This window comes from Periophthalmus magnuspinnatus, chromosome 15 (assembly GCF_009829125.3).
Source record: "Periophthalmus magnuspinnatus isolate fPerMag1 chromosome 15, fPerMag1.2.pri, whole genome shotgun sequence".
Taxonomy (NCBI): domain Eukaryota; kingdom Metazoa; phylum Chordata; class Actinopteri; order Gobiiformes; family Gobiidae; genus Periophthalmus; species Periophthalmus magnuspinnatus.
In genome coordinates, this window is record NC_047140.1 from 12378418 (window position 1) to 12922152 (window position 543735).

The window sequence follows — 543735 nt, forward strand, 5'->3', positions numbered from 1 at the left end:
AGATTTGGTATTAGGACACAGTCTATTGGCAGCAGAGAGAAGGGAAAATTTAAGCAACATGGCCAACATGCTAAGATAAGTATGCAGTTGTAATGAAATGCTCCTAGTGAGTCCAGTGATGGTTTGTGGATTAAAAAGTAGACAGCAGACCTGCAAATTCCTACCTGTGACATAACAATATCTGTAAATCAAAACAGTGATTTCTGAGGCTCAGAGGAGATGGCCTCATAAATTAACGAAACATGCCAGAATGAAGCAAAATACAACTCAATGTTTTTGATGATGGAACAATGTTATATTATGGTTAAAGACGGAATGTTACACTTTGATGGGGTATTGACTGCTAACACACATACTTAGTACACACATTAATCATGTTATTTTTTAGTGTTTTAAAAATGCTACATTTGTTTGGTTAGTTTCAGTTCCAATAAAACTACAGCACATTTAGAAGTAAAAGTGCATTGTTTTGTATCATGCTTTTGTATATTTATAAAAAAAATGGCTTGTGGGCTGAGCATTGGAGAATACTGCTAACCATGAGTAGGGTTCGAATAAAGAGATCACTAGATTAGGCAAACATTCATGGATGACATATAAAACCTCTTCAGACATGTTTTTTGATGAGGGTAACATTATAACACAACATGGTAGAAAGTCTAAGCTCTTTAAAAGCTCAAAATTTGCCCTGGTGTGTTAATCTTGTGAAGGCTTAGACCTATTTTAGGTCATACTTGGTTAATACTCAGTCCCTGTTTAGTATTGTTTGTTTTTTCCTTGTATTATAGGCTTAGTCCTATTGTAGACCAGGTTAAGATTTTGGAATCAATTTTATAAAAGTACATTGTTAGCCTCAGTAAAAGGAGTGAGTTGGATGTGAGAGCAAGCTGTTTCCTACATCACAAAGGGGATTAGGATTCATTCGAATATTTTTCTTTCATTGGTCTGTAATAAAGGGAAAGAGAAAAGCACATTCAGGTAATTCCGGTCTGATTAAGGCGGTGAGTGGCACAGGTTATGCACTGCTCCTAATGTTTTATTCATGACTAGAGTGAGCGTTCATTTCACTAAAGCAAAAAGGATCTTTGTAATGGTTTCATTTACTTTGAGTTCCAACAGGTCAGAATTTAAGATCTTTTTATTCTGACCTGAGATTTGAGTTTTACTCAATTAGACCAAATTTAAGGTGGGAATTACAATGCTGCCCTCCAACCACCCGAGCAGCTGCTTCAAATCTTGCTCAGTGTTAAGTATTGTGTCTCACACCAGTGTCACTGTAGTATGAGATTAAAAAGGGCTGGTGCAAAAAACAAGCTGCAACACTGGGCATTTAAAGGCACTGTACTGGATTTTTACTGTCTTAAAAACATGATAAACAGAACTAATTCATTTTAAAAGGTTTGCAGTGGTTCAGTGTTATCCCTCACTTACCCTTTGCATTAGGAGCATCCTGATATTTTCAGAATGAGCATATAGCGTTTTTCAAAGGCAAGAGCAGAGTTTTGTTGTCAAAGTAATGTTAACAACAACTAGCATGCTAACAGTAATTGTTGCATAATACAATGCTTTATAATTAGATGCAGATAGTACACAGTGGACTCATTTTGACCTCAACAACTGCTTATACAATATATGTGCACTGGGGCAACATACATTTTGATAAATACATGGAAAAAAAAATGGTACACCCACTTTAATAAGGTCCCCACTGTATGTCATACCCCACCTCTTTTATAAATTGTGTATTTAAAATTTACAGATGTTTTATTGCTCAAAGATATATTGAGTAACATGCATGCCTCTCCCCAGATGGTTTAATAACACATTTAATACCATACAATGGAACATTCCAGGCTAAGAGACAGGTAGGTGTCAGATCGAACCCTCAAGTCTCCCAAGTAATTTTCTTTATGGATTAATAAAGTTTAAAGATCCTACATTAGGGAAAATTGACTCCTGTGAGCTTTAATCCATATTATAATGCTCTTACCTCCTCCAAATACCTGGTGTTGTGTTTTGTTTCAATCACAAATGTTTGAGTAATCTTGGATTATTAGGCTGTCTGTATCCCCAAAATGCTCCATTTCACCTTGTGATGTCATTTTGTGATAGTTTTAAAGTTAAAAGGCCCATATTACACAATTTTCTGATCTACGTTATAATGTTATTCCCTCACCAAAAATATACCCAAAGCTTCATTTAGTTTCATTCACACATGTTTAACACAGACACTCATAAGCATAATTACACTGATTTCTTCTCTCAAACAGAAAACACTCTGTTCCACCTTGTGTTGTCATGTGGTAAAGGAAGTGCTCCACTGTGTTTTCAAATGCTATACACCTTCACTAGAATAATGGATCATTTCAGCTCTGGAATTGCCAAACTACTGAACTAAAGGTAAGGGGTAACTGTTAACTTGAAAACACCACTGCATGACATCACGAGGTGAAACAGAGCATTTTGAGCTTTGAAGATGTAGAGACTAGTGACAGAAGGTTAAAACACAACTTCAGGTATGTTTTTGAGGAAGTAACAAGTTTGCGTAATATAGGACCTTTAGGGTTAACAGCTATTTTTAGCCTCAATTGAACTGCTTTACTGTTCAATACTCTAGAATAACTTTAATTTGCTGCTTTATATATATATATATATATATATATATATATATATATATATATATATATATATATATATATATATATATATATATATATATATATATATATATATATATATATATATATATATATATATATATATATATATATATATATATATATATATATATATATTTATTTATTTATTTATTTATTTATTTATTTTTTTACCTTTTGTTCAGTTGAGATTGTCAATAGAAAGTGTCTAATATCAGCTGGTGCATTGAGTGAAGAAGTTTCAATGAGGATAAAACAATTCCAGGGCTGAAATGACCCAAATGAAAGTGTATGGAGTTTAAAAATACAGTGGACCACTTTCTGTATTACTACTTAACAAGTGTTTTCTGTTTGGGAGAAGAACTCAGCCTAAACATGCATTTGTGTGTTGGGTGAATGAAAGAAATCACAACTCCATGTGTGTTTGTGATGAGGAAACACTACAACATAGATCAGAAAATAGTGCAATATAAACCCTTTAACTGTCAACTACCAAACTATTTCTTCACAAAACAACATTTACAGTATTTATATAACATTTGAATTACACTTAGAAATCCCAACCCAATTATCATCTCCACTATTCCTTTTCTCGTGCCTTGCAGGGCCATCTCACCACAAGACCTCCCATCCTTGCTGAATGAATCATTGCTCGTATCAAAAGATAATTGGTTGTTTCATAACTAGCCTCTTGATATGCAGCGTTTATGGATGATCAATATTAAAGGCTGGATCATGGGTGGACCGTGGGAGAAGCGCTCGCAAGGCTACCATCACGCCTGCTCTCCTGACTGCCGAATGCATTAACACATGTTTAGCGTTCCCTCGGGAGGCGCGGGACAGCTCGGTACGGCCTCTCTGTGTCACTATGATGAACTGCTTATGCATACTGATATCTCTGTCCATCCCCACAGGCCCGAGCACACGCACTGGTTAATTGGGCGTTAAGTTGTTTAGCAGTGCACCTCCTTTTGATGGTCTTTTAAGTATGAACTGCAAGGTAAAGGTGGTGATAAAGAGATCATGTACAGGTGAGTGTATGAATGGTATTGACCTTATTTTGCCCTGCGCACTTTTGCCTCTATATGTGCATAAATAGTTCTTTCTTTGTGGTGGCACTTCCGGTTAAATGGGAATCCCTTTCATTTCAATGTGAGAGTGTTCATGTGCACCAAGAGGTCAACAATGCATCGATTCACCAATCTGGGAGGCTTTAAAACAGCTCTTTAGTCTGTTTAGAACTTACATGCTGTCAAGATCGGAAGCCCCATGCAAAATAATACAACCCAAATGATGACGGCGGTTCCAGAATAAGGTGAATAGTTTGGGAATTTTAACAGAGGACCATTTGAGAATCCATAAACTTGTGTGATCTTGAATTTTAAGCAGGGTGAATGCAAAACTAAACTTTCTCTTTGCAAGTCTGCCCATATCGTTAACTGTGTTGGCAATACAGTGAATGCTTCATATTTGCGTTATTATTACAAATTAGACTGAACCACTAGACCTTTATTCATGCTCACATCCTCAGTGGGACACATTAAATATTTGATATGGGCTTGTTAAAGTAGATTTTCAGAAATGTACAGAAAAAGTACTGTTTAAAGTAATATGGGCCAATTCACATGGACGCTTGAGGGCCAAGAAAAATGTGTCTGAGGGCTACATTTGGCCCTCGGGCCACAGTCTGGGCATGCCTGGTTTAGCATTTTATGTCAGATAAGTATTTTGCAGTAGCGATAATGCCACAGTTTTCTATTCAGGAATTGTAGTGTTTGTTTGTAAACAGATCCTGAGGGTTTTATTGATATCTTATTTGCTTGTGACCAACGTGAATACCAAAAAATGCAGAGGTTTCCCCCACCCACTTCTCCTATTGGTCAGCCTCTATCAGACTCTCTGGGTGAGTGATAACTAGAATTAACATTACTCACTGCTCCTTTAATACAGAATCAGAATGAAGCCTGAAAATGACCACTTATCACTTCAAGGCAATATAAGACAAAAGGTTTACATCGCTTGACGAACATAAATAATAATACAAAGGGTGAATCCGCATGCACTGAGCTGTTGGTTTAATACTGACAGTGCATGACCAACCAGCTAATTTCAACAAAACATAATTTGTGCTCAAGGTGTATTATGTCTGTAAAGCATGTAATTTGGTAAGCAGTGTATTTAAGCGTATTGTTGCTTTCCCTTTCCTTTCTTGTCTTTAAAATGGCATTGAAAACTCTTGATCACATCAGTGAGAAGTGGTGAGAGCATCCGTGCGCTAGCTGTAGCCCATAAAGCATCTCTGCGTGTGGCCTGAACTATTTCAAGCCTGAAGCACGCAGTCAGGAGATAGTCCTGAGGTGTGACTGTGTGAACATGACGCGCTGGTGCATTCAGGAGGGAGGGGTTAGAATGCCCTGAGCCCTGATCTCACACTGTTTTAATCAGACTGTATGCACCCGGCTCTCCACTGCGCCCCTGTCATCCTAACACTGTGAGAATAAAAAGATCTGTTTTTGTCACAGAAGGCCATGTATGACAGAGATAGGAGAAAATGTGATAACGTTTTTTTTTTTCATACTGTAAATGTCACTTTATGGGGACATTAGTGATGGGCAATACCACTGATTTTTCTTTTTCGTATTAAACTCCTTCACTATAAATAATTGAACCCTGGTGTTATTGTCTTTGCTCCACTCCAGAGTGAACTATACAAATAAGATATATGCAGATCTAAGTTGATTCTTTTTAATACCAATACTGATATGTCAATATTTAGTATTGATCTGCCAATCACTAGGGGACATATAAAAATAGATTTACTTGAGCTTTCAGTCATGTTACATCATGATTGATACATGAAAATGAACAGCTTTAAGACAGAAACTGCTTTACCCAAAGGACAAAACCCTGAGCCATAAACAAAGTCATGTGGTCGACTCCATTCAGTGTAGTGAAGAGTGCAGTGAGCTTTACATTAACAGCTACTCCATAAGAGAATGTACCAACACCGTGGCAAGAGCTCCTCAGGATCCCAATCCGCTGTACATCCTCATTTCAAAGACCCTAACCTACTCCTTTGAAAAGAGAGAGGTACAGATCTTAGCCAGAGGAAAAAATGATTTAAGAGGGGAGTTAAAGAAACCATTTTTGTTAGGAAAGACAACCCTTCCTTAAACAGGAATGGGGTTTGAGACATAATATCTCACAGATCCATGATTCCATCCTCAGGCCCAAAGCAAACAAAAAGAAACTGAAGACATTAGCTGTTTATAGTTTCAGTGTACTTAGCTCTTCCCTTCAGATAGATATAAAGCAGTGTCCACCAGTAATCTGACCAGAACTGAAGAAGCGGTATGGATGAACAGCAAAACATCTTCACTCCTACAACGATTTGTCTAGTTGACAGATTTAAACTTTGTCTTTTGCATGTTACAACACTTTTCTTGTTGTGTTTTGCCTTATTCACTCTTCTTTAAACCTGTATGAGGTTGTCTTTCACTGAGCAGTTATTACTGTTCTGCTGGCTGTGTGGCTCAAGCTTCACAGCAAAAAGGTTTTAGGTTCAATCCCTGGGTTGCCTGGACCTTTGTGTACATTTAGACAATTAGTCAGTTATAGGAGTACCAAATACTTGTTCATCCTTACTTGAGTCATTTCTTGGACCGCTACGTTGAGTAAGATTATTTTAAAGTAAAAGAACTGTTATTTTTTGCCAATTTACCCTTCTCTATACTGTGGAATACATACATTGTTACAGTTCTCCTTCCATCTGTCCCCTGCAGTAGTCCAGCCATTACCCCCCCTCCTAACACCTTGTCGGGGTCAGCTGAGTGATGGATGCCCCCTCCAGACTCAATCTTTATGCCATTACGGGCCCACTGCGGCGCTGATCTAGAGTCCAGCCTGTGGCCCACTGACCGCAGTGCCGGAGGTGGAACACAGCTCACAAAGCAGACTCTGTCCTCCTAGACACACACACTGACCAGGGAGCCCCCAGCCCGCCTTCTGCAGCCTCTGTCCCACTCTTTCCCAGCATGCACCACTCCAGCATAAGTGGCCTTCATCTGGAACAAAGACGGGTCTTTTTATTCTGAGTTTACAGAGTGTTAGGATGAAAGGGGCGCAGTGGAGAGCTGGGTTCGTGCTGTATGATTATCCGCCCTGTGAGGTCAGGGCTCAGGGCGGACTGACCCCTCCCTCCTGGATGACACACTCACATTTCAGGACTATTCAACAGGCTCAAAGCTTTGAACAAAGTATTTTTACTTTTCTATTTCAAACTGAAAATGTCTCTGGCAGAGCTTTGGTTCCTTTGCCTGCCACAGCACACCCTTTTGTCATTCAAGATACAATCTGAATGTAGAAATGCAAGAAATATGCTGTATATTTTATAAACCTTATCAGTGTACATAGATACGGAGGAAAAATGTTCCAAGGCTGATTTTACTCATACTGTGTTGGGCAAGTTCCCTGACAAAAGTTATTAGTTATAGTTGGATTTTTCTTTCCAAAAATACACCCACCACTGTTTGTTTGAGTAAAAAAAAGAAAAAATTCAAACAGTATCCTGCAAATGACCAAATTCCCCTCAGAACCGCAAAAATGTGAATATGTTTATCCACTCATGCAAGTAGTTTTTCAGTTCTGACAGGAAACTGGTGAGTGAATTAAGGACTTAACTACACTAAAACTAGCACACCCTAGTTGTTACTGTAAGGAGTATCTGTTATTAGTTAAGTCCACTGAACGACCCTACAGTCACCTGAGTCCTATTTTGCATGATTGTTCAAGCTCCTAAGGGATGAGCTTACACCTATGAGCATACTTTGAACTATCCCTATTGTTTTATGTGTTTTGATTTGGGACTGAGGATGGCGTTGTAAATAGGTGACAGGTAGTACTTTAGACTCCCATTTCTGTTCAGAGATGGATTGTCTTTCCTAACAAACATAACCTTTTAAACTCCCGTCTCTCCTCTTTGTCTAGGATGTATACCTCACTACCTTCAAAGGAGCGGTTAGTGGCTCTTGTGACGATGTTGGTACATTCTCGGTTGCTTTGTTCTTCCAACGTACCTCTCATTACAGTCTTCTACGGAAGTTAAACCTCATTAAATTTGTAGCAGCCTTTAACATATCGTTGAGTGTAACTGAACATTTTGGTGCCTATAGTTGCTAAACAAGTTGGAAACAAATAGGAAACATCATGTTCCAGTACAAACCGATAGATGGAAGTTGATTCTGTGAAATAATAAAACATTTCAGTTCCAAGGTAAAGCTTAAATATTCAGATTAAAAACTGATGAGTGCAAACATCAGGGGTCAGTATTCTTTAGTATTCTTGTTTTTTTTAGAGTGGAAACCCACTGAAAAAAAGGTAGAACATGCAAACTCCACATAACAGGCCCACATATTTTGGGAATCAAACCTCTGTGCTTCTAGTTGTGGGGTGAGCGTACCACTACTCCACAATGCATTGTTTTATAAAGTTCTCCCAAGGATATTAGAATGTTCTGGTAGGGCATGTCCTCCCAAAGTGCCTGTGATTATTACACTTTTGGTTTTGCATTTGGCCCACACTGACCTATAAATCATACACAGAGCGACTCAGAGCCTGATAGCGCAGATAGCTAATATTTGTGGGCGAACAAAAACACCCACATTTACAGCCAGAACAATAGGTGCTTTATAAATAATAAGAGGAGGGAGCAGACAGGACAAACTGCAGCAATAAGCAGAGGTCATGGCAATATAATACAGGACTGGACTTGTGAGAAGGATACGACTTTAGGGAAACTTTGAGGTAGTTTGTGCCAGTGTGCTGTAGGAGAGCTCGCAACAAAGATTTTTACCCTCAACAAATATATAATTGTAAAAACCTACACATACAATATTGAAGCTACTCGCACGGGTTTAAAGCACCAACACAATCACAGCTAAACCTAGAATGCTATTAGTTGTTGTTGTGTCCTTAGGCAAGACACTTCACCCACATTGCCTGGTAAAAATGCGGTGTGTGCGTGAGTGTTAATTGTGGTCGGAGGGGCTAATGGTTCAGATTAGCAGCCTCCAACCCAAAGTGTGAAACTCATTCTACTTTCTGATTGGATAATTAGTTGTTTCTTATGTGAGGTCTTGGTGGTGCTAAAACATGTGCTTCTGCTCTCACTCTGAAGTTGAATGGTCCCAGCAGTCTCACTGTGTCCCTTTGTGAATGACCGCTGGACACACATCTGACTCTCCCACAGCTGATTCATGCCCTTTTAGTCTAAAGCATGTGACCAATATGGATATACAACGCCTTTCAAAGAACTTTACAGCACATTATTCATTCACACCAGACTGTGAGACAGACTGGTGGACATGACGCTACCCATTTGCACCACTGGTCCTTCTGACTAATACCAATCCCTCACCGACACATCATATTCATACTAGGCAAAGAGGGTAAAGTGCTTTGCCTAAGGACACAACTGTACGAGTGCCACGGCTGCCCCACTGTGGCAACTGGTATTCCCAGCTGTCTCACATCCAAGTACTAACCAGGCCTAACCTTGCTTAGCTTTTGAGATAAAACGACATGGGCATTCTCACTATGGCTGATACCAAGAACACGTTGGGGTTAAGCTCTACGGGCCCCTCCCTCCACACACACTGACCACAGACTCAGATCTCCATGTGCACATACACTTTTGTGCGTATAGAGTTTGGGGTTTGTCAGTACAGACACTTTGAAGTAGAATTGAATGCACAGTTTTATAAATGAGGCTCTGACCTGTACATTATTGAACACATTCACACACAGAAGCATGTCCATATAGTCCACAGAGCAGCGTTCCCATGCAGCTCCTCTCCTCTGTGTCAGAAAATCATTACAAAGCGCTCCATCCTTTCTTGTGTAATGGGCTCCAGGTATCGAGCCCCTTCACATGTCCACAAACAAACACCATGAACGCCGTCCACCACGCTGTATGCACATGTGGTCAATATGTGATCTGTGGAGCTTCTGAAGACCACTTATCTCCTGGGCTAATGGAGAGGGCTTTACACAGTCCAGTCATGAAGGAGCTGTTAAAGAACACATATTACGGTTTCTTGGGGCGTTAATTCCCTTTTAAATTCAAACAGGGCCTTGTTGAGGCTCAGAGAAGACAATGATGGATTAATGAATTAATGAAATAAGTGAGAATGAAGAAAAATACAACTCCAGGTATGTTTTTGAGGGGACAATATAATAATATGGTTAAAGTGCAATTTTAAAGGACACGTTTCACATATGTTTAAAATAAACATATAGATTTTTTTTTTATTTTCATGGACTTCAATGAAAGGGCTCAAAGGCTCCTACTGGATACCTGTCATAAATATATAACCTAAAACCTTTTAACCTTTCATTGAATGTTCGATGAACCTTTCACATGAATTTTTCACTATTTAGCTTTTTAACTATTGGTATCTTAAAACTTCATAATATAGAGACAGCTAACAGTTTATCTGATTGTATGAGTAGATGTCACTAGACTCCACCAGTCAGTAAGTCATTTGTTGCTTTATGTGTATGTTAAAGGTGTCCTCCCTGTGCTGGTGAGACACTCTTCTTGGGCTCTGATTCACAGTTTTTTTTTTTCAATTTCCAGGATCTTTCCTCCATAGACCACTTTGTAGCACTCCTCTGGAGTTGGATCGTCTGAAACTGAGCCAGCTGTCCTGCTCACACCACCTGGAGCACATGCGGAACAAGCTCTGAAGGGAGCAACTGTATCGTGTCATGTAACCAGATCAAAAAACTCACAGTTTTAATCAAAGTAATGCTTTACTTCAATAAATGTAAAGTATTCATAAATGTCAACAGCCATTAAAACGTGAATAATGAAAGCCAAGTGAATCTGCTATCAAGTTATTTAGACTGATCATTAAGTAAATAAATGCACAGTCTATACCATGATATTTTATCCCCAATCTCCTTCTGGGAAAAAAAACCCAAAAAAAAACAAAACACAAAACATTTTGCTCACTTTGTTGCCTTTGTCCTCATTTGAATTTAGTCGATCCAATAATAGTATGCATCTGACTGAATTGATAATAATCTGCAGTAATGTGGCTAAAACAGCAAAATATTCAGTTTTTATTGTGTAGTGGTCATTTTATTAAAATTCATTTTACTGCTTAAATAAAGTTGGTAAATAATGAAAGTTGCATTATCCACAGGTGCATTCTTGGTAAAACCCTCTGAATTAGTTAATTAGCCAAGGATCCTGGCAATTCTGAAACACCCGTTATGTCACGTGTAAACTATGGTTTAGTGGTGACATCTCACCTCTGGGAAACATGTCTGTGTAATCTCTGAGTCGTCCAGGTATGAACCAGAGCAAAAGAAAAATACAATTCTGTTAACTGGACAAAATGTTTTGGAGTGAAGACGTTTCACAGTTCGTCGAAATGGCTTCTTCGGTTTGGTTTAAAATGGTGCTCTGAAGTTGTTAATCCTCTGAAATAACTGAAGCAGCCACTGGAATGAGCTCTGAAACGTTTTCAATGTCCAAATATTTTTGTCCAGTTAACAGAATGGAATATTTCTTTTGCTATACTTCTGGGAAACCTAAGGTCACTGGTTAAAGACCAGACTCTAGCATGTTTACTTAAGTGCCTTTTGATGATTGATTGATTTCATGTTTTAAAACTTATAACAATGGCAGACAATAAACAACTTGTTCCTGTAGATGCACTTCCTATACTGTGATCTACTGGCAGCAGAGAGAATTTACTATTGAAAAAAACAAACACAAGCATGCAGGTAAATAACACCATTTGATGTCTGAAATGTCTTAGAATGAGTCAAACAATTTGTGAACCTTTACCTGTAGCATAACAGATTTGTACTTGTCAGGATTCATTAAACAGGCATGAATGAATTAAAATACTCCACTCCAACTCCAGCTATGTTTTTGATAAAGGAACAATGTTATAACATGGTTAAAAGCTCAAAAAAGTAATTTTTGTCCTTTAAGATAAATGCTCTTAAATATGAGGCATTCACGAGCGCAGATGACCTCTAATGGAGGATGCATAAGAGGTAATTGTTAAAGCGGACTTAACTCTCCCCTGCTCACTGCATTAACACAGAGTGGGTACAAATATAAAGGTCTTTCTATACCATCAGCACAGGCAGTCTGACATTTTCAAAGTGTGAAATGGCATTGTTATTAAAAAGCAAATCATCATACTTTAGCTAGATTTTTTTCACCATGCTGAGCCTCCTTTTGCATAGGGGGCTTATAGGGGGCACAGTGCAGACTGTAGATCAGGGGTGCTCAGACTTTTTCAGTATGTGAGCAACTTTTAAAATGATCATGTCTGAAAGATCTACCAACTAATACAAAAATGGTAAACATATATTTATTTGTAAATGTATTATGAATTTGTACATGTACAGTGCATTTTGATGTGCCTTGCACAACGTCATGAGATAATACTGCACAACACAATTGAACTTCCTACATGTTCATAATTACTTGTATGATGATTACTGCACTGAATAGAATCAGTGAGGGATGCATAGTTGGGGCAGTAGCTTCTGACACCCAGGAGTAAAATTGCATTTTTCGTTTGAAAGTGATAACAGAGCTAATCATGTTGATTACGGTTTTGTCTTTTTTTATAGCCATAAATCAGAATTTACTCCATTTTTTCACACAACTACTTCCATTTTACACATCCATCCGTATTTTTTCTTTGACGCATCGAATAAATGACTGGGAAAATCCCCACAGCCCCGCGCTCTCAATCGTCACCTTCGAGGGACAACAGAGGCAGATTACTGTAATGACGGTAAAATATTTAGATGTCTCCGCTTTGAATTTACATGAGAGCACGACTAGTTACGGAGTTATGCTGCTGGAAAGTCTGCAAGCACGCTCTATCGGCGACGATAGGATCCAACGCTATAGGGTTAAGCTAACTCGTGCTTGTTTATGCGTGTGCAGCGCCCATGATGTGACCTAGGGTCAGGTGTAATCTGACTGGTTGTCCTGTATATTAGTCATGTGACTGGATGGATGACGGGACGTGATCTACACAAAATGCCTTCGCGATTAACTGGTAGATCGCGATCAACGTAATGAACACCCCTGCTGTAGACTGTACATGAGCCTATAGGGGGCGTAGTGCAGACTGTAGACTGTAGGAGGAGAGGTGTCATGCATGTTGAAGTGAGACATTTGGACATTTGTTCTATAGTGCATTTCACACACCTGACCTCCTCCTGCTGCCTTTTGGACAATCCCACCCTCAGCAGCTGTCCACCTTGCCCATTTTAAAACGCGCCACTGGCTCTACCATGTTGTGTCCTCCCTCTTTAGGAAGTGTCTCTATAAGCGCTGCCTTGAAATTACCCTCACTATAAAATACTTCTATTGAATAGCTTACTTCTCTTCAGTCCTTGCAGAATCTGCTGAAAACATTTGACCTGTATAGGTGTCCAAAGTTTTATAACAATCACATGAAGAGAAATATATCAATATACCAGAAATGTACAAACACTATATGGTAATGGATAAAATTATGACTGGAGGAAATGTCCATACAGATGTAGCTGTTGTATAAAACTGAACAATTGCTGAACCTACAAGTCTCTCCTTGTTGAAGTATGTATGTAATATAAGAACAATATGTCCATGTTTGAGTCTACAGTCTCTCCCCCTCTCTCTCCACAGCAGCAGGGCCCTTGGGGATGCTAGGTGCTCTGAGGTAATGTGTGCTTTATGTAAATGATGGCCAACGTGAGCGCCTTGTTTACCCAGCTTTATGCTCCTCTTCATCACCACAGCGGGAGAAGGAGGAGGGAGTGACTAACCGGAACAGCCCCATACCCAAACATAGCCAGACATACACATGAATACCCACACACACACACACACACACACACATACCCTCACATGCAGTAGCAGCAGTGGGATGTTGGATTTCACAGTGAACTTCTGTATTTGCGTAAAAACAGGCCTGTAAATATAGAGGTTCATGAGCGTAACCCAGGGTTGCTTTTTGGCCGGGTCTGTCCGAGTAGTAAAACACAAGCACATGTATCTGTATGCAGTTAAATATGCACAGTCGAAATATGTAGGGATATATGATATATTCTAATTTAAAATTTTATATATTCTAATTTAAAATTTTAATTTTCTATAGTCTGTAGTCTAGAGTGATCCTGGTTTAGTCCTGACTTAGATCTCTGGTCCTACTCTCATCTATGGTTATGAGTTTTGGGTAATGACCGAAACGACAAGATGGCAGATACAAGCGGTTAAATGAGTTGCAGGGCGGCTGGGCGCTTCCTAGGAATAAGGTGTGGAGCTCAGTCACATAGGACAAGCTCAGAGTAGAGCCATTGCTCCTCCACATGGAGAGAAGCCAGCTGAGGTGATTTGGACACCTGTTCAGGATGGCCTCCTGGGGAGATGTTCCGGGCAAGTCTCACCAGAAGGAGGCCCCAGGGAAGACCCCGGACCCGCTTGAGGGACTATGTCTCTAGGCTGGCCTGGAACGCCACAAGGATGAATGGAAAAAAAATTAATCCAACCACAGAGGATTAAAAGACAGTGCTCCTCCTTTACCAACATTGTGGTGAAAACTACTTTTTTTGGTGTTTGTATATTTGAGCATATGGCAGACGGCACACGGTATTTATGAACCTGTGTGCAGAGCTCTGATCCTGTGGTACGCACAAGCAGCTGGTGATAAATGTGGTGAAAGAAAACCAGCATCATTTAAAAGAAACACCCCAAAATATTGATGTTTTAGGAGGCATCACACAAAATCCTTTGTTTATCTAAAGTGGAAATCATAAAGGAGGCCTACATAAAGAAGAAGAAATAGGCCTATGTTGTTTTGCCTCATTCCAAAATGCAGAAAATGTCTGACATTGCAGAAAAAACAAAGCATTCATTCAACTCATAAAAGGACTATAAAGCTGGGCTTACATGCGACAAGTGTGAGAACAGTGTGCCAATAAAACAGCACAGCCCATATAGCTCCCGCAGCTCCTATATACACCCATCACACATGCACAACACTCACAAAAAAGACAGGACCAAATCTAAATATATGTAAATACACATCTGATATAGAACCTGAACCAATGGAGAGCAGCTCTGGTTCAGGCTGGGCCCAGACGAGTTGGAGCAGGGACTGGTATTAGGTGCCTTGGCCTGAGCAGCTCTTTCCTCTGCAAAAATCATGTGTATGAGGACAACATGAACACAACATGAGCACAACATGAGCACAACATGAACACAACATGAGCACAACATGAACACAACATGAACATAACATGAACACAACATGAGCACAACATGAACACAACATGAACATAACATGAGCACAACATGAACACAACATGAACATAACATGAACACAACATGAACACAACATGAACACGACATGAACACGACATGAACACGACATGAACACGACATGAACACGACATGAACACGACATGAACATAACATGAACATAACATGAGCACAACATGAACACAACATGAACACAACATGAACACAACATGAACACAACATGAACACAACATGAACACGACATGAACATGACATGAACACAACACGAACACAACACGAACACAACATGAACACAACACGAACACAACACGAACACAACATGAACATAACATGAACACAACATGAGCACAACATGAGCACAACATGAACACAACATGAGCTTAACATTAACGCGACGTGAACACGACATGAGCTCAAAGTGATCTCAACAGGAGCACAATATGAGCTCAACATGAACAGAATGTGAGGTCAACATGTTCCTTCTGTGTCTGGTTAATTTTGTGCCACTTACATTTGTATCGAAAACATGCAAAAATAATCTCATATCTTGTAACAATATATTTCAAGTGATGTCACTTCCGGGTCCAGTTAGCAACTTCAGCTGATTTATAGCTTTGTTTTTCTTCAAGCAAGACAATTTACTTTCAAAAGCGTGTGTTCAACCACAAATTATATCAAATATGAAATTAATGTAGTAACATTCTAGCATCTTACTAACTGCCACTCACCACTAATGTTAGCTTATCTTAGCCTAGCTATGACAAATAAATACATAATACTATCTTTATTTATTTCTTGGCCCTTCCTCAGATAGTGTCATGTAAGTAATATTAAATGACCCCACCAGTGCGAGACATCCTCCTATGGCATGTATTGACCTCCATGTCATCCTAGCCTCTGTACTAAATACTGTGAGTCCATTACACGTGCTAATGAGCTGCTGAGCACACACTATGTCACTGCGAGCGTGGGGAGGTGTCATTTGACCGTCATGTGACCCAGCACTTCCTGATCAATGCAAAAGAATGACCCCTGCATCAGTATACCATATAAGGCTTTAATAGGAAGTGTACATATAAAGCTGCCATAGGAAACAGATAGACAAGTAAAGTTACATAAAGAAAATAGAACATAAATGTTGTACATTATTGCATTGTAGGCATCATTATTAGAGTGTCATTGAATTATTAATGTCAAAAATGTATAGTGGGTAGAAAAGCAAAAGGCTGTGAAATTACTCAAGTAAGGCTAAAACAGTATTTGGGAAAAATACTATTGAAGAAATAGTTTAAATGAATGTAATTCGAGTTTAAATGAATGTAATTAACTAAGACAAAATATTACCTAATGCACAAAATCTGGTATTTCCAAAGGATAAAGAACATATCTGAAGGAGTGGTGCTGCTAGAAAAGCACTCTGAAAAGTGCAATTTCTTTAAAAAGTTACTCAAGTAAATATAACAAGTACTATCCACCTCTGATGAAGTATTAATACTAAAGTAAAAGTAGGATCAAATTGAACCTTTGCTGAATAGTTTGAGAATGGTCTTGCTCCATGAGACCTACAATCAGAGCACATGGTAATATTGAAGACACTATTTTTATTTTGTGTTGAAAAATACATCCTATATTGTCAATATCTTAATTAGTATCAAAACCAAGTTTGACATTTTACTTTGATTGTTCACTAATGTATTGTAGGTGAAATGTATACTGCAAAAATACACAATATCTACACTACCAGTCAAATGTTTTGACACACCTTCTCATTTGTTTATTTATTTATGTTTATTACTTTCTACATTTTAGATATACACAGAAGGGATCAAATATATGATGTAAAATATGTGGAATTATATCGTAAAGGAAAAAAAAAAGTTAAAGAACTCAACTAAACATTTTCTATATTGTACTTTCAAATCCTCAAAGTATCCACCCTTTGCTTTGTCGACAGCTCTGTAAACCCTTGGCCTTCTCTCCATGAGCTTCATGATGATGTCTCCTGAAATGGTTTTCCCTTCACAGCCGTGTCTTGGCAGGGTCAAGAAATGCCAAGAGTGTGAAGCAGTGATCAAAGCAAAGGGTGGTTATTTTTAACTAAGCTAATTTATGTCTGTGTAGATTCTCAGTCGTCCAGGTCTGATCTATAGCAGCTAAGTTAATTTATATAAAACCTTATGTTGAGAAATCTTATTTTGAGCTTATTTTGAGCACTTAGGTGGGCTGAGGCTAAATTGTCTAACTTCTCTATTGACCAAGTAACTTATGATGAGATTGTGGGGGAACTTAAGTGTGTTTTTGACCATCCTGACTATCAAGCTGATGCCTTTCTGCCTGTTAAGTCTCTCTCGAGATGCAAGATCAGTTGCAGACTATACTATTGAATTTTGGACACTGGGTGTGGATGTTGATTGGACAGACAATGCAATTAAAGCTGTTTTTGTCAGAGGGCTAAGTGATAAATTAAAGGAGGACCCTGTGACTTTGAATCTCTCATTTCCATAGCTAATTGTATTGACAACGGTCTGCAAAAATCGGCAAAGAGAAACACCTTTTTTCCTCCAACGCTGTACACTGCCCAGTCCCTCCATTGCAACCTAACCTCCCCCTATGCTCCCTTTCTGCTGCCTTCTACACCACCCCCTACAGAGGAACCTATGCAATTGGGCAGAGCACAGCTTACTCCGGAAGACCGTCATCGATGCTGCCAGGTGGGTGAATGCCTGTGCTGTGAGGAGAAAGGTCATTTTCTAGCTACCTGTCCAGTTTGCCTAAAATGCTCATCAGTAGGTCTGGGAGTACCGATGGACCAAAACCGTGTCCCAGATAAAAGCAACAGTAGACTTCAGATTGGTGACACTTTGTGCTACAAAACAGTGACTACCCATTGAAGCCTTTATTGACTCAGGTGCTGAGGAACACTTTTTAGATCAGCAGGTGGCCGAGCAGTCTGGGTTAAGTTTGGAACCACTAGAAAGGCCACTGACAGTCCTGGCTCTGAATGGGAGATCATTGTCCAAGCTAACACATGTCACTGAACCAGTCTCCATTGTTTTGTTTGGCAGTCATCAAAAGACAGTGAAAATACAGTTTTTTGTCATCTCTGCCCCCACAGCTCCACTTATTCTGGGCCATCCCTGGCTAGAAAAGCACAATCCCATCATTGACTGGGCCAGCGGAAAAGTTTTCTGAATGGAGTAATTTTTGTCATGCCAATTGTCTTCTGTCTGCTCTGTCAACAGCAGGGGATGCCAGCTCTCATCATAACCTTCTCCAGGACAAGCCTGACCTCTCCTCTGTGCCTAGTGTGTATCATGACCTGGGAAATGTTTTTAGTAAAAGTCAGGCACTGTCTCTCCCTCCCCACAGACCTTATGATTGTGCAATTGACCTCCTGCCTGGTGCACCTCTGCCTTCCAGCCACCATCCCCTTCACCTGTGGGAGCTGGGTTCTTTTCTGTATCCAAAAAGGACAAAACATTCTATATTCCACTATCAAAAACAAGTACCCATTACTCATTGCTGCAGGACTGGACCTTAGAAATGCCTACTACTCAGTACATATAACCAGCAGAAAGCAGTCGCAGAGATTTATTTTTTCAAACTTTTATCTGTGATTTATTAGAGACTAGTCATGTTGTGGCACCCCTGACTAAACTTATCTCTCCTTCCAAGCTGTTTTGTAGGACCCCTGACCCCAGCCTGCCTTCACCAAGCTGAAAGACCTGTTCACATCTGCCCCAGTCCTGTGTCAGCCTGATCCCTCATGGCGGTTCGTTGTAGAGGTGGTCAGTGTCTGCCTGTTCCTAAACACCCATGGTCACACATCGAAGTGGACCTTGTAACCAGCCTCCCTCAATCCCAAGGTAATACAGTTATACTCACTGTTCTTGACCGATTTTCAAAAGCAGCTCATGTCATTGGTCTGCCAAAACAGCCCACAGCAACAGAGACGGCAGATTACGTGACTCACCATGTTTTCAGGCTTTATGGCATACCTCTGGACATAACATCTGACCGAGGAACACACCTTACCTCCCAAGTCTGGTATTCTTTCTGTGAAGTTCTTACTGGGTCTTCGGTAAGCCTCACATCTGGTTTTCATCCCCAGACTAATGGACAAACAGAACGTGCCAACCGAGATCTGGAGACCGCACTATGCCGTGTTGTGTCCTCAAACGTCTCTACCTCGAGTGCCTTTCTGCCCTGGATTAGTATGCTCATAACATTGGTGAGTTCTGCAACCAGCCTGTCCCCTTTCCAAGCTTCCTTAGGTTATCAGCCTTCACGATTCCCATCTGAGGAAATAGACCTGGTGGTGCCCTCTATCCAGCACCATCTTCAACATTACCAGACCATCAGGAAAAGGACCAGAGCAGCCCTTCTCCACGCTACAGTCAAAATCAAGGCAGCAGCTGACAACATCCACTTCCCTGCTCCTCAATATCAATCAGGTCAGTCAGTTTGGTTATCTTCAAAAAATATTCCTCTAAAGACTGATTCCCGGAAGCTCTCCCCTTGTCTTTTGGGACCTTTCAAGATCACCAAAGTCATAAGTTCTTCTGCTGTTCGCCTTCAGTTGCCCTTCGCATTCACTCCACTTTTCATGCGTCCCAGTTAAGGTCAATTCTGTCCAGTGATCTGTCCATTTGTATTTTCTTTTGAAATAAACCCTGTTCATTTTTAAGTTCCATGTCTGCACTTCTTGATCCACCAGTCGTTATGATACTGCTGAACATTCTAGGCAAAAACGATAACACCCCCAATTTCTGCAGGGAGACAAGTAGAAAAGTTCCTGTCGAGGCATTTTGTTTGACCTGAGCTTGGATAAAACCACATTGAAACAAAAAATCCTAGCGTTTTGTGTGGTCCTTAAATGCCCCACAGGGGAGGCGTCGCTGCTGACTCTGTTCCTTCACTCAGAGCACTGATGCGGGCAGTTTGTGTAGTTTCTGGGTGCTCGGAGCTACATTTCTGCTCACTTAAGTTCAGCTCGATATGTTTTAAAGAGCCCCCAGTCCTTCTGCATGGTTTATTGTTGGATAACGAGGTTGTGTCTCTGTCAATTTGACCAATGGAGGGAGAAAGCAACAAACGAGTGGGAGAGAAGGTTGTTAATATAGGCTGCCAGTGCCGAGGAAGACATCTTGAAGTTAAAGTAAATATGTGTGATATATCAGTTCTAGTATCTGCATCAACTGATATTGATGTGATTCTTAGATATTCAATGCCAGTATTGTTTTGTGCTTTACTTTAACTTAAGATAAATTTGTGGTTCTTGCTATGGATTTTAAAACTCAATACTGGTATCATCAAATATCGGTTATCAGCCACAGCAGCAGGTCAAATATCGGATATCGTATCAGCTCAAAAAAGAAAAAGAAATAAATAAATAAGTACAAAATTCATATCGCCGCATCCCTAGGGCCTTTGACTGATGGAATTCTCATTTTAGTACAACACACTTAAGATCAGTGTTAGCTTTTTATTTGTTTTTACTGGTTTGACAAAATTTCTGGTGGTAACTTGTGACATTACACTAGGGATTTACCATTACTTAGCAACCATGTAGTACACTGGGTCAAAACTGCACTAATGTACACAGAAATTATTATTTAACGAGTAAAAACATAAGAAAACAGCTTTATTTTGTTGAGTTCATGTTTAAAGTATTTTAAAAATGTATTTCTTGCTTGTAAATTGGATCTAACTCTTGGATAGAGTTCTTCGTAGTGTAATGTCATCAATATGGGGCTCTCTTTCTACACAAATTACTTCTTGATTGGTGTAAACTTTACATTTATATTTACAACAGGTATTAACTCACCAAATTAAGTCAAAATTTGAGAATCATAAAAACCTGTCATACGTATTGTAACTGCAATACTCAAAATAAGAGACACCACAGGGTAAAACCTTTTGTTTTTTGGTCAGTTTGGACTCTCAACATACAAGTTTTCACATGGAAGCAACAACCTCCACCTAAATGTTCTGTTATTTTATTTAATCCATCTGAATCAATGAATTCATATGGTTCTCAAAATTGATTTTTCTCACATAGGAATATATATCTGGATTACCCCTGAAAGGTCCCATATTATGCAGAATTGACTTGAGCTTTACGCCATGTTAGAATGTTGAATGTAAAAAAATTTTTTCACTCACATATGTTTGAGTAACCTTTTATTATCGGTCTGCATCCAATAATAAAATGCTCTATTCCACTTTGTGACGTCATGAAGTGGTAGTTTTCAAGTTAACAGCTACTTTTCTTCTTTTGTTTCTTTAGATTGGCAATTCCTGGCCTGAAATCATCCAAATGATTCTAGTGAAGGTGTGTGGAATTTAAAAACACAGTGAAGCACTTCCCATATTACTGCATGACATCCACAAGGTGAAACAGTATTTTCTGTTTAACAGAACTCAGCCTAAATATGCAGGATTTGTGTGGAGAAAAATCTGTGAATGAAACAAAACACAACTCCAGGTATGTTTGATAAGGAAACAACATTATAAAATAGATCAGAAAATAGTGCAGTATAGGCCCTTTAAAGTAGCAGCTACACACCTCAAACTTGTACTTCAGGTTTGAACAGACTGTTCAAAGGGGGTTGATAATAATTCTAAGCCTGATTTATTAAGTACATTTTCCACTCCAAAAAAATCCACCAGCAGTGTCTCACCTTAGGAAAATGCCTTCTGTTTTGTTCTTTTTCCTTGTGTATAATTGTTTCCTGTTTTAAAGCTGTTTGATCATTTTTCAGGCAAAATTGTCTGTAATAATAATAATAAAAAAAAATAAAAATGGAAAGATTGGAAATACATGTTTTCATTTATTTCCAATTTTTCCAATGTATTTATATATATTTTGTTCATATATATATATATATATATATATATATATATATATATATATATATATATATATATATATATATATATATATATATATATATATATATATATATATATATATATATATATATATATATATATATATATATATATATATATATATATATGATTTTTGGATGCAGTGCTAATTTGTAATTCCACTGTTTGTTTGACTTTGTTTTGAGACTTTTAAAAAATCAATACAATCTCACAACAAAACAATCAAATAAAAATAATCAAGTATAAGCTTAATTAACTTGTAACTTTTGTCTTTTTTTCCTTTGTGTGCTTTCTTTGACATATTCCACTGCCTGAAGACCATCCAGCTTCTGATCAAATTCATGTTAGAGGGTGGCAAAAAATCAGCTTCACTTTTTCAAATTGCATTGAAGTTTGTAGAAAGGTGTTGGTCCCTGGATCACGAGGCCCAAATGGGGGTTAGGGTCAGACACACGTCCCCTGGTGGTGGAATGTGTGTCTGCGGTGCCTTAGTCCTCTGTCCTTAAAGTCCATGCTCCTCTGAAGAGACGTGTCCACCAGAGCGCTGACCAGAGCCAAACCTGCAAGAGACAGAGAAAATGTATGTGGACTGAGGATGAGAGGTGGAACTATGTGCTTGTTTTATACATTTTACATACGGAAGACATCAAATATACTGTATGAAGGAATTATGTAACAAAGAAAAAAAAGTTACATAACTCAACAAGATGTTTTTATACATATTTTATATTCCAATCCTCAAAGTATTCACCTTTTGCTTTTTGGACAGTGCTGCAAAGCCTTGTCCTTTCTCAATGACGTCTTCTAAAATGGTTTTCACTTATCAGGGTCAAGAAATGCCAAGAGCGCAAAGCAGTTTTTAAAGCAAAGCGTAGAGGCTATTTTTTAACAAGTTTGCTGTTATGCCGTGTCCAAACGTTTGACTGGTTGTGTATGTGTCCAGTCTTTGACCTCAAGTCGTGTGCTTTGAGTTTCAAGTCCTTTCGAATTTTTAAACCAAATTCACAAATACATCTTTTATTTTTGCAATTAAATTTTTGTAACTGGTCCTTCTTAAAAAGGTCCTGGTCACACATTGAGAACTGGGGAGGAACATGCTCTAGTTTTATTCAGTAAAATTAGAAAGGGGGTAATACATTTCTATGAGGTATTAATTGTTTTGAACATGCTATATTCATCCCAAACCACGTATTAACATATTTCATTTTCATTTTGACGCTCTCCTCTTCCTTTGCTCTCTGCGAAGTCACTCCCCCTTCGCTATCACAACACAATCAGCGAGCATCCCGCTAATGAAGCATGAGTGTCATATGGGCTTGTGGGCTGAGTTCAGAATCTTACAGCTAATCATAAGGAGGGTTCAGAGAGACCGCTAAAATAACATGCATAGATGACATATAAAACATCTTCAGGCATGTTTTTTATGAGGGAATAGCGTTTTAACATGGTAGAGAGCACAAATTTGATTTTGTATAATGCCCCCTCTTTAAACACTGAAAGTATCTAACTATAGGAAGAGTGTGTTATAAACTCATTTCCTATTTTAGGAGAAGCGTCAAGTTGACTCAACACTGCCCAACTCCAAGTTAGATCCCGAGTCAATGGCCTTCAACTCCAAGGCAATTCGATTCCCAAGTCATACTGACGATAGGTCAAGATCTGGCTCAAGATCTGGAGATGGGTCCCGGCCCTGCACTGAGGCGCTCACTGCTCCTGACAGGCTGACCCAACAGCACTGATGGATGGGTCAAAAATGGACAGGACTAGCCTAATACAAAATCTTAACCTTAGTTTAGTTTATCAAGGCAACTCTCAAGTGATCAAAATAGTGACTCAAATCTGAGCTGAGGAGCTGAGGAGCTAGAATCTCAAGTATTTGCTGAGTGCTCGCTGGAACACAGATGTGGAGAAATCAGGTGCTCTTCATAGGATCCAGATGAGGGCAAACACAATTTAAAACATAAGAAAAGTCTGATCCAACTCAGTGCCCTGATGAAGACTTGTCCTTGAAATGCGTTGGTGTTTTAATAATATTCCTGCAAACTAATCAGAGTGCCTCAGATCTGCCTTTTCTTATACTTAGAATTAAAGATGATTTACTTTTAAAGGGCCTATATTGAAATGATCTGTGTTATAAAGTTATTTCCTCATCACAAACATACATGGAGTTGTGTTTTGTTTTTTCACACTTTTAACACACAACCCCTGTGTGTTTAGGCTGCGCACTTCTCTCAAACTGAAAATATTTTCTTTCACCATGTAATGTCATGTAAAAATATAGGAAATGCTCCGCTGTGGTATTAAACTTCACACACCTTCACTAGTTTAATTTTAATCATTTTAGTCATGGAGTCACCTAACTTTGAAATTGCAGCTGTTTATCTTCATAGTTTTACTCTGCAGTACACCAGCAGATCTTGCAGACTTTCTATTGACAATCTCAACTCTTAAAAAAAAATTAAACAAAACACAACTCCAGGCTTTTGATGGTAACAGCTTTCTAACATGGTTAAAAGGTCACATGAGTCAATTTTGCGTAATAAAGGACCTTTAAGATACATTTTGTAGAGAAACCAATTGAAAGATAATGGGTTTACGTGTAGAGCAGTGAAATAATACAGGTTACAGGGGCTCCCAAACTTTTCAGGCTGAGAAAAATGACAAAATGAAAATGACGCTTAGAATAATTTTAACTGAAGAAACGCTTAAAATCTGGTCTATATTATTAAAAATGGTAAGTAGCTTTTCTACCTTCAAGACTTAAAGAAATATACATCAAGAAATCACTCACCCATTCACACACACAATCACACACCAGTGTACGCAGACACTAGGGGTGAAGGGGTTAAGTGTCTTGCCCAAGGACACAACAGCACAATTCATTTGTGGGAGCTGAGACCAAACCACCAGGGGATCTGACAACCAGCCAACTGAGCTACTTTTGCCCCCAAAAAATATAGACACACAAAAGAAATGAAATACAATGTCATAACTTGAAATCATCTCGAGGCTAATGTAGAGCTAATGTAAGACTAGCTTCAATCAATCAATCAAAATCACTTTATTTGTCCCCGAAAGGCAATCAAAGCTCATAGAGCAGAAACATACAATATAGAAAAGGTTGAACTAAAGTCTCAGAGCAGTTCAACTGGTAGTGTCATCAGCTCCAGTCTTAGGACAGTTTGAGGCTTGAGGGGAGTAACAGCTCTCAGGACAAAAGTATCCCTGTTTTGTGTCCTGCAGTATCATAGCAGACTCCAGGGAAAGTCAGGTGACACAACAGGAAAGCCTCTCCTAAGCCTCTCCTAAGCCTCTCACTCCGCTCCGTTGTTGATGAGACAGGATATTCCCTTGAAGTGTTTCCTCTAGAACGGCTTCTGCCATATTTGATGATAGCATAGCTATCTCCAAGCAGGGTCACCATGGATACAGGAAAAAAGCAAACTGCTGAAATCACACAGTCCTTAACCTCTGTCCTTTGAACTTAACACACTGCACTTCTTAGTTGGTCAAAATCCTCAAATATTAAAATAAAATGTAACATATAATGGGGAAAAAAGATGTTAAAAACTGCTCAGTGTGCCAGCCAGTCAGCCCCAAGAGCAGCCAACCACAACCAAGGCAACCACAGAACCTACAGAAGGTTTGTGGTGCTAACATGCTCCACAGTCCAGGAAGACCCTCTGTTCTGCCTGAACAGGTTTAGTCTGCGCAATCTGTAGACACTGTGGCATATGCAGATGGACGGGGCATGCTCATTACACAGTGATGTTGGCTACTGCAAAAATTAAATATATGCTATTCAAAACATTTTAATACTATGCAGTTTTAGCTATAATATTTGACTCTTCACTTTGCAAGTGTGGATCATTTAATCTTGCCTCTGTATTGTACAGGAGTGTCAAAAATATTGTCTTTTTTTCTTTGTTCTTTATTCGTCAGGGACCATATTCATTTATTAATCTTAAAAGAAAAGATGATTTGTACCAGATTTAGATACTGCTACTTTCCATCTGCAGTCCCTGGGCAGGTGAACACATTAAAATACACATTTCATTACAATTACATTATAAGATCAGTTCATCGTTAACATTAGCAGTTAAATACAGTAAAATGTCCCCATGTCCAATACATGATGTTTCCTACAGTCCAAACCAATGGACTGTAGGAAACAGTCCATTGGTTTGGACTGTAGGAAACAGTTGTAATAAACTAGATACTCATTCTCATACACATTCACAGGACAGTAATGAACCTTCCCTGAATAGCTTGAATGATCTTGAGCTGTACCAAGACAAATATAGACTAGTATACACCCATGGACCACGATGGAACCTACTGGACACTGACACAGATATAAGGACACATGGGAATAGAAAAGAAAGTACTACCATTTAATGCTGAAAATCACATTCTATTGTCCAAAGAAATTATTATCATAGTAGTATCAACATCGCCATTGAGTATAAGTTCATGAAGTTAAATAATTTATAGAACATTTTTTATGAAATCTAGTGGGTAGAAGATTAACCCATAAACCAAACATTTGCCAGTTGAATCCTAGTCCTGACCAGTGCATGTTACTGTATGTCTTTAACCAAGGATTTTGTCCTAAGGGGTGGTTGGGGGGATTTAGGTGCAGAATGACAACCACCCATCAACCAGTGTATGTCAGTCTATGTCAGTGTATGTCAGTGTATGTCAGTGTATGTCAGGACAGCTACAACTATAGAAGTAGCAACACCGGGAGTGCCTGGGTGGGACTGACTATCCATCTATTTTCTTCCACTTATCTGGGGAGGGTCACGAGGGCTGCACTATAAGCAAGGACTCTGAAAGTGTTAATGTTTGATAATGTCAAATGTGACTATACATTTAAAAAAAATAAATAAATAATAATAATAATAATTATATATATATATATATATATATATATATATATATATATATATATATATATATATATATATATATATATATATATATATATATATATATATATATATATATATATATATATATATATATATATATATATATATATATATATATAAAATAAAAACAAATAAAAACAAATAGAAAACATTAATTGCTGAGCACCACCTTTAAGACGACCTCCCCTAAAAAAAAAATGTTTCCAGCATAACAGGTAAGTCGACATGTGTACAAGTAGCAGTTCAAATATTACACATTTGTATGAATCAACATTTGTTGTTTTAATTGTCTTTTAAGAGTCTAGTGTGGAAATACTTTTGAGAGTAGTTTTACAGGATCCAAATCTGTTGATCCATTCACTTCAAAGAGCCGTTCAAAAGACTGGCTCTCTAATATTTATTTCTATTTATTTATACAATGTTTAATATAATAATAATAATAATAACATATAAGGAAAAAAATATTACAATGGCAAATATGTTGTTTTTGTGCACAAAAAGCTCTCACTCTTGTAGCCTGCTCTGCTTCTGTGCTGGTTCTTGTGTTATTTCAATATAAATCTGTATAAAAATGAATACGAATAAGAAAGAAAAAGATTTGATTCTTTTAAAAAAATGAGATCCCGTTCCAACTGTTCACATTAAGGAACCGTTCAAAAGCGCCAACTGGTGGTTACCAGATTTAGATTGTAGTTCGTTTCTTCAAATCCAGAATAATTATTTTTTCACAACAGACACAAGAGACTCAAACTTTTGCAGACACGTCTTGGACGGATCTTATAATCAAAAGCCTCTTCCAAACTTCTAAGTGTTAGGAGCACTTTGTCTAATGAAGCAGAGTTTGAAGATGTTTGGTCCATTAAAAGGCGTTGAGAAGCTGCGCCACCTGCAACTTAGCTCTGCTGATGGACCCTAATGAAAGAGGTGCATGCTGGGAGACGGCTGCTCTCTCTGCTGACAAATGCTCATCATAATTGTGTTGATTCTTCCGAGTGGATGCTTCGGTACGCGAGGGGCAGATGAAGTTAGTCGCATGTAATCAAAAAGCGCTGCAGGTGAGTAGCGTCCGTGTCCTTGCGCCGCGTGTTGCCATGACAACCGTGTTCGTTAATGTGATGTCATCAGGTGGGGACGCTTCATTAACCTCTAACGCTGACAGAATAATGGGCCATTAGGGAGGCGGCTCTTATAGAAGAGCAATTAGGCCAAAGTCCACTGTCCAGAGAAAACCAACTGTGATTAAGAACTTTGTATAAAAGTCCAACAGATTCATGTTTTTAAGTTTGATAATGTCTGAAAACATCACATAGCACTGTAGGATGTCACGTAATAGGTTAAAGGGCCAATATTCTGCTATTTTCTGAACCATGTTACATTAGTGTCATTGTGTTTTATTTAATTCATATGTTTAATAATACACAAACCCTGCATATTTAGGCTGATTTATTTTGTCAAACTGATTTCACTTGAATAATTTGGATCATTTCAGCCCTGGATTTGCCAAACTTACTGTTACAAAGTTACAGCTATTGTTTTAACCTCATTGAAACAGCTTCACTCTTTGGTGCACCAGCAGATATTAGAGACTTTTTAATGACAATCTCTACTGGACAAAGGTGAAACAAAAATATTCAAAAAATGAAGCAACACGGTAAGGTTAATTTTGAATATTTTAGAGTAAACTCAGGCTAAAAAAATATGTCAACCTTAAAACTACCACTATAAGAGAATTTTGGGCTTTGGGGGTGCAAACAGTCTTATAATCCAGAATTACTCAAAATCAGAGTTGTGTTGTTGTTTAATGATCTAACAATTAATAAAAAATCATCACTGTACAGATTCAGTTCAGTCTAAACCATCCTAAAAATAAAAGCTGTTCATGTCTGTCCTGTACCTGTTTATGTCGCCTTAACTGAAGTTCATCATTCAGAATGTTTGAGGTCATAAAGCTCCTCAAATATTATAAAAAGTAAAACATTTGGTAAAGGTAGTGCCAATAACCATGAATAATACATACAATAAAACATATGGTAACACTTTAAAATACGGTCCGGGACTTACCAGTACTTACGGTGGTAGTTAGTAGATACTTGACTGGTAGTTACGGTGGTACTTACAGTGGTAGTTTGTGGTACTTACAGTGGTACCTATAGTGGTACTTACAGTGGTACTTACAGTGGTACTTACAGTGGTACTTACAGTGGTACTTACAGTGGTAGTTTGTGGTACTTACAGCGGTACTTATAGTGGTACTTACAGTGGTACTTACAGTGGTACTTATAGTGGTACCAGAAGTGATACTTAGACTAATAACTACTGGTACTAGTACTGGTACTTACTGCTAAATCATATGAAGTGAATGGTATTAAAGAATATGGTGTTATTAGGCATATGAATCTTTGATTTCATTATACGTTCATAGAAAATACACAAGACAAAACACTGTGAAAACACAAACACTTTATTATGACAAATTTCACATTAATACGACAATCAGATTTAAAAGAAATTTCCAATAATGACAATAACAAATAAATGACACGTTTTAAATGAACATGACAGTGATACATACTGTAAAATATCAATACTTTAACTGCTATTTTAAAGCGAGACATTATGGTACTTGCACTATTAATTACTGGTACTTACTGTAGTTTATACTGGTAATTACTAGTACTTTCCGTGGTACTTACTGCTGTATGTACTGGTAATTACCATAATAGTTACTATGGTAATTACCAGTACATACAGCAGTAAGTACCACGGAAAGTACTAGTAATTACCAGTATAAATAGTATTACTGGTACTTTCCGTGGTACTTACTGCTGTATGTACTGGTAATTACCATAGTAACTATTATGGTAATTACCAGTACATACAGCAGTAAGTACCACGGAAAGTACTAGTAATTACCAGTATAAACTACAGTAAGTACCAGTAATTAATAGTGCAAGTACCATAATGTCTCGCTTTAAAATAGCAGTTAAAGTATTGATATTTTACAGTATGTATCACTGTCATGTTCATTTAAAACGTGTCATTTATTTGTTATTGTCATTATTGGAAATTTCTTTTAAATCTGATTGTCGTATTAATGTGAAATTTGTCATAATAAAGTGTTTGTGTTTTCACAGTGTTTTGTCTTGTGTATTTTCTATGAACGTATAATGAAATCAAAGATTCATATGCCTAATAACACCATATTCTTTAATACCATTCACTTCATATGATTTTGCAGTAAGTACCAGTACTAGTACCAGTAGTTATTAGTCTAAGTATCACTTCTGGTACCACTATAAGTACCACTATAAGTACCGCTGTAAGTACCACAAACTACCACTGTAAGTACCACTATAAGTACCACTGTAAGTACCACTATAAGTACCACTGTAAGTACCACTATAAGTACCACTGTAAGTACCACAAACTACCACTGTAAGTACCACCGTAACTACCAGTCAAGTATCTACTAACTACCACCGTAAGTCCCGGACCGTATTTTAAAGTGTTACCAAACATATATATGACACAAGGAGGAGGGCCTACTCCTGCTTCTTTCCATGGAAATGTTGTTGTCCTAGTACAGGTCTACTGTATTCTACTGTACTCTTGAGGTCAAAATATGTTTACTATGTACTGTGCCTACTGTACTGCATCTAATTACAAAGAATTTTATTGTCCAAGTATCAGCTGTTTTTGTTAGCTTTATCGTGTAGCAAGCAAAACTCCACTTTGGTCTCTGAAAGTTGTGAAAAGCACTTATAAACTCATCACGGTGAATAATTAGGATGTTCTGAATGCATAAGGTAAGTGAGAAATAACTTTGGGCCAATGCAAATCATTTAAAATAAACTAGTTCTGTTTTTCACCTTTTTACGACAGTAGAAATCAGGTACAGCACTTTTAAGTTAGAGCATTTCTTGCACTTTGAATTAAAAATAAAGAAAGAAAGAAAAGTTTTGTGGTATGAATACTGCTGTGGGAGGATTATTGGGTCACCAAACAGGCAAATGAATGAACCCAAACAGAATGTAAAGTATGTGTGCCTGCTCGTGTGGGCGCCTGATTTCAGACTTATAAACATTCTGCTTTGATGTGAGATTCTATGGTTCAGGTACTATTTCATTAGTTATGCTCTGTCTGCAGTGGACTTCCTTTGAAAATGCACAAACATTTTATCTCTTATAAAAATGTAAAAAAAAAAAAGTATCTTTAAACCACCTTGAGTCTTAATAATGAAGGAATATTTACCAGCTAATTCTGCATTTAGTAGTCTATAGCACTAAGGATGTCACGATCTGTGGCAGACTTAGGAATTTGGGGGCCCAAGGGAATATTTTAATATGGGGCCCTCGATATGATGAGCTTCTTGCTAAAATAAAGCCCTACCTTCCACAGAAAGTACCTTCGCAGTCTTTAACACAGTTTAAGATTAGACTAAAAACCCACCTCTTCTCCCTGGCATTTAATACTAACTAGACAGTTTAGTGTTTTATGGTTCTTTTCCTTTGTATCGTATTATCTGTATAGTTGCTTTTTGTTGACTTTTATGTAAAGCACTTTGTTCAGCTGAAGAGGTAACATTTAAATAGCACAACTTCAGCTGCCCCAAGTGCTTCACATAAAAGGCAACGAAAAGCAAATACACAGATAATACAAAACAAAGGAAAAGATCAATAAACCACTAAAATATCCTGTCTAGTTATTGTTAAATGCCAGGGAGAAGAAGTGTGTTTTCAGTCAAATCTTAAACTGCGTTAACCCTTTTGTGTCGGATGCTATCGTCGCCGATAGACTCGTGGTTGCAGACTTTCCATTAGCGTAACTCTGCAACCAATTGTGTTATCATGTAAAGTCAAACGGCATCTCAAAGCAGAGGCAGGGGACTCTTTAAATAGATAAAATAAAGGTAGTTGTGTGAAAAAATGCAGTATATTCTGATACTTCCTATGAGCTATGCTGGTGTATAATGTGCACAGTCCTTAAAGGGTTAACCCTATAAGGACTGAGCACAGTATAGTATTACCAGTATCGGTCATCTTCATGGGACAATGGAGGCAGATTACCGTAATGACAGTAAAATATTTAAAGAGCCCCATGCCTCTGCTTTGAGATGCCGTTTGAGTTTACATGAGCGCACAATTGGTTGCGGTGTCGCGGTAATCGAAAGCCCGCAACCTCGCTCTGTCGGCGACAATAGCATCCGCAACAATAGGGATAATGTGCTATATAAATAAGACTGAAATTGCTTGAATAAACTTTTTTTTTTGTGTATTTTCTCTTTGTTTCTTTAATTGGTTTTGACCGGTGGCACCTCTACCTTTTTTTTACATTGTGTAGCCAGGCAGTTTGGCAGTTTTTTGGTGGTTCTTTTGGCTGTTCTGTGTATAATAGCGTAACAGTATTAAGAAAGTCAGGGGTCCCATTCTGCGCTAATTAGTATGCACGTAGGATTAATGAATACGCATGACGCTCAATTAATGTATACGCACGCTGATTAATATGCACGGGGACCGCTCATTTGTGCATATCCCCGGCTCACTCACGCCTCATGTAGGGTACAAGGTGGATAAATGGGAATTGATACTAGCTTTTTTGAAATTCAGATATTGCAGCGGATAAAAAAACAAACAGTTTTGACAAAGAAGTACAATAATTTAAACCTAATTCCATCCTTATGGCATACATTTGGTGAGCTGCAGAGTCTTGTATTCCCAGCTGTCACATTAGAAGGCAGGTAGGAGGACTATAACAGTAAAACAGGAGGGGGGAGGGATCATACACTCTGCACTTTTCTAACTTACTTTACGAGGGGATTTATCAAAGTGTGTCTGTACCTGCTCCTTTCCACTGCAGTGCAAAAAAAAATCACATAAAAATTTTAAAGAAATAAAATAAAGAGATAAATCACTTGTAATGATTTTATTCCATCAAATTAAAGCGATAATAATTTGTGTTGTTTTGATTTATCTCAGTTTGTTTAGGTGTAGGCTTGGCACTGGTTTGATGATATATTTTGTTATTTTTTTAAAGCAAATTTTTCAATCTGTGAGGTAAGATTTATTGTAACTACGAGCGGGATTGCCTCGCTACAGACGGCATCACCAACTGCTGGTCTCTCTATGGCAATAGGTCAGTTATATCTGGATAAAGATAAAGCATTCAAGGCAAAGCAATGATTCCCTCTGCTTGCTATACCCTTTGCTTTGTTGACGGCGATGCAAACTCTTGGCCTTTTCTCATTGAGTTTCTTGATGAATGATTTCTGAAATAGTTTTCGTTTCACGGTTGTGTCTTATCAGGGTCAAGAAGGGCCAAAAGTGAAATTTTATAATCAGAGTCATTCATAGTTTTGATACTTTCGGTGAGAATCTACAATGTAATTAACTATTGAAATAAAGATTAAAAAAAAAAAAAAAGTATGAAAATGTGTGTCCAAACTTTTGACTGTTAAATAAGTAAATAAATAAATGAATAAAGAAATCTATCTAGTCCAAACTACTAACTCTACATTGTTTTTCGATGTAGTTTTGGCTGAGGGCGTGTCACTGCTTTCTCTCGAACTTCAAACACCATTTTTCTCAGTTTTGACCCAAAGCCTGATGACTCTTGATGACTGCTGTACCTGCTCCTCCCATGTCTCTGTGAGCTGAATGGACAGATTACAACATAAAGAGCTCTTGTCTCTCATTGTACTGACCCACGCTCTAAGCTCTGGAGACATGCTGCAAGGCTCTTACCATACTAAAGCTATAAGCAGCGCCTGACGTGTCCAATATTCTGACTGTACTATGAATTTAGCCTAAATATGGTGGTTACATCAGTGTGTGGGTGACAGTCGCTCAATTGGTAAAATGTTTGTTTTCTGGTTTGAAGGTTGCTTGTTTGACATAAGAAAAAGAACAAAAAAAAAACATCATCGGTAGAACAGTCTGATCCACTGACCCACAGGTTGGCAGTGTGATTCCAGCTCCCACAGATGAATACTGTTTGTGTCCTTAGGCAAGACGCTTGACCCACTTTAACCCCAGTGTCTGCATACACGGGTGTGTGAATGAGTGAGTGGTTCCTTGATGTAAAGCTCTTTGAGTGTCTTGAAGGTGGAACAGAATTATAATTGACCATTTTTCAACCATTTTTGAGTTGTGGCACACTTTTGTTGTTCTGCTGCAGCACACCCTCCGCCAAAACATTATCAAATTATACCCACTATAATTATACTCTCTGTGTCTGACACTAGGGATTAAGGCTGCACAATATATTGCAAAAGTGTCAATATCGCTTTATTGACTGACGCGATAATCAATATTGCAACATACTCACTATACTGCAGTAATTCTCCATCTGACAAAAATGCACTTTTTTTTTCTTTTTTGTTAGTTTCTTTTTCTTTGTTTTTTTTTCAAATAAATAAAGCTAATTTTATTAATGATGTCCCTTATTAAGTAAAAAATTACCCTTGATTTAGTCCTGTTTTTGTTTTTGTTTTTGTTTTGAGTTTCACTATTCTCTATTCACAATTAAAACATGCCATTTTTGTTTTCATTATAGTATTTGGTAAATGGTCACATTTTTATATAACACTCATATAAAAACACCTCAAGGCACTGAAAGCATTTTACATCAAGCATTCACCTATTCACACACACATTCACACACACTGAGGGCAAGCTGTGGGTTTAATGTCTTGTCCAAGGACACAGCCACAGCATCCTCCAACCTTTGGATCAGTGGGCAAACGCTCTACCACCCGAGCTACTGTCAATTTTAGTTTGCTCAGGACACTCCAAAATGGTTAAATATTACATCTTTTTTTCAAGGCACACCTGGCAATCTCTCAGGGCACATTAGTGTTCCCCCAGCCACTGTTTGAAAATCAATGGGTTAGATAATTATAACAACTGTATTTTCATTTTGGGTTGTGTTCTATTTTAAAGAGCTGGTGTGCACTTATATGGGCATAAACACAACAGATCTCCATGATACCTTTTATTGTTTTGAAAGTGCTACATTTGCACATTGTATAAATTTTTGTTTCGTTTTTGATGCTCTGAGTCTCCGCTCCCTTTGCTCCCTGCACTAAGTCACTCCCCCTTCTGAGCGTTATCACTGCACATCGCATCAGGTTTGTGAAGTTGTAGTGTACGTGTTTTGCATCATGCATTCGTATATTTAGGAAAAATGTTGTGAGGGAGCATGGGTGATGAGGCTTGAGGGCTGAGCATTGGACGGGCTCATACTGCTAAGCGTAAGGAGGGTTTGAATAGCACCTGGTGTTAAGAAAAAGAGTCCTGTCCTAGTGAGTCGTAGAGTTGGAAAAAGACACAGGAGACTCTGGATATCTGAGGCAGGAGAAGTGTATTTACCATCAATCTGGGGCTCAGTGAGTTGAATACTCACATTGCACATTAGTATTGGCTATTCGAGCCTGATACGCTTCTACACAAGGAGGTTTAAATAGGAGCTAAGGAGGACAGCCTGGAGACAAGCTGGCTGAGATAAAATGAGCAGTGCAGAGCAGACCGCTTCTGTGAGACGAGGGACCAAACTGATAATGTTAAAGAAGGACAAATTCTGTAATACTTGGATGACGCCAACGCTAACCACAGAGGAATGTTAGCAATGAACTGGAGCTGTCCTTACTAAGACTATGCAGGGGATGAAAAAAATCACAACACCCAAGAGAGATCGTTAAATTACACAAACATGCATGGATGATCCAACATCACTTCAGGCATGTTTTTGATGAGAGAACAGCATTATAACATGAAAGCTTCAAAGAAAGCTTCAAAATGTAAATTTTTCATAATACCCCCTTTTTAACCTGGTTCCAGACCTGTGCAATAGATGAGTGAATAGTGGACAGTGAGATTACAGCAGACCAGACCTGTAGGACCCCTCAGGCTCACTACAGGCACTCACATCTGCAGATGATGGGATGTTCTAGGCAAGACATTATGCGCATGTGCTGGACGGACAACAGAATGTATTACACTACCAGTCGAAACCTGGACACATCTCTTCATTCAGTGTTTTTTTTTTTCTCTTTTTTTATGTTTACTACTTTGTACATTTTATATACATATGGAAGATACAAAATATATGATGCAAGATATATGGAATTATATAGCAAAGAAAAAAAGTAATAATAAATAAAATGAAAATAAATGAAATGGTGCAATGCAGTGATCAAATAAAGTGTGGTTATTATTATTATTATTATTATTATTATTATTATTGTGTATATATATATATATATATATATATATATATATATATATATATATATATATATATATATATATATATATATATATATATATACATATATACATATATACATATATACATATACATATATACATATATACATATATAATAAATATGTATTTATTTTTAATTTTTTTATCTGAAACAAGTTTCGAGTTATGTTGAGTTTGGGTTTTTTGCTACAAGTGTATCCAAACCTTTGACTGGTAGTGTGTGTGTGTGTGTGTGTGTGTGTGGGGGTGTGTGTGTGTGTGTGTGTGTGTGTTGGGGGTTTATTCCTCAGGCTTTTTAGAGTATGTTTTTATTGTTGTCTATGTGTATCTCCAACTGGCAGGGACCTGAATTTCTATCTTAGGAGTATGGACAACATATCTACTGCGCTCTGTATTAATTTTCATTTTAAATCATATACAGTATAGACCTACCTAGACGAGATACTAAATACACTTATACAGAACTACTTAACTTTAAATTATTTCTTATTCCTCACTTATCTTCTGCATTCTGAATATTCACAATGATGAGTTTATTCACAAACCAGAGCAGAGTTTTGCAACAACTAGCACGCTGCAAAATACAATGTATGACACCTGCATGTCCTCCATTATTGTCAATTGATTCTTTCTAGAGCTGCCATCTAATTACTGTTATTCATATTGACAGCTTTCTCTTGTAGCATGCTAATGTGTGCAAGGTTTCTCTCCCAGGAGCAGAAGTTTGTGTGAGTTGTGGAGGCTTTAGGAGCAGCTTTAGGAGAGCTACAGAGTACAGAGGAGAGGAGCAGCTAAGAACATCACATCATCTCTCATACACATAATCTAAGTCACTGCAGACACACATTTAGGGTTGCTGATGTTTACTCTGCCAACATCACAGGATTATGTCATAAATATTTAGCGCGTTTAGCACAGCGAGCAGCTCAACATCAACACGCACATTTTACACTTTAGAGTTTGAGAAGTGGAGACAGAGGGAGGAGCACGTCTCCGCTAATATCCGGGATTCAGACTAAATGTAACTTTGAAGGAGATGCATAGGCCCACCACTCTCTTAAATATGGTTTCATGTTAGAATGTACTTTCACATTCTGCATATTCAACCTGAAATATTTCACGCTCTGAACGCCCAGACCAGAAGTGGGTGGAGTAGCTAAACATTGTACACAAGTAGGAGTACTGTTACTTCACAATAATATTACTCAAGTAGAAGTAGAAAGTAGTGGTCTGAGAAATAACTCAAGTAAGAATAAAAAAGTATTTACAGTAAAAGAAACACATTTCATATTGTCAACATAAAGCTTGTGTCACTTGTAGACTTACTCACACTGGGAAGATAATCAAAACTTTTACTTAAGTACGAGTATGGTTGCCACATTAAACATATTACTCATGTAGATATAACTGAGTAGTACCCACTTCTGTCCCAGACCAATGGACCTCAGACCTTGTGGTGAATCGGACCAAATTACCATAACTACTACTTAATTGTAAGTGGAAGTGTAGAAAAATTGCACTGCTTTGGAGGAAATAAGAGAGATCATTAAAGTGAGACTAAACACAAACTCCACCCACAACCACATTTCAAATAGAGCTGCTAAACAGGGCAGTGTGTGGTGTTTCTGGTTACAAACACCTGGCTGCAGGGGCGAAGTATTTAAGTGTATGATCAGGGCAGCCCTGTGTCATGTCATGTAGTACTTGAAATTGAAGTCGCTAGTGGAAGTAGCACACACTGAGTTGTTTTTGACCAGAAAACCGCACATATACCTTGATTGCACTAAATTGCCAAAGAGGGACTAGGAACAGTAGATAATGTTATTAACACATCATATACACAGTTTAGTAGCAAATAAGATGATTTAGTGTTTAGTTCCACTTTAAGAAAATATTTCCCAGAATTTATATTTGAACCAAATGCTTGTGGCTTATACCCAAAGAGACATAAAAGGTGAAACAGGTTTATAAACATAAGCCTCCTGACTGCTAAAAGATTGGATTAAATTCATTAGATAAAAGATCATAGACAAGTGGTTTGATAAAACAGATGTTATCTGCCTCCCATTGGACATAACACATACACTGAATGTAAACAGAGCTGTGTAAGAGCAGGCAGGCTTTGTTTTGTTTGTGAAAGACAGAATTGTGAAATGATGTGTTGAGTTGTTGTTGTCTTTTGTTATGGATCAAAAACATGTTTCACCTATTATGTTTCTCTGGGTACAAGCCAATATAAATTGGGTAAAATTTGACTGTGCAAATAAGCAACATGCCCATGGTAATCTGCAGCTGGTGTGGCCTGGTGAAGCAGCCAGAGAAGCAGCAACATGGTGCTGGAGGCAAGTGTTTTTTAAAACAAACTAGCTGGGCTAAATAGTAAGATGGCAGGGACCATCACAGTTTTCTGTATACATTTTTGTACCTTTTTAACATGAACATGGAATATCAATGTTAAGACTACTGAGCATCCATGAAAACTGCTTAGCCAGCAATAACAACTAAAGAAAGACTAAGAACTTTGTTAGGGTTGTGCAGTTAGTCAATTTAAAGATCGATATTCAGTCATTGCTAATCTAATGGTCAATGATCAGCTTGGATCTTTTCAATGGAGAAGTCTACAGTCCATCCTCTGTCAGTAAAAGCAGATGGTTTGGAGCAGACGGATGAGTTTGGAGTTAGATATGAGTCTATTTAAATGGCATTAATTATGATGACTGACAGTTTGCATTGTTTAACTTTTTGAGTAAATAAATATTTAAATTTATTTTTATTTTTCCCCAAAAAAATCTAAAATTCGGACTAAGTAAAAAAAAAAGTGATTCATTTTGCCTGGAATATCGCCCATCCTTCAATGTAGTGAATTATACTGCCTGTATGGTGCCCCCTTCCACTGATTAAAGATAGTGATGCCAACTATACCAATCATACAATAATATCAAAGCAAAATAAAAAATGCCTGAACAAAAGTATGCTTTATAGATTCAGAAAACTAATCCTTTCAAGATTGCAAATATGCACTGATTTTTTTATAGTAATATCCCCAAGATTCCTCTAATCTGAGATCTGACCCAGCAGCAGCCATATTGTACTGTACGTCATACTGCGTACCCTCCCCCTCTGTGTACAGTGTCGGGTCAGCACATGGTAAAACCTCCAGGGAGCAGGGGAAGAAAGCAGGACAAACCCCAAACAAAGAGCGCTAAAGTGGGCCGTCTCATCGAGGATTCCCCTTGAAGTGGCTCCCACAGAGATGGAGGAGGAGCCTGGCCTGTAGCAGGGACCACTTCAGAGGCTGACCCAGTGAACAGGTCTCAGGGGACGGGGAGACACTGGGGGACTTTGAAATGTGTGCTTATGTCATCACTGTTTTTGTATAGTTGTGGAAAACGTGCGTGGTTCTAAATAAATGGGTCACAAGATGCTGAGAGAGACAGAAGGTTGTTCTTTTTAAATAGGGAAGAAAGTGCTATAAATGTGCCTTGTAACGCATGGAATATATGGAAATAAGGTGGTGAGCAAGAATAATTTTGCAAACAGTGGTACTTGTGGATATAAAACTGTATTGTAAAGTGTGTGTTTTCGATTGGCTTTTTTTTTTTTTTTTTTTTTTTTACAGCTTATGAACGTGCTTTGTGTTCTGCATCCTGATTGGCTGAGGGACTGTAGACCATTGTCCATCAGTCTCCTCCGTGCCGTGTCTCCTGTACAGCACAAAATGTGTTCAGACAAATTTACATAAAAGTTCGATCGCAGTGTGACTCTGAAGTGCTGTACATTTGCAAATTTTCTTCCCAACAAAACCCACAATGTCGATGAAACATTCTGCACTGACAAATTTTAGGAACGCTTTAGATGCTTTTTAAGTGTTTCTCCGCACGGAGAGGGGCCTCTACAGATACCACTGGAGCAGAGGCACGAGAACAACACATTTAAAAAGATCATCGAGGAAGAGGGATATAAGCCTGAACAAGTTTTTAATATGGATGAACTTTGAGAGTGTTTAATAACCCTATAGTGTTGGATGCTATCATCGACGATTGAAAGCAGTTGTGGACTTTTCCTTACCGTAACTCCCCAACCAATTGTGCTCTCATGTAAACCCAAACGACATGTCAAAGCAGAGGCATGTTTTTTTTTTTTTTGAATATTTTACTGTCATTATAGTAATGAGCCTCCATTGTCCCTCGAAGATGACCAATCAGACCGTAGGTGCCGCGGGGACTTTCCCAGTTATTCAATGCATCAAAGGAAAAATACTGATGGATATGTAAAATAGAGGTAGTTGTGTGAAAAAATGCAGTACATTCTGATACTTCCTTTAACATGACTTTTATGGTTAAAAAAATAATGAAAGTCTAGGCGAGCCATACTGGTCTATAATGTGTTCAGTCTTTAAAGGGTTAAACAAGAGATAAATGTGAGAAAATGTCAATGCCTGTCTGAGAAAAGTATAAAGCGTGTGGTGAGGGGTTTTACAGCCTTAAAACATATTAATAATTGTAAAAAATTAAGCTGACTACTTCACAGATTTCGTCTATTGCAGGTTATTTTTAGAACATGGAGAAATTGTGTTAAATCTAGTTGAGAGAAAATAGGAACATATTTCTCATCCACAAATGCATGAAGCGCTTCCCTCTGCATGTTTTTCCCAAAGCCAAAGGTGCTTAACCTTTGGCTCCACCTAAACCACAATGCTGCTCTGTGATTGGTTCAATCATCTGCCACTGGTGACCTGGGCTGAATCACATTTGCAGGAGCCACGTAAACTCAATTTGCCCAAAGTCCAGGAATTGAGCTATGAACAGCCAATTCAATACAGTCCAGCCAACACACTTCTGAGCCACAAACACCTGTAAAAGCCATTGTCCAAGAAATGAATCCTATAGTTCTTCCTATGTGCTCCTTGGCATCTAAACCACTTCCTATTAACCCTAAACCCAATATCTTGCACCATCTGGTTTCTTCATACTTCACTGTAATCATAACAGATATTTTCTCTCAAATGGCATGCTTCGTCTGCTCTGCTTGCTCCCTCTTCTCTCTGAGCCCTGCACTTCCGGTCCTCAGCCCTCACACCTGCTCGGGTTACACAAGAACTCTTTAACACCGGGAAAATGAAGCTGTACCGCGAGCAAAATGTACCGATGGACAAGACAGAAACCCGAGCGGGCAGAGGAGAGTGTCTGACAGGAGAGGGTGCAGCGATGGAGATGTTTGAAAGGTGCTGAGGAAGTGCGAATAATGCGAGATATCAGTGACACGCGCTGACGCTAAAGGAGGACAGCTAACAGGATAATATACAATCATGTTTGTGCGCATGAGCATGAAGAGAAAGATGGTGTTTACTGTATTCTTGATCCCTCGCTTCGCTCTCCATGCTAAGTCACTCATTCCGCTCATGAAACGTATTATATTTACGGAGAATTGTTGTGTGGGAGCATGGATGACGTAGACCTGTGAGCTCAGCATTGGACAGAATCTTAGAGCGAACCGTAAAGCGAAGTCGAATAGGGCCCAGGGGTGATCGATAAATTACTTAAACATGCATGGATGACATTTAAAACCTCTTTAGGCATGTTTTTTCATGAGGGAATGTTGTAACCTGATGTATAATCCCCCCTCTTTCACTGGAATCAAGCCCCATTCACACATAGATTCCTGCAAATTGCCAGGTACAAAATGCCAGAACTTTCAGCAGTGACGCCGTTCACACATGCACCAGGCCCTGAACATTGCCGGGTCTGCTCTGTTCACACATAAACTGCAGTCTCTTTAAATGAATGAGAATATAATGTACAGCGTAACCAGGAAACCAGACTCGTAACCAAGGAAACCAAGATCTTAACTTAGATTGTCCTGGCTTGGTTCACACATGACACTGCTCTGGCAAAAAAACAAAAAGAGGTCAATTGTCAGACTATAGGCTATAAACCAAGTCAGAAACAGTAAAACATAAAAACCTGTCATGTGTTGTCACGATGCAAACATTTTAAATTCAATTTCAATACTAAGGAGTAGATGCAATACTCAATATCAATTCTGATCACGTGGAGCAGGTTAATAAGAACATTTTAAGGCACAATGATAATTTCCTCAACACACAGACTTAAGAAACGTCTTATTTAAGGAGAGAAAGGTTCAATTCCACTGTGTGTGATCCCAAATTCTGCATCAGTGATAAATGTGACTCAAGTTTACTGGTTTTCTACAACTGTTTACTTAATTTTCTTGTTTTATAATTGCTGTTAAACTGTACCAACTCTTTCACGTTTAACTTTTACAGAAGAAAATACCATTACTTGCCATTGACACTGATATAATGTTGACACTGATTGTTACTCATACTCCACTCTGTTGAATGTCTGACGTTCCCCGTGGTGTCTGTGTAAACCACTCCACATGAACCAAAGCACACACTTCTGCTACAGTCTGTTGCCAGCCCCTCTTTAACTCTGACAGAAAACAGTATGTGTGTTGTGAACTTTTTGTTGTCAAGATGGGAGTTCGGGCAGCATGCAGCGACATCAACTACATCTGAACGCACAGTATTAAAGAAGTCTGGTATACCGTGATAATTATTTCAACTTTTAACATTTTGTTAATGGGAAACCACAAAACTGATCTGAAAAAACGTGTATGTGTCTTCTATCTGCAGGTTAAGGCGCTGAGGTTCAGTGTTTATAATAGCTTTAATACTGTGAGCAGGTTTTCACCCACAATGTAAGTGAAAACAAAAATTTTCAGAGCACTAACGTCTCAAACAATACAGGATTAGTCAAACACGCATCAATCAAAAACAACTGAGTATAAGATAATGATGAGGGGGAGATCATTACAATGTGGTTGAAAGCTCATAAAAGTGGATTTTGCATAATATGTCTCCTTTAATACTGAAACTGGCATTAGCGGTTTACAATGGTGACAGCTGGCCATAGTAAACACAGGAGAGAGAGCTGGGCGTATGCAGTGATTATACAGAGGCACTTATTTAAATGACAGCACATCACAGCGGTACAATTATGCCCAATGAGAGCCAAAACACTAGGCCGTACCAGCTGACAGACTCAAACACTGTTATGCGAGTGCGATGGAAGACAGTGTAGAGAATAAAGGCGATGGATAGAATAAAGCTCTTGTTATGGAAATGAAAGGGAATTATCTGCATCAACAGCTTATGTCACAATTTGTTTTTACTAAATCCTATGCTACGCTACTTTTTAAAACATTTTACTTACATTTTTTTTAATCTGATTTAGTGATTTATGTCATTGATCCTGGTCAAAAGAAAAGTCGCCACCCGGATTTAACTAAGCAAATAGGTTGTGGTTGCTGCAGTTGGTCAGGTCGAGGTTCAGCGACAGTCTGTGCTCAATGAGGTCAGCTGACACCTGAATATACTGAATGACCAGGTTATTCCATCAATGGATTTTTTCTTCCCTGATGGCACGGGCATATTCCAAGATGACAATGCCAGGATTCATCGGGCTCAAATTGTGAAAGAGTGGTTCAGGAGCATGAGACATCATTTTCACACATGGATTGTCCACCACAGAGTCCAGACCTTAACCCCATTGAGAATCTTTAGGATGTGCTGGAGAAGGCTTTGTGCAGCGTCAGACTCGACCATCATCAATGCAACATCTTGGTGAAAAATTAATGCAACACTGGATGGAAATAAATCTTGTGACATTGCAGAAGCGAAATCGAAACTATGCCACAGTGAATGGTGGTACAAAGCTGGTACAATGGTGATCAAAGCTAAAGGTGATACAACAAAATATTGGAGTGTGTGACCTTTTTTTTTGGTGGTGACTTTTTTTGGCCAAGCAGTGTATGGCCAAGTGAGGGGAGCGGGAGAAGAGAACAGGTTTCACATCTATCTGACATCTATTGGAACAAAAATCAATTCTCAGTATATGGACAGGCCTCATGTGAAAGCTCAGAACCTCCAGAAATGGAAACAGTGACAGAAGGCGCGGGCACACTTGCACCACTTTAATATTGGGACTAAACCCAGAATTAAACTTGGACTAGACCAGGACGAATTCAGGACTAAAAGAGGACCGAACCAAGTCCAGATCCAAAGTAAACTGGAGTCAAACTAGCGTGATTACATAACTTTAAAGTGTGACTTAACACCTAAACTGCTCCCACAGCCACATTTTAAATAGAGGTGCTAAACTCAGCAGTACCTGAAGGAAAAAGGGGAGCGTGATGAGGGAGGAGGGGCGGGGTCTGGAGGTATAGGAAACACTGTGATTGGTCTAACACGTATCCACACTTCAAATCCCACCCCTGCGTCCAGGTGTTTGTAATTAGAAACACATAACTGAAATCAGGACAGATCTGTGTGATGTCACATAGTACTTGAAACTGCAGAGGCCACTGGAGCCAGGACACACACACACACACACACACAGTCGTTTATGACCAGAAAACTGCAAATTTACCTAGTTTGCAATACAATTACCAAAAAAGCACTAGGAACAGTAGACAATGTTATTCTAAGACAATTCACACCATTTAATTGCTTAAAAAAAGCTGTGTTAGCGGTTAGTTCCACTTTAATGTTGCTATTAGAGAGAACATTTAATTTATTTGAGTTAGGGCTGACAGTGTCGTACCTGACTGTCCAGGAGGGGGCGTTCCTGTTCTCACTCGGGGTAGATTGAGCAGTAGTGTGAGGACTCCGGCTCTGCTTCCCCAGCACGGCTCAACAGCAATGGGATTGGGCACCGCCTGTTCACACACACACACACACACACACACACACACACACAGACACACACAGACACAAAACACGACATGTTTGAGTCAGAAATACATCTGTCAGAATCACAAATAAGTAAGCCTGATTGACAAGAACTTGTAGGTGACATGTAGGTTGAACATGACTTAGTGCATTTCAAAATTACATAAAAAATGAACAAAAAATACATTTGCCTACATTCATTTAACTGTCAAGTCGCCCACTGCATCAAAAAGTGTATTGTCACAGGAGACAGTCAAATTCAGGTTCACAGTCGGCCGTCCACGTGCATCTTAAAGCCACAAACCATTCGTATAAAGACAGTGAGGTGCAGATTTTAAGCAGGGAGAATAGTTGGAAGTTTGAAACAGGTGTAAATTATTTTTGTGAGAAGTCTTCTTTGAACAGAAAGGGTGTGTTAAGGTATACCCTCCCTCATGTGCACAACAGTCAGCTCAAGTCTCGGTCAAGTGAGAAATTACACCGGTTAAATGCTAATTGGCACTTAGCAGCAGTGAGAGGGAAGCCATCAGAGGACAACAGAGCATGATGACCTATAACGTTTATGTTTACAATTTCAGAGGGTGCAATATATAAAAAAAAAAAAAAAAAAAAAAAAAAAAAAGAATGTGAGAATTTAAAGCAGCATTGTGGTTCTGTTGGGTAAATGTATAGAATAAACTGGACCTGGAGGTAAAAGACTGTAAAACACTGAGGCAGTTTAAACTTTGTATAGGAGGAATATTAGAAAAAACACTACATTGAAAGTGAACGCTGAGAGCTGCATATTCTTATTTTTGTTGACTATGGACTTTGTGGATTTAATATGTTGCGTTTAAGGTATTACCGGCTCTTTATGTTAATATACAATGTACGCGGGATAGGCATCATGAGCTTAGACTTCTGCTTATTTCTTTTTAGACTTTATGCACATTATTTGTCTTTAGTCTCTGTGAAATGTCTGGAAAAATAAATACAAAATAAACCAAATTGAAAGTGATAACGAAGCTAGCTGTTAAAAATTGGGTGTTTTACTTCTCTGGGGTATTAAATACTAACACATAACTATCCAGTGGTTGAATGAAACTGTATTTATCTACTTTCCACTCCTCTCTCCTCTTCTTTGCACACATTTGCTAAGCGCATGGACGATCCAGCAGCTGTGCACCAGGGAGAGGGGGGGCTAAGTGTGTGAGCCTCCCCAGGATCAGAGGCTCCTGCTGGGGTCAGTAGAGTGAGTGACAGCCCGCACACCTCCACCTGCTGCTCAGCTCCAGTCTGGAAGTGTGTACAGGTGAGAGGGTGCTCATGTGTGAGACTGCTCAGATCAATGTGTACTGTAGTGTGTCTGACAACTCTATGCTGTCACATACACACTCCAGTAACACGGTCATGGCCTGTAATATGTAGAGTAGTGTCCTACAACTTTTAAAAAATTTATTTTATTTTAAGTACCTCCCTAAACTTACAGAGGCTTGCAAAAGTATTCATCCCCCTGGAACTTTTTCACATACTGTCACGTCACAACCACTCATTTAAATACATTTTCTTAGCATGGTCAGAGTTGATGTGAAGATGGATGGAGCTAAATACAGGGCAATCTCAGAAGAAAACCTGTTGGAGTCTGCAAAAGACTTGAGACTGGGGCGGAGGTTCACCTTCCAGCAGGACAACGATCCTAAACATAAAGCCAAAGCGAGAATGGAATGGTTTAAAGCAAAACATATTCATGTGTTAGAATGGACCAGTCAAAGTCCAGACCTAAATCCAATAGAGAATCTGTGGCAAGATCTGAAAACTGCAGTTCACAAACCGTCTCCATCAAATCTGACAGAACTTGAACTGTTTTGCAGGAAAAATGGGCAAAAATTTCAGTCTGTAGGTGTGCAAAGCTGGTGAAGACATAACCCAAAAGACTCTCAGCTGTAACTGCAGCAAAAGGCGGTTCCACAAAGTATTGACTTAGGGGGGCTGGATACTTTTGCACACTGCACTTTTCAGTTTTGTATATGTTTTTTTTTTTTTTTTTTTTATCTTGAAATGATGTATAATTTTCTTTCTACTTCACACTTATGTACCATTTTATGTTACTTAATCACATAAAATGCAAATCAAAAAATATTTAAATTTGTGGTTGTGACTTGACAAAATTTGAAAAAGTTCCAGGGGGATGAGTACTTTTACAAGCCACTGTATGTGGTTGCCATGGCCGTAGTTGGCTGCTCTTGTGGCTGACTGTCTGGCACACTGATCAGTTTGTAAAGTTTTTTTTTTTTTTTTTAATGTTAAGTTATGTTATGATTTTTAACTTGTTTTTTGAGCAACTAAGAAGTGCAGTTTGTACAGTTCAAAGGGCAGAAGTTAAGGACCTTTGGACTGTGTGAAGACATCGTGGAGACATCGTGGAGTGGCCCGCCCTCCACCAGGTCAGTGTACGAGTAAGTTCTGTGAAAATTATACAGTGATAAAACTTTGAATATGTTCGCTCTTATTGTATTCCTGTATTCCTCTGCTCTTACTGTATCCTGTATTCCTCCTCCTCCTCTCTCTCTCTTTCCTCTGGGACCGTCCCTCTGACCTGCAGCCGATCATCATATCAGAGCTCAGGTCAGATTTCCTTTAGTCTGAAAACACCGAGAGATAGAGACGCAGAGAGAGAAAGAGGGAGAGCGAGACAGAGACGGAGGGAGAGCAGTCACAGCGCCATCGATCAGTTTGACCCCTTCGCCTCACCGTACCACAGAGGTCAGGAGGAGACAGGCTCTGGTCATTACTGTGGTCAGCGGGAAGAGAGAGACAGAGGAGAAGAGAGGAAAGGAGAAAAAGAGACAGAGGAGAGAGAGAGGAACAGAAAAGACGGGGAGATGAAAGAATAAGAAGGAGAGAGGGAGAGAGAAGAGGGAGAGTAGAGAGAGAAAGAGAGATACTAACAGGAGAGGGGGGAGAGGTGGGGGCAGAAAGAGAAGAGATGGGAGGGGGAGAAAACAGAAAGAGAGAATGGAGAGAAAAACAGAAGGTGAGGTGGGCATAAAGAGAAGAAAAGGGAGAGAGCAGAGGGGAAGGGAGAGTGAGAGAGAGAAAAGAGAGGGGGCAGAGAGAGAGAGACAGAGGGGGGAGGGCAAGAGAGATGGATCAAGAGAAAAAAGGGGAGAGAAGAGAGAGAGGAAAGAGAGTGAGGAGAGGTTTCCAATAGACTACATTGATCACTACAGGAAACATTGATAAAGTCCTGTTATAGAACTTGGTCCTAATTTAGTCCTCTTTTAGTTCTAGTTTATTAGTCCTGGTTTAATCCTGGTATAGTCCTGCTTTAGTCTTGGTTTAATCCTGATATAGTCCTTATTTAATCCTGGATTAATCCTGGTATAGTCCTGCTTTAGTCCTGGCTTAATCCTGATATAATCCTTTTTTAGTCCAGGTTTAGTCCTGCTTTAGTCCTGATTTATTCCTGATATAGTCCTTATTTAGTCCTGGTTTAGTACTGTCTTAGTTCCAGTTTAATACTGGTTTAGGCCTGGTTTAATCCTGGTATGGTCCTGGCATAGTTCTGCTAAAGTCCTGGTATTGTCCTAATTTAGTATTGGTATAATCATGGTATATTTCTAGTTTAGTGATGGTATAATCCTGGTTTAGTCCTGGCTTTATCCTGCTTTAATCCTGGTTTAGTGATGGTTTAGTTCTGTTTTAGACCTGCTTTAGTCCTGGTTTAGTCCTGGTTTAGTCCTGGTTTAGTCCTGCTTTAGTCCTGGCTTAGTCCTGCTTTAGTCCTGCTTTAGTCCTGGTTTAGTCATAGTTTAGTCCTGGTTTAGTCATAGTTTAGTTCTGATTTAGTCCAAGTATAACCTTGGTTTAATCTTAGTTTAGTCCTGGTCCTGGTCAGAAAGTCTAAAAAATGTAAACACAAACTTCAAATTTCCTCACAGTTGCAGTAAGAATTATATAAACCACCACAATATTAAAAAACAAACAAAATTAAATCGTGCTCTGTATATTCTCCTACTCCAAATGGCGTGAAGCAATGACTATTGTTTCAGAATTTGTAACAGGATTTTCTAGGAATTCTGAATTTGGTCCACTTCAGACTGGCCTGATGCAACACCGCCCTGTGAATGTGGGGCCTGTTGTGTTTAAAACAATAGTCTCTGCACAGTATTCTTTGTCCCTCTTGAAAATTCTAAATAAAATAAAGCAAACATTAACACAATCCAAAGGATGAGCTCTCAGACAACTCACAAAAAGTGTCTTAATGTGGGAAATGAGTCTGCAGTGGTTGTGATTATAAACTGTCTCAAAATCATTGGTTAAGTTTGTGCTTAATTAGTTTCACTGTAGCTGGTAATGACAGGAGTGGAAAAGAACAGGCTTTGAAGAGTTGGGGAAAAGTGGAATTTTTAACTTTTTTTTTTAAATAATTTTTTTTTTTCATCGGAGCCCAAATAAAATGGTTTGTTGGAGACAAACTTTGGTGTTTATATCTGAGCTGGTAGAGATGCCGTGAGGACAAGAAGAGGCAGAGGAGGCTGAAGAGGCTGGTGGTTCTGCTGCTGTGGTGGAGTTGGGGTAAAAGATATGACACATGGCCAGAGGTAGAAGTACCCCGTTTTGTAATGTATAGAGATAAGAGCAAAAACACTCAAGTAAAAGTATCACTTAAAAATCTACTTGAGAAGTAAACTGATTTTGGACAAATCTAACAACGCATCAGATGTGCTGATTTTGTTCAACAGAAACAATACAAATTAATGTCATATTTTTATGTTGGTGTTTTTATTTTAATATTTTTGTTTGCTTAAACTATGACCATGCTAAAAATAAGTCCCCCAGCTATAAAAAAATAATACTTTCACTTTTCAATCCAGTTCAAAAATGCAGTACACAGATACATAAATGTACAGATACTTAAATGTAGTGTAAAAAGTGAAACAAAAACATACAATACAGATGCCTAAGAAGTACAATATTTACTATACTTCTACCACTGCAGCTGAAACCACAGTACAGACAGAGGACAGAGGGAGACATGTGATTGGCTGAGAGGTGACACTGAGGAGGAACCAGGAGGAACAAAATCTTCTTGGTTGTTGAAATTACACTTTATCTCCATTTATAATTTGAATAATATAATATAATAAAATAAATAAATAAATAAAAAACTCTTGACAAATTAAAATAAAAAAACAAAACAAAACAAAAACTGGTTGGTACAAGTACAGTGTTGTGGTGCACATTTCCACACATTTCCACACACATCGTGTGTGTGTGTGTGTGTGTTTAAAGCCACACTCTGCAGACTAATTAGAAGCTCCTGTGTTTACTCTGCTGTCAGCAAATCAACACATATGCAAACACTCTAATGTTGGGCTTCCATACTTTGTGGGGACTACATTGACTTCCATTGATTTCTTGCAGACTGATTTAACCTTAACTTAAATACTAACTTCAGCACTGTTTGCATAACAGTATTGATAGCGACATTTGTACTTTTGTACGTATTTCATCCTATGTGTGTGTAAAATCTCCATGTTTTGGATGTGTTTATTTTAGCCAGCATTAAAAGTAAAAGGGAAGGGACAAACCATATACACGTACATGTATGGAGTAGTGCGTTGAATGTGTGTAGATCTTTCATTTAATATATATAGACCTGGATCTGTTGTTATAGTTGTGTAATTACCAACATTACTACCATGTAAAGTACGTTACTGTAGACCTGTTACAAGTGCTCTAATCTTTAGTCCTTAGGCAACACACTTCACTCACCTTGTTTAGTATGAATGTGGTGTGTGTGAGTGTTGGTGTGAGGGGCCGATGGCACAGATTGGCAGCCTCTGTTCCATCAGTCTGTCCCAAGGCATCTGTGGCAACAATACTAGCTTACCACCACTGAGCTGAGTGAATGAATAATGCACTGTAAACCATCTTTGGTTGTCTTGTAAAATGCTACAAAATGAAATCTAATGCATTATCATTATTCTCACACCCAGACAAAGCGTGCTGTAAGTTCCCTTCTCTGTTTGTTTGTAATTAGTATCTCCGTGTACAGTACATTACTTTATCACATTAATACATTTTTTGGTTTCTAAAATCCCCAGTACAATCTTCTAATAGTGTGTATAGAGTCCCCACAATGTGACAAATACCCAGCCGCTTAACATACTCACACACACTAAAACACACAGACTCACATATACGGGCGTACACGGGGTGATTAGCAGAACCTGTCTCCTGGTCCAGATGGAGCAGACACTGAGTCACGCTCAGATCTCTAACTACAGACAACTGCAGCTGTTTAAGAGACAGAGGAGAGGACTCAAGCAGGATTACACTGTGGTGACAGGGCGTGTGCTTATAGACAACATACAACACTAAGTGGGACTAAACACCTAAAGTCTGCCCAAAACCACGAGAGGAGAGTGAGGGTGAGGAGGGGAGGGGTCTAGAGGACTAAAGGGGAGAGTGAGGGGGGAGGAGAGGCGGAGGGGCGGGGTCTGTGGGTATAAAGAACATTGTGATTGGTCAAATAGGCATCAACCCTTCAAACTCCAGACATTTTTTTTTGTAATCAAAAACATCTAGCTTTAATCAGGGCAGTACTATGTGATGTCACATAGTACCTGAAACTCAGTTCTTGGCTATTTTTGAACACAAAGCTGCAAGTTCACCTAGTTTGCACTAAAGTTCCTAAAAAAATGACTATGAATAGCAGACAATGTTATTAAAACACCATAAAGACCGTTTTGCAGCAAAGGTGTGTTTAGCGCCACTTTAAGTTTTATTTTTTGGGGGCAAAAACATTATTTGGGCAAAAAAATGAACTGATGAACTAATAAAAAAAAATCATATTGCAGAACATGTTTGTACAGATCTAATCTACAGGGTTAGATTTTTTTTTTTTTTTTTTTTTTTTTGTATGTTTGTTTTTAGCAGAATAAGACTCATACATTTTGGTTTTGTGGACTAAATTATGCCAGCCTACTTTGGTTTGGCCTTCTTTGTTCGATCAGTGTCTGATAGCCGGCTTATTCTGGCAGCTCCACTGTTTGTCCACGTGTCGCTTGGCTGTAAAGCTTATTACAGTGTTCACATAGAACAGTGAAACAAGTGATTTGAGTTTAAATGTAGACGATGTTGTCCTGAAAACAATGGCGTGTAATTATGTCTATTCAGTGCCTTTTAAGATTTCCAGCTAATGCAAAAATTGGCTTGGTGTTTTAGGTTACCAGGAAAAAAAAAAAAAAAGGTTCCCTGTGGCTATAAAATGGAAATGATTTCAGTATTTTATTTTCTTAAAGACGATATATTGTGCTTTTTGGGGGTGTAGAGTATTAAACTAAAACATGCATAATCATTGTACCTTCTGTTCATTGTAAATCACAATATTGATCTAAAAAGACTTCATAATAGAAATAGGTCCATTGAATTTTGTAAACCCTGCATGAATAACCTGAATTTTGTGAATAATCTCAGGTACAGAGCAATGGCCGGGGATAGGGGGTAGGTGAAAACAGAAATTTTCTGAGCACTACAGTATTTCCCAAGCATGCGAGATTCAATCAATCAAAATACAACTTTGAGAACTTTGAGCTTCATTTGACATAGTATAAGAAATGCCCGTGTATCATTGTTCTGCAGTAAATGTTTAAGTATTACAGTACTGATACAGTAAATATAAAGTGTAATGTATACGTGTAATGGATCTGTTGAAAGTGGATCTGTGTAAATGCTTCTATATCCCAGAACAAAGGAAACTCTACCTCACCTCTGTGATCATCACTGCTGTAGGCCTAGTGTTACTGCAGCACTGTCACCGCAGATTACTGTCACTCTGTCAAAGCATAGGCTTGCTTTTAATCCAAAGTGTCTGTACGGCGTCATTTCTGATACAGGGACATCCTCTGGTGGGACCCTAAGGTGTGGAGGAAGTGTCTGGGCTGAGGGAAGTCTGAGAGTCCCTGTTGGACAGTTTCCCCCATGACCCGAACTTGGATAAGCGGAAGAAAATGAATGGATGGATGGAAATTTATATTTATTTATTTAATGTTTCCAAAGCTCAATAGCCTGTACTTGACTTAATCGTTAATTGTATTTAAATATTCTACGGAGAAGGATAACAGCTTTTACTCACTATAGTAACAGACCCAGCCTGTAGCATAGAGAGTATAGACACGAAATACTCGCTAGAAATGTTGCAATAAATAATGGCCTCATTTGAATCTTGGACTGAAGTGGCCTACAATCATAATGATGCCTAAATGACTACCACAACTCTGCAGATGACACTCAGATCTATGTCTCACTGCAGCAGGTGAATATGGACCAGTGGATTCACTCTGCCACTGCATCCAACAGATCAATGTGTGGATGCAAAACAACTTTCTCCAGCTAAACTCAGACAAGACTGAAGTCATAGTCTCTGGCCCAAGAAACTAAGAGAACGTGTCAGAGTCACCTCCAGTCTCTCTCTCTAAAACCTTCAAATTAGGCCAGAAATCTAGGGGTAATAATGGACTCAGACTTGAACTTTAACAGCCACATCAAATCAATATCATTTGCAGCTTTTTACCACCTAAAAACATTGCAAAAAATCAAAGGTATACTGTCAAAACCAGACTTTGCATTTGACTAGTAGGTTAGACTTTTGTAACGTCCTGCTCACTGGCCTCTCCAAACGAGCCTTAAGACAGCTGCAGTACATCCAGAACACTGCTGCTCAGGTCCTGACTAAAACCAGGAAGTACTTTACACATGTGTCCTGTGCTCAGGTCTCTGCACTCGCTCCTGTGGCTCAAAGAATAGACTTTAAAGCAGAGATTTTGTAGTATGTAATTATGCATTGTTTTGAACATACTAAAGAAAATACAGTGCATGCATGTAGTGTAATTTACTTTCATTTAACCTTATGAATATTCAACATGTGTACTTGAATAAATCATGAAAAATATGGTCCCATAAGTGATTGAGTGGATGTAGCATTTGTTTTGATTTGTGTTTTGTCATAAGCTTTTATAACACATACAAACATTATTTTGCTTTCACACCTTTAGCTGTTGCTCGTTACAAGTATTTCATTTGATTTTTTTAAGCATATCTTTTTAACTTTGTGCATGCCCTTATTTGTATTTGTATTTGTATTTATTCAGTGTGTTTATGTTGCACTTTTTCACCGTATCAAGTTCCTAGTTTGTGAACTGTGTTCACAGACTATGGCAATAAAAGTCTTCTGATTCTGATTCTGATTCTGATTACCAGGGCCAATGCTCACAATTAAAATGCATTCACATTTAATAATATCATAATATATATATATATATAGAGAGAGAGATTTTTTTTCCACTTTTACCATCTTGTTATAAAACTGTAAACCACATCAGAACTAGACTGGAAATAAAATGGATCAAAACAAGACTAAACAAGCATAAATAAACAAATAAGCAACAAATTGTGAGGAAAAGACCAAGATTGTCCAAGGCCCATCACACCCAATGTTCCCAGAATTTATCTGGCCCCTGTCTGCACATCGACTGCAATGTCCAGGCTTCACGTCAGAGGAGGAAAGACACCTTTGTCTTGAAGGATATTACCCTAAATCAGACTGCCCTGACACGGGACTGTCCCTTCTGATCATGACCCATCCTCCTGTTCAATTCTCCATCAGGACTACCCAATATGTTTAAATTGCCCCTAGGGGATAAATAAAGTTATTTGATTAATTGATTAAAGGACAGGATGGACTTTACAGGGGCAAAACTAGGACTATATGTCTAAACTAGTACTATTCCAGGACTTAGCCTGTTATATATGGGGTTTAAAAATGTCAGTTCATCCTTGGATGGACCTGTATTACTGGTTACCTTTACATGCACCAAAGATCTTATTGCTTTCTGTTTTTGGAGCTAGGTAACTGAAATGTCATAACAATAGAAATGTGTTGAAAATTGAGTGGTCCATGGAGGAAAGGTTTTCAAAGCTAGTCACAAGGTATTGAAATCAAGAAGGTTTGGCTAATCGTCTATGACACGTCACCCACACTGCCTATTCTTAATGTGGTGTGAGTGTTGGCGGTGGTCACAGGGGCTGATGACGCATGTTGGCAGCCTCACTTCTGTCAGTCTGTCCCAGGCCAGCTGTGGTTACAATAGTCTCTCACCACCACTGAGTGTAGAGTGAATTATAATGCACTGCAAAGCACTGTGGGTATCTTGAAAGGTGATATGTAAATCCAATCATTAATGAATGAATTAAAAACTTATTGAATGTATATGAACTGATCTAAAAAATAAAACAACATCATGTAACTTTCTGGAGGTGGCACGTCATATCCATGATTTTATGGAGATATTGGAAATACAAAAGTAAAACCATACTTCAAGATGCAAGCCTGCCCACAGTAAGGACACAAGTTTTTTTCAGTATAATAAAAAAATCTAAATAAATCTAAATATGATTTTATTTAGAAAAAAAAATACAGTAATGGAGGTCTGCACTGGATAAAAAAAGATATAAGACTGCTATAAAATATCACATCTAAAAAAAAAAAAAAAAAAAAAAAAAAAAAAAATAAAAATAATAATAATAATGATTAAATAAGTAGTGTTTATTTAGTTTATTTTATGGCAATAAAATAATGTGGTTTTAAATATATGTGCAGTTACAATTTTAAGAAATTCAATATTGATACTTTTATGCATGAATCAATCATTCTTGATTGTCTCGATATATCAGTATTTTTGGTATCAAAACACCCACCACCGATTTACCAATATAAATGTAATGCCTGTTTGAGAACCACAGATATATTCTCAGGTTTGCCCAATTTCAATAAATTGAAAAAACAAAAGACATATAAAAATGCCATCCAAATACGGGAACACTGCAGCACTAATATGATTATGTACAGACTTTTTATTGTTGTGTCTGGTGAAATAATTGCTCATGGACCTGTCTGAGTTACATCATTTTATTTCATTTACTGTTACCCTTCCCTACCTCCACCTCTCAGCATACAGCAGGAGGCGCGGGAGCAGAAGGAGAGCCCGGCCAGAGCTCGGGCTGGAGCCAAGTGTTTTGTCCTGACAGCTCCAGGAACAGTGCGCACATTTGGGTTTGTCCTGGTGTACACCTCAGAACACACTGCACCACCAACCTGACAGCTTTAGACACAACGACCAATCACTTCAAATCAAATAATGTGATAAATGGAATGTCTTTTAGCTTTTACCCATTTTATAAGTTGTGTCCCAAGTTTCATTCACACGTGTTTGAGTAATCCTGGAATATTTATGATGCCTTCTTATCTAGAGGTAAAAAAAACCTGGCTCCACCTTGTGATGTCATTTCTCTAAGAAGTGTAATATACCCTCAGCAAATTCAGATTCCCCACAATGTATCTCAATGTTAAAGATATAGTCTGTAACTTTCTGGAGGTGGCATGTCACCTGTATGATTACATGAAAATAGAAAATTAAATCCATGGAGTTTTGTGCCATATATTTTTTCTGGATTAGATACATCCATAATGAAAACTTTTAGCCTAATTTATATCATATTCAGCTAAACATTACAGCAAAAGTATAGTGCTTCAGGCCAGATTTGAACCTGTAACCCTTCGGCCAAATGGCAAACATCACACAATAGTCCCCTGCATGACAATATACACACAATTCAACGCACTGTACTCAAAATGTGTCTTGCCTCACTACAGATATATTGTATAAGCAGCTCTTGGCATCAAAATAAGCCACTGTGAACTGTCTGCATCTAATTATAAAGCATTTGATTGGCCTGGAATCAGGAAGTACTTGTTAGCATGTTAGTTGTTGTTAGCTTTGCCATGATAGCAAAACTCCGCTCTGGTCTCTGAAAGCTGTGAAAAGTGATCATAATCTTGCACAGTGAATAATTAGGATGCTCAGAATGCGTAAGGTAAGTGAAGAATAACTTTGGACCACTGCAAACCATTTAAAATGAATTAATTCTGTTTTTTGTTTTTTTTCCCCACATTTTTAAATCAAGCTCAGGAAGGAATATGACGTTGTTTACCCTGTCCTTACGATCACAACTGACACCATTTGGAAAGACAAGTGTTGAACAAAGAGATACAGTATAACAGTTTGTTTCTTAAATGACAAACCCAAACCAAAATAGTTCTTTCCCTTCTCTGTATTTAGAGTGATTCTTGCATGTTTGAGTAATCTTTAATCTCCTCTATTATGTATGTATCTCCAATTTTATTTTCTTAATCGGTGATACACGTAGGATTCGGCAGCGTCGCCATTTTGTTACAAATTAAAACAACGACATACTCCTCTGTGATGATGTTTACAGCGACGTACCGTAAAGGAGCAGGCAAAAATCGGCTCCTAATACCTCATCAGGGTCCGACATTTTACGATCTTCGCTTCTTTTATGAAGTGATTTTTAGATAAATATTGTTATTTAAAATGTCCAGACTATTACATAATGATCTGCAGGTCTCATAGATTATAATTCTATATCAAACAAAAGCACAACATGTCTGCTTTTATGATCTCTACTAAAATGTGTGTTAAGACAATTACACAAAAATCTTGAGTAGTTAAATACTGCTTGCAGGTTGTGCTTGCCCTTTTGTTTTTCAGTGCCTCGTCAGCTCTGGCTCTAAACTTGGCCAAAATACTCCTCCTTCTCTCTCTCTTTTGTGCTCTTTTTCCTTCTCCGTTCTTCTCTCTCCTCCCTTTCTTTCTCTCTCTCTCACATTTTTATTTACTTTTTAAATATTAAGTGCTACTTAGTGCCAGGCCAGGATTCTGCTGACAGAGTAATGCTGGAATTGGCTTGTTGGCAGCAGTGTGCGCCTCCCTTCCTCCATCATTTCATCAAAAACGGAAAAATGTATCCCGGAAAAAAAGCTTGTGGGAGGAGGGTGAATCGAGTTTATTGGGTTTGAACTTTGACCTCGCAGAAAAAAGAATGACTTGTATAGGGAAGATACAGTCCTGCAGGTATACTGTTACATCACATTGATATTTTGTGTCTGAGTGAGTCTTGGACGTATTGAGCGGAGGAGACGCTGAGCCAGACGCAAGGTTCAAAGTTCAAGTCCTTTAGGGAGACAGTTGCTTGACCTTTGACCTTACTGTAATCTTATCTCTACAAATCCGGGAGTCTGGGTCTGATGTGGCAGATTCTACAGCGCAGGTGCACATTGTAGATAACCTTTAATGGTAGATGAATGCGTTTCCATGGAGATGTTTTTGCTTTGCCTGAAGAGTTCCAAAGTGCGGCATTAAACATGTCTATCTTACGTTTATTCAGTGAGTGATGGTACCATAAAAATACTTCAAAAAACATCCATTTTCACTGCAAGCATAAACTATTCCTGTTACTTTTGAATTCAGTGTTGGTTTGGTTGAATTTTTGATTAAACAAGACAAACCAAAACGACAAGAAGATGCTGGTACAAGCAGATACAATTCACTATTCCAGAAGTTGCCGTGGGTGTATTTTTATTTTGCTTGGGGCTGCCGACAGTAAATAAGTTCTATACGGACTACAAAGCCATTTAAAAGGCTCCCCAGAGAAAAGGGTGCAGTGTTGACTTCTTGGACACATGAACATCGAACATTTTACACAAATCAACCTACTTTATATCAGATTTTAGCTGCAAAACTTGCGTCAAATTCTCCATTTAAAGAAGGGGTGTTTTACTTCTATAAGGTATAACTGCTAACACGTAACATATTTAGATGACGGTATTACCTTTTGCTGTTTTGAAAATGGTGTATTCAGCGGAAACAACATATTAACATGTTTTAGAAGTTTCACGTTTGTTTTTGAGTCTCTCCTCCCTTTGCTCCTCGCGTTAAGTCACTCCTCCTTCAGAGCGCTATCACAACACAATCAGCGTGAATCCCACTAATGAAACTACTGCACATCACATCAGGTTTGTCAAGTTGTTGCGTACAGTTTTGTATCATGTTTTTGTATATTTATGGATAATTATTGTGTGGGAGTGTGGATCAAAAATCGAACAGCTAACCATAAGGAGGGTTTGGGAGAGATTGCTAAAAACTCAAACATGCATGGGTGACATCTAAAACCAATTCAGGCATGTTTTTGATGATGGGAATGTTATAACATGATAGAATGCTTAAAAAATGAAATAAAATAAAAAGAGAAACATAATACCCCATCTTTAAATAAATCGGATTCTCGCATAACCTGAAGTGCTAGCTCAAAGAAAGCATGGTATAGTAACTTCTAGAGGCAAAAGTGGGCAGGGACAAAAAAGGTTAATAGTTTCCTGCTCATAGGGCGGGCTGCTTCCTTTAAGCACAAACTCGAGGGGAGCTTGGAGTAGAACCACTGCTCCTCAACATCAAGTTACATAACGATTCTTTGTACCATTTCTCTGGAGCACATTGAACCATCGGCATAGCAAAGACTTCATGAGCTATTTCTGCCTCAATAATATTTACTTTTTCATCATCACCTTGCCCATTTAAATTGTGCATTCATCTCATTTAAATATCATGGCACCTATAGCAAGAAGGTCCCAGATTTGACTCTCGGGATGTTGGAGATTGCTTGGTAGGTTTGCTCCAGGCACAAGAAATCCTCCAGCTGAGTCCTGACCATAGAATGTATAAAGAAGTAAACTAAGTGAGTGTGACGTCACCCATACCATTTAGATCCTGCCAAATGAAGCTCATCGAGGTTAGCAGTTATGGTTAGCAAATTTGGAGACGAGTTGCATATTTGGATTTCATAGCAACCAAACAGCCAATCAGGAGTGAAGCTGTTGAAAATAATGTCTCTTCCCACCCACACGATGATTTAGAGGGGAGCAGGCACTTAGCAACGTTGTCAATTAAGCCTGTTGCTAACATTAGTGGGAGCATCCTTGTGGAAAGAAGGCGCATGATTGGTCTGTTATTATTGTTCAAATTTTGATTTATGGATACAGTAGCAAAATACAAATATCAGGATCATGTAGAATGGGTTAATAAACATTTTAGTGTCAGACTGACAAGCAGCTTTTACAGAGAAATGGGCGTCAGTTTTTCAATATAAAGTGAATTGCAGCCAGAGTCAATGGATAATGAAGTGCACATATGCTCACTTCCTATTTGGAAAGTGGTGGCCAGTAAAATCCAAAGTTAAATCTGTCAATTGGATAAAAAGTTGTAGGAGTGAAGACGTTTTGCTGCTCATCCAAGCCGCTTCTTCAGTTCTGAACTCTATTTTTACTTTATTCTCTTTAAGTACATTTTAAAGGGGTACTTTAATACTTTTACTTAAATTGATTTTGTCATGTGATACTTTTACTTGAGTATTTTTTTCTCATTCTGATATCTGTACTTTCACTTAAGTAACATAATGGACACTGCACCTTGTGTCTAACTGTCGAGCTATTTCTCATAGTTGCAGTATTTCAAAGAAAGCACTTTTTTTTTCTTCAATAAATTAACATAAAAACATATTTCATGCTCCTGGAAAGAATAACACCTTATCTAACATATCTCTTTTCTCATGCATGCGTTTAATAAGCATGAGAAACAGTGTTCTTACATGGTGATAGTCATCTAATCAGACTGATCTGTACTGACTCCAGGCACATGCACACTCCACGTCTGAAACACCAACTACCAGACTGATACAAGAGATTATACCAACATCAATGGACAATCACAATAAAGAGATGCACAGATTAGCTTGAATGTTGCTGTTGAAAGCGCAAGTTGAAAATACGACACAAGGTTGAACAACTCGAGTATTGCTGTTGTGATTAGATTTGAAATGTATCTTTTAACAGGATTTGAGAGAAGAATGACATCTGCTGAAGTAATACAAGAATCTCATGACGTAACTACAGGGTTAGCCGCTTGTATACAGAGTAAAACCCCGTGGAAACATAGGGAGGGCATCTGACACACAGAGAGGGCACTAGGGAGGGCATCTGACACACAGGGAGGGCATCTGACACACAGGGAGGGTATCTGACACACAGGGAGGGCACTAGGGAGGGCATCTGACACACAGGGAGGGCATCTGATACACAGGGAGGGCACTAGGGAGGGCATCTGACACACAGGGAGGGCATCTGACACACAGAGACGGCATTAGGGAGGGCATCTGACACACAGGGAGGGCATCTGACACACAGGGAGGGCACTAGGGAGGGCATCTGACACACAGGGAGGGCATCTGACACACAGGGAGGGCACTAGGGAGGGTATTTGACACACAGGGAGATCTCAGAACATGTTTGTAGAGGTCTAAACTACAGGGTTAACAGCTTTTACACAGAATAATGGAGGATATTTTGTTGTTTGCAGAGGAAATTGTGTTAAATAACAGCAGCAATTTGGTAACTGTGACCCAAGTGCAGAGTATGTTTACCTTGGGTTCACAGATTACTCTATTCCCTTTAATAGTTTATATGTCTTTAAAATGAAATCTGAAACACAGTATTAATAGTGTATTATGTTACTTTGACCTCCAACCAAAGAAAGCTCCAAAAAGATGGAAACGGAAAAGAGACGGTAAAAAAGGTATTAAAAGAAACAACGCCCGCATATTCAAAATGTATCGTTGTGATTTGAGCTATTTTACAACTACACAAAAGAGAGGGAAGAAATATAGAGGATGAAAAGAGGAGTAATAAAAGAATGGGTGAGTGTGGAGATAGAAGAAATGCTTTGAGGAGCGATGGAGCAGAGACGGAGGAGAGGAGAGGACAACCGTGGCAAATATTAGAGACACAGAGGAAGATAGGGATAAACGGATAAAGGGGGAGGAGATGAAGGGATGAAGGAGAGATAGAGGAGAAGGGACAATTTAGTGGGAGATGAGATTAGGAGAAGAAAGAGAGAAAGAGAGGAGAGGTGGACAGAGGAGGAGGAGAAGAAGGGATCAAAGGCAGAGGGGGTGACAATCATAGCAGATTGTCGCCAGGAAGAAGAGGAAGATAGGGCTGAGCAGGCAGGGGAGAAGGAGAAGGAGGGTCGGAGAAGAGATGGCAATCAACTCTGTAGATGACAGAAGGAGAGGAGAGGGAGAGCAGACGGAGGAGGAGGAGGAATCGTTAATGGATCAGTCCAGTCCGGCGTGAGAAAGTCGAGATATAGAGCTAATATGTCATTGTTGTCTAATTTTGAAGAAGACTTATTGTTCTTGTGTGCTCGTGGATCGTTATGTTCTAATTTGGACATTTTAAATTGCTATATTCATCTAAACGACTTAATTAAAGAAACTGACTCCTGTCTTTGAAAACCTCCAATGGATAGCTGCACATCACTCTAGTTAGCTGTGGATTTTCTTTTTTGTTTTTTTTGTCATTTGTTAGAAAAGGACACTGCCAAATCCTACATGTGTCATAGTGTCATCAAGAAAATTAAACTGGAGAACATAGTGATAGTAAAAAGAATGTTTGAAAAATCTTGAAAATAATACAGCTAAACGTGCACAAATTTCCCCAAATACAACTTCAAGAGGGGAAATGAGAATTGGAAACAACTATAAAATGGTTAAAAGCTCTGAAAAGTAGATTTTTCTCTTTTCTTCTTTTACTCTGGACCTTACCTGGACGACTGAGGAATTACACAGACAAGTTACATGCAATTATTTCCTTTCCACCTTTCCACGGGAGAAGCTGCACTGACACACACTAAAGCGCCTTGTATCGCTCTCAGAAAACACACAAATGAGTGGAAAACTTCTGCATTGATGAGTGTGAGATGAGTAGCAAAGTAAAGTTTTAGCATCATGGCATTGCTAACAACTCCTATTCTAACCATGCATCTGTGCTACTTCCAAGTTTGCAATTGATAAAACTGCTTTCTAGTACACAGAGGTCTGATTTAGTCACTTTAAAGGTAGTGTATCTTATTTTTACCACCTGAGTTTAGAAAGAGAGCTGTTTCTTAATGCTAACACCACAAACTCCAAAAAACAATCAGGTAGCTTTTATTTTACCTTAATGTTAACTAGATTTTACAACCTTAAAAAATGTGAAAAACAGAACTAATTCCTTTTAAACCGTTTGCAGTGGTCCAAAGTTATTCCTCACTTAACTTATGCATCCTGAGCATCCTAATTATTCACCATGATGAGTTTATAAGCCCTTTTACACAAATCGCAGAGACCAGAGCTGAGTTTTGCTTTCACAGTAAAGCTAGCAACAACTAGCATGCTAACAGTGTACTTAATCCTAATTCTCTGACAATAAAACACTTTATAATCAGATGCAGACAGCACACAGTGGACTTATTTTGACCTCCAGAGCTGCTTATACAATACATCTGTACTGAGGCAACACACTTTTTTGCTAAAATAAAAATTAGGTACCGGCCCTTTAAGTTCCTTTTTAAATATCGTCCTGGGGCAGAACAAAACACTACAATAAATGAAAATGAAACACAACTTGCTTGGTTTTGTATAACATATCTCATACGTCTTTGGTTCCATTGCTAGTATACCCACTGGTCCTGCGTATACTGCGATGGCTCTGCTGTCATGTCGAATCGGCCCCTGAACGCACCACCATGTGATATACTGCATTCATCTGTGTGAGAATACGTATTTCCCCCAGTCTCCTGTGCACATGTGACTCTATACGGGCCTCTGCTTGTGTACTTGTGCAGTTGGGTTGTGGTAGTTGGCTGTTGAGTATTGTGCAGGTACATTGTGGTACACAGCTCTCCGCAGACTCCTTATGCTCTATTATACAGGCCAGACTCTGCACCTGCACACGGGGGAGCTGCTCTCTGGAGGTACTGTTAGCGGAGCAGGGAAACAGAGGGTTTAAAATGAGATACAGGAAAACTATTTCTTTGCGTAATGTCCTTTTGTGCATTGGTGAAATAAGAAAAAGGTATCGTCCATCCCAGCAGAGATTGAAATTAAGATTAAAGGTCCTATACTACACAAAACTGACTCTTGTGATCTTTAAACCATGTTATAATGTTGTTACCTCCTCAAAAACATACCTGGAGTTGTGTTTTCTTTTCATCCACACATCCACTTCAGTTCTTCTCTGAATCAGTAAACACTGTGTTCCACCTTGTGATGTCATGTGGTATTACAGGAAGTGCTCCACTGTGTTTTAAAACTCCATTAATCTTCACTAAAGTCATATGGATGATTTTAGATAAAAGGTAGCTGATGACTTGCAATCTACCCCTTCATGGCATCACAACTCCAGATATGTTTTTGACGAGGGAACAACATTCAAACATGGCTAAAAGATCACAAGAGTTAATTTTGTGTAATATAGGACCTTTAAACTGTATTTGATTCTTAAAAAAGCGATATATTACATGCAATATATAGATTTTCGCATGTATCGTATGGTATTGTGAGGAAAGGATTGTGTATCGTGTTGAATTGTGAGGGACCCTGTGATTCCCAGCCCTATTTTGAATTATTTTTGTGCAGATTGTGCTATTCAAATAAACTTGCCTTGCCTGTCTCCAGAGAGATGTAACAGCCCCTTAAAACTACACGGGTCTATTGTTTTTTTTTTTTTTAATCTAAATTGGATTATTAATATATTCTCAGTTCATATATTCTCAGTTTACAGAGATTTTGTTGGGCTTGTTGGGCTTTGCAGCTGATGTCATCAACATTCTCTGGAGGTATAATAAAGCTAACTGTAGGCACTGCTCTGTCTGAAAAGGCATTAGACTTTAATCTAATCTTTTTTTTTTTACACAATCTGACCAGAAAAGATGACTTATCTGGAACTACAGCAGGTAAAATGATTTGTGCTCTCAAAAGTCTCTCACACATACAATTACCGTCACAACTTAGCTAGCATTACCCATCCGTTTTTCAGTTCGCTACTCTTACCTTTTGTATTACAAATCAAACACCTAAACAGGACCTTGGATGCTCATATTGATCAAGCTCCTGAAAACGTATTGTTTAAATCCACGCTCTATTGTTTCGTGAGTTTTCAGACTTGTGATCACCACGGTAACTGCTGAACATTCCGTCAAACACATACATGCAGAACACCCCCAGAGTTTTATCGCTGCAAAATATGAAATCATGTGTTATATATAAATTACTGTATATATTTTGAATGGTCAACCGTCCTCAAAATGGCACAAAACACTGTAACATCCCCAGAAATAGAAACAAGCAGGTGTCTTCGAGCAAAGTTACACAGTGCGCCTTTAAACATGGTGGCTATTTTCGACTCAAATGGAACCGAAGAGTTAATCCCAGGCACTACACAGTTTATTGATCACATCCGAACGCGTCCAGTCCTCACCATTACTCTCACAAAGATTAATGTGCTAGCCCCCAGCGCTAACACAAATGCCTGAACTACATATCCCAGGAAAACCTCACCTAACAAAGCTCCTGAGGCCGCCATCAGTGGATGCTTTTAGTCTGAATTCAGAAGAAGAGAAGAGGAGGAGGAGGAGAGGAAGAGGATTGATCCGGGAACACAAGATGCACTGATCATTAAGAGGCAAGAGACAGACAAAAGAGGAGAAAAGGCTATAATGAAGATCAGGATACAGGCTAATACACTCCGCTCATGTACAGACTAAAATTTCAAACTCCATTTCGCTACTAAGGAATAGACTCAATACTCGATACTGATACCACAATGATGTTTTATAGTATTGGTCTTTAGAGTTGTGATGTCACCTGAAACCCAGCAGGTCGAAGGTTTTGGAAATGTGTATTAATATGTATTCCAAGTCAGAATTGTGTTATGTAAAATAGTAGTAGTATTATTATTAAAGGAGAAAAATGAAATCTGATAGGAGTAAATAGCAAATAAAAAATCCCATTGACCTGTGGTGTCTGGACTTGGCAAGAGAAAAAGAGCAGGAGGAGGGTTTGCTGAGTCAGCTGAACCTGAGCTGCCCCCTCACCACACGGTGCACAGACCAGGAGGGAGGAATTTTGTTCAGATATAGTGAGCTCCAAGGCCTAGTCATTAATAAAAACGATCAGGCTCAGGTGAAATTACCTTTTGGATGTTTTATATGAAAATATTATGTTACTAATATCTGCCTCTTCATCACATTCAACGAGCTGAAAAAAAAAACAAAAAACACACTTATATTTTAAGGGGTCCTGGCCAAAAAAAAAAAAAAAGTATAATGCTTTTTTTTCATGTTTTTATTGATGTATAACTGCTTGATAATAGAACAAGGGCCATAGATTTCCTCTGCAAAACTAGAGACTTCATAGTGCCATTGCACAGTGATTTTTTGAATGGAGCTCCACAGTCACCACAAGTAAAATCTCATTCATTTTTACCATAGACTTTCTAAAAAAAAAAAAGAATAAATAAAACTTAAAACTACAAGCAGTGACAAAGGGCCCTTGCAACCATGGAAGGGCACATTTCAGCGGGACAGCTGCCTATCAACCCTGTCTTTCAATCCACCCATGTCAATCAAAATTTCTGGTTGGAAATAAATGTTTCTGGAAAAGTTTGACTTTGCAGGGGGCGCTTGAGCCATTTGTAAAGACAGAATTTTAATACGCATATAATTTTATCCAGGATATCAACATACCAAAACACTATATTGGGTTTGCCTATAACCAACGGTGTTTGCAAAAGTTACAGAGATATTTTTAAAATGGCCTCATCATTAGGCGCGCCTTAAGACCACGCCCTGAGGATTTCCATTGATGTTTTTAAGGCTATGCAAAATGGGTGCAGACAGGACGTGGTCTTCAGTGGCTTGTTTGTTCAGTATGACATAAATGCTCTGTGTATCAAATTTAATTTGTTTATGATAAACAAAATGTTTCCATCCCATTTTAACTTTGCAGGATAAAGATAAAAGTTAAATTTACACATCATTGTGTTAAGGTCATTAAAACATTCAAATGCCACAACGCTGCAGTGACCACAGCCTGACACTTTAAAGAGCCTTTGACATCAGATATGTCCTGACATTGTTCCTCGTGATGAAGAGCTTCTCTGTAAATTCTTTCACAAGTCCACAAAACTCTGGATAACTCTTGATGTATAATCAGCAACATAAAACACATTCTGTAAAATACTTAAATCACTCAACATGAATCTCATATAATAGTTTTATTTTTTGTATCATTAGGTGCCCCCTGCAGTGGAAAATACAATGGAAGGTCTCTGCACATCAAAATGGGGCAAATATGTCAAAATGTCTGCCCCACCCAGGCGTATTAAGGAGACAAGAATGTATAAATAAGAAGTTCTCAGGTCATCTGTGTCAGCTTCACATTTGAACTAGCACTGCCTGTTGATGGCTGCTAATATGCAGTAGTCCCCATTACAATCACACATATTTGCCTAGAATCTTTCCTATATCTAGAATTAATTTAATTCCAGGTATTTTTTATTGTTGCGTTAAGCAGAGGATAGTGGACCTTCTACCAGAAATCTTAGTGCACCTTTAAAGCGTGTTAGTAATTCCATTTTCAACATAATTATTATTATACTACTTCACATACCACAACCTCTGCTGACAAGATACCAGTATTTCTATTACTACTGCAATAACTGCTATAAATAGTACTACTACGTCCACAACATCCACTGTAATAATGAAACTACGAGGGCCATTACTGCAATTTGTGCAGAGCCAAACATTGCATTCTTGTGAAGTAATGAAATGCCACGCGCAGCAGAATGGTACTGTTATGTAGCACTATTTGGATGGTGCTGTGTAATTGTGTATGCATATTCTCATAATTACTTACATACATTTGTACTTATGTACAAAGAATTAGTGTTGTCACAATACTATAATTTCAAAACCCTGAATAACTCTTAATGTAAAATCAGCAACATAAAACACATTCTGTAAAATACTTAAATAACTCAACATGAATCTCATATAATGCTCATATCTTTAATTGCATTTCAGCAGATCAAACTGGATGCAGTCCTTCAGGCCTAATGCCCGTTGTTGTTCATCCTCGTAGTCTTCTGAATATTTGACATTTTTGTTCCTGGGGTTGGTTGAAACAGCTGTCACATTCTTCACTTTGGCCTTTCTCTCTTGCAGACACATCCTTATAATCATGGAAATGGTCATGTTCATCACCTGGGTCATTGTAGGTCATGTCAATATCATCGACCTTCTCAGCTTTGTTCATTTTCTTTTAGGTGGTGTTTGTAGCTGGAGGGACAGCTGGAGCCTGGATCTCTACCTCTTCATATTGCAATACCTCATAATACCACAATTGATGGGTGCAGCTTGTGGCTCTGAAACTGTAGTGTTCTCCTCTGGTTCTTCCTTTGTGTACTCAGAGCAGGTGAACCAATCCTCTGGAACACACTTATCCTGCTTCACTATTAAGGTTTTTATTATAATAATAACCTTTTAATCTAATACTCTTGTTTTGTCCCACACATTAGTTTTATTCATGTATTCATTCATTCATTCATTCATTCATTCATTCATTTGTTTATTTATTTTTTGTATCATTGGGGGTCCCTGCAGTGGAACATACAATGGAAAGTCTCAAAAAATACAAATTAGCATGTGGCAAATATGTCAAAATGCCTGTCCACTGAACTCAAATGTTTGATACCACTTAATTGTCTATACATTATTGATTACTGCTTGATTGTTTACTCCAAATTGTACAAATACACTAGGGCTCTTGCGTGAATGTGAGTTGCATTTGTGCTTGGGCCCTAATTATAAAACAAAAGTTTGAAAACTTGCTCAGGGCTAATCAGCTAAGTGGTAACTAATGACCACAAGACTTATAAATGTATGTAAATTCTGTTTTTGAAACTTTATAAATCGCCAACTTATTAAATCGTTTAACTGGATTTTGCGTTTTATGTGTGGTTTGTGGACTTCAAATTTCATTGTTATTACTTACCACTCTTAATATTTGAATTTATCAAAAAGTCTATGGGGAAAATAAATGGAAAATTTGGAACAAGACTGATGTTCAAACTGGACCATTGAACTCCATAGTCACAGGTAAATACAGACACGTGGGTGGATATAGGGGATCAGTGAAATGCATGCACGAATTAATCAAAATACAACTTTGAGTAAGCAAGTGTTGACTTTTGACACCTTTATAAGATGGTTCAAAGGTCAAAACACTGAATTACCTCTGAAAGCCTAGCAGCTTAAACAAATGCAATCTCACATGTGTACACGATGCAGCAGATGTCCCACGCTCGTATTCAAAGCCCTCACTGCTCTCTCTCCTCAGCACCACTCCGTTTGAGCAGCACAGCGGACTGCAGTTTAGTGCTTTAAAAACATCACTCGCTGCTGGGCTTCTCTAAGACGTGTCAAAAACAAACGCTGATATTTGAAAATACCAACACTCTGAGCCTGACGTTAATGTCATATTTAAATAGTCCGGCCTTTTTCAGACGCTTCATACATTCACCAAGAAAAGCAGAGGAAATACAAGATGGGAACAAAATGCAACTTTCAAGTGATATTAGAAGATAAAATGCAATGTTCTATGTGTTTGAGTTCTAATGCACTTTCTGAGGCACAACTTCAGTCAGAGGAGATATGTATGTTTTTAAGAGGAGGGTTCGAAGCCTTTTTTACCTGAAATCTTCCACAAAAATGGTATGAAACACAAATCAATCTCCATGGAAACATCACTAAAACAAAAAATATGTTTTGGCAATAAAAACACTGGTAATTGATCAATTAAAATAAACATTTACAGTTTCGGAGACTAAAGTTTACATTTCGGCACATAAACTTGTTACTCAATGAGCAACTACTCAGTTCACATTGGCACAACCTTATATCCATTTTTAAGACTTAACTATCATTTCAAACACTTTGCACTTGCAAAACAAAAAACTGCAACTATAACACAGTCTCTGCACATGCTACAGTCTGTGTACTTAAATACTGCACACTCAAAGTCCATAGACCAAAGACACGTCACAGAAGCGCTAGAAACCACCACGCAAAAAACTTCTGCAGTGAAAATCTGAGTGAACCAGGTTTTCATTTGGAGACTTCGAGGTCTGACACTGTGCAGATACTGAACTGACTGATAAACACACCAAAGACGAGAACATTTTAATTAATCATATTGTCAACATAGCTTTTATTTTACTATTGTTTTTTAGCAGATCACACCTGCTCTGTAGCATCAAACGCTGCAGTCTCTCTCTTTGTTAATCTGTTCATGCCATATGGCCCCTCCAATCAAACTTTACAAACTTTGTACCAAAAACATCCAAATTTTCTCTTGAGGCTCCACGGTGCTGGTCCAGGCCAGCAGCATGGTTTACTTCCGGGTCACATATTTACAGCAGTTTGTTTTATGTTGTTTTTATTGTTGACAGAACAATAACTAAATTACAATATGGCCCATGGCGGTAGAGACATATTCAATCACTATTAGCTTCAATGCAGAAAAAGGACGGACAGAAAACAGGTCAATTCACCGACATGAGTGTTGTACGGGAGTAGAATTACCTGAGGGAGGCTGAGTTTGTAGAATTACTGTAGGTCAAATTCAGAGAAATATTTACAGACATTTTTACAGACATGGACATGGACTAGAAACACAGATGACATTTGTAATTATTAGTTTACCAGGGGACCATAGATAAAACTAATCCTGTGAGAATAGAGTTTATGAGGGAAAAAGTAGATTTACAACAATGACCTTTGGTACTCCAGATTTAACAAAGTAACAGAGTTTGTGTTAGATTATTATGTTTATGAAAATTGGATTACAGACTTGAACAGTTATTATTCTCAAATACATCTCAGGTTTATTCCAAGGTGCAAAGGACAAGAGGTTTTTCACAGCTGTGAGGCCAAACATGTGTCTCCCACAGATACAAGGAGTAAAACACATGACACACACACACAATAAGACACAAACCGCTCGTAAAGTGCCGCCTCTGTGAAACCGTGTGGGGTTAAATGTGTTTGAAGAAATGACTGAAGACAATGGACACACTCACACTGGTGCACAATGAATTACATCTGGACACAGTATGTTATAAAACTGTGAGGACGCCATGCTTTCATCTGTCTCTGAGACGAGACGGGTGGAAGCGACTGGAGCCAATCCCAATGACTATGGGCTTTAGGCGGTTTACAGTCTGCAGGAGGCTGGGTTGGGTTCATGTTCTAATATTTGATTATAATTTCAGATGGAGGGCAGGGGAGTAAATAACTGTAAATAGATTCACAGTTCAAACTTATCTTCAGACTTATGATCTACAAATGTTAATTCTTATGATTATTTGTTTGGGACTGGCTCCACAAACATGTCATACTAATAGGGATTTAAGTTCTTTAACAGTGGGATCTTTAGGGTTGAATAATGGCACCACTTTCTGAAGTTTTGAAAAAATAAATAATAAAATAAAATAAAATAAAATAATAATGAAAAAATAAAATAATTTATAAGAAGATGTTTATTTATTTTAGTTTTTATTTATTTGTAAAGGAACAGCACATATTAATGAACAATTAAAAATGTAAATATGTAAAGATAATAGTCACTCACTATACTACTATACTCACTATACACACAACGCACTCACTATACACACAACGCACTCACTATACACACAACGCACTCACTATACACACAACGCACTCACTATACACACAACGCACTCACTATACACACAATTTGGAGTCAGAAGTTAAAATGTAAACCAACACCCCCTCAATATAAAACTGTAATTTAGTCCCACATGGTGACGTACCAGTGTTTTAAAGCTTTAGATGCTGTCAGTGTTGAGATTTCATAAACGAGCAGCAGTGTGTTCCACGTCTGAGCTGCTCCATAACCAAAAGCACTTTTCCTACAAGCTACAGAGCAGTCACCTCTAGACCTTGCTCTTATTGTCCGGTTTGAATTTCTTTTCACAAACTCCTTTAAAAGAGGTGGAGCCACATTGTTAAAAACTTTGTATACCAAAATGAAATTGGCACATTTGATCGTGTTGTCCCCATTAAGAAATTTGTATTTGTCAGTAATAAGAATTAGTGGACTTTTTGTCTAATACCTTGAATGCTTTTTAACAAATAGTTTCAGCTAATTTAAGAGTAGTTTTGTTGCTCTGGTCCCAGAGTTTGTTGTTAGATTATTTCTTATAATATGATAATTTGATAAATTATATATGATTTCATTCAGTGTTTTTGTACCAGTTTTTGTTTCATGTGGATACAGATATTAACCATAAACCAGATCAACACATCTGTAATCTGATCTAATCAGTTAAACAGCAAATTCAACCATAGTATTCTGACCTGTCTCCAGCTTTGTTTAAAATAATAATCAATATTAATTATCAAAAATGAATAATACTATTGACAAACTGGAGGTAATTTTGATTGATGATTTCATCTCTGCCCAGGAACATAACTCGAGCCAGAACTGACCAATCAACAAGTTCTTTAGACAGTACTTTTTCAGCTCATTATATTTCAACCATGCAGGAGAAATGTACAGTACTCCTAATGACCGAGAGGCTTGAAAATATCCTGGATGAAAATACGCTACATACTATATATATGTGGTTTAAATGGGTTAAAATAGGTTAAGGTTAGAGTTTAGGTTAAGGTTAGGGTTTGGTTAAATTTAGGGTTTAGGTTAAGTTTAGGATCATCAGGAAATTAATGTCAAAATAATGTCCCTAAGAAGCATAGAAACATGATGTGAGTGGGTGTGTGTGTGTGTGTGTGTGTGTGTTGCCAGCGCAAAGTCCTAATAAGTGTAATGAGTTTCACCTTTGCCATGATTCATTCAAGAAGCAGCAAATCAACCACGAATAACACACTGTATTAAAGTCGTCTCCTTCACAAAGTCAACAAAACATAAACTAAACTAATTCTTCATATGACAAAGGAGACTTCTTTTTAAAATGAATGCTGCAAAAGTCAGACAAATTATGAAAATAAAACTTATTGCAGCAAATTATTTTCTCACAGGTGTTTGGTTTGTTTTTTTGTTCTAATCCTTTCTGTTAATTAGTGTCACCTTCACCTGCACAAGGTGAAGAGAGCAGCCGCCAGATTGCACCCAGTCGAGAGAGCAAACAGGGTTTGTGCCATAAGAACACCTGCAGAGTCTGAAACAGGAGACTAACACCTGCAAACTCTGTGCCATAAGAACATCTGCAGGGTCTGTATCTGAACAATTCCTGCATGGTCTGTGCCAAGAGAAGACTTGCAGTGTCTGTATCAAGAAAACACCTGCAATGTCTGTATCAAGAGAGAACACCTGCAGGGTCTGTGCCAGGAGAACACCTGTAATGTCTGTATCAGGAGAACACCTGTAATGTCTGTATCAGGAGAACACCTGTAATGTCTGTATCAGGAGAACACCAGCAATGTTTGTGTGAGAAGATCTGTGCCAGAGGAAGAACACCTGCATTTTGTAAAGCAGTAAAGTTCTGTAGAGTTTGGTCATTACTCATGGGGTCAGTAGCATGGTCACTCACAGGTAGAGGAGAGAGGAGAGTTCTCTTCACCCTTATGTTTGATGATTAAACTGACCCTGGATCAGTAGACTGAATGACTCTGGGGAGTATAAAGCCCCACACACATCACAGAGAGCAGAGGCTGTTTGCTCAGCTGAGGGCCCTGCAGTCTGCTGTGTGCTGTGATTGGACTGTGTACACTCAAATCCAAGAGCTGCAAAAGCCCAGTGTACATGAGTCCCTCTGCCCCTCCCTTCTGTGAGAGAAGCTGCTAGAGGCCCCTGTGATTACTGACCCCATGTGTGCTGACCTGTGGGAAGTCTTTTCTTATACCTTCCAGTCGTCTGGAAGAAACCCTCTCCCAGCATGATGCTTAGGCACCTCTATAGCCTGTGTCCTGATTTACTCCTGGCTCTGTCCTCAACACATCTACAACGGGTCTATGCCGGTTTAGCTTTGGGTTAGAACTGGTTTAGGTCTGGTTTTATAATGATGTTGGCCCTGTTTAATCCTGCTTTAGACCTGGTTTAGTCCGGCTTTAGTCCTGGTTTGGTCATGGCATACACCTGATTTAGTCTTAGTATACACCTGGTTAAGTTTTGCTTTAGGCATGGTTTAGTCCTGCTTTAGACCTGGGTTAGTCCTGCTTTAGACCTGGTTTAGTCCTGGTATAGACTTGATTTTGTCCAGATGTTATCTTAGTTTATTGAGTCATTATTTACCACCTGGTGTGGACGACATCGCTACACAAATGATTATCTACAGATATTCAGAATTAAAAGTAATGCACTTTTTATGGTATACTTCATCAGTCCCTCATGAGGAAAATCCATTCTGTTAATTTGACCCAGCCTTCAGTTTTCTTTGGGTTAAACATGTCAGGAGCACCTATCTCCAGATCTTGAGTTAGTCTTGATCGGGACTACTTTACCTGGAGGATTTTACCTATGGTGCATGTATTGGAAAAAAATAAAAAATAAAATAAATAAATAACATCTACATTTCTAATTCATCCAGAGAGCTCTCACACACCCCTGCGGAAAATATAGAAAAATCCACACACCAGCACTGACTCTGCACTATTATTCAAACAAGTGAATCATTAATATCTAATCTCATAAAGCACAAAGAGCCCTGCAGGTGTTCAGATGGCATTAGGCCCTGCACACTGATGGAGGTACAAAGGCTGTGGTTTGGAGGGTAAACATGCAGCGAGATGGTAGAGTACATAGTAGTGAGTTATGGAGTTAATAAGAGGGTAAGGGAGCCGCGAGCTGTCACTGAGCCCTCAGCCTCTCTCCAACACGAGCAGAGCAAAATGATGTGTGAGACATGTACACAAACTCACACAACACAGAGTTATAGTTGAACCAGGCCTTTGTGATGTAGAGTAGAGCTTTTGTGCAACACCTGTGGATGTCTTTTATTATACATCACTCTTATAGAGGCAAGAACACTGCCAGATAAGGAGGTTTTGTTGTCTATTGATACTTTGCAGCTAATATCCTCTCTGGGTGTGATGCTAACTGCAGGGACTACTCTGTCTGAAGTGTTACTCAAGTTTATCTGAGCTTTATTTTAACACAATCTGACCATAAAGAGCTGAGATGATTTGTACTGGTAAAGAAATCTCTCACACGTTTCTAAAGATTTTTGTCAGGTTAGCATTAGCCAACAGTTTTTCCATTACTCACGCTCACTTTTTTGTTGAAAATCAAACACTTGGAAAAAAACCAAACACGAATGTTTATATTGATCACAGGCTGTGTTGTTTATGGTGAATGGTCACATTTTTATATAGCGCTTTTCCACCTTCAAGGCACTCAAAGCACTTTACAATAAGGAACCACTCACCCATTCATACACCAGTGTACGCAGACACTGAGGGCGAGGTGGGTTAAGTGTCTTGCCCAGGGACACAACGACAGCATTCATCTGTGTGAGCTAGAATCACCCCACCAACCTGTGGATCAGTAGATCTGACCGCTCAGCCAACAATGTTTTTTTTTTTTTTATGTCGAGAGCAAGAGTTGAACCTCCAACCTTCAGATCAGTGGACAAACACTCTACCAACTGAGCTACTATTGCATTTAAATCTTTTTTTGAATTTTTCCTGAGTTTTCAGACTATTTTAAAACTTTTTTTTGGGCAGCGTATGCTAATGTGTGCATTGTGTAACCATGGTAACTGCTGAACATTCCATCATAGACATACATGTAGAACACCATTGCAAAGTATCAATAGCACTGGAATAACAGGTAGCGTGAAGGGAGATTTTAGAGAGACTATATGCAGATGAGGAGCCTTGTGTATGCGCTGCAGCTGCAAATCTGGGGACACAAACAGGAGAGATGTTGTAGAGGGTCCACACTACATGTCAAGAGTCTGCTTGATACAGAGAGACTGTGAGTACACACTTAACAAATGACAGTAACGAGAGCGCACACACGACACCACTCTCACCAGCAACTGAACGTAACTTTTAACCTACAAGGGGCAATTAATAATCCACAAAAATACATGAATGGAATGTTTTAGGCTATGTTATCTTTGCTGTAGAGTTGCTGCTGAACGGTTTCGACTATCAGCAAGAAATTTAAGCCTAGATCACGTAATTCATTATTTATTTATTTGTAGAGAACGCTGTTATAAGCAAACACATGTGGGACGGGTGCATATTTTACAGAATTTCCATTGGTTAAACAGTGCCATGTGACTCCTTGCTGACCAAAACACTTTTCTTTTATTAATATGGTCTTAAGGCATAAACGTGCTCCTCACTGTTGATGTTGCTTTTGCATCTCTCTACTGAAAACGCGAAAATAATACAGTTTTGTTCGAGACGCCACAGTGACAGCCACGCTCACAAAAGCTTCCAAGAACTAGCTACCCGGGCTACCTTTATTGTATAGTGTAATTATTGTAATTCCAAATTCATGCCAGAAACCGTGCAGCGCTGTCATTGAAGAGCAACAGAGAAAGGAGCAGAAGCCCAGAAAGACACAGGAAGTACATGTAAACACCAGGATTCTTATACCACCGTGATAGCAGCCTGCACTTTTCTACCTGTAAATCACCTCCTAGAAACCTGCAGTACTGCCTACAGCTACATAGCCTGTTCCCCACACATGCCAGTTCTCCCGCGAGGCTCGTAAATATTCTTTATCTGCTCCATTCCTCGCCTTTCCATCCGTACAACCTCCCACACCCCCCCCTCCCACCCCTCCTACCCGCCCACAGCACGTTAAGCCCGCAATCGAGGAATAAATATGCCTCATTAAAAGTGCGGATATGAAATTGATCTGTTCTGATCGGAGTAGCGTTGTGAAAGCAGGGGAGAGGAGAGGGGGATTCTGGGGGATTCGTCAGCTTTACGAGGCATCGCGCTGCTTTTATGGACGGCGAAGAGGAGTTATGGATTTACGATGAAGACGGTGGAGGAGGAGAGGAGCTGTGACATGAAGAACAGATGTAGAGATGGAGAACAAGAGGAGGCTGATGAAAATACAGAAATTATAATGATTCATATTAATGCTATTCAAACGAGAAAGACCTTGGATGGACTTATGGAGGAGCAGGGGCTATACTCCGAGCTCATCCCTGGTAACCAAACTCCACGTTCTACTACTACGGATGCACCCAACCATGGAAGTATGCTCACTGGGCCACTGTTTTGGTGATGATCCAAAACTCATGACTGTAGGTAATAGTAGGAACGTAGATTGGACCCTTCCCTCACTCTTCTGCAGAGCCAGGCCAGAGGAAACCAACAGAACAACAGCATCTAAAAGCAGTTAATGCTCAGTGTTTGATTTGTCTGTGTATATGGTATATGCATAACGATAGATACATAGATAGATAGATAGAGACAGAGAATAGGATTAGCTATGTAATATTAGTCTTGAATGGTGGAGGGGATGAGTTTTACCCACTGACAGAGACCAACTGAAATGCTTCTGTAATAAAACCATACTGTATGATTATGATTATGATGATGATTATGATTATTATTATTAATGTCTTTATTTATTTGTGGTCAAATTGCCTTACATCTATCTCAAAGAAGGATCTAACTACACTGAAACTGTAAACAGCTATTGTTTGAATGGCCCTATCCAACCTTTAATGACCCTACTAGCTTGTACTATTGTTCTCTTTTGTTTCTTTTGTTTACCTTGGGTCTGAGAATGGAATTATAGATCGGAGAGAGATTATGTCTCAGGGCTCCATTCCTGTTTTAAGGAAGAACTGTCTTTCCTAACAAAAATAGCTTCTTTAACTCCTCACACCATTTCTTTTCTCTGGCTAAGATCTGTACCTCACTATCTTCAAAGGAGTGGTTGGTGTCTTTGAGATGGAGATGTACAGCAGACTGGGGTCCAGAGCAGCTCTCACGACGGTGTTGGTACATTCTCTTATGAAGTGGCTGTTTAGTTTCTCCAGTGTAACGCTCAGTGCGCTTTTAACTAAACTGAATGGAGTAGACTACATTACTTTATTTATGGCTCACCGTTTTGTCCTTTGGGTGAACCAGTTTCTGTCTTAAAGTGTTTGTAGTTTTAAAATAGACCATAATCTCCAACTGTCTGGAAATTCTCTGAAGTTTTTCAGTCACACCCGCTGTGTAAGGAATAGTTACATCTTTCCTTCTAGGTTCAGATTCCCTGTTGTCCTGTTTTTTAGCTCTCTATCTCTATCTATTGAAGGCCCATTTTGGATATCCACAAGCAGAGAGGGCTTTCTTCTTTTTTTTCTCTATTATAATCACTTTCATCAATAATCATAAAATAGTGATGCTTCTTCCCACAATAATGCTCTCACAAAATTTGATATTGATATTGCCACATCGCTATGAGCAACAAAGCTGCAATCTGAGCCTACTTAAATTCAAACTGACTGCACTACGAAATGATCAAATCTTTCCTCCACCATGTTTGTTTACCTCCTCCTGTATTTTACCCTTCACACCACACATCAGGCTGTGCTACAGGTGTCCTATTCTCCATTGCGCTCTGAACATGGCGTGAAATGAGCCCATGATGACTTTATCTGTGCAATCAACCCCCTCCTCCTCCTCTTTCCCGTCTGCACATGCTCAGAACAGCACATGAAGCCCGAGCTAGCGTTGGCTTAGCCGCGTCTTAGCTTGTGCAGCAGATGTGGCGTCTCATTAACCTTGAGTGTAGACACAGTTCTGGCCCATTGTCTCTCACCTTCACAAACAAACAGAACCGCGGGCTGTGCAAACACTAGCGTCTACACAAGCAGCATGGTCCACAGGGAGCACTTAGCGATAAAATATTACACAAAAAGGATGTGTTTATTGCTGCAAATTCATATCCTTTTGGCACGTACTGTCTGCATGATGGGAAATACAAAATATAAAAACAAGCTAATTTTGGCGAAATGATGGTACGCAAATAGCTTTGTGGTGAAAGCATCTGAATGAGTCCATGAGGCTCTGTGGACTTTGTGTTTCTCAAAAGAGGTCCCACTATCGCTTCAATTATCATAAAGAGATGACATGGTAATTATATTAGAATAATCACTGTTCGATAACATCTTGATTAAAACAGTTGTAATTTTTCTCATAAGACAGTACTTTGACAGGTGGTAGAAGGATGTTGGGGTTCTGGGCGTGACTAAACACATAAACTCCGCCCTTAACTACGTTTCAAATAGAGCAGCTAAACTGGGACATACCTTGAGGACTAAAGGGGGGAGTGAGGCGGAGTGGGGTCTGGAGGTATAAGGAACAGTGTGATTGGTCTAACAGAAATGCACCACTTCAGTCTCCGCCCCCAGAGCCAGGTGTTTGTAATTAGAAACACCTGGCTGTAATCGGGGCAGTGTCTTGTGACGTCACCAACTACAAATAGTTGCAGAGGCCACTGGAGGCAGAACACAGTCATTTGAGCAGAAAGCTGCAATTATATTGCCTGGTAAATCTAGTCTGATGTCTCTGTGCAGTTCTGTATGCTGATGGATATCGGTCTGGTCCCTGTGCCCTCTGTTGCTTCTCGATCCTGGTCAAATGTGATCGTGTTATCTGATTTGTTTATTTCAGTGATGCACGTGAAATGAAGGAGCTCATTGGCTGGCTAGTATTTACAAATAAAATGTATCTCACCTCAGATTAACAGAGTTTAGTGTTTCACTCATTGTTTCTGCAGAAATTGCAATGTTTTTAGCCCCTGTGATATTTATTTCAGGTTACTGTTAATAATGAGAGAAGCTATTTTTCACTTGCGTTTTCATTAATGAATTAATGAGTTGCACATATGTATTTGTGTATTTTGCATGCATATTATACACATATTAATCTCTAGCTAATTATTTACATGTTTAGTTGAAGTTTCCTGTATTTATTGAACACAACGTTATCATGAAGTAAAAGGTCCTATGGCAGTGCATAATCGCATTATAATGATGGTGAGCCTCTATAATATTTATAATGAATACATACATTGTTATGTTGATGTATTCATATCCTAGAGCATGTTTAGGGGTCTAGTGTGGCACGACCTCATCATTTATAATACAGAATCAATAAATCACACTTAAGCCACTTGGAATACATTAAAATTCACTAGAAAAAAGGACCAATGTCTAAAATATTCAACATCTTCTGCCCACTCTGGATGATAATCTGAAAAGTATTCTAGCTTGTCTGTTGGTGTTCTCAGTCTCTATAAATGTCTTTGTACTTCTTTGTTTGTGGATATAACAGATACATTTAGTGCAGATGTTGTGGAATGTGAATAGACAATAGTTTAGCCCGAGTGGGACTGAAGTTGCAAGGCCCCCCAAGTGAAATTCTGAAGGTTAGATGAAGGTTAGATCCAGCTTGTCCAGATGTGTAATTGGTATCTCTGAGATCAGATTCACGACACCTCAAATCGTAGGTCCTGGGTTTACATGTGTTTAGAAAAATATTAAATTTACTAGGCTAGTTATTTGGTTTTCTTAGCATGCAGGTAAACATAGTGAATGACCACAGTGAACATGGTCAGGCTTGTGTTTCAACACCTTTTACCTTCAACTACAGTACCTCAAGTGGCAAGTCTCCTTCTATATTACTGCATAATTAGAATACCATAATCTAAAGAGTAGACCTGCCTTAAAGTTAGCCTTATTTGCTGTGTGACTGTCTAACATGGGACCGGAGACAGAGGGACAAGTGTGGATAACTGTACAATATTACTGGAAATCACACTTTATAATGTAAAATGTAAAGAGCATTTTAAAATTCAAGATTATGACTTTGGTGTCGCCTGTTTTCCTGCAGTGGGTGTGTTTGTTTTGAGCGTGGGTGCATCCCTGTGCTGACCTGTACCTCCTCCTGGTCCTCGCCCACCTCCAGCGCCACAGCGACCGAAGCGAAGGGGCGGCTTGCCATCTGCTGCCGCTCCCTCATCAGTGCCTGTAAGACACAAGAGAGAGATGAGTGTGAAGGAGAGAAGAGGCAGGGACCTGAGTGTGAGGGAGAAGGACTGAGGCGCTCTGCTCAACAGGCAAATCCGGATTTTATTTAATTTTACTGTAATTATAATTTCACTGTGATTTCACTAAATGTTATCCTTGGTGTTTCCCAGAATAACCAGTGCTTCACGGCTCAACTGCCTCCCAGACACTACTCCCTATAGTTTCTTCTTCTTTGGTTACTGCATCATGAAAACCTTCCCTGGAAAGTAAACAATCCTTAAAGATAAATCATTTTGGTCGCAGAGTGAGACCTCCTCTCACTACGTCTATGAACAATCTCTGTCAAACATGTGAGCAGGTGTAAAAGCATCAGTAGCATGTAGCGCTAGTCTCATCTGACCGCTACAACTTCTGTGACTTTACCAGAAGGAGACTACAGCCTGATATTTGCATCGAAAAACTTTGACCATTTCTACCATTTAAATTCTTCATGTTGTGCAGTGGGACATCCAACAGTCTTAAGATGAACCAAAACTGTGCAGTGGACACCATTAGGAGAGATTTGACTTTCAAACTATAAAAACTGTATTTGTCAAATGCATATAGGGAACAATAAACATCACTAGATACTTTTTCGGTTAACAAAGGTACAGGGTACAGTTTAGATTATTTGTAGATTTTTTCACAGTGATGTTGGGCTGGTTCTAGTTGAAAGACCAAAAAAACATCCCTGGTGCTCTCAAAAGTTTGCAGAATTACAAAATGAGTCAAATGATCTTTAAGAAACGCCCAACACAAATGACTATGAATACTTTGGCATATGAACAGCATTTACAGAGATGAGGAGCTGTTACACTGTTTGATCAGCAAGTTTGACCAAAATGAACCAAAAAATCATGATCTAGTGGTGTGGAATTGATGCGGAAACTCAAAACCTTGAAACAATTACCACCCACTTAAGTAAGAACTGTATAATTTTCCATTGAGCTATTTTAAATATTAACTTTTTTTTTCTTAAGAAGCACATTATGGTATTTAACTTTTATCTACCTTTTATCTTTTAATAAATACATAAATAAAGTAAGCTGGTTTCCATGGAGATAGACAATGCCTTCCATACCATTCTAGGTGATAAACGCTTCACCTGAAAAGTTACTTAGTTCACAACTTATAGGTTATTATTTTTAAGATGATACGAGCCTAAGTAGGAGATGAGAGGCAAATTACCGTCTACTTATTGTCTTAAATACATTCTAAACAAAAGTAATTTACATCTTTGGATTAGTAAATTACTTAGTTTTCCTTAAATACAGATTTTTTTCCAGGAATTAGTGTTAGCCCCTGAACATTAACGCAGACTTATTCAGCAAAATCGACTTTTCAGAGCCCTTAAGAGAGATATAGTAGTTTCCCCTTCTCATTTACCCTCTCAAAGTTGGATTTGGAGTGATTTGCGCATGTTTGAGTAATCTTTTAACACTTATTTTCAAGACTCTTTCAAGCTCTTTGTTGTGATGACGTTTATAGCGACGTCTGTTCCCATCGGGCAATGTAATTTTGTAACGCAGAAGTCATTATTCATATCATATTAAGTTGTCCTAGATGAATATTGTGATTTAAAATGTGCAAATTATACATAATGATCCACGGGTGTCGTAGGTTATAACTATATAGCAGATACGAGCACAATATGTCTTCTTCCTAAGGTTATGGGTCAAAACAGTAGCACTTTACGCACATTTTCAACTAAACTGATCTGCAAAACTAGTCCACGTCTCCAATCGTCTGCTACATTTGTGCAGCCTGTGGACATACTTCAGTCTACCGCGTGCTCCGAGCCCCTCTCACACCCTGCCCCAGACACGTTCACCACTTCGTCTTCCTCCATGACGCCCGCAGCAGACCACCTGTCCGATATCACCAAACCCACCCACACCCGCGACACCACCATCTAATCTCTACAATGGGAGCGAGCCAGGAGAAAGCACCAGACTGGAACTTTACAACACAAACAACAGCAACATGTTCACCGCCCGGGGTCCTTCACAATGCACATGCTAGCGTGGAATTAGCTAGTCTGATTGTGTAGCGCTGTGGATGCTAATGCAGGCTGTTGTGGTAATTTAATGAGGAAAGCACATTTGTAGCTAATAAGGCTTTGGGGTTTGGAGAAAATGGTTGACTAGTTTTGGCAATTCGGAAATATTGGCTTGTGTAGTTTTCATTCTGTGGTGTAACAGTTTAGCATGTGCCATCTGGTGATATTCAAATGATAATAGTTTTGGTTGTTTTATTTATTTATTTTATTTATTTATTTTTAAGAGAAACGCTGCAGGGAGAGCTTTTTTTAAGGTTTTGGCTCAGAATTGTATTTATTTTTTTTTTTCTTAAACTGGAAACTAAAATAATTTATCCTAATAATGTTTTATTATTTCACAGAAACAAAGAGGAAGTCAATGATTTACCCAATTTTAAATTATCTATTGTTTACTCTAAATCCAATATCTGTAGGAGGTGGAACGTCACTTGTATGATTCCATGGAAATAAAAAGATAAAACCACACTGCGGAATAAAGTTTTATGTCAGGGTTTCTGAGCCTTTTTGATCTAGGGGCCCTTTTTCCGTAGAAAGTGAGCCAGTGCCCAATCTTAAATGCACTGTATTCTAATGATTGTGGGATCCTAAAGGAGGTGATACTATGGTCTATAAGGAAGGATGCAACTCCTTCAAGCCAAGATTTAGGTTTTTAAGTGTTTATTTGAGCCTTTGTTGGCAAAAAAGTTGCATATGGGGCTTTAAAGCTACCAGTTAATTAGATTGGCGGATCCATCCCTATAGTATTGTCCGTAGCATAGATGCTATGTCCGCTACTGCAGTCTGACAATGTACCAGCTTTTTGAGCCTGAACAAAGACCAGGTGAGGGGGAGGGGTCAGGTGAAGAGGAGGGGTCAGGTGAAGGGGAGGGGCCAGGTGAGGGGGAGGGGCCATGTGAGGGGGAGGCAAAACCGGTTTCACAGCCGCCATCTGCTGGTAACACAAAATCAAATAAACGTATGTACAGCAGCTTTAAATATTCAGTTATGTAAAACAATGCACATGTTTCATTATTATGTCAGTAATGTTTGGGAAAAGTTTCAAATGGATTAAGTTATTATTTTGCTCATCATCATATTAGAGTATAGACATGATAACCGTCTTGTCGTGTTTTGTACCACTTGTTGCCGATGGGACAGTGACACTCGTACTTGCACGTGGCTGTTCAAATATGGCACCAGAAAAAATGTCACCATGTATACTCCCCGAGGCTCATATCATGCACAAATGCTCTCATGAAATAATCTTCTGTCTGATCCTCTCCAAGTTCCTCTTGTACCTCTGCTCTGCCAAATGTGTGCAAAAGTTTCAAGGGCAGAAAAAGTGGGATTTTGTTTTGTAGCTAACAGATTTAAAGGTCCTACATGACACAAAACTGACTCTCGTTTCATTGACGCATGTTTGAGTAATCCTTTTTTATTAGTCTGTCTTCATCTCCAAAGCTCTTTTCCACCTTGTGATGTCATGTAGTGGTAGTTTTAAAGTGAACAGTTACCTTTTACATTTAGTTCAGTGGAAGCGGGCAGTTCCAGGGCTGAAATCACTCAAATGATCCTAGTGAAGGTGCGTGGAGTTTAAAAACACAGGGGAGCACTTCCTGTATTATCACGTGACATCACAAGATGGAACAGAGGATGAGGAAACAACATTATAACAGAGATTCAAGAGAAAAAAAAAAAGCATACTGACAATGGCTGGAAAGATCGGCTTTAAGAAATCAGGAAATACTGACGTGTAAAATTGTATCTTGAGGTATTTGCTCAGTTAATAGAGTGCTTGTCCTCTGATCTAAAGGTTGGAGGTTCAAATCCCGCTCCCAGTCATCTAACATAATCCTAATGTGTTGTGTAGAGTGGATTACACGCTCCAGTGTTTGTGCTCCCTTCTGTGAGAGCAGTGAATATACCTATCAGGTTTGTGCTATAGCTGCCTCTCTCTCTCTCTGATCCTTCCCTTGTTGCATAATTGGACATTTTCAAGGTTTTTGGGGAAATATGTTGAAAAAATGTTGTATGTACTGTCATGGTGAGTTCTATTAGGGCGGTCAACAAGTGATAGTTGCTGTGACGTCATGCTCGGAGTGTTCTGCATCGAGGTCAATGGCGGAATGTTCTGCAGTTACCATTGTGACAATGCACACTCATGAAAAAAAAAAACACAAAATGGATTTAAACAACACATTTTCAGGAGGCTGTGATGAATACGAGCATTCACGATCATGTTTAGGTGTTTGATCTTCAACAAAAACGGTGAGAGTGACTAACTGAGCACCTGTTGGCTAATGCTAGATAACGTGTGAGTTTAATGTTATTTCAAAGGGACTTGTTTATGGTCAGATTGTGTTAAATAAAGGTCAGATTTAAGTCCAACTTCAGTATTAAAAACATGACTTGGGCGATTTGTTTGCTGCCTTGATTTAGGTCCTTTTACACGTGGAGATTAAACTTCTGTACAGCCCAGATAGTGAAAAAAAACAATCCAAAAACTGATGTATTTCATAATTCAAAATATAAACAATAACCTTTACGATAGTTTTGTCTGACTGTTGCTGACGTATTAAATCAATGGGAGCATGAACTCGCCCTGCCCCAAACTCATTCCCCCTTTTTCTCTCTCGCTTCATCTTCCTCTCAGTTAGTTAAGGCTGCCTTTCTCTCCTCTGTCTCTCTCTCTCCCTCTCTCCTTATTATCTATCTCTGTTCCTCGCATTTCTCTCTTATATCCCACTCTTAATCTCCCTCTCCCCTGTCTCTCCTCCTTCTTCTTCTCTCACTCATCGCTCATGTCACTCCCTCTCTCAGTTCTTACTGCTCCTACACCTGCTCTCTCTCCATCTTGTATCTTCTCTCTCTTTCTGACTGAACGCTCCTATAGCTGTCTCTCCTCTTTTCACTCTCTTTTCACCATATACATATGCAATCCTGACTGAACACATCTAGCTGCCTTTCTCTTCCCCCTCTCTTTTGTCACTCCTGTGAGTCACACTGACCCTGCACCTACCTGCTATTGTGTTTCCCTATTCCTCACATTTCACTCCTATACCCCACTCTTAATCTCCCTCTCTCCTGTCACATTCTCTCCCTCTCTCTCTCTGTCTCCTGTCACCCTGTGTAAACCTGACTGAGTCCACCTGTGGCCACTCTCTCTCCTCTACCTCTCTATTTCTTTCTCTTCTCTCTCTCTCTCTCTCTCTCTCTCTCTCTCTCTCCTGTCACCCTCTCTAAACCTGACCGAGTCCACCTGTGGTTACTCTCTCTCTCCTCTCCTTCTCTATTTCTCTCTCTCCTGTCACTCTCTCTAAACCCGACCGAGTCCACATGTGGTTACTCTCTCTCTCCTCTCCCTCTCTATTTCTCTCTCTCCTGTCACTCTCTCTAAACCCGACCGAGTCCACATGTGGTTACTCTCTCTCTCCTCTCCCTCTCTATTTCTCTCTCTCCTGTCACCCTCTCTAAACCTGACCGAGTCCACCTGTGGTTACGCTCTCTCCTCTCCTTCTCTCTCCTTTTCTCTCTCTTTCTCTCTCTCACTGTCTTTCGCTCTCTCTCTGTGTAGTGCAGTGCCTACCCTCTCTCCTCTCTCTCTCTATTTCTCTCTCTCCCTTCTCCTGTTGCCTTTTCTCTCTCTGTTCTCTCTTTCCTTCTCTCCAAAACCTCCCTTACCTCTCCTCTCTCTCTTTTTCCTGTCACCCCCTGTAAAGCCTTACACCTGTAGCGTCTCTCCTCCCTCCCTCGCTCCTGTGCTCTCATACGTGGTTCGCTCGGGCTAATGTGATGTCTTCTCTTGTTAGCTGTCACGGGGAGACGCTAACACCGCGCACACACCTGTAGCGCTGCTGTTAGCCTCTCGCTGGTGCCTTGGCGGGTTTGTACCGGCACGGTTGAGAGGAGGAGGGAGGGGAAAGAGAGAGAGAGGCAGAGAAAGAGAGAGGAGGAGTGGTTTGAACAGGCTGAGGTTGAACAAACAAACTGGTTTAGATGTGTGGACACAGTCATAATCCTACGCCAACAAATCAGTTCACATGGCGTACCTGTCAGGTGTACAGCTGCTACAGTTAAATGCTCTCTTCTTTCTTTTTCTCTCTCTCTTTCCACATTCATTATTCATTCCTTCTACAATTTTCTTAATTGTCCTTCTCGTCATTCTCTCTTTCTACTCCTTGCCAGTCTCTTCCAGCTTTATCTGTTCCTCTTTTTCTTTCTCTTCTCATCTCTCTATTTAAACTCTCTCTTCTCTTTTCTTTCACTCCCTTCCTTTCTTTTCTTCAATGCGTTTCCTTTCTCTCTCTATTTTCTCTCCTCTCTTTATCCAATCTCTATCTTGTTTTCTCTCTCTCATCATTTTATCTCTTCTACTTTCTCTCTATTTTCTCTCCTCTCTTTGTCTCTCTCTCCTCATTTTATCTAATCTTTCACTCTATCCCTTTTCTCTATCTTCTTTTTTTCTCTCATTGTTTTCTCTCTTCTACTTTCTCTCTCCTTTGCTATTTATTTCTTGACCCTAATTTCCTCTCCCTCCCTCCTCTCTTTCTTCTCGCTGTCTCATCTTCTTTCTCTCTCTCCCTCTGTGTCTCTCTCTCCCAGCTTTATCTCATCTCCCCCTTTCTCTCATTTTCTCTGCCTCTTCATTTTATCACTCTCAACCTCTTTCTCCTTGTTTATATTTCTCTTTCCTCTACTATCTTTCTCTCTCTCGCCTTCCCTCTCTTTTCTCCTTTATATATTTTCTCGCCATCTCCTTTTTCTTACTCCTCTGCTTTCTCTCTCTTCCTCTGCTTCTTTCTTCTCTCTCTTTCCACTCTCTGTAAACCTGACTGAGCCTACACCTGTAGCTACTCTTTGTCTTTTGGACTTATCTGTCTCTTTCTCCTCTTTCCTTCTCTGTTTTCTCTCTCTTCTCAGTCTGTCTCTCTTTTTGTCTTGCCTTTTAGTCTCTCTGTCTCCTAAATTTGTCTCTTTCTATCCTTTTTTCCCCTCACCTTGGGGTTTCTTTCTCCAAACTTCAATCTCCTTTATCTCTCTCCCTCTTCTCTCTCTTCTCTTTGTCTCTCCTCACTTTTGTTCCCCTCTCTCTCTCTCTCGGTGATAGTGTAAGTTCCAGAGCGGCTAATGGACCGTATACAGAAATACACCGCAATTCCATGTAGGTTTTAAATAAATGAATGAATAAAATCAGTCCTTTCCACTTCTCCTTAATTTGGATGCCAGAAATCTTCGCTCAATAGTTGGGTTTGATGGGGAATTGAAACTCTAATCCATGACCCTAAATTAAGTTTCATAATAAGCACATGTTTCATTCAAATACTCAAAACCAGAAACCAGACAATAACTTCATACTGCTTGGACACAACATTTTTTTTTTTTTTTTTTTTTTTTTTTTTTTTTTTAATGTTTGCTACTTTCTACTTTCTTGAACATCTTGTACTCAAATCCTCAGAGTATCCATCCTTTGCTTTGTCGACAGCTCTGCAAACCCTTGGCCTTCTCTCAGTGAGCTTCACGATGAAGTCTCCTGAAATGATTTTCACTTCACAATTGTGCCTCAAGAAATGCTAAAAGTGCAAAGCAGTGGTCAAAGCAAAGGGTGAATATTAAAATGAATAAATAAAAAAAATAAAAAATAAAAAAGTAAATAAATAAATAAATAAAATTAAAATTTAAAAAAAAAGTTATTTTGAGTTAATTTTTTGTTTACTAATTTGTGTGTCATTCATAGTGTTGATGCCTTCAGTGAGAATCTACAATGTAAATAATCATGGAAATAAAGAAGAAATATAAAAGAAAAAGTGTGTCCAAACTTTTGACCAACAGTATATTTGCATAAGCATCATGGATGATTATCAGTTGTGTGTGTGCATGCGTGTGTGTGCGTGTGTGTGTGTGTGTGTGTGAGAGAGAGACCTTGTGAGGACCCATCTTGTAAATGTGTAAATCAGTTGTAACACCTCATTATCTCCAGTGGGCAGTGATATAAACAGCAGAGGACAGGAGGAACACAGGGGTCAAGAGGGACAAAAGACTTTAGTAATGACAGACATAATTAAATCTCTGCATTTTTTCTTTATTAACAATTTACCGCCCCTCGATATTAGGAAGATTCATTTAGGTACACAACACAAAAGCTGTATATGTAGACTAATGTTCTCACGGCAGAATCACAGTCAGAATCAGGATTAGTTTCATTCAGACAGACATGCAGCCGACTAGCAGAAGAATAGGGTTATCAGCAATAAAATTTAAAGAATAAAATAAACTTTAACTAAAATATAAAATACCAGCAGCTTAAAGAAAATACGTAAAATGACTAGAATAAGTATTTTTCAACTAAACCCCCAGTGAAGACAAAAAACAAACTTACATTTTAAGTTATAGAGGAGTATTACAGTTCCATGTATTAACTGCTAACACACAACAGAGCACCATGTTAGGGTTAGGGTTTATTGTTTTGAAAATGCTATATTTGCAGAAAACAATGTATTAACATGTTTTATAAGTTTCACTTTCATTTTTGAAACATTCTGAGTTTTCCATCCCTTTTCTTCCCACGCTCACTTTCCTTTCAGGGCGCTGTCACCAAAACAATCAATGTGCATCCCGATAATGAAACTACTGCACATCGCATTAGGTTTGTATAATGTTTTTGTATACTTATGGAGAGTTGTCACGTGGGAGCATGAGTGACGAGTTTGTAGGTTGAATATTGCATAGAATCTAACTATAAGTAATAAGAATAAGTAGTAAGAATATTGCATAGAATCTTACATCTAACTATAAGAGGAGTTCGAATAGGGCCCGGGAGAGGTCACTAAAACACTGAAACATGCAGGGCTCAGCATGTTTTTGATGAGGGAACGTTATCACATGGGAGAAAGTTCCAAACAGTTGATTTTGCATTATAGCCCCTCTTTAAATTATAAATATATATGATGTGAGAACAGGCACATGTGCATAGAAACTAAGCTCTATATGTTTGAAAAATCCAAGCAGAATGCCTCAGACATAGTTAATACGGTGTGTGGTTGTGTGGACGGTGTGTGTTTTCGCTGCTCTGCTCTATGTTTACTCGTCTCCCGGACCACCATTCATCCCTCGCTCTCCTGGATGGACAGATGCATAAAACAGGCAGAGGAGGAATGACTGAGCGCACAACAATAGAACCAATCACAGCTTGAATGATTTCTGGGAGAGCACCAGACCAGCACCAGACAACCACCTGCTCCCCATCCCTCCACCACCGCCTCCACCACAACCGGACCCCACAACCGCCGCCCCCCCCCCCTCCTCTGCATCACCGCGCACCAGCTCTCTGCACAATAAGTCAGGTCTGTAGAGAGTACGTGGTTATTTAGATTTACTAGAATACTGTTGGGATGTTAACGTACCTGTGGAGTGGTGGGAAATATAATTGTGTCATCAGTAAATTACACGGAGCTGAATAAACTGGACAGAATACGCCTTACTGTGGCTTTATAACCCCTTTATGGTACATCGGCGTAAGAGTAATCACAACAAAGCGCCGCATGCTGTCGGCTTCTTCTACGGATAGCTGCAGCTCACACTAGTGGGCGTGTACCGGTGGTCACAGGAGTAGATCGGGGCAATGACGTCTTGAATACGTACTCAAAAGTACTCAAACACGCAAGAATCGCTCTAAATACAAGAGAAACAGTATAACATGGTAAAAAGGTCTGACAAGTTGGTTTTGCATAGTCTTTTAAATGTGTAGGAGAACAACAAATGCAATACCTTTATGAAAGAAATTTTAAAAATGGCTTCCGGAGCTTCTGGATACTGTGCTACTGAGTGGTGGAGCTCGGACTAGAGCCGCTTCTCCTCCACATCAAGAGAATCTCTACTATTTAGTGGAATTTTCGTAGCTTTTTAATTTTTATTTTTTTTTAATACAGTACCTTATTATTATAACAGTTTGAAGCAGAATTCAGTTATTTTAAACCATAATTTGCATATTCTCTGAGCTCTGGCCAATCAGAGCTGGCAATACTGTGCTGTTATGCGTGTTTGCAGAGAAAGAAGAGAGACTGCTGTATTGATACTCAAGTACATCAAGAGGGGCGTGGCAGTGGAGGTGATAATATCTCTAGGATCCATTAGCCTGTCATTTGATTGGTCTATCACATTTGTCTGCACAAACTGTTTACTGCATTCTTATATAGTAGAAAGTACTTTTGTGTCCTGATCTCACCCTCCCCACCTTTAAGACAAACAGCACCCATGGGAGCAGCCCGGGCCTTATCACTACAATCACATTCCCCCGGAGTTTAAATCGGCACGCTTTATTACACAGGCCGGATCTCTTTATCAACTAGAACTGTGGAATTCACTTCATTTGTCAGTGCTGCACTTGGGTTAATATGAAAACATTTGTGTGCATGGTGCAGGAGGGCAGGAGGGAGTGTGCATTTATTTCACAATGTTGGAGAAGTCTTTTAGTTTCACTGCTCATGAGGAGTAACTGAGGAGAGATACCACTTTGAGTATTTATCCAAGTATCCAAGTTGATATGATCGGCCAAATGATCTTAAAGCAGATCTATGATGCAAAATGGACTTTTTAGAGCTTTAAACCATGTTATTGTTGTTTCCTCTTCTCATTTACCCTCTCGAAGTTGTATATGGAGTGATTCACGCATTTTTGAGCAATCTTTAATCATTTATTTTCAAAATGCCATATTGCCGATCAACTCCCGTTTTCATCATCATCTGCATACGCCCACTGCTCTGTACTTCCTTCTTCAATTTAATTTCTTTTATTAAGTTGTTTTGGATGAATATGGCAGTTTAAAATGTGCAAATTATAACATAATGATCCATGGATGTCATAGATTATAACTATACAGCAGACACAAGAACAATGTGTCCTCTTCTTCTGTCTTCTTCTTTTTCTGTCTTCTGTTTTCTTCTTCTGTCTTCTTCTTTTTCTTCTTCTTCTCTGAGCAAAGAAGGTTGTTTAAAGTTGTTCATGCTGCATTAAAGCTGCACTACATAACTTTACAGATGGATGTTAAAACAATGAATTAAATAATTTGTTCAAAGCTTTTGTTTTTGATGCTCTGAGTCCTCCCCACACTAAGTCACTCCTCCTTCAGAGCGCTAATGAAACTACTGCACATAACATCCAGTTTGAACAGTTTTCTATCATGGTTTTTTTGTATATTTTTGAAGAATTGTCGCGTATGAGAATGAATGATGTAGGCTTGTGGGCTGAGCATTACACAGAATCGTACAGCTAACTGTAAGGAGGGTTTAATAGAGCCTGGGAGAGATCGTTAAAACACTCAAACGTGCATGGGTGACATCTAAAACCTCTTCACTATATAACATTTCAAGTGAAGGTTCTGCCACCTGCTTGTTTTAATGGAGATGTTAGTGCTTTGCCTGGAACGTTCATAGTACAGTATTAAAACTATTTATCTCCGTGGAGACAACCAGGAAACTAGGCCCACTTTTCAAATCTGTGGAGAGGCAACCCCCGCTCACTGGACAAATGCATGTTTTTAAGGTGTGGGTTTAATGCCAAATGTGGACTATTCCAGGCAAAGCAATAACATTTCCATTAAGACACAAATAGATTAATTTAAATTCTAAAACATGAGATAGGTACACAAGAGCATCTTTAAAGCCCAATAACAACATAAATATGTGTATGTCCTTTGAAAATTGTTTTTTTCCCCAACATGATTAATACAGAAATCCTGCACATTTCAACCGAGTTCTTGTGTCAAACAGAAAACACTCTGCTCCACCTTGTGATGTCATGTGGTAAAAGAAGACATGCTCCACTGTGTTTTTAAACTCCATACACCTTGAACCACCTGGGACTGTCAATTTCCAGAGCAAAAGGTAAAAGGACTTAACTCAAAAGCTACCACTGCATGACATGACATGTGAATGAAACAAAACGCAACTCCAGGTATGTTTTTGAGGCAGTAATAACATTCTAACATCCCTTAAGAGTCAATTTTGTGTAATATAGGACCTTTAAGACAAGGACTGGAAAAGGGATGATGAGGACTTGACTTGCTCTTCTTAGACCTGCTCCATGTGTACAGGCCTGTGGAATCAATGCAGCCATGGCAGAGTCAGGCCTGATAAATGTTTTAATCAGGCAGAGACAGGACCCGACTCCTCTCCCCTCACCATAACTCCTCAGCAGCAGATTTTACTGTTTTGACTATAACATGTGCCAGAGTGAAGTAAGGAGCCGACACGGGAGGTAACAGCAGAAAGACATCGACAAGAGGGATGGCATGTGAGGTGTGGGCACAGGAGAGAGGAGGTTCAATCACTACGTTTACAGGCACGTCAGGAAAGCCGGATAACTGACCTAGTCCAATTTAAACTGATTTATCCAAATGCAACCCGGAAACTATGATCGAAGTGACGTGAATCGAATTTCAATTTTTACAGTGACAAATCTGGAAAAGCCGGTCCAAACTCAGATACTTGTTGCATCTAACAGCGCAGTCCGGCTTACACGAGGAGAGGCGTTCAACTGCACAAGGTAAGAAACAGACAGGCGAATGTAAGACGTGTGTTTGGACGTTTACTCGCTCATTTTAGATCAGCAGCGATGATCGTTAGTTTGGTTCATTACGTTAAAGTGAAAACTAGAGCCTCGGTGTGTTTATTTGTTACAAGATGGCCCTGAACTACTGGGTTCTTTGACGTGCTGTTGACAGAGACAACAGCAGTCTGACAGGTTTGGAGCTCTCTGTGTCTAATGCCGCAGCGAGAACTAAGGAAGAACATGCCTCAGATCTGGAGATGGTGAACTAGTCCTGACTGGGATGAAGAACCCTGATCAAAGATGTTGAGGTCAATAAACAAGGTGAAGTAGTACATTACAAAACAATATTCAGACATTGGTCAAATTGTTTATATAAAATGTTTATATATATATATATATATATATATAATAAATACGGGCACAGTTATCTAATGGCTAGAGAAATAAGGTCCCAGGTTTGTTGTCCTGTGGGAGCTTTGATTGATGAGTGTGTCAAATGCATAAAAAGCTTTCACATGGAGCCATTAAATAACATGCATAATGTGCTCATCTGTGGTGGAGTGGTTTAAGGCGTTACACATTTACATTGTGGGTTCCATTATTAACCTCAACCATTTGTCAAATGTCTCCAGCCTCTCTCTTCTTATTTCAACATGATAGCTGAGGTGTCAATAAAGCTTTGGGCCAGTAAAAATGATGGTGAGGGGTGACACAGGGGTCAACAAGATCAAGTGTTTACTCCTGAATGTTTTTGGGGAGCTCTACAAAAGTAAATGAGCAGACACGGGTAGTATTCAGTTACATTTACTCAAGTGCAGTACTCTCACTTGTGTAAAAGTTGTGATTACCCTCAACTCGCTCCTTCAGATATGATTTAGTTTGTCTCATTTGTGTGTCCATCATTTGAAAAAAAAAAAAAAAGAATAATGCAATGTTGTGTTCATATTTTCAATTATATAACACGTTACATCCACACAGCTATTCTTAAAATACTTGTACTTGAGTCGTACTTTCTTGAAATACTTTTTACTCTTGCGTGAGAAATTTCATGGGGTACTAATTACTTATAATCGAATTATGTTATATTAGTATAGTATGTCTGTGTAATCCATCAGTTGTCCAGGTCTGATCCACAGCAAAAGATGAAGTTTAAATTGATCAACTGGACAAATCGTCTTCACCCCTACAACGATTTGTCCAGCTGACAGATTTAAACTTCATCTTTTGCTATTACAACAGTATGCGAGTACATTGTTTGGCTACCCTGTCCCACTAAATGAGCCAAAACAATAAACACAACAGTAAAGCAAACATAAAATATAACCATATCATAACTTTAAAAAACCTAATGATTACTGTAACTCCATTGTGACTGCAGAATAACTGTACAATAACATCTCCATTGTAAAGTGCAGATGTGTAACTGAGACCAATGAGTCCTCTTCACATTGTATTCTAATGAAAAACCTCTCAAGCATGGCCCCGGTGCAGAACAATCTACTAGAACTAACACAGTTCAGTCTGACGTATTCTGATATCTCACTGCTTTTGAATGTAAAGGAGAGACATGTGCACTGGCCTTTGGAAGTGTGTCTATAGAACAGTGAAGTTAAGTTACAATAAGATTACTACTGCGCTTAAAAACATGGGCCAAAAACCTCAGTACATTATAGGAATGCGCTACACAAGCACGTATAGTATGGACGTGACATTTGACTTATAATTTGAAATTCAAGAATGTAATTGCAGATTGCGGGGGTGTAGGTGAAAACTGACATTTTCTGAGCGTTCAAGCCTCAAATGCAGAACAATACACGATTTTCTACCATGTTATAACGTTGTTCCCTCATCAAAAACATGTCTGAACAGGTTGTAGATGTCATCCATGCATGTCTGAGTAATCTACCGATCTCTCCCGAGCCTTATTCAAGCTCTCATGATGGGTAGTAGTACGATACAACCTGTTAAGTAACCGATGCGGTGATAGTTACACCAAAAATGTCCATAGACTGAAAATACAACCTCAATAATAAACTTGTCCTCTACACTTCCGAACTAGAGCACACACACACGCACAACTTTGTATATCACATCTTTGGAACCAACCACAAAGCATGGCAGGGATCAACCATTGTGGTGCATTCACTGCTCCTTACAAAGACCGTCAAAACGCATTTCCCTATATCGGCCATGCCAAGCTGCCTGCTCATAATAGGACCAACACTCACATTCTCAATAACACGCTCTTGAAAATGAAGGACTAGGCACCGTACACAGATAAAATAAGCGCGCATCTAATCACATTACACTGTAGAAATACGACAATACCACACACTTGAGCGACCCAGCCTGATTCTGACCGATAAGCTTTCAGTTACCTCTTTATGGTGTGTCCTGTGTGGCCCGGGAGGTAGATAGGGCCTTCTACATAAAACCTGATATTAGCTTTTTCGGGAAGAAGAATACAGCCACCCAAGCAGAGTGCACGAGGGTTGGGGTGTTTGGTACAATGAGCCCATTCTACAAAGAGCCGCATACATGACTGCGTGCTCATTTACATCATAAAACAGAGAGGGGAGATAACTTTGAGGCTATGAAACGTGCAGGGGATGAACAGGAACATTTGGATTTGTGTGGGTTTTGGAAAAAAAAAACAGAATTTGTGTTTGCCGACTTGTTGACTGTAGCTGCAGATTGATATTTTATTTGTTAATTATGTATTTGTATGTATTTTTTTAATTAATCTTAAGGAAGGGGTATTCTGCAAAACCTTGTTGGAGCTTTCTACCATGTTCTAAAGTTCCCTCGTCAAAAAACATGCCTGAAGTTGTTTCAAATGTCATCCATGCATGTTTGAGTAATCTAGCGGTCTCTCCCAAGCCCTATTCAATCGATCCTGTACAAAGCTCAGCCAACAAGCCGACGTCATCCATGCTCCCACACTGCAATGTTCACAAAAGCAGGATACAAGCAGGGGACATGCTGATTGTGTTGTAATGTTGCTCTGAAGGGGGAGTGACTTAGCTGGGAGAGCAAGGGGAGGGGAGACTCAGAGCATCAAAAAAGGAAAATTTATTAAATAACGACATGTTGAAAAGATGTTGTTTTCGGTGAATATAGCAATTTGAAAATAAAATGAAAGGTAACATGGTGATCTAAATATGTAATGTGTTACAGTTAATACTCCATAGAAGTCAAATACCCCTCTTTAAATGAAGTAGCATGTTCATCTTTTATTTGACATTTAAAAGTAATATGATTTTAGTATAGATTTTTAACTTTTGATCATTTTTCTCCCTGCGTTGTGCAATAGACCAGAGGCCCTCATCGTGAAGAATAAAGAGTGACACTGGAATAGTATTCACTTGTGCAAAGATAAGACATCCCATTCCAAGTGTTTGCAGAGCTCCCAGATGACGATTGTCCGCAGGGATAGTCTGATAGGATTCAACTTGACCCACCAGAATACAAAAGGGAGGATATACTGCAACATGGGAGTGAAGGCAATCCTCAGAGGCTGATATCTGATAATAGTGGATAATGTGGTTCCGTAGATGCCCAAACAGAGTGAGAGGAAAACCACTTATGGATGATCAACAGTGACCGCCCACCGCTTGGTCCCAGGTGTACATTTACCATTCATTTTGCCCATAAACTTTCCATGAAATTAAATAAAATGGTGAATGTTTGAAAGCTCGGGCTAATCAGTTATGTGGTAACTTATGAAAACAGGGCTTATAACTTTATTTAAAATCTGTTTCTGACACTTACTGAAAAGTTATTAAAACATTTTGTAGATTTTATTTATTTAAAGGTGTTATTTTGACTTGATTTTTTCCCAAAAGCCTATAATTTACTTCTGGAAACACAGTCACCTTCAAAGTGATGGGACTTTTGAGTTTCATTTTTGCTCTTTTATAAATGATTTCATAAAAAATTCAAAAATTTCAATTCAACTTCTCGATCGATAACACAATCAGAAATTTCAAAACTCAAATTACCATATCTCGCAAAAAGCACTTTCTGTTCATTTTTGACTCCACAAACAAAACCCATTTTTCATTTTAAACACAATTTGTTTGACAGCTACATAAATCTAAAATAGTTCTTACATGGGTCTGAGAAATACACTTTTCTTTACAGAACCGATGCATATTGTGTGGTCCTCTCCATCTCTGTGTTAGCAGTACTTGTCAGTGCCTTATCAGTGGACAGCGCTATGCCACAGTGTTTGTGCTTGTTCTGAGTAACAGCTACAAGCCCGATCTATACAGCCTTTCACTCACTCTGTCTCTGCGGCCAAGCTAATTAGCCACACTAATCAATGAGGATTTATACCCCGAGGTGTCCAGGCTGATCCACCATGTTGGGTCTGTGCAGCTGACCCAAGCACAACAATCCCATCCCTCTGGCACTGTTTTTGGTCATTTAAAGTTGCACTGAATAACTTTTTTTTTTTTTTTGCTTGGTGGAGGGTCACCGCTTATCTGCATGGAGATGGAGAATGTACTGCTTTGCTTGAAATGTTCTTCAGTGTACCATTAAAATTAACACCAGTTTTAAAGTGGGACTAAGAAACAACTAAACTCCACCCACAACCACATTTCAAAAAAGAGCTGCTGAACTGGGCAGTACCTGGAGGACTAAAGACAAGGGGTATAAGAAGAGTGTCATTGAACTATCCACACTTCAAAAAACTCTCCTAAATTATGTTTTTGACCAGAAAGCTGCAAATTGTCCTGTTAGTTTGCCAAAAATGACAAGGAACACTGGATAATTACTATTAAAACTCCACATACTTCGCAGCTTAGTGTAGGGAGAAAAAAAAAGTGTTTAGTACCACTTTACAATGATATTTTCACAATAGAAAGCAGCGAATATAAAGAGAGCATTGTGGTGTTGGTTGAGGTTGTGGGTGTGATTCCCCGTGAGCCTGGTCAGACCTGGTCTTCATTCTCATCAGGAGGTCATAGTCTCTTGACAGTGCACATACACTACCAGTCAAAAGTTTGGACACAACTTCTTTTTCAGTGTATTTTCTCTTCAAGTTTATCACTTTCCACATTTTATATAGATATATGTTTTTTAAGTGTTTGTTTTCTCACTGAATTGCCCAATCCAACACACTTTGCATAACATCTGAAAGCATTTCCGGGCTTATGGCTCTTATTTGATCCTTGACATTACGTTTTAAGTCGTTTATTGTCTGAGGTTTATTCACAAACACCTTTTCTTTAAGATCGCCCCACAGGAAGAAATCAGGACTAGTCAGGTCTGTGGAGATCACATACTGCCCCCTGTCTTTGAAAAACACTTATTATTCCTTTAATGGCATTTACGCTCGGGGCATCTCTGGTATTAAAATGTCGACTGTATCACCGCTGGGTTTGTGAATTTGAACCATGTGACTCAAAGTACCACTGTACAATGAAGGTTCGTTCCTTGGTGCTGTATTTGCTTATATTAATATCGGAAGGGTAGTTCTAAATGCTCTGAAAAAAGAAACGAAAATTATTTAGAAGCAAAAGAGTTATGATTTTTTTTCAACCGTCAGTGGAATTATTAAAAAATGTGGCCACCCTTTGCTTCATTTCTATATGCTCTATTTCTATATTTGATGTCTTCAGTGAGAATCTACAAAGCAAATAATCACGGAATAAACATACACGAAAAAAGCGTGTCCAAACTTTTGCCGGGTAGTGTATGTGATGGTCTTCTCTTTCATCCCGGGTCTATCCATGCGAGGAGACACTGCACTATCTCCACTGACAGGAGCAGAGCACCCATTAAGTGTGGTATAGACAAGGCCTCACATTAAAGCTCACAGATTCTGCTTTACTCAGGCTTTTGAACTACTGTTGGACAAGAGTGGTGTTTCAGGATTTGCAGGTTAAATAGAGTGTATTTAAACAGGCAACGGTAATTCATCCCTGGATCAGAGCATATAAAAAAGCTTAATATTGTAGCAGAGACCCTCAGCTTTTCCACTTAGGAGTAAAGAAGTTCAATGTTTCAAAGGTGCATTTTATTGAAGGAAAAAAAATGCTATTAAAATCTGTTCCAGGTTTTGACACACCCCCTTGCTCCCTGCACTAAATCACTCCACCTTCAGAGCACTATTACGACACAATCAGCGTGCGTCCCGCTAATGAAACGACTGCACATCGCATCAGGTTTGTGAAGTTGTACATGGTCTTGTATCATTTTTATGGAGAAGTGTCGTGTGGGAGCCTGGCTGTCGTAGTCTTGTGGTCTGAGCATTGGAGAGTGTCGTACAGCTATGCATAAAGAGAGGGAGAGATCGCTAGATTACTCAAACATGCATGGATGGCATATAAAACCTCTTCAGACATCAAGCTAAAAAAGACAATAGCAAAAATTTATTTTTTTTTACTTTAACTAGCATAAAGGTCAAAGGGTCCTATAGGGTTGGACTGGGTGGGTGGGAGGGATGAGGTGGGTGATAATTGTTGGGGCACAAGGAGCACTATTTATGTTGAGCTCTCCATGTTATGTTTTTCTATGTTTTGTTGCTGTTATTTATTTTGTATTTATTTTTATTTTTATTTACTATTCATTCCCTTTTCTGTACCTCTTATTTTTGTAAAATGCACCTGTACAAAATCTGTTAATATATTAAAAAAAAAAAAAAAGAAAAGAAAAAAGGAAAAAAGAAACTCTTCATATTTTTACTGAGGGAACGTTATAACATTGTACAAAGCTCCAAAAGCTCATTTTGCATAATACCCGCTCATTAAGAAACATTTGTTCATTATAAATTAGGTCTTTGTTCATGCCTTAGTAATGCTAATTAGGTGTAGTTATTATTATTTATTATTATTTCACTTTATTATTGTAAAGCTTTACCAATATAACTAAAGTTAGTACCAGCACCTTTGCACTATGTAAAAGTGAAATGCTTTTTTTTAAGATGCACATTTATGCAGCGTAGAACAAATAAACTGTGAGTAACACAATCAAATGCTCAACATGAGATGCTGCATATCTACGTCTGCCAAAAGTGAGGTTATATATAAGATAAGATATGCCTTTATTAGTCCCACAGTGGGGAAATTCCAGGGGAAATATAATATATTATAGCTGTTAGCAATTATAACTGCAAAGTTATAGTCAAGGCTAAATTGCTACTAATGAAGCCCTATTTACAGCTGTTGGTTGTTTGGCGTGATGTAGACTGGGACAATGGTGGTCTGGCAGGTTTTGGAGCAAAGATGATGTAAATTAGCCCACGGCTAATGCTGATATAATGCATCAAATGGCAACATTTATGTTCTAATTGTGCATTGTCCCTTTTTAAATAAATGAATAAATAAATGATTTGAATGTGGTTGTGTATTTCATTCAGATTTTCTTACATGTAAACATAGTGATATAATTAACATACAGGTCAAACATAATGGACTTTAAGAAATCTTCTGACAACTGAAATGTGGCTCGTATGTGTCTGAAACATTCCATGTGTATGGAAATAATGTTGCACTAGATATAAATTGAGGTGATTTTGAGCTGTTAGTGCTTAGGTAATTCTCTCTGTGAAAATCTATGGAAAAGACATTGATGGATCCAAAATGGCTGTAATTCTCTCATATCTGTGACAGCACAGAGTGACAATAGTGGGCAGAACCAGATTATGACATTTAAAGGTAATTGAAATTCTGGCTGTCTACATTTTATATTGTTTTTATACCAACTTTAAAGTGAAGATTTTTTTTCTTTTATATTGGTTTAAATACATTTTTTATTCAAATCAAAGTGGGTCTAAATTTGAATTAATCAACAAATTAATTCTAGAAATTTGTATCAAAGATGCACAATGTAACTTTTTTTTATTTGTCTCCATGAACATGTTACTGCTTTGCCTGGAATGCTCAACGTGGCAACATTTATTCAATTACAGGTCTTTTTATTGCTCAAAACAATACCTTGAACAACATCATAATTGCATCACTATTTGTCTATAACCATAATGGAATTATGGGTGATGGTGCAAGCTTTTGTTCTAAATAAATCACAATATATATCTAAAATTTAGCCAAAAAAGAAACATGCATGTATTACATCTGGTCTGATTCAAACTGGGCTCATTCACTGAAAAATTCATAAAAGTAGGACTTTGTTTTTGTGTTGTTTTTTGTTGAATAACAAAGTTTGTTGCACAATCTTGGACAATATTTAATATTTTATAAAGTACGATTTGTCACACATTATTTCTGTGTGGGAGTACAGGATACTTTTATAGTTCCAGATTTGGGCAGGACATTATTAGAAACATGTGTTCTTACAAAATGTCTTATATTTTCCATGATATGGAGCTTTATGTATTACCTCACCTCACTGTTCTCCAAGTCTGCGTCACCTTGGCAGGTAAGTTGTATTTTGATTGAGTCATACATGTTTGAATTGTCCTGTATTCGAGGCTTCAGTACTCTGAAAATCTCTGTTTTCACCTATCGCCTGTTAGGTTGTAACCCAAACACTGAATAGTTTATACTGTGTTATAAGTTAAACAAAATTATGTAACATATTGCATTACACTAAAGTTAAGGTTTTAAGACTTAGCTTTAAGCCAAGTCATAATGTTGTTACCTCCTCAAAAATATATCTAGAGCTGTGTTTTGTTTCATTCACACATGTTTGAGTAAGCTTTTATTATTAGTCAGGCTACATCCCCAAAGCTCAAAATGCTCTGTTCCACCCTGTGATGTCATGAAGCATTAGTTTTCAAGTTGACAGCTCCTTTTAACTTAAGTTCAGTAGAGATTGGCAATTCCAGGAGAAAAATCATCCAAATGATTCTAGCAAAACTGTGTGGAGTGAAGCACTTCCTGTATTACCACATGACATCACAAGGTGGAACAGAGTGTTTTCCGTCTGAGAGAAGTGCTCAGCCCAAAAATGCAGGATTTGTGTGTTAAACATGAGTGAATGAAACAAAACATAATGCCAGATCTGTTTGTGATGAGGAAACAACATTATAACATAATTCAGAAAAAGCACATTATGAGCCCTTTAACACCTGCATGTTAACGTCTCACGGGTGCAGGCGTTTCACAAGCACTGGGCTATGTGTCAACCAGTTATGCACAAGACGACCAGTGCAGAGTTACAGATGGATATGAGAGCCCTTTAATGTTGTAATATGAGAGAAAACCCCCCGTGCATCTGCCACTACATACGGACAGGAAACTAGCCAAGCATATGACTGAAGACATGTATGGGCATCGGGTCTTCATCGGGTCTTCGCTCAGTCTGCTCTGTCTTAGTCCTTATGTTAGTCTTTGTCTGTGCTTTTCTGTATTTCCTGGAAAATTGTTTTATTGTTCGTCAAACTTAGACCATCAATAAATGCATTCTGATTCTGCAATTACAACTGCCTCCAGTGAATTATTTCCAATCTCCTGTTCAAACTTGCATTTATTCAATACCATTCTGACTTCAGGTCATAAATGTAGAGTTTAAAAACTTTAATGAAATGTACATCATTATGTGTATGTGTGTGTGTGTGTATATATATATATATATATATATATATATATATATATATATATATATATATATATATATATATATATATATATATATATATATATTGTTTGATACGAAATATCATTTACTGTATTGTCTAGAGAGCTGCCAGATATAGAAACATTCATTTCTTAACCCCCCAGTAAAGTATCATTTAACATGTGTGGGTTTGGGTTCTGATCTAAACTGAAGACTTGGACGAGCAGCAAAACATCTTCACTCCTACAAAGTTTTGTCTAGCTGGCAGATTTTATTTTTTCTTTTGTTACACTTAAAGAAAAAATTAAAATAGCAAAAACAGGCAAAATATGAAAGTGTGGCAGCAAAATGTGTTCATATCAAAAAGTCTTTTTTTCCCCCCTTAACCTAAAACATAATAAAACAAGGAATAAAGACCAAAAAAACACCAAAGCTGTCACGCAGCCAAGTGCCAGTCATCATTTCAACACCTTCACTTTACTCCTGGAACTTATAAAACACAAAACCATAAGTGTTAAAGTGGACCTGTGCAGACCTGACTGTTGTTCTTGGACACACTTGAGAGTTTTGGTCTCACAGAGCTGCTTCTAACTGAATTACACACCTCCTGAGTGAGGCAAAGGAAGAGACAAGAGGGGCGCGTTATGGAGAGAGAGAGGGTCTTAAACACAGGGACAGTACAAAATTAACTTTACTGAGTTACAAGTTCAAAGATACCCAGCCAGAGTTGTGTTTTGTGGAACTAAACACTAAATAAACTTTCTTTTTTTTTTTCCTCGCTCATAAATTGTGTATATAGTGTTTTAATAGCATTACCTGCTGTTCTTAGTTGGGTGTTTCTGATTCCAAACACCTGGTGGCAGGGGCAAAGTTTTAAGTGTGGATATCTGTGAGAATTAAAGAAAAAAGGAATACTATCAAACAGTCTTTTCTATCTAATTTAGCATGTTTTGTTTTGTTTTATTATTATTTTTTATTATCTCTTCCTTATACCTTTATATCCTTGTCAATCACAATACCTAAAATTATATCTTTTTTTTTTTTTTTTCAACTTTTAAAGGACCCATATTACTCTGTTTTCTGGTCTATGTTATCATGTTGTTTCCTCATCAAAAACAGTTTCATTCATGAATGTTTAACACACAATCTTACCTCAAACCTATTTATGCTGAGTTCTCAAACAGAAAACATTCTGTTCCACCTCGTGATGTCATGTGGTGATACAGGAAGTGCTCCACTGTGTTTTCAAGTGCTATACACCTTCACTAAACTGATTTGGATGATTTCAAGCCTAGAATTCTAGTGAACTAAAAATAAAAGGTAAGTTAAACTACCACTTCATGACATCACAAGGTGGAACAGAGCATTTTGAGCTTTGGAGATGTAGACAGACTAATAACAAAGAGTTACTCAAACATGTGTGAATGAAACAAAACGCAACTCCAGGTATGTTTTTGAGGAGGTAACAACATTGTAACATGACTAAAAGCTCACACGAGTGAATTTTGCATAATGTCGGACCTTTAAAATCTTTTTTTTTTTTTTATCATTCTGTTTTAGCTACAGACTGATCTACATTAGAAAACCATAGCCATAACCCATCTGTTATACCCCCCCAGCTCAAAGGTCCATATTACGGATTATGTCAATGTTTTCAACGCCCTCTTGTAAAACGCTTTGTTGACATAAACCCACTGTAAACACATATTACCACTTCATTATCATGATGGTATTTTCACAGCACTCTGCCTTTGTACACTGTATGCACACTCCGTTTCCCCCGGCAACGCCATTACTCCTAGCACTTATCCCAGTTAGCATGTGCCCCATTCACGATTAGCCATCTGTCTCCGTGGCTGCCCGGCCCCCTCCCTCCGCACTCACAAACTAATCAAATATCAAATTATTCTTTATCATTCACACACCTGCCCAAATGTCATCCCACGTTACCGTCCCATCTGACCCCCGATTGGCCGAGTGGCTCCGACTCATCAACCAATTAGACCCCACGAATGACCGGCCATTTCCTGCCCCCTGTCCAATTACGTGTGGGGGTGAGAGGTCGCAGGGGTCGCTGGGACGAGGAGTGTTCTGATTGGATATTAGCGAATAACAAGCAGAGAGCAGGCGTGTAGTTGATGAGAGCGTTACATCTTCATAACGCCGTAATATGAGGAGATGTTTAATCATTCTGAGCTAATGCGCTGTCCAATCTAATCCGACTCACTTTGGGAGGGTTTCACGGTGCGGAGCCAGAGGAGGGTGACACAAATGGACTGATGTCATGCGTGCAGGGAAGAGTAACTGTTTAGATATCACTGTTTATTTTGTTGATTAATATATTTTAAGGAGATGTTATTACTTGGAATGTTCAACAATATGGCATTAAACTTGTTTCTTGAGCAGCCAGTCCCTTCTACGTCCTGTTTGGATTTTGAACAATCTGGAACCGGACCAGCGTGACAAACCTCCATCCTAACCTGGGATAGTCCAACCACAGTACACCACCTTACACATGATGCATTAAAGGTCCTGTGAACTTTAAGCCTGGTTAGAATGTTGTTACCTCCTCAAGAAACATACCTGGAGTTGTGTTTTGTTTCATATGGGTCCTCTAGTTTTGAACAGGAAGTCTATGGACCTGGTTCTATTATCAAGAAGTTATAAATCAATAAGTAAGGTTTTAATATATTTCAAACACATGTAAAACTGGATACATTGGTGCCACTGCACTGTAATAATCTGGTGATAAACACGTATAATTTAATAATTAAAGTTTTTCCTGTTTTAAATGGACCTATGCAGTTATTTGTTTTGCATGTTTGTTTGTTTTTTGTTTGTATGGTAATGGTAATGGTAACGGGGCACTCATGAAAACAGGTTTTGATACTTTCATTTCATAAATAAAGATATATGAAATGAAATATTTCCCACTCCAAGTACGAACAAGGCCCAGCCCTGCTTTGCGTTTGAGATTTGACAAGATCAGGTTTCGACCACACATCAAGTTTCGGCCACAATTTACTGATATTTCCTGTAGTCTATAGTACAGAAAGAAGTAACAAGAAGTACTACTACTAATATATTTTAGCATACAAAATCTTACCAGTGGGCTGCTATGCATTTCCACACTCTGCTCATTGTGTGCAACAGTACTGAACAAGTCCAACTACCTCCACTCCTCATTTCTCCAACCCAAATATATGTGGTTAAAGTATAGCACATGCTCTCAATTTATTTTGCAGAAATTCCCCATCTCCAACAATAACTTAATAAAAAGTAATAATTTAGTTTATCTTGCAGTAGCACATTAGCATAAAACAAGGACACTTGTAACTTTCACTAATACATTTACAAAGTTCCAACGCCTTTAGCTAGAAGCGCTAATCGGATGTAGCTAAGGCCTACTAGCCCTCCCCTGCTCCTCTCTCCTCAGTTAGCATATAGCGTGTGATTTGCGAGCCCTGCGGCTCTGTGTAGCGCTTCATTACGGAGGCAGATTCTATCTCGCTTCCCTGGGGGCTGTTACAATCACAAAATTATCGATTCGCTGTGCTTCTCCAAACAATGGCGGCTGAGCGAAGGCGTGATTGAATAGATTTAGAGCGGGCCGCTTTCGACGCTCATAAAAAGTGTTTAATGCAGGAGGAGAGGTGATTCACTCCGGATAACTTCCACTAATCTGGTTGTGCAAAAAGTGGCCTTGAAGATATTCCCCAAATTTACAGCTCATTTTGGATCGCTTTCGGATCATTTTGTCCTGTTTTTGACGTCTTTGTGCAGTCGATGTAATGTTTTCTGAGGACACAGAGTAACAAAAGTTCAATACAATGAGCTGACAAACATTGAAAATGACGAGTAAATCAGTGGAGTCAAATAAATAATCATTGAAATAGAAACATATCTCATTTGAAAATATACTAAAATCATTCAAGTTAATGTATCCAGAAAGGTTTTAATGTTAATTTTCCTTTTTGGAGCATAAATTGACAATTTGTATGTGGAACATGAATTTTGAAATACATTTTACTGTAATGCCATGTACAGTTGTAAGTGTTTTTGGAAACCTTAACCTTGGAATTCCTCCTCTGAAGATCATGTATACGGAATGAAAATGGATATGGATATGTAAAAGTACTTACATTTCTGTGCACTCAAAGTGCCACTTTGCCAGCACAGGGCATATTGATTAAAGTGCAGCTTAAAGAGGGGGTATTATGCTAAATACATTTTTTTTGTAGCTTTTACCATGTTGTTTCAAAAGATTGACCAATATGGGATTATTAATGGTCAATGTCAAAACAGATTGTTGAGAACACAGAGTAACTGATGGCCAAAAAGCTCTACTGATATTTCTAGACCGATATGTTGAGCAGATTTTGATTATTTTACTCAAATTGTGCCAGCTAAATTCACTACAAACCCCACAGTCCTTTTTTTTGTTTTTTTCACACAAACCTATAATAGAGCTGTGCAGTCATGTTTTGTGCATCTCTTCCTATCAAAGTGTTAATGTGAGTATTTTTTAGGCATCAGATTGACCAAACGAAAATACTGGCCTATGCTGGAGATGTAAGGTCGATAACCCATATGACAAAAAGTAAAAAATATCGGCTCAATATATCAGTCTATCTTTAATTGTTCCCTCATCAAAACATGCCTTAAAAGATGTTAGATATCATACATGTGTAATCTCTCCCTGTTCGAACCCTCCTTACAGTTCGCTGTAAGATTCTGTGCAAGGCTCTGCCCACAAGCCTATGTCATCCATGCTCCCACACGACAATTGGCCATAAATTTACATAAAAACATGATACAAAACTGTACACAGACACTTGACAAACCTGATTTCATTAGTGGGATGTATGCATGCATGATTATGTTGTGATAACGCACTAAAGGGGGAGTGACTTAACAGGAGCAAATGGAGGGGAGACTCAAAAATTGAAACTTATAAAACAGGTTGTTTTCAGTGAATATAGCATTTAAAAACAATAAAAGGTAACATGATTATATAAAGCTATGTGTTAGCAGTTAGTACCCCTTAAAAATAAAATTTCCCCCCACTTTAAGGCAACTTTTAATGTTGATTTTCATTTTTGGAGTGTAAACCATCTGATTTGTATGTGAGACAAAAATCCTGATATACACTTTACTGTTGCAATATGTCATAGTTATGCATTAAGCATTTTTGGAAACTGTAACCTTGGATTTTCTCCTCTGTAGATCATGTATACAGAAACCATGTAAAAGTAATTCAGGTCTAATTTCTGCGCACTCAAAATGCCACTATTGCTAGCACTGGGCTTATTGATTAACGTGAAGCTTAATTAAAAAGCTGCTAGCTGTTAGCAAGGTGTTCTTTATAGCAACAGCTCCACAATGATCAGAATGAGTCTAGTGAAGGTTTATCGGCTTTAAAATACAGACAGCCCTTTTCCACTAGCATCTTGGCTCTACTCGACTCTAATGCACAATTCAGCCCAGTGGTCAAACTTGTCCATTTGGTGCTACTTCCTCAGACATGACTGACATCCACAGACCGTCAGCCACTGATTGGGTGGAAGTGTCACGTCACTATATTGTGTATTATAAGCCGTCTCTAGCTGGCAACTCACTATTTTCTCACACTACCTCCTCATAGCTAACCTCACTAGTGTCATTTAAGAGCAAACTTTAAATAGCAACAAAAAAAACATCAAAACTGTGGACTAACATTGAAGTCCAAACATTTCTCAGTCTGAATCTAGATGAGAGAACACAAAGTCAATTGGACAGAGCCACACACAATGAGAAGGTGTACCAGGAGCTCTCCAATAACATCACACAACACGGCTCACAAAGGACATCAAGAAAGTGCAAAGTTTTCCATCCACAAGGCCCTGGTAGTGCATTTTCCATTGAACTAGTCTGTGTTGGTACAGAGGTACAGTATATGAGAGCCATCATCTGTATCCACACAATGTGGAAGCCCCTCCTGTTTTCTATAACGGTCGACATATCCTTTAATATTTCAGAGTCTGGAAAACAGATTTGCTCATCTGCACAAATTTGCACACTGTTGTTAAGCTTAAGTGTGTCCAATACTTCTGTACTACAAACTAGTAACACTTAAACTCTCCTCCTGAAAGGCACGCAGTCAGAAAACATTGAGATTTTTCTGTTCTCTAACTAGCTGTAGTTTGATGCACAGAAAGATGACAATATTTTCAGACATTCTGAAGTTTTTTAGCTACTGTACATTTGTGATGTAAAATCCCACCACTGCAGACTGCGGTTGAACTTTGCTGAAATACCACCACAGAGCAAGCAGTAGCAGACAGAACAACACCACTGCACACTCCATATCTGTCACTGTTTTACTGTCTGTCACCTGACCCCCTGTTCAGTTGCAAATGTATATATGAGTCAGGTACATGTGCACAGGGCTCTGTAGACTACAGCCAAGCAGAGTCTGATGGGAAACAGGCAGAGAAGCACTTCCTGAAAGATTGTCTTCACCTCATGACATCAGCAGGTAGAACACAGTGTTCATGTGAACAGAGAACAGAGACAAACTAAAGATAATAAAACATATGAATGTAACAAAAACCATATCTTTCCTAGTTGTCTTACTAAGCAGGTCCAACCCTGCTTATAGATAGAGACTTGATGAAATTGGGCAAGGAGGTACAGCCACAACGATATCCACAAACCATATAGTTTATATTTTTATTTTGAATAATACAATTCAACAATTCAAAATGATCAAATTTGCTTTTCCTCATCACCTTTTTTCCTGCCTTTTGAATAGTTTTTAGTATATACAACATACTCAATATTCATTTTTCATCAAAACAATTCCTTTGCAAAATTTAACTCCAGGTATGTATTAATAAAAAACAAACAAAATTAAAAAGTCATTCCACCAGAATGCGGGCCCTTAACCATAGTCTTGATTCATCTCCCTGCTCTCTGTCTCAGCCCCCTCCCCTCAGCTTGAGAAGCCTTGCTTATTACTGCTCCTCTGTGCTTTCTCTCACTGATCGATCACACATTGATTGAGTCCTTGTTAAACAGATGTGTGGATGGGCTGTGGGCTAAACCTGCTGACTCCTGTCTACTACTCCTCTGTGTCCACGTGCACGCCCCTCTGCCTCTGTGTCCACGTGCACGCCCCTCTGCCTCTGGGTCCACGTGCACGCCCCTCTGCCTCTGTGTGTTCACGTGCACGCCCCTCTGCCTCTGTGTCCACGTGCACGCCCCTCTGCCTCTGTGTCCACGTGCACGCCCCTCTGCCTCTGTGTGTTCACATGCACGCCCCTCTGCCTCTGTGTCCACGTGCACGCCCCTCTGCCTCTGTGTGTTCACGTGCACGCCCCTCTGCCTCTGTGTCCACGTGCACGCCCCTCTGCCTCTGGGTCCACGTGCACGCCCCTCTGCCTCTGTGTGTTCACGTGCACGCCCCTCTGCCTCTGGGTCCACGTGCACGCCCCTCTGCCTCTGTGTCCACGTGCACGCCCCTCTGCCTCTGTGTGTTCACGTGCACGCCCCTCTGCCTCTGTGTCCACGTGCACGCCCCTCTGCCTCTGTGTGTTCACGTGCACGCCCCTCTGCCTCTGTGTCCACGTGCACGCCCCTCTGCCTCTGTGTGTTCACGTGCACGCCCCTCTGCCTCTGTGTCCACGTGCACGCCCCTCTGCCTCTGTGTCCACGTGCACGCCCCTCTGCCTCTGTGTGTCCACGTGCACGCCCCTCTGCCTCTGTGTGTTCACATGCACGCCCCTCTGCCTCTGTGTCCACGTGCACGCCCCTCTGCCTCTGTGTGTTCACGTGCACGCCCCTCTGCCTCTGTGTCCACGTGCACGCCCCTCTGCCTCTGTGTGTCCACGTGCACGCCCCTCTGCCTCTGTGTCCACGTGCACGCCCCTCTGCCTCTGTGTGTTCACGTGCACGCCCCTCTGCCTCTGTGTCCACGTGCACGCCCCTCTGCCTCTGTGTGTCCACGTGCACGCCCCTCTGCCTCTGTGTGTTCACGTGCACGCCCCTCTGCCTCTGTGTCCACGTGCACGCCCCTCTGCCTCTGTGTGTTCACGTGCACGCCCCTCTGCCTCTGTGTCCATGTGCATGCCCCTCTGCCTCTGTGTCCACGTGCACGCCCCTCTGCCTCTGTGTGTCCACGTGCATGCCCCTCTGCCTCTGTGTCCACGTGCACGCCCCTCTGCCTCTGTGTGTCCACGTGCACGCCCCTCTGCCTCTGTGGCCACGTGCACGCCCCTCTGCCTCTGTGGCCACGTGCACGCCCCTCTGCCTCTGTGGCCACGTGCACGCCCCTCTGCCTCTGTGGCCACGTGCACGCCCCTATGCCTCTGTGTCCACGTGCACGCCCCTCTGCCTCTGTGTCCACGTGCACGCCCCTCTGCCTCTGTGTCCACGTGCACGCCCCTCTGACTCTGTGTCCACGTGCACGCCCCTCTGCCTCTGTGTGTCCACGTGCACGCCCCTCTGTCTCTGTGTCCATGTGCACGCCCCTCTGTCTCTGTGTCCATGTGCACGCCCCTCTGACTCTGTGTCCACGTGCACGCCCCTCTGCCTCTGTGTGTCCACGTGCACGCCCCTCTGTCTCTGTGTCCATGTGCACGCCCCTCTGACTCTGTGTCCACATGCACGCCCCTCTGCCTCTGTGTGGTCACACGCACGACCCTCTGTATCAGTGTGTGTTCACATGCACGCCCCTCTGCACGTGTACAGCTGACCAGCTGAATCCACTGTTGCACAGTGGGGATTGTTAATGAGATGTGGGGTTGTTGTTGTGGTGAGGAGTGCTGGGCTGTGCAGCTTTGGTTCCAGAGGAGGGGAGGGTGATGACGAGGCAGAATACTACAACAAATCAAAATAACCTGAAACAAACAAATGAGTGACGAGCAATGTGTTTGTTAAATGCAGACATTTTGGCACTTAGACATCGACATAAGGTATACAAGTCAGTGATGTGAAGAAGGGACAGGAATGTAATTCCAAAATGTGAAATTTTCACAAATAAATTAAACTGTTTGTAGGCTCTCCTACAGTTTACAATATTACAGTCACAACTAACTTGGTTGCCAGTACCTAATCTAGAGGACACACAAGTTTTCCTGATTCTCAGTTTATGGACAGGCCTCATGTGAAAGCTCAGAACCTCCAGAATTCACTCACTGAGCTGCAGAGGCTGCACTAGCACTGAGTCATGATTGTCTGCAGGTGCGGGGGTTTAAGTAGCGACCATTCAGACCAGAGAGTCATTTTACCCGTCATAACTGGGGACACATGTATCATGTTTATGAAGATTGAAATATAAGTACAATTTAAAATGACATTAGATTTATTGGAATGTTCAACAGTATAACATTAAACCTGTCTATAAAGACAAACATGTGATGCCACCAGGCCAGTTTAAAGGTTAGATGTGTGGAATGGTGACTCGTTCATAATAACAATGCATGTTTATCAAAGTATTTTTTTGAACAATAAAAACATGTAACCTGACTCTCACCAGACTAATGTGTAGCCCTCTGAACTGAGCTCTACACACCAGTCTGGGATAGCTCTCACTGAAAGTGATCAGAACCAATGATTGGAACATTTAAACTAATATCTCACACTGATTGGTCCAAGTGTCACAACAGTGGATCAAGCCAAAAGTACACAAATGCACAAATCGCTACTCTACATGTTTTTCACAAATAAAACATGTGTATTTCTGTATTTCTGTAAAAATGGGCTAAAGTACGTCTGTCAGTGTTGCCATGTTTGTTTTGGTTCATTCAGTGGCTTCCGCACAAACCACAGATTTTCAAGAGTTTGTGAACTCACAAATATTGCAAGAATTTGTCTTGTTGACAAGACTAAAAGACACTTATAACTGACTGAATGTGCAATAGATCAGTTTGATGTCACACCATGGGACATTTCAGGTAAACAATGACAACTTCACAGAGAAATGTCGATGGCAGACCAGCAAAGTTACATTATGTACCTTTAATGTTATATTATTATTTACCCTGCTCCCAAACCCTTTGTAAACACATGCACCCAGCTCTTGTCTCTCTTGATTGGTCCGGATGCCCTCCCCTCCCTCTCCAGTCTGTTCTCCACAGGCCAATCTGGAATAGTGCTGTGCTGGGCTCTTTATTGGCTAAACTGTTGGCTTCCTTCACTCTGCACTGCCAATCCTACTCTTTCTTTCTGCATTATCGTAAATCCTCTCCTTTCCCTTTATCTCATCCCTCTGTTTCACTCTTTTTCCTCTTACCCTCTTCTTGTCTCTCCCTTCTATTGCTATTTCTCTTACCTTTCTCTCATCTCTTTCTGTTATTTATCTCTTTCCACTCTCCCTTTTCTTTCTGCCCTCATTTCCCCTGTCCCGAGTTTTCTCTCTCCCTCCTCACTGTATCCCTTTCCTTGTCATTCTATATCCCTTCACCCCATCTCTCTGTCTGTTTTTCCTCATTCTCTCACTCCCTCAGTCCTTCCTCACTCTTTCTCTGTCCTCTCTCTATCTCTTCACAGCCATGCCTGTCTCATTTCACTTCCTTACATTCTTCTCGGTTTCTCTCCCTTCTTCAGTCTTTTCCTTCCTTCTTTCTCCCTCTCTCTATTTACCTCTCTTTACCTCCTCTCTCTCTATTGTCCTCCCCCTGTTTTTCTCTCTCTCTCTCTTTCTCTCCTCTGTATTTCTCCATTCTCTCACTTCCTCAGTATTTTCTTTTCACCCTTTCTCTTTACATTCTTTCTTTCTCTTTATCCATCTCTCTCTCTCTCTCTCTCTCTCTCTGTACCCCTCCACCCTCCCTCTCTTCTCTCCTGTTCTTTCTCTCTTTCAGAAATATTCCCTCTTGTCTAGGCATTATTGACTAGTGCTTGGCTGCCAACTCAGGGGCCAAAAACACTCTGGGTTTTTTCTTTTCCATCGTCCGCCTGGAGACTAGACCCCCCCCCCCCAAAACACAAAACACACGCACGCATACACACATGCACATACACACACGCACTTATACAAAATAGTGCGGTGGTGAGCAGTAGATAGGATAGTCATTGATCGGACATTGACAGACCAGCCCTTTGTTAAAAACAGATTGAGGCCTGCAGGCTGCTGGACAGAAGGTGCAGCAGGTGATGGAGGTGCACGAGATGCTGGAGGTTTGCCAGGTGCTGGATGTGCAGGAGATGAAGAAGGTGTGGTAGGTAAAGGAGGTGCGTGAGGTGATGAAGGATGTGCAGGTGATGCTGAAGATGTGGCAGGTGAAGGAGGTGCGACAGGTGCGGGAGGGGTGACAGGTGAAGGAGGTGCGGGAGATAGTGGAGGTGCTGGTGATGATGACTCACACTCATTGTCTTAACTTCTCACCAAACAGTGTGAAATCTTGTTTTAAACTGCCATATTTCTCATGATGGCAACTGATGCACTACCAGTCAAAAGTTTGGGCACACTTTTTCTTTTATTTTTCTTCTTTATTTCGCTGATAATTTAAATTGTGAATTCTCACTGGAATCAAAACTATGAATGGACACATATGGAATGTAGCAAACAAAAAATATAAGTTTTAAAATAGCTACCCTTTGTTTTGATCCCTGGTTTGCACTGTTGGTATTTCTTAACTCTGACAAGCACAACTGTGAAGTGAAAACCATTTCAGGAGACTTCATCAACAAACTCATTGAGAGAAGGACAAGGGTTTACAGAGCCGTCGACAAAGCAAAGGTTGGCAATTTTTTTTTCTTTTCTCTTTGCTACATAATTCCATATACCATAAATTCCAGACTATAGTGCACACTTGAATATAAGCTGCACCAGCTAAATTTGAAAACAAAATCTATTTTGTGCATATATAAGCCGTACCTGAATATAAGCCGCAGGTTTTCATATTGTAACATGAGATATTTAAACTAAAAGATGGTACTCAGAAGTTTTTTCTTTTTTTAGTTTTAATTTAAGAACACCAATTTAAAACAGCACCAACACAGCCCGTATGCTTTTGTTTCCTCTGAAAGCTTTTGTCGTCTTTTTACATTGACTAAGTCTTTCCTGCTGCTGCCTCCAGGATTGCACCATTGGTTCCTTAATGCTAAGCTTATGTGCAGTGGCTCTATTTCCTTCTTTGATGCCAGATCCATTGCCTTTAACTTAAAAGCTGCATCATCTGCATTTCTTCGTGTGTTTTTTATGATGAGGGTGTGTGCATGATGAACAAAATGACAGTTCAGAATCAAAACTAGTGTATTCTTCAGCGCATAATCTTCCCCCACATCTGTCCCACCTTTGCATTTACTGGTAGAGAGTGCCCCCTGGCAGCCGTTAGCCAGTAAAAATCTATAAATAAGCCGCGCCGTTGTATAGGCCGCAGGGTTCAAAGCCTGGGAAAAAAGTCACGGTTTATAGTCCTAAATTTATGGTATCTTATTTCATATATCTCATGTCTTTAGTATGTATATAAAATGTAGAAAGTAGTAAACATAAAGAAAAAACATTAGAAAGTGCGTCCAAACTTTTGACTTGTAGTGTATCTTCAGCCGACATGTTAGCAAAACAAAACTAGCACATTAACAACAGCCATTTCCTATTTATTCTTGACCAACGCTCATTCCAAAACACACAAAATGAAGAGAAGTGAAATAAAAGCAGAAATAGATGACAAAAAGATATTACTAGTTTGTCCCAATGCCTGGAATATTCCACAGTATGGCATTAATGTATCTCCATTAACCATTTTAATAAACTAAATTCATTCATCTTCGTCTGCTTACTCCTGTTAGGTGTCCCGAGTGACTAAAGCTCCAACAAGGATGTTAATATCGCAGTGTCATAAATGATTAATAAGAGGACAATATTGGTTTATGCCACGCTACAGTAACCAGGCAACAAATGACAGTGTGTTTCCATGGTGAGGTCAAAGGTCAGTATCAAGATGGAAATGAGAAAATGTATCAGCGCAGAATACAGATTTTTTTTTTATTAATTAATTTATTTTTTCTTTGTAGGCTATGCTAAAATAAAATAATAACAAAATAAATTTTAAAAAAAAATGGAAAAAGGACCAGTAATATTATCTGATTAACAAGCTTCCAAAAGTACAAAACAATTTTTAGAGATTGTTGTAAATTGGGAGTTTTAGAGTCTGTGGACGCAGGGTAGTAAAATAGTAAGGAACAGATTGAGAGCCTCACTTCTATCAGTTTGTCCCAGGCAGCTGTGGCTACGGAAAAGTGACATATGTGAGAGGAGGCATGGTGTGTGTTAACTTAATCAGTAATTTAAGGTACCAATGTTTTGCTTTTTTATTTTATTTATTTTTTCTTACATAGTGAATAATTATGGGTCGATGCTCTGAGCTTTTAGTTATTTTATTTTATTTTTTTGTGCCATAATGAGCCATAGGGAAAGGGTTGTGGGTTCACTTCCAGTCGTTGTCCTAATTCCCTTCTCTTTTTTAGGATTACCAAACTACATATAGGTTGCCTCCATTTTATCTCAGATGCCCATCATTTCACTCTTCCGTTGTCTGTCATAGAAGTAAACTCAAGAGTATTCATCAAACGCTGAGTAGCTCTGACAACAGTAGATTTATTTCTTGTTTAAACCTGCAATGTTGAGATGTGCCAAGCTTTTAGTTTTGTGATTTTGTCTTTAAAGAAGATGTATTATGCTTATTTAGGTATTTAGGGAAACTCTTTGACACGCTTTTGTTTATTGTAAACCACAATATTGATGTACGATGACAGAAATGGGACCGTTGACTTCCAGTTCAAACCTGCTGAAATGATTCTTGGAAATGTTCAGAGCACTCAAGCCTCAAATATAAGGACAATACAGGATCACTCAAACATGCAGGAATCAATCAAAACACAAATCTGAGTGGCTTTAATGATCTTTTAAGTAGGCTTTTGGTCACCTTCTATCTATTTCACATTGTTTAAAATAGTGTGTATATTTGTAAAATGTACTTTATAAACTACACTTCTGTTTACAATAAAGTGTTTAGGCATTGGAGCTCCCTCTGCTGTCAGCGATGGGAATTAACAATCAGAAAGCAAATCATTTAAGTCCCTTTTTTCTCATAAATGCTATCCTAATTGAGCCATGTGTTTGTTGTGAAAACAATTTGACCACAATAGTGCACGGGAGAAGGTATAATCCTTCTTTATTAGCACCTGAGGGTAAATTTGTTTGCAGAAGGGATCACAGCAGTCCAATAATATTATAATTAAACAGAGTATTTTATTTCTTTGGGTATTAACTGCTGACACATAACATATTTAGGTCACCATGTCACCTTTTATTGTTTTGAAAATGGTAAATTTGCCATATTAACATGTTTTATAAGTTTCACTTTTGTTTTTGACACTCTGACCCAAAAATCACCTCCCCTTCGCAGCGCTATCACATTACAATCAACATGCATTCTGCTAATGAATCTACTGCACATCGCATTCGGTTGAAAAGCTGTAATGTATTGTTTTGTTTCATGCTTTTGTATATTTATGGACAATCGTGATGTGGGAGCATGAGTGATGTAGGATTTTGTGTGGAGCATTGGACAAATCTTATAGCTAGCTGCAAGAAGCGTCAGGGGCCAGGAGAGAAACTCAAAGATACCTGGATGAAATATAGAACCTCTTCAGGCATGTGTTTGATGAGGAAACAACATTATAACATGGTAGAATGCTCCGAAAAGTCAATTTTGCATAGCGCTCTCTCTTTAAGACACACAAAATTACACAGATACATCAGGCACAGTTTTATCTATGACGCAACAAAACTGGCAAAATATGAACGGAGCATTTTTGACTGTTCAGAGAAGATGACTTTGGATTAATGAAACAAGCGCAAACAAAATATAACTCCAGGTATGTTTCTGATGAGGCGACAACAGTCTAACAAGGTTAAAAGGTCAAAAAAGTCGTATAAAGAAACTAGCTTTGTCTCCAGGTCCCTCTGTATAACCCAATGTTTCTCTCCCAGTTTATATTGTATTTTTCAGATGTATTTTTAAGATAGCGTGTCCTTTATCCCATGAGTCACGCTGCAGAAGAGATGTACTCCAAGATAAAGCCCTGGTCTCCTACATCACAGTGGCTTTCAACTCCACCTGTGTACTGCTAAACAGAGCTAGGGTTGAGGGTTCTATTTCCGCACGCAGGCGAAGAAAAGGAGGTGTTTGAAGACGCACAAAAACAATTCCAAAGATGCAGGAGGAGATGCAGGGAAGGTAGAGGAAAGGAGAGCCGGAGTGTTTTAGGCAAAAAAAAAAAAAAAAAAGAAATAGAGGGAGGGGGATGTGTGGAGGAGATAAAAACCATGCTGTTTTTACATTTGGTCATGAGTAATTAGAAACACTTGGATGCACCGAGATTTAGACAGAGCTGGAAATTATAGTTAATTTGGAGGACAAAGTTTTGGTACTCACTACAATTTAACAAGCTAGAACACCATGGTAGAAAAGGTAAAGGTCTTGTATCAGATTTGTTTCCATTTGAGCAAAATGTGTCTTGCCCCAGAACAGATTTATTGTTTTAGGTCAAAATAAGTTTGATGGGTATTGTCTGAATCTAATTATAAAGTGTTTTATTGTTCGATAATCAGGAAGTGCACATTAGCATGCTGCTTGTTATTAGCTTCTGTCAGAGCAAAACTCCGCACTGGTCTCAAAGTAAACAAATCCCCTGTGAATGCTATGCTAATAGAGCCATGGGTTCATTGTGGACACAATTTGACCAAAGAAAGAGGTGGTTTATGGTTTATTAAAAACTGTGCAGGAGAAGCCTGGAGTTTTATCTGTGACACAACAATTCAAGCACAATGCAAACAGAGCATTTTTGAGGCTTAGAAAAGATGACTTTGTATTAATTGACTAATAAAACAAGTGTGAATGAAGCAAAATACAACTTCAGGTTTGTGTTTGATGAGGGCACAACAGTATAACATGGTTAAAATGCAAAATGTACTTTTTTTTTTTTTTTCTTTTACCATGTTGTAACATTGTTTCCTCATGCCTGGAGAGGTTTTATGTCATTCATGCATGTTTGCATTCATACTAAAACAAGTATTGAAAGTAAATACTCATTTGAGCAGGTATCGATAAAAAAAAAAAAAAAAAAAAAAAATATATATATATATATATATATATATATATATATATACACACTCACATGATCTTGAGCTGTATCATCGTGGTCTTGGAACTGGTATTGACTATCGAGTCTATTCTTTAGAATCAAAATCAAGTTAGACATTTTTGTATTTTGACTGCTCTATTGTTTGAGTAATTTTGCGTTCTTTTCGGGCATCAGTCGAACCCTCCTTGTGTTTAGCAGCAAGAGTCTGTACAAGGCTCCGCCCACAAGCCTACATCACTCATGATCCTGCACAGCAATTTTCCATAATGTACAAATGCAGGATACAAAACAATACACTTTAACTTCACAAACCTGATGCAATGTGCAGTAGTTTCATTAGCGGGATGCACACTGACTGTGTTGGGATATCGCTCTAAAGGAGGAAAGATCAAAGATGTATATACAGTAGTGGTTATTATATTTTTTTTTAAACACCTTTTTTTTGTACAGAATAATCCAAATTCTGTGAAAATGACACATTATAACTTTCCATCAAATCAACCTCATTACATTATTCAATAATATCACACAACTGATTATTGTAAACGCATAAAATCTCCATGTCCATTGAGAGCTGTGAGTAGAGCTGAGCTGAGAGCTGTGTCCTCTGTGTGAAGGGCCCTCCTGCCAAGTGCACTCACTCACAAACACTTCCTGAGTCAATGGGCCAATCAGACACAAGGACAACAGACCCTCCACAGCAATTAGCCAATCACAGGCTGAAGAGCGGCACTAGGACAAGAGCGTTTGACTTTTGTGTGCGTATCCTCTGCACCGATTTTCACTCCAGATAAACCACCAGCAGATTTAGTCAAAATTTTGGGAAAGAAATGTTTTCCACTGTCAGAATTGTAGAACATTGATTGTTAGTAATGGATTTTTTAAGCAAGGCCCAGTCTGGTTTCAGCTTGGATGGGAGACTGAGGTTTATTATCATTGTCACAAGTAACAACGAAATTATATTTAGAGCATTAAACAGTAAGTGTGGCTATGGTGTACTATAGTGAAAGTATTTGTACTTTATGAAGTGTATGACTCATAAACATTTACAGTATTGAGGTGCTTATAGTATGTAACAACAAGAGACACGAGAGGCAGCGGTAGATACAGCAGTATGGCCTTTTTTTTGTAAATGCGAGTAAACAGCTCTTTCTTTGTGGTGGCACTTCCAGTTAAGTGGGAATCCTGTGAAATTTTTGCGGCTAAAATATGATATATAGTAGGTTGATTTGTGTAAAATGCTCAATGTTCATGTGCACTAACAAGTCAACTATGCACTGATTCTCTGTGAGGTTTTAAAACAGCTCTGTAGTCTGTATAAAACTTACTGGCTGTCAAGATCGGCAGACCCACGCAAAATACAATACAACCCAAATGACGACGGTGGCGCTAACAGTTACTTCTGCCATAGATACATTTAATATCATACCGTGGAACCTCATCAAAAAAGCAGTGATGTAAGGAGAGTTTGAACAGAGCCCAGGAGAGATTGCTAGATTACACAAACATGTATGGATGATATTTAAAACCTGTTCAAACAGTTTTTGATGAGGGAACCACTCTATAACATGGTAGAAAGCCCCAAAATACACCCTCTTTAGGAACAAACACTACAGTCCAGAATGTGAAAGTTGAAGTTCCTGTTTACAGAAAATGACTCCAGGCCTGAGGTCAAACAGAGAACTACTGATTGTAATTACAGCACGTGACCACATGTGTCAGTCTAATGGTACACTGGTGAGTGATCCATCGCTCTGTGCACAATAGCAACTGTATGGAAGCAGCCACAGAGCCAAACAAGCTCAGCCCTATTATGGGATATTACAGGGGTCACACCATCAGACCTGCCTGAGGCTCGTCAAGACCAGTACCACCAACCACAGAATTCTGGATCAGGCAAGATTTTTCTCTTTTTTTTTTTTTTTTTTTTTTTTTTTGTTTTGATGCAGTGATCAAGAACTTCACAACCACAGAGTTTATAAGAAATCTTCAAAATTAGTGAACCAAAGTTGCCAACAAATATGTTTAAAGAGGGTTTTTTAATTTTATTTTTTTATGTGATCCATACATGTTTAAGGAATTTTGAGATCTCTCACAGACAAGCGCTCTCTCCCCCACAAGCCTACATCACCCATGCTCCCGCGTGACAATTTCCCATAAATATACAAAAGCATGACACAAATCAATGCACTACAACTTCACAAACCTGAGTCGATGTGTAGCTGTTTCATTAGCAGAATAACACAGATTGTGTTGTTTTATCGCTCTGAAGGAGGAGTGACTTGGCGCAGAGAACAAAGGGAGTGGGGGCTCAGAATGTCAAAAACAAAACTGAAACTCATGTTAATATGTTGTTTTCCACGAACATAAAATTTTCAAAACAATAAAATGTAACATGGTGATCTAAATATGTTATGTGTTATCAGTTAATACCCCACAGAAGTGTATTATCCTCTCGATAAAATACCATAAAATATCTTTCATTTGAGAAAAAAGTCATCAAAATGTTACATATGATGGGAGGTTGCACAGACCATGTCTCATGTAAAAGCTCAGAACCTCCAGAATTCACTCACTGAGCTGCACAGGCTGCACTAGCACTGATTAATCTGCACTAGCACTGATTGTTGCAGGTGCAGGGGGTTTAAGTAGTGATGTTTCAGGTCAGAAAATGTCCTTTTAGGCTTAAAACAACTGGATTTTATCGGTAAAAGCTATGTTTGATTTGAACATATTTACCTTATATCTGGGGACACAGTTAAGTCATGTTTGTGAAATTTAAAATTCAAATTGTACATATTGTTCCCTTAATCTTGACACACTCCAAGATTAGCATGCATCACCATCGTTTTGATTTGAACCCTTTTAGTTTAGCTTTTAAAAACTAGAAACTGTCAGGTGATTTGCTGGCTGAAACCAAAGTGCCTTAATAAGCGTCATTCATTTAAAGCTGACAGGCATTTTGTGTGGAATAAGCAGCTTTGGTCCGTCACAACAACAGCCCCTGATCCGAGCGCAGAGTGGCGTTATGTGTGAGAATGGTGATTTTTCATGTGCTAATGACAGACTGGGGCAGACTGAAGGAGACAAATGGAGCGGCGTTAGACCAGAGTTTAGTAATGCCTCTGAGTAGCTCCTATGCGCTGCGTAAATCTATCTCTTTTACAAATGGGCAGTTCTTAAAGGGCCGGCACGCACGCAGAAAAATGTCCCGTACACTGGCATCGCACACCAGAGGCCGTCTGACTCTCAATCCATTTGCAAGTCAATGTGTTTTCATTTTCAAACCGAGTATTATTCAAGGCACAGAGCTTTGTGAAGGCGCTGGAAATAAAAGTGGCCTGGTTTGGTGAGGTGAGAGCTGTGCATTTCAATATTCAACAACGAGAAAATGAAGGGTAAGACACATTACGATGTGTTATGATTTATGGATCTAATAAAATACGTCCATCCGTCTATTATCTTCCGCTTATCCGTGGCCAGGTCGTGGGTGCAGCAGTTTGAGCAGAGACTCCGAGACTTCCTTAACCTATACACTTCCTCCAGCTCTTCCGGGGGTGTCCTGAGGTGTTCCCAGGTCAGCGTCGTTTCCATAGGGACGGTATGGGACAGTATGGGGTTAGGACCTGGGACCAGCTCACGGGGGCGGGACTGGATGTCCAAATTATAACATAATGATCCACTGGTTTCATAGATTATAACTATGTAGCAGACACAAATGCAATATGTCTTTAAGTCTGTGCATGAATCACTTTAAATACAACTTTGAATGAATTAATTGGACTTTTTTCCTGTGTAGATTATGAGTATGTGTACGCCATTCCCCGCTGCACACATGGAGCAGACAGCCCTGTGTTTGGTGATGTCATCCCGGTCACTGTTAATCCAATAGAGCATTCACTGCCCCTGCCCCCCAGAGTCCCCCCAAAGTCCCCCCGGAAGGACATCATGAGACTGGGACATCTGCCTGTCTGCTCTGCTCCGTGTGTGTGTGTGTGTGTGTGTGTCTATGGTCAGTAATGAGGTCAGGAAATGGCTTCATATAATAGAATACCAAATGGCATTCTCATTTATTTCCACATTGTTATAGGGAAAAGTCATCCTGGAAAGGCCTGTGGACCTTTTTTATTATTAAAGTGCATATAACACGTTAGATTACTCATTTCACTAAAACATAGTTACATTTCACTAAAACATAGTTAACGCCATTATAATTAAGATTTTATGATACATATTGCTTAGTTTTTGTAGTTTTCCAATTTTGGTAGGTTATAATCTTACTTCCTGGCTAGACACAGGCAGCAGATATGACATACGTGGAGGTTACCTAGCAACAAAATCGTCTCCAGCACATCCCAAAGATTCTCAATGGGGTTAAGGTCTGGACTCTGTGGTGGACAATCCATGTGTGAAAATGATGTCTCATGCTCCTGAAGCACTCTGTCACAATTTGAGCCCGATGAATCCTGGCATTGTCATCTTGGAATATCCCCGTGTCGTCAGGGAAGAAAAAATCCATTGATGGAATAACCTGGTCATTCAGTATATTCATGTGTCAGCTGACCTCATTGAGCACAGACTGTTGCTGAACCTCGACCTGACCAACTGCAGCAACCATAACCTATTTGCTTAGTTAAATCCGGGTGGCGACTTTTGTTTTTGTTTTGGCCGGGCAGTGTGTTTACCACAGGTGCCATCTCCCCAAACAAGTCAGAATTAGAAAATCATTTAGATCAATACTTACTGAATACTGAACATGATTTATTTTGTTCAACTTATGTAAATTTGAGGATTAGAAAATTGTAAGATTAAGGTATACTTTATTGATCCCTCATGAAGGAAGTTAATTCTCTGCATTTGGCCCATCCTTCCATCAGAGCCGCTGGGACAACCTGTCAGGAGCTACTTCTGTACAGCACTTGAGCTTCGTCCTCAGCTGAAAGAGTTTACTTATTGTGCATGTTTTGGGTTGATGAGGGAAACTGGAATGCCCAAAAGAAAGCCCGCCCAGACACAGGAAGAACATGCAAACTCCACACATGCTAGCCACTCAGCCACTGTGCCGCTACGCTGTAAACTTTTTATGATCTATGTTAAAATGTTAATTCCTCATCAAAAACAGACCTGGAGTTGTGTTTTGTTTCAATCACATAAGTTTAACACACACAAACCCTGCATATTTAGGCCTTATCCTTCCCTCAAACAGAAAACACTCTGTTCTACCTTGTGATGTCATGCGGTAATACAGAAAGTCAATGTGTGCACCTTCACTGGCTGAAAACTACCACTGTATGACATCACAAGGTGGAACAGAGGATTTTGAGCTTTGAAAATACACACAGACTAACAACAAATAGTTACTAAAACATGTGCGAATGAAACAAAACGCAACTCCGGGTATGTTTTTGAAGAGGTAATAACGTTAAAGTTCATCGGTTTTGTGTCATATAGGACCTTTACGTTGGCCCCTGCACCCATCCTCACATCGTCACATATCTATTCATATATATTTCCTCCGTGCACATATTACTGTTCGGAGCAGTACTTGCCAGACTCCCCGAAAGCCCTCATATAACTCATTTACTCACACTGCTCCCTCACTGCTCTCCATGTCCTGATAGCAATAACAAACTAGACTGCTGAATCATTTTGGATATTAAATTTCCTCCATTGCCGTGGTGGGGTTGGAGGGTGCTAGCATCCTGGTGGCTAAAATGTTAATAAGCCAGCTAATAAAAGCAGCTAGCGTACGTAGCCTATTTGGGCGTCATGGCTGGGTTAGCGGCTGTAGGGGGGTGTTGTTTGTTTTGGAAGAGGTAATAATGGCGAGGCAGAAGTCTAATTATGAAGTTAGTGAGGTGAGGAGATGAGATGAGAGAAGAGGGGAGGGGGGCTTGGAACGAGACGAGGTGCAAATGGAGGAACAGAGAGATTTGTATCAGCTGTGAAAATGAAGATTTCTGAATGAGGACACATGCCAGTACACACAAACAGAGGGATGCATCTCTTTTTTCTTTTTTTTCTAAAGATTTGAATACATATCATTTTTGCTGAAATCTGTGTAGGGGGTAGTCTCCCATTTGCTCCAGGTTCGGGTCACTGGAACATCCTTACAACCCTACCCTCGTTTCAGGTAGAGGTGTCAAGATACTAACGTTTCAAATTGATTTTAATAGTAAGAAATGGACTCGATACTAATTGCAGTACCATAATGATAGTTAAAAACACTATTTATTTAGACAATTGAATGTGATTTTCAACATTAAATCATAGTAATATCTTTTATATCATCATGTGGCCTTATACCTGTGTAATCCCTCAGTCGTCCAGGTAGAATCCATAACGTACCATGGGCTTTTATTAGTCTATGTGGTCTTATGTGCTCAGGATCATTCTAAAGTTGTTGAGAAAAGGTTGATTTCTGTCCTGTGAATGTGACTTTTTCATTATTGATACCTGCTCAAATGAGTATCTAGCTTTGATACTAGTTTAAATATTGTAAAGTATCTCATTTTTGATGCTTTTAAGACCCCTAAAGGTGCATACAATCATCTTACCAGAGATACCCCCACTAACAGTAGTTTAAAACATGTCAATGACGAAAAAATAAACCAGAATATCCCCCACCGTTCAACATTTACAGCTCGTGCCGTGTGCTGCATTATAGCTCTACGTGTACAATGTCTACTCAAACTCAGTTGCAACTCAGCTTGAAATTAATAATATTAATAATACACTTGTAATGCACTTTACAGGCTTATCAAGGCCTCTCAAAGAGCTACACTATTATACTTATTCTTATTCATTTTTATGCTTAAAATAGTCTACAATCCACTGGGGTTTCAAGCTTTGGAGGAGACTACCAAAATACACAAAATACAGTAGTTTTTTATTGTACTATGTCTGACCAATTCCATCTATGAATATTCTAGTAGTTTCTGTTTGTAGTGTTATTGTTGTGTACTCTTGCATTAAAGCATTATAAAAAAAACAAAAAAAAAACAAAAAAAAACAACCTTTCCAATCCTGACTTTCTATCTCCTGACTACCTCATACTTATAATTCATTCTCTCTCCTTCACTTAAACCTATTTGCCTGCTGCTGTAAACACAACCCTGATTGGTTTAGCCTGTCACCTGGCACCTGTCCCTGTCCGTGTCCCACCTGTTGAGACCCCCCTCTCCTCTCTCTCCTCCCTGGCAGATGGCGGGCGGGCGAGTATTTTCCCAGCATGCCGTGGGAGTTGTTCTGCTCTTGTGATCCCTGCTCCGGTGTTTACATGTTTACAGGAGCGGTATGAGCAGCGTGACACTAAACAGATGCCTCCTGTGTGACGGCCAATCACCACGCAGCATCACAGTAACCCGCGGAAACGGAGAGAGGAGGTGCCAATCAGAGCGACCTTTGAACTCTGGAGTAAAAAGAAATGTGTAGGTGGGTGTTGTTATAGTTGGTTAATTTATGACTTATTAAGTGCAATTTTCCTACAATTAGATATATTTGTAATTAGTGCTTCTTGATGCTGGGACCTAATAAGAAATTATAATTTTGTTACACACAATAAGAATGTAATGTAGAAAACATATGCAAAACCAAGGGACTGCAGATGGAAAGCAGCAGTGGCTAAATCTGGTACAAATCATCTTTTCTTTTGTTAGATTAATGAATTTTACATGGTCCTTGACAAAGAAAGAAAAAAAGAAAGAAAGAGATTTAAAAATGCTCTGAAACTTTAGTCTAGGATTGAATCTGGGTGTACCATGCTTCAGTCTAAAGATGTTAAAGGCACAGTATGTAACTTTAGGGCCAAAAATAGACTCAATTAAAGGGATGTTTTTTGTTGTTTTCTCTTTTTTCATTTTGGTTGTTTATTACACTGTAAAAATGGGCATCCTTACTGTTAGTGGGCTTGCATCTCCACAAACCTGACTCTTATTTGACCTGGAAAAAAGCCTCCCGTGTGTTTCCATGGACATATTCTTCCTCCTGGCTATAATATTCTACAGTTTGGCATAAAACATATCTACATTGCGAAGTATGGAAGTATTTAACATTCTATTTAACCTTCTATTAACATGAAAAAAGGATTATTTGAAAATGATTCTAACAAGGAGTTGAGAGCACCAGGTGGTCTTAATTTAAGTTGGTCCTAACTCTTATGCTTAGCAACGTCCGTCATAGTGAGTGCACCAACTCAAGTTAAGCCCAGTGGTACCTGTGCCTGGTTGTAGCTCAAAATCCCTTGTTCAAAAGAAAACGAGGGATTGCGTGCTTGTTAACTGGTTACATTGAAGGCTCTTTAGTTCAACAGTGTAAATTATCCAATCCGTTGCAGTATTGATATATTAGAAGGAATTCCATAAGGCCACTTGTCACACTTACAGTAGAGCAAACATATTTGTCATTTGTCTTGTTTCTTTGTTATTTGCACAGTGTTTATATTATCTGTCAGTGTCAGGCCTTGTCACAATAAAGCTGCTTCCGTGTAAAATGCAGACCTTTATTTTGTAAGCGCCATGGGAAGCGTCTAGTTGCTGTTAACAGAACTTCCACGCACAGCAGAAGAACTTCAGTTTTGTTTAGTTTTACTGAGGACTTAAGTCTAGTTGGTCTCTAGCTGTAACTACAGGCTGGTGGTAACTGATCTAAGTCAGATGTAGGGCTGGGGCACTCGGCTCCAGAAAACAGCCTGTATATAGATATAATGTATCTACTTAGGGCTAAATGTATAACACTTATTGGGCTACAGGCTTTTGATAAAAAAAATCTGGGACATTGCCATAACAATTAACATTTATGTATACTGTATAATGTAGTCAAAAGTCTTCCAAATGACATCTGTGTACCAGGCAAGGGGGAGTTGTTTGGTTGAGTCCCACTTGAACACTATAAGTTCTTAGCTCAGAGTTCCAGCTAAATGAACAAAAATGTAAACAATAAGGCTAATGCTAAAACCATGGACTAAAGAAATGGACATGTTTACATTGCCAACATGTTAAATAATATAATGGAGCTGGTTGTAATCTATACCAAATGTAGACGACCACTCAAATCCACTTTTCTATGGTGATTGTCATTGTTCTAATACGTCACAGTGGGAGACTCTCAACTGTCGATCAAGTTCTTCAAGAGGAATTCCCATTGAGAAATATTCCAGTGCCCAGTTGCCTAAAACACACCAAGAATGAACCCCACAAATTAATATAATATGTGCCAGAGTTAACATTATGATGTGTAGGGCATCTGCTGTGAAAAAAGCAGACTGTTTCCTCGGTTCTATCTATACCGGCAGCTATTCATTCATGTTAGTGGTTATTGAGATGAGCCGTATTTACGCAGGCATGTCTCACTGGGATATTATTCTATAGTGAACACTCCTGTCTGCTGTTTCTTCTATCTCTATCATGCCCGAGCGATCTAATCTGAAATCTGCACCACTGTAGCGATTTCACACACAAGACACGCTCTCTGTCTCTGCTGTCAAAGCTTCCACACTGTGCTAGATTGAACTTTTCACCTTGATCTAGTGTTGTTTACTCATCAAATACATTGTGGTAGTTACGTTTGAGTAATTTTGGATCTATTAGGCTGCACTATCTGGTCAAAATCAAAGAAATGCTGCAGTGTTTTTAAGACAAAACCTTGATTTAATGTTGTACTGTATAACTTTTCAGGTGGAGAGTTTGCCACCCTCGTGTCTCAGTGAAGAATTACTGTACTTTCACTAGTTTTGCTGCAACATTTCTCAGTATTGGCATTAATCTTATTCAACACCATGGAAAAAAGCAGGTGACAAGTTAAAGGTTTGACTCCGGTCACAGTAAGAATGCATGTTTTCCAATGTATTATTTTTTTGGTAATAAATGTAACTGAATAAAAGCAACATGGGCAAGTTTAAAGAGGGGCTATTTTACGTCTATTGGGTATTAACTGCTAACACATAACATATTTATTGTTTTGAAAATGCTATATTTGCCAAAAACACTGTATTAACATGCACTATCCCACCCCAATCAGTGTGCATCCCACTAATCAAACTACTCGACATGGTGCTGTGTACAATTTTGTATCATGTTTTTGTATATTTATGTAGAACTGTCTCGGAAAATGGGTGACGTAAGCTTGTGGGCTGAGAAATGCCCTGAAGAGAGAAGGGAGAGATCACTAAATAACTCAAACATGCATGGATGACATCTACAACCTTTTCAGGCATGTTTTTGATGAGGGAACAGCGCTATAACATGGTCGAAAGCTAACAACTCTTTAATGGCATATTGTGGAATGACTAGGCAAGGAAGAAATATATTTATGGATGAAAGCATTTAGCAGACTCTCCCGACAAGGAAAGCTACACTGTGCACCTTTAAACCTTCAAATGTTCTTCACTAATGTCTCTCTTACTCAAAAGCAGCTTGTTGGCTAGCAGCACTATTTTGCTTTTTACCTATTTAAAGGTCCTATATTATGATAAATCCACGTTTTTTTGTTCTGTTTTTTGTTTTGTTTTTTTATTCAAGATTTTAACCAGGCTGCCTTGTTGCATGTTTCTATAATACTACTACAAAAAAGATGCTGTACCTGATTTTTACTGTCTTAAAAACATGAACAACAAACCTAGTTCATTTTAAACAGTTTGCGATGGTCTAAAGTTATTCCTCACTTACGCATTATCCATTCTGAGCATCCTAAGTATTCACCACAATAGGTATAAGTGCTTTCCGGAATATTCTGAGACCATAGCGGTCGCAGTAATGCAACAACTAGCATGCTAACAGTGCACTTCCTCAAAAATAAAAATGTATAATTCGATGCAGATAGTACGCAGCTTCTTTTGACCTCAGGAGCTGCTTATACAATATATCTGTACTGGGCTCAAATACATGGGACAAACTCAGCTACAGGGCCTTTAAGTAGTTCAATGACAAATAGCAAATAGTCTATATTGTAGAAGACATAACCATTCTTATCAGTCATAGCAGAAATACATTGCCCAACTGTTGAACAATCAGACAGGAGCTTTTTTTTTGCTCGCGGCAGACTCAGAACAGCGTCACTTGTACAACAGCTGTTTGTGTGTCTGTGGCTAAATAAATGTAAATCTGCAGAAATTACACAGAGCTAATTTCCCAAATGATCGGTGTGGGAAAGACATTAGAATACACGGCACGCTTCAGCAGAAAACCAAATGTAGCTCTGAGTGGGAGTGTGCTGTAAAACTATGTAAACTATGGAAATAATGGAGGAGCAGGGCTTCTCAAAGTGTGGTGCACGGCCTACTGGTGTTAACTAAATGAATTATCTGCTGGACATTTTAGCATTGGTATGTCACATAAATAAATCAATATTATATGTATGGAAAGACCTTAAGTTCAAGCATACAAAAAAATAGTAGTTAATGGTGCGCTTACACATGAAGCAGTGTAAGGATGCATTCACACTAACACACATAGGATTTCATGCTTCTCGGGAATATTACTTTTCCTGGAAACTGACCCTAACCTTAACAATAATTACTACATGCCTAACATTAACCTAAACTATAATCTTAACCTATTTTATCCCATATCTAAACTTTAAACCATGTTGTTGATCTAATAATAAAGGCTTTACATCATAGATCTGATATTTGCCCCCATAAAGGTGGCAGGTCCCTATGTTTTGAGCATGTGTATACTGATTTTTGTCTCCCCCAATGTGATAAATACCAATCTAACACATCAAAAGTTGGATTAAACTGGTACTAAACCCTAAACTAAGCTTGGACTGCAGAATGAGCAAATAAGAACAGATCGCAAGGACACCACTTCTGGCATATTTGTGATGAGTGAACAACATTATAACATGGTAGAAAGCTCCAAAAAGTAGATTTTGGATAACGCTAACAGAAACTAGCATTCTAATTTTGCACCATTGTTAGTTCCTGGTTCTGGAGTATTTCTTAGACCTTGTTTAGTCCAGTTTAGGACCTGGACAGTCCTTAGTCTGGTTTCAGCAATCTAATCCGTACTATCTAGTCCTTATAGTACTGGAAATCCAAACATTTTCTAAGTTTGACAAATTTGAAAATCAAATTTTCAGAGCTTTGAACCATGTTTCCTGTATTTGGAGGGATTTGTGCATATTTGAGCAATCTTTAATTACTTATTTTCAAGATGCCAATCAACCCCCGCTTTCACTGCTACTCATACACACCCAGTTTGTGCTTTAGTTTTATTTTCTTAGTCGTGATATGTGTAGGATTCAGCAGCGTTGTGTTGCTATTGTATGAAAAACTCTGGGGCTCACTAGTGTGATGTACACAATCCATCAGAGGTACCGAGAACTTCTCAGCTCTTTCTTGTGATGAAGTTTACAGCACCGTCTGCTCCCATTGGGCACGCCAGTTTTCAAATGTGGAAGTGAAACTTTTTTTTTTTTTTTTTATTAAGCCATTTTAGTTAAATATTGTGATTTAAAATGTCAAAAGTATAACACAATACTCCACGGGTGTCATAGATTATAAATATATAATCAGACACAAGCACAATATGTATTTTTAATAGCACAGTCTAGACCCTGAGTGGTCGGGAGCCGTCCAATTCCTGCAGGCAGCTTCATTAGAACTCACATTACTGCTGTTTGAGAGAGGAGGCGGCCTGTCAACAGTAAAGAAAGCACTGCTCATGTGTGATGTGACTGTGATCCTGATGGGTGCAAATGGTGAATGAGAAGAACGTCCATGTTTATTGTTGCTCATGTTTGGTAGTGTTAACAAGCCACTGGAGGCTTTATACATGTTGTGTTGGATTTATGCTAGTGTCTTTTTGTAATCATGCATATCTACTCACACTAGGGATGTAACAAAATCCAAATCTCTCTGTGTAATCTCTCAGTCGTCCAGGTCTGGTCCATAGTAAAAACCAGAAGTAAAATCTGTCAACTGGACTAAAAGTTGTATGAGTGAAGACGTTCTGCTGCTCATCCAAGCTGCTTCTTCAGTTCTGGTCAGATATATAGATATATATACTGATGGATATATATCTATCTGAAGGGAGGAGCTAACTACACTGAAACTGAAAACTGTTATTTTTTTGTTTCTGTTTGTAGGCCAGGTCTGTTGAACTACACTAAGTGTGCACCGTGAGTCATACTTAGCATATTCATTCAGCTCTTGGGTACTTTCACACCTCTTAACATACTGGCCAGCTCTATTGTTTTATTTGTTCCCTTTGTTTGCTTTGGTTATAGATAGGGTCTATATGTCTAAAGCCCCCATTCCTGTTCAAGGAAAGATTGTCTTACCGAACAAAAATTGCCTCTTTAACTCCCCTCTCAAACCATGTATTTTCTTTGGTTAAGATCTGTACCTCACTATCTTTAAAGAAGTGGTTAGTGGCTTTGAGATGGAGTTGTAAGGTGGACTGGGGTCCCAAGGAGCTCTCATGACAGTCTTGACAGAATTACTCAACTGAGTGTCATCTGTGCATTGACAAAAAACATTGTTCATCCCCTGGATAAAGGAAACTTAGTGGGTTCAGTGTTCCTAGACCAAAAGAAGGCATTTTATACTGTAAATTTTAACCTTCTTGTTTCAAATGTATCATCTTTTTATTTTTCCAGTCATGCATATGACTGGTTTGAATTATCTCTGCACAGTAGAGAAAAATGTATGGCCAATGAAAATGTAAAACCTGCCCCAAGTGAAATTAAGGCAGGCATTCCCCAGGGAACAATCCTGGTGCCAGTTCTTTTTATGCCCTTAAGTGAACACTCCTGAGGTAGGCCTTTAGTAATTTTAGCTACGTAAAACTCACCTTTAAATGTGTGAATGGACAGGCTCCTGACTTAAAAAAAAAGCATAGGGGGGACTATAGAGTTTCTTTCTGTAGGAAGTCTTTTGCTCAGACTGTCAGTCGATAATCAGCGGACTGTCCTTCTTTAAAAAACAGTCCTGGCTCATGCATGAGCAGCAATGTCACCATGTCTAAACTTTGTTTGTGAAAGAAAGAGTATGAGAGGCAGAATTTGACTTTTTTTTTTAATTTTTATTTTTTACAAATATTCCCACAGCTTTTTAGTGAAATTTTAACAGTTTTAAAAGCCATTCTGGCGGCTGGTGTTGTGCCTAGGCTATAAACACTGTAATACGTGCATCAGATTTACTGCTGTGACCATGTGCTCCGAGGAGAGGAAATGTGGTTATTTTAGCATGTTGTTAGAGGCAGAGTATCTCAGTGTGTCTCTCTGACTGAGTGAGGAAATCAAACATCTAAGGAGAGATACAATTTGGACTTTCGGTAGAGAATTAAATAAGGAAACAGATTAGGTATTCCAGCTATAATACAGTCAGAACTGAAAACCAATCAATTAATTTCACCACTGCTCTTGGCTGCTCTTGCGGTTGACTAGGTGGTACACTGAGCAATTTTTTACTTTTTAAAAATGTTATGTTACATTTTTACTTTAAGATTTGAGGATTTTGACCAACACAGAAGTCCAGTTTTAATCAGTTCAAGGGATGGAAGTTAAGGACTATTGGATTATGTGATTTGAGAAATGTATTGCTGTGGCTGCTGTGCTCATGAGCAAAACACTTCACTGACCTTGGCTTGAGAGTTGAAGAGTCAGGAGAGAATGTTAAACAATGAGCCCATGGTTGGATGTTTTGGATGTTTACGGGATACAACCCTAACCTCTGTGAGTGCTCTCTAAGCAGACTTGAGTGTATCTTGTTTATTCGCAGTAGTTCCGTCTTGTCCCTGCAGGGGGCACATTTACCCCCTGGAGAGAGAGCTGAGAGCCCTGTGTGTGAGATGAGCTGCTCTGTCCTCTGCGTCATTACCCCTGTGCTCCCAGCTACTGCCGACGCCTTCTTGGTTTGTTTGTTTATGTGTGTGTGTATGTGTGTTCATGTGTGTGTGCGTGTCTGTGCGTGTGTGTGCAGGCGAGCTCTTTTAATCAAACCCTCTCTGAATCCTCTCTTTAATTATGTGTCTCTAATGGAGCGTGAGCCGCCGTCTTCATTACATCGCTTTAACTCTGCAAAGTTTAGCCGTGAAACTTTATACTGACATGAGAGCAGGGCCAGGGACCAGACTGTGGCCTAGTGAAAAAGTATTTATTTTCAGTCATAGTTCTGTGTGTATGCCTAAAATTATTGACCAACCCTTATTCTATAAATTCTGTCAACAAGTACTTTTACATACATTGCTGGCATTGTTGAAAAAAATGTTGCCTGGATCCAGAAAGTATCCTTCTCCAATACTGTATGTACCAAGATATGAGTCTGGTCACCAGTGAATCTCCCTTGAGTTCAGATGGGTGTGATTGACAGGTGGATTAGCCAATCAGGGACATTGATGGTCCGTCCGTATCAAAACAAATACGGCCGCTTAAGAGGAGAAAAAAAATAAATATATCACCGGGTGCTGAAAATCATTGCAGATTTCTGCAGAATCAATGAGTGAAGCACTACACTCTGAGGGGAGAGAAATGTCATTTTCTTCCAGTGAGCTCCTTCATTTTCTTTCGGCCATGTTTGAGTCTGGGTCGAGGCACAACGCAGGGAGTGGTAATTTCTCTCTATATGAAAAAACAACAACCTGAGAGATCATTCTGGACGTGCCAGGCAAGAGTAATTAGTCTGTAGCATCAAATTTTTAAAGTAATTTTTACAGGCTTGACAGGCCTCACAAAGCACTATGCTGTAGTGATTCATCACTTTATCTGTTCGGTGATAGGAAGTTACTTCAGTAGTCACAGCTGCCCTGGGGTAGAGTGAAACAAGGCTCCTATTTAGGGATGCACAATAAAATCGGGCACGATAATTATCTGTCAATAATTATGGCGTCCCAGCGATAATTTCAATAATAAAACAATTCACAGATTATTTAATCCGATAATTAGAAGCCCTAAATACACTGATTCAAATGCTTTTCCTCTGAGGTTTTTCTCCCTCAGAGCGCTCACTCTAAGCCCCAGCTCTACCCCATGTTCCAGCCGCACACCCAGAGCAGCGCCGGGTCAGAGACAGAAAGCGGAGAACACATGTTTACATATACAGACTTCTTTTACAGCTGGAGGAAAGATATTTTAGTGAAATTGCTTTGTACCAGCCCCATGACAAAACACAAGGCAGTCGAGACTGCACCAGTTTGTGTATTAGCACTGTAGATTGATGATATCGGGCTGACGGACTTGGACAATGTGAAGATCTAGTTGTATTTTAGTTCTCAATCAAACTAGAGGACATGTGGTCCAGCGAGAGGAGTTTGGATGTTTGAGCCCCTGCTGTGACCATGTGCTTCGTGTGCAGATGAGAAAACATGTGTCACACAGACAGGCTTCACTAACCCGCTCAATGCAGATGGACTTTGTACAGGACTGTCAGTGTCTGCCTCCCTCCGCTAACCTTTTACTCACCATCTACATTCACAATATACAGTGGAGGTATAGGTTGAAAATTCCATTATTGTGGGATTGAGCATCACTACTCCTAATCTGTGGAGCTGGCTCTTCTGGCCACCACAAATCTCTCACACGGCACATTCATAGCCAAGGTCTTGCATAAAGACAACATTTCATTTAAAGTCACACTAATAAACCAATCACTACGTAGCTGCTTCACTGTGGTTTATGGAACAAAAGCAGTTGAGAGAAAGCATAAACCAAATGTAAAAGTGTTTCACTATGGAGAGCCAGGCCTTTTGTTTGTGCTGGAAGTATTAGGAGCATCCATCTTAGTCTGGCTCTTGAACTTCCCTCTGTACAGATACTGCAGTGCATCTGAGGACTCCTGACCGTGCTCTGCATCTGGGACGAGGGTTCACAGGTGGGGAGAAAAATCAAAAGTTGTACCCAAGTAAGGGAAATATTACTTTTAAATTATATTTGTCAAGTAAAAGAACAAAGCAGTGGTCCAAGAAATTACCCAAATAAGAGTAAAAAAAACAAAAACAAAAAACAAAAAACAACGAATGCACAAAATCTGGTATTTTCAAAAAGATGTAAGGAACACAAATGTTCAAATAATTTCATATTGTTAACATAAAGCTCTTGTCACTTGTAGACTTAGTCACAGTGAGAAGAGTATCATCATCATCATCATCATCATTATTATTGTTATTATTATTATTATTATATCCAGGAGGAGTAGAGAAGGAGAGGGGACTGATTGTTGAAAAAAGGTGATTGTTCATGTTATGTTGCACAGCTGGATGTTCACTGCATGATTTGTGGCAACAAATTACTGGGAAAACTTGTTTGTCATAGCAAATAAACAAAGGTTGAATGTCTTAGAGAGATACAAGGACAGAGGATGAAAGCTCTGTCACAAAAATCGAGCTGCGACAAGCATCCAGCAGTGACCACATTTTGGTGAGTCCCCCTCATCCTCGTCTCCCATGATGTCTGCTGTTTTCCATTTAGTGTTTAAAGGGCTGTCTCATGGTTTAGATTAGATTAGTCTATTTGTTATTTTTGTATTACAGAAAAAGAAAATTGTGCTTCACACAGCCACCACGATTCAGTGCAACGTTAGATGTGGTAAAAGTAATACAGTCCAATCAGAATCTTTGATGTAACAGCCCACCTGCTGTGGACATTAGGCTGCATTACTAGCAGTAGTTTGTAGACCCGCTTTGGTTGTGGACATAGCAAAGAATCAAAGTGCCACAGATGTTGGTTGCACCAGTATTTTTGTTGACTACACTTAATTCTCTTTGGTTAATATCTCCTCTGAAAGGTCTTTTGTAGCATTTGGTGTAAAAAGTCTAACATCTCAGAGGTCATTGTCCAGCTCCTCAGCTATTAACTGGTGTTTCGGTCAGTGATGAGATGGCCCATTCAAGTATGTCCTCTGGAAGGTCTTCTGTTTGTTTCTATTTGCTACCACATTGTAGAGGTACAACGCTAGTTTCTTGTGCAGTCTCCATGGATACAGGAAAAACAAACTTCTCATTCAAACTATCAAACAGTCCCTCGAACTGCCCATGCTGCACTTCTTAGTTGGTTAAAACTCTATATGATGTTAAAACATTTTCAAAAACTGCTCAGTGTATCGGCCAGGTAGCCACAAGAGCAGCCAACCACTTGTTTAGTGTTTAGAGAATAAGCTTGCAGTATCATTTTACACGGACAGGGGTACACACAACCTGTACACATTTGCCCCCATCAGGCTGCATTAGTGACTGAGCAGAGAAAGAGGAGTGACAGACATTGGGCTAGTGCTTGAATGTGCGTCCTTGTATAGAATAATTATCTGTTCACCAACAGGGCTGGTGTCTGGGGTGACACAAGGATCAGTGAGTGCTCTGTGCTCCAAGTTTCACTGTCCATGTACATTTGAGTGAAACAAACCTGCGGTGACACAGAAACGAGAAGATTTTATTGCACATCGCATCAGGTTTGTCATGTTGCTGTGTACAGTTTTGAATCATGTTTTTGTACATTTATGGAGAATTGTTGTGTGAGAACATGAGTTATGAATGGGTGTGGGATGAGCATTGCACAGAATCTTTTAAGAGGGTTCGAATAGGGCCCAGGTCATCGGTAGATTATTGAAACCTGCATGATTGCCACATAAAACCTCTTTGGGTTTGCTTTTAAGAGGGAACTACATTATAACACGGCAAAAAGCTCCAAAAAGTCTAATATGCATAATACACCCTCTCTAATGCCATTGTGGAACGTTCCAGGGAAAGCAATAACGTCTCCATGGAAACAATCAGGTAGTGACTCACCCGCCAGAAAAGTTACACAGAACATATTTAAAGTCTGACATCACTTTTGTTTTTTTATATCAAAGTTCTTTTAGTCAAGCAATGAGTACAGATATGAATAATAAACCGTTACACCACTAAACAAAAACGGCCAGCTTTTATTGCTCCATATCTTATCAAAAGCGCCCAAAACGATTACGCAGATTGCTTGGCGGTCCATATTTCAGAATCCACACTTACAGAGATAGCAGTGGCTGACACATTGTCCTTAGATGACTGCTCTGTGGACAATTCAGAGAGACAAACAAAATGTCCTCTCTATCAACGCAGACACATCCAGAGGACACGTGCAGGATCTGAGCCCAAATATGAGGCATTAGTCAGGTTTATGTGAGCCTGATGTGAGGAGAGCTGTATTTGTCTGATAAAAATGGGTCTTCAGAATGGACACTAGTCTCTCCATAGAAACAATTAGGTGAGGTCTGACAGAGAGAGCATAGGTAAAAGGAAGGATTGTGAGGTAAGAGCAATTTGATTTCATTTTGTCAAATTTTATAGATGTATTTTTATTAATGTTGCAGAAATGTAAACTGACTAATTCTGTGTGTTAAAGCAGCATGTGTGAACAATCTTTAACCGTTTATTTTCAAGACACCATATTGTCGTTCAACCCGTTCACCGTCCCCGGTACACACCCACTGCTCTGTACTTACTTCATTCTCCAATTTTATTTTCTTAATCTGTGATATGTGTAGGATTCGGCAGCATTATGCAGTCATTTTGGTAGAAATGAAATAACATCTGCAGCTCGCTAGTGTGATGTGCAGCCACCCATCGGAGGAGCAGACAACTTCACAGCTATGTGTTATGATGACGTCTATGGTGACGACAGCTCCCATTGGGCACTGCAGTTTTCTGACACAGAAGTCAGTGGACCTGTTTGTTTTATTAAGTCATTTTAGGTCAATACTGCAGTTAGATTATAACTATATACCATGCTCAAGCACAGTACAGTATATCTTATTTGAAATGCAAAAAAAAATTACCCTGGACTTGTAGGTTACCACACAAGACTGTGGGTGCAATATCATTTCTCCAATAAATCTAGTCTAAAAGTCTAAAAAACATCAGTGGGTACATTTACATGGCCAGTCAAAAGCAGATAACTACAATAATCAGATAAATAGTTTGATTGTTGCTGTGTGTTTACTTGCAACACAAATCTGATCATCAAAACTACCTGGTGACATGTGTCAGTTAATCAGTGGATTGGTTGCATTTGGAAATTGCCAGTGAATTTTCAAGCACCTCTTTCAGTGTTTAAAATTTTCACTTTCATTTTTTGTTTTTATCACATTAGTTTGCCAAAACCTGCACAGATGTGACTGATCAGAAAGAAATCAGATTACTCACATAAGGTGAAATTGTTACATTTCAGTAATTTGATAACTCCAGAAATCAGATAATGATCAGAATAGTTGATTTATTAGAACATTTATGCATTATATTTGTGATATACTAATATAATATGACACTCCTCGTTGTCATTGTCATTCTGTCAGCCAATCACTGCCTGCATCATTTGCCTCTCAACCAATCATCTCTCATGCTATAGCAACATAGCGACTCTAGGTTTGTTTCTGATAAATAGTCATTTTTCACAACACCTTCTTCCATTTAAAGATACACCATGTAACATTCTGGAGGTGACACATAACCTGCAGGATTCCACGGGACTAGAGCTGGCTAAGGCTCTCCTCCAGGACAAGAATCAGGTTTGTGGAGATGCAAGCTCCCTCACTTTTAATACATTTTACAATGTAATAAGCAAAACAAAATTTTTAAAAAGTAACATATTGTGGCTTTAAAACAGTCCAGCCTCTGTGTTTTCACTTGTGTGTTTATCTGTGCGTTTGTGTGTTTGTGTGCGGGCTGCTGGATAGTGATGGTGTTATTGGACAGGTGCAGTCTGGATACAGCTTTGGGTCAGTCATCATTTGGATGTGCTGGCCTGACCTGTGCTTTATTGGACTTCTCTGCTCCACTCCAGCTTTACTAGTTGACAGAGAAAGGGACTAAGTCAGCAAACACTGTGGAAATATAGAGCAGGGATTCTCAAAACTCACACCACAGAGAAGCAAGAGGAGGAGGACGAGGAGATGGACCATGGAGTGGCCAGCAAGGGAGTCTGGGAATTTGTCCGGTGCCTCAGGACTGGAGCAGTGTCAGATATGGCCTCCACTGGGGATGTGATTGGACCGTGGAAGGAACTCCTCAAGAACCTTCACAGTCCCAGTGCAGAGACTCAAGTGGACATGTCTATTTCCCAGCAGAGCTCACTGTTATGGTTTGAAAGTGGTGACAAGGCACCCGAGAGAGGATGAGATCTGTTCAGAATAGTCGCTCATGTCTTTGCAACATTAAATTGTGGTTGGAGACTTCCAGAGCAGGGTTGCCAGTCTTTAGTGACCCAACTCACACAAAAACATCTCAAACAAACACCCAAAAGCCAGGGAGTGTAAGGAGCAGCTGCATTTTTCTCTGTATTTATGAAAGTAGCACTCCACCGATGACAGACTCATCCCTCCTCTCCTCTCTCTCTCACACAAACAGAAGCACAGATGGCTCTGGATATGGAGATTTGTCACTCACATGGATTATTCTAAAATTAACACATTTTAAATGGAAAATATAAATCATTAACTGCATTAACTGTATCAACTTGAAGTGCATTGTGGTAAATATACTGTGCCGAGCACGGACAAGTCTCTTCTGACACATCCCCAGTAAAACGGGTGGAGCGAGATCTCATTTGGGGATTTCCAGCAGACTTGCAAAGAAGCAGACTTTGAATTGGAACAGGACTTTGCTTACGAAGGATGACGTTCCACAAGTCTGTAACAATAACACAATTCAAATCAAACTATTTTTTATTTTTTTATTTTGAGTGGGAAAAGGTCCTCAAAAAATCCTTCAAATCAGGAAGGAATCATTGGCCTGATCCCATAAACAGTGGTGAGGGAACTTTATGTAATAGTTTTCTGATCACTATGAAGTCTATTTATGGCCCACTACAGTATCTTTATCAAAAATATTTAGTAAAAAAAAAAAAAAAGTTTTTTTAAGCAGCACTGTTCCTGCCTCTACTGTGTCTGCTCAGTGGGACATATATGGCTGTTTGTTTGTCTATGTGAGATGAAGTCTTCACCAGAAAACAGCTCTAATCAGTTTTAACTAAATGATTAAAGTGCTGCAGCCTCTCCCTATCCTCCTAAATATGGGCATCATCCCCCTCTCCTACTTCTCTCCTCTCCTTATCCTTATCTTATATCTCCATCTCCTCTTCCTCCTTTCTCCACCTCTCCTTCCTCTCCTCTCTCTCTCTCATGTGTGAAGCACAGAGCCTAATTGGAGCTAAATTGTTGTGCATTGGAGGAATTAGCTGCTGTTGGCCTTGTTTTATTGGCTGTTTGTGAAAAGTTCATTAAGCTAAACAGAAGTGACAGCATCGCACTGGAGTGGAATATGCTGCAGCAGACTTTGAGAGCTGATTTTCTTCTTTAATTCAAATAAGATGTCAGATTTGTTCCTGTTAAAATGTGTTTGTAAATTTGGGAATACTCCAAGACAGATCCAATATGCCACTTGACACCAAGGAGAGGTTTAAACCATCACAGGCATTTGAATGAGGTGAAGAATGGATTATTGAATGGATAAACTTTGGGGCTTAAAACTTAACAGTTGTGGCATGTTGGCTGGCACTCGCACCTCACAGTAAGAAGGTTCTGGGTTTGATTCCTCGGTCAACCAGGCTTTTGGTGTGGAGTTTGCATGTTCTCCCTGTTTCTGGGTGAGTTTCTTTCAGACACACTGATTCTCCCCATCAACCCAAAACATTCACAATAGGTCAAATCCTCCAGCTGAGATAGTCCTGACCAAGACTAGCTCAAGATCTGGAGATGGTTCCCCAGGTGCAGCAATTCAGCCCCCACTGCTCCTGACAGGTTGCCCCAGAGACATTGAAGGATGGGTCAAATGCAGAGGATGAATTTCCCTACGGGGACAATAAAGTGTACCATAACCTTAAACGCATCAGTGATGAGATCAAGACAAAGAATGATGGATGAGTCTTAACTCTGGTAGTGAGAAGGAGATGGAGAGGGTGAGGAGACTGATGGGTCTGCTACTGCCATGAAGATAGAGCAGAGGAGGGCTGTGGGGAAAGTGCATTAGGAAATTAGCTAGTTTCTTTGTAGTAATGAAACTAGTAATGAAAAAAATATAAATGGAATCAATACTGGACAAAGTAGGATCTTTCTTCAATAGTTTGAGAATGGTCTTGATCAATATCAAAGGCAACATGGTAATATTAACAAAAGTTCTAATATTTTGTACAGAAAATTATATAGTATTATTTAGATGGTGAATATATCCATATTTCTATTGCTGAGAGTGCAAGGAAATAGGTACATTTATCACTTAGAATTGTTAGCCACCATGTCGATGCATTGTCATACCTTGTCTCTTGTATTTTTATTTTTATTTTTCTTGTAAGCAATCATATTTGTTTTGATTCCGATGGACCATGCATGCCCTTGATCAGATAATCCACCTGTCAAGTCACGCCCTTCTGAACCTGGGCAGATTCACCGTTGACCAGACTCACATCTTTGCAAAGTACTGGAGAAGTGTGTATTTTCCATCCCGAGCAAGGGTCTGTGTGTGTTTCCATAATATGCAAATTCTGGAAATTGAACACGGGATCTTCTTGCTGTGAGGTTAACATACTAATAAATTTGTCATCATTCCACCGCCACAAGACAACTCACAAATGTTCAACAGCACAATTGTATTCAACGTTCTCTTTCCAATTTACAATTCCACAATTTAATTTCAAAGCAAGTGAAGTGATTTGCGTTCCCCGACCATACTCGCAGCTATTTCAAATGAACCAAAAGCAAAACTATTTTCATCCAATTCTCTCTTCCCTCCTAAGACATTCTTCTGCTGCAGTAGCTCTTTAAACCAGCCTGTGTAGGTCGAAATTAGAAACCTGGGCGTACAATGAGAAGTGCTTTGCGGAGCTCTCATCTGAAGTTGCCCCACTCGACTGTGAGGAAATCTCCTAAGAGGATTATCATCTCCATTGTCCAGGGCTTATGATCTGACATGGATTATGTTGGCGAAAGATATATTTAGTAACACTTACAGAAGCACACACCCACCGGGCCGCACCAGGATCTCAGCCAACGTGGAGGGCTTGGACTCACGGAGGATGGGCCTAATACTGGAGTTTAAGTAGAGTTGTAAGAAGGTGGGGTATTGCGGGGTATTTGCTATGGGAAGCTGCACAATTTTCTTGTTGTAATCCTTTAAGAAAGTTGTCTGTTACTGCTGCTTGGTTTACAACAACAATCGTACATACTGTAATTGTGTGATGATGTCTTCCATTATTTAGTATATAATAATTTGTAAATACTGAAAGTAATGGGTTGTCTGGACTTAAGAGAGGCCTTGCTGTATTTTTTGGTCTTGTTTTTATTTTTGTTAAAAAAAAAATGTAATAAATAAAAAAATAAAATAAAATAAACTATAGTATTCATAGCATGCATTTTGCTTTTGGAGCAGCCACACCTCCCTGTGCTACTGGGGCAACTCTGCACTCTATTTTACCTTTGGAGATGTAGTGATGATGCTATACAAGCTCACCAGCTGTGGAGAGTACACATGTGTGGCCAACTAGTTTGGAGTACACAAAATAAACAGTAAAGACATTTGTGTGCATGTTCTGTTTGTTCATAGTAAAAATACAGAGCATGCTCTGCTGTAATGACACAGGCCTGTGATGTGTTTATGTTTCTATGGTCAAATGCTTAATTTTAGCATGATTATTGCAATCACATAATAACTCCATTACAGCTTAGGGGTGAGTAACGCGTATGTCACTCACTTCACCAAGTGATGCTGCGAAAACTTGTGGACAAGACCAAGGAGTTACTCACACACCCACACATCCTACATTCATGAATGAAAAAAGAGTTGAATGTGTCACTTCAAATATCTCGGACTCACATTAGACAATAAACTTCCCTTTGAATAATAAGTCACTGATATCCATAAACACTCCTAACATAGACTCCATTCCACTGATGCTCATCGTCATGTGTGTGGTCTTGTGTCTATTTGTCTTTATTGCCTCTATTTTATGTATTTAACAGTGTCTGTGAAATCACATCTGTCTCTATTTACCTGATTGACAATTGTCACTGCAGGAGACAAGATAAACGTGACTGGGGCTGGTCTTGAACCAGCAACAATGAACTCTCAGAGCTTTCTGTAGGTGACTCTACTGTTCGCACAATCGAGCAACATAGCTCCACAATTCAAAACCAAATTCCATATCCCCCATTTAATCGGATGCTTAGATGCCACTCACATCCCAATCCTGGCACAGACCGAGAGGTACAAAGACTGTGAACAGAAAAGGCCGGTGTTTTGTACTTTGTTTTTAGCCACTGCATCATTTTTGTGTTAACCTCAGTAAATGAACCTCTTTCCCTGAGGGCTGCAGCATTCACAGGTCCAGAGACAGACAGATCACTCCTGCATCACTATTTATGAAACACAGAGTGTCCAGTCCAAAGAGCTGATGAACTAAAGGTGAATGAGGCAAACCGGAGGCTCAGGTGCTGAGTTAAAAATACACCTCACCCCCCAACGCGGGTCAACAGCACCATCCGTCATGCAGCCTGACAAACCATAGCTGAAGAAAGCCTGGTTTAGGGCAATGGTACGGTGTAGATATATTACCAGCGACACCTAGCCACGAGCGCCCCCCGCCTCACACCTTAAACGGCACGGACAGGCTAACAGGAGCGTGTAAAAACATATCTAGATGTCCATATGGCCCCAGGGAGATGTCCTTGTCATGTCCTCCAACTGGTTCACCCCTCCCAACCCCGCACAGCCTGGGATGCGTCTCACGATTCACCACACTTGAGGTCCGCTAAAGTTGAAGCTAATCTGCTCACCTGGGCAGAGCAGATAGCACCAGGCAGCGCTAGCTTTAGCCTCTCTATGGTGCGATATACAGGAGGAAGAGGACACAGGAGGACATGAGGAGGGGGAGATTTACAGAAATATTAAACTTAAAAAATGCGATTTTGTGATATTTTGGTTGTGTAGTTTTCAAACTTTTCACATAAAGTACTACCAAAGCAAAAGAAAAAAAGGTCTAAATCAGGTATAAACCAGGACTATTTAATGTTTAATTCAGGGCCTAGACTAGGTCATCATTTCCTCTGTAGTTCTAAACAAGAAATGATCCAAAAGGAGCTCTAAATGAGGCAAAACCACAAACTGGAGCTGTCTAAGTGCCACCTGAAGGGGTGTGCGTACCCCCAATGGTATATGTACCACAGTACACTGCACTAGAGAATTTTAGTATCATTCTCAATTTCAGGACACAACACAAAGTAAGCAGACCACAGATATAAGGACATTGTCCCACACTCACATGAAGAACAGTGGCACCTCAGTAAAGCGTTTCTGTCTACAAGCATAGACAGGATAGAGACAGAACAGAGACACAGCAGAGATCAAAGCAGGTGACATAATGAAAACAAATACAGGTGTACGACACAACTTTATTCATAGATAAAAAGAAGAAATGCGCATGGATCAAACTCAGCCTATAAAGGCCACAGGAGCAGTGCATTCACTCCTGTGTGATCTAGAGCCTGGAGTCGGTTACCATGTTGATGATGTTAAAATAAAAAATAAATTTAAAAAAAGTTTACACAAACCCTGTTTTATGTGTCCTCCACTATTTCTACAGTTTAAGAGCTGTCACTAGGCAACCAAGTCTGGCGCTGTCTGGCTGCTCTGACTGGCTGTTGTAAAACCAGCAACAATCATAAATATCCACTATATTGGGACCTTACTATTTGGGGGTTTGGAGCTGTGACCTGATAAATACTGTTAAGAGAATCACACTGACCCCACAGATTTAAGCAGTGACACCACAAATAATCACTTATGAATTGCTACTTTGGCTACACCTCCCTGAACTCATGGAAACTCGAATGAGAACAGGGGACAATGAGGAGGACAGACAGGTCAAGAGCTGCACTTGTGTTAACTTGTGGGTTACAGTGGATGTGACTCTCACCTGGAGGGGGACGTGAGAGGTGGGGTCTTTCAGTGTGAAAAATACAACCTCATATTTTTAACAGTATGTTACAGTTTATACAATTGGACTCAACGTTGGCTAAACTAAACAAATATTATATGGTGCCTTTTAAAACGTATGAGTTGTTATCTAAAACTATACACAGATATATTTTAATAAAGATTATACAATGATAAAGTATTTTGTTGATATAAATTCCTGAACCAATGAGGCGAAAATGCGGAATTTCAGATCAATATATGCGTCAAATAACAACAATGATATGAATAATTTTACCACAGTAATAGTAATAGATGTAATAATAATAATAATCATAATAATAACAACCATCATCATCATCATCGTAATCTAACTGTATATGAAAACAAACAGAAGGAAAAAAGAAACACACATTTTCAAAGCCCAAACCCGCAAAAGTTGCATCAAATATATGCTATAATATAGAACCAAGCTGCGGAGAGTACACACCAATGTACACAGATCGACAGTCAAGAAATGTGTGTACATGCTACGCTCAGTAAATGAACTGACTGACAATTTGATAAAGGTTCCAAGCTCTGAGGAGGTCTGCAAAACAGCTCCATGTTTCAAAATTCCTGTATTCCATAAGTGATGGGATGCATGGACGGCACTCGCAAACCAAAATATACACAAATCTACAGTCAAGAGATTTGAGTACGTGTTGGAATTAGTAAATTAACTGACAGTTTTATAAAGGTTCCTGGTTGGGAGGAGGCTTTTGGAATAACTAAACAATTCAAAACCATATTCCATGTCCTCCAGGTAATATAAGCTGCACACGGCGCTCACATCTCAGTCCTGGCTCTGAGTCAGGTACGAGGACGATGTTGACAGAGAAGGCTGGCATCTTATGTACTACAGGGCATCGTGGATGAAGAGTTGGTAAGTTCAAGCCACTTTTCATATACTTGACTGCCAAAATCACTTCCTGACTTAAGTGACACACCGTCTAGGCCTGTCAGAATAACAGATTTTGAGGTACGAAATTTTGCTGATGTAAATGTCAACCATAAATAATGATATGGAAACCAATTTATGCCACTGACATGATAACTCTAAAGTAGAATTGTCCCCAAAAAATTATTCTAAATGTGTAATATAGTAAAAAAAAAAAACATACACGCACAAACTGATCAAACACTTTAGTAGTTAGTTTGAGTCATACAAGTTATTTGTTCAATCCTCTACAGCTAAAATCTCATCGTAGTACCAAAAAATAACAAAAAGTTCCCCACTAGTACAAAGAAAATGTCCACACGATAAATATTGACTCCAAAAATGATTGTCCCATCTAACGTATATTGAACAATAAGTCAATATAGTAATCATCATGACAGGACAATCTCTGTAAGGTCTCTTGTAGCGCACATGATGCAACTGTGCTGAAGTCGTTCCTTAGAAACTTTTCACACGTGCAGATGCAAATAAAGCAAAAACTGCTGTGTGTTTCTCCAAATCTGATATGTGGTATCAGATAAGGATCGGATTTTGTATGGTACCTCTAAAGGTCCTAGATTACGCAAAATTGACTCTTGTGAGCTTTAAGTGATTAAATACAGTTACCTCATCAAAAACATACGTGGAATGTGTTTTGTTTTATTCACACATTTGAGTAATCCTGCATTTTTAGTCTGTCTACATCTCTAAAGCTCAAAATCCACTATTCCACCTTGTGATGTCATGAAGTGGCAGTTTTCAAGTTAACAGCTAACTTTTACCCTTTGTTAAGCAGGGATCGGCAATTTCAGGTCTGAAATCACCCAAATGATTCTAGTGAAGGTGTATGGAGTTTAAAAACGCAGTAGAGCACTTCCTGTATTACCACATGTTTTCAGATTGAGAGAAGAACAAAACAAATCTCCAGGTATGTTTTTAATGAGGAAAGAACATTATAACTTAGATCAGACAACAGTGTAATAAGGCCCATTTTCAGTGAATAATTATGTGCTCCGACACTACAGTAAAAAGGTCTTGAGCTGACAACCCTAAAACAAAGAGGACAGCCTGCTAACTGATGTAGCATACTGGCTGTTTAGCAGGAGGGTGTAATTCTGTAATGAGAGCAGAGGGAAGTGACACGCGGGGTTAATTGCCACATACTTAAGCAGTGCAAACATCTAATTTAAGAAAAGGGATAGACTGACAGAGAGATGAGAGAGAGAGAAGGATAAGAGAGAGACAGCGGTGTGAAGGAGGAGAGGTCAGGGGGAGATAGAGGAGTGTTTAAGTTTCTGTTTATGGTGATTCTAAAAGCAGAGCGGAGAAGGTGAGGGGACACATGTCAAGAAAAGGAACTAAGAAGAAAAGTTGTGGTCATCTTCTTAGAGAATATAAACTCACCACAGCTGAAACCACCGTCAATTTGTGGTCATTTCAAATTTAAAAATACATTTTCTCAATAGTGACCATTTGTTAAGATGATTACTTCAAAATACTCCACTTCACATTACATTAAAAGTTGTGCCAAAAGGACTAAGAACAAGTTAGGTACCTACAGTAAATATTTCTCCCTACCACCGTTTGATCCTCCAGCTTTAAAGGTACACTTCGGGACTTTTCTAGCCTCCATGGAGATGTCACTGATTTGAGAATGTTCTACAGTATAGCATTTAACTTATCAATCGTACTTATTCTTTGATTATAAATGGCTTGAAAAACATATTATTACTGTGTGCCGGCTTAACTCTCCACAGATATGATCAGTAACTTGGCCTGGTGGTGCCATCTGTTTGTTTCCATGGAGACAGATGATCTTAATACCATACAGTGGAAGATTTCAGCAATGCAATAATATCTCTATCTAAACAGAGGCGGGTATCCATCAGAAAGTTACACAGTACAACTTTAGTGCGCTGGTTTTCTGTTTAGTTTTCATTATACATATGCTACCAGTCGAAGGTTTGGATACACCTTCTCATTCAGTGTTTTTGTCTTTATATTTACAACATTTAGTACATTTACTATATTTACTACTATATTTTCTACATTTCTACATACATCAAATGGCATCAGAAAAGTATTTTAACCTATTTCTTGTGGATATTGTTGTCCTCAGCCTCTATAAATGCCTTTGTACTTCACTTTCTGATGGGTAATACAGACGTTTTGGATTGCTGATAATCAATAGCCCGTGTGGCACTGAGAGAGGCAAGGTCATCCAAGCTAAATTTTGCCTAGGGCCCCCTGAAGTTTAGCTCCGGCTCTCTCGATGCTGATCCAGGTTATATACTGCAGAATCCATAAAAAAACAAGGTCAGATTTTGGTCAAATATTCTAATTTGAATTTAGTACAAACTCATCCATGACCTTGTTTTACTACAAACAAGAGAGCTGTAGTCATACCATCTTTAGACTAAAGTGTTCAAATGAAGCTTTTTGCATATTTAGACAGCTGGCCTCTGCTGGAGATTTAAGGCTGATGGCCAATATGCTAAAACGTGCAAAAATCTATCTATTGAACCAAAACACCGAAGCAAGTTTCTAGTTTATGTGAATTTTGCTGACTGTAAAGACGATAAAGGTCCGCAGTTCATTTCCGTGGTCGCCTGGGTCTTTCTTTGTGGGGTTTGCGTGTTCTCCTCGTGTTTGGGTAGGTTTTTTTCCAGACACTCCAATTTCCTCCATCAACCCAAAAACATCCACATTATGTCAGATTGTCCAGCTAAGGTAGTCCTGACCAAGACTTGCTCAAGATTGGGATTTGTGTCATTGAAGTGTGGATCAAAATCCCTATGGAGACAATAAAGTGTACCTTAACCTCACTATTGTTGTGTAATTGCGTTGTCTTTTTTACTCTATTCTCCAGCATTGGTACAGTAAACTCCACAGAGAAGCAGCCCTGTTCCACATGGCTCCGTGCGTTTCTTGCATTAGAATTTCAAAGTATCTGCTCCGTTTGATCTCGTATCCAAAAATGATTGTTGCTTACGAAAAAATACGAGAACAAGCAATTAACAGCATGCCATACTTAATAATACGCAGTGTCCTCGGAGGGGTAAGGCTGGTGTGATCCATAATTCACGTGAGCTCATCCCATTTTCACCTTCTGAGGAGGAGCACCCACAGGAGGAAGTCACTGGAGGCCACAGCTGCTGCTCCTGTGAAGAACCAGGTGTGGAGGACGAGAATAGACACAGAGCAAAGTGACATCTGTGGGTTTCATATAGACATCAGTAAAAAGAGTGAATTAACTTTTCTTTAACATTTCCGTTTGATGTTTTTGGTTCAGGTTCCGAGATTGTGTGTAAGATCAACCAATATGTTTCTTTTTTTTTTTATGGCGGATGGCGATTGTTTAGAATCCAGAAACATGTGCAGGGGCGATTTTTGGTAATTTTCCCCAAATAAAGCAATATTTTCTGCAGTTTCACTGAAAAAAAGTTATGTGAGAGATTGTGTTACACCTCTCCACCTTCTAGTCACTCAAAACATCCACACACACATTCATACAACACTGGGACGAGGTAGTTTAAGTGTCTTGCCCAAGGACAAAATGGCAGTATTCATCTGTAGGAGCTGGAAACACACCGCCAACCTGTGAGACAATGGATCTGACCACTCTACTAAAGATGTTCATGTCGAGAGCAGGATTTGAACTACAAAAATCGAACAACTGAGCTACTATCCCTCCAGTTGTATTGCTTATAACTTCTTTAATTATAATATGAAGCTGAATTTTGGCTTAAATCAACCATTAATCATTCATGGAGAGAGTATGCAATAAAGGAAGAACACAGTGTTCAGCACCAGGACCCAAACTCTGCCCAAAAAGACAGAAGGGAAATCTGGACCCGAGTGTGGTCTCGGTCACAAATCTTAAAGTATACTTTTAGTGCAAGCAGCCATTTCCTCAGAGTAAAGTGCCTGCACTGTATATATGCTGTGAAGTGTAAGCAGGTCCGGTTTGCACTCTCTATGTGTGAATCTAACTCTTATCAGTAGTTTGATGCACTGTCTGAATGTGCAGGCTTCACATGAGCTTTCACGTCTGACACTGACAGTTAAACATGTTAGCATCGATTGTGGGTATTTCATGTCTGATAACTCGTACGATCAAAGACAGCTACGATGTTTGTGTGTGTTTGTGTGTGTATGTGTGTGTGGGGGTGGGTGTGTGGGGGGGTGTGCGTGTGTGTGTGTGGGTGTGTGTGTGTGTGGGGGGGTGCACTGGCATGTGTGGCATTACTGAGCAAAACACAATGCGAATCAGACTTTTTTTCATCAGTTTTTGTCATCAGTTTCATAGTTTGTATTTCATAACACTGTTAAAGTAGGTTACAAAATGATTGTCTGCATTGGCTTTGTGTATGGAGTTATTTACAATAAGGCGCCATGGGACTGCAGAATATTACCCTCTGGCATATTTACTTTTAATTGTTTGTTTACATGCACTGTCCCTGTGATAAATAAACAAATACAAATATGTCTATAGTACAAGTGGCTCTGACTATGACATTGTTTTGGATTGTTTGTTTATTAAATAGTGAAATATTGTCTAGTCCACATGTGTCAAACTCAAGGCCCATGGGCTAAATGTGGCCCGCCATGTCATTTCATGTGGCCCACAACAAGTTAAATTAAACAGTATGACTGTCTTAAAATGTCAATTTATCAGGAGACAGCAAGTTTATATATATATTTAATATATATATATATATATATATATATATATATATATATATATATATATATATATATATATATATATATATATATATATATATATATATATGTTTATATTATATATTACATTATATATATTACATATATATTATTATACATATATATATTACATATATATGTTTATATTAGTACATCTATGGAAATACATATGCAATATTTGTAAATTGAATAAGTAATACATACAGAAAGTTTATGAGCAAGTTAAACATGTAGTTACCTTTATGTTAGATTACATCTGGCCCTTTGACACAACCATTTTCCTGATGTGGCCCTCGGTAAAAATATGTTTGACACCCCTGGTCTTGTCTATTTTCAGTATATTTTTAGTATATTTTTAGCTTTACCAGTACGTTACATGTCAGGGCAAGTGTTAAATCTTACTGGCAAAAAAGTTTAGTTCAGAATTAGAACTAAACTTAACAACTGCGACTAAACTCCTCCCAAAACCACATCTCAGATACAGGTGTAAACTGGGCAGTACCTGAATAACTAAAGGGTAGAGGGAGGGGGGAAGAGGAGCAGGGCCTGAACATATGAGGAACAGTGTGATTGATTTAACAATTATCCACACTTCAAATCCTTCCCCTGTAGCCAAGAGTTTGTAATCAGAAACATCTGGCTGTAATCAGGACAGTCATGTGTGATGTCATAGTACTTGAAATTGAACTGGAGGCTGCACACACTTTATTTGACTGTTTTTGACCAGAGAGCTGCAAATTTACCTAATTTGCACAAAACCTGCCAAAAAAAAGGACTAGGGACATAAACAATGCTATTAAAACCATGTACAGTTTAGTAGCGTAAAAAGTTGGTTTAGTGTTTACTACCAGGAGCATCATAAACAAAACAAGCATAAAACCTAAAACATATTGTTAGATCCAACTATAGTGAGATTCATCCAGATTTATATTCAAAATTCAAGTTATATTCTGGATACTCTTCCTGCACACTACTCACACTTCACATTGTGTATAGGACAGAATTCACAAAATCTAATAAAATACAACTTTGTTTTGTTTAGAGGAGCCTAAACCATCCTGACATATTTTCTCTTTAACGGCCATAACTTCTGCAGCAGATTTCACGAGCTGTGTTTGCGGCCATAACTCCACATGATCAAAAGTCCAATATTTTTCCCACATAAACCGCCCAGACCTGCACACAACAGGGCCCATACATCTCCGGCAGAATATAATAACAATATCCATAATACCGTAGAGCAGATGAATGTGGGGGTACAGGGCGTGTGTGGTGAGCCTGGCGCACTGTGACACGAGCCGTTTGTCTTCATAACCATCACTGCGGCGCTAAACACATGGAGATGATAAAAACCCGCGCACAGCTAGCTCTATTGATTAGCATTGTTAATTTTGTGCTCAGTGGTGCAAGCTAACAGTGGCTAACAGGAGCAGTTGGAGTTGGAGAAAAAGATTTGTCTGGGAAAAAGGTTGATCACAGCACGTATGAGGATGGGACAAAAGGGATAATTTATCATTTATGGGACTATTTTTCTAGTGAGAAATTATCTTCAGATTGTTATGAACAATTGGAAAAGCTCTTATTTAATTTTGCAACACCATAAACCAGAGGTGTCCAAACGTTTTTCAGAGGGCTGATTATTGAAGTAGAAAAATGGTCAGAACAATGAGTCATTCAAATAGATGCTTTTAACACAGCTTTGACAGAGCCCCTGTACTTTTATTAAAGCAGTGATTCTCAAGTCAGCAACTCGCCCTATTGTATCTGTAAAATTTTGAGAAAAATAGCAAGAACCCAGCAATAATAACAATCTATAAACAAGTAACATTTTTTTCTGATGCTCACATTTTTTATTTGTCAAATAATTTCTGTGTACAGAAGAGTACTGGCCTACTGTACAGCACGGTTGCTAGGCATAACTGTTTTATGGTATTCCCTAGTGTAATGTCATGATGTCAGGAAGTAAAATTTGAAAAAAATGTCGAAACTGGGGGGAAAAAACAAAAACAAAAAACAAATAAACAAACTGTGTTTTCCTGAAATGAATACTCTAGCCCTAGGCCCTTTAAAGCTTGGAACATTAATTTGTTTTGCTATGGGATATTACTGAAATTCTAGAGGCAGAAATATTTAAATTAGCAGGAAAATATTGTGCTTATGATGATTGGACCAAGTCACCAGTAGGTCTGAGGGCCGCATTTGGACACCCTGTCATAAACCACACCAATCCATACCACCCAGATGAATCACTATTGTACAAAAACATCTTTTGAATCCAAAATAAGCTCACTTCTGCACAACTATAATGTGGCCATACTGGCTCATCAAAGCCTGATCTCAGAAGCTAAGCAAGGCCGGGCCTGGTTAAGTGGAGGAAGAACAGATGTCTAGTATGAAAGTGGTGTGTGCGTGTTGGCAGAGGTCAGAGGGGCTGATGACCTAAATTGGCAACCTTTTTGTGTCAGTCTGCCCCAGGGCAGATGTGGCTACAAAAGTAGCTTACCACTATCAAATGTGGAGTGAATAAATACTACTCTGTAAAGCATCTTCAAGTGTAAAAAAAGTGCTATATAAATCTGATGCATCATCATTCTATTTCTTCTTTAAAGAAGGTGCATTATGTCAGTATTGTCTGACGTGGGGCCCACCACCTGCTTGTCCCTATGGAGACATAATCACTTTGTCTGGGTTGCACTTGTCTACCTCAAATTTATTCTATTACAAGTTGCTTCGTGACTGAAGAAAACAATGGAAAAGTGTGTATTCTCCTCCACAGATTCTGCCGATCTGACCAGTAACTTGGTGGCGGATAAATTAAAGCCATACCATGGGACATTTCAGGCAATAGCAATAGTGTCTCCATGAAGACCAGCAATCAGAAAAAATGTACCATGCCTCTTTAAGTATTCATGTTACTGTTATTGTTTTATATTAGACATTTGTAGTGTAACTATAGAACTTTAGAAGTTTTCAAATGCTTATAGATAATTGAACAAGATTCTTCTGCACATGCCACAGAGATCAGAAAAGGGACGTATGACATTTGGAACAGGAGCAGGCCTGTGTGTCTGTTCTGACTCATTAGCATGGTTAGCATCGCGGTGGCAAGCTAACATCTCTAGGGTCTAGTGCTGACATTTGTGAGGCTCCAAAGGACACGTCTGCAGGAGTTTTCTCTAATGGAGCCACTGTCCAGTGTACTAAACAAATGTACAGGTCCAAATGTCAGGCTACACCCTCAGCCCCACAGGAGACTGTATCCTCATCTGACTATTTATTTGTGAACATACAGAAATCCATGACAAAGATGAGCAGAGTGAGACTACTGTTAACAGAATGTGATAGACGTCACTGGACAAGGACTGGGAAAACAGCAGCTGAGTCAATAGTACACTACAGTGTGTATGGAACAAAAAATACATATAAATATAATGTTTTGAGCCTTTTACAAACATGCATGTGCAGAGTCTGCTCAAAGTGGAGCACTACACTGTTTGTACACAGTGATGTTCACTTTTCCAACCCGGAGGTGATACTTCCTGTGCCCAAGCGTGGGTCGCCAATTTATTTTTTACAAGGAGGCAGGGGAAGTGCGACCTATGATTTCCTGCCTTGTTCCTGCCTTGCTGTGTCAGGTTAAGGTTAGACATTGGCTGTAAATGGTTATAGGGAAAAGGGTTGGTCTAGCTAATCACCAAAGACAGTCAGTCACAAGCAAGACAATCAGAGACCATGCTTTCCATGCTACATTGTCAACAAATTTTAGTCCAGGTCGGTGGGCTATTTGTCCAGAGCAAGTTCTGTCAGTAGCCACCTCTCGTGCCAGGGGAGGGCACTGTGTGTAAAGCTCTGTATGCTCCACCTTTCCTTTAAAGCAGACTAATTATTCAAAATCAACTTTTCAGAGCTTTTAACCATGTTACAGTCATTTCTCCTCGACATTTACTCACCCAAAGTTGTATGTGGAGTGACTTGTGCATGTTGAGTAATCTTTAATCTCTTATTTTCCAGATGCTATATTGGCAATGAACCCTAATTTTCACTGCCATTGGCATACACCCACTACTTTGTACTTAATTCGTTCTCAAGTTTTATTTTCTTAATTGTGATAAATGTAGGATTCGGCAGCGCCATGTGGTCATTTCAGTATAACAGGAAAAAAATCCTCTAGTGTGACTAGCAGCTTGTCCACTGGAGGTTTGTTGTGATGATGTTTACAGTGACGTCAACTCTCATTGGGCACCACTGTTTTCAAATTTCGAAGTTAGCAGACTTGTTTCTTTTATTTTGTAATTTTAGATGAATACTGCGATTTTAAATGTGCAAATTATAACATAAAGATCCACGGGTGTCATAAATTGTAACTATACAGCAGACACGAGTACAATGTGTTGACTTTACTATTCAGATCGAGGACACATGATGAAAATATCAGCATGTTTGTTGTCATGAGTGTGAAGAACTCTGCCTATTTCTCCATTTGCTCTCCTCCCATATCTCCACATATGAGGCTGATGTTCTGAATGACACCACAGAGTTTGAGTGACAGCTTTGAACACCAGCTGATGTTTGTTGCGTTTACATGTGTCATTCATAACGCCACATGAATGACATCACTGCAGAACTATTACTCATTCACACTGACATGCACACTGCTATTTTACAACACTAAGTCACAGAATCAAAACACTAGTCTCATAAGCAGATTACACGTCCCTGTTGAAAAGCCCATCAAACCTAACATGGCTAACACTTGAAATTCCATTAGCATTTGAACGCACCACAGTTTTAGTGATGCATAAAGACAGAGGAGGAGATCACAAAACCAAAGCGCGCTCGGATTATGGTCCCACTGCAGCAGATGTGCTTTAGAACAATAACGATCAGCTATTATCGGCACTGCTCATAAGATGAACTCCTCTCATCGCTGTGCAAACACTATAAAAGCAGGTTGTGTGCATATGATGGCACAGAGTAGCCAGGCCAGCTGAGACTACACCCTTTTCTTCTACATTACAAAAATATTTAGGCCTACTCTGGGGCCTGGCCTTATCTCTCCAAGTTGAGATGTGCATGATTGACAGGCGAAGCACACAGTCCGTAGGTTGCTTACTAGGAAACACTGTAGACTGCCCAATCATTGACTAAAGCTCTAAACTCTAAGGCTGTTTTTACACTGCCAGCATTTGCTCCACGGTGCACTTGGGTCGATGTGAACCCAACAGCCGCATTCGGAACGGCAGTAAATGGTCTGTGAGCGCACCTGGTCTCCTCTCACACTCTGGAGCAGCTCCACTCGCACTCTGTGGGACGAGTGCGGTGGGAACATGGCTGACCTCGGGCTGACCTACACAGTCTGGGATGACAGCAAAAGTGCTTGGAATTTGGAGATGGTAAAAAGCACTGGCATCACGTGTTGTATGAATGGGCACTGCAGAGCTGCTATTTGACACGTTCATCTGTCTAAGTGATTTGGATCAACTTAATATCAGCAACACATGTCTTCTTTTTCTTATGTTTGGACAAGTGAGCCTGGATCTGTCTCTGTGTCACTGTGTCACTCAAAAAGCTTGTTATGTGCTGTCATCAGTGCACATACTCTTCACAGTGTATTTAGCCACAGGTGAAAGAAAAGAAAAAAAGACCATCGCATATAGTACCGGGGATGCAGGCTAATAAATTTGGTGATCAGCTGATGACCTTTCACACGGCTCATGGTGCATGTCTGGGGTGAATGATGCGCGATGTATGTGAACAACACAGACTCAAGTGAAGTAAAGTAAACACAACTAAAATGTAGTGTGCACTGGGGATGCTACACTATATATATATATATATATATATATATATATATATATATATATATATATATATATATGTAGACTTAATCATAATATCCATTTGTGATACTTTGATACTTTACCAAAAACAACTCAGGCCTGTTTTACAAAGTGAGTACAAAGTATGGAGAAGACTCACAGGGAGACGGAGCTGCATGCCAGTGCTGGGTCCTCCTTGTTTACACAGTGATGGGGTAAATATGAACAGAAACGACATCTGCAGCAGCCTGGGGTGATCTATGGCTGCTCAGCTCCGTTTAGCATCACTTGTGGGAGATAATTGGTTGGCAAAACGTGCTAATTAAAGGGGAATGGCCTTGTTTATGGGCTGAGATGCTCGTTATGAGGAGAGATGCACTCGGGTGACAGCAGCCCTCGCTGTAACGACAGGAAAGTCCAGTGTGTGCGTGTATAAGTGTGTATGTGTGTGTGTGTAATGCGTAATAAATATAAACATACACATTTTTGAGTGTACAGCAGTGGCAATGTAAGTAAGACTTTTTAAGCATACAACTGTGATAATGTAGATGTAACATTTTTTACAGTGTACAGCAATGGTATTTTAACATGATATAGTGTTCAGCAGTGCTACTGTAAATACAGCCTGGTCACAGTGTTCAGCAGTGCTACTGTAAATACAGCCTGGTCACAGTGTTCATGTAGATGTAACATTTTCAATGGTGTACAGATGTGGTAATGTATGTTTTCCATAGTGTTCAGCATTTTTGCAGGGTGGAATATAGTAAATGCAGCTTTTTCAGTGTTCAGCAGTGGTAACAACCTTAAGTAGTGTACTTCAATGGTAATATAAATATAATTTTTACTGTTCAGCAATGATAATGACTGTTGCAGTGTTCAGCAGTGGTAAACACTTTGTTTCTCACTAGTCCTATAAACCCAAAAAATACTTCTGCAGTAGTAATGTCAGCATATATTTGTTTTCCACATACTACGCAGAAGCACTTGGTTGTGTAGTCCTACCTCTCGGCGTCTTGAGGCCCAGCAGGTCTGCTTAATCTTCCACACCACTGCAGCCACCAGCAGCAGAGACAGGAAACAGCTGAGGACACACAGAGCACACATGGACACACATCTACAACTGTAAAAATCATGTGTTTGTCAGTTCGGATGAGTTCACAGTCACACAAACATCACATCAAAATTATATAGGACTAAACCTGGAATAGACCATGACTCAACAAGGACCAGAACAGGATCAAACCAAAGTGTATTCCTTTCATTCATCTAGTCTTAAACTGAGACCATATTAGTTCTGATGTAGACTTGGTATGGTCCTGTTCTAGTCCAGGTTTAGCTTTGGCTTTCATCCTGGTTAGTCCCAATTTTAATTTGTTGACTGTGAAAGTGTGAAAAAGTCTACATAAGGACTAAAGTGGGCTCAAATCAAGCCATGGGAATTCAGAAAAGTATTCTTGATTTGAGTTGTTTTGACTAATTAACATTACATATATTTATTTAGTTAACAATTTGGTCAGTATATGATTAGTCTTGTTTTAAAGAAGACCCACTGTATTATGATTGTGTGCTCGGTAATTATAATCTCTGACACCTGTGGATGATTATGTTATAATTTGCACATTTTAAGTCTCAAAATAAATCTAAAACGACTTAATAAAAGAAATAAATGTGCTGACTTTCATGTTAAAACTGAGGTAGAGAACTGACATATCTTAGGCGTAACACTGATTAAGAAAATAAAATTGGAGAATGAAGTAAATACAGATTGGCGTATCCCGGTGGCAGTGAAAACAGTATTGACATATAAATATTAAAGATTGCTCAAACGGGCACAAATCAGTCCAAATACAACTTTGGGTGAGTAAATGTTGTGTGGAAACAACTATAACAGTTAAAAGCTCAGAAAAGTTGATTTTGCATAGTATATTTATTAACTGCATTTATGTTAACAGTAAATTAAATATGTTATCTAAATATCTCACTTTATGGCTTGTGACTTCTTTTTTTTTTTATAAGTTCAGCACAACATTTAAAAACTAAAACACCTTCTTGTCCCAACAGGTGGATATGTTGTGATGTGATGGACCCACTTTCCCAATATCATTTTTTTCTATACACTCATGCATCATATTTCCTCACCACAATATTGCATACAAATATCCATAAACTACCCTCTATTTGAACAGAGCACACAGTAGCCTTTGTATCTCCCCTTTAAAACCAGCCTCAGAAGACATGATCAGAAACACAGCCACAATCTGACCGCTGAGAACTGTCCCGGGACAATTTACTGCGCCGTCATTACCACTTCCTGTCTCCCGACCAGACCAGACAAAGAGAGCAGGCTGAGGCAGGCATGTGGTACATCGGAGGGTGCAGAGGACAGCAGACTGCGCTGACCACAGACCGCGGGGGAGGAGGGGTGAGAGGAGGGGTGAGAGGAGGCGGAGGAAGGACCCAGGGGGGGAGAGGAGGTCAAACTGTGACATGATGCTCCAGGACAAAATACAAGTCTCAAATTCCCCCCTCTCTCAGCAATTAGTGTCCAAAGGTTGTGAGAAGAAGCATAGTGTAAGAGTGTACCGGCTAGGACTATTCCTGGAAAATAATGAGCAATGGACAAAGGAAAAAGTTCTCAAAGTAATATTGAAGCTCTTGCAAAATAAAATAAAAATAACAATTTGTGCTTTTGGTCATGATTTGATGTATAATATTGGATACACTTGGATTTGCTAATCTATTGGAAAATGTGTGTATTATTTCTGACACAAAACTGATATGTAAATTAAAGAAGGTAGTGTGTGCAAAAGTGTGCCCATGTGCGCCTCTGCTGCTGCTCTTGTAATATCATTTAGTGAAGAGAGTCATTAGTGTCATTAAACCATCCAACATTTAAACGCTAATAGGTTTACCACTACCAGTCAAAAGTTTGGATACACCTTCTCATTCAATGTTGTTTCAAAATGTTAGATACATACAGAATACAGCAAATATATGGTGTCAGGTATATGGAATTAAAAAGGTGCAAAGAAAAAAAGTGAAATTACTAAATATTTTTTAATGCATATTTTTCATTCAAATTCCTCAAAGCGGTCGCCCTTTGCCAGGAGTGCTCCAGGGGTTAATCCCGGGACCCCTGTTGTTCAATCTCTACATGCTTCCATTAGGCCAGTTAATACACAGCAATAATGTGTCCCACCACAACTCTATGTCTCACTGCAGCAGGTGAATATGGACCAGTGGATTCACTTTGTCACTGCATCCAACAGATCAGTGTGTGGATGCAAAACAACTTTCTCCAGTTAAACTCAGACAAGACTGAAGTCATAGTCTTTGGACCACAAAGAGAAAGTGTTAGCAGTCACTTCCAGTCTCTCTCTCTAAAACCTTCAAATCAAGCTAGAAATCCTGGGATACTAATGGACTCAGACTTGAACTTTAACAGCCACATCAAATCAATAACGTCTGCAGCTTTTTATCATCTAAAAACTTGCACAAATCAAAGCTATATTGTCAAAATGAGACTCAGAGAGACTACTGTAACAGCCTTCTCACTGGCCTCTCCAAACGAGCCTTAACACAGCTGCAGAACATCCAGAACGCTGCTGCTCGGGTCCTGACTAGAACCAGGAAGTATGAGCACATAAGTCCTGTGCTCAGGTCTCTGCACTGGCTCTCCATGGCCTAGCACCAAAGAACATCTCCTACATATGAACCATCTCACACTCTGAGGACTTCCCTCCTGCTGGTGCCCAGAGTCAGGACTAAACATGGAGAATCAGTATTGACAATGGTTAAATCCAGGCTCAAAACAGTTTTGTTTAGCTGTGTACATGACTGAAAGATTTTTATTCTGTACTCTTCTCTTTTAATGTTAATTTTATGATGATTATTTATGATTATTAATGTGCTGATTTGTTGTATTGTGATTTTAATCTCTTTCTTATTCTGTAAAGCACTTTGAATTATTTTGTGTACAAACTGTGTTATACAGATAAACTTGCCTTGCCGACACCGTTGACAACCTTTGGCCTTCTCTCAATGAGCTTCACAATAAAAATAAATTAATTAATTTAAAAAAAAATGTTATTTTGAGTTTATTTTTTGTTTGCTACATTTGACATGTGTCATTCATTCCGTGAGAATCTACAGTGTAAATAATCATTTAAATACAGAAGAAACAAATGAAAATGCAAACGTTAGACTGGTCGTGTATATAGAGCTGATTCGTGTGAATGTTGTTGAGGCGCAGGGACTGTGTGTTTGGCCCCTTTACACGCCATGGATGTCTGCGCAGCATTTGGATCAGTCAGATGGTTTGGGGCAGATGAATAAATGACACATGAAAAGTTTGAACCGTAACAGTAACCAGCAGTTCAGAGTCTGGGATAGATTAAAGCCTTGATGCAGAAGTTAAAGTGGGATAATAACGAGACATAAACAAAGACGCAATGCATGAGCCAGTTGTAATAAATCTGAAAGCAGCAGCTAAATTACATCTTTTGCATATTCTTGCACATTGTGACAAAATTGCCCCGTTTTACATATTGATTAGGTCCCAGGAGGTAAATTTGCACAGCAGCTTTTGAGAAACACAAACCAGAACTGCACCTTTTTGCTCCACTTTAAGAAAAATAACATTTTTAAATCACATTCTCTCAATTTGGCCAATCTTTCAATTCAACTGGTACAGCCTGTTAATGTGTATCAGCAGTGAAATATTTAGTGGCATATTCCCATAATCCCTCTAACATGTAAATACAGAACCCCAGAGGCAAGAGCCGTGAGGTCACGCACAATGTCCCCTCTCAAGACACACAAAGCAAGTGCACCCTCACAACACAACCACAGGAAAAGTGCTGAGGACGGCATCTCTGACAATGGGAGTCTTTGTATGTGAGAGACAGAGCGTCTCAGAGTGGGATGTGGACAGGGTTAATGTGGACAGGGTAATGATGAGACACTAAATATGGTATATGAGAACCTTTATTTAAAATGGGGAGATTTCATAGTTGCAATGCCAAAGTACAAGAACTGCAGTAGAATAAAAAGTATAAAAACGATATGCAAAATAAATAACGCCAAAAATAGTGATATAACCAACACCTGGCTGTCTCTATGGAGATGTTTTTTCTTACCTGGAATGCTCCACAGTATGAGTTCACAGTATTGAGAATTAGCCCTGGCTAAAATATTGTAGTATGTGACTAATGTATCAAGCGATTGCTCGTGGGCTAAACAGTTAAGCACACTAAAAGTGTACCAAAAAACAGGCACAATTTCTAGACACTAAAGAAGACACAAAGTTTTGCTCCTATGAGAGGATGAATATGCAAAACGGGGCGTTTTCACCAACATGCACAAAATCGGAGGCGGAGAAAATGCAAATGAAGTTGTTTTGTGGGTGCTGCCCGATTTATCCTAACTATGAGTGCAAAAAACACATGATAATGCAGTAGGCTGGAGAGACAAGTGTAAACTTTTTACACTGGATAGCTGCTGCAATTTGTACACCTATAGGGCATTTGATAGTCATTTTCACTGTTTTACAATGACCCACAAGGAACAACATGTTGTTTTCAAAGCAGCTTTAATAAAGTATGAAGTCTGTGACACTTGGCCCTGATTTCTACATGTCCTTCACTGATCCGGAGAGTTCCACAGCAGCTGTCTATCAAACGGGACGTCTGTCCCATGTCTTAAAGTGGAGACTGTGTGGTCCAGTCACTGAGTACAGGGATCCTGGATGAGGAACAATGTGCACCACTCCAGTGGCACAGGTGCATGCATTTACATGTGCCACCCTGTCTTTACGTGCAAAGCCAAAAGGATAATGCTGGTTAACTGGCTGTTGTACGTTTTCACAACTCCCCATGACTTAAATCTAAACGCTCTACAGAAATGTTGGGAAGTAGAGGAAAATGTTAATTTGCAACAACATTTCAACAATTCAGTAGTCCACAGGAGCAGAGGCACACAAACTTTTGCACTTGCTGAATGCTCTCATTTACATATCAACTGAATGCATGATTTTTAAACCTTGTGTTGAATACTGTGTGTTACAAACTCTGAGGTGAACTTGTTATCAGTAATAATGCTACACGTGCTTATTTTAAGATGCCCTCAGTGACACCTGTTACTTTTGTTCTGTGACAAGAGACTTCTGCAAGTATTCTTTTCACTGACGTATTCTACCTTGCGGCAGAAATAATATGCGCACTTCCCACGCTCCCCACAAATTGCACATGCTTTTTCAGTTTATACTCATAGTTAAGTGCATGGAATAATAACAGACACCCATAAACTGTTGAAACTAAATAAATATAATTCAATATTAATTAATTAATCTCACCATGGAGACAAGCAGGTGGTGCCACAGGCCGAGTACAGGTCAGATCTGTATAGAGGTGCCCCGCTCTCAGTGACAATACGTGTTTTTAAGGTACTAATGAGCAATAAAAAGAACTGATATGTTTGAATAAATGCAAGATACATAAGTGTAATGCCACTACATTCAGCCAACGCAATAACATCTCAGTAGACACAAGCAGGTATCGGACCAGAACTGTTACATAGTGCACCTTTAAGATACAAATACATTAAAATAATGAGAATAATAATACAAAATATATTTTCTGACCAGTATCTCAATAGTGATTAGACTTTCAAATTGCACCTTAATAAAAGCCGGCTTCAGTTCAGAGTGCACATTTTAAATATTTCCAGGATCATTACCATAACAAAGAAGGCTGAAATGTGAGCTGCTAAACTACAGGGTTAGCAGCTTTCAGACATAATAAGACCCCATTCTGTGAGCGGGACATTACAGGGCCTATATAATAGCGGCCCTAATTCTGACCATTTCTATTTAATTGGCGATATTCTAGTGGTCCATTTGGGAGAAGAGGTTTTAATGTATGGAGCAGTGAAGTAGCCTTAGCCAAAGGTTTAGCTTGAATTTTGATCACCTCTAACTGGAGGACACTTACAGGAGACAAGATGCTCCCTACTGACTCCCTACTGTTGTGAAAGCTACAAAAATATAATACTGCCTTGTACTTTTGCATTTTAATGAGCGGCCTTCGAAAAAGGAGCTATTATTTGCTTGTTTTATCATTTTATTTAGATGACCTTTTATTGTTTTGAAAATGCTAATTGCTGAAAACACCAAATACATTTTTTTAATGACTTTCAGTTTCATTTTTGACGCTCTGAGTCTCCCCTCCCTTTGCCAAGTCACTCCCCCTTCAGAGCACTGTCACATTATGGCGTTCATCCCACTAATGAGACTACTGCACATCGCATCAGGGTTGTGAAGTTGTAGTATATTGTTTTGTATCATTCTTGTGTATATGTATGAAGAATTGTTACGTGAAAGCATGGATGACATAGGCTGTGGGCTGAGCATTGTACATAGTGTACTGCTAACTGTAAGGAGGGTTCAGATAAGGCCCATGAGAGATTGCTAGATTACTCAAACATGCATGGATGGCATGCATATACATATCAAACATATACACATATAAAACTTAGCTATGTTTTTTTTAATAAGGGTAACAACGTAACATGGTAGCAATTCCAAAACGATTTTTGATTTTCAATAATATCCTCTCTTTAAAGTAGTGGATATATGTCCAGACCATTCTAAAACTACCCAGGAAAGTTCAATTGTTGTCCTATTTATGTAAATTATGTAAATATATAAATAAAGTCTCGTCTTAAGACCCACTTTTACTCTCTGGCTTTTAACTCTGCATGAGTTGTATGGTCCTTTGTTGTCTATTTGTTCCTTTTGATTTTATTTGCTTGTTTTGTTTGATTGTATTGTTTTATTGGTAATTGTTTTATTGCTTTTATATACATATTTATTATTTTAATTTGGCTATTTGATTTTAGTCAAAATGTTGATTTACTTAACCAGTTGTTTTTTATTTATAATGTATTTGTGTAGCACTTTGGAAACTGCATTTGTTTGTGAAATGTGCTATATAAATAAAGTGGATTGGATTGGATAAATTGTTCCGTATCAATAACAAGATATTGGCAGCAAAGTGGCTGAGTGGTTAGACTCGCTATTGCTCATGCTTCATAGCAAGAAGGTTCCTGGTTTGATTCCCAGGATCTGTAGATGACTCCTGACAGGTTGTAAATGCTTTATGCATTGCCTGTCTAGTATTAAAGGTGGATTATGTAACTTTTCTGGTCACCTGCTTCTCTCTGGAATTGCTTCATTAGCAGGATGCAAACTGATTGTGTTGCAATAGTGCTCTGAAGGGGGAGTGACTAAGCATCAAAAACAAAACTTTGTAAATACATTGTTTTTGGTGAATATAGCATTTACAAAACAATAATCCATATTCAAGGAGACAAGCAGGTGGTCCAAAAAGAGTGACATAGTAGAGCTTTAAATTGTACATTAATATCCAAGTGTAAATGTTCTACCTATAATTCATGGCATTGTGTTTTTGATAAGAAATGATGTGAGTGGATGACTATGTGTGTGGACAGTACAGTCTTTGTCTCTGTGTGTGAGACAGCAAGACAGTATAACGATGGTGGGGACACTTTGACCTTTGGAGCAGAGACAGACACAGGGCAGAGCCTGGACTGTCCCCTCTGTGTTTGACCTATGACCTCTTTGTCTCACAGCAAAGCACCACTGACCTCTGCAGTTATGGATGATCCCAGCAAGTGTCAGATACAGCAGAACTTATGTCAGGGCAACACTGCGGACACTACGCAGGGGAATTAAAGCAAATAAGAGCTTTCAAACCGTATGACAAATAAGGACACGGAGATTTAAAGGCCCAAAGTTTTAGCCAAAAATAGACTAGAAATATGAGTGGGAGATATGTCAAAAAATTAATATCACAATTTTTCCTGGAGCTAGATCAAAATTTCAATTTTATTATGAGTAATTTAAACTTAGTATCTTTAATTTTGCCTTGAAGAGACACGTAAATAAAGTCATCTCCTTCTTTAAAAAGTTCACATTTAATATTTATTGGTTAAATTACCTGTTACTCATGACAGAAAGTGAAAATGGGAAGTGTGGGTGGGTGCACTTTGCGTTACATTGTTGCAAGAGAAGTGCATTAAAGTTTGAGTTGATTTTGATTTGATAAAAAAGTATGTGTTTGATCTTAGAGCTGCATTAAACAGAACATTTGTGAATCGTGATGTGACGATTTCCCAAAAATAGCAGTTGGTCGTTGGAATCAGATCACAATTTCATTTTTATCACCATGTCTCCCAGCCCTAATAGAATAAAAACATTTTCTTTCTGTCTAAATGTAGAAAACCATACATCCTTACAATAAGCGTGCATGCACCTCTGCAAACGTGCCTCTTATTTGGTCAATAATCATCATGGAGGCTACAGCAAAAGACTTTGAAGAGTTTTTTTTGTCATAGCCAGCCAAGTATACCCTCCAGCTATGTTATAAGCTTCTGAACACATGTCAACAAGCAATGCACTGAATATTCCCCAGACTCACCTAAAAAAAACCTGCTCCCTCCTCAGCTTTAGTCGTGCTCAAATGTGAGTGTGAATTTACTCAGCCCACTAATGGACCCCAGCTCACACTTAGCATAGAGCCTGAGCGGAGTGGCTAATCGTGGCTATTACCAGAGCATTAGGGATGGGAGGAGGAGAGAGTCCCACGGGGAAGCTAACACTAACCACAAAATCCAACAGGCTGTGGGTTAAATGCATTTAGACAAAGGCTTGGCTGGTGGTCAGGCTGATTTAAAGGGGATATTGTGCGGAATTGATAAGTGGAGTGTTTTACTGATAATAACTTGCTCTTTAATAAACATACTCTGAGAAGTCATTGTTTTCATTCTCCTGCTGAGTAAACCTGTTTGTTAGTTTCAGTCCATTCCATTGAAAGTAACTGAAACCATAGGGCTACTGTTTGTTTTAAAGTGATAGATTTGAAAGAAAGCTACAAAAAAAAAAAAGAATCAAGTGTTAAGGCAAATTCAAGATTCAGATGTTCTGTTTTCCTGGGATCCAGACTACACACTCTTCTCCAATACTTTATAAAGATTTCCCAGAGTTCAGATGGGTGTGGTTGACAGATGGATTAGCCAATCAGGGACACACATTGAAATAATATCACAGGAGACTGAAAAACTTCTGCAGAATCAATGAGCAAAGAATTAAACTGTCAATCTGAGGAGAAAATAATGCAATTTTGTTCTAAATTATATATGACCAATGAGCTCCTTTGTTTCACAAGTGTCACTGAGAAAAACAAATCTGATTAGTCAATCAGGTTTGGTTCTGGCTTGAAGCGCAACAGGGGGAGTAGTGACAGACTGATATCACTCTGTATAAAGAATACAGAGACATATCAATCTAGACTTGCCAGACAAATATTTGGAAATGAAGTACTGGAAGTTTGTATCTTAGTTTTCAGACCTACATTTATAAGATCAAATTACCTTTATGAAGTGTTAGAGCCATGTTGTTTCACTGTTGCCAGATGATGGTTGTAAATCGTTTAACCAAGCATTCAAATGTAACTTTAAAACTGCAGCACAGTGGCAAAAGTTCTTGCTTCACAACAATAAGGTCCTGCGTTGGACTGTGTGGCATTTGCATTGTCTTCCTCAGTCTGGATTTGTTTCTTACAGTTTCCCTCATCAACAAAACATGCACATTAAGAGGAATGCTTCATGTAAGATAATCCTGACCAAGTCTAGGCCAAGATCTGGAGATGGGTTTAATGCCATATTGTGGGACAGTCCAGGCAAACCAAACGCATCTCCATTTAGACAAGCAGGTGGTGATCCCCCAGTTTTTTCTCAACACTTTCAAACTTTAACATTTTCTCATATCTTTACCACATTCATTTGCCAAAGTTGCATTAGCGTCCATCAAAACATGTACAGGTGTAAACAAATAAATCCAGTTACTCACATCAGATGGAACTCTTATATGGCATTACAATAATCCAGAAATCAGATCATGATCAGATTGTTGATGTGTATTTAACTTGGCCATTGAAGGATGGTTCAAATACAGAGGATGGATTTACCAGAGACAGTATAACTTAATGCCCTTAAAGCAAATGGCATTGTTTCGATTTCGCTTCTACAATGTCACAAGATTTATTTCCATCCAGTGGTGCATTCATTTTTCACCAAGATCTTGCATTAATGATGGTCGAGTCTGACCGCTGTGCAAAGCCTTCTCCAGCACATCCCAAAGATTCTCAATGGGGTTAAGTTATAAACATGATATACTAATACAAAGAGTAGAGAATCATGTACAGAACAGGCTAAAGCATCTAGCATGTCCCTTTAAGACTATATACTGTGGGGTGTGTATGAACATGATTGCGAGATTGTTGGTGTAATGGTTGGTTTGAGGTATAGTTTGAACAATCAACAACAAAACACAGTGCAGACAGAGGTGCCAAAATGGAAGAAACCTACAGAGGCCTGAGGCGGAAATCGATAAGTCATCCACCATCAGGAGGAGCGAGGAAAGCACAAATGAACCAGGAGAGCAGGGCTAAGCGGAGGTGTAGGTGTCAAGAACATTTGAGCAAGAATGGTGGAGTTTTCAGACGCAGTGCAGTGGATGTATTCTAAATGTATATGTAGGATTGGCTAATTTTTGTTTGTGAGGCTAGATGTAATATTCAAATTCAACATTGATTTCAATGTTAACAATTGTAATTTGGATTTAAAATGGTCTCTCACTATATCGCGGTTCGCCTTTTGTGGCCTCACTGTTTCGCAGATTTTTTAAAATGCAATTTTGAATAGTTTTTTTTTTTTCTTTTACAGTGTATGAATGCGTTCTGCATCCTGAGGGGACTAAGGGGTAGGGCTAAGGGACTGTAGACCATTGTCTCAGTGCTGTGTCTCCTGTAGAATGCGTTCAGCCAAATTTACATAAATATTTGATTGCAGTGTGACTCTGAAGTGCTGTAAGTTTTCTCCCCGACATAACCCACAATGTTGATGAAAAGTTCTACACCGTCAAATTTCAAAAACGCTTTGGACTTAAGTGTTTCTCTGCACGGAGAGACGCCTCTGCAGATACCACTGGAGCAGACGCACGTGAACAACAAATTTAAAGAGATCATCGAAGAAGGGGATATAATCTACAAAGGTTTGAACTTTGAGAGTGTTTAAACAAGAGAGAAATGTGAGAAAATGCTAATACCTATAAGTGTATAAAGTGTGTGGTGAAGGGTTTTACAGCCTTAAAACATATAGAATAATTGTAAAAAATAAATGTCATGATCCCAGTTTGCCTTGTGTTTTGTGCTGTTTTCCCCCTTCCCTCTGTGTCAGAGCCTGGAGCTGGGCGGAGACTCAGGCTCCTCCCATGCACACCTGCAACTAATTGCCAATCAAGCTGCACCTGTGGAGGACAAAGGGACCCAGGACCTGACACTCAGCGTATCCACAGTGGTACAACTCTGCTTCACTCAGTCTCTTGATTTTGCTCACCTCTACCTGTACTGCACAACTCGTTTCTGACCCCGCTGCCCACGATCCACTCCTGGACTGCTGCAAACAACCCCGCTCTCAACTATCTGATACCTACCTTCATTTACAGCTTTAAAAAAACTGTAAAATAAACATTGTTAAACTGTTCCTCGAGTTCTGTCTCTTTGGTCTCCCTGTCAGTTGTTACGACAATAAAGTTGACGACTTTGTGGATTTCGCCTATTGTGGGTTATTTTTAGAACATAACCCCCATGATAAACGAGGGACCACAATTCACAATTACATAAACAAGGAATTGTATGTACAATTTAGATTTTAAATTCCAGAAACATGGCCTAACTACTGTATGTCCCCAGATATAAGGTAGAAAAGCTTTTACTGAAAACAACTGTAATGCTAATTTATTAATTACAACATCATCAAGTTAATTATGCAATTTATATTCTGAAGACGATTATCCAATCAGAAAGCAAAATTAGTTATTTAGGTTGGCAGTTTCAATGCTGAAATCCACTTGGTTTAAACCTAAAAGGATTGATTTGAATCCTCTATGAGATGTATATTAGCGTAAATGTATTCACTTTCCGTTTAACATAATTACTGGGTATGTGACAGATAAATCTGTCACATACAGGGATAGTAATCATAATAAATTTGACACACACTTTGAAGCCGTCACCACCAATTACAAACATCATATTGATAAATTCCCAGTTTTCTCCTTAAAAATGAACATTTGATAAGAAAAGAAGAAGCATTAAAACATTGGTAAGTCTCTTAAAAATCCAGTTACCACATTCCTCATTTTGTCCATATTTGGAACTATGTAAACACCAGAAAACATCTAATTCCACCAATTGACTTTACCACCCAGAGCTCCTTCCTTTCCCCCCTCTCCTCTCCCCCTCTCCTCTTCGTCACTCATCCGTGGAGAGAGTGCGCGTATCGGACACTCATTTCAAAGCCGAGCACTGGAGAGGAGAAGAGGCTGCTAATCAGAGCACCACGCGCTGGAAGTAATAGGACTAAACTCAAAACGCACTGTCGCCAATTAGCGGGCCCGTCTGAGCGCGCCCACATAAATGCTGCTTAATTATGGCCTCTCCCAGCGCCTCCATTAGAGATGAGAGGGCTGATATGAACGAGAGATGGAGAGGGGCAGAAGGAGGGAAGGGAGGGGAATTAGACGGCTAAATGAGCAAAGCGCGTGCGGGGTTCATCGTAAGGAGTCGAAGAAGTTTGTTAAAGGAGTGACTAATGAGCGTTTGGCTAACTTTTGTCACTGTGGAGGTGTGATGTGCTAGAGTTCAGTCAGGAGGGGTTGAGGTACTGAGGAATGAGGAGGGGCAGTTTAGGGAAGGGAGACTTTGGCATTTAGACCTCGCCAGTATATATCAGTGATGTGAAGAAGGAAGTTGATGAGTTTGCTATTGATAGCTCATCCTACTTTCTGTTTGAATGTAGAAGCATCTTGCAGGTGCACACTAAATCATCAGATTACTCAAACCTCATGACTATAGGTGAAGGAGATCTAAACCAGGACTAAAACAGGACTAAACCATGTTCTAAGTTCTATTCAGGTGAGCGTAGAACACAGACTGAGCGGTAAATTGAGAGTGTTGATGATGAGTGTTGAAGACGAGTCCGCAATCTCTAATCTAAAGCAATCCAGGAGCCAAAATGAGCCAGATTGCTTTAGACATTTGTACTCTCCAAACTCACTCTTTGGACCTCTCAAACAGGCCAGTTTGGTTCACTTTAAACTGTACCAATCATGACTTTGGTATCTGCCTGGTCAAAACCTGGTTTTTCCACACAATTCCTAAAACAATGTCTTCTGTTTATGTCAGGAGCTAAATAACTGCTGAGACACAACACTAGTTATGCCAGAAAACCAGTTTATAAAATGGTTTAAAGTTAACAAAAGCAGACTTGGCATAACTCGTCTCCTTAATAATGAAATGATTAGTAGACTTTTCCTGTTCTGGCCTCGCAGCCTTGGTTGGGTCATGATTTTAGTTAGATTAGAAGAGAACACCCTGTCATTGAAGTCCATTTGAATCAAAAGTCTAAATCATACCCTTTTCAGCTCTTACATAAAGACCTCAGCACCTTTTTATGCAACACCGACCTGAATAAACCCAGAAAATAGTCCTACATTTTTATTTCCTAACCTTTCCTCTAAGCAGCAGTGCTCATAAACAGAGTGACTAATGGACATGCTAACACCACTAGCTCCCGCGGCCAAACTGTCCCCTTCTGATGACATCACGAGGGTAAAGGTCGTGTTTGTGCCCAGGGTCAGCCCTGAGTAGACTTCACCTCTATACACTACGGCTGAGGAGCTAAAGAGCAGAAGTGACATGTTGATGTTAAATGAGCTTCTGATGAGGTCTCTTCACTGCAACAATGTTAGAAAAATATAATAGTTTTAGAAGAAAAGTTTCTTAAAGGACTATGCAAAACTGACTTTTTTGAGCTTTTAACCATGTTCTAATGGAAATCTGATCTGGAGCTGTATTTAGCTTCAATCACACTTGTTTGAGTTATCCTGTGTCCTAGGTCTGCTCTCTCTGAGCCACAAAACACTTGTTTTGTTTTTTTCCAGAATTGTTGCATCACAGGTACAAACCCTGCACATTTTTTAAAGTCCATAAATCATCACTAAAAAACCCCTCAAAAGTATGTTTTGAGAATACACATTTTGAGTAACTGTCATTAGTTAATTATTCTTTTGGTGGTGTTCAGAATACAGTAACTTTCCTAAAATCAATGCATTGTGGTATTTAATAGGGCTGTTGATGACCGCGATTCTACGTCTTCATGATTTTAGATTGATTCCAAATTCTCCAAAAATTTGATTTTGTATTAAACGTTCTCTTACCGAATTTCAACATGCAAGTTAGATATTCAGGCAGTCTATCAAGCAGTCTCTTATAAATACATTTTACACAGTGTTGTTCTCTTCTGATAGATAGCCTTGGGCAACCTACTTTTTCACAGCGTGTACAGTGATGGATTTAAAATTCATCACCTTTTATGAAATGAAGGGCTGAGTGAAAGAGTGTATCTAAAGGTTTCAAAGTAGACACTGAAGTCTGCATGTATATTATTTCTCCATAATCTAGTACAGAAATAAATGTAGCTTGAACGATTTCTTTACTGTAATTCTGTGGGATACAAGATTTGTTTCTATAATAAAAATGACCCTTTAGATTTTAAACAGTTACATAATTCCATGATATGTATTTTAAAGGATACGTTTTAGTCAAGCCAAAACCCAAGATATTTATAGGTGGTGACCATAGACTATATATACAAATGGACATAGCTAACCTGCTAGCCTAATAGAAAGTGATCATGGGTGTGCTTCTGGCTCCATCGACTCTGCCTCCAATTCACTTTACCTTGAAAACCTGCCACCTCTTTCTGTAACTGCTTCAATGAGCCTCATCACTTTGGTCTTAAAATGTTTGAATTAAGCCACTCTACATAATCCTGGTGTTGTTATTTCACTATTTTTGACAGATATCGATGGTGCATGCATACAATTGTACCCAGAGTGATGTCACTGGCTGAGACCCAAGATCGGCCTTTCCAGACACTACACAGAGACTGTCTTCTACTTTGTGGCTTTCTCTGTGCTCCAGCCCAGCCAGTCAAGCACGAAGCGGCTCACTTATAAAAACCAGTGATCTCAGACTCTGTAGATTTTCCTGGCAGCAACAATGATGAAGCCCTGACTGAAGATGAACTGATAACCTCTAGTTTCTCTCCTTCCATCTCAGAGCCCACTAGATACACAACTGTGATTCACCTACCCGCTTCAAGACCTCCTGCATCTCCAGCTTCTCCTGTGATCCAGCCTGACCAGCAGTAACAGTCAGATATGGAGGGCAATGTCAGATCTGAAGTGGAACTGAAGCATAATGAGACGACCATGAACCAAAACAAAAACCAGACTCTCAAAGTACTTAGCTTGATCCCAAACCTGCTACAGTTCTCACACTTGATCCTGAATCTCCAGAGTCTGTATGGATTGTTTCTGAATCTTCCTCACTATCAGAGGCTGACTCTGAACTGTCTAGTCCAGAAACCAATCCACCAGCTTGATGCCCAATGAGAACGCATCATCCTCCAGACCCCCTGCAATCTTGGTCATCCTTTGCTGCACAGTATTCAGTCCTTGTTTCATGAGTACAGCATTCAATTACACTTTTGACCTTAAGGAAAATCCACCTGCCCTTGTCAGCAACCAAGCCAACTTCCATCAGCCAGTTGCATGTGCAGAGCCATCCATGAGTTCAGGGGGGAAATGTGTAACCTGCACTTCCTAAAGCCTTTATTTTGATAGATTACTTCCTGTTTGCCACAGTTCTATCTGCCTTTAAGCAGCGGGGTCACAGAGGTCACATCCTCATCTCCTCCTCCTCTCCTCATAGAGGCTGTGACATGCTCAGGTCGGTGTTTAGGACAAACCTGTGGATTTGTGGACTAAAACTCACCTTTCTGATTTATAGTTATTCAGACCTCAGGTTGTCAACCTTTTACCCTATTAGCATTACACTGTCATATACTCAGGATGCAGTCATCATAGCAACACGTTTGGGTGACAACTACATTATACAAATATTAATACTCTTACTTCCTCTGCCCTCCTCTCTGTTGTGATACTCTCTCACACACATATTGGTGCAAACACAGCAGTGGTGAGTGGCAGAACACAGCCTGGAGCCTCCACTGAGCCTCAGTCTGGAGCCCAACACTCATTAATTCCATAGACACATATGTATAACAGTGTGAACCAGACACTGCTCTATGCAAATACAAAGTCTATTTATGAACCAGGAGTTTAGACACTGCCATGTTTAAACAGCCAATACTGTGCTCCATTCAGGATTTTAAAGAAGATTGTTTTTTGAATATTTGGTATTAAAGGTCTTGTCTTATTAAAGTGACTCTTGTGAGCTTTTGTTAGAACGTTGTTACCTCCTAAAATCTTGCCCTGAGTTGTGTTTTGTTTCATTTAGATATGTCTGAGTAACTCTGGTTTATTAGTTTGTCTGCATCTCCAAGGCCAAAATGCTCTGATCCCCTTTGTGATGTCATGTAGGACAATACAAGATTACTCACACATTAACACACATTAAACACACATGAATCAGTTTTGAGGGAACACTGTTATAACATGGATAAAGGTTTAAAACGTTTATTTTGCATATGTTTTTGCAGTGACCATGAGATTTAATGAGAGCATTATTCACAGCAGAGTATAAAGGCAGATTATATAATAAACTCATGGATGGTCAGGGTGTTGACTCATTTTGGACATTTGAGTCAGTTACATTCATGGATCATTGGGCATTTAGTTCTCACACCTGATTGCCCAAGAAATGAATTGAATAGTCCCCACAGCTGGGTTCCTCGGGTAAACAAAATCAAAATCAGATGTATTTATAGAGCACATAAAAGAGTTAAAGCTTAAAGTGCTGAACATCTTTTCAAAAATCATGGTGTGGGATGTAGAATTTCATTTTGTTCAGAATTCTCAAATGATTAAAACCTGATTTAAAAACCACACTTGTTTGCTTTTCAAATTTAAAGATACTGTATGTATCTTTCTGGGGGCACATCACCTGCATGATAGCATGGAAATACAAAGTTAAACCATACTTTGTGACATTCTCAACAGAGATAAATACATTTTATGCCATACTGTGGACAATATATTTCTATGGAAGCCCTCCTCCAGGCCAAATAAGAGTCAGGTTTGTGGAGATACAAGTCAGATAAAAAAAAAAACCAAACAAACTTCTAAAATGTTCAATGCAATAAACAAAAGGAAAATAAATATGTATAGTAAATATGTATAGTATTTTATTTATGTATTTATTTTTGCAAAAAAAGTTACACTTGACATCACTGTCAAAAATAACTCGAACATGATTTTGCAAAGGAGTTAAACCCTAATGTGTTATCCATATCATTTAGAAGATTAAACTGCCCAAAAGAATCATTTCAGTTTTATTTTTATTTAAACTGAGAAAGACTTCTGTCTTCAGAGTACCCCTGGTCTGGCTTTTAATGAAAGAACATTTTGTTTAAAAATTTTGCATGTTTAGATTAATTCTTGTTTATTACATGTTTGTATCTTGTGTTTTATTTCTCCTTGTTGATAGGGCTCTCTCACAAATGAGAGCTTACTCTCAGGTCTCAAATGTGTGCTTAAGATGCATAATTTTGTGTACTAGCACTTGCATAATGGTTTATGCTTATTTGTAGCTATGGTTATGTTTAGATGTTGCTGTCGTGTAACAATTATTGGCTAAATTTTTTGCAATCACTAAAAGTAGTAGCTCTCTGCTATTATAGTTTTGTAAAGATAGTTCACAGAGGGAAGAAGGGACATGCTTCCCCTGGACAGACTGATCCACATCCCCAGTCCAGAGGAGGCCCAAGTCCAGAGGAGGCCCACCCAAACAGACCTACCTGAAGAAGGTGACGAAGAACTGCACCAGGTCCATGATGGAGTTGTGCTGAGAGAAGGCGATCTGAAACACAGGGAAATACACAGTCAACCTATTATCAAATTCATGATATACATGTTGTGCATATGTCCTCGGCCCTATCATTAAAAGTACTGTCTTTGTAAACATCCTAATTATTCAACGCGATGAGTTTCTAAGAACTTTTCACAACTTTCAGAGACCAGGCTGGAGTTTTACTATGATGGTAACACTTAATTTTGTTAAATTTATTCTTTATTAAATAAAGTTCCAACAGGTTTATTTTAAGCATTTCTCAACTTTCCCATTCTTTTGTTGCCCCTGTCTCATTTCATCGCATCAAATTGAAAATGAGTGAATATTTGCATAAAAACAATAATGTTTATCAGTTTGAATATTAAATATCATGTCGTGTGGTTTACAGTAATGGCAATCACACATGCAATCATGAATTAATTCAAACAGACTTTTATAAGCAAACCCATCCTGATAAATCTTAGTATCACTCATTTTATTGAAATATATATTTAAAAAAAACAAAAAACAGTATATTAACCCAACAACTCTGTTCTCATTATTTTGTCTGATGAAAAGGATTTATTTAGTCTAAGTTGTTGAGAGCTTTGTAATGGAAGTCAGACATTGAGACAGCTGAATCCAGTTTAAACACAACATGGTTTTTATACAGTTAATGGTTAAAACTCCCTGTCAGCCTAATCATGAAAGACTAAAGCAGATTTATGCCAAACCTGATGACATGGAAGTAGTCCTAACAACTCGGCACACTCATTATAGAGTGACAGCTCCGAAAGTTTACAAAGCCCTGATAGTTTAACCTGATACACATGCTTTAGTTTTATGCACTCATTTTGATCCTAGTATTTTATAGAGGGTCAGATAAAAGCAACTGACAACACAGAGCACAGTCAGAGTGCAAACAGAGCAAAACATATAATGAACATGGCTATTACACTTTTGTCAGCTATATATTTAAAATAAGTGACACATTTTCACATGCTATGTGTCACATTATGTGTCACATTTGTATGTTATATTTTTGACATTTTAAAGTGAAATATAGATTTAATATGATGAAAAAGAAACAGGCTCGCTGACTTTTCACTGAAAACAGCAGGGCTGATTTTCAGACCAAGCTAAACACTGAAATGCCAATACAATAGTGGCTGCAGTTACAAACTCACCAAAATCTGATTAATATCTGACTTCTGGACCTTTAAAATGAGTTAAACTTGCAAACTGCACAATCTGATGTGAGTATCCGAGGAACCATGATCAGAAAACAGATGATTTTGCTGTTTACTTGTCATTTGAATAATGTTTTAGCTCCAGAAATGGATAATAATCAGATTTTGAGAAGTGTGCATGCATATATATAGCAGCCATTGTTAAATCCTAAGTAATAATAATAATAATAATAATAATAATAATAATAATAATAATAATAATAATAATAATAATAATAATTTTGAACTATGAATGAAGAATATGTTTAAAAGAACTGTTAGCCCAGTTAAAGGTACAGTATGCAATGTTCTGGGGGTGTCACATCACCAGCACCATGAAAGTAGAACTTTAAAACCATACATTCTCCATGGAAATAGATATGATCTTATGCCATACTGTGGAACATTAAAGCCAAAGGAATAACATGTCCATGGAAACAAGCAAGAGGAGGCCCTCCTCCAGGCCAAATAAGAGTCAGGTTTGTGGCGATGCAAGCCGCTCACAGTAAGGACTCATGTTTTCATTGCAATAAACACAATTAAAATTAAAAAAAAAAAAAAAAAAAAAACAACAACATGATTTTATTGGTCTTTTTTGGCTAAAAAGTTACATAGTCTGGCTTTAACATCTTTTATTCTGATGTTGAACCATGACACAGAAAGTAAAAGAAATATATAAAATCTGTCAAATGGACAAAAAAGTTGGAGGAGTAAAGACGTTTTGCTGCTCATTCAAGCCGCTTCTTCAGTTCTGGTCAGAATACTGCTGGACACTGCCTTATAGCTATGTGAAAGGAGGGGCTAACTACACTGAAACTGTAAACAGCTATTTTCTCCAGTTTCTGTTTGTAGGCTAGGTTTAATGAGCTACTCTAAGTGTGCACCGTATCTGAGTCCTGTGTAGCATAATCATTCAAGCCCCTAATGGACACACCTTTCAGCATCCTGGCTAGCTCTATAATTTTCTTTGTTTTGATTTGGGTCTAAGGATGGAGTTATAGATAGGAGACAGATGATGTCTTAGGCCCCCCCTTCCTGTTCAAGGAAGGATTGTCTTTCCTAACAAAAATAGCTTTGTTAACTCCCCTCTCACACCATTTCTTTTCTCTGTCTAAGATCTGAAGCCCATTATCTTCAAAGAAGTAGTTAGTGTTTTTGAGATGGAGATGTACAGCAGACTGGGGTCCAGAGGAGCTCTCATGATGGTGTTGGTACATTCTCTTATGAAGTGGATATTTTGTTTCTCCAATGTAACACTCACAGCATTTTTTACTACACTGAATGGAGTAGACTACATTACTTACTTTTGGGGCTCAGGGTTTTGTCCTTTGGGTGAACCAGTTTCTGTCTTAAAGTGCTTGTAGGTTTGAAATAGACTGGAATTTCAAATTCTCTGAAAATTCTCTGACGTTTTCACACCCGCTGTGTAAGGAATAGTTACGTCTTTCCTTCTAGGTTCAGATTCCCTGTTGTCCTGTTTTTTTTTTAGCTCCCTTAGATCTATAGAAGGCCCATTTTAGATATCCAAAAGCCGAGAGGGCTTTCTCCACATGTTGTTCCTCTTTCACTCTTCCCTCTGTTTGTGGGAACCACTTGACCTTTGTGTTGTAGTGTACGGATAACTCAGAGCGGGTGTGAATCAAACAGTAGGCACTGGTCAGTGTGTGTGGGTTTCTTGAAGACTTCTACCTAGAGTCCCCGGTCCTCTCCTATAGTTAATACACAATCTAAGAAGGCCAGTTTGTTCTCCTTGGCCTGACCAAGTTTCAGTGTAGTTAGTCAGATCGGTTCAGATAGATATAAGGCAGTGTCCATCACTAATCTGACCAGAACTGAAGAAGCTGCTTGGATGAGCAGTGAAACATCTTCATTCCTACAACTTTTTGTTGACAGATTTTATATTTTTCTTTTACTATACCATACCTGAACGACTGAGGGATTACACGGACATGAAACAGACACAACTGTCTGAAGTCACAGGACGTTGATTCCACATTGTTCTCATCCAAAAAAGTTTGTGATTGGATACAATTGACTGCTCATAGCAAAACACACTTTAACTTTTGTTTTGTCTCTGTTATATCTGAGTATTTTAGGAACACGCGCCGTGCCCTGAAGCTCTGCACATTCAGATCTGATCAGTGTATCAGATTAGTCCTGCGCTCTCAGTGGGCGGCCATCTTTGTGCTGTCTGTGTGTGTGGCTGTGTGGTGATCCAGCACTGGAGCTGTTAGCGGTGTGAGCCTAGCCTAGCCATGTGTCTCCTCTTCTCTCTGCTCTGGTGTTAAGAGGATTATGATCGCAGACATAATGGATTTTTCATGAGCTTTGTGCCCTGTAGGAGTCCCACGCTGCAGCCCCACTCTATGATCAACACTTTGTACACTCAAGACTGTTAATATGAAAATGTGGGATATTAATTGTAAATGTATTGTGTAGTAAGAGATTATGGTGCATCTTGACAGCATCTTGATAACAAGAATAACTACTATTATAATAAGTACACAGCAATACACAATAGGTGGAGGCTGCAGTAACTCTGTCAAATAAAGAGCATCCATAGAGTGCAGACATTTAAACACAATCAATAACATTTTGAATTGCACCTGATATGAAATATGGAGCCAGCGCAGGTTGCAAAACTCTCATCTCTCATCCCTTAGTTTTTATCAGCACATGAGCTGCAGCGTTCAGGACATTCTGTAAGTGCTGCCTGGTCCAGCCTCATATACAGAGAATTACAATAATTTGAGCAAGACGTTACAAATATGTGGATTGCTTTTTCAGAATCCGCTTGTGGAAGGTAGGGCTTTAGTTTAGCAAGAAGCCTCAACTGAAAGAAGCTGGACTAATGTGCTTGAACGCAGAGCCCACAGTCATCCCAAGATTCTTCACTGCAGGGTGACAATAAGAGGACAGAGACCCAATCACGCTGTCATGTCCAAGCAGTGGGTTAGGTTGACCAAACACCACAGTCTCAGTTTTATTGTGATTTAAGTTTAGGAAGTTTGTGCTGAACCAAGTCTGCACATCCCAGAGACAGTCCTGCAGAGCTTTGTCTGTCGTCTGGCTGTCATTGGTGGGCACTGGCAGATATATTTGAAGGTCATCCACAAAACAATGAAATGCAACATTGTGCTTTCTTAAAACATCACCCTGGGGAAGCATGTGCAGAGTGAAGAGGGCTGGTGCTTATGTAGAATGCTGGGGCACACCGTACTTCACAGACAGACAGAAATGATCGAAACCAACAGAGTGCTGTACCCTTAATGCCCAAATGTAATTTTGTTTTAAAATAGCCTTTTTACCAATAGGTCATATATACACATTTTTATCTGGGATAGCAACCCTAAATTCACCTCCGAAAGTACGGTTACTGACACTCCAGGCCCATCCCAGAATTAAACGTACAACCAACCCGTGTGGCAACTTAATTTTCTCTAGCCGTGGACACCAGTTATACTAAACATTAGGCCTGTATCAAAACTAGAAGTAGCGACAATTTACAGTTCTACGTGGGTGTGTGCTCCCTCAAAACGGCTCTCTACCTGCCCTAGAAATGTTATGCATTTATTATGCTACTACATTTTAAAATAAAATAAGGCTTTTTACACATTGCACGTTTTTCAGGGAACAAATTTTTATATTTATTTTTAACAATCCTGGCAATTAATTTAATGTGCCACACCACCCCCAATTCTCCTCTCCACCTGATATTTAGGCTGCCTCCAGATTACCTCATTAACTCAACTGCTGTGTTAAGACCGTGACAGGATACGGCTCTTAGTGTGACTGTGATCTCCACAGATCTGACCTATAACGTTGTGAATCCATGAATATAAATAAGTTAAATACCATACTGTGGACCATTCCAGGCAAAGCAATAACATCTCCATGGTTTATTAGTTTATTAACTCATTTATTTAGAATGATTCACGCTTAGGGACTATTAACTTTATTTCTAACCCTTAAGTAGTTACTAAGCCTGAATCATTCTTAATAAACAATTAGTTTATTATGAATTAAATGTTAAAAGGGCTAATTAAAGTGTAGTTATTATTAAGTGTTACCCACATCTCTTCAGAGGGTTGCTGGTTCTTTTGGATAGTTGTAAGGCATCGCATCTGGTATGAATATCTGACAACTTTCCATCGGTGAGTTTGAATTTGGTGCAAAAGGTGGAACTGGATGCACATAATATATATCTTAATGTACATTTTTCTGGTGGGACATTACTTTGGAGTTATGAGAAAACATTGCATATTGTTACATTCCTAAATTCAAGTACCCATCACAGTCACATACATCATGGCAGTTTGTTCAGTGCAATATGTTTTTTCATTGTGCTGATCCTAAATAGGTCTAATGATATGAAATCCTGTGTCTTTGTCTAGAGAGAGCTGTGGGGAGGAGCCAGCACAGGCCACACTGTGCAGCAGGTACAAAAAAACAAAAAAAACAAGAGAGGACTATTAAAAAAACAGGAGAGAAAAGCTGATTCCACTCCCCAGGGACACAGCATAACACTGACTGGCTCTGCACCCGCGCCAACTCAGCAATCTACATGATTATCACCAAATGGTATTATTATGAACAGACTCACAGACTGAAGAGCTTGCTAACACACACAAGGCTAAACTAACAGCAGACTGAATAGTGAAAATGACTTAATATGGGCACTTTTTTTGTCAATTTACAACAACTGAAGTCAGTAAACAACCAATCATAGAGCAGTTCAGACCCTCCTCTATCCAAGCAGCTGCAACTCTGTAACAGAGGCACGGTGGCTAGTTGAATAGCACTCACGCCTCACAGCAAGAAGGTTCCTGGTTTGATTCTCAAGTCATCTTTGGGCCTTTCTGTGTGGAGTGTGCAAGTTCTCCTCATGTTGTCCTTCAGCTACTCTGATTTCAACCCAAAACATGCAAAACAGGTCGATTCCTCCAGCTAATATGGCTCTGACCAAGACTAGCTCAAGATCTGGAGATGAGTCCCTCCTGCTCCTGACAAGTTGCCTCAGTGGTATTGAATGATAGGTCCCATGCAGAGGATAAATATCCCTACAGGGACAATAAGGCGTATCGTAACAGTAAGCTAACACACAATCAAAGCTTTTCATTGAACTGATAATTAATCATCTAGACTAAATGTATTTCATAACCAATATCATCATGTCAGTGTCTTTATTTTTGTAATCTATCCAAACTTATAAATAATGGGGAAAAAAGGCAATTTGTAATACGTACTAAACCCTTTACAAACAGGACACCCGGGTGATCTCTGGGTGGAGCGAGTCCTTGTATTGTGTGGGGGGAGTGGGGGATCATGACATATCAGTGCAGCAGCTATCAGTTCAAAGGTTTTGGAGAAATAAGCAGAGTTCTTTACACTCGCAGCAATAAACACGCTGATATTTACCTTAAATATTAAACAAAAGTGAAACAAAAACATGCAGTTGGAGCGCACAGAGCTTTCCACACAGTGCCCTCCTCTGGAACAAGAGGTGGCTGCACATGGCCAATCCTGCTCTGGACAAAGAGCTGACCCACTTCTCCTCTGCACTAGGGCCCTGGAAGTAGCATCTCCGCGTGGGAAAAGTGGGCACGACTGTACAAACAACACTGCACATCTGAGCAGACTGAACGGGCATGTTTGTAAGCGGCTTTATGTAAATGTGTGGGAGTAACTGCATGGATAAAACATACATAATTTATAAAGAATAAAACTGTGTTCATGTTTTTCAGTGCTCTGTATTTTTCCCTTTCTCTTTCCCAGATTTTTAAGAAGACTCCCACACACTGTCTCACTCTTGGTTCACTTTTATTAGTACAATGTTTGGGTCCCTCTGACCTTCCTCAGAGTCTTCTTAAAAACCTTTTCAGCTAAGTGCCTCTCTGCCAACGCACCTGTCGCCCAGTCAGGTGTGCAGAGAATACACAGAAATCGTTCTCTTTTCCAGCCATGATAGTTTTGATATGGACTGACAATGAGTGCCACTACTTGGCCCATGCACCTGTCAATCACGGCCATCTGAACTCTGGGAGAAAAAAAAAAACTCTTTGTAAAGATGTGTGTATCCTGGCAGGGTCACGGGGCCTATAGTATTCACTACTATTCAGTGATATAATGTTTTTTTTTTCCCTAATCAAAAAACTGTTGATAATTTCCATGCTCAAATTGCCTTAGAATCAGCAAACGTGTAGCATTAGCAGGTTTAGTTGTGAACTTACACTTACTACTTTCAATTTCCAAGTGCCATCGGAGATTGGTAATGTGAATAACTCAATAGTTGTACCTGTGTTTGCGTCACTGTATTTTTAATGTGCATTGTATTTTGAAGTACTGCACAAGTGATAGGAAATGGAAATGCCAAATCTCACATACCCTTTATTCACTTAAGAGTCTATATTCTCGCTTTAATTGGGGTTAAATTGATTTTATGGTTAAATAACACATATTATACTACAGTGACTTTTTTGGTCCCTCATTAAAAACATACTTGGAGTTGTATTTCCTGAGATTGTAATGTCATAGATAGAAGCACTGTGCAATTTTAAATCCATAAATCAGACTTGTTTTAAGCATTTCTGTGGTCAAATTGCATTTATTACAGCTGCCTGCTTATACTAACAATACTTTCCCTCTGCTGCCAGTACATTTTGTTTAATTAGCCACTATATTAAGTTTCAAATCATGATGTTCCAAAGCAAAGGTGTTCAAGATCATGTTTAAAGGACAGTAACAATACAAATGCATGATATTTGTTGTTTAAAGTCAGATTTGCATAATGCATAGTTTCATCACGTTCTGCAGAGATGTAGAACAATCTGGTCCTTGAGTGGTGTTTAAGTGTGTCTTATACAGCTGTGCTCTCTGCTAACAAGTGTGTACATATGGTCCTCATCTGCACACAGAGGAGGAGGAGGGGGGTCATTAGGCCTCATGTATATGCACAGGATGTAAAAAGCATGGAAAACACAGTCTGTAGACCATAAGAGCTGGGAAACAGTTAAAGCAGTTAAATGGGTTATATATGTTCACTGTATAAGGCAGAGCAGCAGCCAAGGGCACTGATCATGAACTAAAGTAATGTCACGAATCCACTTTCACTACAGGTGTATAAAAAAGATGGAGGTAGCAAAAAGAGCACTTAAGGGGACGTAATATGTAAAAAAAATTAAAAAAAACACTTATGAGCTTTGAGCGACATTATAACAGTGCTCCCTCAGCATTATCTTATAAGAGTTGTATTTTGAGTGTTTCATGTATGTTTGAGTAACCTTTTATTGTCCTTTATTTGAGGATTAAGCATTTAAGTGTATTTTATTTATGTTAGTTCTTTTAAATTGTAGTTTAAATTGGAAGATGATTGTGATCTTGAAATATTAAAATACAATTATATTTTATTATTTTTTGTCGCTCAAAATAAGTGTCACACTCGCAGAAGCCAGTATACCTGCCAAAACGGTGTACATTTATTGAGAAATATACATTTGGAGTTCTGTCAATCTTCGGATTCAGATACGTACGTGAGCAGCTATTCTCCCCCCCAATATATACAGTGTTATTTGCGCCTCCTAGTGTTTTTTTTTTTTTTTTTTTTTCGTGGGTGTTAAAGGTTGCCGACCCCTGACCTAACCTCTATATCCGCCACTACTCTGTTAGTGCTGCCCCAGTCTAACAAAACACATTTGTGGGACTCCCTATGGATATTAATAGCCAAATATTGGTATCAACAAATATCGGCCACAGCAGCAAGTCAAATATTGGATATCGATATTGTCTCAAAAAAAAAATAATAATAATAATCAAATCAAATCCATATTGGCCAATCCATAATAAAACATGTGTAACTGAAGTGACTGCAGATGGACATGATTTCTGAGCATTAGGTGGAGCATGCCCCTTTAAAGTACTTTCATGTGCCAAGGTTTGACCCCTGATGACCCTTCCCCAGACTTCTGAAATGAGAGGCTTTCTGTGTGGCGTTTGCATGTTCTCCCTGTGCCTGGGTTCCATCTGGATCTTCTGTTTTCCGCCCTTCAGTCTCCACACTAAGCTACACCTATAATATTTGCCAAGATTCTGGTTGAAGCTCTGGAGATGGGTGTGTCACTGTCCTCCCCACTGAGGTCTAACTCAGGACATTAGAGGATTGGTCAGATGCAGAAATAAAGAAATTAATCAATACAAAAGTGACAGTTGCTTTCAAAATACCTCTCCTCTCTCTCTGCTGCTTTCTCTTTTGTCTACTCCCATTCTCCTCTTCTCTTCTCCCCCTTTTCTCTTCCATGTCTCCTCTTCTGTCTTGCTCTATCTTAGCTTGTTCTCTTCCCATCATTCATGTCTCCTTTATTTTTTCTCTCTCCTCTTCCTCTCCCTGTCTCGTCGCCTCCTTCTCTCCTATTCTCCTCTCCTCTCTCCCCATTTTTCTCACCCTCTCGCAATCCTCTTCCTCTCTCTCTCATCTCTCTCTGTCAGCCTTTCCCGTTCTCTCCACTTCTCTCTCTTCTCCTTCTACCTCTACCTCCCCCACTCTCTCTATCTGTCTCTACCTCCCTCTGTCTTTCTGCTCTGGGTCAGCGCTGACCACTCACTTTAGCGTGGTCAATAAAGGTCAAAGATCACTTCTCTCTCTTCTAGTGCAGTGAGTGGTGAGTCTGATCCACTGCTGCAGTACACTCTATTATACAGTCAGCTTTTGGCACTGGCAATAGAAAGAGAAGCACTTAGACATTTCATTGGATTCTGCACAGCGTAGGGTTTGTAGATAGATAGATCCTAAAGCCCCTAACATTTGTCCTTTGAACTGCAGATGCTTCACTTCTTAGTTGATTAAAACCCCATGATATGAGCTCAAAAACGGAACAAAAACAAGTTTCAAAAAGTGCTCAGTTTGTCAGTCATTTAGGAAAAATATTACTAAAAATCTACTCAACAGGAAAGCCTCTCCTAAGTCACTCCCTCACTCCGCTCTGTTGTTTTGGTCAGTGATGAGAGGGCCATTCCCATGAAGTCTTCTGACATATATTGTGTAGAAAGTCTGTTGTATTGTTGTAAAAGTCTGAGGCGTTTTAGCTGTAGCAATCTCCAAGCAGGGTTACCATAGATACAGGAGAAACAAACTGCTCAAATCACACAATTCAATAGTCCTTAACGTCTGTCTGAACTGTACAAACTGCACTTCTTAGTTGATCCCCAAAATGTTATCTGCTCAGTGTGCCAGTCAGTCAACCACAGAGCAACCAACCACGACCTATTTAGGAATAACCATTTTATAAAACAAAATCCAATGTGCCCATTCACATGAGATAGAGGGCTGAAAAGTAACAAATACTGAGAGACTGAGCGACTAAGACGGTTCAGTGGTTTGTGATCTGTGTTAAGAGATATCTGCAAAACTTTGGTTTTCAGAGCTTTTAACCATGTCATTTTTCTTCATTCACCCACTCACAGTTGTATTTAGAGTGATTCATGCATGTTTAAGTGATTCTCAGTAAACATTGTATTCAAGTATTGTATTTTTGTATTCAAGTAATGTATGTCATTGCTCTGATTTACTCCCATTTTCATCACCACTGGTACATGCCCACTGCTCTGTACTTACTTTCTAGGATTTGCATAGCCATTTTAGCACACATGGAAAAAAAGAAAAGAAAACAAACAAAAATGCTGCTCATTAGTGTGATGTGCATCTGTCCGTAGGAGGGGACAACAGCATTTTGTTGTGATGACGTTTACCATGACACGCTGTAAGGGGACATGCAGGATTCGGCTCCTAATACCTCTTTGGGCACTACCATTTTCCAACTTGTAAGTCAACGCACTTGTTTCTTTTATTAAGTCACAGATCAATATTGCAGTTTAAAATGTCCATATTAGAACATAATGATCCACAGGCATCATATATTATAAATACAGCAGACACGAGCACAGCGGGTCTTCTTTAAGAGACTGCCTAGAGAATACTTCTGAAATTACAGAAAGTTTTTCCAGCTTTAGATAAGCAAAGCTAATATTTATAGAGGATTTTACTCCACACAAACTCATAACTCAATTCATTCCCCAAATACAACAGAGCAGATGCATTATCCTGTGACTCCTCTGGGCCTGTAAATGCATTGCACTTTGCGTCGATAGTTTCTCCATTCAAATGAGTGTATCTCTTTCTGCACAGCGCTAATGCTATAAGGGCTAGTCCGCTAATGCTATCACGACTAGTCCACTAATGCTACGCGGAGAGTCCTGCCACTTATTATGTGTTTGTTTGGGAGAGGGATATCAGATTAGAAGCATGTCCGATTAAATGATGCCAGCGCGCGGTGATAAATAAGAGAGGCAAGTGCGCAGAGGCAAATCGAATCAAACAATCAGCGACCAATCACGCACAGGGCACTCTGTCTGAGCAACATGTCCGCAGAGCCTGACAGCACCTTTTCATCAGCAGGCTACCAGGCCAGAGCGCAGGATGGAGAGCAGGGTTAAGGTGCAGATCTGTAAATCTGAAGGAGTGTGCTTGAGGAGATTAAAGGAGCTGTTATTCTAAGAAAGTGGACAATATAGTTAAGAAAACACAATTGCTTTTGCCATTGTAGGTGTTTGTTGGATTTGAGGCATAAATAAAAACAAGGGAATAGTTTTATTAGTTTGGGCAGAGAAAAATAAAAAAAGGAGAGGAGACATTTACACGCTCGAGCAAACTTAAACTCAAGCACTGTGGGTGAATAGGAAAAAATTTTACATTTAACCTTTTCTGTGGTTTAATGACATAAATGTAAGGAAAAATGTTCATATGAATAATGTATTGTATGTGTCTGGCCAACATTGCACATAACTGGAACATATAAATGTGAAAAATAGAGCCGTTTAACATTAAATTACCCAGGCTTCAAAAAATCCTTCAGTACAATCCATCAAACTCTTAAACACAAGATTGTTTGGTGTATGCAGATGCTACTGTAATACACACTTCTTCAATACTTTCTAAAGATGTGAGTCTCCTCAGAGGTGAATCTCCCCCTTTTCAAATGGGTGTGATTGACAGGTGGATTAGCTAATCAAGGACATGCAGGGTACGTCTACTGAAAAACATGGCAGATTTCTGCAGAATCAATGAGTGAAACACTAAACTCTGTTAATCTGAGGTGATATATGCTCCCACATGACAATTCTCTATAAATATTCAAAAGCATGATACAAAACTGTACATAATGACTTGAAAAACCTGATGTGACGTGCAATAGTTTCATTAGCATGATGCACACTGACTGTAATGTGATCTGAAGAGGAAGCAAAGGAAGTGAAACTTATAAAACATGCTAATACCTTTATTTTGTTTTGTTTTTTTAGGCTAATATAGCATTTTCAAAACAATAATAGGTAATATGATCTAAATATGTCATGAGTAAGCAGTTAATACCGGACAGAAGTGTAGTACCGGTCTTTAAATTTTGAGAGAAAAAATAAAATGAAAAAAACAGGTTTTGCCTGTAGTGGCAAGAGTTGCTTATACAATATATCTGTACTGGAGCACATTTTGCTCAAATTACCTACCTTAAAAATTGGGTACAGTGCCTTTAAGTAGTATAAAAATAGTTGTAGCTGGTGTGTTTTGATGCTCTGATACTTTTCCTTGGGGCCTAATGGAGTCCAGTGTTTGACATTCGGGACATAGGTAGTGTGCATTAGGAGATGAGGGCACTGGTAAAACATAACCCATCTCTCCTCTGGTCCACGTGGCTTCAAAATAAAACATTTGTTGCAGTGTTGTTGAGAAATGGAGCAGGTGATGAGTGCTCCCGAGTGGAATGGACATGTCAGAGTGGGTCCACGTCATAGAGAAAAGGGGGAGGAGGTCCCGGCACCTCTGCGTGCCCAGCGGCTGCACCTATCCTGGGTAAAACAGAAACCCACGCAGGCCAGAGGTAGGACATTCAGGGGTCGTGTGGAAATGGACTTCAGCGTTTTAATGTGGAATGACTCAGAGATCTGAATGCAAGAGTGACTTTGTTTGGTAAGATGTGTCAACCTGTTTACAGGTACTATTTATGAAAAATTGAGTCTTGTGAGCATTAATCTATGTTAGAATGTCATTATTTTCTCACAAACATACACGGAGTTGTATTTTTTTTAATTCACTCATGTTTGAGCAAAGGAAGTAGAACACTTGCTGTATTACCACATGACATCACAAGGTGGAACAGAGTGTTTTCTGTTTGAGAGAAGAACTCAGCCTATACAAGATAAGATAAGAGAAGAGATAAGATAAGAGCATATTTATTTTCTGAAAAACCTCACCCTTATGGTGAGCAGACTTGCAATTCCACACACCTGACTCTTATTTGGCCTGGAGGAGGGCTCCTCCTGCTTGCTTCCATAGAAATGCTGTACTTTCGGCTATAATCTTCCACAGTATGGCATAAAACGTATCTCCATTGAGAATGTTCCAAAGTTTGATTTTAATTTTCTATTTCCATGGAATCACCTCTAGAAAGTTATAGTAAGTTAAGTACAATACAGAGGCAAAAATAAATACATAAAAACCTCAAGTACTCAACTAAAGGTAGGATGTGTTATTAAATGGTAAAACAAGAAAATTATAATACAGGTATGTACCAATATGTGAATTTGAATACTTATGTTTGAATATGAGATAAAAAAACACAGCACAGTTGGTAATAGGTGCTGTAGGAGAGAGTAGGTAGAGACTGAGAATGAATTTTAGATAGTGCCATTGTACTGAAAACAAGACAAACAACATAATAGTGCAAAGCACACAGTGTGAATGCCCATTCGAGTCATACAGCAGTGACAATATTAAGCTCTTAATTCAAGGTTCAACAATAGAACCCATCTGTAAGTGAGCTGGATTACATAGTAACAGTATCAGATCAAAATTACTTATGTAAAAGTATTGAAGTACTCCTTTAAATTGTACTTTTAGAGTAAAATGTAAACATATTTTTTCTGCTTTTCTGTTCCAATCAGCATGAAGTATGTGGCTTGAATGTTCCACCTTTTCCCAATTACTTTCTGTGAGTGAAATCCCATGTTGATAATTAAGTTCCGCCTGGCCCTTTCTGTTGCATGTTCTCCCTGTGTCTGTGCAGGTTTCCTACTCAGCTTTCCCTCCCCATCAACAAAACATGCATTATGGGTCAATTCTTCCAGCTACGGTAGTCCTGACCAAGCCTAGCTCAAGATCTGGAGATGGGCACAGTAATTCAGAGCCCACTGCTCCTGACAGGTTACCCCAGTGATTTTAAAGGATGGGTCAAATGCAGAGGACAAATTTATTTAACAAAGAGCCGTGCAGCTGTCGGCCTCTCCTATGGATAACTGCATATCACACTAGCAAGTAACAGATTTTTTTCATCTGTACGAAAATTACTGTGATGATGCCAAATCTTGTATCACAAATGAAGAAAATAAAATTGGAGAGTGAAGTAAGTATTTAAGATTGCTCAAAATGCACAAATCACTCCGAATACAAGTTCAAGAGGGTAAATGAGAAGGGGAAACAACTATAAGGTAGTTAGTAGCGCAGAAAAATTGAAGAACTCACATTAAGAGTGCTACACATATCCAACTATCTTCTGCCAGGTTATGAAACTGGAGAACACTTATAAACCCCACCCAAATGAGAACATGCAAATTACACATGACACGTCAAGTTCTTAATTAATCCTGATTCACTGATGACATAAATCCCACCTCCACACTTCCTGACACTGCGGATCTTTAGCTGCTGCTGAGTGTTTCCGCTCTGCCCTGAAAATCAATCCGGACCCTGCTCCTATTGTGTCCACATATCTTTATAACATCTAATACCTCATCCGCGCTCATTACACATCTCCAGCCTGATGTGTCATCGAGCCAGCCAAGGTCAAAGGGGCGCGGCGATCCGGTTTCAACATGGCCGCCGGATAGTCCTGATGACAGTAATTATCATCTTGCCTTTCACCGCGCAGTACATGAGGTCTGATAATGTAGCTCTGATAGGAAATGCATAAGCAGAGCAGATCGATGGACAAATGAGGCGAGCTGAGGAGCACGACACCAGACAATAAACACTGGCATTTATATCCCAGCGTATTTACCCAACAGCAGACGCAGGGCAGAGATAGGGCAGTTATTATGGGGGAGATTATGGGGGCTATTAGTTCTAGTTCAATAGCTTGCATTATCTGGGTTGCAGATTAACTCAATAATGTCTGACAAAAAGGTACAGTGGCTGATTCCCAGAATGAGTACAAAGCAAATTATCGAACACAAGAGGCCTTGAACTAGGCTGTCATGATATTAAGCTTTCAAACTCAATTTTGATATGTGCAGTCAAGATCATTCTAAAGATATTCAGGAAAGGTTCATTTTTGTGTATTGTGTAATGAGTATCTAATTTGAATACCACTTTTATTTTCAACTAGTATCTATTTTGGAAACCCTTTTGACAACCCTACCTTGAAATCAGAGAATCAATGTTGATTTGTGTGGTTGGTGAAGCAACAAATATCTGTGGGTGCGTTCACGCTTGCTCTGTGTTTGAGCCCAGTTCAGTGAAAATGTAGACTTGGTTTAGTCCTGATTTAGTCCTGGTTTAGTCCTGTTTTAGTCCTGGTTTAGTCCTTTTTCAGGCCTGGTTTAGTCCAGGTCTAGTCCAGAATTATTTCAGAATTTAGTGCCAGTTTAGTCCCAATTTTGATGTGGTCTGTAAAACTGTGAACTAGGGTTGTCAAAAGTATCAAAAATCAGATGCTAACCAATACTAAAACTAGTATGGAAACTAAAGTAGTAAAAGTGGCTGTGATGTACTGAAGTTAGTACACACAAGTACTTATAGTAACTACATGTCATTATGCATTATCCATGTGCAGATAAATGGCAGTTGTACCTGTTCCTGACAAAAGTGGACTAGCATTAAATCTTGTTCTTAAAATGATGGTGAAGCCTCCTGAATAGAACAGTTACATGCTTTTCACATAATAGTTGGTACTGCAAAAGTGTGACCCAGAAAATGTTGGAGTCTTTTTGTGAGGTTTGCATGTTCTTCCTGTTCCTGGTTGGGTTTATTTTAAATACTTTTTTTGTCTAATAGACCAGTTTGTTTGTTTACCTTGACATTTTTGGACTACTTGCCTGTAGTCATCATCAGAAGAGTCACGTGATGTTGCTCTACGATGCCTTATGGCAGATTTACACAGTCTTTGGCAGTGTTCCTTCTGGAAGAGGAAGGACGGAGGCCTCCTATGTAGTCCAACTTTTTCAGAGCAGTATCCCAAGTGCAGGAAAACAAGAATGCCCCCTCATCTCGGTTTAGAGTTTTATGGGCATGTTTCCAGATTTCAGTGTGCTTTCCCACATTTGGATTCTGAAGATGAGTGCAGACTAGTAGTCCAAACATGTCAAGATTGTTTATCTTAACATGTTTGCTCTGTTAGATGAAACAATCATCTTTAGGAGAAATGAAGACCAAATAAATATATTTGGAATATGGGTTTCCTTTGGGTGCTCAAGATTCCTGCATAATTCCTGCACCTAAAACAGGCTCATTAGGCTCATGCTCCTGACAGTACTGCTGACCAAGGTCATGACTCCTGATGTGGAGAGGTACACGTGCTGCTCCTGAGGCTGCACCAGAGAACTGAAAGAATGGGTCAAATCCAAACAAATGTTCTTAATAATTGGATCTTAAATTCTACTGCATTGTTGTGGAGATGATTCAATATTTAAATGGTTCCATGTGAAAATGGAAGAAATAAAACTATTGTGCCTTATGTGTGTCTCAGTTTTGAGTATTCATGATTTGCTATGGTTGGTATAGAGCGTACCACAGACCACGTGTAAGCTATATAGTATCAATTTCAGCATTCAGAGGATAGGATAAAGAAATAATGTAAAGTAAGTGAAATTATTATGCACATGTGTACAATAGAACAGTAAAAGTGCTGACAGGTCAGTTCACTGGTCCAGACAATGGCCATTGTGTGAGACATCATAGAATTACATACAAATTCATGAATAAGCCTTTAGAAATGAATAATTTATGCTATTACTTAGCTGCATAAGGTACAATTAAGTAATTAGAGTTGCATTTAAATTCAGGAACAGATAATTACTCATATGTTTAAACCTTAACAGGGCAACTTGAATGCTTAAAGTGCCTATGACAGATTAGACTGCACATTTAACTGAAACACACTAAAGATCGTTCTATTTAATAAACATTTCAAACTCAATTTTCACTTTTACCCTTTTTTCGAAGGTTTAAAATTGTCCTTCCTGATTGAAAATTATGACATCATGGCCAAGATATAACTGTTAGAAATAGAAAAATAATAGAAAAAACTATTTTGTACACTGGGACAAAACTCCTCTACTGCACACCGGAATTATTATTTGACAGATACAAACACCTTTCTTTTGTTGGAATAATAGAAATATATGATAAAAGGACTGGGAAAAATGTGTTTCTTATGTGTAAAATGTCTCAAACTTTTGACAGAAGTGTGATGTCAGAAATTACTTTAGAACTCTCAACTTTCTGTAATTTTCAACATATTTTTTTCCACTTTTCTTCACAAATTGCTTCTTGCAATGAGCCCAGTGAATGAATGAACATTACAAACACAGATGAACTGCATAAAAAGACAACTGTAGATATGCCTAGGAAATGCAAAACAACAGCCAGCATATTTAAAAGTAATAACCAAAAACATTTATACAGCATGTGTCTCTAATTAAACGCCATCTGTGATATGATGGACAAAACAGTAGGTGAAGCCAGAACAAACATGTATTTATTTTTTATTTTTTCCCTATAAACCTAAAATAAAATTAATATTAAAGATTTGCTGCGGACCGTATAATTTTAATTAAAACTTTTTGCTGTATCTTAAGTTTTAAATGTGCTTTTTTGGACTTAAAACAACTGCACTACAGACATTTTTTCTGGCATAGCTGGTTAGCTGCTGTTAAAGCTAAAAACTCTTAAAGTTTCGAAAAATGTATGGGAAAAAATTAATGGGAAATTAACTTTTGGGACCATAACGGACTCCAAAGTGGGCGGGCCTGTTGAGTTACATAACCTCTTTAAAGTACATGATTGGGTAATTTAACCTTTGATTACTCTATCAATATACCTGTAACTGAACCCCCAAACTTGCTGTGAGGTGCAAATATGTTAACGGCTGAATGATGCTGTATTATAATTCTTGAGGAACTGCTAGAACTTGGAAAATCCAGCAGAGGAGTTGTTTCTGATCACAAAGCTTTCAGGGCAGAAGATCGTGAAGGCTACAGGCGTTGCAAGTATGCTTTTAGCAAAGAGGTGGAAAAGGCTAAAGCGAAGCACAATACACGTCTGGAGCAGCATTTCTCCACCAACGACTCTGCTTCTGTCTGGAGAGGGCTGAGGCAAATCACCAACTACAGGCCCAAAGCCCCTCCCGCCGTGGACAACAAACAACTAGCAGAAAAGTTAAACAGCTTTTATGCGAGGTTTGAAATTTCACACCCCTCCCCCTCCTCCCTCACCATCATGGACATTACCTCCAAACCCACCTTGGACCCCCCTTCCTCCCCCACTGCCCTCACAGTTTTGGAGCAGGACGTGACTAAACTTTTCAGGAAGCAGAATCCCCGTAAGGCCGCGGGCCCAGATGGTGTCTCTCCTTCCACCCTTAGACACTGTGCTGAGGAACTGGCTCCTGTCTTCACGGACATTTTTAACACCTCCCTGGAGTCATGTCACGTCCCAGCCTGCTTCAAGCTGTCCACCATCATGCCCGTCCCCAAGAAGGCCAGGATCACTGGACTTAATGACTACAGAACTGTGGCGCTGACGTCCGTAGTCATGAAGTCATTTGAGCGTCTGGTCCTGCACCACCTCAAGTCCTTCACCTCCCCCCTCCTGGACCCTCTGCAGTTTGCCTACAGAGCCAATCGGTCTGTGGACGACGCCATTAACCTGGCCCTTCACTTCATCCTCCAGCATCTGGACTCTCCGGGAACCTACGCCAGGATCCTATTTGTGGACTTCAGCTCTGCGTTCAACACCATCCTCCCTGCTCTGCTCCAGGACAAGCTCGCTCAGCTCAATGTGCCTGACTCCACCTGCAGGTGGATCACTGACTTCCTGACAGACAGGAGGCAGTGCGTACGGCTGGGGAAGAATGTCTCGGACACTTGGACTATCAGCACAGGATCTCCACAGGGCTGTGTACTTTCACCCCTGCTCTTCTCCCTGTACACCAACTGCTGCACCTCCAGCCATGACTCCGTCAAACTGGTTAAGTTTGCGGATGACACCACCCTCATTGGACTCATCTCGGACGGCGATGAGTCTGCCTACAGGAGGGAGGTGGACCGGCTGGTGTCCTGGTGCAGCAGCAACAACCTGGAGCTTAATGCCCAGAAGACAGTGGAGATGATTGTGGACTTCAGGAAAGTCACAGCCCCCTGCCTCCCCTCACCCTGATGGACTCCCCCATCACCACTGTGGACTCTTTCCGCTTCCTGGGCACCTGCATCACCCAGGATCTCAAGTGGGAGCCAACCATCAGCTCCCTCATCAAGAAAGCCCATCACAGGGTGTTCCACCTGCGGCAGCTGAGGAAACGCAAGCTGCCGGTCCAGATGATGGTGCAGTTTTACACGGCCATCATTGAGTCCATCCTCACCTCCTCCATCACTGTGTGGTTCGCTGGGGCCACTGCCAGGGACAGACAGAGACTGCAGCGCATTGTGCGCTCTGCTGAGAAGGTGATTGGCTGCATGATTAGCTTCCATCTCTACAGGATCTGTACATCTCCAGGACTCGGGGGCGAGCAGGCCGTATAGCAGCTGACACCTCTCACCCTGGACATGGACTATTTGAGCCACTTCCCTCTGGCAGGAGGCTACGGTCCATTGGGACCAGAACCTCTCACCATAAGAACAGTTTCTTCCCCTCTGCAGTTTGTCTCATTTACACTTTATAATATTTGAAAACTGGACACTTTATAAAACCGGTCACTTTAATAAGTCATGTCTGCACTGTTGTTCTGATGCTGCTGTTGTATATATTTTATCTACCTTTAAGTATTTTATTAGATTTTTAAACATATCTCTTTTTAACTTCGTGCATGCCCTTATTTGTATTTGTATTTATTCAGTGTGTTTTGTGTTTTACGCTGCACTTTATCACCAAAAAGGTTCCTAGTTTGTGAACTGTGTTTACAAACGATGGCAATAAAAGGATTCAGATTCTGAAAAAAAAAGCTGAAGGTGCATCTTGAGCGTGTTAGCTTAGCCTCTACATTGACAGAACACTGGATGCAGATAACAGTGATGAGGACGATAGTGCTCAGAGGGGAGCATTAGCAACACATGTGGTCTCCATCTGAGGACTTAGGAACAATGTTTAATCACATTCTGAGCCCAAGCACGACAAGAAGGCATATTTTACTTTAAAGATTTTGATGCCGCGGTCTGATTGTGGCATAAGAGTGAGGCTTAGAAGAGGCTGTTCTGTTGTGTCTCTGGAGGTCAGCTGACTCCCCTTAAACACTGCTGTGATGCTGCAGTACATAGGGGATAAGAGAAAACACAGAGAAGGGACACTTTTCTCCTGAGGGCTGTTACTCTCCTCAAACTGTCCTGACACAGAATCTGCTGACCCTACCAGACCAGTCCTCCTGTTACACTGCACTGAGACCTCTGACTGAGACACAAAGGCACATGAAAAGCACTCTTGAAATGTTGCTGCAGCTATATTTGAGTAAGTATGTGTGTATCTATGTATCGGTCTTGTTAGTCTCTTACCTGATACATAATTTAAAACCGCAAAATGTCTCATCATTACATTATTTACTGTAGTATATGAAAGTTACAGGATTTTCTATGTTAGACTTTGGTGAGAATTCATGGAGAACTTATAGATGTTAATAAATATAGACCTGGAATATTGTGATGCGTACCAAAGTAGAACCAAAGTCATAAAACATACGTTCATTTTGAAACGCACATGAAGCTTGTTATGTTAAATACGAGTCAGTACAATCATTCATCCATTACAACTTGCTCTTAAATTCTTCCTATAAAGTGTACACATTCGCCACGTTAGCCCCGCCCACCTGTATCTTGATTGGCCAGCTGAAGTTGGACAAGTAGACATAGAAGGTGACGTTGTGGTGGACTCTGAAGTTGAATTTGTCACAGGAGAAGGTGTCTCGGTGCTCCCTGATGTTGGTCCTGGAGATGATGGACAGCTCTTCTCCTGAAATGGTCCCCGCTATGAGACATACAAGCACATGTGTGTGATGTTACAAGAAGAACTATACAGAAGAGAAACGCAAACTACCAATGCTATTACCTCAGTGTTAAAAGTCTTTTTGGTCTTTAAACACAGGATTGTGATTTTAAATTCTATAAACATGACTTAATTTTTCCAAGATAAGATGTAATGATGTTCAAATGAAAAAGCTTTTACTGGTAACAATTTTTAATGCTGATTTATTTTTAATTACATAAACATTTGACAAGTTGTTTATGTTATGAAAGCAGACTGAACCACACGAGTCTAATTAGGTTACCAGTTTCAATTCTGAAATCCAGTTGGTTTAAACCTAAAATGACTCGCTCTGAACTGAATGGTCACTACCTAAACCTCATTAATCAGTGCTAGTGCAGCCTCATCAGCTCAGTGAGTGAATTCTGGAGGTTTTGAGCTTTCACATGAGGCTCCTTGTGGTCTTGTTCTGCTCGTCGTTTCCTCCTCTCCTTGTGGTCTTCCTCCTGACTCTGTGTTATCCTGTACTTCCCCTGTGTTTCTCATTAGGGTCACAGCAGCATTCAGACTGCAGGCAGCTCCAGCCTGGCTCTGTGCTTGAGAGAGGAGCAGGAGGAGACATGTTTTATTCATTCATCTTGGCCATTAGCACAGATCTGCTGATCATTCACAAACACAAAGATCTGACAATGCATGGGAAGGACTGCCAGGTGGAAAATGTCTCTTTTGTATTTGATATTTAAAAGGTGACATTGGGATTGCAATGGGAAAATGTACAAATATCAAGCACAAATATATAGCATGTTTTAAAGGTGCACTGTATAACTTTTCAGATAGTGGGTATGCCATCTGTTTGTGGTGGCGTACCCGCTATTTAGCATTTATCTAATTGTGGGTGTTCTTTTTGCTCAAAATATCTTTAAAAACTGCATTTTTACTGTTAGCAAGATCACATACCTGACATGTAACTTGGCCTAGTGTGCATGGCGATAGATAAATAAAAGGGATTGTATGTTGCCTGCTGCTAGGTTTAAAAAAGGTACTACAGGTGTCTTAGACCGATACATGTTTTTCTCATTCTCAGTATGAACACTCAGAAACTCCAGACTTCACTCACAGGCTGCACTAGCACTGATTCATGATTGTCTGCAGGTGCCAGGCTTTAGGTAGTGACCATTCAGATCAGAGAGAGGCATATTAGGTTTAAACTAACTGGATTTCAGCATTGAAACAGGCAATTTATTATAATTGCCCTGCTTTTGACAGTTACATCACCATATTGATCAGTTTTCGCTCCAGCACCCCAATGCATAAAATCAATAGTTTTCCTTTTTTACAAAAATAATAAATTTTTCCATTTAATTTTCCATGAGCCACTTTTACAAACAGAGCTAACCGTCAGTCGTAAAAGTTAGAACATGTTTCTTCAGGCTCTACGTGTTTCAAACATGAGAACATTGAGAATATGCTGTCTGTCTTGTGAGGAGCGTATCAAATCCTTGTGTACACAATGTTTGCTGGAGTTCACTGCGGTTTAAATGTATATTTATAATAGTGGGTGCTTTCTTGTATTTATGTCTGATCTTACAGTCCAGATAGATCATGTGGTGCAGTGGTTAAAGTGGAACTAAACTAAAATATATGGTGGTTAATAACATCACCCACTGTTCCTGTTCTCTTTTGGCAATTTTAGTACAAACTAGATAAATTTGCTGTCAAAAAACTGTGCTGCCTCCAATGGCCAATGAGATTTCAAGTACTAAGTGACATCACCCAGGACTGCTTTAACCTTTAACCTGTACCTGTATCAACCCCCTGGCTGAAAGAGTGGAGTTTAGGTGTGTTAGTCCCACTTCAAGACTGACCTCAATCTGTCCAACTAGTAGAACTTGTTCACCTAAAACATAATATCAGCTATAAAAAGAGCCATGTTCCAGAGAAGATAGACCCGTTTAGTGCCAGCAGAGAGCAGAACATGGATGTCTGCGAGCCTTGTACCTGTGGAGCTGAGGGACCAGCTGATGTTCAGATTGAAGTTGTTGGAGGCATTGATGAACATATCCAGGTTCTTGCCGACCTTTGGTAAAATAAAACACCAAAACAGTAATGATCACACAGTGTGGTCACCAGGCTTTGTGCTCTGTTGGTTTTAAAGCTGTGTATGACAAGAAAATAAATATCTAGTTGTGATTTTTCTGAAAGCATTGAGATTGCGACAGTACTTCACCCACACATAACATTATAATAGACTATATTCTGTACGTTTATTATAATTCTGACATATCCTAGGCTTTTCATACTCAATCTATTGCACAATATCTTACTCAACGTTCATGTGAAAGTGACTGTACAAAATCGAACATGTTTCTCTTGACTGACCAAGAATCTGTCTGCACCTGGGTGATGTTCTGAACACAGCTCCAGCCGTCCAGGAAGGAAATCTATACTAATGTCAACTCTGTATCTGGACTGGAAACAATCTATTCTATTCTAACTAAACTACATTTATAATTCAATAAACATTTAGACAATTTCATAATAGCAGCTTTGAGCTTATCAAATAGATTTAACAACAAACTCCAAATGTTGATTTCTAGAGCGGGCCAATATTATATTTAATTTGGACTTTTTATATAGTTTTGAGTTCTTCTGCACAAGTCTCTGCAACAGTGTGAGTATACTCTTTTTAAAGGCCCCTTTTTGTTTTTTTCCCAAATATTTGAGCAGAATGTGTCTTGCCCCAGTCTAATCATAAAGCATTTTATTGTCTCATAATCAGGACATGTGTGTTAGCATGCTACTTGTTGTTAACTTAACTGTAACAGTAAAACCCCACTTTCATTTTTAAAAGTTGTGAAAAGCTCTTATGAAATCATCATGAAGAATAATTAGGATGCTCAGAATGCAAAAGGTAAGTGAGGAATAACTTTTAATTTTAACTGTTTAAAATTAACCAATTCTGTTCTGTTCTTTCACATTAAGACACACATTAAAAATCCGGTACAGCGCCCTTAACTAACTTTACAAACATGATACTAACAAGCCAAATTGATGCTGCAGTATAGGGTACTAGGGTAATAATTAGAAAAAAAAGTCGTATGGGCTTTTAATACTTTTAATACACTTTCTTGTTTCAATTACCAAGATCAACAGCAAAAGTGTAATAAAGGTGCTGTACCTGATTTATTTATTTTATTTTATTTGTCCTAAAAAAAAAAAAAAAAAAAAAAATTAAAAAAATGAATTAGTTCATTTTAAATAGTTTGCAGTGGTCCAAAGTTTTACCAACAACAGTCACGCTAACCGAGCATTTCCTGATTCTCGGACAATAAAACGCTTCATAATTCAATGCAAACAGTGTTACACTTATTTTGACCTCATGAGCTACTACAATATATTTGTACTTGGACAAGACACATTTTGCTCAAATACTTTTGAAAATAGTATCGGGAACAGAGCCTTTAAGTAGAGTAAATGTAAAAATGTATGTTTCGGTGAATTTTTGTGGCTAAGAGCAAGATAGCCTGGTAAGCAGGATTAATGAAACAAGCAAGAATGAAGCAAAATATAACTCCGGGTATGTTTTTGTTGAGGGGACGACAGCATAATATGATTAAAAGCTCACAAAAGTCTACTTAGCATTGTGTTTTTAAGTAAAAGTCAGAAGTGTAACTAAAACTAGATACAATATAAGACCACATAGACTAAGGGATTACACAGATATAAGGTCACATGGTAATATTAAAAAAAGTAGTTGTTTTTTTTTTTATTATCATCTTGGTATCGGAGTATATTCCTTAATAGTGAAATCGAGTTTGTAATTTTAGTATGGTGACAGCACTAGTACTATATAATCTCACTTATAAAATGGTTTAAGTAATGCTTGTGTTTACTTGCTCTGGAGTGGCCATGAAGTTGATGGCAGTGTAGTGGTGGTCGTCCTCCTGCAGCAGGCTGAAGGTGAACTGGTAATCGATCAGCAGGTTATCTGAGAAGGGAAAGGAAAAAGGGATAGTGCATATAGTTAAATACATGGAAAACTAAAAAAAGAAGAAGACTACGGCTCGTTCCAAACAGTTCAGATCATAGCTCATAGGTCCTAGCCTTTACCTTTGAATGTCATGAAAGGCCTAGGCAGAAAGGACAATGAGATTCAGCTGCATTTGGAGAATCTGACCATCCAAAGCAGCAACAGAAACAACAGAGAAGTCACGTGACCTTACAGCTGTTTAATAAAAACTACAACACACACAAAATGAACTACAATAAGCGCTCCTCATTCTCCTCTACTGCGCAGATTTTAATGAGAATTTCAACATCGACAGCGTACTTAAATGACCCAAGTGTTTGCTACTGGTGAGCAGAAAGCGCTGTAATAAGCCCGGCAGACTGTGCGACTCCAAAAAGTTTAAACATGAACCACCCCCAACAATAAGATATGCCCCATGCACAGAACAGAACATTCTCCAGACTCACCATCAGCTACAGCCTCTGACTAAAGGGCAGGATTTGGCAGAATATTTGTAGTGACACAGCAGCCCTTCTGTCATTATGTGGTCTACAGATAAAGCCCTAAAAGATTTTATTTCCATTGTGATATAACGTTTGGTTTATCCAGATAGATGTATTGTATAATATCTGAGGCAATGAAACTTTTACTGCATTACAAACTCGTGCAGAGATCGGCCGTGTTCGGTAACCTTCGGAGGAAATGCGCACTTTATTGTGGGTTTATTGTGGGGATGCCTCATAGCTCCTTATCGCTGGTTAGGAAGCTCCCAAGGTTACTATGCTTAAGGAGCTATGAAAGGAAACTCTTACCCAACTCTTTCGTAACTCAGCGGACTATTCGAACAGTTCTTAATATGGTAGATGGTGAGGCACAACCGGTTTGGGCTTAAGGTGGTGAATTTGAGCCTCAGTGCATACATGGCTGTTGGTAAATTTCATTAGTTGACTTTACATTTGATGTAACAGCCAAACAAAGACAAACACACCACCACATGACACATACACAACACTGTAAAACCAGATATGTTGTATGAATAAACACATTAATGTTACAGAATGTTACAAGTGCAAATGAGGTTGTTTTGACAGATGAGGACATACCAGCTTTGCTTTATTTGTCTAAGCAGGTATCCCATAATGCTTTGCCATGTGATCTGTTTTTAGTAACTGTGGAAAGTTCTATTGGAAGACACTGGCACAGTGGCTGAGTAGGTAACATTCTTGAGTCACAGGTTTGATGAAGAAGCAATGTACTCCTGACTTTTTGCACAAGCAGCAATGAATGAGGGGTCAACTACTACAACTGTAGCCATATATGTATATGTACCATCACTGAAGTGACCCTCGCCGCTAATGCCTTAGATCAAAAAAGTTGAAAACTGCATTTGTCATGGCACTGTGACTTAGGTGTTTTGACCACTTATCTAGTAAACAGGATATCCTGGGATCAAATCTCAGCAGTGTCTTCTCAGTTGTCCTTTCAAACAAGTTTTATATTTACAAGAAAGCCAAAAGGAAGATAAAACCTACAACACCAGTACTCAAAGGTACTGCAGGTACACGGTGTATGAACAGATTAAAAATCATCCATAATGATCCCCATTAACTGCAGATCAATACTTGTTTTTCAATTTGTTGGTGAGGGACAATTGATGGAAAGATTTTACTTTTTGTTGCTTGGAGAAATAAGGGAATTAGCTCAAATGGTAAAGCACTCACTTAGCGTGCCAAAGGTAGAGAGATCAATGCTTCATTCTCCAGGGCCAACACAGTCTCTGTGGCACAAATGACTAGCATACTCAGCTCTTAACCAAGAGGTACGGGGTACAGGCCCACCCAGGAATGCCTCCTTATGAGACAGCCCTAATACATACCATCAATGAAGTAATCTTTCTGCTTTTGAAATACATAAAAAAGTAGAGATCTGCAATTGACATGGTGGTTGGTCCTAGTACCTGTGTAGTAATCAGAAGGTCCTGGGTTTGAATCCCACCACAGCCTTCTTAGTTTTCCATTGAAACAAGCGTTATATTTTAACCAATACCATTTGGCCCCAAGGTCCTGCTGTTAGTCTGAACAGAATAAAAAAGCCTCCATAATGATCCTGATTTAATCAGTTTGTTGGTGACGGATAATTAATGGAAACATTTTACTTTTTGTGGCTTGCAGTAATAGACTTTGAAAGACTAATCAACTTTGAAAGAGTGACTCATATGTTGATTACTACAATTTTCTTTAGTTTGGACTTTACTTTAATTTGGCCTCTATTAAATGGTTGTTTACAGGGATAAAAACGCCACAGACACGTCACCCCAGCCACCCACACATCACTCCAGTCTCAGTATCAGTGCACTATCTACCAGATCAAACTGAAGAGCAGAGGAGCCTGAGCTTTCTCTGAGGCAGGGTCCAGCCTAACACTGAGTATTAGATCTGCTGAGTCACTAGAACGAATCACTGTTAAAGACGCACATTTTTCTCACTGGCTTTTGATATGAGTTAAGCTGACTCATTCTTTTACCAATGTTTTAATTTTTTTTTAATTTATTTTTTTAATTCATTGTTTTTATGTGTTTCTTAATGTATTTTATTGGACTAGAATATAGAGCACTTTGGGCTTGTAAGAGTGCTACTGGTGGGTTTCAAATGGCATCACAACATTTTATAGGCCAATATTATTTAACCCATTACCACTGACTATAACAACCCCCAATTCAAACTGAATCTGTATCTGAACCCTCAGGAGAACAGACAAATGACTGGGCTCTTTGTGGGAAGGAAAGGTCAGAGGAAAATCAGATTTCAAAGCCTCCCTGCATGTTTTGGGGAATAAAGCCTCTGTCTGAAGGATTGGTCTGACAGTAGACTGAGCATTTGTTGGGTTTGGCATTGAGCAAGTCCATGTTCAAAGATGAAGCTCAAACCACTAGATAAGATTTAGGCACTTGTTATAAAGTAAAAAAAAATGAGTCTATTATTGTATTGTGCAAAGTGATTATGATAATTCTGGAAATAAAAGGTTACAGATTTCCCTTTATGTTTTAGACATCCAGTAGCTGCATAGTACAGTTTTATCAGATGGATGACAAAAAGGAATAAATGCAGAAAAAAAAAAAAATCAGAGGGCATCATGACATTACAGAATAAACAAGAAGAAAAAACAAAAAACACCAAACCCCCAGTTACAACTTTATTGGTGGCACAAAGCATGTCCAATTGACAGTAAAAATCTCTTAGCAGGAGCAAAGTTTTGTGCCAAAGACTCCCTCAGACCAGATGCTTTATGGCGACATAACCTCACCAAAGCATGTGGAAATATTTAATCTATTCCTTTTCGCTTTATAGATAGAGACACTTGAATAATATACTGTAAGAATAATTTAATGTACTTTAAGTCAACAGGCCAGTGACCCTAGAACACTTATTTCCCTTGCTCACTTTATTCTTTTCCGTATGATCATAGACACATGTTAGGCCTGTATGCAGAACGGAATAACTCTGTATCAAAAGGAGCAGCAGGGGGTTTGGTTTTGAAGAGAGATTTCACTTTGTCAGTCATGGTTCATAACTCAGGTCCATTTTGCATAATCCGTCTCCTTTAAGGTAAATGTTTGACCCATCCTTCAAACAGTAATGTCCTGGTGGGATACAAACTCGACACAGAGGGCTAGTGACTCAGGTGCTGTTTATCGGATACGCATGCAATGAATTTTCATCGCACATTTCAATACGCTCAAAGCTTTACAGTGCATTTTTCATTCACTCCATACTCGGTGGTGGTAAGTTATTGTAGCCAAAGCTGGTAATCTGCACCACTGGCCTCTCGGACCACCAATTTAAATTAACTCACACTGTGTCCCTGTGGAAACCTTTTGCTCTGCTGCACTATAGAATGACCAGGTAGATTTATGAAAAAAATAGTAGTGTTAAAAACCTAAGACAAACCACTGACTTTTACAATAGCAGGAGAAAACTAACCACAGAGCCACTATTATCCCTGGACACTACGAAATGTTCAGGAGCCAAACATATTTAGACAGGCACAGTAATTGAATCACCACTTGTTTGGTTAAAGGAGGAACACTTTCCCACTTTTCTTCACACAATATTCATAAGACAAAAATCTAACATCGCAAACCCCATCTCCACCAATTGAAACAGCGTGCCGCAATTTCTCCGCTTCACAGATGGCTGATCGCATTACCATAGCATGTAAGCTGATTCCCCCTATATGAGACAAAAGACCAGAGAAAAGAGGGGAAAACACAAACCTCAATAATCTTATACCACCGCAAGCCGCTCGCCAATAGAATCCCCAAACAGCTGTGACCTCCCGACAATGTCACTGTGTCTGTCTGCGCGCCCGCTTTCATTAAATGCCTGTTAACTACTCATTATTTGCCATTTTCCACCGTGTCGACAGCGTGCGGGGAGGAGCGGGCTGCGAATTGTATACGCGTCCGGAGCACAGGTCAGGGAGACGTACTAATGCATAGAGGAGGAGGCCACCTGACCCCGCGGAATGGAGGTGATAAACAACAATGCGATTATGGATTGCAATGCCAGACAGGAATCTTCTAATGCTATCTGATACGGCGGTAGTGAAGAATATATAGTAGGATTGGGTATAAATAAGGTGCAAAAGCAGAATAAATAATGAGAGAATAACAGAATAATCACATATGTTATCGGGTCAAACTGGATGTGGGTCATATTGTGCGATTCAATATAGCGTCTACATGTTTCATATAATCTTCTGATATACACGCAGTCCTTCAATATGTCCTTCAATATGACGCACTACAGAGGTTATTTAAACTCTTTATGTGGAAGTATCACCAGGGTTTGGATAGGCAATACCGTGTGTGATAATGTTGTGTGTTGAACTTTCACCCAGACCATTGTGATTTGTAATAAGCTTCTTTTGCATAACACGTCCACACAGTCTCCTGCCTTTTCATCTATATTCTATGAACTACTTGTAAAACTACAACATAAAGTTAACCCTGAAAGATGATATAATAATAATAACGGCGTAAACAGGACACGCCACATAAGTAATTGTCCTTTGTCCCTTATTTTGTCCTTCAATGATATCAAAGAAAATGTTTTATGTTTTATACTGAAATCCTCAAAGTATCCACCCTTTGCTTTGTTGACAGAGCTGCAAACCCTTGGCCTTCTCTCAAGGAAATAGTTTTCATTACATGCCTTATCAGGGTCAAGAAATGCCAAAAGTGCCAAAAATAAGTTGTGTTATTTTGAGCTTGTTTTATGCTACATTCCATATATGTCATTTATAGTTTTGATGCCTTCAGAGAGAATCCACAATGTAAATAATCATGGAAATAAAGAAGAACCATGAAAGAAAAGATGTGTCCAAACTTTTGTTGTAGGTATTGTGGTAGTAAGTGGTACAACTGGTACTGTATATATGCAATAAAATGTGACAATATGGAATAATTTGTAGCTCACATTATTAAACATGCATAAGACTCAATCAAAGACTGTACATATAAATGGACAAAGGTACAGTAACCTGCTAGCCACAGTGTTCCAAATGGGACGTGAGTATGAGTGTGAAGTGGTTCCTTCGTGGTCTGGCATCAATTTTCTATTGAAAAACTGTCACCCTTCTTTCTGCAACCGCTGCTGTCAGGTTTGTCATTCTGACCTTAAAATGATTGTCGTAACCTGCTCTACATGATCCTGGTGTTATTGATATACTTATTTTGCTACTTTGTCTGCAAATCAAGATATGAACATAAATAACAGACCAATCAGGTGCCTTCATTCGCTGAGGTTGCCGTTGCTAGTGTTAGTAACAGGTTGTTTGGTGCCTACCCCCTGCAAACCAGCAGTGCAACCTCATCTGACTGGCTCTTAGGTTTTGTGCTTGGATTTCCTAACATTGGCCCTGGGTGCAGATTAACCACTATAACTGCTCACATCGATTGGCTTAATTTGATAGCAACCAAACTGCACGTCACGCTCATTTAGTTCACTTCTATTATACAGTCTGTGGGCTCAATGTAAACTTTTAGGATGGCAGCCAAGGGATAATTACCATTTGTTAGATTAGACATATTTTATTGTCCACTGCTTTGGACCCACCCACAGGCCTCTCTTCAGATATTGGGCTATTTACATTGTAGATTCTCACTGAAGGAACCAAAACTATGAATGAACACAAGGAATGTAGTAAACAAAAAAGTGGAAATGCCTCAAAACATGTTTCAGATTTGAGATTCTTCAAAATACAGTTCACCCTTTGCTTTGATCACTGCTTTGCACACTATGGGAATCCACTAATCATGTTCCCAACCTTTTTTTTTTTTTTTTTGTCTGAGCCCCCCCTGCATGAACTGGAGACTTGCTGGACTCCCCACCACCAGTCGAAAGCGGCGCTCTCCACAAGTGCATTATTACAATATCATTACAAAATTACAGAGCATTTATTTCAAGCAGACACACAATTTAGGTGCTTATGCTCCCATAGCAATTTTCCAATAATTTCTGAGGGAATTTTACTATTAACTTTGCACAAATAATGGCTTTGATGAACTGACCCTCTGACTAGACAAAGCTCTGGGGAACAAGGTTGGGAACTAAAATAATGCACACGTGTGAAGCAAAAACCTTGTCATGAGACCTCATCATGAAGCTCATTGAAAGAAGGTCAAGAGTTTGCAGCAGTGTCAACAAAGCAAAGGGTGTTGACTTCCTTTTAGATTTGAATGTAAAACATAAAACATGTTTAGAGTTATTTCATCATTTTTTCTTTGCCATATAACACATCTTACTTCGAATATTCCTCAGGTTCTGTCTACAATGTGGTAACTAGTAAACACAGTTAAGAAAAAGAAAAAAAAAATCCATTGAATGAGAAGGCAAGTAGAAGGTGGAAGGTATGGGAAAAATTAAAGTTTTATCCGAATGGTCACTACCTAAACCCCAGCACCTGCAGTCAATCATGTATCAGTGCTAGTTCAGCCTCTGCAACTTACTGAGTGAAATCTAGAGGTTCAGAGCTTTCACGTGAGGCGACCTGTCCATATACTGAGAATGGGAAAAACTTGTATGTATCCTCTGTCTGCACTGGCAACCCAGGTTCAGGTGTTATTGTAATACATTTTTTTAATTAAAGGAAGAGGGCAGACTACAGATAATACCTTTAATTAAGTCTTTGGGCACTTCGGCCATATCTCCTTTTTAAGCTATAGTATGTAGAAAAAACAGCATTTATTAAACCATGGTCCATCATTGTGGAGAGCTTAACCCTCCTGTGCCCCCCTGTCCCAGTGAAGGCCGTGGCTCTATAAACCTTCACACAGGATAGCTCCATCCATCAGTGCACAATGAGGACTACAGGCACTATTTCACCTGCATCTGACGTATTCTGGGAGGAGAGTGTGACCTCCTGTCTGCACACAACAGCTCTGCAGCACAGGGACAAGTGCAGGTGAACTCTCCAGCCCAAATACTTAAGTCTGAACAGGAAGCCATTATCAAAGCAAAGCTGAATTCAAGGTTGGACTGCTCACTATGCACCCTCTTGACTTTAGCTATAACTCACAGCTTTGGAGTCTACTGAAGGATCATAACAGTGTGAATTGAGCAAAAACTGCAGATTCCTAAAATTACCAGTTCAGATTTGAGCACACTACAAGAAGTGTAGTAAATCTCTAATCTTGCGGTGGTAAATGTAAAAGGGAATGTACCTGATTTGTACTGTGTAAAAAATGTGAAAAACACATGGCCTAGTGGTCTAAAGTTATTCCTCACTTAACCTATGCATAAAGAGCATCCTAATTATTCACCACAATGAGTTTGTAAGTGCTTTTTACAACTTTCAGAGACCAGAGCAGAGTTTTGCCATCACAGTAGAGCTAACAACAGCAACAGCATGCTAACTGTGTACCTCAGCTGCACACAATAAAATGTTTTTTGTTTTTTTGTTTTTTATCAAATGCCGACATTACACAGTGAACCTTAAAGGCTAGTTATATAATATGTCTGTACTGAGGCAAGACACATTTTTTCTCAGATACATGAGACAAATTGTGTACTTGTGCCTTGATATTATTATATTACCTGTATCTAACAAGATGGTAAAATCACTACTAAATAATTACATATAAATACATATTGTGATAGTTACAAGCACTGTAAAGTCATTTGTGATCAATAGTTATTTTTACCATCAGTTAAGTCTTTGCAAAAGCTGGAAATAACCTGTTTTGAATGTAGGCCAAATAACCACAAGGCAAAATACCCTCTTGTTTGACCTGTGGCCCTGTGGTACATGCAACTTCAAAAGACGCTGAGTGCAGACTGTTCCATATCTAAATGAATGTTGTAGGAGGCTGTGGTTTCACTAGATGCCTCACCTCACCATGTTTGTCTTAATATGGTATGTCTGATGGAGAAAAGGAGAGAGATCATCCTCCTGATTACCACATCAACAACCTACAACAGGATGTTAGCAACTATAAAGAAGACCCGCTTCACCACCAGGAAAGTTCGTGGGGGAGAGACAAGACCCTGCCTATCATGAAACCTGTTAAAACGTTCCACAGGTGAACACTCCTCCATCTCCAACTTGTATAACTTGAGCAAAACTTCCCCTGAACTTTTGATAATAGGGTGTACATTAAGTATAGATTCTGAGCTTAAAGACAATAGATCCAGAGATGCTTGAATAGTCCTCAGCAAAATGACAGTCTTCGCTCTAAAGTACCACCTTTAAAATAACGCTTTAGTGTTTTCCTAAATCCGTCTGTCTGAAAGACAAGGAGCCCATGTCCTCAAATGCATTTTAGACAAAGGGATCGTCTGTGAATTGTACGGGGGGCTGGTTTATGCTTACCCATAGAAAACGAAACCGATCATTAAAAACACCTGGTGTCATGTCAGTTAACCAGTGGATTCTTAGAGCAACAAGTATTTGGAAGATTTTTTTTTTTTTACATTTTTTAACATTGCATTATTCATTCACTCCACTCTTGGTGGTGATAAGGTACTATTGTAACCACAGCTGCCCTGGGACAGACTGACAGGAGGAAGGATGCCAGTCTGCACCATTTGCCCCACAGACCACCACCAACATAATACATGTTCTTCAAGGTATTTTTGAGTAATAACTACATCATTAACTGACTAAATACAAGATAGATACATTTAATGCCATCCTGTAGTACGTAGTATACCAGGCAAAATTATGACATCTTCATGGAGACAAGCTTGGGGTGAAACCCTCACCAGAAAAGTTAAACAGTGCATCTTTAATTAAGTTTCAAAACTGAACTGTAATCTTTAAGTGAGCCTATTTTAATACATTCAACTTATATCTTCAAATACCCAGTGAACCCTTAGACGTTTGTTTCTTATTTTCGTTTTCTTTTTTTTTTTACATTGTGTCAAAACAATACATCATTTCACATCTGCATCTCGCAGCATCATTAGTATCTGTCCAAACTTCATGCTGGTGTCACTTTGAGAGGACCTCCTACTGAGCCTCTGAGCCTCCCCCCTCAAAACCACAGCTGCTCCTCTTCCTCGCCACAAAATGTCTTCTCAGATCATGTAACTCCTGTTTCTGCTGTCACTGGTCCCTCATAATGCGCCTGTCATTGGGACTTATCAAGAAAGCACTTTATGAGCACTTTCTTTCATTGACATTTGGAGCCGATGTTGACCCTAGCCTCTGCGTTCTGCAGAGTACAGGGAAATAGATGGCTTTTAAGGATAACATTTATAGTGGTGTGTGCGTGAGTCGTCCGATAGGCTTGTTCAAACAAACTGGGGTTTATCAGAACTGGAGCTGTAAAGATAAAGTGCAGACAGGGGTGGGAGCTGAAGAGTGGAGCGAGCAGCAGAGCAAATACAAAAGGATGTGAAAATACTGTGTGGGTTTTGATAGAGATTGTGTGTTGACAATACAGAGCTATAAAAGATGGAGCAGTCAAGTGAGTGTGAATTAAAGGAACTGTATGTAACCTGTGCTCTTATTGGGTTAAAAAAAACGTACTACAGACACAACTGAACCTGGGTCACCACTACCTTAACCTGCAGATAGGAGACACATACAAGTTTTCCCTCATTCTTAGTATATAGACAAACCATGCCTCATGTAAAAGCTCAGAACGTCCCCTCCCTGAGCTGCAGAGGCTGCACTAGCAGTGATTAATAATTGTCTGCAGGTGTTGGGGTTTAGGTAGTGACCATTCAGACCAGATTTAAACTGGAGCGTCGACGAACAAATGCATTTAGTGACTTATTCTTGTGTAAACCCCTCATGGTACTCTGACCTCATGTAATCTTTAAATTCAAAGGACTTTTTCTTATTTTGACTAATGTCAAGATTAACTTTATTATCAATACATTATCTTATTTACTATATTATAGTAGAACATTTATGTTGGGCGATTCACCCATGCCATCATCAGTGCTGGGCCATATGTAACATAGTCCATACATAGAGGACAAGGTTAATAATATAATAAGGTTCATAATAAGGTTCATTACAATTCATCAGTGCATAATAAAGTGCAGCATTCAGGTTAAAAAATGACCTATTCATATTCAGTAGCCTAATAGACACTGGCACAAAGGATTTCTGAGTCTGGAGGAGTCTGTTCATGTGACAGCAGGGGGCCCTGAACCTTCTCCCTGAAGGTAATAACTCACACTCTGAGTACAGAGTGTGCACAGGGTCATTCGGGATCTTACTGTCCTGACGCAGAGTGGCCTGCTCACAGATGTTCTGCAGGGACAGGGGCTCCTGTTCACCCAGAAGTATAATCGTTGTACTCTACTGCACAGGTACTGCACTTGTGCACTCCACTTATTGTCAATAAAACACTTCAGCCTTGTACGAGTCGACTGGAGCAATGGTTTGATTGTGAATCACAACTGGCCTGTGGTCACCTATATAAGTGACAGCGTGATAGGCCTAATAAGTATCCACACTTCAAACGCCGCTCCTTTGGTGACATCACAAAAGACTGCCCTGCCCAGCCAGGTGTTTCTGATTACAAACACCTGGCTGTAATCAGGGCAGTCTTTTGTGATGTTACCTGAAATTACAGAGGCCACTGAAGGCAGCAAGAACTTAGACTGAGACATATTTGACCACAAAGCTTTAAATTTACCTAGTTTGCACTGAAGTTGCCAAAAAATTACCAGGAGCAGTAGATAATACAATTAAAACATCATCTACACAGTTAAGTAGCCAATAAATAAATAAATAAATGGAAATTGCAAAGTTTGATGCCATTTTGTGGAACATTCCAGGCAAAACAACATCTCCAAGAAGAAAAGGTTTTGTCCCTCCATCTAAATACATACATAGTTCCCCTTAAATTGTTTTATTTAGAGTAATAACTGAGTAATATTCTTGAAACGTTCAATTTCTACAGTCGATGTAAAGACTGTGTGTGTGTTGTGTGAGCGCACTGTTGTTGATGAGAAACAGATTTAGTGTGGCTCTGTTCTGCTTGTCCTCTGCGCTGTGTCCTTTCAGCCTCCATCATCCAAACAATCATAGCCACTCACACAGAGGGCTATTGACATTGACAGGACTTGAACCCTATTCGGCTGCCTCAGAATATTAATAAAGGCATGTGTGTGTGCATGTGTGTGTGCGGACGTGTTTACCAAGCCACATGGGTGACTCGAACCTGAACTGTACAAAAGGGAAGAAAACAGCAAAACTATGAGCGCGTGGAGAGATAAAAATCTACTAATACGACTTATGAGACAAAATGTTCAGATCCTATTACATACTATTACACAATGCACCAATCCAGCGTTTTCAGTGGTCTTATGGGGATTGATACAGGTTCAGGTAACTTTATTTGAGAACAGTGCGGCTGTGGTAAAGAAGGACCACCAGAGATTGGACTCTTTGAGAAAATTGTCGTTTTTAAACATTGATAAGACCATGATGACTTTTTTATCACTCTTTGAATCTGTTTTATCGTTTTGTCTGGTCTCGTGGTTTGGCCGTCTCTCTCAAAAACAAAAATCTGCTTTCCCAGATTGTTAAATGCTTCAGTAAGGTAATTGGACACCTTCAGCTGCACCCTAAGTTCCTGTATTCCAGACAGCAGAGACATTTTAAACAATGCAGCGCACCATTTGCACAATGACCTTCAGCTCTTTCGCTCTGGGCAAAGGTCAAGATGCAGAGCTAAGCATGTTTGCTAAATAAACTGTAAACTGCACCTTAATTGTTTAATTGTGGCACTCTTTATATTGACATGTCTTAGTCATGGGCTTTTTTTTTATTCTTGTATCATGTTTTAAACAGCACTGTGGGACACTTTCATATTTCCTATTGATTTTATGTTACTTGTGTGTCTGTACGTATGGAAGCCAAATCCAGCTGCAAATCAATTCTACCTGCTGGTATAAATAAAGGTACCTGAACATTAGGCATTAGTGTGTTAAGGGTCTTGGAAGTTAATCATAAAAGTAGGAAATATTGAACAAAATGGATGTAATTTCCTATAATCAGCAAATCCAAGTTTTACAGTCATGTATTTCTCTAATTTAGTCAGTAGACAATACTACACATCATGATTGTAGGAAACTTCTCTCCAGGATTTAAATGGGACCATTACTTATTATAACAAAACTTGTGGCATAGGCTTTGTCTGAGTGTCCACACTATCCCCTCCTTAGGGCACTCTTTAGGGGTCATGTCATTTTTTGTGGTGTTCAAATGCCCATTTGGTGAAAATGTAGTGCACTGCATTTCCCATAATGCATTTTGAAAAGTAATGGGCATCGGTGGTCACTAGAGCAGTCAATATAGACCATAATGCATTGTGATTAATCCATAAATAGTTGTGTGCTTCACACTAGGCTGCAGACAAACACTGCACTCCATCAAAAACTTTTGTCCAGTTGAGTGATTAGCACTCTTGCCTCAAAGCAAAAAGATCCTTGAATTGTTCCCTGGACAAGGCCGTTCTATGAAGAGTGTACACATCCTCTCACTGTCTGCATGTGCAGATTAGACTAGATTCCTCCTGTCTTAAAAAAATGACGGAAAAGGATGGATCATAAAGTGATGTACAGTGTCACAGCAGCTCAGGACTCTCCATCTAATCTATGTGTTTTTGCTGAACAACATGTGTTTTTATAATGACAAATAAAAGAGCTGCTACAAAGAGAAAGCTGCTGGAGTGTATGTCTGTGGGCTTGTCTGTAGGTGTGTGTGTGGCTTGTGTATATCATGTGCACATGTGTTTGGAGAAGTGCGCTCCTCCTTGGTCTGTCCTCTGAGGAAGAAAACTGCTATTTAGTGCAAATGAGCTGAGTCTGAGTGATCCTGGAGCATCTGGAAACATAAGGCTCTCTCTCTGCACCGAAGTGTGTTTATCCACCACATGAGGAGGGCTAAGAGAGAAACCAGGGTGTGCACAGGGAGGGGGGCTGAGAGAAGAGCCAGGGTGTGCACATGGAGGGTGGGACAGAAGAGCCAGAGTGTAGGAGCCTGCCAAGGTGGATTCTCATGAGTTTGTGAACTCACAAATATCATAAGTCGTCTCTCCCAGTCATCACTAGTTGAAGACAGTCACAGCTGCTTCCGTCTCGTAGTGTGGAGCAGTTACGACTCGAGTGACGTTCAAGTGTGCACCACGGAAAGACATGACTACACTCCAGTCACAGTCATTCAGACATTTAAAATGTTTGAATTTTAGCCGATATTTGGTTCACAACCAAGCCTTACAGTTAAAATAAATAATTTTAAATGTGGTTTTAAAAATCACTGCGGTGTGAGAAAACAGTCCCCCTTAAAAAAATAAATATGTACATTCTAAACAGGGGAAGATTAAGCTGTGGGAGCATAGGTTCTTCTCGTGGAGATGCTGACCACAGTAGTGTCATGTGAAAGGGCTCAGGTGTGTACTCACAGTAGCATGTTCCTCTCAGTGGGTTGCCAAGGTAACGGTTCTCTGAGTCACACCTGCAAAAAGGACACAGAGGAGACAGTTAGTCATCTTCAAGTAGGACCACAGCTGTCTGTGTATACCTGTAGGGTACAGGTTATTTATATTTCTTCTAGTGTAGATACATACTGAAGATATCAAATATATGAAGCAAGATAAGTAGAATTATGTACCAAACAAAAAACATGTACACAACTCAACAAACATGTTTTATATTTTAGACTCAAGTAGCCATCCAGTGATTTGTCAACAGCTCTGCAAACTCTTGTCCTTCTCTAAATGATCTTCTTGATGAAGTCTCCTGAAACGGTTTTCAATTCACAGCTGAGCTTTGTCAAGGTCAAGAAATGGTAAGAGTGCAAACAGTGATAAAAGCAAAGGTTAAAGGCTATTTTGAAGAATCTCTAAACTAAGGTCAGTGTCACACGGACATAAAAGTCGACATAAAAGAGCATTCAGTCAGAGAGTGGTGCTTGAGCCAGTGTGAACCCAACAGGAGCATTCTGGAGCGCAGTGAATGGTCAAGTGTTTGAAACAGGTGGTGTGTGCAGCTAAGCCTTGTTCTGTCTGTGTCTGTGCCTTTTCTCCTCCACCACCAGCGCAAAGTCTTCACGGTGTATGTAGCCACAAGAGACACTCATGCTTTGCACCAGGGAAGTCAACGAGGCTCTGTCCACTTGAAGTTTGTTGTCAAGGAGATAATTAGTTTGGTCAGTTGATGGTCTCACACGTGACTCAGGGTGTGGTGTTTGAGGTTTAAGATGTGTGGTGAAAGTGAAGTGAACAGAACTAAACCTAGTGCACAATGGGGTTACTCCACAGAGAGCAACAATGTTTTTGTTTACTACATTCCATATGTTCATTCATAGTTTTGATGTATTCAGTGAAATTCAGTGAATGTCAACAGTCCTGAAAATAATGGAATTGGAATTTCCCCACTGTGGGACTAATAAAGGCATATCTTATCTTATCTTATAAAGACACATGTTCACACTTTTCACTGGTTGCCTATATTTGTCAAAAGTTGTCAGTTCTCAGGGACTTCATACACAGCACATCATTATCAGGCCCAACCTTACACCATACTGTATGTGTGAAACACATGTGTGAACATACAGAGACTCCAGTGATAATGGATCAGGTTCATCCAGGCCTCCAGCGGAAACTTAACAAGACACTGACACTTCAGTCGACTGTCACAAGTACATCATATATGTGACCTGTGAGACTGTGGCTAAATGCTGCAGAGATTAAACTTTTGGCCATCCCATAATACTTTCCTCCTAATCAAAGACCTATGTGGAGCTGTTTTGTTTCATTGCATGTTCCTGTTGCTCCAGACTGCTCCTTTGTATGTATAAAACAGGAAATAACAAAATAACAAAAGAAACAGTGCCATCAGTGGTAAAAAGGAGGTATTTTATTTCTGTTTGCTCCCCATGCTAAGTCACTCCCTCTTCAGAGCGCTATTACAACACAATCGGCATACATCTCGCTAATGAAACTACTGCACATCACATCAGGCTTGTCAAGTTGTTGTTTACAGTATTGTATAATGTTTTTGTATGTTTGTGGAGAATTATCACGTGGGAGTATGGGTGATGTGGGCTTGTGGGCTGAACATCGCAGAGAATCTTACAGCTAACCGCAAGGAGCGTTCAAATAGTGCCTGGATCACTAAAACACTCAAACTGAAACACATGATTTTTGGGAGATATTGAGAAAAATGAATAACTCAGTAGTTGTTTTTGTTAATTATCCCAATCAGAAATGTGCTAAAACACATGCTTTTTTTTTTTTTAGGTTCAAGTTGTATGCACAACTTGAATTTCCTGAATAATTACCCAGATTTTGAAAGGTTCTACTGCAAGTTTGTTTTGTTTATGTAATTAATCAGGTCTTTTGCCGCCTTTTAAAAATTTGTTTCATAGACTGTATTCACAATAATTAGATTTTAATATCTCCCAAAACAACTATTGGTATGTAATTTCCTACCTGTAATTAAACGTCATATGGCAGAATCATATTAAAGCCATGGTACCTGATTTTTTTTCCATGTATCTGGGCAAAAAATATCTTCCCCAAAACAGATATAGTGTGTAAGAAATGTAGAGATCAAAATAAGTCCACTGTATACTGTCTGTATCTAACTGTAGTGTTTTGTTTTTGATTGTTCAGGAATCAGGAGGTGGATTATTGGCATTGCAGTTGTTGTTAGCACTACCAAGAGTTGAGAAAACCACTTATAAACTCATTGTGGTGGATAATTAGGATGCTCTCAATGCACAAGGTAAGTGAGGAGTAACTTTGAACCATTGCAAACTGTTTAAAATGAAGTACTTCTCTTTCTTATGTTTTAAGACAGTAAAAATCAGGTACAGCGTCTTTAAAGTGCATGTGACATTCCCTAGTTCAGTGGTGCATCAGAGCAGACTTTGATGGGCTGTAATTGGCTGATGTGACCTTTGGGTGGGCCAGACTCTCTAACGTCCGGTTAGCTGCACCGCAACGCAATTAGCAACAAAAAAGCATTGATTTTGTGGTAGAACCGTGATGCATTTTTCAGAGGAGGTGATGGCTCTGTGTGATGGCTCCCTCTGGCCTCCGACTGTTTAAAACTCCTAAAGATAATGTGAAATTTAACAGTCAGCTAAAGTAATCACATCTGAGGAGGAGGCATGGGAACAGGCCACTAATGGGAAAACTGTGTTCAGTGTGTAAACAAAAGAAGAGGAAGAAGTATAATCCAAAATTACTTTATGGTCAAGTGTATTATGCAAATTTCAAAAGACTAGAAAATGCAATTGGAAGGATGTTCACTGGAGTTTACATGAAATATTGTTGACAAGTGAAAAAAAAGGTTGATTCTCCCTTCTGGGTAAGAGGAGCATAAGTTTTGTGGGTGTAAAAAAAACAACAACAACATATTATTACACAAAAGAGCTTTAAATGGTGGTACATTGTTGTCCACATATCAAAAAAACATACCTGAATTTGTATTTTTGTTCATTCGGGCTTGTTTCATTAACCCAGTGTCATTTTCTCTGAGTCTCAAAAATGCTCTGAATTTTACCAGTTTTGTTGCATCATAGGTAAAAGCCTGGACTTCTCCTGCTCAGTTTTTAAACCTATAAACCATCACCGGACTCATTCTGAGGTCAAATTGTGTTACATTTGTTTACTTTGCCATGGTTCTTTCCCATTGCTGACAACAGAGGGAGCTCCAATGTCTAAATGTCTTATTGGAAACTTAAATGCAGTTTATAGTAATATTTTCCAAATGCAGACAAAGTAAAAATCCCAAGGTGACCAAAAACATATTTAAAAGAGAATTAAATCCATAAGAAAGCATCATATGTGGGGCAGTATTTATCCACAACCAGTACGCCTTTATAATAACTACATCTAAATTAGCCTTGGTAAAGTATGAATACAGACTTAATTCACAATTAACAATTTGTTTATTTAGAATGATTCAAGCTTATCTACTTAAAGCAACACCATGTAACTTTGCATGATTCCACAGAAAAAGAAATTAAAACCATACTTCAAGAGATTCTCCATAGATTAAACATCGATTTCACCCTATACTGTGGAAGATTATAGCCAAAGGAAGAATATCTCCATGGAAACAAGGAGGAGGCCCTCTTCAGGCCAAATAAGAGTCAGGTTTGTGGAGATTCAAGCCTGCTCAGAGAAAGGAAAGGGGCAGATTATCAGTGCAATAAACACAACCAAAATGAGAAAAAAACAGTGTGCTTTTTTTTTTTTTTTTTTTTTTTTTTTTGGTAAAAAATATTGTTACTTACATTAGTAACAATTTATAATATCTACACTTTGATCAGCCTGAATAAAGCAGGAACACTTCCCCATCTACAAATGGTTTATTTAGACTGATTCAGGCTTATCTACTTAATTAAGATGTTATGGTTATGTTTAAGGAGGATTTATGGTATTAATTAAGTAGTAGGATTAGTAGTTAGTAGTAGGCTAATAAAAGTGGTTATTATAAAGTGTTAAGTGTTAGAAAGCACGTTTGGTCTTGCGGTTGTCAGTTGCCAACAAGCCCTGAATGTTCATAGTTTGTGATGATTGGCGGCTAATGCTGACTCCCCCACTGAAAAGTCATTGCAGCAAATGTTCCATCTGGCAACAACTTAAGAATGTGGGCGTTCTGTTTACAAACACTGGACTTGGTGATAAGCCAGCGCTCCTTCATTACTTTAAAATCTATTCACCTTTACCTCATTCTGTCTATTTTGCGATTCTTATTTAAAACTCCCATAGAGCTACACAATGTTTTGCTGTAGCCCCATATGATATAAGACATTTTTTTGGTGTTGTGAAGACCTCCACCTTGGATTCCCTCCGCAGGTATGATGCATTATTCATGGGTCACTTGTGCAGGTGCCCCCCTCTCTGCAGCTCGGTCCAGTGAAGTGTGTGTGCAGCTCTCTGTGGCACAAACACAGGCTGCACTGATCATATGCAGTGTCTGAAAGTGGGCGAACGGTGGGCAGATGGAGGAATTTAGACGGGGACATATCGCAAAATGGTCAGACATAAAAATGGTCTGTCCAGCTGCGCTCGCTGACACATGCACACAGGTACTGCAGCTCAGAGATCGAGTGGCAGCTGATTCTGTAGTGACATTTAAAAGCTGCTGTCTAGTTTGAATGCTTCATGTTTTTTACCTGCCTTACGACAACAGATGAAATGTAGCAGCCAGTGAGACGATATTTTGTGGCCCACAGGACAATATGAAAGTATAATGTTAGTGTGGCATTACCATGTTGCTTGCAGAAGGTTCCACCAAAACGGTAAACCCCAAACTCGTGTACACTCGCGCTGTGTACTCCCGTCACAAAAGATTCAACAAATAATGATGTATATCCACAAAAATATGCATATTTCCTTATGTATGTTGAAAACAGCGATGACTTTTGAGAACATTTTAACAAAGCTTTTTCTATGGAATACCTTATGCGGCCCAGCTTCACCCAGACTCTGCCTCCTGCGGCCCCCAGATAATTTGAGTTTGAGACCCCTGATTTAGTAGGTTTAATATAGAACCATGTGCACTTCAGCAGAGGGAGGGGTGTCATGCCTCTTGCAGCCCTGCTGTAATCTTCCTGCGTGGTTATGTTTTTGAACAGTCGAAAAAGAACATGAAAAGACTTTTCTTTTTGTCCCTGATTGGTTAATCCACCTGTCAATCAATGCCCATCTGAACTCACCGGTGACCAGACCAACACCTTCATATTGTACTGAAGAAGTGTGAATTTTGGATCCCAGGCAAGTGATTTACTCAGAAGTTAAGCAGTGCTGGGCCTTGTTACTAATTGTATGGGAGACCACAGGGAAAACCAGGTGCTACAGTGGGGCACCAGTGGCAAATACAGTTGTTGTGTCCTTAGGCAAGACACTTCACCTAAATGGCTTAATATAAATGTGGTGTGTGCCTGTGTTGCTGGTCGTCTGAGGGGCTAACAGCACAGATTGGCAGCCTCAGTGTAGCCCAATAGTTTACCACTTTCGAGCGTCTGGAAAAGCTGTGTGTATGACTGCATTATTATTATCAAAATGTTAAAAGTATGACTGTGTGTAGTGGAACACTCAGACACATGGGATTTTCAAAGTGGCTTCAGAAGTCTGATCTAAAGCAATGGACAAACTTGAAAATATGAATAATGTATTTATAGATCTGTTCGCAGCACCACACAAATCGTACGTTATATCATGTAAAAGTGATTTACGGAGATGCATTTTGTACGTTTTAGTTTTTATTATCATGATAAACGCTCCCCTTAAGACAGTTACCATAAAAGATATACTGTCTCTACTTGCTAAGAAGAAGCCAGTGCATTTGTGCTTAGCTCTGTGCTTATGGTGCAGATGTATACACCTTCTCTAAACCTGCTCCATCAGCCCTATCTGTGCCCAAGTTTAACTGCACTCTTTATATGGGAGTAAAAGCTGTTTATAGGCTCTCCACAGACTGACTGCTGCAGTACCACCCTCTGCCTGCAGGAGTGCCAGACCCATGACGTATGGTGCAAGTGCTGCTCGTGAATCAAGGCGGTGAAACGTTTACGGCAGTACAAATATGGGACTGTGAGGAAGAGGCCTGTGCTTGTGGATTCTGTTGTTTCATCGTAGTGCTGATGTACTGAATATTTCATCTGTGGTAAAGCTGCTTCAAGGACACAGCAAACGGACATTTTGTGAAACTGTGCTAAAAAATACAAGTACAGTACGAGAGAGAGAGGTCAAGAGGGAATAATGTGAGAATGAGGGAGCAACTCTATCGCACTGGAAATTCAGTGAAATTGTGATTAATGATTAGATTTAAAGAGGGGGTATTACACTTCTATGGGGTATTAATTGCTAATATATTATTTAGATCACCATGTTATCTTTTATTGTTTGAAAATGTTATTTTCAATTAAAACATTCAAATATTTAATTTTGTTTTTGATGCTATGAGTCCTCCCCCTTTAGAGAGCTATCACCACACATTCATTATGTATCCTGCTAATGAAACTACTGCAACTTGCATCAGGTTTGTGAAGTCGAGTAAATGAACTACTGCAGATGCAGAAAGAAGAGTTTACTGTTTTACTACAGCAGCAGCAAGACAACTTTCAAGGTTTTGGAAAGTGATCATGGACTAAACTAATTCCCGCATTCACTCTATGATAAAAGAGTTACAGGACATTAAAACAAGTTCACAACTCACACAAAATGTTGTAGATGAATTGAAAACCAGCACAGTAAAAAATATAAGGACTGTGAAACAATGGACCAAAAAGTGATAAAGATAAATGAGAGTATCACTGCTTTTTGCCAAAGTTGATTATTTTGAAGGGCAATCCAAGAGGAATAGTATCATCATTGATGGGATTCCTGAATGACCTGGAGAGACCTGGGCTGACTCTGAGGAGAAGGTGAAGAAGATGTTTGTAGAAAAACTACAGCTACAAAGAGACATGGAAGTGGAAAGGGCCACTGGGAAATCTGAGTGTGAAAGAGTGAGCCCAACACCTATTGTCGTCAAATTGCACAAATAGAGATTGGCAGTTTTGGCCAAAAATCTGAAGGGAATCAAATATACATCAATAAAGATTACATTGAAGCAGTCGAGCTGAGAAGAAGAGGACTTTTGGCCAAGATGAAAGCAGCACGTGAAAAAGGTGCTACTGCCTTTCTAAGACACAATAAACTGATGATTCACCCTAGAAACAGCACTTAAATTAGACATAAAGCTGAACGTTTATGAGGTATGATTGTTTTCACTGTTGATTGATTTTTAGTCTATCACATCCTGGTAACTCAGACAGAATGTTATATATAACCAAAGAAAGGTCTAAATGTTGCACATATTAACATAAATAGCTTGAGAAATAAATTGAGTGAAATTGAAAATCTATAGTCTAAAAATGTAAACATTCTTGGAATGACTGAAACACACAGGGTTTGTCATTTTGAGGTGTGTTTTTCATACATGTATATAATATTTACAGGAAACAGCATAATATATATATGGTGGAGGAGACGCCTTTTACATAAAAGACATATTGCCTGGAAAAATGATATAGAGGTATTCTGGTTATAAATACACTCCCTCATACAAACCCTGTGCTGTTGGCTTGTTGTTATAAACTGCTGTGTGCAGATAGTACTTAAAGTATATGACATGTTTGACAAAAGTTCTGGTTCTGGAGTTTATTTCATGGAGGATCTGAACATAGACTGGTTGTCTGTGCGTTGTCTGCTTCTTTATCAAAGATAAAATTATGAAAGATAAGAATTGCACTTTCAAGTTTCAAAAACTGAAGCTTAGTGAAGCAAAAAAAAGATAAAAAAAAAAGATAAACACAGAAAGATAAACCCCCAGGTGTGGATGGACCAGACAACAAACATCTGAAATCGGTCACTGGTGAGATAGCACCTGTTATTTTTCACATTTTAAATCTAAGTTTATCTTGTTGCAGATAAACTTGTTGTTCCATTGAATTGAGCAAATCACAAATAAATCCAAATCCTAAGAATAGAGTCTCATCATCCTCCTCCTCAGTCGCCACATTAGTCTCTTACCATGACTCAGTAAAATAATGGAAAGTGTTGTTTCTGATCAAATAAAAAAAAACATTTTCTTATGAATAGATTACTAGATTTTCCTCATGCCTATAGACTGGGCTCTACTGGCACAGCACTGACACAGACGACTGACATAGACACATACACAGATGCATAGCGTTGAAGCAGTAATGTTTTGATATTATAAATCATCAAATACTAAGTACAAAATTACAATGTGTGTACAAAGCTACAGCTGTTTTGTTTTTTTTAGTTTTTTTATTTTATTTATATTTTTTTATTACTTTGTAAACTTCCGCATCATCGACAGTGATAAGTGAGGAGCAGTTGGTGTTGAATGTAGCACAGACTAATTGTATTGTAATAGTTTTGAGACATTCGCTTACTAAGAATCCAGAGCTAAATTTAAACAAGTGCAGGAAACCAAACTGCTTGTCATCACAGTAGATAATAGACTGACATGGAAACATATAAATAATAAATGTTACAAAATGGGTGGTGTATTATGTTCCATTAATAGATGTGGACTTTTTTTAAACCAACACTCAAGCAGATCACAAGTAATTAAATAAGTGGTAAAAACTTGTTTAAATTAACCTTATTTGGATAATAGTAAGAGCACTGTTTGAACTGTCTGAAACCGTTGTAAATGTGACAGATTAAGAGTCTCGCTGTGTTAAGTATATTTATTCATGCATTTGTATTTAGAGTGATCTGGAAGAATGTGTATTTGTAATGTGCATTTTATTATTAAATTAAATGTCTTTTTTTGTTTTTTTTTGTTTTTATAGGTCCCCAGGAAGAAGAGCGGCAGCTTGCTTCAGCTAATGGGGCTCCTAATAATAAATAAACAATTAAACTGCTAACCATAAGGAGGGTTTGAATAGGGCCCTGGAGAAATCGCTATAATACTCAAACATGCATGGATCGCAACTAAAATCTCTTCAGGCGTGTTTTTGATGAGGGAACAACATTATAACATGGGAGAAAGCTCAAAAAAATCTATTTTACATATTAGATATCAATTAATACATAATTATGCCAAGCTTGTGGAGCCAATCCCAGGTTCAACATTTGTGGATCACACATATGGTTATTATCTCCTATATAACGTCCCCAGACTATGAATGAAACGTATTCTCTCCATTTACAAGAGCGTACTTTGACTGGGTCCCATATCATTCCATAATACAAGAACAAAAGTGGCAGTTTGTGACAGCATTGATCAGAGGGAGTTGTGGAGGAGATGTTGCTTCTGCTCCTGTGTGGTTCTGGGAGAGAGTCCAAACTGGAGGCTTTTATGAGCCCGTGCAAGTCCCACGTCTGGGTTCTATTTCCCCAGACTCATCACATCTTTGCGTCTGTCTGTCTGCACATTTGATTAGATTTGGCGATTGGAGAGTATTCAACATGCACTCCTGCCAAAGATCTGTTGGGTAATTGAATTAATAGTTGAATCTAAATTTCAGGCCAAGTGTTAAGAAAAAATATTGTGTATGTGTGAGTAGAACAATATACTCCTCAAGATATGTCATTGACAGAAATGAAAGTATTTGTAATTAGTCACTTTCCACAAATTAGTCACTTTCCACAAGTATACAAGTACAAGTGGGAGGTAATTGTATTAATTACACTAGTAGTCAAAGATTTCATGTCATTCAGTGTTGTTTTTCTTTATGTTTGTCACTCTCTACATTGTATATGCAAACAGAAGACATCCACCCTTTGCTTTGTCGACAGCTCAGCACAGCCTCCAATGAGCTTCATGATGAAGCCTCCTGAAATGGTTTTCTGTGCCTTGTCAGGATCCAGAAAGTGCAAAGCAGTGACCAAAGTAAAGGACAGCTATTTTAAAAAATGTTAAATATTTTGAGCTACAGTATGCGCTAATTCATAGTTTTGATGCTTTGACTGGGAATCTATAATGTAAACAGTCAAAAGCTCCACTGTGTAACTTTTAAATTCCAAAATAAACCTTGTTTTTCATAAAAATAAATAAATAAATAAAAAGCATGTGTCCTTACTGAGCGGGCTTGCATCTCCATAATCCTGACTCTGATTTGGTCTGGAGGAGGGCCGTTTCCTGCTTGTTTCTATGAAAATGTTGTTCCTTTGGCTATATTCTTCCACAGTGAGATATGCCACCTCCAAAAAGTTACATACTGTCAACTTTAAACTGTTTGCATACTAGACTGATCTAAAATGATACTAACATTGTGTTAAAATGTAACTGACCAGTATTTTTCATGTGTAGTTTATACTTTACTTAAGTACACATTTAACAACACTACTTGTAACTGAGTTGTTGTTTTGTGTTTTTTTTTTTTGCTATTTCTGGCCATAATAGTACTTTTATGTGTGTATAAATTGTCAGTACTTTTTCCAGCACTTGTTATTGATGAGTAAAGTGCATTATACCTGTATAATCCAAATACGTTTTAGAGTAATTATTTAGAATTTTATTTTTCACCTTTGAGAGGATTATCTCGCTGCATCATTGAGTCACTGTATTGTACTGTATTGAGTAGTTGATGACATCACTGGTGTTTATGGGATGAGCAGAGGGTGGAGGTTAAGTGTGGGTCTCTAGGGGGCGCAACACTGCAGACGGACAGGGACAGGCCTAAGCGGCTTACTCAGTCTAATGGGGCTCATTAGACTGGGACTACATAGGAGGGGTTTTCTATCACCTCTGTCATAAATCACTTTATAATGTTTAAAATCATTGTGGTATTGAGACTGGGACTGAGTCATTTCCTCTGCATCAAAATTGTGTTTGAGATTTTAAAATTGTGGAGACTCTATAGACGACACATGTCCCTCTGGTGATCCCCTTAGCAGTTTTCTGGTTTTCTATCAAGAGCTAAAAAGAGGAATGAGAGAGAAAGAGGGAGAGGACAGGAGAGAGAAAGACAGAGGCAGAGAGACAGAGGGACTGTAATGTAGCTAGTCCATTATTTAGGCCTAAGCTTAAAGCAAACGTGTAAAAATGACAAACTCATAAGAAGTTTTAAAATGCATTCATTCATTTTTAAGTTTATTAATTAAATAATTGAAATGGTGTCTTGTAACACTGAAGTGACCTCTCAATCAACCAAAACTATATCTTGATCAGGATGCACTCCACACATTATACTCCTCACTGACTCTCCCTTATTTCATGTACTGTGTTTAAATATGGGGAAACAATTACCTGTGCTCAACTGAGCATTATTCTTTATTACAAAAACACACAGCGCAGATCATTCACAAGGTTATTTTTATTGAAACCCATGATCTTTTCATCCAGTCCAAGTTATTAACATTTCCTGAGCTTGTAAAATATTCTACTGTAATTATATCACTCAAAGACATAAATTACTACCAAGTAATATGCAAAAGTGTTTTACTCTTAAAGAGAGAATTTATAATCTGAGAGATTATGGAAATTTTACACTACCTACTTAACGTCTGAACCACTCGTAAAAGTTTCTGTGACTATATGTGGGGTGAAACTGTGGAATGCTCTGGATTTACAATAAAAAAAATTAAATTAAATTAAAAAAAAATTAGTAAAATATTCATACAGTTCACATTTTGTATAAAGACATGCTCTGCAGTACAGAGAGAGACCAGTCTAAATGTATCTTCATATTGCACCTCTCCCTGTCAGTGCTGGTTGTGTCGCTGGTATTTGTGTTCTCACTATTGCTGATATGATTTTTCTCATTTATTATCAGTGAACTTCTGATGCAGTTATTGCCATTAATAAAAGGAATTTATATGTATTGTTTTTTTCAACTGAAAAGGAAGCTTAAACAAAGCATTTAACTTATGTCTAACGGAAGACACAGGCGGCATTTAATACGTTTTCTTTTTGTGTTTAAATAAGAAAAATATGTGAAATGTGCAGGATACATGTATACTGACTTCTCGTCTTCATTAATCTGCTCAAAATAAATAAAATATGAATAAATGAACATTTTTAGTAAGACTTCTGTGTAAAGTTGTATAAATGAGACCCCAGATCATTTTATTCGAGAGATCTATAGTCAGTTCTCTTGTGGTTTAGAGCAGAGTTAAGACTTTGGAGGAAGACATTTTAATTATTTTGCTGATTAAAGGTAGATTATTTACTTTTAAAAATGAAAGGCTATTTTTATTTTTATTTAATAGGGCAAAATAATAATGACTCAAAAACTGGATGCCCTAACTTGTAAATGTGTTCAGTCCATGCCACGATGTCCAGATGAACCCACAATCTCACAATTTTCAGAGAGTAACTAGCAACCAAAAAAAAGTGATCCAAGCTCCACAAAAATAAGTTAACGTAGAGAAGCAGTGACTCTAGTGGAAATTATTGCTGTGTCCTTGGACAAGACATTTCACCCACCTTAGTTTTACAGAGGTGGATAGAACAGCCAAAAAAAGTACTGAAGTAAGAGTAACGTTACTTAGAAATAATATGACTGAAGTAGACGTACAGAGTAGTGGGACATAGAAATTACACAAGAGGAAAAAAGTACTACTCAAGTAAGAGTAACGTAAAGCGTAACTGTAACATATGAATGTATTTTGAAAGATAAAACATTAAATAATTAACAAACTCAAGTATTTTCAAAGTGCAGACAGAAACTTGAGAAAAACTAAATCAGCAGTGCAAGAAACACAAATGTTCAAATCATTTCACATTGTCAACATACAGCGTGTAGACAAGTGACCAAAACTGTGGGAAGAGTAACCAAAACCTTCACTCAAGTCACTTTAACAAAAATACCTCATAAAAATATTACTTGAGTAGGAATAAAATGATGCTGCTAGAAAAGTACTCTGAAAAGTACAATTTCTTTAAGTAAACTACTCATCTCTGGAGGTTCTGCAGCACTGGTGGAATAGAGCTGATGAGAGGGTTGGGGCATGTGAGAGTATGGAACGAATGAGGGGAGAGAGAGTGCACTTATATGAATGGTTTTAGAGACGATTGGTTGTGACGCAGGAGTAGCGGGCTGTGATTGGCTGACGGTGACAGACAGCAGGACAGAAAGTATGAAATAGAGGTTGATGTTACGCTTAAGCTTCATTAGAGAGTCAAGTACAGTGAAGGATGCTAATTAGAGGCAATTACCCCGGCTGTCTGATCATAACGAAACCATGAATGAGGAGCGTGTGCAGAGTACGCGCTCAGACTACAGTAACATGCGTAGATGTGTGGTGATGTGCGAATACTGACAGTGTAATGGAGGCCTACTGACAAGCTGTGATCTGAACGATGGGACCCGAGACAGGGAGGAGGAAAGAGGGAGGAGAAAGAGTGTGACAGAGGGAGAGAGAGAGAGAAGCAGAGAGGGAGAAAGAGAGGCCACACGTAGGAGACAATGCACTCTATGGGGTTCTGCGGTTGTGCTTGTCTAGTATGAAAGTGGTGTGTGTAAGTCAGAGTATCGGTGGTGGTAGGAGAGGGAGATGGCACAGATTTGTAGTGAATGAATAATGCACTCAACTATATAAATCCAATGCATTATTAAAGGTGGGCTCTTCAAACAAAGGTTATGAGACGAGACACGGTGAACAGACTGTGAATCAGACTTTAACCTTGCACTCAGATAAAAAGCTAAATTGCAAAATGTGAGCAATATTTTTTTCCCAACCAGACTGTAATAATAATAAGAGCATGTGTCCACTAACCCAGAGATTTAGTGTTTGCTCCTGTTCATGTCCCACTGGTGTATAAATGTGAACGGCTTTATACTAGAGCACTAATGTTATGTTGATTGGATGGAAATGATAGTTAATGCATAGTAATTGCAAGGCACCTCTCTCATTCCAAAATATATATCCATACCAGGAGCTGTGTCATCTCTCCACATATAACTCCAGACAGATTAATTTAAAGCCATACTCTGGGACATTTCATGCAAAGCCATAGCATCACCGTGGAGACAAGCAGGTAGTGGAGTCTTCAGGAAAAGTTAGTGCAGATATATGATTATTTTTGCAGTTTTAAAGCAATTAAAGTGCATATGACAGGCTTTCATGTTTTTTTCTAACTATAACTAAGTTGGTAAATATTTATCATAATTTTACATCAGTTAAGAGACAGTTTGTGGGGAAAAAAAGCAAGTTGAGAAGAAAAGTACAAAAATAAAGGAAGTAGCGGTGAGTTCTACAAACGCCGTCAACATTCCATTCAAAATGCAGAGACAAAGGAGCTCAACATTAACAGTGAGCCCCTGGTTTCTGAAGTAAATGTGCCATTATTTTTTTCTCATGAACTAGGCCAAAAACATGTATATATCTATTTAAAGTTGAAAGTTTGCTCAGGGCTAATCATCTATGTGGTAGTTAATGACCTGTCATTTTATTTAAAATCTGTCACTGAAGCTTAATAAAAGTGATTAAAACATTTAGTTTAATCTTGCATTTGAAATGTTTTTTGGATTTAAAACAGTTGTGCAGTGGATATTAGTTACCACACAGCTGGTTAGGCTCCGCGATATCTTTGAACTCTTAGGAGCCAAAATGCCTGAGGAGACAATGCAGATGAAGTTGTTTAGTTTGTGCTGCTTGATTTAACAAGATGATGAGGGCAAAAACTTTGTCAAAATTTAACACGGTCGATAAGACAGGCGTAAATTATCTGCAGAGGATAGACAGCTGTTTCTGCATCAGCGGTACATTAAAAGTGATGTAAAGTAAAAGTGCACAAGTCTGCATCTGCTGAGTCACAAAGTTAAAATAACCTGATCATTGTTTTAAAGACAGCCTCTGCGTGATAAAAAAAAGAAAAAAAAAGACACACTTTACCTGTGACACTCTGACCCTGTCATAATCCACAAAAGAGGAGAGTGTCCCAGACACTGCCCTGTCCATCAGATTGGGCCCTCACACTGTACAGGAGGAAACGCACTTGTGGCTGGTCACGGATCATTGCTTTCCTCCTGTGTGGTGTCGGTAAATGTCCGAGCTGTATGCACAGTGCGCCTTAGTTCACGTCAACTCTGGTGTAATGTGCATGATCGAAAGTTTATCCTGGGTTTACAAACATGTGTCTTGTGTGCGCACTTCAGTTGTTTCTCCCTTACAAATCTGTGGATTTGGCTCTGGATGAGGATGGGCAACGTGCACAAGACTCAGTACATATGTGCCTATAGTCAAACATCTACAATGAGCGTAAAGCTTTTGATTAAAAATAAATAAATAAAAATGGGGCAATTGCAGCTAGTTTTAATTGTATTGAATGATTGAATGATCATATTGCGTAGGCCTGTGTGTGTGTGTGTGTGGGTGTGGGGGGGTGGGTGTGGGGGGGTGGGTGTGTGTGTGGGGGGGGGGGGGGTGTGTGTACAGAGCACAAATAACACACTTCTGTTGTTGAGACGGTAAACTCTGATTTACAAATTAGGATTGTGGTAGAAATGAGAGGCAGAGTTTCTACTGTTAAATCATGTGCAACACGGTCACAAATAGCACATGCAATTTTTCCGTTTGCACTTGTAATTTAGCTCCCAGCTTTGTAAATATGTGTCTTAATTAGAATTTTTCAAAATGTCTATGCAAAAACATGGAACATGGAAAACTTACTTCCAAAACCAGACCCAGCTCCATTCACATGCAAGGAAGGCATTTCTGACAGTTTAAACTTTACAAAGTAGGTGTTATTTATTTCTATTTAATCATAACTATTGTGTAATTCAGTTTTAGGCGCTGTTAACATTATGGTTGCTAGGTAACAGTTATATCCTATCTGGTAACCATGTCCAACTAGGAAGTCAAACTTTAATGTAAAACCAAAATTAAAAGTCTAGAAAATTCGGTATTAACTGCAAACACATAACATATTTAGAGCACCATATTACCTTTTATTGTTTTGAGAGTGTTATATTTGGCAAAAACAACATATAAACATGTTTTATAAGTTTTACTTTTAATTTTGGCACTGTGAGTTTCCCCTCCCTTTATGCCTCACCAGTCACGCCCCCTTCAGAGCACTATCACAACACCATCAGTGTGCATCCTGCTAATGAAACTACTGCACATCGCATCAGGTTTGTGAAGTTGTACTGTACTGTTTTGTATCATGCTTTTGTATATTTGTGGAGAATTGTCGTGTGGGAGCATGGATGACGTGGGCTTGTGGGCTGAGCATTGGACAGAATCTTACAGCTAAGAGTGAGGAGGGTCTGAATGGGACTCAGGAGAGATTCCTAAAGTACTAAAACATACATAGATGACGTCTAAACCCTCTTCAGGCATGCTTTTGATGAGAGAACAATGTTATAACATGTTAGAACCCTAAAAATAAATAAATACATTAAACTGCATAACACTCCCTATTTAAATATAATGATGTTAATTATGTTTTAGGGAAATGAGTACTATAACAAAGTCATATCAACTTTAAATTACATTATTGGAAAATCAAGAAATTATAAGATATGTTTGTAGTAACACTGGCTCCATGCCTTTTTTCATATTCCTCACATTCATACTCTAATATAAAATTGAATTGAATATAACCACTAGCACGTATCCAATCCAAGTGGAATTGTTATTTGGACAAACAAGCAACAAGTAAATGCATTATCATGACAGAGCTGTCTGTTTGAGGGAGTGATATAGTGTACACCAGACTGCAGCACTTAACCTGCTCAACTCCATTATATCAGCTTCATCTGAACACCCACACACCGGGAGGACCTGGGGAGCCCGCTTCAGCACGAAGGCAAATTACACATTCATCACAACCACAAACTAGAGCGGAGGGACACGGCAAAATCTATTAAACTTTATTTTGTCTTTTGAAAAACAAATTAAATTGGCTTTTGATATTAATTTCCGGAATAATTGCAATTTAATTAAAAATGGCAACTTTTTTCATCAAAACCCCCACATCTGCTGCAAACCACATGCTTTTATTGACAGAGGATTGGCAGTAGACCTCACTATTAAAAACACCCAAGCTCCACACTGAACATTAGACGTGACTGAATACAAATGTGATTAATTACACAACCCCAGTCTCATATATGCATTACTCACACTTTATATTCTGTAGTTCATGTTTTCTAACTTAAAATAACACGTTGAAGGTGCACTATTTAACTTTTCTGATTTGTCTGCTTGCCTGGAATGTTCCACAGTGCAGCATTAAAGGTGGATAGAGTAGCCAAAAATTGTACACGAGCAATATTACTTCAAAATAATATTACTTAAGAAGATGTCCAAAAAATAGTCTCAAGAAAGAGCAAAAGGTATTAGGAAAAAGCACTACTCAAGTTAAGGAATTTAGGGAGTAAATAAGCCTTAAAATTGTTATCAGTAAAAGCTATATTTGATTTGAACACATTTACCTCATATCAAGGGACAAAGGTCACGTGTAGGGATGACGTAAAACCAACTTTTATGAGCTTCTGTAACAGTGTTTCCAATTTAATCTGCAGAACTAAAAGGCTCCTCCTTACTGCAGTTTTCAATAGTAAGTCAGCTATTATTCTATTATTAAAACATTTTAAATCAATATTGCAATTTACAATGGGCAATGGACAAAAATGTAAACATGATCAACTTGGACTATAGTTTAATACCAAATATGTGGGGAAAAAAAGCGTGTTAGCATAGTATGAAATCTTTAAAAAGTCACATTCAAACCTAAGACATCTCCTTCATAACAACACTAACTCCTCACTCGTCCTCTTTTCTTTCATTCCATTCCGTTTTTTTAGTTTTCCAATGTGACTTTGCATCCCTCGGAGACTCTTTTATTTCTTATCTCTCTGTTAAATACACCACAAATGACCGTACATCTCAAACTGGGCTAACAACACATTTCTTGAGCCTATTGTCACGCTCTGCTCTGTGGACACGCGGACAGCCTTCCTTATGTATTCCAATCAGGACGTCCTCATTACACCGGCATTGTACCAGCTGCACAATCAGTCTGGTGTGCCGAAACAAAGCTAAGGTGTGATTAGAGCTAGGGTGTGATTAGACCTAACCAGGTCCACATTCATATTTATAAGTGCCTCCATTATGTGGGCAGTGCACTGGAGTGGTCTTTAAGCTCATATGAAAGGTTACACAGCTATTCGACGATTGTGGTTTAAACAATGGGTCATTAGGGAGTGTGTATTATGCTTCTGGATACCTTCCAGACATTTGAAATATGGTTTTATTTTTATGTTTTCTTATGGTGTGGGTTTAACTACTTTGGTCAAGAACTAACTCGGAAAAAATTGAAATACATACATGTACTTGAATTAGAGTGGAGAAGGTAACAAAAAAAAATGTAAATTAGGTTCACAATTGTACACACATCTTAGCTTAGCAGAATTTTTGGGGACATCACATGGACATTTATTTCACGGAGACTGATCCCTAACTGAGTGATATCGTGTCCTATAGTTTTGATTCAAATACACTCCAATTAATGTCACTGACTACTACATAGTGCTACTATATACGATCGGCATTAATGAGCGTATAGCCAGTTGTAATGGTGTTCCCTCATCATTTTCATACTCAGTCTTCATTCCAGGTGCTAAACTCTGAGTATAAGCTGAAACGTGTTGCGTGTGGGAAAGGTAAGTGTGCGTATTTTTTCTGCAGCAAAACTGATATGTAAATGAGAGCGTTCAGTGTGTGTAAAAGTTTGAGTGCCTCTGCTTCTGTGGGCTATTGGATTGTTGAAGTGCTGTGGAAATTCCCATTTGCCTTTATTTCAGGATTTTTTATTTTTATTTTTTTGGCATAGCGTTTGGATTAAGGAGCTTCCGATGGGGAGTCATGCAAAGTTTGAACAAGTTTACCAGCGTTATCCTTGTGGCTTTGGACCTAAACACGGGACGACAGATCAAGGCAAGGCAAGTTTATTTGTATAGCACAATTCGTACACAAAGTAATTCAAAGTGCTTTACAGAATAAGGACATTAAAATCACACAAATAAAAACATAAATAATCACAAATAATCATCATAAAATCAACATTAAAAGAGAAGAGTGCAGAATAAAAACCTTTCAGTCGTATGCACAGCTAAACAGAACTGTTTTGAGCCTGGATTTAAACATTGTCAGAGTAGAGGCCTGTCTCACATCTTCAGGAAGACTGTTCCAAGTTTTAGCTGCATAAAACTGAAACACTGATTCCCCATGTTTAGTCCTGACTCTGGGCACCAGCAGGAGGCCGGTCCCTGAAGTCCTCAGTGTGTGAGATGGTTCATATGGCACTAACATATCGGAGATATACTTTGGACCTAGGCCATGGAGAGACTTGTTCACAAGCAGAGCTGCTATAAAGTCTATTCTTTGAGCTACAGGAGCCAGTGCAGAGACCTGAGCACAGGACTTATGTGCTCATACTTCCTGGTTCTAGTCAGGACCCGAGCAGCAGCGTTCTGGATGTACTGCAGCTGTGTTAAGGCTCGTTTGGAGAGGCCAGTGAGCAGGACGTTACAATGGTCTATAACCTACTGGAGACAAATGCATGGACAAGTCTCTCTAAGTCTGGCTTTGACAGTATACCTTTGATTTTTGCAATGTTTTTTTAGGTGGTAAAAAGTTGCAGATGTTACTGATTTGATGTGGCTGTTAAAGTTCAAGTCTGGGTCCATTGTTACCCCTAGATTTCTAGCCTGATTTGAAGGTTTTAGAGAAAGAGACTGGAGGTGACTGCTGACACTTTCTCTTTGTTTCTGTGGGCCAGAGACTATGACTTCAGTCTTGTCTGAGTTTAGCTGAAGAAAGTTATTTTGCATCCACACACTGATCTGTTGGATGCAGTGGCAGAGTGAATCCACTGGTCCATATTCACCTGCTGCAGTGAGACATAGATCTGAGTGTCATGTGCAGAGTTGTGGTAAGACACATTATTGCTGCGTATTAACTGACCTAACGGCAGCATGTAGAGATTGAACAGCAGTGGTCCCAGGATTGAACCCTGGGGCACCCCACAGGTCAGGGGCATTTTATCTGAGACACGCTTTCCAATTTCAACAAAGTACTCCCTGTTTTCTAAATAGGACTTGAACCAGTTTAGTGCAGTACCAGAGATGTCCACCCAGTCCTCTAGTCTCTGTAAGAGGATCCCATGATCCACAGTGTCAAAGGCAGCACTCAGATCTAACAGGATCAAGACTGAGACTTTGCCTGCATCAGTGTTCAGGCAGATGTCATTTGTCACCTTGATAAGAGCAGTCTCAGTGCTGTGGTGGGGTCTAAAACCTGACTGGAAGACATCAAAGGAGTTGTTCATTTGGAGAAAATTAATAAGCTGTTGGTAAACAACTTTTTCAAGGACTTTGCCTAGAAACGGCAGATTAGAGATTGGTCGGTAATTGTTCAACACTGTGGCATCAAGACTGCTCTTCTTTAGGAGAGGCTTGATAACCACAGTTTTCAAAGCTCTTGGGATCACAGAAATTTGTGTACGAAGAACATGCGTCTGTGGCATTGGAGTGGTGCAAAGACAGAGATGTACATCATGTCTCATCCAGAAGCCTATATGACATGCGGTAACTAGACCCAGCAGTAAAGAACATGAGGGAGTCTTTAAGATGTGAGACAGTCTTTAGCACATGGTGCGGTCTTTAGAAGATGGGACGGTCTCCCTTTTAGAATATGGGACAGACCCATAAAAGTTTAATGGACTTCTGCAGTGGAATGCTCCAGTTCAGTGGAAGACTTGTGGAAGTCAGGGCAAGTGTCACAGGTATAGAGCTATCCACTGTAAAATGTTTGCTCCTGTCTCTCTTGTACTGTATGTTATCACACAGTTTTAGCTCTCATAGTTGTGACCACCTCAGATTTTTGACATATTATCAAAAATGCCCCTCTTTGCATATTCATTCACTCATAGGACCAAAATTATGCTGTGTCTTCTTTACCGTCTCTGTGAGACATGTATTTGTCTCCAGTAGGTTAGACTCTTGTAACGGCCTGCTCGCTGGCCTCTCCAAACGAGCCTTAACACAGCTGCAGTACAACCAGAACACTGCTGCTCGGGTCCTGACTAGAACCAGGAAGTATGAGCACATGCGTCCTGTGCTCAGGTCTCTGCACTGGCTCCTGTGGCTCAGAGAATAGACTTTAAAGCAGCTCTGCTTGTGAACAAGTTTCTCCATGGACTAGCACCAAAGTACATCTACGACATGTTAGTGCCACATGAACCATCTCACACTCTGAGGACTTCAGGGACCGGCCTCCTGCCGGTGCCCAGAGTCAGGACTAAACATGGGGAATCAGCGTTTCAGTTTTATGCAGCTAAAACTTGGAACAGTCTTCCTGAAGATGTGAGACAGTCCTCTACTCTGACAATGTTTAAAACCAGGCTCAAAACAGTTCTGTTTAGCTGTGCATATGACTGAAAGGTTTTTATTCTGCACTCATGTTAATTTTATGATGATTAATTGTGATTATTTATCTTTTGACTTGTTTGTATTGTGATTTTAATGTCTTTCTTATTCTGTAAAGCACTCTAAAGTACTTTGTGTACCAATTATGCTATACAAATAAACTTTACCTTGCCTTGGTGAAATTCTGGTCTGATGGGGAGAGGCTTCTCAGGATGCATTCACAGTTTTTTGGTCCTGGTTTGAGTCCACTTTAGTCCAGATGGAGACCTGGTTTGTTCCTGTTCTAGTTTAGTCCTGGTCTCGTCCTTGATGTGGTCTATGTGCAAGTGTGAATTATCAGTTCTGTAGTCATAATATGTCTCTTTTAATATTTTGCACTGTGGACTTACATTGCATTGTTTGTCAGTTCACGTCAGTTTTTTCATGAAGTAGTAGAGTGTACAGTGATTGGACATGTCAGCTAACATGTGCTCAGGCCTAGGTCCAGGTTAGGTCACACTCATTTGTGTCTGACTCCCAGTTCAAACCAGGGCTCGCACAGGGGTCACACAGGGGTCAACATAGAATCAAGGTACTGCATTTTACATAACTGCCTGCACATGTTGAGTGTTATTTACCACAATTTGTACTTAACCTTTCTGGGTTCAATAGGAAGCAATCACAGCTATTATTATTCATAAATTACATATGGTACTATGCACAGGGCAAAGTTCATAAATATATCTGTATATTTAAATCTAAAATGGTGGAGTTTACACAAAGGCAGATGATTAAATGAGTGGTTTTATTTGGGAAATGTTTATAAGTGCTAGTGCTCTGTTAGCATGCTAGTTGTTGTTAGCAGTGCAGTGATGGCACTTTACCTCCTGAAAGTTGTGAAATGTTCTTAGAAACTGTTTGTGATAAAGGGTGAATTAGGAAGGTAACGAATGAGCCGTTTTAAATGAACTGGATCTGTATAGACCTTTAAAGAGCCTGTACCAGATTTGTTCACCATTTTATACTTTGTGAAGCAGGAAGTGTGTGTTAGCATGCTAGTCATTGTTAGCTTTACCACAACAGTAAAATCCCCTCTTGTCTCTGAATTTTGGTGTTCATCGCTGCGAATAATTAGGATGCTTAGAATGCATAAGGTAAGTGGGGAGTAATTTTCGACCACTGCAAACCATTTAAAATTAACAACAACAAAAAATGTGTTTTTAAGACTGTAAAAAATCAGGTACAGAGCTTTTAAATATCATATGGTCTGTACACTTGACAGATATTTTACATATGCATTGTACATAGATATAAATATACATATACATACACTTCATTCAGGAGAAAAAAAAACAGGTCCTCATGACGTAGATTCTTTTAAAGTTCAGATATGGGTTAAAATGGGTTAAGGTTAGGCAAGTAGTGACCATGGTTAAGGTGTAACTAAACACTAAATTCAATCTTTTTTTTCCCTACTAAACTGTGTATACTGCGTTTTTATGGTATCGTCTGCTGTTCCTAGGAATTTTTGACAACTTCAGTGCAAATCAGGTAAATTCGCAGCCTTGTTGTCAAAAACAGTCAAAATCTGAGTGTGTGCAGCCTCTAGTGGCCACTGCAGTCACAAGTAGTCGGTGACATCACACAGGACTACCTTGATTAGAGCCAGGTGTTTCCGATTACAAACATCTGGCTCTAGGGACGGAGTTTGAAGTATCGGAACCTGTCCAGACCCTGCCTCTCCTCTCCTGTCACTTTCCCCTTTAGACCTCTAGGTACTGCCCAGTTAAGCAGCTCTATTTGAAATGTAGTTGGAGTTAGAAATGTGGGTGGAGTTAAGTTGTTAGGTTAGGATTAGTCTCCTGGAATTGTGTGTGTGTGTGTGTGTCGGAGGGCACACTCACAGCTGGCACTGGTCGCCCTTGATGCCCTTGGTGCTGCAGTGACACTTCCCTGTGCTCATGTGGCACACACTGGCATGGTTGTTGCACCTACAGGCTGTGGACACACAACAAAGCAAGAGAGTTAGATATTCCTTTAAAGACATGCTAATAATAATAATTGTCTTTTATGTGAGACTCAAGGCTGAAACCATATTACTGACACTAGAATGGGTAATAATGATGAACAACAATAGTAAGTGCTCACAGGTGAGGCTTGATGTAGTGATCTTTACACAGAATGAGTCTCACTTGAGTCTTTCCTTTGGGTTGACAGTTTTAAATCTTGAAATCCAGTCGGTTTAAACCTAAAAGGACTCTCTCTGATCTAAATGGTCACAGTCTAAACCCCAGCACCTGGAGCCAATCATCAATCAGTGCTCGTGCAGCCTGTGCAGCTCAGTGAGTGAATTCTGGAGGTTCTGAGCTTTTACATGAGACATGGGCTGTCCTCATACTGAGAATGAGAAAAACTTTTATGTGTCCTCTATTTGCAGGTTAAGACACTGGCAACACAGGTTCAGTTGTGTTTGTGGTACCTTTTTACAGCAGTAGGAGCACAGGATACAATGTCTTTAAGGCTATTAAGGAAATTTCCAGAGAACACTGTGAAGTCAGAGTCAGAGTTTTTGTCCAGAGTAAACTAAGTTTCCAAGCCATTTGCGGAAGGTAGACTGTAATTAGGAGGAGGTAGTGGGAGAGGAGAGCGGTATAATCGGTTTGTTATGTAAAGACACAGCGTGGTGTATAGGTATGGTTCTGCTGCTAATGTGCACTCTAAAACTTTAACAGCCACATCAAATCAGCAACAGCTGCAGCTTTTTAACATCTAAAAACATAGCAAAAAACGAAAGGTATACTGTCTAAACGAGACTTGGAAAAGTCCATGTGTCCATCCATGCATTTGTCTCCAGCAGGTTAAACTAGTGTAATGCCTGCTCATTGTAACACAGCTGCAGTATATCCAGAACACCGCTGTTCGGGTCATGTGCTAAGTCAGGTCTCTGCACTGGCTTCTTGTGTGTTGACGTCAAAGCAGCTCTGCTTGTGTACAAGTCTCTCCATGGCCTAGCGCCAAAGTACATTTTAATGTCATGTGAATCATCTCTCACTCAGAGGACTCGAGGTACTAGCCTCCTGCTTTAGTCCTTTTGTAGACCTGATGTAGTCCTGGTTTAGTCCTGGACTCTCTCTGACCTACAGGACAGGCCTCCTGCTGGAGCCCAAAGTCAGGACTAAACATGAGGAATCAGCGCTTCAGTTTTATGCAGCACAAACCTGGAACCTTCCTGAACATGTGCGACAGGCCTCTGTGACAATTTTTAAATCTGGGCTCAAGAACAGTTCTGGTAGCTGTGTATATGACTGTGCACTCTTCTCTTGTGATGTTCATTTTAGGATGATTATTGATGTTTTGAATTGTTTGTATAGTGATTTTAATGTCTTTCTTATTCTGTAAAGCATTTTAAATAATTTTTATTATGAATTACGTTATACAAATAAGCTTGCCTTCCCGTGGCTTGTCTAAACCACTGCTGCAGGAGGGACTGCACAACTACAGTCTGTAGCTCTAGTATATGCGTATAAGCAGCCTGTACCTTGTTATAACTTATGGCGTCATTAGCTTTTCCATAGGCATCATAATGACGGAAAATGTTGCATAGTGATTCAAAACGTAAAACAAAATGATACATCATTTGAATGGGAAAAAGTCCCTTGAATAGTGTATAACAGAAAGCTGAAATTCAGAGTTATACTTTGAGTAATATTTGAGTAATATTGTATTGTTCGGCATTTGAGACGTGAGAGCTCAGAAAATGTCTGCTTTCACCTTTTCACCTGCACTATCCTCACGATTTGAAACATTCAGTCTGTAAACACATTTAGAAAATGTCAAAAAGCAATTTTCAAAAATAAATAAATATTCAGCTTTGAACCAGAAGTGAATGAACCTATAGTTATTTAAGGTCATTTTTGTGGTTTTCAGTAAAGAAAATGATAAATATTGATTTATATGTGTGATATATTTTACAAGATATATCATATAAGGTAAAATAATAATTTTATCTGCACATGAAGTAAGAATGTTTTTAATTACTACATTGGACTTGGACAAATTTCCATGACCACATCCATTGCAGAGCAGCTAAATAGCAATATGCACAATTCATTAAAAACAACAACAAAAAGTATATTTGGGATTGGAACCATTTTAACTCTGACATATTTGCAGTACAGTCGTGTAATACGGCTCATGTTTGGAGGCAGATGCTGTGACTTTGGGCTTTGTTCTGATTTGGCTCCCAGACAGGTCCTGTAATAAAGAAGTGGTGAGCGGGAGGTCAAGGTAAAGCGGAGAACGGGTATAATGAGAGGAAAACAAGCACTTTGGCGCCTTCTTCCCCTCCTCCTCCTCCTGTTTCTCTGTGCAGAAGAAGAGCTGAGCACTTTGAGCAGTACAAAGGCACAGGCTGGAGTATAGTTTGGGAGAAGGAGTCCCAGCTCATATGTGACCGGTTTTGTGTGTCATGCAGGTGAGCAGTGTGCACAAAGACTTTGAGAGAGTTAACAGACCGAAAGGGTGGCATTATTATTTTATTTTATTTTTTTCAATAGTAAGTTAAGGGTAGTGGGTACTTAGGAATGCATGAAGTAAGTGAGGAATAACTAACCTATGAATAAGGTAAAGTAATACGAACCAGTTGTGTTTTCCATTTTTTTATGACAGTAAAAATCAGGCAATTTTTTTTTTTTTAAGCAAAAGTTCATCTCGCAATTCCTCTTTCAAATGCTAATGTATTCCCAGAGGTGATATCGATAAGCACAAAGGAGAGTTTCACAAAGACATTTTGAGAGGCACACCTTCAAAACCATTTAGAAATAAAAAGACTACATTCAAATGCCAAACGGGTCAAAGTCAGAGCGCTGCAACGTGGGACCCAAACAAACACCGCTCCTTCAGATGGCATTGAACGAGAGAACCGAGACTGAAATCTATACAGAGAGAAGAGGGAACGGAGAGGGAGAGGGGGAGAAAGGGAGGAAGGAGGAGAGAGAGAGTGAGGGGGAAGAGGAGGCTTTTACGCTGCACGGAGAATAGAGGGACCACAGGGGGGTCAGCAGCGGGGGGCGCCCTGCTCAGCACCCGAGAATCCAAAGGATACGGCCAAAGGTTTCAAAAAAAAAAAAAAAAAAAAAGAGGAGGAGAGAAGTGGAAGAAAAAGGAGGAAAGAGAGAGATGGGGCAGAATTAGAAGAGAAAGAGAGGACAGAAAACGAGGCAAAGGATGAAAATAGGGACAGAAAGCACAGAAAAGAGAGAGAAGAGATAGGGGTTAGAGAAAGAAAGGATGGAGAGAGGATGAAAAAGAGAGAGGGGTTAGAATGAGAAAGGAGAGACAGAGAAAGGGGGAGAGCAAAGGGGGATGCAGAATTGGAGGGAGAGAGTGAGAGAAGAAAAAACAGAGAAGAGAAAAGGAGGGAGGAGAAGAGAGAGAAGGGACAGGAGATGTAGAGAGAAAGAGAGATGGGCTTTTAGTGCCCAGAGAATACAGGGACCACAGGTGGGCTGGCAGCGGGGGGCACCCTGCTCTGCACCCGAGCACCCGAGGGACACGGACTGAGGTGTCAAAGGAGAGAGGAGGAAGAAAAAGGAGGAGAGAGAAAGGACAGAAAAGAGAGAGCGAGAAGAGGCAGGGGTTAGAGGCGGTGTTGGCGGGGGAGAAGACAAAAGAAAGGAGATGTAGAGAAAGGGAGAATGGCAAAGAGGGGGCAGAAGTGGAGGAAGAGAGAAAAGAAAAAACAGAGACAGAGGGGACAGAAGATAGAAGATAGAGATGTGGGTGGACAAAAGAGAGAGAGAGGAGAAGGAAGAGAGAACAGAGAAAGGTTGGGAGGAGAAGAGAGAGAAAGAGAGAGAGGCTTTTAGTGTGCAGAGAATACAGGGACCACAGGGGGCTGGCAGCAGGGGGCACTCTGCTCTGCACCCGAGGGATACAGACAGAGGTGTCAAATAAGGAAGAGAAGGGGAAAAAAGAGAAAGATTTGCAAGAGAGGACAGAGGGGTGTGGGACAGGAGAAAAAGGACTGGAAAGAGAGAGAGAAGAGAGAAGGGTCAATGAAGGGAGAGAGAAGAGATAGGGGAGAAAATATGGAGAGAAAGGAAGACAGAGCAGGCAGAATTAGAAAGAGAATGAATGTGTAAATAAAAGGGAGGAAGGGGGGAGAAGACGAAGAGAGGGAAGGTGGCAGAATTGGAGAGAGAGAATGAATAAAAATCAGGGTGGAATCAGGGAGAGAAAAGATAAAAGAGGGGAGATGACGGAGACAAGGGGACAAAAGAGAGAAGGGGGTTAGAAAAGGGAGGGAGAGAAGGGATGGAGGAGAGAAGTTAGAGAGAAGGGGGGCTAGAACTAGAGAGAGAGTGGGAGAGAGACTCAGACCGTCAAATGCAAAAGTGAAACATATTAAACATGTTCATAATAATAATATGAGTGCAATAAAGGGGGAGGGGGGGGGGCAGAGGTAGAAGTTCAACAGGAGTGAGGAATAGAGGGGGAGAAAAAGGGAGGAGATGGAGAGAGAGAGACACAGAGAGAGGAGAGAGAAAGGTTCATGTGTGGAGATGTAGACAGAGCAAAAGTGAGAGAGAGTGTTTTGTTTTTTTTGTTTTTTTTGTTTTTTATGCAGAGCCAAAGTGGTTGATTCCCACGGTAATGTGAAACAGCTCCTCTGACGCACAGAAGAAACTGTCTGTGCACCAGGGAGGAAGGTTATTAAGTACAAGTATTATTAAGTAGGATTTTAAGGTATCTGTACTTTAATTGCACTGTGAATTTTACAGTGAATACTTTTTACTTACTTGAGAACAGGTATTTGTACTTTGTACTCCACTACGTTTGAACTGGACTGGAAAGTAAAAAGTACTTTTCATTTGAGGGGTTATTTTTATCATGTTCATGATAACATCTTGACTAAAGTTTGAGTTCAAGCTTTGGCTTTGAGCAAACAAAAGTTTTCTCATGAATTTTGTGTATTTATTTAACAAATTTATTTGTATTGTTACTGTTGACCAAAATATGTATAATTTTTTTATCAATACATTTAACACATTAAACACTAATGTGAAATACTTAATACATTTTAACAGGTACTTAAATACTTTTACTTAAGTTGATTTTTTCATGTGATACTTGATTTTGTTACTTGAATAACTTTTTGCCTCTATATCTGTACTTTTACTTGAGTAACAAAATTAAGTACTTCATCCATCACTGCTGTACACATACTGCTACTAAATACTTTTATATTTTGAAATCTGAATAATGCTATAGGTGCATAAGCTTTATTATGAATGATATATTATGAGTACTTAAATGAAGTAAATTGATTCTAATCCAGTTTGGAATCTACTCAGTTGTTACACGGAAATTCAATGATCAAATCAGAAAGCAGAATAGACTCTTCACTTTAGGTGGCCAAATCCTATGAATAAAACCAATTTGTGTTATCACAGCTTAATTTGCAATCATTTTTTTATTTCTTTAATTTTTTATTTTTTTTACTTTTATTTATTGATTTTATATATATATATATATATATATATATATATATATATATATATATATATATATATATATATATATATATATATATATATATATATATATATATATATATATATATATATATATATATATATATTATTATTATTATTATTTTTATTTTTATTTTTTTTTCATGGGAGCACATCACTGGCTTCACAACATAACTGCCTAAGTCACTTTTTGACCAAATTGAGTTTTCAGTCCCATTCTACTCTAGGCCTGTCATAACAATTACTATATGGACACATTCAATATGTGACAGATGGAACAATGTATTTTGAGGGTCATCGTGGGTAATTTCTCTTTGCACTAGTGGGGAACTTTGTTATTTTTCTGTTCTACGATTAGATTTGAGGTGTACAAGGTTTAATAAATAGCTACATTATAGATACAAACTAATCACTTAATGTTTAATTCTGCTATTTATTTATTTATTGCAACTTGTTTAATGTCCATTATTATCTCTATATATTTTTTCTTCTTATATGGCAAAAAAATGTGTTCTAGTGTTAAGTCTACTACATTCCACACTCTGCTGTGTCTGTAAGTGTCATTGGCTCCGTCCTCAGCCAATCAGAAAGATTTTTACAAGCCAGAAAACACAAACCGCCCCCGTCATCTAACTGACATGCATTTTGGGGTGACAGTAGCTCAATTGGTAGAGTGTTTCTGAAGGTTGGTGGTTCAAATCCCACTCTCGACATAATCACCACCTCATCCCCAATGCCCCAATATGTGTGAATGTGTGAGTGGTTCCTTGATGTAAAGTGCTTTGAGTGTCTTGAAGTTGTAAAAGCGATATATAAACATGTGACCATTTACCTTCTTTTTGGTGTATTTTCCTGAAAACCTTAAGAATTACTTAGGCAATTACGCTATGAGGCTAATGACATGCTAAATAAAGTATACAACCCATTATACGATATGGTAAAAGTGCTTTTCTAGCAGAGGAGCATCAGAGTTAGAATTCACATCAGTTTGTCAGTGATTCAGTGGATGGCCCCATAAAGACATTTTTAGGAATTATGAGAAATGAAGAATGGGATAGACTCGACTTTATGAGGCTGCAGTGGCTTTAGTACATTCTGTTGTTGTGTCCTTAGACAAGACACTTCGCCCACATTCTTTAGTATGACTGTAGCGCTGTATGAGTGTTGGTGGTCAAGAAAGCAGCCATTTCAATTTTTTTTCCCAGAAAACAATTGAATCTACACAGCAGAGTCAAAGTGTCAGTCTGTCATAGCTGCGATTGGTTTACTCAGCAGTGTAGAATGCAGTAAGACAAGTCTGGCTCCAGTAACCCCGCCTCAGAAATAACACTGATTCTCCATGAAAATATGAGTTTCTTTGGATGATGATCAGACCCTTTTTTGGACAAGAGTTTAAATTAGGTATTTTCCTCAGATCGTTCAAACAGTACTTCATTATGTTGTTTACCCGCACTTCCAAAACACACAAATCGGTGGGTTAACTGGGGTTCACACAGATGCTGACGACCAGGAGCAGAGGAGAGCTATGGACAGAAGTAATGAGTGAGTTTGGGTCAACCACTGGAGCTGAGTTACAGCACAGATAAACATGGGTAAGTCCCTCCACAAACAAGGACAGGAGGCAGAACTGAGAAATGATATGGTCTGGAATAATGTTGTCACGATACAAGAATTTCAAACTCAATTTTGATACTAAGGAATAAACTCGATACGCAATACCGATTTTGATACCATGATGATAAATTTAAAAAACACTTTATTTAGACGATATAATGCCATTTTCAACCTTAAATCATAGTACTTTCTTTTATATTACCATGTGGCCTTATATCCGTGTAACTCCTCCTACCAGGAATTTCATGGGGACGTTTCAAGGCAACCAAAGAGCCAATCAGGAGCAACGTTGTTGAAGTTCCCTTCCGCACTCATGCAAATTCATATTTATTGTGTAGCAGGGGAAGCATGGTAACTCATTGTCTTGCTTGTGATTGATAATGTCTTTGCTGATTGGTTAGGTCAACACTTTTCCATAACCTTAACCATTTCCAGTTAACCTAATCGACAGAGGCCCACAGCAAGGTAGGAATAACTCTCAGTCAAAATGGTTGCTAATGCTAGTAGAAGGCGACCTCGGAGAAAGAAGGCATAAAATCGATGAGTTATTAATGTTCATATCTTGATTAATAGACAAAATAGCAAAATAAAACCAGGATCATGTACAGTATATTATTACAAACATTTTAAGGTCAGAATGTTGAGCCTGACCGCAGCGATTACAGAGAAAAAGGAGATGGTTTTTCAACGGAAAAATAATTGGAGCCAGATTCAATGGGTCTATGTTTCCAGTTGCCAATTAAAAATGTTAATGAATAATGTTTTTAGGCTCTGATATTACTCATATGTAGCCGAGTGGTTATCATTTGCCTTTTTTCATATTTTGTTTTACTTGAAATTCCATTTATAATAATGGATTAGATTTATGTAGCACTTTTCAAGACACCCAAAGTACTTTAAAGAGCATTATTCATTCACTTCACACTTGGTGGTGGAAAACTTCAGTCACAGCTGTCCTGGGGCTGACTGAAAGACACGAGGTCACCAATCTGCCCCAGCAGCCCCTCTGACCACCACCAGCAGGACATTCATACAAGGAAATATGGACACAGACACAACAACAGAACTTGGTCCAAGCAGTAAGTGATCCTCTGACCTTCTGGTTGGAGGGCCGTTGCTCTGTTTCACCTTTCCTTTCAGTATTCCACATCCCAGAATTTTAAATGTATTTGTGTACAGATGTATTCTTAACCTCCTAGGACCTGGTGTCCACATATGAGGAGAACACATCTTGAGTTGTCTAGGCCAAAATGCACATTTTTAGAAGAATAATAATAGCTTACAAGAACAGCAACAATGCAAATATATTCAATTTAGAATTTTTTAAGAGTTTAGAATGTTCTGAATATTTTTTTTATTTTATTATGAAGGCACATGTTTTCCTGCACCTGTCAGCAGCACTTCACAGAGGACACATTGTTTCCAACAGGCACAATTGTTGTTTCTCATTTTGTTTTTACATTCAGGAAAAAATGTTGCTATGTTACACTTAATAGTTTTGGCAAATCATTATTTAAATGTTTTATCAAAAAAATAAAAATGTCCACATATGAGGACATTTGTTTTATATCACTATTCTCAGAAACCTCATAATGTAAAAAAGATATTTCTTTGTTTTTTACAATCATCAGGTCTCAATCAGCCTAAATAACAAAGAGAACTTAATAAACCATGTCATGCAAGGGTCTTAGGAGGTTAAAACATATTTAACCGGCTAATCCTTGAGCTAGGTACTGACCAAACTTGTGATCAGCCAAGACCCACTGCTCCTGATAGACAATGGAGAGAACAATAAAGTACACCTTATGCAAACCCAAAATACATGACTCTATAAGCCTCTAGTTTCCAGTTAGGTTATTATACTTTCACGAAATATAACCCAAAGTCTCTGAAGTGGATCGTTGCCATTGACACGTTCTGAAGTGAACAAATCCAATTCTCACTCCAAACGAAACATTACCAGTGCAAATACGACAGGTGTCAAAATATTCCGACAAATTTCCAATCACTGGGACTCACTGAGCTGCTGTAATCGGCCTGGAGGATGGGAACGCTATTATTCAACATGATCCGAATTTATGTACGTGTTACTCTCTCTACGCAACAAAAAGTCACTATTTCAGAACGCACAGAACATGTTTTTAAGAATCATGGGTATCTTCCACGAGCAATCTTATCCAAGTGTCCAGACAAATGGTATCAATCGTGGGCAGAGGTAACAGCGTGAGTGGGGGGTCGTAAAGAAGGGACCAGAGGGATGAATCAAAACAGAGCAGGGCGCACATCTGCTGACAACACCGAAATAAGCGGCAATAAAAGCAAAGCTGATCTCTTAGCAAAAAGCCCCATTCGGTATCAATCATATTTTCCATGAGCAAGGTTCTGAGGAGAGCACAATTTCTCACACCACTGACTCTAAGCGTGCGCCGTTACAAGTGCGATCCCTCCAACTGTCAAGAGTATGTGTGCAAGCCGGGGATTCTTTTAAAGGAGACTCTTTTAAATATTACTGTACATTTGTATTTCACATTTAAAGCAACCATCTGTTATTAGATTGGCCCAGATTAGCCCTGCTGTGTTGTCACATATCAGCACAAGACTGAACAAAGGCCAGGTGAGGTGAGAGGGGGGTAAGTGAGGGGAGTGGGGGAACGGGTGCTGCCATCTACTGGTAACAAAAATAACAAAAATCCATAAAACGTACATACGGTAGCTTTAAAAGTTCAGCGTACATATGGTCATTAATAAGGTTACAATAATGTTACTTGAGAATTAAACAAAGTAAAGGCAAGTTCAGCAGTGCAATTATCACATAACATTGAGAGGATGAAGGGAGCAAGTAGCACGTTGTTTTGACAGTTTGAGCAGAAATGTGTCAGTGCGTAAAATTGACGAGCGTTGGCCGATGTTTACACTATGTTTTTTTACGTAACAGTTATGAGTTACAGAATTACCTTGACATATGTCCTACCACCACAAAAACTTCAACAAAACTGTCAAACTCAGGTAAACTTGCAAACCCATAACTGTAACATAATTTATTGCTATGTTTTTGTGATATAAATAGTCTAACCTGTCTTATGGAAATTATGACATGATAAAATGTCTTTTGAACCTCATGCTCTATAACTTCCAGCTGAATGCTTGGATTAAACATCTGGGTTCAAATGGAGGCGATCTGACAAAGAATGATTACTCAAACCAAGACTTTCTGTCATAAGGAACCAACTTTGTCCGTGTAATCCTCAGTTATCCAGGTAGGGTCCATCGCAAAAGAAAATGTAATTCTGAATGAAAATGAAAAACTAAACATTTCCAAATAACATTTCCCTCACCTCAGATGAATAGAGTTTAATGCTTCGCTCATAGATTCAGCAGAAATCTGTTTAGTGTTTTTTCAGTCCCCTGTGATATTTTTGTCCTTTTTTTTTTATCCTCATGCAGCCAGATTTGTTTTGGTATGGATGGGCCCTGCATGTCCCTGTTTGGCTGATCCACTTGTCAATCACACCCACCTGAAGTCGAGGAGATTCACTGATGACTCTCATTGTTGTAAATCACATACATAGAGGTATTCTGTTTTAGAACTCACTACTACTTTATGTATTTTTGTACTTTTCTTTTCAACAACTTTTTCTCCCCACAAACTGCCACTTAACTGATGTAAAAATATCCTAAATATTTATGAAAGGTACTATCTAACCAAACCGAGGCATAAAAAAGAACTTCAAAACCTGTCATATGCACTTTAAAGGACCCGTGTTATACTGTTTTTTTGATCTATGTTATAATATTGTTTCATTCACACATGTTTAACACACAGTTGAGTTCGTCTCTCAAACAGAAAACACTCTGTTCCACCTCGTGACGTCATGTGTGAATACAGGAAGTGCTCCAATGTGTCTTTAAACTCTATACACCCTCACTAAAATGATTTGGATAATTTCAACCCTGGGATTGTCTATGTACAACTACAACTTCATGACATCACAAGGTGGAACAGAGCACTTTGAGCGTTGGAGATGTAGACAGACTAATAATAACGGATTATTCAGGCATGTTGGAATGAAACAAAACACAACTCTGAGTATGTTTTGAAAAAGTAACTATATAGCTTAAAGGTCACAAGAGTCAACATTTTACAGTATTGTCGTGTAGTCAGTATTGTAGTGTATAGGACCTTTAACCTCCTTCTTCTCCTAGACTTTGAAAACTTTAGACTCGGCAGCACAGGTGAATTGAAATGATTTTTAAAAGTGGGCTGCCATAAATGCAATAGTATGTTACCCCTTTTGACACAAACACAAATACTACTACCTCTCACTGAATTCATCTTACGCACTCTAAAATCGAATGAGTCGTTGATGTCTGCATTGTGATCGAGGCTCCCCCCTCCTGGAACACTTTAGCACAAGGCTGAAACAGTGTCAGGGCTGCCGAACGAACCGCGATAGACATCATGCACAATTTATGAGGGCAATAAAAGTCCAGAGCATGAGGTGCCCGTGGCAGAGAGGCATTCTACGCTGCAGCCAGATAACAAGCTCCGCAACCTGAGAAATACAAGCGCCACTGCACGAGGAAAATATGGGCCGGATCGGTGCCTGCGAGACCAAACCCGGGGCACCACAGTTAGTATGTATCTAGAACACTGCGATAATATCACTGCAGAGGGATGGTGCAGAGGTGTCTAAATAAAGGATGTATTTGAAAATGGCACTAATACTTTGTGAGTACAGGGAAGTTAGTGTCAGGAGACAAGATATTGCAGGTTTTATTTGGGGTTATCTAATATAAGGGTGTCAAAAGTACTGAAAATCAAATACTAGTCAATACTAAAAGTAGTATTGAAACTAGGTACTCACTGGAGCAGGTATGGACAGAAATGATCTTGAGCTGTGTCAGAACAAATATAAGACCATAGACTAGAGAAGTACACTGTTGGCTAATACTAGATAGCTTGTGACTGTAATGTTATTTAAGAGGGACTTGTTTAACAGCACAACTCAGCTCACCTTTTGTGTACAACCAAATAAATGTGTGCAGTCTAACTTCATGATCTTCTCCTAAGATTTTTTCTACAGACTGGAGTGATTGTACTTCTGTGGTTAGTGGCTTCAGCACGTTTCATATTTATTTATACATCTTATAGGTCCTGCATCTGATTTTTTCCCATGTGTTTGAGCAAAATGTTTCTTGCCCCAGTACAGGTGTATAGTATAAACAGCTCTTGAGGTCAAAATAAGACCACTGTGTGCATTATTTATTTATTTATTTATTTATTTATTTTCCAGGACATGAACTGTTTGCATGTTGACTGTTATTGTTAGCTTTACTGTAATGGCAAAACTTCATTCTAGTCTCTTACAGCTGTAGAAAAGCACTTATAAACTCATCACAAGGGCTGAACGATTTGGGAAAAATATCTAATTGTGTTGTTGTTTCTGACAAGCACTGCGATTGCAATTAGATTTGCAAATTATGTTTTAATAATAGGATTCTGCTCAAAGTTCACATCTTAAACACATCCAGTAGAATTGACAAAAAGAACTGACAAAGTAATATAAGAATCACATTTGAAAACATATTTGTACAGATCTAAACCACAGAGTTAGCAGTTTTTATACAGAATGAGACAGGAGATTTTGTTGTTTGTGAAAGAAATGATGGTACTTTAAAAATTGCAGGCTTTGTGATTTGTGAATTGAATCCATTCAAATTGCAACTTTGATTGCAATCAATCTTGTAGCACTGTCTCATGGAGGTGAATAATTAGGATGCTTGGAAAGCATAAGGTAAGTGAGGAATAACTTTGGACTACTGTAAATCGGTAAAATTAACTAGTTCTGTTATCAAACCAAAGCAATCAAAAACATTTTTCCTTATATCTCCCAACGTAGGCAGTCTAACCTTTCAGTAGAAGTTTTATATTCATTTATGTGCAGAGCTCCTTTTGCACAAACATCATTTACCAGACTGTGGTGCAGAATGCCATGTGTGTTTTATTGTATTAAAACAGGCTGTGCTTTTATTGCTACTGTGGTCTGTAAAACCAACATGTAATGCTTGTGGCTAATGTTGCCAGATTTTTTAGTAAAAACACATTTTTAATTTCAGCAAAACAGTTGTTGTGGACAATCTTAAACTGCCAATCTTTTCTTAAATTGGCTTTTTAAGCTTTTAAAAAGTGTTGTTTCATCTTTGAGTTTCATTCATGCATGTTTAAGTCATCTACAATTCCTGAGTTGTGTATTACTCAGTGTTGATTTGAGCTGTTTAATACACTTAGTTCTCAGAGTAGGTTTCAGATGCCATATACTTTTACTGCTACTTAAAGGGGCTGTACCTAATTTTTACAAATCAAAAATGTGAAAAATTGAACTAATTAAAACTGCAAGCAGTTATAAAGGGCCCTTGCAACCCTAGCAATGATAGAAGGGCACGCTTTGGTGGGAGGACTGCTGATCAACCCTGACTTGACATGCCATTCAATATTTCCAGCGTCATGTTGGAAATAAATATTTCTAGATGATTTCAACTTTGCAGGGGGCGCTGAAGAGCCTTCTACAGATATCATTTTATCCAAGTCATCAAAATACCAATTGCTTTATTGGATTCATCTATAACCAGTGGTGTTGGGGAGTACTTTCAAAATAGCCGCTTTGTTAAGACATCCTTAATGCCCTGAGACTTTCCATTGATTTTTTTAAAGGCGTTTCTATGTGATACTTTTACTTGTATTTTTTTTGCTCCGGTATGTGTACTTTTACTTAAGTAACAAAATTGAGTACTGCTTCCACCACTGGCACAAAATTGCATTGCTGAATTGATTACCCATTTAAAAGGCTTGTGGCTTTTATAAGATTTTGGCCTGCTTCTGTGTCTCTCCTTTTTAATAGTTGGCGATGAGGCAAACAAAAAAAGTCCAAAATGACCAGACTTTAATCAAAGCATTAATCTTCTATCCTGGTGACCATTATAACCAGATCTCAGTAACTATGACATGGTGCATTTTTCTACATGGTAAATGTTTGACTATTTTGCCAATTCTATTATTTCTACTACTTCTACTACTTCTACTACTACTATGTCTTGCTAAAACTAAGAAGCTTGGTTGATTTAGAGAACATAGATTCCAAGAAAAACAATTATGATTGATTAATTCCAACAGTCACTAAATAATCCGCTTCACCAATATCCGGCATAATAGAGAGCAGTTTTATGGCTGACATGTGAATCAGGTTTTGACATGTAAAACGACAATACATGAATAACAGATGTTTAAACTATGTTAGCTTTACTTAGCTAGCTTTGTCATAATGGTCATATCAGGGTAAAGGGTCATGTTTGGAGGTGCCTTAGTGCTGGTGACGCCTGAGCACCATCCTCTGCTCCTACACTCGTTTTTTCAGTTGAGTGGATTGCTGTGTCCTTTGTTCCTTGTTTTCTTAAGAGCAGACTCTTCAACTCCATTTTTAGGACGCACACCTTCTTCTAGGATGACTGCAGCTTTGAAGATGGCACGTTCACCTTTCTGGACATCTTTTTTTGTTTGTTAGTGACATCTCCACTAACTTTAATGCTTGTTTTATTGTCCATCATTGGTATTCTTTTTTTTTCCCATCTTTGCTCGTGCGCTGCACTATCCTTTCACCTCTGCATGCCTCTGGATCCGACCAGTCTTGGTGTTTCAGTGCAGCGACTACGACATCCTGCTCTTTAAATATATTGTTCATTGGTTCCATGGCCCTTTTGCCGTTGGCTGGTTCTTGTTTAGTCTGTACACTGTCACTCACTGCACTGTTGTAAAGGGATCTGATATCCTTGGACCTGAACTCTTCATGGAGTTGTGCTTGACTAAATATCTGTGTAATTCCTCAGTCATCCAGGTCTGATCAATATCAAAAAAAAAATTAAATCTGTCAACTGGACAAAATGTTGCAGGAGAGAACACGTTTCGCTGCATCAGTTCAGACTAAATATTGATGTCCACGCCACTTCTGTTGCCAACCCATAAAAATCATTGCATGCTACTGGGTCAAATGCAATAATATACTTCTCTCATATATACAGTATACCATAACATTATTTTGCATGATTTTAACAGGAAGTCAATGGTCCTATTTCCTCTACTTGGTTGTCTTAGATCAGGGGTGTCCAAACTTATTTCTCCTGAGGGCCGCATACTGAAACATATTTGAAGCTGAGGGCCATAGACCAGTGTCGATATAGGGAGTCAAATGGTACATTTAACACAGGTTTGAGAGAAACACTGTACCGTTACAACTTGGAAGACTATTTTTAGGTGTGTGTCACAATGCAACGTGATGTTATTCAGGTTATAGAGGTAGAATCACTTCAATTTATAGTAAAAATACTTCCTGATCAATTGGGCCAGTTTAGGAGGAGGCATGAGGGCCAACAAAAATTGGTCCGAGGGCTGCATTTGGCACCCGGGCCATAGTTTGGACAGCCCTGTCTTATATGAATTGTGCTGTTTACAATTAATAAAATGTGCAATGATAATTTACAAGAGGTAGGTAAACTAAAATTGCCCTCAAATAAGAGTAACGTTACTTCAAAAATAATATTATTCTAGTAGAAGTATAGAGTAGTGATCCAAGAAATTACTAAGAGAATATTTGAAAAACTAAAGCATATCCGAAGGAGCGGTGAAAGAAACACACACGTTTAAATCATTTCATATTGTCGACATAAAGCTTTTGTCACTTGTAGACTTACTCACAGTGGGAAGAGCAACCAAAACTTTTACTCAAGTAAGAGTACTGCTACTTCAATAGAAATATTATTCAAGTAGAAGTAAAAGTGCTGCTAGAAAAGTAGTCCAAAAAGTACAATTTCTTTATAAAGTTGCTCAAGAAAATGTACTACCCATGTCTGTGATCTACGCATGTTTTAGTTTCTCACCAAGTAGGAATAGAAAAAAGTGCATGTAAACCCAATCAAAACACGGCTGTCAAATCTAAACACATTCTCGTATGCAAAGCCTGATGGGGGATGTCGCATTTCTCCACGCTGAGCTCTGAAGGTCGCAGAGGGAGCGGTTGATTTGATCACGGGGGCGACGCGGGCGGGTACAGGGACAAGCACGCACTGAACGCTGAGCCCAGATTTGACAAGGTTAGTTAATCTGATGTCACGCTAAAGGACTGTCTGCCCTCCACCTCTCCCCCTCTCATCCCTCCATCTCTCCCTCCATCCCACATGTCCTCTCTGCCCGTGTCCAAGTGGATTAAGCTACAAGTGTGTTTTAGCAAAGTGCTGCTGCTTGAGTTAACCTTGGGATTGAGGTTGGACACTGAAGCATGGCGAGAATTTCTGCTAAATCGAATCACTGAACAAGAAAAAAATGGATGTTTATATTTCATTTTCACAAAAGTACAAAGCCAATAGAAAGGGAGCTGAACAAGATGGTAAATGTGAATGAATACCAAAAATCAGGGAGGTGGTACCAGCAAAGTTATGCTCTAAAAAGTTTCTATTTTGCCTGTGTCAGATTAAAAGGAAAGGGTGAGACGGAGAAGAGGAGAGGGTCAGATAGAGCAGAAGATGCAGAGGAGAGGGTCAGAGGATGCAGAGGATAGGGTCGGATGGAGCAAAGAAGGGGGCAGAAGAGCAGAGGAGCAGAGGATGCAAAGGAGAGGGTCAGATGGAGCAGAGGAGAGGGTCAGATGGAACAGAGGATGCGGAGGAGAGGGTCAGATGGAGCAGAGGATGAGGAGGAGAGGGTCAGATGGAGCAGAGGATGCAGAAGAGAGGGTCAGATAGGATTACTGCACTTCTTTATGGAGGTCTCACCACCTTTTCCACTGGCCCCTCCTCCTGTGGCTCTAAGCCCCACCCTGTACCATCAGTCACTGCTCTGATTGGTCACAGCTCATTTGCTCTGTGGCCCCTCCCAAGGTGAGTCCACTTCTTTATGAAGATGGAGTCAGACAGAGGAGAGAATGGGGAGATATGATTACGCTATTATGAGTGAAGGGCAGGTGGAGAGATGGCTATGAGCAGATGGTTTAGAGACATTTAAGTGAGTTTAAAAGTGCTCATCCATGTCAAGTATGCATTTGGGAACATTACAGCATGGTTTTAAAAAAGATCCAGTTTAGAACAATATGGGATTTTACAGGACTTAAAAAGTATGTCAGACCTGTCATGTTCAAATCAAATATGGCTCTTACTAACCACAATTGTAATTCTGATGTATTCATAATAAAAAAAAAAAAGAAAATGGCCATCTTGGGTTGCCAGTTTCAGGGCTGAAATCCAGTTGGTTTAAACCTAAAAGGACTCTCTCTGATCTGAATAGTCACTACCTAAACCCCAGCACCTGAAGCCAATCATTAATCAGTGAGTTCTGAGGTTTTACATGAGGTTTGTCCATATACTGAGATTGAGAAAAGCGTGTGCGTGTCCTCTATGGGGAGGTTAAGGCACTGGCAACCCAGCTTCAGGGATTGCAATACCGTTTATAAGAGTAAGAGTGCAGGCTACATACAGTTGCTATTAAACTTTATTGAAATATTTTTGGCATAGATCGATTTAGTTATTGTTGGCAACAGTGGCTTAGAAATCAGAGCTGATCTACTTTTTATTCTTTCCCACAATACATATACCATTATTTTGGATAATGAATAAGTTCTTGGATATTTATACAAATATGGAACATTGGGCAACTTTATTCTCCTTAATCTGTGTCTGCAATTTGCATAATATCTATTCTATCTAGTGAATGTGAAAAAATCCACAAAATGTGACATATGACAGGAAGATGAAACCCATGAATAGTGACTTCCCTGTTGAGAAAGACAGCAGTTGTGTGGTCGGCTTTGTACGTGTTTACAGTCCTCAGTATTACAGTACTGCGCTTGAACCTGTCTCCTGCTCCTCTCTCAGGAGTTTGGGCTGGTTGACAGAAGAGGGGCCATGGCAACTCACTTTTAAACAGTGTTTATTCACCTGTGCTGCCAAGTCTAAAAACAGACTTTTTTGACAAGACAAAGCTAATTTAGACCTAAAATTATACCAAAAACAAATCCAGCTTTTCTTTTACTTCCTGTTGAGGGTGGCAAAATTTTTCCCCTAAATGCAGTTATGCCAAACAGCTACTGTGTAGGCTGTTAGTGGTTATGCTTTTTAATGTAGATTTTTGTCAATATATTTTTTCACTATCAGATTAAAGTTAGGGTTAGCTCAAAATATTAAAACAGCTAAACACTTTTACTTTTTACTCTTTTTTCTCTTTAAATAGTTACTTTAATACTTTTACTTTTAGTATTTTTTTTTTTTTATTTTACTTGGGAACGCCTTGGGGTCCCACCGGAGGAGCTGGAGGACGTGTCCGGGGTGAGGGAAGTCTGGGAGTCCCTGCTTAGACTGCTGCCCCCGCGACCCGGCTCCGGATAAGCGGAAGAAAATGGATGGATGGATGGATGGATTACTTTTACTTCAGAATTCACCAATATCCTTCATAATAGTGACCAGTTGTATGGCAACATGTCAGGTTTGGACTGTAAAACAATAAAACACAAATAACAGATATTTGAAATAGTTTGATTTTTATTTTGTTTTAATGCAGGGATCAAAGGTCATGTTTGGAGCTGCCTTAACGCTGGTAACATCCGGACCGCCTCCTCTGCTCCTCCACTCGTTTTTTGGCCCTGGTTTTGCCACTCATCCTCTGGACTGTCCCGTTTCGGCTGCAGGCCTCTGGATCAGACCAGTCTTTGCGTTTCAGGGCAGCGATTGCAGTGTCCTGTTCTTTAAGCGTCCTGCTCATTGCTTCTATGTTTCTCTTGGCAAAGGTCAGTTCTTGTGTGAGCTGTGTTTTGTCCCTCAGTGCACTGTGAAAATGCTGTCTGATGTTGTTGTGTAAACTGGTGACTCTATCCAGCTCTTTCTCTTTCATCTGGAGCTTGCCCTTGACGTTTTGCAACTCCAGCTCAATTTTTTCAGTAATGTTATTGGCATTGTGAAGCTCCTGTTTCAGACGCACGTTCTCATACCCTGCGCTGATGTACAGGTTACTCAGCTGTTTATGGGCACTGACGTGGGAAACCATCTCCTTCTCTTTCTCTTGGAGCAAAGCAGTGACTTTTTGCAGCTCCAAGTCTGCCTCGTTTGTTTTTGGTGTGACCTTTTTGATCTTATGAAGCTCCTTTTTCACCCCCATCATCTCCTGCAATGACTTGAGATGGAGGATTCTTCTCTGCCGATGGGCCTCAGTCTCAAGTTGCAGCTCTTCATCCTTCATTTGGAGGGCATCAGTGAGATTTTGGATCTCCAAGTCTTTCTCTTGGTCAATCCTATTCTGAGTCTTGAGCCTGAGGTCCAGTGACTGGTTCATTTGGACCTACTCTGCGAGCTCGGCCCTTGTTCGCTCCAACTCAGGGGTACCTTGTCCAAGGGTACCTCGTCCAGGGGTACCTCATCCATGGGTACCTCATCCATGGGTACCTTGTCCAAGAGTACCTCATCCAGGGGTGCCTGGGCCGGACCTCTTTCCTCTGGGTTTGAGGAGTCCTGGATGGTAGGAGACTCCAGGTGGATCTCCTCTGGCTCTTTATCGTCCCCTGTTGTTGTGGGACAGAGCAGAGCCTCCATGTTAAAGTCCTGGCCGTAGAGGTGTGTGTCATCCTCAGACGTGTACAGGTACCAAGGCTTCATAGTGAAAGTCGTGGAGCGATTGTTATCAGCGTGTGTTTCCATCGGTGTCTGAGAAGTTATGAGCATCATTATCTATTCTGTTGTCAGCATTAAAATGCCCATATTACTCTATTTTCTGATCTGTTCTAATGTTGTTTCCTTATCACAAACAGACCTGGAGTTGTGTGTTGTTTCTTTCACACATTTAACATACAAACCCTGCAGATTTAGGCTGAGTTCTTCTCTCAAAGAGAAAACACTCTGTTCGACCTCCACTGTGTTTTTAAACTCCACACACCTCCACTAGAATAATTTGGATAATTTCAGCCCTGAAATTACTAGTCTTTACTCAACAAAATGCACAAGGTAGCGGTTAACTTGAAAACTAATACTTCATGACATCACACGGTGGAACAGAGCATTTTGAGCTTTGGAGATGTAGACAGACTAATAATAAAGTGTTACTCAAACATGTGTGAATGAAACAACACACAACTCCAGGTCTGTTTTTGAGGAGGTAACAACATTATAACATGACTTAAAGCTCACAAGAGTCAGTTTTACATAAAATTGGTAAAGTTTACCTGTAAAGTAAACATAATACGTTGTAATATAAGATGAATGGGATCATTAGATTATTTAAAACATTATGAGAACAGGATATATATATATATATATATATATATATATATATATATATATATATATATATATATATATATATATATATATATATATATATATATATATATATATATATATATATATATATATATATATATATATATATATATATATGGGGGGGTGTTATTTATATTTGTATTTATTCAGTGTGTTTGCACTTTATCACCGAAGAAAGTTCCTAGTTTGTGAACTGTGTTCACAGACGATGGCAATAAAAGTCTTATGATTGTGATTATGCCGTTACATATGTACGCCTTTAGTGGAGTTAGGCTGGTAACTTACTGCAGTCACTTCCTCATTCTCATGTTGCAGTTTTGTAAATTCACTTCAGTTTTTGACCTTGGTTAAGATTTGAAGGTGTTATTTTTGGTGGTAGCAGTAAGCATTTATTGTTCCCGTACATGTACCGAGGAGGTTTTACACATTTATTTAGCTGAGTAAGTGTGAGAGACCAAGGTGCCATTGGCTAAACCAGACATGGGCAAACTACGGCCCGGGGGCCGCACACGGCCCTTTGGGCTTATTAATCTGGCCGACCGAACCCTTAGCTATTTTAAAATAGCTAAGGGTAAATCTTGTTCAGTTTACCTTTTCAGCAAGTTGTTGATCTTTTGGCACTTGATAAAACTGAGGCTGACCTCGAGCCGATCTACACAATCCACATTAAAAGTAAAAGACAAGTAATTTCTTTTTAAAGAATCACGTATATGGATCACGTATATTTGTATGAATGGGCGCTGCAGAGCTGTTGTTTCACACATTCATTTGACTCTGTCTGTGCAGGTGAACCTCGCACCAGCTCTACTATTTGGCAAGAGTAGGTGGTCGCTTAGGCCCCCTAACCTATAGGGGCCCCGATCAATTGCTAGTTTACTTTAAACAAGAAATCACCATTAAAATAGTATCTGATTGTCAAATCCAGTGTATCTGTCTAAGCATCCCCCCTTTCACATTGCTGCTTCAGTAGTTTCATAGATGGTGAACTATTCCAATTGGACATTTTCGGTCTCTTTGGAGAGGCGTGTCTGTGACAGTGAGGATGTCTGTGTGGTTAGGCAGGCACAAGTATCTCTCTTGACTGTACTTTTCTAGATTAATTTTCATTTCATTTTGCTAACTCTGCCACTGAGAAGCTGCATTTCTTTTCTTTTTTCTGTAACTAAATGAATTTTGGAAAGTGAAGACTAAGCAAATATGTAATAAGTGCAGCCATTAACCAGTACACTGCACCAAAAAAGACTCCTCTTCTGGTAATTGATGACTACGAGTGTGTTCAAAGGAGGAAACATTTTAGAATTTTATTGGGTCTAAAATACCTTATACAAAAGCCTTAAGGTCTTATTTATCTGCTTTTTGGGTTCATTATTTAAATTATAAACCATAAAATTATTTTAATATTATAATTTAATTAAACATGAACTGGCACACATTGTTAATGTGACTCGCAAATTGTAATTTCTGACCTCTAACTTTACGTATGTCTCTCAGACTGAAATTTAAGGTACAGCACATGTTGATATTTATTTATTCTATGAAAAGAATGATTTAGTCATATTTGTCCAAATCATCACCTCCTAAGATGTATCATTATAACCCACATAATCTGTAGTTAACTATTTCACTGTGGGGTGTAAAACACAACAGGAGTGAAGTGCTGACCCGGGGGGAGGCTGAGAGAACAGGCTGGCAAGGAAAAACGGAGAGCAAGGTACAGCACTGGTTTGAAAATGTCAGAAAACAAATGCGTCTGTCTCCAGTGTCCATGTGAAACCATTATGAACAAACTGCCAGAGCTGTGTGTCCGCGTGTGCGTGTGCACCTGTGTGTGCGTGCTGTTCTGTTCATACACTGCAGACACAACATGCTTTTAAACACTGCCACCAACAGGTCATACAGACCCACTGCAGATATGTAAGGTATCAAAAAAATAAGGTGCTTATCAGAATGGAGCAGTATGTGTATAAGCTTAAGTGGGGGTACTTATCATGCAGTTTCCTCCGCTGGTGGGGTCCCCGTAGTACCCAGGTACACAGCTCTCATCAGTATGCGTAAATGTAAATCAGAGTACTTACCCTGGCAGTGTCCTCCGTTGGTGGGGTCCCCGTAGTTCCCGGGTACACAGGTCTCACAGTGAGCTCCTGAGGTGAGGTTTCCACAGCGCTCACACACACTGGAGTTGACACAGCGACTGTGCCCGTTACACTGGCACGCTGCAGGAGACATGACGTGATTAGACTGACGACATACAGGCTACTGAAGAGAATATGTGTAGAACTCAGTAAAAAGAACTATTTACCTTTTTTTCTTTTTTTTTTTTACATCATAATGTACTTTTGAACTCACAAAGCTTGAATAAAGGTTTTATAAATATACAATGTTGTCTTTTACATGATCATTTTGAGATGCAATGGAGCATAGAACTATTTCAAGTAAAACCCACTAGTATGTAACTTAGTCAAAACTTAGTCAAAAAATAAACTAAAATACAATTTTGTTTTATGTGTGTCTTTATTACACTGAAGAACAAAGAAAAACATGCGTCCTTACTATGAGCGGGCTTGCACTTCCACAAACCTGCCTCTTTGGCCTCGCCGGGCTGGAGGAAGTGCTACTGCTTGTTTGAATTGGAAATGTTGTTTCTCAGGTTATAATAATCCACAGTATGGCATAAAGTTTGTCCATCTCCATGGAGAATGTTCCTAAATATGGTTTTAACTTTACATTTCCATGGAATCATGCAGATGACACTCTACCTTTATGTTTTTTAATGTTATCATTTGTTTTGACATCATTATGTGCTTCTGGATTCATAATTACCATCAATTACCATCAGATATGCAGGGTCATTTTGAATGTATAGAGTTAGTGTTTAATGAGTAAGAATGGAAGAAACAAGGTGGTTTTTAGAGATTTTTAGATTTGTTTTAATGATTAAAATTACTGCTACAAATGAATTTCCATCATAGTGTTATCTAAATGATAAAATGCACAAAATAATTGAGTTTAATGAGAATGATATTGTGTTTTTTACAGTATGAATCACACTAATAAATTATAATTCTATTCGTCCTCCACACGTTCACTTTTGACATTCAAATGAGAGTGATTAAGTTGTGTTTTTCTTTTTTAATATACTCCAGCAGCTCTGACAGACAGAAAAAAACTGGTGGAAAACTCTTTACTAATGAATACAAAATAATCGTGTAATTGTGTAATGTGTAAATTTGTTGTTTGGGTCACAACTTTTCAAAACTTTTCTTGATTTAGTTGAACTGTTGTATGAAATTAGATGGTTTTGGCACTGGAAAATAAATATTAAAAACCAAAATTAAGAACTTTTTCTTTTTTTTAATTCATTATGATGATTATTAGCCCAGAAAGTAAGTATTTATGCCTTCCACACATAAAATGTTTCTTACTAGTAGAGGTAGTCATAGTAATTGCTGCTCTGAGTTGGTTTTCTTTGGTGTAACTTTTTTCACGAAAACAGACTCAATTTGGTTGTTTTTATTGCATTTAAAAACATGCATTCTTACTGTGAGCAGGCTTGCATCTCCACAAACCTGACTCTTATTTGACCTGGGCGGGGGCCTCTTCCTGCTTCCATGGAAATGTTGTCCCTTTGGCTATAATTTTCCACATTATAGGATTAAACTTATTTATATGTATGGATCCTGTTCCAAAGTATGGTTTTAACTTGATGCAGGTGACCACCTCCAGAAAGTTCCACAGTGTTGCTTTAATTCTCAGCCCTAAAATGCTATTCTTCCATAATGTAAATGAATAACCACACGCTCCTCACCAGGACACTGTATGAAGCTCCAGTTGAAGCCTCTCTCCGCCGCACACATGCTCTGGTCCAGTCCCATGTGGAGGGCCCTCAGTCCTGTGGCCCCGGGCCCCTGTGTGATGCTGGTGGTCAGGGGCTTCAGGGGCCCTCTGTAGGACCCCTCCATACACACACCTCTCCCAGTGTCAGAGGGGCCCGCACACCAGCCACACTGCACCCTCTGAAGGCACTCGGAGCAGGTGCGCAGGGACGAGCAGGTCTCAGCTGCGGAGCACACACAGATTTACTCCATTTAAAATAATACATTTTTGAAACCGTAAATCTTCACTGTTAGTGGAAAACTACACAGAACATGGTACTCAGTTCATGCATTAGTGTGACGAAAGTAAAAAGCAATTTTCTCAGTTTCAGGTGGGGGAATATGTATTATAAGCTTTTTCATGATTCACGCACTTGAATCGCTATTTTAAGCAATTCCATTTTGAAAAAGGATCAAATTGAAGTTTTCACTGCATGTGCGTGTTTCACAGGTCATGTTCACCGAAAGAAAAGGGGAAAAAAGAGGAAGATTGACATCGCTTGTTGCTATCTAAAAAAATCTATGTTCACTGAAGGTATACACTGAAATTAGAGCAGCTTAAAGTCTAAAGTGTTCTGGCTTTGGAACAGTATACCATGTGGAATATATGTTTGAAATTGCGAGATTGAGAGAATAAAGCTGTTATGTTTTGCTAATAAAAATCACACTCTAACAGAGCTTTAAATCACTGTAGAACGGTGTGATTCCCTCTTAGATCTGATTGTTTGACCTCTGATTGTCGTATACACAAGAACTGATCTCAACTGAGGTTCAAACCAGCGACTCTTCATCTGTCCATCTTCATATTTTATGTTTTCCCTCATGGCAAGTTATACGTGCTATTGGAAAGTCATATTTACCACCACTGACACCATTATATTTAATCAAACAAAAACAGTAGTCCCTTCAGATCATGAGTACTCTCTAATATCCTCCGCTCACACCTTCACCTGTTTGTTGACCCTGTGCGTTAGAGGAAAATTGGCTTCGGTTGTGATTCGTGGAGGGAGGCATTTGTATTCAGAGCTCACCGCTGACATTCAGAAAGACCACTGAAAATTAGAAGTGACACACGGCTGTAATGGCACTGCACTGGCTCCATGTAAAACACACACCCAGAGAACGCCTATGGGATATCAGACTGGAGCTGGTACAAAGGCAGGATTAAAAGGACAGAAGGAGTGTGGCCACGAGTTTAATGCCATACTGTGTAACATTTTAGGTACGTGGGGAGGGGTTGTGACTTAATTGGAACGACAACAACTGAGCTGATTTTGCTGTTAAAAAAGTCTCTCTCACATAACATTAGTCACTCTCTCATTTTTGTTGAAAATCAAACACCTAAAAAGGACCATTAACCCTTTGATTGATCACAGTGCTGTTTAACCCTATTGTGTCGGCTGCCATCATCTCCGATAGACTCTCAGTTGCAGACTTTCCATTACCGTAGCTCTGCAACATATTGTGCTATCATGTAAAGTCAAACGGCGTCTCAAAGCAGAGGCACGAGGCTCTTTGAATATTTTACTGTCTTTACGGTAATGTGCTTACGCTGTCCCTCGAAGATGACCAATCAGAACGCAGGTGCCACCAAGATTTTCTCAGTCAGTTGTTCAATGCGTCAAAGAAAAAATACAGATGGATATGTAAAATAGAGGTAGTTGTGTGAAAAAATGCAGTATATTCTAATACTTCCTTTAACATGATTTTTATGGCTAAAAAAGAATAAAAGTCTAGACGAGCTGTACTGGTCTATAGTGTGCTCAGTCCTTAAAGGGTTAAATCCATTTTGTATTTTTTCTTGTGTTTTCAAGAAACTTCAGGCTGTGTTTGCTCATGTGTGCATTATGTCACCATCACCGTAATGTATCAATGGAACTCCAGAAAATATTGTAAAATTAGCGAGGCTTGAGTGTTCACATGTCTGAACTTGTACTTTGTAGGCTGCAGTAGTAAAACATGCTGGGTCCTAAAATGTCACGTTGCCACTTTTTAAAATGAATACTGTACATGAATGAAAATCTGCAGCTTGTTCCAGTGACATGCCAGTGTAGAGGTTCTGTGGTTTAGAATGGGCAGTCATTCCTGTTTCAGACCCGTTTCTATTAAGCCAATTTAGATTAATTTTGTGGTTTATAATGAACAAAACGTAAAATGCCCATCTACTCATATAACAGTACTCAGTATAATATGTATTCTGTAAAGATATGATTTAAAAGTGCTGTTGTAGAGGGGGATTTGCACACTCAGACATATTCATTGCATCCTTTGTGTGTCCCAAGGAGGTGGAAAAATGCTAAATAAATGTGACCCTTTTATTTTATTGTGCATGTTTTGCGTTTATGGAGAAAATCAGACTACCCAGAGGAAACCCATCCAGACACAAACCTTTTTGCCGTTAGAGAGCTTCTGTTAAGGGCGGGCGCTGCAGGAGAGCAGGGTGAAAAAATAAAAATATTAAAGGATCTGTGTGAAAGATTTTGATTCCATAATTCCAAAAACATGACCTGGGTCCCCAGATATGAGGTAAACATGTTCAAATCAAATATAGGTTTTACTGATAACAACTGTAATGCTGATTTATTCTTAGTTACAATTATGTTATAGTTTGGTGTTTTGGTTCTTAAGACGATTATTAAATCAAAAAGCAGAACAAGCCTCACATAAGTCTCACGTTTGGGTTGCCAGTATCAATGCTGACATCCAGTTGGTTTAAACCTAAAAAGACTCTCTCTGATCTGAAGCCCAGTACCTGCAGACAATCATTAATGTATGTGTCCTCTACCTGCAGGTTAAGACACACAACACAGGTTCAGTTGTGATTGTAGGACCTTTTTATTTAAATGTAAGAGCACAGGCTACATACGGTGCCTTTAATGTTGCTGTAATTAGCTTTGCACGATAATTTAGCCAAGGTTTCATTTTAGGAATTTAGGAAGCAACACTCCACCACCACTGGCAGAATTGTCTATTACCTTGCATCTGTTTATCCATCAGGCCTCCTCACATTTAAAACTGCTCTTCCTTTAACACCATATGTTTGATCTGAATATGGTTATGCATGTGATTAAAACCAGCATAAACCACAGATGTCTGCCTGCTGCTGCTGCCTAGGGTCGTGGTTCTTAAAGGTCCAGGTTCAAAGTCTGGTTTTGGTCTAGTTCATCTCCATAACATGGAGCTCAGCAGGGGTCCCTCTCACACACACACACACAGCCTGCAGCGGCCTCTCATATCAGGTCTGTTTGTACCTCACACATGCCACAAAACAGGCTAAACTACCAGCTCTTTGTAGCACCGACCTTTTACTTGCACTGCATCTAAACAAGCTTTCTCATACATGTTTATTACATTTGAGTCAGACATCTTTCCTTCTAAAAAATTAACGGTCTTATACAAGATTCATAACATTCATTCACTACAATCGCAACTGGATGGGAGGGATTATGTCTCTCAGCTAGCCTGGGAATGCCTCGGGATCCCCCTGGAGGAACTGGAGGAAGTGTGTGTCTGCTTAGTCTACTGCCCCTGTGAACTGGTCCTAGAAAAAGTGGAGGAAAATGGATGGATGGATCTAGTACCCCTTTTGAGTGACATGACAGCTCTACAGGTGTAATGCATTTACTACAAAAAATGCACATTCATGAAGCAATAGTAACAACAGTGTGCTGGTCAGACAGGTGCACTTATAATACAGCCTCATGTTAAGATCATTATATTTAAGATTTGACCACAAAAAACTGTTTAATCCCAAACATCACATCATGCCAGGGAATCCCATAAAAGTTACCTAAAACCATGTAGTACAGCACACCAAAACTTTTCCATTTTACAAAGAAAGTATCATAGGATAAACAAAAATCTAAGAAAACACCTTCATTTGCTGAAATCACATTTAAAGCGTCAGAAAAAATTGTTTCTTGTGTGTAAATTGGACCTAACATTTGCATAGAATTCTCCCAAGTATGATCAAGTCATCAATATGGAACTTCCTGTAATTTTCAACATATTTTTTTCCACTTTTCTTCTCAAATTGTTTTTTCATTGGTGTAAAACTATAATTTATATTTGCAACAGGTATATTCCACCAACTTCAATAGAAATCAGACAATCGTTAAAACCTGTCAAAAGAGTGGAAGAAAATGGATGGATGGATCTAAACCCCTTTTGAGTGACATACGACAGCTCTATGGGTGTAATGCACTTACTACACAAAACGCACATTCATGCATAGATACTAACAACAACAGTGCACTGGTCTGACAGGTGCACTTATAATACAGCCTCATGTGTCACAAACATCACCTTAAACACAGCCCTGTGTGAAAACAGCACATTCACACTCACTTCTCACAGATGCAAATCAAAACTACATCTTTCCCTAAGAATCATCCTGTATTTCCCTGAAGCGGGGTAGGTCCAGAACAGTTACATTTTCCTCAACACTTGTGTAATAGGCCCGTTATTCCTTTAACGCTCTCACTTCATAAACATACAGGTCACAGAGCAGACGGGCTCCGAGCTGCTCCAGGGACTGTCACTCCACTGCTCCGTCTGGATCCTCCATTTCACACAAACCAGCCTTGAAATAGCCGATGTTGGATTAAATGAGTGTCTGTATTACTAACATCTAATCGCTGGAAACGTGATTGTGAAACGTGATGTCTGAGTCCTCTATGGGGTTATCGTGTTTTTTTTCATCACTGGTTGAGCCTGCCGTGGTCTTGAGTACATACACACAAGCTTCTATAATAACCGGTTTGTGTCTGCAGTTGTAAAAGCACATGTGGAGAGTGTGGCGTGGCACGGCCTCCTCCAGGACACAACAACAACACAAGTTAATGAGTGACCATTAGGGTGTAGTAAGGGACACTGTGACTTCAACCATCCTTCAAACAGGCAGAAGGGAAAACGGGATTATTTGGATATATTCCACAACTATGTAATTATTCTTTTGACCCGTGATGATTTACATTTTATTGGACAAGTATTGCTAGCCTTGATTGCCCTGACCACATGTCACTGTTAGAACCTTTAAATAAGAAATAGATCTTTAAGGAAGAGGAGAGTATAGCCTTTACGTTTAAAGATTTGGCAGCACAAACAAAAACTCTCTCTCGTCTTCTCTCCACTCCGACTAAAACAATACACTATCATTTGTAATTGTGTCCATATTTGTGTGAGACTAAAATAACCAGGAGCAGGCCTGACACGTGCTCTGTAGACTCTGCCTTATCTGCTCTGCACAAAGATCCATCCTCACACTGGAGTTTTGTCTTTTAGTCCGCGCACAATCCGACCGCTCCGCTCAGCCGGTGAAAACAGCAGTCCTGGGTGGCAGGCATTGTCTGCCTGGATCTGCTGTCATCCATTAGCCATTAAAGCTATCTGACACCTAGCACGAGTGAAGCTAGTAGCATGCCGATCACGCAAATATGTAGCCTATGTCAGTTAACATGCACCACACCCACCAAATAGTTAAAGTGTTAAAGTTTTAACGTGCCTATGACAGGTTAGATTACTCAGTTTACTAAAACAATTAAGATTATATGCAAGATTTGACCACAAAAAATGTTTAATATCACATCATGCCAGGGAATTCCATGACTGTTACCTAAAACCTTGTAGTGCAGCATGTCAAAACTTTTATAATTTACACAGAAAGTATCATAGCACAAACTGAAATCTAAGAAAACAACTTAATTTTGTTGAAATCATGTTTAAAGTGTCAGAAAAAAAATGTATTAAGTGATCAATATGGAACTTCCTGTAATTTTCAACATATTTTTTCCACTTTTCTTCTCTAATCGATTTTGATTTGGTGTAAAACTATAATTTATATCGGGTATATCCCACCAACTTCAGTAGAAATCAGAGAATCGTCAAAACCTGTCAAAACCCAGGCTCTTTAAACCTCTTTTCACCCATGGTTCAGTCCTGTGTCAGACCTGATTCACTCCTGTTTTTGACTTCACTTGTTGTGGCCTGCAGCATACAGATCTGGTAGACAGTCATTTGACAGTTGTAGCTTGTAGCATACAGATCTGCTAGGTGTGATACATAATACATCAAGTGGAAGAGCCCATAAGCTGCCTTCAGTTCCCCTCACTTCACTGTGAACGCGGAGTGAACCAGGCAGACAGGCATCAGAGCCGATGGATGGGTGCACGGAGGAGGAGAAGATTGCGGAGGAGAAAATAAGGCAATTTCTCTCGCGGAAAAACCAATATCAGTTACAACAACATAACCATCAGCCCCTCTGCGTCCATGTGTGAGGCAGGGCTGTGCTCAAGTGTAATCCAATCAGACAGCAGCGAGCCGAGCAGAGAGGGCAGACACACACGCAGCCTCTGACCTGTGGGGGAAATCTGACTTTGATATACGCTTTTGTGCAATATTTATGAATAAACATCGCGCACACAGGCCATTATTTTACATTTTGTTCATTGTAAACCACAATATATATCTGAAAGACGAAGGAATAGAAATGGGTCCATTGACTTTTTGAATTTTGGTGAAGTTTATAATTTGACTTCCTGGTTGGACATGGGTAAAATCCATAACTGTTAACCCAGAAATCATGTTACCAAGTTTCAAAACTATAGAGCACAACATTTATGATTAAACCAATAAAACATAAATTCAACTTTTTTTTTTTTATTTGTATTTATTTATTTTTATTGGTATTTATTTATTTAGATGTATTTATTTCTATTTATTTAGATGTATTTATTTCTATTTAGATAGATAATACTTTGTCAGATCAGAGATCTGAAATTTGCACATGAAACAGTGGCTCCGTTGCTACACATTATCACAACACATGCGACACAGACACTATACAAACATTAATTCATTTCTAGCACTTTGATAGCTATGGATTAAGCTCCTTGTTGGATTGACTGATAAACAAAAAATGCTTCAACCTTATTAAATCGTGGAACACTGAGCCGTCGCCCAGATGGAAGCATTGCATATTCACAGTACAAAACATGGTTAGAGTCAGAAATGATGTCTCTTGCCAGCCGTATTGTGTTATTGTGATAGGCAGTCTCATACTGACCTTCTAATGGCTGACCCACAGTCTTGGAACAGATCTTGATCAGGTGTTTAAGTCCAGACTTTACTGATGTGGACAAGCAGCTGTACCACACAGCATTACAGTACTGCAGCACACTGAGGATAACAGCGGTATAGAACAGTAGGAGGATCTGACGAGTGGCTCCAAAAGATCGTAGGCGACGGAGAAAGTACAGTCTTTGTTTAGTTTTTTACAGATGTAGTCTATATGATGTTTCCATGATAAGGTGGCATCAATCATAACACCAAGATATTTGTACAATTCTACCCGTTTGATAATTTCGTTGTTGATAATGGTGGGATTTGCAACTGTCAGTTTTGGGCTGAACACAATTTCTTCAGTTTTCTTTGCGTTTATTTCCAGAGAGTTGTTTTTACTCCATGTGACTATTCTGTTAACTCCCTGTTGGTGCAGGTCAGGGCTATCCGAATCACGCAATAAGGTTAACAGTACAGTGTCGTCTGAGTATTTTAGAACGTATTGATTGTTTGAAGGTGCTCGGCAGTCATCTGTGTATATTGTGAACAGCAGAGCAGAACTAACGCAGCCTTGAGGTGCACCGACATTAGTCGAAATGGCTGAAGAAAGTGTCCTATTCAGTTTGACCAGCTGGACTCTGTAAGAAAAGAGGCATACCAGTGAATCAAGTAGGGGTTGACTCCCAGGCGAGACATTTTAGAAAGTAAAATGTCAGGTTGTATTGTATTGAAGGCTGATGAATAATCTAGAAAGAGTGTTCGTGCATAGCTATGGGACTTATCTAGATGTTTAGAGATAATGTGAACTAATGAGGCAACAGCATCTTCAGTGCCACAACTAGTTTTATATGCAAACTGGGATGAATCCAGTTTGGTATTAGTTGTGGTTTGTAAATGTTTGAGCAAGAGTCTCTCTAGAGCCTTCATGATCATTGAGGTCAGGTCTATTTATTTATTTCTATTTATTTATTCATGTTTATTTAGATTTATTTTTATTTATTTATATTTATTTATTTTTATGAAGGTTTAAACAGGTGTTGATGAAGGGATTCTGCTTTAGAACTCAACGCTGAATTGATGTAAAAGTATGATACATATTTACCACAGGTACTATGCAACAAAACCATGTCATAATTAGAAAAACATGAAAACTTGTCATATGCACTTAAAGTACTAAAGCACAAAATTACTGAAAAAAGAATGAATGTTTCTTCTTTAATCTTGTGTCACCGAGTCTAAAAATACACTAGCTCATTTACTCCATTGAAGAACTTTGGAAAAACTAGTTGAAGTGTGTTTGTCTAAGAGTACATTTCAGATAAAGACACAACAGAGAACAATTAGTCTAAAGCTGGTGTGTCTGCTCTGAGTCTGCTCTGTAGCCTCTGCTTCTGTCCTCGGGCTCAAATAGGAGCTCATTACAGAGAGGAGCCCCAGACGACATGTCCAATGCCCACTGCTCCTCCAGCATTGATCCACAACCACCATGACCTACTTCACTGTACATCTGCAACACAATCAACAAACTCGCTTAACAACTGCATATGTATGTATGCTAAAGTCGGGAGATCGGGGAGTTTAAGTAAATATGAAAGTTAGATGAATGGATGAGTCAATGTGAACTGCAGAGACACAAATCTGGTTTTAATGAGATTCATAAAGGCCTGACGTGATATAAAATGTTATTGTGATGTATATTAGATATAGATATATCTAAAACAATACTATATGGTCTTATTTTGAAAAGGTTTAAAATGTCTGCACTTGCACAGCTATGCATGAACTTGAGAATAGGTCTATGTAAATTGTCAGATGGCCAAATAAGCCCAGTATTACAGAATATGGGAATTCCAGGGGGAGAACCCCCAGACCCCTAAATCTTTTTGGTGACATTACTGGATGTCATTGTGACATCTCCGTTGAAAAAAAGTGGAAGCAAAAGTTGGTTTACAGCAGTGGTTCTCACACTGTGAGGGTCCAAAAGGGGGACACATTTTAAGCCCATATGAAGCCAAAAAAAGTGTTCAATCAGATGAAACATGGACAGTTTTATAAAATACAGTAGGTGACCAGTGCCATGATAAGTGGACAATACAATGCATGTTACAATATTATAGGTAAATTGTGATCTACAAAATTGTCCATGACAAAAACAAGTAATTTTTGTAGTGTATCTCAGTTAAGTAGTAATATACAGTGCATTATAACATCACTACAAAGAACTACAAAAAATATTACAAAGGAAACACATTTTTTGTCAAAGCTGTGTCCAAGCCTGTGTGCAGTCCCAGTCTAATATAGTCATAAACTCTTGTAAACCTGCAGTCAGCCCTCCTCCGTGTTGTTGACACCGGTTGCTGGTGCGTGGTGAATTGTCTAACTCGCCGTGGCTCTCCTCCCTGTGCTGGGATGAGCGGCTGCTTACATCAGTCTGCCAAAGGTTGTTAGTGGTAATATGTCATTCTGAAAAGGCTGGCAAGTGTGTGCCCCACTCTGTGCCCCTCTGTGCCTCTCTAGTGCTGCCAGGACGCGCCACGCTAAAGAGGATTTACCACCAGTCTGGGGAGAGTGAGGAGGAGGGCCACGAGCCTGCTACATGTGTGAGTGTTTGAATATAGAAGTTAAGAGACAAGTTGATTAAAAAAAGATGTAAAGTTTTATTTTCAATGATTTTTTTTTAAAAAGTAAAGTTTATCTGTTTGAGTGCATGTAAAGATTTAAGCCATTTTTTTAAAATCACCATTTCATTGTGTTTCATTTATTTGTTATAAATAATTGATTATTGTAATGGGAATAGAAACAACTAAAAGATTACTTTTAACAAAACTGTAATTGTTGAACAATTACAAAATGAAAAATTGGGAGAGTGAAAACAGTGTATTGACCAGCTCTGAAATATAAACAAACAAATGATTCAAGTTAGGTGCCAGAATTAAAATTAAAAGTGTAGGGTTACTTTTATTATGGCTGAAGTTGACTCAGAGCCTCAGATGTCTGCATAGGTGCAGCGGTGCTTATGACCAGTAAAGGGCCTCACGGAGACGTTAAATGTTATTATTTTGATTACTGCCTAGAGAAAATTTATTTCTTTTAGATTCACATTATCACATTGAAAAGCAGCACAAACAGTATATTATTTGTCTTCAGTGCCTGGTAGGGCTGGGTATCGTTCGGGAAATGACTAACCAGGGACAAGTTCAGTCTTTCGTTCAGGTAAAGAGCCAAAATACCTTGTTTAAACTCTTCACTGTCCTTGTAGAAACTTTTTTTCAAGTGACAAAACGAGCCATTGATATCACTCATTGTGCTCACTGATTTTCAGGTCTATTTTTAGCTTAGGGTGTAGCCTGCGCACACAGCACCCTGTTTTAAAGCACTGGCACAGTTCCCCTGAAGTTTTGAAGCATTTAAACTTCAGTCAATGCATTCGAGTAAAGGCCAATATATTCACTTTATATATCCACGGCATCTGAACTGTAATGGCAGCGCTACTTAACCTGTTTACCTGGTAACAATTTAATGGTGTTGGGATTAGGAATGGGACAATAAACAATAATATTATTTATCGTGATATAAAGGTTCGACAATAATCTAATGATATATATATATATATATATATATATATATATATATATATATATATATATATATATATATATATATATATATATATATATATATATATATAAAATTCTGATAATCGTCATCAAAGATAATTGCCATTGTATCTCAAGAATTATTATATCAAACTTATCCATGATGTTCTCCGCTTGATCGCAGTTGTTTTCACTGAGTACTAAACATACATTTTATTCATAACATTATAATTATTAATATCCAAAACATTTTTGAACTGTGAGTCACTTTAATCTTCATCATGATATAATTGTTCATCACAATTACTTTGGCCATGATAATCATGCAACAAAATTAGTTGAGATTATTCTCTATCATGGGTGCTGACTGAGTCTGAGGTAAATTGAGGAATTTGATTTACTTCTAGTTTATTTGGAAGCAATTTGGTTTTTAGTCATTCAAAGAGGTAATTTCTCTAACTTGTCAAATTTTAAAGGAGCGCTATTTATCCTTTTGGGGGTTTCGCCACTTGCTTGGATGTTACTGCTTTAGCCAGGGCCGGCCCAGCCCATAAACGGAATAAGCAGCTGCTTGGGGCCCTGAGGCCACTAGAGGGCCCCCAAGTCCCCACGCGTTTATATTGAAAATAATATTGGAAACAGACCTTGTGTGTTTACAGTAGCCTAAATATCTCTCTCAAATATATATATATATATATATATATATATATATATATATATATATATATATATAAATTATAAAAAATATCTGCTGCTGCCTACATTTGTTTTTGAGTTGGGCATAGGTGTGGGCCAGTGCAAGGAACCCTTCTCCCAAGGTGCACTGAGGCAGCTGAGGTACATCTGAACGGCTGTTAGATTCAAAGTTAATGAGCTCAAGTTTATCTAAAGTCTTGGGCAATGCATCAAGAACACAAGAGGATTGTTTTAGGAAACACGGTGGGAGGACTCAAAATAGCCTGTTACTTAGATCTTGTTCTAATGGACCTGACATGCCAGGATAAAACAGTCAAGCAGGACGTTTATATAATACGTAAAGGATATATATATATATATATATATATATATATATATATATATATATATATATATATATATATATATATATATATATATATATATATATATATATATATATATATATATATATATATATATATATATATATATATATATATATATATCTGAGCAACATGAACACAGCATGGAAAGTCAGCTTAATAAATTGTCTGCTTTTGACTTGTCTTTTTTTTTCACAATCAGCCATCAACTAGGCTTCTGAGAATGTTTAGGCTCTGCAGGTTGCTCCTGTTTCAAATTAGTACATTTGCTGGATGACTGAATGGCTGTGAACGAGTTGTGACTCGTGAATGTGTGTTGTACAGATAATTAATATATGCAGTTATGAGGATTATCCACTAAGTATGTATACAAATTTGACAATGTGTTACTCGACTGCTGACAGTGGTCATAATATAGTGATCACAGTCATCTTTGTCAGAGGGGGATAATACTCAGTTACTCTTGTAGGCTACATTTACTTGAGTAAACCTTTTTAAAATTAAATTGTAATAGTGTTACTGACACCATACTCTAACTTAAGTAAAGGTTTTGGTTGAAGCACTACTTTGTACTGAATAGCCAATATTATTTTGAAAAGGTACTATTACTTGAATACATATTTTTGCTTTTGCCCTACCCACCTCTGCATTTGATAATGTAAATCTTAGCCAACTGGAACACATCAAAATCCACCAAAAACCAGGAAAAAAGTCCAGTTCTTGTGGCTATAACAGTTGGGACATTCTGGACGTTTTCAGTCTGATGTTGGTCATACAAATACAAATACAACTGGTCGAGGTGATGAGAGCAGAGTCATAATGCTGTCAAATGTGAATCACCAAAAGCTGAGCCAGGGCACATCCACTACCGGGGGCCCCACAGACAAATTCAGGTTAGCCCCCCCGAAAACTATGGCCGGCCCTGGCTTTGGCATTAAACTCTCTTCAGGGAACGCCACAAGTTATAGGTCAACTCTGTGAACATGCTTACTGTTAAATTCACGCCTTTTTTAGGAATAGCTGCTGCAATTGAATAAAGGCAAAATTAAAATTAATAATTAGTTTAATACCATATTGTGGAGCATTTAAGACAAGCAGATGGTGGACATATTAAATTTTTTTTTAATTTTTTTAAATGAATTTTACTGACTGTAAATTTTGAAAATTAAAAATGTTTTATGTGCCATTATATTTGCCAATAGACACAATTCCATGAGCATATTTACTATTTACCAGTCATCAAGTTGAATGAGCCAGATGTGATATGATAAAATGCTCTGTTGCAATAAGATAATGATTAAAATATCTGTAAAATATGTAAAATATGTACCTAAAAGTAGTGTTGTCATGATACTGAAATTTCAAACTTGATTTCGATACTAAGGAATATACTCAATACTCAAAACTGATTACGATGCCATAATGCCAAATAAATTATTTAGACACAGTAATTTCTTTTATATTACCCATTTATACCTATGTTATATTGTTGTAACCCAGGTTCCATAGTGGTCCATGGGTGTATAATAGTCTATGTGTCTTATATTTGTTCTGATACAGCTCAAGATCTTTCTAAAGATATTTGGGAAAGGTTCATTTCTGTCCTGTGAAAGTGACTTGGAATGAGGATGTAGTTTCGATACATGTTTCATTATCGATTAGTATCAGATTTTTGACACTTTTGAAAACCCTACCTAAAAGTTTGCCCGACCAAGGCCAAGTTGTAGCCTGGTATGTGACTCTGGCTCTATGTTCCCCTCCATGCCCAGTCCTCTGCCTGAACCTGCCCCATGTGGGTCACTGTGCTATTCTTAAAAAGCTCTCAGATTCTCTAGCTCTTTATTTAAGCTATTCATGTTTGCCCGCTGTATCATTACTCTATAAATAGCAGTTATCTCACAATAGCTCATCCCAGTTGTTTCCAGGACTAAAAATGCACAAGTGCTGCCGTCACTATGGTATAAAAGCTATGTATGCTGTATTCACACACAGTCCAGGCACCAAGAGAAGTTATTTACGCTCTGATCTCTACCTATAAACGCCAAAGTTTCTATAAACCATTCACCACTGATTGCGCTCTACAAGAATATAGTTAGCATTATTCTCTAGCAAAGCACAGTACATTTAGCGTTGCTTTCTTGTATGTAGCTACCAAAAGGATTGCTAGTTGTTTCCAAAATCCAGAGACGGTTATTTTGACAGGCACAATTTCTGAACATGAAACAGCAGACAGACAATTATATTATATACAGCCAAATGCTACAGTAATGAGTCTGGGTGGAAAGAATTATTCAGCCAATGTAATATCTTTTGTTCCATCCAGCCTACAATACCAACATAGTGCATTAATACACATTAGACAGAAAAATAAAACAATCACACAAAGATATTTAAATGAGACATGCAGACTCGGCTTCTAAGGTTGTTAACCATGTTTTAATATGAACAACCAGTAAAAAAATTTAAATATTTACAGTAAAAAACATTTCAGGAGACTTGATCATGAGGTTGATTGAGAGAAGACAAGTTTGCGTGCTATCAAATTTGGATCTAAAATATACAAAATATTTAGGGTTATCAAACATTTCTTTTTTAACTACATGATTTCATCTTTTGTCATATGTTTGATAGCTTCAGTATATACAAAGTAGTAAACATAAAGGAAAATAATTGAATGAGATGTGCATAAAGTTTGTGCTGATTCCTTAAATCCCAGTGAAGAGTTTAGGCTGCTCCTGGGGTTGGCTGATGGTCCTTTTCTTCATCGGAGATGATAGTGTCTAGTTTCTAGAAGGTGTGGCTGCTGCAGACCTTCTTGTGAAGACTTTAGGGATTCTGAGCCACTTTGGTTTTCTAAGGACCAGCTTGTTTGTTGAGGTTCCCTTGCGCATCCGCGACCATAACTCACGGAGGGGGCGTGGGATAAGCCTCCCAAAAATGGACCTGGGGGCTGTCTCGGCCTCCTCAGAAATCTGGACTTCTGTAGCATCTCCCTCCTCAAACAGTGTCTGAATGTCTTCAAAAATTTCGCTGTAGTCAGATTCCTCCTTCATCTCATCCAAAGCTGGTACAATCTCCAGACTGCCATACTCTTCTTCCGGTGGGACGTCATCCTCAGCTTCTGAGACTCCTCCTTCCAGGTTTATTTCAGCCTGAGCAGCCTCGTGATTCTGAAGGAGCAGCTGATCGGTTGTCTCTTCAGCCCTTGGTTCAAAGGTTGGTGAACCTTCACTGAGTTGAGGGGCAGTCTCTTCATTCTTCTCGTGTGCAGACTGGCATAGGGTCTTCTCGCCAGAGAGTGCAGCATTTGGTTCTTCATAACAGTCAAGACGATATGTTGCTGGACATGTGCTTTGTTCAGCATACGCTTTGCTATTTCCAACATCTTCTGGAATGTCTGGTTGGTTTACAGGACTGATAGACACAGGGTCAGCTTTTCTTCTTGCTGCGAGTGCTTTGTCTCTCGTCTCCTGTTCATGCTCTGCAGCCTTTTTCAGGTTCTCTCTTTGCAGTAGGGGAGAGTCCGTCTGAGCCACTTGCATGAAGTCCTGGGCCATCTGACGGTAGCCATAACCATCGGGCAAATGCTCCATTGTGATGAATGGGTGGAGCAGAGCTTCCGCTGGTGTTATCCTCTTGTGTGGATCAAGCGCAAACATTTTTTTCAGCAGGTCATGAAAAGCTTCTCTGTCGATAAACTCTGGACACATATCAAAGTCGTAAAACTCCTTGATGACCTCCTCCAGGTTTGTGCCTTGAAGTTCCTCAGTGTCGGACATTTGAGGATTCCGCCCAGTTGACTCCCTGTACTCCTGCACGGTCTTGAGCCTCCACTTTGAGTCCTCCTGGACAAAGTACTGCTTAGCAAACATCGCCTCGTTCAACATTTCGTCTGATGGTACGCCAATGATGTTGACGATCTTGGTGAACTGGTCGAACAGAGAGTTGCAACTTAAACCGTAGCCCCCCAGATACCAGATGAGGAGGCAGCAGGCCAAGGTCCACATGTCCATGGCCTCCCACAGTGGCAGCCCTAGGACCACCTCCGGGGAGCGATAGGCTACAGGCTGCAAACTTTGTCCTAGTTGGACTCCGTCACGGCGCTTTGCCACACCAAAGTCAATCAGCTTTAGTTTGAACAGCTGTTTCTCCTGATCCACCAGCATAATGTTGTCCGGTTTGATGTCCGTGTGCAACACTCCAATACTTTTCAGACCAAACAAAGCAACGAGCAGCTGCTTGGCCATAGGCCGGATTTCATTCAGAGAAAAGTGTTCCTGCTTTTTCATCTGATCATCGACACTTATATCCAGCATCTCAAAGGCCATACACTGGCGGTCATCGTATTCAAAGTGTTCAATGAATTTGACGAGGTTGAAGGTATCTGTGTCTAGTAACTTAAAAACACACTTGCCTAAAATATTATCAACAATAATGATTAATTATTATAATTATTTATTCTTACAATTAATTATTATTAATATTCAGTCAAAAATAATGTAAATGTATAACATCACACTTTTCGGTTGTCTTTTTGTATGACTACAATCATTTTGTGGTCTTTATCAACATCTTTTTCCTGTTTCTTGCAATAGTAATAATATCAGATTGCCCATATAACTCGCAAACACTGTCTTGGCTAGTTTATGTTATTGTTGTAGAAATAAATGAACCACAAAATGTTAGTAAATCCATCCTTTTGATTCAGCCCATCCCCAACCATGTCAACAATCGACTACGCATCCCCACTACGCATCCCCACGTACCCCTATTCCCTGGTGAGGTCACTAGTCCCAAAATGGTTTGCTATCTTATTATGACATGCAGATTTCAACACAACAAACCACATTTTTACAGGATAACCACACGTCCATATTCAGCCAAATGTTCATTCCAAAATAGCTCATTCTAGGAACTGGCCTCTACTGGCAGTGTTTGCACTCACTAAACAGTGAAATTCTTTTTTTTCAATGGGTTGCTGCAATGTTGCAAATACTAACATTCGCTCCACTGCTAGTGCTTCTACAGATGAGGGTGGATGGCTGTCACTGCTTGTTTAAAATATTTTCTCCGCTTTGAAAAATGCCATGAAAAGCAGTGCCTCTTGTTTTAAAGCCAGAATGTGTCCACACGTCTACTTTTAGTGAATGAAGAGGGTTTTTTTTTTTTTTGTTTTTTTTTAAACCTATCTAGCATCTTCCTAAACTTATTCCACTGGCTTTGACTCTTCCATGGCCACAAAGACGTGCTGCTGTACTGCACCCTAAAGAGGAATGTCAGTATTGAGGACTAGAGAATTGATTCTGGGAATGAAAACCAGTATTTAAAGTCAGATGTTTGAGCAGGTATCGATACTAAAAAAGTCACATTCACATTCATGACCTTTAGCTGTATCAGAACAACTATAAGACCACATTGACTAGTTTACACCCATGGACCACTATGGAACCTACCGGGACAACTGAAAGATTACGTAGGTACAAGGTCACATGGTAAGATAAAATAAAGTACTACCATTTAATTATTATCATCGTGGTCCTTAGTATCAAAATTGAATTTGTGCCTATTAAGTGTGCACTCAGTATAGTGTCATGTGTCGTTACAGTTAAACAGTGGACTATGGTGCAGGGACACGTTCTCATGTTCTTACCAGAGCAGTCTTGGGTCTGCCACTCCAGGCATTGTCCATAGGGGAATGACAGGACATAGGCGGAAGCGTCCACACAGCGCTGAGTACTGCCACACCACATACACTCCATGGGCTGGCTGGTGCACTCTTTACAGCTGGTCCTCAGGGAGCAGGGCAGTCTGCATGGGCGTGACACAGGGCTCTCCACTCTGCCTGAGGGGAGGGTTTGAGAAAAGATGTGAAAACAAAGTAAAGGGTCCATGCAAAATGTATTTAGAGATAGACCATGATTCTTTATGGCATTTTCGAGCAGCCATCATGGTTTTAGTCTTGTGAAATATGACAATAATGATTCAATTAAATGAGGGTCAAGGTAAACCTCTCCACAATATTGTAAAAATTACCATCTCTGGTACAGCACTAACCTGGTTCAAGTAGACAGGGAGTACTTTGTTGAAATTGGAAAATGTGTCTCAGATAAAAAGTCCCTGACCTGTGGGATGCCCCAGGGGTCAATCCTGGGACCCCTGTTATGCAATCCCTACATGCTGCCATTAGGCCAGTTATTGTGTCACACAGAAATAATGTGTCTCTGCATTTATCTGTGTCTCACTGCAGCAGGTGAATATGGACCAGTGGATTCACTCTGCCACTGCATCCAACAGATCAGTGTGTGGACCCAAAACAACTTTCTCCACCTAAACTGAAGACTGAAGTCATCATCTTTGGCCACAGAAACAAAAAGAAAGTGTCAGCAGTCACCACCAGTCTCGCTTTCTAAAACCTTCAAATAAGGCTAGAAATCTAGGGGACTTGAACTTTAACAGCCACATCAAATCAATAACGTGCAGTTTTTTACCATCTAAAAAACTTTGCTTAAATCAAAGGTATATTGTCAAAACCGGACTTGGAGACTCATTCATGTATTTGTCTCCAGTAGGTTAGACTACTGTAACAGGCTTCTCTCTGACCTCTCCAAACAAGTGTTAAAACAGCTGCAGTACATCCAGAACGCTGCTGCTCAGGTCCTGACTAAAATCAGGAAGTACGAGCACATAAGTCCTGTGCTCAGGTCTCTGCACTGGCTTCTGTGGCTCAAAGAATAGACTTTAAAGCAGCTCTGCTTGTGAACAAGTCTCTCCATGGACCAGCACCAAAGTACATCTCTGACATGTTAGTGCCACATGAACCACCTCACGCTCTGAGGACTTCAGGAACTGGCCTCCTGCTGGTGCCCAGAGTCAAGACTAAACATGGGGAATCAGCTTTTGTTTTATGCAGCTAAAACCTGGAACAGTTTTCCTGAAGATGTGAGACAGGCCTCTACTTTGACAATGTTTAAATCCAGGCTCAAAACAGTTCTGTTTAGCTGTGCATATGACTGAAAGGTTTTTATTCTGTACTCTTCTTTTAAAATTTAATTTAATTCTGTAAAGCACTTTGAATTACTTTGTGTAAGAATTGTGCTATAAAAATAAACTTGCCATGCCTAAAATGACTGGAGACTAATGGAGTTGTTTTGGGGTTTTTTTGTAAGAAAATGCAGTGATGGAATAAAACTAAAAATAATTCTCAATTACCATCACATTACTTTATTCATTACCTATACAAGATAACAAGATAAACTTGTCTCTTGTCTCTCATGGTGATATTTGTCTAGGTCACATATAGCAGTGTACATACAATACCACACACCTGCAGCTTTCTCACAGATGAGTCCATCGGTGTTGGCGGTACAGGGGTTAGCCTTTAGCGATACTACCTCCGCCCGCTCCATGTACGCACAGAACCCAGAGTCGCTCGGTTCCCCCGGTAACCAGCGCAGGCTGCTATTGGTGAATGGGGACATGTCCTCCCATGCCCAGTAGGACACGTTTATCTTCCTGAGGCCTACCCAGGGGGACAGCTTCTGTGGAAGACACAGAACTCCAGCTATGGGTTTGGACAGGAACTACAGTACTGCATAGTTGAAAGCTCAAATCACTTGATTGCTTTGACTTTATGTTCAACACAAACCCCAAAACTAATAAAACAGTATGTACTAAATAAGACAAGTCAAAGATTCAGACACATTTTGTGTATAGGACACTTTTATTTAATAATGATCAGTGCAAAAGTGCAGTAACATTTGGCTCCAAGAACAAAGTGCTAATAATCAGCAATATTTCTCTGCCACGGTAACTTCAAAAACAGATTAATACAATAACAAATATAAAAATATGGCATGTACCTGGATGTAAACAACGAAGGCTTTTACTGCCACTATAGAACAAATTTGTTCAGAAGTGCAAATATAATCGTTTTTTCATCAGGGATCAGTACTAGCAGCATTATTCCTCTGCACCAACCCAGTTGCTTAAACATACAAGGTTATTTACGTTTTCTGCAAACAGAGATGCCCTTTTCTTGTGTACCACATGGCCTGCGAGTGAAAATAATTTTTCACAGGGTACAGATGTAGCAGGTGTGGCCTAATACTTCTGTGCAATGGTAGCCAGTCTGCAGTGAGAGCCTGCATGTTTGGACCACCACTCTAAATGACATCTGTAATAATGAGTGTCTCTGCTCTGTATCAACACACATTGTTGTCCACCGAGTCATCTTCATGTTCCGAATGTGATGAAACAGCTAATAGGGACACCCTTTTTCTTTTTAGGCTCAGATGTAGTGGGCTCACCTGGTTTGTCAGACCTCACCCCCTGTTCCTTTAGTAACCTTGTTAGAAATGTCCACACCTCATCTCATTCAGGTGTAGGTATGCACTTAAGCTCTTTAAACCAGTTGCAATTGTCAGATATGGCAAGTTGACATTTGATTTGCGTTTGTTCAGATCAGTTCTAAATGTCGTCTTGAAATTGACCATGTAGGCAAGCTCATCATTGGAGCTTTCCAACAGCCGAGAGACATTGCAAGAAGTATGGAGAACTACAGAGCAGGAAATATGTTATAGGTATCGCCACCCACAAGTTTAGCCACAAATCTATAAGACAAAAACACAGAAACCATCATTAGTTAATTTGTAGCAAGACACAATTTAAACAGTATTCATAGGCAGCATTACAGGTGCTTTTAGATTATATTTCTGAATAGTAATGGTTTAATTATTGAAGTTTTAAAGCAATATTTTTGAACATTTTACTAAGAAAAACATCATCCTCTTTTCAAATGCTTATTTAAGCACCTGTACAGACATTAAATCAAACGCAATAAAATTGACCTGCAGGGCTTAAGAGATTCCAGCTTCTGTAGTTTCTCCATTTCAGCTGTTCACAGAGCGACCTGAGGAAAGGACCTCCCTTAGTGGCCATTTATTTCTGCAAATGCTTTTCACCATCTCTAGTGTCAAATTCCATCTCATTGTGAAGTCTTGAGTGAGAGACTTTGTGTTTTGTTGGAGTTCTTCTTGATATTTCCAGAGTTCTGCAACATTTGCTGGGCTGTGTTTAAAGTGGCTCACAACTTCCCTGCATTTGGCCATGACATTTTCAAGCACACTGTTCTGCAGGGACACGGTTACAGAACGCTAGAGATTGTGAGTGACACACGGAATATGTTCAAAATATGTTGAATCATATTGCTCTCACTATCAGTGCCAAGTGTGGAGACACTGTAAAATACCACACTGCTCTGTAACATTAATGAAATGTGCACACGTTTCAGCGTAATGTCGCTACTGTCTTCATTACGCACAAAGGATGTGAATGCAGTTGCCAATGTACATCAATATAATGTGCAATGACACCAAGATAATTATGGTTCCAAAGCGATGTCCAGTAGTCTCCTGTTCTTTGCAACGGATGGTGCACAATTTAACTGCGTCACTATTGCAACAAGCTTCTCAGTCTGACATCTTCAACCAATAAGTCTGCAGCTTGTTGCCACCCACTTTGTAACTGAGTCCATCATCAATCTTCTATCATCCACCGTCGTCTACCTTTCCTTTGTTTGTTGATACTTTTGCACAGGCACTATCCAGTGTGGTTTTCCAAAGCCTCCCCTCACTGTCTGTGTTGGAGGTTAACTGAAGAGCATCTACTGTATTGCACTGAAGTAGTACCCAAGACTTGAAGTACCCTGGTGGTATGACATCTCAATTTTGCAGTGATAACAATTAACCTTGCTTTTGTCCAAGCTGCCATCTGAATCAATTTTAAAATGAACCGGAATAGGAAACTGATCTGGCTCAACACAGGCACCATTGGCTGAAACACATCACATGAGCCATTGCTGCCACTGTTTCTCATCTTATTCAGTGCGTTATGGTCAGCTGAAATAATTGTGTTAACATCCAATTAAAAAATTCACTGTTAATGTGTTGCTCTACATGCTGGACACTTTTAAATCAAGGTGTTTTAACTGCCATGCAGAAGTTATTTCCAATCTAAAGGAACCGGTCGGCCCCTGAGCTAGATACATCCTGACCATAAACTGTATAAAGGAGTGGACTATGGGAGCATTCAGCTCCAGCCAAATGAAGCCAATCAAGGCCAGCAGTTATGCGGTGAATTTGGAGGCAAGTTCCATATTTGGTATAATATCAACCAAAGAGCAAATCTGGAACAAGGCAGTTGAAAGTAATGCCCCTTCCCCCTGCACACCTGCACTTATCAACACTGGCAATCAAACCTGTTGCTAACACTGGTGTAGTGGGAGTGGGGTGAGGGTGTAGTGGGTGAGCTCAGGGAAAGGAGGCACCCGATTTGTCTGTTTATATCTTGACTTAGACAAAATAGCAAAATAAAAACATCAGGACCGGGTTAATACAAATATTTTAAAGACGAGCCTAACAGCAGCAATTATGGAGAAAGTGGTGACAGTTTTTCAATGGAAAGGATTGGAGCCAGAACCATGCCCATACTCACTTAATATTTGTAACACAGCAGCAAGAAGCATTTATATATACTTTCTACTGTCCTGACCTAAGGGAGGAGACAACCGAAACTGTTATCTTTGTTTACCTGTTTGTGACACCTCAAAGTCAAAAACAATGCAGATACTGGTGTTACGCAAATCTGATCAATTGGCCAAGAATAGACTTGACACTGTTGGCCAGAAATTTAATTGTGAGTCTTGTCTGTTGGCACTTTTTAAACAAATGAAGACCATAATTGCAATTGAGGGATCCCACAAAACCTTTCAGTATATACATTTGGCTTATTCCAAATATGGGGAAAGTTTCTTGATGGAAAGTAATGTTATGGAAAACACAGACATCATTCTATTAACAGTAAATGGTCTATAAACTTACAGTCCACAAAACAAGTGCAGCACATTAGCAGTGCCATCCATCTTCAATATGTGCCGAATACGTCGATATTTAGGGTGCGTTCACACAAATCCATACCAAAATCACCACTAAAACAGGACTACATCTAGACAAGAAGCAGGATTAGAACAGAGCTAAACTGGCTCCTCCCCTCCCTCCTCAAACCGACTGCAGAAATCCTCATTCACGCATTCATCACCTCCAAACTCGACTACTGCACTAGCCTCCTACCGTCCCCTCACCTCCAAAAACTGCAATACATCACCCACACCTGCTCCAGAGAACACATCACCCCTGTCCTCAAACAACTTCAATGGCTCCTCGTACAATACCGTATCCAATACAAGGTCCTCCTTATCACCTACAAGTCCCTCCATAACCTGACCCCTCCCCATCTCACCAACCTCATCCATCAACACTGTCCCACCCGCCATCTCAGATCAACCAACACAAACCTCCTCACTCCCTTCATCAGGACAAAGCACTGAACCCTGGGGGACCGAGTAGTACTGCTGTCTCATAGCATGAAGGTTCTAGGTTCAATTCCCAGACTGTGTGGAGGTTTCTGTGCACCTTGGGTTTAGGTGGGTTTGCTATGAAAATACACGTCGGTCACTATTTCACATTTTGATTTAATTTGATTGACCTAAAACAGCTTAATAATAATGGGTCCATTGAACTGACGGACACATCTCTTCATAGTGGAAATTTACAGTAACATTGATGTGTTTTATTGCTGAATATGTATGGCCGGGTCTTATTTTCTTTACTTTTTGTACCTGAAGAACTAAAGAAGAGGGTGAAGTGGGCTGGGGGAGATCTGGACATACGAGCAACAGTCTGATTGCTCTAACAGGTACCATTTTTGATCAGAAACACCTGGTTGTAGTCATGGAAATGATGAGTGATGTCACCAACTCCTGGAAATTGCAGAGGCCACTGAATTGTGTTTTTCAAAATGAAGCAAATTTACCTAGTTTGCACCAAAGTTGCCAAAAATGACTAGGAATTGTAGATAATGCTATTAAAACACCATATACACAGTTTAGTTGTGAAAAAAGTGGATTTAAACATGCACTCTCAATCTTGAACTAAATATTTAAACTAACATAACTGAAGATTAAAGGGAATGACTCTGGCCTTCACATGAAAAATGATAACTTTACAACAAAAACATACAACCATGTGCTCCGGATCCACATATAGATTGGAACCAAAGCGAATCTGGTGCAAGCTCTGAGTGTTGGACTTCTAAGAAAAACAAAGGGGAATAATGAGGCCTAATTGTGCTCTCTCAGAAGCACTGTCCCAGAAAAACTCATTAAGTGGAACAATAAGTGCGAGTTTGTGCACTCAGCCTGCTAACGTCTACAACACATTTATATTCCCAATCATAAAAATGTGGAGCAGGGCTGGAGCAGGGAAAGTGGGTGAGGAATCCATATGGAAGTCCTCACATGTGCAAAGGAGGAGTTTTAAAGACCTGATTTTTCCCATGTATTTGCGCAAAACTTGTCTTGCCCCAGCACAGATATAATGTATAAGCAACTCTTGAGCTCAAAATAAGCCCGCTGTGTACTCTAATAACAACACGCTTTATTGTTTGATGATCATTGTGTGTTAGCATGCTAGTTGTTTTTTTATTTACTGCAGTAGTAAAACTCTGTTCTGGCATCTGCACATTCTGAAAAGGTAAGTAAAGAACAACTTAGGACCACTGCAAACCATTTAAAATGAATCAGTTAAGGTTTTCACAGTAAAACTCAGGTAGAACGCCTTTAATTCTAATGTACGTGTGTATGGAGGTAGCTTAGTTGGTGGAAAAGATATCCAAAAGTTATCGTGCCGGTTCGATCTATTCTACCGGTAATATCTGCTGCTGTTGTGCATTTGCATGTGTATGTGTGCAGAATATGACAGTGTGTGTGTAAATGGGCAAATGATGGTTCGTTGAGTGTAAAGGTAAGTCAAAAGTACAGCTGTTTTCATGATTTAAAATAGAGTTAAATATTGAGTATTTTTCATCATTGAATCAAGCCAGATGCAACTATAACTCTCCATTGTCATGTTCCCAACCTCGGCTCAAATTTATAGGGTAATTTCCTATGCCCACAACCTAACAGAATACTCAGGAGACGTATGTAACATTTGGAACCCATCTAGTCGTTTAATAAAATAATGACATTGCTAGTTTATTTTATGTACAATCGCTAAGAGGGATTACAACAGATCTGACAAATATTTAGCCACATCTGGAACCTATGTCATCTCCATATGTGCCGCCGTCAGAGTTGTTGTTTAAATGTCCATTATCATAATTCCACTCATAGATCATAATATTTTTCTGTGTGTGGTCAGATGCTTAGACTGGGGCTTTTACCTATCATTCATAACTGCAACAAGTTATACAACCCTATCTGACAATGTGAGCTGAGAGAAAGTGTGTGGATGAAATGCATTGGGTTGAATAATTATTCTGCAGATGTTTGCGCCTGGATAACCTGAGCCTTGAGCAGTTTCCACTATTCTGGTTGTTGTCAATAGAAGGTTATACAGGTTCATCGGACTTTGTTAAAGAGTGGTTATTATGAGCTTTCTACCATGTTATAATCATCATCAAATCATAAGCCTTTATCCCATAAAATAGCACATCTAAACAAGAAAAACAAAACATGTTGACAGTTTTTTATGATCCGTTTTGCTAATTATGTATAATTTGACTGTAAATGTAATACTATTGTTAGTAGGACAAACAGAACACAGACTTTAGTGTTTCCTGTAACCTCACGTAGATGGACAAGTCCAATGTGTTGCTTAGATTCTTTCCTTAAATCCTGTTCAAATCAATGACTAGAAATTAGGTTTTCCTGACATACCTGACAAACAAATGTAGTAAATGTATCAATTTGCTCAACACTAACGATATGGTCAGCTGCATAACATTTGCATTTCTGAAATTATGACTCCAGTGAAGCAAGAATGGAAATCTTATATGACTTGACGATTTGAAACACAACTCTAAGCCATCATGTACTTGTAGGGGACAACAGAGCATCTACAGAGAGAATATGCAAACTCCACCTAAAATGCTCTCCACGATCTCTAAACTGAACCGTTAACAGTCTGTGAGTGTGCCACCATGCCTCCCCATAGCGCCCCCTTGTGTGCTGACCTTGCTGAGCTGCTGGTGTTTGCTGAGCTCCTCCAAAACGTGGGTGACCTGTGTGTGGGTGAGCAGAGAGGCGATGTTCCCTCCCTGGTTCTTACAGTAGTGCTGGGCATTGTCGTAACTGTCCGAGCTGGAGTTGATCCTCAGACAGGACTCTCCAACGTGGTGCCAGCCGTCCTCACACACCTCACCTACACACACACACACGAGAACACACAACAATGACGAAGGAGTGAAGATTTTTGTTAAGAGTGTAGGGATGGATAGATATTGGTGCATTTTAAGTGTAAGGCTTTATTATTATTCACTCTGTCCTACAGTTGCCAAGTGATGCTAAATCTTCCTGAATCTGAATCAATCAACTTGCCATGTTGTAAAGTTATGTCCTCACCAAAACATATCATGCTGTTTTGGATGCTTAGAGACACCTAGCAATACAGTACTCAGCTACTTTTACTGCAACAGCTGTCCCAGTGTAGCCAATCGGAACCAAGCCAACCGCTCTGTGCCATCGGCCTCTCTGACCACCCCAAAAGTTTCCCAAGGACACAATAACTGTATGCACTGGTCAGAGCCAGGATAGACCCTTATTCAGTCATTTTTGAGAAATCGCCCATATTTAGTCTGGTTAAACAGCTGTTCTGCATTATGATGTCATTAGTTTAGGTATCCTTTTTGGATCATTTTGGTCCTCAAATTGCACTGCTCTTTGCACCTCAGCTTTGACGCTAGTTGTTATTTTAAGCCTTAGTTGAACTGCTTTCCTCTTCAGGGTTTTTATTGTTAAAAATGGCCACAAGACATTAAAATATTTGCATAATATTTCCCCTTTAAAACATTTACAATTTGCACAGAGTTACTTCTTTCAGATGAGTCAGTATGGAAATCAGTTTCATCTGATTTTTTTTTTTTTTAAGCCATTGAATTTCTCACTTTTTTTTTTTTACTCTGAAAACACGTCTGAACTGTTTTTATTCAGAATTTCAGTAGATGAAATTTTAAGTGCATTTTCAATTCACCTTTTAAATATTCAGCAAACAATTCCGCATTTTTTTTTCATAGCAAATTTTATACTTTTTATACTATAATTAGACAGTTGAATTTGAGGGCTTGAAAATATTTGTGTTTTTGTTTTTTTTTGTCTTTTTTTACATATTGGAAACGTATAAAAAATTCAGCAAAAATTCACAATGAAATTAATTCATGTTTTTCAATGTTTTGTTTTGTTTTTTTTTCCCTGGGCTAAAAAATCTGATGAAACAAAATATCTCCCAAATGCCATGGGAATGTGCACAACTGAATTTACTTGCTAAACCTCTTTTCAAAAGAGAGAAAATAATAAAAAGAAAACTGTGAAAGACAAATGAATAGATAAAGCGGCGAATAGAGCGAAAGTGAGAGGGACAAAGAAATAGAGACAGAAAAAAGAGCGATAAAGAAACAGAGAAATAGAAAGAAAGGAGAGAGAGAAAATGAAAGAGAAAGAGGGAGACAGCATAAGGGACAGACAGACCCTTGTTTATACTGGCCAGTGGAGCTGCTCATTTTCCCTCGTATGTCATGGCTTCCTTCATCTACTTCTCCGTTCACACACCAGAAAATACCTGCTCTCTTCATTTTTATTTACATCGTGAGGAGACACAGTGAGCCGTAATCAGGCCAGACCAGACCGGGGAAGGCTAAACCGTAGAAGCAGGGTAAACAGTAGTGTCAGGTTATGGACTGTGTGGGAGCAGAGGTAATCCATGTGGTGGTGTGTGGAGACAGGAGACATAACAGAGGTACCAGAGAGGGAAACCCATTCTCACCACTCCATTTGTCACTCTGGGTTTGTTTTGTGGGCTCGTCATTGGAGAAATACAGAGGGAGGATTAAAGTACTACAGTTATTCAGGGTCTATATACAATGTAAGGGGGAGTTTATCCGAAGTAATCAAGACAGCAAGATGTTTACATGGTTATTGTAAAAAAAAAAAAAAAAAAGTGATGAAGAAAGTGAATTGATCAAAATAAAAAAAAACATGCATTACATTACAGTCAATTTTACTTCTAATCACTGTAATGGAAAAAAAAACAAAAAAAAAAACAGAACAGTCTTGTGTTTAATCCATGTTTAGATATAGTGTGTAAGCTTTCATGTTATTTTATTGCATTCACCATATTAAAAGGGCTTGTACCCAAATTTTTCCCTTGTATTTGAGCATTATTTGTCTTGCCCTATGTGACAAAGTGGGGTCTTTGTCCTGTTTATATCACCTTAATTTTGTTTATATTCACATATTTGTTCATTTCCAATAATTTTTCAATATGTAGCTAAACAGTAAACATAACTATCCCGAGTTTATTTTGTTTAGTCTTTCAGTTAGTCTACCTTTAAGTTAAACACCACACATACACCTGTTACTTTAGAGATATTTTATGTGGTTAAATGTATTAAATTTAGTTACAATACATATGCATCTGTTCTTACCTGAATCTCCACATGGTCCAGACAAAGAGGGGCGTGCCCTGTGTCGGCCATTTTTAAAGCTTTGGTGTGGTCGTGGGTCAGACCATGTGGAGGGGAGAACTGGTTTAATGGTTTCAACATCTTTATGTATTGTTTCAATGTTTTAGTGTTTATAGTTTTATGTTTACAGATTTTTGAGTTAAAGGTACTCAAAGGTGCACAATGCACTGTGAGATCCTGCTTAAAGTTATACCTACAGCACATGTAAAGTAGATGGTATGTACCTGGGGGAGGTGCTTCCTGCTTTAGTGGACTTCAGTGTAGTTGTGTTTGGCAGATTTAATTTAAGTTACTCATTTTCTGTTTTTGTGAACAGTTTGTTGTTTTCTTGGCATCCAACCAAAGTCGTCTTTTAAATATATTTCTGTCTGGTAAAAGACACTTTTTATGCATGTCTTCCTCCTACTTTGACCACATCGAGCCAGCTTCTCCACACCTCGTATAAGCAGCTCTTGACGTCAAAATAAATCTGCTATGTCCAACACCATTTAAAATGAACTAGTTCTGTTTTTCATGTTTTTAAGACAGTAAAAATCTGGTACAGTGCTTTTAAAAGCATACTACATAAAGGTGCACTATAACTTTTCTTGTGGACGTTTCACCACCTACTTGTCTCTATAGAGAGGTTATTACATTTCCTGGAATGTTCTGCTGGTTCCACATATGGTAATAGCTCTTTGGGTGTCTTAAAAGGCACTCTATAAATCCAAGAAATTTAAATATCACAAATCAACCACTTGATGCCTGCACATCTGGATTCAATAAATGCCAAACTTGCACCATTGTTAAAGAAGGATATTCAGAAAGAGCATAGAAAGTTGAGCCCTAAAACTACGTAATGTTTTTCAAACTCAAAATATTATTTTATATATTATATTAATAATTAATACAGTAATTTATCTGGCACAGATTTGGGAGTGAGAGTTGAACAAAATAATGCAAAATAAGTCAATCACAGCACAAGTGAAAACCTAGAAGTTGTATTTTAAGGGTTAAAGAAGTGACCATGTGCCTGAGTAATGAAATGATGTATTTCATTATAAATGCACCCGTACTTGAATAAAAGCAAAAAAGTGAAGAGTAATGCCATACTGTGGCCAATTCCAGGCAATCAATTTACATCTCCATGGAGACAAGTGGGTGGCAGACCCATTACCACTGCTAGTTAACTACTAGTTAATGCCTTGATTTCTTTTTATCAGACAATTCATTTAAATATATAAATTTCACCTGGGCATGTTTTGTGTGCCAGCTGTCAGCCATCAGCACAAGAAAAGGTAGATCCAGCACTTTTAATATCTGGATCTATTCAAGTCAGTATTATTTGTACAGCACCATTCATACACAACTCACATAGTAAAGTCACAAAATACGCAAATATAAAAGTTCACATACTTTGTGGAATATATGAGTTCAAACATAATGTACCCATAATAACCAATACAAAAAATCCTGACGGTTAAACATGTTTGTTGTTGAGGTTTTACAAGTAGTCCACACAATATAGATGAAAAGGCAGGAGACGGTGTGGACGTGTTATGAAAAAGAAGCTTATTACAAATCACAATGGTCTGGGTGAAAGTTCAACACACAACATTATCACACACGGAATTGCCTATCCAAGCCCTGGTGATACTTCCACATAAAGAGTTTAAATAACCTCTGTAGTGCGTCATATTGAAGGACATATTGAAGGACTACGTGTATATCAGAAGATTATATGAGACATCCAGATACTACATTGATACAGTGTTCTAGCTTGACCACACTATATGACCAGCTTCCAGTTTGACCCGATAACATTAGTGATTACTGTGTTATTCTCTCATTAGTCATTCTGTTATTCTATAGTAATGAACTCAAACCAACCAAACCAATAACATCTGCAGCTTTTACACCATCTAAAAACACTGCAAAATCAAAGGTATACGGCCAAAACCAGACTTAGAGAGACTTATTCATGTGTTTGTCTCCAATAGGTTAGACTACTGTAACTACTGTTGTCCTGTTCACTGGCCTCTCCAAACAAGCCTTAACACAGCTGCAGTACATCCAGAACACTGCTGCTCAGGTCCTGACTAGAACCAGGAAGTACTTCACACATAAGTCCTGTTCTCAGGTCTCTGCACTGACAATGTCAAATCCAGGCTCAAAACAGTTGTGTTTAGCTGTGGATATATGTGAATTGTGTTTATTCTGCGCTTTTCTCTTTTTGGTTGTTTTGTTTTGTTTGTATTGTGATCTTAATGCCTTTCTTTCTTTTCATTCTGTAAAGCACTTTTTTTTTTTACTTTATTTTATTTTTACTTATTTATTACAAGTTTATTTGCATAGTGTAATCATACTTCTGCATGACTGCGCCATGCAAATAAACTTGCCTTTCCTTGCCTAATGTTCAAGTCAATAAAATGAATTCATGCACAGCTTGGCCATAAATTATTTAAGAGAAATATTTAAAAGATGTGTCTTCTATTTAGATTTAAAAATATTAGGCCTCATTTCAAGGAGCATATTTGAGATGAACAGAAACCAAATAAGTCTTGACCGTGTTTGGTTTGGACTCGAGGAACCACAAGGAGAGTGGTCCCAGGTGATCTATGAGGCTCATAAGGAGTTAGCAGGTCTGTAACATACTTTGGACCTCTACCATTTAGATATTTGTGGTGACAGTAAAAGAATTTTGAAATTAATTCAATGATGGACTGGGAGCCAATGCAACACTTGTAATACTGGGATAATATGGTGTCATTTTTGTTCTTGTGACAACCCTCGCAGCAGCATTTTGTCAGTTGTAGCTGCCTGATGGAGGACTTTGTGAGACCTGTGAACAGTTACAATATTTTAATTACAATAGCCCGGCAACCTCGTTGAAGATCTTTTTACAGAGTAGATTCTTTTTTAAAATGATAGAATGAACTTTGTCCACTCAGGCTAATGACTTGGCACACATTCTACACACATGGTTTAGCATGATCTAAACAGTACAGAAACATGTACATATGCCAACAATTACACCACACAGGGATGGCTGCTCTCTCACAATGCAGTTTATTTGTCCAGCCTTCTCACATATACCCTTCTGTACACCACTCTACATTTCTTTAGCCATGCAGAAATAAAATTATGGCTATCTTTACACAGTAAATAATAGGAGTACGGCAGCGAGTTTGCAGAAAGTTACACAGAATCTCATTTACCTGTGCCAAAACCCAAACTTCTTGTATTGCTCCTTTAAAATGAGCTGCATTAAGTCTTATCCCAGGGACATATGCATAAATACATAGAGTTATAGAAGGAGAGAGCGTGCAGAGGCAGTCCGTCCCTCCAGGTCGGCTCTGCTAAGCTGTTCTTGGCAAAAATAGGGTATTTGAGTAAGAGGAAAGACATCTAGATGAGACAGAAGATCTATAGGGAGAGAGTGAGGAGGGAGGATTCCACACCAGCTGCACCTGGGCATCCGGATTTTGGCGAGGACTACGCTTGCTAATTACAAATCAGATCTACAAACTGCTTAGAGTGTATTGAACGCTGCAGAGGGTTCGTCTGAGTGTCCCAAAATAATTAGTGGGAATGTTAATATTTCATGAAGCAAAACAGTCCAGTGCTTCTAAGGTAGTTTTTTTTCATAAGACGGCTTGACAATGTAGAACGTGTGTAAAGCTTTGTAATGAGTTTTGACATTATAATATTTAAACATGCTCTTTCACTTTGTTATGAAGGCTCTCAGGGGTTGTTTAAAGAGGAGGTATTATGCAAAATAAACTTTTTGGAGCTTTTTTCTATGTTGTAACACGGGTCAATCATCATCTGAGTAATCTAGCAATCTCTCCTTATAATTAGTAGTATGATTCTGTCCAGTGCTCAGCCCACAAGCATACGTCACCCATGCTCCCAGTTATTTTACATAAATATACAAAAGCCGGGTGCAAAACGATAGAATACTATTTCACAAACCTGACGCAATGTGCAGGACTTTTATTAGAGGGATGCATGCTGATTGTGTGCACTGAATGGGGAGTGCATGGGGAGCAAAGGGAAGGGTGTTTCAGAAAAAACTTAAAAATTATACAACATGTTCATACGTTGTTTTCAGCAAATATAGCATTTTGAAAACTACAAATTCTAAATATGTTAGTAATGAATACCCCATAGAAGTATAATACCCCCTCTGGAAGGGAACAAGAGAGACATGATGCTAACAGATAGATGTTTCATGAAGGTTATTAAATGAATGGTTTAAAGTAGCCTGTGTGTCATTCCAATGAAATATAAAAGGTGCACTGCGTAACTTTTTTGAATGAGGGTCCACCACTTGCTAGTCTCCAAAACAATTGCAACAAAAATTGTGTTTGAACTGATTTGTAACTTGGCCTTATAGCTAGGGGTGAATCAGGAAACAATTTCCACAAGACAAGACGAAACACGTGACACAAGAACGAGAGAAGACGAGATTTTATATGAAATAAATTGTAAGATTCAGTTCACAATTTTGGTCTCTTTATTATTATTATTATTATTATTATTATTATTATTATTATTATTATTATTATTTTATTTTTATTTTTTTTATTATTATTTTTTTTTTACTTCATTTTATCTCATTGTAGCACAGCTTTTTAGAACCGCCTAACCCCCTTTTTGTTCAAACCAAATGTAAAAACATGTTGATTTTGACATGCAACACTTCAAGGCACGAGATTTTGTGCATTCCCTAAAGGTAGTGTCATGGAGAGACAAGTTTTAATGCCATACTATGGAACATTCCAGTCAAAGAAAATAACATTTCTATGAAAACAGTGGCACACCTTCCTCTTGCAATAGTACATAGGACACCTGTAAAGTAAAAATGTAATTTATATTAATAGAAATAAGAGAGCTCTGTGACTAAATGATGATTTTGTAATGTGCAACCAAGCTTAGATGTGTAGTCTCCAGTCAACTTGAAGAAACTGAATATTTTAATAAAAAATCTAAAAATAAATAAATCTTTGAAGTCAATTTTACATTCTTGAGAATATTTAGAAAGATTTTAGTCGTCATAAGCAACATAAATGATAACATACTGATCTTTTTAAGTGAGTGTGACAAAAAACTTAAGGGGTATGCGAAATGAAGGGTCAGCTCATTAAACATATTATTGGTGCCAATTATACAGTAAAAAAAATGTGTATTGTGCTAACACTTAAAGTATTTAGATCATCGCGTTGTATTTTATTTTTTTTTTTTGAAAATGTTATATTTGCTGAAAAAAACATATTACTCTGTTTCACTTTCGTTTTTGCCTCTGATCTTACCTGGTATAAGCTGGCACTCCTGCTGCTGCACGTCCCACTGACAGTGAGGACTAAGAGCGCAGGCCCTACAGGTGTTCAGTCTGAGGCAGTCGTGCTCCTGTGTGTGCCGGCACCGCGACCACTCCCTCACCGACTGGAAACACACATAGAGACATAACGTAACCATGGACACATAACAACCAGACCTATCCAGTCCACTTCATATTTATATAGCATATTTATTAACTGTTATAATGCTGTTATAAATGGGTAAGAACAGCAGCCAATTGCATGTGTACAATGTAAAATGTTTTAGTGTCCTATTTGACTTGTGCTGAGGTTATCGGAGCCTCTAAAATGTGTAGAAATTAGTTTAGATTAGTTTATCTCACTATGCAACACTGAATTGCATAACTCCCATTTTTACTTTGATTTGAGGTGGTTATTGTAAAAACAGACATTGAATTGCTGCTTACAGTGAAAAACCATTTGAGGTTGGTAGTGCTTAGTTATTTAATTAAAACTGTGTCCAGAGGCCCGAAAATCGCAAAAATCAAGCAGTAAACAAGATCGAACATACCAGTGACCAGCATTGAAAATTAGAACTTAATGAGCTCTAATTTTGAGTGAAGACACCAAGAAAAACATCTCAGCACTACCTGAAAAATGGATTTTCATCGGGTCAATGGGAGCCTGGCCCGAAAAAAAAATCAGCATAAAAATACATAACTTGGTCCATATCGAACCACAACTGGGCCTGACAAAAGTGCACTCCTTCATACTTTTAACATCTCCTCAAATACTGTTCATCTAAAATCCTCGAAACTTGGACAAAAGACACAAAACTTGTGCAATTAACGATAATCAATTTAACCGTGGATATGACTTTGGGTGTGATCATGGTGAATTTTAAAGAAAATGCCAATGAGTACATTATTATTATTCTTATTTTAAAGAAGGGGGCTGTGTTTACATGGTTTACTCTTGACCAGTGCGGTGACTTGTGTAGTGATCTTTCTGGAGATCAATGTCACTTGTAGAAATGGATGGTTTTTCCTTTTCGACTGTTTAAACCAACTGCAAGATGTGGAATCATTTGATCCATGGATATGATCATCCACCGAAGAAAATAAAATTGGAGAACTACAGCATGTACAGGGGGCGGTGAAAAGAAAGGTTGAACAGAGCAATGACGTCCTGGATACAGGAGAATTAAGATCATACAATCATACAAATGTCTAAAATAAGTGTCCTGTACAAAACCTCAAATACCTTCAGACATATATGTGTTAGTGTGTTATTCTATACAAAATAATAATAATAATAATAATAATAATAATAATAATAATAATAATAATAATAATAATAATAATAATAATAATAATAATAAAGTGTAAACTTTTTATAATGCGTCTAGAAGAACTAGATCCTCTGTCTTTTCCTCTGATGGAGCTGGTAGGTCCTGGGGGGTCCTGGGGGTCTGATGCAGCTGGTAGCTCCATCATTGCAGAATCTCTGAAGTGGAGGTCTAAGAGGTCATTCTCTTTCTCCTCCTGCAGTGGCTCGGTCTGCTCATGTGCTTTAGAAAGTAACTCTCCAAAACACTGATTTTCCTCAGCAGCTACTCCTCTCTCTTCACTCAGCCCTTCCTGTCCTCACACCAGGCCTGTTGTTTGACCCTCCACTGTTCCTCTCTCTCTGTAGACCATCTCTCCGGAGACCTGTTGTTGATGGTCTTTGCTCTGTAAACTGCAGTTTAGTATTCATTTATTTTCAGCGTTTTACTACTTACAGTCTAGGGAGCAAACACACCAGTGTCTGCAAACAGTGTCTAGTCCCAGTACAGATTGTATAAGCAGCTCTCGAAGCCAAAACAAGTCCACTATGTGTTGTCTGTTTCTAATTATAAAGTGTTTATTGTCCAAAAATCAGGACATGTGCATTTGCATGCTAGTTGTTGTTAGCTTTATTGAGACTGCAAAACTCTAGTCGCTTAAAGTTGTGAAAAGTGATTATAAACTCATTGCAGTGAATAATTAGGATGCTCTGAATGCATAAGGGAAGTGAGGAATAACTTTGGACCCCTGCAGACTGTTTAAAATGAACTCGTTCTGTTTTTGTTTTGTTTGTTGTTTTTTTTTCCTTGGTACTCCTCGTGTGAGACAGTTTACTTTCAGACCAACAGATAAATACATTTTTTCCCTATTTGTCTATATGTTCTTTTGTGCATTTTTTTAAGCCACATGCCCTTCCTGACGCAACCAGCAACATGGGGAATAAAGTACACAATGTGGTTGGTCCCTTGCTCAGGGAAACGACAGCAGTAAGCACTCAAGAAAGGGGTCCATGTGGTTAGTCGGCAAAAACTCGACCCAAATGTGCCACTGTTACCTGTAAAATATGGAACACCTATTTAGTTTTATTTGTATTCTCTCAGTCAGAACATGTCAAGTGTCAGCGTGACCTCCTCCTCTCCACTGTGCCCCCACGCTCCTGAGTTTTTCAATAACTATGTTCCTGTCAGCTCAATAGGGTTTCACATAATTGCAAAAAATAATTACATTTGACACAAAAATCAAGGACAGCCTGTTTCCAATTCTAATTCAAAATTTTAATTTGATTTGCAGCTTTAATATTAACCCTCCTTCAGCATCAAGAAGTCTGTGTGAGGTTTATGTGCTTCAAATGTTGTAAAGAAGTAAAATTTCTTCTGTTGACTTTTGTTATACTATTCATTTCCAAATGGCGATTATATATATCACATGAGTTCATGACCTCACAAATATCGCAAGAATCCATCCTGCTGCACAAGTTAAAAACATAATGTAATATGTCCAGAAATAATATTTATAGTTATCATTAGTGCAGAAATTGCAATATTTGTGTGCATATGTCCATAGGTCTGTTGATATAGGGGTGAATACATGCATTTAAATATGCATATATATGAATATAAATCTGTATGTTTATCTCTAAGTATGCATATTTATATGTCAATTTGACTGCATTCACACGTGTGTATGTTACATGTTATGAATCTGCGCCACAGATTAATACATGTGCGTATACTGCAGATACATACACAGTATGCTGTGTGTGTAGTTGTTATAATGTGTGATATAATGAACAATGAATATAAATAATCTAATAATGACAAAACTCATTATTATAAATATTAAATGTGAAAAGATGGTCACAAGCTGAATTGTATTTTTGAGCAGGAGTGTTATGTGTGTGAGTTGTGAGTGGTACACACATGCCCCCTCCTCTGGGCTCCGTGTGTGTGTGTGTGTGTGTGTGTGTGCGATGTATGAGTGGTACACACATGCCCCCTCCTCTGGGCTCCGTGCTTCCACAGGCTCAGCTGCTGCTCGGACAGTGAGGAGGGAGGGGCCAGGGAGAGAGCGCCCCCTGTCTGCTGCAGCGATGCGTCCACACTCAGCTACAGGACATAATATATAGAGACAGGAAAAGAGACAATGAGAGACAATCAAAGATTGCACTTCAAAGATGGATACATCAGAAAAAAAAGGAAAAAATCAAGTTAACCCTGCTTAGCTACTTTCAAGGGGTTACACTTAAGACAAGTAAGTTTATCTCCTTGATAATTTGCATTTCTGATGTCAGAGGTTAAGCAGTGGTAAGCCTGGTTAGTACTTGGAAGATTTTTTTAAAAAAAAAGGTCTAGAGGTCAAAATAAGTTGCCTGTGTACTCTCTGCATCTAATTATAAAGTGTTTTATTATCCAAGAATCGGGAAGTGCACACAAGTATGCTAGTTGCTGTTAGCTTTACCTTCACAGCAAAACTCTGCTAAGGTCGTGAAAAGTGATTATGAACTCATCTTGGTGGAATATTAAGATGCTCAGAAAGTGAGGAATAACTTTGGACAACTGCAAACCATTTCAAATTAACTAGTTCTGTTTTTCACATTTTTAAGGCGGTAAAAATCAGGTACAGCACCTTTAAGAGTAAAGAATTTCGATAAAGAATAGACTAAACTTTTTTCTGTTTTAGGTCAATTATGATTACCAGAATGATTTCTATTGGCTAAATGACAGAATAATGACAGAAGGATGTTTTCAAAGTCAGCGGTTTATATACATTTCATTAGTATTTGATACCATTGCCTTTAAACTGTATGACTTTGGTCAAATGTTTTGGATATCCTTCCATAAAGTTTTTACAATAGTTGGCAATGTTGACCCATTCCACCTGACAGAACTGGTGTAACTGAGCCATGTATGTGCTTGCACAAATTTTCAATAAGATTAAGATAAGGGCTGTGTGATTACCACTCCAAAACACTGACTTTGTTATCCTTAAGTCATTTTGTAACTAGTTTGGCAGTATGAAATGGCTTCTTCCTGGTAGAGTGGCCTTTCAGCCCATGTCAGTACAGTACTCGTTACACTGTGGGTAATGACACAATTCAACACCAGCTTCAGCAGCATCTTCACAAGGTCTTTTACTTTTGTTCTTGGGTTGATATGCACATTTCAGACCAAAGCATTCATCTCTGGGACACAGAACTCGTCTCCTTCCTGAGCGGTGTGATGGATGGACATTCCTAAGGTGTTTATATTTGCATGTAATTGTTTGAACAGATGAATGTGGCACCTTCAGGCATCTGGAAATTGCACCCAAAGATGAACCAGACTTGTGCAAATCCACAATTCTCTTCATGATATCTTGGCTGATGATGATGTTACACCAAGAAACAGTGTGTTTCAGGTGTGCCTTCAAATGCATCCACAGGTGTGTCCAACAAACATATGGGTATTCCAAAATGATTTGAATGCATAGCAATCTTATTGTATGTAAACTTCTGACTTTGAAGAAAGTAATGAAAAATGTTTTTATTTTTTTTTGTTTATTAAAAATCCTCTCATTATTCTGGCAATTAGCAAATAGAAATCAATTTGGTCATCCTAATTGACCTAAAACAGGAAAAGTTTAGTTTGGATTCATGTCAGACAGTGAGAAACAGCATATGTGTCTTTTTATATAGTGCATGTACATTTCTGGTTTCAGCTGTACGTTTCTGCCCATCTTGCACACACTGGATGCACCTGAAGCCCACACCACGATTATGAAGACCCATCCCACACATAAGCATTTACTCCACTGTTAGAACATGCTTGGAGTGTATGAGGTCCTTGTAGATGGTTTTTCACTCACCACTGTGCAGTTACTGTGGACAGAGATGCACCGGTGCTCCTCACACCACTGACAGCCCCGAGAGCTGGATGTGCAGCTGCCACAGTCTGCCAGCATGAGGCACTGCTCATCAGGGCTCGCTGAACAAATCACAAATAAATAAGTATTAATTTATGCAAATTTAGACATCCAGGACTATATTATTATCAACAACAACTGGACTTATGTACGTTTGGTAGCAATGAGCTAGCTTCATCAGGGCTTGTGTTTATGACTGTGACTCCCTAGATCAGGGATGTCAAACTCAGTTGCACAATGGGCCAAAATTCAAAACACACTTTAGGTCGCGGGCCGAACAGGATAAACATTTATTGAACACACTAAAACTAAACATAAATAACATAAATAACATAAATATGAATAAAAACAGACAAGAATATTATTTTGGAATAAATAAACTTAAACCTTAAAATACTTATATTTTGCTCTCCATAAAATATATATCCTGTCAAAATTTAGTTAGAAATATGAACAAGTAAATGTTAAAATAACAAACATTCAAATTTCTTTGCTCTTATGTCAATAAACTTAAATTATAAATATCCCAAAAGATTTTGCTCTCCATAAAAATATCTCTTGTCAAAATTATACAAATTCAAAATATGAACATGCTGCAAAACAAAACAAAACTGAAAATGTAAATAAAATGTGTGCGTTTCAGCAATAACAAATCAAATTATTCAGTTCCCTTTGCTCTTATGTCATTTTATCAGACGTGGACGCCTGGCATCTTTTTTTGGCAACAAGTTTGTTTATGTTTGGTGTGAGGTCCTGTGTTGTGAAGATTCTCAGGATGGACTGCAGATGCTCGTCAGTGAGACGACTCCTGTGTGCTGTTTTGTTAGTCTTCATCACTGAGAAGAGCTTCTCACACAGATATGTGCTACCAAACATGCACAAGGTTCGAGCCGCATGTAGATGGAGCTGGGGCATTGCTACGGGAATGGAGTGAATAAACTGTGTGGGCCCTTCAGTGTCGTACTTTGCCTCCAGTGTCCCATTACACTGCAGCTCAATGAGCTCCATCTGAATCTGCACAGGTGCAGTTTCCACATCGACAGCAAATGGGTTGCGAAGCAACTCAAAATTCTTTTTTGGTTCTTCAAAGTCACCAAAGCGCCGTGCAAACTCGGTGCGCAGTGCGCTCAGTTTATCAGTGAAGTACGTATTTGGGAACACCGTTGTGCCAACTTGGTTCAACAGTATTTGGCAACAGGGAAAGTGAGGCAAGTCGCACTGGTGCATTTGTCTCTCCCATAAAAGCAGCTTCACTTTTAAATGCCTTCACTGCGTCATACATGTCAGTGATCATGCGGTCACGTCCCTGGAGCTGGAGGTTTAACGCGTTGAGATGAGCTGTTACGTCAGTGAGAAACGCCAACTCACATTTCCACTTTTCATCCCTAAAAACGGTGGAATCTTTTCATTTACTGTCCATGAACTGACAAATTTCGTTGATGAGCTCAAAAACTCTGTTGAGAACTTTTCCTCGACTTAACCAGAGCACCTCCGTATGATAAGGAATGTCGGCATACTCTGAATCTATATCCCGCATAAAGGACTGAAATTGCCGGTGAATTAAACCTTTAGCTATATAGAGCTATATAAAGTTTACGGTTTGCGTTACAGTGCTCATTACATGGTCCATCTTCAGGACTTTGCCACATAGTGCTTCCTGGTGTATGATGCAGTGATATGCTGTTAACTCACCAGTACAGTTCTCCTCCTGCATCTTTACTTGGATCCTTTCCCACTAGTCCACTTTTTTCACTGCACATAGCCGGTGCTCCATCAGTTGTAAGTCCAATAAGTTTGTCCCAGGGCAGTTTCATGTCGGTTACACTTTGACATACGTTTTCAAAAATGTCTTTTTCAGTCGTTGTTCCGTGCATCGATTTAATGTCCATTATTTCCTCTGTAACGCGCAAATTGGAGCCCACTCCACGGATGAAGATGGCCAGCTGTGCAGTATCAGTCATGTCAGTACTTTCATCCACAGCAGGAGAGTATGCAATAAAGTCTTTGCTTCTTTCACTCAATTGTGTTTTTAAATCAGTGGCAATATCACAAACTTGATCAGCAACCGTATTTCTACTCAGGCTTACATTTGCCAGCTTTTTGTCTGGACATAGGATGTCAAACACCTTGATCATGCAGCTCTTCAGAAATTCTCCCTCGGTAAATGGCCGGGCTGATTTTGCGATCTCCTCTGCCAAGCTAAAACTTGCTTTCACAGCAGCTTCACTTTGTGATTTTGCACGGGTAAAAATCGTCTGCTGAAATGTCAGTTTCTTCCTTAACTCTTCTGCTCTCTGTATCTTCTGCTCTGCATTCAGGTCTTTCAAGTTATCCTGATGTTTTGTCTCATAGTGCCGTCTTAGATTAAATTCTTTAATTACAGCAATATTAGCTCCGCAAATGAGACACACTGGTTTACCGGCAATGTCAGTAAACATATACTCAGCCTCCCATCGGTTTGGAAAGGCTCTGTTTTCACAATCAACTTTTCTCTTTGGCATCGTGAGGGGCTAGATTCCCAATAACTTTCAGCAACAGAAGCTAGACTTGATTGGCATGGGCTGTTCGGCAAAGCAGCTAAAGCGCTGCATTATGGGATATGTAGTTTATTGTGTTATCAGAGCTTCATATCGCCGGGCCATTAATAACAATAATATAAAATGATCTCGCAGGGGCCGGATATAATTACACGCCGGGCTGGATGTGGCCCACGGGCCTTGAGCCTGACACATATGCCCTCGATGTAGCGGTGGGTGGTGACGTTTTAGTGATGTGACAAGGGTGGCAACCCTCTTTCAAACTATCGAGGGTCTTGGTCCAACAGGAAGATATTACTGTTGTTTCAATAAGCTCTCCTCTCCACCTCTATCAACACTGTCACAAAACATCTTCTGGTCTAGACTCTGCTGTGTGGCTACACATGAACAAGATGGGTCACCCTTTTGATAACAGTGACACCTTCCTGTTGGATCAAGAGCCTCGGTGGTTTGAAAGAGGATGGAAGAGGCCGTGTATGAAAGATCTATGAGATCGGCTATAAACAGGCATGGAGGACTGCACTTCTAGCTGTCTCATACCTGGGTAAGGCCGTATGAAGGATGCCCTGAGTTGTTTTTGGTGATATCACTAAAATATCACCTACCGCTACATTTACTGGGAGTCACAGCCACAAACACAAGCTCTGATGAAGCTAACTGGTTGTTAGAAAAATGGCAGCTTCTAAGTCCAGTTGTTTTAGTTTGATAAAGAAATTTGTAACACATATTGAAATATTTATCAGGGCGAGAAAAAGTTTTACTGATTCATATTTCTGCAGTTTATTATTTATATTGATTAAAGAGCTGCATGGAAATTTCCTCTGAACAGACACGTGAAACATTAGTGAAGACAGCAGTCATATGTGAGCCATGTGTGTACTGTGTGTGGAGGTGGAATCCCCGTGTACATGCCGGGTCTGCGTCTGTGTCCAGTAGTGCACATGTTGTTACTATAAAACCCAAGAAGGGTCTGGCTCCAGCTGATGGGGGTGCCATGATGAGCTCTACAAGCTCCACATGTAGTTTGGTTTAATACTTGATTATTGCCCCCCTAACCTTAACTCACTTAACCATAAAGTAAATAATCTAACCTAAATTTGATGCACTTTCACACAGAGCAGGAACAAGGAACTGGGGCTGCCTTTGTTGGGAATTCAACCTCAGGTGTCCGGCAGCTGAGTCAGCTTAGACTTCAGTATTATTGTTATCTATGCAATTATCATTATGCATCTAGAAACCATATGAGTGACATAAGGCAGGTCTACAGATGTGTAATGCACAAAATGTACATTCATGAAGAGATACTAACCACAACAGTGCATTGGTCAGACAGGTGCACTGGTCAGATAGTGACACCGGACAGACAGGTGCACTTACAATGCCCCCTCATGTATCACAAACATCCTCTTAAACACAGCCCTGTGTTAGAACTGCACTCACACTCACCTCTCAAATCAAAACCATGTCTTTCCTGAAGAAATTGTTTGTTTTTTCCCTGAAGTGGAGCAGGTCCAGAACAGCCACACGTTCCGCCACACGTGTGTAATAGTCCTGTTAATCCACCAACACTGTTGTTCACTCATAAACACACAGGTCACAGACCAGACGTCTCCTACCAGACTGTGGCTCCACTGCTCTGCTGTATCCTCCATTTCAGCCAAGAAACTAGTTCATGTTACTTTCTGTATTTCTAACTAACATGTAATCATTATAAACAGGAAGCTACAAACAATGACTTGTCGCTAAAAGCAAGTTATTTTAGACACTTGTGTTGAAAGACTCAGATTGTCCGATTCCCGTGGATCTATAATATGGGTTTATGCAGCGCTGTTTGAGCCGGCTGTGGTCCTCAGTACGTATGTGCACGCCTCTAAAACAACCAGCTGGCTGTCTGGTTGTAAAATTGCATGTTGAGTGTGCGCCGCGCATGGAAGTACAGTATAATAGCCTCCGTAGCACAGGACAACAACACAAGTTAATGAGGTGTTTGAAACTGCCACTGCTGCAATGTGCTCAATGACCAGTAGGGTGTACTAAAGGTCATCGTGTCTTCAACCATATGTCAAACTGGCAGAAGTGGAGGGAAATGGAGATATTTGGATATATTTCTAAATAATTTAATTATACTTTTGACACGTGATGATTTTGGATTTTATTGGACAAGCACTGCTTGTCTTGATTGCCCTGACCACATGCCACTGTAGCCCACCCACTGTAAATGTGGGAATGAAAGAAAGGGGGGATTGCGTGATTCCCTAGACTGAATATGAAATGGACCATTACTTTTAGTTCTGTTTGTATAGTATACTGGTATGTGTGATAACATCTATAATCAGCTCAGACACTGATGTGTAGCATTGTGCTGACTGGTTTGTACTTCACAGAACAAAAAAGTCCTGGGTAAAATTTTTCGAGCTGTGTTTGCATGTTCTCGCTGTGTATGGATGTCTTCTGGGTGCTCCACTTTCACTCAGCCCAAACACGGTACAAAAGCCAATACTCTAGCTATAATCCTTGAATAAGAGACAGTAGGACACAAGGACATTTCTCCTGACAGGTGCTTAGAGGCATTGGGTGAAGAATAGTTCAAATATTGTTTCATACAAGCCCAATAAAGTTCAGTGCAGATTCTCTGTCCCAGGTGTTCCACTGATTATGAAACCAGTCTGACAAATGGATCTGTCAATATGTAATTTAAGCTTTGGAGAGAACAGCCAATATTATAATTAGAATATAAATACAGACAGGTTTTAGGTTTGTGAGGGACAGAGTAGCTTTGAATTGTCACGGAACATTCTCCAGATAGATATGCGTTATGCCATACTGTTGAAAATATAGCATATAATTAGGAGTATATAACATAGGAGTTTATCATCACTACAACATATTAGCCTTCATAGAGCATGAAAACAGACTTATTTTTTTAGAATGATTCAGGCTTTGTAACTACCGTAAATTTCGGACTATAAGCTGCGACTTTTTCCCCATGCTTTGAACCCTGCGGCCTATACAGCAGTGCGGCTTATTTATAGAATTTTACTGGATAACGGCCACCGGGGGGCGCTCTCTAGCTGTAAACGTAAAAGTGAGACAGACGTGGGGAAAGATTCTGCTCTGAAGAATTCACTAGTTTTGATTTTGAACGATCATTTTGCGCATCATGAAATGGATATGATGCAGTTTTTAAGATAAAGAAGGAAATAGAGCAGGGGTCGGCAACCTGTAACACGCAAAGAGCCATTTGGACCCACTTTCCACGTAAAATAAAACACTGGGAGCCGCAAATACTTTTCGACATCTAAAATGAAGATAACACTGTGTATAATAATAATGTAATGGAATAATGTAGGTTTTATTTTCACAGACAAGCCTTCTACACGTGGCAGATAAATATGGCAAAAATTACTTAAGTGCATAAAAAAATATAACTCACCAAACCGCTGCATCAGTGTGAGCCCTGCACTGATTATGTGATTGTCTACTCTGCTCCGCAGTTTCTTTAGGAAAAAAAAACCTCTAAAGGCGTATCGTTTAATCCCAGGTGCTTATTCTCCATGTGCCAAAGCAGTTTTGAAGGTTTCATTGTCTCATTTGCTTATTACGCTCTGCATATTACGCAGAGCGGACTCTGCGCGTGAGAGTCACCTGTAGCGACAAACCCAGATTTTAAGTAGGCATTGTCTGTTAAATTTATCTTTCTTTTTCTTGGAGGTCGTAGTCTCCTCTTCTGGCTCCTCAGTTGTCCTTTTCCCCTTTGTTAAAAGCTCCCCAAAGACTTTTGTTTTGGCTCATTTTCACTCGCTTGTGGCTCTACTTTTGTGCGTCGTGTCTGATGTGTTATACGTGAAACGTCATCGCGGAGACAAGAGCAGATAATATACTTGCTACTACATCAAATAGATTTCTGTGGCGATTTCCAGCAGGATTTTCATGATACATCTACGGACGAGCTTATTAGTGTGTCATTAGGGACGGGCGAAAGTTGCTCCTGACCCCTGTGCGCACAGCGTCTGAAAATCAGGGCTCTTTATGCAGGACTGTGTCTGTGCCTGTGTCTGTGTCTGTGAGACGTGAGACGTGTGCGGTGTTTGTTTTGAACATTGTTCCGCGAGTGTGACGCTTATATTACGCAACGAAAAATAAGAAAATATAATTTTAGTTTAAGATCATAATAATCTTCCAATTTAAACTACAATAAAAAAAGAGCTAACACAAATAAAATACACTTCAATTAAATACTTAAAATTTATTTTCCCAAGCCACGCAGAGCCGCAGTATAAGACTGAAAGAGGCGCATGCGGCTCCGGAGCCGCGTGTTGCCGACCCCTGAAATAGAGCCTCTGCACGTAAGCTCGACATCAATGAATCCAACTTGGTCAATGTAACAGACAATGAGCAGACAACATTCCAGTCAATTATGGGAACGAAATCTCCATCGTATTGGAGGGACAAGAGAAACTTCCTACAAGCATCCTAACCATCTGAATCATACCTGTGAGTTTGTGCAGAAAATACTTCTGAGACTTGATGATAGTGAGCTTTTGCTTTAGAAAACACACATTTAACCCTTGAACTATTACAAAAAAATGTAAAGGTCCCATATTAGGCTTTTTTTTCCAGTCTATATTGTAATATTGTTTCCTCATCAAAACATATCCAGTTATGTTTTGTTTCAGTTAAATGTGTTTAATACACAAGCCCTACATATTTAAGCTGAGTCCTTCTCTCAAAGAGAAAATACTCTGTTCCACCTTGTGATGCGCTAATACAGGAAGTGATCCACTCTGTTTTTACACATACACATACAAATTCACTAGAATCATTTGGGTAATTTCAGCCTTGGAATTGCCAAGCTCTATTGAACTAATGGTAAACAGTAGCTGTTAATTTGAAAACTACTTCATGACATCACAGGGTGGATCAAAGCATTATGAGCTTTGGAGATGTAGACAGACTACAGGTATGTTTTTGATGACGTAACAACTGAGAAAACTTACAAAAAAAAACACTGGAAACTGTGGAAAAAAGTGTATTGTTGGTAATGTGTTTAATAAAAAAAAAAAAAAAAAAAAAAAAAATAGGTAAATGGTTGCCTAACATCTTTACATTTATAATCCCATTTTTTTAAGTGTAAATAAAAATATATATATAAGTTTCACATGAATTCTTTAGTATCAATTTATTAAAACAAATATTTTTTTTTTCTTTTTTAATTTATCAATACTAATGATTTCATGTACTACTTAGTTGAAAAAAAAGCGATAATAATTTTTTTTTTCCATTTTATTTTATTTTTTTTTTCAATTAAATACTAATACTTAATACTTAATCTAATTAAAGACTGTGACACAGATTTTTTTTTTTTTTTTTTTTTTTTTTTTTTTTGAGACTATAAACTTTAGGCAACCATTTATCAGATTTTTTTTTTTTTATTACTCCTAAATTGTTTACAGTGTATAAAATATATTAATACATTGTTTTCGGCTAATATACCACTTTCAAAGCAATAAAAGATAACATGGTGATCTAAATGCATTTAATACACCATAAAAGTAAAAAAAAAAAACACTGTTTAAGATAGCAAATGTCAAATATGTATCCTAAAGTGAGCTGAAGCATGTTTAAAAGAGAATTAAAGCCAAAAGAATGCATGACATGTTCTTTAATTAAGTAGTTATTATAAAGAGTTATCAAAATGTTAATTAGACGTGATTTCGTAAATACAATTGAACAGGTCAGGAGAGTTGTCCCTGTGCTGTACCTGGTCGGGGTGGGCAAAGGGGAGCCCAGGAGCTCATGTCATGTGACTGTGGTTGCCAGGCAACGCAGGACTCTTGAACCCATTGGCAGCGTATGCCCGGTCCAGCACTGGCACAGCGGGACAGGTCAGAGAAGGCCAGACAGGACGGGGCAGTGTAGACCAGGACGTCACTCAGCAGGACGCCAGAGAATCCACCAAATATGTACATGGAGCTGAGGACAGAGGGACAGGCGAAGACAGAAACATGAGAAGTTGAAATTTTTAAAGGTGCACTATGTAACTTTTCTGGTGAAGAGTCTGCCAATTGCCTGTCTTCATGATGTTTGCTTTGCCTGGAATGTTCCACAGTATGGCATTAAAGAAGAAGTATTTCTATGGGTATTAACTGTTGACACATAACATAAATAGACCACCATGTTATCTTTTATTGTTTTTAAAAATGCTAAATTCGCCAAAAAAAAGCCCAACATATTAACATGTTTTGTAAGTTTCACTTTCATTTTTGACGCTCTGAGTCAAAATCAGGTTTATAAAGCTGTAGTGTATTGTTTTGTATCATACTTTTGTATATTTATGGATAATTGTTGTGATAGAGTATGGATAACGAAGGCTTGTTGTCAGGGCATTGGTCAAATCTTACAGCTAACCATAACGAGGGTTCGAATACAGGCCCAGACAGATCGCTAAATTACTCAAACATGGATGGATGACATATAAAACCACTTCAGGCATGTTTTTGGAAACAACGTTATAACATGGTAGAAAGCTCGAAAAGTTGACTTTGCATAATACCCCCTCTTTAAACTTGTCTATTTCCATGAACATAAGCAGGGGGTGCCAGGCCAAGTAAGGTCAGATCTGTGGAGTCTGCAAGTATTTCAAGGTATTGCTGAGCATTAATCAGACACATATAATTAAATAAATACAAGACAGACAAGTTTAATGCTATACTGTAGAACAAACATCTCCATGGACACAAGCAGATTGATGACACCAGGTCTCTGCTGGCAACAGTGAGGAGTTATTCATTTTGAAAACTAAAACTAATTGGTTAACTATAAAATGACTACTTACTGTTTTTGTTTGTATTTTGACACTGAATAGCAATATTATTACCAGATATTGTGTGTGTTGTAATATTTATAAAGTTGTCCATAGATAGTGCAACCTCTCATATGCTGAGGGTATAGCGAAGAGAAGTTAGTTCCAAAGTGAGTGTGGGTGGCTCTTCTATATCCTGGGCATAAACACAGCAGGAAGATGAGGGAAGAATGGGGGAAGAGGAGGAGGAGGGGAGGAAGAGGAGGAGGAGGGAAGGAAGAGGAGGAGGGGGAGACAAACAAAAGTAAAACAGTGGAGTGGAGACTGAGACCTCTGAGCTTTAAACATACAGTAAGCAGCTCTTCAGCAGATGTGGAGATGTGTGGAGATGTGTGGGACAGTGGAGGAGAAGGTTATTCACACTATGTACTAATAGTCTGTCTCGGTGAGTGCTTAGCAATAGTAGTGTAATAATTTCTAATAATATGCAGACCCCAAAAATATTTACCAAATGACAAGTATTCAAAATTGTTTTCAAGATATTTTAGAATGGTTGTAGTCGCTTTTCCTGCTCATTTACAAATTTGGTCTATGGTGAATTGGTCTATATTGCCTGAAACAGTACTTTTTACTGTACATTTCTGAAAATCTACTTTAACATGCCCATATCAAATATTGAAAGTGTCCCATTGAGGATGTGAGCATGAATAAAGGTCTAGTGGTTCAGGTTAACTTGTAATAATAACACAGATTTGAAGTATTCACTGTATTGGTGACCAGTCTATGGCCCTCAATCAGCCCTCATCTTTGACTGTGTTTCTAATGAGAAATGTTTGGACACCCCTGATTTATATTATACTATTATATGCTTATGGTTTAGAGTGTAATGGTGCACGCTGACCCGTTGCTGACTACAGTTGAGTGTCCAAAGCGCTGGGCATCCAGAGGAAGAGATGGTGTGGGGAGGACGGTCCACTGGTCACAGGCTGAGCACACAAACACAAAACGTTATGTAATGTAACATCATGTAATGTAACATCATGTATTGCAACATATTGTAATGTCATGTAGTGTAACTCCATGTAGTATAACACCATGCAGTGTAACATCATGCAGTGTAACGCCATGTAGTGCAACATCACGCAGTGTAACATCGTGTAGTGTAACACCATGTAGTGTAACACCATATAGTGTAACATCATGAAGTGTAACACCATGTAATGTAACATCATATAGTGTGTAATGATACATCATGTACTGTAACATCATGGTAAATGGCCCCATTTTTACATAGCGCTTTTCCACCTTCAAGGCACTCAAAACACATCACCACCGAGGGCAAAAAGGGTTAAGTGTCTTGCCCAAGGACACAACCACAGCATTCATCTATGAGAGCCTTAATTGCACTCCCTACCTGTGGGTCAGTGGATCTAACTGTTTAATTAAGGGTATTTAAAGTCACGGGTGAGATTCGAAATGCCAAGCTCTGGATCAGTTGGCAAACATTCTACCAACTGAGTTACTATCGCCCATGTAGTGTATTGTCATGTAATATAATGTCACATAATATCATGTAGTGTAACACCATGTAATGTGATGTCATATAATGTAACATCATCTAATGTAATGCCATTTAATGTAACACCATGTAGTGTAATGTCATGTAATGTAGTGTAATATAATGTAGTATAGTGTAAATGAAAGTTCTGTATGTTCTGGTCTGAGGAGGACGGACCACCCTGGACACAGGCTGAGCACACAAGTCCAACTGTTACATGTTCACTGAAGTGGAGTTACAGCAATGGGACTTTTCTTGTTTTGAGGTTTTAAAATCAAATGCTTCACAATATTTTCTTTTTTTTTTTTCTATTTCATAGTTCTATTTCTGCTTACTTGGCCTATAAGAAAATAAATCCAGTTCCATCTGAGTAAGATTTTGATGGGAGTAAATTTTCTATACATTTCATAGACTTTCAAAAAATTGAAATATTAAGGCATTGCTAATATCCATAATGTGGTTGTTTAAAGTCCAGAAAGCGCATATATAACGCAAGATTCAGTGAAATGTTTTAATAACTTTGCAGTTTATGAAGTTTCAGAAACAGATTTTAAATAAAATTATAGCTCACCATGTAGCTGATTATGGCTGAGTAGGCTTTCAAACTTTTAATATAGTTTTTTACTGGAATGTTTATGGGAGTGGTCACTGTGTAGTGTCATAACAGGGTTAAAAGCTTCTACAGTTTTTTGGGGATTTTTTCTCATTCTCAACATATGGACATATGGGTGCTAGGGTTTAGGTAGTGACCATTCAGATCAGAAAGTCCTTTTAGCAACCCAAATGAGGGACTCATGTGAGGCTCATTCTGCTTTCTGACTGGATAATCGTCCTGAGAACCAAAATACAAAACTACTGCATAAATAAACTACTTAAACATCTACTACTAAATAATAATTGCTGTCGGTAAAAGCTATATATTCATGAAATTTCTAAATCTTACATACAGTTCTTTTAACACCACTAACTACTCTAAGTGTAATGTTATTAATGCTCTGTCATATTTGTATATGTGTGTACTTGTACTCCATTCCTCTGCAGTATTTGTATATTTAGGTGTGCTTATACTTGCCTATGGTACAGTATAAATAACTCTTTAGTAACCCTCACTGCCTCATTACAGGGGCTGAGGAAACATTGACTTTGCACTTGTCGTCTCAGAGCGCGTCCATAAAGCTCCTCTGCGGGATATTAACTCGGTTTGATTTTTATGACACACTGATATTTTGATGCCCCCGTTGTGCTCCCAGCATATTAATATGCAAATGAGCCTGTGTTAGCGTCGACTGTCACTTAGTGCGATGAGATGGGACTGCCTTTAAATGCGGGGGCTAGCTGCAGGGGAGGGGGCACAGGTTGGTAATGGCCTCGTTAGGGCTGTGCTAATTGGGAGCGCTTGTTTTGGCGAGCGAGAGGAGGAGGTGAGACAGGGCAGGGGTGGGAGGGGTCAAAATGGAGGGTACAGCGACGAGGCTATTACTGTAGAGGTCAAAGGTTAAACGGATTAAAATGTCAACAGTGTGATGATTTAAACGGAAGAGACGGGGCGATCAAGGTTTAGTATTTTACTATGTGAACACTGAATGCAGTACAACACATAAAGCGCTAGTTAAAAGTGCAGTATACAACTTTTCGGGTGGAGGGTCTGCTATCTGCTTGTCTCTATGGAGATGTTATTACTTTGCCTGGAATGTGTTAACTTTTGTCTTCTTTTAATAAAGCCACAAAGTACAACAAAGCTGTATGCAGCTTAAAGCAACACCATGTAACTTTATAGCATGCTGTGAAAGATTATAGCCAAAGCAACAATATTTCAGTGGAGACAAGCAGGAGGAGGCCCTCTTCCTGACCAAAGAAGAGTCAGGTTTGCGGAGATGCAGGTCCACTCACAGTAAAAACAAACACACAAAAAATCCAAAATAAAAAAAGCAATGTTATTTTTTGGCTAAAAGGTTATGTGATAGGTCTGCTGCTTTAAGTTTATATCAAAAAAGCAATAATATTTATTAAGGATTGCCCCTTGAGATGCATCATCTCTTTTTCAAGAGGGTACTCAAGGGGGAAGTTAAAGGTGTCCTATGCAACGTTTCTGGTTTGCTATTTGCTTGTCTTCAGGTGACGAGAGCAGGTGAGTATCTCTGCTCACAGTAAAAATACATGTTTTTCAATGTATTTTTTGCTATACAAATGTATAATTGAAAAAAAGTTAAATCCCATACTGTAGTCTCTATCAAAACAAGTTGGTGGAACTTCCCCACAAGAGATGTTACATACTGCATCATGTCTAACTAGTTGTATATTACAGTTTCAACTTCTCTCTAATACCAATGTGTTATGCACAATATTAGTAGTCAGTATTTTAAATCTTACACTGTGGTTTTCCCATATGAACCTATTCTATATAAGTGATTGTTATCTTTGTTATAAAATGTAAATTATTCTCACATCTGCTTACAAGAGGTCTCAGGTGTCTCTGTGCTATATATAAAATAAAAAACTCAACCTCACCCTCTGCAGGTGGTCTCATGCCCACATTTCCACTCTTGGGAGGCCTGGGAGCTTGAGAGGTCTGCACAGTATCTTTGCTGTTCCTACTACTGCGCTTTTCTGGACTCAGATGTCTGATGTTTTTCCTGGGATCTGCTGTAGCCACTCCTCCAGTTAAGGGGTCACTGCCACTGATTCCTTCACCTTCCTGGCCTTCTCCAGCTCTTCTTTGAGCCCCTGGTATTTCTCTAGTTTCTCATGTTCCTTTTTCCTGATGTTCCCATCAGTTGTTTATCCACCACCACAATGTCTGGTTGGTTCGCCATCACCATTCTGTCAGTCTATATCTGGAAGTCCCAAAGGATCTTGGCTCGGTCATTCTCTACTACCTTTGGAGGTGTTTCTCACCGTCATATTGGGGTTTCTAGTCCGTACTCTGCACAGATGTTTCTGTACACTAAAGCTCCACTTGGTTATGCTCCATGCATGCTTTCCCTACAGCATCTTACAGCCTGCAGTTATGTGCTGGATTGTCTCAGGGGCCTCTTTGCACAGCCTACACCTTGGGTCTTGTCGGGTGTGGTAGATCTGGGCCTTTATCGCTCTGGTGCTCAAGGCCTGCTCCTGTGCAGTCAGGATGAGTGCCTCTCTGCTGTCCTTCAGTCCAGCTCTCTCGAGCCAATGGTAGGATTTCTTGATATCAGCCACATCAGTTATGTTTCGGTGGTAACTCCCAGGGGCTTGTCCTCCCATGATGGTTCCTCCAGCACCTCTTCCTCTGGACTCCACTGTCTGAGACATTCACTGAGCACATCATCTGTTGGGGCCTTGTCCTTAATGTATTTAAGGATCTTGGATGTTTCACCCAATGGTTCTTATGCACTTGGCTGGTTAAGGCCACTTTTTGTCATTAACAGGAAAGATTCCAGTTACACAATCGTCTTGAGTACTCAGCTGGAAGACTGTGCACAAGAAGGCATATTATTCATTAGGTACATTTTAACCTCAAAAGCACATTTTAAGCTCAAAAAGCACTGATGAGTGCATGGTTTCTTAAGACTGGTGCAGCTGTAGGCATAGCCCTTCTAAAAAGCCGGTCCCTCCAATGAAAAAAGGAGATGTGGTTGGGGCTGTTTTAATCATCTGAGATGTTTCTGAAGATCTAATTTCTGTCTTTGTTTACATAAATCGTCCATTAAATGTTCTCTGCAGTAAAAGCCAGTAGCAGACAGAAGAAAGTCTGATCGCTGCAGAGCTGTCAGGCTGTAGATATGATCAGCTCCACACACACACACACACACACACACCCACACACATGCATGCACAAACACACATACACACACATCGGGGTGATTTTCATTTCCTCTCAGGATATGGGACTGTGTGCTCATAACTGAGTATCATGGAGCAGATCACAGTGTGACTGACAGCTGCGTCTGAGCTGTGGAACCACAGTCTGGGGCCGTAAAACCCAGTGTTTAGGACAAAACCAGGAAATTTACACCAATATTAGAGCTTGGCATGGAACAGAATTTTATTACAGGTAGTTGTGCCTGTTTTGACATTATTATTGCACAGCAATATGGAATTCCACAATATCTATGAGTTCACAAGCTCACTAGAGTCCATATTGTACTGCTCCTTTGTTTGGGCTCAAACCAGTGGATGACCATTACAGTCACAGAGCAGCATGGTGGTTTGGGCGAAGGCAAAAATGAAGCTCCCAAGTGAATCCAAACAAATATGGAAACACCAACAGACGTATCACCCTAGTTTAGCAAAAATAAAGCAGATTTTTTTTTAAAATAAAAGATATGCAGAGGGAAGTGCTTTGTGCATTTGTGGAGGGAAAGATGATGTGCTTTTCTCTCAACGGATGTAACAAAAGTTACCTTTAATAAAAAAAAAAAAAAAATTATAGATAAATAATGGCCTAAAGCCCCAAACTTCCTTACTAGGTCAAATCAGCAGACGAATGACTGAAAACTGCCAAACTGACTGTGAACATCAACACATTAGTTTGAATTTGTGTGGAACTCTTCATCACTAAACGTAATAACTCCTCCATCTCCTCTGCATCGCCGCTGTAGGCCTGTGTGTGTGTGTTTGTGTAGACTGAGGAGAGGGGAGAGAGCAGAGCCTTTTTAATCACTGCCTTTCCCTCCCTCTAAATCTAATTAGAGGTGTACGGGGTGAGGGAGGAGGGGTGAGCAGGAGAATGAAATCCAAATGAAAAGTGCCTTGCCGCGTCGACGCGAATCAGCTAATAAACACCCGAGCTGCCATGACAGCCCTCCAAGGTGAGACCGGCACAAACAAATTACAGCTTCCTTCCAGAGTAAATGAAGAGTGAGGGAGGGGTGGGGGGGTGGGGGTAGAGGAGTAGAGAAGGAGGGGGAGGGGGTTGATACAGAAGCAAGGAGAGGAACTACTGTATGAAAGGCTGATCGAGAGAACATTCCAGTAACATTAGAGGCATGACACAGAAACATTATTTTGGTTTAGAACTGACTTTTTCTGGAAGTAAGTAGACATGGGGTACAAATTTTTCCCATGTCTTGCTCCAGTACAAATATATTGTATAAGCGGCTCTGGAGGTTAAAATAAGTCTGCTGTGTGCTTTCTGCATCTAATTATAGAAGGTTTATGGTCATATAATTAATAACCAGGAAGTAGATGTTAGCATGCTAATTGTTGCTAGGTTTACCTTAATGGCAACACTCTTTGAGAGCTGTGAAAAGTGCTTATAAACTAATATAAAGGATCATAAAAATTATCTAGTTCTGTTTTTGACGTTTTAAGACAGCACAGGTGCAGGTACAGTGCTTTGGCCGGTCTTATTTCTGGGGTTTAGGTGGAGTGAACCCCACCAACCTCCAGCCTCTGAACCAGGCTGCTCTGGTATCTGACATGCTCCCGACTTCATTGAAATGTGCACTCTTAAATGCCAGATTCGGGGTAAACAAGACATTTGTCGTCCAGGAATCCTTCTCATCACATTCACATCTGGATGTACTTTTCATCACAGAAACCTGGATTCATTCAGATGAGTCAGTCGCCTTTTCTGAACTGTTACCTCCGGGCTGTGCTTTATTAATGCAGTGAGGTCCACTGGATATGAAGGTGATATCACTTTGATATTTGAAAAAGGTTTAAACTGCAGGTCCCTGACAACAGTCTCTTTTGCTTCATTTGAAATGAGCTGTTTTGAACTTTCACAAAATGATCCTGTGTTTTACGCAGTGATATATAGACCACTGAAGTACCATAAGGACTTTGGTGGTCTGACTGACTTTTCATACTTTATACATGGGGATTTTAACTTGGTGCAATATGTAACCTGACCCGCACAGTCACATGGCCTTACATTAGATTTGGTGATTTCATGTAATTTACTTATTGACAGTGTATGAGTATAGGGTCTCTGATCACAAACCTGTGCTGTAAATCAATGATGCCACTCATAAGGACAGGCACAAATGAAGGCAGGTGAAGATTTTAAGAGAAAGTTGGATTTTTTTTTTTTTATTATCAAAAATTGGTTAAGGAGGAACAGGAGCCTGCATAAGCATAATGTTCATCCTTTTCACCACCAAACTTGGCATCACTATGGACAGTAATTTGAAACTCAGCAAACAGATCAGCACAGTCGTTAAATCAGGTTTTTATCACTATTGCCACTTTTAAGCACTCTAAACAAGGTCGGGTACAGTTTTAGTTCTTGTTGTTTGGACAACTGTAACGCACTTTATACTGTCATTTTATACAAGGCACTTTCATGTTTGAAGTTAGTCCAGAAGTCAAGGAACCAAAAAATGAGAACACATAACATCAATTCTTGTAGTTGTTGTTTGTTTGTTTTTAATCAGTTTAAGAATTAATTTTAAGATTTGATTGTTTGTTGTTAAATCTTTGAAAGGCCCTACAATACATCTAGGACCTGATTCAAATTTACCGTGGAGTGTTTAAAATTTCATCTTACAAATACATTTTTATTCTCTGGCTTTTAACACTGTGTGAGTTGTGTGGTGCTCTGTGTCTTTTATAGTTTTATTTATTTATTTTATATTTTATTGTTTTTTGTATGAGCACTGGTGGAGCAATTGTTTTTGTTTTAATGTTTTGTTTTTTTTTCCTTTCTGCGCAGCACTTTGGAAATGTTACAGTTTATAAAATGTGCCATATAAATAAAGTGGATTGGATTGAAAAGGAAAGTTTTCATATTTCAATTAACTTAATATGTCATTGTTAAATCTTTTATTTGTTCCTTTCACCTGAGAGAGAGAGGGTCCCTTTTGATACACAAATCTGAAATGTGTACACGTCAGAATCCATTTAATATTATAACCTAATGAAATAGATCATTTTAATTTATTTATATGCAAAAAAACATCTTGAACTAAATCCTTAAAGGTCCTATATTACACTAAAATGATTAATGTAAGCTTTTAGCCATGTTATAATGCCGTTACCTCCTCATACCTGGAGTTGTGTTTGGTACCAAAACAAAGTTACTAAAAACAAAAACAAAAAACTGTTCCAGTTCCTTCTATTAAGTCTTCTCATCTTTAAGCATCTGACTGCTAAAATGTTGAGAAAAGCAAAAAGTACTGACCCATGCTGTGTATACATAGTTTTAAACTCATTATGCTCATAAACCGACCAAATCAAAAAGGGACGATAAACTCATCAGCCAGGACACCCTCCAAGGAGCGACTATACACAAACAAATGAGAACCTACTGCTCAGAGGGTGAGGACTTTACTGTGAATACTTGATTTGCTGCACCTTCAGAACGACCTGAAGAGATACCTCAATGAAATCTCCCAAATAAAGTGATCAAAACAAGGTGGTTTTGATCAGAGGAGGAAAGGCACCTGGGAATATGTCAGTCAGTATGTCATCTTTAGGATTCTGGGATTCAACCTAAATTGGTAAAGGTAAAGTTAAACTAATTACAGTTAAACCGGTCAATTTGTGTTCCTATTCTCACCAATGAAGAGCTGTGTTTAGTGAACAGAAGGACAAGATACCAGCGGTTCAGAGTTTTCTCTACAGGTGACAGGGTGCTCTCTTATGCCAGTCGGTTATAGTTCAAGACCCACGTGAAGAATTCTAAAGTGATTAAAAGTCAAAATACAAACCCACCCTGTATTGAGTTTTAACAAGGTATTATGCACTTCCTGTGGGTCTTGTGGGTGAAATCCCTGTTCACTGCGCACTTCTTAATTAATGATCAATTTGATGAAAATGCTTTCAGCTCCTCATATTCTCCAACACCAGCCTCCATAGTTCACCTGTCCCCTGTGTCTTACCAATGTCATAGCTGAGGAAGTCTGCAGAGAAGCACTTGGCTCCATTGCTGAGGGAAGTGTCGTTGTGGGTGTTTCCTCCAAATACCAGCAGAGTCCCACTCAGCAGCACCATCGAGTGGAGATACCGCGCCAGGCCGCTCTCCTTCAGGATCCACCTGTACACAAGAAGACATGAGCTTCAACTCACAAAAATATGAGAATCTTTGCAGTTTATTTTCACCACTTATGATTATATAGGAGGAAAACTACAGTGCAGTAATTTCCCTTTTCCATTGATCACTTAGAATAGAGGTGGGAGTGTGGAAGTGCAGAAGTGCTGTGCAAGTGTGTTACTCCATTAACACATACACTCTCTGCAGATGATTGACAGCTGCCCCAATGTGCTGAGCATAGCCTCTGCAGTGTTCTTTTTTCTCTCAAGATAAAATGTCTCGCTCCTAAGGAAAGGATTAAGTGGTCAAAGACGGCTGATACTCTGAGCAACACACAAGTCTCACAAGTACAAAGCCCTATAAATGCACTTATTCTGTCACATACCAATCAGTCAAATCAAAATCACTTTATTTGTCCCTGAGGGGCAATTTAAGCACATTCAGCAGTAAAATACAATCATAATAGCCAGCTCAAACCAATGTCTTAGTGCAGCTCAACAGGTAGGGTCACCGGATCCTGTGTCGGGGCAGTCTTAGGTGATTAACAGCCACTGGGACAAAAGTGTCCATTCTCAATGTCTTCTGTGTTCTGCAGCATCAGAGCAGCCTCCAGGGGGAGCCAGTGAACTCTGGACACACAAGAGGAAAGCCTCTCCTAAGCCTCTCACTCTGCTCTGTTTTGTTTGGCAATGAGAGGTCCATTCCCTCTGGAACGTCTTATTTGGTGCAGAAAGCCTTTTGCATTGTTTTAAAATGTCTGTAGCAGAGCCATCACGGATACAGGAAAAACAAACTGCTCAAATCACACAATCCAATATTCATTAACTTTTGTCCTTTGAACTGCACAAGCTGCACTTCTAATTTGGTCAAACTCTCCAAATATGAAGTTAAAATGTAACATAACTTTTTTTTTTAAGTTTACAAACTGCTCCCTGTGCCATCCAGTCACCTGTAAAGGGCAGAGGACCACGACAATGGCAAACACAAGCCTGACTTTTACTCAGGTTAGTTAACATAACCTCAGTTCTATGAGTGTGCCAGATTTGATCAGGCTCAGACATACATCAGACATACAAATGTGCGTTTCAGTGAGTGGGTTATGGTGCACTCCTCACCAACTGTCCCTCAGCTCACCACAGCAGCACACAGGGGTCAAAGGTCAAGGGTCACCACAGAGGGACAACTGCTGATCTGTGATGACATGTATAATCCAGCTGGATGCAGAGGAATGTATGAGCAAATAGATTGACATTATGCACATCCAGGCACGTCAACAACGACACTGTGGGTTGAAAGTCTGAAACATGGTGTAGACTAATAACTTATGAAGCATGCTATTATTATTTTTATTTTTATTTTTTCCCAGACATTTGGTTTGTTTCTAAACAGATCTGACCTTTAACTTGGCCTAGTAGCCTCACCTGCTTGTCACCATGGAGATAGATCTTACTGTGGAACATTCCAAAGTAATACCATCTCTTATTGGAGACAAGCAGGTGGTGGAGTCTTTGTCAAAAAAGTTACCAGCACAGCTGTTTCTTAATAAGAGTTTTGTGTTGTGACCTTTAGCAGAAACAGTCTTGATATTATCTCTGTGGGATTATGTGTGGTTCTAGTATAGAGATATTTCCACATGCACTGAAGTGAACGAGTCTACTGTCAGTGCTCACTTCGGTTTTCACAAAGTATTAGAACACAATTACACTCTAATCTCTGCTCCCATCTCACTAAACTCACCAAACGGAGCCGTGGGTGTTAAAACAGCCCGTAATTAAAAAGTCAACTGTTACAGAGGAGAGAGACCAGGGAGTTTAGCAGTGGGAGGGCAAATCCTAGCAATGTTTCCTACAGACTTCTTGGAAAATTATTAAAAGCTTGATGAGGGATGAACATGAATATATATTAATTTTACCAATAAGAAAACAGATACAATATATATGTAGTTAAACATTGTTGATAGGTATGGCAATGAAACTCATCTATGAAACTATAGAGAATACACTTTGTATTTTAACGTTCTAATACTTCTGTTAAATACCGTAAATTTCGGACTACAGAGCGCACCTTGATATAAGCCGCACCAGCTAAATTTGAAGAGAAAATCAATTTTGTACATATATAAGCCGCACCTGAATAAAAGCCGCAGGTTTTCATATTGTAACATGAGATATTTACACAGAAAGACGGTGCACTGACACGCTTTTTTTTAAACTGTGCCTGAAAATTGGCACCAACACGACAACAACACGGGATGAACACATCTGCAGGTTTAGAAAATAAAGCTGCACCAACACGGAAAATCTGCTTTTATTTCCTCTGAAAACTTTTGTCGTCTTTTTACATTGACCAAGTTGGATTCATTGATGTCGAGCTTACGTGCAGTGGCTCTATTTCAGGGGTCGGCAACTCGCGGCTCCGGAGCCGCATGCGCCTCTTTCCGCCTCATACTGCGGCTCTGCGTGGCTTGGGAACTGACAGACACAGCTCACAGTCCTGCGTAAAGAGCCCTGATTTTCAGACGCTGTGCGCACAGGGGTCAGGAGCAACTTTGGCCCGTCCCTAATGACACACTAATAAGCTCGTCCGTAGATGTATCATGAAAATCCTGCTGGAAATCGCCACAGAAATCTATTTGATGTAGTAGCAAGTATATTATCTGCTCTTGTATCCGCGGTGACGTATCACGTATAACACATCAGACACGACGCACAAAAGTAGAGCCACAAGCGAGTGAAAATGAGCCAAAACAAAAGTCTTTGGAGATCTTTTTAACAAAGGGGAAAAGGACAACTGAGGAGCCAGAAGAGGAGACTACGACCTCCAAGAAAAAGAAAGATAAATTTAACAGACAATGCCTACTTAAAATCTGGGTTTGTCGCTACAGGTGACTCACACGCACAGAGTCCGCTCTGCGTAACATACGGGAAAAGCAAATAAGGCAATGAAACCTTCAAAACTGCTTTGGCACATGGAGAATAAGCACCTGGGATTAAACGATACGCTACGAGTTTTTTTGTTGTTGTTTTTTAAAGAAACTGCGGAGTAGACATATAATCAGCGCGATGCATGATGCAGCGGTTTGGTGAGTTGTATTTTTTTAATGCACTTAAGTTGTTTTTGCCATATTTATCTGCCACGTGTAGAAGGCTTGTCCGTGAAAGTAAAACCTACATTATTCCGTTACATTATTGTTATTATACAGTGTTATCTTCATTTTAGATGTCAAAAAGTATTTGCGGCTCCCAGTGTTTTATTTTATGTGGAAAGTGGGTCCAAATGGCTCTTTGCGTGTTAAAGGCCGACCCCTGCTCTGTTTCCTTTCTGTTTCTTTATCTTAAAAACTGCATCATATCCATTTCATGATGCGCAAAATGATCGTTCAAAATCAAAACTAGTGAATTCTTCAGAGCAGAATCTTTCCCCACGTCTGTCTCACTTTTACGTTTACAGCTAGAGAGCGCCCCCCAGGGTCCGTTATCCAGTAAAATTCCATATATAAGCCGCACTGCTGTAAAAGCCGCAGGGTTCAAAGCGTGGAAAAAAAGTAGCGGCTTATAATCCGAAATTTACGGTATATCATATCTTTTTGGTCATTAGTTACCCCATAAACCAGTGCTTCTTAAATGTTTCACATCAAGTAAGAAAATATTTCGCCTTCTGAGGATGAGTGGACATAAACTAAACGAATCTAGATCTCATTAAATGGTGAATGGTCACATTTTTAAAAAGCGCTTTTTCCACCTTTAAGGCACTCAAATCACTTTACATCAAGGAACCACTCACCCATTCACACACACGCACACACACATTCACACACACACCCATTCACACGCCCATTAACACACACACACATTCACACACACACACTCACACACACGCGCATTCGACAAAGAGAGAGAGAGGAAGAGAGAGACAGAGAGAGGAGGACAGCGACAGAGAGAGAGTTGAAGAGAGAGACAGAGAGAGACACAGAGAGGGAGAAAGCGACAGAGAGAGAGAGGAAGAGAGAGACAGAGAGAGAGACACAGAGAGGGAGAAAGCGACAGAGAGAGAGGAAGAGAGAGACAGAGAGAGGGAGAAAGCGACAGAGAGAGAGAGAGGAAGAGAGAGACAGACAGAGAGAGGGAGAGAGAGAGACACAGAGAGGGAGAAAGCGACAGAGAGAGGAAGAGAGAGAGAGGGAGAAAGCGACAAAGAGAGAGAGGAAGAGAGAGGCAAAGAGAGAGGGAGAGAGAGACAGAGAGAGGGAGAAAGCAACAGAGAGAGAGGAAGAGAGAGACAGAGAGAGGGAGAAAGCAACAGACAGAGATAGGAAGAGAGAGACAGAGAGAGGAAGAAAGCGACAAAGCGAGAGAGAGGAAGGGAGTGACAGAGAGAGGGAGAAAGCGACAAAGAGAGGAAGAGAGAGGGAGAGAGAGAGACAGAGAGAGAGAGACAGAGAGAGGGAGAAAGAGACAGAGAGAGAGAGAGGGAGAAAGAGACAGAGAGAGAGAGGGAGAAAGAGACAGAGAGAGAGAGGGAGAGAGACTGACAGAGATGGCCGGAGAGAGAGGAGCAGACAGCAGCATGTGTTACATCCCAGCTCCTGTTACGTTCTCTTGCCTCTACAGGTCATCAGGGGTCACAGGGTCAGTAGGGGTCATCTCCACTGTCAGCTCTGTGTAAGCAAATACTTACTCAGAGTCCACAGGTTTCCATCACACTGCAGAACTACTGTCACTTTTACACAGGACTGGGGCTATGTAGAGCTGTCAGAATGTCACTAATGCCACTTCATAGCTGAGCCGTCAAATTGTATGAAGTACTTTTTGCAGTACACTATATTTTCTGTATGGCAAAATGGCAATATGGGCAACTTGTATTACTGCGCAGTAATAATTCTTTTTGCACACAAAAGTTGACAAGAACATCTTTAAAGAGTGGGTATTATGTCAAATTGATCTTCTTGAGTTTGTTACCATGTTTCAACATTGTTCCCTCATCAAAAACATGCCGAAGTTTTAGATGTCATCCATGCATGTATTTTAGCAATCTCTCCCAGGCCCTATTCGAAAAATCCTTTTCTCTTTGTCTCTGAGTTTCAAAACACAGAGAAGCACTTCCTGTATTACCACATGACATCACAAGGTGGAACAGAGTGTTTTCCATTTGAGAGAAGAACTAAATATGCAGGGTTTTTGTGTTAAACATTTGAGATTGAAAACACAACTCCAGGTCTCTTTTTTGATGACAAAACAACATTATAACATAGATCAGAAAAAAGAGTAATATGGGCCCTTAAATATTCTTATAAATCAGACTACAACATGCAAAAATGTATAATTGTGCTTAGGCAGATGTGCTCCATGGCAGGTCAAAAAGGGTGAACCAAGTGAAGAGGTAAGGATGGATAATCCTTTTCACACATGAACTCGCCACCACAGAGTCCAGACCTTGAGAATGTTTGGAAGGGCTGGAGAAGAATGGTCCTATCATGAGCACATGATCTTGACAAACATACAGCACATACAGCATAGGGGTTTGCAAAAATATCAAATATAGATATATGGGATTGTTCAATTTGATGATATAGTACTGATATTGTGGGCTGCTGTATTATATGTACACATGTATATGTATGTGTAGTATATTGCAGAGAGTATTTATATTTTCTTTATTATTATATTTATTATTTTTGTGACAGCACTGCAATTTTGTTGATTGTTTAGAGGAAGGAAACTTGTTTATACAGTTGTCCCTCACTATATCACAGTTCACCTTTCGCAGTCCCGCTTTTTCACAGATATTTTTAATGCAATTTAGCATGCTTTTCTTTTTTTTTTACAGCGTATGAATGGGCATTGTGTTCTGTGTTCTGAGGGACTGTAGACCATTGTCAATCAATCTCCTCAGTGCCGTGTCTCCTGTACAGTACAGAGTGCATTCAGCTTGCCACAATGTCGATGAAACGTTCTGCACCGACAAAGGCGCCTACGAAGTTTGAACTTTGAGAGTTTAAACAAGAGAGAAATGTGAGAAAATGTTAATGCCTGTGTGAGAAAAGTGTATAAAGTGTGTGGTGAGGAGTTTTACAGCCTTAAAATATATATATAATTGTAAAAAATAAAGCTGACTACTTTGTGGATTTTGCCTGTTGTGGGCTATTTTTAGAACACAACGCTCACAATAAATGAGGGACCAGTGTACAATGCACATCCCCACTGTTTTGATTATTACAGTGGGTGTTTCATATTAACTTTGCACATGTAGTGGTTTAACAGACTTTTAGTATCACATGATTTAGTAGTTATGTTGTGTAAATGCTGAGCTCATATAAGCTATGGAGGAGTAAGCAATGATCAGTACAACAGTTTTATGTATTATTCTTGTTACTACCATGCACTAAACAAAATTAACTTTGTTATATCATCTTCAATAAGGACGATAGATGCACCAACAAAGTTTTTTTTTGTTTGTTTTTTTTTTACTGTGGGGTTGATCATTAAATATGGGACTGAGAGTCTTTATTTTATACTGAACCATATCGAGTCGCCTTAAAATATATTGTCGAATCAAAAGTGCACTGTATCGAGATATGTATCATATACTGGCCTGTGTACTGAGGTGTGTAACATATCGCCTTAGTGATACCCAGCCCTATCCCTGCTGGTGTCTTACCATGTCCTGGAGTGCACGTGGTAGCGGTACAGGTGGTCCACCAGGCCGAACTTGTTGTGTCCCTGAGTCTTGTATCCTCCGTGCACAAACACACAGCCACAGTCCTGATCATACACGCTACTGTGGCCATAGCCGCCCTGCACCAGAGCACCCCGAGAGGACAGCACCCGCCATGACTTCTCACCTGGGACACACAACAGAGAGACATGTGATGTAAAGTAAGGTTTCCCTTTATGAACATGGTATAAATGTGTCTTCTGACGTTGACATTGTTCAGTAGCAGCAGAAGACATAACTTCATCTTTGAAACTTGAAATATGTCCATCAGACCTGAGGTGAGAGTGTTAGAATTGTGGACACTAATTTAATTTTATTAATTTATTTTTATTTTTTTTCTTAAAGCAGCGCTTATATGCAAACTTGACTTTTCAGAGCTTTTAACTATGTTATATTTGTTTCCCCTCACCATTTACTCACTTGAAGTTGTATTTGGAGTGATCTGTGCATGTGTGAGCTCTCTCTAATCACTTATTTTAAGGACAGCATTTTAGTAATAAATTCCTCTTTTCACTCCCACCGGGACATGCCCCCTGCTCTGTGCTTACTTCATTCTCCAGTTCTATTTTCTTAATCAGTGATATGCATAGGATTCAGATTCATTTAGTTTATTTATGTTGACAGAGAAAACGTATTTTGCCAGGAAATTTCTAAAAAGTAAATGCACAAATGTTAAACCTGACCATTTATATCAGTGACCAGCCCCATGAAGTTCTTGTATTACAACAATAATCATATTAATTTATTATTATTATTATTATTATTATTATTATTATTATTATTATTATTATTATTATTATTATTATTATTAATATTATTATTATGTAAAATTATTGCCCTATAGAAGGTTGTGATGTCATCTGAAACCCAACATTATACCATTGCTAAAAGCTACAAAAAGTAGATTTAACTGATCATCTTTTAATGAATATAAGTTATGTTGGATGATTTTCAAAAACTTCCTGATGCCTTGACTTGCTCTTCTCTCCAGATCTGAGCCAAAAACACAGGCACTGAGAAATGGCCCAAGGAAAGAGGTACAGCGGAGAGGGGAGGCAGAGGAGGAAATGAGGTTTTATTCCATTTAAAATCCAGCTTTATTAAAACAGCACAATGAATACAAATTAATGTATGCAAAATGGAGCTCATATTACATCACCCGAGCAGCGCCCCATAACAAACAAATAAACAAAGGATGGTGCGAGGAAAAGAGGTGCATAAACATCAAAGCTAAGAAAAGGCATGAAACAGAATAGAAAAGGGAAAGAAGTATTGGGTTTGTGGAGGTGTGAGAATAAGTCAAACCGTGTCCACAAGGGGGAGTAGAGAGCGATGTAAAAAAGAATAATCATGTCTTTGTATTATAGAGAAGAAGCACATTTCAAAACAACCATAGCTGCCCAAAGTGCTGCACAAAGGCAATATAAAGTGCGATCTTATAAAAATAAACATACAAAACATGATAAAACAATACAATACAAATGTTCCACTCACTTTGTGTTAAAAGCCAGTGCATACAAATGAGTTTTCAACAAAGACTTAAAAATATGTAGAGATTGGGCTGTTCTAATACTCAGAGGAAGATTATTCCAGAGTTTGGGACCAGCTACAACAAAAGCTTGGTCCTAGGAACATCCAAAACCATCTCGTCTGCTGATCTCAAAGCTTTACTTGAAACATGGACAGACAGATGCTCAGAGAGATAGAGAGGGGTCAACCTAACATTCTGGACTAACTGTAAGCAGTGGATGGAGCCCTGGCCCAACCCACAGTACAGGGAGTTACAGTAGTCCTATCGGCTGGTAATGAAGGTATGAATGACACACTCCAGATCAGTGCGGGGCAGGTATGGCTTCATCTTACTAAGCAGGTGAAGCCTATTGTGCTGTTATTTGTTGCATAACACTGTATCATCTCAAAGTCAGGCATGCTGCATTCTTTATAATATTATCAGAGGTGGATAGTTAACGTCTGATTACATTTCTTCAAATACAGTTGTATAATAAAATTTGTTTTCAACCCCCAACTTTTGTTCCTACCTGAGAATAGGCCTAGCATATCTGACAGTGCAACAGTAAAATTCTCTTGCTTATTTGTATGTCTTTGTGCTGATATTGTAGTCCATGATCAGTGTTCAGAAGTAATTAATAGTGATACTGATGTACCGGGAAAAAAAAAAAAAAAACATATTGAGAATACATGAGAGAGTACATGAAATGGTATTGAGAAAGAACTGATTTTGAGAAACTGTATTCCACTACAGTTACTCTTTTATTTGTATTCAGAATACAGTTACTTTCCTAAAAACAAACTAAGTACCATGTTTTTGATCTCAGGATATTAGTAAGAAAAAACTGCTCTTTTAGCTGCTCTTTGAGTTGTTCTTTTAGCATCTGTTTTATCTCTTCTTTTAGATCATCTTTAAGTTCTCTTTTAGCTGCTCCTTTGGTTCTACTTTCAGCTGCTCCTTTGGCTCTACATTTAGCTGCTCTTTTAGTTGTTCTTTTAACTCCTTTTAGCTTTTCTTTTTAACTGTTCTTGTAACTCCTTTTTTAGCTGCGGTCTTCACTTCTTCATGTGCAGGCCCTGGGTTGTCACACCTCCTGACATATACTTCTGACAGCTCTAATTAAAGTATTTTAAGCTTTAATCTGGCATTTTATAATCATTTTGGTTTTATAACTTCAAATAGGCCTATTGGAATGGTAGATTTTGGACTGCACAGTGTGATAGAGGGAAAGAGCTGGATTTCATTGTATTTTCATAGATTTAAAGGTGCATTACATAATGTTTCTCTGCGTATTTAAGATGTAATTGCCTTGATGGAAGTATTCCACAGTATAACATTAAATGGGATATTATTATGTAAAATTAATGTTTATGAACTTTTAAACATGTTATAACAGTGTTCCCTCATCATTAGCTTACTCTGAGTTGTATTTTGATTAATTGATACATGTTTGAGTCCCCTGTGTTGCTCTGCATTTGAGGCTTGAGTGCCTGGGAAATTTCCGTTTTCACCTACCCCCTATCTCCGCCCACAGCTCTGAGCGTATTTGCAACTATTTAAAAAGTTCAGAATCTAGATCATACAGGAAAGGCTAAAAATGTTGCTCATTTTTCAGCGAGTAAATGGAAAAAAGTAAATGAGTGAATATGAGGATAGTGAAGGAGAAGAAGAGAGGGATAAGAAGAGGAAAAGAGGAACGGAGAGGGAGGAGACGAGGAAGAGAGGACAGTAAGGAATAGAGGAACGGAAGAGCGTTAGGGGAAGAGGAGAGGCAATGAAAGGGGAAAGTGAGTCGAAAGCAAGCGAGGGAGAAAGGCCGGTGAAGGAGGGAGGAGAGGAAGCGAGGGAGGAGTGAGAAAGCAGATTTATCACTGTCTCCTCCTAATGAGTCCCTGTACGTCTGCGCCGGGTATACACAGGAGCACAACAACATTTCACTATTGATCCCAGAACAAGTTTGTCGACTAAAGTTCCCTCTAAATTGTGTTTTGTCTCCTTCAGAGGGGACGGGGTCAGGAGAAGTCACACAGCACAGAAGATACTCAGACATCCAAAAACATCTCTACAGCTCCAAGTGCCTCAGGTTCTCCCCAGGGTCCTCCTCTCAGCGGGATGAGCCTGGAACATCTCACCAGCAAGTTTGGGGAAATGTATCGTCAGCTGGCTCCTCTTAAATAACAAATGTGAAGCATTATTTTTGTCGTGTTATTTGTCCTAAAATGTTCTTGAGCACCTTTACTTTGGCATTTCAGATTGTACTGAACTTAAAATATCAGCCATATTCTGACAATGAACTGGCAGTAGAGGGACTTAGTATTAAAGAAAATCATATTGTGCTAGACCCTGGTATATAGTTACAGTCTATGAACCCATGAATCATTATGTTATAATTTGCACTATTTCAATAAGAGTATTCATCTAAAACAACTTAATAAAAGAAACAAGTCAGCTGACCAATGGGAGCAGATGTCACCGTAAATGTCATTGCAACAAAGAGCCATGCAGCTGTTGGTCACTCCGATGGACAACTGCACATCACGCTAGAGAGCAGTGGATTTTTAAACGTTTGTACCAAAATGATTATTAAAATTAAAGATTGCTCAAACATGCACAAATCGCTCCAAATACAACTTCAAGAGGGTAAATGAGAAAGGGAAACAACTACAATATGGCTAAAAGCTCTGAAAAGTCAATTTTGCATAATAGGTCTGCTTTAACATCCAAGAACTGAAACATCTGTAATGAATGTGACTTGTCAGTAGAAATGCTCAGATTTTAACTTGACTTACAAACTTAAAAACAGCACAAGACACCTCCAGACTTTCATCTCTAATGTCACAAAACCCGAAAATTTATAAATTGCATGTTTTTTAATGGGGCTTAAAAGGATGCATGTTTTTGATGAGGGAACAATGTGGTTAAAAACTCCAAAAATGTATTTAGTATATTATATGTTCTTAAACATGGAGGAGCAGTGGTTGTACTCCAAGCAGCTTTTGAGGTCATAATAAGTCCACTGTGTACTATCTGCATTTAATTTTGTCAAATAACTAGTGCGTAATTAGCATGCTAGTTGTTGTTATCTTTACCACATGGCTTAACTCTGCTCTGGTCTCTGAAATTTGTGAAAAGCGTTTATAAACTCATAGTAAATAATGAGGATGCTCAGAATGCTAAAGTGTCTAAAGTCATGAACCACACCATACAACGCCATGGACTGCATGAATGACACTTCTGTCTGTGCCAAGCAGACGCAGCAGACAAAGAGTGCACATTTAGCCCACAGAATGTCTTTGAGCTCTGTAACATTTCAATAGTGTGTAGGCCTATATAATACAGTATGATTAAAAAATAGGCATATTCAATTTAGGCATAACCTGCATAAGCTGTATTTGTTCAAACAGTTGTAAATTTCTACACATTGACATAAAAGTCTCAAATCCATTTCCTCACATCTCCTCTGCCCTCTCTCACACCAGACTCTCGCTCGGCTCACAGAGGATGGCTTCTTGTCTTTGATCAGTCAAAGAATCATCTTCTTATCCTATGGGACATCTCAGTAGTGTCAGATGTGAAACCTGTTGTTTAGGCTCACCTGTCAGGACAAAGCTGGCACACTGTCAGACAGCAGTAACATAGATAGCATCTAGTGGTGATATGTGAGAATACAACAGGACCTCATAAGCCGATCTAATTTCAGATGGAAGCTTTACGGTGATACTCTGTAACGTTATGGGGGTAGAAAGTCAACTGCATGATTCCATGGAAATAAAAGTTAAAACCGTACTTTAAAACATTCTCCATGAGGAAATATGAGTTTTACATCATACTGTGGAATATTATATCCAAAGGAACAGAATTTCCATGGTAACAAGTCAGATTTGTGGAGATACAAGCCTGCTTAGAAGTATGTTTTACTACATTTTGTGGAATAAACACAACCAAAAATGAAAAAAGAACATGCTTTTATTTTAGTCTTTTTGGCAAAAAAGTTGCATACCAGGACCGTGATTATTGTTGAACAGTCTACTTCTGACAATGACGATTAATCGCTGAATCTTTACCTGGTCGATATCCCGATGCAAAGTCATCCAGTTTCTTTAAACTTTAAACCAGAGTTAATCCCTCTCGAACCCTTTAATCCAGCCCCAGAGAACAGGGCCCTAATCATCGTCATGAATTCTGATATTGAAATGTCATGTAAACAGCAAATCAGGATGTGGATAATCTGATTTAAAAACTACAGACGAAATGTAACATTCAGGGTCAGTCATAGCAGGGTGAGAAGGAGGCCCTGTGGATGCAGCCAGCGGCGGAATGGCAATCGGGAGACATGGGAGATTTCCCGGTCAGCCTCTGTGGGCCGGGGTCGGGCTTGTTTGATGTCAGGCAGGAGAGATGCAAGAGGAGCATGCGGCTACTGCTTTGTTTCATAATGGAAGCGATATATAAAAAAAGGAAAAGTTCCTCCAGCGCATATTGCTACATTAATGCTCTGCTAACATCAACTATACACTTCCCATGGCCTTTTCAAAATAAAACCTTCTGCACTGACTGAATGGGCCTTATTGTGAAAAGGTTTTAAAATGACAATGCACTAACTCAAACTGCAAAATACAAAAAGCCTCAGTGAGTTCAGCTTCAGATTTCTAGGCATAATTCAGCCTTTAAATTGAACATTTTACCTGAAATAAATTATTTAACATGATACGTAAAAAAAAATTGTATAGGCCTGATTGTATTGATGCATAGTCTTAAGAATAGATGAGATTTTACCAAGTTATTGTAATAAATCCATTATTATAGGTGAAAAATAATAACTAAAAAGCAGCAGAATACTGTAATTTATGAGATTTTTTGCTAAATTCTCCGTGGGTGATTTGTGTTGGCTGAAAAGAGGGCTGGTAGATTGGTGGTGGGCCGCTGCACTGCAAATGCTCCCAGTAGATTTCATAAGCCCACGCCGCCCCTGGATGCTGCACTTTGGTTCAGTTTGGCTTCAAAACTAAGAAGACACTTCCCTCTGCTGGAGAAACTGGGAAAAAGAAAAAGCTTTTCATTTTTCTCAGTTCACAGTAATGAACATTCTCAATTTTTATATGAACTACAAGTAATTATTTAATATGCCAAATATGTGTATAAGCTCTAATTAGATTCTAGACTCTATACACAGTGTATGTGCTGCCTTTGTCTCTGTATTCATAAACCTGTATATTGTTGTAGGTGATATGTTTCATTGTAATCTTATGAATATAAACTGATCAAAACGAACTGGTCTACAAATCCACTTATGTTTTTGTTATGCTGTGGAGCCTGTGCCCTGTCACTCACTAAAATGAGAGAGGAAAAAAGGGGCTATTTTACGTTTTATTTCTGTTGGCATCCCGTCATAATACATGGTACTCCTTCATTTCCAGTATTGCATATTTATTACTATATTTGATTAATGGATTGGGTGTTTACAATGCAAAAGGCGCACGAATATTTTCACAAAACATTTTCCCAGATGAAGCAGCTTGAGCACATTATTATTATATGAATATTTACAGACTTCTGGATGGCAACTGAAATTTCAATTTGAAAAACATTGTTCAGATGACTACCTTTGAAGCCTTTTACTTCTGGCCAAATGAGGGATTACACTGATTTATAGACAATATATTAAAAACACAAAATGTACCCATTTCTTTCTGTTACAGTCATAAAACCTCCTCTCTTAGCTCATGGTATATTATGTATAAACCACTTAAGGATTTGTCGTGATTAATCAATTAACTATGCATGATTTTGAGCATTAAAATTAACTGTAATTGGATAAATGCTAGATTGATTTATCTAATGAAATACTGTGGAATATTTCAGGAAAGGCAATAACATTTCCATGGAGGCAAGTAAGTTACATATCCTCCACTGGAAAAGTTACACAGTGCACCTTAGAGTTTTTTGACTTTTAGACATTTGGATTGATTTGGTTCGGTGCTTTTCAAATAACTTCTATGTAAACAATGCTACTGCACGAACAAAGTCTGAATACAAACTATAAAATATCACCTTTGGAAATGATTTTTATGAATGCGTGGCCAAAACTCAGCGGCCTGCACACATCGATCGCAGCCCATAGAAATGTCAGCTACTCACAGCGTCGCAAGTTTAACTTCCATCAATAAAACCCAATTACTCCAATCAATAGGCTGTGTTCATGTGCGATCACAACACTCCAGATTCCTCAAGTTTAAACTGAGCTGGAGACAGGTCAGAATTATGTGATGGAGTTTGCTTTGTAACCGTCAGACTGCAGATGTGTTGAGCTGGTTTATGGTTAATATCTGTGTAATTACTGGACCAATCCACATGAAACAAAAACTGGCACAAAGTTCCATGTCTTCTCTTTCAGTGTAAACAAACAAAAGTGAAGTTCTTTTTCACAAAAGCTTCAGAAAGCGGTGCCATTATTCAAATCTAAAAGTGCCATTGTTGTCAGTTGAAAGGACTTTAAGCCATAAGATTAATATGACAAGTCTGTGGAACCAATTCTGAACAAATAATGATAAGGTTCAGCATTTGTGGATCATAAATTTGGAGATTTCTTTTAAAAGCAGTTAATACTGAGTTCAATTCATGGTTTGCAGCTTCCTGTTATTATGTAACATGTTGATTCACAGCAATATAATGTTTTGGTTTAAATGGTAAAGGGCGCTGTATCTGATTTTTACTGTCTTTAGAACGTGAAAAACACAGCTAGTTCATTTTAAATGGTTTGCAGTGGTCCAAATCACTTCCCTTATGCATTCAGAGCATCCTAATTATCACCATGATAAGTGCTTTTCACAACTTTCAGAGAGAAAGCTATAGCAACAGCTAGCACATTTCCTGATTTATCAGACAATAAAACTTTTTATAATTAGATGCAGGCAGCACACAATCATCTCAATATATCTGCAATATATCTTTATAATGTATCTGGGTAAGGCCACTTCAATTGGAGCAACAATCAAAATTGATCATCATTCTGAAACCCATGGATAGGCTCCTGCCATCCGTCCAAAATCATGACAGCAACAATTTCCAGAACGAGACCACTACCTGTAGTACACTCACCAATGTGGTACTCTTGAACTTCGTTGAGGTAGCCGTAGACCGGAGAGTAGCCAAAAAACACCAGCATGACCGTCTGCCCGTCCTCCCGGGTGACCATGTGGGCACTGTGTCCCTCCAGAGGGCAGAGGGGCCCCGGGGCTGGGCTGAGGGGGGTCCACACACGCCTGGGGATGTTAAACACCCACAGCTCATCAGTAACGTTAGCCGCTCCCTGCTCCAGCTTACCCCCGAACATGTAGAGATCATCCTGCAGGAAATACAGATATTTAAATGTGCAGTATATATGCATGCATGTCTGTGAATAATTGTAGTAGTCCGAGTGTTTTAAGAAGAGGCATAAGGCTGGAGTTCAACACACTGTGATAGTGTTGTCCATTCCAGTTTAGTGCAGTCCAGTATGGTTAGGCTTCTGTTGTAGGGAGTATTATACCTCTGAAATGCAATTTAATCTTAATCTATTATAGTTACACTCTCAACAAATTAAAAAATATAAACATTTTCCTGACTGAATTGCTCTGCTTAGATGAAGACACAGAAGAATGTTCACATGTGTTTTGCTGAGGTGAGACGTTCTTCTCAGAGGTGATGGTTCTCCTGTTACAGTCGATGAAGTTATAAGAGGACACAACTTTAAAGGCATATTTAGTTTTCATCACCCTGTCACTCCTGCTCCTCTCTCTCAGTGCACAGGCGTGTTTGAGCATGGAGTCCTCGTGTCTGTGCCCTCCTCACCTCTCACTCTCACCCACTCCACAGGGGAGCGAAATGATCTCACATACTACAGCAGGAGAAGGTTTGAGAAGGTATAATAATAGCTAACCAACGCTAAAGTATAGTGTATGTACCTGTATGTGATGGATCAGTTACCATTAACAACCACATGTTACCCATATTGTCAAAAGGAAATGCTATAGTTTAAAAAACCCAAACATAAGTTGTCAAACCGAGGGACCCTCACTGACTCTCCATGGAGATGTTATTCCTATATTTTGAATGTTCTGCAGTATGACACTAATATCAACTCTCCTCAGATCTGACGTGTAACTATGCTTGCAGAGGTGGGTAGTACTAAGTAACATTTACTCTGTAGTTTTAAAGAAATTGGACTTTTCAGAGCACTTTTCTAGCAGTATACTTTTACTCCTACTTGAAGTAAGGGTACTCTTACTTGAGTAAAGGTTTTGGTTACTCTTTCCAATATGAGTAAGTCTACAAGTGACAAAAGTTTTATGTGGACAGTATGAAATGATTTGAAGGTTTGGGAAGGAAGTCTTCCAAAAAATCAAAATCTAAATCAACTATGCAATTAAAATTGTTGTATATGTACTGGATTTTTTTGGGAAACATTGATAAATATTGTAAGAGAGAATTTATGACTTGATTGTGTGAGGTGTTTATGGAGCCTTGAGCTTGTCTGAAACTGATGTGGACTGAACCAAGCCCGAAGAAACCAGGACTGAACGATAAGACCTGTACTCTGAAGCTGGGTGTCAGCAGGCTGCCTTTGGGGTTAAACCAGGTTTATCGATAAAACGAAGCTGCATGAATCTAGCAAAAGTGTTTCCTTTGACTTATATTGTATTTCTCTTCATGTGTGAAATACACAGCTCTCTTGTTTTCCCTGGTTCTTATTGGTTGGTTGGCACTGACCCCTGCTCTGTGAACACACATGTGGCTTCACTTCCATCAGTTTGCCCCAGGGCAGCATGAAATGACATTCATTGGCTGTGGTTACATGCACACACAAAATCAGATTATGATCAGAATTTTTTTTTGTTTTGTTTTGTTATTATCAGTAACTTAAATAACTTTATTGATCTCCTAGGGGCAATTTAAACACATTGAATAGTCTTGATGTAGAATTGAACAGGAGGATTTGGTCAGGATCAGTTCAGAAGAGCCGGGCAGTCCTGTTTCAGGACAGTCTGATTGAGGAGGGTAACAGCCTTCGGGACAAAGGTGCCCTTCCTTCTCTGTGATCTGCAGCCTGGACACTGTAGCTGACATACAGATAGGAGCCTAATGAATTCTGCGAACATGGGGTGTGATGGATCCTGGAGGATCTTGGCGCCTGCCGTCACAATTTGTTATCACAGAAGGAGGACAGTGATCTTACATAGTTCAATAATTCTTTAAGAGACCTTCATGACATTCTGCAGCCTGCTTTTACTCTGTACAGAGATGGACTTGTACCAGCAGATGTAGTACAAAGTGGAAGTTCAGCTTCCTTATGAGATACTGCCTTTGTTGACTTTTTTTACAGCCTCATTTGTATTTGAAGCAAATTTCGACCGATGTTCAAAATACTGTTCCCAGTATTTGTACTGCTCTGCTATTTCTAGGGTAAGACAATTATATGCAAACACAGAATCATCTGATTTCTTTTTGATTATGACTTTTCTGATTTGTTTGTCTGTCATCTAAGCAATCTTTAAGATCTAAATCAGATTTTGGTGTGAATGTGAACATAGCCATTGATTCAGCAGAAATCCAAGATGTTTTTTAGTCACCTGTGATATTTTTGTCTTTTCTTTTTTACACATAAGCAGCCATATTGGTTTTGATACAGACAGACTATGTATGTTCCTGTCAATCATGCCTATTTGTACTAGGGGAGATTCACTGCTGACCAGACATACATCCTTATAAGTATTGAAGAAGTGTGGGTTCTGGATCCCAGGAAAAAATATAACATTATCTTATTATAAATCTCTCAAATAAAAGTTGAAACACTGCAAATTGTTTGTACCCAGTATTCGCAACATTAGACCAATATTTACATTGATATCAGTCATGAAAGGTTATGGAAGGATCATGTGGATGCTCTCTGCGGTTCTGTCGGAGCGCAAACAAGAATCCATAACTCATTAGCACACTTTTACGACCATAGGAATTATAGCTCCCATAAAACCTATTGATCTGAGCCAACTTTTACGACAATCCAACAACTTTATAATGAATGTGATGAGCAGATGGTTCACACATGTAGTTATTTGGAGTCAATGCTCTGGTATAATTATGGCTAATCAATGCTTAAGTATAATACATGTACCTGTATGTGATGGATCAGTTAGCATTAGCAACCATATCTTACCCATATCATCAAAAGGAAATGCCATAGTTTAAAAGAGCTAGAGGTGGAACATAACAAAGTAAAAGTAGTAAAGAACTGTGTGTAAGTAAAAATTTGAGATATCTGTCTTTACTTAATTTTGACTCTTTCACTTTTACTTCATTACATTAGAGAGCATGTATCTGTACTTTTTACTCCACCACATTTTGAGACCTGCTGATCAATTTAATAATTTGAGCAAACAAAAATGTGCAAATAAAACCAGCCAGAAAAAAAAAAAAAAAAAACAGTACCAAAATACTAAGTACTTCTTCCACCACTGAAAATTGCCATACATAACTTGTCAGGCAGAAGGACCACCTTAGGCTGTCTCTATGGAGATGTTACTGCTTTGTCTTGAATGTTCCACAGTATGGCATTACATATGTATCTTGCATTCATTCAATTTCAGGTATTTTAATAGCTAAATAATATGATGGAAAACACAAATTCTTACTGTGAGCAAGGTTACTTCTCCACAGATCTGACTCGTACTTGGCTTGGAGGTATAACCTGGTTGTCTTCACAGAAAAAGATTAGTTCAAGTTCATACTGAGGAGCATTCTTGTAAATTTATATGTTGTTTGTTGCAGTTGTTTTTGTTTTTTTTAGACAATTTAGATAGCCATATATTTGCTTATACAGGCCAGGCTACACTGAGTTTAATTACTCTGTAGATTTGTTCAATAAACATTTTTCACAGCACTGCAGGTGAGCCAGCACAGAGCTACTGGGGTGTTTCTAATTTACTAGTACATTTTGTAAGTAAAGTAATAAGTAAGTAAATAAAGTCTTGTACTATGTGGTGTGGGTGTAGAAGTGTGTGACTGATGCTGTTGGACTAAGAGAATCAAAGGAGAGATTTTGATAGAAGGGAACAATCACTTCTGGTACAGGAGAAAAGGAGATCACGGAAGGTAAAACACTGAAAAATAAACATCAAATGATCCAACAGTAAAGAGCTGTACCTGGTGTAGGGCCAGAGAGTGTCCATATCTGTACAGAGGACCAGAGCCCACCGCTACCATGTCCCATCTACTGCTGCCCAGATCATAACTACACACAGGGACAAAAACACACAATAATAATAATAATAAAATACACAAATGAGTTACAATGTGTTACAATGCATATAACAAGATTAAAGCATTCATTGACAGTATATTTTACACTTCTTACACACAAATCTAACAAGACTTCAGTTTTTGTTTTTTTGTTTTGTTTTTTTCTGCGAATTACAAGCTTTACAAATCAGGCATAGAGTAAGTTAAGAAAATCTGGTTAAGCATAAGAGTGTAAAGTTTGGTGTATGTAAAAAAATGCCTTTGAAGTTACAATGCTCCATATAAATCTAGGGACATAGTGGCTTAAATTAATTATTTTATATATTATTAAACATCTTCAGTGCAGAATGGACAATGTTGATGAGAGCTTGTAGGTGGCAAGATCAAACTGAAACTAAAACTAAAAAACTATGACTTTTCGCCTTAATAAACATATACTAACTAAATAATTTAACCTGACAGACAACAGTCTGAATGGCTGCAGCATATAAAGTGTCACAAAAAAGTCAGTGTCTTACTTGAGGAGCATGTGGTAGTTGGAGTAGTTGAAGGAGTACCCCCCGACCACCCACATGAGCCCCTGGTGCAGCACAGCCTGATGGGACGCCCGGCTGAGGGACTGGGGAAAGGGCTTCACACTGGGCAGCTGCCAGAATGCATCAGCCGAGGGGACGGGCAGGGAACAGTCTGGACCTGAGACATATATAACAGAGTGTATCAGCCAAAGGGACAGGCAGGGAGCAGTCTGGACTAGAGCACAAACAAATGTATCTAATAACACAGAATGTATCAGCCGAAGTGACGGACAGGAGCAGTATGGAACTGAACACAAACACATGTCCGAAACGTAACTGCAGCTCCCAGAATGCATCAACTAAACACATGGAAAGGCAAGTTCACCTGTATAGCACAATTTGTACACAATGTAATGCTTTACAGAATAATAAAGACATTAAAATCACAATACAACAAATCAAAACATAAATAATCACAAATAATTGTGATAAAATTAACATTAAAGGAGAAAAGGGCAGAATAAAAACCTTTCAGTCGTATGCACAGCTAAACAGAACCATTTTGAGGCTGGATTTAAACATTGTAAGAGTAGAGGACTGTCTCACATCTTCAGGAAGACTGTTTCAGGTTTTAGCTACAAAAATCTGAAATGCTGATTCCCCATGTTTAGTCCTGACTCTGGGCACCAGCAGGAGGCCGGTCCCTGAAGTCCTCAGAGTGTGAGATGGGTCATATGGCACATGTCATAGATGTACTTTGGTGCTGGTCCATGGAGAGACTTGTTCACAAGCAGAGCTGCTTTAAAGTCTATTCTTTGAGCCACAGGAGCCAGAGACCTGAGCACAGGACGCATGTGCTCGTACTTCCTGGTTCTAGTCAGGACCTGAGCAGTAGTGTTCTGGATGTACTGCAGCTGTGTTAAGGCTCGTTTGGAGAGGCCAGTGAGCAGACCGTTACAGTAGTCTAACCTACTGGAAACAAATGCATGGATAACTCTCTCCAATGCACACATGTGTATCATGTAACAGAATGTATGAGCCAAAGGGACGGTAGGAGCAGTCTGGAGCTGAACACATGAATATTATAACAGAAAGTAGCACTGCATTTTATGTGAGACAATGGCTCCCTCTGGTGGGAAAAACATGTAAGATTATAGGTAAATTGTTACAGTTCAGGGGGTATTAGAAGTGATGAAAGGGAGAAATAAAAAGGTGAAAGGGTGTTGACCTCGTTTGACCTGAAATTGTTCTTGATGAGAGTGTAAAAACATAATAAAAAACAAGGGGGTTAGTTGTCCTTAGCTCCTTCCTTCAAACAGATCTAAGGCTGTGGCACTGACCCAAACACTGTCAGAACTGAAGCAGCTACATGTAGCATACGAACGTATTCAGAGTCCAGTTGACAGATTTTTTTTTTATTTTTATTTTTTTTTTGGTGATATTATTAGAGGTGCTATATTACACAAAACGGACTATTGGGATGTTATTACCCACAATTGTGTTTTGTTTCAGTCAAAATGCTCTGTCCTGCCTTGTGATGTCATGTAGTTGTCAACTTAACAGCGCCTTTAGTTCAGTAGAGTTTGATTCTAGTGAAGGTGTTTGGAGTTTAAAAAACACAGTGAAGTGCTTCCTGTATTACCGCATGACATCACAAGGTGGAACAGGGTATTTTCTGTTTGAGAGAAAAATTCTAAATATGCATGACTTGTGTATTAAACATGTGTGAATGAAACAAAACACAAATCAAGGTGTGGTTTGATGAGAAAACAACATCATAACATAGATCAGAAAATAGTGTAATATTTTTTAAGCGCGCTTCACAGAACATGGGAAATATTCTTTTTTTTTCATTATTATTAGTTTTCTGAATCAAGCACTAACAAAGGTGCTCCTTGGTGTTTGTTTTTTTTGTTTTTTGTTTTTTTTTTCCTCCATCTTATCTCCATGGAGACATTAACCATGTGGAGAGGAAAAACAGACTTGAACTTTATTTGTTTGCCATTTTTGATGTGGCAAATATTACATGTTTTATAATTCAACAACATAATTCAATTCAACATAAGCTAAATAAGTAAGTATTGTGGAAGAGTTTGCAGGGAATAGAAAAGTTTGGAATCACTGACCAGTCGGTGCCTCTGTTTTTGCACTTGCACCTTCACTCCACACAGGGGCAGTCATCACCAACAAACCCACCCAATACCACATTCAATTATTCCGGGTATATACTGTAAATATATCCTAAACATGTACAGTGATATGGCTCCAACGAGGAAACCATGCAGGAGGCACTTTTCTTTTTTCCTTTTCTTTTTATATTTTCCACAAATATAACAAGCTGAAATCGCAGATAATCAACATCTGAACAAACAGTAAAACGTGGCTACAGTTTTCAAAATAAATCATAATTCTGTGGTGTTGTGAATCAGAGGTGAGGTGAGTTATGTTAGTGGTAATGTGTAACTTTTGAAAAGGAATTAGCTGTAACATGCACTATTACTATTACTACTAGTACTATTTTTCATTTCAGTTTTGATGACTCTTTCCAAAAAATGTATGTTACCTAGATCAGTACCTTGCCGATGTGAGTGAGTGCCTTGCCAGCTGTCGTTGCACACACATAGTTTCTGGCAATTGTAGCTGTATTCAGGCCTGACACAGTTGTGAGTACCTTGCCTGAGAGTGTAGCGTATATTGCCAACGTCGGTGAATACCTTCCCTAAGTGCGTAAGACCTTGCCGATGTGAGTGAATGCTGTGCCAGTGTGAGTGAGTACCTTGTCCAATGTGAGAGAGTACTTTGTCAGTGTGAGTACATTGCTGGTGTGAGTGAATACCTTGTTGGTGTGAGTGAGTCTCTTGTCTGTGTGAGTCAGCACCTTGCTGCTGTGAGTGAGTACCTTGTCAGTGTGAATGCCTTGCCTAGTGCGAGTGCGTACCTTGTTGGTGTGAGTGAATTCCTTGCGTGAGTGAGGACCTTGTTGGTGTGAGTGAGTACCCTGTTGGTGTGAGTACCTTGCTAGCTGTCATTGTACACACAGCTTCTCAGTCAGGTCACAGTAGTTGTGGTTGGGGCTGTCACAGTTATGAGTACCTTGTTGCTTTGAATGAGTACCATGTTGCTGTGACTAAGTACTTTGGCGGCGTGAGTCAGTACCTTGTTGGTATGAGTGATTACCATGTTGATGTGAGTACCTTGGCAGTGTGAGTCAGTACCATGTTGATGTGAGTGAGTACCTTGCTGGTGTGAGTAAGAACACTGTGAATGAGTACCTTGCCAGCTGTCGTTGCACACACACAGCTTCTCCCCGGTCAGGTCGCAGTAGCCGTGGTCGGGGGAACCACAGTTGTTGGGGCAGTAGGGGATGTGGCAGGCCTCTCCCTTCCAGTGCTCCTCACAGTCACAGTAGACCCTCCCTGTTCCCGCGCTCAGCACTCTGCAGCGCCCATGGCCCGAGCAGTTATTAGGACATGAGTTCAGCCTGGACACAGATTCAAAATATGAGTTATTATTATAAGGTGTATGTAAATCATTATTTATATGATGTCATTTGTAAATTTAATTACATTATTTGCACTGTATAAAGGTCCTGGGGCAAACTGACAGACCATTTCCTCACACACCACATTCATACATAGGCAACGTGAGAGAAGTGTCTTTCTCAAGGGGTGTGCGTAGAAGCTGGGATTGAATTTACAAATTTGTATTTATAGAAAACCTTTACCCTAAACTCAAATATGTGAATGAAACAAAATATTACATTTTATTCATCTGAATGATATATTTATGGTGAGAAAGCACTATAACATTGAACTTGTATATAACAAAAATATTATATAGTTCCATGTACCATAGTATCTATTGCAAAATGCATAACTCAGCCCAGCCTTTTGTTTACCCGTCCAGCCAGAACCACATGCTTTGACAAAACTTTTGTTTTTGGATGAGATTGACAGGCGGATTAACCAGTCAGAGAGACACGTGGCCTGTTCATGTCAAAACAAACACAGCGGCTTAAAATAACACGAGGACAAAGAAACTGGGCAGATTTCTGTAGAATGAACAATCGACACACCAAACTCTTATTTATATCAGGTAAAAGAAGTTATATGTTTTGTTCTGAATGATACAATAATTTTTTTATGAGGAGATGCCTTCTGCGTTTGAGAGACACTTGGCTGTGATTGGACCGTACCAACTTAGGACAGAGGTTTGTCCTGCTCTGTAGTCCAACTCCAGCCCCTTCTAGAGTCAAACAGAATATAGAAGGCACTGGCTGCTCAGGCATGCCTTTTGTGAGAACTAAGTTGCTTCACAATCTTGCTATTATTCATCTACATACATTAAAATTGAAATTTAAAAATATATTGTCAATCAATCACTTTATTTGTCCCCAAGAGGCGATTTAAGCAAACTGAGAAGTAAAATACAATAACAATAGAAACCACAAAAAACAAAAGTCTCGTGCAGCTCAGCAGGTAGGGTCATCAGATCCAGTGTCAGGGTAACTTGAGGGACCAAGGGATTTAAACAGGCAACTTTCCCACTCTGCCACCTGAGGTAACAAGATCCATGTTTAATATAATACAATTAAGGATTTTGAGCTGTCTAGAACACAGACACGATTATAGCCATTCATCAAATCTATCGGTCATCTAACTCCTCAGTGTTCTGTCCCATCTGTATAATGAATAATGCCATTAAAAGAAGGGCTAAAATAATAAGTCATATTTCAAGAGCTGACGGTTTGGATTATATGAATATGGTGAGCACAAATCATATTATTACTCTGAAAGTGCTTTTGACGCTCTGAGTGTCCCCCTCTCTTTGCTCACTGGAGAGATTACTCAAACATGCGCGGTCAGGGAAGATGGTGAGGTAAGACTTATTAGTATTAGATATTGGACAATGAGGTAGGACCTATGAGAATGGTTAAACAGTGAAGGGAGACTTATGAGTATTAGATATTGGAGTGGATGTCTAATATCTTTTATTGTTTGTATTAACTCTAAAATCACAATAATAATAATAAAAAAAATATATTGAGTACTGGTAAACCATGAAGTAAGACTTACGAGCATCGGATGTTGTGAACCGCAATGGTGGAACTTAACAAACTACAAGTAGTAAATAAAGTACTGTACTTAAGTAAAACATTTAGCTATCTATACTTTGCTTAAGGACATTTTATAGTGGATTACATTTTACTTTTACTTGACTACATTTGAGAGCAGGTATCTGTACTTTCTACTTCACTACATGTTTGAATAGGACTGAAAAGTAAACATACTTTTGTTTATGGTTTGAGACCTGCTGAAATGTGTGAGATTTATTTTTAGAACATTTAATTTGAGTTAACGTCCCAAATACACAAATTACAAATCGATTGAATCACTTAAAATTAGCTAAATTATTTATCAAAATCACCATATTTAATAGTTCTAAGAATACAAAAAAGCAAAAAATGCAAAATACTTTTTACTTTTTACTCTTATAGTGCATTTTTAAACAGGTACTTTAATACTTTTACATAAGTAGATTTTTCATGTGATACTTTTATTTGAATACTATTTTACTCCAGTATCTGTACTTTTACTTAAGTAATAAAATCGCATACTTGATCCACCACTGGTAAACTGTGAGGTAGGACTTAAGAGTACTGGAAGGACTTATGAGTACTGGATAGTTACATAGTGAGGTAGGACTTATGAATATTGGACTTTGTCTTGTACAGTGTGAACTTTGTCTTGTACAGTGTCCTTGAGTGTACTGAAAGGAGCTTTCAAATAAAATGTATTATTATACAGTGAAGTAGGACTTACGAGTACTGGATATTGAAGCCGGTGAGGTTGTAGGCTGCGTCGCTAAAGAAGTGCAGTAGGGCGTATCCAGAGGTAGTGACCACTTCTGGGATGGGCTCATTCCCTCGGTTTTCTGGGACCACCAGGCCACTGTGAAAAGTACAGCTTAAATTTAATGAAACAGTTAAAAGATGAATTACAGTGTGTTTTTATTCACTGAGTGGTGAATATTATTTAGTAAAGATGTGCTAATATTAGATTTACAACATAATCCCATTCTCAGACTACAATATTGTCACAGTAATGATCTCACAGGCTACTGGAGAAGTTCATTCAAAATTATGTGAAACTTCTATAGATTTGAACTAAAATGTATTTCTTGGCTAATGTAGTTCACGCCACTTTATCCACACTTCCAACAAACAATATTATTTACATAATAATTTGTTAAGACACATCTCTGTATTGTACTGTATTTAAAAACAAGATTACATTATTATTTTCAAAACATACTTACTTATAAATCTAAATGAGACATTTTACACATTTACACATATTCGACATGTTTCCAGTGCTAGTATAAGCTTGTGCATCATCAGTGTTTCTTGCACCTCAGCTTGAGAGGCAATGCTCACTCTTCCTCCTCTCTGCTCTGGCACAGTCCATTATCAGACCACATTAAACAGATTAGCCTGTGTAATTTTGCATCTTTGATCAGAGGAATCTATTTGAGCTCTCTGAATGGGACACAGCTTTCTGCTTTTAATTATACTGCATTCACATGTATTGTCTAAAAGACAAGCATTTTTGTCATTTTATGCCATTTTTACTCAAATAAATATTGTATAATTGTATTTAATGCACTTTACTGTTAGCTACAATACGCAAGTGGATTTGATGTTTTTGTACTGAAGGACGTAAACGGAACATGCTTACAGTACCAGTAGATCGTAGATGTGAAATCTGTTCATTTTTCCTTTCTCATACTGAAATGAAAATGAATTCCAAGAGTGCTGAGTTACACCTTATTGAGAAACACCTCTAGAGACATTTGCATATTGAGGTCTTCCTTATTTTCCTGTTACATGAAATAAATAGTCAAAATGTACCAGTTTATTATTAAATCTATGAACCCATTATTAACATGGCTTATCTTGCTATCACTACCATTCTCCAATAATATTTGCTTTCTTCCATAATTGTTTCTTCTGTATCTTTCACCACAGTGTTATGGCAGTTTATTGAACATGCTTTGGGAGGGGAAAAAATTTAACATGCATAATGCATAAATGACCTTTGCATACAGCTCCATTCATTTACAATAGATGTAATTGCTGTGTTTCCCGCACAATAGGGAGTAGAGAGAAGTGACTGTAATAATAAAAGCTATTGTTGGGAAGCATGCAGTAAATGTAATGAGGTTTTGAATGCTGTGCCAAGGGGGGGAGTCAGTTGCATATTTACTTTGTGTGTATAGTTTTAGTAATACGGCCAGATAAGGTGTAATAAATTGAAAATGAAGTTGCAATTTTAATGGTTTCAATTACTCCTAGAAAACAGGACATACTTGAAATTAGTCATTGTCTCAGAACTTGACTCTGGCTTTGATCTTTGGGGTGCCCCAAGGGTCAGTCTTGGGACCCATTTTGTTCAGTCACTACATGCTGCTGTTAGGTTAATACACACCAATGATGTATCCTACCACAACTATATGGAAGACACTCAGATTTTTGTCTCACTGGCAGCAGGTGAATATGGACCAGTGGATTCACTCTGCCACTGCATCCAATGGATCACTGTGTGGATGCAAAACAACTTTCTCCAGCTAAACTCAGACTGAAATCATAGAAAGTGTCAGCAGTCAACTCCAGTCTCTCTTTCTAAATCTATCAAATCAGGCTAGAAATTCTAGGGTTATAATAGACTCAGAACCTTAGCAGCCACATAAAATAAATAACATCGGCAGCTTTTTACATTCCAAATTGGGCTTCCTATGGCTCAGAGAATAGACTTTAAAGCAGCTCTGCTTGTGTACAAGTCTCTCCACGGCCTAGTACCAAAGTACATTTCCAATATGTTAGTGCCATATGAGCCATCTCGCACTCTGGGGACATCAGGGACCGGCCTTCCACTTTAGTCTTTTTGTAGCCCGGATGTAGTTCTGGTTTATTCCTAGTTTACTCCTGCTTTAGTTCTGCTTTAGTTCTATATCACAGGTTTAGTCTTTTTATAGTCCTAGTTAAACCTAGTTGAGTTCTGTTTTAATCTCAAACTCTAACCTCAGATACATCTGGAGTCCTGGTGATTTACTGACCCACAGGTTGGCGGTGCGATTCCAGTTTCCAGCGATTCCCAGTGCCTGTGTATACTGGTGTATGAATGTGTGTGTGAATGGGTGAGTGGTTCCCTGATGTAAAGCACTTTGACTGTCTTGAAGGTGGAAAAGCACTATATAAAATGATGACAATTTACCATATGTATTTCTAAAGGGTACAAAATGGTCAGCCCTTGCTGTTCCCCATAGTTGCGTTCACCTGTAGACTGCGATGAGCGGAGAGAAGATGGAGTCTCCGTCATACACGTACATGTGGTCCCAGCTGCACTCTGTGGCAAAGTGACTGAAGCGCAGACGCAGAACTGAGTTTGGCCTGCACACAACAGGGAGACAAAAGTGAAGGGTTTTTATCAAAATTAAACAAATGTATATGGCTTCACAATATATCATTACTGTTGTAGATCAGTTGGTGAAATATGCAACCTTTATTTGTACAGCACTTCTTTATTTAAACCCAAAATCATCATCATAATCTTCTACCTGACAAAGTTGGAAGGCACCTGTGGAAGATCTCAGAAATGCCTAGCTGGAGGATTAGCCTACAGTGCCTGTTTTAGGTAAATGGAGAAAGCCAGGAGAGCACAGAGGAAACTCAACACAGAACCCATCCAGTCCTGGAGTCAGACCTCAAACCTCTCTGTTGTGAGGCATGGTGCAAAACTACTCCGTAACATAAACTATAACTTGAACTCACAATCCCTCGAGCAGCCAGGTGCACTTGGTCTTGTACTTGTAGTTGAGCGGTCCGTCTGTAAGAAAGCCCGACTGCTCTGTGATCCTGAAACACACAAACACAACATCTGCTTTAGTTATGCCATCTTTAAAGACGCGACATTAACTGCTAACACATTGGATGTTTAGATCACCATGTTACCTTTGTATCGTTTTATTCTTAACATGTTTTACTTTCATTTTTGATGCTCTGAATCTCCCCTCTCTTTGCTCACCGTGGTAAGTCACTCCCCCTTCAGAGCGCCACCACAACACAGTCAGCATGGAATCCCGCTAATAAAACTACTGTGACGTGGCTGTGTACAGTTTTGTATTATGTTTTTGTATATTTATGGAGAATTATCCAGGAGAAGCATAGGTGACGTAGGCTTGTGGGCTGAGCATTGCATAAAATCTTACAGCTAACCATAAGAAGGGTTTGAATAGGGCTTGGGAGAGATCTCAAAATTACTCAAACATGCATGGGTGACAAGTAAAACCTCTTCAGGCCTGTATTTGATGGAACAAAGTTACAGTATAACATGGTAGAAAGCTAGAAAAAAATGACAAGGCCATATTATCCCTCTTTAAGATCATATATTATGGTTGAACAGGAAGATAAAAAGGCTGATATTTTTTTTGTATCATAAATGTAACAAAAACTGGATAAATTTGGGATTTTTAAAATTTGGTGTTTCTGAAGATATTACGAGAAATATAACTCAAATTTCACTCACTCAGTGGTTATACTTAATTGCATACCAACAATGTGATCATTATTAGATGCCTGGAGTTATCAGATTATTAAAATTTACTTTACCTTTCAAATACAATAGTTACCATGCCAAAAATCCATTTATTGACTGACACATGTCACCAGTTGTTTTGGATAGTAAGACTTCTTTTGCACCCACTAAAGGCATGCTGCATGAAGTACTGAAGGAGGCACTGGCAAAATACATGCAAAATACCATCAGAAATCAAACCATCAACTTGTGAATAATCAACCTTTCTACTGAAACTACTGTGTTGTCACTCATATCCATACAGCATGTTTATTTTGGCAAATGATAATCACCCAATCTTCAACAGCACTGCAATAACTACCTTTACTATTACTACTATAGTACTACAACTACCTCTATCGACAAAATATTTCTGCACAATCTCTGCAACCTCCTGTTTGAATGTACTCCCACTACCCTGTCCAAAACATACACCACACTTCAATATAGGAGAATTATGTAAATTGCTCATAGGCGTAGAGCTCGGAGCAGATGAGACACGGTCCATTATCATGTCATATGTGTAACTGTCGCCATGGAGACCGCAAGGTGGCATGCAGCTGGAGGTAACCTATACACCGGTCCTATACACTGGTCACACCTGTACATGTGGTTTATAAGGGGAGGTGTCAAATGTAAGTGTAAGTGTATGTAAGTGGATGGTGGGAGGAGGAAACATTATTAAATGAAAACTGTAATGTAAAATTGCTAGATCAAGAGTGAGTGATAACAGAGGAAAATTTGTATTACAATTTTAAGATTTAAATGTTTAAAACTCTCTGATGCAAATTTGAGGCTAGCAAAGTGAAGGAAATAAAATTATAACTTATCTTTTTAATGTGAAATTCTGATCTCCAGATCAGCAGAATTATGATACCATGACATGAAACATATTTCCATTTGCTCTGATCACCATGTGATCCTCTAATCCAGATTATGGTCATGCTGTATCATGTAATACCTCATTTATATCTCACACTGATCATATATACGACACATGCATGGACCTGCCTGTAATTATATCTGCTTCATAATGGCTTCATAACTGTCCAATTACTGCCCAACTCTGCCAATCCTGGTTAATCCATTCAGACACTTTGCACGTGGGAAGGATGGGCTGTGTTCAAACTTGATAGTGGCACTACAACCACAGATCAGTTCACACTCAACTCACAAATTCTCTTGGGAGCTTTAAGCATTGTTACCTCATCAAAAACATACCAGGAGTTGTGTTTCGTTTCATTCACACATGTTTGAGTAATCCTTCATTATTGGTCTATTCAGTCAGTCTGTCCAAAGATCAAAATGCTCTGTTCTACCTTGTGATGTCATGAAGGGGTAGTTTTTACAGGTACTTTTTACCTTTTGTTCAGTAGATATAGGCAATTTCAGATCTGAAATGATCCAAATGATTCTAGTGAAAGTGTATGGATCTGAAAAACACAGTGGAGCACTTGTATCACTACATGACATCACAAGGTGGAACAGAGTGTTTTTTTCTTTGAGATAAGGTATGTCTATAATGAGGAAACAACATCATAACGTAGATGAGAAAATAATATAATATGGGTATGTAGTAAGTTATAATTTGAACAGCAGAAAAAGATATCACGTTATTGCTGTTATTGATATAGAACAAGACAGTAATTATTAAGTTAACAGTTTTCATTTGGCAGAGGGAGAACATGCAAAAATAACTACTGATTAGTGAGCAATATTTAATCACTTATTTTCAAGACACCATATTGCTGATCAATATTGCTGATCAACAGCGTTCACCGCCCACTGCTCTGTACTTACTTCACTCTCCAATTTAATTTTTTTAATATGTGATACGTGTAGGATTCAGCAGCATCACATAGTTATTATAGTACAAATGAAAAAAAAATCTCGCTAATGTGATGTGCAGCTATCCATTGGAGGAGCCGACAACTGGGCTGCTCTTTGTTGCGATGGCGTTAATGCCCATAGATTAAAACTATATAGGAGACGCAAGCGCAATATGTCTTTTCTAAGTGTGCAGAGAGCTGTGGACATAATCCTGTCTCACCATTTTAATTTCCCACATTGTGTTATGTTGACTGACAGATAAAAATGTTATTGGTGCTGTATATGAGTTGACCATTGACCCCTGGCAGGTTGGTCCATGTGAGCAGACAGAGGAGAGGTTACATACAGATAATCCCGCACAGAGCCACAGACTGGTGCTGGCGAGAGCTGGGGCTGCAGATTACAGTGGAACACCAGTCTCTAATCTGGCTGTAATCTCATGGTTCATGGACTACTGCATCATACGTAACTATGCTGTGACCGAGAGAGAGACGTCTGGGAAAATGGAATAAATATTGTTCTTTTCCATTGTAATATTACGTAAAATCACCTTTCATAAGCTTTTGATGTTATAACAGTGTTCCCTCATCATTATTCTACTCCAAATTGCATTTTGATTAATTACTGCATGTTTGAGTAATCCTGTATTGCTCTGCATTTGAGGCTTGAGTGCTCAGAAAATTCCTGTTTTCACCGACCCCCTTATCTGTGCCCACTTTTTTTTTTTTGGTTTGCATGAATCACTCAAAATGAATGTCTGAGTAACAACTTATTAAATATGGTTAAAAGTCCTTGTCGACTTGAAAGTATATAGTGCAACAACTAATTTATTTTAGTTGTCAGCTAGTCAGATACATTTTTCAATTAGTCGACTAGTCAAACTATTATTTCTACTGTACACTGAGACTTTTCAAATACACTATCAACCAAATAAAGGTTCAAATATGGTGACTGAAAGCTTCTAAATAGAGAATATGTATGTATAAAATGTTTGTGTTTGCTATATAATTATAATTTATGACACCCGTGGATCAATAGTAATAATAATTTGCACATTTTACATCACCATATTCATCTAAAACAATATAATAAAGAAACTACTCCCCTGACTTCCAAGTTAGAAAACTGCGGTGCCCAATGGGATCACATCATGCTGACAGTTTAAAAATGTTATGGATATGAATAATTATAATTTATAATATAAATATTATAATATTAATAATTTGTTTTTCATAATAACTTTTATGTAACTGTATTTTGATATCAGTGAAAACAACTACAATCTTGTCACAACCCCTTGTCTGTCCTGCCCCTTTTTGTTCTTTTCCCTTCTGTGTCTGGGGCGGAGATCTTGGCTCCTCCCCTGCACACCTGGAGTTAATCTACAATCAGCTGCACCTGGGGAGGATAAGAGGAGCCAGGACCTGACACTCAGTGCCAGGTCGTTCACATATCTCTGATCTCTGTGGTACTCCCTGCTTGGTTCAGTTCATGTTTTTTCACTTTTGGACTTTGCTAAACTGGATACTTTTGCTCCTCACCAGATCCCGCTCCCTGGACCCGCTCAGCTCTCCCGCCTCCGACCCCGCTCTTCTCTACCAGTACTGTTCGCGTTGTCTCACTCTCTGCTACTTACCCTGGTGGTCGGCAAACACCCCGCTCCCGACTCATCGATTGATCTACCGTCATTTTTGCACTTTTGCACTCTTGTAAATAAACACTATAAACGTTCCCTGAGTTCTATCCTTTTGGTCGCTCCTATCAGACGTTACGACAAATCTAGTGGAGAAGATTATGGATAAGTAGCTTTTTTCTGCACATTCTGGAGATACAATGGCGATTATCTGTGTTGCTGATTAACATGATTATATAAAATGTCCCATGAATGATTATTGTCTACCCTTTTTATTTATATTATTGTTTATTGTTCCCTAGTCAGCACATCTGATGGATATCTGTATATCACCCTAGAGACTTGTTTTTTGTTTTTTTTTTCATTTGTACTAAAATTACTATGCAATGCTGCTGAATCTTGCACATATCGGTGGCCGGGAAGATGGTGGTTGATCGGCAAAATGGCAAAATAAGCGATTAAAGATTGCTCAAACATGCATGAATCACTCCAAATACATTGTCACAAGGGTAAATGAGAAGAGGAGTCTGTATAGTCCAGATAACAGTTACGATGATTCAAATATGACTACGATTCTTTATTATAGTCAATTAATCATTGCAGTCCTACTTGAAAGTTGATTTTGCACATTATGTTTCCTTTAAATATGGCAGAAAAACAAAACAAAAGACAGTTACACTTTCTGGGTCTCATTTATAAAGATAACACACATACAAAACAGGAAGCATGTCCAGATACTAAATTGTAATGAAATTTAATGTGAGTTTTAAGAGACAACGTCACAGACCAACTAAAGGATTACATTACATCATAAATATCTGATTGTGAAAATATTCTGTCGATATTGCCCTTCAGATTATTGTCCTGGATTATTCTTGTAACAGCTGATCTTTTGTAAAATCTGTTTTTGCTCTTGTGTCTAAATGCTGCTTGTCCTCTTATCTATAATCTGTGTCATGCTAAAAGTCTGGAGAGGTACAGAGAACACATATTGTTGTGCCTTCATCAAGAACATACTTGGAGTTGCATTTTGTTTTATTCATACTTCTTTCATTATTCCATTAATCCAAAGTCTCTGAACTCTCAAAAATCCATTCACATTTCACCCAGATTGTTGCGTCACAGGTAACAGTCCATACACCTCCTGTGTGGATTGTTCATTCCCGTTGCTGACAAGGAGCACTGACACCAAAATGCCTCAATGGAAACAGAGGTGTAGTTCATATTCCAAAAGAAGACATTATTTTAAGTTAAATAATGTGAAATATATATACCAAGGTGACCAAAAGCATGTTTAAAAGGGAATTAAAGGCACAAGAATGCATCGTATCTTTAAAGTCAAAGTGTGTGTGTGTGTGCTCTGTCATCTCTCATACATGTTTAATGGAGGATGGCTGCAGTACTTATCTTTCACCCAAACAAAGTCTTAGGCTAGATACTTGATGAACCCTCCTAAGGCTACAACAACTTGCTGTTAGCAGAAGAGTGCATGAGAAGCCACGTGCACCTATAGGAGTGACGTAGGTTTGGGGTAACAAACATGAGAAAGGGTGAAGTAAAATGTACTTCTATTGCCTAACCCTATTAAACAATGATTAGGACTTACTATATATAAGAGAAATAATATAAAACAAAGCAAAACAAAACTGAATGCATGGATCAGAGCTTTATAGCTTCCAAATAATGATGCTTTGTACGTCTTTTTAAAAGCTTCTGTGGCACTGGACGTTTTTAAAGTATCGTTCAGATTGTTCCATCCGTCTAACAGAAATACAATAGCTTTTTTTATTACTTCTAGTCTTCTTTTTTTAATATGCCTGTTCTTCAAAGGTTATACTGACTCTCTCTCTGCTCAAATAACGACTGTGAGGATGAAGCATATATTGAATTAACTAGCCGCCAGTAGGGTTAGTAACGTTCTCCAACATGCTAACAGAAACATGCAGTCACAATGAACACAATTTGATAACAGAAATCCTCCTATTTAAATTCATTAACTTAAAAAAAGAGCAGGACACCACCGGACTTTCACCTGTGACAAAAAAAAAAAAACATAAAACGTGGAATTTCAAAATAGCAGTTTTTATTTAGAGCTGACTTAATAAACAAAGATTCACTTTAAAATTTGCAACTTTGAGCTTTGGTATTGGCCTTGTATGATGTATTTAAGAAAATATCTGCAGAATCGTGCTGTGATTTGATATTATAAAAAAAAAAAAAGTATTGGACATGTTTGTTTGTTTTTCTTTATTCACTTTTGAAGTTGCTCTTTCTTGCATTTGCACCTTCATAGTTTTTTTTGTTTTTTTGTTTTTTTTATTTGGTATTACTTAATTAAAGGTTTTAAGCAACTCAGAAAAGAGTGCATTTTTTCTAGGGATTTTTGAGAACACCAAAAACATTAATAATTAATAAATGCATGTTTGATATGCTTGAAAACCATAGAGTCGAACATTTCCAGCAAAGCAATAACATCTGCGTAGTGTCAGATGCCCCACAAAGTTACATAGTATACCTTTAAGTTCCACACTGACTTTTGACAACACTTGGCTATATCCTAAAGGTAGTCCGACCCCTCACAGTACAACACTTTCACAGATACAGCGTGAGAGAGGAGAAGAGAGAGACAGAACCTCACAGAGAGTCTAAAACCTGCTGAAATATTCAACATTATTAATTATTAATGATGGACAGCAGACAGAAGGAGGAGACAGGGAAGAGGACTGAGAGACAGAGGAAGAGAGACATAAGAGACATAACAGAGAGAGGCAGAGAGAGAGGCAGAGAGAGAGAGGAGGGGGTGTTGGAAAGAGCGAACAAAAAGAGAGGGGGTAGGAGGTGACAGAGAAAGAGAGAAAAGAGAGATAATAAGGTAGGGAAAGAGAGGGGGCAGGTGGGGTAAGAGAGGGGGGATAATGGAAATGCAGGAGAGAGAACACACAGAGAAAGAGAGAGGAGAGATGATAGAAAGAGAGGTACAGAGAGAAAGTAGGGTAGGATAAGGGGAAAACAAAAATGGAAGAGATAATAGAGAGGTCGAGAGAGGACAGAGAGACAGGACCAGAGCGGAAAGAGAAAGAAAGGAAGACAATAGAGAAAGAGGAAGGAAGAGAGAAAGGGGGAAAGGAGAGGAGAGGGCACAAGACAGAAGTAGAGAGAGGGGTGTGCAGGGAAAGAGAGAGAGAGAGAAAGAGGAGAAATAATATGGAGGAAGAGAGAGGGGGATAGGAGAGAAGACAGTAAGACAGGAGCAGAGGAGAGACAGAATGAGAGGAGAGATAATCGAGAGGGAGATCGAGAGAGTGGTGGGGTTGTAGGAAAAAGGAGAGGACAAAGAGACATGAAGGAGGAGACAGATAAGTGGACAGAGAGACAGGAGGACAGGGAAGTACTACAAGGAGTAGGAGGTGTGAAGGGAAAGGGGGGTGGAGAGGAGAGGTGAGAGAAAGACAGGAGAGAAGAGAGGGTTATATAGGGAGAGGGGGTTAGCAGTGTCTCAGTGTGGGCAGTGTGGCAGGAGGAGAGGTTAGCGAGTGAGAGAGGGAAAGCAGAATGAGAGAGAAGGGAGGTGAGGAGACAGAGAGATACGGGCAGAGGAGAGACAGGGAGTGGAGAAAGCAAGAGCTACAATGAAAGAAGAGGAAATGGAGGAAGAAAGACAGACAATGGGAGATGGAGGAGAGGGAGAATACATAAGAGAGGTGGAGAGACACAGATATAGAGGGAAAAGAAAGTAATAGAGAGACAGAAAAGAGAGAGATGTGATGCTCCCAGGAGGTCTAAGTGCAAATTATGGTTTGATTTCACACCAGTCCCTCACACGCTGATCAGGCATCACATCTTGACTCACCAAAACCTCAAATTAGAATCCCACTTGACAGGTCTGCTCTCTTCATTTCACATAGTGTGTTTTGTTTCCTTCATGTTTGAAAATGCTGTCTTCTTTACCACCTAATGACATCATCAAGTGGTAATGCAGAAGTGCTTGTTTATTCATCTTTGTTCATTGTTCATCTCAATCAAATCTATACATTCAAATTTAAATCAGGCTGCTCCTGTAACAGCATTTAAATGTTTAGAATAGGTTTGAAATCAATACTTTTTTTTTTTTTTTATTTTAAAGATGCACTATGTAACTTTTCAGGTGGTTGTCTCCATGGAGATGTTATCGCTTTGTCTGGAATGTTGCATAGTGTGGATTCATACTTATCTTTCTCTTCATTACTCAATTACAATCAAATCAAAGCAACAACATGTCAATGGAGACAAGCAGGTGACAGACCCTCCATCAAAAAGTTACATACTGTAGCTTTAAGTTCTAGACTCACTGGTAATTGTCATATAAAGTAGCCTAATTATAAAAAAAAAGAAAAGAAAATGTTCTAATATAGCCTATAGTTAAGTGCCTTTAGTTATCAAAAAGTATATTGATAGTAGTTTATGTACAAACACATCATCACATCATAAAAATATCACAAAAGACAAATGCATGTACCGGTATTCTCCTCATGCCAAATGGTAATGTCTGTAGGCATCTCTGCATTCAAACAAGAGACAGGGACATCACTCCATAACAACAACAAAAAACACATGTTAGCTTTTATTAGCACGTGTTAGCGATTAGCATCAGTTAGCTCCATGCTCACGTTCTACAAGGCACTCGTAAACTACACAAGAAAAACATACTTCACATCACAGTCAGGTCTCAGATATAGACATGTGAGTCTGAGCTTTAGTATCAGCGGTGAGGGACATCTGTAATAAGGCAAAACAAGCACATTGATCACCTGCAACCACATGGTTTCCAGATGAATATGAAAAAGTAGTATGACTTTGGTTACACTCATCTGAATGATTCACTATTTAACCACCTGTCCATGATCAGCTCTCTGCTTCATCTGTGTTTCAACATTCAGTGTCAGAGGCACTTTTAAAAGGAAAACTCTTCTAAACCAAAGGAACTGCATGTAGCCTGTGCTCTTTTTTTATTTATTTATTTTTTAAGGTACTACAGTTACAACTGAACCTGTGTTGCCAGTGCCTTAACCTGCAGATAGAGGACACATACACGTTTTTTTTTTTATCATTCTCAGTATATGGATAGGCCATCCATAAATCTCAAAACCTCCAAAATTCACTCACTGAGCTGCAGAGGCTGCACTAGCACTGATTAATGATTGTCTGCAAGTGATGGGGTTTAGGTAATGACTATTCAGATCAGAGAGAGTCCTTTTAGGTTCAAACTAACTGGATTTTAGCACTGAAACTGGCAAACTCATGTGATGCTCATTCTGCTTCCTGATTGAATAATCTTTCTGAGAAGCAAAACACCAAATTGTAACATAAGTAAATGGGTCATCATGTTTAGTATCCTTGTAAATCGTTACAATTGCCAACAGTAAAAGCTATATTTGATTTGAACACCTACCTCTTATCTAAGGACAAATGTTTAAAGGTCCTTTATTATGCAAAATTGACTCATGTGTTAGAATGCTGTTAAACAAAAACACAACAGGAGTGTTTGTGTGTGTTTTGTTTTTGTTTTTTTCATTCACATGTTTGAGTACTCCTGAATTATTAGTGTGTCGCTAAAGCTCAAAATGCTCTGTACCACCTTGTGATATCATGAAGCGGTAGTTTTCAAGTTAAGAGCTAACTTTTACCTTTAGTTCAGATTGGGAATTCCAGGTTTGAAATCATCCAAATGATTCTAGTGAAGGTGTGTGGACTTTAAAAACACAATGCAGCACTTCCTTTATTACCACATGACATCACAAGGTGTTGTCATGAGAGAAGAACACAGCTTAAATCTTCAGGATTTGTGTGTTAAACATGTGCGAATGAAACAAAACACAACAACAGGTATGTTCTTGATGAGAAAAATAAAATGGCGTAATATGGGCCCTTCAAGAAATGTAAAAACAAAATCTTACAAACAGTTCCTTTAAAACACAATGACAATAAGACTGATTGTAGGAACTATCCATTTTCTCACTGTTACCTACAGCAACCTCCACTCTGCCTCAGCACTCACATTTTTAATTCCCTCTCCCCTTGGGGCAATAAGTCGGCCCATCTGCAGATACCACAGGATGTCATACTAGCTCTGACAGCCCCTGAATGCAGCACAACCCTCCAGGCTGCACCTCAACACACCACAGACACCTGTGTTCAAGAATCACAGATCTTATACACCAGATATTGGAGGTTTTCAGATGATGTGATGATGATGATGCCATGGTCGTGGTTGGCTGCTCTTGTGGCTGACTGGCTGGTACACTCACAGAGCAGTTTTCAACATTTTTTTTCTTTTAAATTTTTAACTTAACATTTCGGAATTTTGACCAGCTAAGAAGTGCCATGACACTGGATCTGATGACTTTACCAGTTGAGATGCACTGAGACTTTTGTTTACCTTGAAATATTCAAAAATATAAATTCATAAATGTTGAATAAATGAATCATATTAAACACCTAAGAACTCCCTGTATCACAAAAACAATCTAACTAAACTAACACATCTCTAGAACACCATGTTATCTTTGAAAATTCTATATTTGCCAAAAACAACACATTACTATGTTTTATAAGTTTCAGTTATATATGGGTTTTTTTTTGTTTGTTTGTTTGTTTGTTTGTGCCAGAGCGCTGTTACAACACTTAATAAAACTACTGCACATCACATCAGGTTTGTGAAGTTGTAGTATATTGTTTTGTATCACATTGGATGTTATCTAAAACCTCTTCAGGGATGTTTTGATGAGAAAACATTATAACATGGTAGAAAGCCCCAAAAAGTCAATTTTCCAGAATATCCCCTCTTTAAACTCTAGAAAGTTGTAAATATGTGGACAGTGACAGAGTGTCCTGTCCTCTCCTGATCTATACACATGAGCATCTCCCATTTGACCCCCACTCACTAGAATAGGGCCCTGCTGTATAAAGGAGAGGTTCTGCAGGTCTTTCCTTCCTGCTGCTGTCAGACTGTACAATGAACAATGCCAGCTCTGTACATGTGGCATTCACCCGCAGTAATCATGTGCAATACTGTAACAAAATGTGAATCTTTACTGGTACATTTTACCCAAGTCACTTACCTACTCTTTATTTGTTTAATTTGTCTAAATGCTGCACTGAAGATAATCCATAGTTATAGCCACTTACTGTACAAATAATATAATATACTGAAGTCACTTTATCTGCTGTTTATTCTGGTTCATATGCTGCACTGTGCTGCACTCTTCATCTGATTGAATGTTCCTGTTTCCTGCTGTTCTTGACCTTTGCGTTGCAACACTGTAATTTCCCCGTTGTTGTACAAATACTGGCTTATGTTGTCTTATTTTTTCTTATCAGCTCCCACGTCATAACCAAGGTTTAAAGATGATGTTTTTAGCGTGTTTTCCAAGAGCCAAGTTCTGCAGTGACAGTAAAGATAACAACAACAGGCATGCTAATGTACACTTCCTGATTCTCACACAGTAAAATGCTTTATAATGAAGATAAGACAAGATAATCCTTTCTTGTTTGGAGAAATTTGTCTTGGATATCAGGGGCACAATGGCAATATACAACATCCAGAGAAAATGTCACCCCACTGGGTGAGGACTACACAATATTCACATCCACATTACACACAAACAGGACTGCAAGAATTATGGTAGCCTCTGTAGATTAGATTATTATTATTATTATTATTATTATTATTATTATTATTATTATTATTATTATTATTATTATTATATATTTATAAAATCGTTGTGTAATGTAATGAACTAAGTGAGAGCCAATCACATCTGAACTTCCTAGCTCCACCTCCCTTTCTCCAGCTATAAAATAATGACAATATTATACATTCACATACACACCAGCATGCTAACCAGGAATGCTAACGAGGCATGCTAATGAGTAGCTGTCAATTAATTGCTCTGCCCTTGTGCACTGGTGCATAATTAGCATATTGCATTCTAACCCAGAGTATCTACTTTGCCACATTACCAAACAAACTGCCTATGTAAGGTGATTATCTGGACAAGAAAATATATGCGGCTGGAATCTTTATAGGCATTAGGAAAACATTAGACACATCACACTATACTACTCCAAAAACTAGAACTATCCAGAATAAAGGAAGTGGCTCTAAACTGGCTAAAAGGTTATATTAAAAATAGACTGTTTGAAAAAATGGGAAACTATACATTCGGATACTTGGGCATTGCTTACGGTGCTCCCCAAGGCTCAATACTGGGACCTAAATTGTTTGATTTATACATAAATAATATAATCACCATATCCAAAAATACAAATTATTTATTTGCTTACGATACAAATGTATTTTACTGTAATGATGACTAAAACACACTTATTGCACCTAGAGTGAGTTAAACTAATAAAAAATCCTGATGGATGTTGAGAAACTTAAGTAGAACAAAATAAATGTTTTTTTGGTAAATTTATGTGTAAATATAAACAGTGTCACAATTGAGAGGCTAGTGGAGAACACATTTTTGGGCATAATCATGGATAATAAATGAAAACCACACATCCGACATGTGCTCACCCAGGCATCTAAATGTAACTCAATAATAAATACATCTAAATATTTATTTTTATATTATTTATTATACTGTATACTTGTTCTGTGTTGCCTGACATATGGTATGGAGGTTTGGGGTAACAACTGCAAAAGCGTACCTACATGCCCTCATCATGCTGCAAAAAGAGGCAATAAGGACTATCAGTAAAACAGGTTATCTCGAACACAAAAATATTTTATTTTTGTAATCACACCTTCACCACTTGGTTTGATTCAACACCACAAAAACATCTTACCAGCCAACATCCAGAAGTTATTTATTCAAAAAGATAATGCACATAACTTGAGGGGCTGTAGTAACTTCAAAGTCCCAGTAGTGAGAGCCAAAAGGAGGAGTTGGTGCATGTCTGTCTGTGGAGTCAAGCTTTGGAACAGCCTGGATGCTCAACTATCCAATAATTTAAATGACAGTACAAAAAAAAAAAAAAGAGAAGGTAAATCAAACATCAAACTAAATTATCTATCTAATTATCTATCAAATGGAGATTAATAACGAGAATAAGAATCAAACAAGGACCATCTGAGTAAAGTACAAAAAATAAGGCTACAGAACCTCTTTGTATAAGTGACAATGACTGTGTCTTTATGTATAGTGAAGCATATAAACAACAATAAATAATAGTGTCTACACGAGTCAAATTAAGAAATTATATCAAATGTAAAGACAAATACTGTATGAAGATGTAATAAAGGTGTCATGGTGTCATGGTGGTTGGTGGCGTAGTGGTGGTGATGTCGTGATCACATATGCTGGGCCTTGGATGTGAGGAGCTAGTGCTGTTGTGGCGGCCAGTGGTGAGGGGGGATGGCCGACGACATGATGGCTCTTCGTCTATGATAGAATAAGCTATTACATTATTGACAAGGAATGACTACATTCAAGAAAGGTTAAATTCATTGAACTTTACATTCATGGCATTATGTTGTTATGCTGTCAAGTTATGTCTACAGGCAGAGTTACAGTCACTGCTGTGATGGTCTGACCTGTAAAGATCTGGGAGTATATGACTGGAAACTGAAATTGGCTTGAGCTGATCACAATCTTAAATTCAAGTTAAAGGAACAAAGTTCCCGTGACACACTTCTGACACGGCTGCAGTCCAGACTGTTCCAAAGTCACATCAAGAGCTCAATACTTGTTGCATTACATTAGAGGATGGTAGTGCTGTTGGTCTGAATGTCGACCTGGCTGTTGGCCTGCTGTAGCAGTATTGTAACTACTGTCATAAAATCGAAATAAATCAATGAATATTCACATAACATAAATGAATTTAGTTAAGACCTATATTGTTTCTCATAACTTTCAGTATATTATTTTCAGTATTCAAATACGGCACTGGAGAAATCGTAATCTTACTCAAACATACATGGATGACATATAAAACCTCCTTAGACATGTTTTTGTTGAAGAAACAACGTTATAACATGGTAGAAAGCGCCATATTCATTGTTACCAAATGTATTCAAAAGTCTGAATAAAGAATCATGTGATTTATTAAGTGTCTGTTTGAGTCACTTCGCTCCCTGGCCATGTTACAGGTCAGATCTGTGGAGAAAACTAATATTGAAGAGTCCAGTGAAAATGAGCATCAGGAGTATTTAGTATTTAGAGATAATCTACTGTACGGCGAGCAGAGGAGCAGAGCAGATTAGAGCAACAGATTTAGGCTTCGGCATGTGGAGACGCTCATTTGGGACTTCAAGAGAGAGTTGACTTTTTAAACAGCACCAACCTAGACTCAACACATCAATGTGTGCTGTTTAGTTTATATGCACATAGGGGTAAGAGACTGCCTGGTAAATCCAGACTGAGATCGCTCTATTTTTTTTTATGAGGAGTGGGAATCTATGTGTCTTACAATTCAATTTGATTATGATTCTGAGGATCATCAATGCATCTTTATGTTTTACCATACATTTTATCATTCATATCAAATTAGTGTGTACTTTTTTTTAAAATGTGCAGAGCTGCAGGACGAAGCAATGACCTGTATTCAACACAACTGCTTTATTTAAATAGCTAATTGCATTTTTTTTTCTTTTCTGTGACAGGAATTAGTTTAGCAGAAGGGAAATAATATATTTTATAACAACACATCTACAATAGAGTAACTGTTAGCAAAGCTTCATCGCTATCTATTATCTATTTTCTGCAGACTTTTTTAGAGAAACTACAGCCCACAAGCCTTTGTCCTCTGCAGGTACACAGTGTGCAGTTCATTTAGAACAGTTTATCTGCACGTTTTGCACTAAAGCTGCTTTGGACACGTGGAACATGAAATCGTCTCCATCTCAGACAGGGAATAGAGTTTACGCCCGAAGCTCATCGAGAGCTGCAACTTGTGGTGTCATGTGTGAACATCTTTCCCTAAAAACTCAAACGTGAGCAACACCTCAGTCAAATCCTGAACAGAGAGATATTGCCATGGCCATCGCCATGACAGCTCTGACAACAGGAATGGTTGAGCAAAGGAGCGCTCTGTACAGTGTTCATCTGCTGCTCACAACATTACTGGAATAACACCGTTTAAGTATGATGCCATTATTTTGACCAGTAACGAGTAATCTAACTAATCACTCTTTCCTCTGCTGTAACGCCATTATAGTTATTGTCAGTGTAACAGGGCTTGTTATTTTGCTGTGAGTCTCAGCAGCTGTGACAGATCAGACTCATCTCATTCAGAGGAGCTGCAAAGTTGTTGTTTTTTTTTTGTTTTGTTTTTTGTTTTGGTAAGTAAACAAGACTGAGACGAGGGATTAGAGACAGTGATTGGATAAAAAGGAGATTGACTATAAAGCTGACCAGAAGTTGTGCTAGGCAGCCGAAAAACTTTTCTGACATTCCATTTCATACAGCGTGAGTGACATGTGTGTTTGGAGTTTATAGATGCTATAGTGGACACAAGCCTCTGTTTACGTGACTTAGTAAGTGCAGCTAATTTCATACCTGTTTGGTGGATCACTTCTGCTTTTACAAGTGCATAAGCTCTGTCAAGTGACATGCACAAGTTTGCTATGTTCTGATATCTGTGCATTTGGTAAATGCACTGTTTGGCCACAGTATGCTGCATAAAGGGGTCAGTAGGGGGCCTGCGTTGTTGTGACTGTACAATCGAGAGTCTGTGTTGGTGCTTTTGAGCTCTGTGGAGGATAATAGCTTATAATGCTGGCTCTGGGTGCATTTGGTGATTTGCAGGTTAAATAAGGCTGAATATACTGACTTTTATTTGAAAAACAGCTGTGGTGTATTTCTGAGGATTTTTTGTTGGTAATTTAATAGTCACTTAATCTGGTCATTAGCTACTTTCATCACACAGTATCACAGTTCCACATTTGATACAGCTGACCATGTCATCCTGCCCAAAATTGTAATAAAACCCTTGGTAACTTAGTAACCAGCTTGCAACTTGGGTGTTAATCTAAACTCTCTTTGACCTTGATTTAAAAATAACAAAGACTGTCCAATCATACTTTTATCAAATTTGTATTATAGCCAAAATAAAAAAAAATTTAAAAACTGTATTTTCATGCAGACCTAGAGAGAGTCATTCATGCCCTAGTACTCAGCTGCTTGGATTACTGTAACGCTCTTTATGCAGGTTTGAGCCAGAAATCGCCCGTCTCCAGCTGGTGCAAAACTCCGTTGCCTGACTCTTAACCAGCACCAAAACACAGCAGCACATAACTCCTGTCCTTGCTGCATTGCACTGGCTACTTTAAAATACTGCTGATTACTTTTAACGCCATCCACGGTCTTGCTTGTGCCTACATTTGCAGACTATTGTCACCATATGTCTCTAGCCACTCCCTCTGCTCCTCAGAGCAGACAGACCTCGTCGTGCCTCCCTGAAAAACTTCTGACCAGAGGGGACAGGGCCTTTTTTTCAGTAGGGTCCCAAAGCTCTGAAAAGGATATTAGACTAACGAACACTGTGGGTGCTTTTAAATCTAATTTGAAAACCCACTTTTATAGAATACTTTACTTGTATTGTATATGTATTGTGTTTTCATTTATTTTTATTTTTTTATGTGTTATTGTCGCTAGGTGGTTAATTATTGTTTTATTGTTTCTGTGATATTTACATATTGTGAAGCACTTTGTAACTAGGTTTTGAAAAATTCAAATAAAGCTTTAAATTGATAATATAAAATGATTTGAACATTTGTGTTTCTTCTACTGCTCCTTCAGATATGATTTAGTTTATCTATTTTTTGTCTATCCTTTGAAAATACCTGATTTTATGCATTATTTAATATTTGTGCTTTCAATTACATTCATTTCAAATCATATCTTGTACCATTATTTTACTCTTACTTTAGTAGTTTCACCAAATACTTTACTTACAGTAAACCTACAGTACTCTTACTTAATTAGGAATTTTGGCAACTCTAACCTCTGCGGGCAATTGATCAGCTGTAAACCCCCAAAGCATCCGTCTGTGTCATCATCTCAATTGTGGGATGCAATGTAATAATGGTATTATATCCTAAAATAGTGGGATTTTACTAATTGATACTTTGCAGTGACGTCATGCTGGGGGTGTTCTACATGTATGATTATGGTGGAATTTTCATCAGTTACCATTGAGACACAATGCACATATTAGCAAACATTGTCAAAAAACATTTTAAGATTGTCTGAAAAATACAAACAACATATTTTAAGGAGCCTGTAATCAATGGCCCTGTTTAGGTGTTTAAGTTTCAAAAAGGTGAGAGTAACTAATTGAAAACCTGTTGACTAATCCTTACTTTGTGACTGTAATATTATGTGTGAGAGACTTGTTTAACAGCACAAATCAGCTCACCTGTTGTAGTTCCAGCTAGGTCAGTTCTTTATGGTCAGATTGTGTCAAAATAAAGATAAGATTCAAGTCTAATTTGAGTAACAGAGCTTCAGACAGAGCAGTGTCTACAGTTAGCTTCACACCCTCAAGGAATGTTGATGAAATCAGCTGCAAAGTATCAATAACACTCCTTTTATCCTCCCAAACTGGAGAATGGGGCATGTGCTGATTCACATCTCAAATCAAATAATTCCTACTGCTGTAATCCTGACACTGATCCAGTCATCCAGGATCATGCCTCTCACCTCCTTCTCTCTCACCCCCTTTGCCCAGTAGCAGCTCGTGTACCCGCCTGTGCCCCCTTGTTCACTGTGGTCAGGGCAGGATTAGGCGGGTGGGACAGATGGCACCAGGACACACCCTCTCTCTCACCCTCCTCCCATCCTGCCCCTCCAGATGTGTCACCCTGCCCACCCCCCACACACTCTTACCAGCAGCATACTGTCATAATGAGAGAGGGCTCCTATTGTGAATGTGGACAAATGGGGGTTTGTGAGGAAAACGGGAAAAACAGCAACTTGAAGTAGCTTACACTTACGCATATCTTATATACAATCTCATATATAACAGAAGTAGAGTTGACATGAAACTACAATTTCAAACTCGATTTTGATACTAAGGAATAGACTTGATATTCAATACCGATTCCGATACCACAATGACAATTTAAAAGAAAACACAATTTGTTTAAACACAAATTAAAATTGTAGTACTTTCTTTTATATTACCATGTGTGGCCTTATATCTCTGAAATTCCTCAGTTGTCCAGGTAGGTTCCATAGTGGTCCATGGGCGTATACTGGTGTATGTGGGTTTATACTTGTTCAGATACAGCTCAAGATCATCCTAAAGCAGGGCCGGTTCAGCCTATAAGCAGACTAAACAGCTGCTTAGGGCCCCAAGGTCAGCAGAGGCCCCCAAGAGCCCATACATTTATATAGAAAATAATAAATATCAGGTTTTAATGGAAACAGGGCTTGTGTGTTTACAGCAGTCTAAATATCCCTCTTAAATGATTACATTTGTTTTATACCTATAGTAGCAAAATATCTACTGTTGCTACATTTATTTTTGAGCTGGGCAGAGCTGAGGGCAGCTCTGTGTTTACACCGGTGTAAGGACCCCTTATAATGTAAATGTAGCCCACTGCCGCCAACTGGAACACATTAATCCACCAGAAACTTGTGTAGAATTTCAAAAATTAAACCCCCCTATTCCTTATATGTTTGTCTACTCTTCTTGTGACTGTGGTAGTTGTGACATTATGGATGTTTTCAGTCTGATGTTGGTCGTATAAACACAAATACAACTGGTCAAAGTGATGAGGGAAGAGTCATAATGTGTCAAATGTGAATCACCAACAGCTGAGTCAGGACACATCTGCTGTTGGGGTCCAAGAGACAAATTCAGCATAGGGCCCCCTGAAAGCTAGGACCGGCCCTGGTCCTGATACAGCTCAAGATCATTCGAAAGCTATTTCGGAAAGGTCCATTTATGTCCAGTGAATGTCATTTTATTAGTACCAAAACTTGCGTCAAAATATATCCAGCATGTACAGGTGTGGCACGGATGGCACTTACCTGAACCGTCCCTGGCAGTGTTGGCACCGGTCCCCCACCCAGCCGTGGTCACACACGCAGCTCCCGTTCACACAGGTACCGGAGTAGCAGCTCTTCGCGCAGGTGAAGGGAACCACTACGGATCCCTGCGTACTCGGTGTCACGGTCAGCGCTGCAACAACCGCTATTATCCCCGGGTACCTCCTCCAAGCGCAGCCAGGGAACCACCTGCTCCGGGCGAACTCCATGATGCACCCACCTTCTCGTGAACAGTACTACTCCACTTGTAAGAAACGAAAAAGTACTCCCATCTGTGCGTAAAAGGAAGTACGGTGTGTCGTGTTCAGACTTAAATGCGCCTCCAACTGTGGCAATCCTAAAGCTGCAGTTGTAAATTGTAATAGAGGGACTGGAAGGAGTTGCTTTGAGAAATTCAAGGCTTAAATATCGGAATATAAACCCAGATTAATAGATAAGTGTGCCAATTAACTTAACTATCCAGTCTCACACATTTTAAATAGCCTTTGCCCATGTTTTGCGTAAATCTAACTTGCAAAAAAACTTGTAAAAAACACTTTTATCCCTAAATAACCCAAATTAGTATTATTTTATTCGCAATGACAGGTGGCTGTAGCGAATTCAGACTAATCGAACACTGCAACTGATTCGTCCAATGCGCAAAATGATGTTATTAACTTTAAAATAAACTTTAAATACGGTGGTTCGTTTCAGTCGTGACAAATAAAACATCCCAAGCTCCTCGTAAACTTCCAACTCCTGCTCAGTCCAAATCCAAAACGCAATAATCCGCAATAACGAAAATAAAGTAGGTTCAAAGATGCGTAATGCGGTGGCACGCTCCTCCTGTCTCCTGATCCCGGTGAGAGCTGCTCCTCCGCCGGACTGGCTCACTCTCCTGTACCGGCCACAGCTGCTCCGTGTCGAGGGAGAACAGGAGCCGTGAGCATGTGCAGACAGGATGAGAGGATGGATGAGCGCTTAAAGGGGCGGTGCAGGGCGGCTGTCAGCGGGAGAGGGGGCGCTATAGAGACTGGGTTGGAGAGAGGAGAGGGGGCGGTGGCGGTGGGGACAGAGTTCAGGTTAGGTCAGTGTGAAAAGATGATGAGGTGATACAGGTTTGGAGTCCTGGCTTAGTAATTGTTATCAAATCAAAATAACTGTATTTCTCCCCAAGAGGCAGTTTAAGCACATAGAGCAGTGAAATAGAAAAGAAAAGCTCAAATTAAAGTTTCAGTGCAGCTCAACAGGTAGAGTTATCAGATCCTGTGTCAGGGCAGTTTTAGGGACGTAATGGCCCTCAGGACAAAAGTGTCTCTTCTCTGTGTCCTGCAGCATCACAGTGGCCTCCAGGAGGAGCCAGATGAACTCTGCCAGATGACAACAGGAAAACCTTTTCTAAGCCTCACTCTCACTTCACATTGTTGATTCCGTCACTGGCCACTCGCTCGAAGTGTTTCCTCTGGAACGTTTCTGTGCCATTTTGGTATAGAAAGCCCATTGCATTATTGTAAAAAGTCTGTCACATTTCAGTGCAAGCTGGCTAGCATAACTGTCTCCAAGCAGGGTCAGAACAGATACAAGAAAAACAAACTGCTCAAATCACACAGTCCAATAGTCCTTAACTTCTGTCCTTTGAACTGCTCAAGCTGTACTTCTTAGTTGGTCAATATCCCCCAAATATTCCATCCATCCATCCATCCATTTTCTTCCGCTAATCTGGGGCCGGGTCGCGGGGGCAGCAGTCTAAGCAGGGACTCCCAGACTTCCCTCACCCCAGACACATCCTCCAACTCCTCTGGTGGGACCCCAAGGCGTTCCCAGGCCAGCCGAGAGACATAGTCCCTCCAGTGTGTCCTGGGTCTTCCCCGGGGCCTCCTCCCAGTGCGACATGCCCAGAACACCCCCCAAATATTAAGTACAAAATGTAACTTTTAAAACTTTTTTTTTTTAACTGCTCAGTGTGCCAGCAAGTCAGCGACAAGAACAGACAACCACAAGCATGGCAATCATGCAAATTCTGCATAAAAACTATCAACCCTGTAATTTAGATATCTTCAAAATGTCATTCTGTAGAGCATTAACATTAGCCAGGCAGAGCAATAACATCTCCATGGAGACAAATGAGTAGCAGACCTTCCACCAGAAAAGTTACATAGTGCACCTTTAACCCGTTTTATTTCTTGCTCATTCATGGTTGGAAAGGACAGCTCAGGATAAGAGATAAAGTTATGACTGTTATAGACATAGACAGAATCAACAAAAACTGTAAAAGATTAATCATTAGACGTGCACTATTTTTCTGGTGAAGGGTTGTGCCCCTTGATTGTCACCATGGAATATTATATGTCCAAAATGTTCAATAGTATAGCATTAAACTTATCTGTCTTGCATTTATACAATTATAGGTATTGGTATTCCTCAAAAATACCTTGAAAAACATGAATTCTTACTGTAGGTGGCTTTGCCTCTCCATAGATCTGACGTGTACCTTTGCCTAGTGGTGTATTTTAATGGCATTTGTGTTGTTCTTTAGGAGGTGGTATGACACTTCTATGGGGTAACACATAACACATAACATATTTATATCACCATGCTACTTTTTATTGTTATGAAAATGCTATATTCATCAAGAAAATACATATTAACATGTTTTAGTTTCTTCCCTCCTCCCTTTGCTTTTCATGCTCTAAGTCACTCCCCCTTCCAGTAATGGACCGTAACAAAGTAAAAGTAGTAAAGTACTGTACTTAAGTACAAATTATAGGTTTCTGAACTTTACTTAAGTCAATTTTAAAGTGGTATTTTTACTTAAATTATCTGTACTTTCTACTCCACTATATTTTGAACAGCGCTGAAATTTATATATATATATATATATATATATATATATATATATATATATATATATATATATATATATATATATATATATAAAATTATAGTTTGAGATCTGCTGAAAAGACTAAGGGGTTTTTTTCAACACGTTCGTAGCATTAGGAAATAAACATGAATTCGATTGTTGCTGTTGATCCAAACTGAGCACATCTTTATCAAAAACAGTTAATTGAAGCTTTATTAGATCTAATAATCTGTCAATACAATACTTTCACTTTTACTCTTTAAGGATTGTTTTAAATGGGTACTTTAATACCCATACCCACTTAAATAGATTTGTTCTTGTGATACTACTTATACTTACTTATTTTTACTTGAGTTGTTTGTTTTTTTTGTTCCAGTATCTGTGCTCTTACTTCTTCCACCAGTTTTCACAACACAATCATGCTAATGAAAAGACTGCACATTGCATCATGTTTGTGAAGTTGCTGTGTTCAGTTTTGATTCATGCTTGTATATTTATAGAGGACTGTCGTGTGGGAGCATGGATCATGTGAGCTTGTGGGAGGAGCATTAAGGCTGAGGGTTTCAATAGGGCCCAGGAGAGTTTGCAAAATTACTTCAGCAATCATGGGTGACTTTTAAAACCTCTTTTGACGAGGGAACAATGTTATAACATGGTAATAAGAAGAAACAATTCTGTGTGATACGCCCTCTTTAAACACTGTCTAGAGTAGATGAGATATAGAAGATGATAAACCCATAGAGCTCGTTGCACAGCTTGATCTGTCTTCATAAGTGAAATAATCAGACATAACGATGAGTGATGTGACAGTCATAGCTCCTCACACTATGAACCCGACATTCATCTACACCTGAGGACCCATCTCCACTTCTTGAGCTCGTCTTGGTCAGGACTGCTTTAGAGTCAGGGTTTGACCTATTAATACTTTGCAGTGACATCACTCTGGGGTTGTTCCACATGTATCTCTATGGTGGAATGTTCACCAGTTACCATGGTGACATGATGCACGCATTAGCAAACACTGCCAAAAGTGCCAAAAAGTTTGAAGAAAAAACACATAAATGGATATAAACAACATATTTTCAGGAGTCTATGATTAATGCAAGTGTTCATGGTCAGGTTTAGAAGTTTGATGTTCAACAAAAAAATGGCTAAAAAAACAAAAAATAAATAAATAACTAATGGTAGCTACCTCATGACTGTAATATCATTTCATATCAACCCCTCCATTCACACAGATATAACGCAGTATCTACTAATTTGACCAGAACTACATAAAGAAGAGGTGAGCAGCAAAATGTCTTCAAAGTAAAACCTTTGTCCAGTTGAAAGAATTGACAGAATTTTGGTAGTTTAAATTATGTGAACTTGATGAAATAGTGAAAACCCAACGTGCTCAAACTAATGTGCAGATGTTGTATCCTACATAGCAGCTAAATCCTTCAATGTCAATGAAATAAAAACAACAAAAAACATGAATTTAACTTTAGTTTGTGATTTTATGTTTCATTTCACATTTTAAGTCAATTAACATTAAGCAAATGAGCAGTGTTTAGAAAAAAGCTTTGGGATTGTTTCTCCTCAAACTACTCTCTCTCTGTCTCCCTCTCTCTCTCGCTCTCTCTCTCTGCCTTATTAATTAATTAAAATAATATAATGCTAATGGCTAGTGCACAAATGTACAGTTTTTGAATCATCGGCTGTGATAGAATTATTCAGATAAAACCATATAAAAAAACAATAGCAATATAAAAATACATTCATAGTTTAAACAGTGATGTAGACAGGAAAGGCAGAACAGTGAGAGGCAGGCTCTTCACAATGACATGTACCCTGTGGATGCAAGGGGGCGAGGCCTTTAGATTAGAGACCAGACCAGGACCAACCATGGACCAGAGGTCCACTAAATCAGGACCCACAACTGACAGACTACAGGGGGCAGTGTGGTCTCTCCTGACAGACAGCAGGGGGTAATATTGTCTCACCTGACAGACTGCAGGGGGCAGTGTGGTTTCACTTGGCAGATTGCAAGGGGTAGCATGGGTGGTCCCATAGCACGGCCAGGAGCTTTGCTTAAGGAACTTAGATGGTTGTAGCTCAGGTCCAACTCTCTCAGATGGGAGGGGTGGAGCTGAGGCCAGAGCAGCCCACACTTCTCTGAAACCAGACATCCAGACACAGCACTACACTCATGTGGACACAAAGGGGCAGCACTGCACTCATGTGATCACAAGAGGGCAATCAAATTCTATGACATACCATGCTAATATTTTTAGTACAGCTCGTGGGTGGACTTGTCAAATAATCATTCATTGAAAGTAACATTTAAGTGTACATTGAGTAAGCTATGCCCTGTTATGTTCAAACTCACATGTTAACATTTATTTAAATAACTTCTTGGGAATGTGTTTTGCTTGTCAATTGACATGTTATTTACATGTGATGTGGAGGTTCGCACACTAAAGTAAACATTTAAATTACTCATTAGTCTATCAACTTTCTTTGCAGTATTTCAGGAAGGAGGGAATTATGCACAAACTGTCAGCATTTACTGAAAAGCTGCTGTACAAAGTGAAGATTGAATGGAATGGTCTGGACGTGGATCCCTTTATTCGTAAAAAAAAAAAAATTGCATACATAAATCTGAGGGTTTTTTAATTTTTTATCATGAGACACTGTAGAAATGATGTGTCCAGTCTGGCGTCTCTTCCACAATGCACTCTGCTTGCCCTCTAGTTGTGGCCTCTAAATTGGCAGCCTGCTGTACACTAGTGCAGACATTTTTCATGACTTCTAGACACTGGAACCAGCTCTGCCTCCCTAATAGCAACCTTAGGCAACTGCTGCCTCCACCAAATGGCCTTTCTGTACATGAGTCATGCTATCTATAATACTTTCTTGTTGTACTGCATGAAATTGGACATATTTTTTGTACTTCACATACTGGGGCCATATTCTCATCTACTGAAGCTGTGTAGGAATCGTCCTGGCCAGGACGCTTGGATCAGGACAAATTTTCTTCATAGTGCTGCTATTACTTGTGCCCTGGCTGGAACAATAGTCTTCTCTTCTTGAGCCTTGCCTTCACACAACTATGTTTTGGCTTGCTAATATGTATAGATGTAACCAATGGAAAACATGAAACACAATTTTGCATTATTCAATGTCATAATATAACAGAAGTGTTTAATGTTATTATGGCAACGCAGTTGGATTCGTTTTTTATGATTGTGTTTTTACACCAACCACCTCTGTTTGACTGACATACAGATAGAATGCAGATTTGTAATTAAAGCTACAGTAATAATTAATACACCTTCAAGCTGTGTGGCATACAAATTCAATATATTTAATGTCCATCCATCCATCCATTCATCCATCCATCCATCCATTTTCTTCCGCTTATCCGGGTTGCGGGGGCAGCAGTCTAAGCAGGGACTCCCAGACTTCCCTCACCCCAGACACGTCCTCCAGCTCCTCCGGTGGGACCCCAAGGCGTTCCCAGGCCAGCCGAGAGACATAGTCCCTCCAGCGTGTCCTGGGTCTTCCCCAGGGCCTCCTCCCGGTGGGACATGTCCAGAACACCTCCCTAGGGAGGCGTCCAGGAGGCATCCTGAGCAGATGCCCGAGCCAACTCAGCTGGTTCCTCTCAACGTGTAGGAGCAGCGGCTCTACTCCGAGCTCCTCCCGTGTGACCGAGCTCCTCACCCTATCCCTAAGGGTGCGCCCGGCCACCCTACGGAGGAAACCCATTTCAGCCGCTTGTATCCGAGACCTTGTCCTTTCGGTCATTACCCAGAGCTCATGACCATAGGTGAGGGCAGGAACGTAGATTGACCGGTAAATCGAGAGCTTTGTCTTTGGACTCAGCTCCTTCTTTACCACAACGGACCGATACAGCGACCGCATCACTGCAGACGCTGCACCGATCCGCCTGTCAATCTCCCGCTCCATCCTTCCCTCACTCGTGAACAAGACCCCGAGATACTTGAACTCCTCCACTTGGGGCAGAGACTCTCCACCCACCCGGAGAGAGGAAACCACCATTTTTCCGGTCGAGAACCTTGGCCTCGGATTTGGAGGAGCTGATTCTCATCCCAGCCGCTTCACACTCGGCTGCAAACCGCCCCAGTGCCTGCTGCAGGTCCTGGCTCGAAGAAGCCATCAGGACAACATCATCTGCAAACAGCAGAGATGAAATCCTGTGGTTCCCAAACCAGACCCCCTCCGGCCCCTGGCTGCGCCTAGAAATTCTGTCCATAAATATAATGAACAGAACCGGTGACAAAGGGCAGCCCTGGCGGAGTCCAACATGCACCGGGAACAGGTCTGACTTACTGCCGGCAATGCGGACACAGCTCCTGCTCCGGTCATACAGGGACCGGACAGCCCTTAGCAAAGAGCCCCGGACCCCATACTCCCAGAGCACCCCCCAAAGGACATCACGAGGGACACGGTCGAATGCCTTCTCCAGATCCACAAAACACATGTGGACTGGTTGGGCAAACTCCCATGAACCCTCGAGGACCCGATGGAGAGTATAGAGCTGGTCCAGTGTTCCACGACCAGGACGAAAACCACACTGCTCCTCCTGAATCCGAGGTTCGACTATCGGTCGGATTCTCCTCTCCAGTACCCTGGAATAGACCTTACCGGGAAGGCTGAGGAGTGTGATTCCCCTGTAATTGGAACACACCCTCCGGTCCCCCTTCTTATACAGAGGGACCACCACCTCGGTCTGCCATTCCACAGGTACTGTCCCCGACCGCCACGCGATGTTGCAGAGACGTGTCAGCCAAGACAGCCCCACAACATCCAGAGACTTGAGGTACTCAGGACGGATCTCGTCCACCCCCGGAGCCTTGCCACCGAATGTTCTAAAATAAAATGCTTTTTTTTCTATGTAAATCAACTGTGATTAGCTTTAAATGTGAATTCCTAAGATGCCTTACAGGTGCAGTGCACAGACGCAACATATCCACACCTGATATCTCTTTTCTTGGATTCATCACACTGGTGCAGAAGTAAGCACAGAGCAGTGGGTGTATGCCGGTGGCGGTGTAAACGGGAGTAGATTGAAGCAATGGTATCTTGAATACAGGAAAATAAAGATTGCTCAGACATGCATGAATCACTCCAAATACAACTTCAGAGGGTAAATGAGAATGGAAACAACTATAACATGATTAAAACTTAGGTCTGCTTTAACAGTCCAGTGGATCAGGTAAAGTGTCTCTGTGCGCACGCAAACTTGCATTTACAAAAGAGAAAAATCCAAGGCTCACTGACACTGACTCTGTAGATGAGCCTTATTGCATAGGGGGATGCTAACACATTTTGAGATCATCCTCCAAGCTGTCATCACAGACTGAATAAGTGATTACAGAATAATGACAAACCACAGTGTTAAAGTCAATGGAGACTTTATTATTTTTATACCCCATTCACACAGTCATGCATCTTCATCCAAAACTGAGCACTCAACTCTTCAAGAGTTTCACAACAAGCCAACAAATGTCTTTAAATAAAACAGAAGAATAATCCAGTCTGTCCTATATTTTAAACTAAAATTAGACTGGGACTTTTTCAAGTAAACCCCCAAAAACCAGACACTCAATTGTCACATATCTGCCATTGAAAAAGTGCGTCCAACATTGAAATACTTTTTTTTAGCAAACAAAATCTCACGTTAAGGCTCATTTTGAGGTGTGAAAAACAGTCAAATTTAAAGTGCATTTAACAGATTAATATATTTCTCTATTTCTGACTAAGTTTGGTGGAATAGAACCTGTAGTAAAGGTTTATCATAGTTTTACATCAGTTAAGTGACAGTGTGTGAAGAAGAGTAGAAAACTAAAGGTTGCAACATATAAGAAGCAGCGCCAAGATCTAAAACAAAACCCCTCTACCCATTTTATCAATACGGAAAAAGAGACAATTTACACACAAGGAAGGCATTTTTCTGTCAGTTTAAACACTGATTTAACTAAATAAAAACTGTCATTCATTTTTATTTGTCAAATCATAACTATTGTGTAATTTAAACAAGTTTTGGCCCTTGTTAACATTATGGTTGCTAGGTAACATATCTCTACATATGTCACATTTGCTAGTAAAATTGTAAACTTCACCAAAATTACAAAACTAGAAAAGTAACATCTTGAATCTAATGATGTTAACTATGGTTTAGAGAAATTAGTGGTCTAACCTGTCACATGCACTTTAACATGACTTTTATAAAAACTATATTTGGCAAAAATGTATTATTGGTGACAAGCCCTGAACCTGATGATACAGTGATTGAAATGGTAGTGTTGAAACAGATTGTAGGAGGAGGTTATTTATTGCAAAAAATAAACAGTTGTAATGTAACGTTTGGAAAAACAGAGCAGATAGGAGCTGGAATAGTTCAGGTTTTGGATCCATTTTTGGCGAAATAAAAAGTTTAGCTCTTATATTATAGTTCATCTTTCGCATGGACAGAATTTTGATTAAAGGTGCACTATGTAACATTTCTGATGGAGGGGTCAGCCACCTGCTTGTCTCCATGAAGATTGTATTACTTTGCCTGAAATGTTCCAAAGTATGGCATTAAGCTCAGTTACATCCACAGAGACAAGCAGGAGACAACACCAGGCTAAGTTACAGGCCAGCTCTGCGGAGTGGTGACCCGGCTCACAGTAAGAATGTTGTTTAAAAATGCATTTATTTCATTACAGAGTGCTGTGGTATTGCTCAGAAATACATGTTAGGTTTTATCTAACATGCATCCAGGTTTAATACCATCCACCAACAGCATCTCCATGGTAATGGAACACCACCAGAAATGTTCCATAGTGCTCCTGGTTTAGTATAGTATAGTATAGTATAGTATAAAATGACTCAGTTACACCACAGCAGTCCGGATTAAGGCCTGGCATCATTCGGTTTTAGACCTAGTTTAATCCTCTTTTAGTCATGGTCTACATGTAGATTTTCATGGCTTACTGTCACTGAATCCTATTTAGCCTAAGTTTTAACCTTGTTCATTTCTGTGTTGTTTTTTTTTGTCCTGCAATACTCTGCATTTTGTCTTGGCTTTATTTTGGTTTAATCAATTTTTTGACATTGCTCCTGTCTGCTCCTCTGAAATGGAAGTATATTGACCCTTATATATTAAAGCGTCATTGCTTTTTACCACATATTTTAACAGATAATGACCATACTGACCCTTTGCTACGCCCCAATCTCAAACTAAAGTAAGTATTGCACTAATAAGTAAAAGAGAACTTGACCATTTGAAATCACAGGACATTTGATCCTTTCTGTGCAAGTTAGATTGATTGACCATCATTTGTGAAAACCCAGTATTTGGACCATTATATGTTTTTACCTCATCAAAAACGTACCTGGAGTTGCGTTTTGTTTCATTAACACATTTGAGTGACTCTTTAGTCTGTCTACATCTCCAAAGGTCAAAATGCTGTTTCACCTTGTGATGTCATGAATCAGTAATTACCTTTTGTTCAGTAGAAATAGAAAATTCCAGGGCTGGAACTGTAAATGATTCTAGGTGTATGGAGTTTAAAAAACACAGTGGAGCACTTCCTGTATTAACACATGACATCAAAACATGGAAGTGTTTTCTGTTTGACAGAAGAACTCATCCTAAGTATGCCGGGTTTGAGTGTTTAATGTTTGAATGAAACAAAACATAACTCCAGGTGGGTTTGTGATGAGGAAACATTATAACTTGTATCATAAAACAGCGTAATATGGGCCCTTTCATTATAACATTAATATTAACAAGAAAAACAGGGGTAGAGTTTAGCAAAGGGTGAGTCTTATATTTTGACGATGGTTTGGTGCTAATGTGGATTAAAAAACATCTGATTTGCATTTTGTAGTTAATGGTCATTTGTCTGTATTGTCTAATTACTGACAAAGTGAACCACTGCTTAGTCCAGGTAGATAATTTATTACTGATGTTTGCCACCTTCTTTCATTATGCCCTTAGGTCATGTGGATGCAATGTATTGCCAATTTGAATGCATTATTGCGCTTGATGATGGCAAAATGGCAGCCACACTTCATTTAGTCTGCCCCAGGGCATCTGTGATCAATTAGCCTAAACAGGGGGTATTTTACTTCCATTGGGTAGTAACTGCTAAGACATAACATGTTTAGATCATATTACCATTTATTGTTTTGAATGCTATATTTGTTGAATTACTTATTGCTATAAGTAATAGGGCAGCACCCCATATCGCCTGCATCTACACATACTATGCCCACATCGCAAGACTCAGTATGTTGTACTAACAGTTTTCCAATCTGATTGACAGATTTTTAAAAATGTGTCAGAAATTGTAAAATTTCTGTGTATAGTTTTGTTAAAATTTTGTTTTGGTATCACTTAGTCTTTGAACGTTTTATAATAAGTTATAGCAAAAATGTCTGTAGTTATTGCATATCTCATATCGTGTTCAAATGTGTTTCTTGGTTGTAAAGATCTACAAACTAATGTTGTAAATGTAATGTAACTAATGTTGTAATCCATAAATTATTTTAATAAGCCCAAGTAATGTTAAAAATGTACACTTTGTAACTTTCTACCTGTTTGTCTGATGATGCTTCCAGGCAAAATTCTCTTAATTTAAAAAAAAAAAATTTTTGGCAATAAAACACCTAATTGAATAAATACAAGCAAGATAAGTTGAATGCCATATGGCGAAACATTCCAGGCAAAGTAACATCTCCATGGAGATAAGCAGATGGTAGACCTTTCACCAGAAAAGTTACAAAGTGCACTTTTAACACGAATGATGAATTGTAAATGATTGAAGTTTGATTGAGAGTAGAACCAACCAAAAACTGTTCAGTTTAGTTTTCAAATCCACTCTAGCACCGCCCCTTTCCCATTTTAACCATTAGAGTTAGTAGTACTTTTAACTGTATCTCAGCTTGTATACTGGCGTCCCTGGTTGAACCCCGCTTGGTTGTAGTGTTGTCCACCATGTTGGAAGAACTGCTCAAATTGTCCTCCTCCCTGCTGGCCTCCCCCTCTCCCTCCCCAGCCTCCCCCACCTGATACATTTCCCCCTCCTCCTCCCCTGGGCCCCCTCCCCCTACCTCCTCTGCCTCTCCCCCCTCCACCTCCTCCTCTCTCGCTCTGATGACCTCCGGACCGGTCACCCTGGTATCCGTTGTTGAAGCCCTGATCTGGGTACTGTGGGTGGGGAGCGCTGTAGCCTCCTCTGCCCCCCGTGTCCTGGTAGTTTGATTGGTTGTACTGCTGCTGCTGGAAAATGAAAAAAAAAAAAAAAAAAAAATTAACTATCGAATATAAAAACAAAACCTCCTGTTATCACAACAAAGAGCATGCTACTGTCTGCCTCTCCTATGGATACTCGCACAAAATAATACTGAGTAGCATATTTTTCAAAAAAGTATCAAAATGACTACGTGATGCTGCCGAATCCTATGCGTATCACTGACTAGGAAAATTAAATTGCACAACAAAGTAGTAGTGGGTGTGTGTTGGTGAACACTGAAGTTGATTGAGCAATCCTTAATTGCATATTTTCAAGACTCAACATGCACAAATCACTCCAAACACAACTTCAAGAGGGTAAATTAGAAGATGGAACAACTATAATATGGTTAAACACTCTGAAAAATGGCATAGGCCTGCTTTAAAATGTAGATTTCTGTTGTAACACGAGGAGTTTTAGGGTCTCGTCACTAGTAGGAAAATTCATACATTTTGAACCTGATCATTGATCTAATAGTTATTTCTAAAAGTACAATGTAATCACTAGGGCAAACCGCCTCTGCCTCGATCTGGGAGTATAACATCATCACATTCAAGAATCTGAAAACCACCGATATTGATACAGTTTATAGCCCAGTCTTACCTGGTTGTAGCCTCCTCTGCCTCGGCCTCCTCTTCCTCCTCCTCCTCTTCCTCCGTGGTGCTCCCCCCGTCCTCCTCTCTCACCCCCTCCCCCATAATGTCCTCTGTCTCCCCCATAACCTCCGCCCTGCCCCCCTCCCTGGTGCCCCCCTCCCTGATACCCTCCTCCACTCTGGTACCCTCCTCCTCCTCCTCCTCCCCCCTGGTACCCTCCTCTGCCCCCTCCATAGTGCCCTCCCTGTGGTGCATCTTGTCTTTTTTGCCACGAGGGCATCTCTGGAGGTGGGGGCTCGATTTCGCATGGGCGTCCTCCTCTGTCTGGGACTCTGCCCATCAACACCTGGGGCAGAAATGTGAAGTTAAGTGAAGGTTTTAGCAAGAAAGGTGGAATAGAACACTAGAATAGAATAGAACATTTGACCCATCCTTCAACCAGTGCCACTGGATTAAACCTGTAAGGACAGGGCTCCAGTCTTGGTCAGGACTGCTTTAGTTGGAAGATTTGACCTATTGTGTATGTTTTGAGAGGAAGCCCAAAGGAAACTCACCTAGACACAAGAAGAAGATACAAACTCAGCACAGAAAAGGCTGGGAGTCAAACCCGGATCCTTCATGCTGAGGGTGGTAATCACTCAGCCAACATGTTCTAGCCCTATTTCCCTGAATACATTAGGTGTAAATAATTTTGTACCTTGTTAATAGCACAGGCCGTCTTCTCCCTGATTTTGCCGCTGCTTGTTCTGAGAATTTTGGAGAAGTCTTGTCTCGCGGCCAAAAGGTGAGCCACAGAAATTCTGCTTTTAGCCACGAGGACAGAGCGCAGCGGCTGGTACACTCTGCCCAGCTTCTCAGAATGACTCTACAGAAAAACACAAAGAAATACATGTACATGTTAATATGGAAAGACCTTTGAAGAAGACTTGCAAGGTGACTCTTGTTGCCACATTGAGCATACAAAACAAATTAAAAAGAATTAGCTCATATAATCTAAAATAAACAGTGAAATGTCATTGTTATCAAATTATAAAAATATAAGTCATTTAAAAGGTGCACGATGTAACTTTTCTCCATGGAGACAAGTAGGCCTGCTCTCTCACATAGTTGTGGGTGGAGTTTATGTGTTTGGTCACACTTTGAAGGTGCACTAGTAGAAAAGATACATAGTGCACCTTTAAAGTGGGACCTAACACAAACTCCACCCACAACCATATTTCAAACAGAGCTGCTAAATTGGGCTTCACCTCAAGGACTAAAGAGGAGAGTCAAGGGGGAGGAGGGGCAGGGTCGGGGGTATAAGGAATAGTGTGATTGGTAGGAATCCCCACTTTAAATTCCTCCCATACCGCCATGTGTTTGTAATCGGAAATAGCACAGTTTATTCTCCTGTACCTTGGCTCTGTCTGACCATCCAAAGGATTGCACAGTGACGTCAAGCCTCTTCAATAACATCTTCCTCCGCACCTCGTACTCGTTCACCAGGGCCTGGTTTATGGCCTCAATCTTCTCCTAGTGTAACACAGACACATGAGGTGACCGGACTGTGATAAAAGTGTTATGCTTATAGTTTTGAATCAGGATTCAAATTAAATAAAACACATGTGTGATGAGTGGTTACTTTACATTAACATATTCTAGTCATGTTGTGTTGTACTCACTAAATGCACTGGGCCCAGTGGTTTCTTCAGGAGTGGTTCTCCTACATGGTTTGGAGGGACTCGACTTAAGGCTTCTTTCAGCTGCAGACAATCATGTTCAAAAGTTAGTTTAAAGAACACATTAGGGCTGTAGTTGACTATAGAAATTCTTGGTCAACTAAAGATATGTCCTTTCAATCAAGGAAGGATGTTACACAAGTTCGTTTTGTTGTTTGTATTTAGGTATTTTGTTTACTGTGTGTGCTCCCCAAGTCTCCTCTTCCCCTTAAACCTGGCTGCTGGATCCCTGGGCCATGATTGGCCAACCGATTTCAGCCTCGCCCACCTCCAGCCGCCTCCCTCCCCATTTAAGGAGGCTCGCTGCTGGCCTGGAGAGGCCAGTATGCCTCTGTTTGTGGAGGTGTCTCAATTCGCCAAATGCACCTTTTGAAGGTACCCTTCGAAGTATAGTTTGAAGCTTCCGGACGAGAATGTGTCCTCCTCAGTGTATCCGCCATCGTGCTGATGGCGGATACACCACGAACCGTACTTCCACCGCTGTCTTTGAGCGTACGATACGTACATTAAGTATGTTTTTTTAATAATTTATTATTTAATAGAAGAAAAGTCAAGATGTCGTCGTCGCAGCTGTTTCTTTTTGTTTAGATTGAATATCAATAGGCAAATATAACGTTCAAGGTGATTTTTTTTCTCAATTGTAGCTACTTCATAACTTTAACAAAATAAACCTTGTGAAAACATAATAACAGAGACAGAGGTAACAATATAATTTTGACATTCATAGTCTATAAACCAGAGAACACTGATAAGTGGTACATATAGTGGGATATTGCAGTTTAATGATTCGGTATTTTGGCCAGTGTCTACACCACTTTAATAACAGTAGAGGGCACTGTTTCCCTTCTATGCTGTGCCAGTTCTTTTCATCTTATTATTGTAAGGTATTTTCTAGCAGTCCAGCGCTACATCAAGCTAGTGTCTCGATTTACTAACACGAAGGTACATGACATGTGCCCACGAGGGGCACAGACGTATGGAATGTACCAGAACACATGAAGATTTTGTGCACGTCTCAGGACTCTCTTCTGTCCTTTCTGGAGAGTCCGTTGCTTCATTGTTCACATTACCTGTGTGGAACTCATTAAACCTTCTGACTTTATGTTTCAGTCTCTTGGTCTTTGACACTTACAATAGAAACGAACATTCTTACATTATTCTTATTGCAGTAATAATTTCTCATGATAATAATGTCTTCTTATTGTCTAGCAATAACTGCACATTCCTTTATTCCATGTAACTCCCCTCCTTTTTAATCATCAAACACACGGCCTGTACTTATCTTTATTCAGATTTAACAGTTTCATGTCACATTGCTGTAGATGAGGTAAACCAGTACGAACATTTGAATGTGTATTGCGCAGCGGACTCCATTTTCTTCTGTTTTTTGCGTAGTCGCGGTGCATGATGGGATATAGCAGTGTGTGAAGTCTGCATGGATGCACGCTTCGGTTACATTCGATTTCCGTGGAAACGCTGGAAACACAGGGCACATTTTGTCTTGCTCGTTTGTCGGGTGCATTGAAATGGGACAACCCTTGTCGCGCCGGAAATTACGTAACTGTGCTTCGTTGCACACTTCCAATGGCGATTCTAAGGCTATTTTGGCGAATTGAGACACTTTGATCATTCAGTTCTGACTCTGTTTATCTGTGTGCAAGATTTTGTTCTTGTAAAATGTGTGCTTAGTTACTTACCCTTATTTACTTTGGTTTAATTCCTTGCAAGATATCTTTGTTTATGTATGTTTAGTTGCCTTATTTTACCATTTTGGATTTATTTTTTGTTACCTCCCTTTCCCCACACGAGCTGTAGAAAAAATTACTAGGAAGCAATGTATTTGTATAAAGACATTTTACACTTATGAATTATGAGTTTGTTCTGCTATTATATAAATAAATTGTTAACCCAATATGTTTTATCAGTTTTACCTCCAAAACCTGGAAGCATCTGGAAGTCATGCTTTTATACCGCAGAGGAATAGATATTACTATGCTACTTCTATGTATTCCTTTTTAAGCAATACAGTTTCCGTTTAACAATATGAAATATATATATTTATACTGTGTATTTCTTACCTATGTACCATATGTGCTCACTATGTCTTTAATAAAGAATCCATTTAAAGAATCCATCAGTGCTATGCTAATAGGGCCATGTGTTTGTTGTGAACACAATTTGGCCACAGAATGAGTTTGGTGATAGTTTATGGGCTTTAACACTGCGCAGGAGTACTTGGGATTTTTAACTGTGATGCAACAATCCATAGAAAATGCAATGGCGCATTTTTGAGTGCTTAAAGAAGACACTGCAGAGCTGTACCTTCTTCTCGATGCCAGTGAAAAACTGGAACATGGTGATATTGGCTGGAGGTTTGGACATGCCCAGAGCCACACAGATCCCCTTGAGCTCCAGGAACACGGGGCTGCCATCGTGAGCTTTATCCCCGTCTGGAGCTCGACTCTGGGGACAGGTCACCAGAGACATTCGGGAGGCTTCAAGCTCCGAGATCAGGAACGCTAAAGGAAACAGAGAAGATGATACACTGTTGATATGTCCCTTCATGGGCTCTGTCTGCAAAAGAAATACTGAAGTAGTACTTTGATTAGACTGATTGTTTTGTCAGACGATCCTTAAAGTGGACCTATTCTGCAAAATAAATTTTTCAGAGCTTTTAACCATGTTATAGTCATTTATCGCTCAAAGATGTATTTGGAGGGATTCGTGATTGAGTAATTTTTAATCACTCATTTTCAAAACGCGTTTTCACCGCCACCAGTACGCGTCCACTGCTCTGTACTGACTTCGTTCTCAAATTTTATTTTGTGAAATAAGATAGGAGTAGGATTCCACAGCATCACGTTGTCATTTTGGTACAAATGAAAAAGAATCTGCGGCTTGCTAGCCTGATCTGCAACCATCCATCTGAGTCGACATCAGCTCCCATTGGGCACAGCAATTTTCTAACGCAGAAGTTAGTGGACTTGTTTCTTTTTTAAGTCATTTGAGATCGATATAATAATATAAATGTCCAACTAACATAATGATCCACGTGTGGGATAGATTATAATTATATAGCAAACACAAGCACAACATGTCCTAAAATATTACTGTAGTGTTTAACTGAGCTATTTAAAATGTCTATCATTAATACAGATTTAGTCTTTGTATAAAATAGGAAAAAGCAGAAAGTCATGGTTGGCCGGTCTTATGGAATAATGGACCCAGGCACTAATTTAAATTATCAAGTTCAGCATTTGTAGATTTTCCAGATTTGCACAATAAACTAAAATGACTAACTCAAGATTAATGTGCAGCACTCTTAATTGGGTTGTAAACATTTTTCAGGAACTCCTCTCACTGAAAGCAATCAGGCAGAACATCATGACGAATATTAAATTCAGATTGGTCGAAGCTTCACAACAGTTGCACAGACATCTTTCTCTCCACAAATGGAAAGCATGCATATTTTTTACAAACTAAACTACCGGTAAATAGTCTCTACTTCTGTGAAAATAGGCTGCAACAAACCACAATGCGCTCTGTGATTGGTCTGAACCACTGACGGCCAAGGCCCAACCACGACAGTAGGCGCTGGTCCAGATGGATTCTCGTGGGTTTATGAACTTACCAATATTGCAAAAATTCATCTTATTGGCCACATTAACAATAAAGAACATTTAAAAGAAATGTATTGGAATTTATTATTATTTACTGGAATTTATGTGTTGCATTGGCTTGTTTAATACAGCTAACAGGCCTACAAATACATCTTAATGTGTATTTAGTTAATACATAATATAATTGGTATTTGTTTTACTCAGCCTTTTCTCACAAAATGAAGTTTTTCAAACTTCACTTCATGAGAAAACAAAACTCCAGCTCCACTGAACACACTGTGTTACAGAGGCTGAGTGCAGGAGGAGGTGGTTTATTCGAGAGAAAGAGAGAGAGGGAGAAAGGGAGGAAGAGAGAGAGCAGAGCAGAGAGGGGCACTAAAGAATTCACACATGACTCAGGGATATGATTTTGGTAAACAGTTACACGCATAATATTAAAGAAACACTAACTTTTCAGGAGGCAGGTACGTCAAGTGCTCGTCTCCATGGATGTTCTACAGTATTGCATTAATTGTCCATAATGACAAGCATGACCTGCCCAAGTTACAGGTGTACTGTGGAGAAGGGACTCCACAAGAGAGCAATAAAAACACCTGGTCGGGTCACCCCCTGGTCCAGTTCCGAGTCATCCAGGTCAGGTCCTGGTTCAGACCCTGGTTTAGTCCTGGTTCAGACCCTAATTCAGACCCCGGTCTAGACTCACAGAGCAGTAGCAGACTGTGGTTCTTCTGGAGGAATCTCTGGGGCAGGGCTCCTGTGGTGAGGACTGGATAAGGACAATTCAATTCAGATAGAAGTCCACTCATCTCCAGTTGGAAGCCCTCAGCTTCACTGGGACCTGCAGAACAACAAATATACAATTAGAAGTCCTTTTTTAAGCGTATATAGTAATTTTATGTTTATCATAAAATCAGAATCAGTGCATTCATGAATCATACTATAAGGGGAAATCAATCTCCTTTCTAAATTAGAAACAGTGTGTAGCAGTTTGTAATCATGTCCATTAGAACAATATTTAAATTTTAATTATAAAAATATTACAATTCATTGTCTATGTAATCCCTCAGTCCTGCAGGTCTGATCCATCACAAAAGACAACGTTTTTTGGGTTTTGTTTTTTTTTAGAATGAAGTTAAAGAAGCTATTTTTGCTAGGAAAGAGAATCCTTGCTTAAACAGGAATGAGGGCCTGAGACATAATCTCTCCCGCATCTATAACTCCCCTTTCTGTTGTTAGATTAATAAACCCCTCCACATGTTAAAGTAAATGAAAAGTCATAAGAAAACAGTTTGATAGAGCCAATATGGCACTTATTGCCCCAATATCCACGCATAATCTACACTGACTGCTCTGCGAAACAAAAAAGCAATACAATGTCTTACAGTTGGTTGCATGTACGTTCTCCTCCAGTCTGCAGTAAAGCCGCAGCTCCGACACAAGCCACGCGCAGAGTTTAGTGAACTCAGGAGAAGTAGCTCCACCTGAAGAGGCCGAGTCCAGGGAGCCATCATCAAGGAGTGGGCCCTGGTATCTGCGTGTACAAAACAACATGTGATAATGAAGCATATCAACACACACATCATAAAAACCTAACATGGGTCCAGACAGTCTGATAAGGTTGAGTTTCATAGAATATGAACTCTTTTATAGGGATGCAGGCCTTTAGTTGTTTTGTCGATTAATTGGTCAATTCTGTCTTAGTTAACCAAATTTTGTATAGTTAACTAATCATTTTATTTATTTTTTTCATATGGGACAACAGCAGAAAGGAGAAATTACTGAGTGAGTGAGTGAGTGAGTGAGTGAGTTAGCTGGTATTTATGGGATCCATATGCAAAAAGGGAGATTAATATAAAGTCTTTTTTTTCATGAACTCCTATGCAGGTGTAGTCTTGTAAGTGCACTGTGGGTTAGATACCTAGAGATACAGTATAATTTTGAGAACTTTTGGCACACTCCCTTTTTAGTCAACTAATCGATCAGCAGGACATGTCTTTACTGCTCTACAGCTCTAACACACACAGTTTCACAGAATGTGGGAATAAACATTTTTCTGTCATTTTGGAGGCCACAGACAAACAGAAACCAAATAAGCCCTACAACAAGGACTAAACTGAGCCCAAATCTTACCTGGACAGCCAGAACCACACACTTTGACAAAACTTTACAATGTAGAAGGGGCAGGCTTGTCAAGCAAGTCTAAATCATGGACTAAATCAGGACTAACTCAACACTAAACCAGGTCTTGGGTTCTTAACTGCCAGTGTGTTCCATTACAAGGCCTATTTTGGCATGACTTCTTGACTTCATGGCTCTTCTCCATTTCATTTATTGATTATTGAATGATTCTAGTCAAGGTGCATGGAGCCTAAAAAAAAAAACAGTAGAGCTCTTTCTATATTACCACATGATGACATCACAAGAGATGAACTCAGCCTGAATATTCAAAGTTATGTGTTAAACATGTGTAAATAAAACAAAACAAATCTCCAGGTATTTTTTGATGAGGAAATAACATTATAACATAAAAAAATAACCTTAGAGTTCCATTCTTCAAATATGCAATATATCCATACTATCTTTAGAAGTTGGAAGTAGTCATAGTAAAACATACAATCACACATTTAACCGCCAATAATTTGATTTAATGGTCTTTGTGATAAGTAATTCGTTCATGAATTTGCACATACTGTTTTGTCGCAGAAAATCCACTCGAGTTTTGTAATTGTCATTTCTCTAAAAACTAAATGCATTTCATGTTTGGTTAAATGGCGCAAAAATGCCATATCATGGATACTGTTATGATTAGAGTGGCTATATCAGCCTCACTACTCTTAAAATAAATCACAGCTTCGGGATTTCTCATAGAAACGCTGAGCAAATGATAGTCGTTGACGTAGCGTTTAGCATGGCCAGATAGCAGCTCCACATTTGGACTTTAGCCAGAATTCTATCGCAGTTTCCAACTAAACTCCAAATTTTAAAGCTTGAAAACTCACCCCAGGTCTTCTAGAGAAACAATTATGTCGTTCTCCATTTAAATAATCCTCTGCTATTCTGTAATTTGTCCAATTTGATTGGATTTTTTGGACCGGCGAGACAGCAGATCAGCAGCACACGGTTAAGTGTCCTCCTCTTTTTGGGTTCGGGTGGAAACACAGCCGTGCAACGGTTCTGCTTCTGTCACAAAAAGGTTCCGAGATTTGACGCAATTTACTTTTTAAATTTTAAATTGATAAGTTTAGTCAAATAAGATTGTTTTGGTGGTTATGGTGGTTATTATGTATTATAGATAACTATATCAAATTCCAATCTGTTAAAATCGAAAGAATCTTAGATATGCGGAAAAGAGAAAGCTAATCGAGTTAGCAAGTGAAAAAACAGGCTGCAAACGTTGTTTCATGCTCATATTTAGCATAAACTGTTTTTTGTTAATACGCTGGGCAATATATCCAAGTATAAATAGTAAAGAGGTAAGACAATTTATTTCTTCTTCATAAAAGTGCTGTGAACCGAACGAGGCTAACCAACCCAAACAAAAGTGTAATCCCACTGTCTCCTTTATGTGATGTATTGTAAAGGTAAATACGCAAAATGTTGGTGTTTTAATCTGTAAATGTATCTGCGAACTCTCTAAACTGCTGTTCCAGCTGTGCACACGGAGGCTATCGGTCTTAAACCCTTTTGCGGCCGAGAAACAGTGAGCTCCAGTGGCGCAATCGGTTAGCGCGCGGTACTTATATGTCAGTACAAAGCAGAGCAATGCCGAGGTTGTGAGTTCGAGCCTCACCTGGAGCAGTCTTTTGATAATGCTCAGAGAGAAACTGCATCGTCTCATTTTATTCTAGCAAGACCAAGACAAATTATGAATAAATATCGTAAGTTTATTAACAATATACATAGTAATGATTTACTAACCAGGATATATACACTACCAGTCAAGTTTGGACACACCTTTTCATTTAGTTTTCTTCTTTATTTGTTCATTGTAGATTCTCACTGAAGCCATCTAAACTATGAATGACACATATGGAATGTAGTAAATAAAAAATAAACTCAGAATACCTCCATTATTATTATTATTATATGATTATTATTATTATTATTATTATTATTATTTTAAATGTCCACCCTTTGCTTTGACCGGGGTTTGCACTCTTGGCATTTCTTGAGCCTGATGCAGCACACTTGACTTGACATCAAGAACCTCATTGAGAGGGTCAAGGGTTTGCAGCGCTGTTGACAAAGAAATGGGTTGATACTTTTAGGATTTCAATATAAAACTTTAAACTGTAAACTTAGTTGAGTTATAGAGTTCATTATATATTTGCATCTTCTGTATTTATATTAAATGTAGCAAGTAGTAAACATAACTACTATTTTTGACAGTAGCGTATTTAAAAGTATTGTGTAAGATATCATTAGTATATTACACATGATCTGTTGTAAATAAATACACATTTAACTGCGTCGCTAAATTAGTCAGTTGAATTTGTATTTTGTATTTATCACCATGAGAGGGCAGCATTTCAACATTTATGTTTATTTTTTATTTTTTCCTAGGTTGTATGGGTTGACATAATAGACTGCGTTTTAAGAATGTGGTGATGTGAAACAGGGGCTTATATAACTCTATGGGAGATTCACTGTTTTTGAAAGAAATCTCCAAACTTATCATTATTTGTTTGGAACTGGCTCCACAAACTTTCAATATTAATCAATATCAATATTAATCATAAGAATAAGCACAAAGCTAAACAGCTATCAGCCTCATTTTAACAGCTTCATTCCTTAATGCAGCATTGTAAATAAACTGCTGAAATCAAGAGAAAAAACAAAAAAAAACTTTTCACATAACATTAATGCAGTACTAAGAGAGTGTGCCACCTTCTCGTCTCGATGTAGATATATATATATATATATATATATATATATATATATATATATATATATATATATATATATATATATATATATATATATATTCATTCTACCTTCTGGCATTTCCATGGCCAAGTTACAGGTCAAATCAGACAAATTACTAATAAATATCTTATTATTGGCACTGAAACATTGACTGGAACATTAAAAATATACACTACTAATGCTTTTACTATCCAGGATATTTACACTACCAGTCAAAAGTTTGCATCTTCTGTATGTATATAAAATATAGAAAGTAGTAAACATAAATCATATTTTTGACTAGTTGCATATTTAAAATAATTATATAAGCTATCATTAGTATATTACACATATTCTATTGTGCTGTGGGTGGCTACTTTGAGAATTTGATTATAAAATAATATATATATATATATATGTGTATATTTAGTTGAGTTATAGAGTTACCAACATAATTCTATACATCTTGTATAGAATATAGAAATATAAAGAAAGTATACAGTGCATGAGAAGGTGTGTCCAAACATTTGACCAGTAGTATATTTAAAAGGATTGTGTAAGTTATCATTAGCATATTAGGCATGTTCTATTGTAAATAAATAAACATTATAAGCTCCATCGGTCAATTAGTAGATTGAAATTTGTAGCTTGTATTTATCACCAGGAGAGGGCAGCATTTCAACACTGGACAAAGGAGGCCCAAATATTACAAGAAACTTTATTGTTTTGGCCACTTAAGAGTTTGGGGGTTTTTTTTGGTTTGTTTGTTGTTTTTTTTTTGTTGGTTTTTTTTGTTGTGTACATTAATATAATAAGCCACGTTCTAGATAAAATGTGATGATGTCATGATTTCAGTAGGAGATTCACTGCTTTTGAAAGATATCTTAAGGCAAGGCAAGTTTATTTGTATAGCATAATTTGTACAGAAAATAATTTAAAGTGCTGTACAGAATAAGACATTAAAATGACAATACAAGTATATCAAAACATACATAATTAACATACAATTTACATTAAAAGAGAAGAGTGGAGAATAAAAACCTTTCAGTCATATGCACAGCTAAACAGAAATGTTTTGAGCCTGGATTAAACATGGTCAAAGTCAAGGACTGTCTCACATTTTCATGAAGACTGTTCCAGGTTTAGCTGCATGAAACTGAAAAGCTGTTTCTCCATGTTTCGTCCTGACTCTGGGCACCAGCAGGAGGCCGGTCCCTGAAGTCCTCAGTGTGTGAGATGGTTCATATGGCACTAACATGTCAGAGATATACTTTAGTGCTAGTCCATGGAGACACTTGTACACAAGCAGAGCTGCTTTAAAGTCTATTTGCGATTGGCTCCACAAACTTGCAGCATTAGTCAATGTAATTATTAATTATACATCACATTGTAGAATCTGAAAACAACCAGTTGCTGGGTTTCAGGTGACATCACATCACTCTACAGGTCAATATTATTTAATACAGATGGGGGCAGCTAAAACTAATATTGTTCAGGTTGTTGTAATTCAATGATTTCTATGGTCCAGTCACTAATAAAAATTATCAGGTTCAATATTTGTGAATTTACCCTTTGGATATTTCATGGCAAGTACAGTGTTATCAACATGAAAGACTGGCTTTTGCCCCGTCTGAGAGTATAACATCAACACAGTCTAGTGGTCTGAAAACCACCAATAGGCAACTTTAATTATTTAATTTATTTATTACAAATGTGTTAATTGTGATTTCAATATAATTGTGATTAATGTTATAATCTTACCTCATAGTACACAATAATACAAATACATACTATAATTTGTTATTGCAATGCATGTTTAAACATGTTTTTAGACTATGGGGGATGACTCAGGTTGCGCTGCCACCGTGATCTCTTTTATTGGGAAACACTGAATCTTCATGTTCCCTCATGTGACCTTTTTAATGTGATATAGTAATAGGGTTAGTCAGACCTCTGGACAGTGTGTACTTGTATGTAAAAGTACAGACAGGCCGATACTGAACAACTCTCGATTACATCACTTCCTCTCTCACTCCAGGTTCATCATAGGGTCAAAAGTGACTGCCCAGAGACCACCTGACATCTCAAATTCATTGATTTTCTTAGTTTTCAAATCGCCTTCACTATGATGCACCTCAACTTTAAAGCTGCTACTATTTTAGCCTTATTTAAAATGCTCCAGTCCCCACTGGACCAGTAGAGGGTCAATTCTTACACCTGTGTATCCCCCGAAATCCGGGCTGAATTACTTCTACTTCTATAATCCATCCGTCTTCTGCCACTTATCCAGGGCTGCGTCGACTCCCAGACTTCCCTCACCCTGGACACTTCCTCCAGCTCCTCCAGGGAGACTCCAAGGTGTTCCCAGGCCAGCCTTTTTTGCACAATAGTATTCCATAGGCTGTTATTTAAACTGCAAAACAAATAAGGCAACCAGAAGGAATTCAAAAAGCCCGATAATGCAGAATAAGTTTTGAAGCTAAAACAGCTTAAAACATTTTTCTTAGCCTCATTTTAACAGCTTCATTCCCCAGTGCAGCTCTGTAAATATGCTCAGCAGAAATCAAGAAAAAAAAAGTGATTTCACATAACGTAACACAGTACTAAGAGACTGCCACCTTCTCATCTCCATTGCTTTTCCTTGAATATTCCACCTTCTGGCAGGAAACTTATCTATTTCCATGGACACAAGCAACTGACGCCACCAGGTCACCAGTTACAGCTCAGATCTGTGGAAAGGCTATGCCCGCACAGTCTCACTGTAAGCATGCGTTGCTATTTTTATGTTTTGTTTGTTTGTTTAGTAATAGAGCACTTAGTTGAAGAATTGCAGAATAAGTTAAACGTTTTTCATTGGGCTCAGACTGCGCGCGCTGCAGCTTTGGTTTGATTCCGTTAGACAAGCAGGTGGCGGACCCCTGACCAGAAAGGTTACGTAGTGCACCTTTAAATACCAATGGTAAGGCTTCAAAATATTTAAAAGCATGAAAAAGTGGTGCTGTATACAGAGCCTGAGTTGACTATTGACTGCTCTACATGTCTTGTCTCTTTAAGACCATCCTCCTTCTCGCATCACCGCATCTTGCCTCTGCCGCTCCTCCGCCGCTCCTCCGCCGCTCCTCTGCCTCTCCTCTTGTCGCTCCTCCGTCCAGCTGATGTGGAAACCCCCGCTCCCGTCCCCTTTAAAGCCGTGAGCCCGCGGTCCTGCGCTCGCTCGGTCCCGAGTGGAGATGTAGCGTGGCGCGGCGGAGGAAGAGCGGCGATAGAGACGGATCCACGCGGACAAAGAGAGCTTTGACGGCGGCCACAGAGAGAGCGGCGGTACGGTCAGCTTCGATGGGGAACCTGGTGGGAGGATGGCGGCTAAAGGAGCCCAGCACCGTAGAGGAGTGCGACTCGACCTGGGACTCCGATTCAGAGAACGAGAGCGAGGACAGCGGTGTGTCGGAGAGCGCCAGCCCCTCAGCGGAGAGCGAGAGGACGGGCAGCGGAGACACGGAGCCACGGGACCAGGTAACCACGAGTGAACAACACAAGGATGCGTTACGATGTAGGCTGCTGCTGCTGTACTTTATTGTCTTTGGGGAATAGATGGTGTAGAAGCGGAGCCACGCGGACGCTCACAAAAGCATGAATGAAAAACCCAAGTGGAGAAACATTAAACTGTTAGATCCTTTAAAATGTGCAGAAACAGGAGCTTACTGCACATTTCTGCTCAAGTAAAAGTACAGTTACATGGCTAAACATGTGCTCAATTATAAGTGCAATTAAGGCTTCCAAAATTGCACTTAATAAAAAGTCCACACTAAAAATGGCCTAATACTCAGAGTAACCTACTAGTTAGACCTACTTTTTGCTGCATTTTGGATCAGTATTCTGTATTATTTAAACAGTTTAAAGCTGAGTTTAAACCACGATCCACATATTCTCTGAGCTCTGGCCAATCAGAGCAGGAGATGAAGAGTTGTTATGTGAGTTTGCTGATTTAGAAATGAGCAGAGGCAGCAGTGAGACAGCTGTGGATCGGCTCATTTTAAATGTTACTTATTACAATGACAGAGAATTATAGGCTACTCTAAAAATACTACTAAAAATCTACTCAAAAAACTGCAATTACCCAAAAGACCTACTTAATTACAGTAACGTGAGTATTTGTAGGCTAATTTGTTACTTTCCACCCCTGAAAACAAAAAAAAAACATTTCGTGACTGGAGGCAAAAGTGAATTGGAGGTAAGTGAATTGGAACATAATGTGGTTTCAATGGGGAAACTGGGAGTAACGTCACAAAATATAAAACACCAATGTGGATTAAGTAGGCCTAAATAAAAACCACTTAGACACCAGTGCTATAAGAGCCATTTTTATTTCCACATGTTTTACACGATCTGTTTATTTAGGAGATTATGATAAACATTTAGTATTTTAGTGAAGGCGAAATTAAGATTTTTAGGTTTTACAGGACAAATACTTATATAAATGTCATGCCCTGTTCTTCTGATATATATAACACATTTCATCATAAATTAAACTTTTTGTGAAGTTCAAAGGCTTGAAAATGTATAAATAATTTCTTATTTAACAGATAAGCAGAGTAACTGCCATTTCTACCTTAAAACATCAAATGTGTTGTTTATTCTTTGTTATAAACACAAAAACATTCACATTTAGATTTAGATTGGTTGTCAGTTAATCATTGACTTCATTTTGCCTCCACTTGCCTCTGTTGTAACAGTCTGATGACATAACATTTCAAAGGATACTCTGCAGCCGCTGTCAGCATCACACCACCAGGGAATCACTGTAGGAACTGCTCTGTCTGATGCTGGGCTTAGACTGCGTGTGGTGCATCTCTGGCCAGGTGGCCGCAAGTACTAAAATTAAAAGTTATGAGAGGAACTCAGCCCGCCCGCCGTGTAGTCCAGTGGTGTCAGTGGAGGTGCTGTGGTGCTTCGGATTCATTCTGTTGGAAGTATGTTTTTGCTGTGTACAGTGTTGTATCATGTTTTTGTACATTCAGGAGGAATTGTCGTGTGGGAGCATGAAGGACATAGGCTTAAGGATTGAGCATTGCACAGAATCTTACAGCTAACCATAAGGAGGGTTCAAATAGGGCCCGGGAGAGATTGCTAAAATACTCAAACATGCACCAAAGACATCTAAAACATCTTCAGGGAAGTTTTGATGAGGAAACAACATTACAACATTGTATAGTATAGGGCTGGCTAATTAATCCATACAGTATAAATCAGTTAAATAAAATTTGCTGTGAATAGGGATTACACAATATAATATTTTAGTATTTTGTTTATTGTGAGAAAAACATCACACATTATTCACAATTATTGAGCCAATGGCCAAACAGTGACTCCGAGTACATGCACACTCAAAATCCTGTTATTCCATTTTTGGAGTTGTAATATTATTAAAGTGATCTCTCCTGGGCCCTATTCAAACCTTGTGGTTTGCTGTAAGATTCTGCCCAATGCTCCCAAGTGACAATTCTCCATAAACATATAAAAACACGAAACGAAGCTGTACACAGCAAAATGACAAACCTGATGCGACACAATAGTTTCATGAGCTGGATGCAGCTGTTTGGGGAGTGACTTAATACAGAGAGCAAAGGGAGGGAGGACCCAGAACATGAAACTTATAAAACATGTTAATACCTTGTTTTTGGCAAATATAGCATTTTCAAAACAATAAAAGGAAACATGGTGATCTATATTATGTGTTAGCAGTTAATACCCCATTGAAGTAAAATAACCCCTCTTTAAAGAAAAAGGAATGGGATTAAGTGGGCAGGTTTCTTTTATTTCTTTTATGTAATTGACCCATCTTCAGAAACAGTTTTGTTTTTTTCTATTCCAATGTTTAAAATGTCATGACACATTTTATGTTTTTAAATCTCCCCCAAAGTCTTAGAATTAATATGTTCTGTTTTTGATCTGGTTATAGTGGATGTGAGGGATTAATGCATTTGTAAAGGGGCAGAACAAATCCTGTTTGAGTAAACCGCACATAAAACGTGTGTGCTGGTCTTTCTCACATTATGGGGACTCAGATCTGTACACATTCACATCATGGGGACCTGATAAATCCTTTATTATTAGGTCAACAACAATTTTCTGAGATGTGGGAGATTGTGATTAGATGTGTGATTTATGTTTTAATAATAGGATTCTGTTCAACGTTCACATTTTAAACTTGTCTAGGAGAATTGAAAAGACAGAAATATGAACTGACAAACTAATACAAGAATCACATTTCAGAACATGTTTGTACCGATCTAAACTACAGTGATAGCAGTTTTTATGCAGAATAAGATATTTTATGGTGCTCCAAAGTTGCAGCCTCTGCTATTCAAATTTTGATTTGACTGCAGTTCATCTTTCAGTCCTAGTTTCAAGTGCAGATATGGGCAAAAATAGGTCAAGGTTAAGGTTAGGCAAGTAGTGACTAGTGTTGTCACCAAACTAAACTATAAAATGTGAAATGTGATTTTGATACTGTGGAATAGACTTGATACTTAATACCGATTCTGATACCACTATGATCACTCTTTAGATCAGGAGTGTCCAAACTAAGGCCCGGGGGCCAAATGCGGCCCTCAGACCAATTTTTATCGGCCCTTAAGCCTCCTGCTGAACTGGCCCAGTTGATCATAAGCAGTACTTTTAACAGCAAATTAAACTATTTCTACCACTATAACCTCAAACATCACATTGCATTGTAATAGAGACCTAAAATGAATGTATTTCAAGACTTATTAATATGCAGTGGCTCTGTCAAAGCTGAGTTTAAAGAACCGCGCTGCATTGATCACTGGTCTGTGGCCCTCCGCTTTGAATATGTTTTGAAATGTGGCCCTCAATAAAAAAGTTTGGGCACCTGTGCTTTAGATAAGAGAATGTGATTTTCAACATTAAATAATGGTACTTTTTTATATTTCCATGTGGCCGTATATGTTTGTAATCCCTCAGCCATGTAGGAAGGTTCCATAATGGTCCATGGCCTATACTAGTCAGTGTGGTCTTATACAGTTTAAGATCATTCTAAAGCTGTTCAGAAAAGGTTTGTATCATATTTGGTGTCTGATTTTCGATACTTAGTATCACCCTAATAGTGACTATAGTTAAGGTTAGGATCAGTCTCCAGGAAATGAAGCAAAATGAATGTAATGTCCCCAAGAAGCATGGAAACCCAACATGTGTGCATATGATGTGTGTGCATGTGCGTGTGTGTGTAAGAGTGATAAAGTTAACACTATCAGAGAGGGTAATGTGAGGAGGGAATTCAAATATAGATCAGCATTTATAATCCTGGTGTTGATCCTGAGCCTTATCAAGCAGAAGACACATGCTTTTGATATTAAAGTAAACATATTCATCAAAATGGACTTTGCAGAGCTTTTAACCATGTTATAGTTTTTCCCCTCACCATTTAGTCACTCAAAGTTGTATTTGGAGTGATCTGTGCATGTCTAAGATGCTTTCTGAAACAAAGGTTAGCTGACTTGTTCCTTTGATTTAGTTTTATTTATTAAGTTATTTTAGATGAATATTACAATTTAATACACACTCCCATATAAGACCAGATGCCCATTCTTATTGTCTCCTCAACCCTCCAAACCTGGATGCATGCACTCCCTCTTCCCTCAAGTCAAAATGTCTTTTATTTTTTGTATTGTCTCTAATATAACAATAAATAGTAAAAGTAAAAGAAGAACAGAATTCTATTATTTGTCACAATGCTTGTCAGAAAAATTGCAATTCGTTTTTTTTCCAAACTGTGCAGAGCTAGTAGCTCTAGTAGTATTAGCAGTAGTAGTTGTAATAGCTCTGTGGGGGCTAAATGTCCCAGTTGGTCAGATGCCCTCCCTGTGTCTTCATGAGGTCTTATTTTGTGTTAAAGCTGATATCTGTACTTTACTGTGCTAAATGATCGTAGATGCTAACTGTGGGTTAGCATCTACAATCATGTCTTGAAATGCATGGGATTCTTGGATTAGTTTAAAGTTCATATTTCAGTCTTCTCTCAGATGTGAGTGCTCCAGGACAGGTTTAAAATGAGCACTGTGAAATGCAGTGGCAGACCGTGGCCTCAGGACCTGGACCTGCTGCCCATATTTACAGATATAATTATCTATAGGCTTATAGATGCCAAAGTCGCCATATCCAGCCTCTAGGTTTAATGCATGTAATAAGCACAGTGCTGATATATTTAGTGATTTTGTTGACTACACTGAGTACCTTACTGCTTAAATGCATAAAATACTCTTCAGAATGCATCAGCTGATTAATACAACCACATGAGTGCACACGCGGAGTCAGAACGTGCATGCACATAAATGTCAACTACTGGACACAACTATAATGGACACATTTTAACTTTGTTCTCTCATTAGGCGAGTACTTTCACACATGTTGGCTGCATGTTACCATCCGATGTGTAACCATGGAAGTATAAATCCATTAATCCAACAGTTCATTCATGCTGTGCTCCGTGAGGTCTGGTTGCTTTAGGTGTTCTTCTGAACGTTTCATTACAACTAACTTAGATAACAAACGCAAACTGCTCCTCTTTGAAAAGTAATCTCTTTATTTGCCCCAAAAGAAAGTCCAAGTGAAAGCATTTTCTATATTTTTCTTTCAAACTCAAAAGTGAAACAGACTAAGTCTCTCAGGCAAACAAACAATCTGGTGCCAGCTGGTGGATTTTCCTGCAATGACAGGACAGGGCCAGGCCCAGCGCTGAGCACACAGCTGGCCTGGGCGGGACTAAGCCAGTGCAGCAGTGCTGATGTGTGCCTGTCAATCAAATGCAAAAGGACAATCTGATTGGTCAGTTTTAATGCTAGGGCCAGCAGCTTGCAGATTCATGGAAAGAGAGTGCATTTCTGAACCTGTAAACCCTAAAATAACATTAAATACAGTAGGATGCTTGAGAGAATTTTAGATCTAAAAAATTAAAAATTATGATTTAATTGATGTTATAAAATGTTAAATTTTTTGCTGAATTGTCAGAGCCAGCAGAGAGGGCCCTGCTGGCTCTGACGGCACACCACTAGTGAAATGTATCTTGTTTTGAAGGTATAATCACAGTTAGATATTCAGTTTTTGTAACCATAGGTGATGTATTGCTTGTTTGTTTCAGTTGTGCGATTCTCCCGAGTTGGCCCCAAAGATGAAGAGGAGTTTCTACGCAGCAAGAGACCTGTACAAATACAGACACAGCTATCCGGTAAATTTGAATAAAAAAATCACATTTAAGTCCAAGCTAACACCTTATTTATAGCACTCCTAGGAAATATTCTCTTTGGACTACTGCAAACCAGTTAAAATGAACTGTGAGAACTGTTTTGGACATTTTTAAAACAGGTAGAGCATTTTTAAAGCAGGTAAAGCAGGGTTTGAAGGGCCTGAGAGAGATCATTAAAATACTCAAACGTGCATGGATATTTGAACCACTTCAGGAATGTTTTTGATCAGGAACATTATGACATGGTAGAAAGTTCCAAAAAAGTCCAGTTTGCATAATACCATTTCATTAAATAATATAGTTTTTGGTTTTACAGGTAAACTGTTTAGAAAGTGGTGGCAGCTGTAGGTTATTACAAAAAATATATTTATTGCCCTATTGTTTTTATTAGATTTATACAAAATCATAACATAATTGATCATCCACCTTTTTTTTTACAGAACTATAGAAAATCCAGGCAGCCGAACGAATATCGCAACCTTCGTTTTTACCTGAACAAAATTCCTCTGGGTCCAGATGGTGAGTTTGAAAGCATCTCAAGTCAAATTTTTAAAATTTGACTTGAAATATAATCCATGGTTTGCCCACTGTATTTATCCAACCACACCACAACTTCTACAGATTAACTAAAGACATTTGACATGCCATTTCAGTCTAACACTACAGGGATATAGGAGGATGGGAGGGCATCTGAGATACGCTTGTTTAAATGTTTTTTTTCCTTCTTAATTCCAGGGATCTACATTGAGGAGATTCTGACAAAGTGGAGAGGAGACTACGACAAACTAGAGCACAATCACACCTACATCCAGTGGTGAGACACAAACTTTTAGCACCGGTTTAGACCAGCTTTAGACCTGGCTTAGTTCAGGTGTGGACCTGGTTTAGTATTGGTTTAGATCTTTGCTTAGCCCTGCTTCAGTCCTCAGTAGACCTGGTTTGGTTCTCAGTGTGGGTGGAGCCGTTCCTGGACCTCCTGTTTCAAGCACTATCAGAGCACTTGAACACTTGACCTATCCTTTAGTCCTGGTTTAGTCCTGGTTTAGTCCTGGTTTAATCATGGTTTAGTCCTCGTTAAGTTCTCATTTAGTCCCCTTTTGTCCTCAGGCTGTTTCCTCTGAGAGAACAAGGGCTGAACTTCTACGCACATGAACTCACTCAGGACGAGATTAAAGTAAGACTCTACAGTATACTACCAAATATAATGCCTTTCATATACATATGTACAACTGCCCTGGGACTGAATGAGTAGTGTCTGCCAATCTGAACTCGACCTACATCTCCATTATCACAAGATCTGAGCTCATTTATAAGTCCCAGTCATTGATAATTTATTGTAAACATCTAATTTTTGTTATTTGTGTATTTGTTTATTTCAGGAATTCCAGGGCACTCGTGAAGCTAAGCGCAGGTTCGTGGCGGCGTATTCTTTGATGTTGGACTTTTACGGTGTCAAACTTTTGGATAAAAATGGGAACGTGACGCGAGCTCCAAATTGGGAACAAAGATTTCAACATCTCAACGAGTGAGTCTCACAGTGTGCTCTGATATACAGTCGTAGGGTGTGTAGCTGTCTCTCCTCACTCCCCTCTCATGCCTCTGTGTGGAGTTTGTATGTTCTTGTTGTGTCTTTGTCTGCGTAATAATCTTACAACTTGTTACTCTTGAATCAAATAGATCAGATGAGGGCAGGGGTCTATATAACTCTATGGGAGATTCATAGTTTTTTTGAAAGAAATCTCCAAACTTTTGATCCAAAAATGTTGACCCTTGTCATTATTTGTTTGGGATTGGCTCCACAAACTTGTCATGTTATTAATCTTATAGGTTAAATGAGGTCAACTAATCTGCAATCTGTCAGTTAAACAGCAATTTCCACCATAGAATACTGACCTGTCCTGCAGCTCATTTTAAACTAGATAAGAGGGATTCTCCAATGTGCTGCTGACACTGAAGAATGGGCCAAATGCAGAGAACATTTATGAAGACAGTAAATTACCTTAACCTTAATATCGCTGCATAAAAGCTCCATAAAGCTCCAAAGGCCAAAGTGAATTATCTTCTGTGTAACGCAGTTGGTTTATCGCTCATTAAATCTGAAATCCCATTGTGTTTCCGTAGTAACGCAGCACTAATGACTTTCTGAGCCGAAAACTCAATTAAACAAATGTACACGACACAAAATGGCCGACGCTGGCTCTGCACCATCTGCGCCACATGTTTCTGCTGTGAGAGACAGTGACGCTAATGATGTGGGGAAGGAGAGTTTCTGGAAGTTTACTCGACAAATCTGGTACTTTAGTCCTAGTTTAGTTGTGGTTTAGTCCTGGTTTAGACCTTCTTTAGTCATGGTTATTCTAGGTTTTGTACTTTGTTAATGTTAAATTAGTGCTGGTTAAATCCGTTTAGCCTAATCCTGCTTGAGCCTGTGTTTGTCCTGGTTTAGTCCTGTTTTAGTCCTAGTTTATTCTTGGTTTAGAACTGGTTTAAGCCTGGGATAGTTCTGGTTTCGCCCTTGTTAGACCTGGTCTGATTTGAGTCTGGATTAGCTCTTTTTGTTTAGTCCTGTTTTAGACCTGGTTAAGACCGGGTTTGATCCTGGTCCTTTTTCTTTATTATGCAAAATAGACTTTTTTGGAGGTTTCTGCTCTGCTATAATGTTCCCTCATCAAAAACATGCCTGAAGAGATTTTAGATGGCATCCATGCATGTTTGAGTATTTACGCAATGTCTCTCCGGCCCAATTCGAACCCCACAGTTAGCTGTAAGGTTTGTCCATTGCTCCACCCACAGGCCTACATCAGCCATGATACCACACAACAATTACCCATAAATATACAAAAGCATGACACAAAACGATACACTACAGCTTTACAAATCTGAGTGGAAATCTTAATAAGTTGTTTTGTTTTTATAGCCCATAGAAGTAAAATACCCCCTCTTTAACTTGCTGAAATTCAGATGTCCGTTTCTTGTTTAGGTCTCAACACAATTACCTGCGCATCACTCGTATCTTGAAGTCCCTGGGCGAGCTGGGCTGCGAGGCGTTCAAGGCTCCTCTCGTGCGGCTGTTTTTGGAAGAATCCCTGGTTCACGGAACGCTGTCCAACATGACCCACAGCGCCCTGGAATACTATGTGTACACCATCCGGAATGCCGCAACCAGGAGGCGACTGCTGCGCTACGCCAAAAAGCACTACCGCCCTGCGCACAACTTCATCTGGGGCCCCCCGAGCAAGGAGAGGAGGGGGGAGGGAGAGGGGGAGGAGGGGGGAGGGAGCGGATACAGAGCGCCCAATCCAACGCCAGAGCATCACAGGAGAGAGGAGGGAGGGGGAGAGATGAGAGAGGGAGAGAGGTGAGAGAGGGGGAGAGAGAGGGAGAGGTGAGAGGAGGGATGGGAGGAGGAGAGGTGAGAGGGGGAGAGAGAGAGGAGGGATGGGAAGAGGGGAGGTGAGGGAGCGATAGAAAGAAAGAGGTGGAGGAGAGAGGAGCAGGAGAGGTGAGAGAAAGGGAAGAGAGAGGAGGAGAGGTGAGAGAAAGGGAAGAGAGAGGAGGAGAGGTGAGAGAAAGGGAAGAGAGAGGAGGAGAGGTGAGAGAAAGGGAAGAGAGAGGAGGAGAGGTGAGAGAAAGGGAAGAGAGAGGAGGAGAGGTGAGAGAAAGGGAAGAGAGAGGAGGAGAGGTGAGAGAAAGGGAAGAGAGAGGAGGAGAGGTGAGAGAAAGGGAAGAGAGAGGAGGAGAGGTGTGAGGGGAAGAGAGAGGGGAGAGACAGGGAGGAAGTGGTAAGAGTAAGAGGGAATGGGAGAGATGGAGTAGGAGAGGTGAAAAAGAGAGGAGGACAGAAAGAGAGTGAAGTGTGAGAGGAAGAGGGATAAGAAAGAAATGATAGAAGGATTGAAGAGGGGTATAAAGAGAGGGGCAGGAGCAAAGAGAGAGGGGAAGAGGGGAGGGAGATGTGAGAGAGAACGGGGATAGGAGGAAAGAAGAAGGAGGTAGAGAGGGTACAGGGGTGAAGAGAGAGAAAGAGAGAGATAGGAGGAGAGGAAATAAGGGGGAGAGCAGGAGGAGAGGGAAGGAGAGAGAGACATACTTTGTGTTCTAAGGGCTTCCTGAGTGTATTATTCTGATAGCAGAGAAAACATGGGACAGTTCATCTTCTGAAATATTCAGTTCTATTTCAAATGTATGAACCGGGACTTTGCGTTTCCTCTTTGGGCTTCAGAGAAAATAGACAGCCTTAAAAGAAGCTAAAACAGATTATTTATTTAAAAAGTGATCAGGGAGAGAGGGAGGGGCATGTAGTTTAGAGCAATACTCATCCAACTTGAACCTTTTGAGATGATCTGAAATCTATTCTGATATATGGATGCATAAATGTTTGTACAGATGTAGCCACAGTCCGGAAATTGTACAAAATATCCACAATTATTCACTATTTATATGTATTTTTTATTTTAATGCAAATTTGGTGTTTATTTTGATTAACTAAGTAAATTTGGAGTCAGCTGGTTCTAAATGAGGTCTAAACAGGGACTGAACTAGGGCTGAACCAGGTCTAACCCAAGTCTAAATCAGGTCTTAACAGGGACTAAACCAGGACTGAACCAGGACTAAACAAGTTCTAAACCAGGATTAAAACAGGTCTAAACCCAGTCTAAATATGGATTGTGTAACTTCTGGTCTGAAGTTGACTCAGGTTTTCAAATGGAGTGTTGCACAAATGGAGTGTTGTTGTCTTCCTGGTCAATTCTTCATAAGTTTCAGAAAACATTTTTTATAATAATTCACACATTTTGATTAATTAGATTAAACAAAAACATAACCCAGGATCAGACTAAACTACTGAGCACTTGGTAAACAAACTTGGACCTGAGCAGCTACTGTTTTTAGCCTAATTCTACCTGAAATGTTCTTTTACCTGTTGTGAATAAAAGCCATGTGAGCCGTCTGAGGAACAGTGACTTTATGTCCAGCATTCACTCATCAGGAGAGCAGACGGGAGCAAAACCTACCGGGACTAAACCAGGACTAAACCAGGACTAAACCAGGACTAAACCAGGACTAAACCAGGACTAAACCAGGACTGAACCAGGTCTAGTTTAAACCAGGACTACACATTCTTTCCAAGTTTAAAAGTGGTTTAAACTGGATTAAACCAGGACTACACCAGAGAATAATTTACTCAACGTGTTCTAAAAATCAGGCCCAAGACAGGATTAAGTAAAAGTCAACTCCAAATCAAGACTAAAACCATTTTAAACACGACTAAACAAGTACTGGATCTGGTCTAAAACTCAGACCCAAACACTTAAAAAACCACGACTCAGAACTGAACCAGGTCTACTCTAAATGTAGGTTCAAATCATTGCTGAATAATACACAGGTCTTAAGAGGGACTAAACCAGGAAGAAACCAAGTCTATAAATCCGTCCCAAACCAGGACCAAATCATGTTCAAACCAGGACTGAGTGGGTCTAAACTAGAACTGATACCAGCACTAAAACAGGACTAAAGCAGGACTAAAACAGGCCTGGACAGAACTAAACCAGGGCTAAACCAGGACTGAACTAGGACTAAACCAGAAAACCAAACCTTTATTTATTTATATATGTTGTCTTGCTCCTGTCTGCTCCATGTTTCACTAAATACTTTACAATCTCTTTAATAATAACTGATGTGGTTTTACAGTTGAATAATTGTGTGAATGTGTCTGAGAAGTGCCTCTTAGAATTTCATATTAAACTCTGAAACTTTTCTGTGTAAACATGTCCAAATGTGATTGTTTGATCTAAATTACAACTTTGTGCTTCCCTGAGATCGAGAAACTGTCCCTGAAAATGTGAATAAAATCAACAATTATGCAATTGTGTGGTGTTTATTTATTAAACCAGGACTGAACCACAACTGAATCAGGACTAAATCTGGACTAAATCAGTGCTAAACCAGGGCTGAACCAGGACTGAACCAGGACTAAACTAGTTCTAAATAAGGCCTGAACTAGAATTAAACCAGGAATGAACCAGGATGAATCTACATCTTAACCAGCACAAAACTAGGAATAAACCAGGCCTAAAAAGTGTCTAGGGCTAAACCAGAACCAGAACTAAACCTGTTGACCAAAACTGAAGCTAAGTTATCTCTAAACCTAAAACTTGGCCTGGCAACATCACCTAAAATCAACCTGCCCAGGGTTCACGGGTGGAAATTAGGACTAGTAGTACAACCTAGTAAAATGCATCTCTCCTGTTAAAGTTAATCTGTCCACTGTCCCTGTCTTTATGAAGACAGATGTGGGTAATGCCATACTGTGAAACATTAGAGGCAAAAACAGTTTGTAAATCTGAAATTACTCCTAGTTGAGTAATATATTGTTTTGGTTCCTCTTCCCACTGTGAGTAACTCTACAAGTGACAAAAAGTTTATGCTGACAGTATGAAATAATTTGAACATTTACGTTTCTTGTACGGGTAAAATCGGCCAGCCCTAATTGTAATATTAAAAAAAAAAAAAATGCAAGGAAACAGGCTGCTGTGACGCTTACACATTTTTCACATGACACAACATATTTAAAAAGGAAGATGGAGATTCCAAAGACTGAAATAACATTCTGAAATAACATTCTAAAATAACATTCTGGAATAACATTCTAAAATAACATTCTGGAATAACATTCTGGAATAACATTCTAAAATAACATTCTAAAATAACATTCTAAAATAACATTCTAAAATAACATTCTAAAATAACATTCTAAAATAGCATTCTAAAATAACATTCTGGAATAACATTCTAAAATAACATTCTAAAATAACATTCTAAAATAACATTCTAAAATAACATTCTGAAATAACATTCTGGAATAACATTCTAAAATAACATTCTAAAATAACATTCTAAAATAACATTCTGAAATAACATTCTAAAATAACATTCTGAAATAACATTCTAAAATAACATTCTGGAATAACATTCTAAAATACATGTCTGGAAAATCCCTCAGTTGTGCAGGTATGATTCATAGTAAAAGATAAAATTGTATCTACTGTCAACTGGACATAAAATTTGTAGGAGTGAAGACATTTTGCTGCTCATCCAAGATGCTTCTTCAGTTCTGGTTCTGGTTCCCTCCCATCCTATAAATATAAGGCAGTGTCCAACAGCAATCTGACCAAAACTGAAGAAGCGGCTTGGATGAGCAGTGTCTTCACTCCAACAACGTTTTGTCCAGTTGATAGATTTTAATCTTTCTTTTACTGTCTCTGGAAATGAAAAGATTTATCAGAGACATTTCTTCACTATTGTCTGTTTCACTGTTGAGGCATTAATCTACCTTTCAATCTGCAATCTGATCATGATCAATAGTACAAAACCTGCAAAACCTCAAAGCCTGCAGATGTTCCAAAGGGGTTGCACATTTCAAAATCATCTCTGCACAGGGCTATAGAAATGCATTCAGCTTGCTGCCCTAACAGAAATATTTCAATAAAGGATTCACATGGGCCTGCATCATTACTTCCCCCCAACTTTTTATAAATTCTGGAAACTACAGATAATTGGATGGGTGATTTAGTCTGAGTTTTCGTCGATACTGATACCTGAAAAACTTGTGGTCTCATTTGAAAAAAGACCTGAACTTCTCCCTCAGGCGCGTCGACTGGCTGCTCAGAGGTGGGATTTTCAGGAGTATCATGAGATAGTTCTCTAAGACTCTTTTTATATCAGTGTCTGTGCTTCTCGCTTATGTGGGCAGCAAAAGTTTTTGGATTGTTGATGGAAAAGTCACAATATTGGAATGGCTAGCACTGTGTTTCTGTCTAGCACTGTGTTTCTGTGTTTTAAGTGACTCAGGAGATGAAAAATGTATGTATTTTGTGAGCAGATTTCCTTAAATTCACAGATATCACAAAATAAAATGTATATGTCCTGCCTTTTCACTGTCCTTTTCTGTGACCTGCTGAGATGAGATCTGGATGCCCTTCTTGTCTTGAATGTGCAAACACATAGAGATAGACCGATATGTCAGACTGATATTTGGCAGCTATTGACCTTTAATCTCCAGAATAGGCTGATCAATCTGCTGCTTAAAAATACACACAAAGTTTTATATTAATATTTTAATACAAAGAGATAGCTGCACAAAATGTCACATGCAAACATACATACATGCATAGCTCTCTTAAAGGTGTGGGGTAAAAAGGGCTATGGGGGAGTCTGTAGTAAATTTAAATTACATACTTTATGGAAAATAATCAAAATCGGCCCAATATATCAGCCTAAAAGTTTCCGCAGAGCTCATCGTCCATGGGTTTCTCTGTATTCTAAACAATTGGTATCGGCACCAGCCATGAAAAAAAAAACATATTGGTCGATTTCTACAAGCACTGTGAGGGCCAGTGAAACCCTCTTCTGTGCTGGACTCGATGATGCCTTACAGAACGACTTGGCTCAAACTCACAAAACTGCAGAAGCGGCACTTCATACGAGAGCTGGAACAATACAAAGACAATACAAAGAATAAGAAACAATTGTGTTATATAAGAATGAAGTCATTTGGGAAAAGGATTATTTATTTATTTATCTGTCACTATTCTTACAGTGGTCCACCATACATTTGCCTCAGTGATACTTTAATACATGCAAAAAATAAGCAGATATATCATTGAATGTGCAATATCACTTTGCCTCTTAAACTCTAAACAATAGGGTGTATATGTAGTTAGTCCAGATTTAGACAGGTTCAGTCTGGGTTTAGTCCTGCATTAGGTTTTCCAATACATTTTTGATAATCTCATGTCTGGACAATTTACTTTCCGGGAAGATACTTTGCCAAATAAACAAAACGACAAACACTTACATTAAGGACAAACTCTGCACTAAACCCTGTGATAGTCTGGATGGGACAGTTTGAGCTGTAGTATTATTTTTATTTTGATTGTGTCCGATGCTGCGGACCCTGTTTTATTTATAAACACGTTGGTTTCGGGGAATTTCCTCAGTCTCATTTAGGTCGAAACTTTCTCTGTCACTTCTGCTTCAAAACAGGAAGTTCAACCAAAACTAAACCAAGACTAAAGTAGGATTAAAGTAGAACTAAAGCAGGACTAAAGATGGATTAAACAGGGTCTAAACTAACAATAAACCAGCACTGAACCAGGGCTAAAACCAGGTCTAAACCAGGAGTAACCCAGGATTAAAGCCTGTCTCAACCAGTATTAAACCATGAAGAGCCAAACCAGGGCTAAATCAGGACTGAACTAGAACTAAACCAGGTCTAAACCAAAACTAAACCAGGACTAAAACAGGTCTTAACCTGGACTAAAATCGGTACAAAACCAGGACTGAACCAGGACTAGACCAAGACTAGACGAGGACTAAAACCAGGACTAAAACCAGGACAAAAACCAGGACTAAAACCAGGACAAAAAACAGGACTAATACTAGGACTAAAACAGAGTAAAGTCATATAATCAGGACTAAAACCAGGACTAAACCAAGACTCAGCCAGAACTAAACCAGAACTAAACCAGGTAAAAATCAGGTCAAAACCAGTACAACAGGACTAAAGCAGGACCAAAACAGATTTCTTTCTGAGTAGTTTCCACATAGATCATGATGTAGTGCTGCCCTCTGGTGTTAATTCTCCTTCATGGTCTGCTGAGCTCTGTCAAAGTATAGAAAGTTCTCATTATAGATAAGTGGTTCTGTCTCTTTAAACAGTCACTTCCTCTTTTATATTTTATACAGATCTATTTTTGTCTCAGAAGCTGAAACCACAACTTCCTCCACAACATTTAATATTTTTGTGTAGAACTGAACCAGGACTGATCCAGGACTGAACCAGGACTGATGCAGGACTAAAACAGGAGTAAAACAGATTTCTTTCTGATTAGTGCCAGTGCCACATAAATAATGATTTAGTGGCGCCCTCTGGTGATGATTCTCCTGTAATGCAAATTGCTCTCCCGTAGTCACGTGATTCTGGTCCACGTCCTTTTGAACTCTGTCCAAGTATAATAAGTCCTCCTGATACATCCATGGCTTTGTCTCTTTAAACGGTCACTTCCTGTTTCATATTTTATACACATCTATTTTATTCTCAGATGCTGCCACACCAAACCACAAACTCCTCCACAACTTTTTTTTTTTTTTTTTTTTTTAATAGAATTGAACCAGGACTGAACCAGGACTGAACCAGGACTGAACCAGGACTGAATGAACCAGGTCTAGACCAGATCTGAACCAGGTTTGAACCTGGAATATTCCGGGCAAATGGGGATCTGTCCCATTCTACTTTCTGACTGTATGATTGACCAAAACACAACATGTAAACATAATAGAGTTAACAATTAACAATTAAGTTTTAATTTGTGCACAAAGGTCCAAAAACTATATATATAGTATATAGCTATAACCATTCTGTCAATCTGTATCTGGAAGTCCCACAGGATCTTGGCTCGATCATCCACTACCTTTGGAGGTGTTTCTCACCTTGATCTAGGGATTTCTAGTCTGTACTCTGCACAGATGTTTCTGTACACTATAGCTCCAGCTATAGCTGGTTATGCTCCATGCTTTCCCTGCAGCATCTTACAGCCTGCAGTTATGTGCTGGACTGTCTCAGGGGCCTCTTTGCACAGCCTACACCTTGGGTCTTGTCGGGTGTGGTAGATCTGGGTCTCTATCGCTCTGGTGCTCATGGCCTGCTCCTGTGCAGTCAGAATGAGTGCCTCTGTGCTGTCCTTCACTCCAGTTCTCTCAAGCCAATGGTAGGATTTCTTGATATTAGCCACTTAATTTATGTTCCAGTGGTACATCCCGTGCAGGGGCTTGTCCTCCCATGATGGTTCCTCCAGCACCTCTTCCTCTGGACTCCACTGTCTGAGACATTCACTGAGCACGTCGTCTGTTGGGGCCTTGTCCTTGATGTACTTATGGATTTTGGTTACTCTTTAAGTTACTCTTACTTGAGTAGTAGTCCTCTCAAATCATTTTTCACTCTTACTTGAGTAGTTTCTTGGACCACTACTTTGTACTTCTACTTGAATAATAGTATTTTGAAGTAATGTAACTCTTACTTGAGTAGAGATTTTGGTTACTCTACTCATCTCTGGTAATGTCTCGAATTAAGACTGGAGCCCCCTTATCTCTGGAGATAAATGAATGAAATATACAAACATGGATTCTTGCTGTACAGGAAGTAACAACAGACTGCATGACATTTAGTAGTAGTAGTAGTAGTAGTAGTAGTAGTAGTAGTAGTAGTAGTAGTAGTAGTAGTAGTAGTATCACAATAAAAGACCCAAAGACCTGGACATTTTACGTGTTTATTCATTAATTAATTTCAAAATTGTTTTCAGACTTTGATATTACAGTTCAAACAATTCTTTATGTATTATTAATTTCATTTAAATCCTAATCTAAAAAATCACATCTTCCCCCACCATTTGTCATGAGTAAACACAACAAATTCAATATTTTAAAGTGAAATAAAGTCATAATAAAACTGCGTGTGGAGTTTGTGAGGTGACCAGAGCAAACATTCACACTCGCGGCCACAGAGGGCAGCACACCGAGAGTGTAGGATGTTTACACCGCTCACTTTCAGGTCAAAGGTCAATCTAAGAAATATAAAAACAACAAGTTCCAACAGTTTATAAGCAGTTTGTATGAAAACGTGTCTATGTTGTCCGCACACTGTCAGGAGAAGGCTTCGTTAGTCCTGGTTAAGTCCTGGTTGTCTTTGTTTTGTCCTGATTTAGTCCTTCTTTAGTTTTGGATTCATTTTTTTGGTCCTGGTTTAGTCCTGGTTTAATCCTGGTTTACTCCTGGTTTGGTCCCTCTTTGGTCTTTTAGTCCTTCTTTGCCTTGCTTTAGTCCTGGTTTAGTCCTTCTTTGTTCTTGCTATAGTCCTAGTTTAGTCCTTCTTTAGTCCTGGTTGAGGTCCAGTTTAGTCCTGGTTTAGCTCTGTTTTCACCTTACTCTGCTGCTGGTTTAGTTCTGGTGTAGTCCTGGTTCAATCCAGGTTTAGTCCTCATTTATCCCAGGTAAAGAATGCATATTGTGCTTATTTTCAGGTGTTTCGTATTAAACTGTAATATGTAGATCACATATTTACATTTTGTTCATTGTAAACTACAGTATTGATCTAAAATGTTTTAATAATTGAAATGTAAATTTGGAGAAGTGGGTGGGGATTAGAGGTAGGTGAAAACCCCCTTGAATACATTGTTAACAGTTGGACTCGGTTCTGGTTCAGTCCTGGTTCAGTTCTGGTCTAGTCCTGGTTCAGTCCCAGTTCAGTCCTGATTTAGTCCTAGTTTAGGGGACATTGGTGGGACAGGGCCAGACTCTGGTTCATTCCGGTCTTATGTCCCAGAGGGTGGCGTGTTTATCAGGACTTCCTTCCTCTGTCACACCCACTTCCTGTAAACTCCGCCCCAAACATCTCACACCAGAGACTGGAGACCGGGAATAAGACTCTACTTTGGTCCTGGTTTAGTTCTGAGTTGGTCCTGATTTTAGACCTTTTTTGGCCGATTCTGATTTAGTCCTAGTTGAGTTATAATTTTGTCTTTGTTGAGTTCTGGGTTCTGGTTTACTTGCTTGATCTGATTTAGCATTAGGTTAGTTCTGGGTTGGTCCTGGGTTAGTCCTGGTTGAGTTCTAGGTTCTTCCTAGGTTAGTCCTGGGTTAATCCTGGGTTAGTTCTGTTGTAATCCTGGGTTAGTCCTGGTTGATTTCTGGGTCAGTCCTCTTTTAATCCCGGTTGTGTTCTGGGTTCATCCTGGTTGATTTCTTGGTTGGTTCCAATTATAGTCCTGGTTGAGTTCTAGGTTGGTCCTGGCAGTGGGCAGCTGCAAACATCCAACTGAAAGCCTCTCCAAATCAGCAGCTTCCAGTCAAAGATGTTTACAGCAGCCCGCACTGCCCCAGTATCCAGGTACTCTATACATCTACATCACATATCCTCTAATATACTCACCAACAACAGAAGAGAAACAGTGAAATGAAGATCATCTAGACATAGCAGTTATATGGGCAAATTTGGAGCAATGCTGTCAATCAAACCCGTTGCTAACACTAACAGGAGCAACCTCCGGGAAAGAAGATACTGATTAGTTATTAATGTTCCTATCTTGATTTATGGGCAGATTATGTAGAGCAAGTTAACATGAATATTTTCAAGCCCAAAACGACGAGCCTGACAGCAGCGGTTACAAAGAGAGGGGCAATGTTTTTTTAATAGAAAGTGAATTGGAGCCAGAGTTGATTGAGCCAGAAGCGCGCACATGCTCACTCTATTTAGAACGCGGTGGCTAGTGGGTTACCTATGTCCATTTATATACACAGTCTATGCAAAGATGTTTACAGCAGCCCGTATTCCCCCGAGATCCAGGTTTTGTATATATCTACACATTATATACATGTAATATACTGATCATAATTGCTACAATACAGGTGAGACTGAGAAAGATGTTTACAGCCGCCTGCACCACCTTAGAATCCATGTTATTTATACATCTACACACCAGATACATCTAATATACTCACCAAAAACACTGCCCCGGTATCCAGGTATGCCAGACATATACTACACCACCTATAGGCGCATATACTCACAAAAATTGATACTTTAGAGTGACATCACAGTGAGGGCATTGTGCATGTATTTCGATGGTGGAATGTTCAACAGTTCAACATTAACAAACACAGCCAAAAAAGTTTTAAGAAGGTCTGAAAACACAAAATGGATGTAAACAAGACATTTTCAGGAGCGTGTAATCAATATGAGCGTGCATGGTCCTGTTTAGGTGTTTCATTTTCAACAAAAAAAAAAAGGTGTCTAACTGAAAAACTGCTTGCTTCTGACTATAATCTTATGTGTGAGAGAGTTATTTGGCACAGTCTGTCCCAGGGCAGCTGTGGCACATAAGATCTTAACACCAGCACTGTGTGACTCTGAGGAGGCAGGTGTGACGTTTGTGCATGTTTGGATTGGAGCATCAGGATTTTTAATTGCTTACAAAAGTGCTATATAAGACTATTCCTGCTGGCCTCCAATATGGCTGCCAAGTGTTTGTGGTGGCAGAGGTAATTAGCTTTGTGTTGTTATTTGGTCAGCGATTCTCTCGGCATGGCCCCCATCCCCAGTGTGTTCAGTGAAAACAGCCCTGAGCTCTGCTGTTTAAACTCACATCAAAGTCTGTCAACGACACCAACCAGGAAGTGTCTCCCACGGCGACCTTAGTGACCCCTACCTGACCCCTAAACAACCCCAATGTGACCCCTACACAACCCCACTTAAAAATAACCAGCAGTTGCACTCCTTAACTAACTGAAACAGGACGATATCAGGAAATATTCAGCAACTAAATCGGGACCAAACCACAACTAAACCAGGACCAAACAACACTTGAACCAGGACTAAACCAGGACTAAACTAGGACTAAACCAGGACACAGTCTACTAACCACACTGTCACAGTAACACAGGGAGGACATGCACACTCCACTCACAGATCAGGAGTCTAACCCACAACCTCCTCATTGCTGCTGTTCTCTTTGGCCTGGCACTCTCAGGTCAGAGCTCGAACAAAGACAAGTTTATCAGAACATTACAGTCCACATTCCTCAAATACTTCAGTACTGCACCAGGCAAGAGAGGGAGAGAAGGAACGAGGGAGAGAGAGAAAGAGAGAGGGAGGAAAGAGGGAGAGGAGAGAGAAAAGGAGGGAGAGAAGAAGTGGGAGAGAGGGGGCAGTGAGAGGAAGGAAAAAGGGAGAGAGAAAATCACAGGGAAAGGGCAAGAAAGGGAGAAAGAGGGAGAGAGAAGAAATAAGAAGGAAAGATAAGGGTGGAAAGTGAGAGCAGAGAGAAAGAGAGGGAGAGAGAAAGGAAGAGAAAGAGCAAGAAAGAGGGAGAGAGAAAGAGAGGTGGGTGAAAGGGGGAGAGGAACTTAAAGAGTCAGGTGTAGTCTTCACTTGGTTCCATGAGAGCGGATAAGACACTTAAAATTTTCACAGCTGCTAAAAACACCCAAGCTCCAAATCTGAAGATGTGAGTATAAAGTGTGATCCATCGCTGGTTCCTAGTTTGTGTAACAGTGAAAATGTGGAAATCTGAAAAAGACAAAAGGAAAGGGTTAGAAGAATGCCAATGTTGGCTCCTCTCTGTTTTAGGTCTTAGCTCTTAATATGTCAGTAAATATCAGGTATGAACATAACAAAATATACAATTATTCACTATTAATACTTTGCCGCTGATGTCATCAACATTTCCTGGGGGTGTGATGCTAACTGAAGGCACGGTTCTGTCAGAGGCTTTGTTAAACTTTAATCTGAGCGTTAATTTAACACAATTTGACCATGAACTGCCTTAGCTGACTTAGTGGAACTAAGGTGAGCTGAATCTCTCTCAAATAACATTGCAGTTACAAGCTAGCTAGCATTAGCCAACAGTGTTTCAGTTAGTCACTGTCACCTTTTTTTGAAAATCAAACACCTAAACAGGACCGTGAACGCTCGTATTGATCACAGGCTCCTGAAAATATTTTTACTGTTTTACTTTTTGAGCTGTGTTTGCATGTGTGCACTGTGTCACCGTGGTAACCACTGAACATTCTGACTTTAACATACATGTAAAGAGCACCCCCAGGATGATGTCACAGTAAAGTATCAATTGAGTTACTTGTGATACATATATGGCTGAGATTGAGTTAGGATATACTATGTAAAATATGCAAATAACATTTAGTATTACAATAAGCAACTAACTTTCAAAAAAAAAAAATACATGAGCACATCGTGTCTGCTGGAGTTTCATTGTAATATATTTTGATTATTGTGGCATGGATTATTGTGTTAGGCAATATTATGATATTTTTGTAATATAATGAGCCGGCCTGGTTTTGAAAGACTAGTTTATCTCCCACACACTGTAGGTCTACACTATCCGAGCGACCTGTATCAGAGGGAGCGTGACCCGAGACCAAAATATGTGTCTGTTTAAGTTTGTGAAACCTGAAATTCAGATTTGATTTAACTCCAGACAAAGCCTCAGACTGTAGATAGAATGAGGAAATAAGGAGCAAAGTGGAATTTCTGCTATTTAACTTAACAACTATAGTTTGATTCTAAGTCTAGTCCACTTAAAGAAGACCTGTTGTGCTTGTGTCTGCTATATAGTTATAATATATGATACCCGTGGATTATAATGTCATCACTTTTACAATAAATCGTAATATTCATCTAAAACAACTTAATAAAAAAAACAAGTCTGCTCGACTTCAATGGATAGCTGCACATCAAGCTGGTGAGTAGCATTTTTTTTTTAATCATTTGAACCAAAATAACTATGTAATGCGTCCAAATCCTGCGAGTAACACCAATTAAGAAAATAAAATTGGAGAACGAAGTAAGTACAGAGCAGTGGATGTGCACCGGGGACAGAGGGAAAACTGGGGTTGAATGACGTCTTGAGAATAAGCAATTAAAGATTGCTCAAACATGCACAAATTGCTTAATGTACAACTTCAAGAGGGTAAAAGGTGAGAGGAAGAAACTGTAACATGGTTAAAAGCTCTGAAAAGCTCTGGCTAAGGATCGACTAGAGTTAAAGGTTCATGTAATTTTTCTAGTGGTAATTTTTAGCAAAAGAAACACCTGTGATTGAATAAAGGCAAAATAAATATGTTTAATATGTGGAATATTCTAGACAAAGCAATAAGTGTCAGACCTCCACCATAAAAGTTAAATATTGGCCTTTAAACATGTTATTTGCCTATAAACTAATTTATTCCATTCACAGTTTAGATTTGGCTCGGACTGACTTGGAGTGTGGCTCTGGGTCTGTTATGGTTTAGTCCTGGTTCAAACCTTGTTTAGATCTGGTTCAGTCCCGGTACTGTTCTGGTTTTGTCCTGGTTTAATCCTGGTTTAGTCCTGTTTCTATAGTACCAAAATTGAGTTGAGAATTTTGAGTATTTAGACAGCAGTCTTTGGTTAATTTTGTGTTCATCCAGTGTTTATAATACCTCTCAGTGTTTTAAGTAATAGGTCTTAAAAATACCAACTTTGACTTGACTTTTGTATAAAAGTACTGTGTTGATTTTTTGGAGGCACAGGTCACATGCTGATCGTGGTTCAATGTTTGACTTTTTGGTGAGTTTTTCCGAAGCTTCGGCTTTGCTCCTGATTTATCATTCTGCATCTAATGTTGTTCTGCTTATTCTGAAGCACGTCCAAAGCAACAGAGCAACCAACTGTGACACCAAAAGTCAATCATATACCAACAACAGGACAGGAGCAGACAGGAGCAGACAGGAGCAGACAAGAGCAGACAGGAGCAGAGCCAGAGGAGCAGAGCCAGAGGAGCAGAGCCAGAGGAGCAGAGCCAGAGGAGCAGAGCCAGAGGAGCAGAGCCAGAGGAGCAGAGCCAGAGGAGCAGAGCCAGAGGAGCAGAGCCAGAGGAGCAGAGCCAGAGGAGCAGAGCCAGAGGAGAAGAGCCAGAGGAGCAGAGTCAGAGGAGCAGACACAGTTTGGTCAGAAAATTAGCAATATTTAGTTTAGATGTTTCAAAACTAAAACCTTTGAGTTCTACATTATTATTATTATTATTATTATTATTATTTATTGTATGATAAGCGCTGCAGTACTAACATATAAATACAACTATAACTACTACAACTTTTACTGCAAATATTCTGAAGTTGAATACATAAAAAAATAAACTAAAAGGGCCGTGCCTTTTAGTTTATTTTTTTTATGTATTTTATTTTTGATGTATTTTTAGTGTATTTTTCCCGCAGTCCTTGTAGGAGTAGAGTCCTCAGAGTGAGCAGTGACTTCCTGTTTGGTGCGTTTGAATAAACCGTTTCATTCATAAATCTCTAATTGGGACTCATGTTTTTGTTGTGAATAAAATAAATGATCAAAGGTCCTCCTCCTCCTTCAGGACAGATGAGGGATTACACTCACTAGTGTTTTTCCACTGACCCTTCTCATGTCCCTGCGTGCTGTATGTTAGTGTGTGTTTTAAAGGGGTTGTTCCTGATTTTTTACTGTCTTAAAAGTGTGAGAAACAGAAATAGTTTATTTTAAAACAGTTTGCAGAGGGCCAAAGTTATTCCTCACTTACCTTATGCATTCTGACCATCCTAATTATTCACCACGATGAGTTTATTAGCACTTTTCACAACTTTCAGAGACCAGAGCAGTTTTGCAGTAAAGCTAAAAACAACTGGCATGCTAATGTCAGACAATAAAACACTTTACAATTAGATGCAGATACAACAAAGCTGACTTATTTTGACCTCAAGAGCTGCTTACACTATATCTGTACTGTGGAAATACGCATTTGGGTAAAAAAATTGGGTACAGGACCTTTAAGTAGTGTTCACATCGAATACTATTGGGACTAAACTGAGACTAAACCAAAACTAAATAAAACATAATACCTTGGGATTTGAGGGAGGTGTCTGGGAAGTGGGAAGAATCAGGACTAAACCAGGATTATACCAAGACCAGGATTAAACCAGAATTAAACCCAGACTAAACCAGAACTAAACCAGAACTAGACCAAGATCAGGATTAAACCAAAACTAGACCAAGACCAGGACTAAACCAGACCTGAACCTGGACTAAACCAGCACTAAACTAAAGCCAGGATTAAACCAGGATTAAACCCAGACTAAACCAGGACTAAACCAGAACTAAACCAGGACTAAACCAAGATCAGGGTTAAACCAAGACTAGACCAATACCAGGACTAAACCAGGTCTAAACCAGGCCTAAACCAGGACTAATCCAGACTATAACCACCAATTTTTTAAACCCATTTACTAACAAAATCAAATAATTTAGTCCCAAAAGTCCAAAATCCAAACTTGTATCTGAAATGCAGTTGTGCATAATCCTTTGCAGTATTCACAGGAGTTTGAATAGAATCATTGTGTCTGAAAATGAAACATGTCTCTGCACTTTGAAGTCACTCAGTCCATTATATCATATTATGTAAAGCTCCTCTGTCACTGTTTGGCCCATTGAAAAACACAATCTGTCATTAGTGCTTTACTTTGAACTGCACTGAATACTCACACTAAATTAAACAGTACAGGAATGAGTAAGCAAGTTATTAATTAGAGGAATACAAATCTTGTGTTGTTATGATAGGGCTGCAGGACATGAGAAAAACATGTTCGATAACAGTTTTGTATTATATTGCATTTTCATTTAACCTAATGTTAAACCGGTGTAGATTTTAAGACACTAAATACTAACCTTAGCGTCATTCAGATGTTTTCTGACACTATAGACGGATAGATGTATTACGCAGCAGTGACCAAGCAGTTTATGGGGTTGTTTCACTGTACTTTTAATTTTTAAAATACTGTTTTGGCCGAAATATCTCTTTTCACAGTAACAGTCGTTTTCTGACATTCCTTCCCAAACTCTTTTATGATATTTGAACATATATTTTGGCACAATAAGATGAGTTGAATTGAAACTTGAAATAAAACCATCTTGAAACTAAACCAAAACCAACCCAAGTCTTACACAGGACATTAAAAGGAAAATCATGAATACAATCAAGCCTTTACTTTCAAAAACCGTACATTTCTATATAATGGGGACCTTTGTGTTGTTGTGGTATTTATTTTCTTGCGATATCAATACTTTTGCAGTCCTGTTTTTTTGTATAAAACAAGTTAGGCCCATTCAAAAACAGAATCCATCATTAGGTTTACAGAAGTCTGCATTAAGACTTAGAGCAGCCGAGTAGCAGGCGAGTGGTTTCATGTTTAGAAATAGAGTTGGCCTAAGCATAGCTAAAGCAATAAAAGTATTTTTTTAGGGTTTAATAGGCTGATAAAAATTAGATGTGATGTAAGCGCTAGTTGTGACTTTAATTTAACTAAATGAGGGTGCAGGAATGAATAGATATTACATAATAGAATTTTCGTACATTACTTTCTTAACATAGTTTTAGTTTTGTTTATTCATTTCCAAAACAGTTGTGATGCAACAGGCAAGTGGTGTCATGTTTAGAATTAGAGTAGCATATAGTATAAACCCTATACTATTATTTTTATCTATTCATTTAAGGGTTATTAGGCCAATCAAATGTCACCAGGCCTTGTCCATGTTTGATTTTCAAGAGGGGCCTGTCCACTCTCTTTATATCATGTAACTGTATAAAATTAATGTAACTGAATGAAGGTGTATAGAATGAATAAAGATGTTATTACAGAACCAATACAAATCTTAATCAAACTATGAATATTCAATGATAATAATAATATGATAAATTTCCCAAACAACCGTGATGTTAGCAGGTGAGTGGTTTTATGTTTCAAAACAGAGTAGTATATATTATAAACCCCATAGTATTCTTTTCAGGCAATTTACTCGTTTAAGGTTTAATAGGCTGATAAAATATTGTTATTTATCTCATGTAACGGATAGTCACGGTTGGGAAGTAACTGAATGCAACATGTTCAGTACCTGTATCCCAGTACAGTTACTTTTACATTTGGTGTTACTCAGAATAGTTACTTTCCTAAATTAAAAGTAATACATGATGGCAGTACTTCATCATGCAAATTTGAATTTAAATTGCACAGTATTGCACATAAATATAAGCACAACAAAAGCTGTTTGCAACTATAAAATGTGTTTTTTTTATTCAGAATACATTTCTCTGATTAGACCATGTAATAGAATATGTTATAAAATACATTTTAATTCAGTGATTCAGTATTGAGGCACTAAATAAATCTTTAAAGTATTCTTCCCATCAGTGCTGATAGCTATAAAATTAATTAAAAATGAAACCTGTAATTACTAGACTGTTTTATATGGGCTGTAAAACATGTAGGCATATACTGTGAATCATAATATTATCTTTATAACCTTTTGATACCTTAAATAACTGAATTAATTAAAATGAAGCAAAACGGCTTAGATAAACTAGCTAACAAGTTATGGCCAACATAAAGTAAAAAAAATAAAAAAAATAAAACTTTATTTCTTCCAGATAAAGTTTCCTGTGCTCGCGAGAACTCACTGTGACCTCTGTGAACGCGTTGACTCCAAACTCCTCAAGGAATCGCTCCTGTTTCCCTCCGGTTTTCCTCGTTAAAACCTGTCTAAACTCGGTCTAAACGTGATTCAAAGTTGGTGTCTGTTCCCCAGGGCTCCGCTGGGTCTTCCCCACTGGGCCCCGGAGCGCTCTGAGCCGGGGGATAGCAGCTTAAACCCCGGGCAAAGGCTGTGAAGTCCCGCGGAGGTCTGGAGAAGTCTACGGAGAGTCCAGCGCTTTTTCTGCTGCAGGGAGAGAGGGGAGTCCGGCTGCCATGGCAACCGCGCGCGGACACGGCATCCGGAGCACGCCCTTTCACAGTAAAAGTAAACAGCCTTTCACAATAAGAGCACGAGCAGAAGATTTTGGTTTATTGAGAGAGATAGAAGGACCAAGTGGTAAAACTAAACAATTCACTAAAACGTAGGTCTAAAAACTTGTAATAAGCGATTGCAGGCCTATATCATCTTAAACATTATAGAAATTTTATGATGCTCTATGCAACTTTTCCAGTGGGGTTCTGTGATTGCTTTGAATAATATATTGGAATCAATACTAAAAAAGTCCCATTCACAGGACAGAAATAAACCTTTCCTGAATAGCTTTAGAATAGTTTTGAGTGGGACCTACCTGGACCGCTGAGGTTATTATAGATATAAGACCACATGGGAATATAAAAGAAAGTACTATGATTGAATGTTGAAAATCACATTCTATTGTCTAAAGAAATTGTGTGTTTTTTTTATTTATTATTATCATCATGTTATTGAGTATTGAGTCTATTTCTTAGTATTGAAAATTGAGTTTGAAATATTAGCATCAAGACAACACTACTGTGAAGATAGATAAGTTTAATGCCACTGTAGAGCATTCCAGGCAAATCAATAACAGTCCCCCAGAAAAGTTACAAAGTGTAGCTTTAAAATGCAGATTACTTTTTGTCCAAACAAGTTATATATTTCATTAGTATAAGCCTGTTTCTGTCATAGTTGTTGTTATGTATAGACATTACTACTAACAACTTTTCCACATGTAATCTTTGCCTTTACCTCAAATACTTCCCCCTAACCTCTACTCCTCCAAAAACACTGAATTGCAGTCACTCCCAGTCTCCCCCGCAGTCCCGCTGCAGCCTGTATTTTTGGATTTTCATTTTGTTTAGTGGCAAATAAAAGTCTGTTTACTCTGACAACACCACAATGACCCCACTCACCTTCAGGCAGCAGCAAAATACTGAAGTGAACTGATCCTAAGAGAGACCAGGACAAACCATAGACGCCAGAGGGAAAGGATTACTTATGTTTTGCTTGAGTAATATGTTTTTGAAGAATACCATCTGGCTACTTGAGAAAACACAACACCAACAAGCGTCATCTGGGGTCACAGGGTCAAACCATGATTTAGGCCTTTTAAAGTATCTGATTTTATTTCCTTGACCTTGTTTGCACAGATAGTACATGTGATGCTTTTACTCTGTCCAATATGTTTACATTTCAAACATAAAAGTATTTGAGTTTTAATCATGCTGTGAAAACCTGACTTTGCTATGATTTCTGGTGAAGCTCCTCCCTTGAACAATTTTTTTTAGATTTTTTAATTTTATTTATTTATTTTTACAACACATAGTTTACTTCCTAGTGAAAATGTATCATCATTTGTCTGTGCAGGGTGGTTTGGTGGTTCGGCAGTAGGAGGATTTGCATGTTACTGAATGCCCATCAAGAATATCTCATGGTGAGTATTTTATTTCTGCACATCCAGTCAAAACCAAAAGACACTTAAACAAAATAAAAGATCCATAATTGCATTGTATTAGTAGGCCTGAACTGATTTTTGAATTTTGATAATATTGAAACTACTTTAAGTCACTGACACAACACAGGATAATCCCAGTAAACCATTTTTAAACACACTGTATCATTAAAAGACATAATCTGCAACAAATAAATGGCGGAATGAACCATTAATTAGCGATTAGAAGTTATTCTACTCTAAAGCTCAAATATTACCTTATTGCACTAAAATAATAATAATAATAATTGCAAAATCTTTTGCAAATACACACAATAAATACTGAGCCCAAAATATATTGTTCTGGCTTCCATCAGTATAGTTGATATGGTGACAGGCCTGTGTATGAGGGAGTAATAAGTGCTATCAGTATATTTAAATGTGCACAACTCAAGCTAGACAATGTAAGTCTCAGACTGTGCAGCTCCAAACAGGCTGTTTGTCACTGTCCCTGCACTTTCTGTGTTTGATTCATTTAAGACAATATAGAACTGCAGAAAACAAACTTTGTTTTTGTGTAATTATTTTACTGTAAAACCTTTTAAGGGCATTTGATGTTGCATGTTGGCGTAGATGTAATTATGTACAAATAAAACCATAAAAGGTTAATTTACATGATCATAAGATGCACATTCAGCATGATTTGATCACATTTCATCAACATGACAAAGTTATATTTGTGTTGTGAAAAAAATATGCACAGAGGGAATCGCATAATTTTATCATCATATTATTACACACAACTGCTTTCCATAATAATTGTATGGAAATATAGCCACTTTCAGTGTAGTTGCATTTACTCAAGTAAGTTAATAGTAACAATTCTCAGAGTTATTTTCAAGCCACATACTTTTACTACTACTTGAGTGATATATTGTACAGTGTAACAGTACTCTTACTTGATTAATGTACTGCACAGTGTAATAGTACTCTTACTTGAGTAAAAGTTGTGGTTACTCTTACTTTGAGTACAAGTGACAGAAGCTTTGTGTTTTAATGTAATGACCTGGTATTTTGTGTTTAGTTCAGAGTTGACACCCTTTGTTGTTCTTGTAACTGTTTTTGTATGTGACACTTGTTTTCTCTGCCGACAAGTGGATGCAAAGGTTCAATTGACAGTTAGGAGACTGACTCTGCTGAATTGAGATTGCTGTTGTTTTGTGCTTGCTTTGCTCTTGTTGTAGTGAGGGTTACGGCCTACATTGCTCTTGTGCTTAGAAAATAAACAACCAGAAGAACTTTGGTGTGTTTCCTTACACCAGAACACTACAATATGTGATGCTGAAAACACCAGAATGATGTAACATTTTCCAGTTACTTAACGTCAGCTCAGAAAACATTCATTACTTACAGTTTACACCGATTTTAATGTTTTTTTTTTCTACTTTTAGCCATATTATAGTTGTTTCCCCGCACCATTTACGCTCTCGAACTTGTATTTGGTGAGATTGCTTTTTTTCCAAGACGTCATATTGCTGATCAACCCCCGTTTTCATCACTGCAGTTTTCTAATGGGTAAGTCAGTGGAATTGTTTATTTTATTAAGTTGTTTTAGATCAATAATTCAAAATCAGCAAATTATAACATAATGATCCACGGGTGTCACAGAGTATAACTATATACCAGACACAAGCACAATATGCCTGCTTTAAATTAAGAGTACTTTTTCTTGAGTACAATTTCTGGTTTCTATACACTCCTCACCTCGCATTAAAAATGATAAAGATTTTAATGGTCATCTACTGGACAATTTACAACCTGGACCTTTTCTACCAAGGACTTCTGCTGGACAAATGAGGGACAAAACCAGTGGTCAGCACAATTCTTTATGAAGATAATTGACTACATTTAACTAACTCTTAAAGTCTGTGTGAAATACTTTTGCTGATATTCCACAGTATGGCATATAACATATCTACCTACATGGAGAATGTTCCAACATATGGTTTTAACTTTTTATTTCTATGGAATCATGCAGCTATTTTTCCACCTCCAGAAAGTTACATACTGCAGCTTTAAATAAGAAAAGTTCAGTTCTTTTTTTCCCACAATCGGACAAACTCCCACTAGTCTAATACGGCCCCTCAGATCTGTTTTGACACCATCTAGTGACAATCAAAGGTTACTGCAACTTAAATTTTATTTTTGCAGCACTTCAATTACAAACATTATGCTCATCAAATGCTTAAATTCTGTACAATTTTATTAAAATGACAAATTAAACACAATAAAATCAAAATAAAACCTGTAAACTTGATCTTTCTAAGACTTTGGTGCATTTGGTGCAACCTGTCTGTGCCTCAGTGCAGTTATCATTATGGTTCCTACAGAAATACCAGCGAATCATCCTTTTCTACAACCGGTTTTGACCAACTAATGTCATATTGGTTCTATCAAAGTGTTTTTATGACTTTCCACAAACTTCAATGGTAGGAGAGGGTTATTAATCTAACACAAGAAAGCTGACATTTTCCTTAAAAACTGGTTTAATCCTGATATTTAGTCAGTTAATGCATGTTTCCTTTGGAGTTTACACTCATTAGCAACTAGAACCAATATGGCAGCAGGTGGCAAAAACCTATAGGATTGTATCTCAAATATATAACAACAATTATTATAACAACAATATTATAAAAGTATGAGTTAATACTATGATGTTAAAAAAGTAAAACATATAATTTTTAAGTATTTACATTTGAATGTCTAAAATCTCTTAGCCTCAAAAGTTAAATCACAATTGAAATGCTAAAGTTATTTGATCACAGCTCAACAACAAATTGCTGTGAAAATAACATTTTTTTTTATTATGTTTGTTGGCAAATCAATTTTCAACCTGATTTGTGCATATTTTTTTATGGGAATTATAGTACCAGGAGTATTAGCCTAGTAATAGTAGTAGTAGTAGTATTAGTGCTCATAGCGTTTGCACTATCGCCTCGGTAAAGTGCTCTCCTTTATATAACCCCCAGTGCAGGGTCTGGTCACATGCTGCGGCCCAGGCCATCTGATTGGACGAGAAGCGAGCTGACCACTCTCCTTTGGCATCCACAGTGACGACCCCTCCCAGACCCTTGACCCGACTCCTCATGTGAGACAGGCCCAGGTCGCTCGCCTCCTCCACAGACCTACCTGAAACACCAGAAATGTGTCAGATGCCTTCACATCCTCCTGTATCCTTTGTCTCAAATGCCCTTCCATCCTCTTATATCTCTGTGTTTCAAATGCCCTGCCATCCTTTTCAACCAAACCTCCATGTCAAGACCAATACCAAGTGCCACAGTCGGGAGGCAGTGGCTCTAGTGCAGTGACTCTCAAACTTTTTATACCAAGTACCATCAGATCTAAACCAGATCTATAAAAGGACTATTCCAGGTCTAATCTAGGGCTAAAAACTACATAATTACATAATTTCCACAAAACAGAATAGAAATAACCTGTTTTGAATGTAGGACCTGATTGGTCATGCAACTTCAAAACTTGCTGAGTGCAGACTATTCTGCATCTAACCGGACACTGTGGGACGCATTAGTGATTCAAATTTGAGCTCTTTAGGCCAGTGCCTGTGGCCCTGAGAAGTCATCAAAGAAACAAGAAATTAAAGTGTTTTTAGCATTTTACATGGATACCATAAGGAGTATCCATTTTATCAAATGTTTTGCCGGGCTGGATGATCCTCCACGTGAAACTTTTCAACAATGTTGAGGGACTCAAAAATGCATAATTTTGGGGGAATAATATAGTAATAATAATAAGAAACCGATCAGGAACAATACCCCTCGCCAGTTACTTTGTTCCTGGCTCGGATCAATAAAACGCTCATTTAAAATGTGTGGCTGAATAGGATATTTGGCATGAAAATAAAAGTTTTTGGATTTCCTGTACTCTTGCTTATGCTCTTAACACTTGTAGCTTATTACCATGGGCAGCCCATAAACATTCTCCCTGCCTTTCTTCTTTTAACCACCCAAATAAAGTTGGTCTTTTAAAAATCTCATAGTCTAAATAAGTCTGCTTTGTAATCTAAAAGAGAAGTGTAGCATAGTAATGAATTTCAGGTCAATTATTTTATACACCAATAATATTTAATGGGGGCAATCTAATGAATATTGTGAAATACTGAGCTATAGGGTGTAGTCAAAAAACTGTCTCTTGCCCCCCATCTATGACATCACATTTTAAATGGAAGAAGGTTGTGTTGGCTAAAGAAAATCTAAAGCAAGAAAAACAGTATGATGTGTAGATAATATAAAGATTTTTGGAAAACAGAGCAATGCTGACATAAAAAGCTAAAGTAAGGCTAAGCATTAAATTGAACTTTTGTGTATTTGCATACTATTTGCATTCCATGAAATGGTCGACTATACTTTGCCAGAGATTGTCTACTTTGCCTAGGCCTAGGCATTCTACTTGAGAGTAATGATTAATTTCATACTTTGCCTGGTCATTTCATTCTATTGAATGCCTGTTTATTAACTTTGTCTGTAACATATACAAACATTTTTTGGTTGACTGTCATTAATATTTAAGTTGTACCTTGTTCCATGTGGAAGAGAATGTGTCGGGCCAGGACCACTTTCAAGATGGCCTCTCCGTGCCCTGTGGTGGAAACTGCTCCCACTGAGTTATCTGCATAACCTCCACTACCTGGACACAACGTACAGATAATATACTTAACCATAAGCAATAAGAAATAGGAAAACTTGAGCAGAACAGCATATCCTACATATCCAGCCTGTAACACATACAAAATTGAGGGATGTAAGTAGATCTTTGTTCCACTAGAGGGCAGACTAATGCTTTTTACTTGGAACTCACAAGCAGAGGTGGAAAGAGAACTTATGAACTGAGCACCGTTACATGACAATTAAAAATTAATGATACGAATAATTACACATGTAACGGTAAGTCGTAACACGATTGCAATAGCAATAGGGGGCAACATATTACAGCCCTGAATGCCAATACACCCAAGATGTCTTAATTTCTTTACAATACACTTTCTATATAAATCTAACTTTTTATTTCATGTGGCATGTGGTCATTCTAGTGGTGCAAGAAACAGAAATGTTCAAATCATTTCATATTGTCAGCATAATGCTTCCCACTTACTTAATGGGAAGAGGAACCACATGTTTGTAGAGGTCTAAAATACAGGGTTAGCAGCTTTTACACAGAATAAGACTCCATGGAAACACAGGGAGAGTGTCTGACACGTAGGGAGGGTATCTGACGCACAGGGGCATTTTATGTAAAAACAAGAGCTTATCTTAAATTTTACCTAACTTCAGACTTTGTGATTACCTAAATACAACCATTTGAATTGTGATTTTGATGGTTTCATCCTAATTTTTCGATAGAGAATTCTTAAATAATTCTGGAACATTTACTATATCTGTACTTTGTTGTCGTGTCATCTGACCTCCGACCGCGTGTCTTGGACACTCGGGTGAAGAGAGGGGCTGAGCTGTCAACTGATCACCACCTGGTGGTGAGTTGGATCCGCTGGCGGAGGAGGAAGCTGGACAGACCTGGCAGGCCCAAGCGTATTGTGAGGGTCTGCTGGGAACGTCTGGCGGAGCCCTCTGTCAGGGGGGTCTTCAACTCCCGCCTCCGGGAGAGCTTCTCCCTGATCCCGGGGGAGGTTGGAGACATGGACTCCGAGTGGGCCATGTTCTCCACCTCTATTGTTGATGCGGCTGCTCGTAGCTGTGGTCGTAAGGTCTGTGGTGCTTGTCGCGGCGGCAATCCCCGAACCCGGTGGTGGACACCGGAAGTAAGGGATGCCGTCAAGCTGAAGAAGGAGTCCTATCGAGCCTTGTTGGCTCGTGGGACTCCTGAGGCAGCTGATGAGTACCGGCAGGCCAAGCGTGCCGCGGCTCGGGCAGTCACAGAGGCAAAAACTCGGGGTTGGGAGGAGTTCGGGGAGGCCATGGAGGAGGACTATCGGACGGCCTCAAAGAGATTCTGGCAAACCGTCCGACGCCTCAGGAGGGGAAAGCAGTGCTTCACCAACACTGTTTACAGTGCAGGTGGAGGGCTGCTGACCTCGACTGGGGATGTTGTCGGGCGGTGGAAGGAATACTTTGAGGATCTCCTCAATCCCACTGTCACGTCTTCCGAGGAGGAAGCGGAAACTGGGGACCCAGAGGCGGACTCGTCCATCACCCTGGCTGAAGTCACTGAGGTGGTTGGCAAGCTCCTCGGTGGCAAGGCTCCGGGGGTGGATGAGATCCGTCCTGAGTACCTCAAGTCTCTGGATGTTGTGGGACTGTCTTGGCTGACACGTCTCTGCAACATCGCGTGGCGGTCGGGGACAGTACCTGTGGAATGGCAGACCGGGGTGGTGGTCCCTCTGTATAAAAAGGGGGACCGGAGGGTGTGTTCCAATTACAGGGGAATCACACTCCTCAGCCTTCCCGGTAAGGTCTATTCCAGGGTGCTGGAGAGGAGAATCCGACCGATAGTCGAACCTCGGATTCAGGAAGAGCAGTGTGGTTTTCGTCCTGGTCGTGGAACACTGGACCAGCTCTATACTCTCCATCGGGTCCTCGAGGGCTCATGAGAGTATGCCCAACCAGTCCACATATGTTTTGTGGATCTGGAGAAGGCATTCGACCGTGTCCCTCGTGGTGTCCTTTGGGGGGTGCTCTGGGAGTATGGGGTCCAGGGCTCTTTGCTAAGGGCTGTCCGGTCCCTGTATGACCGGAGCAGGAGCTGTGTTCGCATTGCCGGCAGTAAGTCAGACCTGTTCCCAGTGCATGTTGGACTCCGCCAGGGCTGCCCTTTGTCACCGGTTCTGTTCATTATATTTATGGACAGAATTTCTAGGCGCAGTCAGGGGCCGGAGGGGGCCTGGTTTGGGAACCACAGGATTTCATCTCTGCTGTTTGCGGATGATGTTGTCCTGATGGCTTCTTCGAGCCAGGACCTGCAGCAGGCACTGGGGCGGTTTGCAGCCGAGTGTGAAGCGGCTGGGATGAGAATCAGCTCTTCCAAATCCGAGGCCATGGTTCTCGACCGGAAAAAGGTGGTTTGCTCTCTCCGGGTGGGTGGTGAGTCTCTGCCCCAAGTGGAGGAGTTCAAGTATCTCGGGGTCTTGTTCACGAGTGAGGGAAGGATGGAGCGTGAGATTGACAGGCGGATCGGTGCAGCGTCTGCAGTGATGCGGTCGCTGTATCGGTCCGTTGTGGTAAAGAAGGAGCTAAGCCGGAAGGCGAAGCTCTCGATTTACCGGTCAATCTACGTTCCTACCCTCACCTATGGTCATGAGCTTTGGGTAATGACCGAAAGGACAAGATCGCGGATACAAGCGGCTGAAATGGGCTTCCTCCGCAGAGTGGCCGGGCGCACCCTTAGGGATAGGGTGAGGAGCTCGGTCACACGGGAGGAGCTCGGAGTAGAGCCGCTGCTCCTACACGTTGAGAGGAACCAGCTGAGGTGGCTCGGGCATCTGCTCAGGATGCCTCCTGGACGCCTCCCTAGGGAGGTGTTCTGGGCATGTCCCACCGGGAGGAGGCCCCGGGGAAGACCCAGGACACGCTGGAGGGACTATGTCTCTCGGCTGGCCTGGGAACGCCTTGGGGTCCCACCGGAGGAGCTGGAGGACGTGTCCGGGGTGAGGGAAGTCTGGGAGTCCCTGCTTAGACTGCTGCCCCCGCGACCCGGCCCCGGATGAGCGGAAGAAAATGGATGGATGGATGTACGTGAAAATATAATGATTTAGAGGCTTAACAAACTAGAAACACAAAAAATAGGTATTGCCAAACCAGAGTCCATTTTCTTAAAGACAAACTTGTGGTGTTTAGAGTCCAGTCTCAAGTCAAACATTAACTCATGGAACCAGTGTTGGATCAAAGGACAAAATGATACCGACTATTGATACTCTGCAACTGATTTCATCAACATTCCTTGGGGATGTGATGCTAACTGTAGACACCACTTTGCCTGAAGCTCTGTCACCTAAAGTCACATAAACACCATGAATGCTCGTATTGATCAGACTCCTGATAATGTGTTGTTAAAATCCATTTTGTATTTTGTCTTGAGTTTTCAGACTTAAAATATGTTTTATGTTGTTTGCTAGTGTGCGCATTGTGTCACCATGGTAACTGCTGAACATTCCATCATAGGCATACATGTAGAACACCCCCAGTGTGAAGACACTGCATAATAATCATCAATCCATGTTTCACAGAACCATAGTTACATACGTAACTATCATTATACTAGTGGGGTCCATGGCTTGAACCGGCAACCTCGTTCATAATAAAGCTATAGTGTAACTATAGCTTGACTGCTTTTTGATTGAAGTGACCTAAATAATGTTTGTGTAAATTTTCAATAACTTTGCATAAAGTAATTTCTGTCTCTGTATATAGATTTGGCATGTCCAATAGAGATGTAGTAGATGTTTATGTTCCCACAGTCCAAACAATAATGAATGTGACTTTTTTGCATGTTATGTCAAATACAATTAATCTCCAGGTTCCATGATATTTTGGAGAATTTCAGGTGCATTTTCAAGTGCATTTCAGGTCACTATTGGTTAGGCTTTGAGTTTGTACTAAAATTTGCATGTGGCCGTGAGCAGATGTCAGAGAAACTGGAAATATAGACATCTTTGATGATGTGCTACACGAAAAACGTAATGAAAACCCAAAAAAAACTGATAACTATTGACTATTAACATCTCTAGATGTGGCATGTGGAGTGTAAGCTCTTTTGGATCGAAACCAAGAATTAGATATAAACGTCTGTCAAAGTGGTGGCAGAAATGCCGTCCATTATGACTGACTTCCTGTGTGATATAGAGTATTGCACCAGTTATGTTTTAGGGTTGTCTTTGTGTATTTTATCACTATGAATTTCACTGGCCTAAGACACATGCTCATCCCATAGAGGTCACTTAAAAGGTGGAGATGTAGAGCCCTTTTGTGTGGACCATATAAAATATTGTTATCAATTTTTTCACTAAAATTGTTGACTCTACTAATTATTGTGTGTTGTGGTTATTGTTTATATTGTTTATTTATTGTTTAATCTACCAGCAAAACTGTTCAAAACTGTTCTCAGTCCATGGACAAAGACCACAACAAGCCAATCAAATTCTAATCAGGTAACAACCCACAATGATGTTAGCTGTAAACAAGGGCAGGGCAGAGTAAATTCCCAGCATTTCAGATCAGTGTAAATGTAACATAGGTGTAAAGATGCAGCATTACAGACCAATACATGGCGTGTCTCCCACTCGACCCTCCATCTTGTTCAGGATTCCTCCAGTGGAAGTGGCACAAGCAACGTTTCCCTCTGAGTCTACCGCCACTGCCCCAACTGTGCCCATCTTTCCCCTGAAAGAGGAGACACGAGAGAAGACGAGAGAAGACAAGAGGGTCAGAGGAGCAGAGCAGAGTCAGACGGAGCAGAGGATGCACAGGAGAGGTTCAGATGGAGCAGATAATGCATACGAGAGGAGCAGATTGAGTAGAGGATGCAGAGGAGAGGAGCAGAGGAGAGGGCCAGAGAATGTAGAGGACCAGATGATGCAGAGGAGAAGGTCATATGGAGCAGAGGATGATGCAGAGAAGAGGGTAACAGGAGATTATGCAGAGGAAAGGTTCATAGGAGCAGAGGAACAGATGATACAGGGGAGGAGAGGAGCAGATGGAGCAGAGGAGCAGAGGATGATGCAGAGGGGGTACATTTGGCACTCCACCGGGTTGGCTCCGGGCTCCTGGTTCCTCTTCCACCTGGCGCGGCTGTACTCTGTGATCAGGGACTCAGTGGACACTTCCTGTATTCCCATCTGCCGTGCAAACACAGCAGCGCCCCCTGCTGTCAGACACACATGGCTTGTCTGGAGAGAGGAGAAACAGGGGAGGATTTTACTCAGTGTTTTTAGCTTAGACTTAGGATCTTTTAAGGTGGTGCGAGAATCATACAATGAGATTACCATATACTTACATACTGGTCAGTGTGTGTGGGTTTGCAGTATATTTTTATTTTTATGCTTCTGTCGTCATTGTGGTGTATTTTTAAGTCAAAAAATGCTATTTACTGTTGCGTGAAGCCGGTTGTGATTTTTTCCAAAATGTCATCAATGTAGTATGAAGAGCAGCGAAACATCTTCACTCCTACAACTTTTTGTCCAGTTGGCAGATTTTTCATTTTTGTTTTACTGTTGTGAATTTGGTTCTTTTCTTGAGTGATTTGTCCTGACTGAGTCTATTATGAACAGTGTTGAGTGTGGCTTCAACTGTGAACAAAGATACTAATTGTTGGATATGGGCTTTTCATCTGGTTTTATGGTGAAGTGCTTTAGGTCCTCTGCCAGTTGCCTTGAGTTCTTACAGTGCTGATCTGTGAGTAGTAGATTAATTATTTCAACACATGATTTAGAGAGGTTGTTTGTGACTGATCCTATGCTGTCTACTATGGAACCCGTTTGGTGTATCTTCGGTGTGCCACATTTCCAGGGTGTGATGGTGGCTGTGGGTACCAGATGATTGTATGCATCCTGGGTTATTTTGTTTTTGGCGAATAGTGGCTTTATTAATGATTTGAGAGTAGTTGTTCTGTTCATTTGGAGTATATGGTAGATACTTCCATCGTGTAAAAGTTTATTCATTTATTTCAAACTGGCAAACTGGTAAAGGCATTAGAAAGTAAGGGGCCTAAGCTTCCCCTACTTTCTGGCAAAATCAAGTAAAGCAGCCTGCAAGACAGGTCACTACACCATCACGTGACACTTTAGAGGAAGTAGCCCAAAATTGTAAAGCACATAAACAAATGGTCCTGTCTGAGAAAAAAGAATAGCAAATTCTAAGTTTAAAACTGAGGACAGAAAGAACCTTTACCAAAGAAAAAGTACACATAATACATATTGACCCCCAGTAATGATTGTTGCATTTGTCATATATATATACGACAAGTCAATATAGTAATTATCATGACAGGCCTACTCACTGCAGCCATCAGGAAGGCGTTACCATCTTCTCAGGGCTAAATCTGAGAGGATGAGGAGGAGCTTCTACCTCGAGGCCATAAGACTGTTAAATCAGGCTCACTCCTAACTCTCTCGTCCTCAACATATTGAATGTATTTACTGTATGTGTTTGTTTTCTTTTATGTTGCTGGAAGGTACATAGGAATTTCACCACATTCTGCACTGTGTGCAAATGGCCCATAGACAAATAGACACTTCTGCTTTTATTTAATCAGGAAAGTCCCAAAGATTTGGAATCTCATTTTTGTGGGAGTTCATAATTCATAATAGTGGAAACCGGAGTGCCAGGAGAACACAAACTCCAGGAAGGCCAGGAATCAAACCATAGACCTTCTATTTGTGAGGCTGAAGTGCTAAGCTCAGTGGTTCCCAACCTTTTTTTTGTCGTGTGCACCCTCAAAGTGTTACCTCACACTCTTGAATATCCCCTATTTCAAGTAACAGTGCTTTTTAACTATTACAGCCCATAACAACTATTCTATTTTCTTCTTTTAAAGACATTTTTGTCAAAATAATCCTACTGAAACATTATTTAGCAAGTAAAAGATATTGCTAAGATTTCAGATTCAAACACTATTCAGTTTCACATTTCTTTAAATCTGAAATCATTCCAAGAGCCCACTGGTACTGGAGCACTTGTCCCCATACCCCTGATTGGGAAAACACTGCACGACACCACCAGTCTGACCAAATTTTCAACAGGTCCATCTCACTGTGTAGTGTCTGTACCTTTTCCATGACCAGGCGTGCTAGCTTCACAGGGTTAGTGATGTTTGAGACCGCAGACACAGCTCCAGACGAGAGGTCCCTCCCATCCATCACCAAAGCGTCCATCTCCACCTGACCTCCAGCCGTGAGCACTGAACCGCAACCTAACCATAGAGACAGAGTCAACAAAACTGCACCTAACCACACCTAACCTTCAGCCATGAGCACAGAGCCACAGCTTGACCACAAGGAGAGGGAGAGGAAACAAAACCATACCTAAAAACACAGAACCACGCCTAACCTCCAGCCGTGAGCACTGAACCACAGCTTGACCACAGGGAGAGGGAGAGGCAACAAAACTGTACGTAACCACACCTAGACACACCTAGTTTTCAGCACCGAATTGCAGCCTGAATACAACTAGAAGAAAGGGAGACCACAACCAGGTCAGACTCTCCCTTAGAGAGGGAGAGGGAGAGTCTGACCACAACCAGAGAAGAGAAAGTCAGCAGAACTGCACCTAACCACACCTGACCTCCAGCTGTAAACACTGAGCCACAGCCTGAATCCACTGGCCCATATTCACCTGCTGCCAGTGAGACATAGATCTGAGTGTCATCTGCATAGTTGTGGTAGGACACATTATTGCTGCGTATTAACTGGCTTAACGGCAACATGTAGAGATTGAACAACAGGGGTCCCAGGATTGACCCCTGGGGCATCCCACAGGTCAGGGACATTTTATCTGAGACACATTTTCCAATTTCAACACAGTACTCCTTGTTTTCTAGATAAGACTTAAACCAGTTTAGTGCAATATCAGTGATGCCCACCCAGTCCTCTAGTCTCTGTGAGAGGATCCCATGATCCAGTATCAAAGGCAGCACTCAGATCTAACAGGATCAAGACTGAGACTTTGCCTGCATCATATAAATGATAGAAAACAATAAACTGCAACTTCACAAACCTGATGTGATTTGCAGTAGTTTCATTAGTGAAATGCATACTGATAGTATTGTGATAGTGTTCTGAAGGGGGAGTGATTTAACGTGAGGGGTAATGGGAGGGGTGACTTCGAGCATCGGAAACAAAAGTGAAACTGATTAATATTATGTGTTGACAATTAATGCTTCCTAGAAGTAAAATACCTCCTCTTTAAAATGTAATATAATTTGTTGTGTACGTATTCTCACCGGCGTTGAAGTGTGGGTTGTCCTCCATGTTGACCACTGCCTCCACTACTGCATCCACACTGCTGCCTCCTGCTGTCAGGAGGCTGTAGCCCGCCTTCACTGCGGCACAGACTCCACCCATTGAGCCATGAGCGCGCTCAGAAGGGATGTGCCCCGCTCCCCCATGGACCACCACGATGGGACGCATCACCTGTCAATCAAATGTATGCCTGTCAATCATTCAACCTGTCAAGAGTTGTCAAAAGTATGGAATATCAGATATTAATATATACTAAAACTAGTATGAAAATTACAGTAGATACTCATTTGAGCAGGTATCAATACTAAAAAAAAAACATTCACAGGACAGAAATGAACCTTTTCTGAGTAGCTTTAGAATGATCTTGAGCTGTATCAGAACAAATATAAGACCATACAGACTAGTATACGCCCATGGACCACTATGGAGCCTACCTGGATGACTGAGGGATTACACAGATATAAGGCCACATGTTAATATAAAAAAAGTACCGGTACTAGGATTTATCACTGAAGTATCTGAGCTGGCAGCATTAAGCACTGACACTAGTTTTTTGTATTACAATTAGGTTTGAAATTTTCACTACACCTGCCGATAATAAACACCTGTCAATCTAATGCATCGGTCAAACAGGGCTACATGAACATCACAGATTAAAAGCACACTATGTAACTTTTCTGGGAGAGGGACTGCCACCTGCTTGTCTCCATAAGGATACTATTTTTTTGGTTTTTTTGTTTTAAAGGCTCCACAGTATGGCATTAGTATGAAGATGGATTGGATTAGTTTAATGTCATAGTGTAGGACATTCCAGGATAAACAATAACAACTCTATGGGGACAAGCAGGTGGTGGACCCTTCAATAGAAAGGTAAAGCCTATATAAGGCATATTTATTGCCAAAATCTTCAACCTGTTTGCAGTAAACATATGAAGATAAAAAGTTGCAGTTTATAATGATCCGAGTGCAACAATACAGCTTCATGTAGTTGTAGCAGCAGTAGTAGTACTACTAGGCCTATTATAACTAAAATTGCTAGCTACTGAAACAGCTTATCCACCAGTGTAAAACGTATTGTTTTATTGTTCAAATAGGATTCAGATTAAATGTATCTTACATATTTTGTATGATACAGTTATGCAACCCTTAGTTACCTTTCTTTTTAAAAAGGGAGCATATTATGTAAAATCGACTCATCCCCTGGCATATAATATAGTTATATCCTCATGTAACCCTCGTCACTATCTTTGGACTCATGTTTATTTACACTGATTCATGCAGTGACATAAACACGAAGTCAACAACCACCTGAAGGCCTACTGCACATAGCCGCACTGTACGCAATCATTGGTGGATCTATTTTGTTGTATCACACAAATTAAATGTTAAAACAAAAGTAATTTACTGAGCCCAAACTACGACGCAGTGAGATAAGTCAGGTCAAATGCGTAAAGACCTCACCCACGTGCAGGTTTCTTGTGGGGTTCCGGATTGAACGCGCTCTCCGCAATGACCTACTTCTGGAGCAGTCCCCGGTAACAGAAACAGTCCCCGGTAAATGAATGACAGGCTGCAGAAAAACAACGCGTTTTAAAACGTGGAGATAACGTAGAATAAACCCTGAAATGACCCAAACCCGCGCGGCTTGAAGGATGTAGTTCCGTTAATAAGAATAGACCTGGAATAATACGGGTGCCGCGCCGAAAAGTGCCGAAAATTTGTCACACTTCCGGAACACACAGGAAACTACAAAATAAAACCAAAATAAAAGCCTGGAGTTTAAGTGGAACGTTTTGACCCGGAGCTCCCCGTGGTGCTGAAGTGAGCGCCCTGTGTGAAGGGAAGTGGAACTAAACACTAAATCCACTTTTTTCACTACTAAACTGTGTGGTGATGGTGTTTAATAGCACTGTCTGTTGTTCTTAGTCATTTCTGGCAACTTTAGTGCAAAATAGGTAAATTTGCAGCTTTCTGGTCAAAAACGCCTAAATCTAAGTTTGTGCTGCCTTCAATACTTGGTGGCATCACACAGCGGCACATGCACCTTAGTTAAGTGCTGATATGGTGTGTGTGAGTGAGATTTTAGTGGTTGTAGAGAAAGTGTCTGTCTGAAGACCTCAGAGCAACTGTGACTGAGGCTAATTGCAGCGTGCAGTCACTTATTTTATTTTTTTTTAAACAGCAAAAATAAATACATAAATAAATAAGTGACTGAAGAAATGAATATATAATGTAAAGTAAGGTAAGGCATACTTCACTGCTCCCTCATTAATTCTCTGCATTTGACCCATCCTCTGGACTACTTTAGTTGGAGGATTTGACCGATTGAATTCATTTATTTCAAACATGCACAATTATATTTATTTTCGTAGAAGCCAAAATCAACAGCAGTCACCTCACTTCACAAAATTGTTGTATTAACCAACTGAAGGCGAGAAAAAAAACAACGGCCAATGATCAGTAAGGACAAGGAGATTAACCCTAAAGCTGAGGTAACTTATTTTCTAACTGTGAACAATTGAGAATGGATTTAAATCAGTGTAACTAGCTCGATCGATCCTAACTCTCACAAAACTATTGGTACATCAGTTAGGTATTTCATCTTAAACTCAACTCAAAACAGCAGGGACCAGATAAACAGCTGTTTGGTCTATTTCTGCACCGGAGCTATCCCTGGTGCTGAACGTGAAAAACACTGAATGTGCATTTTACTTTGGTTCCTATGGTGGAAACTTTGTAATATCAAAAATAGATTTCAAACAATGTGGATTTAGGATAGCTGTGACTTCTGCAGTTAATCCACGGTTGGACTATAGCTTTAATTGACCCCACACTGACTGTTGTATTGTTTTATACGGATAAGATTTGATGTTTCCATAAACTATGCAAAATTGTGAGCGCCAAGAAAAACTAAACTAATTTGACTTAAAATAAAAACATGCAGGCGAGACAACGTGCTGTAACGAAGCTAATTACGTTACAGAGAGACGCGTCACATTCATAAATCCAGTTCCGTGGAGTTTTATAAAACGCGTCCTCAGTGCGTGCCGTAGCGTGTCGTGAGCGCGCTCCTCATTCTGAAATGCGCGTCCCCGCCGCAGGAAGCACCGTGCGCGCGCTCGGAGGGGCTGCGGTCCCATTGACGGTCCGTCTCCTGGCAGCACCATCAACCACCATCTTCACCAGAGCCGACCCAACCCGAGCTCCATCCGCGGGGGAAGCCAGGCGCCGTGTCCGCCCCAAAGAGCACTTTCTCCGTCCTCCAAAACCTGGGACTTACCGCTGCTGACGGACCCCCACCCTCCACATCCACACAGCCGTACACCGCCCACCTCTCTGCCAAGGAACACCGGGGCAGGAGCGGAGGAGACCGGCTACATCTCCACAGCTGGGCCGCTTCAGCAGTGCGTTATCGCCGCGGAAAAAGGCGATATGGACTATCCGTGAGAAGAGCCGAGGTGGAGGGGAGGGGGGTGGGGGGTGCCATCCGAGCCAAACCGAGTCCAACCGAGCTAATTCCAGCCGATCCGAGCCGATGGAGCGGGAGATGCTGCTTTTTTCGCACCGCGCTGACAAGGATCCAAATGCGTAATATGGAAGAAGCGAGCGTTCCGTGAAGAGAAGGCGTTTTTACCGCTCATCCATCTCTGCCGCTTCTGCCGCTTCTGTCGCCTCTTACACCGCCATGGGACCCCCGCATCTGCCGCGTACGCCGCTCCGCCGCCATCCCTGGGCCATGTCGTGATCCGTGGGCTGGCTTGGCTGTGGCGGTTTGCGAAGAGACAGGAGGAGTGGAGGAGGTGGCGAAGGAGCGAGCGCGTACAGGCCGAGTGTGAGGCGCTTGTTTCGGGGGGAAGATGTTCGCGTCTGTGGGGCCCAGAGGCGGTCCTCGCCCTGCTCTCGCCCAGGCCGTCCCCGAGCCCGACCTCAGCCACCTGACCGAGGAGGAGCGCAAGATTATCCTGGCGGTTCTGGCCCGGCAGCGAGAGGAGGAGGCGAAGGAGGAGGCGATGCTAAAGTAAGGCTGAAACCAGGGGTGTGAGGGGGGTGAGTGTGAATGGGCCGCGGAGAAGGGTGCTTCAGAGGCGGACAGTGTGAGGGCCTAGAGGCGGGAGAGAGCTGGAGGTCCAGACTCAACCAATTCACTTTAGCTCAATTACTAAAGACAAGGGAGGGGAGAGGAGCCAAAAACCTGCTATGGTAATATATGACTTCCCAAGTAGTAAAAAGTGTAGCGACCCAGATAATTACTAAATTAAGACAAAAAAAATAGTATTTGGTGAAGACACTACAGTATAAAGGTAACATCTGATTTAAGATTTAGAGCTAATCAAGTAACAGAATAAAACTAAATCATAACTGAAGGAGCGGTGCAAGAAACACAAATGTTCAAATCATTTCATATTGTCGACATAAAGCTTTTGTCACTTACTCACAGGGGGAAAAGTAACCACAAGTTTTACCATAGTGTACTGTTACTTCTGAACAGTATTAGTCCAGCACAAGTCCTCAGCATGGGACAATAAAACTACCCTGAAGTACATCTTTGCTATTCACTGTTAACTCCTTATTACTGCTCACTGAGAGACTGAGCATTTTTGAATGAATTGGCTTAAACATAAAAATCCACACAAATCCAAAAATAGGGGTTGGTAGTTAGAGTTAGGGAGCCAGTTTTCATCAGTGTGATACTTTGCATTGGAAAACTAAACAAAATTGAAGACTAACACTATGACGAAATCTACAGCTATTTTCATCAGCTGATAAAAAGATTGGACAGAAGGGATGGGACCAGATCCAAACTTCTGACAAATCGCACAGCCTCATCTCAGATACTACACATACATATTTCTGTTCTGCCTTCACTAAGATGCATCTGAACGTTTGAGTAAGCAGCTACTGTTTTAGTTTGATTTACACTGAGCAGAAGACTCTAGAAGACTCTTGAACTATAGAGTACCCATGTAATGAAATTTGAATGGGACACCATATTGGCAGTGGTGAATTAGCGGTAATGAATGGCACCGAACAACTTTTTTGTCATTAAATGAAATCTTAAACAATGCTTCATGTTACAACTAATCCAATTAAACATTAGTGACCCTTACCTTGCACGAGTGTGATTTTAAAGAGTATAGATTGCGTCTAAATGCACCTTCTTATATCATCAAAAAGGGTCCTTGGAGATGTTTGTGAAAAATAGACTTTATTATATATCCCCGTACCTATAACATTTACTGATATTCACAGTTGAAATGATGTGAAATTGATGAAATTGTGAAAACACCATGTGCTCTAACTAATGTGCACCTATTAGCAGGCTAAATCACTCATGCCAATGTAATAATTTGTGATTTTACTTTCTACAATCAACATTTCTAAGTCAATTAATGTTAAGCTAATTAACAGTGTTTGGCAAAAAGCATTTGGGGATTGTTTCTCTTCAAACTACTCCCTCTCTGCCTCATTAATAAACTATAATGCTAATGACAATACACAAATGTACAGTTTTTGAATAGTTATGAGATTATGGTAGAATCATTCAAATAAAACAAAAAAGAAACAAAAACAAAACAAAACAATAGCGTAAAAATATATACACAGTTTAATTATTGTGTGGCTTGATTAGCTGTGAGCCCGTTTAGCTGCAGAAATCTACCTCTACCCTCAATCTGGAGCTTTATAAATCCGGTAAAAGGCTCAGGCTTTCTCCTACACTTGATAATGTGGACATCCCGGTGCGCAACAATAATCCATAATCTCCGAAACTGATAAAGTTTGTTAATATAGCCGACACTACATAAAAATGTGACCGTTGACTATTGACGATGTGACCAAAAATATTTCCCTTTACTTACTTATGGCTAAATGTACTATGTAAAATGTATATTCATTTAAATATATTTTATGTAATATTTTTTGTATTTGTAGGGCACATTGAGTTACCTTGAGTATGAAATGCACTGTATAAATAAAACGCCTTACCTCTCCTTTAGGGGTGGGCGATGAGGCTTTAATAATCTAACTGTGATCTGATGATTATGATCATGTGCTATTTTGGTAAAATCACCATATTGTGATTCACTATTTATCTAATTTAATGCAGCTCTATGCTCAAAAACACTTTTCCCCTCCCAATTCTCCCACTGATCACCATCTGTAAGGCTCTGAATGTCAGATGGATTAACCAATCACAGTGAAGTGTGCTGTGGCTAAATTATAAAATATCGCAGGAGTATCCAAAGTGAGGCGGAGGTACAAATACTTCTTCTCAGATTAAAGAAGGACAGATTGCAGTTGCTCAGATCAGTACCCTAAGATCTGGATGATTGCTGAACTGTGTGTTTTGACAACCTCAAACCTTAAGCACATTCACTGCTAGATGAATGAAGTATTATTACATCGACATAAACATGAACATTACATAAAATTGGACTGTATTAAGTTCAGATGGTTCGACAGGGCTGAACCATTTGAGCTAAATATCTAATGGTGCTTTTTTCTGACCAGCATTATGATAGCGATTAGATTTGCCATTTATGTTTTAATAATAGGATTCTGTTCAAAGTTAACAATTTAAACACATCCAGGAGAATTGACAAGAAAAACAAAATTGATATGACAAATACGAGAATCACATTTCAGAACGTTTGCAGATGTTTGTAGAGGTCTAAACTACAGGGTTAGCAGTTTTCAGGACAGGAGATGTTGTTTGTGGAGGAAATTATGGTAGCCTTTGAGATTTTCTAGTTGTGTCCATTCAAATTGCAATTTCAGTTCAATTGTGATTAATCCTGCGACCCTATGGTTAGAGCTTGCTATATGTCCAAATTCTGATTCTGTTGTCCCTCAGGATTTCCTCAGGATTTTAACCCGTACTGTCATATATACTTTTTACAGAGTTTTTAAAAATTCCATTCCAGCTTCAAGAACAAACATTCAGAGATATTATAAAGCTGCTGTTAAACTTAAGTAAGTGACTGACTACACAAAACTCAGAAAGAGTGATTTTAAATACATCTACTCGTCTGTGGCCCTTCCCTTATGTTTAGACACATTTATGTTTAAACATGTTTTGGCACTCCTGGTTATATCACTCTCACTTAAAGTACATCTATTTTGCCTACAATATTTTGTACTATACACTGTTACTGCATATTTAGTAGTATTACCACCATCACTACTACTATTACTACTACAAGTACTATGGAAAATGTAATTCAATACACTAGTGAAACCTGTGCTATCACTACTGCTTCAAATATAACCACCAACTGAATTATGATTTGTATGTGGCATTGCAAAAAGTCAGTGCCAAACATTTAGTCAAGAGGTAACTCCAAAAATATGAACATTTATTTTCTGATCATGTTTTATATATTGAATTCTCTCATTGTCCAGAATTCTGAATCTGGTCCTGATTTGAGCCCAGTTTAGTTCCTATGTAGAATGCTTGTTTGGTCAAGTTCGAGTCCTGATTTAGTCCCAGTTTAATCCTGATGCATAGGTAACATGCTGTGTGGTCACTGTTTTGCCATTTTTGTTTAGCCAATTATAGTCAAGGAAATCTCACAAAAATGTATTAAACACATTTGAGCTGCATTCACACTGCTTTGGTCCTGGTTCAGTCCTGATTGTCCTGATGACTTGGTTTGGTTCTATGTAGCTCTGGTTTAATCCTGGTTTGTCATGTCCTAGTCCTGATGTAGACTTGGTTTAGTCCTGGTCTAGTCAAGGTTTAGTTCCAGGTTTATTCCAAATGTTGATAAATAGGAGTGATTTAGGTGTGAATGCAGCATTACTCGAATGTATTTTTAGTCTAATCGCGTGAATCATATCATCAGACAGGTTCATGTACAGAGACCAGATTTGTTTCTTAGACATTTGGTTTTGTTCTAGTCTGATTAGGGACTCTTAAGCAAGCTCATAGATGTGTATTGACTTCAAAAACATGGAGGAGCTTATCATGGGGAAGCACCTGATTACATCACAAGGTGGAAGAGAGTGTTGTGAGCTGCACAGAGGGAGAACAAGTTTTTGAATGTTAATAACAACAACAACAACAATAATAACAATAATAATAATAATTATATATATATATATATATATATATATATATATATATATATATATATATATATATATATATATATATATATATATATATATATATATATATATATTTATATGCACTTTACATTTGCCAATCAAATCTCAGAGTGCTACAGTAAAAACATTCCTAAAAGCACAAAAATTAAAACAGACTAAATAAAATAGCAAAGTTGATTCAGCCATGAGACTTAATAAAAATGTCCTAAGATGTTTTTTAAAAGATTCCACTGTCTGTGGAGCCCTGAGGTGTTCAGGGAGGACGTTCCAGAGGGGCTGCAGCAGAGAAAGCGCTGCTTCCTATGGTGAGGAGCCTGGTTTTGGATGGACGGAGACAGTCGTCCAGTGGTGGTGTAGGCGGGTCAGGGGTACAGGTATGTTGGGGCAGGTCCATGGCGGCATAAGGAGACAGACCTTGTAGTGGATTTGTTGATGGATGAGGAGCCAGTGTAGTGAGCATAAACATTATAAAGAAGTGAACTAAGGGACTGTGACGTCATCCAGAGCGATCAGCTCCAGTCAAATGAAGCTCTTCGAGGTTAACAGTTACGGGGCGAATTTGTAGCCGAGTTCCATATTTGGAATTCTATTCCATTCATAGCAACCAAAGAGCCAATCCAAAGAGAGGCTGTGGAGAGTAACGCCCCTTCTCGCCCGGACCACTGGTTTAGCAGGGAGTGGGCGCTTAGCAACGTCAGTCAAACCTGTTGCCAACATTAGTGGGAGCAACATCAGGGAAAGAAGGCTGATTTACGGACACAATAGTAAAATAAAAATACCATGATCATGGGCTAATGCAAACATTTTTAAGACTAAAATGATGAGCCTGACAGCAGCAGAGAAGGGTAACAGTTTTTCAACACAAAGTCAATTGGAACCAGAGTCGATGGAGCTGAAGATGCGACCATGCTCACTTTTTGTTTGGAGCACGGCGGCTAGCAGTGTAGCTATGTCTATTTATATATACAGTCTATGGTGGTAAAGAATGGGAGTAATGTGCTCATATTTCTGCATCCTCATCAGGACCCTGGCATTTGGTGGTGAGTGCCATTAATGATAGCCTTGGTTGAGCTGGAGAAAGAGAATGGGGAAAGTGTGGTCAGTCCAGATGTATACCTGCGTGTTATCAGCGTAATTATGAAAGGAGATGCTGTTTATGATTTGACCGAGTGGGGGGAGCATGTATATATTGAACAGGGCTGGTCCGAGCATAGAACCCTGGGGAACACCACAGGAGATGTGGTGAGCGCAGGATTTGGAGTGTCCGAGAGCTACGTGCTCTGTCCTGTCAAGTCAGGACTCGAGAGCAGTTCCAGTGAGCCCAGTATAGAGTTAGAGATGATGCACCAGAATGTGGTGGTCTATGGAGTAAAAAGTGGCTGTAGGATCTAGGATTAGGACTGATGGGAAGCCCTGGTCAGCAGCCACCAGGACATTATTGATGACCCTGACCGGGGCAGTTTCCGAACTATGGGCGGCACAGAAACCCGAGGTCACATGAGTGAATATAGTCCATGATCTATTATGCTGTAGGTTTCTCTATAATTTTTGAGAGAAACTGTTGGTTGGAAATGGGTCTGTAGCTGGAAAGTGATTCAGGATCTAGGGTGGGGTTTTTGAGGACGGGCCTGTTTTGAGTGTGGATGGAACTAGTCCAGTCTGAAGAGAAGTGTTTATTATCTGTGTAATAAGCGAGGATGGTAGCAGCATTTGTCTTGAGCAGAGAGGTGGGAATGGGATCTAATGCACAGGTGGATGCTTTCATCTACTTGATGATACATTCCACTTCACCCGGTGTGAGTGTCCTTAGTCAGATGTAGCCAAGGAAACAGGGGCACGCTGGCCGAGTGAGGGGCGAATAATTTCTACCTTAGTGGTTAAAGGTGCACTCTGTAATATTTACACCTCCTTATTTCTGTGGAGATGTTTTTGTTTCACTTGGAATGTTCCACAATATGACACAAAACGTCTCTCTCTACCATTTTTTTCTCTTTACAGATAACCCGGTGCATTTTTACTGTGAGCGGAGTCACATCTTCACAGACCTAACCTGTAACTCAGACAGGCAGTGCCACCTGCTTGTCTCCATACAGCTATAATGCCATTCTGTGCCACATCCATGGAAAGCAATAACTTCTCCATAGACACAAGCAGGGGGTGGACTCCCTTAAATGAACATTACATAGTGTACCTTTAAAGCAGACTTATTCTGCAAAATCAACTTTTCAGAGCTTTTAACAATGTTATTGTTGTTTCCTTTCACCATATAAACTCTCTAAGTTGTATTTGGAGTGATTTGAGCATGTTTGAGCAGTCTTTAATTGCTTATTTTTTCAAAACACCACATTGCTGATCAACATTGTTTTCACCATTACCGCTACATGCCCACTGCTCTGTCCACCGCTATCGTGATGTGCATCTATCCATCAGAGGTGCCGACTCTTTGTTGTGATGATATTTAAGACGACGTCGGCTCCCATTGGACAACGGACTTCTTTCTTGTCGATTTAGATTAATATTACAATTTAAAATGTGAAAATTACAACATAATAATCCACGTGTGTCATAGATTATACCTATATAGCGAACAGGAGCACAATAGGTCTTCTTTAAAGCTGCATTACCAAACTTTTTTTGCTAAAAAATGTAACAGTAAATCGTAAAAGCAGAAAATTTGACTTCTTCTGATTATGAAACATTTTATCTGCGGAAAAATACTAGTGACGTGACACAGGGTTTATTAAAGACAAGAACAAGTTAGATAGATTGAAATACATAGTTCATCCTTTCACAGTATTGGTAGGATTAGTAGTAGTAACAGTAGTATGTAGTAGTAGAAGTTGTAGTAGTAGTAGTACAAATGTAATATATGTTAAGTATCATTCAGAGTGATTATTGGTGCACTTGTCCCTGCCCCTTTTGCTGCAGATGTGTGCATCCTATGACCAAACCAAGTGCTCCCGTCCTTTTGTGCACTCCCCATAAGAAAACCCAGCGCTCCTCTTGTATTGTGTTCTCCCTGTGAGCAAACCAAGTGCTCCCGTTACATTGTGCGCTCCCCATAAGCATACCCAGTGCTCCCGTTGTATTGTGCGCTCTCTGTGAGCAAACCAAGCGCTCCTGTTCTATTTTAAGCTCAGAGATAGCCGGGCACTGCATATCGATTCACAGCATCTAAAGAGGGAAACAGCCCATATACGTTAGACTTAAGACTTCCTGTAATCTACCAGAGAAAGAGAGGGAGGAGAGAGAGGAGGGGACGGAGAGAGGGAGGTGAAGGAGGAGAAAGAGGAGGAATGAAGGAAGATGAGAGAGAAGCAAAATAGAGGAGAGATGGGAGGAGGGAGAGAGAAAGGGTGAGAGAAGGAGATGAATGACATAAAGGAAGGAGAGATAGGAGAGAAGAGGAGATAAAAGAAGAGAATTGGAGAGGAGTGGAGGGAGAAGAAAGAGGGGAGACAGGAGAGGAAACAGGGTGATAGAGGAGGAGAAGGGAGACCAAGAGAGAGGGAGGACAGTGGAGGGAAGATGGAACATGGGATGAGAAGAGAAATGAGAAGGTGTAGAGATGAATGAGAGGGAGAGCAGATAAAAAGAGGGGTGGAAAGAAAAATGGAGGGAAGAAAAAGCCATTGTGTCGAATATACTGTATTTACAGTGATGTGAAGAATACTGGATATTTAATTCCATCATTGTATTGCACCATTTGTACATAAAGTAATTAAAATTGCTTCAATATTGCAGAATATTATTATAATGAAAGTAACTACTCAAAATGTTTAAATTGAGAGACCAGGACTAAACTAGGACTAAAACAGGACTAAACCAGAATTAGAACAGGACTAAACCAGGACTGAACCAGGACTAAACCAGGTTGAAACCAGGACTAAACCAGGACTAAACCAGGACTAAACCAGGACTAAACCAGGTCTAAACCAGGACTTAACCAGGTCTAAACCAGAACTAAACCAGGTCTAAACCAGGACTTAACCAGGTCTAAACCAGAACTAAACTAGGTCTAAACCAGGTCTAAACCAGGTCTAAACCAGGACTAAACCAGGACTAGGCTTGGACTAAACTAGGGCAAAATCAGCACTGGCAGAGCTCTACAAAAAGAGTAATGAAGACTGCAGTAAAAAATACTTAAGACTTAACCAGAGTTAGACAAGGACTAAACTAGGACCAAATTACAACTGAGCAAGAAGAAAACCAGAAATAAACCAGGACAAGATTCAACGAACAAGGACAAAACTAGACCTCAACCAAGACTAAACCAAGAATAGACCAGAACTAAACCAGGGCTAAACCAGGGCTTAAAACAAGACTAGGCAAGGACTAAACTGGGACTAGACCAAGACTAAACCAGGACTAAAGCAGGACTAAACAAAATCAAATGTCCTTTGAGTGTGGGTGGATTTTCAGATGTATAAATGCTAATATTAAATGTATTGTTTGCACTATATAAATCTGTGTTGTTTGTGTTAGTGTCGGCGTTAGCGTCTTTAGCACATTTTGTTTTACAGTTTTTCTTAAGACACAAACAAAAGCATTTAAAGTGAGAAAATCGCATGGGTTAAAGGTGGTTTTATCTCACACTGAACAAACAGAGCTGCAACAATCGCAGCCCGTATTAATTTGTTTTTTGATCTATGTTATAATGTTATAGGAGTATTTTGTTTTACTATTTTGTTCTTCTCCCAAACTAAAAGCGCTCTGTTCTACCTTGTGATGTCATGTGGTCATTCAGGAAGTGCTGCACTGGGTTTTTAAATGGAACAGAGCGTTTTGAGTTTTTGAGATGTAGACAGACTGTGGGAGCCAAGTTTAGTAATTGCATATTGAGAGATTTAATATTATTTCAATACATTTATGTTTATTTGCGGAAAATAACTTAGAATTGTTATGTTATTGAAACTTTACGTAAATATGTTACTGCCACTTTAAGAGCGAGAGTGCACACCAGAGAAGGAACACGCTAAATAGTTTTCGTATCACTGAATTGTTTTATTTTTTGAGAATGGATTGGCTTTGATTACAACTGTATGAACATTTTGCAAACTGTGGATTAAGCTCTGTTTACTCATTTTTAACATTAGAGTCCAGTGGAAGTTATTTTCTCTTCAATAAAAATACACAAGTGACACCAATGGCAAAAAATACCCCTCGACCCAAGCACAGACTAATAATAAAGTGTTGCTCAAACATGTGTGAATGAAACAAAACACAACTCCAGGTCTGTTTTGAGGAGGGAAGAGCATTACATAGCATAACATGACTTAAAGCATAACATGACTTAAAGCTCACAAGAGTAAATTTTGCGTCATATAGGACCTTTAAAGATGCAAAAGTGGTTGGCCTTCACCTCACACTATGAAATTTGCATGTTCTCCCTGTGTCTGGGTGGGTTTCATTATGATCCCAAAACACATGAGACCAACCCAAGGGTCCCAAAATCTCAGACCAGACCAAGTCCTCCTGTTGAATTTTGTGTTGGAATTTCTGCATTTGAACGTCATGCAGCTATAAATATGGTACAAAATAGGTTAGGGATGAACTGTTTGAGAAAAATATCTAATTGCGATTTTTAGTAGTCTTTATTTAAGGGACCATTTTCTGACCAACACGTCGATTACGATTAGATTTTCAGTTTATGCTTTGATAATAGGTTTCTGCTCAAAGCAAGTTCCAACAAATCAACAATGCACCAATTCTCTGGGACGCTTTAAAATGGCTTTGTAGTCCCTAGAGAACTTATTTGCTGTGGAGATCTGCGGCCCCATGCAAAATCAAGGGTGAATTAAGGTGAAACATCTGCTAAATGTATAATTTTCCTAGTCTTGACCAGGATCCTGACTCAGATCTGGTTTGACATAGAGACACTGAAGGATGGGTCAAATGCAGGTTTAACCCAGGCTTGTTTAGGACTGTAGTCAACTAAAGGTTGACTAAAAAGGGGGAGTGGCATAAGCTCTCAAAAAAATTACGTATTTCTGTGTATCTGATTTGGCCCAAACTGCACTCACAAGACTACACCTTCATGGGCGTTCATGTAAAAACTACTATTTATCCAGAAAAAAAAAAAACTACTAGGAAACAATGTACTTTTTTGTGTTTATCTAACAGACCAGTTCAATTGATTCATTGATTGATTCATTGATTGACTAAAACGAGTAAAGGCTTATAGCCCTAGACTTGTTTATACAATTCCATGTATTTATGTTTATACTGTATTTTCAGGGAGGAGAAGCCTATCCAAGCTCGGACCGTGAACCTGGTGGGACAGAAGAAACCTCCGCAGCAAAATGACGTCAGGTTGGTACACATTTACACCCATAAAGAGTCCTGGTTTAGACCTGGTTTAGACCTGGTTTACTCCTGGTTTGGTCTTGATTTAGCCCTGGTTTAGTCTTGGTTTAGTACTGATTTAGTCTTGGTTTAGTCCTGATTTAATCCTGCTTTAGACCCTGTTTGGTTCTGCTTCCGTCCTGGTTTGGTTCTGCTTTAGTCCTGCTTTGGTTCTTAGCTTAGTTCTGGTTCAGAGTTTGTGTTCTCCGAGTCCTTGGGATTGATAGCAGTGTGAGCGGCCATTGCCACAGATTAATAGCCACTTCTCAGTCAGTCTGCCTCAGGGTGGCCGTGGTGCAGAAGTTCATCATGTTTTAGTATTTGAAGAGTAAATAAAGAATGGCATTAACTCTGCGAAATATGTCGAGCTTAAATTAAACAGCATTGCTATTATTGGTTTGTTGTCATTTTGGATGGTGAAAATGTGTCAGTATTAGAAGGTAAAAGAATGAATTGTTTTAAACTGATAATAACTGTTCATTGTGCAGTTTTCTGAGTCAGTGGCTTTTGTTAAACAGTAGTACAGTAAGTGGATAAATGTCTAAATGAGATGGACATGTCTCAGCCCAGATCCAGTTAACATCTGGCCGGTCTCAAACTGGACTTAAGTCTGTGGACTCAGCTCCTGTCACTCACTGCTGTGGGCGGATGAGTGCTTAGAGGGGATTCAACGAAGTGACTACTGCCACTGCTACTGATGCTACTACTACTACTACTAATGAACACGTTGAACAGTATCCTGGTTTTGTTAGTGTCCATGTAAACACAGGACCCTGATTTCAGCAACCTGGATAAGTCAGAATTCTGGTTCTGAGAAACCAGGATACCCTCACTGAAATATTCCGATACTACTCCGCATATACAGTATCTTGATTTCTCACCATTGGTGTTGTACTGAGCACCAGTATGAGCATGTGCAAACCGAAGTAACAGATGTGGTAGGGGCATGGAAGTATAATAAAATCTGGAAGGTGAACCCATGATGGCGTTGCATTGTTTTCAGTGGCCTGTGATCTTTGGCACATGGGCCCAAAAATAATTTTTCCTTCCACATTACTTCATCAATAGGGGCTAGTGCCTCCCACCATGTGATGTCAGAATCAGAACAATCACTGCTAAAGCGAAGCTAGTGCGGTCCCAGGGTGGTCTCAGAGTGGTCTAAGAGTGGGCTAAGAGCGGGCTCGTAGTGGGGCTAGGGTAAATCTTACAAATATAACATTTAGGTACTTTGAGGATTTAAGATTTTGAAATGTTCATGTTGTGAAAATAGAGAAGAATCCCTACAATATTCAACATTTGTGAAAGCTGTGAAATCTGAATACGGGCAGTTTGAATTCCCAAAAAATGCCGTATAAACAACTTATAGTTGTCTACTGCTCAATAGAGGCACTGTTTAACACTATAGTAATTTCTGTGGCTGTTTGTGTTGCTCTCAAACTGAACAGACTTTTTAGGACTCTGCTGAATTTTTCATCTGTTAAAGACGTCATTTACTGATGCTTTGACTGTGCCCCACAGTCTTGTGTTCTTATTTTAATGTAGATCTTGCTCCTTTGTTGTTGGAAACGTGATAAAAATCCATAAGTTAGCAAATATATCTGTCATAGTTACCACTTTAAATATCTAGGATACTCTGATTCCTCATGTATACAGGGAGATGTGTATCCTGGTTGTTCCAAGCGCATGTAAACATCATATCCACAAAACTATCATAAGGCTCATAACTGGGATACTCCAGTACATGTAAACACACTCTGTATAGTCTTATAGTTGTTCTGATACATCTTAAGATCATTCTAAAGCTATTCAGTTCATTTCTGTCTTAGTGTGGATACCTGTTCAAATGAGTCTTTAATTTCTATACTCTTTCGATACTAGTTTTAGTGTCATTTATTATGTGATTTTTGATGCTTTTGACAACCTATTCTGACACATTTCTTATGTTTTCTTGTGAAATAACCAAACATATATATAAATGTATTTATTGAATTGTGCTCCTCAGCAGAGCCTGTGCAGGAAAATAAAACCTGATTAGTTTAATGAGCTCAAAGGAAATATGCGTCCAGAGCAGAGCAGGTCACTTCAGGGTCATTTAGCCCTTAGCGCAGTCTGCTGTTTACTACAGTATGTTTACTACAGACGTGTGAAACTGACCCCACAGAGATATACAGTTACAAGTGTAGTGTTGTGTGCTACAGAGGAGAGGTTAGTAAGTACAGGGGTGTTTACCTGGCAAATCCAGACTGATATCTGTCTGTATTTTTTTAATACAGATTGATATCAGTCTGGTCTCCACGCCCTCTGTTGCATCTCAAGCCAGGCCAAACATGACCGTCCAATCAGATTTGTTTTTTTCAATGATGCATGTGAAACGAAAGAGTGCATCATCATCTGTGATTTACAAATAAAACAAAATTAATGTCACCTCAGATTAACAGAGTGATTGATTCTGCAGAAATCCAACATGTTTTTCAGCCCCCATGATATATTTTTTGTTTATTTCTTCAATATGCATGGGCCATGTGTGTCCCTAATTGGCTAATAAACTTGTCAATCACAGCCATTTGAAAAGGAGGACATTCACCGTTGACCAGACTCACATCTTCGCAAAGTGTGTGTGTTTTGGATCTCAATTGGGGTGTGCTTAAATGTTGAATTTCAATATATTGGAATACTAAATTTGATGATTCAGTATCATTATCATGGGCTGCTTTATCAATTTAAATAGCAAAGAGTATTTTTTTTGTATATTTTATTAAATGATTTTGTGACAGAGCTACAATGGTGTTGCTTGTTTAGAGAAAGGAAACATGTTTATGCAATACAAGATAAAATTGGGGTTATTTCATGTTACGTTTGTGCAAGTTATGGTTTAAATACTGTTGTTGAAATATTTCATTCTTAAAAAAAATAGTGATGTATCCCAGAATATCATGTGCAATATATTGAAAACTGCATGTATCGCCATATTGTGATATTATCATAGTGTGAGCCATGTATTGTTTATTGTATACTGAGGGGCCCTGTGATTCCCAGTCCTAGTGAAGAGGAGGCAAAACTGAGGAGTAAGGCTGCAACTACCAATTATCTTAGTAGTTGACTAGACAAACTATTATTTCTATTGTACTGAGAGTAAAAGAAAAATGCAGATCTGTCAAGTGGACAAAAAGTTGCTATATTGAGACTTTTCAATACATTAAAAACAAACAGAGGTTGAAATATGGGGACTGAAGGGTTTTAGATAATGCCACTGTCTTTGGCATTAAAAAGTTGTTTGTTTTAGAATCTTTTTAGTCCAGATAATGATGATCAAAACACAACAATGATTATTTTTAGAGTCAACTAGTCCTGATGGGTTGATTATTGATTTTGTAATGCACAATGCAACATTATGCAATTTCTTTCTTTCTTTTTTTTTAGCTTTCTACCATGTTGTAATGTTGTTCCTTCATCAAAAACATGTCTGAAGAAGTTTTAGATGTCATCCATGCATTTTTCAGTCATTCTGCGATCTCTGCTAGATCTTATTTGAACCCTCCTTATGGTTAGCTGTAACATTCTGTGCAATGCTACTTCACCCATGTTCCCATACAACAATTCTCCATAAATATCCAAAAGTATGATACAAAACTTTACACTACAACTTAACAAACCTGATACGATGTGCAGTAGTTTCATTAGTGGGATGCACACTGATTGTGTTATGATAGCGCTCTGAAGGGGGAGTGACTTATCGTGGGAAGCAAAGGAAAGGGGGATTCAGCTCATCAAAATTTAAAGTGAAATGTGTTAATGTAAATGTTAAGTTGTTTTCAGTGTACTGGGTGCTGAAGTTGCACGATAAATACCAGCAATAGCATTATTTATTTATTTTTTTTATTACCTTCTTTTCAGGAAAATGGAAGGTCCACATACAGGTGACTTTTAACAGAAATGACAAAACCACCTCCTCTAGTTTGCCGGTCACAATGAAAAACTTTGTCATTTTCAATATTGCTTTCCTTATCATATCAAGTTTTGCATATCAAATAAAACATTTAATTGAAATTGAAAGCAAACAAACAAAAAAAATCTGCTGAGGATATTCTGTAAACCCCATATTTTAGATGTAATTTCATAATGCTGGGTCAAAGGTAACAGCCTGAATATGAATCCATAAATAGCAGAGTGTGACCTCAGAGCCATCTTTACTCATGTCAGCTTTGTAAAAACAGACCTGCTCCTGGAGGATGTTTTCCCTCCAAACGCCGCGCTCTGATTGGTCCCTGCAGCTGGATGCCATGGCGACCGCTCAGCATCAAGACACACTTCCTGTTCAGACCAAGGGGAATTCAGTCTGAGATCAGAGACAGAAATAGACCGGCTTGAACAGGAGCAAAAGGTTAAATCTTGTTCTAAGAATTTTTAAATGGCACATAATGTAAATACTACATCTGAGAGTGAATAGACCCAGGCAATACTGTGTTTTGTTTCAGTAGTTCTGCACATTTGGTCCGTCTCCCTCTGCACAGCTCACAACACTCTCTTACACCTTGTGACATCATCATGTGGTGATCCAGAAGACCAGAAATGTATTTATTTCACTTTCCTTAACATGTATCTAGCAAAATACCAATCCTCTCTTTAAATGTCAAAACCATCAAACTTGAAGCCGTAGTGTAGTTTTAGTTAGAGAATAATCTAAGATATAATTCTGTTGTATGTTTAGTTAAAAAGCAATATCTCTTTCCATACATTTCTACTGGTTAAATCAACCATTTTGTTAAGCCATGTGAGGTGACTGCTGCTGTGATTTTGGACTTTACAAAAATAAATTCAACTAAAATTGAATATTTCTCTCAGATGCTGACAAACGTAAAATTAGTTAACCCGAAATAGCTCATGTTTCTCGCAATAAGGAAACAAACCTAAAATGCATTTTGTTCTTTCTTTGGCAAGTAATTTGATTATTTCAATCAAAGCCAGAGCACATCAAGTTGTAGATGATCTGGATCACATGATATGTTTATGTCATAAAGTAAAGCTGGGGAGCCTGTTGGCCTTGTCCTGATTGAGCTGGTGAAGGTTGAGATGCAGATCACCGCAAAAAACTAGAGTGGCAAAGTTAACTTCTAATTCAAAATGATTGGTTTGAGGAGAAAAGGGAATGTTTATGCTGAAAAAATTACTATTGTGCTAAGCAGTTAGAATAACCAACAACCATCAAAACATTCAGCAATTATTTATCTTTATCTGCGCAAATAAAACCAGGCATTAAAGACATGCAGAGCACACGTCCTCCTGACCAGTTCTGATTCACTCAGTCACACAAGCTTTATTTTTTTATCCAATAAAAACTTGCATCCATCAAACCATTCACAGTAGTGCTTCAGTCAGACTAAATTCAGTCAAAATAATATAAATGTAGTTGTTAATGCCAGTTATTGACTCCATATTTTAAAAAAAATGCTGGCATTCTCCACAATTGATTGTATTTATTTTTTGAAGTATTTAAAAATAGCAACTGTTAACTTAACACTTACCACCTGTTTTAGAACTTTTGTTGGTGTTTGTCAACATTTACTTTCTTAAACACTGTACTCATGCTGCAGTGGATGAAATACAAAAGTTAATGTGATGTTAGTCCCTGGTCTTCTCTTATCTCGATCCCCATCATCACAGCATCTTCCTGTGAGACAATATCAAACAGCATCAGTTCTCAAAACATGACACATCAAGTTATCTTCATTATCCTCATCCTTTTTGTGTGACTATTAGCAGGTCTAATATAATGTTATAATTGTTTATCCTGCTTGGCTTTGTGCACTGGAATACCCCAGCTAACAAGTAACCCCGAAGACCTCACCAATGTTCCCTCTAATTTTTCACGAGTCTGAGCAAACACACAAACTCCCTGAGCGTCCCATGGACCAGTGTGAGCGACATCAGACGTGCGCACTGTGGTCATGCTGCATCACATCCATCCAAGTTAAATGGTTTATTAAAAGAATCAAATTACCACATTTACATTTCTGTTATAAGACTTTTAATTAAGTGCTTTAGCCACTTATACAATGAAAATGACAGAAATCTTGCTCATGACCTGTGTAGTATGTTAATGCTATTGGAAGTATAAATATTTAATTTTAACTATGGCAAAACATGAGCTTCCAACCAAACCAAGGACAACTGTAAACTCCAATGTTGAAAACACACTTAACATTTTTATGATAAAGCTCTGACTTGTATTATGAGTATAAGCCATTGTGTGAAGCTTTTGCTCTGCACTGAGTGAGATTGTCCTGTGTCTGGGAAACAGTCTGTTAACTCTTTTTCAGTATATGACACGATCATTTGATTTTTACAACTCACAACTCACATTGACAGTCAATGACCAATACACACTGAGAGGAATCTGTATCTGCACAGCTGCTCTATTACTGTACATTTATATATTATATCAAAACACAATATATAATGTGTATTGGTATATAAAATATAGTCAAAACAAGTGAAATGGGTCAAAATAAATATTTGCAAACATTGAACAAACACACACACTTCAAAATGTAAACAAACACACACTGTAAACTAAGAACACACTGGACATGATTGTACAGTGTGACAGTCATTCTGCTACAGTGGCTCAGTGGTTAGAGTTGGAGGATCGAGTCCCGCTCGGACCAACTTCTGTCATTGTGTCCTTAGGCAAGACACTTCACCCAAGTGGTGTGTGTGTGATGATTGGTGGTGGTAATCATTAGCATTAGCATTAGCTAATGCTAATGATTACGCATGATATATTTGACCCACAATTAAGTCAATAGCAGAATAAACCACACTTACCGATCAGAAACAGCATCCAGTCCATCAAATCATAAGGTCCTCTGCTCCTGAGTCCACCATGAGATCTTCACTCGGTTCCACGAACCGCTCCGGGTCCGAGATGCCTCTAGTTTAACTTGTACAAACATCCACAGTGTCCTCGGTCGCGTACTTATGGAAGCCCGTTTCTATGGAAGCCCGTTTCCGCCATGAAAAAAAAAATAAAAGCTCCACAGAAAGTCGAAATTACGAGTTTTAAACTCGTAATTATGAGTTTAAAACTCGTAATTAGGAGTTTTAAAACTCGTAATTAGGAGTTTAAAACTCGTAATTAGGACTTTTAAAACTACTAATTATGAGTTTAAAACTCGTAATTATGAGTTTTAAAACTACTAATTAAAACTACTAATTACGAGTTTTAAACTCATAATTAGTAGTTTTAAAAGTCCTAATTACGAGTTTTAAACTCATAATTAGTAGTTTTAAAACTCATAATTACGAGTTTTAAACTCATAATTAGTAGTTTTAAAACTCCTAGTTACGAGTTTTAAAACTCCTAATTACGAGTTTAAAACTCGTAATTTCGACTTTCTGTGGAGCTTTTTTTTTTTTTTTCATGGCGGAAACGGGCTTCCATACATACTTCCTTTGTTTTGTCCGTTTCGTCATGTTTAAAACGCAAAACTGCTACAAAACAGTGCGCCAGAGCGCGGGCCGTCGGAACGTTAAGGGGTTAAACACTTAGCATCATTAGCATCATTAACATCATTAGCATCATTAGCATCATTAGCATCATTAGCGAGTTTTCAGTCCACATCGGTCACATCGGCTAAAACTCTGGAAGCGGAACATGAGGACGCCTGTCAATCACGTGGAGAAACTACGCAGATACGTATGTGAATCACATAATTGTCTGGAGCAGCTCGTCCCCGGTCACACTCACTGACTCACATTGAAAAATAGCGCAGAATGAATCGTTGTGTGTTTATTTTATTTTCAATTCTGGTTCGATTGTTTTTGTGCGCAGCGCAGATTTTCTGTGCGCGGAGACCGTGTCAGCAGTGCGCAATTGCGCACGCGCGCAGCTTAGAGGGAACAGTGCTCTCAACCAGTAGGTAAATGACATTTGATGACATTTGATCTCCTTTTATTTAAGTATTTTATAATCATTACTGTAACATCTCTTTTATCAGAAAAATAACTACAATTTTCCTTAAAACCACCCATATTTTACCCGTATCAATGCATATCCTTTTTCTTCACGCTGGAAGAAAAAGGCTGGGAACCGCTGCCATACCATACACTTAATGTTCCCAATTCTCATCACACAGGCCATTTGTCAGTCAAGTATGAATCTCCATTTCAAGACAACGCCTCCCTCCATTTTGTCAAAGGAGGAACATTTGCACTTACCAGATTAAGCTGTTTGTAGACTTTCTGTTCGTGATGCCAACTGTTGTAGAATAAATTGTAGTAGCCCAAGAGTTGAAGAGATGTGGCTCTGGAGTTTTAACGCAGGAGGAGTTTATTTAATATCAGGACAGGACCCAGCAGCCAGAGACATGAGTAGCAACAGCAGCAGCAACAGTAGTAGTAGTAATACTAGCAGTGGTGAAAGAAATACAAAATTTTGTTACTTAAGTAAAAGCACAAATACTGAAGCAAAAAAAAAAAAAAAAAAAAAAAACAACAAACAAGTACAACATGAAAAAATCTACTTAAGTAAGTGGTTTAAAGTATTGAAGTACCTGTTTAAAAAACTGACTTAAAGAGTAAAAATAAAAGCATTTCATGTAGATTTTGAGATCTAATAAAGCTTCAAATGTTTTGATGTTGATAAACATTTGTGCTGAATTTTGTTCAACAGAAACAAATTTTCTTCATAACTGTTTTTATCCATATATTCTTGTTTGCTCAAATTATGACCATTTAAAAAATAAAACCACCAGTCTTTTCAGCAGGTCTCAAACTATGATAAAAACAATACTTTTACTATTCTGTCCAGTTAAAAAATGTAGTGGAGTAGAAAGTACAAGCTCTCAAAGGTAGTGAAGTCAAAGTGAAAAGTATCCACTTTAAAAGTGACTTAAGTAAAGTACAAATACCTTACATTTATACTTAATTATAAATAACTCATTATGTTCCACCACTGAATAATAGTAGCAGTAGTAGCATTAATAGCAGCAGTAATAGCAGTAGTAGTAGTAGTAGTAAACAAACACCATTTTTATATTTAAAGGTCAGGCCAAATGTACAAGGACAAAGTGAGGACTTATGACTTCAGTATAAGATCAGAACTAGAGATACGATTCAACAGAAACAGTTTTGATGAATTACACGGATGACAAAGTGTTTACTGGTCATACAGGCCACTGCACATACACCTGATCACATGTACTCCTCACATACATGTAGTATTAAATGGACCAAGCAGAACAAACATGTACAGGTGAAGCGTCTCTGTCCACACACACACACACACACGTACAGGTGAAACGTCTCTGTCCACATGCACACACACACACGTACAGGTGAAACGTCTCTGTCCACACACACACACATGTACAGGTGAAATGTCTGTCCTCGCACACATGCACACATGAAGCGTCTCTGTGCACACACACACATGTACAGGTGAAGCATCTCTGTCCTCACACCCACACACACACACACACACCCCTACAGGTGAAGTGTCTCTGTCCACACACGCGCACACAGACACACACACACGTACAGATGAAGCATCTTTGCCCACACACACATACAGATGAAGTGTCTTTTTCCACACACACGTACAGGTGAAGCATCTCTGTCCACACACACAGGTGAAGCGTCTCTATCCATACACACACATGTCTGTCCACACACAGGTGACGTGTTTCTAAATGGCCACAGATATGATATTGTTTTGGATAAATTAGTATAAGCATATCTTCATTCTCCTGGACAGTTTTCTTTGTAGATTGTTGCAGCGGACCTCATTAGCGTCGTTAGCGGCTAATTACCACGCGTTTTATGCTAATGCAGTAAACACTTGGCTAACATATGCAGGAGACAGAGCCCACGTTAGCGGTTCCTTCAGTGATGTTTTGACGAAGGCGACAGGAGGAGGCGGGATTTGGGATAACCTTGAACAGGAAATGTAAATGTGGAGTTTATAATGAGACTAAACAGGGACACTTCTAACAGAGCTGTCAAGTAAATACAGAAACACATGAGCAAGAAGTATCAGCCCGTTAAGGTGGTCATTCTCTTTGAACTGTCAGGTGGATGGTAGCAGTAGTAGCAGTAATAGTTGTAGGAGAGGTATTACTTGTACTAATAGTAGTAGTAGTAGTAGCAGTAGTAGCAGTAGCAGCAGCAGCAGCAGCATTAGTTGTAGGAGAGGTATTACTTGTAGTAATAGTCCTAGTAGTGGCAGTAGTTTTAGATGTTGTAATAGTAGCTGTTGCAGTAATAGTGGTAGTAGAAGAAGTAATACTAATAGGCACAATAAAAGTTGCAGCAGCAGTAGGAATAGTAGTTGTATTAAGTAGTAGTAGTAGTAGTAGTAGTAGCAGTAGTAGCAGCAGCAGTATTAGTTGCAGTAGTAGTAGTAAAGGTGTATGAATAAGTTTCAAATACTGTGTTGACTTTGTGGAAGTAGATTTGTCTGCCCAACCTGGTTGTATAATGGCTTGATTATACAATATTTACCACAAACAATTCTTTAAAGATTCTTTAGGAATTGGGATTGTTAGTACTATTATGCTAGTTCAGCTAGGTCAGGGGGTCAGTCCTTCTTCAGTCTAGACTTGGGGCTATGCTGAATATCAATTGTTTGAATTCCTTATAATAGTGGTCAGATCAACTTCACAAGTTCTATCCAACTTCCATAATGCATAATGTTGCTGTTGCTTGTCCTTGGGCAAGACACTTAATCTGCCTCCTATAAATGTTTGTGAATTGGTGAGGGATTCCGTAATATAAAGTGCTTTGCGTGTTTTGAAGTCAGAGAGACTCTAAATGTCATGTGAAGACCTGAACATCTGATTAAGTCCAGCTTTAGACCTGGTTTAGATCTGGTTGAGTTTTGATTTAGACCACCTTGACCACCTGATAATAATAATCTTGGTTATCAGATATTAGTTGAACAAATGAAGTAACTGAAAGAACTCTTATTAAAACTGTATGATCTGAGATGCGTTTAAGGACCCTGGGACGCTCCCGTACTGAGAGAGGTGGTCTGTGGAAGCTAGCCTGCCGTGCGCTAGCAGCAGGTGACCCCTTCGTGACCTTTGGAGCAGGAAGACTGCTTGTGATGCTATATAACACTCACTGAAGCTAACATGGATTTACATGAATGAGCCCTGTATTTTTAAACTGTTTAGTTGAGCAGCAGGTCTGAACAATATGGACTACAAATCTCACCTAGGATTTTGGGACTTGCAGTTTTTTGGAGATTTTCCCAAGTGACATTTTGCTTTTTGAACTCCTATTTGAACTGAAAGGATTACAATTTTGAGCTATGATTCTGGGATTTGTAGCTTCTCAGTGATACATTTTCGCATAGTTTTTCACTATTCCTAGCTTTTGCAGATAAAGAATTATTTGGTTAAACATTTTCATGAAGATTAATCTGTTCTTATCTCCCACTGGTTTAAAACGGACGACAAATTTCACCTAACATTCTGGGACTTGTAGTTTTTAGCATCAAAGACTTAATTAGTTTTGCTCACATATTAACCCTGGACACAGGTCAGATTTGGACTACACATTTTTGCCATGTACTGTTGGAATTCGTAGTGTGATTCATAGCTGGGATTTGTAGTTTTTAATGGCCGAAGTGTCAGACGATGGTACTGCTTCTGATTTGTGAGTACTATAGGTTTGATATAGGAGGAGGAGCTAACACCTCGTATCTTCATATTTCATTTATTATATATAATGTCATCAATGTTTAACTTGTGGTTATTCATTTATTTCACTGTTGGTTGAATTGTTATATCAGCTTTTATGAACAATTTAGTGTAATGGTCTGAATACTTACATAACAACAGTAATGTTTTAAATATTTTTACTTCAGTTGTGACAAGTTTGGGTTGGATAAAAAAAAATAAAATATATATATATATATATATATATATATATATATATATATATATATATATATATATATATATATATATATATATATATATATATATATATATATATATATATATATATATACACACACAATTTTTTTTTATTATCTCTATCTAAAAAAGAGAGAATTCCATAACTATTACCTAACAACCATGTAATACACTGGGCCAGGGGTTTAATCTCGGTTTAGTCTCTGGTTTGGTCCTGATTTAGTCTCTGGTTTAGTCTCTGGTTAATTTTCTCAAATACATGGAAATAAATCATGTAGAGCTTGTTTAAACTTTCTGTCCTTGTTACGTTTTCAGAGGGATCCAGCAGCAGTTGTCGAGTTACCGGGAGAGCGTGATCCGCCAGGCCTCGGCCGCTGCCTCTGGTCACCGTGACGACGCTCCGACCTGTGGAATCTGCCATAAGACCAAGTTTGCCAACGGCTGCGGAAACCTCTGCTCCTACTGCCACACCAAGTTCTGTGCCCGCTGCGGAGGGAGGGTCTCACTGCGCTCCAACACGGTCAGTTCTGTAGACCGTGAGTGACCATGAGAGTTTAGACCGGGTCTGGACTGGGTTTAGATCAGGTCTGGACTGGGTTTAGGCTGTGTTTAGAATAGATTTATTCCTGAGTTGGACTTGTTTCAGTCCTGTTTTTTGTTTAGTTATAGTTCAGTTTGGGTCTATCCCTGGTTTAGTACTTAGTTAGATCCAATTTTAGCACAGGTAGCACATTTAGTCCTGTTTTAGTCCTAGGTTAGTACTGGTTTACTCTTACTGGTTTAGACTGGGCCTAGTTGAGTGTTGGTTTTCCTGGTTTACTTCAGATTGAAACCTAGCATTAACTCCTTCAGTCCTGGTCTAGCCCTGGTTCAGACCTGATTGAGCCTTGATTCAGTCCTAGTGTATCCCTATTTAGTCCTGTTAGATCCTGGTTCAATCCTGGTTCAGTCCTGGCCCAGTCCTGGTTCAGTCCTGGTTTAGCCCAGGTTTATGTCATATTGATATGTTATTCTCTGTTCCTGAACAGGTAAAGGTTAATTGGGCATTAGTGAAGAGTACAGACTAGGAGGTCTAAAGTGCGGCTAGTGGGCCTCGGGGGGTCCGGAGGTGAACTATACCGGGCCGTAGGGGGTGACTACTCCTCTCTCCCCCCTTACCCCCATCACTCTTTCTTTCTCTTCCTCTTTTCCTGATCCACACTCTTAACCTCTCTTAAAGACCTGCAGTGCTGATTATATTATAATTTAGACATTTTAAATAACAACATTCATCTAAAACAGACTTTTGGACATTAGAACCACTGACACAGGTAATACGCAAAAAACAATAGTTCACGGGAATAAGAATGGGTGATACTCATCAATTGATTCTATATGCAGATGGTATGATCTGTTTTGACTCTGACCCTGGCACATCCATTCCTACTTTCCATAACATGTCTTCTCTTGGTGAACCGGATATATCGTAAAGTGGAACAAATCAATAGTACTTCCTCTCACCTCATACTGTCCTAAAACACCATTCCAAGCTGGACAGGTTGAGTGGCCCACAGAAGGTATTAAATATTTGGGAATCCTCTTCCCAAAAATGTTGACCCATTGATGAGGAAAATATCTTTGGGTGTGGTCAGGTGGTCATCACTTCAGCTATCTCTATGAGGAAATGTCAACCTCTTGAAAATGTCTTGTATGGCTAAATTTATCCAATCCCTTCCATTGCCAATCCCCAATAAATATTTTAATTTTTTTGACAGGACATGCAAACGATATATATGTAGGGAATCAAATGCTCACCCGCGACTAGAAAAACTACAAGTGCCAGTAGATTGTGCTGGCCTGGGCCTATGTAAACTATTATTTAATCTGAAGCATTTACCCCAGTGTTTCAAGACCCATCCAGGCTTTACTCACTTGTAAAAAAATATGGAAAAACATAAACATAAAAATTCTGAAGCAAATCTTGCAGTATCTAGGCTTTACTCCAAAATGATACAACCATATTAAAAAATATCTGGGAGAAGGACAATTCAAAATGGTTTGGGACACCAGCCATGTTACACAAATTGGGGCTCAAGAACACACCAAATGGTTGGAAATGTCAAAGCGCAGATGGCACTGTAAATCATTCTCTGTGGCAAAGTCCTAAGACTTTAGAATACTAGAATGCAATTCACTCTTGTATTAACAAGATCACAGATGACACCTCTGAGCTCTCCTCCAGACTGTATGTGCTGGGGGACCCACCTATTGCAGAACATAGTCAAAATGCTCAGTTTCTTCAGACAGCTATAATGATAGGAAAACAGGTATTATTAAGAGAATGGAAAAGTCCTACATCTCCACCAACTAAAGAATGGTTTACTGAATTAGGAAGAGTTGCCCATTATGAACCACTTATCCCGTCCATGGTGATACTTAAGCCTCTGCCATTGATACATGTACCTGCATTGAAAAAACTGTCAAATACATGCTGTGCTTAGCTGTCTATTCATATTAATACAAAAATGTGTCTACTTATGTATCAGTGTTGGGAAGAGGACTTTGAAAATGTTTTTGGTTGCAGCATACTGAATGCCTGCATTAAAATGTATTATGTGATGCAGTCTGATACATGGCCCAATTGGAGTGCTGCATTCTGACTCTAATCAATCATTTTGCATGTTACATTGCTTTAAATAAAATAACATGACATAGAATGTATGTCATATTTTTATAAGGCAGATACTCACCATACACACGTCCATAAAGCAGTGTTTCTGAATAAAAGAGTGTAGTATTGCACTGTATTGTATTGTTATAATAATAATAATAATAAAAATATTCATAATAATAATAATAATCCATCCATCCATTTTCTTCCGCTTATCCGGGGCCGGGTCACGGGGGCAGCAGTCTAAGTAGGGACTCCCAAACTTCCCTCACCCCAGACACATCCTCCAGCTCCTCCAGTGGGATCCCAAGGCGTTCCCAGGCCAGCCGAGAGACATAGTCCCTCCAGTGTGTCCTGGGTCTTCCCCGGGGCCTCCTCCCGATGGGACATGCCCAGAACACCTCCCTAGGGAGGCGTCCAGGAGGCATCCTGAGCAGATGCCCGAGCCACCTCAACTGGTTCCTCGCAACGTGTAGGAGCAGCGGCTCTACTCCGAGCTCCTCCCGTGTGACTGAGCTCCTCACCCTATCCCTAAGGGTGCGCCCAGCAACTCTGCGGAGGAAACCCATTTCGGCCGCTTGTATCCGCGATCTTGTCCTTTCGGTCATTACCCAGAGCTCATGACCATAGGTGAGGGTAGGAACGTAGATTGACCGGTAAATCGAGAGCTTCGCCTTTGGGCTCAGCTCCTTCTTTACCACAACGGACCGATACAGGGACCGCATCACTGCAGACGCTGCACCGATCCGCCTGTCAATCTCACGCTCCATCCTTCCCTCACTCATGAAACAGACCCCGAGATACTTGAACTCCAGACAACATCATCCGCAAATAGCAGAGATGAGATCCTGTGGTTCCCAAACCAGACCCCCTCCGGCCCCTGGCTGCACCTAGAAATTCTGTCCATAAATATAATGAACAGAACCGGTGACAAAGGGTAGCCCTGGTGGAGTCCAACATGCACCGGGAACAGGTCTGACTTACTGCCGGCAATGCGAACACAGCTCCTGCTCCAGTCCGAGGAGCTTGCTAACCACCTCGGTGACTTCAGCCAGGGTGATGGACGAGTCCGCCTCCGGGTCCCCAGTCTCTGCTTCCTCCTCGGAAGACATGACGGGGGGATTGAGGAGATCCTCAAAGTATTCCTTCCACCGCCCGACAACATCCCCAGTTGAGGTCAGCAGCTCTCCACCCGCACTGTAAACAGTGTTGGTGAAGCACTGCTTCCCCCTCCTGAGGCGTCGGACAGTTTGCCAGAATTTCTTTGAGGCCATCCGATAGTCCTCCTCCATGGCCTCCCCGAACTCCTCCCAACCCCAAGTTTTTGCCTCTGCAACCGCACGAGCCGCAGCACGCTTGGCCCGCCTGTACTCATCAGCTGCCTCAGGAGTTCTATCGAGCCTTGTTGGCTCATGGGACTCCTTCTTCAGCTTGACGGCATCCCTTACTTCCGGTGTCCACCACCGGGTTCGGGGATTGCCGCCGCGACAAGCACCGCAGACCTTACGACCACAGCTACGAGCGGCCGCATTGACAATAGAGGTGGAGAACATGGCCCACTCGGAGTCCATGTCTCCAATCTCCCCCGATGACACGACAACAAAGTTGATCATCGACCTCCAACCTAGAGTGTCCTGGTGCCACGTGCACTGATGGACACCCTTGTGCTCGAACATGGTGTTTGTTATGGACAAACTGTGACTAGCACAGAAGTCCAATAACAAAACACCACTCGGGTTCAGATCAGGGAGGCCGTTCTTCCCAATCACGCCCCTCCAGGTGTCAATACTAATAATGATAGTCATTATTAGTCAGTGGTGGTGAAAACAGGGGTTGATCAGCGTCTTGAAAATAAGTAATTAAAGAATGCTCAAACATGCACCAATCAATCCGAACTATAACATGATTAAAAGTTCTGAAAAGTTGATTTTGCATAATAGTTTTCCCTTAACTTTCCCTCTCCCTAGCCCACCACTAGTTTCAGAGAGTGGTGCCATTATTCAGCCCCAAAGACGTGATTGTTGTCAGTTGAAAGGTCTCGCTCACCTCTCTCTCTATCCTTGAAAGAGGAGAGCTCTTTCACTTCACCTCTCTCTCTTTCCCTCACCTATCCACAATGAAACAAAAACTGGCACAAAGTTCAATGTTAGTATAAATAAACAAAAGTGTTTTTTGTTTTTTTTCTCACAACAGCTTCAGAAAATGGTGCCATTATTCAACCACAAAGATGTGATTGTTGTCAGTTCAAATCACTTCAAGACATAAGACGAATATGAGAAGTTTGTGGAACCAATCCCAAACAAATAACGATAAGGTTCAACATTTGTGGATTATAAATTTGGAGATTTCGTTCAAAAACAGTGAACCTCCCATAGAGTTATACAGTCTCCTGCCTTCTGTCTGAAACATCCTAAATGTGTAACTCTCTTTCTCCCACACGCTTCAAAACTGCAGGAGGACAAAGTGGTGAGTTCTGTACGTTTGATTTTTACAATGCATCTTTTTATTGATTTTCAAACTTTTGGGACTTTTCCTGATAATGTTTATTCTCTATAAAGAGTCTGAATAGTCTTTTTGTAGATATGTTAAAGCGCTATAGCCTGCACACAATAACCAGATGGGCAGAAAAGAACTGTAGTCAAGTCAGAGTACTGGTACTTTAAAATAATATTACTCAAGTAGAAGTAAAAAGTTGCGGTTCCACAAATTAGTAAAAAAGTATTTTGGGAAACTATAGTCAAAAGTAACTGTTGGGATGTAATATCTCATTTATAATTAGAAGTGAATGCAATTTGAAGGGCAAAACATGAAATCTGGTATTTTCAGAGGACAGAAACAAAAATTTACTAAATTAAATAATTTCTGAAGGAATGGTGCAAGAAACACAAATGTTAAAATTATTTCCTATTGTCAACATAAATTTTTTAGCACTTACTCACAGAGGGAATAGTAACCACAACTTTTACTCAAGTAAAAGTACTGTTACACTGTAGAATATATTACTCGAGTATTGTTACACTATACAATATATTACACAACTAAGAGTACTGTTGCACTGTACAATACTGTATATTACTGAAGTAAAAGTACCGTTACACTGCACAATATGTTACTCAAGTAAGAGTACTGTTACGCTGTATAATATTTTACTCACGTAAGAGTACTGTGTCATTGTACAATATACAACTCAACATAATTTGACAGCATGCATTTGCTGTGGTTTGTTCTGATAGATCTGAGTTTGACAGCTGCTGGTTCAGATCCAAATATCTGATTGTCCTTGGAGAGTTTTTACATTTCATGAAAAATTAATATTCAGTTTGACTTTAAACATACTACAATGTCTGTCTTTATAATGTAAAGAAATTGTTGGATGAGGAGAGGAACATACAGACAAGTGAAGTGTCTTGCCCAAGGACTAGTGTTGTCATAACACAAATATTTCAAAAAACGCTCTTTATTTAGACAATAGAATGTGATTTTTAACATTAAATTGTAGTACTTTCTTTTATATTACCATGAGGCTCTACCAGTAGCGTACACTGGTGTATGAATGTGTGTGTGATTGGGTGAGTGGTTCTTCTTGTAAAGTGCTTTGACTGTCTAGAAAGTGGAAAAGCACTATATAAAAATGTGACCATTCATTCACCATTCACCATACCTGTGTAATCCCTCACTCGTCCAGGTAGGTCCCATCCATGGGTGTATACTGCGCTATGTGGTCTTATACTAGATCATTCTAAATCTATTCAGGAAAGTCATTTCTGTCCTGCGAATGAAACTTGTATTAATACTGATACCTGCTCAAATGAGTGTCTAGTTTTAGCATTGATTACTGCAGTATATTGTTACCAAGCATTGGTGGATTTTCCTTTTGGATTTTTTGTTTAAAAACTGAATTTAAAGGAGGAAGTTGCTTTTTTAAATATACAATTTTCTAACCTTCTGCCAAACCGTTATAGTATTCACATACATGAGTTTTCTGGGCACTAGCACAGCTTTATAACAGCTTTTTCATATGAAGAAGTGAAGCACCACATGGGCAGCCAATCAACTCTCATCCCAAAGTGTCATATAGAGTCTTTTTTAAAAGTTTACAAATGAAGTCATGTTTTATAATTCAATGAAAATAGTGAGGTCTAATTGTTGTCATAAAGTTTTTACAATGCACTTTCTGGGGAGGAAAAAAAGGGAAAAGTTGGATAATACATTTTTAAACGATACGGTCATGTGAGAGAGGGACAGAAGCACATTCTATTAACAGACAACAACCCATTTATACTGTTGAGTTCACACCTATAAATGTATGAACTACTGAATCCATGTCCCACTGTATTACGTAAGCATTAAATGACTTGGAGCTGTGTGTTATGCAGTTTTAAGGTACAACTTCCTGTGCATTGTTCTGGCAGCAGAGCAGTGATATAGAATGTGGTTTAGCTGTTGGCGTACTACTTGTGCGTTATGCAGTATTAACGCACAGCAGTTAGCCACTGGGATTCTCACTGTCTGTGGTATAACGTGAAGTAAGTGCTACACTGTCCTTATTCATTCACTCAACACACTTACGAATGCAAGGCTGCCAATCTGAACCATGGGCCCCACCGACCACCATCAACACTCACACATACACTGTATTTTTCCTAGGCAGTGTGGGTGAAGTATTGCCTAAGGACACAATAACAGAACTTGGTTTGAGTGGAAATCACCTCTCTGACTTTCAAATTGGTAGATACTCAAACCACTGAGCCACTGTCCCCCTCTGTTGACCCTACCCCCTGTCCTTTCGGCTGATATATTCTACCATGTACCTCTGATCAGTCTGCCCTGTCCCCCTGACTGATACTGTCCCCTGTATTTTCAGCTACTCTGCCTCGTTCCTCTGCGCTTCAGGCTTCAAATGTCCCCCCGGCTGATACAGTCTGAATATCCCTGCTTCTTTCCCCTGTTCTTTCGGCTGATACGTTCCTCCCTGTCCTCTCAGCTGATCCGACTCTGTCTACCCTCTACTGTCTTTTCCCCTGTCCCCCCAGCTGATGCATTCTTTACTGTCCCCCTGGCTGATACGTTCTTCCCTGCTCTTTTGCTTCTTTCCCTGTCCTCCCTACTGATACTTCTCTGTATTGATTCGGGGAGTTTCTTTTGTGGCCATAGCGATGTGTCATGTGTTCTCATGATTATTATCGACCCCGTCCGCAGCTCCGACTCTGCTCTCATCGACTCGCTCTGAAAAATCACTCTCTCAGAATGTAAAAATACGACAGACCGCATTCACCAAAGTCCGTGCCGATGGGGAAAAATACTGAATACTTTAATACTGGCTTAGTGTATCTTTGGGGAAACAGTGACTGAGTAGTAAATAGGATTGCACGATTTGGGAAAAATATCTGACAAACATTACAATTACGATTAGATCCGTGATTTATGTTTTGAAATGCATTCTGTTCAGAGTTCACATTTTAAAATTGTCCAGAAGAATTGATAAAGGATTAAAATCTTAACAAGAATCACATTTCACTTTACTTGTGCCCATCTAATGTCTCAGTACATACCTTTTAAGACTAATAAAAGCATTTTTTTTGGAGAATGTTCCAGAGTATGGTTTTAATTTGTACCTTTAAAAATTACAAGCCAGTAGAATGTTGTGATGTCATCTGTTACTAGCCAAATATGTGCCTCAATGTGGCTCGTTTGCTGTTTTAAAGTTAAGGCCTGATCATTTTTATATTTCAACTTTTTATTTTAAATTAAAATCCACTTATTTACCAGATAAAACATTGACCTACTTTCCTCTTCCGTGTTTACCCCTTGTTCCAGATGCAGCTCATTTGTTTCACAGACTCTAATCTCCGCCTGACACTCGGTTCAGTGCAGGATTTATGATTTTTTATTATTGTTTTTATTTATTTAGTCTGAGAGCGTGTCCATATGTCAAAGTGTCACAGAGTAGATACCTCCTGGATCCGCCCCTCCCTCTGCGTGCTTGTATTTCCTGTTTGTTTAAAATGCAACAATACAGAACTATGTAAGAATAAGGTTGAATGTAGTGTCAAGATACTAAAATTTCAAACTAAACTAATACAAAAATCCCATGCATTTCAGAACATGTTTGTCAAGTTCTAAATCAAAGGCGACAGAGGAAAGGGTCAGATGGAGCAGGGGATACAGAGGAGAGGGTCCGAGGAGCAGAAGAGGGTCAGATGGGGCACAGGATGCTAAGGAGAGGGTCAGATGAGCAGAGGATGAAGGAGAAGGTCAGATGGAACAGAGAAGAGAGTCAAATGGAGCAGATGATGCAGAGGAGAAGGTCACAGGAGCAGAGGATGCAGTGGAATGGGTCAGATGTAGCACATGATGCAGAGGAGAGGGTCAGATGGAGCAGAGAATAAAATGCTTGACTATAACGTGCTTGTGACTAGCCCAGTTGTTCATTTACAGTAGATTTATGAGGTAACATTGGCAGACTGCGCTGATTTTGTTTGCGCACAGTCGACCTCCTCTCTTCAGGAATGCTCAGATTTGGCCTGTGCTGGCTCTGGGTGCACTCACGGACGGGTGGAGACGGAGAGCAGCGGGGCAGTGAGGCGCAGGCAGGAGCAGATGCACCAAACAAGCGCACCTCCAGCTGCTGTGGCCTAGATTCATCTGAGAAGCTCCACTGGGGCTGCTCATGTCATGTGACTGTGCAATGTTTACTGGTTTAGTCCTGGTTTGGTCCTGGTTTTGTCCTGGATTAGTCCTGATTTAGTCCTATTTTAAACCTGGTTTGGACTTGGTTTAGTTCTGGTTTAGCCTTTGTTCAGCCTTAGCTGAGCTCAGTCCTGATTCAGACCTGTTTTTTTCATGGTTTAGACATATTTTAGTCCTGGTTTACAAGGGCTGAACGATTCGGGAAAATAATTGAATTTCTGCGATTTTTCATGTGTTGCGATTGTTGTTAGATTTGCAATATGTATTTAAAAACTGGGATTCCGTTGAAATCACATATTGTAAAAAAAATTTAAAAATCTATCATTTGAGAGAAGACCGAAATATGAACTGGTAAATACAAGAATCACATGCATTTCATAACATGTTTGTAAAAGTATAAACTACAGGTACAAAAAAAAAAAAACAAAAAAAAAAAAACAAAAAAAAAAAAAAAAACCTGAACTGCAGTCTTTGCAATTTGACAACTGCATAAATTCAAATAGCAAATTTGATTCAATAGCAATACATTGTGCTATGGTTTAGTCCCAGTTTATTCCTGGTTTAGTCCTAGTTCAGTTCTGGTATGGTTTAGCCCTGGTTTAATTCTTGGTTTTTGTCTCCGGTTTAATTCTGTTTAGGCCAGTATACTTTAGATTTAGTGTGTTTCTGTATAGATGCAATATCGTTCTAATTTGATAATTTCGTCTGCCTTTTGCAGCTATCATTTATCTAATCATATAAACCAGCTACTTTTTTTGTTAACCTATCATTTGGTGTGAAATATTAAACAAAGACAGACTGGATTGTTCTGTAAACTTGTAATAACCATTATATCATTATTACTTTATCCTAACTATGATTTATTTGAGGCACTCAGTGTCTAATAGAGCAGCAGTTTTTATCCATCTGTGCATTTTTGGGTTTAATATTGACCTTATTCCACCCCACACACTTTTTCCGTAAATGCAACTAAACCGCGCTTTCTTTGTACTAGCACTTCCGGTTAAATGGACATCCCGTTCCTTTCAATGGAGAATATAGGAAAAGTTTCGGCGCTAAAATATTATATAAAGTAAGTTGGTTTGTGTCAAATGTCCAATGATTACGTGCAACAACAAGTCAACACTGCACTCCATGCAAAATAATACAACCCAAATGTCACCATGGCAACTTCTGGAATAAAATCGAGATTCGAACCCGGTCCACTCACCTCCCTCCACGCCCCTCCTCTGAACACACACTGGACACGAGGCTTTGTGCGCGGTCTGAGGATGTCCAGGCGGTTTTTCTCCTGTCACTCCGGCTCCAGGCGTCACATGTGTCCAGGCTGCGGGTCTGGAGTTTGTCGGAGTCGGACGCTTCTGCCAGAGAAAGGTACCGAAAATAGAAGAACGGAATTAGCGGAAACTGAGCTAACTGAGCTAACGTCTACAAACCGCATTGTATTATAACATGAAATTAGATTTTACATTGGGTTTAAAATGTTGAACAGTCCATTAAAAAACTTCTGGGCATTACATAACATGGGCACCAGTTCTAAGACAGTAATACCAATTGTTCTGCTTTTGGACGTGGACATTTAGTTGAAGAATTTATAAGCTAATTGTAGATATTACTAACGCTAACTGGCTAACGCTATGCTAACGTTGATTGGCTGTGGTGAAGGCGAGGGATACAGTCTTTATTACAGTTTTTAATACTTTGCCATTTTCCTTTGCATATTTAAGTTGAATAACAAAACTAGATGTCACTAAATAATAATGACCACATGACATTTAACACGTTTGGCTTTAATAATAAGAAAACCTATTGCTAATATATACATAGAGCTGTTCATATACAAACCTCAAAATTTCAACCAGCCTACTCATGGGTTTCACAATGATGTAAAATCAGAACAGTTGCCATAGCAATTATCAATTATTAGAACTCCATTTCTGCACTAAGGAATTCACTCAATACTTTTAAGAAATTATGATCACAATGAAGTAAGATGCTCCTTTTTTAGTGATAGCATGTCATTTTCTTATACAAAATCATCTTTTTTTATCTTAGCATGAGGTCTTGTTGTGATAAAGCTCAAAATCAGACTAAAACTGTTCAGGAAAGCTCAAATGCTGTCCTGTTGATGTGATTATTATTGTTATTTTTTCCAGTATCAGTAAATGCTCAAATGAGTATTTCGATATTAGTTGTAGTATTGATTAATATTTGATTTCTAAATATGATTTGCCTTAACTGATAATAGTTAATACATTTATTAATAAGTGCTTTGTTGGTTCAGAGCTTAAAAAACAGGATGTCTTTGTTTCATGAAGTGAAATTGGTGCTTTAACTATTTTAAATATCTGGTTTAAAATGGAGAATAACACTGTATTTTATTTAAAGGCAATTTTGACAAACATGAAATTTGTTTTAATGTGATCCATGTGTCTTGTTAAATTGTTTCCTGTCTGGTTCCAGTCTGGACCAGTCCCACATTGTAGATCACACAGACTCCTCCTCATCTTCACTGTCTGCACAGTCTTCTTTGCCTCATCACTCCTCCTCCTCTCCTTGAGCCTCCCCTCCTCACTCCACCCACCATCAGCATGCCTCCTCCTCTCTTCCCTCTGAGCTCCGAGTCCTCTTCCTCTCTGGGTCTCAGTCTGACTCCAGGAGTCAACCCTCTGCGACAGCCTCCAGAATCCAACCAGTGGGGAGATTAGGCACCCAGGGCCGCATAAGCCCGGCAAGGCTACAAGAGTAAAATCACAACATAGATTATTAGGGGTGTTACTTGTAGTTGAAATGAGATATATTTTTACCTTGTGTCAAAATAATTGCTTACCTGTAGTTGAATGAGCATAGAAAAAGCTTATATTCATTTATACGTGTCCAAAGAATACTACACGCTCCTAGACCTGTCACAGTCATGTAAAGTCTTTACATCTAGCAGTGTAGCACTACATCATACTGGTTTCTTGATTTACTAATGCTAAGGTAAATAACATGTTCCCACCAGTGGAGCGCAGGCATATGGAATACGGGGGGCTCACAAAGATGCTATGCAGACCCGCGTGGGGGCTTATGAGGGCACCGTGTAGACCAGAAAACGATCCTCCTCTCTCGCGCGCGCACACACGCACACACACACACACACACACACACACACACACACACACACACATTGGGAGACACTATAGAAGCTGTCAACATGCACATCTTACGATTCTCAACCTATCCTTTCTGTAGAGTCCGTTGCTTCACCGTTCATTTTACCTGTGTTGAACTACCTTCTGACTTTGTTTCAGACTCTTGGTCCTCTTTGACACTTACACCAGAAACCATACAGTAATCATTATTACTGCCAAGGTCTATTTTAGTTCACACACTGAACAATGTCCAGTTTCTCACAAAACTCACCCATCAAATTATGGTGGTCATATGTCACATTTTAAGCAACAAAGAACACAACTACACTTGCCATGCAGTCATTTAGTGATTAAAGGAAATAGTACTATCACAAATTTGGTTTATAATTCATAATTCAAATCTTATGCAGAGGTAGGACCAAGCTCCTGCCCTGCAAGTCGCAAATAAAATCCCATGCCTCAAGTACAACTTGAAATCTTAGTCCATTTCCATCTCCTCTTTGGAGCAGAGTGATCACGCCTCCTGTCTCTTGGTGGTCTTGGTGAGTGACCATGTGACAAAAGATCCAAAATTATGAATAGTTTACGTCACTGACACAATAACCATAAAGTAGGATTATTACAAAAAACTCTCTACTCTAAATGTATAATATTATTCAAAATGAAATCAATAAACACTAATGAAACACTATATTTAAATCAACCCTCTACAGCTCTATTCTTATCGAAAAGATTTTAACATAATTCCTAATATATCAATTGTACAATCAGATACTCATTTTGTGCCATAAAGTTAGTTTTGAAAATAAATTCTGAGTTAAGTTCCACATTTAGACTCATGTTATTTAAACGAGTAAATGATGTTGATATTGTTCAGAACCCTGCTTTCTGTCTTATTATTGTCCAGTGATGTAGCGAATGGCCCCACTATTTCACACAGGTTGCTTTAGCATACAATATTTCAGCGTGTCAGTTGTAAGTATTTATTTTGGTTCTTGGTCTTGTCTTGGTTTAGTCTTGGTTTAGCCCTAGTTTAGTCCTTGTTTAGTCTTCGTTCTTGATTTTGTTTTGGTTTAGTCTTGGTTTTGTCTTGGGTTAGTCCTGGGTTTGACTTGGTTTTGTCTTGGGTTAGTTCTGGTTTGGAACTTAATTATTTGTACTTAGGTTTAGAAGGTTTTAATATTAGTTTGCAGTAGCTCTGGGTTAGCCTTAATCTGACAGTGGGTGACAGTAGCTCAGTTGTTAGGATCTGGAGGTTGCCGGTTTGAATCCCGCTCTCGACATAAAACATCACTGGTTGAGAGGTTAGATCCAGTGATCTATGAGTTGGCAGTGCGATTCCAGCTCCCACAGATGAATGCTGTTGTTGTGAGCTTGAGCAAGACACTTAGCCCACCTCGCCACCAGTGTCTGCGTACACTGGTTTGTGAATGGGTGAGTGGTTACTTGATGTAAACCTCTTTGAGAGCCTTGAAGGTGGAAAAGTGATATATACAAATCTGACCATTTACCATTTAATCATGCTTTACTGATTCGGTCATTTTTATGTAGCCCTGGTACAGCCCTGCATGGCTTTATTTTAGTACTTTTAGATTTTACTTCTAGCACTTCTAGATATTGGTACTTAAGTACTTTTTTTATTTTTTTTTTATTTTACCATGTGGCCTTATATCTGTGTAATCCCTCAGTCGTCCAGTTACGATTCCATAATGGTCCATGGGCGCATACTAGTCTATATGGTCTTATAATTGTTCTGATACAGCTCAAGATCATTCTAAAGCTATTTAGAAAACGTTAATTTCTGTCCTGTAAATGGGACTTTTTTGTATGATACCTGCTCAAGAGTATCTAGCTTCAATACTAGTTTTAATATCAATTATTATCTGTTTTTTGGTACTTTTGACAGCCCTTGGTTGCATGTGTTAAAATACAGGTTTGAATGCTTTAATACTTTTCTGTGATACTGTCCTTAAATACTGTAATTGCTTTTTATGTGAAGATTGGGGAGTCCTGACATTTTACTGCCCAAAGTGGTTGTATTCTGGAGGAGGGAGCACGGCTGTTTGTGGATCTGTGTTTGGATAAATTTAGATGCGTTGGTGTGAAATCTCTAAGGCTTTTGTGGCTTTAATCAAAGTAAATCTGGAGAAACAAAGGAGAAAGAGGGACAGAAGGAAGGAGAGAGAGGGGAGAGAGTGAGAGAGAGAGAGGAGGGGGAGATCAAAAAGGGATGGAGGGAGGAAAGGAAGTAGGGAGAGAGAGAAAATAGGCACAGGAATGGAGAGAGAAAGGCAGGAGACGGGGAGAGAGCAGGAGAGAAGAGTGACAGGAGGGTGGAGGGAGGTAGAGAGGGGGGCAAAATGAGAGCGAGAAAAAGGGACAGAAGGAGGGAGAGAGAAGAGAGATAGAAGGATGTAGAGAGGGGGTGGGTAAAAGAAGAGAGGGATGGAGAGAATGAGAGGAGAGCCGTGTGTGGAATGCGTGGGTTATTTCTGTACACTAGTTTTTGGGAGTGTTCAGAGAAACTGTACTGTATGTGACAGAAAGAAAGTTTATCCTGCGATTTCTTCATCACATTCCATCTAACTTTACTTGTGCAACTTAATTTAACTGATAAATGTGTTTGACAGCTAATGTTTCACAAATTAATCTGCAGATGTTGTGGTGTGATTGGATATCCATGTGTGTCAGATTCCCCCCCATCCTTCTATATTCCTATAGTTTTAGACTGAGATAGGGCAGGTCACATAATTAATCTGCAGATGTTGTGGTGTGGTTGGATAAATACTGCGTTAGAATGGACCATGTCACTGATGATCAGGGAAAACATCTGGATTTGACTTTTGGAGATTTACATAAAAAATACATTATAATGGATAGAGAATACCAATTGTTTGTAGGTGATCTAAAGGGCAATCGTTGGAAACCTCTTCTATTGCTGGGTTTCAGATGACATCACTGCATTCTATAGGCAAAATTGTTAAAATGCAGATTTTTGTGGTAATACAGCAAGTTCTTGGTCTTGACTCTAAAAAAATGATCAGGTTCAACAATTGTAATTTTGGCTTCTAGATATTTCTTGGCAAACTGCACTAATCATTAAGGCAATATGTCTCTTGCCCCCCATCGGAGAGTATGACGTAATCGCATTCTAGATTCTGAAAACATTCCCTGTAGATGTGACTCTAATTCAAGGCACCACTCTGTCTGAAGCTTGGTTAGAAAATTTGACCATAAAGAGCCGATTAGCTGGAACTACAACAGTTGACCTGATTTGTGCTATTAAGTCAAAACATTTTGTATTTTTTCTTGAGTTTTCAGACCATCTTAAAACTTTTTTTTACAGTTTGCTAATGTGTTCATTGTGCCTGCATGATAACCCCAAACGCTCCACCATGAAGATACATGTAGAACACTGCAGTGTGATATCACTGCAGTATCAGTGGGCAAAAATGTATTTAGTCAGCCACCAGATGTGCAAGTTCTCCCACTTAAAAAGAGAGAGGCCTGTAATTTTCATGATAGGTACACTTCAACTATGAGACTCGGACTTTCAACTCCCTCCAAAGATCTTTTATGGGGTTGAGATCTGGAGATTGGCTAGGCCACTTCAGGACCTTAAAATGCTTCTTACGAGGCCACTCCTTTCTTTGCCTAGGTGGTGTGTTTGGGATTATTGTCATGCTGAAAGACCCAGCCATCTTTCATCTTCCATACCCTTGCTGATGTAAGGAGGTTTTCACTCAGAATCTCATGATACATGGCCCCATTCATTCTTTCCTTTACACAGATCAGTCGTCCTGGTCCCTTTGCAGAAAGACAGCCCCAAAGCATGATGTTTCCACCCCCATGCTTCACAGTAGGTGTGGTGTTCTTTGGACGCAACTCAGCATTATTTCTCCTCCAAACACGACAAGTTGAATTTTTACCAAAAGGTTCTATTTTGGTTTCATCTGACCATATGACATTCTCCCAATCCTCTTCTGGGTCATCCAAATGCTCTCTAGCAAACAGACAGGCCTGGACATGTACTGGCTTAAGCAGGGGGTCACTTCTGGCACTGAAGGATTTGAGTCTCTGGCGGCGTAGTGTGTTTCTGATGGTAGCCTTTGTTACTTTGGTCCCAGCTCTCTGCAGGTCATTCACTAGGTTCCCCCCGTGTGGTTCTGGGATTTTTGCTCACTGTTCTGGTGATCATTTTGACTTCACAGGGTGAGATCTTGCTCTAGCCCCAGATCGAAGGAGATTATCAGTGGTCTTCTATGTCTTCCATTTTCTAATAATTGCTCCCACAGTTGATTTCTTCCCACCTTACCCATTGCAGAATCAGTCTTCCCAGCCTGGTGCAGGTCTACAATTTTGTTTGTGGTGTCCTTTGACAGCTCTTTGGTCTTGGCCATAGTGGAGTTTGGAGTCTGACTGTTTGAGGTTCAAACAGGTGTTATTAATACAGGTAACGAGTGGAGGACAGAGGAGCCCCTTAAAGAAGAAGTTACAGATCTGTGAGAGCCAGAAATCTTTCTTGTTTGTAAGTGACCAAATACTTATTTCACCAAGGAATTTACCAATGAATTAATTAAAAATCCTACAATGTGATTTCCTGGATTCTTTTCTCCCATTCTGTCTCTCATAGTTGAAGTGAACATATGATGAAAAGGCCTCTCTCATCTTTTTAAGTGGGAGAACTTGTACAGTTGGTGGCTGACTAAATACTTTTTTGCACCACTGTAAATGTTGTGCCCTACTTATAATCGATACAAAATAGTGGCTACTTAGTTCCAGGTGAACTTAAGGTCATAGTGCTTTCCTCACGTCTCCTCTTGTGCTCCTTTTGCAGACAATCATTAAACCAATAACTATGCACTGAAAAAAACTCAAGCAAAAAAAAAAAAAAAAAAACCCAAACTTTTGTATACAGAGCCTTTTCTTACTGGAATAAGCTGCCTCAAGAAATTATGCTAATACACAATGATCTTGCTTTTAAAACATCTCAAGATATCAATATTTGTAAATGGAAAAAAAAAAACATGGTTACATGGTTAATGCTAACCAAGCACTGTGATTAAATTATGTACGTGTTTTTTTGTCCATTTCCCTTATGATCGAATTTGCTGTTATATATTGATTTTTATGTCATTAAGGTCAGTCAGAAGTCAGAAGGTCATATCTTTAGAGTCCTCTCCTCTTTCCTCACATTTCCTCTTGTGCTTTTGTATTGCAGGTGATCTGGGTGTGTAATAACTGCCGTAAACAGCAGGAGCTCCTGACTCGACCGGGTGACTGGTTCAGCTCAGATTCTGCTGCTCTGGGGTCAGCCGTCAGTGAACCCTCCGTGTGTCAAAGGTCACGCTCCCAAGCCCCTGCCCCCTCCATCCATGATGCTCCAGGCTCCGCCCCCGCCTCCCTCGACCCCAACAGAGCAGCTCCACCAGGAGGAGCTGCGGGAGACCCACGGTCACGAAGCGAGCCACCACGAGACGAGTAAGGAGGATTCATCTGTTTGTGCATAGTCTGGATGTCTGGGTGTAATCCTAAAACATTTTTAGTCCTTCAGCTAGTTATTCTGACTCAGATCTGGTCAACTAATTGCGATTGTGATTAGATTTGAGATTTATGCTTTAATAATAGGATTCTGTTAAAAGTTCACATATCACCTCCAGGACAATTGACAAAAAGGCTGAAACATGAACTAACAAACTAATACAAAAATTGCATTTCAGACCATGTTTGTACAGATCGAAACTACAGGGTTAGCAGTTTTTAAGCAGAATAAGACAGGATATTTTGCTGTCTCTGAAGGAAATTATGATACTTCAAAAATTATGTCCACTCAACTATGTCCACTCAAGATTTCAATTCGACCATTACTCTTGCAGCCTGGCCAGGGATCCAGAATTCACACTTCTTCAATACTTAATGAAGATGTGAGTCTGGTCATCAGTGAATCTTCTTATTTTTAAATGGGTGTGACTGACAGGTGGATTATTGGAAAAAAAAAAAAAAAAACATGGCGGATTTCACTGCCACTAAAGCACTAAACTCTGTTAATCTGAAGATGAGATAAATCTGGTTTTATTTGTAAATCGTAGGTGACCAATGAGCTCCTTCATTTCACAGGTGTCACTGAAAAAAGCTAATCTGATTGCACAATCACCTTTGGCCTTGCTTGAGACGCATGGAGGGTGTGGGAACCAAACTGATATCGATCTATATAGATATACCTTTCTGGATTTACTAGGCCCTACCAGAGATACATGGGACAAAAGTAGATGACAGTCTAGGATATATTCACGATATTTGCTGCTGAGAAGTATCCCATTTTATGTGTCACCGCAATACTGAGAAGCCTCTACTACGTCTTGTGCTGTGTAAATGAAAAATACACTATATGTTAATAGATCATGAAACCCAAAGATTGCCACTCTATATGGTGACACGTTCTAACTTACTGTCTCTGATTTCAGGAGGAATGGTCGTGGGGGAGGAGCCGGCAGCCGCGGCCAGTCCCGTCTGCAGACTCAGGTGTCGGTGGACAGAGACCTACGCGGAGAGAGAGAACGCAGAGAGAGCAGACGACTCACCAAAGGACGCTCACTGGAGCATGACCCTGTGGGAGGGGGCGGGATCAAACGGACCGCAGATCAGTCGGGGCCTGTGCCTGCCGGGGGGCGTGGCCAGGCCGTACAGGGGCAGGGGCTGGAGGGGTTAGGCCCGGGACAGGGCCCTGGAGCTGGGCTACAATCTCAGACAAACCCCCCTGAGCTCAGAGAACCTCCGCATGGCCCAGCTGTCAGACGGACAAAACGTGAAAAAGCCGAAAGCATGCTACGAAATGATTCTCTCAGCTCCGACCAATCAGAATCACTCAGGCCGCCGCCCCCACGCCCATATAAGTCCAAACGAGGTGCGGGCGGAAAGAGGCAAACGAGTATGAGCAGCTCTGAAGAAGAGGGCGGGACGACGCCAGAGTACAGCAGCTGTGAAGACGCAGAGATAGAGAGCATCAGTGAAAGAGGTGAGTGGGGGGCGAGGGAGGAGGGAGAGAGGATTAGTTTGGTCAAGGCAGAGGTTTGACAGCCACATCTGTCAGTCTGCCCCAGGGCATCTACAGCAGGACTTCACCACTAGTGTCTGACACTACAATGCATCTGACTAAAACCTGTGTATTTTGTGAAATGCAAACGTGTGAATTTTCCCCATGTACTTTTTTATCTTTGGTTTTCAAAACCAACTTCTATTTTCTATCTTCTATTTTTTTTTTTTGTGAAAGCAAAAGGTTTCTGCTACTGCAAAAAGAACAACATTACTGGCAATTTATGACCTAAAAGGGGGTTAGTTAGAAATGAGTAAAACAAAAGCACGAGAAGACCCAGAGGCCACGTTGCAGTGGCGTCGACAGACGCCATCTTGGATCTGGCAGGGTTAAAGGGTCAAAATGTTGCCCAAATCTGGGTCAAACTTGGGTCAAACAGAGTGGTTGCTGTCACATTTAGAACTGCCTTTGGGATCAGAAGAAAACAACACAGCATGACAGAAATATGGAGGGCTAATAGAGAAATCAGGCCAGTAAGGATGGGACCTTATTGAAATTTTGGATCACAATGATGGCCAAAACAATTGAGCTTAACGATACAACGATTACAATAATTTAAAAATTGCTGACAATTTGCTGACAAATCAGGGCTGCAAGATTTGTCAAAATCAAATTTAAATTGCAATTTGATGAGTCTTTCTGCATAAAAAACTCTTAACCCTGTATGTATATGTGATTCTTGTGAGCTCATATTTCAGTCTTCTTGTCAATTCTCCTGGACTTGTTTAAAATGTGAACCGCAAGTCTTATCGCAATGCTTGAAAAAAAAAAAAAAAAATCTATATAATTACATACTTTGCCCAAATTGTTCAGCCCTATTATGAATAAATTCCATGTTAAAAGAACAATCTTAGAAATTATTTTTGTTATAAGTGAAAACAACAACAATCTGGTAAAATGACGATTATTTTTGTTCACAATTATCACAAAATGTACGTTGAAATGTATTGAGTATGGTGATGAAAACTTCCGAGCACGTTGGCAAAAAATGTTACATTCTTGACTTGAACGAGTTACCATGTCTATCAAGTCACCATCAATAATTCCATGTCCACAAAGATACAGCAAAATGTAGAAAAGACTGCAAAAAGTCCATGCTGCAACATGTGATTAATCATCAATCAGCTCGGCCTCGGTTAGTAAGGGAACGACATCCTTCACTGAATAAGACCTGCCCTCGGCTCCTCAGTGGTTTGTCTATGGTATGCCATGTAGCCATGCAATGGGCTGAAACTAAGTGCCATTTCAGGTATCATACATAAACACCGGGCTCACAGACACAAAGTCCAGTCGTGCGGACATCCACTGTGATAGTGCACATTGGCTCCAAGGAAATGAAAGTGCTACAGTCTGAGGTGACTGTCTCACGTGACTCTTTGACACAATCGGTGCCCACCAGCTTAGATTCCTCATTAAAACAAATTAATGTGCAGGTTTCATATAGACTATCTCGTAAACATGAAAAAAATGATTGGAGGCTGTTTAACATCATTGATATCAATAATACTAACAAAGCTAAATCCCAGGCATCAGATAGATCCTGGTAAGTCTCAAACAGGCCCAGTATCCCTAAAGAATTAAGCCTATTTGATATGCAAAACATCAAGACAAGGAAGGGACTGGGAACTTCTATTATCCTGCTCCCTAGATGTTCTGAATATCTATCTCTGCCTGTTAGCTATGTAAATGACTGTGATAAAACATCTGCTATTGCTGGTATTTATTCTGCACCTTCAGCACCCAAAAATGTTCTTAATGATCTATTCACGATGCTTTCTAAACTGGAAAATTACAAGGTCCTAATAATTGGTGATACTGTCACTGAAACCCAAAAGGTTTATATGAGATTTTGTCAAACAAAACCGTTATTGATTTAACCTAAGCTTTTGATTCAGTATATCTTAAAATCCTCTTGAAACGCCTGAAACATATTGGATTTGACAGTGCTACATATAATTGGTTCCAACTTTAAGCAAAGGAGTACCCCAAGGCTCAATTTTGGTCCCGCTGCTTTTTACTATATTTATTTATTTATTCTATTGGTGTCAATTTAAGAGAATGATTTTAATGAAATGCAAAATTCCCTAAAAAATCTTTAATCATCATTGAATGCAAATAGAACTAGTTATATGTTTGTTTAAAAAAAAACAAAAAAACTGAAGTGATGTGCAAGCTACAAATCTGTATACACTAAATGGTACATTGATTGAAAGAATCAACACTTAATAAATAATAAATAAATATATATATTGACAAATATGTATCCTTTAAAATACATATCGTGGAATTATGTAACAGTTTAAAATCAAAATTATCATTGTATTATAGAAATAAATCTTGTATAGCATTGAATTACAGATGAGAAATTGTTCAAGCAACCTTTATTTATGTACTAGATTATGGAGATATAATATACATACAGACTTCAGCCTCTACTTTTGAAACCTTTAGATATACTCAATCAGGTTTTAAATTCATCACCTGTTATGAAACAAAGGGTTATCACTGTACACTCTATGAAGAAGTAGGTTGGCCATCGCTATCTGCTAGAAGAGAACAACATTGTATATAATTTATAACAATACAATCTCATGATTGCCTACATCTAAAAACTGATCACAGTAGAACTGAAATGGGAAAGAAAAAAAATTGGTTATTTTGCTTCCCAAAAATAGAATATCTTTCAAGGACATGCAAAACTGGATATATTGGTGCCACTAATGCATTTTAATGATCTCGTGATAAACATTTATAATTGCACCAGCATCTGCATTCAATGTCTTAAACGGATCCGCACAGTTATTTGTTTTGTTTGTTTTTGTTTGTATTGTGACAGAACGCTCATGAAAAAATTGTGTGGTACTCTCATTGGGCTCTCCCTGTGTAAATAAAAATACCTGAAAAAAATGAATGAACTTTTTTTTCCTACTCTAGGGATGTGCGATATATCACTTTCAGTATCTTTATCAGCTGATATTAATATTTGATATCTATGTGTTCCATGTGCCAATCCCAGTTTGTCCTCAGTGCATCAGATTTGTCTTTTTAAAAAGACTCAGGTGGAATTTTGGAAACAGAAGAGACATTAGGCAAAAAATATGGCTGTATGTTTACATGCAACAGATGATTTTATTTCCCAGATAAGTACATTTTAAATTTTTTTATAAGCAAAAAGCTATTTTAAAATATTTACAGATTTATGGGTCTTGCTTGTTTTAAAACTAAATATCAATATCGGTTATTGGCTCAAAGAGATTTTGCTTGAGTTAGAAAACACATGGCCACCTATAGGTAAAAAAAAACATGACAATTCTGAAGAAATGTTCCAAATGAGACAAATAAGGATGCTGCTCTTACCAGTCCAGTCTGTGTGGTCTCAAGTTACATAACCCACTTCAGACCAGTGTTTGTGCTGGACTCTGTTTTACTCCTGTCACAACACAATCCTCCTCCTCAGACCCTGTGAGACCAAGCAATTGAGTTTGCTCTAAAACACAACTTCCTGCACAATCCTGTTGATAAAGTTTGGTACCAAGAAGAAGAACAAAAATATCAACCTTGATTTCGATACTAAGGAATAGACTTTACTTTTCAATCAAACAAACTTGAACTTAACTAACTCACTTAAAGTACATTTATTTATGTAAATATTTATATTAGATTATAGAACTGTAATGGATTGATCTTTACAGTAAGTAATAAACTATCTAAAATAGTAAATTATTATGTGTATTTTGATGCTTAAGAAAAGATTCAGTAATGATTTTGACACCACAATGATTAAAAAAAAAAATGAATGTGCTTTTCAATACAATATGATATTGGTCATCTGAACACTTTACTGTGGTCTCATGCTAGTTTTAATGTGGTTAAAGAACATTCTAAAACTGTTCAGTAAAGGGAAAATTTCAGTATTGATTTTTCAGTATTGATTCAAATTTGTATTTAGTCCAGACAAGATTTTGGCAGTAAATAAATTGTGCTGTTCAGGTCGCAATTTCCACTTCCCTTATTATATTTTTGCTGTCATCATAGAACACCTTTTTGAACTACTACTGGACTAAAACTGACCAAAATAAAAAAGTATGCAATATAGCTGATAAGAAGTTATTGCAATATAGGTAGTTTGTTGCAGTATCGATTATTCCATTATTGCTACTTTTTTTTTCTAATTTTATAACACATTTTTTTTAAGCTTGTCCTTTCTCTCTTTTGTAAACGAAGTTCTCGCAGCGGCGCATTTACAGGTCATGTTTCTATTTCTGTCCCGAGTCTGAATATTCAATAAACCTCCAATAAACACACAGCCTTTTTAGGAGCCATGTTTGACCAGCACAGCCTGATTTGTGTACATGATGATTGCACTGCTTGGAGGGACAGTGCTAGTGTGTAAACTGTCACTGAGTCCTGTCCTCTCGGCCATTATGTTCGGGATGCACTGACAGGGATGGTACGTGCTTTTATTGGACTCTTACTTAGTTGATTTTGTCAGGGTTTAGTCCCGGTGCAGTTCTGGTTTACTTCTGGTTTAGTTCTGGGTTAGTTCTCATTTAGTCCTGGTTTAGACCTGGATTAACTCTGGTATAGTTCTTGTTTAGTCTGGATGCAGCCCTGATTTAGTTTTGGTTTAGTCCTTGTTTAGTTATAGTTTAGAACTGGTTTAGTCCTGGTTTAGCCCTGGTTTAGACCTGGTGTAGGTCTGGTTTAATGAGTTGTTCTGAGTTGTTCCTCATTGAAGTTTTGTCTTTCTCTAGTCCTGGTTGAGTCCTAGTTTTAATCCAATCCTTGTTTAACCTTATCTTAGTCTCTGGTTTAGTCCTGTTTTAGCCCTGATTCTGCCTCTGATTTAGTCCTTGTTTTTGATATAGGATGATCAGGTTTTGCGTCTTGTACTGCTTGGAGGGACAGTGCTGTTATGTACTCTGTAAAACTGTCCCTGAGCTCTTGTCCTCTCAGACACTACATTTATGATGGACTGACAGGTCTGTTTGTGTCTTCATTGGTTTCATCTTTGGACAGAATTTATATTACATTTGCTGTATGGGGTGGCCAGAGGGACAGTGATTGTTCTGTTCTAACAAGCTCATGTCCACTTGCCTGGTACTAGAAACCACATGTAGCTGTTGTAAATACATTGTACACCTAGGAATCGCTGTTTTTCATGGATGGTTTGAAGTTACTGTGTCCTCATGGCTGGTACAATGTCTCACTTTTACTTTTGCAGGTGACTGGGAGTGCTACCCTCATGACCCCACTGTATGGCATGTAAGTCTAGATTTTACTATACATTTTTTTCCAGTGTGAACAAAAATTGGAAATACAAATTATACTTTAAACATATGGTGGATTGCTTGTACCGCCATAGTCTCAGTATAAATATGTGAGTGACAACTGATTCACTGAATTACTTTTCCCCCTCTGCTACTGATATGTAAATAAGATTAAAAAAAGAAGATATTTTGAATGTGTTTAAAGCTACCATCCATAATTTTACTTGATTTCTTTTTCACCAGTAGATGTGAAACATGTTACAACCAGGGCAGGCCAATCTAATTACAAATGGTGGCTTTAAGTACTTTTAATGTCTGTATGACACAGCTTTAGAACAGCTTTTTCAGACAAAGACGAGAAGCAGAGTGGACCGCCCTTAAACAGCCAATCAGCTCTCAGCACAAAGAATCATACAGTGACTCACAAGGCTCTTTTTTGCCTGTTTTCAATAGACAAAATGTTTTATTATTAGATGAAGACAACTGTAACTATTTGATTTTTGTCACAATGTTCAGCTGTTAAATGGGATAAACAAATTTTAACTTTTGGCAACTATTAAGTATATTTGGTTCCATATTTTTTTTGTAGCATCCTGTGAACTGGCAGCCATCCAAAGAAGGAGACCACCTGATCGGACGCATCACCCTGAGCAAAAGGAGCGCCACCATGCCCAAGGAGGCCGGGGCTCTGCTGGGGCTCAAGGTCTGTGTGTTGCTGTGTGCAGCCCTCATTGGTTTCGCCACTGTATATTGGTTGAATAATGGTTTTACTGGTTATCTGTGTGCGCAGGTGGTGGGGGGCAGAGTGACAGAGTCGGGGAGGTTGGGGGCTTTTATCACCAAAGTGAAGAAGGGAAGCCTGGCAGATGTCGTGGGACATCTACGAGCAGGTAACCACTGTTTACACAGCCACAAGTTTTCACAAATCAGCAATGTTTTGATATTGGATTAGCCTCTTTTACACTACAACGAGCTCTGTGTTCATTCAATCCACAATCAGTCCGAGCTCCACTGAAAATGATGAAAGTAGTTTCTTTGGGGACAACAGGCTGTTCTGAGCTAGGCATATCACAATAATTCCTATATCGACTTAATCAATGCAAGATGGAGGGGGTCAATATTTATCCTTGTACTAGTGGGGAGCTGTGTGTTATTTTTCTGTGTGAAAAAAGGATTGAGTTGTGAATGGTTAAATAAATAACTTATGTCTCATTAAGTGTTTAATTTTAATTTGTTTAATGAAGTGTTATTGTGTGATTAGTTTCAATATTATTTTTACCCTCTATTTTCTGCATCAATATATCATACTTCAAAAAAGGTTTTCTCACGGAGGGGTGACAGCACAGCCACGATCATGTCAATTCTGATAAATCCCAAAGAGTGCCTTGTTTTAGTCGTACACCAAATATCACCGTACGGAAGGTTCATAAATCTGGACTTTTTGCTGAGAATGGTTAAGCTTCAGGCTGGCTGTGTTTGCACCTACTTTTAATTCTACAGTGTGAAATTCTAATAATAATATAGCCAAAAGTACTGCATGTAGAACTACTGTAGATCTGTCTGTTGGATTGTTTCTGAAATAATTGCTGTGTAGTTAAATTTCTGTCTTGTCTTGTATCTGTAGGAGATGAGGTTCTACAGTGGAATGGGAAGCTGCTTCCTGGAGCCACCATGAAAGAGGTCTACAACATCATCCTGGAGTCTCAGTCTGAGCCTCAGGTTGAACTGCTCGTGTCACGGCCAATCGGGTGAGTTCAGACAAGTGTATGAATTATACTCACAGTTCAAACTCAGTTTGAATACTAAGGTGTACAGTTTTTGATACTGATTTCCATAGGCTCCCAGAACTGTAAAAAAACATTCCCTTTTAAAATACAGTTGTAGAATGTAAGGAAGGTTTCAAGAGTAGTCAAATCAAAATGTAAAATGGCTTCGGGATGGAGCTGAAACGTCTTGATCGCAAAGGCAGTGTCCGGATGACCATCATTGAAACCTTCTCTACATTGAAACACTCCTGGACGAATGAAGGATTACACCATCGCAGCAGAAGAATCACATTTTCAAAACCAAATTATGATTTCTTTTAATATTATTATGTGGCCTGATTCTAGTTATAATATAGTGAGCAAAACCATTCTGAAACTGTTCATGAAATGTCAAATGTTGTCCTGTATGCAATTTCTTTATCAAATTAATATCAAATTTTAGTATCTGGGTATAGATTTTTTTGACAGCCTCAACCTAACTGATTATTGAAATAAGGCAATATATTTATTGCACAATTGTTACTTTGAGCTAATGGCACATTTTGGAGTCTAAGAAAAGGCTTCATGACTCAGACAGAACAGGAATGACTGCAAAATAGGGGTGCAAATTGCACTGTTTTTTAAGTTAAGCTTTTTTTTTTAGGTTTAAGACTTATTGATACATCTAATACCTTATTGGTATTGTTTACTGACTAGCAGAATATTTTGTTTGAGTGCAAAAATATACTGCATGGTGTTGGTGATGTTGATGAAAAAGATGAATGTATGAATTTCTCCCCAAACACTTGCAAAGGGTTTATAGAAAATATCAGTAAGTAACTGTGGACTTTTACTTTCAAATAGACAGCACCTGGTCATTGTGGTCATTTTGAATATCTCAGTCTGAATTTAAATCTAATGTTTATAATGCAATTACAATGAAACAGTACTTCCTCTTACAGTATTTTTAACTTTTAACATTGAAAATTTCAAAACATTGAAATTCAAGAGATCCAAAATGGCCACTGGACTGTTCAGCTTTGCTTTTGCAGAAGAAGAAAGAAAAAAAAAAACATTGATAAAGCTCTGACCAGCTCTGACCAGCTGTGAACACATGTTGGAAATGTCTCTTTCTGATGAACATCACCAGGTTTCTCTCATTTAAACCTGAAGTCAACAAAGCTCAGCAGTTAATGAGCACTTCTGGACCTGGAAGTAAAAAAAAAAAAAAAATCTGGGAGGGTCTGACACCATCCTTCAGTGTCTCTGGGTTAAACCTGTGGGCAATATGACCCATGTCCAGATCTTGAGCTAACTTAGCTGGAGGATTTCACCTACTATACATATTTTGGTTTAATGGGGGGAAACCATGCGAAAGCCATCCAGACACAGGAACCCGGTGAGCCAAATCCAAAACCCTCTTTCTGTGAAGCCAGAGTGCTAGCCACTCTACCAATGTGCTGCCACAGAGACTACACAAGTTTATGAAGGCCCAATCAACATTGGTCACCATGTTTGTTTTGAGACAAATGGACTGGATTGGTTAATCTGTCTGTTAGTCATGCCCATCAGAGATCTAGGGCACTGGATAGGTTTCCACACCCAAATGTCTATGTAAAGTATTGTAAAAGTGTGTGGTCTTGGCTGGCCAGACAACCAACACATAGGTCTTTACCACTCATCATTGCTTAAAACTGGCAACACAATATCCAAAACCAGAATTGCCTGTCCACTGTTGACAGACTGTTGCACATTTAATTGTGCAATAAAGAGTTTTGTCCAGCTCTGGCTCTGCTCCTTTCATTGCTTCTCTGCAACAAACACATTCATAATATTACTAACCTGCATCTTTGAGCATGTGAAGTTTGAGCTTCCACTTTGTCCTAACTATAATTATACTTTTCATTTAACATTTTATATATTATCTTTTCCAGTGATATCCCAAGAATCCCCGACACGTCCCACCCTCCATTAGAATCTAGTAAGTATTTTGTCTACTGATATAATCATATTTATCATTAAAGTTGTGCAAACTGAAATGTTGATAATTTTGTGACATCCATAATATTAGCTCATGGGTCCCCAATTTATTCATTTTAAATTAGAGACATAATCAGACATTTAGATGGTTTGTACATAATCTTGTATAAACCTACTTTGTCCATGGGGAGTTTATTGCTTTGAATATTCCACTGTATGGTATTTAGCTATAGCTATTGATCTATCTAATCAAGTAGGCTGATGCCACAAAGTTATAGGTCAGATCTGTGAAGAGGGATTGTTCAGCAAGTTTTTCTTGCAATAAAAGCACCTGCAATTGAATAAATGCAATATAGAGTAGTTAAATGCCATAGAACATTCAAACTAAGGCTATATCATCTCCATGGAAACAAGCAAATGGCAGATCCTCCATCAGAAAAGTTATGTAGCACATCTTTAATTTTTTAACATGAATTTAAAGTAGAGAGAGGACATCCATGCTGTTGTCATATCTGTGGAGAGGCGAGCCCACTAACTGTAAGAATGCATGTTTATCCAGGTATCCTTTGCCGGATGAAACATAGTTTACCTTTAAAGAAGACATTTTGTGCTTGTGTCTGTTATAGTTTATAACCTATCAGGCCCATGATCTTTTATGTTATAATATGAACATTTTAAATCACAATATTCATCAAAAATGACTTAATAAAAGAAACAAGTTTGCTGGCTTTTGCACTAGAAAACTGAGGTGCTCAATCACCACTCTCATGTTTAGGTGAAAGTTCTGATAGAGCCACGGGGCATCTCTTTATGTCTCTTCATGTGTCTTCACGTTTCACAAGTTTGGCCTTACATTTGCACAGTATGACTAAAACTGTGTCTCCTTCCCTCTGTCTCTGTGTGTGCGGGGTCTGCCCCTGCTCCCCCTCCCTCTCTCTGATCCAGTGGCGACTCCTCACCCTCCCTCCTCTCTTTCTCTCCTCCTGTGCTTCTTGTCATTATAATCCAAGTTATGGAAAGTAAATTACGGTACTATTTTCTCACTGTTTATAAGTGAAATTTAAGACCTCATTTAAGACACAGACATTGTTTCTGCCAATAGCAGTGAAGCGCATGCATGTGTTTCTGCCACCAGTGCCATGCACGCATTTAGGCTTAATATATTGTACAAACTAATTTCAGATTTTAAATGTGGATTATCGGTCTTATCACCATGAAATAAAAACTGTGATCCTGACACTCTGCACTATATAACTGAAGTCCTCCTGTGTATGCTTTCAGTAACACTAAATCAAATAAAAAATTGAGATGGATCAATATGGGGAAAAAGAATCATGATTCTTTTTAGTTGAGCGTGTGGTGGTGAAAACGGGGTAGATCAGAGCAATGACGTATTGAATACAGGAGAAAAAAGATTACTTAAACATGCATGAATCATTCTAAATAGAGCTTAGAGAGGGTAAATGAGAATAACCTTCCACCGCAAGATGGAGTATTGCAATATTTGTAAGATCACAGACTCATGAGAACCCATCTTGAGAGACACCCTTACATGCCTGCTGTAAGTTTAAGTGGCCGGGAAACAAATGCCGGCAGATGTACTTGAGCCTATATTAGTCAAAATACAGACTTTTTGTTTTATGAAAAACATCCAGAAGGTAAGCACTTTGTGCATTTGTGAATAGGGAAGATATCTATTCTTTTCTCTCTACTAGATTAAACCAAAGTTTGATTTTTCAGTTTGTTCCGCTGTTGTGGCACTTTGACCAATCATTCAAATATTTGACATGGTGTTTCCACGTTTTCCACTCTTTTAGCAAGAGCCATCCTAGATGTAATGGTTAGAACTCAATTCAGAGTGCTACAGATATCAATCTGGCACGAGCCATGTTAAAATGAGAGAGGAAACAAATATAACACAGTGAAAAGCTCTGAAAAGGCAATTTTTGCAGAATAGATCTGCTTTCAAAGTAGTTTTTGTTGACTCTGCCATGCATATACAGTTGCCATATACATGACCTGAAACTGTCTGTTGTGAATCTAAACTAGTGTGAGGTGTGAGGTAAAGTAGGGCGAGGAAACCCCGGCTGTCGTCAGAGCTGAATTCTGTGGTTCTAATGAGAGCGGCAATAGAATCTCACTAACCCTCAGAGACTAGACCACAGGCCATTTATCATCCACTGTCACTGCTCTGAGGTGCAGACACAAAACATCCACACACAAGAGAGGTATTTTTAGGCTGCAGAGGAGAAGAGGGGAGCAGGGAATGGAAAGGAGGAATAGTGGGAGGCATGGGGCTATACAAGGGGGGGAAGAGGAGGAGAAGAGCAAGGGAGAGGCATGGAGCTATACATAAAGGGGGAGAGGAGGAGGAGAGCGGAGGAATGGAGGATAGGTGGAGAGGAAAGACATGGAGGTATAGAACAGGAGAAAGAGAGAGGAGAGAAAAAACAGGGAAACAGGATGAGAGGAAGAGAAGTAGTGGAAAGAGAGAGAAGAGAAGGAGAAGACAATGGGACAGAGGGGTATGGAGGACAAGGACATTTTACAGTATAATCATAAATATAATATGTTAGGAAGAGGGACTTCTTGTGAAATATTTGGAGATGAATGAGCAACCATTACAGTAACCCATGATGTGTGGTATCTAAAACTCCATCCTCAAAGACAATACTAGCACTATTTATTGTGGCTTACGTTGTAAGAAAAGACCTGAACATTGAGGAGTAAACAAATATTACTATTTAAATAACATGTATATGCTACAAAATGGACAGCACTCCTATTTTGTTTTGTTTTTTTTTATTTTCAGAAAAAAATCCTCACTTTACAAACTGTATTTCATAAAGAATATATGGTTTTATAGTATTACTATTACTATTATTATTTTGGCTTTTCAATGTATAATTTATTGTATTATTGCCATATTGTGTCATCACCAATGCTATATCCCATGCATCACATATTATAACTGAGTGGAGGAACACTGTGGTTCCCAACCCTGTGTACATTTGACCCATCCTCTGTATCTGCAGCACATTTGACCCGTCCTCTCATGTGTCAGATATTTGACCCGTCTTGCGTGTCTCTTGTCTGTGCAGCAGGTTCCAGTTCTTTTGAGTCCCCAAAGGAGAGACCGACCCTAAATGTCCTGTCCCCCTCCAGTCCCGGGACGCTGCAAGACGCTCCGCAGCTAATGCCTGGAGAGTTGTCGGTGAGTTTTGGGCCGCAGTGTCCAAGTAATAGTGGGAGTTTTAGAAGAGACTGGACTATCTCCCTCTATATATGTTCCGTATAATCCTACTAAAAATAACCAATTAACCAATTAACTGAAAATACTGAAGGACTAATGCCCCTGTCCACTGTCTTACACTGCTAAAAGTTTGCATAGTATAGATTGGGTTTTTAATTATGACTGATTTTGGTTGATATTGATAGCCTCATTGATAAGCTACGTGTATTTATCATGTGTTCAGGTGACGTTATGGTACAGTGTGTAGAGTGATTTTGATATAGATATATTGTTATATATGGAGTTATTGACAGTTACTGAACATAGGTGATAATTTACCTCTATTTGTGATGTGTCCAGGTAAAGTTGTGGTATGATAAAGCCGGGCACCAGCTGATCGTAAATCTGCTCCAGGCCAGAGACCTCCCTCTGAGGCCGGATGGACGCCCACGCAGCCCCTACGTCAAGATGTACTTCCTCCCTGACAGAAGGTACTAGTACTACTTCTATTACTGCTGCTATTACTGCTACTAGGGATACATTTACAAATTATGCTAGTACTACTATGACTTGGTTTATGCTTATTAAGTCCTGATTTAATCATGATTTAGTCCTGATTTAATCTTGGTTGAGGTCCTTGCTTAGTCATAGTTTAGACTTGCTTCAATCTTACGTTAGTTAGAGTTTATGATAGATTCTAGGCAACTGGTAAGTGGTATATTTTTCATCTCCAACTTTAAAAAATACACTTGAGCAGCTCGAACTGATGATTCCCACTTGTGAACTGGGGGATGGTTGAGGAATTACTACAATAGGAATACTACATACCAAATAAACTGACATATTGCAACAATGATAATCACTACAAGAATGGTATCTGAGCAATTAGCCACCACATAAATGTTAAATCCTCTAATATTTTGCAGTGTTAGAAACCTTATACTGTTTATATTTCTTTGGTTTAGCATTAGCTATATTATCTACATATAAATTAATTCAGAGGAAAAGAATGAATGCAGCATAAGTCCTGGTACAGTCTTGCCTTCACAGATTATGGTTCAACCTGCAAAAAATTGACCTGAAGGGTATTACTGTGTTATAATCTAAATATAATAGTTCAAATAATTCTGTGTGTTTGTTTTAGTGACAAGAGTAAGCGTCGGACCAAAGCAGTGAAGAAGACGGTGGAACCCAAGTGGAACCAGACCTTTGTGTATTCTCACGTTCATCGACGAGACTTTAGGAATCACATGTTAGAACTGACCCTATGGGACCAACCCAGGTCTCCAGATGAAGACAGTGTCTTCATGGGAGAGGTAACCACCAACTTTATCAGGGAGCAGAGGAGAGGGTCAGATGAAGCAGAGGAGAGGGTCAAATGAAACAGAGAAGAGGGTCAGATGGAGCAAAAGATGCAGAGGAGTGGGTCTGAGGAGCAGAGGGTCAGAAGAGCAAAGGAGAGAGTCAGAGGAGCAGAAGATGCAGAGGAGAAGGGGAGAGGATGCAGAGGAGAGGGTTAAAGGATGCAGAAGAGAGGTTGCAGTGGAGTAACCTTCTTGTTGTTTGTTGCAGATCTTGATAGAGTTGGAGACTGCATTATTGGATGATAAACCACACTGGTATCCTCTACAGACCCATGATGTTTCCTCCATCCCTCTGCCCTGCCCCTCTCCCTTCCTCTCCAGACGCCACATCCACCCAGACGGCCCGGCAAGAAACTACAGCGTGAGTCATTTAAACTATAATTAACAGCTAGTGGGTTTTTTTTTGCTTTTAATTTTTGTTTATATTTACATTTGTATTTAATTTAACATAATTATAATTTCTTGTATAATACATTTTAGTAATATTTTCAACATAACACTAAAGGATACATTCACAATCAAACTCCCAAATGTCAAGTTATCACCCATGCCCTCTGCTTTCTGCTGTTCATATAAATAATATTAACAAAATAATTGGTTGAATCTTAAAAATCTTTGGTCGACTAAGGTGTCATTAAACATGTAACTTTTCTGTTGGAGGGTATGCCACCTGCCTGGAATGTTTCAATGCTACTTGATGTTTCTGACACTATGGGGGCATTCCATCAAATCTGGGTAACAAGTCCAGACTAATTCTGAAATCCTGAATTGAAACTAGCTCCATTTCCAGCTTAAGCCTCAAGTCGTTTCATGAAAGAAATAAGCCTAGGTCTGACCAGCTTAAACCTAAGGCCAGAGTAAGTGCTTCTCTCCCTCCTGATCACTCCACTGGCAGAGATGAGACTGGCTGCGTAGTGTGTAGCCTTGTTAATGCAGAGAATAAAGTTGCCTGATACCTTCCTGATGCATGGTGACCTTAACTTCTTTTTGTGTTTGGAACACGACACGGTGTGTGTAAGTAGAGCTGTTAAGGAACTGTTCACATGTAACTAGAATTGGCCAATCAAATCACTTCTGTGGGTGCAGTTTGACAAGGAGTTAGAGAAATGGGAAAGAGGAGAGAGACAGACATAATGAAGGAGCGCTACAGAAAATATGGACTTTATGCATGCTGAAATTTTTGAAAAAAAAAAAATAAATAATTAAGTGATCTTGGAGACAAAGCTAAAATAATTGGTTAGCCAGGTCCCGACCAGGTTTGTACCTGGGTGGTTGTTACTACAACAACTCAGTGCCAACTCTGGTTAGCCACTTTGGTGGAACAGAACTGAGGATTTGATAAGCCTGGATTGCCCAAATAAGGCAGGGTTTGGCTTCATGGAATACTCTCATTATAGTATGATAATGTATTTAACATCAGTAATAGAGAAGCTGATCATTTGTTTACTTTTTAAATAGTTTTGGCTAATGTATCTCTATGAATGTTTTAAAAGCTCGAAGTTTTTGTTTTTTTGTTTTTTACATTCAGTGTCGACCTCTAGAACATATCCATGGCAAGCAGGTGGTTGAGCATATCAGAAAAGTTCTATAGTGCAGCTTTAAGCATCAAAAAACTGACAGCCCCATAAAGAATGTAATATCTACCCATCACATCCCACCAGACTCAGCCTTGCTTCTCCTACTGTCTCCTGTCTCCTTTCTCCTCTCTTGACTCCTGTTTGCTCCTCTGCTCCTCCTCTCTGCTCCTCCCCTCTGCTCCTCTGCTTCTCACTGACTTTAGCTGTTCCACAGGTTGTTATTTGTCTGTCTGTCTGTTGTTTAACTGTGCTCTCTCATCTGTCTGTGTGCATGGCCTGTCTATCTGCATGAGTAGGATCTCAACGTCTGTCTGAACCGGAGTTTGATGATGGCTCTGCTCTAGTGTCCAAAGGTGGGTCCAAACTAAACTAAACATGAAGCATATCCTTATATTCTTAAAACCAGATTTTGACAACTTAGATTTGATCACAATTCATGTATATTCAGTAGCTTCATTTTGTTTTGAATAGGTACATTAAGTTATCTGCTTCTTCACAAAGTCACTGGTTAAATCCACCTCACTACAGTCAGAGCCTTACGGAGGTTGACCAATAGGAGTGGAGAAGTAGATGGGGAGAAGGGAGCATGTTTGACTATAGAGCTGCATTAAATGGAATTTGATTTAATCAAAATACGATATTGTCATACATTGCATTTTAACAGCCATATTGCCCAGCCCTACATGCAGTATTTCCTAAATCATTTCACTCAACACACTGCCTAAAAATCTGTTATTTTAAATGTTTGTTTTGTGTGAAAATGCATGGCTCCCCTTCGCGTTCTGACCACTACCGTACTCTGCTTTATACATACACAAGTAAGCTAGAATTGCATTCGTTTGATATTACTACTGCTCATAGTCAAAATTTACAGTAGGATTTGTCTTTGTCAAAACGACAGACTGTATATATAAATGGACATAGCTAACCCATTAGCATTCCAAATAGGATGTGAGCATGGGTGTGATTTGTTTTAACCTTCTCTACATGGTCTTGGTGTTTTTATTTTGCTATTTTGTGCCCAAATCAAGAGATGAACATTAACAGGCCAATCTGGTGCCTCCTTTCCCTAAAGTTGCTTTCGCTAGCAGGTTTGATGGGCAGGTATCACAGCTTTTTTGCCAAGCACCAGCCCCTGCCAAACCAAATCCGGACGGCATGAGACATGTACCTCCAACTACCTCACGCCTGATTCGCTCTCTGGTTACTATGATACACACAGTTGGACTTCCAAATCTGAGCAGCTATAACATAGGCCTCGACTGGCTTCATTTGGCTGGAGCTGAACACTATAGTTGACGTCATACTCCCTCAGTCCACTTCTATATACAATCTATGGTCAAATAGCCTTTGTCATGGTTTATGGTGCCAAAGAGTTCTGCCTTTGACTAAGAAGTATAATTTATGTTCGCTTATTTCTGGGTGGTAGCACAGGGAACCAGAAACAAAGTGATTTGGCAGAATTGTATGCCAGATACCCTTCCAGATGCAATAAGACACATTCCTGGGACGTGGTTTAGGGTGCCACCCTTAAGAATCATTATGTATATTATGGTGGCTTATTATTTTCTCTATTCAGTTCTGTATAACGGAAAAATAATTACTTTAACCAACTTTTCCAATGGTGAAAGACTTGTCCAGCCCTGTCCCGCTGTGAGCTTTGAGCTGCACTTAAACCAAAATAAGAGCTTCTGGTTCAGATCTGGACCCATCCTAAGTTTATTTATAACTTAAACAGATTGTTCTGCTTCTAAACAGAAGGGCTCCGCAAATAAGCCAGTCCTGCTCCAACAAGAGGATTCAAAAAGCTGTTCTCGTTTGGAGAGATTGGATTCAAATAAAAGCATTAAGTGTACAGTCCTCTACTAGACGCAGTTACAGTGAAACTTTCAGATTACACTGGCTTGGTCCTGGGTTAGTGCTGGTTTAGTCCTGGTTTAGTCCAGGTTTAGTCTTGGTTTGGTCCTGGTTTAGTCCTGATTTCAGGATCTTGTTGAAAAGCATGTTTAGTGGAAACCCCAGCACCTATCGAATTCTTCTCAGACGAGTGCTCATAGTTCATAACAGTAAGTATTAATTTCAAGGGGACCATCTAAATGTTACATTTTCTTTATATTTATTGAGATATTGTGGAGTGATTTTGTAGAAATGAGAACAGTCATTTCTTCATGTTGGCTTCACTAAAATGTAAAAGGATCATGGTCCAAGTAGTTACCCAAACTTTTAAAATATCCATTGTATTATTGTAAGGCTTGTCATATTGCAGTTGTAATACCATAGTTAGTTTTATTCCTTTATTCCTCACTTCAAAACTAAATCTATATTATCAAATGCACAGAAGTGGGTAGTACTCAGTTACATTTACTTGAGTAACTTTTTAAAGATATGGTATTTTCAGAGTATACAGCTTACTTGTGGTTACTCATCCCACTGTATCTACAAGAGACAAAAGCTGCTATGCTGACAATATAAAATGATTTGACCATTTATGTTCCTTGCGCCTCTCCTGCATATATGATTCTTTGTCTCATTTTTGTGGTTTGATTTTGTGGTATTACATCAACTTTCAATTCTATATCAGATGTTGCTGCCAGACAGCTACTCTTTACTTTTCCCAAATACTTTTAGTCTTACTTAAGTTATTTCTTGGACCACTATTTGTTCTTGAGTAATATTATTTTGAAGCAACATTACTCTTGTTGAGTACAGTTTTTGTCTACTCTACTCACCTTGGCAAATACATAATTAGACTGCAGCTCCCGCAAAACCAGCCTCGGATAAGCGGAAGAAGATGGATGGATAATTATCTTGTGTGTTTTGTCCCAGCAGCAGAGTCCAGAGGCAGAGAGAGGCAGAGGGAGACTGGTTCTACTCTGGAGGTTCCCGATCCACAAAGAACTCCCTCCCACCACATCCGGTCCAGATCTGTCTCCCCTCATCGAGAAGAGCAGGGAAGAACCAGGTCCAGACCACCCAATGTACCTGCTCAGAGGTAAGACCTGGTTTAGTCCTTGTTTAGTTCTGGTTTGATCCTGGTTTAGTCCAGGTTCTAGTTCTGGTTTATTCCTGGTTTATTTCTGTTTTATTCCTGGTTTATTCTTGGTTTAGTCCTGGTTTAGTCCTGGTTTAGTCCTAGTTTAGTCCTGGTTTAGTCCTGGTTTAGTCCTAGTTTAGTCCTGGTTTAGTCCAGATTTAGTCCTGGTTTTAGTTCTGGTTTTAGTTCTGGTTTAGTCCTGGTTTAATCCTGGTTTAATTCTGGTTTAATCCGGGTTTAGTCCTGGCATATCCTCTTCAAGGGCCTCATTTATAAAGGATTATGTAGTATGTACTCCTAGTGGCATGGGAAGTGTGCGCCAGGTAAAGTCTTGATTTATAAATCCTGTGTGCACACTCCACCACGCAATCTGTGTTTTATAGATCCTACCTGCAGCTGGAATCTGCGCACGCAAACCCACATCGTGTCACGCCCTTTCCACACCTCCACTGCAAAGTGAATGTGAATGAAATTTACCTAAATATGAGCCAATAATCAGGGGGTGACGGAGATGCAGGGGGCAGAGAGGGAGGGGAAGATGTTTCACACAGTGGAGGGATAGCAACAACTCACTTCTTAAATTAAATTACAAAATGACAAAATAAGCAGCATTGTAGCTCTTCCATGTCATAATATTTAGCAGATCGGCCTGTATCCTAGCTGTTTTCTTGTTATGTTTCATAACGCTATATTTTTAAGTAAGTTCAGACCATCCAATGTACCTGCTCAGAGGTAAGTGCCCAGTGTAGTCCCGGTTTAGTTCTAGTTTAGCCCTGCTTTAGCCTTAGTTTGTCCCTGGTTTACTCTTGGTTTAGACCTAGTTTAGTTCTACTTTAGACATAGAATGGACATGATTTACACTTCACACTTCACTTCACTTCACTTTACATTTCTCTGGATATTTAGAGACATTTCAGTTTTAATGCCTTGTTTCACTGAGTATTTTATACAGACAAACACATTCTAAAGATGAGTGACTTTTTGGACGGAGAGGAGAGGAACCCATCTCGTAATGAAAATCTGGTGCAGGACTCAAAGTGCTGCCAGTTCTGCTTTTACTGATCTGAGCCAAAGACCAGAGCCAAGAGTCTGCTGCTAAACCTGGGACACTCCCTTATGTCTGCTCCAACAAAGCCACACACGCACACTCACACAGAACATTCAGCAAGACGCATTTGGGAAAAAAAATAAACGTTTTATTTTTGGAAACTTACAGAAAGAAAAAGTGAATAACTGTCATCTGTGTTTTAGATAATTTAGTGAAGATTTTGAAAATATACCATTAAAATAAGAATAAGTCCTGTGACAGATTGTATTGCACAGTGGTGGGTCGTGAGTACATATCACATTACACGCTGAGTGTTGCTGACTCCCCTAAATTAAAAAAAAAATGTCAGTGTATGCTCAGTTACATGTATCTACATGTACATGATCTACACTCTATTATTTTGACTTTTTTGACAAAAAATAGACAAAGATAAAAAGTTAAATACTATCACTTTAGGCAACTTGGTGTACAACTCATGATGCACTTCACCTTACATACAGGTTTGTGTGCATTTTTGTGCACATTTTTAAGAGCTTGAAATTGAGTGGTTAGAATGATTCATGCCTGTTTGAGTAATCTTTATTCTCCTGTATTCACCCGTTTTCATCGCCACCAGCACACACCCACTGTTCTGTACTTATTCCTTTTCAATAGTATTTTCTTAATCATTGATACATGAAAGGTTCCACTGTATTGTGTAGGCATTTTGGCACAATTTAAAGAAAGTCTGCTACTCGCTTGTGTGATGTGGATCTATCCATTGGAGGTGCTGACAGCTACACGGTTCTTTGTTCTGATGGGGTTTACAGCAACGTCTGCTCCCACTGGACCTTACAGTTTTCTAACACAAAAGTCAGTGGACTTGTCTCTTCTAAGTTGTTTTAGATATTGAGATTTAAAATGTCCAAATTATAACATAACAATTCATGCGTCTCATAGATTATAACTATATACCAAACACAAGTACATTATGTCTTCTTTAAAGCTACCATCTATAAGCTTATTTCATTTGCCTTTTGTTCGGGCTCACCTGACGTAGGTGAGCATCTGGTGGTGTTATGTAAGAATACAACAGGCCTAGGTCAGCCAATCTAATTACAGATGGTAGCTTTAAGTAATACTTCATTCTATCGCATAGATATCGCAATATCATGCTTATTTTCTATGAATATTCTGTAAATATTGTTCTTATGAAACAGTTTTGTCGTAACTTGTTTTTCAGGAGTTTGGATGATGAGCTTCCTCACAGCCGGAGATCCCGCTCCCCCAACCGACACTACGATCCCAGAGGGAGACAGGAGTACCTCGACGACAGGTGAGAGGGGCAGGGTTTAACCTCAACAACAGGTGAGAGGGGTGGGGCTTAACCTCAACTACAGGTGAGAGGGGCGGGGCTTAACCTCAACTACAGGTGAGAGGGGTGGGGCTTAACCTCAACTACAGGTGAGAGGGGTGGGGCTTAACCTCAACTACAGGTGAGAGGGGCAGGGCTTAACCTCAACTACAGGTGAGAGGCATAAAGTGCATATGACAGGTTCGTTAGTTAACATGATCAAATATAAATATTTTACTAATAATCTTATTTTACCAATTTTGGTCAAGTTTAGAATTTTATTTCCTGGGCAGCTATGATAGAGCTCCAATTCCATAACTAAATATACATATATATATATTTTTTTTTACAATTTACAGAATAGTTATGATTTGACAAACAAAAAAAAAACATGGCACTTTATTTTGTTGACCAACAGAAAATTATGTTCCTTGTATGTTAATTGTCCCAGTATTTTGAATGGAATTTTTGGTGCTGATGATATAAATAGAGGGATTCTGTTTTAGAAAGCAGAGCTGCTTCCTGTATTTTTGTAGTTTTCTTATTTTTTCCACAAACTGACACTTAACTGATGTAAAACAATGATAAATATTTAGCACAGGTACTATCCCACTAAATCAAGTCATAATTAGAAAAACATGAAAACCGGTTATATGCACTTTAACATCAGTGAAGGGTGAGAGGGGTAATGGCAGGTGAGATAGGCGGAGTTAAACCAAGAGGCTGTGTCCACACTAATATGGCATGGCATTTTTGAATTGCTGGTCAGATTGTAAATTGATTACTGGGACTGGACTGTTCAGTGTTTCATCCAATGAACATTTTGCCAATTGTTCTCAAAATGCAGCTGGCTACGTTTACAAAAATCTGATTGTTATCTGATTTCTAGAGTTACCAGATTACTGACATATCATGTTAATACTTCCATCTGATGTGAGCAATCTGATTTCTTTTTGATTGTTCACACTTGTGCAGCTGTGAACAATTAGGAAGATTGTCAGAAGTAATAAAAATCAGATACTAATCAATTCTAAAACTAGTATTGAAACTAGATACTCAATCAAGTATTGATACTGAAAAAAGCTCACATAAATGGATAAAATTGGTCCTTTCCTGAACAGTTTCATCTTGAGTTTTACCAAAACAAGTATAAAACCACATAGTATAATAAAAAATACTATTGTTCTGTGAAAATTGCAATATTGTCAAAAAAGCTTTTAAGGTTGACCATCGAGTACTAAGTCTATTCTTTAGTCTCAAAATCAAGTTTGAAATCTTAGCATTGTGACAACACTAATGTGAGTAAATGTTAATGATTGAAAGAGTTATTTTTAAATCAATTGTACTTTATCTTCCAAATCTAGTTATTCTAAAAATCAGATTTTTACTGTAAATGTTAAATGTACCCAGTGTAAAAACTGTGAATTGGGAAACTCAGGAATGCTAACTTAGACTGAAACCATATTATAGTGGACTCAGCCTTTATCAGTGCACAGATGTGGGTGTGGTTGTCAAATGTCATAGCTGCTTCTTTTTAAATACTTCACTCCAGTCTTTTTGTTTTGGATCTGTTTGTCTCATTCTTTGCTTTCTGTGTTTGCGTTTTGGTGCAGTAGTTTTGTGCTGTTGTACATAAAATAAAAAAATGCATTGCACAAACCACTTTGCTTAATGAAAAGGTCCAATCATAACAACTGTGTTTTAAGCAACAAAAAGTTAAAATCTCAGTGGCAGAATTTAGAGGCCCGTGTGTCCCGTGCAGTTGCTCCATAAGTTTGTGAGGGGGATGGCCTATTCCAAAATAGGTCTGTCATGATTATTATTACATCTACTTAGCATTCTTTAAAAAATTGCTGGAACAATATATTTTGGGGCTAAATGTTCCTTGCGTGTATATTTGTGTGTGTGATAAAATTTGAGCAGTAGACTGTAAAATAAGTAACCTATGAAACTATAAACTTCACCTACTACAGAAGTGTTCCATTCTGCTATTTATTTACTTATTGCGTGTTTTTTTTTCCTTTTTTCTGTTTTCCTGCTTTAGTGTTATTGTATCAGTAGCATAAAGTGGTTTAAGTATTGTCTGTAGCAATATATTACATTTCACAACAAATGTGTTATTGTCACAGGCCTATTCCAGTATAAGTCGTGATGATATCGGGGCATATTTGGTACAGATATTTTGTCTTGCACAGTCCCAGTCTCTGTGTGCCATGTGTCAATCCCAGTTTGTCCTCAGTGCATCAGATTTGTCTTTTTGAACAGACTCATGAGGAACTATGGAAACAGAAGCGACAGGTTAACACTGCGGCTGTATGTTTACACCACTGAGGGCCGCCTTGAAACATATAATATATAATATGTAATACAGTGGCTCATTCATATGCCTGGATTTATCACAGTTTTGACAGTGCCACTGTACCTTTAATGAGGTTTGAAACATACATGTTATGTCTGTGTCACAATACAATGTGATGATATTGATAATTTGAAGTGATCATGCTGAGGGTATTCAGCATGTTAGTCTATGGAGGAATGTTCAGCAGTTACAATTGTTAACGTCACACCTCCAGAGAATGCAGATGACAGTAAGATGCAAAATATCATTTGATGTTATATTGGTAAAATTACTGCCTGTTATTAACTGGGCTGAGGGCTGACAAAAAACTGGTCTGAGGGACCATAACAGATTATTTTGTTTCCCAGATAAATACATTTTGTTATAATTTTTTTTTACAAAAGTGGGATACTTTTTTTTTGTTTTGTTTGATTTATGATAACATAATATTGTGGGCCTTGCTTTGGATTTTAAAACCTTAATATCGGATATCTGTATTGGCTCAAAAATCCATATCGGACCATCCCTGTTGTGTTGTGACTGGACTGGCGTTGGTTCACCTTGTTCTCTTTCCACTTCCTTGTGTGTCACTCATCTCCATGGTAACTGCAGTGAGGTCATCATGCTCCACCAATCACAGCGAGGCAAAAGTGCTGAGTGCCTCTACACCAGGTAATGCTGGCCAATCACATTACTCCTCCATTAACTTTTACATTAAACTGTTTGGGCTTGTTAATTAAGGAAGATGGTATTGACTTTGGGGCATGTTAAATAAGTTGTAGTGGTGTAGAAAAGTGTAGTTTTAATAAATGACCACATGAGGGCCCCATTGGACAGTTCATTACTGTGGGAATGTGGCTTAACCCTGAAGATTTAGTGTACAATATTGAATAAATACACTCAAATATGGACGCACTTTTCTATGTATTTATTATAAACCTTTAAATAAGATTCCTCTGTAAACTTTAAGGCTTTAATAAGCACTTGTTAGATGTTTATAGGCATTTATTAGGCCTTTATGTACATGCTTGTGTAGAAAACTTATAATAGCTTATAAATGTTAATATAGGCTATTAACAAAAAAAACAAAACAACGTGTGTTAATAACCCATTTATAATACATTTGTTTGAGCGTTAATAAGCTGTCTTATTATACTTAGGCGTGTCACAATAACAAATTTTAAAATACGAAATATCGTTACAGAGAATTATAATGATAAATGATAATATTGAAACAACTTTATGCCACTGACACAATAAAAAAAAAAAAATGCTATTTGCTATTTGCTAAATGCCAGAATAATGAGAGAAGGATTTTTTAAAGACACTTTTTCATTACTTTCTTTCTTTACATACATTTCATTAGTATTTGGTACCATTGCCTTTAAACTGTATAACTTGGGTCAAACGTTTTGGATATCCTTCCACAAGCTTCACACAATAGTTGGCAGGAATTTTAGCCCAACTGAGCCAAGTTCGTAGGCCTTGCTTGCACATGCCTTTTCTGGTCTGCCTGGTATCATTAAAGGCATGAGCTGCGACAAATACATAGCTGAATTAACCAATAATTAGCCATAGAAGTGGTTTATTCTACCGTCTACACCTCACATGTTACATTATTACATAAAAATAACCAAAATCTGCCGGCTGCTAATGAATTGCACACGATGAATATTGAGGCCCAAAATATATTGTTCCAGCTTTCATATCTTGAACGATAAGTCAATATAGTAACTATTGTGACAGGTCTAATTATACTGCGATCAATAACCAAGTAAATAATTGGTTATGTTTAATTCCTTAATAAATACATTTATTATGTCTGTTTACAATGTATGTATGTTTTGCAGTACTCCTGTCTGGAATACTTTTGAACCACATTTAGGCCCTAAAGAAACAGGTCTGTTAACTTTTCTGACGGTGGGGATGATTACAGAAGAGAGCATCCACTTGGAAACTTCTGAATAATATCCTAAAGTTTTGTTTTTTTTTTTACTTCATTTTAAATAAAGAAATGTAATGTACATGGGTCATTAACACACATGGTTCCATGTAAATACCTTACAAATTTGCAAAGGAAGCTTATTTTAATGCATTACCAACTTTTTAAATGTAATTTAAGACAGAATCTGCTCAATGTTAATTTTTCTCATGGATATTTTTTTCCTCATTTACATAGTATATCTGGAATTCTGTAGTATTCCCTTGATCAGGCAAAATATAAATGTTTTGTAGATTTTGTTAACATGTCACTCAGTCTGATCAATAAAAGCCCATTCAAACAATGAGAGATAAGTACAGATTGAACTGTTTGGTAGTGAGCAGCACCTACTCCTAAATAATCCCCTTTATTTTTCTGTAAAAACACTGATAATATTTTTTATGTTACAGGGTCACTTTTAGCCAAAAAAAAGCCCAAAGTAACTATTTTTTATATATTTTTTTTAAATTGCATTGAAAATCATAGAAAAACATGCACTCTTATTGTGAGCAGGCTTGCATCTCCACACAACTGACTCTTATTTGGCCTCCAGGAGGACCTCCACCTGCATGTTTCCATGGACATTTTGTTCCTTTGGTTATGATATTCCATAGTATGGCATAAAACTCATTTATCTCCATAGACATTGTTCTGAAGTATGGTTTTAACCTTCTCTTTCCATGGAGTCATGCAGGTTAACTGCCATTTCCAGAAAGTTACGCAGTGTTGCTTTAAAGTCACACAATCATTTGTTAAGCTGTTTACTGTTTATTTTGTTTCTCTGTCCTCTTGGCGGGGTAGTGACCTGCAGCCCGCTCTGAACAGGGTTAGGAGCGCTAGTGCCACCTGTCTCACTCCAGAGTCATTTTCACTTTCTCCTCCGGCAGACAGGTAACACTGCTGCCCCCTAGACCCTATGTAGTTCAGCTATAGTGCTGGTCTAGTCCTGGTCCAGTCCTAGTCTAGTCCTGGACTAGTCCTGGTCTAGACCTGTGTTACTTGCTTTATAGTCCTTATGTTGTCTTCCTGTAGTTCTTGTCTGTGATTGGTTCTTGATTGAATAACTTCCCCTCCCCCACTTCACTTTTCCTGAGCTTTGCTGCTGCTGCAAATGCTAAAATGGCGCTCTTCCCTGATATGAGGGTAGTTTTGGTTTGTCTGTCTGTAGTTGTAGTAGTGCTTGAGGTGGTAGTAGTAGTAATCTGTTTTTGCGTAGTCTTAACAGGTGAGTAACGCATTAAACCAAAATATTTCTTCCTCCTCAGAAACATCCCTGGAGTTGTCTTTTGTGTCAATCACACATGTTTCAGTAATCCTGCAGTGTCTCCTGTCTTCATCAGGAAGCCCCGTTCATGTTGACCTGTCATGTTCAGATAATTTCTACTGGCAATTGGCATCTTGTACTGCTTTCATCAAAAAAAAAAAAAATCCCCATTTATTTTTTTCTGTAGACTTTTTGAAAAATATGAAGTTTGTCTGAAATCTCAAGAGTCTTATCAGCAATGCGGTAATCATCATTAGACCTACAGTTTTAATTACGCTATATTTTAAGGTTATAGGTTTAAAGGGGCTGTACATGATTTTTACTGTTGGAAAAGTGTGAACAACAGAACTAATCCATTTTAAAGGGTTGCACTGGTCCAAAGTTATACCTCACTTTGCTAACACATTTATAACTTTCTGACGTGATGTGTTTATAAGCGCTTTTCACAACTCTCAGAGACCAGAGTGAAGTTTTGCTGTGGTGGTAATGCTAACAACAACTAGCATGCTAACAGCACACCAGGATTACGTTCTGGTTTGTGGGGAGGATAAAATGCATTATAATTAGGCAGACACAGCTATCTTCTTTCAAGCGCTGCATTTACATTATATCTGTACTAGGGATATACAAAATTAACTATTACATGAAACAAATCACATACAGCCCCTTTAACTTAATAAACAACAACAAAGTGAATGGGAATGCAGCTCAACAGTGACTGCCCACCCCTGGTTCCAGAAGTAAATTTCCCATTCAATTTTTGCATTGTGTTTCAGGAAAAACAAAAACAAAAGCAAAACAATAATAATAATATTAAAAGTTTGAGAGCTCAGTACTAATCATCTCTGGTAGCTCACAATCACAAGACCTATAGTTAAAGTCTGTTTCTGAAACTGTATAAACTGCTAAGTTATTAAAGCAATTCACCAAATCTTGTGTTTTAAATGTGCTTTTTGGACCTAATCTCGTTATGGGTATCAGTTACTACAGCTGGTTAACCTCTGTTATGTTTTTAAACTTAATATTAAATTGTTTTTTAAAGTCTGGGAAAAAATGTGTGGAAAATTTACTTCTTGAACTAGAGTAGATTTGGAAGTTTGTGGGATGGTTGAGCTCTATACTGTAGCTGCTGTAGTGTTGAGTCGCTCTGTGGCTCATTTGGATGTGGCTGTGCATGTGCAGCTCTGTCAATGCAATTTAAATTTGACCAGGAGGGGGCGTAGCACAGATGTGTAAACAGTTGTTTTTGTGAATGATGTTCTCCTGTCGCTCGTAGACAGTCTTTGTCCCACACGTTGCCGCGGAGACGCCCGGCCAGCCCCAGGATCCTAATCCAACACGCTTCCCCCGAGGACGACAGGTATCCCCCAGATACCAATGCACATGGAGCGCCACTCTGTCTTGGGATAATAAATAAACTACTGCAACATTAATAATATACAGGGTTATACACAGAAGGCTATTTAGCAGCTTCAGCATACTGGGGCACATGGTGTTTCTGAGCCCGGCTTTCTGTTCATTTTGCTTTAAAGAACTTGAGCATAATATGAACTAGACCAAGAGTAATCCTAGACTAAGACGAGTTTAAAACTAGAGATGTCGGCCCAATATTTGGTCCAATATTTAGTTTGAGCGGACCAGATTAAAGAACATTCATTTTCCTTTATTTTGGCAGTTAAATACAAAGAGGTCTATGCACAAAATATGACTACATTGCTCTCTGGTTTGTAGTGAAACAGGCCAGTGGATTTAGAAATCATATGGTAAATCTTTTTTTGTTTTTATTATTATACTTTAACAGTGCACTACAGACCTTAACAGACATTTATAGTAATTCTATATTTTAGAATTTGGGGAAAATTATCAATATCTGCCCTTCATATTGGCCTCAAAATATCAACAGAACTTATCCGCTTATTATATTTCATTGGACACGATTTGCAATTGCACTAAACCAGGACTAAACAATGATTAAACAGGATACATCAGTTAAGACCAGAGGACGTGACTGCTGACCAAAATCAGTTCTTAAAGGGGCGCTATGTAACAACCCAATTGTTTCCCTGGAGATGTTAATTCTTTGTTCGGAATGCATTCTTATGGCGGGGTCACCTCTAGACAGAGCTGACCCGTAACTTGGCCTGGTATTGTCACCTGTTTGCTTCCATGGCAATAACATCTCCATGTATACAAGCAGTTGCGGATCCCCCGCTCACAAAGTTACATAGTGCACCTTTAACTCGGGCAGATGTGGAGCACTATGGTGTAGTGATGTGAGTGGAGCTGTCCCAGGTGTTGAATCCTCTCTGAGCTTTTATAAGTGGATGTGATCAGTGCTTTGTTTGATCATTGGCTTATTGCTTCATTGCTGCGTTGTACCTGAGTTTTGCTAAAGTTTTAGACTACTTTTTCTTTTCCTTTTGGTGCCATTTCGTCTTTAGTCTGTGCCGTAGTTCATCGTAGTAGAATTTTAGTTTAGCAGTTTTCATTGGTTAGTCTTGTAGCTTCTTTGTGCTCTGCTGCTGAAGTTGGTGTTGTGGTGCTTATGATTTCACATTAAAAGCCTTCATTAGTGGCTGTGGATCAGTGCACTTTCACAATAAAAGCATACACTAGTGGTTTTTCACATTAAAAGATGTGTTTGTTTTCATGTGATCGGAGAAGCTGCGGGAATCTGCCCTCGGTGTGTCTCAGAGCACAGCACAGGTACATGCTTCATATAACAGCATCCATTTCAATGTTTAAATTAGAATTTAAAAGTTACAGCTCCCCAAATGGAGATACTGTATTAACAAGTGACTGGCAATTTAAATATTACTGATTAATTTTAAGTCATTTGTCATCTGTTTTTCATTGTGTTTCTTTCCCTTTTCTAAAATGTATAATCAAGGTGCAAATAGGAATGTGCAGTATTCTGGCCTTCATTTTGTAGTAGCAGGTCTAATGCTAATTCAAAATCAGCAACTTTGTAATAAACAATAATACATTTAATTTATTAGACACCTTTCTAGACACTCATGGTCGCCTTAGAACAATGAGCATGTACAAAAGCATTAACATACAATAGTTAAAACATACAGTTCACTTTTTGTGATTTCAGAAAGCTGAACTTTTTGGATATTCATGAAGTTGCCATCTAGCCCACCAGGTGTGCACTTAAAAAAAAAAGCGAGTGAAAAAAAAAAATCCATCACAGTTTTGTTAAAGCTTTGGTCACAATTACCATTTGATCAAAATGTGTGGTACACTTGACTGTGATTCACTCATGGATGATGGAGCCTGATAAATAGGAGGATCCTCATTAATTCAGATTGCAGTTTGATGTATTCATGTTATACCACTCCACCTCATTTAACCCATTTAGGGAAATAAGGATTTTAGATTAAAATATGAACAGATTTTAAGCAGTATATTTTACAGCATTTTTTACATAACCGCTACACTCTTCATCTCTTCTTCATCTGTCTCTGTATTTCTGTGTGTCTCTGTGGGTCAATGCTGCAGACTTCATACTATGGAGTTTTCAGCTCTGGGCAGGACTGTCCCAGGAGCCAGGTAAGGTTTAGGAAGAGGGATGTAGTTATCCATAGGCCATAGAAATGCAACAAAAATGATAAATTGCCCATGTCACACAGGTGACCAAAGGCTCACAGATATGAACTTTATTTAAATATCACTTATGACCAGCTGCTTGCAAAATCTTTTACTTTAAGTCAGTTATCCATAGTTTTAATATTCAAAGCAATTTAAATGGTTATTCTGAGCTTTCAATTGTCACTATTGTATTTTGAATATTGTTTGGTGGTTTAATGCTTTAGTCTTAACTTTTCTAGACACTTTTAGGTAGTAACTTCACGATTTTCAGTACATTATTCATTCATTGTAGTGGAGAGTTACTTCAGCCAATCTGTGCAATTACCTCAATACCATAGTCACGCAGCTTTTATACGTAAACACAATGGGTGAAGTGTCTTGCCCAAGTACACAAAATGACAGTATGCACAATTCGGATTAAGGATTGAATGTGGATGTGTCAATAAGTTGTATTCTCCAGTTCAATTTGACTGGAGTGTATTCAAGCCAAATATTGAACTTGGACACTGCAGCCTGCACCAGTTGCTCTTTTATTTTAATTATATTTCGGTGTAGTGAATAGCCACAGTTTCATTGTTGTGGTTTTTATTTTGACTTTTGTCCTGCTTCTGCCTGTCGTCACCGCTGCTGCTGTGTCCTCTACTCTGGTTTGTATCTGTGAGAGTTCTCATAGGCGTACTGTCATCTCCCTCTAGTGGACAGATACCCTCACTGCAGTAAAGGATTCCTCTGCCTTTAATACAATGGTTCATTATTGTGCTGTGAAGTTGCCTGTTTTTCCCTTATTATAGCTGTGTTTTGTAGATATAGATCTGTGTCTTTTGTTTTCCAATGCAATTTGACCCAACGCAACACCAAAGTCTAACCATTTCTGCAGAATCCAAGTCCTTCATAAAAATCTTGCAGTATCTTTATCTGTTCTTTTTTATGTTATCTCCAGGGGTCACCCGCAGGGCAGCGCTCCTGCGTCCTCAGCGCCTCGAAAAGTCAGACAGCTTCCTCAACTTCCTCCCAAAAGCAACTCTGTCGAACAAGGTCAGAACCACTCATCTTATTCACATACTTGTGGAGATAAAAAGTTTTAATAGCGTTAAATATATATTGAGCCAAACACATGTTGAGACATCATCTGTAATTAATTATCTTTTTAACTGGGTTTATAAATTTAATAATTTCCTCTCGTGACACTTCCAATATCTATAGATTGTTTGTCTTTATGACTTTTATCTGAAAGGCTGCCATAATAAAAAAAGAGCAACATTGAAACACTTACGCCACATGACAGTGTTATTCCAGAAAGCACGTTAGCAGATAGCACGTTACTGACATCAGCAAGTCGATTTGTGCAAGTTGGACACAAATCTAACCGGACTGCACCGCGTTCAGATCTTTTTATTTTATTTATTTTAGAGAGAGTGCATATTTGTTTTTATACATTTCAATGTAAACAAGCCAGAGTTAGCCATAACAATATTGATCGACACAGACTGGATCTAGCAAATCTCAAACAGGCCTTTTGAGTTCATATGGGCAGGATTAACAGGAGAAGTAACCAATCAGAGAAAGGCACTGCTGTATCAAAAGAAATATTGGAGGATTATATTAAAAAGAAATAAAGCATTTGGTCCTGCACACTATTGCACTTCATGGGCCTCATTTTTAAACAGGCCGCCCATGAAATGGCGAGCCTGAGTGCTCTTATTAGGCTCTCCCTCTATAAATAAAGATAAATAAAATTTATCAAGCATTTGCTCATGTGCTAAACAGCTAAAAGCACTAAAAGTGGAGCAAAAACCCAACTCAGTTTTTAAAGAAGACACAGCACAGTTTTGCTCCTATGAGCAAATTAATATGCAAAAAGGCCAACATGTGCAACATCTGAGGCAGAGGAAATGCAAACTACGTTATTTATCACAACTATGAGAGCTAAAACTGTGATAATATCGCTAGAGAGACAGGTGCAAACTTTTTACAGAGGATAGCTGAAGCATTTTGTGCACCTGTAGGACATTTGATTTTAAATACTTTAAAACAATAACCAACAGCAGATAACATAATACCAACATTGCTTTCAAAGCAGCAGTAATAAAATATTAACTCTTTACCTGCAACACTTTGGCCCTGACCCACTGATCTGGAGTGGTCCACAGCAGCTGTCCATCAAACAGGGCTTTCATGTGTCTGCCCCATGTCCTAAAGGGATACTCGCAGTTTAGCACCTGGATTGATAACAGAGGCTGTTTTCAGTAAGATTTAGTTTGAATATTTCAGTGTTTCTAAATGAATACATAAACCTAATATAATTTTGTTGTCATATTGTTATGCTGTTAAATAAATACACTTTTTTTCCTGTTGTAGCGATGGTAGCAGAGGAGCGTGTCCGACAGCTGCAGAGAAGAGTTCACTCCAACAGAATGTCCACAGTCTCAGCCTCAAGTCAACAAGAGCTGGACCGAGCGCTCAAACACAAGAGAGAGGTGCGGACAAAACAGATTATATTACAAGTGTGAGCAGGCTTCTATCTCCACAAACCTGACTCTCATCTGGCCTGGAGTAGGTCCTTATGCAGCTTGTTTTCATGGAAATGTTGTTCCTTTGGCTATAATATTCCACAATATGGCATAAAAACATATCAAATCTAATTTACATGGAATCATGCAAGTATATATAATATATTATAATAATATATATAATATATAATAATATAGCAGATATAGGTGAATAGGGTGAATATTTTGGGGAAAAATTGCTCCTACATATCAGCCAAAAATATGGATAGAGTTTATTGACCATTGGTTTCTCTGGATTCTAAGCAATCAGTATTGGCATTGGCTATGAAAAAACACATATTGGTCGATCTCTAATTGCCATATTGATGTGTGCTCGAAATTCTCATTTATAACAAACATAACTAATTTGTTGTTGTTGCAGATGTATAAGGACCAGCGGCGCAGCAGTGAGAACGTGTCCCACAAATCCTCAGACAGTGATGTCAGTGATGTGTCAGCCATTTCACGAACCAGCAGCGCCCTGAGCAGCACCAGCTACATCTCCATCCAATCAGAGCGGCCGGGACGCTTCAGGTAATTAATCACAGTGCAGGGATGGGCAGAGAGTGGGACTACAGGAGCAGAGTCAGAGGGGCAGAGTCAGAGGGGCAGAGGAGAGACAGAAAAGATGACTTACTGTGAACTACTTTTGAATGAATATCAAATCTGAAAAGTAAATCAAAATGTAATTTTTAAATGTTTTGAATTAACAATTATTTTATTAATTTGCAGATGGGAAAACAATGTCCCTGTGTCACCATGGGATCTTATTCTGTGTAAAAGCTGCTGACACTGTAGTTTAGACCTCTGCAAACATGTGTCCATGGGGTCTTATAAGAGACTTTCCAAATTAGTTCTTCTCAAACTGGTTTGTCTGTCTGTTCTCCAGGCGTGCGATGCGAGCCACGGGCCGCCACATGATGAAGAGCAGTAGTATGAGCAGTGAGATCTACGGCCTGGACCACCCTGATGGCAGCCAATCAGACACAGCGCTAGGCACGTGCGGCAGCGGTATCAAGAAGCGCCGCTCCAGTCTCAGCCAAAGAGTGGTCGCCATCCTGCCCTCGAGACGGAGCCGGAGCACCTCACAGCTCAGCCAGACCGGTCAGAAACACAGAATATCCATACAGAAGTGCAGAGGATATAATCATTTTAGAGTCATCAATCTTCTTATCCATACATTTGGAGTCATTTACTTACATTGTTTTTTGGGCTGAAAGATTATTTGCAATTAAAGCCATAATTTTGGGTACCAAAATCCGGTTTCATAATGGCACCGGTGCCAAGTTTTACCAGTCCAGTGGATCAATAAGCTCAAACCGTATCACTGCTCTAAATGGGGCTGAGGATTCGCGCTGATGACCCTTGGCCAAATAGCGCTAAACCTTTATCCTCTCATAAGTTCTTTGCATGTGACTTGTTGGCTCCACTTTGGTCCTCTGCATCTGAATCTCTCAGTTTGTGTGTGAGTGGTATCCCTTGGCTCCACCTACAAGCAATTCACAGGTAGAGAGATGCAAAGCACTGAAGGCCCAACACACATTTCTGTAAAATTACTCAGTTGGCTGATATATTGGGCTGATAATATTTGGACTTTTTAATGTAACTTTTATCGGCCTTAAATATCTCATAGAGGCCGATAGTTTGTTTGAGACAAAGGGATTAACATGAAGCTTTAACTTAACACTTTAATGTGAACAGTACAGTTTGTAGTAAACTTCACAGGGTTGTGAAGACGTTTGTAGTAAACTGAAATGAGTTAATTTGTTGAAAACTGGCAAAACTTGCCCTACATATTGACCCAAAAATATTGGCAGAACTTCTCAGCCATTGGTTTCTTTGGATTCAAAACAATAGGTATCACCCGTAAATTTTAAAAAAAAAAGGTAAGGAATGGGTACCGAAACCCCTTATCATAACTACAGCGAAGCGTTAGTGCTATTGCACAGTTCTGAGGACTTGTGCAAATGTCACACTGTGAAATACATGCATGAAACATATCTCTTCTCATAAGACCAGTGGTATGCAACAGGACCAAATGGACTGTGTGCACATCTGGCCTTCTCTCAAATGTAAATTCTCCTGAAAGAGTTTAACAAGTGCACTTAATGGATGTGATTGTTCAATTTAAATCTCATAGCTAATCACTTTGACTGTATTTCTGGGAAAAAAGTTTATTTCCAAAATCTTCCAGCCCTTGTTTACATCTGATGTATAGTTTTATATTAAATGAAGTATAATGCAAATGCATTATTTAAGTGTTCAGTAGTTTGTTAGTAAATGTGTACAGATGAACAAATCCAGAGTATTCTTGTCCATCCTCCATTGCAGTGTTGAGCGGTTCTGATGCCTGGCACAGATATTGTTGTTTACTCTTATGTGTTTATTGTTTGTTTGTTGACGTGTGCGTTGTGTTCTACAGAAGCGGCGGGTAAGGCGGCAGACAGACAGAAAGGTAAAACTGTGGACAGAATCAGAAGTAATAGAAATAGATTTGTACAGGGTGAAGATGCATGGGGATACGATAGAAGGGAGGAGCCCAAAATCCCATGTAATTTAGCACATTTAGTACATTTAGCTATTAAAGTTATGCTAAAAATAAATGGACAATAGTAGTGGAGAAAAAACTGTTATTCCCACTTAACAATTAAAGCCACATTTTGTTGTTTACTTAAAGGTGCATTATGTAGTTTTTCTTCTGGAGGGTCTCCTACCAGCTTTTCTCCATGAAGTATAATGTATTTACTTCATTATGGGATGTTGTAGTGCTTAAAAATATACAGTCCTTAAAAAAAATTCATTCCACTGATCTGAGTTATAACTGGGCCTTGTGCTGTGACATGATCTAATAATAGATCATTAGAATGATCTATCTCCATGGAGATAGATCATTCTAATGCCATATTGTGCAACATTCCAGGCAAGGTAATAACATCTCCTTGAAGACAGATGACGTGCTCTCTACAAGAAAAGTGACATAGTGCAGCTTTAATTAAAATACAGTTTGTACCATTTAATAAGAAAACTAATGTATTTAGACTAATCCTAGATCGAGACTGTATACTTAGTCTGTGCATTATACAGATACCTCTTTACTCATATAAACTGTTTTTCACAGGGAGTTGTATGTTAACCTTGAAATCCCCAAACCCAAAGACTGTCCTCTGTCTCCAGCACGCTTCCTTACTCCACCCTCTTCTGTCCAAACCTGTAAATGTGGTTCATGTGTTGAAAATATATTTTATAATTAAATGGATTATGATTTTACCTCTGTACCTCTAACCTGCTCATACCTCCTGGTCTCTAAGAGTGGGTGGACTGACCAAGCCATGCTGCTGCCTCTGTCCCCTCACCATAGCAAAATTTCCATTCAATAATTCACCGTTTTGTTTTTTTTTTTGTTTTTTTTTCATAAGAACATGAAAATAGAATAAAAATAAAAATATAATATTTACTGATGGTGAGGTCACATTGGCTCTTTACCTGCATGGATTCCTGCATAGTGTCAGGCTTGTATGAGATAAAGGGGTCAACTTTATCTGAACTTAAGGTCATTCAGTCCTTACTATCAGTGATTTCAAGCCACAGCTGCCCTGCCGAAGCAAGGCTGCCACTCTGTGCCACTTCTAACTACCAGCTTTCACTCACTCACATTCATACATAGATAATGTAGCTGAATACCTTGCCCAAAGATAGAGTGTGCACTGGTAGAAGCTGTGTTCAAACTGCCAATTTTTGGGTTTATTTGCCTTCCTCCTGTTCCTTCTGCCCATGCCAATAATAACAATGCACATATTTGTTGGACTTTGTCTTATTTTTCTGAATTTAATGCCAACAAAGTGAAATATGCAAACACTCTAAAACCCTGAGCCTCAGTTTTCTCAAAATTGATGACAGTTTGTCCACACATCGTTCACGCCAGTGATTTGTGTTACAAACACACAAATCACATTTGATTTCCCTTATATTAATCAATCTCAAAACAAATACAAATAGTTTTCAAAAATAATATCCTGGTGATAAACAATACAGATTTTAATCATTGCCATTTAAAACAGGAAATAGACAGTTTGTTCCACCAAAGTCTTATGTCTGCTACAAACCACATGCTTTTTTTAACAGAGGATTGACTGTAGACTTTTTTATTTAAAAAAAGCTGATCACTGACCATTAGAAATGACAAAATGTTGATCTGAATTAAGATTCGATTAATTACACAGCCTTAGTTGACCCTGTTGACCTTACCAACCCTGACCTCTCCCTTCCTCCCTGCTCCATGGTTCCATAGTTCAATAGAGCCAGGGGGCTGATGGCTCCTTTTTCCCTGCTCTCGCAGAGGCTCCAGGTAAGAAGGTGAGCAAAGCGGCCTCTAGCTCCATCCAGCGCAGCGTGGAGACTGGGATGGCTGTGGAGTTTCCCCGAGGAAGCACCACCATGAACAGACAAGCCAGCAGAGAGTCCACGGACGGCAGCCTCTACAGCTCTGAGGGGAAGTAAGTATAATAAATCAGGTTTAAAGTGCATAGGACTAGTTTTCACGTTCTAATTCTGACTTGGTAAATATTGGTAAATATTTATCATAGTTTCACAATCAGATAAGTAGTAGTTTGTGAAAAACAAGTACAAAAAACAAGTACAAAAATACAGGAAGTAGCGCTGATTTCAAAAGCAAATCCCCCTGTCTATGTCATCAATACACACCGTTCTATCTAAAATAGAGGGGAAATTTAAGCTAAATCGACCATTTTTTTTTCTTACAGTTTAAACATTCATTAAAAAAAAGATGTAGTTATATATTCTTATTTGTATAACCATAACTAGCTTCGGCCTTTGTCACATCAGCTGCTTGTGTCCAACTAGAAAGTAAAATTAAAACTACCAAAATTGCTGAAATAAGGAAAACTACGGAAGATTATCAATGTGGCGTGTTGCTAGTTGGTGGGAAAAAGGAATAATATAATGCAAATAGAGAATCAGAGAACTCATTTATTAAAACTTTTAAAAGCCTTTCTTTCCATACTTTCATTCAGAAATCACTATCACTAGTTGTTTCATTTATTTGTTTATTTTTAACAGATTTCCGATCTGTTTATTTTAATAGTATTTCTGTTGTCTGATGGCCTACAGTGGGGCAAAAAAGTCTCAACTATGAGACAATAATGAGAAAAAAATTTAGAAAATCACATTGTCTGATTTTTAAAGAATTTATTTGCAAATTATGGTGGAAAAATAAGTATTTGGTCAATAACATCTCAATACTTTGTTATATAATCCTTGTTGTCAATGACAGAGGTCAAACGTTTTCTGTAAGTCTCCACAAGGTTTTCAGACACTGTTGCTGGTAGTTTGGCCCATTCCTCCTGCAGATCTGCTCCAGAGCAGTGATGTTTTGGGGCTGTCACTGGGCAACACGGACTTTCAACTCCCTCCAAAGATTTTCTATGGGGTCGAGATCTGCAGACTGGCTGGGCCACTCCAAGACCTTCAAAGGCTTCGTTGCCCTTCATTGCCCTTCATTGCCCAGGAGGTGTGTTTGAGATTATTGTCATGCTGAAAGACCCAGCCATGTTTCATCTTCAATGCCCTTGCTGATGGAAGGAGGTTTTCACTCAAAACCTCACGTTACATGGCCCCATTCATCCTTTTCTTTACACAGATCAGTCGTCCTGGCCCCTTTGCAGAAAAAACGGCCCCAAAGCAGTGACGTTTCACCTCCATGCTTCCACAATAGGTGTGGTGTTCTTTGGATACAACTCATCCTTCTTCTCCTTGAAACACAACAGGTTTTTGCTGACACTGAAATTTGCCATTTTCACAAAGAGGTTTTACCAAAAAGTTCTGTTTTGGTTTCATCTGACCATATAAAATTCTCTCAGTCCTCTTCTGGATCATCCAAATGCTCTTTAGCAAGCTTCAGACAGGCCTGGACATGTACTGGCTTAAGCAGGGGGACCTGTCTGTCACTGCAGGATTTGAGTCTCTGGCGGCGTAGTGTGTTTCTGATGGTAGCCTTTGTTACTTTGGTCCCAGCTCTCAGCAGGTCATTCACTAGGTCCTCCCGTGTGGTTCTGGGATTTTTTCTCCCTGTTCTTGTGATCATTGTGACCCCACGGGGTGAGATTTTGCATGGAGCCCCAGATCGAGGGAGATTATCAGTGACATGTCTTCCATTTTCTAATAATTGCTCCCACAGTTGATTTCTTCACACCAAGCTGCTTACCTATTGACCTATATATTCAGTCTTCCCTGCCTGGTGCAGGTTTACAATTTTGTTTGTGATGTCCTTTGACAGCTCTTTGGTCCTGGCCATAGTGGAGTTTGGAGTCTGACTGTTTGAGGTTGTGGGCAGGTGTCTTTTATACTGAAAACGAGTTCAAACAGGTGTTATTAATACAGGTAACGAGTGGAGGACAGAGGACCCTCTTAAAAAAGAAGTTACAGGTCTGTGAGAGCCAGAAATCTTTCTTGTTTGTAGGTGACCAAAAATCTTATTTTACCAAGGAATTTACCAATGAATTAATTAAAAATCCTACAATGTGATTTCCTGATTTCTTTACCCCCCATTCTGTCCCTCATAGTTGTCCCTATGATGAAAATTACAGGCCTTTCTCATCTTTTTAAGTGGGAGAACTTGTAGAATTGGTGGCTGACTAAATACTTTTTTGCCCCACTGTATGTTTTCATCTGATATTTAAAAATATGTGTTAAGCTTTCAAAATGTGAATCAGAAAAAGCTGGGAAGCTATAAATGTGATTTGGCAATATGCTGCAACATAATACATTAACATAATACTGTACTAGTAAAATAACACACTACCTCTTACCTGTTTCTAACCAGGGCTGCAAGATGAACCAAAATTGTGTCAAAATTACATTTTGAATGGATGCAATTAGCAAACTGTAAAGTAGCATCATTTCCTCCGCAAACAACAAAATCTCCAGTCTTATTGTGCATAATAACTGTTAACCCTGTAGTGTAAATCTATACAAACATGTTCTGAAATATGATTCTTGTATTAGTTTTTCCATTTAGATATTAGTCTGTCAGTTTTTCTTTGAACAGAATCCTGTTATTGAAACATAAATTGGAAATTTAATCACAATCACAATGCTTGTCAGAAAAGTTGCAATTATATATTTTTGTATCGTTCAGCCCTGTTTGTGACCCTGATCCTCTGTCCTCCTTAGTCTGATCTTCTCAGGGATGCGTCTGGGCACAGACAGTCAGTTCAGTGACTTCCTGGACGGGTTGGGGCCGGGGCAATTGGTTGGACGACAGACTCTGGCCACACCCGCCATGGGAGATGTCCAGATCGGGCTCCAGGACAAGAAGGGTCAGCTGGAGGTCGAGGTGATCCGAGCCAGAGGCCTTACCTCCAAACCAGGAGCCAAATCTCTACCAGGTAACATATAGTATTGTCCAGGAATTACACCAAACCACCCTTACTATATGGTGTCAAGTCTCTACCAGTTTAAAGACGTCATACTCCAAGATATGGACTGGGCCATTCTGAAAATATGATCCATGAGTAAAATACATGAATAGAAAATCATCTCAAGTCAGAACTAAAAGACTTACATTGTACACTCCACAATCATTCCTTCTCTGATACCTCATTCTTGGTTCAAACATGATAAGTTAGCAAATGTCCACATGGCAAACTTTCGTAATTTTTGCAGAAACACTGTTGGGTGGAAATGAGTGGGATTTTCTACTTTCCATTTCTACTGTCTGCAGCTGCATGACCCACACAGACTATAAATACTGACAAAGTTCTCTTGCTTGATTCTGTGTGGAATGTAATTCATGGCCATCTGAAGTTTTTATCAGTCTAATCTTTCCAAACCTCCTATCTCCTCTCCTCACCTCCCTATGTAAAGGTGCCATTCATGTGCCTCTTCTCCTCTCCTCAGCTTCTTGTATAAAGGTGCCATTTTTGTCTAACACATATATCCCCTCTCCTCTCCTCAGCTCCCTATGTAAAAGTGTACCTGTTGGAGAAGGGGAACTGTAAAGCCAAAAAGAAAACCAAGATCGCTCGAAAAACTCTGGAGCCTCTGTATCAGCAGCACCTGCTGTTCGAAGAGGGCCCCCAGGGGAAGGTGTTACAGGTCTGTACAATGTAGTCTCTCTCTTCCAATGTCACATGAAGTCACACAGGCAGCCATGGATGGAATGCCAATAGTCTTTCTTCTTTGTCAGTCTCAGCAATCGAATGTTGTCAAGTCAAGTGTAAGCTCCAATACTCTAGAGAAATGTTAATCTTTGGTCGACAAAGGTAAACAGCATTAACATGACCACTGTTTGAAGACTGCTCCTAAGGAAAGCCTACCATTAAGCCAAATTTAAGTCATTTTAAGAGAACTATACTCAAAATATGAGTATGTATGTAAATGTTGGGGTCATCGACCCTCATAAAAAAAAAGAAGTTTACTTTCTCTAACCCATGTTTCCCAAATATTTATAGACACCGATGGAAAATTATGCTCTTATATTCTGTTTCTAAAATTCTGTCTCTGATCTCTCTCTTCTTGCAGGTGATCGTGTGGGGAGACTACGGCCGCCTGGACCACAAATGCTTCATGGGTGTAGCACAGATCCTATTGGAGGACTTGAACCTTTCCAGCACCGTGATTGGCTGGTACAAACTCTTCCCTCCATCCTCATTGGTGGACCCCACGTTAGCGCCTCTCACGCGGCTAGCATCTCAGACTTCTTTGGACTCAGGACCGCCCCCTGGTGTTCGATCCTAGTACTGACCACAGCGCTCCTCTCTCTATTAAAGGGACGGTGATGGACCTTTCCTATTGGCCCACAGCCGAAGAGAGAGAGAGCGAGGGAGGGAGGGAGAGAGAAGCCGAACGAGCCAATCAGAGCTTAGCAGGAGACTGACAATCACGCCTCCTCCGCCGCACGCCGTTTAGTTTACAAATGTTAAGTTTTTGGTCATTTTTGTCTAGTTTACACCTCAGTTAGCGCTGCACCGTGTTACCAACTACTTTAAATATTGCAATAATGATAGAAACTTTGGTCTTTTGGTGGTTTATGTCTGAAAATACGGTGCAGTCCTAACCTCTAGCTACTGTTTTGTTTCCAAGTTGTTTATTTTTGCACAGCACTGCAAAAAATAAGTATGTATATGAGATAAAATGACAAGAATCCACAATATTCATCTTGATTTTAGTAGTTTTGACTAGTTTTGACTTGTTTACTGTTTAAGGACACTGCACCTGATTTTTTACTCTCTTAAAAATGTGAAAAACTTAACTAGTTTATTTTAAACAGCATGCAGTGGTCCAAAGTTATTCCTTACTTACTTTATGTATTCTGAGCATCCTGATTATTCTCTGCAATTAATTTTTAAGCACTTTTCACAACCTTCAGAAATGAGTGGAGTTTTGCCGTCACTTTAATGCTAACAAAAAAATGGGTACAGAGCCTTCAAAAGTTTAAGCTAACATTTTTTCTTCATTTGGCTATAATAATTTCAAGTATTATTTTGTTACTGATTCACAATAAGAAATCCAAATCTTAATATAATTTTGTCTAAAAATAAGACTAAAATTAATTAAAACCATCAAGTCAAATAATCTCAGTTTTGAATATATCTTAACTTATCAAAACTACTAACATCCAGGTGAATATTTAAGAGTTCTTGTCATATCTGCTCATGTCCAAGTGTTTGTGTTTTTTTTACAGTGCTGTTTTGTTGCACGGTGCTGAACAAAGTGGATTCGTCCACACAGTAGCCCTCAGCCAATCAGAGCGGAGTGAACACAGGAAGTGAGCGAGAAGGAGGCGGGCTCTGCTGGACACACCCACAAGCTCAAAGTTCAAATTGTATTATAAGAGTAGATTATTTATATATTAAAATTGCATAGTAAACAACTAGGTTCAAAAACTGTAGTGGCTGGTCATCAAAAATTCTTTAACTTTTAAAAACATGACTAATTGATACAAATCAGAAAAACAAAACACAATTGGAATGTAATTATGACATAATAAATAGTGATAGCAATAATATACTATCTGAAAACTAAAAATATAAGGCAAAAAAAGTTAATTGTTTTTAAGACTAACATGGAATAAAAAATAAGAATTCGAACTATTGCTTTGTTTCAGATGGCATCACGACATTCTAGCCCAATATTATTCAATACAGATGGGAGCAGCTGAAATTGATATTGTTAAAATGCAGCTTTCTTTTGCAAGGTTTTTGTAGCGAGGTCTAGGCTCTATGATCAGGTTCAACATTTGTGAATTTACCTTTTGAATATTTCATGGCAAAGTACAATGTAATCAATAGGGAAAACAAGCTCTTGCCCTAATCCAGGAGAATAACATTGTCACACTGTAGAATCTGAAAAACACCAATAAGAATAGTATTGTGAAAGAATAAGTGTTTTTCAGATTGTAGAATGTGATGTCATACTCCCAGATGGGGGGAAAAAGACAGATTTTGTACTTTCCATAAAATACCCAAAAGGTAAATTCACATTCACATTCATCACGGTAAACCCGATGATTCCTATTAGTGTCTCGATCCAAGAACTCACAGTATTTGAACACAAATGTACATTTTAACAATATTAATTTTAGCCACTGCTGTCTGTATTAAATATTATTGACCTATAGAATCCTTTATGTCATCTGAAACCCAGCAATAATGTATTTGGCCTTTTAAATTCCACCAGAACTAAACCAGGTCAAAGAGAGTCCTAAATATGGCCCCACTCCTCAGTTTGAGAATCCCTGGTCTGAATACTGAGTGAATACTTTGAGTTTGTGGCTGTGGTTGGAGCTGCAGAGTCAAACAGCAAACACATGTACTGTTGTCTCATGAGGAGAGGAGGAGAAAGCACAAGTAATGAAAGAGAGAAAGAGACAAAAGAGGTATGGCTTATGTTTATTTCACACTTTTCCAATGGAACAAACGGCTCTGGCAAAAATCACACTTATATATTTTGAGTTTTCTCCTAATGCTGGACTAACTAAAGGGAGTTGGAAAAAACATACCTTGATTTCATGTTTAATTAAATTGCTAAACAACAGCTGGCTAACGAGACCTTTTCAGCGGTTGCCATCTTGAGGACCGATGCTGATTTGAGAGGGTCTGGAGCACTGTTAAGGAAGGTGTAACTAGTACGTCAGGTGCCAAATATTATCAGAAAAAAGCTTGAAATACATTTTAATATGCTAGAAACGATAGGTTGCATTCACATGTTTTCAACACATTTTAAAATCCTTATAGTTTAAACTGAGCTGGAGACGGGTCAGAATTATGTGGTAAAATTTGCCGTGTAACTGTCAGATTGCAGATTTGTTGACATGATTTATGGTTAATATCTCTGTAATTACTATGCCAATCCACATGAAGCAAAAACACATAGTTCAACGTCTTCTCTGTCAGTATGAATAATACAAAAGTGAAATTCCTTTTTCACAGTAGCTTCAGAAAGTGGTGCCATTATTCAACTCCAAAGACGTAATAGTCAGTTGAAATGACTTTAAGACATGAGATTAAAATGACAAGTTTGTGGAGCTAATCCCACACAAATAATGAAAAGTTTCAACATTTGTGGATGATAAATTTGGTTATATCTTTCAGAAACTCCCATAGACTTAGTATAAACCCTTCATCCCTATCTGAAATTATGACATCATCAATTTCTACAACGTGAACACAACCTATTGATTCATAAGATCTACATAGTCAAATTGTTTGTTAGGTTGAGGTTGTTAGAGGTTAAAAAAATATATATGATTGCCTACCAGAATTGGGAGGAATGGTGCTCTACTCTTCCCATTGACAGCCAGGCCGTTCTTGGTTGATCTATTTTGTTGTTTTGTATTCGTCCTCAAGATGACAGATGGTAACATCACCTGAAATCCTCCTGTGCTGCTCAAAGCTTCTCTCATGCATCCAGAGGTTAAAACTGTTTCCAAAGATCATTTAGTTTTAAGCACTAATGTTAATAGTTCATCATAAAACCCCAAACTGAGTGCCATGACCCTAAAGTATATTTTTGTACCATGGCACCCCCTTCTGCCACAGTTTGTGCGTTGGAAAAGTGTCTCTCCTTGTTTTTTTCCCCGAGGGCGGTGCTTGACGGAGCAGACTCTCTCGTGAGTTCACTGGATTTTGGGTAAAAATCTGTGCCATTTTTTGGTCCAAAAACTCACCCCAAAGTCCTGAACCCTTCCTCGCCCCGACCAGGAGGGGGCAGCATGGCCCAACTGCATGACTTTCAGTTCCTTCGGTTTCCTTTGTTTTGTTTTTTTTAAATAAAAGACGAGACAAAACTACAAACACTGCAAAATCAAATCTACAGGAAAGAAATTACCTGTGTTTAAAATAGTAATCTTAATTTGAGCACGTTGGACTAATTTATGAATATTTGCTAAATAAACCTGGAATATGTCAGTTGTTCCCATATTTTTTCTGACAATTCAAATTTCGAATCGATGAAATGTCTTTTTTTTTAAACTGCAAGTAAACAGGCCCAATTCTGGGCATGTGGTGGCCCTAAACAAGGTTTTTGTTGTGGCCCCTAAGGATAGTTTGAGGGCCAACTGTAGCTATATTTCACTGGCATTGTTTTTGCTAACACGCTGATTTAGCATGAGATTTTTAGTATCAGAAAAACAACAGCTCACTCACCTTTATCCTGCGCTCTTTTTTTCTTTTTTCAAATGTGTTTATCTTGATTCTACTGAGTAGATTGATTTGAATTGTTCAGAACAGGATTTTTTTGTTCCTTTTTTTAAGTCATCTGGTAACCCATTATAATAACTACACAGTAAAGGCACTATACCTGATTTTTCTGTCTTAAAAGCGAGAAAAACAAAATGAGTTCACTTTAAACGAGTTGCAGTGGTCCAAAGGTATTACTCACTTATCTCATGCATTTCAAGCATCCTAATTATTCACAGAGATGAGTTTATTTGTGCTTTTCACAAATCTCAGAGACCAGAGTGGAGTTTTGCCTTTACAGTAAAGTTAAACATCTAGCATGCAAACTGCACACTTTCTGATTCTTGAACAATAAAAGGCTTTATAATTAGATGCAGGCTGCTTGTACAATATATCTGTACTGGGGCAAGACAAATTTTGCTAAAAAAACATGGAAAAAAACATCATGTACAAGCCATTTGATTAGTTTTAATAAAGCAAAACTCATTAAGCAAGTAGTTTATTAAGAATGATCCAGGCTTAGTAACTTCTTCATTAATACTCTAATTCCTTAATTAATAATTAATAAGTAGTTACAAAGCCTGAATTATTTTCAATAAACTATTTGTTCTGTATGCATCAAGTCCTTCTTCAAGCTTCATTAAGACAGAATAGTAGGGCTACAACTAACTAATAAAACATTTTTTTCAGACCAAAATTTAGTTGTTTTCATAGCTGACAGTTGGGACTGCTCAGTAGTGGTCTTCCTCAGAGTGGTCTTGTGATGTAGTTGTGACATGTGTTCCGGTCCAGCTTGGCTACGGTTAAGGAAGTAACAAAAAACAAGATGTTAAAGTGGTGTAATATAATACTAACAAATAAAATAACTTAAGGCCTGGGGCCGTTACAGTGTGGTTGTTCGGCTGATTCACACAAGCACCATCTGCAGTCTGGCTCCTCCGTCTCAGGACAGTATCCCTGGTGTGTGGATAAAAAGCCCCCTAAATTAAGGCAATAGAAATATGGTGGTACCCACCGGACTGTAAACTGGGACGAGGGGCATCTTAACTCCCACACACCTGGAACACTGTCCTGAAGAAGCAGGATTGCAGATGGACAGTGCCAAAACCTGTATAAATCAGCTGAGCAAACACGCCGCAACACCGTGACCTCTCTGAGGTCCACTGTCAGGAATGAAAACAAACTATGGCGAACTATGAGTCAGAAGAACCTCATTGGATGATTATTTCTATCGTACATTGAGAAATTTGTATTATTATTTGTATTATTGATTAAAATAAGTCATTATTATTTTTGGACATTTAGTTTTAATATTGCCACTGTATGAGTTTTAGGGTCTGCAAAGTCCAGATAATTATTACAATTGTCAACTAGTTGCAGGCCTAGTAAATAGTGTAGTTATTATAAAGTGTTACCAGTCATCTTTTCTATTCAACTATTTTAAGTTCATCCAAAGCAAATACTTTGGATTTGAAGTAAATCTGCTCAAAACATTTGTGGAATAAGGTGAATAATATATTTAAGATTTTTTATTTGATTTGAGTGAAACAAGACAGATAATCTCGGTCCATGAAGTAAATAAATCTAAACTAGTCCATTTTACTCAAAGTAAGAATAACTTTTTGAATTGTCGTGATTTAACCTGGACGTAGATGTGATTTTTTGCAGTGAATTTGAGAAAAACCCGAGATGAAGCGTGGTGTGATAGCTGCGTACTTAGGCCGCTTGTATGTTGCATGTTCCTGTACTGTTTGCTCGTTCAGAAAATGAAAAATAGAAACACGCCAAGCCATTAATAACCCCGCCCCTTCAACTGGAGCGGACCAATGAGAGACGAGCTCGGGCCACGCCTAAAAACTCTGGGTCGAAACTGTAAAGAGCAAAATGTCAACAATACAAAATATATAAAAGAAATATTGACTTGAGTTAAAATGACTTACTTGAATTCAGAATTTAAAACTTAAAATGAGTAATCTTACTTTTTTTTTTTTTTTTTTTTACTTTTTTTTAAATTTAACTATTATTTTACAGGTTTCATGAAATGTCTCATTTAAATCAAATTTATCTCCTTTAAAACTAGTGAAAGCTTATGATGCACTATTTAGCTTTTCTGTTGGAGGGTACGCCACCTGCTTTATTATTGCTTTGCCTGGAATGTTCCACAGTATGGCATTATGTCCATGGAGCCAAGCAAGTGAAGAACTCAGGCTAAGTTACAAGTCAGATCACTGGAGGTGCAAGTGTTAGTTTGAATGCATGTTTTGTCTAAGATATTTTGTTTAATTATAAAAACTAAAATTGGCACATAGTGGATCATCCAGGCACAGCTATAACATCTCCATGGAGACAAGCAGGCGGCAAACCCTCCACCAGACAAAGTACATCGTGCGGCTTTAAACATATGCCACTGCAAGATAATGCTGACTTTTGTAATGGTCATCTTGGCTTTAAGTATGATAGCTAGCTTCTTATTTTCTTTTAATCAGATGACTTATAAGTGATATATGTATTTACCTTGAAGTGTTTGGGCTGCTAGCTGCGAGACAGAACTGTCACTGATGTGGGTAGTGACCTGTCATATCACCTATCAACGCTCATTCATCATGGTTAATGGCATCTGTGCCTTGCGACCTGATTTCATCTCATTTCTCCTTTGTCCAGAGTTTGAGCTTGTTGGTTTCAGGTCGTATGACTGCAGTAAGTACAGTAATAGTACAGGATGTCAGAGTAAATACATCTCACTTATAAGTTATCTGATTAAAAGAAGTAAGAAGCTAAAGATAATGTTGATTTAAAATATGAAAAATGCCTGAATCATGTAAACTAGTGTAAACCCGTGTTAAATCCATACATTTTTGTCACAAAACAAGAATATTTTCTGAATTCAGGTCATTTTAACTCATGTCATTATTATTTTTACAGTGAAAGTGGAACAAATCACTCACTTCTCTTCAGTTTGGGACAGTTGTTGTGAAATGTTGGGAATATTTTGCAGCTGTTTAAATGTATTATCAGTTACAATACCCTCATGGTAAATATTCTAATTTCCTTTTTTAACATAAAGAGTTAGTTAGTTCTAGTGTTTCCAAATGTGCATGGAATTCACCATTTTGTGTTTCTACAAAGTGCCAACAAACATCAGGGTCAGAAGATTTTTACTTTTTACTGTTGAAAATTCTGTGACATAAAATGTGATATTTTTATGTAGCCATATTTCAAATTCTAACTTTTAAATATGTTTTTTAACATTTTTCCAAAGCACTTATTCATAATTGCACTCCCACATGATCATATCATTTTGGATTTTGTATAGATTTTTCAAATGACACAACATCACAACTTCTATAGTCCAATAATATTTAATACAAATGGGGGCAGCTAAAATGAATATTGTTAAAATGCAAATTTCTGTTACTGTCACTTATAGGAATGATCAGGGTCAACATTTATGAATTTACCTTTTAGATATTTCATGACAAAGTACAATATAATCAATAGGGAAAACTGGCTCTTGCCCCCATCTGAGAGACATCACATTCACAATGTTAAGTTGTTTTAATCAATGATCATCGACTTAAATATATTGTAACTATATTTTTAACCAAATGTTGTTTATAGAACCAATAGTTTCCCTGACCTCAGATGGGACCCTATTGGACAGGCCATCAAACCAAGGCAGAGGTGGGTAGTACGCAGTTTCATGCATTCAAGTCACTTTTCAATACAATCGTACTTCTCAGAGTAGTTTTCAGACCCCATACTTTTACTCCTACTTGAGTGGTATATTGCACAGTGTAACAGTACTCTAACTTGAGTAAAAGTTGTGGTTGCTCTTCCCTCTGTGAATAAGGTTACAAGTGACAAAAGCTTTATGTTGACAGTATGATACAGTTTTAACACCTGCACCACAGTTTGTCTCATGTTTGTGTCTGTTCTTTGAAAATACCAGATTTTGTGCTTTATTTAATGTTTTGTTGTTCAAATTACATTCACTTCTAATTATAAATCTGATGTTCTGTCCAGACACTTACTCTTACTTGAGTAGTATTTTTCTCAGATACATTTTTACTCTTTCGTGGCCCACTACTTTGTACTTCTACTTGAATAATATTATTTTGAAGAATTTTGAATTATACTCTTACTTTAGTACAATTTTTGGCTACTACCCACCTCTATAAGGACGCTAACCACTCTGCCACACTATTTTTTCTCCTAACACTACAGCAAGCAATTTTCAGGAGTCCATATTCATTATAGCTTGTTTCAATTATTCGCTATTTAATTTCTGTAAAATCTTGGTGTTAAGTGAGTGATTAGTTCCGCCCTTTCTGTTTGAGACAATGGTGTTTTGTGCTATTTTTGTGTCAGGGCGAGACTCTGGAATGTGAAAATGTAAATGTACAAATCTGAACAGAGAAATATTTAACTTTTAGAGTGTATTTGACTGTCTCACTGTACATAGAACAAACAGACACTAGGGGGCAGTGTGGGCCTTACAGTGAGCTTCTATGGGACACATGGGTCAGAGGTCCAAGGAGGTGGTTTTCACTATGGATGCACAGAATGGACAATATCTGATTATTTTACACTTTAAACAAATGAAGATATCGAAGCAGAGTAGTTTTGTCAGCTCATGTTTTATCATAGCTACTGCCTCTTTAATAGTTTTGCTGTCCAAAGTCAACATTTAAATACTCATTTGGACAGCCTTAAAATAAAATTTGCCAATAGAACAAGCATAAAATGTCCTGTTTTACTTAAAATAAGAAAAGGACAAGCATTTTCTCATGAGGAGACAAACACTACTGCACTTAAAATGGCTTGTTCTATTGGTGAATCTTGTTTTAAAATAGTTTAGTTTTATTTATTTTCCCTTGATAAAAAATATAAAATAGCATACTTTATACAATAGAATGTGAAGGAAGGTTACCAAAAACTCTCAGGGGGCTTAAAATTTGGTAACCTCCATATAAAATGCTTAAGGCTCTAATCAAACTGTGCAAAATTCATATGTGTAGCTTATAAGAGATGATGAGATACGCCAATACAAACAGTTACACATGATGTTTAACAGGAAATGCCATATGGGACAGTTTAAAGTGTTTTTAAGCTGACCTCGTGAAAGCTCTATAAAGAACGAGGATATTTTAGTTTCTCTGTATAGAACATTAAACTGAGACTGGGTTGTGTGCGAGAAAAGAGCTTTAATAAGACAGACACCACGAGTTGGATAAGCATGAAATTCATTATTAAATATAAATACTACTTCAATCAAGCCTTTTTAAACATATTATCTAAGATTTCCACCGCATTTCTTTATTTATTTTATACTTTGATAACATATATCACAAAGGACACAGTATATATAAAAGTAAACACTGGGAGGGGCAAAAACCAATAGAGCTTCATGAAAATACGTCAGGTTACTTGAAACTATAATGTAAATGAATCAATGAACTAAAATATTTATTGTTTAGAGAATAATAGTGTAAAACTTCAAAATATGTTGATAAATGAACACTTTATTTCCCACAAAAATATTATTTATTTTATATTAGTGCACTTTCATTGTAAAAGTAATACAAATTGTCATGCAAATAAAAAAAAACCCCAAAAAAACAAAACAAAAACAACATTCTTGCTAAAAATAAATTCTATGAAATTAACTGCCAAATAAATACAAAATAAACAACTATAATATCTCTAAAACTGTAATTTCTTTAAAATAGTTCTATATGTAATCTATATACATATTTAAACAGTCTAAACCTCAGACCTTCCGGATCAATGCAGAGGTGCTAACCACTCTGCCACTGTGACTCCATATTGATGACCATCTACTTAAATCTACTCTCCCTAACTTCTCATTTTAGCCCATTGTATTGTCCAGGACTGTCTCTACTGAACAGAAAGAGGGGAGAAACATTCCTGGTTTTCCTGGTTTGTGGAGCGCGGGCGGGGCCTGGCTGCTGAGCGGTGCAGGGCCTCTAGGGGGCGCTCTCAGTGGTCAAACCATGGCAGAAGTCTTTATTTTTGGCGGCCCATGCTGGACTTGTGTTTATAACATGTCTGTTTTATATCCAGTTCATTTTTATGATTTACAAATAAACGACTGGAAGAAGAGACAGAGTTTTCAAACACGACTCTTGTGGTCTTATTATATCATACAGTTATTATGTCATTTATTTTTATGTATTGTATTTATGTATGTATGTTATTATTTTGTCATATTTAAGGGCCTATATTGTGCAAAATTTACTCTTGTGAGCTTTAAGCCATGTTAGAATGTTATCTCATCAAAAACATACCTGGAATTGTGTTTTGTTTCAATCACACATGTTTAAGTAATCCTGTATTATTAGTCTGTCTTCATCAAAAGCTCAAAATGCTCTGTTCCACCGTGTGATGTCATGCAGTGGTAGTGTTCAAGTTAACGACTACCTTTTACCTTTAGTTCAGTAAAGATCGGCAATTCCAGGGCTGAAATTATCCACATGATTCTGTTGAAGGTGTATGGACTTTAAAAACACAGTGGAGCACTTCCTGTATTACTCCATGACATCACAAAGTGGAACTAAGTGTTTTCTTAGGCTGAAAAGTGCTCTGCCTAAATATGCATGGTTTGTGTGTTAAACATGTGTGAATGAAACAAAACACAACTCCACATATGATTATGATGAGGAAACAACATTATAACATGGATCAGAAAATAGTGTCATTTGGGCCATTTAAAGGTGTGACTTCTGATGGAGGGTCTGCCACTTGCCAACGGTGATGTCATTGCTTTCATGCTTTGCCTCGAATGTTCCACACTATGGTATTAAACTTATCTCTATGGAGCAAAGCAAGTGATGCAACCATGTTTGCAGGTAAGATCTGTGGAGAGGCGATCTTGCTCAAAATATACAAGAAAATGCTAAATATATGTATAATCCCATACTGTGGAACATTTCAGGAAAAGCAATAACATCTTCAAAAATTGACAAAAGTAGGTGGCAGACCCTCCACCAGTAAAGTTACATGATGCACCCCATGTAGGCTTACACTTTATTTTTCTAATGGGGAGCTTCATTCCACAGTACAACGCCCAGGGACCCATCTTCAGATCTTGAGCTAGTCTTGGTCAGGAGGATTTGACCTAATGACCTAAAACTGTGTTGGGTTGATGGAGTAAACCAGAGTGCCCAGAGGAAACCCACCCAGACACATAAAGAACATGCAGCTCACCCAAAAGTTTAACCATGGAACCTCTTGCTGTGAGGACAAACTCGTCACAGCATTGCCATTCAGCCATCATGACCCGTCTTTCAGTGTCTCTGGATTAAAACTGTTAGGAGCAGATCTGGGCCGGGATACTACTACTACTACCACCACCACCACCACCACCACCACCCTGGGACGAGACTATTCCCACAGGATGAGACAAGACATGAGATTGGGTCAACAAGAATGAGACATGATGAGATTTGACATGATTTATAATCTTTTAAGTGCATTTGTCAGAATAATATATTTTTCTGATTCTGACTAAGTTCGGTGGGGTAGAACCTGTAATGAATATTTATCATAGTTTTACACCAGTTAAGTAACATAATATAAAAATGTTCCATTTACAAATTGACTTACCGTTTAAAGAGAGGGTAGTGCAGTTCTCTAACTGCTAACACAAAACATATTTACATCACCAAGATGTATTTTATTGTTTTTACAAACACTATATTCATCCAAACAACATATAACATGTTTCATAAGTTTATCTTTTGCTTTTGAAGCTTTAAGTCTCCCTCCCTTTACTTCGCCTTCAGAACGCTATCACAACACAATCAGCGTGCATTCCACTAATAAAACTACTGCACATTGAATCAGGTTTGTGAAGTTGTAGTGTACAGTTTCGTATCATGTAAAGAGGGTTTGAATAGGGCCCGGGGGAGATCACTAAAATACTCAAACATGCATGGATGACATCGGAACCCTCTTCAGACATGGTTTTGAGGGAACAATGCTATAACATGGTAGAAAGCTCCAAAAAAGGTCATTTTGCATAATACTAATGATGTTGTTTTCAGTATTCTTATACATGTGATTTTTTGAAAGTACACAGAAACCACTTTGTAGCTAAAATTCCAAATGTTTTTTTTCCCCATAATTCCCTGGCTGTGTTGGAGCAGCAGTGTGGATCCTGAAAGGAGAAAAGGAGGAAAAAAAAGGAAGTCTCAGGTACATTTGTCTTTACACTGGTCTGATGATAAATACATTGTGCCGTTTTTAAATATGATCATGAACATTATTGTCTGTACACGCTGTGATAAGATTGTACACCGACCTCATGTGAACACCAGGGGGAGACACAGTCCATCATAACAGGTCCAGTGACGTTTGAACAAGAACATGCACACTCCACTCAGATCAGGAGTCTAACCCACAACCTTCTTACTAAGAGGAGGAGACAGGATAACCACTCTGCCATAGTAACATGGGGAGGACATGCATGCTTCACTCAGAGAGGCCAGGAGTCTAACCCACAACCTCCTTCCTGAGAGTAGGAGACGGAATCAACACTGCCATATACAATCTCACTCCATTCATTTGTTGTTATTGAGTATGTTGTGTCACTAGAGGGCGCTTCAGACCACGCAAAGTTACTGGGCCCTGCTATAGTCAGTGAAATCTGCAGAGATTGAAGGAATTAGGAGATTTTAAATTGAAACAACGACATGACAAAGATCTGGTTGGGCAACTTTGCACAGTTAATACTTATTACATACAATATATTCCCCTCATCATGATCTTTCTTCTTTCTTAGAGTTGTATTTAGAGTGATTCATGCATGTTTGAGTAATCCTGTACTGTCCTGTATCTGAGGCTTGAATGCTCAGAAAAAATCAGGTTTTTACTTAGCCCCTATCTCCACCCACTTCTCTGTATTTACTTGTGATTATTCCAAAAACAAAAAAAAAAAAAAAAACCTCTGGGTCAGACATGTAGAGTTCAGAAGTGTCACATAGAAATTTTACAAAATACAAACCCCTAAATGTTTTGAGCAGGAAGTCAATGGAACTGTTTCTAACACTGCTTTAGAGTCACTACAGTTTACAGTAAATAAATTAATGTCCAACTTATGTTTAAAACTAAATACCCCTCTCCTCCCTTAATATGTGTTCATTAATTTCAAGTAAAAGCTTTTGAGTCAGATTAATGAGTTTATTTTGGTTTATTAAAATGGTGCAATGACTGAATGCAGTATGTAGATGGTACATTTGACATAGTTTTGTAATCAGACAGTACAATTGTGTGTGTGTGTGTGTGTGGGGGGGGGGGGGTGTAGGGGTGTGTGTGTGTGTGTGTGTGTCCCTCAGATGGATCTTTTTTTCTGGTATTTTGGTATTTGGTATGGTATTTTCAATAGAAACCTCCCTGCTCATTTCTATCAGTGACAAGGTCCAATCTCTGTGATTTATCCAACCAGACCACAACATCTGCAGATAAAGAGACATTTGACCTGCCCCCATGTCTGTCTAACACTACAGTGATACAGGAGGATGGGAGGGCATCTGACACACTGGGATATCCAACCACACCACAACATCTGCAGATTAACGAGAGACATGTGACCTGCCCCCATGTCTAACACTACAGGGATATAGGACGATGGGAGGGCATCTGACACACAGCAATAGAGGAACGGGAAGGCATCTGACACACAGGGATATATGCAGGATGATGGGAGGGCATCTGACACACAGGGAGACGGGATGATGGGAGGCAATCTGACACACAGGGAATTATGTGCGAGGGTCTGAGCTTTGTCAAACTTTAGTTGTGGCTCTGTGGTCTGGTGTTCCTCTGCTGTGAATACCGTGAGTTTAAAAAAGTGGTGGCCCGGAGACAGGTGTCGGTTGCGGGGAAGAGGAGGCTGCCTGACCCGGCGGAGGATGGACCACTGCTCAGAAATGAAACAAGAACAAACCACTCGTCCGCTTAGAATTATAAAGTCCTATTTGACGGTTTGTTTGTTTTTTCCATACCCTACCTATCCTTTTACTGCCTTATGTTCACGTCATCAAGATTTTGTTTTACCTACATTTTTATTATGTTTATTTGAGCTCGATTGTGCTTAATGAGTGCCCATCCGCCAGTAGCTCAGAACTACCCAAAACGCACAGAACCTTATATTTCCGTGAGGACGCATTGACTAAACCGAGACTTTTCCCGAGACTAAACCGGTTCTATATCTTAATGCAAATTATATTTAGACTAAACCCAATATCAGGCTTGTGTAAATGAACGGAGGTGGGCGTGTGACATTATGGAGACCGACCAGATGTTGGAAGACTATACCTGGACCAAAATAGGACCTGGTTAAACACACATGTTGCGTCAGGATGTATAGCGGAGGAGGAGAGGCCAGGTGTACGCCCGGGCTCTGATGCTCGGGGTGAAAGGTGCTGGATACCCCGCTGTGGAGCCGCGTGGAACCGTGTGATCGTCTCTGATTTTCATCTGACGCACAGAACCAGGGGATGGCACGAGGTGGTCTCTGGGCGCGAGCGTGAATCCGCGTGAGGTGGCGTCTGTACGTGCCCTGCGTCTTTAACATACAGGGAGTTTGTGATCAGTGTCTTCTAAAATAATGAGCAACAAACAACAGCATCACCGCGGACAAGTATAGTATAGTGTATGAGGGATTAGACTGACTAGACCAGCGGGTTTGAGAAAGCGCAATCGTCTTTACGCATCACAACAATCTCACATTTACTTCTGTTTGTGCACATCTTTCCCAATAAGCCTCTATAAATCAACTTTTAACTGTGTAAAGTAGGCAAATTCTCAATATTGAACTAAGTAGTTTTCAGAAAATATTCAAGAACATTTTGTGCGTAAAATCACACCCATCCAAAAGAAAAACTAATGCTCGCAGGATGACATGTGTCCAATATGTCAAAATATTATCTCTGCAAATAATTTCACTTAATAACTTATTATTGATTGTCTCTTGTTTTATTTTAAACTAATGACACTTTTTGAATACAGTGTTCACAGGTCAGGAATACGCTGCACATCTACCACGGCTTTGCGCATCATTTCTACATATTTTACCCACTAGTTTAGCCGCTGTATTCAGGTTGTGAAACGCAAAAGAACCATTTTAGATCTTCTTAGTCCACGAGCTGGACTTTTGCAAATCGATTATAAGTTGTTAATGACGTGTTAAATCAATTTCCAAACAAAAACCTCTAGGACATCCCTTTCACCGCGCTCTCGTTTCCCAAAACCTCAACGTCCAAACTTGGCTTCACTTCACTGCGGTTTATTCTTACACTAAATAATTCATACGTCAATGATTAAAGGTAACAGCTATACTCAAACTTAGTAGTTAAATTGCTCGCCATTTTATTGCTCAGTTTATGTAAAAAGATCGATTGCCTGAGTCGTAACCGCCTCGTATTAAATGCTGGACTCTTCTCTGGCGCGCTCCCGAGGCCCTGCTCCGGACAGGCCAATGTCCAGCAGCAGAAGGGAAAACCAGGAAACCTCTCTCCGCGGCTCCTGGTGGACTTTGGAGAATATGACCAGCTTGAAAAAGGTTTATTTAACACGAAAAAAAAATTGTGCGTAAAAATATGTTTGTAAGTTTCGTAACATTAATACAGTTACAATAACCTCGGACAATACAATACAATAGGACGCGCGGAGGTGGGATTTTAGCAAGACCTGTGCTTCATCTAAACATTTCCTCTCAAAAAAATGATGATGCATTTTGGGATTACTAAAGTGCGGATAAAACGCTACGATAATTTGGCGAACAGTGTTTAAAGTGCGCGTGTGAGGAACAGGGGATGAACCGAGAAAGAGGCGTGTAATAAATGTGCAGAGAGTAGATAGGATTTAAAGAGTAAACCCGGATTTAACAAGACTAAAGAGGTCTAAACAAGTGCTAAACCAAGTCTAAAACTGGGCTAAACCAGGACTGACCAAGGACTAAATCTGGACTGTACGACTGAACCAGGAGCTGTGGAATTTGAACCAGGAAGGCAAAATGGCGATTGGAAGTTTGTCTGGTCATTTAGATTTAAAAATGAGCAAAGGTTTGAAGTCATAAAGAATTATATAATGTACGTGAACACCTATTTGTGCAGAAATCAGAAAATAAAACGCGTTTCATTCGAAGCTGGTGAAGGATTCTTGAGAGGAAAAAAAAAACTGTGGAGGAGCAGAAGTCTAAGAACATACTGTATAGCTAACACAGACCGTATAGAAGTGACACCTGGCACCACAAACACACTGCGCTACTGTAAGCACAACCGCGCGCTCCCGCTGTCATTTACTCCTATAGATCTGTGCCTGTGCGCGCTCCCGGGACGCTCACTGTCTCTCGTGAGGGGAAGGAGACGCGTAGTAACACTTATATGGCGTAAACAAAGAGAATCCTACACGTTTGTTGGTAAATGATAAGTATAAGGAGAGGAGACAGTGAGGATATGTCAGATATGTTCACATGACACCATAAACTGTCACCTCTCCAGACTTCTGCCTTGCTCTTTTGTGTATAGTTTTCTGGAAATAAAATAAAATTAAAAACAAAACAAAAAAAGGTTAAAAAATATCTCTTTAAAAATTCTTACATTCAGTTCATTTCTCTCTGCAACAGTGAGAGATCTGCTCCTCTACAGCGCAGTGTTAAACTCGACTGGCTCAGTACTTTAGTGGCTTTTCTAAATAATAATTAAAAGATCACTTCGTTTTGGTAAAGCCTCGGACTCAGCGCGTAAACCACAGCCCAGTGTCGCGTGTGAATGTGGTGGATGTTGCCGGTGCAGCGCGGTCTCAGTGTCCGTCTGTCAGTGCGCTCAGAGCGGGAGAGAAGCGGACACCTGCGCCACACACGGAGCAGAGGCAGCGCGGGTACACCCGGGACAGACACTCACAGCGGGGAACGACTTGGTTAATCGCAGTAAACGCCAAACAAATGACGCCCTTCGCACTTTCGCTGTTCAACTTTGATCCTTTTTATAAAATAGACTCACATTCTTGATATGTTATAGTCATTTTATGTTATAGTTTTTTCACATAGTAAAACTGCATTCAACTTAGAGACGCTAAATGAAAATTGACTGGACGAGTTGAAATCAATAATTAGCCACTAAAGCTGTCCAATCTCATTACGGAGGTTTGGATGAAAGACAAGCACGAGTGTGACGGAATGCACGCGCAGAAATGTGAGGCACGGGCTTAAATATCTGTATGTTGTCTTTAAAATTAATCTCAAACTGAATTCTGTGTCAAAATCTATTTAAAATTGTCCAGTATCTTGAATGTTTTACGCATACTCGTGTGAAAGAGTGTTTTGGAGCAATTCATCTGTTTCAGAGACATTGAGAAGAACAAATCTTGTCATTTCATTTAGTCTCAGTCTAAGCTCTTCGGCTGAGCTCAGACTCTGAGTCTCTCTGCGCCTCGCGCCAAAGCAGCGTTGACATTTACGCAAACGCCCTTTTCTTTCCTACGTGTGGCTTTGTTTTAAACAGGATTAAAGTAAATCTGTTAAACTGACCATATGTGGATTATACATAGTTTTAAACGCTCCAGAAAACGCAGCGAAATGGAGTAAAACGCGGTTCATCACGTGTTTAAACTAGAGACAATGGGGTATTGCATTATTCTCAAATGTCGTTCAAAGACGCTGCGTAAATCTTCACAGTTTAAACTGGTGCTTCCCATAATTATATTGATTTGTACAAACCAATGAAACCCACAAAGGGTCTAAATGCCCACTAAGTTGATTTTATGTGGCCATAAAACCAGGTTTGAGACTCGCTTTGTTTAGAACCGGCGGATACAAGTCTACGGAGGCAGAGCGCCGTGTGCCGCTGCGCGTGAGCCGCTGAAGCACCGAGATCCGAGTCCCGTCTCCGCGTGCGCGTGCTGTGCATGATCCACACGCACGCGCCTCACACGAGCACGCGCCCTGTGGAATAAGCGCCGCTGCTTGGTCCAGCGCAGCCTGCACTTACTCAATGGTCACACGTTTTTTCGCCTTTGACGTGAGACCACCTCTCCGCCTCTCTCTCTCTGTCCTCTCCTCCTCCACCCCTCTCTCCTCTGTCCTCTCCTCCCCCCTTCTCTCTCTCTCCAGTCCGGTCAGTCAGCGCAGGTCCCCACTCGCTGTCCAGGCGCATCACGAGCCACACGCACTCTCCTCCACCGTCCGTTCGTCCGTGCTCCTCCGCGGAGAGCAGCGCTAGCCCAAGCCGATGAAGGCGCTCCCAATCCCGGCTGCAGCTCCTTTGTGTCTCCGCTGTTAAAACCAAGCGTCTTATATGAGCGAAGCCCTTTTATTACACAAGTATTTACGGCGTCCCCCTCCTCCTTTGCCTCCTTCGCTTTTTTCCTCTCTCTCTCTCTTTTTCGCAGCACTCCCCCTCCTGTCGTCGAACCTCGGGCACGGCTCAAACTTATTACACGGCGCGTGTTTACTGCGGTCCCGCGGATAAAGACCACCCCCGAACGTGCCGAACGCGGAGAAACGCCACGCTTGTTACCGCGCGCGCCCGGGCCTGGCTCTAAACGAGATTCGGTCTCCTCATTTTAAACTTTCTATTTTAGTCCGTGTTTAGGCCGAGTTACGGTTCAGTTTTCAGACACTAAAATGTTGTGTCCCTCTTTCAAATGAAAACAAGAGCCGAAATACTGATGATGCACATTATCCAAACACAACATCTGCAGATTAACTAGAGACATTTGACCTGCCCCCATCCCAGTCAAACACTACAGGGACACAGGAGGACAGGAGGGCATCAGACACACGGGGATATGAAATGCAAAATGCCTAATTGTAGACTTGTCAGCGTTTAGGTTTAAGTCGTTTAGTCCTGGTTTATTCACTCTCTTTCCTCCACACATATCCTGTATCTTATATTTACCGCCGCGCTGCTCTATTATCTTCTGTGTGTGCATTTCCGACCTGCCCGTCTCGTTCCTGTCCACACAAACTGCCTCCTGTCGCCTGCTCCTCTCTTTGTCATCAAACTAAACTACTACAGCCTTGACCTAGCGCTATCACTGCACGGATATGCGAATAATAATGTTACTGTGCAGTGGCAGAGTGGCCAGCGTCCCTAAACAGGTTGCGAGTTCAATCTCTTCATAGTGATGCGTAACTAAGGTCTCTGGTCTTTCTTGGAGTCCAGATACACGCATGTAGGTAAACCAAATTGAATCATAATTGTCTTGATTTTGTGTGTCAGATGCCCTCTCACCCTCCTGTATCCCCTGTGTGTCAGATGCCCTCCCATCCTCCTGTATCCGTGTAGTTTGAGATGTGCGTAAAATGTCTATTGCGCATTATTTTTGCGGTTGTGTTTGGGTCGATACTGTGGAATTGGGTTCAACCGTTTT

The 543735-nt window shown here is 39.2% G+C and overlaps 5 protein-coding genes and 1 non-coding gene across 6 annotated transcripts; 3 read left to right on the forward strand and 3 right to left on the reverse strand.

Annotated features, from left to right (window-relative positions):
• Nucleotides 1-22339: 22339 nt before the first annotated feature.
• Nucleotides 22340-369576, reverse strand: atrnl1a (attractin-like 1a). The gene is made up of 30 exons (XM_033980189.2): nt 369350-369576; nt 350062-350145; nt 349567-349680; nt 347054-347182; nt 344504-344712; nt 341235-341409; nt 340621-340708; nt 336541-336787; nt 327876-328059; nt 321067-321221; nt 312608-312692; nt 310666-310877; nt 302311-302429; nt 300456-300572; nt 297152-297284; nt 289353-289540; nt 282610-282823; nt 280936-281127; nt 263503-263754; nt 261773-261910; nt 239109-239202; nt 215765-215817; nt 201722-201816; nt 199827-199905; nt 197674-197831; nt 176302-176363; nt 158341-158419; nt 80573-80665; nt 44722-44836; nt 22340-22457 (listed from the first exon to the last, which is right to left on the reverse strand). The coding sequence occupies exons 1-30, from the start codon at nt 369574-369576 to the stop codon at nt 22342-22344; spliced, it is 4206 nt and encodes a 1401-aa protein (XP_033836080.1). The 3' UTR covers nt 22340-22341.
• Nucleotides 369577-380881: 11305 nt separating this feature from the next.
• On the reverse strand, nt 380882-390562 carry fam98a (family with sequence similarity 98 member A). The gene is made up of 9 exons (XM_033979657.2): nt 390436-390562; nt 388819-388967; nt 388140-388274; nt 386139-386335; nt 383760-383840; nt 383494-383610; nt 382796-382963; nt 382106-382444; nt 380882-381489 (listed from the first exon to the last, which is right to left on the reverse strand). The coding sequence occupies exons 1-9, from the start codon at nt 390471-390473 to the stop codon at nt 381148-381150; spliced, it is 1566 nt and encodes a 521-aa protein (XP_033835548.1). The 5' UTR covers nt 390474-390562; the 3' UTR covers nt 380882-381147.
• A 578-nt stretch (nt 390563-391140) lies between these two features.
• trnai-uau (transfer RNA isoleucine (anticodon UAU)) lies at nt 391141-391234 on the forward strand. The gene is made up of 2 exons: nt 391141-391178; nt 391199-391234. It is a non-coding gene; the product is annotated as a tRNA-Ile (tRNA).
• Nucleotides 391235-393635: 2401 nt separating this feature from the next.
• LOC117382480 (opioid growth factor receptor-like protein 1) lies at nt 393636-405510 on the forward strand. Its single transcript, XM_033979665.2, has 9 exons — nt 393636-395102; nt 395205-395300; nt 395396-395854; nt 401499-401585; nt 402044-402122; nt 402339-402417; nt 402711-402777; nt 402983-403128; nt 404584-405510. The coding sequence occupies exons 3-9, from the start codon at nt 395678-395680 to the stop codon at nt 404963-404965; spliced, it is 1017 nt and encodes a 338-aa protein (XP_033835556.2). The 5' UTR covers nt 393636-395102; nt 395205-395300; nt 395396-395677; the 3' UTR covers nt 404966-405510.
• A 21085-nt stretch (nt 405511-426595) lies between these two features.
• On the reverse strand, nt 426596-439116 carry asrgl1 (asparaginase and isoaspartyl peptidase 1). Its single transcript, XM_033979570.2, has 7 exons — nt 438855-439116; nt 437375-437564; nt 436203-436345; nt 434170-434324; nt 433697-433818; nt 429005-429115; nt 426596-427600 (listed from the first exon to the last, which is right to left on the reverse strand). Exons 2-7 carry the CDS (start codon nt 437559-437561, stop codon nt 427386-427388), a joined length of 933 nt encoding a protein of 310 aa, XP_033835461.1. The 5' UTR covers nt 437562-437564; nt 438855-439116; the 3' UTR covers nt 426596-427385.
• Nucleotides 439117-441250: 2134 nt separating this feature from the next.
• LOC117382401 (regulating synaptic membrane exocytosis protein 1-like) lies at nt 441251-524398 on the forward strand. The gene is given in 30 exon segments (XM_055227070.1): nt 441251-441411; nt 451740-451814; nt 464084-464288; nt 468873-468884; nt 481464-481723; nt 482707-483257; nt 488560-488600; nt 489195-489308; nt 489396-489495; nt 490230-490353; nt 491165-491182; nt 492285-492331; nt 495432-495544; nt 495923-496053; nt 496707-496878; nt 497135-497264; nt 497267-497287; nt 498800-498856; nt 501330-501495; nt 503808-503900; nt 506869-506928; nt 509039-509128; nt 514036-514130; nt 515454-515572; nt 516027-516178; nt 516534-516748; nt 519981-520137; nt 522833-523047; nt 523617-523756; nt 524183-524398. Coding segments are annotated over 30 exon segments (4050 nt in total).
• The last annotated feature ends 19337 nt before the right edge of the window (nt 524399-543735 follow it).

Excerpts from the sequence above, each read along its gene's own strand:
- atrnl1a (XM_033980189.2), bottom strand. The coding sequence starts at position 369,576 with ATGGAGTTCGCCCGGAGCAGGTGGTTCCCTGGCTGCGCTTGGAGGAGG. Across the intron at positions 321,222-327,875 it reads CACGTGCACTCCAGGACATG|GTGGATCCTGAAGGAGAGCG; the intron begins GTAAGACACCAG and ends TCTTGTGTACAG. Across the intron at positions 312,693-321,066 it reads CTTCCTCAGCTATGACATTG|CCTGTGACCAGTGGACCGTC; the intron begins GTAAGACACAGG and ends TTGTGTGCTCAG.
- fam98a (XM_033979657.2), bottom strand. The coding sequence starts at position 390,473 with ATGGAGAACGACATAATTGTTTCTCTAGAAGACCTGGG. Across the intron at positions 388,968-390,435 it reads GTTTCTCTAGAAGACCTGGG|ATACCAGGGCCCACTCCTTG; the intron begins GTGAGTTTTCAA and ends TTGTACACGCAG. Across the intron at positions 386,336-388,139 it reads CCACAGTCTGCTACTGCTCT|CGTTCCTGATCTCGGAGCTT; the intron begins GTGAGTCTAGAC and ends TGTTTCCTTTAG.
- LOC117382480 (XM_033979665.2), top strand. The coding sequence starts at position 395,678 with ATGGGGAACCTGGTGGGAGGATGGCGGCTAAAGGAGCCCAGCACCGTA. Across the intron at positions 402,778-402,982 it reads TCACTCAGGACGAGATTAAA|GAATTCCAGGGCACTCGTGA; the intron begins GTAAGACTCTAC and ends TGTTTATTTCAG. Across the intron at positions 403,129-404,583 it reads AGATTTCAACATCTCAACGA|GTCTCAACACAATTACCTGC; the intron begins GTGAGTCTCACA and ends TTTCTTGTTTAG.
- asrgl1 (XM_033979570.2), bottom strand. The coding sequence starts at position 437,561 with ATGCGTCCCATCGTGGTGGTCCATGGGGGAGCGGGGCACATCCCTTCT. Across the intron at positions 433,819-434,169 it reads AACCCGGTGGAGTGCCAAAT|GGGAAAGATGGGCACAGTTG; the intron begins GTACCCCCTCTG and ends CTCCTCTTTCAG. Across the intron at positions 429,116-433,696 it reads GGGAGACACGCCATGTATTG|GTAGTGGAGGTTATGCAGAT; the intron begins GTCTGTAATGCT and ends CGTTGTGTCCAG.